Raw genomic sequence first — 576716 nt, 5'->3', positions numbered from 1 at the left:
ATAGACTTCACAAATAGTGGTGGGACAATTGAACATCTACATGAAAAAAAAATGATTCTAGACATAAATCTTACACTCTTCACAAAAATTAACTCAAAATAGTTCATACATTTAAATGTGAAACAAGAAACTTTAAGACTCTAGAAAACAGCATAAAAAAAAACCTAGGTGACCTAGGATATGATGATGACTTTTTGGATATAACACCAAGGGCACAATTCACAAAAGAAATAACTGATAAGCTGGACTTCATTAAAATTAAAAACTTGTCTGTGAAAGACAATGTCAATAGAATGAGAAAACAAGCTATAGCCTGGGAGAAAATATTTGCAAATGACACTTCTGAAAAAGTCTATTTCCAAACATACAAAAAAAAAAAGTCTTAAAACTCAACAATAAGAGAATAAGCAACCTGATTAAATATACGGATGGCAAATATGCATATGAAAAGATGTTTCCAACCTCATCATATGTCATCAGGGAAATGCAAATCAAAAGAGCAGGTAGATGCCACTACAAACCTACTAGAATGGCCAAAACCCAGAACACGGACACCACCAAATGCTGACAAGGATGTGAAGCAACAAGGACTGTCATTGATTGCTGGTGGAAATGCAAGGTGCTATAGCCACTTTGGAAAATAGTTTGGCAATTTCTTACAAAACAATATAATTTTACTATGTGATCTAGCAATTGTACTTTGTAGTATTTACCTAAAGAGTTGAAAACATATGTCCACACCAAAACCTGCACACAGATCTTCATTTATATTTGCCAAAATTTGGGAGCAACCAAGATGTCTTTTCATAGGTAAATGAGTGAATAAACTGTGATAGATCCAGACAATGGAATATATTGCTCAGCATTAAGAAGAAATGAGCTATTAAGCCATGAAAAAACATGGAGGAACCTTAAATGCGCATTACTAAGTGAAGGAAGCCAAACTGAAAAGGCTACATACTGTATGCTCCTACATATGTGGCATTCTGGAAAGGGCAAAACTATGGAGGCTGAATAAGTCAGTGGTTTTTAGGATTTGAGAGAGTGATAAATAGGCAGAGAATCGAGAATTTTTTTAGGGCAGTTAAAATATTCTATAAGATACCATAATAATGGATAGATGTCATTATGCATTTGTCAAAACCCATAGGATATGTGGTACCAAGTGAACCCTAATGTAAATTATTGACTTAGGAGTGATCATAATGTATTAATACTGGTACAACAATTGTAACAAATGTGCCTCTCTGGTGGGTACATGATGATAATAAGGAGGGCTGTGCATGTGTGAGGGCAAAGGGTCTATGGGAAATCTTTGTACTTTCGCCTTAATTTTGCTGTGAACCTAAAACTGCTCTAAAAGAATAGTGTTAAAAATATGGGGGAAAACTGTATGAAAAAAAGTATGGAAGAGAAAACAAGTATGGCCTAATCAGGGAAAACTTGAGGGAGAAAATAATACCTAATCTGATATTTGAAGGATAAGTAAGAATTATAAGTATTTATGAGCCGGGTTGATAAATGTGAGAAAAGTGTTCTGCACAGAGGTTCATCTACAGTGATTGAAGCATTTTTGGGAAATCATCATTTACTTAAAACATAAAAGTCAAAGTTGTGAATGGTAAGAAATTAGTCAATAAGGAGGATAGATTTTAGTACAGAGAATGAATTTCAGAGGAACAAGAGCAGATTTTATGATATAAGAGGCAGTAATAATAATCTGTTCAAGGATTATCAAGAACATGGTCTGAGAACAAAAATTATCAGGGGTCTTCAGAAGTTTCACATATATAATTTATAGTTTTGGTTTACTTTTATTTTTTTATTTTTTATTTTTAAAAATATTTCCTCTGTTTATTCATGAGAGACACAGAGAGAGAGAAAGAGAGGCAGAGACAGGCAGAGGGAGAAGCAGGCTCCATGCAGGAAGCCCAATGCGAGACTTTATCCCAGGACCCCGAGATCACGCCCTGAGCCAAAGGCAGATCCTCAACTGCTGAACCACCCAGGTGTCCCAGTAGTTTTAGTTTTGATTATATACTCGGCATCATTTTGATGACTACCTAATTCCCAGGGACTGACTTATAATTTCAGCAGTTACAACCAGGATTTTGATTAAAATAACAAAAATCTCCAAGAAGTACTACATTAATTACCACAGCTATAGAGAAAATAAGATGCACAAAACAAGCAAAATAATGTATTCATAGTAAGTGAATACCAGTAAAAATTTCAAATAAATTTCAATAAAATGAAGCCATTGGAATGAGAAATCACCCCTCCCAAATGGGAAAGTGGTGTGTGGGGAACCCTGGAGAAACTACTGCTGATCCTAGTAAAATATAAGCTTCACAATGGTGAATTAATTTAAGTTGGTTTCTGGTCTTTAGTTATTAATACCATTGGAACATGATGAAAGAAAGCTGCTCTGATATCTACAGTCTCTTCTAAAAAAATACTCTTAAGAATATAATTCAATAGGAGTACCCGGTGGCTCAGTTGGTTAAGCAGCCAACTACTGATTTTGGCTCAGGTCATGATCTCAGGGTCAGGCAGGGTGAGGGACAGCTGGAGAGGGCAAAAGAGAATCTCAAGCAAGACTCCTCATTGACCACAGAGCCCAACGTGGGGCTCAATCCCAGAACCCTGGATTTCTGAAATAAATCTTAAAAAAAAAAAAAAAGAAATATATATGTATCTATATATTAAAGATTTATTTATTTGGATCTCTCTGAAATAAATATATTTATTTTTTAAAAGATATATATATATATATATATGTATGTATATATAACGAAAACAAGTCTCTATTGTTAATATCACCTTTAACAAAAGCTACGTGGAAATCATCCTCAAAGATAAATTTGTCTTCCCAGGAAGTAGACTTGAAAATAGAATTAAAGGCTGAGAGAGCCTCAGTATCAGTAATTATCTCTGACAAAGTCATGACCAGATGTGTAAGCTTCTTCCCAGACCCAGTTTACAGCAACACATCATCCAACAAGAGACACCCCAAGTACCTGCTCTCCAAAGATACCTCTCTTGACTCAACAGGTGCTGTTAAACCTAGAAAGTCGGAGACTCCATACAATTAAAGATTGTTAAACATCTTAACACTTTGCAAATGTATGTACCCAGTATCAATAATGTAGCATTTGAACTTCTAATGACCACAGAATCTCCACACCCTCCCCTTCACAATCCCCATCTGATACTCCTTTCTCTGTTCAGTGTGGTTGAGCTCAAATAACAAAGAAATCCTCCATCCTTGAAGCTGTTTTATATTCAGGAAGCTTAATTGTTGGTAAAGCTTAAAGACTGAGCCTCTGTGCCAGTACGTCTGTTTCTCTGAGTTGTAGTTTTGGAATACAGGTGAGGTTTTGTGTAGTTCTGAGCAGTTCGCCAAGAAAGAAATTCTTGAGATGTCTTTGGGGCAAAAAGGTGATTTTAGTAAAGTAGGGTGAAGGGAGGGTGCCTCCTAAGGAGGCAGAGAAAGCTACACTGGATTTATGAGGAGCAATTGATTATATACTATGGGGTTGGGAGGTAAGGAAAAAGGGAGGCATCCAAAAGGACTTTCATATGCTAAAGAAAACCCTCAGGATACTGGAGGCCTTGCTATTATCAAGATAAGACTGTTTTTCCCTATAACAAAGCCTTGTCATTTAGTAGGAAGTTTCCTGGAGGTATGTCACAAATATCCCACCCAGGAGTTGGGGGAGGTGGCTGTGTTGCAGGGTGTCAGCTTGTGCTTTGTCCTCAGCTAGCCTTCTACTCCCTCCTCATCTGCTACCTCTTCCCAAATCTCAAATATTTGCTCTATGGCCTCATAAAAATATCTGCAGTTCCCTGGACTGTTATGATGAGCTCTGGATGGTGCCCAGTCCAACAGTCAAGAAAGAAATCCAAGTCTACTCAGATCAGATTAGACCATCATGGTCCATAGTCTATAAAATCTAGAATCAAAATGCCAGAAATGACCAGAAATTTCAGTTATCCATGAATTTTTTTTTTTTTTTTTTTTTTTTTTTTTTTTAGTATAATATCCTGAAATATCTGGGGGAGAGAGTGGAGCATAATAGATTCTGTAGCCTCAGTGCAAACCTTGACTAAGTAACTTTGTATTTTAATTCTAAACAAGAGATGAGAAAAATAACACCGGTTTTTTAAGATTTATGATGTGTGAGTCAAGCTGAATATATTAGAAATCTTGTTAAAATAGAAGACATTCTCTGATACGTAGTGTTAGGTCCTCTCTTATTGTCCCATGGTTTCAGTTGAAAGTGAGACTCACAAAATAAATCTGCTAAAAAAAAAAAAAAAAAAACTAACAAAAGCAAAAGGTCAGTCCTTCCCAATTTAGAAGCGCAAGCCCTATCCTTTTCATGCCAACTGTAAAAATCGACACTAATATAAATAATAATAATGTTACTAACTTTGAAAAATTAAAAGGGAAAACACCAAGCTCATGGGATCCCATAGGTTGCTGCTAGACATAAAACAAGGTTAACTTGTACTTTCTTCCCCCAACACTGGCAAGACCTACTGATTTCTAACTCATTCTCTGCCCCAAGATCACCTAAAATAACTTCCTGGGTGACAGGAATTCTTCCAACATTATTTTCTCAGTATAAGATTAAGCCCTGGGGCACCTGTGTGACTCAGTGTTTGAGCATCTGCTTTTGGCTCAAGTCTTGATCCTGGGGTCCTGGGATTGAGTCTCATATTGGGTTCCCAGTAGGGAGCCTGCTTCTCCCTCTGCCTATGTCTTTGCCTCTCTCTGTGTGTCTCTCATGGATAGATAAATAAAATCTTTAAAAAAAAAAAAAAAAAGATTAAGCCATGGAGGCATTATAATAAAAGTTCTCAAACTGGTAGGAGATATTGGGGGAGAGGGAGTGAGGGTGGGAGGGGTGGACCTTAAATTCAGCAAAACTCACCAAATAAAAGAAGCCCTATAATCCGAAGAAGGCCACCCTAGCTCGTTTTAAAAAATGGACAGTACAGGACACCTGGGTGGTACAGTCGGTTAAGTGTCCAACTCTTGGTTTCCACTCAGGGTGGTGGGATTGAGCTCCATGCTCAGTTGTGCAGTCTGCATAATATTCTCCCCTCTTCTTCCGCTCCTCCCCCCACATATGCGTGTGCGCTCTCTTAAATAAATAAATAAATAAAAATTTAAGAACTGGATAATCCTCCTCCTAAAGCTATTTACATTTAAATTAAATCCTTAAGATATTGATCATTGTATCTGAGAACTTGGAAACAGCAGAAATGGAGAAACTTTCCTTTAAAAAAAAGCCCAGATTATTAAAATGAAAGGTTAGGGAAACTTGGTATCTGAAATAATGTATACCAATCAAGAAGCATTGGCTAGAAACCAAACTAAAAGATGTATAACCGTAAGCAGCTATGTTTTAATATCTGAAGTGCTCGTTTATCTTACATTTTAGGAATTTATTGCCTCCAAAAAGAACTTAGAAGACTTGTGATTCATACAAATATAAGTTTATTATGTTAAAGAAAAAACATATTCAGAGAGCTCATGTTTCAAGAAGGAATCTTTAAAAAGACTCTGGGAGTAGTCAGACTTAACAGTGGTGGTGCTGCAATCAAACTAGCAAAATAAAGATATTTACAAAGTTATGATCAGTGAGCAGAGGGATGAACGGGGACCCTGAGCCAGCAGTGGGGGAGCACTGTTCAGCAGTTACCAGAACAAGAAGAAGAATGTCACAGAGAGAAGGTCTTGAGGGATGCTTCTAGCCTGAGGTGACTTTGATAGGATGGGGGAGATGAACGCCCTCATCTCCTGCTCCTTCCTTTCCCGACCATCTGCTGGAGTTTCCATTGGCCAATAGGAAGTGAGAGGATCCCTGTCGAAGGAGCTCACAGGAGTCAGAGTCCTGAGGCGAGACAAGGTGGAGAAGGACAGACTAGATATGGAATGCCAAACTGAAGATATCAGCACAGCTGCTTCCGCAAACAGTTTTTAACAAATGGAAAACAAGACATTCTGTTGGTAGAAATATGAAACTTGTGTTTATGTTCTTTGCTTAAATGTATGTGTTTCTAGCTAAAAAGACAGAATGGCTGTGAATCATTTTTATGAAGCTAAAAATGATAGGAATTAAAGTTAACTAAAAGTGCTCTCCCTTTATAAAAGCAGAGTTTTATATTCAGAAAGAAATTTAACTAATGGGGTGATAAGAGCAGGCTGCAATCCAAGAAAGTGATAAAAGGATTAACTAAGGCTAAAAGGTCTTCATTTTTTTCAAGAGCCAGTTTTACATCTTCTAATAGCAAAAAGCCCAGATTTTAGAAAGGGATCAAATCTCCAACTTCCATCTTTTGGTCAAAAAGTTATTTATGCATCTCTTGTTTTTCAATAGCACATTTTCTAATTTTGAAGGTAAATAACAAATTCTGCTTAAATTTGAAAATGTAATTTAAAGGTACATATTGTATGACAAAACCAAAAAGCTTAATGTTTTGTCTCACTTGTTTTAGAAGAACATTTTGTGTTTCTTTGTGGAAATGAGTACAGTCGCTAATAATACAAAACTGGGAATTTGGGACAAAACATACATTACTGTCTTTCAAGAATTTCTATTTCTTGACTAAAACAAAGTATATAAATTCTTACATTAATGTAATAGCGTTGTCCTTAAAATGTTTTAGAGTTTAACTGACTGAAAATTTTGAAACTGATAATAGTTTAAAAATGTCAATCTGTAAGCAGACTCTATATAGAAATCAGAAAATAATAATTAATTTTTATTGTATTTATGTACATACTTTGTTGAATTTTCCTAACATTATGAATACATTTGTGGATATAAGATTTTATCACAGAAATGGATATTGTATATTTGTCCAGTGTCCTCTGATATTTGGGATTTTACACTAGGGATTCTGGTAGTTAAAGTAAGAATGTTTTTTAAAGAAAGACGTATGGAAATAATGTTGGATTTTGTCAGGTTATAAAAAAGGAGATTTTTGACAAAACCACCACAGCATAGATTTATAGGTACTATTATTGCTAGTCATGGAAAATTTCTGAAGAGTCATCTTAATTTCTCTATAGGAAATTTAAAGACTTTGTTATTGGGTTTAAATAATATCACCTGAGAAAATCATTTGGGGTGATACATAGCAAATATTGGAATAATATATATAGTATAATAATAAATAGCATAATACAATAAATGTGATAGTAAAGGGATGTTTTACATTATAATATAAGGAAAAGCTGGTGGTTCCAATATAATTGATTGAAAATCTTTAATATAGGGGCACCTGGGTGGTTCAGTGGTTGAGCATCTGCCTTTGACTCAGGGTGTGATCCCAGGGTCCTGGGATCGAGTCCCACATCAGGCACCCCATGGAGAGTCTGCTTCTCCCTCTGTCTGTGTCTCTGTCTCTCTGTGTATATCTCTCATGAATAAATAAATAAAATCTTTTAAAAGAAATAAATAAAAGCTTTAATGTAGGCAGAATTTAGTGAAGAAAAAATTTAACTGAATATGCAAAAACTTGTAAAACCTAGTATTAGTAGGAATTACAGAATTTGAGGTCAAGTGTCTTTTTTGGTCAGAACTCTTATACATGAATATTTAAGACAACTGTATTTTTAAAAATTGTAGATGAATTCTAGCAACAAAATGAAAATCTGGCTTAGAACTTTTTTTTTCTTCCAGTTGTCTCAAAGATGACTCACAGAGAGACTCACCTCCCTCCTCTAATAGTTTAATAACTTACAAAATGCTAAAACAAAAGAAAAAATAATAAAAAAAACAAGTATATGAAGTGTTATAAGTGTTTAGAGCTGGACTCTTCCAGAAGGTCAACTAACTGAAACTGATAAAGAACAGACAAACTGAACAAAACTAGCCATCATTAGATATTGTTGACTGTCAGTAGAAAAAAGTAATTTAAATGCTAATTCCTAAGGACAAAAAGAACCTCAGAGAAAATTACAAACTCCATTAAATAGATTATTTTCTCAAATTATTATTTTGAAACTTTTCAGGAATATTTTTAATTAAAAAATGAAGCTCACTTACAGAATCAAAACATTTTAAAAGGAACATTATCATATTGAAACTGAATTGAAATTACTTATATGAACTCATGTCTTTAAAAGAATACAATTCTCAGGGCACCTGGGTAGCTCAATGGATTAGGCATTCAACTCTTGGTTTTGGCCAGGTCATGATCTCAGGGTCATGAGGTCAAGCCCCATGTCAGGCTTCAGACTGGGTGTGGAGTATGCTTGGGGTTCTCTTTCCCCCCTCTTCTTCTGCCCCTCCCTCACTTGCACTCACACATTCTCTCTCTCAAAGATAAATTAAATAAAAAATAAATAAAAGAATACAATTCTTATGACTCTTCCATCTACTGAAATGCCTAGGGACAATGTCATCTTAAGGCTCTACTATTGTTCACTAAAAAGAACAAGGTGAAACAGTAACATGTTCTGGTGCCAAAAAGCAAAATATATTTCCAACATTAATGGAATCACATCAAAATGATATATAAAGGGGCTCCCATTGAACAAAGTGTTGACAATTTCAGCATCCAAAGATGAATAAAGATGTCAATTACTTGTGAAAACATCAAATCTATGAGTTCATGATATACACAAGAAAGGTAATACAAAGTATTCTAAATTATAGGATGTATAACTATTGAGTCTTTGCTTAGTCATCTCATCTTACTGACCCATTTAATGTGTGTCTTAAGATACATTCATAATTTCTTAATTTTCTTAATGTATTTATATCGGAAATTGTTTTATATCTTTTTAGGTTCACTTTTGCTGGAATACTAGTATGTACATTTTGAAATATACCAAGGGCAGGTCTTTATTACCTTAATCTATATATTGCTATAATAACAAACACCAATTTGAATTTTATTTCTAAGGTGGTTTTGTATTGTTTTGTTTTAATCTACCTCAACTAAATATCTGTCTAAATCTTCTCCCTAACTTGAGTCTGCCTTTCAGACTAATCTTTGTTCTGTTTCATTTTTTCTGTATATCTAATTTACTTCTATTCTTTCTTTTCTGTTATAAATCAAATCCAGATCCTTCATCCCACCATGTGATGCCCCATGGTCCCTCATTCAACTTCCTGTTTAATTCTACACAACTCAAAATCTAATTTCCTTTTTTTTTTTTTTTTTAAGATTTTACTTATTTGAGAGAGAGAGAGAGAGAGACAGAAACACAGACAGAGATAGAGACAGAGTGAGCACAGAGGGAGAAGCAGAAGTCCCATGAATGGAGAGCCCAACTGGGGCTCAATCCCAGGACCCCGAGATCATGACCTGTGTCAAGGGCAGATGTTTAACCAACTGAGCCACCCACATGCCCCAAATCTAATTTCTAATTGACTTACACTGTTTCAAATGGCCTTGCATATACTTTCAATCTTTGGCTTATATGGTTCCTTCCCTCCATCCCTTTTTTCAAGTACGACTTATTTCAAATTCTTCAAGTATAAGGACTCTCCTACGGCCATTTTTTCCAAATATCCTTTAAATCCTTCTCTAATATTCTATAAAGTACTGGATTCTTTCTTTCTGAATATTTCTATTTTGGTCTGTACCACACACTACACAACCACTATTGTACTTTATATTATTTTGAATGTTTATCATCTCACCTTATGGAGAATAAGGTTGCCATAGCATCTAACACATTATTGATCACATAGTAGATACTTAATCAATACTTGCTAATTTCTTTCACTTATTCATTCATGGTTATTGTTTGCATACATGCCAATACAAGCTTTGTTTTTGTCATCTGGGCTATTATGCTTACTTTATTCTTTCCCTCTAATCCACTTAATGCATACCTGTAGATTCAATCCCATTCTACATTAAACATCAATTGCTTTCATTATTCTTATATTACAGGATACATAAACAGAACCCTAGATCAATAATTTTCTCATTTAATGACCATATTTTGCTTTAATATTCATAGACTCACTTTTTCCAGCAATCTACTGAGATTCAACATTTGGTTTATCCCCCCCCCCCCCCCCTTGCTCATCTGAAATACTGCTGATTTGATTCCCCAGGCTTTCCAGAGGTAAACAGCACTTCTCTTTCTGGTGCTCTGTGTTCTACACGATGAATTTTTTTCACCTGGCTAAGCAAACTTTATGAGAAAGTAGACCTTACTTCTCTTGACCAATTCTGGTCTTCCAGTCACCTAGCAAAATACTAGTAGGCAGGAAATAAATGTCCACTAAATGGAGTTAAAGCTTTAGGGTTTTTCTATTACTTTTTTGACTTGCATTAATTGCAGTCTCCATTATCTACCTGAACAGACCTGGATTTGGGGTTTGTTTTTTGTTTTTTGTTTGTTTGTTTGTTTTAAGATTTTATTTGAGAGAGCAAAAGTGAGAGAGAGAGCCCAAGTAGGGGGAAGGGGCAGAGGCAGGGAGAGAAGCAGACCCCCCACTGAGCAAGGAGCTCCATCCCAGGACCCTGGGATAATGACCAGAGCTGAAGGCAGATCTTAACCTACTGAGCTACATAGGCGTCCCCAGACCTTGATTTTGATTTGTTTAGGAATTTATTAAGAGCAATCGCCTTCAACCTGTTCTTTCCCCCTGTAAATACCTTACAATTGACTTTTTTTCAGTATCCAGAGTGTTGGTTTTCAAAGAACACTTAGTTCATCCCATTGCCAACTGAGTCCAATACAGATACCAGTATCAGTGAGCAAATAAATGCAGTTGTAGCATAAAGTCAAAATTAAACTAGAGTTATTTCTGCACATTTGCTATATAAAAATTATAATCCAAGCTCCATCTCAACTGGCTTAATCATTGAGGAAAATTTACTTGACATGTGAATTTTAATAATACCTTATTACAGCAAAAGGCCTTACATCATAGATCTCTTTATAGTAAAATTTGTTTGAAATTTGCAAATATATCTCAACCCCACCTTGAGCCTGGACTAGCTAAGAATTTCAGATTAATATGTTCTTAGATCAAGTTATCTCACATGTTTATAAGTGTTTTTATTTAATCCTAGCATGATTACATACCTACATATATAATTCTAGAAAAATGTTTCTCTTTTCCATTTTCTTCTTTTTAAGATGAAGGTGACATTTGTCCAAATACATTTGATTCTATAAAGATCTTCCTGTTTGAGGTTCTTTATGCACAATGGGAACAATCACATTTTCCAAAAATGAATTTAAAAGGTGAAGAATAAATTTAAGCAATGGTATTTTCTCATTTACCTTTGAATCCTTGAAGCCTAAAACATGCACAATAGTAGATTCAGAATTTTAAAATGCTATTACTGGGGGGGGAGGGGGGATGTTAAATCAATTTACATGCTTTTTATGCTTCATTTTATCTTTGGCTACAAAGATATTTCTAAAATGGTTTATGTTCTAAGAAATGAATTCCATGCCATTATGACAGGCTTTGCATTATAGATGATTTGGAGAGAAAGAAAGCAGAACAAGCCAAAACAAATAAAAACAAGGGATTTTAAATGCTAGGAGGAAGAAAAATATATGCAATCTGGGTGTTTCTTTCTAGAGGAAATGTAACTTGTTAGTACTAATTTTGAAGGAGAAACAGTTATCAAAAAAATGAGGACTTAGCATTATATTACACTTATTCTCTAGACTCTTTTTGCTTTCTTCTTGGTGCAAAAGGCAAGATTAAATAAATATTTAAGTCATTCATTTAACATTCAAGGATCTAAAACTACCATTCTGGGTTGTTAACACAATTTTCTTAAATGATGTTTCTGCATATATTGTGATAATATTAAAAACCTGTCATAACATAGGCATTAGTATGTTATTTATTTTTTAAATAGTAAGCCAAGGAGTTTCACAGAAAAATTCCCATTCTTAACATTTAATAACACAAATCTGTGGGCCAATTCAAGAGACAGATCTCTTTAAGGTAAAACTTTATGAATATCACTTACCAAATTTTTAGCCTACTGGTACATAAGCTTTTAAAACATGTCAAACATTTTAATTACTATGGAGTTAACTATGATACAAGAAGAAATACAACATTTAATTTTTTTATCCAGTTGGAAATCTTTTTTGAAATGATGAAAACATACCAAGTCTGTCATTCTCCCAGTCCCTGATGAAATTACTACTTTCAGAAGCTTCTGCCTTATTTAGACTTTGGCCAATGATGACACTTACAAAGAATAATTTCTAATTTCTCTCATTTATTTCCCCCCTCCCCCCAGAAGAAAGACCTAAAAAATGTTTTTTTGCACAGGTGAAAGTAATAATTGCAAATACATTCAGACCCAGTGATTAGTGCTTTATACTCATTTAGTCATTTTTAGTAATAGAATAAGAGAACTTATTTTGCAATTGGAAGAGCTGAAAAAAAAAAGGAAGAGCTTTAATTATTTGGAGGTCAATTATTTGAAAAGTCAACTTTGTGTGTGTAAAACTGGTTTTGTATGTTGGGCTTTAGCAAATTGAAAAGTGTGGGGAATCATTAAGGTTTTTATTTGTTTGGTTTGTCTTTTTACATAACTTTATTAAGATGTAATTTATATGCCATAAACTTCTCCCATTACAATACAAAGGGTCATTTAACCTCATGCCTACTGTTCAATACGAGCACTGTGTTCTGTGAAGGAACAGAGAAGGATAAAGACGATAACATAATTCAGAAAGTGACATTTGGACCTCATTCTACAAATGTGTGGCACTGTAGAGATAGACTTTTCACTGAGTATGATACCGACTTGGACAATGTTGGTCCATTGTTAAAAAAATATTCACCACTGCAAACACAATAAAATGCTAATTCTTTTTTTTTTTTTAAGAGTTTACTTATTTATTCATGATAGAGAGAGAGAGAGAGAGATAGGCAGAGACACAGGCAGAGGGAGAAGCAGGCTCCATGCACGGAGCCTGACATGGGACTTGATCCCGGGACCCCAGCGTCATGCCCTGGGCTGAAGGCAGGTGCTTAAACTGCTGAGCCACCCAGGCTGCTCTAAAATGCTAATTCTTTAAAAATTCCCAAACTGTGTCTGAAAACCTTCCATCCAGTTCTTCAACCTATCAATATATTTTATATTCTAGTCTTACTCAATTACAATTTATACTGAATGCACTATATTCTTTCCATTTTCTATAACTTGGCTTAAACTATTTCTTCATTCTTAAATTCTTGGCATACATTTTATCTATCTTCAATTATCCAAAGCTTACAGCACTCAAATAAAATTCTACCTTCTATAATTTCTACATTCCATATCAAAATTAATTTTTTTCTTAACTTCTCTAGGACATTGAGTACGTCTGCTTTTTCAAAATTTAATATAGTTTATATGATTATAATTGACTACCTTACTGTTCTTTAAATATCTTGAGGCCACCTCCAGACTTATTCCCCAGCCTAGCTCTGATGTCTTGAACATATGATATGCTTTCTTAATGTCAATATGTGAAAAAATGACTGAAGATATTCAATAATCAAATGTAATGTTATATTCACCTTTAATGCTTGAATAAGTTGAGACATTCTAGACGATGAAAGAGGAATATCATAAAGCAGCAAGAAATTAGACCACTGGGCACAAACTTCAGAAGATCCATCAAATAGTTCAATGGAGAGTGATAATTATTTGTACTTTTTCATATAGTATATATAAACATACTAAAGACCATCTGGAGTGTTTTAATATTTGATCATTATTGACTTATAATTTTAATTAAATATCAAGGCATTTCCTCTGAGCTTAAATACGAAATAAGTTTCAAATATGAATTTAGTAATTACTTTTCCTTCATTGTCATTTCACCTATTCTTTTCAAATAACTGTGGACTGCAACCAGGAATGAGAAAACAGAAAAGTTCAAGATTAGAATGATTTATCAAAGGATTTATTTTCAATGGGAAAAACATAAAAGAATAAAGATTTGCAAAATACACACATTCTATGGGAATGAAAAACAATAATACTTAAAATTAAAATACTGGCAAGAGGAAAAGATACTATGAGAATTCTGTGAGATTTTTAATATTGTTTTTCAGTCAGATTTAGGATGAGTAGAATAAGCATAACTGTCTCATTTCTATGGCTCAATATAATAATATCATCTCAACTGATTAAAAAGTTGTTATTCACCAGAAGACTGTGTTTGTATGCCCGTTGGAAAAAATATGTATAATTCATAAAATAGCCCCTTTTAGATTTTATTTGTCTCTAGCTATTTTATATGTATTTATTTTATCTCCTATTAGAATGTATTTCATATAAAATATGTGAAAAAGTTTTATATATCAACTTACATGATAGATATGTATATGATAGGGATCCCTGGGTGGCGCAGCGGTTTGGCGCCTGCCTTTGGCCCAGGGCGCGATCCCGAAGACCCGGGATCGAATCCCACGTCGGGCTCCCGGTGTATGGAGCCTGCTTCTCCCTCTGCCTGTGTCTCTGCCTCTCTCTCTCTCTGTGACTATCATAAATAAATAAAAAAAATAAAAAAAAGATATGTATATGATAGAATGTGCATACTGTCACTAATCATTTTCAAAGTGCATTATTTATAATTTTAAAATTTTACCTTTTATCCAGTCATAATCTAAACATGTTTAAACATTTCATTTCATTACCAAAAATAATTCCAAAATAATTCTTCTATGAAAATTGTAATCCAACATTTTATTCAGATACATTCTTCCCAATATCACTTCTTCTTTCCTCTCCTTTTCTTTCTCTTTCTCTGACTTCCTTCCTATATTAGAAAATAAGATTTGAACTAAATGAGAAGAGTAGATCTTAGAAGTTATTACACTTGGGCACCTAGGTTGTTCAGTGGTTGAGCCTTTGGCTCAGGTCCTGAATCTGAGGTCCTGGGATAGAGTCCTACATCAGGCTCCCCACAGGGAACATGCTTCTCCCTCTGCCTATGTCTCTGCCCCTGTGTCTCTCATGAATAAATTAAATCTTAAAAAAAATTGTCACACTCTTTTTTATTTATATATTTTATTGAACTCAATATATTTAAAATATTATGATTTCAACACATGGTCAATTTAAAAAATTGTTGAGATATTTTATGTTATATATCTATTTGGTTATTTACTTATTTCATTTATTTGGTTTTTAAGTTTTTACTTATTTATTTAATTTTAAATCCAGTATAGTTAAGATACAGTGCTGTATTAGTCTTGGATGTACAATACAAGATAAAACAATTCTATATATTACCCAGTGCTCATCAAGATAAGTGAATTCTTAATCCCTTTCATCTATTTCACCCATGCCCCCACCCACCTCCCCTGTGGTAACCAACGGTTTGTTCTCTAAAGGTAAGAGTCTGTTTTTTTGGTTTGTCAATTTTTTTCTTTGTTCACTTGTTTTGTTTCTTAAATTCTGCATATGAGTGAAATCATACAGTAATAGCCTGTGACTGACTTAATTTCACTTAGCCTTGTACTCTCTAGATCTATCCTTATTCTTGAAAAAGGCAATATTTCTACAGTTTTTATGGCTGAATAGCATTCCAATATATATTTGTATATGTGTGTGTGTGTGTGTGTGTGTGTGTGTGTGTGTGTGTATCTCGCATCTGCTTTATCCACTCATCTACCTGTGTGGCTTCCATATTTTGGCTATTGTACATAATGCTGCAATAAACATAGGGGTGCATATAATCCTTCAAGTTAGTGTTTTTGTATTCTTTGAATAAATACCCAGTAGTGGAATTACTGGATCATATGGTATCTCTATTTTTAATTTTTTGAGGAACCTTCATACTGTTTTCCACAGTGACTGAACCAGTGTACATTCCTACCAATGGCGCATAAGGATTCCATTATCTCCACATCTTTGTCAGTGCTTGTTGTTTCTTGTATTTTTTTAAAAGATTTTATTTATTTATTCATGAGAGAATAAATAAATTCTCCTATTCTCAATTCTCCTATTGAGAGAAAGAGAGAGAGAGAGATAGAGACACAGGCAGAGGGAGAAGCAGACTCCATGCAGGGAGCCTGATGTGGGACTTGATCCGGGGTCTCCAGGATCATGCCCTGGGAAGAAGGCAGGTGCTAAACCACTGAGCCACCCAAGGATCCCCTGCTTCTTATATTTTTATTTTAGCTATTCTGACAAGTGTGAGGTAATATCTCATTGTAGTTCTGGTGTGCATTTCTCTGATGATGAATAATGTTGAGCAGTTTTCAGGTACATGTTAGCCATCTGTTTGTCTTCTTTGGAGAAATATTTGTTATCACACTTTTGAAATCTATACATGTGATTCATGTTGTGCTAAAGGTTAAGAAACCATTAACCTCCAGAGTCATATTCAACTCTTAACATTTCCATATAATTATTTAAGAGACATATCAAATTCACATGTCCACATTATGTCTAAAGCAAAAGTTTTCCCTTACCACCTTTTTTTCCTGTTGCCTCCTTCCTCTTTTCTAAATGGCATCCATGCTATTATTCAAGCTGAACACATGGACATTGCTACTTAATGCTCCTCTGGATGACACTTTTCATTGGTGACCAACATTGACCAATCCCCCTTTCTTAGCTTACTCTTCCTTCTAGCATCTAGACAACTTGAAACCCATGATCTCATTTCTGCATGTGTGGGAAGAGACAACACTGTGAAATGATTCTTTGCTAAGACTTCTCAGGCCTAAATGAACACTTTATAGTAAGTACTGGAAGCCCAAAATGCAAAGGGACCACCTTTGGATGTAAACACAGCATATTCACGATATTCACGATATGATGTAAAACACAGCATATTCATGATAACAAAGGTACATGTACACCACTTTCCCAAGGTTAAAATTTTAGGATGTAGCATTACAGGGAAGACACTATTAATTGTGCTATTTTTAATTCCCAACATGTGAAGCTCTGTTGTAGAGTGGATTAAGAGTGGATCATGACTGCAAGGACACATCTTAGTTCCCATGCTTTCCAGGTGTCTACCTAAGCTATCCTTCCCCTGGCATGGTCCTGGCTGAGGCTGAGATCTAATTATTAATTTGTTTTTTTAATATGACTCACAAAAGTTTGATTTGTTTTATTTATTTTGTTATTAAAGTGTGAATATGTACCAATGGTTGCTGAGAGGGATAACCATGAATAAATTTATCTAGCACAGCTTTGAAGTTCAACTACAATATAACAAAACAAATGAACAAACAAAAAACCAGACTCAAATACAGTGAACAAAGTGGGGATTACCAGAGAAGAAGTGGATAGGGCAATGAGCAAAACAGATAAACAAGATTAAGAAGCATAAATTTCTAGCTATAAAATAAGTGAATCGCAAAGATGGAAAACACAGCATAGGGAATATAGTCAATAATACTGTAATAATATTGCATGGTGAGAGATGGTGACTGCACTTATAGGAAGCACTAAGTAATGTTTAGAATTGTCAAATCACTATTTTGCACACCTGAAACTAATGTCATTGCTATAGATTCTAAATTTAAAGTGGGAACACTTTTCGTAAGAGGTTTAAGTAGTGATGACATCAATTCCAGGCCTGATGAAAAGTTTGATTCCTCCCAGAACCTGCTCTTAATTCTAACTCCACAGCAGGCATTACTGAATAATGCACTGCACATCTACTTTGTCATTGACCTAAATGCTCTGGGTTCTTCTCAAGGTCCCGTGCTCCAGACCTCTCAGCTACAGAGGGCCAAAACAACTGGCATCTTCTAGTCTCTGACATATCTATGTATTGTACTCCATTTGAGACTCCTCTTCATCTGGAATAATGCACTGCAGACACCACATTGACATTTCCATTCCATACCGCTTCATCATGATAGAGATTTCTCTCTGAAACCCATCTACCATTGTTTATATATACCATGGGACACATAGAGCTATCCCTGTTCCTCTCAGATTCCTCAATACTTCAAGATTTATATTACTATGTCTCTTCAAGACTCAGCTCAGGGGGTTAGGTACAGGGTAAAACAACAGAAACATCTTTGCATCAAGATGAAATCCTTCTCCCTCTGTTTTGCAAGATTTACCCGAAAAATCGAGAAAATGGAAACCTGACATCTTTCTTAAAATTATGATTATACATTTAGTTGCTAGAAATGTGTCACAGTAATTGCTGATATGCGTGACAACTTCCCCAGAGCTAATGACAGCCCCTCCTTTGCAGATGTAACACTTATGTTAGCAGGGTCTGAGAAAGTGATGCATGTTTCTACTTCAACTATGCAAGTTTATTTTGTGTTGAAAGAGAAAGACATATTCATATTATCTTAGCTGCAATAAGATTATTTATTTATAATAAAGATATTTTTTAAAGTATGAAATCATAAGACACCATCTCATGACCTATAAAATTCACAAGCCAACCAAAATGAGCGGAGTTCAAAATGAGTGGAATAATCATGCACTGTCATTGGGAAGTTATCTTTTTTCTGAGCACTTAGGTGGAAAAATGCCTTTCATAATCAACTCATTGTTTATAAATCACCCCAGACTGGGTTATAAAATAGCTCATCAGTTACCAGGAGATAGTAATCATGGCTGCATTGGAGGCAGGCATCCATTGTGTGCCAAGCACCGAGCCTCTTTCTGTCCTTCCCAACCTCTCTTCCACCATAATTATGGACCTTCCCAGTGGTAGGTAGAGTTCCTGACTGTATGCTAACTCACCTTCCAGACAAACTGAACAATCAACATTCTCCTCGAGTTCATGTCCAGGATGTCTCTTCTGAGGTCATGCCTGTGAAATGACTGGTATACTAAAATATTCCTTTGTAAAGATGCCTATGAACAAGAGAAAAGTATTGTTATTTTATGTCAAGTCTTATAATCATAACAGACTTATTTTGAAGCTCCTGAATGTGTCTATTTGATGAACTCAGATTTTTAGAGCCACAGGTTTTTTACATGGGGTGTTTGAGGAATTCTCTAATTTAAGAAATGTGTTTTCAGTGACCTCAGGCACCAAATGTTTTTATACAGCTTCCATTTAATAAGGAGATATTTTGAAGCCATATGTCACTCTGTTGGGATAAATCAACTTTGCTGCAAGATATGTAATTTATCTGCCAGTTTAATATATAACTTCAGTTGAAAAATTACCTAGTAACCCATGGTCAACTGTTTAGATTCTAGTCGAATCCCACACCAAGCCAAATTCTCTTTTCCTAAGTGAGAATTATTTATACATATGTAAATATGGCTTTGCTCCAAATCCCTGAGGTTTTTCTTGCAGTTCTATTAATCTTGGCGCAGGTCTCAAGTTGCATTCCCTCTGTTTTAGACACTCAAAGCACTGTTGAACTTGTAAAGATCTCCTTTTACTGAAGTAAACTGCTTTTCTGGTCATATTATGAATGAGTTGGAGAAGGTCACCTATTTAGGGGTCATATGTATTTAAAATCTAAATTGTTACAGTGATCCTTCTACCACCTTCTTAGTGATGTAATGCTCAAGATGCATCTCCTTGCCCTTCACTTTCCCAAGGCATTCCCTCTGTGCCCTAAGTCACTAGATACACAGAAACTTTTAAAATGTAATGGATCTTCATAAGGTTTAACTCTCTTCCTATCCCATGCATAAAGGACTTGTCACTTCATACTTGATGTTATAAATTTAACAGACAAGGACGATGTCCTAGAAGAGAGTAAATCCATCAAGTTGTCGGTGGACAACTTTGGAGTACAGGACTAGGAATTTTACATGACCTTGAGGCAGAATTCTGAAAGTGTGTTGCTGTTATTTCGGATGAAAATAAAACACTTGGCCATTCAAGTAAAAAATAACAGAAAAGAAGTGGCTTAACTATATCCAATAGCCCTGTACCAATACCGGGGGGATAGGTTTCAATAACGAGATAACATTCAGAGTAGCTGTTAAGTACAGCGCTCTTGGTTAGCTTTTGGGTCATATGCATATATTTTTCAAAGATCAATCTGGGGAGCTTAATGAGGAATTCGGAGCAATCGCCATATTTGTATGTCATATGTCTTTGTGCTGTTTATTGAGGTGAATTTAAGAAAGAGATTGAAAGGATGCTTTCAGGAAGAATTAAGTGAGTGTCTAGCACTTTTCAGTCACTCTGATCTTTTTCCTTCCTTAGAATACATGGAGTCAGAGATCTATTAAAAGGTGAGCTTTCAAAGCTATTTAAGTAAAAAGAAGGTAATCACCACCACCACCACCACCACCATCCCACCAAATGGATCTATTAGAATGACTGCCACTATTCTGTTGAGATGGAATTTATGGTGATAGTTGGCAGTGTTACTCAGAGCTGATTAGAGAAGTAACTGTTCCTCCACAGAATCACCGGGATATTTCCTTTTCTCAAGTTAATATGGCATAGTAGGTGTAAAATGAAGCATAGATTAATTGAAAAGAGATAGAGTAGTCAAGAATGGAACAGATATAAATGCTTATCCTTCTGGAAAAGTATATTCAAGATAATCTAACTTCACCTAAAATAAATTCCAGGTGAATTAAAAATTAATCTAGTAAGTTAAACATGAAAACCTTGCCACTCATTTGGTATCTTTTAAATTGCTTCATGGCATTAAAATTTTTCTAAGAACGGCATGCAAATAGTCAACAGATACATGAAAAAATATTCAATATCACTAGTTATCAAGGAAATGCCCATCAAAATAACAATAAAATATCACTTCACACCTATCAGGGTGGATTTTTTTAAAGAGAAGAATTGGTAAAGATGTTGAGATATTAGAACTGTTATGCATTATTAGTGGGAATGTCAGTGGTACAACCACTATGAAAACAGTATTCAAAGTTCCTCCAAAAAAGTAAAAATAGAACTACCATATGATCCTGCAATCTCAATAGTGGATATATATATATATATATATATATATATATATATATATATAATATAATTGAAAATAATAGCCAAGATATGGAAGCAACCTAATGTCCATGAATGGATGAATGGATAAAGAAAATATGGTATGTACACATAAAAATCAGCATTTTTCAAAAGGACAATTAACTCACTATTTAATTTTCAAAGGGTTGAATTTCAGAATATTATATATAACCCCTGAATTAAGCAATTTCTGATCCTAATTCTCAAGAAGTTCCCAAAACATTGCTATTCATTAGCCTTATCACACTTGGCCAACCTTTCGCAATAAGACTTACATAAAAATAACACATACAAAAATCTAGAGCTATTCTTCCCCAGTAAAAACCTTCAGATCATTTTTGGGAGTAAAGAACACATTATCCAATTTTTCAATTTCTTGTCACTAGGTCAGAATTCTATTTTTCTACCTATTTCACGTCCATACCTATCCAGTGGCATTTCACCTTCGCAATTAAACTCTCTGATGTGGAACACAGTTGAATTCATTCTAGAAAAATCAAAATACAGCTCTATCACATGAACTTCCTTTATTGATCATGACAGTAATATCTCCAAAAGCTTCTATTAGGCTGGCTAAGCTTGACCCCTATTCAGCCTGGAGTTTCTGTGATTGGCTGTCATTAAAATGTCCTGTAAGTTGTTTTCTTATTCTCTTTTTTTCTATTTCATTATTGACTGACAGACACGATCTTTCTACAGCATGCCCAATGTCTTTTGCACTTTATAATTTTCTAACAATATAATAATTCTCAACTCTCAAGTCTTCCAAAGCAGTTTGGTAGAATCTGAGTAAGTCCTTGATTTTGTGTTTCTCACCTCCAGCACTTCATCAGGGCATGACTGTTTGCCTGCATTTCCCAACAATGATCTGCAATGGCAACATTTGATGATGTATGTAATTCAGTTTGGGTTGCTGTAACAAAAATACCGGGCAGCCCTGGTGGCTCAGCAGTTTAGCGCTGACTTCAGCCCAGCGTGTGATCCTGGAGACCCGGGATCAAGTCCCCTGTCGGGTTCCCTGCATGGAGCCTGCTTCTCCCTCTGCCTATGTCTCTGTCTCTCTCTCTCTCTCTCTGTGTCTCTCATGAATAAATAAATAAATTCTTTAAAAAAAAATACCAAGGCTCAGTGGCTTACACAAACCCAGTTTTATTTCTTATGGATCTGGAACTTTGAAGCCTTAAATCAGTGTGCCAACATGCTTGGGAACTTGGGATTAGGGTGCCAGCATACGTAGGTTCAGGGTGAGTGCCCTCTCCCTGATTTACAGATGACTGTTTTCTCTTTGCAACTTCACTTGATGGAGAGCAGAGAGAGGAAGCGAGCTGTCTTGTGTCTATTCTTCTCAGGGCACTAACACATCATAAAACCTCCACCTTCATGACCTAATTACCTCTTAGAGCCCTTACCTCCAAATACCAACTGGAATTTATGGTTCCAACATATTAATGGGGGCAAAAATGCAGTTCTTAACACAAAGCAACATCATCTGAAAATAAAAAACATTGTATAGGAACCAAGTATTTATGATATAAGAAAGATTTATAAGCCAAGATAAAATAATGATTCATTTATCTCTTAAGATTCTCTTAGTTATCTTTTAAACATTGGGGATCACTACTATCAGTCATCCTTTTTAAAAAAGATTTATTTGTTTATTTTAGAGAGAGAGACATAAGGCATGAGTGGGACAGGCAGAGAGAGATGGAGAGAGAATCCGATAGCAGAACCTCATAGGTGGTTTGATCCCATGATCGACCCTGAGATCACAACCTGAGCTGTAACCAAGAGTTGGGTGTTTAACCTACTGCACCCCCAGGTGCCCTATTCATCTTTACTTTAAACATACATTTTCAATCATGGTGCTTACTCAGTATCCATGTGGCAGGTTAGCCAGACAGCTAAACACATCCTTTTGGTCCTTTCCAACCCAGATCAATTTTGCTTTGGTGACCAACTTGAATTTTAAAAATATCTGTATCCTTTCATAATGACCACATAGGCTTTGTATGTGAGAGAGAAAGTGAGTCTGAGAAAGAAAGAGCATTTAATTAATATATATATATATATATATATATATATATATATATATATATATATAGAAAGCAAGCAGGATTTGGCAGGAACACAAAAAAGATATATAAACACTAACAAGTAAGCCTAATTTTATTCCAAATTGATAACATAAGCATACTGCTAGTGGTGGGCAAGAAAAGAACTGAGCTAAGTAATTTTTAAAACAGTCTCTCAACTGGATACCGTAAGACTAAAAACAACAGCTGTACCTAGATGCTGTGATCTAATTAGTAAATGTATTTTATGTGTATATGAAAATACTTTCTCTGTGGGAGAAAGAAGCTACAAGTAAGCAAAGAAAGAAGACCAAAGTACCTGTGGTATTGCATTGAAATTAGAGATATCTGTATGAGTTTATAGATAGATTGGTAGACAGATGTACATATGTAGACAGATGTGTACATGCATGTGGTAGCACACATGCATGTATTCCCCAGCTCTGTGTGACTATCAGACATGACAATTGGATAATGAATTGAATGAGCCCCAGCACTTCCTGTGCCAATGTGAATGTAGGAGAGGATGGGTAACCATCACACTCAGTGTAAGTGCAGAATGCTGCCCCCAACTGAAAATGGAATTCATCGCAGAATTTAGCACAACTTCAATTTCATCTATGAGTTTAAGTCATTTATATGTCTCATGTAAGAAGAACAAGAGAGAGGTTAACATAAAGAGCTAAGAGTCTTAGCAGTAAAGGAAACTGGACTCAGAAAAAGTGCTTATTATCTGCTTTTGTTTATTTACTTATTCATTCATCTGTTCATTCACTTATCCATTCATTTTAACCCTGAATTTTCTCTGTTAGGTTTAAAAAGAGTGCGGCTTACTTTTAAAATTACTGCATTTTGTCTCCCCCCTCCCTTGCCATGGTCCACAGTAACTCATCTTAGAAGGCTCGCTCTTTCCTGCTGTTGGACAATAAATATAATCGTTGCTCATGATTCATCTAGCTCTTTTCAGAAGATAAAAAGGCCTTTAGTTACTTCTAGTAACAAAGCCAGTCTCAGATGAATAATATTTCTGATTCCAGTTTTAAATAAGTCTTCAAACTGCATTCAGAGGGCACTCCACCCCACTCTGGCCTGCTGGCAGCACATTGGGAAAGGGCCAAGGTTGTTACCTTCTCCCTCCCTCCCTTGGTGTTTCCACTCTGCTTTGCAGACTCTGATTTCTGGAATCCTTAGATTTTAATTTGTGAGGAGAATAAGAGAGGCACCCTTGCATATTCTAGTCTTGTAGTTGGCAGTTCTTTACAGCTGCTACTTTCTCCACTGAGCCAATTTATTCAGGTTACTTGGTGATTAGCACACTTGCCTCTATCACCCCTCTACAGGGAGCATCTGAGCATATAGTACAATGTTTTTAGCTGCCGTTTCTTCTCCTTCTCTTCCTCCTCTTCTTATCCTTTCTCCATCTATCGTAGTTTCCACTGATCCTCAAGATGCCACCCTGGACAAGATCCAAGGCAACTCTAAGCTGATTTCCTTCCATTCATGACCCATGGGAAGCACTTGCATGACTTTTGACTTCCCAGTTAGAAAGGACACACCTCTAACATTCTTCCTTTTCCTGCCATCACAAGCTAGACAACCAACCTCTTATGTGTTTGGTTTTAAGATGTGAATTGAACACTAGTTCTCTAGGTATTTGAAACTGAAGCCCCTTCTTCTGGGCTTTGGGCTGGGGGAAAGAACACCCAATACAGAAACAACTTGCTCAATCTTTCCCAAATCTGCAACTCTCTTCTTAGCCTTTCTATCCTATCTGGTTGAAAGAAAGGGACTGTGTATTGATTAGTGGAATTCATAAAGGTAATACATCAGGCAAAAATTGGCTTTACCATCAATATCAGTAAAAACAATATGGTAGTGGGCAAGGGTGGGGTGGGCTGCCTGGCTGGCTCAGTAGGTGGAGCACGTGACTCTTGATCTCGGGATTGTGAGATCCAGCCCTGCATTGCATGTAGAGATTACTTAAAAATAAATCTTAAAAGCAAAAGGAAATATAGTAGCTGATAAAGCCAAATGTTACAAGATTTTCTATTTGTCTATATGTTCTAAACTGATGATGAAGTATTGACCATTATGACTCACACTAGCCAACTATAATTAGTGAAACATTTGGATATAAGTAGCTTTTAAACAGCTCTGTTTCCTCTCCTTTTTCAGTCTCAAGACTATAAATGACTAATTTGACTTTTGGAATCAGTTTTAGCATGTTTACTTTAAATAGCCTATAGATTATTTTTCACATTTTGGGAGACGTAATTAATACTAAATAGGCATAACTTCTAATTTAACAGTTAAATTTAGAAATGATCCAAAATATGAAGTTTCTATTAAGGTTTCTAGGCAATATAAAATTAACAAGCAAAATCTTAAGTAACATGAGGATTTTGTTTATTCTATAACATATTCCAGCACTTTTCCTAGGCAGTGAATTACTGCTGCCAAAGAGCAGTATAGAGATTAAAAATTTGAAAAATGACAAGACATTATAGAAGAGAATCAAGAGGTTAAGTGAACTGGCAAATCTAGAGTGAAATCGCTTCAATCTAAATGACAGACACAAATTTGAGAAAATGTGAACATTAATTCTGAACAAGTACTGTTCATCAAGTAGCTTTTATGACCCGCATCTAAAACTGCTTGCGTTTTTGAATTAATTTCATATATCTGCATTATTCTATCATAAAGTCTTTAGCAAATCCCCTCACCACCACCCCACACATATACTTCTTCCTTTCAAATATGTCAAAAGGTATCTTTCTCTAGAGTAAATTATGATAGAATATGACAGGTAACAGAAAACATTTTTTAGTGGTTAACCATCATCCTTAAAAGATCTCAACATGTTTTCAAAACATACTGATTAAACCACATGATAACACTGATATTAAAGTACTGCAATAGGGAATTTCATTCTAAAATTCATATTTGCGAAGGTATGATATGTTGGAACTTGCCTTCTTTTCTGACGGTCAAAGACATTTCAAGTCTTGAAACTGATGTGCTGAGTAATAGGAAGAGCAGAGCCAGTTTCAGAAGGGCGAAAAGTATACTGCTGCCTAGGTGATGAGATTTTAGAAAATTAGATGACTGGTTCCAAAATGTGCTTTTCTAGCTTGCTCAATGATGGCTGAAATTCCTTCTAACATGGCCAAATCCTTTTATCCCAGAGTTAATTGAAAATCTAAAATTGCAAGTAACCTGGTAGGCTTAAAGGAGTGACATTTTCTCTGGTCTGGATTTCAGCACTGGAGGAAATCAGTGAGAACAGAGAATTCTAGGCACCTTGATGGAAGTTGAAATTTTCCCAGTAGAGGAAAAGAATTCAGAAAGACACCCTGGGGTGCTCATAGAAGGTCCACATCTTGAACATTTTGCATATTGGCATCAGAAGAATTTTGCTTTCTGTTACCATAACCTTGATGGAAGGATACTAAATAAGAACTCAGCTAAAGCACAAGGTAGGAATGGACTATGGGACCACATGGCTTATCAGCACAGATTGTAGATGTGGCTAATTCAAGGACAAACCTATTTTCTTACTTATAGAGGTTGAATAAATCATGCAATTCTCTCATTATATCATTGTCACCATCTACCACTTACCTGTCTCTTAGCAAGTAGTAAGAATGATATTAGAGAAACAGAAAACAAGAAAGGAACCACATTTTTAGAATAATCTCAGAGATAGCAGTGAAGGAAGTGGCATTTTGAATAACAATGAAACTTCCATTCACGCTTAAAGTCATTGCACTTTCTTTGCCCCAATCCACCCTTACTATGTTTAATCAAAATGTTTTAAATATGCAGCTATTTTTGAACAATAAATAATAAATGATAACAATAATGCATACTGCAGAAGAGAGGCAGACGACTGAGGTGGAACTGGTCTGTATTTTCAAGTATTTACCAGACTAGTTGGGAAAAGCTATGACAGTTAACAGCCTTATAAACTAGATTAACTACAACATTTTATATCTGTACAGTGTTTTCAGCTTCCTATCCACTGCACTGTAATATTCAAATTCATAACCATAAAGAACACAATCTTTATCAATGAGAAAACTGAAAATCAGAGAAGCTAAGAATTTCTTCTATCTTAAAGCTCAGGGAATTTGTCTTTTGTGCTAAAAGCAGTCTTCACTTGATCAGTAATTATTTACCGACTGCTCGGTAGCCAAAATTATAATATTGCTAACTTAGAATTGCAAACAATAATACTTCCTGGCCTGATAGGATTCACGATCATTGGGGAAAATATGAATGAACAAATCAGGGCACTATAACATGAAGGAATTCTAGATTAAATGTATACATGGCTTAACATACATTTGGGGCATTGTATAGTTTTCCATGGCTGCCATAACATATTAGTACAAACTTTATTTATTTATTAGAGAAAGACAGAGAGAGCATGATCAGGGGAGAGGAAGAGGGGAGGAATAAGCAGACTCCCCACTGAGCACTGAGCAGGGAGCCAGGTGGGGCTCCATCCCAGGACCTTGACACTATGACCTAAGCCCTTAGTCAGATGCTTACCCATCTCAGGCACCGCCCTGAACAACACAAATTTATTATCTATCAGTTTTGTAGTTCAAAAGTTCAAAACGGGTCTCACTGGGGCTACAATAGATGTCAGCAGAGTGCATTCTTTTCCATAGGCTCAAGGTAGGAATCTATTTCCTATCTTTTTCTGACTTTTGGAGGTTATCCACATTCTTTGGCTCATGACTCCTTTCCTCATCTTCAAAGCAAGTGGCATTGAATCTCTCTGACGTTGCTTTTTTTTCTTTTTTTTTAAGTACCTTTATTTTTTGGAGAGAGACAGCACATACAATAGTGGGGGGGGGGGTTCAGAGGGAGAGAGAGAATCTTAAGGAGACTCTACACACACCAAGTGGGAGCCTACCCAGGGCTCAGTCTCACAACCCTGAGATCATGACTTCACCTGAAATCAAGAGTCAGACACTTAACCGACTGAGTCAACCAGGTGCTCTGGACCTTGCTTCTTTAGCCACATCTCACTCTGACTCTCCTCTTTTGCCTCCCTCTTCCACTTTCAAGGACCTTTGTGATTATTCTGGGCCTACTTAGATAATATAAGATTATATCCCTATCTTAAAGGTGGAGTTAGTAACTTAATTCCATGTGCAACCTTAATTGTCCATTTCTGGCTTGTGGGGATTAGGACATGAACATCTCTGGGGGACCATTTCTCTTCTTATCACAGGTGCAAAGAAGGAAGTGGAGAAGATAAAATTGCTTATGAAAAGGTCAACAATTGGGATGCCTGGGTGGCTCAGTGGTTGAGCGTCTGCCTTCAGCTCAGGACATGATCCCGGGATCCTGGGATCGAGTCCCACATGGAGCTCCCTGCATGGAGCCTGCTTCTCCCTCTGCCTGTGTCTCTGCCTCTCTCTCTGTGTCTCTCATGAATAAATAAATAAATAAAATCCCTTAAAAAAAAAAAAAAAAAAAGGTCAACAATGATTACTCCCAAAATATGATTAGGACCAAAGTGCTGTGGGGGTGCAGAAGTGGGAAAGACTTGTGTTATTGATATGATGGAACCATAAATATGTTGCAGCTGACAAGCCCTCCCCAAGGGTGAAAATATATATGTCCCTTCAACTCTCAAAGGCTGGGCAAAGCAGAAAATGTTCATGACCTGACAATGAAAAAGCTAGAAAATAATTTGAAGATAAACTATTTTGCCTTTAACAAACCTTTAAATTGAGCAAGAAGCCATCTAACACACAAATTTGAGAAATGGAAGAATGTTTCTTAGCAACTTGTCAGCAGATAAAATTAAAACCTTCCTTCATTTTGTAATTTATGCATTACACTTAGTGTTTTAATCTCCTCAATCGAGAGGTTCACGATTATCAATGGGAAAAGAAGGAAAACATGATGCTGTAAGTTTAGGTTGGATTACTAGCAATTATTTTTCTGTAGAAATCTTATTGGTCACACTAAGTCATGTGTTCAAATGAATTTTTAAAATTATAAAGATGTATTATATGTACATATTCATTATATATAATGTTTTAAAATATTATTTTAAATAGTTTTAGATTTACAGAAAAATTTAGTAGGTAGTACTTACACCCCACACTCAGGTTTCTTCGTTATTAACATCTTGCATTAGTGAGGGGGGTTTATTATAGTTGATGGACCAATATTGATACATTACTACTATCCAAGGTCCCTATGTTAATCAGATTTCCTTAATTTTTACTTAATGTTCTTTTTCTGCTCTAGGATTTTATCCAGGATTCTATATTATATTTAGTCATTGTGTATTCCTGGGCTCCTGTTGGCTTGTAGTATGTTAGATTTCTTTGGTTTTTGATGATCTTGACAGTCATTAAGAGTACAGGTCAAAAAAAAAAAAAAAAAAAAAAAAAAAAAAAAAAAAAGAGTACAGGTCAAGGATTTTGTTATATGTCCTTTTATTGGAATTTGTCTGATTTTTTCTCTTTTTCATCATTTGACCGGGGTTATATTTTGAAAGGGCAATCACAGAGGGAAAGCACTATTTTCAGCAAACTGTATCAAGGATGTGTACTATTAACATGACATAAGTATTGTTGTTGACCTTGATTATCTGGCTGTACAGCCCATATTTAAGAAACAGAGAGTTATGCTTACCTTCCTCAAGGTCAGGATATTTACATAAATTATTTGAAATTCTTCTGTGTGGGAAATTTGTACCTTCCTTCCCCCCATTTATTTATATAGTCAATCATTTATTGATATCAGAATGCACTTATGGATCTGTATTTTTAATACTTTGGGTTGTAATCCAATACTATTTTATTTAGTTTGTTGCTCCAATTGTTCCAATAAATTTTGACTAGAAGATAACTCTACTTGCAGTATTATAACTATCAAGAATACAAAAGCTACATCTGTTCCAATCAAATGTATAAAATAATTTTTAAGTAGGTAAATTGGATTAGATGTTCTGGGCGTACAAATTTTTCCAGGCCCATAATTATAGCATTTATGATTATAAATTTACTGTTTTAAAAGCACAGAGAAACGCATTTCCCCAATAATAGAATAGACAGCATATTTTATTCGGGGCCACCTATTTGAATAATAATAAGCCTATTTCTTTCCATGTCTTTTATTATTTGACAGGCGAATTGACTAAGTGGATTTAACTAGAGAAGTGTTCTTCATATTTGAACCTAAATACAAGATATTGAGAACAAATAATAACAGTATAATTACTTTCAGAACTCAAAATTCTCTGTAGGCATATTTTGCAGGATTCAAATGGTATGAAATAAAATTACTCTTACTAAGGTGACATCCAGGGTTCACTTCCCAGTTCAGGGGTATTTTGAATATATTATGTATATATGGATTATTATGAGCGCAAATGCATTTCTCTTTTTGCCTGATCCCATTGGTCAAATGTCTGATTTAACATTCAGTGCAGCTCTGTAAAAAGGGATTCAACTTTCAGTGTTTAGCACTTTTTTCCATCTGTTAAGTTGATTTCAAACCTTTTCTCCAACTTTCCTCTACATAGAAATTCCACAAGTTAGCCCATTTCATGATGGATATTTTGTGCTGACAATTCAACAGACTTAATGTTCACCCTCAAATTCATGGAACCAGCACACTGGCCTTATGTGACCTTCGAGCGTATGAAACAGGCTTGATTTCTGGACTCCTCAACCTTTTTCACAGATGCAAGCCTAGCATTTACAAAGTACAATGCTAAATTGCTTGTCCTGAGTTATACAGTTGTTCAAGGAAAATGGAATTTTTAAGAATGGTTTATGAAGCATACAAGCAAATTGAGTTTGACAAAACTCACTTTGTAAATACCTAGCACCAGTTTGATGAAATGGCACATCTGTACTTACTGCTTCTTCCTTTGCAAATGATCAGCCAAAGTAATGGCAATGAAGTTGAACAAAAAAGTGACTGACGATACAACAGTAAGCACCTGTCTGCCAAAATTTTGAATTTCTTAACAGCCTGAGTCAAGTCCAAGATCCAATATTTGAGAAGACTGCTTAAAAGGAATCATTTATTTCCATGAAATTCAAGATGGACTAGTATTATACAATTTTATATTAAATAAGGTGAAGAGAAAATTGAAAAGGACATTTAGTTCATTCCCTTACTTTCAACTAAGAATGCCCAGGACCTTATTTAATTTTGTCAAAAGACCAGAGAAAAAGAAAAGCTCCCCTTCAAAGACATTGCTCAGGATTTTTTAGTGACCTATTCCAGTGTTTAACAATTCTTAGGCAAGTAAGAATTTTATTGGTTTTGAACTAAGGTCATTGTATGACTTCCAAACTAAAGAGTAGACCCAGTATGATCTTTGAAAAAGATTATAAAGATAAAAACTGAAAAAAAAAAAAAAACAGAAAGAAAGAAAGAAGAATTTTTCTAGGCTAATGAGTATCTAGTGCATAAGATCTCACTGACTTAAAATTGCAGCCCTTGCACCCCACCCCCATCCATGTCTATCTTACCCAGCCACTGACACAAGCACTCAGTCACCATATACTCATGGGACTCCTTATGGTTGATCATAAACCCTTTCACTGTTGGGGGTGCTGTGAGTGAACCCAAGCTCACAATTATTTTCATACATTTCTACTGCTGGTCCAATATACATGTCATCTCTCATGACAGTCCCTCACAGGTGGCTGCCAGTGACCTGCCAGGAACAGGTGCCAGCACCTAACTGTCTCTACTACTTGGATCCTGCTTAGTGACACTACAGTATCATCTCTGGTGCCCTAATATGGCCCCCTAGTGACTCCAGCTTCTGTTATTTTACTGGGGATTCTGCAGCCCCATAGCTTTGTAATATACATATGGCAAGCAACATAAATATACACATGATTTTACTGCAAATTCCATAAAGGAAATGAGATCAACATGTTTCTACCCTTTAGAAAGACTTATTCAGAAACAAATAAGAGGCTAATATGTCTCTTTAGAAATTAGAACTGGAACAGTATTGGAAAAAAAAAAAAACCTAATGTATGAACTTCATTCTGTAGCCAGTGATGAGGGCATATGATTTTGTATATGAAATGTCCAGTTCCTTTATGCGTTTTTAAGTATTATTTTCAAGTGGATGAGAGTTTTGATTGAAGAAAGGGCAGTTATCTTGCTTCAATTTTACTTACCAGGGTCCTACCAGGCAGAGATTGTGTAGGTATATGCATTTGCCTACATGCATTATAAATGCAAGTGTGCATTAAAACAGTGTCTTTCTTTTCTCCACTTCCAACAGCATTTAATTAAGCCTTCCATTCTTCATTGACAAAAGTATTACATAGGTGTCTGTATGTTTCTCTGTGTCTAATCTCCTTGCATTTTGTGTCATGATGTTTCTACAAAACTTTCAGGCTACTTGCTTGCTATAATGAATAACCACTTGTCCATGATAACATTCAAACTTCTTAACACTGCATGAAGGCCTTTCTAGAAATAGCATACACCCTTATACTTTTCTAGACACGCTGAGCAATTTGCTCTTTCCAAAATGTAACAAGCTTTTCTACATCTTGGCCTTTATCCTTACCTGTTCTCTCAGTTTCCTCTGGACCTTGTCTGACCCCGGCATGTCATCCTAAATTTAAGTGGTCACCTTTTCTCTGCAAGTGTTTCCTGACCCTCTCCTAAAATCACATGTAATTTTCCTTGTCATAATATCCATTTAGTCATTACTACTCTTACAACATTTATCAAATTGTTATAGAATATCCATTTACCTGTTTTTCTATATTTACAGATCACATATTCTCTGATGGAAGGTTATTTCCCAAAAGTTAACATGTTACCTGGCATGTGAAATTGCTCCAGAATATGTTATGTGAATAATAAAACAATTTGAAACTTGTAATCTGTATTATTTTCTTCCCAACTCCATACGACAACTACATGATGAATGTGGGTCGACTATGTGGAAATATCTGAGGGCTGACAATTTCAAATACAACCTACTGCAAGAAAATTTCTACATGGATTCTATTATTTTGTTTCCTTTTGCTTTTATCATATTATGTCACAATTATTACAATATTCTCCCTAAATTCTCATCTTAGAACCTAAACTTATTTCTTTCTGCTTTCACTTCATAAGGAATAAAACTTTACCAGTGTTTTGGATACATATTCTCTTCTATTTTTCAAGCCTCCTTGCATCTTTTTTCTCTCATTTAATCAAATTAAACTTTGCTTTTCCTCCTTACTCATTGAGAATTGTTATTTTTCCCATTGAAAATAATAAAGTCCTTCAAAATCGTGAAGCATCTGTGACAATATTGATTTTATATTCTAAATAAATATAGCAGAATTATGTAACTGAGAAGTCTCTCAGTCAATAATTTGTCAATTTTCAATGGCAGAGTAATAATTTGTCAATTTTCAATGGCGGAGTAGACCATTTCCAATAAATAAAATTTTCATTTTTCCTCATTAAAATATTTTTGCCAATGTTTAAAACATTGAGTCCTTTATTCATATTGCTTTGGAAGGACAAATGGTAATTCCTTTGCTTATAGATATAAATTGTTAGATTTTGAGCTTTATAAGGAAGAAATGATTATAACGCGCACATGTCTGCACATAGCACAAAGTGTGACAAACATGCTCAATAAGTGCTTCTCCAATATGGCATAAAAGCATTAATCATTTATATATGATGAAATTCACATTAGCACCCAAGCATTTGACGTTTCCTGTCACTTAAAACATTTTTAAGGAATCCATTACAAAGATCATTCTTTGTTCAGAAACCAATAAAAATGAAAAAGAAAAAAACTGAAGATCTTATATAATACCCTGTTTCAAAATGTAGCAGCAGTATTAAAGGGAATGCAAATCATTTGGTCTCATGAAATCCTCATTATTTTGAAGAGATGTGAAATAAAATATTTGCCTTACTTCAAGGGGCTTTTATGTGCATGAGTTTTCATACTTATCAGAGATTACTTCAGAGTAATGAAATTCAGCTTCTAAAGCTCATCTAGAAAAAAATAATTTTAAGTTAATAAAACTCTTGTTTTGAGTCAGTTATGACAATTGAAGGGCCAAAGTATATTATGGTATTATTTACCAGGGTTCTCAAATGAGTGGGACAAAGGTACATCAGACATGGTGCATTGGAAATGTCACAACCATCACCAAGGTTCTCCTTTTGATTATTAAACACTTAACATATACTCCATACAGCTTATGCTCTAGCTGCAAGAGTCATTTACAATGTCTTTTTTTCTTTTATTATGGATATTTGACCCTGAAGATGTCACAGGATCTAAGGGAATGTTTATGGGCTACTATCACAGGGTCACATGTTTAAAACTGATTCCACTTAAGCTGTATTGACTCTTTCCCCCATCTCTTTCATTTACTGTATATTAACTTTTGTTTGGATGTATCATCTCACATAACAGTGAAAATATTTCTTAAACGTACATGTAGAATTTTTCCTTCAGATTTTTACCTTATCATAGCCGGACATCATAGATAATCATTTTGGTTTAAAAGTTCTATTGTGCAGTTAGGATGGATGTGCCAATGTCATGCTAGATTATGGAAATAAAGACAAACAATACACAACACTGGCTCTGAAGGATTTTATCATCTTGTTTTTTTTTTTTTCGTGAGGTTCAGATATGTCAAAGCTACTGTGAAATATAATGTGTCCAAATAAATAAAAGGAAACCATTAAGCATTTAACTCAGGAAGAACTTTAGGAAGAAGAAAGTACATGAGCTGAGTGAGATGTCCTAAATCAATCTTAAAGAAAGTATAAATTCAGCAGATATATGAGAGAAAAGAAAAGATGTCAACTGGGGTATAAATCACACAGAGGCATGCAGCATGTCATGATCTGATGGCATAAAGAAGGGAGCATCAGCTGGTTTTTGCAAAGATAATGAGTGTTTTGGGGGCTTGATATTTAGACTTTTTGAAACTCCGTTTTTATCATTTGTAAAATGGAGATGTGAATTGTTATCATCCATAATTGACCATTGAAATGATAACTGATAAAAATGTAGAGGAAGCCCAGTCTCTGGCACATAATAGGTTCTCAAAGCATTTATTGTACTTGTTACAGTATCAGTACATGTTTATGGTGTTGGCAGCTGTTTGGATGGTGGCATTAGAGGTTCAATATGTTCAGAGTATAGGATTCTTGTTAAGGATATTTAAATAGCATCTGAGGGGACTTGCTGTCTACCAGATTTGTGTTTCAGGATGATCCCTCTAAGTGATAGAGTGGAGATACCTACTCATAAATGCACATTTCAGCAATTACGTCGTGTCCTCATTTCCCTCATTAAATTATTAATTTGGCTTTAATCCTGAGGAGTGAATTGAATTTCTTCTCTGCCAGCTATCCCTAAAATGAAAAACCCTTGAAATATCCCTTAGGCTCGAGAAAAGAAGTCCTATACTCTGAAATAATGCTTTCACTTCCCTAAACACACTCTACAAGTTAATATAACAACTACAACAAATCTTTGTTATGCTTTTAGAACTGAGTTTTCAGCTACAGCTAAGGTGACGATATTTAAACATGTTATAACAAACATACACTTAAAACCATAGGATTTATTTCTTGGGAGAAAAGAGAATGAAAAGAAAATTTAATACCAGTTTTTATGATCAATTATGCTAAACTTTTCAAATTTGAAATGTAATAAATTGAAACCTATGAGCTGAAACATGGAGGAAATGAATAAATAAATATTTGTTCTATAATTTATTGAGAGAAAGTGTTAAAGCTGAGTTGAAGTCAAGATCAGTGGGAAACAAACATGAACAGTACTTTCACAACACACAAAGGCCATGAGTATTGTGATTATTTACTTTGACGCATAGAATCCAAAGAGAAAGAAAAACAGGATTTCACTGCACTTGGAATTATCTGGACCAAGAGCCAGCAGCACTATTGATAGTGAATGGGGCAGTGTGTGTGCGCGCGCGTGTTTTTCTTCTTAATTAGAAAAACTCTTGGGGTGCCTGGTGACTCAGTTGGTTAAGTTTCTGCCCTTGGCTCAAATCATGATTCTGGGATCCCTGGATCAAGCCCTGCATCAGGCTCCCTGCTCAGTGGGGAGTCTGCTTCTCCCTCTCCCTTGGCTTCTCCCTTGGTTTGTGCTCTGTTCTCTCTTGCTCTCTCAAATAAATAAGTAAAATATTTGAAAAAAAAGAAAAGAAGAAGGAAGGAAGGAAGGAAGGAAGGAAGGAAGGAAGGAAGGAAGGAAGGAAGGAAGGAAGGGAGGAAAAAAGAAAAGAAAGACTTTTCTTTCAATCAAAATCATGGAATCAAAAATATAACTCCATCCATCTACCATATTCCTGCAAATCACACACCACTGCTACTGCTATAATAAGGCAGGTAAGAACATTTTAGCAAGTTATTCCAGAAAAATTGCTACAGAAAACGTGTATGGATAGTATTCATACTGTACAAATAGTATTTGTAAGTTAAAGTTGTCAGAATTACAAAACAAATAAAGAAGCTACTTAGATCTTTGCAAGAAGAGATAAATCACTTTAGTTTCCGCTAAGCTTAGTTAAAATTTAAATCTCTGGGGTGCCTGGGTGGCTCAGTCTGTTGGGCAGCCAGCTCTTGATTTTGGTGATGATTTTAGGGTCCTGGGCCCAACCGCCTCAGGGTCTTTGCTCTCAGTGCAGAACCTGCTTGAGGATTTCCTCTCTCCCCGCCCTCCTCCCCCTGTTCATACTCTCTTTGTCTCTCTCTGAAATAAACAAATAAATAAATCTTCAAAAAATTGAAACTAAACTAAAAACCCTGCTCTGCAAAGACAATAACAAGAGTTAGAAGACAAGCCACATACTGGGGGAATGATTTTACCAAAGGCATATATTATAAAGGACTGTTATCCAAAATATACAAAGAACACTTAAAACTCAATGATATGAAAACGGACCACCTGATTTAAAAATTGACAAAAATCTGAACACACGCTGCACAAAGAAGATAGACAGATGGCAAACAAGCGTGTGAGAAGAGGCTCGATATCATATGTTGTTGGAGAAATTGCAGACTAAAACAATGAGATACCACTATACACCTATTAAATGTCCAAAATCCAAAACACTGACAACACCAAATGCTGACAAGGATACTAAACAATGGGTACACTTGTTTGTTGCTGGTAGGAATGGAAAATTCTACAACCACTTTAAGAAGCAGTTGGAGGTTTCTAACAAAACTGAATATACACCTACCATATGATTCTGCAATTACACTCTTTGGTATTTACTCAAATGAGGTACAAATTTACATTCACCAAAAAAAAGAAAATTAAAACCACCTGAAAATAAATGTTTATAGCAGCTTTATTCATAATTGCCAAAACTTGGAAACAACCAGGGTATTCTTTAATACATGAATAAATAAACTATAGTACATCTGTACAATAGTATATTATTCAGAGCTGAAAGGAAATTAACTATCATGCCATAAAAAGACATTGGGGAAACTTAAATGCATCTTACTAAGTGAAAGAACCCATTCTTAAAGAGATCCACACTTAGGATTCTAGTTTATGACATTTTTTGAAAAGACAACTCTATGGAGACAGTAAAAAACAAACAAACAAAACTAGTATTTGTTGTGATTTGGAGGGAAAGAGGGAAAAAATAGAGCTCAGAAGATTTTTAGGAAGTGAAACCATTCTGTATGACACCATAATTAGGTGGATACATAACATTATACATTTGTCAAAAAAATAGAATCCGACACCAAGAGTAAGCCATAATATAAACTATGGATTTGAGGGTAGAGTAACCTGACAATGTAGGTTCATCAGTTTTAAGAAATATACTATTCTGGAATGAGATGTTAATATTGGAGAAGCTTGTGTGCAGAATAGCGGGGAGTAGTGGCAGAGGTGATATGGGAACTCTGGACTTTCTGTTGAATTTTGCTGTGAACCAAAAACCACTCTAAAAAATAAAGCCTTATTAAAAATTTTTCTACTTCTAAAAAATGCAGTGGCATTTGGCCAGATGTATTAAAAATAATTTATACATTTCAATTATAGAGTTGGAAAGAAATTATATAAGGATCATTCAGACTCTTGAGCATATGTTACACAGCTTCCAGCTGAAACTGCATTGCTGTTTCACAATGTTTTTGGTTCTTTGAGTTAACCAATTTATCCTCATAAAACATTTTCACAAAAACTGAGCTTTCTGAAGGTGGTACTTTATAGAAGTTTTAATGTTGTAACCGCAAGATTGGGAAATGCAACAATAATGTAACACCATTGTGTATGAACAATGTCTATCACCATTTAAAAAATTATTTTAAAAACTGTGAAAGGTTTGTGGTAAAGAATCTTCTTTAACCCTTCTAACCACGCCTTTCCCAAATTTACTTAAACATGAAAACTGGGATCCCTGGGTGGCGCAGCGGTTTGGCGCCTGCCTTTTGGCCCAGGGCGCGATCCTGGAGACCCGGGATCGAGTCCCATGTTGGGCTCCCGGTCCATGGAGCCTGCTTCTCCCTCTGCCTGTGTCTCTGCCTCTCTCTCTCTCTCTCTCTTTGTGTGACTGTCATAAATAAATAAATAAATTAATTAATTAATTAATTAATTAAAAAAAAAGCATGAAAACTATTCTCCTGGAACACCTGCTTCTTGCAGCTTAGTGTTCCATGAGGCCACAGTTTAGATAGAGCTGTTCTAAAGAGCCTAAAAAAGACAAGCAAATATAGAAAATAGATTGTTTTGTGCTGGTTATAGTAGGGAAATTGAGGAGATTTCCTAGTTCTTCCAGGAGAAAAGCTATCTTTTTACAATAAAGAACAGTTTTAACCATAGATATTAGTGGCATCTACCTCCCAGGAGAAATGAGTGTAATTCACCACTCTAGAAACTGGTTGTAACTGGTACTGTCAGGGAAGCCATCTCAGGTACATTCAATACACTGGAATCTTACTCTGCTGTGTTATGTGGATGTCCACTATATTCTGGGATACTTTTGTGCCTTTAATACATGACAAATAATAGAACGAAATAGTCTATTTCCAGACAATAGAGAAATAGAAAAAAAAAATGCCTGACAACAACTGCCACAGTCAGGTGATCAAAGTGCGCATCAGTGGAGATAAATCATGGTGATGGCGAGCTCTCGATATAATGAGATGAGACTGGCACATTACCTCTTGTGACTTTCCGTCCTCAAACATATAACCCCTGTCTGATCATGAGAAAGACATTAGACAAAACCGAACAGAGGGACAGTCTACAAAATATCTGGGTGTGCTCCTCCAAATAGCCAGGGCCATCAAAAATAAAGAAAATCCAAGAAGCTTTCATAGACTGGAAAAAAAAAAAAAAAACTGAAGGAAACATGATAACGAACTCAAATGTGATATCCTGGAACAGAAAAGGGACTTTGGGGACAAACTGAGGAAATCTGAATTAAGTTAATAGTAATGCACCAAAGTTGGTTTCTTTGTCTTGAAAAAATGTGTCATAGTAATAGAATGCATTAATAGTAAGGATACTTGGTGAGGGGTACACAGGGACTTTCTATACTATCTTTACAACTTTTCTAAAGCTATTCTGAAATTAAAGGTTTAATTATTTTTAAAATCACTTAGCCCTTTAGATAGGAGCAGCAATATTTCCTTTAGAGATAAATATGTTATTAATAGATACTGTATTCCTTGACATTTATAGGGGGAATAGGCTCTGAAATATCTCCTTTACTAACATTTTTTTCCAACTTGTCTGAAATTGCTTGGACTTCATGATTTTTGAAGACTGGGCGAGAGTAATCTTAGTTATTACTTCTTCATTTTCCCACTCTTTTATCAATAGGTGTAGTCTCCGAATCACATCTGCTCTTGTCATGGAAAGTGCATTGCTCATTGGCTTCCTTCTTGACAAAGTGAGATGGCTTGAGTAATTGCCTCATGTCTTCCAACAAGTTGTGAGACCAACACTGAGTAAGGATATATATCAAAAACGGAAGATAGCAAATGCACTTTCGTAAGGTAACCTGAATACATGGAGAGAAGTCAGGAGAAGTAAACAGTAACCCCCTTATCTGTGACACTTTACCAAAGGTTATCTTGTAGTCTACCCAGCAACATCAGCAACTGATTCTAGCACCATAATTCTAGTTGTAAGAAATGCACTAGCAAATATAGCAGCACAAGAACACAGATGATTTCTTGGAAATGGACAGCCTTAATTTCTTTAATCACATGAAAAGTCTTGTTTACTTTTGTAAACAGTATCTTCCTTATCTGAATTTCACTAAATATAGAAGGTAAGTAAGAGTGATAGACATTTATGAATTTCACATGCACTAATTCAGAGTATAGTATTCAGTGGTACTTATAAAATTTAAAAAATATATACTTGAACAGCACCAAATGTGAGCAAAATAGTGTAATATAAAAAACCAGCAGTTTTAAGACCTGGGCTTCAGATCGGTTTCTTTCATTTGGTACATGTCAACAACTTCAATTTCTCACTCTTTGTCTTTTCACCTAAAACTGGATGGTAATACTCTGGCCTGACTATACCTTAATGCCTCTGTGAGGGTTGAATATTACATCACATCTTCAGAGGGAAAAGATGAAGCCTGGAATACCTACTTGGGAGTTGTCAGCACCACAGCTATATTTAAAGTGATGGCACCGGATGAAATAATTTAGAAAGTATGTGTAAATAGAAAAGAGAAAAGTTACAAGAATCAGTACTTGCTTCAGGCCATTTCTTCAAATCAGGAAGAAAAGGAGCACGGAAGACAGAAGGAGCATTTTTGTGAGGAAAGAGCAACAATAGAGTGAAAAAGATTTCAATTTATGAAATGCTCAAATAAGAATATTAAGAAAAGAAGCACTGGATGGCTCATTTGATTAAGCATTACCTTCAGCTCAGGTCATGATCTCAGGGTCTTGGGATGGAGCCTCACAGCAGGCTCCCTGCTCAGTGGGGAGTCTGTTTCTCCCTCTTCCTCTGCCTCTGTCTGCTTGTGCTCCCTCTCTCTTTTTCTCTCTCAAATAAATAAACTCTTAAAAAAAAAAAAAAACAGTACTAAGAAAGGTTATGGTTTTGACTACATTGAGGTTTTGATGACTTTTTTTCAGAGAAAAAATGGAAAAATGAGTTTTGTTATAAAGGAGAAGAAAGAAGAGTCAGTTGGTAGTGGAGGGGCATAGGATCTGCATAATTTTGATTTTGATTTTCTTTTTTTATAAAAAATATGGAATTATATTATAATCTGATATATAACTTGATATATATATACTTAAATCTTTAAGATTTAAGAGAACATATATTTATGTGTATTTTTATGTTTCTATACCTGGCCTAATACCTATCACTTCGATAGATGATAGATAGATAGATGATAGATAGATAGATAGATAGATAGATAGATAGATAGATAGATGATAGATAGATAGATAAATAGATAGACAGATAGAGTTGATAACATAGGAGAAAAGAGGGGAAATCTTAAGAGAAAATGCCCTGAGAACTAAGGGAACTGATGATGTAAACCCCAGTCCAAGAGCAGGAGATGTAACGAGATGTCCCAGCTAAAACAGTGAGAGAGGAAAAGGGGGCTGAATTCCTCTTTCCTTTACCTCTTGTCCTATTCACTCCTTCAACTGATTGCATGATGCCCACTCACATTAGGGAGAGCAAGCCACCTAAGAAGTCCACCTATTCAACATCCATCATTCTGGATGTTTCTCAGCTCAGACACATCTAGGTAGCCACAGTTCATTCAGATCAACACATAATATTTGTTGCTGTGGATCAGTTCCAGGATAAGTGATCAGGAAAGTAAAGAAAGAGCCAGAGAATGAAGGGACTGAAACAAGTGGTGGTGGTGGTGGTAAGTGGGTTAGTTACTATTCAAAGTAAAGGCTGAGGTAAGAGTTTCAGAGTGGTCATAAAGTTGAGGAGAGAGAATATGGTCAGAAGTCTGCAAGTAAAGAAACCAAGAAGCTAGGTCTACATTGTCATTTTGAATGTTTGTGTGTTTTTCCACACATAGATGTGTATGCACTTCCCCTACCTCCCTCCTTTCCTCTCTCTCTCTTTTTTTTTTTTTTCTCATTGTTTTTATAGTTTCTAGGGAGAAAAAATATTTAACACAAAATATGAAGTATTCACAAAACTAAGTTGTTAATATCTACCATACCTGAAAAATGATCTTTAACATTAGATTCCCAGAGATTTTCTCAGTTAACCTTCAGTGGAGGTATTTTGTGATAGGAACAGTTATAGAAATTATGAAAGAGGAAACTTCCAGTGAATATACTAATGCAAAAATCATAGTAGTCCAAAGAGTCACTATGTTGATGTGAACTTTAGTCTTATCTACTAATTTGTTAAAGACAGAAAAGATTTTGCTGTAATTAACTCATATATAAGGACTTTATTCCAAAATGAGGCACTAAATGAGTATAAAATTAACTTATTTATTTATTATTTATTTATTTATTTATTTATTTATTTATTTATTTATTTTAGTATAAAATTAACTAATTGTGCTACTCATGTCAACTGATGGTAGTTGCAGGGCACAAGTGAAGATATTTAACTTTGACCTAAGCTCAGCATCTGCCAAACTGCCTGAGGCCACACATGGAACTGGATAAAATAATAGGGCTCCTGAGCAGGAAAGGACAGCCTGGGGACAACGAGTCCCTACATAAGACATGACTCATTTCTCTACTCCCATATCCTTTAAATGCCTTAGTAATTAACGGTGAGACCATCATATATCATGATACAACAAGCATCTAGGGACTTGCACACCATTTTAAAGAGAGATGATCTCTTAACTCATACTGAGGCATTAAATTCTTTGTATTACTCTTTTTTCTTAAATAAAGACATTATTGATATCATATAGAATGATATTTTAAGGTTGTATTCTACTATGAGATTAAGCTTCAGCCCTCAGGGATAAATTCCATGATTCTCTAAAATTAATTTATTTTCAAAACCATAATTAACAGTTCACTAAAATCTCCAGCACCATTATAGCAATAGAACAGCTCCTAAAGTTCCAACTACATGCTCATAAAATTTTGATTACTTCTTGTAATCGTGCCATCTGGTAGCTTGGTTATAGCTACATCTTAAAACTTATTGGGGACTGGAAGATTTTTGAAGTTTTTTTTTCATTATTCTGATAATTCAATACCTTAGGAATATAAATACAGTTTTTTTCTTAAAAAATTAAACTATAAATCAGTTATTCATATATAAAAATGATAGTTTAGCAGATTTTCTTGATATCTAGTACTATAAGTACTGCACTTAACATTTATTAAATCACCATTGAATTTAAACTTGAACAAAAATCATGCATCTAAGGTGAAAATAAGGGCATTTGGAATATTACATTTGACGTTCTGTCAAATAATGTAATTCTACATAAACTTAACCCTAAATATCTTATTTTTAATTGTATATGCTCCTGAAAGCTTTATGCAATTTCATATATTTTAAAATAATAAAAGAGAAAGGACTGCCTTCAAGAGAATCTGGGATCCATCTACCATTGTCCAATCAGGATCTTGGTGGAGTCTGATCAGGATCTTGGTGGGGTCACTAGGCAAACAGGGTTAGGTGAATAAAACTCTGGCTATCTCTGTGGGGTGCCGGGGTGGTTCAGGCGGGTAAGATTCTGACTCTTGATTTCAGCTCAGGTCATGATCTCAGAGTCATGAGATGAAACCTCATATCAGGCTCCATGTTGAACATGGAGTCAGCTTGAATTTCTCTCTCTTCCTCTCCCTCTGCCCCTCCCCCTGCCTGTTCATGTGCATGCACTCTCTCAATCTCTCTCTCTCTTTAAAAAAAAATAGCAAAACAAGCTCTGGCTACTTTTGAAAGAACAACTGCCATGTTTAGCCTGGGTAAGCGTCTAGGAAGCAGCATTTGAGGGAAAGAAATGAAATGAGAAACTTGGTAATAATATTGGCTCGGAGAGATCTATAGCAAATGCCCTGACCACCACAATTCCTAAGAGGAATCTGGCATTGCTTGTTTTTTTCTGTCCTCTGTCTACTTCAGGGGAGTCAAAAAGTCCTGCCTCTCAAGTGTTCCTGATCAGCATAGAGATATCCTCATATTGTTCCAACCTGCCATCTGTGAAACTACCAGCACACAGGGGAAACCACAACCTAGCCCCAGTCATCGGCCTGATTCCTCATTATGGGTCCCGAAGGTAGAGCTCAGTCCCAAGGAGCAAACCAAGGGAAATAACCTATCTATGGGCCCATCACAAGAGAATACAAGATGAACTCTTATGTCAGGCTACTTGTTAAGACAGATAAAGGAGGAACAGGATAATTTGCTTTTGGAATTAAAAAAAAAAAATCATACAGTTTTATCCATCAGGTTTTTTGGAGTATAGGAGAGGAGGGTAAAAAAGGAAGCTTAGAATATTGAGTGAAAAAATGCCTCAAGTGATAGAAAAATGTGTAAAGGAAAAGTAGAAGAATAAAGAAAAAGAAATAAAAGACCTATTTGAAATAAATAGGCATTGGCTGATTACCATTATTATTAAATATTATCTAGGAAAAGGTAAAGTAATGAAGACAGTTTTGAATATGCCTTTTTTTTTTTTCTTCCTCCTCAGGTCTAACTCCAAAAATAAGTTAGTTTTTTAAGGGGAAACAGGGGAAACATTTTTAAGGGGACTAACATCAGTTAGTCCAGGATGTTAGGTTAATGTTCCATTATTATCTAATATATATTCTTTTTAAAGGAAGTTAGGCACTTTGAGATCCACATTAATGAATAGGCACCAATATCTCACAAGATGTGAAATACTTCCCAATAAATATAATTATAAAATAAGAAGAGATGTGGGTCTGAATGAATGCAACTCAATCTATCTAAATTTTTTCCTATTTTCCTACCAAGAGCATCCAGACAGAACACTGGATATCATTCATAGAAGCTAAAAATTCTCTTTAAAATGTTACATTATTACATAATTCACTATTAGAATAAATATAGAATGCTCATTCTGGTTTTAAAAGATATTTTAGACAAAATAGTAAGGACCACAACAATAATTTTAAAGTAAAAATTGCTTCCTATATGTATACAATAAAATTAATTATTATAAGCCCTTTCATTTCTTACTGAAATCTCAAGATAAGTAAGAATATTAAAAGGAAAACAGTGGAATGATTCAATGAATGATAACTCTATTCAAAGCAAGCCACTGTAGTTTTGGATGCCAAAATTGTGTACTTAATTTTAAAAAGATGCTTTTCTCATTGAAAATTATAAAAATGCACACTTTTTGTCTAAAAGTCATAAATTTTTAAAAGGTTGACTATGTTAGTGGAAAGATGTGATAAATCATGATGATAAAAGACTATCATTACAAAGCACCCTAATCCATCATTTTAAATAGATTCTACATTAATCATCTACTTAAATTTGAATGCTCAAGTAATCATAATTTATTATGATAATTCAGACCAAAAATAAACATCAACAATGTGGGCTGCATTTGCAGGACAGCACTAGTTAGATATAGGAACTACCCTTTGCCCCGAAATGGTAAACCTAGTTTATCAGACATAATCATATTCAGTGCAAAGCACACATATTCAAGGAGTCATATTGCTCCAACATTAGGGTTAGCTTTGTTAAAACAGACTGATTAACATCAGTCAAATATAAAGACTCATTCAAATCTTGATGATGGACAGAGCCTAGATCATATAACATGTATGTATGTGTTTCAATTTGCTATTGCATAATCAAATTTCATAACTTTTTTTATGTCTCTTTTTAAAATTTTATTTATTTATGATAGTCACACAGAGAGAGAGAGAGAGAGAGAGAGAGAGAGAGGCAGAGACACAGGCAGAGGGAGAAGCAGGCTCCATGCACCGGGAGCCCGACGTGGGATTTAATCCTGGGTCTCCAGGATCACGCCCTGGGCCAAAGGCAGGCGCTAAACCACTGCGCCACCCAGGGATCCCTCAAATTTCATAACTTAATATGGAATATTCTGCAGAAAGAATCTGTAAACAGTGCTTGCAACCAAGACTTTGCAACCTAAATACGTTGTTGACAAATTTACCCTCCTACAGTTTCCACCTGTGTGTTCTAGAGTTCCATTATCAGCTACCATACAGAATGTGCTGAAGCTAAAAACAGAAATCACTTCCCTTCTTTTTCCAGTAAAAGCAATACTATTGTTTAATTACTTTTATATACTGAGATTTCATGTATTTGGCAAAGTTTTGCTGTAAAGTAAAAGAAATGATGTAATTCGTAAAATAATCTCATCGTAAAATAGACAAACAAATAAATAAATAAATAAATTTACGAATGTGTGCATGTGTGTGAAAGTCCCTGCCTCCAGGCAGAATTTCAAGGCAACAGTAAAGTGGTATCATTTTATTTCTCATTCTCTGTGGTTACAATCCTAAAGAGCTTGTTACCTGATATCTGGAGGGTGGAGTGAGAAACTGTTTAATCCATTTTGTCCAGGATCTAGGTGCTTGTGTGGGATAGTTCATCACGTCCCTGATCCTAAGGCAGCCAGAAGTGGAAGTAAAATTAATTTTTGTTAAAAACTACATTGTAGGATATTGAAGGATAAGCTTGGCAAACTTTAAAAAACTATAATCAAATATTACCAAAATTGAATAAGCTATTTATAAGTTCATTTCTTATTTAAGAAAAATGTAGGGATCCCTGGGTGGCGCAGCGGTTTGGCGCCTGCCTTTGGCCCAGGGCGCGATCCTGGAGACCCGGGATCGAATCCCACGTCGGGCTCCCGGTGCATGGAGCCTGCTTCTCCCTCTGCCTGTGTCTCTGCCTCTCTCTCTCTCTTTCTCTCTGTGTGACTATCATAAATAAATAAAAATTAAAAAAAAAAAAAAAAGAAAAATGTAAAGAATAATAACTTATTTTTGCAAAGAAACATTGTATATCTGGCTCTGTGATTAATATTCAGTGAGACAAAAAATAATAATAATATTCAGTGAGACATTATGAAAGCCTTTGTGTTTTTATATCATTAAAATGTGAATAACATACATTCTCGTGGAAAATATTTGTACTGTGAAATTGTTAAGAATGGTATGAATATTCTTTTTTTGGCATAAAGATGTCATAAGAAAGAATGAGATAAATATTCCATACACATCAAAAGCTGATGGGGTTTTTTTATATAAAGATATTTCACAAAGCCCTAACTCATGGTTAAAAACTACTTGCTATATACTAGGTATATATATTTAATAACATATTTGTTAATATAATACCTAATGAAGCACTGCATTATTTTCCTCACTATTAAGAAACAGTCTCACTCTGGTTCCACTCAAGACTGAGCCCACACTCAAACTCCACTAGACATTATTTCATAGTCTTATTTCTCAGTATCGCATGATAAGACAGTGCAAAAAATTTTAAATTTCCTCATGTTTCTCAGGTAACTTGTGGTGTGAGAACGTGTATTTCCCAGAAGATCAAATACAGCTTTTCCATCACCGTAGCCTCCGAGATACCAGATGTTGCTCTCACACAGCCTTCAAATATATCCTGACATTACCACAGAAAGATGAAATGTGCAATAACCTGCTCTCTTGTGAGCCAGAGAATGAGATTCGAAGGTAAAGAATAGCTTAAAATTATTAAGCACATACCCCTTGAAGACTTTGATGAATCTTAATTTCTAATCTGTACAGTTCAGTGTAACTTTCCCCATGAAAAAAAAAAAAAAAAAAAAAACCTCTTGATTTACAGGTTGGCAAATGATGTTATTCATGGAGAAATTTGACTCCTAAATCCAATGTGCATGATTTACAATGAGGAAGAAATACCAGTTGGTTTTGAAACACGCTTTTTAAAATGGTGCAAATAACAAAGCAGGAATAGCTTAGAATGAGTATCCTGTGAAAGAATGGGGAAATTACTCTCATGTGTTTGTTTAACTTTATCTAATTTGCCATGCATCAATTTCAGGTTAAAATGACTTACTTTTGAAGATTATCACTTCTTAACATAACAGTCTAATTAAAAAGATGTTGGGGTAAATGATCCTGCACTTGATAAAATCTGATTCATTATGGGAAGGAAGAAGATGAACTTGAGGAGAAAGACTCATCCAGGCCCCCTGAAAATACAAGATTTGTATGTGGTGCTGTGGCCGTGGTGAGTGTGTGCCTTTGTGCTTATAAGAAATTTGCTCCTACCAGGGGTGAGCTGATCCATTTTATGCTTACTGCAGTTTTATTTGCCTGCTGTGTTAATGTTCAGATAAAGCACGTTATAATGGCTGAGTCTAGATATGATAAATATGTGGAACATCAGGGTTTATTTATCATTGTGACAGCACGAAGAGTCTTCTGGGTTGCTGGAACTGGACAAAAGTATTCCAGGTTACTAGAATGGACGTGAAATGTGTGTGCTCTGATTCCAGGATTCATATTCTCCTCTCTTCCCTCTCCTACTGTGATGTTCTGAAGGAACTGCTTGAGGCTATCCACCCAGAATTCAATTGTGTTCAAAAGCCAGGATGGCATGGCTGAGGGGAAATTTGGGGGATCTTCTTGGATGTCTTGCATTTGATTTATTCTCCTATCAGAGCAATACAGCAGCTCTATAGGTCTGCATTTCTTTTCTTTTATCAAATAAGTAATTAGGAGAAAACCCCAGTAGTTTAATTATGAACTGCCAACTTCTTTTCTAACGGAGTTTGAGCCAATTAAGATAAAAAATGTTAGAAAATGAATGATAATGTAAAGGCCATGTAGATGAATGCGATATCAGTCTATCCAAGTTGGCACTTTTTACAGTGTCGTCTATGATGGTTTTGATTCTGTCTTCTAAAGCACAGTTCTGATTATAGCACTTCCCAGCTCAAAAGTCAGCTGACCTATCCTTTTTTTTTTTTCATTTTATTTTTTTAAAGTAATCTCTACACCCAACATGGGATTTGAGCTCACAACCCTGAGATCAAGATTCACATGCAGTACTGATAGAGCCGGCCAGTGGCCCCTGATCTAGCGTTTTCTGAATCAAGTCCCTAGGATATATAGAAGATTACATTCTTCCACAATCTGATTCCTACCTAAGTTTTCAGTTATATTCTTTATTCCCTTTATTATGTGTTTTCCCTGGTGGCAGGGGTGGCAGGTTAAAGTTATCTATTGTCTCGTACCTATTCATACCTTGGTTTATTTTCTATTTTCCCCATTTCACATTGGTCTTGGATCAGGTTTCTGTCTTAGCATACTTCCTCCTTACCATCTTGAAAAAGTTCAAACATCTCTACAAAGCCTTTTTTATTTACTTACCATCAGACTTCATTTACTTTTTTTTTCTAATTTTACATACTACTTTATTAATACGACTCTCATAACACATATTACTTTATAATATACTTTATAATATACTTACAGCATAATATAATCAAAACCCTTAATGAGAACAGAATCCACATCTGTTTTCCTAAATATATTCTCCATCAGCCAGCACTGCAAACAGAATAAACTAAATAAAGAAATGTTGGGAAATCTGGCTGTGACCTCTCAGTTGTCAGTCTTCAAAGCAAGCACACAGGAAATTGTTATTTTTTATTTCATACCCTGTAGTTAAGTACAACATTCCCTATTGTAATATGATTTGGATTTTCCTAGGTTTGATTAAACCAAGTCATCTAAAGTATTTTTATTGAGAACAATCATTACCATGTTCCATTGCATATCTCGTATGAAGTTTACACCGAAAGCCTTTGAAGGGAACTTTCAATACTCATTAGTTGGTTCCCTATGGCCTCGGGAATCATTTAAAGGTAAATATTTCGGGATCCCTGGGTGGCACAGCAGTTTAGCGCCTGCCTTTGGCCCAGGGCGCGATACTGGAGACCCAGGATCGAATCCCACGTCGGGCTCCGGGTGCATGGAGCCTGCTTCTCCCTCTGCCTGTGTCTCTGCCTCTCTCTCTCTCTCTCTCTCTCTCTGTGTGTGTGTGTGTGTGTGTGTGTGACTATCATAAATAAATAAAAAAATAAAAAGAAATTAAAAGAAATAAAGATAAATATTTCTGGACACCAGAAATGTTTAATAAGAGGATGTACTGGGAAAAAATGCAAATTTCATATGAATAAGAAAAATTGACCCCCTCTACAAAAACATAAATGACAAAGCCATAATTCTTTTTTTTTTCAAAGCCATAATTCTTAAAGAATTTTTAGCTTAGAAATAAATCTTAATTATGAAAATGTGCCATCTGACTATGACTTCCAATTTATAATTGGGTATCTTCTAATTAAAGTATGTCTTTCTGGGACACCTGGATGGTTAAGGGTCAGACTCTTGATTTCAGCTCAGGTCATGATCTTGGGGTTGTAAGATCCAGTGCCCAGTGTGGAGCCTGCTTAGGATTTTCTCTCTCCCTCTCCCTAGCCCCTCCCACCCTACAATTGTTCTCTCATGATCTCTCAAATAAGTAAATAAATAAATAAATAAATAAATACAATGTATGCCTTTACCACTATATTATATGAATAAGAATTTCCTTCAAAATGTTATCTAAATTTTTCCTTCAGAAGATTCTGTGAAAGAAGAAATAACACACTTATTTTTTTCTTTTATGTTTTTCTGCTTTTTTCTTCTATACTAATGAAACATGCAAACTCAGTAATATTTAATTCTAAGTAAAATTAACAAAATGTACAGTAAAAAACAGGGAAAAATTTATTTCACAAGCAAGCTATCAGAAAAAAAATGTAAATCAAAGACAGTTTGATAACTTAGAGTAGGAGCCCCTGACTGAGAAAGACATATTTAACATGCATAGATGAACGAGTGATTTGATAAGCCATTATTACAAAAAGATTTATGAAGGAGGGATAGCACTTACCAAAATGACCGTGAAGGAAAAATGATAGCTGATTCTGCTTGGAGGGTCACAGAAAAGTTGTTTTTGCCATATAAAAATTATTTTGTGCACATAAACACCATCTTAGTCCACACGAAAAATTGTATATCTGGCTTGATGTATTTAAATTTTCCTCTAAATGATCATATTTGAGAAATAAAAGAAATTACATTCTTCTACACCGTGACAGAGTGATAAAATTTTTATTACAATTGTTAGATGATATTTAGTTAGAATCCACTAAAAATAAGAATGAAACAAATGGAAGGCAGTGCTGACACCACTTCCTGTGGGACATCTTCATCCTTTTTGTCAAAAACAGTTTCTTCATTACGTCAGTAAATTGGCTTTGGCTGAATTCCTCTAGCTGCATATCTAGAGTTTTTTAAAATAATATCAGTGTCAACATCCCCAAATCAGCTATTTTTGCCATGACTCATTGTATGTTTAATTTGAATTTCACTACCAACATTATATCACTTTTCATTTCTTTGCTGCACTTCCATCCTTGTTGCCCAATTTCCTCTTTTGATTATTATTTTACAATTTCAGATAGGTGTATCTGGGAAATACTGGGAACACAGATACATACTTTTTTTTCCACAGATACATACATTTTTTTTTCTGTGTTTGAACTGAATAACAAATGCACAGTATCAGTCACCAGCAGAATTTGAAATAAGTGACATGATTGAACACCAATCACGATGGGTGTCTGTTATTTACATAGTTATATGTGTACATAAGAGCTAGAAGCAATATTTGCACTTGATGAAATTACTCAGTTAGTATACTATGGTAACTGAAATTTCAAGTGTATTGCTGAGAGAAATGTTATCTAACTAAACTCCAGTAACCGAAATTCATGTATATAGGCAAAATTTTATTTATTTATTTATTATTTATTTATTTATTTATTTATTTATTTATTTATTTATTTAGAGAAGGAAAAACTAGTGAGATAGCATAGGCAGGGGAGAGGGGCACAGGGAGAAGGAGAAGCAGGCTCCCAGCTGAGCAGGAATTGTTAACTTAGAATTCTTTACCTGGAGGCAGTATCTCTCAAAGACATGGATGAAATAACTTTTTCAGATATACAAAGTCTTTGCAAATCTGAAAACACGGAGAAATAACGCTTTAAGTGATGCAAGGAAACACACACGTGAAGCAATCAACTCAGAATTCTACTCTCTGAAAATATATTTCAAAAGTGAATGGCAAAATGGCTCAGTTTCAGGAAAAAAAAAAACAATAGCTGAGAGAATTTATCACTAGCATATTTAAATTTTAAACTTGGAGCAATAATAAAGAAATTTATTTTGGCCAACAGAACACGATACTACATGCAAACTCGCATCTAGAATAGAAGAGCAAGGGAAAAAGACAACGTATCACTAAATACATATGATGGGGCTTTTTGATTTTTTAAATCACTTTAAAGACCATTGATTAATTGCTCAAAAATAGTATCAATGTATTATGGGGTTTATAACATATGAAGAAAATGCATTAAAAATAGATAAAGGAAAAGAAATGGTAAGTGGAAATACAACTGACATATTATTGGGAAGTTAACTGTGATAACCTAAAAAATACTATATAAAACAGCTTATCCTTAAAATTTAGAATCCCAGGGAGTCTTGCAAGTCAGTGTACTGTAAGTGATCAAAAAATGCCATCCTTTGGCCTTTGGCCATCTTGCTCTTTGCTGAATTCTGGAATTCTAAGGTCAGTAACAAGTATACCAAAATCATTTATATTTTTATAAACCACAAGCAAACAAGTGAAAAATCATTTAAAAACCCATGCTATTTACAACAATATCAAAGCACATACAACACTGATAAATAAACTTAACAAAAAATGTATGAAATTTAAAAATTTGTACATGAAACTACACTGCATTTAAAATTGTTACCAGGGGCACCTGGGTGGCTCAGTGGTTGAATGTCTGCCTTGGCTCAGGTCATGATCCCAGGGTCCTGGGTCAAGTCCTGCATTGGATGCTCCACAGGGAGCCTACTTCTCCCTCTGCCTATGTCTCTGCCATTCTCTCTTGTTTCTCATTAATAAATAAATAAAATCTTAAAAAAAAACAATAAAAATTAGTTACCAATGAGTGAAATTAAGGAAAATCCAAATAGGTGGAGATATATACCATATTAATAGATTGGAAGACATTATTTTTAAGATGTTAATTTTCTCCCAAATGTTTTATAAACTTATCTAAATTCTAATTGGTAAATGAACGGACTTTTTTTTTTTTTGTAGAACTTTATAAGTTGATTGTAGCAAAGACCTGAATAATTCATCTCTAAAAATTAGAACAAAGTTGAAGGACTCCACTGTGTGATTTTGAGACCTTACATAAAGCAACATTGAAAATTGTTTGTTGTGTTTGCATATAGCTATATTGTTCAATCTATCATAGTAAAAACTTGAAAAATAGACTCCCATATAAAGCCATTTGATTTATGATCAAGACATGATTTGTGAAAGCAAGACAATTTAATGAGAGAAAGAACCACCTCTCCATAAATGGGGCTGGAACAACTCTATAAACCCATGGGAAAAAAAAAATGATTCTGGACTCATTCCTCATAACATATAACAAAGTAATTAGAAAATATAAACCTAAATATTAAAGATAAATCTATAATGCTTCTAGAAGACAACACAGATAATTATCTTCATCAAACTGGGGAAGGCAAAAGGTTATTTCAGAGGATACATAACTGATGACTACAAAAAAATAATAAAAAAATAATTTAGACTTCTTTAGAATTTAACATTTCTGCTTATCAAAAGACAAAGAAATGAAAACACAACCAGAGACTGGGAGAAAATATCTAAAACACATATATATGATGATAGACATGTATCTAGAATACATAAGGTTTTTTAGTTTGCAAAAAATAAAAAAGATAAAGCAACAAAGAGGGGAATATGTGAATAGATAATTCAAAAACTAATATATGAATGGACAGCAGGCACATAAAATATTTCTGAAAGTCATTAGAACTTAGAGAAATGCAAAATAAAATCAAGATAAGATACAAGTTCAAAACCACTTGAATTATTAAAATTTAAAAGCCTGACACCACCAAGTATTGGCTGCAATGTTGAAGCAACGGGAATTTTTATTCTTTTATTAAGGGGTATAAAAAGATTATCCACTTATATCTCTGATGATCTTACTGGAAGCACCTGTATATGATACCCCAAATTTGTAAGTGACCAAAATGTCCATTAACATGGGAATTAATAAACACTGATATATTTCTAAAATGATATAAATCAAAACAGTGACTCTTGATATACAGGATATTGGTAAATCTCAAAACATTATGTTGAGTGAAGGAACAGAGATGTTGAAAACAATATTATATAATTCCTTTTTTCTTTTTCTTCCTTTTTTTTGTTTTAGAACAGCTTAAACAAATTTATTGCAATAAAAGTCAGAGCAGTGAAAAACTGGAAAGGTGAAAATTGATTTCTAGGGAATCCAAGGGAATTTTCTGAGAAGATGGAAATATTGCATAAATTGATGAGGTATTCATTATTCAGGTAAATATTTTGTAAAGTAATTGAATTTTACATTTATAATCTGTTCATTTTTAAAATATGTAAAATTTACCTTAAGAAGTAATATAATGTTTTAAAATTTCCTATCTTTTCTTTGAAGTCAATTGTAGACCTACTAACTGAGGATCAGGATTTTAAAAGATTTTTCATATTCTAATAAATTTAGTGGATTTTCCAGGCAAGGAAGAATAATAAAAAATGTTATTATGATTTTTTTAAGATTTTATTTATTTATTTGAAAGAGAGAGAGAGAGGGGCAGCCCTGGTGGCTCAGCAGTTTAGCGCCACCTTCAGCCCAGGGCATGATCCTAGAGACCTGGGATCAAGTCCCACATCAGGCTCCCTGCAATGGAGCCTGCTTCTTCTCTGCCTATGTCTCTGCCTTTCTCTCTCTCTGTCTCTCTCTCTCTCTCTCTCTGTCTCTCGCCCTCCCCCCTCCCCTCCCCGGTGTGTCTCTCAAGAATAAATAAATAAAAGCTTTAAAAAAAAGGAGAGAGAGTGAGAAAGAGACCATGAGTGTGAGGGAGGGGCAGAGGGAGCAGCGACCCAGAGATCATGACCTGAGCTAAAGGCAGCCACTTAACCAACAGAGCCTGTCTAAAATGTTGTTATATTTCTTTAAAATTTTAAGAAATTCAAAAGGCTTTACTAAAGACTTGGCTCAGTCGTCCATAATATATATTTATAATACACTCTATCCTTATGTAATATAGATTCAAAAGTCTTGAAATTGGATACAAAACTTTATAAATTGTAAAACATACAACAATGTAATGTGAAACTGTTGAATATGTATATCAATTCCAAATCACCTTGAAATTACTTTTTAAGGTTCAATTTACAGATTAAGCTAAAATCATTAAAGAAGTAATTAATAATTATTTCAATAAACGTAGAAGTACTCAGCCATCACATTTACTCCCATTTTGTTTGAACCCAAACGTGACAGTACGAATTTACATATCACTGATGAAATCATTTTAATTAGGAATTAAAAATTCATTAGCATTAGCATTGAAATTTAACCTATTTATAAGTTTTAACATTAGTGACTATTAATCTCAATCAAAATAAGTTTGTTGGCTAGTGCCAATTAAGCAGGTCAATGATAGAGCTCTTTTATTAACAGTATAGGATACCTTTCAGTTGTGATAAAATATCACATTAAGAGTTTTAGTAAGCTTCATGATTTTCAAACAACATGAATTATTTTTTAAGCTTTTAATAGGCTCAACAGACTATGGAAAAATACGGTGTATAATCATGAATATGCCCAAGATTTGGTGATAAATAATTCCAAATTAATGCTTCATTTCAATGCCTATTACTTAGTTTTTAACTCCAGCTTCTAAATTTAGTACCATTAGCAAGAGATAAGCTAGCAATTACACATTTATCAAAATAATTTAAAAATGTCTGATGCCTCAATAAATTACCAAGGTAGTAGTCTTTAGCCTGCAGAAAATTAAGTGTAAAAATTAGGTTATTAATTTTACATATGAAGTTGATTTCAACAGATTTTTAAAGGCGTTATCAATATACTATAAATAACTATAAATAACTTCTAATTAGTCCAGTTGGCAATTGTGGTTCAAGTAAACAATCAAGAGTGTGGATGAAATGACAAGTCCAACCATCCATCTTGAGATGGAATTCAAGACAGAACTGTATTATATTCTCCTTCCCCAGACCCAGTAATGGTGAAGGAGGTGGCAACAATAGTAGTGTATCACTGCTAATAATGCCTGTCATTCTAAGTCTCATGGCTGGGTAGCACTAGGTATGTAAGTTTTAGGCAGAGTGGACAAGAACCGTGCCATTTGGCTGCCATTTGCTGTCTTGGAAGATACCTTTTCCAGGTTTAAATCTTATAGGCACCAGGCCAGTAGTAAACTGATTAGCATGGTTATCTTACCAATTCTGTATGAATGGGAACTTTATTAAACAATCTTTGCTTCTTAATATATCTGAATCAAAATGCTCGACTGTGAAAATATTCTCCCTTCTCTGAGATCACTGAAACTAGGACTATTGCCAGTTATCTTAATAAAAAAAATCAGTAATAAGATATCCATGGAAAGTATATGAAAAAAAACTCCAAAGGAAGATTTTTAAAATAGACATAAGAAGGCAATTATTTGCATTATAAATGTATCAGATTTTGAACAATCAAGTTCATTGTTTATTACATAAAAACAAACAGAACCAATGTCACGTGGAGGAAATTTTGCAATATATTACAATATATTCTTTTATCATAAGATTTTTTCTGAAAGAATCAGGGTGAAAAAAAAAAGAAAAAACAATTAGGAAAGATATACAATTAGGGATATGTGATATGGTTAGATCTAGCAGATATTATAAAATATTATAAACACAGATAAATAGCCATTTTACACATTGATAATAGGTGCATAAAAGTAAAAATTAGCATTTGTTACATAGGATAGTTTGTATATTACATATAAATCATTTCAAATCAGAATGAGAGTTGCTTAATTATTGTTGTACTTAGGAGATAAATTCAGTTGACCTCGTCTTACAAAAAAATTAAAGAATGAAACATGTTAAGTGCACACATATTAAACAAATACCCACTCTTTGTTTTAGTTCATTTATGACTCTGTTGGTTATTCCTAGATCCCCCATTCTGCTTTTGCAGTTGGAACTTGTGATGACAGAATTTTAACATGGCACCCAAGACTTCGGCACCCTGGTATGCATGCTCTGTATCATCTCCTCCCTTTGAGTATGAGGGAATCAAGAAAATTGGGATTTTACTACTGGGATCTGTTGAACTTGAATTAATCAAAAGGGAAATTGTCTTGGATGAGTCTGAGCTAATCAGTCCCTTCCTGAAAGAAGAGATTCAAAGCCAGAGAAAAGCCTTCTTCGGGGCCTTAAAGAAGCAAATTGCAGACGTATGGAGAGAAACACATGGCAGGACACATCAAGCCAGTGCTAGTTGCTGAGGACCTCGGAACTGCAATTGCCAGGACCTGAGCTCTGCCAACTGAGTGAGCTTGGAAAAGGACCAAGATGAGGATCAGATGGGGTCATAGTCCCAGCAGAATCCTTTATTTCACACTCCTGAGACCAGAGTGCAGCACCCAGCTAATCTGGGCCTGGACTTCCTCTTACCTAGGGAAGCCTTGGGATGATGAAATCATGTCATTTTAAGCTGGTAAGGTTTAAGCTGGTAATTGGTTACACAGACCACGAAACGGTGCTTAGTCAAAGATCTGCTTTCAGGTCCGGTCATGATCCCAGGTTCCTGGGATCCACCCCTGCATTGGGCTCCCTGCTCAGCTCTCCCTCTCCCTCTGCTGCACCCTCTGCTTATGCTCTCTCTCTCTGCCAAATAAATACATTTAAAAAAAAAAGAAAGAAAATAAACATAAAATAAATATAGGACTGTAATTTCCTAATCTAAAGTCAACTTTCTTCTCTGCTTTCCAGAAATTTGTAAAAATTTCTAATCCATCCAGAATCCCTTCTTCTTTATGAATATATATATATATTTCCTCTGTTATTTTTTCTTTGATCCATTGATTTGGTTATTTAAGAGTGCCTGTTTTGTGATTTCCAAATATTTGTGATTTTCTCAAATTTATTTCCATTATTGATTTCATTCAGCTGTGGTCATAAAACATGCTTTGTATTTCAATTATTTTAAATTTATTAAGGCGTGTTTTATAACCTAATGTATGGTACATCCTGGACAACATTCCATTTGCCTTTGAGAAAGGCAGTATTTTGTTGGAATGTTTCATGGAATTCTATTAGTTTTAGTTGACTCATGTTCTTATTCAATACTTATATTTCCTGTTCCTCTTTTACCTGGTTGCTCTAACAGCCATTGAAAAATGGGTATTGAAATCTTTATTATTGTTGAATCATCTACTGATCTGTTCAATACTGTCAGTTTTCTTAATGTATTTTGATGCCATGTTGTCAGGTGCATACATGTTTATAAATTTCACATCTTTCAGATATACTGACACTTTAATCATTATAAAATATTCTTCTCCAGTAACAATTTTTTGTAGTACCAATTTCAGTCTTACAATCTATTTTGCTTATATTAGTATAGCTACTCTAGTTCTCATTTGGGTTCTGTTTGGATGAAGCATTGTTTCCCATTCTTTTATTCTCAATCTATTTGTGCCTCTGAATATAAATTGTGTCTCTTGTGGATAGCATGTAGCTGGATCACATTTTTTTTATCAGTTCTGTCAATTTCTGCCTTCTGTTGGATTATTTAGTTCATTTACACTTGAATTTTTAATGTTATTTTTTGGTCTATATTTTAATTAATCTGATACCATTTGACTCCACATGCAGCCTTTATAGACTATGTGTCTCTTAGTCACATCTCAAGAGAGAGTGACAGCTCAAGTTTCCATGTATCATGGGTTGTTTTTTTACATGCATTTTATTAAAAATGCCAATATTTTAAAACATTCTATGATTTTAGGTCTATTATAATGCTTATTTCTTACTTTCTTTTGTCCTGCATTTATTAGATTATACATTGTTATATTTACAGTTTTCCTTGATTGTCCCTCACAGACTATATTTAAAGCCACTGTAGCTTTTTCCTTAACACTAAATAAACATAAGACACCTCCTTCTTATTATCAAGATTTTGCAAATCATTCTTTAGATCTAGACTTTCAAATCTCATCTAAAGTAAAATCCATCTGTGCTGAACTAGTTTGAGATTTCCTTTGTTTGAATTGCAGCGTTTTCTAACATTGCTAGAAAAACAGATGTGCCCTATAAATCTTTATTTGTAATGCTGGCCTAGTACTTCCTTTAAGCATATCCCTATAATTTGTATACGGTTTTCATACAAGAAAGCCTATGCCTGATTTTCTGATCTATGCTGGCTGGCCATGAGTCTTCAGAGACTATAGCTGGGTAATAATGTATTCTACATTTATTCCTACTTATTGTTAATTTACTTGTTTAAGTCAGGATAGCATATGTAGAACACAAATATATTGCTTGTCCCAATTCCAACAAGACTGGCATTAGTTGGATTGCATTGTATGTTTACACCAAAATTGCTTTGTCCATTCATCTAACTGATGGACATTTGGGCTGTTCCCATGCACTTGTACTATATTGAGTACTTATTTTAGGTTTTTTTGAAAATGTATCTAAAAGTGAGATAAAGGGCCACAGGGCAATTCTACATTTATATTTTTCTAATATTTTATTTATTTATTTGACAGCTAGAGACAGAGCACAAGTAAGCAGAGAGAGAGGGAGAAGCAGGCTCCCCACCCAGCAGAGAGCTGGATGCGGGGCTCAACCCTAGGACCCTGGGATCATGACCTGAGCCGAAGGCAGATGCTTAACAGATTGAGCCACCCAGGTGCTTCTACATTATTTTCTTTTAGAAACTGCCAAACTGATTTCCACCGTAGCTGAACAATTTTCAGCCACAACCAGAAATGTAGGAGTGTTCTAATTTCTCCACATCATTTCCAACACTTGAAATTTTCTTGGTATTATTTTTAGTTGTACTAGTACCATAAGGAATGATATCTCTTTGAGGTTTTGATTTACACTTGCATTACCCTAATGACTACTCATGATGAGTATCTTTTATGTATGTGTTGGTCATTTGAATATCTTCTAGAAATATCTGTTGGAGGACTTTACTTATTATTTGAGTTGTTTGTCTTCCTTCCTTCCTTCCTTCCTTCCTTCCTTCCTTCCTTCCTTCCTTCCTTCCTTCCTTCCTTTCTTCCTTCCTTCCTTTGTTGAGTTGTAATAAGAGTTCTTTCCATATTCTGGATACTAGACTCATCAAATATGAGATTTGCAAATATTTTCCCCATTCTATAGATGACCTTTTCAAATTCTTAAAAATGTTCATTTGTGTACAAGTTTCTAATTTTGAGGAAATTCAATTTTACCTCTGTTTTCTTTTGTCATTTATGCTTTTGGTATTAAAGAGTCCTGCCTAAGAGTCTTTCAGTTTTACTTTGCTATTTTATTTGTCTTGCAGAACTCTAAATTTTCCTTAAAAATGTTTTTCCTTCACCACCCAATTACCAGAGGGTATATCTTTTTTTCCCTTTGCCCTGTTTCTTCCCTAGAAGTTATGCATTTGAAATACTCCTTATTTCATTATTCTTGCCCTTTAAAATCGTGTATTTTTAAAAGTTGTGCCTGGCCCTTTAAATGTCTGTACTTTTATTTTTTATTTTTTTATTTTTTTTATGTCTGTACTTTTAAATTGAGCACACTTAGAATTATTTCCCTCTGTTTTATGCCTAGATCTTCCTGAACACTTTCTCAGTTTTTGCTTTTTGGTAGTTTTTTCTTTTTTGATAGGTTCCATCTTTTCAGTGTTTTAGTTTCCAAATCACAATGAGATCCCCTCATTAGCCTCCTTCTGTCATCCTCAGTTCTTCTCAGTTTGTCTTAGTTCACCACAAAGCCTGGGGAATGGAAGAAGGTAGCTTTGCAATGTGAGAAAAAGCATGATGGGATGTGGTGATTTTTTGTTTGTTTGTTTTGCTCAAAGTTATTTTGTAGTTTCAGCATTCTTTGTCTTCATGCTATGCTGAGGGTGTAGTTTTGTATAGAATTTACTTTCCCCTTGGTTTTATTTATGGTTTGGGAAAGATATTTTTGGAAATGTGTAGCTATGCTGACACTATTGTCCTCGGCTACCCAGAAGCCTTTTTTCAAATGCATTTTTGTGATATTTTTGCAAATGAGATGAAGAAAATATTAGTCAGATGATATACAACAATATCACCTCAATTCCTAGCTTTGTAGTCCAGATGTATTATCTATTTTAATCCAGAAGTACAATATTAAAAATACTGAATTGAAATGTAAATTTGGTTTGTTCTACCAGAGATCTCCTGAACTAAGGCAAAGGATATGTGAAAGTGAAGAGGGGGAAAAATAAGTTAAATATCTACTGCCATCTCATCACAAGTTATAGAAATACAGAATATGATAGCATATTTTTTCTTCAATTGATACACATGTGACCATCACTATTTTTTCTCTTTTTTTCTTCCTGTTAGTTTCTTTTATAATGTTGTTGTTAACAGTTCAGATTTTAGGTAACTGATTTTTAAGCTGGGACTGTAACTGAGTTTTAAGAGTAATTAACATAACCTGGAAATACAATGCAACCCTGTCCCAAAGATGGGTGGAATGACTATTTGTACTTTGAAACTCCTCAGTTCAGGTAGAGAACATCTTGATTTGTACAAAATAGGATATCATATTGGGGCACATGGGGAGCTCAGTTTGTTAAGCGTCCAACTCTTGATTCAATTCAGGTCATGATCTCAAGGTCACGAGACAGAGCCCTGCAAGGGACTCCAGCACTCTACAAGGAGTCTCCTTGAGATTCTCTTTCTTTCCCTCTGCTCCTCCCTCTGCTTGTGCCTGTGCTCTTTATCAATCAATAAATAAAATATTTAAAAAGGTGGTATCATATTGTTGGATGCAGGCATAGAGATGTTTTTGTTGTTTCATGAAAGTTCAGATATGTATGGAGATGTGTGAGATGCTAAATAGCTATAAGAATGTACACTGCCCATTTAGTTAGCATTTTTAAGCTTCAAACCCAGTATTCTATGCCCACTCAGTGAAATGGGGGCTAACATGTGACTGGAGAAGGGTGAGGACAGGGAAAAGAATAGAAATAAGTCAGTGGGGTACTATGGGCCCAGATCCTATAGGATCTTTTAGATCACAATAAGGAATCTAAATTTCACTCAAGTGAAATTAGGAACAATAGGAGGCTTTTGAGCAGAAAAGTAACTGTGCTTTTTATGGTCCTAACTGTGTTAGTTAATCCTAATGGTGCTTTTTATGGTCCACCTACAACCAGAAATCTCTATCCTTAAACCTCCCAAACCCCACATATATTCCCAGGGCATTCCATTTTCAGGTTGCTCTTTTTGAATTGGCTTTTCCATCACTTTGGTAATGACTCATAGTTTCTCCATGAACTTGGTCAAATGACTTGCTTTTTACATAATTATTAGATACTTTTAAAATGTATTTATTTATTTATTTATTTATTTATTTATTTATTTATTTATGAGAGAGTGAGTGGAGGGAGGGGAAGAGGAAGAGGGAGAGGCAGGGGGAGAGGGAGAAGCAGACTTCTCACTAAGCAAGAAGCCTGATGCAAGGCTCCATCCCAGCACCCTGAGATCCTGACCTGAGGTAAAGGCAGATGTTTGACTGACTGAGCCACCCAGCAGCCTCACTAAATAATTAATACTCTAAGAAACTACATTTTATTCTATACCAACTATCTTCCTTGTTGCTATTGTTCTGTTATTTCACAGGTTATAAATGCCTGGGCAATGGTTCACTGTAAGATTGCCAATTTCCTACCCAGAATTTGCAGATGTACTGGGAGCATTCATATTTCTCAGAACAGACGTAGAACCAGTAGCCTAAAAAGGCTATGCTGGAATTGTGGCTTCCAGTTGCAATAAAAGGAAGGACTCTTATCACACTCCAACCTTTATATGATCATCATTGAAGTGTTCACTGCCTTTTCACAAGACCTATGTAACATAGCTTTTTGCTTCTCAAATTTTTATTTCATTTATATTTTATTATGTATAATTAAAACCAGAATGAATGTATTTTTTTAAAGATTATATTTATTTATTCATGAGGGACACAGAGAGAGAGAGGCAGAGACCCGGACAGAGGGAGAAGCAGGTTCCCTGCAGGGAGCCCAATGTGGGAGTTGTTCATGACCTGAGCCGAAGGAAGATGTTCAACCACTGAGCCACCCAGGTGCCCCAGAATGAATGTATTTGAATGTGTCATACAATTATACTCATCCTCATTTTAGACATATTTGGCATGCTTTTTGTGACAGATTAAGGTAAAAGTCGAGAACCTTAGCAACGAAAATGTTTTTTCCATTTTTCTTCTTCCACCAGCCCTGGTGTCTCCTTTTTAGCATGGGAATTAAGTAATTCATCATTTACATTTTCCAATTAGCTCTTCTAAACTAATGAAAGAAAGCCTGTCATAAGTCCTCCAGGTAAAAGAGTTCATAAATTTAATTGAAGCAAGCAGAAAATTTCTCTTATAGTCTTTTTCTCTAGTACCTTTCAAAATGCTTTTATTTTTTCTTTATGTGAATTATTATTAAAGGCTGGATTTCTTTGTTGACATCTTTCTAGTTTCTTCATGAGTATTGGACAAAGCAGCCTTTAAATAGGCAGGCATTTTAGAGTAAGAAAAACTATTTTTAAACTTTTTATGTTTAATGTTTTATGATTAAATAAATATTTGATCTGGAAATAATATTTAAGTCATAACATAGGTAAATCCTACTATAAATAAGATTTTTAAAATGACATTAAATCAGTTGATAAAATCCCTAATATATCATATTCATTGATTTGTAGAAACTTTATTCAGTATCTCCTGTTATTACTGCGACTGTTTGTATATGTTGTTTGTAAATTATAAAGTACTATACAAATGTTAATTATTATTTTGTTTTGAGGATACTAGAAAAGAGAACTTTGTAAATCTAAAAAAAAAATCTATATTTTTTTAAAGGTGAATATATTTTAAATGTTAATGAGAAAATCTTGTATTATATTTAAACACAATTTCTAGAATATCTTCACTGGAAAAAAGGATTTCTGTTGTAATGAATATTATAAAATATAGACTAGATCTTTATGAAGATAGAAAAATAAAGAATATAAATTCTCTTCAGAATCATAGTAGAAGAGTGGTCTTCAATAGTCTTATTGTGTTATAGTGAAATGATTACTCAGACCAAAAATAAAAAACTTATCATAAGAGCCAGAGAATCATTCTGTGCTGCTGTCTTTGAGAGCAAAGAATCTAATTACATCATTTACTAGCTAAACTAGTGCAAAAAAGCAAAATATTAGTGATTTTACTCAGCATCAAGCTTTTCTAATAATCCAAGAATACAATCAAGACACAGGGGTGAAGCAGGGAGGGATCTGAGAAGTAAAGGGTACTTACTCGTTAGCCCAGAATAAGAGATGAAATCTTTAAGAGAGACTCTATCTCTTAAACCAGGATACATTTAGATGATCAAACATGTTCATTTTATACCCAGAAACATACTTAGCTTATGTCGCATTTTCCAGGGTGCTATACCTCGTATATCCATATATTGTAGTTTTGTTTACCAGAAGCAATCTTAAACCAGGGACACCTTGATAGAATCCTTACAGAGGTAGGAGATTTTCTCCCAGTGGATATCCTTAGATTATTTTAAGGATGTCCTGTTATCAGTGGATTCACAAGGAAATTGGAAAGATTTACCTGCCTTCTCTCTTGCCCTGAGTAATCAATCCCTAGTAATCAGGTGAGATAAGGATCCCAAGCCAATGGTTTTAACTCTTTTATGCTCACTAGAGGCGTATGCCAACAGTACAATGACAATCATATTTCAATATAAGTGTATCAAATCAGCACCCTGAACCCCTTAAATTCACACATGTTATATCTTGATTATATCTCTAAAAATACAGGACAATATTTAGGTTAACAGTTGAAAAGGTATCAGCTAAGTACACAGAGGGCAAGAGAGTTGAGGTTTTCTAGAATACTGTGCTAATAATCATAAAGCGTGAACTCTAAGACTGGTAAGGAGCAAAGAGAAAGAGAAGGGATTTGAGAAACCTATGGATAGGAATAATCCTATTCAGTTCTTATCAAGGTGAATAGCCTCATAAAACGACCTAGGAAGATTTCTATTTTCTCCATGCTCTACATCTATTTAATGAAGTTACAACACTCTTGACAATGTGTCAGAATTCAACCTGTTAAAATGATTGATCTGATGTCCTTTTGGAGGACAGAACTTATCTTACCTTTCCAAATTTGTCTTTACTTTTTATTTCTTTTGTTCCAATAAGTTTTCTGCCTCTTCTGGAAACTCTTTGCCAAGCTTTACATGTCCTCGTTAGTCATCCCTTTCATCTGTAATTTCCAATTGAATTGGTATGAATCAGTTCAAAGTGATTGCTTAGAATTATTTTTATCTGTAGTTTGTCTTCTTTTTTATTTCTCATATTTGCTTATGTTTTGGTCTCTTAGTTCTCCCCATCAAACCTGATGAAATTGGTTCTTTTCCATTTTTTTAAATTATCAATTTATTTATTTATTTGTTTGTTTATTTATTTAAAATTGAAGCATGATTAACATACAGAGTTACATTAGTTTCAGGTGTACAATATAACGATTCAACAATTCAATTATACATTACTCAGTACTCACCACAATAAGCGTAGGCACCATCTGTCACCAAACAAAATTATTACAATCTTATTGACTACATTCCTTATGTTGTACTTTTCATCTCCATTACTTACTTCGTAACTGCAAGTGCGTACTTCTTAATCCTCTTTATCTATTTCCCTCATCCCCTATGCTCCTCCCCTATAACTGGTCCCTTCAAAGAACATTTTTGTAGTTGTATACTGAAGTATACTTATTTTTATTTTTAGTTTCTATTTTATATTAATTCCTTCCTATTAGGTATTATAAAATTATTTTATTATTCTTCTCCTAAATCTTCCATTTAAAGGTGTTTTTACTTATCATTCATCTTTTTGTTTTCTTAATTATCATCTTTTTAAATTAGCCTCTATAGCTTTAGGGTCTGTAGATATTTAATGCTTTCATTTACCTTTATTTATAATAGAACTGATCATTCAAAATATTTAGATCTTATTTTAACTCACAACTTTAAACTAGGAGGCAAGTTATTCTATTCAACTTTTTGATAAATTTTATCTCCTATTGAGAGAATGGATCTGTACAATTTCAGCTCTTTAGACTTTATTCTGTTTTCTTTTTTCCATGTCTAGTAAACGGTCAGTTTTCTTTTAAATGTTTATGGATGTTAGAAAAATGTGTATTCTTTGTTCAGCAGTAACTTCTTGAAAGATTGGATATTGACATATTGATGGATAAATGGATGTCCCATGTCATTTTAAACAGTACCGAGTTGTTATTTTTCTTGTTTTGCATTTTTAAACAAAGCTGGTAAGATCTTTTGTCCTCTTACCAAAAAAAAAAAAAAAAGCTTGCACATTTTGGATTCCTACTTTAATTGTGATGTAATTGTTTTTGTTCCTTGCTTAAGATTTCTATTTTTTATTTTCATTAATTTAAAAAAGCTACTTTTCTACAATAATTTAAATTTAATGATATGTTTTTCCAATCATATATATATGTATATATCCCAAAGCTTCCTCTTTCTTGGATTCATTTTGTGTGTTAATGATATAAGCCCTGTCACTTTTTTCCAGAAATACTACATGATGATAAATTTCTTGATCTTGTGTATATGAATAAGTGATCTTCTCTAATGCTTATTTAGAAACAAGATGTTAAAGTCTACATTATTTGCTTTCAGTACAACAATATTTTCCTCTTTTTTCTTCTAATATCCTGTTTTACCAAAAGAATAGGAAGTATATGTATTGAATATTGAGGAAATATTGATTTTGTGAATTTGAGCTAATGTGCAACCCTGCTACAGCCTGTCTCAAGCTGTACTTTCATTCTAATACATATACACATTCCCACCAACTCATATTTCATCCGAATTTCTGAAAGGACTTCAGTATACAGTGATTTTGAAAACCAAAACCCCAATAAGGATAATATACCATGTGCGTCTTAGTGGCTAACAGTGTGGGCAGTTGCCAGTGAGTCTGGATGCCCTCGCCCACACAGTATAATGCTGCATAAGACACCTGGGATCTAAATCACAGTGGTTTAAAAATAATATTCCTGTCACATTTGCAATAATTTTTATATATTTATTTGTTTTAATATTGGTGTTCCCTAAAACAGACTCTTTAACTTCATAAAACATTAATTATGATTATGAATATTTCCTATTATTTTGTGTCCCTGGAACATAGTGGGTGCTCAGAAAATATTTATGAGCTTTAATTGAATAAATTGAACTGAACATTTTGTGAATGACTTACATGAAGGAAACACAGTGACATTCAAAAAGTTGGATTTACTGCATCAGACAATAAAATAAAATAAAATAAAATAAAAGTCTTTCCAAAACAATGGCTGAATACAAGGTATATATTACAAACGTATTTTCATTGGAAAAATTACTGGGATTTTTTTTAGCATAACGAGTGTTATAAATAGGCTCTTACTGAAAAAAAATAAAGGTGACCAAGGTTTTTTGTTTTGTTTTGTTTTGTTTTTGTTTTTAAGATTTATTTATTTGAGAGAGAGAGACAGGGACAGCCTGGGCAAGCAGGGGGAGAGATGGGGGAAGCAGACTCCCGATGAGCAGAGAGCCGACAGGCACTCTGGAATATCCTAGGCTCTTATTCCATTATCTCTTCTAAATTTGTTTTTGGCAACAGTTTCAGACTAAACTTTTCACTAGGGCCATATAACATAGTTGTTAAAAGTGCAGTCTCGGGACGCCTGGGTGGCTCAGCAGTTGAGCATCTGTCTTTGGCTCAGGGCGTGATCCAGGTCTGAGGATCGAGTCCCACGTCAGGCTCCCTGTGAGGAGTCTGCTTCTCCCTCTGCCTATGTCTCTGCTTCTTTCTGTCTCTCATGAATAAATAAATAAAATCTTAAAAAAATAAAATAAAAGTGCAGTCTCTAGGATTAGGACTCCATGGCTTTGAGTCGTTCCTTATCTACTCATCTGTGTGATCTATACATCATAATTTCAACTACTCCGTGCTTCTGCTCCTTCTTTAAAATATGGATATTGTGCTTACTGTTTAGAGTCTCCCCAGGAAGATCATACAATAAAATCACCAGATTCTAAACAGTTTCAGAATAAATCACAACCGTGTATGTCAAAACATCAATTTATTGCTGAAGGTAAATTGAAGTGTACAGCTTGATAAAAGACAGGTGTCAACTAAACCTCAGAATTATGAACACTCACCACCCATTTGGCAGCAAAACAAACATGTCCTCATTGTGGACAGCTGATTCCCAAAAGGAAAAATGAGGACAGAGCTGAGCTATGCGCACCCAGTTATTTTTCCCAAGGTTACCAAATGGCTAAGTTTGTCTACCTGTCTATGGGAGGAGAGAACAAGGGTGCCGTGGCTTTAATTTGCCTACTGAACATCCCTTGTCATGGAAGAGGTGTCTTCCCTGTCACACTGAGGTTGGCATCTATCCGAGACAGTTTTTGTTCTGAGAATTCTTTGTGCCTTATCATTATTCCTGCCGTAAAGAGGCATCTGCATCTCCCTGAGGTTAGGGGTGAGCTGTTTATCAAGACAGCCCTGCCTTCACCATCAGAAGGCTGGTTCTTCTGATGCCAAATGCAGGTCCCTGGGTATTCAGTCCTTCTTAGGTCATTAACATGCTGAGAAAAATAATTCCTCAGTTGTCACATTTCTATTCTATTCCTTTTCTTATCCAAAATCATGTCCAGCCACAAAGTACTGTGAGATTAAACACCAACAGTAACGTGAAATGCATAAGAACGATATATAAACTCCAATTAAACACGTCAACTGAAATGGGCTCCTGATTATAATCCTATGGAATTAAAAATTTCCAGTAAGAAATTAAAGCTCAAACATGTAAACCTTCTCAAATTAAAATCCAAAGCAATTAGAATCAATTATTTTACTTGTATAAGTTAAAATCTAAAATCCAAAATTCTTAGGTTAAATTTAAGGGGAAAAACACCCGTCCTTCTAAATTACTTATTTTATTCATTCAGAGACATTCTTGATGACTCCCTAGAAATGTGTTCCTGACAGCAGCCTGGGACAGCTTATGCTATCTCTCTAATGGGTGTGGTGATTTTAGGGCCTGAGAAAATCTCTCAAGAGTTTCACTTTTATTGGTTTAAAAGCATTCACAAAACATCGAATATTAAAAAAAAAACACCAAATATTATCAATTTTCTATCTCCATTCCCATAAAAAAATGGAACAACCATTAGACCTTGTAACAGTGACCCTAGGTAAAATTATATTCCCAGAACTCAGTATATAGTCTTACTAAAATACATAGGAAAAAAAAAAAAAAAACAAACAAATCAAGGAGGGTGTGCATAGATAATCTTCATGGAGTTACCCTGACCAGAATGACAATCAGTCCATTTCTGTTATTCAGAATCCATGCCCTATATACTTGCAGTTTGCGGGGAAGCAATAACTTTGCAAAGTTTTTTTTTTTTTTTTTTTTTTTTTTTTTTGCTACTGGCTACTGAGCAATTGTTAAATCTGAGGGAAAGCTTCACTTATGCATCTATACTCTATCACATACACCGGCATTGAAATACTGCTAGCATCTTGGATGTCTAGAAAATTCCAGTGAAAAAAGGCAGTCCGTAGGTTATGTGAAGTGTCTTCCTTTTAAGACCAAAAATAATCACTGCTACTTACCTCGATGCCCTATCTTTCACCCAATTGTTGCACTGAGTGTCACATCTACCTGAGTCGGGATCTGTTAATTTTCTGAGCAAACTTTTGAATTCCTGGAGCATAGAGGCTAATTCTGTTGCTTCTTATAATGGAATAGTTTACACCATATCATTCCTCTACCTTGGTTGGTAAAAATCACCTTCAGATTCATGATCAAGAACGGCTAATTGATGCTTTCGAAACTTCTGCTGAAAGGAACCTAATAAGAACTGATATTTCTGCATGTTCTCTGTAATATGTGTTCCTTTTATCTACTTTTTGAATGTTCCAAGCACTGAAGCAATAATTACTTCACGCAGCTTTTTTCCTGCAGCTATGGAATGTGCCTCTCATGCTTAATTCCCTCTGCCATTGTCTTATCCCTTCCAAGGGTTTTCAGCTGGATTCCCAAGAATTCAACCTTATTTTTTTTTAATTTTTTTAAAAAATTTTTATTTATTTATGATAGTCACAGAGAGAGAGAGAGAGAGAGAGAGAGAGAGAGAGAGGCAGAGACACAGGCAGAGGGAGAAGCGGCTCCATGCACCGGGAGCCCGATGTGGGATTCTATCCCGGGTCCCCAGGATCGCGCCCTGGGCCAAAGGCAGGCGCCAAACCACTGCGCCACCCAGGGATCCCACAACCTTATTATTTTTTTTTTTTAATTTTTATTTATTTACTTATGATAGTCACAGAGAGAGAGAGAGAGAGAGAGGCAGAGACACAGGCAGAGGGAGAAGCAGGCTCCATGCATCGGGAGCCTGATATGGGATTCGATCCCGGGTCTCCAGGATCGCGCCCTGGGCCAAAGGCAGGCGCCAAACCGCTGCGCCACCCAGGGATCCCCCCACAACCTTATTTTTAACTTGTGTTTTAACCCCTTCCCTAATGCATTGAGGATATTTTTATATTTGTTTGTATTGCTAAAATTGAGTACTTTCAATCCCTTGGTGTTTTCTATATTTTATACCCCAGAAATTTGTTTTCTCAACCTATTTCTTCATATTTTGCCCTTACGGTGAAATGGCTGTGTGTCTTCCAAAAGTCTGTGGGTGGTGAACCTCTGTTCAAACAAATTCTGTCTTCTTTTGTTTCCCTGAGTGAGATGATCTCTTCACATGATCTTCTATTCATGCCTGGACTCGATCTGACTTTACCTGCCTTTTTCCCTTTAAGATGTCTCATCTGGTATGTATTTTAGAGGATTACTCCCATTAGTTTATTGGCCAGCTTTCTGAAGACAAGGCTATAGTTCCAACTTCAACAATCATATCGCCTTGAAATTACCCATCAATACTTTGACTTTTTAAAAAATAACTTTATTGGGGGACCCCTGGGTAGCTCAGCATGTGAGCATCTGTCTTCGGCTTAGGGTGTGATCCTGGAGTCCCAGGATCGAATCCTACATCGAACTTCCAGCATGGAGCCTGCTTCTCTCTCTGCCTGTGTCTCTGCCTCTCTGTATCTCTCATGAATAAGTGAATAAAATCTTTTTTAAAAAAAATTTAAAAATAACTATATTGAGGTGTAATTGATACACAAAGCAACAGCCCAATTTCCTAATTTTAGTGTTTTGATGCATTTGGACATACACAAAGGCTATGATATTATCACTACAATAAGGTAATAAGTATTTCCTCCCAAAAGTGACTCTTTTTTTATGGTAAAAACATTTCTTATGAGATCGACCCTCTGAACAAAAATTTAAATGCACGATGCTGTGTTAACTATTGGCACTCTGTTGTACACCCAATCTGTATAATTTATTCATCTTGCTGAAACTTTATAGCTGTGGAACCACAACTCCCAATATCCCCCTTCCTACAGCCCACACAAACCATCATTCTATTATCTGCTTCTGTAAGTTGGACTACCTTATATACCTCGTGTAAGTGGAGCTACACAGCATTTGCCCTTTTGAGAAAGTCCTGCAGGTCCATCCATGTCATCACAGATGTTGGCCTTTTTAAAGGCTGAATAATACTCAATTGTATGGATATATATTACATTTTCTTTATCCATCATCCATTCCAGAAGTAGAATTGCTAGGTCACATGGTAGTTCTGTTGTAATTTATTAAAGTTTTTATCCTAATTCTAGTTAATTAACAAACAGGTATATTAGTCCCAGGAGTACAATACAGAAATTCAATAGTTCTATAAATCACCCAGTGCTCATCACAATAAGTATACTCCTTAGTCCTCAACACCTATTTCACTCATCTTCCCACTCACCTCTGGTAATCACCAGTTCCCTATAGTTAAGAGAATCAGTTTGTCTCTCTCTCTCTCTTTTTCCCCTTTGTTCATTTGTTTTGTTTCTTAAATTCTACATAGGAGTGAAATCATATGATATTTGTCTTTCCCTGAATTACTTTGCTTAGCATAATACTGTCTAGCTCTTGCAAAAGGCAAGATTTCGTTTCTTTTTATGACTAAGTAATATCCCAGGGATATAGATGCCACATCTTCTTTACCCATTCATCAATCAACGGATACTTGGGATGTTTCTATAATTTGGCTATTGTAAATAGTGCTGCTTTGTTTTTTTAATTCATTTTATTTTTTTAATAGTGCTATTTAAATGTAGGAGTGTATGTATTCCTTTAGTCAGTTATTTTCATATTCTTGGATATTTCATAGTTTCATATTCTTTGGATAAAAACCCAGTACTGTGATTGCTGGATCCTAGAGTAGTTCTATTTTTATCTTTTTTAAGGAATCTGCAAACTTTTCCCCAGTAGTGACACCAGTTTGCATTCTCACCAACAGTGCACAAGGGTTCTTTTTTTTCTCCACATACTCACCATCAACTGTTGTTTCTTCTGTTGTTGATTTTATCTATTTTAAAGTTTTTGAGGAAGCTCCATCTGTTTTCCACAGTGACTGCACCAGTCTGCATCCCCACAAGGATTCTGTTTTCTCCACATCTTTGCCAGCACTTGTTGCCCTTTGTTTTTTGACAATAGCCATCCTAACAGCTGGGAGGTGATATCTTATTACAGTTTTGATTTGCATTCCCCTGCCAATTAGTGAAATTGAGTGCCTTTTCATATACTTTACTATTGTAAGTCTCCTTTGGAGAAATGTCTATTTGAGTCCTTTGCCCATTTTTCAGTAAGGTAAGGTTTTTGGTTTATTGGTTCTTATCTGCCATTGAGTTGTATGAACTTATATATTTCAGATGCTAACCGCTTAGGCAAATGATTTGCAAATATTTTCTGATTGTGTAGTTGCTTTTTTATTTGATTATTTCCTTCACTGTAAGAAAAATTTTAGTTTAACAAGTCCCACTTATTTATTTTTGTTTTTGTTGAGTATGCTTTTGGTGTCATATCCAAGAAATCATCACCAATACCAATGTTAGGTAGTGTTTCCTCCTAGGAGTTTTCTAGTTTCAAGTTTAGGTCTTTAATCCCTTTGAGTTGATTTTGTGTAAGGTGTAATACAGAGGTTCAATTTCATTCTTTTGCATATGGGTATCCAGTTTTCCCAACACTATTTAATAGAACGTCCGTTCCCCATTGTGTATTTCTGGAACCACTGTCAAAAATTAGTTAACCATACATATGTGTGGATTTATTTCTGGACTCTCTCTTCTGTTTCATTGATTTATTCGTTGGTCTTTATTCCAATACAATACCATTTGAATTACTGTAGCCTGGTAATGTATTTTGAAATCAGGAAGTGTGATGCCTCCAGCTTTTTTTTTTTACCTCATAATTGCTCTATTTGGGGTCTTTTGTGGTTTCATGTGGATTTTAGGATTTTTTTTTTCTGTTTCTGTAATAAGTGCCACTGCGATTTTGATGGGAATGCATTGAATCTGTACATAACTTTGGGTAGCATGAATATTTCAACAGTATTGATTATTCTAATTCATGAACATGGGATATATTTCCATTCATTTGTATCTTTTAAAATTTTCTTTTATCAATGTTTTACAGTTTTCAGTGTACAAGTCTTTTATGTCCTTGGTTAATGTCATTTGTTTTTTTTTTATGTTATTGTAAAAAGAATTAATTCTTAATTTTCCTTTCAGATAATCTGTATATAGAAATTCAATTGAGTTTCGAATGTTGAATTTGAATCTTGCAACATTACTGAATTCTTTCATTAGTTTTAATAGTTTCGTTTTATGTTTTATTTTGTTTTGTGGAATCTTTTAAGATTTCCAACCTATAAGATTATGTCAACTGCAACTAGAGATGGTTTCACCCCATTTTGCAATTGTCTTCTACATATTTTTTAAACCATAAGTCTTAAATGAAATTTAGAAGTCAAAAAAGCTAGCTCCAAAGGAATTTAGTACTTGCCAGAATTAGCTACCCAATCATTTTTTTATTATGTGCATAGAATTCAGTGCTAAAATGCTACTAATGCATTCAACATTTCTAATTAAAAGGAAATGTCATCCTTCATCTTGAAATTCTGAAAAACAGCCATGTGTAGAGTTTGTTTTTGTTTTTATTTTCTCTGAACTGCATTGAAACCTCGATTGTGGAATGCAGAGGGAGATTTGCAAGCATGGATGAGGCTGACTTTTGAAAATTCTAGAGAGAGTTGAATTTTTCCAGTCTAAAAATCAGCAGAAGCCTTAGAAAATTGTCAGAACAAATACAGTCAGAGGCCTCCGGTAGCCTCCAAACAAGTAGACAGAAAGCAGGCCATCTGAGCCACAACCCTGACAGGACTTTCTAGACCCTATGTTATACACTGTGTAATAAGACCCTCCATATACCCCTGTCCTTTATCTTTGGAATTCCTCCGGTAACTTTATAAACTCTCATTTTAATCTTAGTATATGTATCATTATACAAATTATCAAATTTGAAGCTGTACAGTCCTTAGCCAGAATCATTGGCTGAATGCCCAAATGGAACTTCATGACACATATTCAAATTTATGAAGAGAAGAGCAAGTTTCCTGGTAAGACATTTACAATCTGAGTTAACTTGACACTTGTGCATAATCTATCCCCCTTATATTTGATCTAAACTATAATCCTGGTTTCATTTATTTACCCATGAGTTATCACATAGAGAATTTTAAGCCATATTTTACTTTCTATTTTAAGATTTTACTTATTTATTCATGAGAGACACACAGAGAGAGGCAGAGACATAGGCAGAGGGAGAAGCAGGCTACCTGCGAGGAACCTGATGCAGAACTCAATCCCAGGACCCTGGGATCACACCCTGAGGTGAAGGCAGCACTGAGCCACCCAGGGGTCCCATTCCTTTTGAGTTTCTTAATAAGAAATACATCTTTAAGGTACTCTAACACGTGTCTCTCTTACTCAACTGACGTCCCTTTTCTGACTAAGGTTATTTTTTATGATTTTTATCCTCCTTTTCTCTTTTTCCTTTCCATGCCTTTTCATTTCTTTTGCTCTTTATTCCTTATCTCAAGACCTCGATTGCAACTAGCACTAATTATTCATAATGAATCTAGAGTGTGCTCAAGCTTGAATGAATTTCACCCTCCCCACAAGCTCACATTCAGCTTGGTTAGGAGGGAAACTCTTAGGAAACAGTGGAGGCAAACCATGATTCTAGTTGATATGAATCAGCCAGAAAGACAGTTTCTCATCTCCACTGTGACGATTCCGGTCTACCATACAGAATCAGATCTTTGCCCTCACAAGCTCATCTCAGATATCTGTAAAAATGCATTCTAACATCAATGCCAAATGCATTTTAATAGTTGGCAACAATGGTTTTCCTTAAAACAATGTTTCAGGGTTTTTCACAAACTGATAAACATTAAGATTGTTTTAAGGATTTATTTTGGTTTGAGTATTGATTTTTACTACAACAAAGCATTTTTGCATTAAAAATCCATGTACATGGCATTTATTACCAGATCCATCATTTCTACATTTTCATAAATGAAATGCTTGGTCAAAACGATTCTGTAATTTTAATTTTAACGTATGCAGCCAAATGGCTCTCTCCACATGTTAGTTAATCATATTTACACTAACAGTGTATGAGAGAAAATGGGGCAGTATGGTTGGAGTGAGAGGGACCAAATCATACAAGGGATTCTGTAGTCCTCAAGAAGGAATATGGGCTTATTCTAAGTTCACAGTAAAGTGTTCAAGGACTTTAAGCAGAGAAGTGACATGATTTTTAAAAATATGACCAAAAAATTCTGTGATTTGACTCATGAGGAATGGCTTTAGGAAGAAGGGTAGAAGCAGAGAGAAAAGTAAAATGAAAAATAATGGAAGATTTTTAAAAAGTTATTTGGATTATAAAAACATTTTGAAATGAGTTCATAACATTGAAATTTTTCTTTGAAGCAGTTACACTAAAAGTTCCATTTAATCTGCGTAGAACACAGCCCCTATACTTGTTTTTAATAATGGATTCCAAAATATATCGCCGTAAAATGTAAAAATGTTAAGTTAAAATAAATGAACAAAGAAATAATGCATTAAACAGCATTTTCTTGGAGAAGACTGCTCTGATAATCCAATTTGAAATAATTATTCCTCTCTGCTATGCTTTCAAGTCAAGCAGCCTGTTTTTATTTTTTTTATTAAACTACTTCACTAGATTTTGTAATTATACATTCATTTATGTTGTTTTCAGTGCAGAGTCCATCTTTCTTTGAGACCAGCCTCTATGTCTGTCTTCCCTGATGTATTCACAGGATGAAGCACAGTACTGGTATAGGACAAACAATACATGAAGACAAATGTCAAATTAACAAATCAGGGACACCTGGGTGGCTCAGCGGTTGAACGTCTGCCTTTGACTCAGGGCATGATTCCTGAGTCCCCGGATGGAGTCCCCACATTGGGCTCCCTGCATGGAGCCTGCTTCTCCCTCTGCCTGTGTCTCTGCCTGTCTCTCTTTCTCTCTGTGTCTCTAATGAATAAATAAATATTTTTTTAAAAAAAGGGAAGACATTACTAGACATTTGGAGGTGACTTGGGGACCCTACTCTTCAGCCATCTTGCCCCGCCCTCCCATTTGGAGGACCTAAATTAAAAAATTAGTTTAGGAATATATTTTATGCAATTTAATGTCATTCCTCTATTTCATACAGCTTGATACCAGCCCTGGGACATTAGGAATGCATATATATTTTATTTTATTTTATTTTATTTTATTTTATTTTATTTTATTTTATTTTATTTTATTTTATTTTATTTTATTATTTTATTATTTTATTTATTTTTTAATTTTAATTCTAGTTAATTAACATAGTGTTATATATTAGTTTCAGGTGTACAATATAGTGATTCAACAATTTCATACATCACGTGGTGCTCATCATGACAAGTGCACTTCTTAATCCCCATCTCCTATTTCACCCAAACCCCCATTTTAATCACCTCTGGTTAGGAACCATCAATTTGTTCTCTATAGTTAGGAGTCTGTTTCTTGGTTTGTCAATCTCTCCCTTTCTTTTTTTTTTCCCCTTTGCTTTTTTGTTTTGTTTCTTAAATTCCACATACCACTGAAATAATAATAATAATAAATAATAATAGTCTTTGACTATTTTGCTTCATTATATTTTCTAGTTCCATGCATGCTGTTGCAAATGGCAAGATTTCATCCTTTTTTATGGCTGAATAATATATAGTACCAATTCTTTATCCATTTATCAACTAATGGACACTTGGCCTGCTTCTGTATCTTGGCTATTGTAAATAATGCTGCTATTAAAATAGGGATCCATAAATCTTTTTGAATTAGTGTTTTTGTATTCTTTATGTAAATACCCAGTTGTGTGATTAGTGGATTGTAGGGTAGTTCCATTTTTAACCTTTTGAGGAACCTCCATATTGTCTCCCAGAGTGGCTGCCCCAGTTCACATTCACACCAACAGTGAGAGACTGTTCCCTTTTCCCCATATCCTTGCCAACACCTGTTGTTTCTTGTGTTGTTGATTTAGCCATTCTGACAGGTATGAGGTGGTATCTCATTGCGGTTTGATTTGCATTTGCTACTAACTCTATCAGATTGGTCATTTGCAAATATCTTCTCCCATTCCATAGATTGCCTTTTAGTTCTCTTGATTTTTTTCTTTCACTGTGCAGAAGCTTTTTATTTTGATGTAGACCCAATAGTTTATTTTTTTATTTTGTTTCCCTTGCCTCTGGAGACATACCTAGAGAGAAGTTGCTATGGCCAATGTCAAAGAGGCTACTGCCTATGTTCTCTTCTAAGATCTTTGTGGTTTCAGGTTCCACATTTAGGTCTTTCATCCATTTTGAACTTATTTTTGTATATAGTGTAAGAAAGTGGTCCAGTTTCTTTCTTTTGCACGTTGCTGTCCAGTTTTCCCAACACCATTTGTTGAAGAGACAGTCCTTTCCCATTAGATATTCTTTCCTGCTTGGTTAAAGACTAACGGACCATATATTTGTGGATGCATTTCTGTTTTTCTATTCTGTTCTACTGACGCATGTGTCTGTTTTTGTGCCAGTACCATACTATTGTGATTGTTACAGACTTGTAATATAATTTGAAGTCCAGAATTGTGATGCTTCCAGCTTTGCTTTTCTTTTTCAAGAATGCTTTAGCTATTTGGGCTCTTTAGTGGTTCTATACAAATTTTAGTATTGTTTGTTCTAGTTCTGTGAAAAATGCTGTTGGTATTTTGATAGAGTTTGCATTAAATGTGTAGATCGCTTTGGATAATACAGACATATAAAAATATCTGTTCCTCCAATCCATGAGCATGGAATGTCTTTCCATTTTTTGTATCATCTTTAATTTCTTTCATCAATATTTTACAGTTTTCAGAGTACAGGTCTTTCACTTCTTTGGTTAGGTTTATTCCTAGGTATCTAAATGGTTTTGGTGTAGTTGTAAATGGGATTGGTTCCTTAATTTCTCTTTCTGCTGTGTCATTATTGGTGTATAGAAATGCATTACATTTCTGTACTTGATTTTGTATCTTGCAACCTTACTGATTTGTTTATTGGTTCTAGCTGTCTTATGGTGGCTTTCAGGGTTTTCTCTATATATTTCTGTACATATTTCATCTGCAAATAGTGAAAATTTGATTTTTTTTCCATGCTGATTTGAATGCCTCTTATTGTTGTTGTTGTTGTTGTTGTTGTTGTTGTCTGATTGCTCTAGCTAGAACTTCCAGTAATATGTTAAATACAAGTAGTGAGAGTGGACATCCTTGTCTTATTCCTGACCTTAGAGAAAAAGCTGTCAGATTTTCCTCATTGAGTATGATGTTAGCTTTGAGTTTTTCCTATATGACCTTTAGCACATTGAAGTATGTTCCCTCTAAACCTACTTTGTTGAGGATTTTTATTATGAATGGATGTTGTACTGTGTCAGATGCTCTTTATGCATCTATTTACATGATCATATTGTTCTTATCCTTTCTCTTATTGATATGCTGTATCATTTTGATTGATTTGCAAATACTGAACCATCCTTTCAACCCAGGAATAAATTCTACTTGATCATGGTGAATGATTTTTTAAATGTATTGCTGCATTTGGTTTCCTAGTATTTTATTGAGGATTTATGCATCTATGTTCATCAAGGATATTAGCCTATAGTTGTCTTTTTTAGTGGTGTCTTTATCTGGTTTTGGTATCAAGATAATGTTGGCCTCATAGAAATAATTGGAAGTTTTCCTTCCTTTGCTATATTTTGGAATCATTTGAAAAGAATAGGTGTTAACTCTTTAAATGTTTGTTAGAATTTCCCTGTGAAGTCATCTGGTCCTGGACTTTTGTTTGCTCAGAGGTGTTTGTTTATTACTGATTCAATTTCTTTGTTCATTATCATCCTATTCAAATTTCCTCTTTCTTCCTATTTCAGCTTTGGTAGCTTATATGTTTCCAGGGATTTATTCATTTCTTCTAAGTAGTCCAATGTGTTGGCGTATGTTTTTTTTCATAATATTTTCTTTTTATTGGTTGTGTTTCTGTGATGTTGGTTGTTCTTTCTCCTCTCTCATTTATGATTTTATTTATTTGAGTCCTTTATCTTTTTTTCTTGAAAAGTATGGCTAGGGGTTTATCAATTTTACTGATTTTTCTCAAAGAATCGGCTCCTGGTTTCATTAATCTTTCCTATTAGATTTCTTGGGGTTTTATGTTTTGTGTTATTTGTTTAGTTTCTCTATCATTTATTTCTTCTCTAATCTTTATTGTTTCCCTCCTTCTGGTGGTTTTAGGTTTTCTTTGTTGTTTTTCAAGACCATTTAGGTGTAAGGTTAGGTTGTTTATTTGAGATTTTTCTTGCTTCTTGAGGTAGGTCTGTATTGGTACAAATTTCTTTCTTAGAAAGATTTTTGCTGCATCTCAAAATTTTTGGACCATTGTGTTTTAATTTTCACTTTTTTTCCATATACTTTTTAATTTCTTCTTTTATTTCCTGGTTGATCCATTCATTATTTAGCAGCTGTTATTTAATCTCCATGTATTTGTGGTCTTTCTAGACTTTTCTTGTAGTCGACCTTCCAGTTTCATAACACTGTGGTCAGAAAAGATGCATATTATAACTTTGATCTTCTTAAATCTGTTGAGGTTTGCTTTGGGCTACTATGTGATCTGGAGATAGTTCCATGTGTCCTTGAAAAAAATGTGTATTCTTTTGTTTTAGGATAGAATGTCATAGTATATCTGTTAAATCCATCTGGCCCAGTAAGTCATTCAAAGCTATTGTTTCCTTGTTGGTTTTCTGTTTCATGACTTATTGATTGATGTAAGTGGGTGTTAAAGTCCCCGACTATTATTTTATTACTTTCTATTAGTTCCTTTATGGTTGTTATTAACTGTTTTGTGTATTTGGGTTCTCTTATGTTAGGTTCGTATATATTTACACTTGTTATATCTTCTTACTGGAATATCCCCTTCACTATTATATCATGTCTTTCTTTGTCTCTTATTACAGTCTTTTTTTTTTAAAGTCTATTTTGTCAATCTAAGTATTGCTATTTGGGCTTTCTTTTTATGTACATTTGCATCATGGATATTTCTCCATCTCCTCACAATCAGTAGGTGTCTCTTGTAGGCAGCATATAGATGAGTTGTTTTCTTATAGATCCTGTCACCCTATGCCTTATGTTTGGAGTATTCAGTCCATTTACATTCAAAGTAATTACTGATCAGTTTGTATTTATTGCCATTTTATTACTTGTTTTGTGGTTGTTTCTGAAGATTTTCTCTGATCCCTTCTTATCTTTCTCTCTTTCATAATTTCCTGCCTTTACACTATCACTTTTGGTCTCTCCTTTTCACTCAGGGAGTCCCTTTTAATATTTATTGCAGGGATGGCTTGGTGGTCTTGAACTCCTTTAATTTTTGTTTGTCAGGCAGCCTGGGTGGCTCAGCGGTTTAGTGCTGCCTTCAGCCCAGGGCTTGATCCTGGAGACCCAGGATCGAGTCCCCACGTTGCGCTCCCTGCATGGAGTCTGCTTCTCCCTCTGCCTGTGTTTCTGCCTCTTTCTTTCTGTCTCTCGTGAATAGATAAATAAAATTAAAAAAATAATGATAATTTTTGTTTGTCTGGGAAACTCTTTGTCTCTTCTTCTATTTTGAATGAAAGCCTTGCTACATAGAATGTTCTTGGCCACCCTTTTTTCCCATTCAGCACTTTGAATGTATCATGCCATTGTCTTCTGGCTTACAGAGTTTCTGTTGAAAAAATCTCCTGTTAGCCTTACGAGTTTTCCTTTGTAGGTGAGAGACTTCTTTTGTCTTGCTGCCTTTAAAAATTTTTTTTTATTTAAATTCAATTTGCCAACATATAATATAACATCCAGTTGTCTTGGTGCTTTAAGATTTCTTCTTTATCACTATGTTTTGCCAATTTGATTACAAAACATCTTGGTGTGGATCTGCTTTTATTGGTTTTGATGGGGGTTCTCTGTGCATCCTGGATCCGGATATCTGTTTCCTTCCCAGATTAGCGAACTTTTCAGATATTATTTCTTTAAATAAAATTTCTGCCACATTTTCTCCCTCTTTTTCTTCTGGGACTCCTGTAATACAAATGTTGTTAAATTTGAAGGAGTCACTGAGTTCCCTAAGCCTATCCTCACTTTCCATAATTCTTTTTTCTCCTTTGTTCAGATTGCTTACTTTCCATCATTCTGTCTTTTAGGTCACTAATTCATTTCTCTGCTTCTTCTGTCTTGCAGTTTATACTATCAGGCATATTTCTCATTTTGTTTATTGAGCCCTTTATCTCTGCTATGTTATTTCTTAACCCTGTGTTAAGGGACTCACTCATGTCTTTTCACTCTTTTCTTAAGTCCAGTGAGAAATTTTATTATCATTGTTTTAAATTTTCTATCAGTCATGTTACTTATATCCGTTTCACTTAGACCAATGGCCATGGCCTTGTCCTGGTCTTTCATTTGGCATACATTTCTCTGTCTCCTCCTCTTTTTGTCTGCCTCTTTGTGTCTGTTTGTATGTTAAGAAAGTTAGGTATGTCTTCTGCTCTTGAAAGTAGTGACTTTATGAATAAGAGGTCTTGGAGTTCCCTACAATGCTGTGCCCCCTGGTCACCAGAACCTGGCACTTCAAGAGAGTATCCTATGTGTATTGCTTATGCCCTGCTGTTGCATCTGAGTCACTTTTCCTTTCAGTGCAGTCGTCTGCACTGACTCTTTGCCTTCTGTGGGCTATGCTTACTCTCTGTGGTGTTAGGGGGCCCAGGCAGGCCAGCTCTCAGGGGGCTTTTCTGACAGGGAAATTGGGAGTGGAGTGAGAGTGTTAGCAAAATTTGCACAGGGCACTAGTCTTATATGGGAACCCCTGAAATGCTGCAGGTGCTAGGGGGTGGGGTCCAGGTGGCTGGGGTTGTATGGCTAGGTGAAGTGCATCAAATGGATGCAGTGCACAGTGGCAGCTATGCCCCCAGTGACTGGGCACAGTGTACAGGAAGCTGTAGCAAAATTTGCCCTGAGCTCAGGGAAAAGGGGCTGGAATGGGCAAGTCCTCCAGGGAATTATTGGGCATAACACACTGGTAGTAGGTTAGGTAGCAAGTATCTGTGCAGTGCTACCTTCTATAGGTGTCCCTGTGCTTGTGCTGGGGGTAGGAGAGGAAAATGCCACCTGCCAGCCCCCTTGTTTTCGAAGTTCCCCAACATGCTCCATGTTCATCAGTATGAACAGACATGTCTCCTTTTTGCCTTGAGTTGTGTTAACTGCTTTTTTTTTTTTTTTTTAACTGCTTTTTTAATGTTGCCTCTCTATGCAGGGCTCCTATCTCTTCAAGGGCAGTGACCCAGCTGTATCACTCACTCTCCAGCTCACTCAGTGCTGAGTCAGATGACTTAAAATTCCAGTTCCCAAGTCCCACTGGTTTTAAAAACTCACAGAATTCAGCCCCTCTAGTTTTTAAAGCCAAATGTTATGGGGATTAGTCTTCCTGGTGTGAGTTCCCTGGTGCGAGGACCTGTTTCTCTGCTCTCTCTGTATGCACATCTTCCTCCCTCCCACGCACAGCTTCCCTCTGCCTTCCTGACCTTCCTAGCCTTTCAGATACAGATCCTTCTCTATATTTAGTTGTGTGGTTTGTCCTGCCAATCTTCAGATCACTCTCCAGTTTACTGACTTAATGTAGATGATATCTACTTGTAAACATAAGATGAGGAGAGCACAGAGTCCCTCTACTCCACCATCTTCCCAAGCTCTCATGAATACAGATGTCTCTTAAACTGACAACATATTTATCGTATAGAGTCATTCCTTGATTATTATTTGAATATAGTTTGTCTATCAAAAAATAATTTATTTTCTAAATGACTTCTGTCTTCTGTCACATTCTTCTAAACAGCTTGTCCAAATGGTAATAGGCAGATAGGAAATTATTATTGTGTTTGAGAATAATTAGAAATTAAAATATGTTGGATGTAGCACACAATAGAATATGAGGGTGAGCAATGAGTTCAAATAAATTTCTGATAAACAAAGTTCAACAGAGAATTTTGCAGTAGAAACTTTGCCTAATAAGTCTGTAGGTAACAGTTTGGAAGAGTTCACAATATTGATATGCCTTGGCTGCTTTTTGATGCTTTCAGATACTGAGAAAAATGAAAGGGAATGGAATTTTACTGAAAGAAGCTGTCTCTGCTATGGGCTGCCATTTACATTGACTTCAAGTCCAGCAACTTGCAGCTTTACAGGATTGGAAAAGCCAAATGTATGTGTAACCCACCAAACAACAGAGATGATTTTCTAAGAGCCAGCCCAATTGTGCCAGTCTAATTAAAGCTGTCTCCTTCTTCCCCAAGTCTATTATTGCACATGGCCTCAAGGCAATTGCCATTAAATTGAGGGGGAGAAAGATGTGCAAACACAAACAGTAACCAAAAGAAGAGATCATCTGGTTTGAGAATCATATGTATGATTAACTTCATGTAGAGCTTACTGAAAGCAAATAGACATGAAGCCTGCTAAAGCTTGAGGAAGTTGTATTGCCACAGAGACTGCATACCTCTACAAAGACTGTAATTGTTTAATTCTTAAAGTTACCTTCTGCTCCATGCCTGCACCAGCTCTATGAGTTGTCTCTCTGTCATGGGCTTCAGATTAGACCACTGAAAAATTACAGATAAGCAAGAATCTCCCAGAGTCTAAGAAAGACACTGCACAAGCAAGTTTTTCACACCAAAAGTACAGGAAGCCAGAAGGACTAACCAAGGAAGCAGTGTTTGATAACTACCATGACTATGGATTATTTCTCATTCTTCTGATTTCTAACACCTGACCCCTTCCTATACCCATTGGTTTCCATTTCTTAGTTCTAATATCTTGGTCTTTACAAAACTACAGATGTTTTCTGCTAGAATGATGTTAAAATAAGATTTCCTTCTCTTTTTATTAATTATTTGTCCAGTGAATTTAAATTATGGGATTGCTTTATTTGTTTGTATGTACTTTCCATTCAAAATAACTCCATATTTTCTTCACTCTCGTACATGAGTTTTTCCTTGATTCTTTAGAGAACACTAAAAATAGCTTGTCCTAAAAAATACATTATTTGCTTGATAATACATGTCTTTTCTGTTGCTTTCCCCACAAAATGCTTCTCACAGGCTCAAGGTGATATAAAACCCAAAGTGAGTTCAATTTCCTCTTAAATCTTGAACCCAGGACTTTTATTCAACACATATACCTCCTGTATAAAAATACTTTTTTATGAATATATACTATACAAAGATGAGTAAAATTAATGTTTATAAGAATAATGTTTGTAATCCAATATAAGCAGATGCATAATCTAAAGGTGATTATGAGAAGTTTTCTGTACCCAAATAATAACCCCATAATAAATATCTTTACTTTGGGGACACCTGGCTGGCTTAGTGGTTGAATGTCTGCCTTTGGCTCAGGTCGTGATCCCAGGTTCAAGCCCCACATCAGACTCTCCACAGGGAGCCTGCTTCTCCCTCTGCCTATATCTCTGCCTCTCTCTGTGTTTATTATGAATAAATAAATAAAATCTCTAAAAAAATTGTTATTACATTGCCTTTGAGGAAGAGGTGGAGCTTTTGTTCCCTGATATAAGAAGCCTTATATAGGAAGAACATGGATTCAGGGACAGTTGAAAATATAAATTGAAATGGCACATAATTTTAATATTGTGAATACAAGCACCTATTTCACAATTTACCCTAATCTGAAACAGTCTACCTTTGGTTCAGGGCCTCTACTGAGGTTAGTTCAATAATTCATCCCCTCACCCATATTCCAGCGTTCTTTATCTTAACATCATTCTTCCAATTATTGTAGGCAAGAGTTGCATGAGAAAGCATATTGTGGAAACAACTTTAGTTTTAAAAAGTGAGGTGGCATTTAGAATTTATTTTCCACATTGACTCTAACCAAAGGACAAATCCTGATCTTCATCATAAACCAAAAGATGAAATGTCGTACTCCTTTTTATCATATTCTCATTTGAAAGAACAACAAGGCTAAATGCATCCACAATTTACTGCTCTCTTAAAGAAAGCAGTAATAGGCCTTCAGAAACAACCTTCAGAGCGCACTTAAATATTTAGCAACATTAAAGCACTCTGTTTTTTCCACTATAATTTAATGCCTCTAGTGTAAGAATTATCCACTCACAAATGCATAAATGTTGAGTATCTCTATATTAGTCATTGAATAAAGGTTCAATTAAACAAATGTTTATGGAATCCCTAATAGGGGACAGAATATTCTAGGTGATAATTAAAATGCATAGAATTTACATTTGTAAATACCAACATTTTTAAAAGAATGAAAATTAGGAGGAGGAAGGTAAGTCAACTCTCCTTCAGCATCATTATCTCCAAATTCTCCACTTCTTGCCTTAGCTCATTACTACTCTCCATCAACATCTTGGATTCTCTAATCTTCATATCTGAGAATCCAGAAACACCATTTTCCAGGCTCTGCTCTGATCATACAACCTTGACCTGTGAGTTGGTCCCTGTGCCACAGTCAATGTCATATCCATTTCTGGGAAGTTTTCCCAAATGTGCAAATGTTAATGCATTTTCTTTCCTTTGTCTGGTTTCAAATATCCATGCTATACTTACATTGCCTTGATAATTAAAAATTAAACTTGTTTGAAACAATTAAGTGTTCTGGGAGGTCATATTCAATAAGAATTATGAAAAAGGCAATGAACTTCATGATTTCTCAGAAAATATAAAGGATATGATAGATTCTAATATGTTGGCTTAAAAAGGCACAGTGATATGAAGGAAATTGTATCAGTGTGCAGTAAGGTAGACAAGTTGAGACCTTAGCCAATTTAGGTTACCCAAATTCAGGTTTCCTATCAATTAGCTTGGAATAATACCACTTTTCTTATGAGATTTCATAAGAAGATATATGTGCAGTATCTGGAAAAAGTAGGCAGTCAGTGACCAAAGGTTTCTTTCTCTTTCTCACTTCCTTAGGGAAGTAATGTTAAATCCATTTCTTGCTCTATGGGAATGGACTGAGTTTACAGCAAAAACAATGAAAGGAAAAAGAGGAGTAAAATCCCTGAGACAAAAAGAACAGCTTGAGGCAACAGGAAAGGCTGTTGGTTAGATATCTGAGCCTCCAGTTAACTGTATGTGAACCAACATGTCAAAAAGCAGGTAGTGCACCCACCACGGAGCAACATACTATGGATTAGAAATGTGTGCCATCCGCCGAGCGTTAGCAGTGTTAGGGATACCCTGGGGCATGGAGTCAGTGATGTAGCAAGCTCACATTAATAAAGATGTAAAGTGAGTATCAGTACAGGGAAAACATAACTGAAGCACACAGACAAGGGCCTTAACCGCATCATATACAGCAGCAATAAATGTTATTTGTGGTGCAGTTTCTCGAAAAGACCAGATGTGATGGCATGGGGGTTCCCCAAACCTCTGGAATTGACAAGAGTTTTGTATCTTTAACCTGTCTGAGGAGACTAACAAAGAGATTTAAAGTCATCAGAAATCACTTAAAAACCATTTTTCTGTGGCACGTGACCTTTACTCAGGTGAGGTTTTAACTGGGAGAAATTATAAGGTACATTTTAGGTTTTTGTCAGTTTGTCCTACTTACAATTCACTCCCTTTTTATAAGAACATGCCAGTAATTCGGGAGGGTTTTTTAAAAACTCTCCCCTATTATATGCAAATCCTAGTGCTTCTCTTTATAAAAAATGAATGGTCAGATCTTCCTTAAAGTAGAGGAAGGGAAGGAGTCAGGCTGCGTGCTATCCCCATGTCAGACCAAATAATGGATCTTGAAATTGTGTTGTTAAAACCAAAGGAAAGGTACTAATGTGAGAAGAGTCCAAGGAGGCTGTTCTTACTAGAACAGTTCTATGCTTCATACTCCCCAGTCACCTTGGTTCCTAACCATTATCAGGATACCCAGAATTCCATGAGCCCTCAAGATCTTGCCAATAAATTATATCATGCCTGAGTTAGCAAGAAAGAGTTCACGCTGCTTGCCTTCAGCACACCTTATATGATGCATCATCCAGAACACACAGTGGGGAGAACCCTTACCAGAAGCAGATAAATTAGAGAAGGGAGCTTACATACATTACCAGAAACACCAGTGTCTGGAAAAGCACTGCCTTATAATGTCACTAATTCTATGACTGGATTTATCTAATTTTTAAAAATCTCTTCCCAGTATTACACGGAATCTTCTGCTTTGTCACATCTTAATCAGTGAAAGATTATATGACTGAAATTAACAGGTCATTTGTGACTTAATGTACATTTTATTGAACTTCTGAGACAGGAGTCAAATTGCAAAGAATTGGTGTGAGTGGTGTGTATTTGGAAGCAAGTGAAGGGGATCAGTGGAGGAGCAAAATGCTAGCCTGAAGCAATGACCAATCTCAGAGAAAGGTAGTGGGAGCCAAATTTTTTAGGTGAATTAGCAGGAGTTGATGGGATAAATTGAGGAAAAGCAAGTGGGAGGGATGATGAGGGTCACTGAGGAGTACAGATGGAGAAGAAGCTCTGATAAGCAGAAGGGACCTTTGTTCAGGAGGGAATAATGATGGAGATGATGGCTGAAGATACAAGATAATCAAAGAGATTTGAGAAATTCAGGTGAAATATCTTGGATTTTAGGCAAATGTTTCATAAATTCACAGATTGTGAGTGTTCTTAGAAGCATCTAAAACAACCTCCTGATAAATGCATGCATTTCTTCTTCAAAATTCACAAGAAAGAGTCAGACAATTTCTTCTTGAGACTTCTCATGGTTTGGAAAATACTATCTCATGAGATATTATAGGCTGTTTCTCAAGAGCTCAAACTGTAAATGACTGTAGTAAATTGAGAAGAAAAACCCTTTCTTATACCTTTCATCTATCTATGCCAGTTTTATCCTCTAAGACCACAAAAATTCCAATCTCTTTTCAAACACTCAATTCAAATACTTCCTTCAGGATAATTATAATTCTTACTTTAGTAGAGGAACTCATCCACACAGATCTTTAAAAATATATCCTTCCCTATCACAATCTGTTATCAGAGACACATCATCTGTTCATAACATTTATTCTTTTCCATTTTTCCGTCTGACTGGAATAGCTTTAGTCTTTCATCCTCCCTCCACCTCCTCCCTGCCTCCCTCCCTTCCTCTCCCGCTCTCTCCCTCTCCTCTCTGCTTTTTCTCTTCCCAGTCTTTCTCTTTTCCTCCCTCTCCCTTCTTTCTCTCCTTTTCTCTCTCCTCCTCTCTCTCTCCTTTTCTCTTTCAGATCTGTGATCTCTCTTTCTCCTGCTCTTTCCAAATCTTTATTTCTTTACGTCTCTTCATTCCTCTCTTCTCCATTCACATGTACTCTACTATGCTTATGTTCTCAAGTACATGAATGTGTGCCTTGTTAGTTGCCTTCCTAGACATGGGCAGTTGATAACGACACATTTTCCACCAGAAATGTTCCTTTTGAACAATGTACATTTTTAGATGCCTATATTTTAGGTTTCCAGACTTAGTGGTACCTTTGCAATTCTGTTTTTCTGCTTGGATTTGAATCTCAAGTTCATGTTGTCTCTGATCCATACGTTATGCCGTCCAAAGTCATGAACATGATTTCTGATACACTTTACAATAATTTCTCCCAGGAACTGCTGAGACTTCCTTCTATTGATTTTCTTTATCCCTTGATGGACAAGATTTCCTGCATTCTACCAATATTACATATATATCACACCCTTTTTTCTTCCTCTCCTTTTAAGCTTAAATTCCTTGTCATGAAATCAATGAAATTCAAGGAAAATATATCTTTTTTATAATCTTCGCAGGACTCATCTGGCCCAGGAGCAGAATCCATGTATTCTACACTAAACTGTGTGCTAGAAAGCCAACTTCTATCGTTCACTTTACTTTTAAAACTTTGTCAAATCTCAACTTCACATGAAAACAAGAAATTAAAGCCCAATGTTTATCCTCAGAACATTCTGGTTCTTATAAGGATTTCATAGTCATATTTGATATTTCTTTTTTATTGCTTAATCTCTTGACTATAAAACTTGTTACTACATCGATTTGTTCCATACATTTTTATTGAGTATTTATCATATTCAAGTTACTATGCTACATTTATATATGAAAAGGCAAATAAGGGATTGTCATTATTCTACTGGAGAGCTCAGTTTATTACATTGGACATGTAAGCCAATGATTACATTAGAAAATATTCAATCTGCATTTTTTAAGAATATCATTTGCTTTTATTCTAAAGGATAAAGAAATTACTGATTTTTGTCTGAAGGCATAGAGAAATTAGGAACAGCCTGAAGAAGATACATCATTTTAATTGAGATCCCAGGAAGAAGCAGTGGCTAGATTTTTTAATAATATTATAGATATGCCATCTGGAAAGAAAGCATATATTTGAATTGGTTAGGTCATGTTGATATACAACTACTTTTCATATCTTCAACAATGATTCTCCAACCATCACAATGTACAGTCTTTCATGATCCTAAGGACATGAGTACAATGTCTTCATAATTCCTAAGACCTGCTGCTCCTTCTTGCAGCAGAACCAGTTCCCTGAGAAAGGTCACATCTTTCCTGTATGAGGAGACACTGAGTTGTTATAGTGCAAATACATATACGTTAGGCTTTTTCTCAGATACTGAGTATTAAATCCTGCATCACCACTTACTCTCTAACAAGCAGGATGTCCTCCATTCGCTATTTAACCTCTGAGACTACTCTCTCATCTGCTACATAATAACAGTACCTACTTCACATCTCCAGCAAGAACCACCTTGCACGTGCTGTAAAGATATTGGAAGAAATATTTTGAATGCTTTGCTTCCTTCTGTTTAGAGTTAAATTTAGAGTTTTCACAGTTTAAAACACTACATATTTGAATGCGCTTGTTTTCTGTTTTCTCACTAAAATACCAAGTTCCATGGGAGTAGAAATTTTTATCCGTCTTGTTCACTACTGTTTCTCCAAGTATCAAGAATAGCCTGCCCCATTAAAAGTACTCCATAACTATTTGTTGAATGAATAAATGAGTGACCGAAGAAAATAATGAGCAAGTGATATGGGGTGGGCCAGCAAGACTGGAGTATACAAAAAAGTTAGCATGAACACTACAGGGAATGAGATATCAATTACATAGTCCGTTGTATCAATAAAAGGACCTCTCGTATATTATTTTGAATGAAGCTAAAATTAAAAGTGCAGTCGGGAAGTGCAACAGAGGTTGTCTGCGCTACAATCAGGAGTTCTGAGCTCAGACGGATTTAGGATTTTGGGACTCGCACTGTGATGCTTTAGTGACCTTCATACATTTAGGGATTATCCTTTAAGCAGACATTATTGTAAATATTTTCCAACTGTTTATAAAGGTTTAAGTAAATTAGCCTTCTGATAATTTTGTTTGTTTTCTGGATTTTCTACAATAAGTATGGATTGCATTTATCATAAAAAAATAGGCAAAAACTGCAAACAATTCACAAGAAAAAGACTTTGTTGTGTAAAAAAAAAAAAAAGAACCCTCCTTTATAAAGGATTTTTTTATTAAACATACAGACATTGAATTTTACCAAATAGATCTCATGATCTATTGAAATGTCTATGTACATATTCTATTTTGACTGATTAAAAAGAATATCTTAATAACCTATGCTTGAAATTCTTGGATGAAAAGAAGTATATTCAATATCTTATACTTGGAATTCAATTTTAATTTAATTGTTAACAGTTTATCTAGGAATTTTACATTTATATTTCATTAGTTGGTATTCTTATTTGCAAGTAACAGAATCCAACTCTAGAGAAGTTATGGGGAACCTGTCAGGAAAATATTGAGGACATATAGAATGCTCAGGAGGCTGAAATCAGACCATAAACAGAAACCAAAGGAATTCTAAGGGTGAGATAGCAAGTCATAGCTAATAGCACACAAAGCTGCAATCTTGTCTTTTAGTCAAAGAGCTCTGTTCTTCAGGATACTCCCTCAAGATTCAAAATCCCTGTAGAGAATATCTTACTAGCTCAGATTTAGCATATGCCTGTCTCTTTGATGATCAAATAGACTGGTAGGTGAGTCTAGGAACCTTGATTTTTCATTGAGAGGCATCCCTTGGGAATATCAAGTTTATTAAAACTAGCTACACTGAGGAATTTCCCTAAAGGGACATAGTTGGAGGCAGGGTATCCATTCTTGCTATGGGTTTCTGTTTAATTATCTTTCTCATTATTTTTTTTCCAGATTGGCATAAAAGTTATGTTAGCTATATAAAATTAATTTGAACACTTCCTATATTTATTTTATCTAGTACATTATATAATATGCAAATAATTTGTTATTTAGTATGAAAGAACTTATCAACACATTATCTGGTCTTAGAAATCTGTTGGTCTCATCAACAAATTACTAGGAAGTAATTCCAGTCAGGGTAACTTCTCAATTTCACCCATGTTGGTTGGTTTATTCCCTCAGATTGCATGTTAGAAAAATGAGAGCTGGAACCATGTCTGTCTTATTTATAGCTGTAGTCCTAATGCCTAGAGAGTAGCCAAGGTATAATTGCTGTGTTAATTAACAATTTGAGTGTATGAATAGCCTTGAGGCAGTTTTAATCACTTATCTTTAAGGAAATATTTCCATTCATTAGATTGTTCAGCACAACTGTCTATATAATACTATTTCCTTTTCAACAAAAAATTATGTATTTTGCCTTTTTTCATTTCCAATTTTATTTATGATTTATCTCCTTTCGATGATTACATCAGTGATTCAGAAGATGAACTCCTGAACTTAGCCAATTTGCCAGATAAAATATGACTCACTATGAGTTTTCCTTTAATTATAAATAAGTACATTTTATTTAGTGAAACAGTCCACAATTTCACCTTTAAAGCCATCATTTTTGGCATTAATACTCCATCTTTAAAAAAAGTTTCTTCTTTTAGTGATTCCTTATCATTTTTTCTATCTCCTATCTTTGCTATATAAAGTAATCTTTTTTTAAAGATTTTATTTATTTTGAGAGAGAGAGAGAGAATAAGCATACATGTGAGCAAGGGGTAGGGCAGAGGGAGAGGGAGAGAGAATCCCAAGCAGACTCCTTGCTGAGTGTGGAGTCTGATGCACAGGGCTGAATGTGCAGTTGGACAGGAGGCCCCTTGATTGAATCTATCTGGAGGCCCCTGAGATCATGACCTAAGTGAAACTAAGAGTCTGATACTCAACCTACTGAGGCACCCAGGACCTCCCTGCAGAGACTAGTTTTATCCTCTTATCACGTTCAGAGAATTGATCAGATGAAGACCTAAAATTAATCTTAAGGATATCTAATATTTAAATTGCAGTGAAGCGAATTCAAGAAAGCAGAAAATTTTGAGTTTGTTCGTTCCCTAACTATCTGCCATTGATCGGATATTATGGCCCAAATGGAGAGTATTTTTGAATGGTCAGATTATTCCTTAGACATTTCCCATTTACACTGTTGTCCTTTATGTTGCCTAAATTAAATATCACATAATGCACCTGATATTTACCTGTGTTCTGACAGAAACCTGCTTGAACTGATATTTAAAATTCAGGGAATAGGAGCAAGATAAGCTCTGACACCTTTTCTGACTCTCTTTTAGTTTTGAATTGCCGTGGTAATGAGAAGGGACTGAAGGAGGAAGACACTGATGAATCACTGGGGTTTGTGAAACTGTGGTGAGAAATTGCCTCTCTGAGTCATGACCGACCCAGAGGCTTGTCTGGTCCCCATGTGTGGTCTATAAAATCTGTGACTCATAAAGCCAACCAGATCACCTGTCATTCAGCCTTAGGTAACGTTGGGAGATCCTCAGAGGGGGAAAAAACCTCTTACCATTGTCTTCCTCCTATTCATTCTTCGAGGGCTCCATGGGTATAAATTTATCACTGATTTGAATTACTTTTTTGATGATACTGACTATTCTTTCAGAAGAAAGCTTATGCTCTTATCTTGTTCCTATATTTTTCCTTAATTTATCCAGTTCAATTTTAATACAATAGATCTCCTTTTTATTTAGAATCAATATTCTCTTTATTTTAAAACTCTATGCAGAAACAAGACCCTAAATGAGGGCATTGACTTCAAGTCCTATAGTCTTTACTCAGTTTCAAGTTGCTTCTCTGTTGAATACATTGTCATTTTAAGCATAATGTAGCTCTATAGTAAACTATGATATTTAAAGTCTTATTTGTTATACTACTGTTGGTAAACATTGTATATATGATCTTAAAACACCTGAGTATAGGATATCTATGAATCAGCTAAAACATCTTTTGACTGCAATTAGTAAGTTATATACTTTGCCTATTCAATTATATTTAGAGCAGTCATTAGATTGAAGGAAATAAGATGCTTAAGTTAAACAGCCTATTTCTTTGAGTTAAATAATTACTACAGCAGGAATACATGTAGATGGCACTGATTGTGATTCAAGATATAATGTTCCTATAAATGTGGAGAATGTAAACCCTTATGCCAAAATGATTCTTTAAAACAGAGGACAATTGATATTCATTCTATAAAAATAATGTGATGGGCACTATGTCAGAGATGTCCTGTCACCTAATATTAGTAGATATCTCTGAGCTCTCGACATTCACCTTTGTAGACTGGGAGACACTGAGGCTTATGGAAGTTACATTTGTCCTGCCTAGTGTTCATGCTATTTCTACAACAAATACGGTTTCAGAGATAAAATGTGAATGGCAGAGATTAATGATGATTTTGAGAAACGGAAAAGAAGCTGATCATCATATGTAAGATGTCAGCATCAGAGATTTTTAAAAGAAGCTACTAGAGACAGAACAAGAGTGCAAAAATGTTTATAGTGGACAAGCCAGATCTGTAAATACAAGGTCTACCAAGTCCTAATGGGAAGTCAGTTCTTAGGGGTTGTGGGACTCCAACATAAGAGCTTCCCATCCATGTTTTCTGTTCTATCCTACTTCCTGAGAAATAACTTTCCCTGATTTTGGTTCCAGTATATTTGCTACTCTTGAAAATATCATTCCATTACAGAAAAATCTTTGGATTAAAATTAAAGTTCCTTGAGAGTTGACAATAAACTACTGGCTTTGTGAAATCAAACACATCTCACTAAAATCTAGGGAGCAGTCTCTGCAATTTCAGCTGACTAAATAATTTTATCTTTCTTGAATTGCGTGTCTTATGTCAGTCATTACTGTATTTAATGAGGGTGTCAATTAATTGAGATTTTAAACTTCCAAATTAAATTTAATAATTAAATATCACCATTTAATACCTTGAACCTATTTACTTCTTTTAATGAGAACTAGAAATGAGATTTCCAAATATTTTCTTTTATCTTTTAAGAAGAATGAATTACTTTATTTAAGCTTAAATAATATATCAGATAATAAATTTGAACAAAATGACAAACATGTATTTGAAATAGAAAAAAAATGTGTTAGAAATAACCAATTCATCCCAAATGATATCAAGCCCTATTCAGGAGAGGGCAGAAATTAGTAAAAAGTTAGTCAAACTTTAATGTTAAGTAGGAGAAAATCATAAGGTAGTGTTTTAGTCTATCTCCTTTATTATTAAAATACATACCAACATGCTTTTGAAATATTTGAAATAATAATCTACTTCCGTATAGCTAGACTATAAGGAAGAGAACACTTTGCTTTCTGCTAGAACAAGAGTCTTACCATTTATCAATCACCAACATTGAGAGAGGAGTCACTCAAAAAAAGTGGAAGTGCCTGGAAGTCAGGGAGATTAGGCAAAGCAATGAGAACAAAACAAATGAAGCATGACTACTAGAGGAGACACATGGATGTGAATAAAATAAGACAATGAGCACTTGAGAATATCCAAATGACAACCATCTGAACTCAGAAAAAAGACTTTCAAGAGATATAAACCTGATTTCCCCATTTAATATTTAGAAGATGACTTAAAGAGAGCAAAATACTGATTATATATGAGTTTATAGTCTGAAAGATCAAGCTCAAGGAACATCTCAGAGGAGAGAGCCAAAAAATGAAGAAATAGAAAAAAATAAGGGGCGGGGTGGCGGAGGGGAGAACCAGAGCCTAGGTCCAGGATATAACAGAAATTCCAGAAGGAGAGACAATATAACATATAAGTAGCAAAAATTAAACAAATGATGGATATAATAATGGAAATATTAATAATAAAATAACAGTATTAACAAATTCCAGGTCATTTTTTTAAAGATCTTATTTACTTATTCATGAGAGACACAGAGAGAGAAAGAGAGAGGCCAAGACACAGGCAGAGGGAGGCTGCATGGGAGCCAGCCTCCCATGCAGGGAGCCTGACGTGAGATGCTATCCTGGGTCTCCAGGGTCAGGCCCTGGGCTGAAGGCAGCTCTAAACCGCTGAGTCACTCGGGCTGCCCTGGCCTCACATTTCTTAACTGCACGATGTAAATTGAGGACTAGAGAATGGCATATACAGACCACAGAGATATAGGAGTGAAACCCAAGAATCCATGGTATAATCAGCACAGATTGTATCATCCACATACCTACCTCAGAAAAATATTTAAGAACAGATTCTATCCAAAAATAGGAATAAGAGACCAGGAACAGAAAAAAATATCTAAGTACTAGGAGTGGTGGTGTTAATGAGAGCCCTCAAGTGCAGTGTTTTAGGTATAGTTTTTCAACTGTGAGTCTTGTTCTCAAACAGTAGACCTTTGAATCTAAAGAGACAAGTCATCTGCCCACCACAATTCCAACATGCAATGGAGAACCAAGCACAACCACTAGACACATTTTGGTTCAAAAATGGACTCAAAAAGACACACAAATTCAGGAGTCCTTAATTCTGAAATCCAAATGGGAAATTTTGAGAGTTCCTGGATTAGTTGTCAAGGTCAAAGAATGCTTCTTTATGATTCTTGGTTCTTCTTTCCAGGATCTTGGTTCCTCCCTGAGGAACAGAGTCACCTTTCCTTTTAAAAGTAGCACATTTTCTTGCAACTGGGCTGTTCTCTTAGCCTACTTCCTGTCAGTAGAAGACTGGAAGTCCAAGCGCATCTCCTCATTCTCAGTCTTTGCTTGATAATGTTTCTCATCTATGAATCTTCTGAGAATTTTGTGGGTTTCCTGTGAATCTTTTTATTAGATCAAATACAGAGCATTGCCATGAAAATGTGGTCTAAAGAGACAGCCAAAGATGTGACCATAAAATAACTGATTTCCTAAAATCCTACAAAAAAAAAACCCAAAACCCCAAAACATATAGTCACACCCTTGACTTTTATCTTTAGATCAAATTTTCATGGCCATGCCAGGATTCATCTTTGTTCAGAAGTCTTTTTGCATCCTGGCATTGTTACAGTTTGGAGGGACTGAGGACATTTAGCACATGTGCTACCAAAGTGAGCACAAGGCGAGGTTATTTAAAACCTTCGGTTCTTGGGTTCCCTGGGTGGCTCGGAAGATTAAATGTCTGACTCTTCATTTTGTTCGGCTCAGGTCATGATATCAGGGTCGGGAGATGGAGCCCTGTGTTGGGTTCTGCACTCAATGTGGGGTTGGCTTGAGATTCTCTCTCTCCCTCTCCCTCTGCCCCTCCCCCTGGGCATGTCCACTCCCAAATAAATAAATAAATAAATAAATAAATAAATAAATAGATAAATAAATACTTTTAAAAAACCCACCAAAACCATCAATTCTTGGTTCCTTCTTGTTTAATGATCCTGCCCTCAATTTATCCCTCTCTATTCTCATTTCACCAAGCAACAAGAAGAAGGCTGCATCACCAACACTTTGCTTGGAAATCTTATCTAGATGACACAGTTTAGTGAGTACATATTTCCACATAGCTGCAGGAACAGTTCATCTAAGTTTTCTGCTTCTACATAATCACAATGCTTCTTCGTTTAATTTCCAATATTTTCCTCCCACTTTATGGTAAGGTCTCATGCACAATATCCTCAACGTCCAAAGTTTTGCAATTTGTCTTCAAGGTTGCAAGCCGTGAAGCCCTCTCTTACGCCCTTCTCATGGCCACTGATGGATTCCAAAGCCATGCCCCAATTTTACAGGTTTTGTATGGCAACACCCTATTTCCACGTGCCAAAATGGATTTTGGCTACCCATTTGTGCATAAAAAAATACCTCAAAAGTTAGTATATGGAAAGATGAAAACAAACTTGTGTTATCTTACAGCTTCCATTCTTTAGGAGCAACCAATAGCAGTTTAGATGGCTTGGTTCCTGCTCAGGGTCTCTCAGTGTTGGATGGGCTGTGGTCACCTAAAGCCTTCATTGGGGAGGATCCCTTCCTGGGCTTCCTCACAGGTTTGTTGGAAAGCCTCGGATGATCTTTCTCTAGGTTCCCTCACATAGGTGTCTCTGCTGTATTGCTTCATATTGTGGCAGCTAGCTTCCCTCAGAGCAAGCAATCCAATAAAGATCACCCGAATTGAAGTTACAGTCTTTTTATAACCTAATTTAGAAAAGGCACTCCATCACCTCTGCCATTCTATTAACTAGAAGTTAGTCAAAAAGCTCAGCCCACACTCAGAAGGAGAAATTTTATGACATTATACCAAAAGCTAGGGATCCTTGGGGGCCCAGTTTAGAGGCTATCTGCTATAGTAATTAGAGAATGAATAGCACGCTATTTTTGTGTATGTAGAAAGAAAACAGAAAAAGGAATGCATATATATCTTCCCTTATATCATCAAAATGAAACAATGCAAGGATAGCCCCAACACTAATAAGAATAGTTTCCTAAGAAAGAGAGGCAGAAAACAGAGGAAGGGACAAAAGTCAGAACTATTTTGGTGACTTGTTTGGTAGGTTTGGTTGTTGGAAACATGTAACTATTTTACATAATGATAATGAAAATCTCAAAAGAAAAGAAACAATCCTTAAATATGGGATCTATTGATGGTAATTGAATTGGAGGTACCCATTAAAATGCAGAATTTTTCTCTTTTGAAATATCCTTCTAAAATAAAAGTATTTCATGTCCTTGTAACTGAAAAGCTTAGAATCAGTAACAAAAATAACATCCTAGTAACCAGATTATGGGAACTGAATTTCATTTCCCATTAAAACAAACAAAGGTTCCTAGGGGAAATAATGGATTCCAGGTCGAGAGCTGGAAATGTACAAGATGAATCGGATATCTTGTGATTGATCACAACAAAGCTATTAAGGTCCATGGGTACCTGATAACAACACAAAAATGTCAACTGAAGCAGCTCCTTGTGGTCAAAGATGGGGCAATTAAAATTCCAAAAAGAATAATGATTCTGATGAATTGAAATGCATCACAAATACAAAACTCCATTTTTTTTTTTTTTTTTAAATTTTTATTTATTTATGATAGTCACACAGAGAGAAAGAGAGAGAGGCAGAGACACAGGCAGAGGGAGAAGCAGGCTCCACGCACCAGGAGCCCGATGTGGGATTCGATCCCGGGTCTCCAGGATCGCGCCCTGGGCCAAAGGCAGGCGCCAAACCGCTGCGCCACCCAGGGATCCCCAAAACTCCATTTTTTAATGATATTTATAAGGGAGGAGTGTGTTCTTTTGTGTTTGTTAGGACACATTGAATACTTCTGAAAAATGGCTGATAAGGGTTAAGAATCAGGCATATTCCCTACCTTTCCTATAAAGAATCTATTTTAGGACAATCCTGTAGTTTTCTAAGATACTAGTTTGTAAGTTCAGGAATAAAATTAAATGAGAAAATGATAGATCTACAATCCCTAATGAAATAATGCATCAGTGCAATGATCATCCAAGGCTGAAAAACCATTAGGTAGGAGTTTGGTAGAGAATATTATAATGGATTATCATCAGGTTGACAACACTTGAACTCTCTAATCAATGGAGCAGTCAGACATTTTGTTCTTTTTGATGTGATTTAGTTGAATATATACAGCACTTCTTACAAATTACTCTGGGGAGAAAAAGAGAAGAATGTACTCAAATTTCTAAGTCATGTTACTAGTTAATAGGAAGTTTAAGGCTCAGGGGACTACAGTAAATGATGCCATGAGGATACAATCAACTGTATACACACACACACACACACACACACACACACACACACACGCTGCTCTATCAGAAATTTAAGAATCTAAAGTAATCGTAAGAGAATATTTAAATCATATTAGGGTGTCATAAAGACCTACCTAAGTATATAAGCAAAGGTATAATCATTACATAATTATTAAAAGCCGGATTTATGAAACCTCTCTGACCCTGAACTTACTATTGAGAAAATTAATCTCTGACTTCAAACACCTCACAATTGATTTATAGAAACAGATTCTTCTATAAATGATGGAGAAAGTATGTGGTCATGGAACTATTGTAGACCCAAAACCAATCTGGAAATGGTGTCTCTAAAACTGAATGTCTGTCTCAGAGCCTCTGTTTCCTAATCTATTAAATGGCAAGTATTTTTTGCTTAACACTTGCCATTGCAAGAGGACTGAATGAAATAATGTAAAGCGTCTGCAAATCTAAATCAGTCTTCACACAAAGAAATCATAACCATGTAGGACAGGTAATAGCAACAAGTGAATGGAACACACAACATACCTAGCTATTGGGTGGAGGGGGGGGGGCAGAATCATACTAAGGCAATAGGGAGTTTATGGAAATTTTCTGGGAAGGTCAGAGCTTGAGCTTTTTCCAGAGGAACCGCCTGAGGGATCTTACCCTGTGATTCTGAATATCTGCTCAACATCTGGTCCTGTGCATTGTGGACAGTCCAAACCTAGGTTTGTTACAAACACTGAAAGAAGAGGAATAATAGTATGCTAAAGTAGGAATTTCCACTGCGTTATATGGGCTCTAGATGAAGACTTTTGCTAATGATGGTACAAAAAATCACCTTTGAGGTGTCTATGGGTTGGGGTGAAGGGTCCTCCCGTCAATCAAGTAGTTTCCTTTCTCTCTTCAAATGATTATGTTCCCAATAGGGCTAAGAAATTTTAAATGAAAACATGGCAAGATAACTGCCTGGTCTGGTAAGCGAGAAATAAGCATAATCTTTTGAACTTTTATCAAATATGGAGTCTCTATAAGTGAATGAGTCACTTAGAAAATTTTCAATCTTTATCCATTTTTTTTTTTTTCCGCCTTAAAGAAAAAAATATCGTGAGTTTGCCAGGTACTAAATAGTCTTGCCTATAGCAAACCCCCCTGCACTGCCTCCGGCTAGAATTCCGTAGTCCCTATTTTTCCCTCCATGTTATAAAACTGATATCATTTTTGAATTAAAATTTCTTTGCACTTAGGGAAGAGCCTACTTTTGCATGTCAGGCGTTCCTACGTGAAGCGGGGGTGTGGGGGGGAGTTCTCCATTGTTTTGATTTTACAAGTTGAGCATCTGAATCAGTCCTTTGCATGGTTGCAAATAGTTATGGTCTCCATTTCCCCCTAGAAGCTGGAATGCCACGAGCCACTTTGAATCGTGGTTAAGTGACAGGCGTGCATCAATCGGCCCACTCGGGTCCTGGTCGCCGCGGCTGGGCGGGAGGACGCCGGCGAAGGGCCGCCTCGCCCGGGTGCTCCGGGCTCCCGAGCAGCAGAGGGATGAGACACATGCGCACGGTTGGTCTCTTTGTGTGCGCCGGGAAGGGCTCGGCGTCGGTTTACACTAGGATTCCTAAGGGGGCAGAGACCTGGACCGCGAGCGGTGCTCGGGGACAGAAATGCACGTACACGCGGCCACTGCAATAAACCATCGTGTCGCTCCCGGTGGCTCCTCCTGCCGGAGCGTCCCCGCCGCCCCTGCCCCGGGGCCCAGCTGCGGGGCGGGCGCTGACAGCCCCGGAACGAGGAGCCGCGTCCGCAGGAATCCCGCACCCGGGGGGGCGCTGCGGGCAGAGGGGAGCCCGAGGGCTGGGATGGGGGCGCGACCCCGGGGCGCGGGGGGCGGGGGGAGCTCGCGGCCGAGCCGCGGGGGCTGGAGCGCGTCTGGCGGGCAGCTCGGAGCGCAGCCCCCCCGCGGGCCGGGGGAGGGAGCCGGCGGGCGCCTCGGCCCGCCCCTCCCCTCCGTCCCCTCCCTCCCTCCCTCCCCTCCCCTCCCTCCCCTCCCCTCCCCCGCGCCGGGGAGCCGCGCGGTGCGCTCCGGCCAGCTGTGCGCCGCCGAGCGAGGCGCCAGCCCGTGGGTCTGCCGGGGGCGGCGGGCGGCGGGCGGCGGGGGGCGGAGGTGAGCCCGGAACGAGCGGGGCGGGCGCTGCTCGCGGCGCCGGGCCGCCTTCCCCGTCCGCGGCCGCCCTGCCACCCGCCCGCGTCCCCGCCGGCCGGAGCTCGGGGGACCGGGCGGCGGCTGGCTGGATGCGAGCCCTGCGCGGACCCGGCGGCGGACGGCGGCTCTCGACTCCGGGCAGCCGCTCGCGGGGGGGACGAGCCCCGGCGCGCCGGCCATGGCCTCCAACTTTAACGACATAGTCAAGCAGGGCTACGTGAAAATCCGCAGCAGGAAGCTGGGGGTGAGTGGCTCGCGGGGCTCCGGCTTCCCCTGCTCGCGTTCGGCGCGGCCGGCGGGGGGGGGGGACCGCGCGGGGCCGGGGCGAGGGGGACCCGGCCCCTCCGCCGACAGCCGCACCTGCCGCGGGGCTCCGCACGCCGGGGCGCGGGCGAGGGCTCGGGGAGCCCCGGGTCCCCATCCTCGTGTGCGCGGGGCTGGTTTGGGCCGGACTGAGAAGTCGCGCAGACCGAAGGGCTTGTCGGGTTGAAGATGAATGAGCCTGGGGCGGGGGGGGGTATGTCCACGGTGCAACCCCGAGTGGTGTGTTTCTCCAAAGTGTGCGCCCTCCGGGGAGAATTGCTCGGCGTGCGGGAGGCGCACCGACGTCCGGGGTGTGTGTGTTCAGAATCACCATCTCCGAGACCCCGCTTCCCAAGCCCGTTTAGAATTTCTCCCTCGCTGCGCCCCAGCCCCGCGCGACCCCGCCCGCGACTCTCCGCGCCCCGAGCAGCCGCCGGGGGGCAGCTCCCTGGCCGTGTGCGCGCCCGGACAGGTGTACCTGCGCCCGCGTGCAGGCAGGTGTGTGCTGGCGGCCGCTGGCTCGGCGGCGCCCGCGACAGCAAAGTTTATGGACACCTCGCCGTAGTTCTTTCGCGAGAGATGTTCCGCCCGACTCGGGGGGGGGGGGCAGTGTAGACCCCCGGGGGTTCGGAAGTTCTCTAGGGACCGGCCGAGGAGGTAAGAGGACGCGCCCACGGCCTCGGAGGCCCGGGTGGGAGCGGAGAGGCCGGGAGGGGAGAGGAGGCCGGGCAGCCGGGCGCAGGGCTCGGGGGCTCCGCCGACCCGGGGGGCGCAGGGGGGCGCGGGGGGGGAGCGCGCCGCGGGAGGTGGGCAGGTCCCGAGCCAGGAAGGGACGCGCGGGTGCGGGCCCGAGAGCCCCATCAGCCGGATTCCCTGGATGTCCCTCCACCGCCCGGCTCGCAAAGTTCCAGTTCTGCGAAGCTCGGGAATCCTGGGGCAGCGCGGCCTTGAACGAGAACATTCCCCGCCCTCCGTGCCGGCCCGATGAATCCTCCAACTCGGGGAAGGCAAGAAGAGGAGGGACAAGTTCGTTTATTTCCTCGCTCAGCAAAAGGAAGAAAGACAGGAAAATAACGCTGACCGTATCATTCGAGGATCGCACCAAGGTAGGGCAGGCCCCGACCGCCCCCCCAAGAGGAAGGAGCGCCGCGCACCCGGAGGGCTCGGTGGACGCAGGTGTGGGGCGCAGGAGGAAGGGGAAGGGCGGACTCGGGTTTTCGTGCCGCCCCTGCTGGGTGTCGCTTCGAAGATGCAGCCCGCACCCCGAGGAGACGGGGGACGCACTCCGGAACTTCAGCAGGTCTGTAGGAGCGGGGCGGACCCAACCGGTGACCGCAAAGCCGCGCACCTGCCGCCCGGCGCCTCCTCGGAGCGCGGCTGCGCCCCAGCAGGGCCCGAGGGCACGCGCCGGGGGCGGCCGCCCGGCCCGGTCTCCAGCGCGGCCCGTGGGCAGAAAACCGCGCCTCGTTCTTTCCCAGGCAGCTAAGGAGGCACCCACGTGGGAAACTGCGGTTGTCCAGGAGGCTGAGGGCTTCTCGGAGCCGGGGCGCAGTGCACAACCCTGCCCGCCGCACGGGCCCAGCAGGAGAGAGCTGGAGGGGAGGACCGTTTCAGGAACTTGACCTCTGGAGCCCTTTGCTCTCCCACAGGGTGCTTGCTCATCCTTCTCGCTCTTTCCGTCTTCTTGGGATCTCAATTGTGTCTGACACCTCAGACATTATAAGCTAATGGATGATTCAAGTCCCCCGGGGACAAGTGGATCTGCTTCCACCGAGTCACTGTGTACGTGAGAATGAGACTAAGGACTATAACTCCGAGAACCCTCGCTCCTTGTGCTCTTGGCCCCGGGGATGGGGTGAGGGGAGGGGGGCTGTAGGATTCTTCTCCCATCCCCCGCTTTCCAGGATTTCAGACGACAAAAACTGATTATGCCGCCTAATTAAAATATAAGCTCCAAGGAAAGAGCACTGACTGCTTCTTGGGTAACCATGGTGTTAACAGCCTTTGAAATGTCCTTTTAAAACACCATTCCTCCTAAAGATGTGTGCAAACGTATTTGCAATCCCAAAGCATCTCTTTCCATACAGACTGCTTGGAGATATGCCTTTGTAAAGGACACCCTTCAGGAAAAACAATAAAAGCATGTCTGTATGTAGATTAATCATAAATATAGATGAATTTTTGTCTTCTATTACTACTTGAGAAATGTGAACTTCAGAGTTTGGTGTCCAAACAGTTTTGTTTTAATATTAAATCGAAATATTAAGCTAAATTAACTGCTTATTTTGAAGAATATTATTTCTTTTTTTTTTTAATTTATTTTTTATTGGTGTTCAATTTACTAACATACAGAATAACCCCCAGTGATTTCTTAAAGAAAAACTTTAGAGACTTTCTTTTTAAAAAAAAAAAAAAGATTTTATTTATTTATTAATGAGTGACAGGCAGAGACACAGGCAGAGGAAGAAACAAGCTCTCTGTGGGGAGCCCAATGTGGGACTCAATCCCAGGACCCTGGGGTGATGCCTTGAACCAAAGGCAGAGGCTTAACCACTGAGCCACCCAGGGCCACAGGCAGACACTTAACCACTGAGCCACCCAGGCGTCCCATTAGAGACTTTCTATTCAGAATATTCTAGTGTTCAGAAGGGTGACTTCACATGACAAAACCTCCCGTACATGTTTCTGTGAAACTTAATAAGTTAAGTGGGTCTCAGAAGATAGTACACTCTAAGCAAGTACCGGGTGCCTTAAATATGAAAAATCATATCCTATGTCATAAAATAGGATTTATCTAAATATTAAAATTTCATTTTCATAGTTAATAATACATAATGCAAATTTTATGGACTCAGAACTATGGATTTTTCCAAATAAAATGATATTTTTAACTAAAGGATACATCATGATTCCTTTATGGTTTATGTTCAGAACTAAATATCAACATAAAAATTCTAATGAAATATGCACAGATATTTTATTTATGAAGTACATAACTCATGCTTTCAAAAAACAGATTTTATAATATTTAAGGGGAATAAAAAACCCTGGGCATGAGGCTAGTGGTATCAGATATTATTATGATATGAAAATATATTTTGAGATGAAATGTTCTACCAAAGTCTTTACTCCTTACATGTTAGTGTCTCCTGTTGTGCTGGAGGTGAGAAGAAAAGTGCTACTTGCCCTCTTAGGCTTGGGGACAACCCTGATAGAGGTGCTTCCAGGTTGAAGTGGGTGAAAGAACTCTTGCCATGGGTCTTCTTCCAGAATCTAGTGCTACCTGTTGAGGACACTTCTTTGGCCAGTTATTTGGGTGAAGTAGTAAGTGTTAAACTAATATTTGGAATGTTTGCTTTGAAATTTATCTTAACTCATTAATCAACCTATCTTCCACTCAGGAAAATTATTTTGAAAAAAAAATAGTATTATCTTGGATTTTTACCCTCGTCCTTTAAAAATATGTTTATTCAGTCATTACATTTTTAAAGGTATTAAATCATTAAGCATATAATGACATGACCTTTAATAGTCATTTTTTATAGTCTGTTAAATTTTCATTATAACCTATGACTGTTTCTATGAATATATTGTTTTCCTTTTGCATGATTTAAAAGCCCTTGCAATAGTGCAGTTCCTTTTGCCCCCTTACATGTTGCATGATTGGTATTATAATTCACAAGGTACCATGGTGGTCAGTCTTCTTTTTAAGGAAAGGTTATTTAAAAGCACTAATAAAACTAAAACAAAGCTAAAGTATGTTGGTCAAAATTGTTTATCTCTTAGCCTTTATTATTTGTTTCCTTCTGACCACTGATAGGTTAAATTTAGTGAGCAAGGCATAGATCATAACATATCCAACGTATTCTTGGTTTGCAGATTAGGTAATCAGTCACTGAAACCATTAATATAACTTTATACATGGCTTATTGATTCTATAATGTAGCAAAGGTAAATGCACCATTATGGAGGGACACCATCATGACCATCATTAACATCACTGTGCAAATTCCAGACTGCCATAGTTTGACTAATTCTAGACTCAGCCCTCACATCCATGTTTTCAAGGAATTCTGTGCAAATACATCAATGTGAATATTCACAGGCCTCTTGTACACAGACAAATAGTATTTTACACAAATTGTTTTCTATTTCTCAAAGTCAGACGAAGGATTTGTACTGGCTTGTGTGGGCATCAAAGGAATGTCTCAAGATAGAGTTGGCATTTGCACATTCAACAAATGATCAAATAATTATGGAGCATCTACTTTCATTAGGTGGCATGTATGTGTGCGTGTGTGTGTCTGTGTGCGCACGCGTGCGCGTGTGTTAGAGAGAGAGAGAGAGAGACTGTGAATGTTCCAAAGTCATGTTGTATTGATCAGGGTTATGAACAGCAAACACCTCCTACATCACTACTACTCATAGTACATGAGGCCAGTAATAGTCACTTTTCCCCAGTCTGGCTGTAAGGGAAGCAGGGAAATGTAAAGGAACATCTGGAGTGTGTGAGGAGCCCCAACTTTATTCAGGATTTTCTCTTTTGCATAGTCTCCATTTGTTTCTTTTTTTTTTTTAATTTTTTTTTTCAACAACTTACTGTGACTTCATCCACATCTTGCTGTCTCTTCCTCCTTGATTAAAACCTCGAGACACTTCCATTCCTGGCTTGATGGTTATTGATCTTCTTCTTATAAATTCTTGGGGTTTTCCCGTCCTTCCACAAACAGCTTTCTTCTGATGATAGAGGAGAGTAGTTTTTCATGGAAGATGTTTATGAAAATTTACACACCCTACAGAAGCTCATTCATTAATATAAATGGGAATTTTCATGTGTGCGTTTCCTTATTTTTTTTTCTGATTAGAGCAAGTAAAGATTTCTTTGGTTTTCCAAATATCTAGAAAATATTTGATGAAGAGCTATTTTTATCTTGTATGACATGCATTATCAATTTGCCAAGAATTAGATGCATTAAATATATTTAAGATAAAATGTACAGATAACTTAATGACTTTGACCATTCATTAAAGCTCAAAAGAACTCTCAGGATCATTACTTCAGATATGAATTCTCAATCTATTGATTTAAGACAAGGAAATTGCATTGGATGTACTTAATCTTTACTCATTCTAGAATATACCGTATCCTGGACATTGCTTTCTGAAAATGATCCATTATATCCATGGTTATTTATCATTTATCTCTTTCTCATTAAGTATGGAATTAATAAAGTATGAACATTCTAACTATTTTAGTTATTTTTATTTTAGATTTTTGTTCATGGTGACTATTATGCATGTGTTTAACACTATATGCATTCCACTTAATTTCTGTATCTATGTCTATATTTATCTATCTATATACCTCTACAAGAATTACTGGATCTTAGACTTTCAGACTTGAAAAAAGTCTTGTATACCTTCTGAAGAATCCCTATATATTAATCTGTTTGCAATTGTATGTGTGTATGACATTTCAGGTATTTTCAGAAACTAGTGAGACATTTGTCTTTTTAAAAAATCCTATGCTGCGCACGTGAGCGTGCCTAATATTTTTTGAACTTTCAAGACTTAAAGCCAGAAACAAGGAAATAAAAGTAAGCATAACTGTAAAAATGCTTTGCTGGATTTTGATATTAAATGATTATGTCTGTGCACTACCTGGGGCAAACCATTAAATCAGGAGTGAAATATAAAAGTTCACATCTCAGTTTTTATCTTAATATATTTACACATGACTGCTGGCAAAGTGAATCTTAAAAATTGGCATTATCTCAGATAACAAAGATTATAGTCAGTACTTAGGGAAATCTTTCAAATGACTGAACTAAATTGTGAGTAGGGTAATTATACGGAGGTCAAATATCTTGTAAGATTTACATTGCCAGTTTCCTTAAATGTCTTTCAAAAGTGCTCAATAATGGTTGATATTTAGGAGCAGTCTGAAATAACACACAAAAATAGTTTAATTTGAAGCTTATGTATTTGAAATAGATGTGATCCATTTTTGTTGAAGTATTTTTGTTGTAATATGTTGTTCTGTTTCGATCATAATAACCCATGTGAATACCATTGAATAGGACTATTAAATATTCATATCTTTGGTCTGTTTCTTTCTTTTTTTTTTTAAGATTTTATCTATTCAAGAGAGAGAGAGAGAGAGAGAGAGAGGCAGAGACACAGGCAGAGGGAGAAGCAGGCTCCATGCAGGGAGCCCGACAAGGGACTCGATCCCAGGTCCCCAGGATCAGGCCCCAGCCAAAGGCGGCGCTAAACCGGGCTGCCTGTTTGGTTTGTTTCTATTCACATTCACTTCATTTCAGAGACTATGCAAAGATAGAAAGCAAGCAATACAAACAAAATAAAAATTACCTGTTTTTCCACCGTGATCTTCTCTAAATTTCATAAATTTTGAAGTTTTAGCTTTAAGGAAAAAATAATTTCTATCAAATGGGACAAACTGTGTTGAAAGAGAATACTCTAACTTCTTTACTTCAGTTTCATTGCTTTTGTCTCACGTGACTCACAGGATCTTTTTTTTCTTCAAACTCTGGTAGCTTTGTCCAAAGAGCTCAAGAATGTAGGTAGAGAACATTTTCATTAACTTTCTGCATAAATCTCCATTAGTTTTAATTTAAGATACAGAACAGGATTATCCTTTGAGTACTTACTTCCTTTTTACATTGAAACGCTATTCCTGAATGAGAGTATTGCACCTGTCAGTCAAATTGAATGCAATAAGAAATGATATTTTGTTATTAGCAGAGAACAGAAACTCATTTAATAAAGAAATGCTCTCATGTTGTTTGAAATAAATGAGATTTGTAATATGTGAACATGTGAAAAGTGCGTCTCTTGTTATTATACTAAATTCATTGTAAAAAGCTTGGCTGATATTTTGGCTTAATAGTAAAATGACTGAGAGGACAAACACTTTGAAGTTTGATTTAAGGCTTCATTAAAGTAACATACTCGTTTTACGTTTTGGTGTACCGTGCATTTTACAGCTTATAAAGAATTTCCACGTGTATTTTCTTACATAATTTTCCCAGCATGCTTTTGAAAGCATATTTGATTTTACCGTCATTTAATTTTACCTTTTATACATAAACTCAAATCCCAAAGAAGTGAAGTGAATCAACCAGAGTTACAGAAACACAGATTGGGTTTGTGCATGAATGTGTATACTCAAATCTAGGTATCATGACTGCAGATGCACTGTTCTATCTAAAGGCAGCAGTTCCTGCTTTGCAACGTATGTAGACAGGTAGCAACACAGCTATGTGTACTATTCAAAGTAATGTGCTTTCTTCAGTTGGTTTCTTAGTGTAAAGCTAATATTATCATTCCCTTGACTCCGCTTTAAGTCACTTACATTGCAGATAAAAGTGCTCCTTGAGGGTGGGAGGTGGTGGAAATGGCTGAAGATGATCAAAGACAAGACTTCAATTGTAAGCGAAGTAAGTTCTGGAGATGTAATGTATAGCATGGTGACTATGGCTAGCCATACAATATTGTATTTTTTAAAGTTCCTAGGAGAGTGGATCATAAAAGTTCTCATCACAAGAGAAAAAGTTGTGCCTAGGTGAGGTGATGGATGTTAACCTAGTGTAGCGATCATTTCACAGAGTATACATATATCAAATAGTTATGATGTACACCTTAAACTTATACAATGTAATATATCAATGACAGTTCAATAAAACTGGGGAAAAAAGTGCTATTTTGTGAGAGAATTTATACTGCAATAAGGAGATACTATGCAGATATTTTTCCAGACCACTTTGAATGGATGTGATTTCGTTTTCATTGTACCATCTAAAATAGCTATTTTCTCCTTTTAAGAATGGAGAACAGGCTCCAAAATGCAGCTTATAGGGTCTATGTAGAATTTAAAATATTTTAAAAATGTTGAGATCTCTTTATTTTAGCATTACCTATATTTATGAAGAAGGATCTTTTAAGAAAATTATAGAAAGGATTATGTTTAACAATGAAAAATGAGTTCATTTAAAAAAACATAGTTTAAAAGTAGTACATATTTACTGGGATCTGGCAAATAGTGTGACAGTGTTACCCAAATCCCTACACATTGGGCAGTACTAAACCATACCATGACCTCTACCTGTGAGGCTTGGTTATTTATCTGTTGTGTTGCTTGCTACTTTTAAGGGGAAGGAATTGAAATAGATATACTTAAATGATGTTCCTTTTTTTTTTTAGTTCTTATTTTTAAAAATGTCTATATGCTTTTCTATTACTTATGTGTAGGTATTTTTATAACATTTGTATATATAAACATGTACAATTATTTTTCTCCTCATGATTTTTTCTTTGTAAATATGAAATTGATTTTCTCTGACCATTCAGTATCCTTTAAAATATGTTGTATGTACGTTTTATATGTGTTTACATGTGTGTATATATGTACATACATATATACATGCACACACATATATGTGTTATATATTAAATATAATGATTTATATTTTCAGATGTCATATGAGTCCTTACACGCTGAATTACATACAAATATAATAGGAAGGATAACAGGAGAAGAAAATGTACATAAAATGTCTTAATGGGGGATCCCTGGGTGGCACAGCGGTTTAGCGCCTGCCTTTGGCCCAGGGCGCGATCCTGGAGACCCGGGATTGAATCCCACGTCGGGCTCCCTGCATGGAGCCTGCTTTTCCCTCTGCCTGTGTCTCTGCCTCTCTCTCTCTCTCTCTCTCTCTCTCTCTGTGTGACTGTCATAAATAAATTTAAAAATTAAAAAAAAGTCTTAATAGCATACTAGCTGAGTTTTTATTAAAATAATTATTACATATTCACATTATTCTTTGGAAAAAAATACTGATATCAGTCTAAAATTGAAATTTAGCGTATCTTTTGAAAGCTATAGCTTTTAAAGGTTTGCAACCAGTAAGAGAAAATTTTTGATCTCTGTTTACATAACCCTTGTGAAATTTCTGATATATTATTCAAGAAAAAGAATGAAAGTCTACTTTTTACATATTTGAACTTGCTTTGAAAGTATGCCTTTTCATTTAACTTACTAGGAAACAGGCATGCATCTCCCTGGATGTTTTAAGGACCCTGAGGCTGTGCTATGGAAAGCAGCCCTGTCATCATTTTCCTGATGCTTTTATAGACTTCATTACGCTTTGGAATCTTTAAGTATTAGCTCTGTAAGTCTTCTAAACAAAAGTGCATCTAGTGCCAAATCGTGATGCTGAGTTTAACTGGAAGCTACCAAATTATGTATAAGTGTGAAATATGTTTTCTGTACATTGAAAATGACAGCTATGTAGAACTCTGATGGCTACTTAACACACATTTGGTCTCCCTGGGTCTTGCTCATGGATATGCTTTTGGGGATTTTTAATGTGGTACTATGATCGATAATCATTATCATACAGTGAGGATTTGGGGAAAAAGTAAAGAAAATGTGAGATTTGTTAGACCACTGCACGCTACCAAAACCGCTGTTATTAGTCCTGAGACCTTATGAATTGGCATCCCAAAAAATAAAGTCAGTTATGCAACAAATCAGTCACAAAATGCTAATATAAGACTTTATAATGTGAATACAAAAATGTTAAGTAGAAATTTCTTTGAGGGACAGAAATTCACTTCTGAAACAATGTAGTAGGCATAACTCAAAATTTTCTAGAGACTTATGGTCATTCTTTCTTGATTCACAGCTGACACTTCTGCCAGCAATATGGCTACTCACAAAAGACTTCCTTCTACTTTGTGTTCTAGTCTATGTAATTACAATACCATGGCTGTTTAAATCGTACTTAATTAAAAACTCAGTAAGTTCTGAATGATGCTGTGATGGTTTTCCTTATTGGAGATTCAATGCTTTAAACCTTATTAAAGAAAAAAACCCAATAGTTTAAAGTCAATTTTATACCTTCGTAGGTCTGGGTTTTTGGCTATGCAAGGCAGTCACTGCAGCATAGCACCTCATTCTTGGTATCTCAGAGGTTTTGTTGTTATTGTTGTTGTTGTTGTGTCTTTGTTGCCTACTTAAGGAGACCAAGCATGAATGGATGTGTGAGGAGAGAGAATTGGGGCAATACATGGCAAATACCTACTGAGTACACAGAGACAGTATGTGCTTTGTGGTTTGCAGAGAAAATAACACCAAGATGAGAAATTATGAGTAAAGAAGGCTTTGTTGTGAGTTCCATGAAGAAGGAACTGCATACCTAATTCATAATATGTGTCTGTATGGGTGAGGAGCATTGAGGTAAAGGCCCAGAATACACGGCTTATAATGTTCTAAGGACCTAAGTCACTGATGCATTTTATGAGAAGGGTTAATGCTAATTCTCAACCTAGCAACATCCCTGAATCGTGAGGGTATAGAATTCATTGTAGTAGAGTAGTAGTTGGGCAAGAAGACCAATGAAGGGTGAATTTTCCTCTTGTTTGTTTTACTTCTGTTTCACTTCTGGTGAATCACTGACATAGAAGTTTTTTTTTTTGTTTTTTTTTTTTCCCTAGCACTGAGAAGGAGGTCTTCTATAATTATTTGCATTGAGAAATTAGCTGTCTTATTTTCACCTTTTGAAATCATTAGATTTTTCCCCTCTACCTGCATTTAATGCTCACATTTTCTGGTTTTCAGGAATTTTGCTATGCTATGTGTAAAATGTAGTTTTAATTCTATTTATTATTCTTGGGTTTAAAGTGCTTCTGGATTTTTATAACTTAGTATGTTTCTTCAGTTCTGAAAAACTACTTGCTATTTCCCCTTCCATCATATCAATTCTGTCCATTCTTTTCTCTTCTTCCTTACTCATATGCTAGATCATTTGTACCATATTTTTCTGTGCTACTCTGCTTTTCTTCTTTTTCATTTTTTTTGTCACTCCAAGCTTCAGGATGGATATTTTCTTCAGACATACCTTCCATTTCACTAATTTTCTACTCAATTGTGAATAATCTACTATTAAATTTACTGCTCGTAATCAGTTTAAGTTATTTTTTGGGTCTACAATTTTCAGTTGGTCTTGCTTTTTAAAATATCCTGTAGAAATAAATTCTCATTTTTTCTGTGGTAGACTTGATACCTATCAGACTGATCCCAGTATTGTATTTGTCCAGCTTTTTTGATCGTCAGCATGTAGGCTGGTCTGAGTTACCTCGTGTTAGTACACCACTAACAGGGATGGAACATTCTCAGTGGTTCAATTTTGTGGTTATTTCCATGTGGGGAAACAGAGAGCCACGTGGTCCTCCAGAATGCCACTGAGAGCCAAGAGAGTTGACTGTAGCTCATCCTTAGTGGTGAGCCTCTCTTCTTGTGGTAATTTTTATCTTGGATATTTTCAGACAGATTCTCTCTCTGTGTAGGACAATTAGGGTTTGTGATAGTGAAATTGGAAACAAAAATGAAGGTATTTGAATGTTATGACTGTCACAGGTAGCGTGTGTGTGTATCCTGCCTCTGCATAAAAATGGGGGGAAATGAGAAAAGCAGTTTTTTAGCCTGCTCTAGCATTTGACTTAATGAACAAGGCCAAATATTTCTGTCCCTTTCCACAGTGGTTCTTAATGCTGGAGGCATATTACAATCATCGGAGATGATTTTTGAGTTTTGTTGGGTTTTTTGTTTTGTTTTAGTAAATACTAATGACAAGTTCTGCTTCTAGAGATTCGTATTTAGTTGATCTCTGGGCAATAGAATTGTTTGTTCATTTGTGATTGTTTCATTTGGTATTAATCTACCCAAGCAATTCTACAATAAATGACATGCATTTCCCCAGAAAAGGAATTCAAAACAAGTTATCACTATATATCACCACAGAACCCTACTGACCTAGAATAAATAGGTATAATATGCCTCTGTAAGTAGTTAGATTAATTAACAGTAGTCATCATTTTATTTTTCACCCAGGATTTCAGTCTTTTTCTACATATTTGGAAAGTGCCCTCCATCATCAATATTATGGGTGTTGAAGATAAGAAATAATACCTCACATTATAGAAGATGAAATGTCAAAAATAGTCTTTCCTCCTATCTTTTGCTGCTTGGGCGTGAGAAATGAGCTAGGTATTACCAATTACATGGCCAGACTTTGAGGTAGTGATAAAAGGCAACCAGGATAGGGATCTTCACAGAGAACAACAGAGTAATTGTTTCTACTGGATTGATTTATTGATGCAAAAGTATAAGCAGTGTAAACTGTTGTACCTACTGTCCAAAGGCAGTAGTGTCACCAAGAAACTTAATGATTTAAGAGATCACTTATGGTTCTTCAGGCTTGAACCTGGCTCTCCAGCCCTCTCTTCCTAATTTGAAGTAATGAAACATTTAATAAATTTCCTTCAATCTAAATCAGCCACTGTCAACTTCTCTTCCGATGAAGAGCAACTAATACCTCTGACAGATAAAATGGCATTACTGGAAGTGACCCAATTAAATTTTAGAATACACTAGAATAATTAATTTTTAAAGTAATGGGTATTAAATATCTTTCCGTACCAATATGTAGACACTAGAATTCATTTTCTATTGTAGTCACTGCGAGTTTGTACAGTAAGCACACCATTAGTGAATTACTCTGTTCACCCATGGAGATGAGTAGGATCTTTGAAGAGAGCATACTTTCAGTCCATATAATTAAGAGAATGTTTGTTTCAAAAGAGGGACCCACACAAATATACCCAATGAATTTTTTACAGAAGTGCAAAAGCAAACCAGTGAAGGAAATGTTCAGCAAATGTTGCTGGAGTAGTTGGACATCCCGAGGCAAAATAAATGAACCTCAACATAAACCTCAGACCTTGTAACTCAAAATAGATCATGGACTTACGTGTAAAAAGTAAAACTATAAAATCTTTGACAAAACATATAAGAAAATCTTTGGAAACTGGATCTGGGCAAAGAGTTCTTGGACTTGACATCAAAAGCATAAGCTGTAAAAGGAAAAATTGAGCAATTAACCTCATCAAAATTAAAAAAAATGTTTGCTCTGGGAAAGAGCCTGTTAAGAGGATGAAAAAAAAAATTGCTATAGAACCAGGGAAAATATTTACAATCTACATATCTCTAACAACGAGCTAGTATTAGTATTTTAAAAAAACTCTTAAAATTCTATGGTAAAACTTAAAAAACAACAATTAGAAAATGGGCAAAAGACATGAACTGACACTTCACAAAAGTTGCTCTACAGATGGCAAATAAGCACATGAACAGATGTTCAGTATTATTAGCCATTAGGGAGATGCAAATTAAAACCACCCTGAGCTCTCAATACACACCTACTGGAAAGGCTAAAATAAAAAACAGTGACAACCCCAAATGCTGGCAAGAAGGCAGAAAAACTGGATCACTTGTACATTGCCATGGGAATGTGAAACGATGGTTCAGATACTCTTCTTGAAAGCAATTTGGCAGTTTCTTAAATGAATTATATAACTGCCGTACAACCCATCCATTGCAGTCTTGGACATTTGTCCCAGAGACATGAGAACTTTCTGTCAACGGACAAAGCTATACACGAATGTTCATAGCAGCTTTATTGGAAACACCTTGAAACTGAAAAGAAACCAGATTTCCATCACTGGGTGAATGGTTAAGTATTAACTATAATGTATGCATATCATGTGACACCATTCAGTGATAAAAAGGACTAAACTATTAACGCACAACCATGAATCTTCAGAGGATTATATTGAGTGTGTGGGGAAAAAAAAAAGAACAATCCCAAAAGGTTATAAACTGTGTGATTTCCTTTATGTAATATTTTTGAGATACAAAATTCTGGAAATGAAGAACAGGTTAGTAGTAGCCAGAGGTTATGGACAGGGAAGCAGGCGTGGAGTTTGTGTGTGGCTGTGGCTGTGCTGATAAAAGCACAGCGTGAGGGATCCCTGTGCTGATGGGAACGTTCTGTATCTGGACTGTGTTCAATTCGGGATCCTGGCAGTAATATTGGATTATAGTTTTATCAGATGTTCCCATAGGGGAAAACTGAGTAAAGGCACAGGGTCACTCTGTATTACTTATCATACCTGCATGTGGAGCTACAATTATCTCAAAATAAAAAGGTGTCATTAAAAAAAATGTAAGAGGGGCATCAAAATGTAGCCCTATTTTACAAGCACGAGAAGTGATCCTTTGGGTCCCAGTTATTATGGGAGTAGTTTATAAAAATTGAAAGAGCACAGTCTTTGGCATTAATCAGTTTAGATTTAATTACCAGCTCTGCCTGTGGGAACTCTCACATACCATTGAGCCTTACTTACCTTTCTTATTTGTAAAATGGGTTGTAAACCTCATTGTATTTTGTCAACATTAAGTAGATGATGTTTTACAAGATCTAAAACCGTGCTTGGTCTAGGATGTACAAAATCCTTGAAAGAGCTTTTTATTTTATTTTTTAAAAGATATTTATTTATTTATTCATGAGAGAGAGAGAGAGAGAGAGGCAGAGACACAGGCAGAGGGAGAAGCAGGCTCCATGCAGGGAGCCTGGACTCCATCCCAGGTCCCCAGGATCACGACCTGAGCCAAAGGCAGACGCTCAACCGCTGAGCCACCCAGGTATTTCTTGAAAGAGCTTTTAAACGGATGCCCCAAGCTTCTTGGGACAGTTCTTTGGAAAGGAACACAGGTCCTTCCAGCTCTCCTGAACTGGGGCTCCCTGAGCAAAGAAAGCTTATTGTGAGAAATGTTGCAAGGAACATAGGAGCACAGGTATCTCTATGAGATCTTGATTTTAATTTCTTTGGATCTATATCCACAGAAAGGGATTTCTGGATCATACACTATTTCTATTTTTAATTTTTTGAGGAACCTCCATATTGTTTGCCATAGTGGCTGCACCAATTTGTTTTCTAGCCATCAGTGCCCAAAGGTTTCTTTTTCTCCACATCTGTGCCAGTGCTTGTTATCTTGGCTTTTTGATGAGAGCCATTTAACAGGTTTGAAATGTGCAGTGATATCTTATTATAGTTTTGATTTCTATTTCCCTGATGATTAGGGGGCCTCTTTATGTACCTTTTGCCATTTGTATGTTTTTGGAAAACTGGCTCTTTAAGTTCTCTGCCCATTTTTTAACTGTGTTGTTAGGTTTTTTGCTATTGAGCTGTATGAGTTCTTTATGTAGTTTGGATATTAACCCCTTATTAGATACACGTTTTGCAGTTACTTATTTTCTTCAGCTCCGCAGGTTGCCTTTTAATTTTGTTGGTGGTTTCTTTTGCTGTAAAGAAGCATTAGTTTGATGTGGTCCTCCTCTCTCTCTGAATCGTGAAGAATATAAATGTTGATCATTTTGCAGTTGCAATTTAGTGTTCTCTGTGAAATGAGGTTTATATAAGCTACATTTGCCCACAGGACACCTTAATTACTGGGAGCCAAGTGGCTTGAACACTCCATTGACTCCAGAAACAAACAGCAGTGCAAAAACTTCTCTGCCTTTGATTTTGATCTCTAAATGAGCCACCTTATCCAAAATTTTAAAAACATCATTACTTTGAAGAAGATAACATTCAGCAGTATTTCAGTGAAATTGCACTTTGTGTCTCCTGAAAAAGATCACTTGGCTCCATTCCCATCCAAAAAGTGTCATTAGCTATTTTGATGTTCAAGGTGATATCTAGTTGCAACTCCTTTTGAAATGATAATAAAACTGCGCAGGATGCAAAGTAAATAAAGTTCCAAATGAAGCACCTAAGAAGTTTCAGATACTATGCTCTCTGCTGATAGGTTAATTTCAATACCTGAATAGGATGTGAAGTGGGAGCAATACAATGGCCTTAAAAAAAAAAAAAAAAGGTAAGCATAACAACACCTGAAGTATTTGGACATCTGCGAGTCATCTAGGATTCAGAATCAGTGGTGAAAGACATAATTATTTTGCTATGCAGTTTGAATCTTTAACCAATTTGATACCTTTTTCCAATTAAGAACATAGAAGATGTGTTTATATATAATATGCATTAACTAAGGATATATTAATATGAAATTTATCAAGGATGAGGTGGTAAAAAGAACCAAAAGAAAAATTGGTATGTGCCATACACAGAGGATACAATGATAAATAAAGGCCTGTGCCAGACTAGTCCAGCCTGGCAAGAAAGAGGACAATCAATAAATCTTTGCTAAATCGTTAAATAAGCTCACATTCAGAACTCTTCTACCATGGTTTTGATTGGCATGTACAGGAGCATTGGCACTGCCTTCCTAGGCACTTCGTAATTTCCACCTTTGTAATTAGCCTTAGCAACCAATTGAATTGCGGTGCAAAGGCTGTCATTGGAAATAGATCACCCAAAAGATGTCTTGTATCCTACCTACTGTATGTTTGAAATTACATAACATACAGTGCTTCCTTTTTAAAAAATATATTTCTTCTCTTCACCTAAAAATATTTTCTGAAAATCCTTTAAGAGGGCAAGAAAGCACTAAAATTTAATTGCCTCTTAAGGAAGAATTTATATAACAGCAACAAACTCCATGGTACAGTAGATCTTTAGGGGAAATAAGTTCTGGTTTAAAGGTCACCTAAATTAAAAAAAAAAATCTCTGCAACATTATCTTTATTTTTTTAAAGATTTTATTTATTTATTCATGAGACACACACACACACAGAGAGAGAGAGAGAGAGAGAGAGAGAGAGACAGGCAGAAAGAGAAGCAGGCTCCATGCAGGGAGCCCAATGTGGGACTTAATCCTGGGACTCCAAGATCACGCCCTGGACTGAAGGCAAGTGCTCAACCCCTGAGCCACCCAGGCGTCCCTGCAACATTATCTTTAAATGTATGTCTCGTATTGTGATATTTTATTTCAGTTGCTATTTTGACGATTTTCTATGTATGCATTTATTTTTAATGTTGGTTGTGAAATTTCAAATTGTTCAGAGTTAGAACCTGTTTTCCAGTTTCCACGAACAATCAATCATACCAACAGCTTGTGTTTTTATGGTATTTTACAGTTTAAAACTTGCTTTTACAGGTAATTCTCCATAGAAAGAGCACACTCCTCAGTGTGAAGGTCAGATGTCATCTTCATTTTATATAGGAAGGCTGTGATTTAAAGGGATAACACGCTCTAAGTCTGAAGGCTCAATTCTTTTGTACAGATGTCGAGTGCCTTCTCAGAATTTCTGTTCTAACCACTGCACACATTTTGATGACAATGTATTCCTCTGCTATGGCACCCTTGACTAGGACATGCCATACTTTTTCTTAATAAGCTATAATAATTATGAAGCCCCGATTCCCCCAATGTAATATCCCTGTTCCAGTGCTTACTTTCTGCTGAGTGTTGCGATTCCTAATCTCAGAGGAAATGCATGAATGGTTCCTTAGATCTCTTTATCACTTTCCCTGTGATGTGTGCAATCTGCCAGCCTTGAAACCCTAAGATATATGCATGACTTTAAATGCTTTTGAGAATTAAGAAATGTTCTCACCTTCCTTTATTCTTTTAACATAAAAGACCATTATAGAAGTAGTCCTCTATGCAAAGTGTATACACTCTGTAATAGGTTTTCTTCCATTGATGTTGATTTTTATGACATGTGGGTTTACTTATTTATTTATTTTTTAAAAGTTTTATCTATTTATTCATGAGAGATAGAAAGAGAGAGACAGAGATACAGGCAGAGGGAGAGGGAGAGGGAGAAGCAGGCTCCAAGCAGGGAGCCTGAAGTGGGACTCGATCCCGGGACCCCAGGGCCACGCCCTAGGCCGAAAGCAGGCGCTAAACCGCTAAACCACCCAGGGATCCCTGACATGTGGTTTTATAATGTATAAGGGGTTGATGGATGCCCTACCTCTACTTGCGATTACATTGCTTTTGTCTTTGAAAGAACTCTCCGCAGACCTCTGCCTCAGGAAAACCCAGTATTTCAGATAATCAACATGATTTAAGACTCAACTCAAAGGTTCCAACCTCTGAGCATCAGCAGAGTATAGTGGAGAGAACCACCTTTGGTTGAGTCCATTGAGTTTTCAGCCCTGTGCCTCATCTGTAAATTGGTTATTCAGTGCCAAAAGGCTATCCTGTAGGATTATGGTAATAGGATGAAATAACGACACACGCCTGGCATATGCCCACACTCTTTTACCGATTGGCATTGTTATTTCTAAACAACAAGCACTGATTTGACTTGCCAAATTAAGGAGTATCATCAATTTTGAATATTTTATATTTAATATCACCTCTTTGGGACACTCCTCTGCCTTGGGCCAAACACTTCGCTGGGTTTTATATTTGATACAAAGTGAGGAGTCATGGAAGGACTTTAATCCAGTGCAAAGACTTGATTAAAGGTGTTTTAGACATATTCTCCTGCAAAATTACATGCATGGACTCATGTCAGTGAAGGCACAGGCACCAATGTGGAGGTTGCTAGGGTGATCATATTTTGGCTGCACCTGCACTGGGGCTGCCATGCTTCCTTACTTCCGGTGCTGGGCTGGGCCTTTTGATCTTTGCCTGACTAGCTCGTCTCTGTCATTCAAAAAAAAAATGTTTTTAAAAGGTTTATTTACTTATTTTTAAAAGGGGAAGAGGGGCAGAGGAAGAGGGAGAGAATCTCCAGCAGACTTCCTGATGAGTGCAAAGGCGGATGCCAATCCTGAGACCATGACCTGAGCCACCCAGGTGCCCCTACATGCCCAGATTTTTACAAAACGTTTCCTGCTTGATATCTGCAGGGCACCCCAAACCAATGAGTCTATATAGAATGTACTATTTTTTCTTCCCAAACCAGCCCCTTTGCCACGTGTAAATATGTATAAGTAGATCTTTCTATTGGCACCACTGCTTATTTGAAAATGATTCAGTATCAGATCTGAGAGACAATACTGGCTCCTCCCCGTCACTGATTGACTATAAACAACCAAATGCCAAGTCTTATTGGTGCTGCCTAGGACTGTCTGGGTCTTTTTCTACTTGAAATGCTGCTTCTATAACTTTATTTTAAAGTGTTGGTGAGACTCTCCAACGGTTCTTTTAACTGCAGGCTCAATTATCCTTGTACTCCTGCCAGATCGATTTTCTGAATTTCAGCTAGAAACGTATAATTTCCCTTCTTAAATTTTCCCAGGGTTTCTCATTACCTAGAGTAATAATTAAATTTAAACTTGTAATTCAAAGTTATCCACAATACCTACCATTGTTTCATTTAGGTGTTTTTTACTAAGTAATATTTCAAGCGTACTGGAAATTACATAGAATCGTATTACAAACCACCATCTATGAACTAGATCTATGAACTAAACATATTTAACCAATGTTATCACAGTACTTTTTCTTTCTGTTTTATTCTAGGATAGGAAAATGTTGAGAGTTTGAAGACCCATTTGAACCTCTTGACGTTAACACACTCAGCGGTCCTATTCAGTACTTAACTATGTACTACATAGATTTAGTTTGTTCCTTTCAATGCTTGTATTGTTTGCTTTTGCACAAATAAGGTCCTCTCCCTCTGTTACTGAACAATTATGAGGTTTTTCTGGTTTTGCTATTATAAACCATGCTTCAGCAAATACATGTATATGATCCTCCCTGATCACATGAATCCAAGTTTCTCTAGGGTTTGTGGCTAGACGTGGAGTTGCTGCTTTTTAACATGTACGTCTTCCCTTTACTAGTTGTTTTCAGGTTGCTCACTTTAATAAATTGTTTCAATGCATTAAGCCTGGACCAATGACATAGAGAACTTCTTTTATCACATCCTCAGCAGCAACTGATATTGCCACATTTCTTTGAATTATAAAATATTTCAAGCACACAGAGCAACATGCAACTTCTTCAAAAATAACATTTCCTCCAGTTTTAGAAAAGATATAAAATGGATGAAGTTGAAACTTTTGTGTAGCCTAACATTCCAACTTCAGAGGTAAACCTGTCTCTATAATTCTATGCATATTTTTCTGCATTTATTACATATTTATATTCCAATAATGTTTACTGTTGCTTTGCTGACTTTCAACTTTATATAATTAGAATCATATACTTTGTGACTTCCTGAAACACACTTGGTTTTGCTCATTTAAGCATTTCGAGATTTAAGCATTTTGGTAGAATTACCGTTTACTGATTTTACTTCTGTGTACCATTCCTTTGTAGGAATACTCCACAGTTTGTATTTCCCAGTGCAGATATGCAAGAGGCTTCTTGGTTGGTGTGTTTGTTTGTTTAGGTTACATGCTTAAAGGTATTTGCTGGGTGTAGGTTGGCACATACTTAGAAGTTGCCCCCATGTTTCCAGGATGGTGTATTCAAATGCGCCCTCCACTGAATTTGAGTACCCTTTGCTCTGCTTCCTGATATTTTCAGGTGAGACTTTTTTCTCCTTTGGGCAAATGGGCGTTTAAATTGTGTTTCTCAGCAGTTTGAACACGTTTTCATGTTTATTGACCAGCTGATTTTCCTGGTTTGTGAATTATCTTTTCAGTTCCACTGCTCATTTTTCTATGGGATGTATTTTTTTAATTATTTATAAGAATTCCATCTATATTTCGAATACTAATCCTTTGTAGTTATAAATTATACAACTATCTTCTCTCGTGTTATGGTTTGCTTCTAAATTTGCTTGTGGTCTCCTGTGTTTTACTGATATTTTAAATTTTAATGAAATTAAATTTATCTATTTTTTTATGGCTTGTACCTTTTGTATCTTATTTAAGAAGTCACTCCATACTGTAACATAAAACTGCATTTTCTACTTTATTCTGTTGTTTTCATGTATTTCTGTATATGCTTAGATCTTTAATCAACCTGTAACTAACCCTTTTTCTGGGATTGAAGTTTGGAATCTTTGTTTCCATATGGATAGCCAAATTTCATCTCCATTTATTAAATATTGTTATCCGTGAGCTAGTTAAAGTCAACTTTTCATGTTTCATGTATCTATTTCCAATATTTTGTTATGTTTACTCTTATGTACTTTAGCATTTTTGCTGTTGTTTTGAATGACATTTTGTTATTTCAATTAGATTTTCTAATTGGTTGCTATTTGTTTATAAGAAAGCTGTTATTTTTCTATATCTTGTATCTAACATTGATTTACTCATTGAATATTGAATATATGGAGGGCTTGTTCTGTGTAGGCACTATATAGGTGCCCAGGAAAGATCAAACAAAAAGCCTGAAACCTGCCTTCAAGGAACACATCTAATAAGAGGTCAAAAAGATAAACACACAGTTGCAATGCAGAGGTATGCATGCCTTTTGCAAGGGAAGATGATGAGAAAAAACAAGGGAATTGTGACACTGAGAACCAAGAAGTCTCCAGAAAGGTGGAGGTGTTTGACTCCGTTCTGATGGAGGAGCCAGAACTCAGGAGGTGGGTGTGCAGGGTGTGCAGGGTGTGCACCAACCAGGAGGGGTTGGGTGGATAAAAGGAGTGATCTGGGCAGGGCAGAGGGGTCATGGGATATCTGTGGCTGTGAACCAGAAGTATGTATGTCAGTACCGCTCTTGTGTTATGTCTGCCAGGGTAGGGTCAGAGTTTAGAAGACATTTAAAGTTACATGAAGTTACACCCTTCATGTGTCGAAGAGGAGTTTCAGACAGGGTAGTAATACAGTAACAGTGGTGTACGTGACATCTGGATTGGCACGGTGGGATTGGAGACAGGGATGCTGTGCAGAAGTTCATCCAGAAGTGCACCAAAGAGCATGGACAGCAGAATTGGAAAAGAGCTTTACTGTCATATTCCGAGTAGTGTCTTTTGTGTATTGTACCATTATATAAAAATGGATAATTTTCTCACTTCTGGTCCTTTGGATATATATACTTACTATTTTTTTTCTGCTCCCACTATCATGATTTGTTCCAGTGCTGCATTTCATTTAAGACCATTAAAAACCTCACTTTCAAAGCTTTTTCTAGTATTTCTAAAAAAAGATGTGGCTCTCTCCCTTTCAATGATTTATATTGCTTTGCTTGTACTCTTTATTTACCTTTATTCCTACATTTCATTTATTTGTTCATGAAATTAATTTTTAAAATTATCCCACAATCATATTTATTTTATAAGGTCTCACTAAAATATATTAACTTAAGGCGGACCTGGGTGGCTTAGTAGGTTAGGTGTCCAACTCTTTGGTTTCTGCTCAGGCGATGATCTCATGGGTCATAGGGTCAAGCCCCCTTTCAGGCACTGCATGAACAGGGAGTTTGCTTGAAGATTCTCTCCCTCTGCCTCTCCCCTCACTTGCTCGCTCTCTCTAAAAATACATAAATACATCTTTTTAAAAATTCTTCTTTAAAAATGAAAAATTTCATTAATGATGCAATGAATACTTGTTTTAATGTAAATTTAAATTTTAAGTTAATATATATTTAAAAGATTTATTTATTTATTTGAGACAAGAGAGCAAGAGCAGGAAAGGGACAGAGGGAGAGGGAGAGAGCATCCTCAAGTCGATTGTGGTGCTGAGTGTGGAGCCTGACAAAGTGGGGCTCAATCTCACGACCCTGAGATCATGACCTGAGCTGAAACCAGGAATTAGATACTTAACCAACTGAGTCACTCAGGCACTCAAAGAAGAGAATCTTTATTTTTATTTTTTTATTAAAATAATTTTTAAATGATATTTATTTATTTATTTATTTGAAAGAGAGAGCTAGAGGGAGCCAGCGAGAGAGAGCACGTCAGGGGAGAAGCAGACTCTCCACTGAGCAGGGACCCTGATTTGGGGCTGGATCCCAGGACCCTGGGATCATTACCTGAGCCCAAAGGCAGTCACTTAACCGACTGAGCCACCCAGGTGCCTAGAAAAATATTTTTAAAGGCAATATTTCAAGCAATCTCTAATCAGATATTTGCAGTTTTGAATCAAAATGATTCTGATTTAAAATGTTGAAAAAACATTTATGCCTTAAAATTAAAGAAATCATATAACTATTAACCATATACTTAATTTTAAGATTCTTTGTCCTCCTTGACTTTATTTCTCTCTCCATAGATTAAGGAACTGGGCAAGACTATCTATGATTATTTTAACTGTACCATATTATAGGTAGATATATGTATTTATGTTTTTTTTTAATTTCTGATGAAATTTTTCCTGACCTAATACCATGAATATATTCTCCTACCTTTTATTCTAATAGTTCAAATTTTAATTTTCTTACATAGGTTTTCAGTTTACCTGAAATAATTCTTTGTTAGTGTGAGATAATGATCAGATTAATTTTCTGATTATCTTTAGCTGATTTTCTCATAGTATTTGTTAAATACTCTGTCCTTTTCCACTCATATTCAAATCTACTTACTTCATATATCAAGTTCCTATATATGTATGGATTGTATTGAGGCTCTCTAATCTGTCCTGTTGTTCCTCTGCATATAATGAACCTTGTTATTTACCCCCCTCCCCAAGACTTTATCTTTCCTCTACAAAATTGTCTAGGACTTTTAACCCTTAAGTTTGTCATTGGCATTTTAGGATCTGTTCTTAGTTGCATCAAAAACTTCGCTGAAATTTTAATTCAAGTTTCATTGAGCTTTTAAATTAAAAATAATTATAAATGAGTTTTAGACATTAGATAGCTCAGTGTCTTGTTACAAATAGGGAAATGGAAACCCAAAGGAATAAATTCAGATCACCTATAGAAAGCATTTTGAGTCTAAATTTCTTGGAAAGATTAAATGACTAAAATTTGGACCGTGTTCCTAAACACCGAAGACAATGATAATACTATTAAAAAATAATAAAATGGAAAACACAGGAAAATCTATGAAAACAATGAATTGTTAAAAACATCAAAGATTATTATTTCAATAGACATTTTATACCAGTTGATTCACTTTGTAAATGATAATAGATTTCACATTTTGATGATTTAATTCTCTTTTCTGTATCCAATTATTCTTAATCCTTCTAGTCTAATGTATTTACCCTACTTTTAAACCTATTTTCACTTTGTTCATAACTCTTTGTGGCCCCAGCTTAGTCTACTTGGTATGGTACTAATATAACTAGGTTATATAAAATTTAGAAACCACCACTTATATATATAGAAAGGAATATAGATTATAAAATGTAGAACAGACTTTTGTTCCAATCCAGTAAATGGTAAGATTGATATTTACACTCCAAGATAATTTTTACTTTCATACAGTAAAATATAGGCACCCACCATTTTCAATGGTCATGATTTATGGCTATAATATAATTTGTTTAATGAATCTCCTACTGTTTGATTCCCCTTGCCCCTTAATGTCTTAGAAATGGGATTGGTGGGTTAAAGTTCTATAATTTGTAATTTTAAAATTTGAGATAACTTTACATAACTAATATAAAAGTTACAAAAATAATGCAGAGAATTCTGTTTAGCCTTCATCCACCTTTCTCTTATGTCAACACCTTACATAGCATAGAATAATTCTCTCTTAATCTTTTTTGTTTCACTACATATATTAAAAATGGCAGCCTATGTTAAACATTCTATTTCTTTAAAGCCCAAGCCATTTACATAAGAATCTATATAAATGATAACAAAGAAAAGGAAACAAAAAGAGAGAACTTGAAAGTATATTACAATTAATCACTGAGGTATTCCATAATATGTAATTAGTGAAAATTTTCTCTCAAAATTATTAAACTGGGCAGCCCCGGTGGCGCAGTGGTTTAGCACCACCTGCGGCCCAGGGTGTGATCCTGGAGATCTGGGATCGAGTCCCACGTCAGGCTCTCTGCATGGAGCCTGCTTCTCCCTCTGCCTGTCTCTCTCTCTCTCTCTCTCTCTCTCTCTCTCTCTGTGTCTCTCATGAATAAATAAATAAAATCTTAAGAAAAAAAATAAAAATTATTAAACTAACCAAGTTTATAATTATAATTCTTCTAAAATGGATTAAAAGATACCAAACCCATAGATAAACTGAATGAAAAGCAAAAACTAGTTTAAGCTGATTGTTCACACATAATACTATTTTTAAAAGAAGAGAAGGGACAGATATGCATATTTCTGATTTCAACAAGGTTTCAATGTGTAAAATTAATTGTATTCACAGCTTAGCTGATTTAATTAACTACTGACAACTGGCAACAGTCATGCATTTGTTGGTGTTAATGCCTACGTATTAGTGCTCAAAGTTTACAAGTTTGGACCCTCTCCTCCAAAAGAAAGAAAAAGGAAAAGAAAGACAAAGAAAAGTCACTAATGGAAGACCTTAAGATTCTATTTGAAACATAAATCAATACAATGTATATAAATAGTAAAATATTTCATTATGAAACACTTATTTGTGTTGTGCTTGCAGTGTAGAAAGTGAATTAATCAAGCTAAAGAGTAGTTCTTTAGGATTTCATAATTAAAGATAAAGTGAGTGGGCATTATGTTTCCTGGGCAAATAAGTGCTATTAAGTCAAGGTTTTAAGGCTGTGGACATGTCTGTCTGACCTCAAAACACAGTGCTTTACTTGTTTAATGGTTCTGATTATTGCAAAGTCATAGATGTGCCAGCTTGTGAAACTGTGGTGTTAAGTAAAAACATAGCTGCTGTCCTCTACCTCGCTGAGTTTTATTTATTTAAAAAGCTTGATGCTGTGTGCCCCAATGGGCTTGAATCTAGTTTGTCGATATGTTAGTAAAATTCGGATACCTTTTTAAATTGAAATAGAGTGCATCCAGGGCTTCTAGGATTTGCTAGCACTATATTTGATACTAATTGAATACTGCTTCTGCTTGACAAACAAGTAGTAAAACACTCTTTGAAAGCAGGTTTCAGTTTGCCTCCTTGATTTTTTTTTTGAGATTCAGTAAGGTATTTTTAAATATTTTATTGTGTCATTGAATGGCAAGAACATAATAGGTTTGACATCTGAGCTCTCACTCAGATATTTTGCCAGAACATCAGCTCACTGTAAATAGAAATGTCAGGGAAAGTTAAAGATGCCTTTCAAGTGAGCAACTTTTGTTTTTTTATGCATTAGATTTTGTAAGTTAATTAGAATGTAATAAAAATATATTTTAACCAAAATAGCAGCCAAAAAGCTACCCCAGATAGAGATCAATCTCATATACATGCAAGTCTCATGCTGTACTTGCAAATGTAATGCAGTGAGTCACGGTAACTGGGAAGAGTTCCCATGCTGGTTTCTTACTCTGCGAGTAGGACTGGGCAAAGCTCAGTGTGCTCACAGCTTTTGAGGATTTGCTCTGTCTGTATCCTCTGTATGCACGGGAGAGAAGAAAACCAGATATTATTTCCTTTTTAAAGACCTGGATATAACAAGTTTGGGAAGAAATGTGGAATGTTTCTTTTCAGGAACTAGTTAAATATATAGTTGCTTCTATGACATGAAAATAACTCGAAAGAACACATAGTGGGAAAGGACCACAGGAATTTCGCATTTGGGGATTTTGTCACATGGAGTCCTATGTACTTTCTCACCTCTGGTTTCCTATATACTGTGAGGTTTTGCCAGAGCATGACCAACGTCAGAAGAATACTATGGGCACTAGTTTCATAGCCTCCAGTATAGCCACATTTTCTGTTCGTATGTGGTTTTTCCATTGGGTATAGTCAGTCTCACTTTTCATTGTGCCTTGTAAGTGTTTTGTTCCAACTTTTGAACTTCTTTTTCTGAGCAGAAGCATGAGAGAGGCTGGATCCAGTTGATATGGAAACTTTGAAGGATCTGAGAGTCTTCTGGGAAAGAGTAAAAACACGTTCATAGCCTGTGTTTGATATAGGTTTTCCAGTTTTTCATTAATTCCGCAAATACTTCTGACTTCTGACCCTCTCAGCGTTCTTCTTCATGAATGTTTCTGCCAAGTACTCCCTGTGTGAGCTTGGGCAAACTATTAAACACTGCACTTTAAATTCCTCATGGGAAAAAAAAAAATGCTTCCTCTTGCGATGGTGGTGAGGCTCAGGTAAAATGAAGAGAAATCATATGCGCCTCACAAGTAGGATAGGCACTAAGGCTCATGTGTGGAGGGTTTACTGGGGATGCTCTTGGGAGATGCATGTGTAAAGCAGTGAAGAAGGTAGGAGTGGTAGAGGAGAAGCAGATCCCAGTGGACTCTGGCACTAGGATCGCTCCAGAGAGCAATCTGCTACTGCAAATTCATGCAGAGGAACCAGCCTTCCCATCCTGCATCAGTCTGTCACTGGCCTCAGGTTGTCTGTCTCCCAGTAGCCAGTGATTTTTAAGTCCATGTACTCAAGCATTTATCAAATATTTATTTATTTGCACTTTCTGGGAGATAGACAAACAAGATATGGACCCTTCCATTAAGAAGATTACATTTAACTGATAGAGATAGTCTAGTAAAACAATTTTTAGGGGATCTTGTAGAACTCATGATAATAATAATAATTTCTGTTCTTGGGGGTGTAGAAAAGAGTGTTTCTGATAGATTGTGGACAGGGAGTGTGAAAAGATTCCTTGAAGATGTGGCTCTTGCACTGTGGGGTTTATGTCTGGATTAGTGATGAATGGTCAGGAGTTCAAGTTGTAGAAGAGTATTAAATATTATCTTTGTACTTTTATGAATGTATTTAAAATATTTTATTTGCTCATTTTCCCCTACAATATTTCCAATCTATCTTTTTTTTTAAATTTTCAAAGAACACATGTCATTTGCACACAAAGAAAGCTAGATAGAGATATTTTTATTTTATTTTAATTTTTTAAAAGATGTTATTTATTTACTCATGACAGACACAGAGATAGAGAGAGGCAGAGACACAGGCAGAGGGAGAAGCAGTCTCCATTCAGGGAGCCCGATGCAGGACTCGATCCTGGCACTCCAGGATCATATCCTGGGCCAAAGGCAGATGCTCAATCACTGAGCCACCCAGGTGTCCCGGTAGATACATTTTTACATGAGTATTTTCCCCTGAGGTATATCTACTCTCTCCTTTTTTTTTATATGTGTTTTTCTTTACATAGGGATACTATTTAAGAGAATTTAAGATCATATATTTTTTTCTGCTATGAAAATTGATAAATTGCCTTCTTCCTAGCTTTTGCAATACTACTCTACTTGTTAGAGTATTTAACATTTACATCATGTCTTATACTTAAGGATCTTATATCTTTTGAAACCTTAGTTCTACATTTTTAAATATGTGTGATATTCACCACCATGGGTGCTCAGTTCTGAATGCTTTATTTGGATACATATCTGGATTAGCTAGCTTTCGTCATTAAATAGTTGTTTTCGGGAAGCTATTAAGAATAGAGATGACATGGGGTGCCTGAGTGGCTCACTGGTCTAAGCATCCAGCTCTTGGTTTCAGCTCAGTTCATGATCTCAGGGTAGTGCCCAGTAGCAGAGAGTCTGGTTGGGATTCTCTCCCGTGTCTCTCTGCTCCTCCCCCTGCTGGCTCTTTTCTCTCTCTCTCTCAAATAAATAAATAAATAAATAAATAAATAAATAAATAAATAAATAAATCTTTAAAAAAATAGTTGTGACATGTTTTCTGACTTACTGCATACCTACAAATGTATGCCTGGCACCCTTACTACTTGCAAGATAACTTGACCCCAAATATATTTCTTGGGTTACAGTCTTCACTGAGACCCTTGTTGATTGTGTCCCTCGTCCTCCAGCACTGATCATTTCGGTGGAGGATTTGGTCTTTTTTAAAAAACTATTTTATTTATTTATTTATGAGAGAGACAGAGAGACAGACAGAGAGAGGGAGAGACACAGGCAGAGGGAGGAAGCCCCATGCGGGACTTGATCCCGGATCTCCAGGATCACACCCTGGGCTGAAGGTGGCGCTAAACCGCTGAGCCACCCGAGCTGCCTGAATTTTGGTCTTTAGGTTATCTAACTTTTTCTTCACAAATGACTTTTTCATCTTGGATTTCCACTCTTCCTAAAAATATGTATTTTGGGGTACCTGAGTGTCTGTCTGTTAAGCATCAGACTCTTACTTTTGGCTCAGTTTATGATCTTAGGGTTATGAAATGGAGCCCTAGGTTGGGCTCTGTGCTCAGCAAGGTGTCTGCTTGGGATTCTCTCTCTCTCTCTCTCTCTCTCTCTCTCTCTCTGTGCCTACCCTTCTTCTGCTCTCACTCTCTTAAATAAATAAATCTTTAAAAAAGTAGATTTCTTTTGCCTTGACTCTTAAAAACATTGAACATGAAACAAAAAAGATGGACTTTATGTAAGACTGCAGTTCTTGAGGAGAAGAAAATTGTACATTGGCTAATTGAAACTTGAGTACGTGTACTGAGTGGGTAGAGAAATTCAGCAGTTTCTTAAAGTATTTCAAATCATACTTTTGAATTCTCAGTAAGCTAATTAAAAAATTACTTGACTACTTTAAGCTTTGATATTACAATAGAAGACAAAAAAATACTAAAATTAAACTTTTCAAATTAATTCTCTATACCCTTGTTCTGGGTATGTTTTGTGTGTTTTTAAATTCATATTAAATCAGTCCTAATCACCAACAAAAAAGCACCTTTATATCAATAATGGATGAAGTTACAGTAATATTTCACTGTAGTTATTATAATACTGTGTTACTGTCAAAAATAATGTAAAAGGATGACAAAGATTCTCTTATAAGGGTGTTTAACTTTTGAAATTCAATAATTATGTTGTTCCTTTTCTGTTCTTCTGTTTTATGGTAAGTACTTCCGTTTCAGGATCTCACTTTTTTTTCTGCTTTTTGAAACATTTTTAAAACTGAAGACATTGGAAGACAAGAAAAAAATAAATGTAATAGGACATCTTTGTACATAACTTCTGTGGCTGTATAACTTAATATGAATTGTTTTGAACTCTGTTCAAATTTTCAAAATCATATCAAACCTACCCCCAATGACTCATTCAAACATGACTAGCATAGATAACTTAAATTTACAAGTTATTTCTGAATCAGAGAATTCTATTCTTTGGCCCAGCAGAACATGCGTTGGACAAGGTAGCAATAAATGTAGATACAAATCTACTATTCTTTTTTTTAATAATAGAAATATCAGCAGCCAAGGGATGCACAGAATAATTGTTCATTCAACAGCTGTTGCATGTGAAAAGTACCGCAGGTGTTCTGTGATATAAAGAGATGGCCCAGGTAGATATAAAATACCAATATGCATAATGTAACACCGAGTGTTTCGAGTGCCTTTAGAAAGACACAATAAAATATTTTGGATATTGAGAGAAAAGAACAAATTGTCCTGGCTGGAAGGAGGGCAGAGTTCAGAAAAATACTTTAGAAAAAAAAGATAACATGTAAGCTGGGGATTAAAATATGGTTACCCTGGGATATGCTGAGATGGAGTGGGAGAACAAAATAAGAATCCTGAGGATTTGGATAATCCTAAATTGTGTACAAACCCTGCATAATTAATCAGCCTTTCTTCTGCTTTGGGTTGTATTTTTTTTAATTTCACCATTTATGTTACTTTTGACTTGATTTACTCTTTCTCCTTAAAATAGGGTAAACTTGCTCGTCTTACAAATGTTAACGAAATTATTTGGAATTATCTTTTGTGTGCTTTTTATTTTTAAGTATCTTTAAGAATTCTTAATGTGCTTCCAAAGTTATTTTTTTTTAGCAATAGAAGTCTAACTTTTGCTTGATACTTTTGTACATGCTGATTATTGTTTTGAAGCCACTTGTACTTTCCCCTCATAACAAGTATCACAATTTTATGTATTTATTTTTATTTTTTTTTAAGATTTTATTTATTTATTCATGAGAAACACACACACACACACAGAGAGAGAGAGAGAGAGAGAGAGAGAGAGAGGCAGAGACACAGGCAGAGGGAGAAGCAGGCTCCACTCAGGGAGCCCGACGTGGGACTCGATTCCGGGTCTCCAGGATCAGGCCCTGGGCTGAAGGCGGTGCCAAACCACCGAGCCACCCGGGCTGCCCAGTATCACAACTTTAAATTGTGTATCATGTTATTATTATATCAGTCTTTTTCTTTCCCACTAACTGGGAGTTGCATGAGGTCAGGGACCAGTTCCATTTTTTCTCACTATATTATCATAGCACAAGTCTGACCCGTAGCAAGTGCTCAATAAATAATCATTGAATTAATACACATAAATGAGGGGAGATGAATGTTGCTTCACACTCATTTTATCTAAAAATAATGAAGGTGACTTTAATTTGATATAAAGAGGATACATATAGGGTAGTCTATCTCACAATAAATGCATCAGTAGATTCAGACCCCAAATCAATTTATTATGAAGTAAAAAATGTATTCATATTGGACCTATAGTGTTCTGAACTTAATTTTAACATGTTGATTTTAGAAGATTTCTGTATTTATAGGAAGATTTTGGTGTCTAAACATGAAATCTGGCTACCTGCTGAATGTATACCTCTTTTCTCAGCAGACAACTAGCGACAGAAGCCCTAAGAGACCTTGGGAGAAAACCGCAGCTTGGTGGTTAATTGTATGGATTCTAGAGCAAGATTTGTCTCAGGTGGAAACCCAGAGCCAGCACAGCACTTACTCGCAGAGAAGCCTGAGGGCATGTATCTCATCTTTGTTCTCCACATTCTCCTCAGCAAAATGGTGTCGGGGATGATTAAATCAGTTAAATCATTTAGAAAAATGGTACAAGTCCTATAAAAGTGTACTTATTATATGATTATAGGTAACAGGGACCCCATTCTTTTGGTCATGGCAGGTTAGGACAGAGGTTAAGCTGGAGAAATCTGAATCCATACCTGCTTTTTTGCATCTGGCAAGAAAGTGACCATTGGAGGGCCCCTATTTGTTCCATTTGTTTCCAAATTCTATTATCTGACCTGACTCTGCTGGAGATAGTCTATACTCCTTAGTATAACTTCAGGATCATTCAGGACCTGTTCCTTGCTTTGCTCTCCAACATTTTACTATCTATCCCTTGTACTATTTCCTCTCAGCACACTGTTGACTCTTCAAGGAGTGCTGGTACTGCTCTCTAGACGTAGACACTCAGCATTCTTAGTACTGTATTTTGCCAGCTTAAAATTCACATATATCACCTCCTCTACCTGTGGTAATCCCAAGTCCAGGTACTCCCATAACTTCTTGCATACATCCGGTGTTTGTGCTTAGTGTATTCTACATATAATCTTTCTTTACGATGCTACATACAGATGGTTTAGTTCCACCCTCTTTCTCTCTCTCCCCACGTACCTGTATTCTTAATGAACACACACATACATATGCACACACATGCATACATATGCACATACACACAAATTTTATAATGTTTATATTTACATTAAAATATAAGTATATATAATCTCTACTTACAAAGCAATGAAGAAAGAATATCAAGCAGCATACTAAAAATATAAGTGTTGAGATGGTTTTAGATGACTTCAAGGAAATGGCTGAGCTAATGGAGAATCGGGTTCTGTAGACAATTTGGAATTGTGAAAGAACTTTGATGTTTTGGGGAGCATGTACTCATTACCGCAGCTCAAGAAATGATCATTGGAGATGTATCATGATGGCTGGATATTTGAAGAGAACCACAGAGCAGTTGTGACTATGTAATGCCAGGACCCCATTACCTTAGCAACTATGCAAAAAGGACATCACATGGAATTAATTCAATTTGAAGTTATTTTCTAAGAATGCATTTTTCAACTGCCCAACCCCACATAAATTATGCCTGTTTTATGATTGTGCCTATGAGGTTTGTTTGATTAAAAACCTCAGAGGGAAGCATTTGTCATCTTTATCACTATCTCCTCTTCAGTGCTGTGTGCCTATTGCTTCCTTTTTATTCCTGAAAGAATATTATTACCTATTGTATATGTATTATATATATATAATTATATATATATTATTACCTATATGTTTATGTATTATATACTATATATATTATATATATATTGTATATATATGTACATATATATAATATGTATTATATATATGTATAATACATATACATATATTGTATATGTATTATATATTGTATATAATATATATATTATATATTGTATATGTATTATATATTATATATATAGTCTATGTATTGTATATGTATTATATTGTATATGTATTAAATATATAAATTTATAATTTATATATTATATATATAATATATAAATTTATAATATATAAATTATATATATATATAATTTTATTTATTCATGAGATAGAGAGAAAGAGAGAGAGGGGCAGAGACACAGGCAGAGGGAGACGGAGAAGCAGGCTCCATGTAGGGAGCCCGATGTGGGACTCGATCCCAGGTCTCCAGGATAAGGCCCTGGGCAGAAGGCGGCACTAAAATGCTGAGCCACCCAGGCTGCCCTGTGTTACTGAGACAAAATACATGTAGTGTAAAATTAACCATTTACAGTGTCTGCTTCAGTGAAATTTAGTATATTCACAATGTTATGCAACCCATACTCAGTCACTACCCACTGTACACTTCCCTAGCCCTTGGCAATCACCAATTTGGTTTTTATCTCTATTGCTTAACTATTCTGGATTTATAAATGGAATCATATAATATGTGACCTTTGTGTCTGGCCCTTTCACTTAGCATAATATTCTTGATGTTTGCTCATGTTGAAGCATGTATCAGTATTTCATTTCTGGCTGAATAATATTTCATGTATAAATATGCCACACCTTGTTTTCCCGTTTATCAGCTGATGGGCATTTGATTTATTTTTACTTTTTGGTGGTAGTGAATCCTGCTTCTATGAATATTCTTATAAAAGTTTTAAGTGATACCTTTTTTAAAAAAAAATTTACTTATTTTAGAGGGAGAGAGAGCAAGCGAGTTCATGCATGACTAGGGGAAGGGGCAGAGGGGGAGGAAAACATCTCGAGCAGACTCCATGCCCAGTGCAGAGCCTGACATGGAGCTCAACCCAGGACCCTGAGATCATGACCTGAACCAAAACCAAGAGTCAGATACTCAACTGACTGAACCACTCAGGTGCCCCAATTATACCTTTTAAAATTCTTTTAAATACATATGAATGAGTGGAATCATTGTCTTAAATAGTTATTTTCTGTTTCACACCTGGAGGAAACTGCAAACTGTTTGCATCATGGTTGCTGCATTTTATATTCCACCACCAAGGTGAAAAGATTCCAGTTTATCCATACCCTCACAACACTTGATATTTTCTGTGTTATGATGATGATGATGATGGCCATCGTAATGGGCATAAAATGGCATCTCATTGTGGTTTTGATTTCATTTCTTTGAAGACTAATATGTTTAACATCATTTCACGGGCATATTAGCCATTCGTATATCTTTAGAGAAATGCCTACTTAAGTCCTTTACCCATTTAGGGAGAATTAGTTGTTTATTTTTGTTGTTGTTGACTTATGAAATCTCTTTATATGTTCTGAACACTAGACCCTTGTCATTTATATGACTTTCAGTATTTTCCTCTCTTCTGTATGTTGTCTGCACTTTCTTAATAATATGTTTTGATGCACAAATAATTTAATTCTACTGAAATCCAATTTTATCTGTCTTTTCTTTTGTTGCTTGTGCTTTCAGTGTCATATCCAAGAACCCATTGCCAAATCCAGTGTTATAGAGATTTATCTGTATCTTTTTCCTTTAATAGTTTTATAGCTTTCATTCTTACATTTAAGTCTTTAATTCATCTTAAGTTAATTTCCAGTTGATTTCCAGTTGTCACAGTACTATTTATTGAAGAAACTATTTTTTTTTTCGTTGAATCATCTTGGCACCCTTGTTGAACACGAGGTGGCCACAGATATATGGGTTTACTTCTAGGCTCTTTGTTCTGCTCTGTTGATCCACGTGACTATTCTTATGACAGCATTGCACTGTTAAGATTATTGTATCTTTCTAGTACGTTTTAAAATTGGGAAGCGAGTCCTTCAACTTTGTTTTTCTTTGGCTATTTGAGGATAATTGCAATTACGTATGAATTTTGAATCATATGAATGTTTGTAGGAGGCCAATACAATTTCAATAGGAATTGCATTAATTATGTTGATCACTTGCAGGGGTGGGATATTGCCATTTTCACACTATTATGTCTTCTGCTTGATGAACATGGGATGTTTTTTCATTTATTTATATTCTTTATTTTTGTGATTTATTATAGTTTCAGTGTACAAGTCTTGTACTTCCTTTTCTTCTTAAGTATTACATTTTTTATGCTATCATAAATGGAATGTTTTGCTTTTTAAGATTCATTTATTTTGGAATGCCTGGGTGCCTCAGCGGTTTGACGCCTGCCTTTGGCCCAGGGTGTGATTCTGGAGTCCCGAGATCGAGTCCCACATTGGGCTCCCTACATGGAGCCTGCTTCTCCCTCTGCCTGTGTCTCTGCTTCTCTCTCTCTCTCTTTCTGTGTGTGTCTCTCATGAATAAATAAATATATATTTTTTAAGATTTTTAAGAGAGAGAGAGAAAACAAAGGGCAAAGGGAGAGAGAGATTCTTAGCAGACTCCACACTGAGCATAGAGCCCAACATGGGGCTCCATCTCATGACCCTGACATCATGACCTGAGCCCAAACCAAGAGTGGGACATTAAACCAGCTGAGCCACTAAGGTGCCCCTAAATGGAATTGTTTTCTTAATTTCATTGTTAGATTGTTCATTGCTAGTGTACAGAAATGCATGTAAATATACACACACCCCATATTTATGGATTATTAAAATGTTTATACTACCTACTCCAAGCAATCTACAGATTCATTGCAATTCCTATCAAAATCCCAAAGACATTTTTTACATAAATAGAAAACAATACAATTCACATGGAACCAAAAAAGACCACAAATAGCCAAATCAATCCTTAGAAAGAACAAAGTTGAAGGCATAATATGTTCTGATTTCAAAATATTTTATGAAGCTGCAGTAATCAGAACAACATGGTACCAAGATGGAAACTGAAATATTGACCAAATGGAACAGAATAGAGGGTCCAGAAGTAAATCCACATGTATGTGGTCAATTCTTTTTCAACAGTGATGTAAGGAATACACAAAGGAGAAAAGACAGTCCCTAAAAATAATGTTGGGAAAACTAGTATTTATGCTTCTAACAATAATTGTAATGCTTCACAGGATTCCAGTAGATCCTTGAATTTCACTCTTGTTGAGTCAAAAGTAACTTGATCTACTTTCTCCCATAAGTTAGCAGAAAACCTTTGCTACATCAAGGGTCTGTAAAATAATCGTGTGTTTTAATATATAAAGTGAACATATCTTAAACTATTTTAATATACATATATACTCACACATATTACATATTATATACATGAATCTGTTATTTTTATAAATGAAAAAATACTGTAAAATATCTCAATGGGTTCTTTTCTAGGTGCTTTCTCTCTCTTTTAGTGTGAAATATGCATTAAATGCATATGTGGAACATACATTAAAACTGTGTGGAGTCAAAACTGTATGTTGGGAGGTACTTGATCAATGTGACAGTTTGTTTTTACATGGCAATGTGAAATAACATCCACTGAGACTTGAAATTTTAATTGATAGCAGATGAGAAGAATAGAACATTTTGGGGGTAAATGCCACAGCATAAAATGTAAAATATTGGCAATCCTTCTCTTCAGTAAAATTACCTGCAGCTGTATTGGCAAATGACTTGTCATTTATATTCAAAAAGCTAAATTATGGGCAATTTGAACTCATTTATCTTTTTAAAATCCATGAAAATAATGACAACATTAATCTTTCTTTTCCCCAAAAGAATGAACAACTAGTTTGAAATGCCAATTCTCTAAAGAGATTGCCACCCATTATAGTTATCCAGATTAAAAACCAGAATTTAAAGGAGGGATTAAGAACTTCGAATTTGTTTGAAATAGAAGAGACACAAGATTTCTACCATATAAAAATAAGCATTTGTCACTCAAGCATTATGCCATGAACCATATCAACCATATCAAACATGGTTTTTGCAAAATGAAACTGAAACATTGTTTTTATTCAGGAATACATTTCAAAAATAAATTCCTTTATTAAAGAACCATTTAATTTATAGTTTATTTATTAAAGTACCATTTATTTATTTATTAAATACAATACCACTAAATTGATTAAATTCCAAACTCATTAAATGTAATTTCAGTAACAACTAAAATTTGCTTTTCATACTTTCTAGGGCTCATCAGTTTTTCTGAATTGTTTGCACTTTTTCTTATTTTATATCTACTCTCCAAATTTCTTCTTGCCCTCTCAGCTGGTCCTCATGTTATCCAGTTTATAACACCAATAAAAATTAATGGGCAACTTTTATTGAATACTGAGCATGTACTATTGTTCTTGGCATTTTACTTTATAAATAATTTAATACTCACCTCTTCTTACATTTGAGGAGAGTGAGGCATCTGGTTAGCAACTAGAAAATTCTGAAACAAGATTAAAGCCCTGTCAGACTTGTCTCCAGAACCTATGCTCAGAACCATTCTATTTACTGTCTCTGATGAGCATTCTTTCAGAGGTGTTGTCTTCTGTATATTCTCCATGACTCCATTTCTGTATATTCTCCATGGCTAAGCTTCTGCCACTGGTGCTAGAACTCTCCTGTCATTGAGCACAATGAATGATATTTCATAATTCACATTCAGAGAAAAATATCTCGACAAGAAATATGAAAGCAATATATCCATTATGTCTGATACTTAGCTGAAATATATATAATTGATATGAATGTTTACTAAAGATTGTAACACTGTTTTGAGGTATCTATGGGTAAAAATCACTAAATAAAGAAGGTGGTTTCCTCTTCATATGTTATTTGTGGTTCCAATGAATTTTGCTTAATTCTTCAATATCACTTCTGGACTCTTTTAAAAAAATAATTTACAATGAATTCCTCTTATTATTTATTTTGGTGTTGAAATTTTTGCTAGTGTTGCTCTTGAGAGCCTCTTTCAACCACTTTCCATGTGTCCTTTTTTTAAAAAAAAAAATTATTTACTTATTCATGAGAATACACAGAGAGGAGAGAGAAGCAGAGACACAGGCAGAGGGAGACACAGGCTCCATGCAGGGAGCCTGATGTGGGACTCCATCCTGGGTCTCCAGGATCACACCCTGGGCTGAAGGCGGCACTAAACCGCTGAGCCACCAGGGCTGCCCTCCATGTGTCCTTTTAACAGTACCCCAATCAACTCTGAAGCACTTCCTTACCTTCTGGTACAAGATTTAAGGTTTGTTGGGGAGGAGAGAAGACTCATCTTTACTAAAAAATGACCAATAAAAAAATGTGAAATGAGTGATAGAAAAAAGTATTCTTTCTTTTTTTTCTTTCTTTTTTTTTTTTTGAAAAAAGTATTCTTTTACAGTCACTAAAGTAATAATCGAACAACTCAGGCATCATCAATCAACAGGAAAGCAGATAGTCACAACTTAGATGGTAAAAAAATCATGAACAATAAGTCAAATGATATTGTTATATCCTGATATGATGCAGTTACAAGGAGATATAAATGATGATACTAATATATCAATAATATATTAGTATAATAAACATATTGACATAATAGGTGTATATATTATATATAAGCAACATTAAAAAGATACCAAGATGTTCTTATGCATGTATCATTTGTGCTTGATATAAAGTAGTGGATGAGCAGAATCAGTGTATATGTACATAAATATAGTTTCCATATACATATTGCATATTTTGAAACAGTAATTAAATATGAAGTCATTTATACCTCTTCATGAGCAGCAAATAAATTGTAGCAAACTCATAAATATCTGGCAAACTCATTGGTATGAGAAATTTATATTAACCGACACTTTTGTGAATTTATTATTTTATTTCTTTTTGTTTTTCATAAAAATTTGTTTTAAAAGCCCACTTCTGTTTGTCTTGAAGTCTCATCTCCAGCCAGATCATGCTCACTCTCGAATTCCCAGAGTGCATTAAACTTCTGCTTCACACCTGGTTCTTTTAGCTTGTGTTGTGTGTGCGTGTGTGTGTGTGTGTATGCACGCACATGCACAAAAAGAAATAATAATATGTTTGAGGGAAGCAAGGGAAAGTCTTAAATTGACTTACACTTCCCAAAGTGCCTTCCTCAAAGCTTTGCTGTAATTATTACTACCATTACTAGTAATAGTGATGGTGTCGTATTGTAGGCGCAAGCACTTTCTTGGCTTTGATGAATAATAAACATTATCTCTCTCTCTCTCTCTCTCTCTCTCTCTCTCTCTTTCTCTCTCTCTCTCCATCTCTCTCTCACACTCTCTCACACACGCACTATCCATTTATAAATATTCTATTGGAAAGATTTTCAATCTCATCTCCCCAGAAATGCTTCCCAGAATTACTTTTATATTTTACTAGTTTGTTTTCAGTTTTATGCTTTTTGTCTTCTCACCTACTATGTTTCTCATCACCCAGAGCGAATAACCTCACTTCCCACTCCATCGTGAGAACATTTGGCAGGGGCTCCTCAGCATCCTGATAAATGCCTGACACTCTTACTGATGTCCAAATACCTCTTTACTCATTCCATTTGATTACAGTAGAACACATATCCCAGCTCTGGTCTAAATTCTTCCCAGCTTTTCTCTGAAAAACATCCACTTTGGGGGATCCTATTTAATCAATTGTTATGCTTTCCCACAATCATTTTCCTCTCCAGTCTTTAAATTATCTCTGGCCCCAAGGTTGCCTGAGTTGGCTCAGTGGATTAAGCACCTGACTCTTGATTTCAGCTCAGGTCATGATCTCAGGGTTTTGAGATCAAGCCCCATCCCAGGCTTCGTGCTCAGCAGGAAATCTGCTTAAGATTCTCTCTCACCTTCTCCCTTTGCTCCTTCCCCCTCTCAAAAAATACAATAAATTATCTCCATCCTCATTTGTATTCCCACAGCTATAAACCTCTTTTCAAAACTTCTTTTAAACAAAATTTAAAACACTTTTGAACACATTCTCTCCAGTTGTAGTACTATGAGCAGATTTTTCAAAGGATTTCACATTTGTCTGTGCATGTGTATCTATGTCCTAAGAATTTGAGGCAGAAATGACCAAGTAATTCATCATTATCTCCTGTAGTCCTCTGTCTTCCATCTGACAGACTAAGTCATTCTGTTAAACACAGGTGTGTCGTCCTCTTAAATCCTTTAGGAACAGTTCAAATATCTTAATCCTTACTGTGGCCTATAAGGTCTCTTCTGATTTGCCTCCCACATAGCTCAGTGTCCCAGTGGTTCATGGCTCCTCTCCATCATCTCTAGACACCTATACATGCTCCTCCTTCCATCTAGACAACTTCTCTCTGCACCTTGTCCTTCTCTTGTCTGGTTAGCTGCTAGTCATGTTTACCCTGCTAATCATTTTTTATGTAGGTAGGATACCTCTTCTTCTAGATTGTCTTCCTTGGGATTCCAAGATGTGTCATGTCTCCTGTTTGCTCCCATGTGGTTGATATTATAATCTGTGTTATAAGATTGATATTATAATCTGTGGTTGATGTTATAATCTGTATAATATTATGTGTTATAATATATGAAAGTGCATATTATATTAATTATTACATTACATATTTGTTGGTATTTTCTACTAACCATAAGGTCTGAAAGCAAGTATCATGTGTATTTTTCAACCATGTGTTCTCAAGCTCTAGCAAAAATCCTTGCAGATAGAAGTCGTTCACTATCTGTAAATGAAATGCTAGTTATTGGTCGTCTTTATAGGTTGTTGTGTGTATTTGTGCGTATGCATGTGTGTGTGCATGGTGTGTGTGTGTCCTCAAATCTTCCCTTGGGCTGTGATGATTAAAAATATTTACAAAATGTATCCTCAGAAATCAGCTTTCCATGAATATTTTTATTACCTTATTGCTTCTTTCCATTTCAGTATTAAAAATTCTAAATGTCATGGGTATTTAAAGGTATATTTATTCAACACATAGAAAGACCCTGTCCTATTTGTGCTTGATTTTTTGGTCTTTATTTTTATTAGAAGCTTCAGTGAATTGCTTTGGCTTTAAAAAATGTTTTTATAGAGCATTCATGTAGGGTATTAACTGATTAATCCTTCTCCTAGAAGATTACAAAACCCTCAAATCTGTGCACAATTCAACAAATCCAGATTAATAGCATTTAAGCATTGGAAAGGTGGTTTCTCCTGGGAACTTGAGCAATTATTTTAACTTTATGCCCAAGTAACCCAAGCCATTAAGAATTGTCCTGCCTTTTAAATTCTCTGAGCCAGAAGGGATGACTGGCAGCTCTGTCTGTTTTTCATTACCTTCATCAGTGATTTATTTTTAGCCTGATTCTTGGAAGTTAGTGTGTGGCTAAATACTGTGGAATCCTTGTGGCCATGGCCACTGTCGCTGGCTTTGCCTCTCACAGGATTACAGCAGTGCTTGGCATTCGGAGATGGACAGTGGGATCTGTGCCAGGGCTGCTTCCTGTTGGCCACTCCTGTTCCTTTTGCCCCTCAGGATCATGTTCTGTTACTGAACCCCTAAAGTTCTGTCATCAAAACAATGGAAACATTTGACTAACTTATTCTTGAATAAGACACTGGGGAAGGAAGTCCACAGAGCACTTTGCAGTTCTGTGTGATACAAGAAGTTGCCTTTCACCCCCTCATCATTGTGTGCACACACGTGCGCTGGTGTGTGTGTGTTTTAATCTTAGCTGTGCCCTCTCATTTAGATTTCATGCTTCTGTGTCGGTGTCAGCAGGCTAGTGCTTAGCAACCTATTGGCACTAAATAAAGCTTAAACAGTAATCATTGTAATTACATCTTCTTTTGTTTCAAAATAATATTTACTATAGACTTTTGTCAATGTTTTGTTATTTAGACTGTTTCCTCCTGTATTTCTAACCTTCTGAACTCTGGACCTAAAAAGCTCCACGATCTGGGCCATCTAAAGATTTGTCAGTTTTTAAAGTGTGCAGTGAGTCCTAGGCTTCACATGTAATTGTAAATTGTAGCACACTTAATGAGTATAATAACCTAACAGCGTGAGTGTTGTTTCCATAAACACGTTTGCATAATGATAGACTCACATCTGAAAAGAAATCATCTAATCAATGTGAATTCCAGTAATTTGTCGCAGATCCTGATGTGAGATTGACATTCCCTAAAAATCTGTTTAGTTGAAAGCTGTCTCAGGAGATTGTAAACAAGATGTGCATACAGTGGAGGGGTGTTTAGTTTTGCTGATGATGTTTTAGTTATTGTGGTCCACTTTCCTTTTCTTTAAGGCAAACCTGTTCCCAGAGTTACCTGCACCTTCAGCTTTATTTGTGCCGCTGTCCGTTGGGTGACAACAATTTGATATTTTGTTTTTAACTGGGGCTTTATATTAGATTGGGAGCTTGAAGCTAATAGAGGACGTTTTTATCTCATCCTGTCCAGTCTCAAAGATGTTTAGTGAAGAATTTTGCTACAACAAATTAATGATGGAAAATGACATGTGAGATAGCGTAGATACATAATCTACACAATCCTGTAGCTAGAACACACCAGATGTCTTATATTTGTCAAAATTTTTACAATCTGGGCTTCTCATGAGCCCTGAATCAATAAACAAGGTAAACTATGGAATGCCTTTAAAGGTGTATAATATTATTACACAAAATTAATCAGGGCCCGAGGGATCTGCTTTTAAGAACAATAGCAAAACAAAACAAAAAAAAAAAAAGCTCGATTTTTAAATCTCAGATCTCACTAGTTAAGTAAATCCTTTTCAGATGTACTTCAAACTAACTTTTATTTAAAATTACTTGTTTCTGGATCCCTGGGTGGCGCAGCGGTTTGGCGCCTGCCTTTGGCCCGGGGCATGATCCTGGGGACCCAGGATCGAATCCCACGTCAGGCTCCCTGCATGGAGCCTGTTTCTCCCTCTGCCTGTGTCTCTGCCTCTCTGTCTCTCTCTGTGTAACTATCATGAATAAATAAATAAAATCTTTAAAAAAAATAATAAATTAAAAAAAAATAAAAATAAAATAAAATTACTTGTTTCTTTGTAGCATCTTTATGTAACTTAATTGGGTCTTAAATAACTTTTGCTCACTAAAGAAGTTAAGCTTGACTACAGTCAGTGTGGTTCCATGTTACTGAAATCTAAAATTTGTTAAACTCAAATATGGGAAAAATAAATACACATTCATAAGAAAACCAATTCATGCTCTATTGCTTGGCATGTCTTATTTCTATTCTGGATCAGAGGACCTCAATTTTCTAATATTCAAATAGTGGAAAGCAGATATTGATGGATTTATATCTTCATTTAAGACAGAAGAAAATGAATTTACTTTTTATATTTTTGTGATGTAACTATAAAAGAATAAACAAAGTTGGGGCATCTGGGCAGCTGAGTTGGTTAAGTGCCTGCCTCTGACTCAGGTCATGATCTTAGGATCCTGGGGTCCAGCCCTACATCAGGCTGCTTGCTCCGCGGGGAATCTGCTTCTCCCTCTCCCACTGCCCCTCCCCTGCTTGTGCTCTCTCATTCTCTCAAATAAATAAATAAAATATTTTGAAAAAGAATAAATGAAATTCTTAATAAAATTATTCTAATGGCTCTTAAATTTAATACAAAATTATACACATTTTTCCTGTCTTGAAAAGTTTTTGAAAGCAAAGAAACAAAAAAGAAAGCAGGACGAAGAAGAAAAACTCCTCCAATGAATCAATGATTAGTTAAGAACATACGTAATGTGGGCACCTAGGTGGCTCAGTGGTTGAACGTTTGCCTTTGGCTCAGGTTGTGATCCCGGGGTCCCGGGATCAAGTCCCACATCGGATTCTCTGCATGGAGCCTGTTTCTCCCTCTGCCTCTGTCTCTGCCTCTCTGTCTGTGTTTCTCATGAATTAAAAAAAATAAAAATTAAAATATATTATGAAAGAGCATATGTAATGTAATCATATAATCTCAAAAGAACGAAGATCTGAAAGATCCAAGGTAGGGTGGAAGCACTAACAGATGGAAGGATGGGGGTTAGGGAGGAAGGGAGAGAGAAAAAAAGAAAAGGGGAAGAGGAGGAAGAAAGGCAGGCCCTTTCTCTTCTGTCCATAATAAAATATCCCTTTCTAATGAGTAAGGTATTGATCCAAGTTACTTTTATGTTGGTACCAGGGAAATATGGATTTTCTTCGCTTTTGTTCTTAAGTAGGAAGAAGGAAATACTGTGAAGGCATTCAGTGGCTAGAATAGCTGACAACATCAAAGAGCTTGTGACTAATTTTAACCTTCTGATTTTTGGAGGAGGGGGGCAAGGACCCATCCTGTTTGTATACTGTAACACAGACAAAATGTTAGCCAGCCTGGTATCTTATTTAATAATGTTATAAATAAAGAAGACGATGAGATTTATATGTGTTTTAAATGGTTAATTTTCACCATATTCTCTTATAGCCACTAAAAGAGAAGAGGTCATGTGGCAATCAGAGTAATTCCTACCGTTATTGATAATTCATACATAAATAAGATTGAAGGATCATATTCAAAAGATGAATTGAGTGTAATTAGAAAGGAAATATTTATTTTAAAATGAGTAAAAAATTGCTAATAAGCTAACAAAGAATTTATTTTGAATCAGGACTGTGAAGTGATCCTGGTCTATAAGAGGTAAAATACATTAAAAACATGAGTGTTTTTTTAAAACAGTATTTCATTGTTTTTCAAAGAAATGCAGAGTTTTCTTTCCTGAGCCTATATTCAACAAGTTTGTATTTGACTAATAATAGTGTATAGATGAATAATCTTGCATGTGTTTTCTATAAAGCTGGATATTATCAAATCAGCTGATTTCTTGCATCTCTTACGTAATGGCAAAATCGGTGCTTTTCACACACACACAAAAAATTCTTCTGCGTGTCATCAGGTAATCAAACATTACTATACCAGAAATACCCCCAAAGTTTTTGTAAGTAGGCAGTTTTCTGTATTATTTGTGTTGTTTTATGAGTTACACATTACCATCAGTCCTGGTATTTACAACTATTATTTTTGTTGTGGCATCTGTATCAGAAGTGATGGGCCACATAAATCCTTTAAAGGATTTAAAGACAGTGTGATAGTTCCCTAATTGCACTGTGAGTAACGTCTTGGAAAAACGGCTTGTGGTTCTGAGAAGCACTGTGCCATGCAATAGGCAATGACTTAATTTTGCAGTTATTTTATTACATTTTCAAATGAAATGAAAATTCCCCTTGTTTCTTACTGTGTGTCTCATTATTAATTCATAATTTATCCTCTTTAGGTGATTATCATGATTCATGTTTCATACCTTGGTTCGCATTATATACACAGTTGCCATTATATGAAGGTGGCAATTTGATATTTCTCATTACAGTGGAATTACTTTCCTTGTATACAGTAAAAGAGGTGTCTGTACTTCAGGAGGCAAATTATGAATACTTATTTAACAAATAGAAATGTGTCACTGAGCATATTCTCCTATTAAATTCTGCTCCAATTAGAATGTGAAACTCAGTTAAGCTCAACATGTTGATAACACATGCAATAAATTTCATTGCCTCATATGCACCAGGTGCTTTCCTTTGGAGGTGATAGGCACTGTCTATGCCCTTAAGGAATGTTTGGCTCAATAGATGGAGTTTCTACTGTATTTTCTGTGTGTGTGTGTGTGTGTGTGTGTGTGTGTGTGTAGTTGAATGCAATAGAAACTATATACTGCGTACACATTATATTATTTTGTAGGTATAATTATATATGTATATACTATATATAGTATATGATTATTTTGTATGAATTGTAGGTGCAAATATTATCTATATATATGTATTTTTTCTGTATTCTGTGCTGTTTTGATATATAAAAAACCTTTTTGTTTCGGAGATACTGTACCACCTGGCTAATCAGATTTCAGAGATAGCAAAGGACTAGCCTGGGGCATGTCTTACCTCCTCTATCTGACTGGGCCCCCCAGAAGGCAGTATTTCTATGCTTCATTTATCTCAGGGCCAGGTGCCAGGCAAATAGGGACTACCCTTAGAGCCCAGAGCACACCACAGTTATTCAAACCAGCCAATCTTAGATAGTTCACCCTGCCTGGCCTGGCCTTCCCTGCAAAACCTCGGTGAAGCCTCTGGCCCAAGGCATCCCCTCACTCCTGTCTTCTGACTCCTTACCACCCCAGTGCTCTCCCATGGAGCTGTATATGGGCCATGCCTGCTGCCTCCAGGACCTAGCAGTATAATGAATTTATTCTCCTGAGCCTCTCCTCTGTCTCCTCTGGTGCCACACCTGACCATCTCATAAAGAAGCACAGAATATCCACATATTTCCATCACTTTGCCCTCCATTTTCTGAGATCTGAGACACAGAGATGAAGCTGGAGAGAGAATTAATAGTGGAATGTCTCATGTTTAACCCAATGCATAATGAGATCTGGGGTCCTTACGTTTCAGGCTTAGATAATGGTATGCTATCACCATGGGTTGAATGATTTAATTGCTACTGCTTACGAGGTGGACTGAAGCACTTTATGGAGTGGTGCAGGAATGACAGATGAGGAAGAAGGTGGAGAATAGACACGAGGGTGAATGCAGTGAGACAAATGCAGTTCTGGATAAGAATGGGAGCTTGTTTTTTGAAACAAAAGCCAAGGAAGAACCAGTGGTATCCATCAGAGCAGGCTACATTGGCATTTTGTAACTATAGACATTTGGGACAAAGCAAGGTGAGTGAGCAGTTGTTTTTGAAGATGACATCTTTTATGTCTGATATGATCTGAGGATAATGAGAGGCTACTGAGGGAAACACGGGTTTGTGTAGAACTTAATGATTTGGGAACTGTTTATACTGACTTCAACTGAAAAAAGAAAAGCGGTGTAGAGTGGCACCCAGAAATCGTGGGAAAAGAGCCCAATGAGTCAGAGCTAAAAATACAGATGTATAAATACAGTATCTGCTGAGTACTGATTATTTCATAAAGCAAGTAGATTTTACTTTATTTGCTTTCTTATTAGTTTGCTACTGTTATTCTTAGTTTTATGTAAGTCCAAATTATAAAGCATTTTGTCATTGCCCTCAGTTTAAGTAATATGGTATTTTAAAATCAAATCATTTTAATTTGTGTTTGCTTTGAAGGATGGGGAAGGATAATTAAGAAATTAGTAGAAATGGTGATCTAATTTTGGGGGAGGGAATATTTTTTAAAAAAACTACATGTAATTTATGAGCTACTCCAGAAAGTTGCATAAGATGTTAGTGAAGGAGTAGAAAACAAAGTGTAAGATATTTTTCATTCATTTACCTGATAGTTGTTGATTTTGATGTAGGCAATAGGACTGGAATATTTGAGTTCTGTTCTCATGGAAGAGCTTTCATTTTTGAGGATGGAGACAGCTAATAAATATTTAATGGATGAAGAAAGAAACAGATGAAGATAAATGCTAAGGATTATCTCCTTTCTTTCTTTCTTTCTTTCTTTCTTTCTTTCTTTCTTTCTTTTTTTCTTTCTTTCTTTCTTGCTTGCTTGCTTGCTTGCTTGTAATGCAAGAAGAGCATTTGGAACTTAGGGAACAGAATTGGTATATTTGAGAAACATCACTATGGTGGATAATGGGAGTGATTGGCAGGAGAGTTACCTGGTAGGGCTTGTAGGCCATGGGACACTGTTGGGATTTTACCTGATGTTCTCTGAAAAGACAGTGGACAGTTTTAAGCAGGAATTTGTCCCTTCCTGGTTTATATATTTTAAAGATCACTCTGGCTGTTACGTTAAAGGTGGATGGTGGATCGAGGGAACAAGAGAGAAAGAAATTAAGAAAGACCATTGAAGATGTTTCTGCAATATTATCCTATGTGAAAGAGAATTCTAATTGATAAATACTGGATGAATTAATGGGCTTTTGCATCTGGTGACTCAAATAGAGAATAGTTCTTGGCAGAGCAGGAAATAGAAATTTTCAATTTACCTGTGCTCTTACTGATGAATTCAGTTTTACCCCATTTTTCATGGCAAGTTTCATGCCATCTGGCTTCTGACCCCCTAGTGCTTGCATTTCATCACAGACCTTATATTAAACAGTGTTGATTATGAGATAATAATAATAATAACAATAATAGTAATAGGGTTACTAATTTACATTTATTTACTGAGTAGGGACTGTGATTTGTGTTTCACTATGTATTATATCATTTTCTTATCAGTTAGGTAACATAAATTCCTGCATTTTACATATAAGGAAACTGAAATAGAACCTCATCTAAGAAGTGATTCCTGCAGTTTTTCTTTAGGAAAAGCCTGAAGTCAATAACAGAAAACCAATAGGAAGTGGTTCCTCCAGTTTTTCTTTAGGAAAAGTCCAAAGTCAATAACAAAAACCCCCTTCATTTGGGGCCAAGGAGACAGAGCACACGCAGTTGGAGCTTACGAAGTTATGGTGGTTATACCCCCAGCCCAGAGAAGCAACATGCCTACAAGATGCTCTTCCCTCATTCCACTTGTGTTGCACTAACCTGGTGTCCCATACTGAGAATATTCCCAGAGACCTCGAGTCATTAGAAGAAAAGGGGGTGGATAATATTCCTTCCTTTGGGGATAAGGTTTCTGCCCTTAAGCAACCCTAGATTACATTGGTTTGGAATTTACATTTGTTCATTGTTGGCACCTGGTCCTTCTGCTCATCCCCAGTACTCACACATGCCCAGGAGGAGAAAGATTTTTCCAATTATTTCTAGAACCTCTTTTTCTTCACCTTCTTTCCCAGTTCCTCATCCAGAAAAATATTTTGGGAAAAAACCACACATGTCTCATCCCATTATTTCTTCAAAGAAACTTTTTTTTTTTTTTCCCCATTTGTCCACAGTCACAAAGTCTGGCCTAGAGGCAGACAAATTATCCAATCTGAGAATGTCTTCTTCCTAAGAAGCAAAGAATTTTAAGCACAGGTTACTCATACCGTGTTGTTTTCAGCCTATTCTTATCTGTGTTGAAGAATCACATAGTATTTGAAACCTCTTCAAAGAGAAGTGCTGGCATTTACTTCTTTTGTTTCACAGCAATGTTAACATTTAAATCAGAGGGAAAAGCATATTTTATGTTTACCTCATGTAGAAGAAAAATTTAACAAGTACAGACTAGGGTGGGGAAAAATTTATATTCCTTATTTTATGTAACTAATATAATCATGCTTCCTAAATTTGAGAAAAAGTTCAAACTTAACCACTTAATTACAGTGAGGCTTGTCAGATCCAATACAGGGCACAGAGTCAAATTTGAATTTCAGATAAACAGTGAATTTTTTTATATGAGTAGTCCCATGTAATATTTCGTATTTTTTTATTTGCTGAAGCTGGCAACCCAAATTATAACCTCAATTATAAAACTATTTTTAGTTAAAAGTTAAAAGGCCAAATGACAAAAAGGTGCTAAAATGTTCCATATTAATTTACAGAATCACAAGAGTGGAATGATGCTTCCTGTTATAGTCCCAGTAGGTAGAATGATTCCTGTCCTGGCCATTTCCTGGTCCCCGTTTACACAGACCCACCTAAGTCCTGGCCACCACTGAGGACCCCTCCCTATCACCCTGTTTTGTATCTGGGCCTCTGGCCTCCACTCACGGCTGTAAGTCTCTGCTTAGAGACCTAAGTCTCTGTGACAGGACCCCCACCCTCATGTCCTTGCTGGGTAACATACAGGGATTTGGGTTTCCTTCCCTGGGTCCAGCTGGCTGAGGGAAACAGCCTTAACACTACCTTTCTATGCCCTTTCTTCACCTGCATATTTGCTGGAACTACTTTAATTCGCTTTGGCCACCTGGCTTGCTGTGCGGTCCCCTGGAGGGGTACTGCCTCCCACAGTTACAAATGGATGTAGGGTATGTGCCTGTCCATCTTGCTTTTAGCTCCTGCTCAACCTTTCTGGGTTTTTCTATACCCCCCGCCTTCAAGTAAACACCTAATGGAGGATGGGGGAAAACAAGACAGCAGACTTCTGGAGTCCTGCTCCTGTTTTTCTCTCCATGCATTGGCTCTCTTCCTGCCAGCACCCAGGGCAGCTTCCTGTCAGTAGTGATGTAGTCCTTCCACTTTAGCTTCCCTGTTCTCTGACACGGGCTGCGTGCTTTGCTCTTGAGTGTAAAATGGGCTTCTAAAAATGAGGAATATTTTTTCTTCTCCAACATACGCAGGCTTTTAAGACTCAGTAAAGATTCAAGAAAAGCCAGCTTTCAGACTCAATGACCCCTTTATTTCAGCTAGTATTATTCTTCCTGTTGAAAGGATGAAAACCATGGAAAAAGCTTCATTACAATAGGATTTTCAGGAATTGAAAGCATATCGCAGATTTATTTTTAAAACCCTCCATAATACAGCCTTTATGATGTGAGTGTGGGTTGGGCGGGGTGTCCTTTCATCTCCTTCTCCATCCCCCTCTCTCTCTCTTTTTCTTTCTCTCTCATGTGTGTACATGTGCCTTCTCTCTCATCTTTCTCTTTTTTGAAATTATATAATTGTGTGTGTATAATTATAAAAGCAACATGGCCCCCTGAATCTTGGAGAAGCAGATAGTCCTCTGAAAGAGTGAACAACCCTGATGCTGAATTTTGAGATCCAAGGTAAATTCAGGCTGTTTTATTCTGATATGGATAAGAAACGTTCATTTTATTTAGACTCCTCAGAAAATACGTGCTTAGATGTTTAAAATTTGTACCTATGAGGAATTTGAATTTGACTCTACTGTAGGATATAATATATTCCAAGATATTATTGGATATTATTCTATTCATTAGAAAATGTGTTGAAACTCTTTAATGATATTTTTCAACTTGGTACCAATGTATATGCAACTCCTGGGGAACTGTCTATGCCTTTTTGGCAAGAAAACCTCTAGTCATGGCATAACTAAAGTAGTTCCAAAGGTCTCCTATTGCAATATTATTTTACGGTCATTGTTTTTTGTAAGAATGGGTAATTTTTGTCCAAAACAAAAGCTAATAGTCTTGTAATTCTTGTTAATAACCAAACTAAAATAATCTTCACAGAAATACCACTGCTAATGATATTAGTTATCTATAAGTAAAAACTTGAATCAAATAAAAAACTTGAATCAAATCAAAGCAAATCAATGTTTTATCAAAACCGATGTATTCATTTCCAGTATTTTTTTTAAAAATGTTTCTCTTAGGTAAAATGTAAGTATCATAAAGTTCCCAAATAAAACCAGCACCAAGTAGATATTTCACCTTTGAGTTCCAGATGGGAACATTTCTATTGATTTTTACATGTTAGGAAAAGTTCAGTATATCACAACTGAATAAATAATGTGGTTAATAAATAGCAATAGTATACTGTATTATGGTAATCTACTTTAGTACAACAGGAAAATTATTTGTATAACATATCCCATCATTTTAGAAAAAAGAAAGAAACTGGTTAAATAGAAGATAATATTGGAATCTTAATTTCACTGGGGAAGGTAGAAAAACAAAAGTATTGATCTTACCAAGAGTGAGTGGTTTATAAGGCATAAAATAAAACTAAGCATTAAGATCATGCCCTGTGGAAATGCTCTTATATTGATCACAAATACCTACTCAGTATTTCGTGATTTGCCCATAATGAGATGATAAAAAATAAAGTACTTTGAAGTTAGAAGTATAAAACAAAGAAGGAAAGGGAGACATTTATCACAGAATTGGCAAATCGTTTTTATATTTTGAAAAGAGAAATTCAGCATTTTCTGCACTGTTGAACATTGCCTAGACACTTCTCTAAGAGAGCCCTCATCTCAATCGTCCCAGGTTTACCTGAAATTGTGTTCCTGAAAATAAGGATGCTTGATTCTTACTGGCTTTGTGCTGAGCTGTCTATCTGCTTGAAAATTCATTGTTTTCCTTTAAACTTATCAGGTCTTCTAGTAAATATGTAACAGCTATTCCTATCTTGCTTATTTTTCTCCATTCTCTTTTATAAATACCGATCTTCTCATCCTACTACATACACATTAAAAAAGAGCTACCCTATCATAGTTACCTAACATTGTAAAGGCAATTCTCCACAGGCAGTTATTTGAGGCTTTAGTATTATGGATTTGATCTATTTGTCAATTATAAAAAACTGTTCTCTTTTCAACTTTTTTCCTTTAACACATAAGAAGAGTTTTTCTTCTAGATATCCACACATGGGCGAGTTTTTCAAATATGAATTATATATATGAGGAAGAGGTTTTCTAGATACTCCTAAACTATCTCATAATGAACATAAGTACCTGAAACTCATGGTTTTTGTTTTTATTTTCTCAAGAGCGGGACAGCAATCAGTGGAATTCTTGGAAGGTACACATGAACTGCCCCTTTGTCAGTCAGGGTTTCGGGAGGAAACAGATGGCACTTTCAAAAGAATGTTTAGAGAAATCTGCCTGCAGACAAAGCAGTTTATGGATGGGTTTAGGGAAACCAACAAGAGACAGGAGAAAATGAGAGTCATACTCTCCCCAGCCCTAGGCCTGAAGGACTGGTGGAGTTGGCCTCGAAGAAAGGAGTAGCAGTGCCTGCAGAGGCCAGGGAGGGGGAGAGAGGGACCAAGCATTGCAATCCACTTCTCACCCCTCCCATAGTTTTCTTTGCTTCGTCAGAACCCAACTGGAACCAGCTGGAGGTCTTTACAGTCCAGCCTCTGGGGCAGAGGACAGTGAGTTCGTGAAGGAATCCGGAAGGGCTGGTGGAACATGTATCATAATTCTCATTTTTTATGAACATAATAATAGATTACTTGGATTTACCAGTTCAGATTGTGATTATGCAAATTCCATTAAAGACCCTATCACTGAATGTATTGGCATCGCAGGCTTCATAAATTGGCTACTTGTCGCATGAGAATAGTATCGCATTTAAAGTTGGGTTCAGTATAGTGACAACTTTGTATTATTGTATGTTTCATAGAGTTTGCGATAACCCTACAATGACATTGCTGTTTGAAATATAAATTGAAAGTTTGAAAATAAAGTTTAGAAGAACTTTCATCTTTTGGAAGTTCCTCTTGCTGTAGGCTTTACCAGCAAGCAAAGAACCTGGAGATAATTTCTCAAGATGTTATGGGTTTAGTGGTCCCTAAGTTTCATCCAGTTCTAAAATTTTATGTTTTAACTTCTTTCTTATCTGGACCACTTTGGTTCAGAAGGGTTCTGGTTAGAAGCTAAACATCTGAGAATAAAATTCAATAAGAGTTCTGGAAAAACCCAGAGAGGAAGGGATAAGTACATATCCAATTTAGCAATATAGTACATTAATAGAATGCGCTGGAGTAAGTATAGAATGTGACTCCCACACCTTACTCTCAATAAAGAAGGGGCGTTGAGCCAGTTGATAGATGGCAATAAATAGAGAAGCAAGTTTTGAAGGGTTATGGGATAATAGGAGTACATATTTTTTCCCACTTATATTTTGCTCCAGATGTTTTCTGTTATATGGCTACCATAATAAATTTTGGGAGATTTAATTGTGAGTTTTTTGAAATAAAAATGGTCCATTAATACAAGTTAATATATGTAAGTTAAAATATCTTTTGCCAGCTAATTTATTCATTAACTTTGGCATATTTTTACAGAAAAAAGAAATACCCTATGTCACATATGGTCTCAGTTAGAATGGAATTATAATTTATTCCCTTGAGGAGAAAAAAAGCATTTAACACTCTTAAGTAGAGATATAGAAATAATATAAAGAAATACTTATAATTCATAAAGCATTTTGAATGAAAGAGGATGCTAATGTGATTAAACATTTCTTTTGCATCTGTTCAGTCTCTTGTGGGTACCTGGTAGTAACCTGATTTTAATTTAATTGTCAAAACCACTAATAAATTTAGACATAAATCAAGAAGGAACAGGTCAATTTCAGGAGTTATTAATAAATTGGCACACTCCAAACTCATTTAATTCTTTAGCATCTAAACTAATGAGATGTTACAGTCTATTTGTTGATGTATTAATATAGCTATATGTTTTGCTATTAATCAAATATGTAACACCTGGAATGGAAAAATATATTTTAATAGTAGTGATAACTTACTCAAAATAATTTTAACTAATTTGAAAATAAATCGTATAGTTCAGTTTTGTTTTTTTTTTTTTAATTTTTATTTATTTATGATAGTCACACAGAGAGAGAGAGAGAGGGAGAGAGAGAGGCAGAGACACAGGCAGAGGGAGAAGCAGGCTTCATGCACCGGGAGCCCGATGTGGGATTCGATCCCGGGTCTCCAGGATCGCGCCCTGGGCCAAAGGCAGGCGCCAAACTGCTGCGCCACCCAGGGATCCCGTATAGTTCAGTTTTTAAATAATAGTTTAAGGACTATACTACCATTTAAAATATGCTTATTGATGTGAAATTTATAAGGTTAAACCTAATAAATATTACTCATGGGAAACTCCCTTTTTCCACCCGAAGTTTTATCTAACTTTTGAAATGGTAGAATGAGTGTCAAATATATGGATATTAATAGACTACAATAGTGACAAGAATCTAACACATTTTTCTTTGTTAATTACACATTCTAGACTAAATTATTTTATGGAAATGAGATAGCTCATCTAAAATATTTCCATAGCCTGTTCTGTAATTAATATAATTCTCTGGTTTATATCATCAAACTAAAGTTAGTAACATATCTAATATGTTTGAGTTAATTAAAATATATTCATCAGTTTTATTTACAAATGCATGATACTAGGTACACATATCAGGGTAAAGAGATATGATCTTTGACTTCAAAGGGTTTGCTTTAATATCTCGGGTGGAAAATATTGGTGCTTTACATAGGCAAAGGACATCAAAGTAAATGAAGAGCTCAATAAGCAATTTCATACATACATAAGTGCTCCTCTTTCTTTGGACATTTGCCCTCAAACATGTTGGTGTTGAACTAGACAACACTTTTGTATTGTTCTGTTTGAGAGCATCCTGTTGTAAGAAATGTGTTTCACACAAAACACGTGCAGGGGAGATGCAACTTTGATGTAATGAAGGTTATGGTGCAGGGTGAGGATTCTAAAATAGGCACAGGATTATAGACTGGAAGACAATAATAGCTTAGGTAGGTGATATAGGTTAGGGTAGGTTTGTAATTTTCAGGCGGTTGAGTTGGGAAAGACTGTGCATGGGGAAGCCTGCAGGACCCTGGAAAGGACACACTCATGGGCCCCAGGTAGTTGGATGGCCAGTCAATCTCAGCCAAAAAAGCACAACTTCTGTGCCTCCAAAGTGGAAAGTGGAGGGAAGCGACACTCATCCTTCGTCTCCATCCCCTCCTATGTTCAGGCACTGCAGAGTGAGGCTGTGGAAGATAACTGGGAGGGCCCCGCGCTCCCTGGAACACACCTTCACCCACCAGGCTTGAAAGAGAAGAAAGGAGGTGGCCCTCCTCCTTCACTTAACTCCAAGATCCTGCTTGAGAAAGAAGTGAGATGAAGATTTTAAATGGTACTGGAGTCAAGTTTTCACGACTGAAAACTTTCTGAAACTTTGTTGTCCACCCAAGTGTCCTAAGTGGAATGGGATATGAAAATTTTAATATACCACAGTTGGGGGAGGAGATTGAAGGAAAATTAAATTCATTTATGTTTGTATGCCATGGGATTGAGAGCATTCAATCCACTCTTCACATGCAGGCATACATACAAACATTCCATGTACATATGTACACATGTTACATGATAGAGAGGAGGATCCCTTTCTTGGGTTCAAAGACTGCGGAAGAGCGTTCCCTGCTGCTACTGGGGGACACACGGGAAACCTGAAAATGACAGAATATAGTATGAAAAGAATCCATTTGAAAAGTTTTGGCTTGCTTAGCATATGCATATCTCTGCTAGCTAGGATCCTTCTGTTTTAAAAATTATTCTAGAAGATGAGGAACATTATGAGAAAGGATGAAATCAAAGAATTGCATAAGAAATATGAATAATTTAAAAGAAACTCTTAACATCTGTCTACTAAGTGCTGTCCTTTACTGATAAAACACAGTCAAGGAGGCCTGAGGCCACCTGTATCTGAAGGACTCCTGTTTACAAGGGGAGGATCTTGGGGAGGAACCTCAGCAGCTCAGGTGAAAAGTAGCTCCATCTTTCCACAGAATTTTAGCAGACTATGGAGTAGTCACTTTCCTGCTGATTTCTTCTGATCTTTGTTTCTTTTGGCTGCTATTGTCTTGTGAACCTTGTACCATGAGAGTCCTGACAGGTCCTTTCTCCTCAGTGACTGCAGGTGACATTCAAATCTCAAGAAATTCTTCCCTCCAGATTGCAATCACAACTTGTGCAGGATAGACTTGCATAATGAAAATAATGCCTTAGCAGGATTGTAGGCTTTACTCATACTTCACTGAACAAAAAAATTTGGAAACGAAGACATTAGAAAGATACCAGCCTTCATATTATATTTGTACTCCTAGAACCTCCTTTCCAAAGTTGATTGCTTTCCTATACTGATGAAAATAGTTTTTCTGTCCATTAATTTCCATGCCAAATTGGGCTTATTTACTTAAGTATTTAACTATTTTTTATTTTTATTTTCCTTTTTTAAAAGATTTTATTTATTTATTCATGAGAGACACAGAAAGAGAGGCAGAGACATAGGCAGAGGGAGAAGCAGGTTCCCTGAGGGGAGCTCGATGTGGGATCAGAACCTAAGCCAAAGGCAGACGCTCAACAGCTGAGCCACCCAGGTGCCCCCTATTTTTTATTTTTCAAATAAACAAGCATATTTAATACTCAAGAATTAATCCTAATGTTTTCTTTATCTGCAATATGAGAAACCTCTTGGCTTCTGCTGTTTGCTGACATCCTGTGACCTTAATATATATGGAATTGCTGTTTGCTTAATTTATAAATCCTAAGACATGAACCTTACCTCTAAAGGTAAGTTAAATGTCCAGTGGGTCCCTAAAACCAGGACTGGCTAAAATATTGTTTTTGTAAACCACTCTGATGAACTGATTTCTATGTCATCTGTGTATGCTTTTTTTTAAAAAAATTCAATCTCTGCTGTAAGCAACTGAAATATTTATTTTATAGAAGGAATCCAAATAAATGTCTCAGCTTCATAAGTATGCATAGAGATACTCGGTTGGTTTATTTTTGGTGACGGGAACAAAGCCTAAATTTAGAAGCTATCTTTCTTTTACAGTACAGCCCTAAAATACTTCCAGACATTTTCGGGTTTTGTATTTTGTTTTTGTTCTATGAATCAAAGAATTAATATAGACAAATCTTGAAGGATTTTAAGCTTTGTCTGTTATCAGGTAATATATTTTAAAATATTTTTGTTTTTTCCTGACCCATTAAAAACTAAAAATACATAAGAAGCATATTTTTAAAATAAAATTTTAAAACAGTTTCTAAAATTACTTGAAAAGAAATTATCACACTCACATGAGGAAAAAGTAGTATGTGTAATTAATTCTCATTATTTGTGGGAATTATATTCTGTGATGTCATCAAGAATATTGTATTAGCTAATGTGGAACCACTGCTCCTAGCAATAGAGTTGGGTCCTGGCAGCCTCTGGTCACTGTTCTTTTTAACATATATCGTCAATTTATTAACATCAAACTTAAGACCTACATCCCTCTATCTCACGATTGAACTAAGCTTACCTAGCATGGCCATCACCTTCCTAATACCCATTGCAGCCTTTTTGTACTTAGGAGAGCTGGACACCAATTCAGCACTACACTTGCGGTCATTTTAACCAGTGAAACTACCAACAAAAAGCACAAAAATGTGGAAAATGAGACTAATAAATAGACCATAAGTAAGAGAGCTGAATCATGAAGGTGGAAGATTGCCTTGCAGGGCCTCAGCTGAAGTGTGTACATTGGGTGACTCCAAATGATCTTGGGGTTTAAATAAAGGTCTTAAAGAGTAGATGACTTCACAAATACAGAATCCATGAATAACGAGGATGGACTGTATGTCACACATATCATTTACACATCCTTTTGAGATTTGATTTGGGACCATTTGAATCGGCTGTTTAGCACATGATGTCCAGCGGGACTACCCAGATTCCCAGTCATGATGAGCTAGGGCCAAAAATAAGAATTCAGGCTTGAAGGCCTTGTGATGATTTGATGTGATTTTTGATCTGTTGAATTTAATGACTTTTAAAAAATGGGTTTCTATATTGTGTGTGTGTATTTTTAAGAGATCCATTTTTAATGTGCTTTATACTGGATAAGCAATAAAAAAGAAAGGAAAAAAATAACCCTTTCCCCAGACAGTTGGAGAGGTATGGCTTTGTGGTTAACGCTGTCCCGTGGGTTGGACTGTGGAGCAGATAGGGCAGTAGGCATCTTGTGGTCTAATTCCCTCATTGTCTGGCAGCCCGTGGTGGTCCCTCTGCCAAGTCTGGGCCTTTGGCATCATTTGCAGACTAAGAACCTTCAGAAGAGTGAAGAAAGGCCTACTTGGCTACTCGTTCATCTGCTTTATCCTTCTTAAGAAGGTAGAATTGGTAATGCTGTGGGAATGAGAATATTTTTCTGATCTGGTTAAGTGACCAGATTAGAAAAAAGTAATCAGCATAGTCTGATTCTACTGAAAATTTTCGATCAAAACATATCTTGCCCTAAACATAGGAAATATAATTGTTTTCATTCTCCACCTTTTCTAGCACAAAAGAAAAAATAATTCTAATAATATAACTTTGGGAAATATTCCCAGACTTGTACTTATTCTTGACATCTAGCATGAAATAATTACAAATGTTTTATATATATGTGTGTGTGTGTATGTGTGTATATATATGTGTGTAGGTTCATAAGCCCAAGACCATCTCACCAGCATTATTACATATTATTTACATTAATGACCACCTTCTATATTTCAGGAATTGTTCAATACATATTTGTTGAATGATTTTGTTAATCAATGATTCTCCAAAGATGCTTTTTAAATTTTAAAAGATCAATTTCCATTAAGGACTATAGTCAAAACATACATATCTATCAATATATAAATATCAAAAAATAGAGAATTTGTGCAGTACCTGGAAGAGGAGATAGAATGACTCCAACAATGACTAGATAATGCACATTCTTGAAAATTTCTACTAGATAAATGGCTGATTATCAATCTGCATGACATGTTGTCAAAAAGTTGTTAAGTAATAGGAGAATGTAATTAGGAGAGAAAATCATTCCGCTGCGTGAAGAATTGAAGTACATATGTAACGTAAACATCTGGTTGGTAATGAGTCCTGCTCCCTATGTCTGTTTGGGAGACAGCTGATGAAAGTGCCACCATGTTGTGAACATATCGTCCAAAGAAAATTGTCTCCTTGGTTGTCATCACAGAATACTAAGAAACTGCAGGGTCTTCCATGGGCTTTTCACTAACTGAGCTGAAGGTGACATAAGTTGCTCTTGCTGATTAGTCATGATGTGACCCCTCTTAAGTGCTAGGGGAAATATGGTAAGCAGAATGGAATGCTTGGTGAACTACCTCTCCCATGTCAAAGGAGAGGTGATGAGGATTGGACACTGTTTGTAACGTAAAAATGTTTCACAATTAGTACATAGGTCAGTGTGTGTCCCTGTGACTTGCTTGCAGGCAGTCGGCAAGTATGGTGCGTTTTGGGGGATGACTTTTTCCTTAAACCCATCATTTACTCCATGAAATACATTTATTTTTGTCAGTGATACTGATTCCATAGTTTTCAAATAGTGTGCTTGGATCCCTAAATGTCTACAGAAGTGCTTCAGATGTGATTTTTGGCAGGAAAGGGAGTGCTCAGGTGGGGAGGATTATGGTCAATCCACAGCCTCAATCCCCTAAAAAAGAGATATTTTCATCCATTTTATCCATTACAAGTGTGAGGAAGGTTTTGTTACAAAAAAGAAAAAAAAAATTTCTTTGGCAGAATCAGAAACCAATGATATTTTATAGAAAACCATTTCATATTTATCACTAAATTGATTTTAAGGTCTGTAGTATAAAAAGATGGAATTTGAGATGCTTGACAGCCTCTTAGAAATTTCAACAGCATTAAGAACATATAGATTTGAAAGGCTGTTCTTGGCAATTAAATCCACTTATTATAGATAGCTTTTTGTTTACTTGAGGTTTGAGTATTTTAATCATATAATTCTAGTCTTAAAGTAAGTTTGTTAATTTATAATGTCTTATACTTGTATGTATTTATGAGTTGGATTTTTCATGATATATCAATAGTGACAAGTCTTAATCACTGACAGAGCCTAAATTATGATAGATTAACAATTTCATAGTAATATATTACCATAATGAATATGGAAAATGTAAAATTTTATCATATAAAACATCATAGTTAATACAGGAATTATAAAACTGTGGAAATGCCTTTCAGTAGCACGGATCAAAGAGTTGAAATAATGAAATCTTCTTAAAGCATCTGTAATAGATCTTGGACAAGCTCTTAAAGAGAATTACCCTTTGGAAAATGCCACTTCATTCATTCCAAATGCATGATTTTTACTTTCATTAAACTGTGTTTATGTAAATTTTTGACAGTGAAAGCCAAATCATTGACACAAATTACTGCATGGTTTGAGCCTTTGACATTTATTTCCCTTGTGAAACATATTTGTTTCCATTCTTTAATATTTAAGATATGCTGCAGATTAAAAGTCTAAAGATGGATGAAAATCAATTGGTAAATAAAACTGCCTCTGGCCTTTGAGGAAAATTCTATTTTCAATATCTATTAGAATTCTTTTATTTTTCCCAAGGATGCATTGAATATGTTGAACCACAAAAATATTTACAAATAAACTCAAAATACATTATTATAAATGGAAATCATGTGTAAGAAGGTAAAATAAATATTCAGAATCTTAAATATTTTTCTTTTGCATAGTGGCTAATAAGAAATTGCCCACTGCCTTTATTTACCCTACCAGGATCTTTTGAGCCTCCGACAACAACTTTTTTTGACAAGGTGTATAGCTGCTAGGCCATGTGCCCCGGAAAATTAACCCACATGGAGCCATTTATAAGAATTTCATGCCCAGGGGCTCCTGGGTGGCTCAGTTGGTTAAGCAGTGAGGCGTCTGCCTTCTGTTCAGGGTCATGATCCCAGGGTCCTGGGATGGATCCCCACTTCTGGCTCCCTGCTCAGGGGCAGGGGGGAGTCTGCTTCGCCCTCTACCCCTCCCTCACTCCTGCTCTCTCTCGAATAAATAAATAAAATCTTCTAAAAAAATATAAGAATTTCATGCCCAGACAAATCAATCAAGGCTCTGAAAATTAAAATAGCCTCAAATAACATGAGATCATTAGAAATAAAGACAAAAATGTTAACATTTGCTTTGCTTATTTATCACAGTGACATAAATTATCCCACAGCTTACTGGCTATAAACAGCAATTTTATTTTATTCAGATTTTTCCCAAGAGTGTATAGGGTTTTCCTGGGTGGCCTGTCCCTGATCAGTGGGATGTGTGTGGGAATGGCTGAGGCTGAGGATCTATTTCTAAGATGTTTGGTCTCTTGGCTCACAATTCAGGGTCCTCCTGGCTCCTTGATCTCTTGTATTATCCTGGTGTGGCTTCAGTCTCTAGGACTTCTCCCTGTGACTTGGGCTCCTCAAAGCCTAGTTTCCTGGTATGGTCACAGCTTCATATGCCAGCTGGCTTTCAAGTTACAGGAGCAGGAGTGGTTCTCAGGCCAGCAATTGCTGTGCCTGGGACTGGGACCACTTCATTCTGTCCTACGCTGTTAATCACAGCAGTATGAGGGTCTGCCCAGATTCAGAGAAGTGAAGAAATAGATTTCACCCCTGAGTGAATTTTTCACCCTGAGAGAAGGTCACACTGCAGAAGAGCATATGGGATGGGGGAATGTTACTGCCACCAACACTGTAAAATAGAATCTGCCACAATTCTTAATTGGAGAAAACAAATATCTTAGAAATCGAAATTATCCAGCATGCCATGTCAAATCATATCGACTGAGAAGCAAAGAAGCAAACAACTATTAATATTTTTAATGAAACTTGACTAACTACCATATGCACTTTTCAATGTATTATTGAAGAAATGTGTGCTCATCATTAAAAATATAGGCATTCAAGAAATAGGCTTGAAATTAAGATTAGAAAATGGGCTTAAAACACTCAAATGCATCTCAGTTTGAGGAAAGATGATATTTAGGTCTAATAGACTCTAGAATGAAATGCACATTAGTAGGAAATTGTGAGAACAGGTTTTCTAGGAAGAATTTTTAGCATAGAGACTTCCTTTAGTATAGACAGTTCTCCCTAATAGAAATAGAAGTCATCAAACATTTGGATATAGTTATCTGTCTCTTGCAGACTTCAGACATTTTAAACTCACATAAACATACCAGTATCCCCTAAACCTATTTAAGCTTTCCTTATTAATATATATTCTCTTTAATTAAAAAATGCCACATCTGTAAATATTACTTACCCATCCTCTGTTGATTTTTAAATGTTACACGTTGGATGAAAAAGGAATGTGAGGCGGAGACAATAGGATATCTCATAAAGAAGATTTGAGTTGTGATACTAAGTAAAGAGTGATTTTGCAGAGTATGGGATAGTTCTTGTTCCTGACTTGTAGTGATTTTAGATAATTACCCCTTCTGCTGGGGAACATCAATAAATGTGTACAGGATTTATGCAAGAGAAATTCTAGATGGATGGAGTCAGGAAAAAAACCTTGAGGGGATAATAGGATTTCTATCTCATTGGCTGGAATATCCCTGGGCCTTCAAAACTTTATCAGCTGTGGAGTGAGAAGATCTCTGTCTCTCCCTACTTGAAAGGTCTCTGCCCTGACTGCCAACTTAGAGAGTTTCAGGAAGCATTTACATGTCCCAACCATTTCTTACTTCACTGGCAAAGGTGTTGCCTTAACTCACCTCAGGGGCCTACTGCCTGTGTATTTTCTTGGCTCTGCTCTATGAAGACGGGCCAGGTAGGACCCCCTGACCACTGCTTCCCACCTCCTAGGCTACTTCCCAGATTCTTTCACCAGAACTCCTTCCTTCTGTGTGAGGTACATTCTCTGCCTCTGTAGGTCCAGAAACAGCGTCATGTTCTACTCATATAGAGCCCCTATGTCTTAGTCTGCTTGGGCTGCCATATTGAACACCACAGACTGTGGGGGTTTCCACAACCTAAATTTATTTCTTACAGTTATGGTGACTGGGAAGTCCAACATCACCGTGCTGGCAAGACACTGTGGTGTCTTGTCTTAAAAGAGCACTAGCCTCACCCTCATGACCTCATCTAATTCCCTTAATTCCCTCCCAAAGGTCCCATCTCCAAATACCATCTCAGGAGTTGGGGCTTTAAACCTATCAATTGGTAAAGATGCACAAACACTCCGTGCAATCACCATATTTCTGCTTCCTCTCTTTAGACTTCACCACCAACGCTTCCAGTCATTTAGGTCTCAGTCTTCCTGGCTGTGATTCACTTGTGCTCTTCTGTATCACCTCCCTTAATGCCAATGTCCCTGCCACCTGTACCATCATAGCCAGACAGCTGCTGATTGATCTATAGCAAAAGTAGTAGAGAATTGGTCTTTGTAGGTCTTTGGTGAGCTGCTATCCATGAGGTCCAAGCAGTCCAAGGTGCTAAAACTTTTTAAGTTTGTTACACATACAACTTTTCTACCAAACAGAACACAGACTGCAAGGTGAGTGCATTGAAAGTGGTTCAATAAAGAACCACCACTGAACCTAGAAATACAAATTAATTAGGTCAGATTGTCTCTAAAATCATTACAATGCCTTCCATTATTTGTTTGTGCACCATCTACCCAGTGCAGCTTAAATATTTACATAGTTTTTCAAAATCTTATTTGGAAAGCTTCTCAGATTCTGTAGAAATTGGTCAGTATAGATCCTGAGGGTCCATCAGCTCATCCCCACCTTGCTCACATAAGGGATAGGTGATCCACTTCTAGTAACTTGATGCTCAATGGTCTTTGGACAGAAGAGGGAGGATCAGCTCCACCTATGTCCATGGTGCTATGAATTTTCAGTGATTCTGTTGCCCAGTGAATTGGGGAATCCCTGAGCCCATGGCCCTCAGTCTAGCCAGACCTGAAGGAGTCAACTAACGTCCTTGGTCTTGTCACAGGAAGGATGCAAGAGCAGACACACAGCACAGTGGATGAGTTACACAAACGGGAGAGTAATAATTATTAAAGAGAAAAGTATACTCTACATATGAGAGTGGGTGAGCTCAGGAGGGAGAGAGAACTGTGAGCCCTGGGGTCTGGGTTTCTTTTATTGACAATTGTTAACTAGCAGGCGGAATATTCATTGCTTGGAGTGGGAAGCAGGATTTCTCACTTTTTCTAACTAATTTGGTCAGGGGGTTCCTGTCATGGCACCTGCCATCTTGGGCTGTGTGGTTTGATCCGACTTCTGGAGGAGTGCTGCCAGGATGGACCTGTGACTTCCCCAGTAACCTGCCAGGACTTCCTCGTTACTGCCCCTTGGATTTCCTTTTGTAACCTAACTTACTGCCTCCTCTCACTGATCAACCTCCATTACCAAAATCAGCCATGGTGGTGGAGGTATTTACAACCATGGAAATTGACAAATGCTACAAATCTGGGTATATATATATATTTTTTTTTTCCCCAGAAAGCGGGAATACCAATACTTTTATCAAGACCAGTTTCGAGCTTTCAGTGTTTTAACTGACATAGGAATTTGACAACATTCCTAAGAATTTAACAAACAGCTAATCCACTGGTGCAGCATCCCACTTCTGTTCTCCTCAGAAGATGAACAGCAAAAGCCTGGTTGATAACACAGTTTTCTTGGGCATTATTGTTTAATAGGCAGATGTTTGGATGTGTCTGAAGCTCGGGAATTTGTGTCTAGGCTTGCAGGATAGAAACACAACCAACAAATTTAATGTGGCTGAAAATGTAGTCAGCACATTTCATACTATTCTTTAGTTTATAATTAACGGGCTGTTCTTAATTGTTGGTGATTAAGTATAAACTTATGCCACAGCCCATCTGTGACAAAATGGACTAAAATTTTCTTCTGTAAAATGCAAAATTTAATTTAACTCACTAATGACCACTAACAGAGGTGAAATAGGAGTGGAGTATGAGGACCATAGGGTTTGGAAATCATGAGATCAGTGGACTGGACATGATGGACAGCAGAATGATCAGGACAGTGGGATGAAGAATGGCTACTGATGGTTAGAAGTGAGTGGAAACAGCTGAGGTAGATTCCTTTTTCCTGAAACTTAACGACATTAAAAATGAGATAGGGGGGATCTCCTATCTGGCTCAGCGGTTTGGCGCCTGCCTTTGGCCCAGGGCGCGATCCTGGAGACCCAGGATCGAGTCCCACGTCGGGCTCCCGGTGCATGGAGCCTGCTTCTCCCTCTGCCTGTGTCTCTGCCTCTCTCTCTCTCTCTGTGACTATCATAAAAAAAATTTTAAAAATGAGATAGGATGGAAATTTGAAGGTCAAAGAGGATCAGTTTTGAGGAGGGATAAGAAAACTTGTTACATCCTATAGGCAGATTGGAAATAATCAAGAAAAAATGTGTTTAAAGATTCTAGAAAGTTATATGAAACAAGACCTGGAGTGAACATTCTTTGCCAGAAAACCAAATATTTCTCCTTGAAGCCTGAAGTGGAGTGAAGGAGGAGTGGATGGAGATTGGAGTAAAAGATGATTCAGAGAGTTTTGGAAATGCAAAGGGGTTTGCTATTCACTTATTGTCAGCATTTCTAATGTGCCTGAAAGGGATCACAACATTAGGGTTTTGAAAAAAGTTGGGAATGGTTTGTTAGATAAACTCAACTAGAAAGTGAAACAATTTATCAATTGATAAAACCTATGTCCATGGTGCTGTGAACTGTTATAATTGATTAACATAAATTATATTCACCAAGTCATGGCGTACATTAAGCTCTCTGTAAATGTTAGCTCATAATAGTAACTATAAACACAATGAAATAGAAATTATTTAGAGTAGCTAAAGAATGTTATTAGTGAAGAACATCTATGGAGCTTGTTAAGATCATTAGTAAATATTTTTCTTGACTGATTTCTAGAGAAAATGCATAATTTTTGTATTTTGCCCTCTTGATTGGTTCAAATGCCCTTCACAGCAGAGGGAATGCCAACTATGGAATAACTGTATTTCTCATTGTTTTCTAACCTAACAAATACATGTTTTGCATCCATTATACAATATTTTTTTATATATGTCATGTTATATTCTTGAGAAAATAGCTGTGGGCATAGAAAGCGTTTTCTAAAAATTCAATAAAACTAATAGGGATAGTAAACTACATAGTTTACATAGTAAACTACATAGTTCAGATTCTGAAACTCATGTCAATGACCACATTATTGTATGTCCTTTGTATTATATAACTATGAATTGGCCAAATGTCTCACTTGTTATCAGTTTTTCTAAAGAAAAACTAAGGATGTGTGCTTGAATGTTAATTTTAGCCATGACTGAGGATTTTCTAAGCTGTAGTCATCATTTAGCAGACTATTATTTTGCATGAGACTTTGGACTTTGAGGTTGTTTCTTGTGTCTCTTAAGTTTGAGTTTGTATAGAATAGGTTGCTCAAGCATGATTCAGAAATTTATCCAGGCTATATAAATATATAAATCATTCTTTTTTTGCCCACTGGCCAGGCATTACCACTCAGTAAATAGCAATCAAGGCACAGAGAACCAAGGGGATATTAAGTATGAGCATCTCCAAATTGAGAGCTCAGATAGATTGATATGGCTGTATATGTTAGAAACTGTTCACTCCCAGATCTGTCTTTTTTGCAGACATCACATATGCCACCAGCAGATAGAAAACTGAAGAGAGGAATGGTGTGCATCTGATTCTAATTTTCTTATTTGGAGAAAAATACAGCATGTATAAAGAATAATATTTCCTTTATTGCAAATACACAATAGGAACTATAAAAATCACAATATTGTTTACAGGAGAGTGTAGTGACATACAACAATTGTTTTTAAACTTATATCACACACAATGGAAAATATTGTTATTTTACTTCCTTAACGCTGAGAGCGGTAATGAGGCCAGAATAGCTGCATTAGCATCCCAAATGGGAACTTGTTAGAAATGCAAATTTCCAGCCCCACCCAGACCTATTGAATCAGAAACTCTGGGAATGAAGCACTAAAAAGTGTTTTTCAGTAAGCCCTTTAGGTGATTTTAACGCATGCTAAAATTTGAGAGCCACTGCTTTAGACAAAGCAGCCAAGGATAATTATTAAAATATGAGCATCAACCTGTTGATAATGATCAGTTTTGTTAAATGCATGATACAGATCACTTTTACTGGCTCTTAGCTTTCTCACCCTGAGAAAGCCATAATCACCATGTGATGACGATCTCCTCTAGAATATACTTTAGAAGAGAGCAAGAACTCTGTCTTCTCTGTTTACTGCTTGTTACCCCAACACTCAAGTCAGTGCCTGGTACATAGAAGGTAATTTAATACATATTTATTGGATGTATAAATTGCTGAGAGTTCGGTAATTTAACTAAACACTAAAATATGATATTGGATGATATTAACATCAATTAATTTTTAAGATATTGTTATAGAGATAGATGCATTCTCTTATATTAATAATATGTGAAATCTTATACCACTCTGGAATGTAAATTAATTTTAGCAAATGTATTTTGACAAGTAGAATAAAACATAATTTAATATCAAAAATCTGTGTAATGGGAAACCATCTTGTTAATAAATTCACCAATCACCCTCAACACATGTGATGTGATTATTTTAATGCATGCATTTAGGGATTAGTTTGTAAAATTTAAAATTTACGAAACTTTTGGTTTGCAGGGTATATGTTAAAATAATGCACGAGGGCAGCCCCGATGGCGCAGCGGTTTGGCCCCACCTGCAGCCTGGTGTGATCCTGGAGACCGGGATCAAGTCCCACATCGGGCTTCCTGCATGGAGCCTGCTTCTCCCTCTGCCTGTGTCTCTGCCTCTCTCTCTGTGTCAATAAATAAATAAAATCTTTAAAAAATAAAAAAATAATGCACGAGTGTTGCATTCCCTGTATTTTTATGATAAAGATCCTCAAGAGAGGAAAAATAGCTTCAAAAAATGAGATATTCCACCAAGATGAAAATAAAAAAGTTGACATAATTGTGGTCAATAGCACTAATACATAATATCCAAAATGTAATATTTACTAGGAACAAAATCAAACAATTCTTTCAACTTGTGTCACTCAATTTTATAGAACTAACTTCACAGTAGAATTTGAAAATCTTCAAATTTATCACTCTGCAGTGATTTTGAAAAACGAGTATTTCATGCTAATGTTACTCTACTGCTGTACCTGGTTAGTGATCTAATCTGTGAAAATTCTTCACTAGACACTTAAGTTTAGAAGAGAAACTTGCAGTTTTCAAAATGTACCTAAAGTGTATAATCTGTGTGAGTTGCCTAAACCAGCACCCACCTCAAGACCAAGTCAACATTGTTTCCTCTCATGAATGGTACCTACTGGGAGTCAGTACTCACCATATTATTAGATGGATGGTAGTTTAATGGCACCTTCTTGAATTTGCATAACTCATATGTAGCAATTTGCTGCAAAATACCTGATTACAGTTAGGACACATAGTACCTCTTTAGCTTTTCTAAAAAGTTTGTAAGCATGCACATCATCATTAGATGAAAAAGAAATTTATGTCAGTTGATGTTATAACTAATTTTAATTTTTTTTTAAATTTCCAATGGAAACACAGGATGCTTTATACTTATACTTTATACTTATATATTATATATACTTATACTTATAAATTTTTATAAACATTAGAATATTAGAACTGCAATCCAGATTCTAATAAATACAAGAATTATGAAATTCTGGATTCTTTGTTAATATAATCAGATCCCCATTGTATTTATTGTGAGGGGAACAAGAAAAATACAGACTTGAAACAATTAGCTAAAACAATGGGATAAGATTTTTTCCCTTGATACCTTCAAAAGATTCAAGAGGGCTATTATTTCAGAAGCAATTGCTTCTTGTTTAGTATTCTTGTTTAGTATTAAAATAATTTGTTTTACTAAAATTAAATAATGTCATTAGATTGACTTTTATAGTGGTAAGTTGTGCTTAAGATGGATTGGAGAAGTGCTAAGTAAAAAGCTGTGTTATTGGTTGACTTCTCTGAAGTCATAGCATTGTCATTTGTCTTAGCTGTTTTGGGGGAGAAGATTATTCCATTCTCAAAGATGTTGAATTTGAATGCCTTTGGGAAATTTAGTGGAATATATCCAGCAGATGAAGGCTCTGGACTCAACCCAAGAAAATTATGAGGGGGAGGAGATAATCCAAGGAAAGATTATTGAGAGAAAAACTGTGGGCCAAAGACAGAATGAATGAGTCACTAGCATTTAAAAGGTTGAGAATGGAAGAGTGATTCAGAAAGACAGAGATAAAATAGTAAAGAAATACAAAGATTCTCAGAAGAGCATATATGCAAGCATTCCATTGGCATAGGGTTTCAAGAAGTAAATGGTCAGCAGTGTCAAATGCAAAGGAGAGGCTGTTATCGTATATTTAATTTGCTACAAAAGCACCGACATGTGATGTGTTGCAGTGGTCACTTTAAACTACAATCCTAAGAGTGAAGCAGTGGTCCTATCACAACCTCAAATTCCACATTATTTAGTGTGGAAAGATGAACCCCACACTCTGAAGACAGCAGCTACATGTGGTTAACCTGACCATTTATCTGTCAAAATGTAGACTTTATAAAGTCCTATAAGTAATGTTATAAATTAGTTTCATTAGTGAATGTAGTGGCTTTCAAGAGATGTGAGTGAGACTGGTTGAAATATTTTAAAGATACTCCTTTATAGAGAAAAGAATATAGAAGATTTGGCAGTATGCAGTGTTGTGGGTTGAACCAATGACTTGATCTCTAAGATTGCCCTGTTTCTAGCTGTGAGTTTCAAGGATTTGGCTTGCTAGTTAGTCTAAACCCAGTCTTAACTAAAGGATATTGTCACCCTTTTCTTAAGTGAGCCATTCAAGAAAACTAAAGTTTCCGGATTACTGGAATTCCCTTGAATCTGCAAGATAATCTGTATGATTTTTCATGTGTCTGCTTGCTAAAAATATCTGCATGATACATAGCTATGTGTGGGAGAGATTTTGATCGAGATATTTTCTTTTGTTTAACCCAAAAGCATGGTTATAGGGACATTGAGCATAAGGGCAGAGGTATTATCTTCTGCAAAGAAACTAAGAGTTGTGCATAGCAAAAGGATTCCCAGTTCTCTGTAGAGACCCAGTGAGATGAGGACAGAATTGATCATTGGACTTTTCAGTGTGGAGGCTGTTGTTGATCTGTGCCAGGGAAGTTTCAGTGTTTTGTGGAAGCATCAATCTACTTGGAATTAACTGGGGAGAAAATGAGTAGTCAGAAAGGGTTGAAAACACTTAAAGTGAAAAAGTTTCCTTTTCCATGGCCTAGTGTATTTTTCTATTTTGATAAATTTAAGTATGTTTGCATTTTCCTTCATTTTAAGGTTGAAGAAGGCAACAATATTTAGAATCATAGACTTTAAAACAGAAAAATTGTTATACTGTGTCTTAAAATGGCACAACTATTTGTTTTTCAGTTCAATAGATACAGTACCTTTAAAAATGAGAATTCATTTTCTCTTGGTTTATGTTCTCTGTCCAAATAAAAATGTTATCGCTTTAACCAAAAATATAACATTTTAAAAATATGTATATAACATTTTAATTCCAGTTACAAAAAATAATGTTAAAATATCATTTGACAAGTGTCATTTTGTATTGAATAACATTTTTAAACCAATGTATTTTTTATTCAAGGGATGAAAAAAGAGAGAATAATAGAGTCATTATTCTTCCAGAACAATGGAAGAAATGCTGTATTCATATGTCTAAAACATTGTTTCAAGAGAAAGATCTTTTGAAAGCTAAAGAACTACTAAAGGTTCTCAGTGACTCAGATAATTTTTTATAATAGCATCTTTAGTCATATCCTCCACATGCATTCAAAATGGGAAATTATAATACAATAGGTTTCCATGTCAAATATTAAGCTAATTACCAATCTAGGTGATAGTCACTTGTCTACTCTGAGAGTTCATAGGGTAAGTGTAATACAGAGAACTGTCATTTCATCTAAGGAGATGGATGAGGAGGTACTCCCCGAAAAAAGTCTTTCAGAAATAAAGGAGGTCCAAAAGATTATTAAGTTCAACTCTCTAAGTCTTAATGGAAACTGTCCAAACTACCCTATTTTATTTGCCGCATCATGAACATGGTGATGACATCACAATTGCTTAAAACAAATACACCAACTCTTTCCTAACAAACACAAGTTTTCATGAAATTAATATAAAGTTTATCAGTAGTTTCATATTGAAATTTGTGCCAGATACTTATCTGATCATAGCTTCTGGTTAGTGCTTATTTTAGTGTTTGCTATTATATTTCTATACCTTGAGGAAAGTACTTACTAGACAGACTAGTAAACATTTTGCACTCAGTGAGTATTATAAATGGAAAGAGGATATAATAAATAATATTAAAATATAAAAAATGTTTATATAGATGGAAGTGAATATTCTTTAATGGTCTATTCAAGAAGAAATGTATTTTCCCTTTCTTAAAGTAACTTAATATGAGCTGGAACTCACAACCCCGAGATCAAGACCTGAATTGAGATCAAGAGTTAAATGCTTAACCGACTGAGCCACCCAGGTGCCCCCACAGTGACTTATCTTTTTAAACGTATATTTAATATTATGGTTTATCCACCACATGCTATCAGGACACAGAAGTAATTAAGATAAATTTTGTAAGTCTTGTCATCTAGGGATTTTGAGATTCCACCTGAGAAATAATTAAATCTTTTCCCCATTTTCCCACCAATATCTCAATTTTATTACAATAAAAAGTTGAAGACTTTGAATATAAAATTACATAATAAAGACTGAAACAAAATGTTTCCATATTTTCACATAGAAGTGTCTGATCAAAGCATATTTTAATTCTTGTCCCCAATAACACATTCCAAAACAAATCGTTCACTTAATATGTAAACTCATATTTAAATAAAATATGACTACTCATATTGAATAAAGCAGTCTCTACAGAATTCTATTCATGGGTGAACACATCCAAATTGCAATTATGCCATTGTTGAGATTCTCAGGGTGCTGTGTATTTATGCAACAGCAAATGGATGTGAAATGCTGGCATTATATCCAATCTTCAAAACAGAAATAGCAACACAGCAGTTTTTTTGCTCACAGTGTTCAATTTGATCGAACTGCTCTGTCTGGATGGTAGTTTTATTAAATCAATGTTGCGGCACACAATTCTAATGAAGAATGGTGGTTCCATATAAATTTTACCCTACGATTATTCTCCTAGGAGATTAAGACTTTAATTTGTGTTTCATGAGCTTATTATTATTTTAGAATCATTTTGGCTAAAATTTGAAAATCCGCTGAAACAAATGAATCCCAGACTTCTTATTAAGCACAGAAAGCAATAAAATGTAAGTTTATTATGCTGAATTGGAGCTGCTGGGTATTGTCTATTTCTTTATTACTTGTGTATTTCTTTTTGGTGTTGTTGGAATTGTACAATATTGCTTTTAGGTAATATCAACCATTAAATAATGAAAACATCTTCAATCACTTAACAGAATACCTTACCTCTCACTGATCATACCATCAATTTTGCTTTTGTGAATATGGGCTATTGTTTTTATATTAACTTCTTCACTAATTGCTTTTAAAACATTCACATCAAATATTTGTTTTAAGTGAATGACGTGAGCTGGAGTTTTGCAGTTTAGCCTATTACATTTCAATGCCAAACCTCAGTCAATTGTTCTTACATTTTTCTGTGGCTTTCTGAGTGGAAATTACCAAAGTGAATGTCACTATTTGTATTCTACCCAAAGTGATCAGTGTATCTGTACATTGGCCACAATACAAGACATTAGCATGTTTGGTGTTGTCTTTACTGTACCATATAAAAAGTGTTATGCTTCTAAGTTGGCAGAAAAGAAAAAGGAAATCAGATTAATTTAGTCCACATGGTCTATCATTTTGGAAAAATGTACTTAACAGCTAATTCTGACTCAAGGAGTTATATTATTTTAGTAATTTAAAAGATTATTTTGGGGCGCCTGGGTGGCTCAGTGGTTGAGGGTCTACCTTCCGCTCAGGTCGTGATCCCAAGGTCCTGGGATCGAGTCCTACATCAGGCTCCCCACAGGGAGCCTGCTTCTCCCTCTGCCTGTGTCTCTGCCTCTCTCTGTATCTCTCGGGAATAAATAAATAAAATCTTTAATAATAAATAAAAAACTGAAGGATTATTTTAGTTTTAGACTGTTTATTTTTGCTTTTTCTTCTCCAACATTTCTCTCCTTTTCCTTTGTCCTCATCTTCTCTCCTTCCCTCGCTACCCCTTTCTCTCTGGCTAAATTATTGTGTATTATTTTGGCAAAATTATAAATGTTACTAAAATATAGAAGTAGGTGAGTTGAGGAAGAATCCAAATGATTCTGGCAATATTATCTTATTTACAAAGAAAAAAGGTAAAAAGTAAAATTAAAACTAAACTTGTTATCAAAGAAATGTATTTTGAGAGATGATTTGAGCAAACAGATGGCTCTATCTTTGTTACTTTCTTTATATTAAAATTACTTCCCTCTTATCTTCCACATCCTATTATTATACTGTTATCTGTTTATAGTTATATAACTCTCTGTAACCTTGAACCACCTTTCTCCCATATCATTTGCTGTTTATATCTTGGCAAGTTGCTCTCACACATAATGATATTTCTTTTTTTTTTTTTTTCTTTTTGGAAGGCATTATATCAAATCAAGAACAAGGTACAGATTTGTAATATTGTGATCATATGTCTATTTCTTTTCTACTCTCTCTCAACCTTACTTTCATTTGAATTAGGGGGCAAACATTTGAAGGATTCAGGTAATCCCCAAGGTGGAAGCAATATGAGATCTTCAAAATCCACAAAAAAAACTCAATTTTACCGGCTTTGTGCAGATACTCGTTAAGCGAGATGGAGTCTTCTACACATAGTTACGTTGTCATTGTATGAATCCATTATTGTTCTTAATAACACAGCAAGTAGTAGTAATAGGTGGATAAGGTGCATGGTAATATTATTGGCATATTAAAGTTTTTCATTTACTGATCTCATTAATAGTTCCCACAGACCGATCTCATCAAATTTAACATTACAATTAGCAATATACTTTGCAAAATATTAAACTATTTTTTGTGTTAATTGTAACATACAAGTAAGTACCTTAATATCACCATTACCTTAATATCACCAATGAAACTATAGCTTTTTTATTCTAAAGCTCTAATGGAATCTGGTTCATTTAACTTTAATTCTAATTGACTTTAATCCAGTAGACTACAATACTGGACCTATAATAACACATACCAAAATGTTAGGTAAACCTGAGAAATATGCTGTGTTGGCACGGCATGGGTGTATAGTGGAAGAGAGTTTTGTTTGATAATAGCAGTTGGATTTTGTTTGGACGTGTATTTGGGTTGATCCTGATAATCAGGATAATGCCGCTTTTACTACATAGGAATTGTATCTGTCCCCACCCCCAGCCTGCAACACAGGACTCACAGTCTTCTGGTTTAAAAAGCTTTCCTTTTTATGGAAACGACATTCCATATTTTTAGATAAGTCTGCCTTGCTGATCAGGGTATTCCTTTGTTGGAATAGTATTTTACTCTCCTGTGAGCCTTTAGTCCTAGCCCACCTGTTAGTCTCCCCTTGGGCTTTGCTCCTTAAGCCATCAAGGAAGAGTTTGTCTTGATAGTCGGGGGAAACTAGAAAACTGTAATGAAATGAATATAAAACTGAGCCTTGTGTTATGTTAACAGTGGATATCATCTTTGAGAAGTCAACCAATTTCTGTGATGCAGCACTCATCTAGGAAATTGAGAATTTGATCTATGTCAGTGGTTTCAATGATTATTATCCTTAAAATGGCTGTTTGGGGGGCTCCCAGGTGGCTTAGTTGGTTAAGTATCCAACTCTTGATTTCAGCTCAGGTCATGATCTTGGGGTCCTGGGATTGAACCCCATGTGGGACTCTGCACTCAGTGGGGAATCTGCTTGGGATTCTCTCTCTCTCTCTCTCTCTCTCTCTCCCCCTCCTCTCTCTTTTCCTCCCCTCATTCTCTATGTCTAAAGTAAGCAAATAAATATTTTTTAAAAATGGCTATGTTTTTTTAAAAAGAGAACTGGTTTATGTATCCCAACTTCCTCAATTACTTTTTGCTGTGTCTCATATTTTAGGAGTCTTAATCTCTTATTATTTCTAGTGTGAATATGTGTCCCTGGAGGTAATGCTAGGTATATTTTTAACCTTATTTTCATTATACATCACAAATAACTGATTTTGTTAAATATGTGAGGTAAAATAGTATAATAATATTGAACTTAGTTTTGAGATCTATTTTTTTTCATTTTTTTTTCATTTTTATAACCATAATTAAAATACAACAATAAAAGTTCTTCACAAAATTTAATGTGTGTTTCAGCATAAATATTTTATATTCGAACAACAGATGTACTCATTTCTTTTGTCTATATTGAAAAACGATGGCAGAAAATATTTTTGGATTTGTCTAAAAGAAAGAACAGGAATAAATTCTTAAGATTTTATGATTGTTGCCTTGTTTTAGGCAGCAACTGTATTTCTATCCCTCTATCAAAAGTTTGAACTTATTATCAGCTCCTAGCCTGACTGCTAGTATGTAACTCTGTCAGATGTGTACATTTGTATACACGTGGACACACACACACCCCCCACACACATACACCAACACTCATGTACAATCTATCCCAGTACATTTTGCCATACTGTGCTTTATGGGAAGTTCCAGACGCCCCAGACAATGGGAATTTTCAGTAATAAGTAGTCTCTATAGAGAAAACCCTTTCTTTCCCAACCAACCTATCATTGGTGAAGAATAATTATTTCCTTTTGAGTTCCAAACTACATTTCACTCTTTGATAAAATACATAGAGACCTTTCTACAATTCAAAATCTTGCTGCAACAGGAGAGATTTTTGGCAATTTGTGTTTTATGGTAAAATTCTGAGGCAGCAAAGCAATGTGAAGTTAGCGTAGAGTTCATTATAATGAGATTTTAGTTGGGCTAAATTGTTTAGCAATGAATAAATGCAATGAATAAATGGTTCTTACTTGCCAAAAGATAGCATATTTCTTGATATCTTGAAACTCCAATATTACGGTTTTATAAAAAAAAACTAAATCAGTGAAAATACAGTGTATAATTAAAATGTTAATGTGTTATTTCCTAAAAACTAAGCTCTCTTTAATAAAATCTATTTCTCATTTCATATCAATATTTGACTGATTTAAATTTCATAAATGCTAAGTCCATTTTAAGATTTAAAATACATATTATCTCTGGTTAGATTTTATTTGAACTCTGTCAGTGCATATAACTTACTGAATATATATTTAAAGATATGTAAAAGTCATGTCAATATATGCAAAAAGGATGAAGTGTAAGATCCTTTTTAATTTAGATTTTTCCTGTTGAAATCTTTTTTGCAATTATCTGATTATTTCCCCCATGTAAATAGTTGAAGGAAGTATGTGTGTATTATTTTGGTACTGATTTATCTGTGTACTTTCTATGAATCACTTTGAGATCAAAATATTGATTCTGATACGTGGTAAGAATACAAAAGGGTAAATGGGGAACCTGGATGGCTCTGTTGGTTGAGCAGCTAACTCTTGGTTTTCCAGTCTGGCCATGAACTCAGAGTCATGAGACTGAGCCCCAAGTCAGGCTCCCCACTCAGGAGGGAATCTATTTGAAGATTTTCTCCCTCTACCCCTCTTTCCACTTGCACACATGTGTGCATTCTCTCTTTCTCCCTGAAAATAAATAAATCTTTTTTAAAGAAAGAATATAAAAGAGTAAAAAGAACAAGAAAACAGGAGAGAAGGAGGGAAGAAAGAAATAAAGGGAATATTTTATTTATTTTCCTTTAAAATTTTTAAAATTTAAATTCAATTTGCCAACATATAGTATAACACCCAGTGCTCATTCCATCAAGTGCCCTCCTTAGTGTCCATCACCCAGTCACCCCATCCCCCCACCAGCCTCCTCTTCTGCAGCCTTTTGTTTGTTTCCCGGAGCTGGAAGTCTCTTATGGTTTGTCTTCCTCTCTAATTTTTCCCGCTCAGTTCCCCTCCTTTCCCTTACAATCTCTTTCACTCTTTCTTATATTCTGTGTATGAGTGAAACCATATGATTATTGTCCTTCACTGATTGACTTATTTCTCTCAGCATAATACCCTCCAGTTCTATCCACATAAAGCAAATGGTGGGTATTCGTCTTTTCTGAAGGTTGAGCAATATTCCATTGTCTATATAGACCACATCTTAAAAAAGGGCTATTTTAAAGCAGCTTCTTCCTTTGCTATCATCTTGAAAAATTAATAATAATTGTCTTATGTGCTGCATCTATTTTCATATAGCTGCATGCTAAATTTCCAATGTGGGAGAAAATGGCCTTTCTGAAAAAATTTAGTAGGTTATTGTGTTGTAAAATTGTTTACTAGCCAAATTAGTTGACTGAATAAGCCATGCAACATATGCAGAAACTTTAAAATGAAAACACAGAATCCATATAACACAGAGATGCCTTTGCTGATAATAGAGTTCAGTTAATTAATTTATGTTGTAAACAAAATCATGATTGACATCATTTGACCAGCAAGTTGTATAAATTTATCACACGTCTTTCATCTAAAAAAAATTAAGATAGAGTTTTTTGGAGTTCATTTCTATTTCAAAATCAGGTCATAGCCCTTGCTGGCAGGAAAGGCACCCCAGCTCTGTGTGATTATGCAGTGGGTTTCCTGCCCCTCTGTGAACCATTCATGGCCAGAGTTCCCATTTTCTTGGAAGAAGCAGATCATCAATGCTTGCCTTTGGGCTTTGTAAGCAAGGCCATTCAACTCAACACACAGCTTTGTCTTCTGTCCATAATCTCCGACTAATTAGAAGTTCTGCTCAGTTAATAAGATGACGTGGTGGAAAATTGCTAAAATGACTTACAGTGAATCATTAATGCCCTCACATCAGCTATCCGTATGTGGGATGCTCTTGTTAGGTTAGGATGATGCCAGGCTTCTATTTTTTTCAAAGTGCTTACCCTATTTTCATTATAATATTTGAAACACATGAGATGAGACAGATATTTTTACATCAGAGTTATTTCACCCAGCATGCTTAATCGTGTACAATTTATTGTGTCTGTCATTTCTTCCTAGACTTCTTTTAGACCACAGAGGCAAGAATGGAGGCATTGTGTAAATATGTGTAACTAAAGAGAAATTTCCCATATGTTTGTCGTCAGATAACCTTTCAAATGCGTACAAAAGGAATGATAAACTTTTTTTTCTGATTCTGAAGTGAACTTGATAATAAATTCAGCAGCCTGTCAGCTCTCAATGCTTTCTGATAGCACTAGATAAACTCCGTTTTTGTTATTGCTTTGGTCAATCATTTGTCTTGTTTCCCTTTGTTTCTGAGCCATCTGACGGTGTCATTACTACAAAGCCAGTGACACTGAATAAATGAGGGATCCAGGCATGAGCTAAAAAACACAAAAGCTATTTTTAATATTCTTTGTTTCTGCTACAGCTCAGATGAAACAAAAATAGAATGGATTTGAAAAAATAAACACATATCTAAAAAGAGACACAGAAACCAGAGAAATCTTTGGAGAAATAACTGAAATGAGGCATATACAAATGTCATTCTTTCCATTCTCACCCTGATTGAGTAATTTTACCTTATGTTGGCATTTTAAGGGGAATAAAAGTCTTTGTATAAGACTAGTTTCATAGAATAAGAACAGATTCTCTCTCTCCTCTTTTCAATCTATGATCAAGTTCAGGAAGACGTCCGATGGAAGGGATGTTTCATTACTGTAAACCTTCTCAGGGTCTTCAAGCATACTAATACAAATTATAAAGTTTGCACACAGAACCTGCATTTCTAAACTCTTTAGTCCACTGATTAATTTTTACCAATACTCACTTTAGCATACTGTTTTGGTTTATTTATTTAGAAAATACTGATCAAGTCTTACTTTTCTGTAGTTTTGTAGTTCTTAAAATGATTTAAATTTCTATTCTAGAGATGTACACAGGGAATTTGGAAATGTAGTGAGAGCAGGGGCTATGTCTTCTATAATTTGGTGTGTCCATAATATTTTACAAAGTGCACTTCACTGGAGAAAGTTTTTATATCCTGGGCATCGTACAACATGCAGGGGATAAAGAAGTTACCTTTTCTGAATTTAAAATAAGACCTGTTTGAGGCACCTGCGTGCCTGAGCATCTGCCTTTGGCTCAGGTTGTGATCCCTGGGTCCTGGAATTGAGTTCCGTGTCAGGCTCCTCATAGGGAGCCTGCTTCTTCCTCTCTCCCTCTCTCATTATCTCTCTCATTCATGAATGAAGGAATAAATAAATAAATAAATAAATAAATAAATAAATAAATAAATAAAATCTTTAAAAAAAGACTTGGTCTAAGAATAAAATAGAAATATAAACACATAACTGTATCACTTAAAAAAATAGTGGTATATAAACAGGTACAAATAAAATCCTGAGTATTTGTTCAATAAAGTTCTGCATCTTCCACAGATGATACAGAGTAAACAATGGAAGCAGTGGGGAGAGAGGCAGCATCTTGATCTAAAAGGATTATTTTATGAAATATGGATAAGAAATTAGATAAAGTCACAATAATTGAAATATTTGATTGAAAATTTTATATTGATATATTTTAATGTTTATGTTCCGTGAGTGGTTCTCAGTTATTTTTTAGAAAACAAAACAATCAGCAAAACATAGACCTCATTTGAAAGTCATGTATTGCCTTATCATCTGAAGAAATAATTCTAAATTTAAACTCTTTAAAAATGGTGTAGTGTGATAATACGTGTCATAGAAATGATCTATTGGGTTTATCCAAACCTTTCTATTTTGATTTCAAAACAAATGCTTTGTTTGATGGCTAAAAATATTTTTACTTTACTGGTTTTTTCACACACTATAGATATTGATCTGCCACCAAAGAAAAACATGTTTTTTCTCTACATAAAGTTGTTTTCCCCCATCTCTTTGGTTTTATTTGTTTCATTTATGTGTTTTTGTAACTGAGCCAAGAAAATATTGCTTTGTCAGCACCAATAACATTTGTGCTGTTGATAACTCCATAAAATCTCTTTTTCTTGCAGTATTGGTTATAGTCATCTGACCTATAAGAAACATACAAACATAATCTGCAACTGCATTAAATGAACATGACCTAAAAGCAAAATATTGACAGGAAAATTGATCTCATGTTATTCCCACTGCTTATGCTTACTATCCCCAGTGTTTTCCCAACATCCATCTCGGTTTTTCAGCAATTGGGATAGTGAAGAGCTGATACCTACAAATGTATAAGAGCAGAAGCCTAGTCCTATTACGACAAATTTTATCCATGCCTGTGTGCCTTCAGAGGTGACTTGTGTGTTCTGGGATGTAGGAGATGCTTTGTGTTTCAGAAACATACTCGTTTTGTGACTTTGTTATATTTTGATCAAATTGGACAAGTCTGCATAAGAACTGAAGTGATGGAATAAATTAATTATTGAAAATTAAGAACTTGAAAATTCTGTGAGATTAAGCAAACTAAACATAACCAAAAAAAATGGAATAAACCATACTTTCCAACTATTGAAGTTGTCATGACCCCTTAACAGAAAGTTTTCTTAAACATTCTCCTTTCATGTGATCTTGTCCTTCACTTACAATAGTGTTTCCAAGGTTCATCAATCCTGTAGCATGTGTCTGTATCCCATTCCTCTGTGTTGCCAAATGATACTCCATTTATGGGTATCCCACATTTTAATTATCCATTCATCAGATGATGGGCATTTGGATTGTTCCATGTTTTTGGCAACTATAAGTAATGCCACTATCAACATCCATGTACAAGTTTTTGTGTGGATAAATGTTTTGATTTTTCTTGGGTACATCCTTAAGAGTGGAATTGCTGAGTCATATAAAAATATGCCAGATATCTTTTGGTAGTGATTTCTTATTTCATTCTACTGTAGTCTTAGAACATACTTTGTATGATTTTAGTTCTTTTAAACTTATGATGGTTTATTTTATGAGTCTGTATATGGTCTGTCCTGGGAATGTCTTATGTGCGATTGAGAGGAATGTGTATAATAAATTGCTAACAGAGCAAGGATATATAGATATGTATACTAACCCACATATATATGCCTATCTATAAATATTTCTATATGTAACTATTTATATCTGTCTTGAGCTAAAATTGAGTTCCTACCGATATCTCCATATATCATCCATCATGACATGGGTATTTAGCCTCCTATCTTTGCATATCTGTAACCTTCTCCTATGATAATTAAAAACCTGGCTCCTGCCATCCACCATCTATTATTTCATTGTTTGTTTTCAGTATCCATGTAGAGTGGTTTCAGAATTAACCTGTGCTCTTATGGGAAATACGCATAGTTATTTTTGTTGTTAGTTTTACACTCTCCACTCATTTCCAGAGTTACTTAATTCAACACCTGTTCCCTTACCCATTTCAGAGAGGTTGTTTCATGTATTTGTCATACAGTTACATTACTTAGTCATAATCCAAATTGCATCTTGGATAGATACACTTTTGACTGAAAGTCATTTGGCTACTGTTTGTATAAAAAATGGGTCTACTTTAAAAAGGCAAATGCTGGGGCACCTGGGTGGCTTAGTTGGTTAACCGTCTGCTTTCGGCTCAGGTCATACATGATCCCAGAATCCTGGGATCAAACCCTAAATTGGGCTTCTTACTCAGCAGGGATTCCCCCTTCTCCCCCCTGCTCCTGACCCCACTCATGCTCTCTCTCTCTCCCTCTCAAATAAATAAATAAATAAATAAATAAATTAAATAAATAAATAAATATTTAAAACCTTTTGAAAAATAATAAAAAAGTAAAAAGGCAAATGCTGAGCTTTTGTTGATTTGACTTCATATTCATTAAAACTAGTGATTCTGTTTTATATCCCTAAATAACAATCATCATTAGTGAACTTTATACTTGGTTATAAGCATAATCATAAAAGTCCCTTCAGGAGAAGTGCTTCATCTTATAAGTGCATAAACTGAGATACATAAATGAAGCTATTACTATCACAGACTAGCATTCAGACTACTCTAGGAAAGGTATTCTTTTTACCATTCTTCCAGATTCTCTCAGATACAATTATTATAAACATTAATATTCTCTAAACATACTCTTTTCAGAATTCAAAATTTCCTAAGATATTAAGTATTAATATAAGGAGGAAATAACTTTGAAGTAAACAGGCACTTAACTCCCCAGTAGGTTTAGATAACATCTTAGACTTCTGAACCAAGGTGAATTAGTGCAAGGAGAATTTTGATTTCTGCGTTTGGCATTTGTTCAGAAGATTCTCTGGAGGACAGTCTGACTCTCACTGTTGGTAACAATACTTCTCCTAAGGAAAGTTCTAATCTTGCCTGTGTTTGCAATGCTAAGGAACTCTAAATAGTTCTCCTTGCCAGCATTTATTTGTTTCAATTTCCATTTAAATGTAAAGTGTGACAAAACTGAATCTCTGTAATCTAAGTGCCCATCATTCATGCCGTAGCTCTACCTGGGTTTTCATTTAATTAATCTTCTGCACAACCATGACATATGTAACATTACTCAACATAGCTCTTTGTTGGAAGTTATTAAAATAGCATCACTTTAAAGCAACTGGCAGTGCCTGCATTATGCTATTCGCTATCACCTCTTTCCAGGAAAGGAGAAGACAGAAGTGAATTTTCATTGCCCTTATAGGTCCAAACAGCAGAATAGTATGAATCCAGTAGCATAAAGGGATCAAGAGCTGTGTCGATCACCTGACAGGAATCACCTGCATTTCTGTGGTTTTGACTCTTTCGTAGTCAGATCCTATTTGTCTCTCTTCTTTTCTTTGTGTGTGTGTGTGTGTGTGTGTGTGTACAGTGTGCACACTCTGCTTGCCATCTGCAATGAAAGAAAACTATATAGTCAATTAGAGTACTGTTTGCCTATACTGAATCGTAGTAACACACCAGGCATTATTGAAAGCCCCAAAAATCCCATGTTAGCCTTTATTTAATGATTGGAATTCCTCGTTGGTTTCTTTCTCCTTCACTCCTCTATCCAAATAAGTATTGATTGTTTTCATTGCTTTGTAATTTTGGGGGTCTGGCTACTTCTCGTCAATTCCCATAGTCAGCACTATTTTATACCTTCATCTCAGGCCTTGGTTTTCATGTCTCAATGAACTCCAAACTATGTCCTCCAGAAGAAGTTCCCTCTCTGTAGCCTCTGCAATCTTCATTTATTTATGCAACTGACCTTAGTTTAAGGCATTTGACATCGACTTGGAAAGGAGAGCAAGTATTTGCTGAGTCTTAGCTCCTGCTACATAAAGCAGTAATTGCAAGGGATCCTGATGAATGCTCCGTGACATAGTGAGTACCTTCCCTGCCCCAATTGTCCCTTATATTTTCTTCCATTAAATCTTTACTCAAGTTATTCTTACTAAGCAGGAGAGACCTCTTTTCCTATTTAGTTTATTAAGTCCAACATATCCACCCTTTCAGGTTTAGTCTTAATGTTTCTCTATCCTGTGGAATCTTCAGTGACAATCCAAACCAAAGCTCTTATTCTTAAACTTCAGTACTATTTAGTTTTGGTACTCCTATGTTTTACATATCATAATTCTCTAAAATTTTGTATAGTAACAAATATGCTAGACATTTCAGTTCTATTATCTCATTTTTAAAAATTATTTTTGCAGCTTCAGTATATCAGATTTGTAACTGGGGAGGCTTAAGTCTGTGTTTTGTCTCTGGTATTTTCTGGCTGAGTACCTTTGGGTAACTCTGTTAACCATTACTCATTTATCAAATTAGAAATATTATGGTGCCTCATAATGTTATTTTGGGATAATATAAGGTTATGCATGTGACCATATAAAAGGCACTCAACATTTTGATTGTTGTTATTAATATGATTACCACTTCACAGAACACTAAATTGATGCACAAACCGTGTGGTAAGCTGAACAAGATCACCCCATGAATAAACAGCAGAGTTCCGATCTCTGATTCCAAAGCACTCTGGTTCTAAGTATTGTGGTATGTTTTCCTGTGATTGAGGAGCTATTTTTTCTGTTGCAAGAGTTGGGCAGGCACTAGCTCTACTTTAGCAGGAATAACATTTTGTGGGACCAGTAGGCTTTGTTTTGAGTAGTACTACATGCCCCAGTGACATCTCAATCTATGTGAATCTGAGGCTGTGCTTAGGCTTTGAACAGGTCAAGTATGGTTGTCAGCAGAATAACCTGGGCAGCAGATGCTGCTCTAAGTGAGTCACCAAGGATTGGAGAACCGGGAAGGATGAAAAGCATTGAAGAAAAATTGCACTGGATAGAGTTAAACAGCAAAGAAAGAGATTATTGCAATAGGGGAAAGAGATTGCACTCTCCTCTGGTACAGAAATGGAAGGATTTTTAAGCACTGGGCTAGGAAAAAAAAACACTCAGGGTGTTAGAGAGGCAGGCCATTGGTCAGTGTGATTAGACCTGTGTTTGCTAATTAGTGCTTATGGAGTTCCACCCCTATCGTCCCATGGAGATTGGCGATAGGGACCCTACCTTTCTTAAAGATCATGTTTCAAATGGATGGCTCCCACATCCTTGAGAAAAGATTCCTGGTTGAGGAATTCCACTCTCAAGAGGCTGGGAGGAGATCTACAATTCAAAGAGATTGAGAGAGAAAGTGCAACTGAAAGTTTTCTAAAGCAAATACTCTAAGAAAGAGGAGATCAGGGGCCTATAGTCAGAAAACTGGGTGATGTTTAGTCAAGCAGAGGGGAATGTTAAGGCCATATTGGCTAGAAGTCAACCCAAGTCTAAAACACTTCCTTAAACCAGTGCATTCCATCTGATTCAGAATCAGCTGGAGGACTTGTTGAAACACATGCTTCAACAAATGGAGTAACCTACTGATTTTATAGTTTAATATTAATTTAAGCTGAGACCATTGAAATGTTTGCCAAATTTAGTTTCTTAGTTTGCCACTAATAAACTCAATACTTTTGTTATGATAATTTGGTAAAGAAACAAAGTTTTTTTTTTTGTTTGAGATATAAACACATGAAAATTTGTTAATTTTTTCCAAAATGTATTTATTTCAGAGATAGAACACAAGCTGGAGGGGAAGAGGGCAAAGGAGAGAGGATTTCAAGTAGACTCCACACTGAGCATGGAGCCCAGTGTGGGGCTTGACCCCACAACCAGGAGATCATGACCAGACCATCCAAGATTCGGATGCTTAACCGACTGTGCCACCCAGATGCCCCAGCAATTTGTTAATTTTCTTTGTGGTTTTTATTTAGCCCATACTATTTGTCCCAGACTTAAATAGGTTAAACTGCAGTGTCATCTACCAAGTACATTTAGTCAATAGAAATTACATGGAAACTTATCTTAGATGGTTTGAGATTAATCATGCAGTCATTTCCAATTCAGAGTTTTGGCGTATAATAAAATAGAAATGGAGAGTATTATAGAACTTAATTTTGCCTCTGCTTATGCTAGTCACTTCTCTCGTTGGTAGAAGAGGAGCTAATTTCTCATCAAGATAATGAGTCCAGCATGTGTCTCAGTCCATATTTTGCTTCTCGTATTACATATGCTTTCAATAGCAAATAGACCTCATGACATCCAGCACATTCAGATCATTTTGGTTCTCCATCTGCCCCTCTTTTCCCAATGTTATTCTCATTCCTTTTGTTCTCATGGGATCTCTCCACTATTTCACAATTTAAACCCCTGGATTTACCAGGGGGTAATTTACCACCCATCTGTATTTTTTCCCCTCTCTTCTTTGCTCATATCATAGTATTTTCATTCTCAATCAAATGCTGTCATTATGTTGAACACATTTAGATGTTTCTTTTAAACGTACATCTCCTAGATTTTTATTAAAATTTGTTAATACTTGAGAGCACACTTTTGTATGTCAGCCTTTCTTCCAGTTTTACAGTCAATGCTGTGGTGGAAGAAGAGCATTTATCAAGACGTATTGGCAGAGTACTTAATATCATTTCAGTCTACATAGCAATACTTTCATTATTCTGCATTCTATGATATCTGTTAACCAAAAAAGGGCATTTTTTCAAAAAGTAAAAATAAAAATTTTCCCCACCAATGCTGGTCAGAATGTATGTAACCATACAAAAATCTAACCTATTAAGTTTAGATAATGGTTTTCTTAGAAAATTAGGCAATATTTTGTAGATGAGTATTCACTGTTAATAGCTTTAAAGATATTTATGGAAATAAAATTGTTTTAAAAGTAGAATTTCAGTGGTGGTTAGATATTCATAAATATATGCATTGTTTTCTCAGCAAACCGCTTTATGAGAAACCATCAATTTTAATGTTCTTTGGGGATCAAATGAACAGTTATTTTGAAAGGTGACATTTGTGACACTGAAGGAAATTAGGAAAAATAACAGCATAAGTCTGTTCTTTAAAAATAAAAAGAGAGAGATATCATATGTTTAGTTATATTAACTCAAATTTATCCTCCTCCAGAGAAAAATAAGCAATTACTGAAACAAAACATTCCTCTACATTATGAGGAGGGTGTTTCAGATTTATTGTAAATTTTCAAATACCTATATTTAAATGAATTTATTTATGATATTCTTCATTACTAACATAGTTTCAGTATGAACTCAAAAGGTGTTCTGACAATTTTCCTTCATCTTAATTTGTGGCTTATCCTTTCTTCTACATACAGAGTAAGGCATGGCTAATATGGATTTTTCTCTTTGGTCAAATTGAATAAAACTAAGTTACTAAATATTATGTCACTTTTATACAAAAGAATAAAAATGGAATAGGTTCATTTCATACAAATATCATCATTAACCTGATAACCACAGGGAAAAAACTTCAGTAATTGTTTTATTTAAATGATGAATATGAGAAGTCCATATTAGAATACGTTGCATATGGACAAGATAACTATTTTGTTTTTAGTATCCATTGGACAAGTACTTAAATTTAAGTCATAGTGAATTCTAACCTCCTTCTAACCTTCTAAACTTATAGCTTAGATTCTTATGAAATAAACTGCTTTATTTCCATTCTTTATTTTTTCCTCAGTTTGAAAGTCAAGGAAATTATCTTCCTTTTATAATTCCTAAATCAATTATTTTTATGCTTTGATGGAAAAGTTTGATTACCAGCAGATGCTTGGAGACCAGAAGATGAGGGGACCCTGGGGAGTTTTGGAATAAAACTTGTTCTTTGTTTTTTTTTTTTTTTTTCCATATGAATAACCAATTTTCCCAATACCATTTATGAGTAGCTATTATTCCTTTGTTCTGAAATCCAGATCGGTCATATATCAGTATTCCACATGTGTGTGTTCCAGTTTATGAGCTCATAATAATTTCTACTTGTCCCTTTGCTTATTACTGCACCAATACCAGTGCTAATTATTACAAGTCTTCATATCAGAAAGGGAAAAACTCCTTTACCTTGTTCTTCTTTAGCATCTGCGACAATTTTAGAATAGCAGAGTTGCACAAAATATCTCGTGGTTAGGTTGAAATTACATTTATAGATTAGTGTGAGGTGAATCAATGTGAATCATTATATTGCTCATATATCTCATTTCCTTAGGACTTCAGTGTCTTTCCAAAAAGCTAGATATTTTCTCCATAATAGTCTTAATTTCTTTTCTTAGATTTATTCTGGTTTTATATTTTCAGTGCTACTATAAAACATATATTTTACTCTCACATTTTCTCCATCTTGTTGCTGGTGAATTGGAAAGCAGTTGATTGCCATGTATTCATTTTATGGTTGGGTGACCTGCTGAAATCTCTATATTATAATAATTTGCTATGATTCATTTGGCTTTTTAAATATAGGTAATTAAATTTCCATAAATAATGGCAGTTTTGATTTTTGTTACATCTTTCAAACCCTTATTTGGTCTTTCTTTTCTTCTCGATTAACGAACTTGCTAGGAATTTTATGTATATGTACATATATATATATATATATATTACATATATAATAAACTCATCATGTTCCTGATTTTAAGAATATTACTTCTATGTTCAGTTATTAAATATAATATTTCAACTCTTTTTCTGAAACAATATTTAAAAAATAAATATTTGGAGTGCTTCAGATTTCCAAACAGAAAAGAAAATTATTTAGAATGTGATCATTCAGATGAGTCTCAAATATTTTAATAAAACTTTGGGCTCCAGAAAAATATTTATTGATACCTACAGAGTTCTGAGTGATAGGAAATGCTACCCCAAAAATACCATGCTTGACCAAATCATTATCCAACTGTCAGGGCAACAGACACACCTTCTGAAACATGAAGGATCTTAGGAATTGTAACACCTAGAAAGAATTCTTGAAAAATAATAATGAAATACAAAATCCTGCCAAAAAATAAATGGAGATGACAGGGAAAGGATCAGTGCCAGACTCAATATCTGCATAATTAGCACAGTGTCCAGAAGGTCTCACAGAATCAAGCATTTACCAAGAAATTTATTTCAGCCAAATAGTCAATGAATATAAAGACATGTGGCTGTATCCAAGGATGTAAGAACTCAAGGAATACATTGCAAATGCTTCTTAAGTAACTTGGCAATAAAATCTGGTCCACTGAAACATGTGGAGGGTCTTATAACCTCAGGAATAGAGAATCTATGCTAAAAGGACTTGGTAAGTAAATATTGAATCTTTTGATCTTTTTCTTTTAAAGATTTTATTTATTTATTTATTTATTTATTTATTTATTTATTTATTTATTTATGAGAGACACAGAGAGAGAGACAGACAGACAGACAGAGACAGAGACACAGGCAGAGGGAGAAGCAGGCTCCATGCAGAGAGCCCAATGTGGGACTCGATCCAAGGTCTCCAGGATCAGGCCCTGGGCTGAAGGCGGCGCTAAAACCGCTGAGCCACCTGGGCTGCCCAAATCCATTGATCTTTAGATAATTTAGTCAGTTAGGAGCAGAATGCAAATTATATGCCATAGCAGTTGATATGTTCAAATATGACTAATCTGGTACAAACTGCTATTTCTATATTGTTAAAATGGAAGAGTGAAATGAATATTTTGTGCTTATTAAACATAGATTCACTGAATATGTCTCATTTTTATAAAATTAACTCTGACTACCTATCCTTCTATCCATGTACCTGAAGAAAGAATCTATATAGAATGTTGGTTATTTTAATAATTATAGTTATTTCCAGTTGGTGGAAGACTTTCTTCTTTGCACATTTACAGCATTTTAAGTTTTTATAGTTAAAATAGATTATAGGAAAAATATAGGAAAAATTCTTATAAAAATTATTATATCCTTATTCTTACTTATTCTTAAATTTGAACAATAAAAGGTAGAAATGCGGCCTGTGATTTCAGATGTATCCACAATACATCACAATGTTTTTTTGTCTTAAAAGGATGTATTAAAAAAATTTAAAAAGGACTCTTAATAGTGATTTAGTTAAATTCCATTTATATTTTACAGGAGAGTATAAGAAAGCCCGAGTGGCTCAGAAAGCTGTCCAGTATCACTCAGCTGGTTAGTGATTGAATAAACAAGGGATTAATTTCACAGGTCCTCAATCCATCAAAAATACGATGCAGACAAAAGAATATACACACTTAACATACAAGAATGAAGCATTTAAATCCTATTCCAGTAGTGACAGATAACATGACTGATAAGGAGTATTGCACTTTGAGTGTATGGAAGGCTGAGGAATATTGGACATTGCTCTGCTTTTTTGACTCTGATATTGCCTTGTTGACTCCATCTCTCTTCCTGTGTTCAGCCTTTCCTCCCCAGGCTATGTCAGATGTCCCTCTTTGTCACAGACCTCCCTGAGAATATCAACATCATAGTGCTTTCCACTGAGAAATCTATTTTTTTGCGTGCTGGTCTGCCCCACTAGGCTGCAAGTTCCTTTAAGTCAGGATTTACTCATCGTTGTATTTTCCAGTGTCTAGCACCTATTAAGTGCTCTGCTGATGGAACTGCAGTTAGGACTCTATGCAGTCCTAACTAATTATTGAGCACTTGCTATCGTAACACATATTGAGAAGAACTGGATTATTCCTTCATGTCCAAAAGAGTGTGAATTGTACACAACTATGGAAAGCTCTGGTTTTATGTTTTTGAACAAGGAATAATTTGTGACCTCTATCTGGTAAATACATTTCAAAGATATCATCAATATTACCTGGCTGAGATGCCGATAAAAATCTCTTTTGCAGGGAGGATTCTATCCCCTTTTATATGATTTTTACAGCAGTATGTCTTAAAAGTGTATTGACACTATAGTCCAATGTGTCCAAGATGAATCAGAGATATGGCTTCTAGTAAAAATAAGCTCCTTAGAAAGCTTTTTATATTATTATTTTTTTCCGAAGGCATGTTGAAGGATTTTAAAGAAGGACTTGTATCTAAGCAGAGATTTTAAAATAAAACTGTCATGTTCAATTTGATGGTTTATGATTGTGACATATGAAAAATACTGTAAAGTTACAAGGCTATCATTATTTCATTGAAATACTAGGTGAGTCGTCTCTTTTCCCATGTATCTTCTTAGTCAGAAAAAATGTATTTCCAGAATAGAAATGTTATTTTGATATATGAGAACCTACGTGACAGATAAATATGGAAAGAGTGAGGAGAAACAGAAGCCTTATAGCAAATCCTATGGCATCTAGATTGCAACAGAGACCACCAAGGACCTGGTGTCTCATTTTTAGGGATATTTTAATTCAGCCTGCTACACATTGTCTTTAATTTTTTCCCTCAGGAATAGTTAAAATCTAAATCCTACACGATTTGTTTGTCCCTTTCTAGGCCATTCCAATACTCTTAGTCACTGGGATGCTTCAGTCTCTACCTCATTCCCTTTCTGATTGTCTTCTTCAGAATCCAGTCTCTCCATTTCTTTTAAGTGTCAACCCTTCCCCCTCCTTCCTCCTGCTCCCACACCTGCCCCTTCCTCATGCAGATGCTGTCCATGGTTCTGCTAGGCTAGTAGACAGTTTCCCTGAGCCTCAGTTCCATCATCTATAAAATGGAAATAATAAGAAGAGCCACCACACGGTGTTGGTGCGAGGATTAAGTGAGAGAGTGCTTGTCATTCAAAGTTGTTTAATGTGTATCAACTGTTAATTAGAGGGAAGACAGCTAAGGGATCACCCTGCCTCAGTCTTTTCCTCATCAGATTACTCTACACTCCACTGCCAGAGTTAACCATTCTAAACAGATGTGACCACGAATCTTTAACTGCTGTCCATATAAATTTTCTTTATTTTAAAAAAAGGATTTTATTTATTTATTTGAGATGGGGGGGGCGCAGGGAAAGGGAGAGGGAGAAGGAAAGGGAGACGGAGAAGACTCCTTGCTGAGCGGTGAACCCGAAGCAGACCTTAACCAACTGAATCACCCAGGTGCCCCTAAATTTTCTTTTCTTTCTTTCTTTCTTTATTTTTTAAGGATTCTATTTATTTATTCATGAGAGACAGAGAGAGAGAGAGAGGGAGAGAGAGAGAGAGAGAGAGAGAGAGAGAGAGGCAGAGACACAGGCAGAGGGAGAAGCAAGCTCCATGGAGGGAGCCTGACTTGGGTCTCGATCCAGGGTCTCCAGGATCATGCCCTGGGCTGAAGGCGGCGCTAAACTGCCTAGCCACCCGGGCTGCCCTAAATTTTCTCTAAAAGCAAAAATATCTCTGTGAAATATAAACCACATGTTGGTCACATTTTAATATTCCTTGCCAGATAAGGAAGGAGTATTACTGGCACACAATTTATAAATCGAGAAGCTTGTCTTCTACCCTCATCTTGATAGACCCTAATCCTCAATCCTGTAGCAGAATCCAATTTTTAAAGTCCTTCCTTTTAGTTCTAGTATTTCTTACAGAGATCCAAGAAATATGACTATATATTTTTTATTTTTTCTTCTCACACAGAATGTATACCTACACATATTTTCATATCAGTACCTAGAAAACTTTCTTATTCCATTGTGTAGTTGTGTCATAGTTTAACAGTTTCCTCATCAACATGTATTGGTATTACTTCCAATATTTTGCTAGTAGCACGATTCTGCAATATATAATATTTGTACATAACATTATTATGAATGCAGATATACCTATGGTGCAAATTTTAGAATGTGGGAATGAGGGAATGATGGATCATATATGTATAATTAGAAGCCAAGGCTTTATGCTGAGCAGATAAGCTTGATCTACCCAAAATTTCTTTCCTTGAAAACTAAGTATGCCGTTGACAGGAGAAAGTTATCACGTTGTTCAGATGCCAGGACATCTGGAAAGAACAAAGAAAAAAAAATTTTTTTTCAAAGAAAAATTTTGAATGTACAGAATAGTGACTATAGTTAAGGATACTGTATTGTATACTTGAAATTTGCTAATACAGTAGATCTTAGGTGTTTCTACAACAACCACCACAAAATAGAAGAGGAAAATGAACACTCTGAGGTGATGGATAGATTCATTATCTGGATTACAGTGATCATTTCACAATTTACACATCTATATCAAAACATCAAGTTGTACACCATCAACATGCACAATTTTTGTTCGTGCCTCCTTAATAAAGCTGTTTTTTTTAATAATAATAAAAAAAAAGAATGTTGGCAAGTCGTTGTGAGTCCCTAGAGGGTTTGGTTTGAATATAAGGAAGTGGGGAGAGGTGGAGAAGCTGGGTAGGGACTGTGTGGAAGGCTTTGTATGCTAGCCTGATGCAGTTAGAATTTACCTGTATGCAAACAGAATCCGTCAAATGTGTCATGAAATTGTTAGTATGATTATTTTGATGGCAGTGTACACAGTAGTTTAGGGCAACAGCAGAGGTAGGAAGCCAATTTAGCAAACTATAGCCACAGTTTAGTATTGTGCCAAACTTTCCTAACTTACTTAATTTTTCTGTGAGTCACATTCTGTAAGGAGAGATGATTATATTGCCTACCTCATTGGGTTTTTGTGTGGTTTAAACTATGTTAACATTTATAAATGCCTCAGAACAGTGGACACCCTAATAAGAACTTAAGATGCTATTTATTCTTATTGAAAGTCAAGATTGCTGCTGCTACTTGATAGAAACAATGCCCAAAGTGTTGACCCAAGAGAAAAGGTCAGGTTAAACCATAAAATTCAAATAATACTACAACGAAGCACCCAAATTGAATTATGTAGCTCGACAGAGAAAGCCAGTACATTTTTTTAAACAGCAGCCAAAATTAAATTGGGGAAAATGATAGAAAAAAATGTAAAGTGAATAAGAAACACTGTGTACTTTTTCCAAAGAAATTAACTTTCTTTCTGAGTAAAAACCCTTGCCGAAGACAGTGCTTTTTATGGGAGCTTTAGACGGTAGAAAACAGTCATCCTAGAAGCTAGTTCTTCTCTGCCTTTGGAACTCTTGGAGCTCTCAAGTCTTTTTCATGCTAGGAGGTAAGATGCTTCTGCTTTGCTGCTGAGTGGGGATTAGGGCCTCAGGCTTGCAGGTGCCTATGCTCACAATACCGTTTAGTTTGGATCTTGACATTTTCTTTTACTCCTGATTTTTTTTAAATCACTTGTTACTGTATAAGATTTGTGTACTTAAAAGGAAAGGCTACAAAACTTGTTCGAAAGGGTACTTTGAGGCCCTGTTTTTGACCTGTTTGGGGGCAAGAATTTATTTGTAACCAAGCACATGGATGAGAGATCTCTTCATGGGTTTAATCACCAACAAAACCCAGCATTGGCCTTAGGTTCCTGAGGCTTTAGAAGGAGGGAAGGAAAGCTGCAAACCTTCTCATTTTGTGTTTTTCTTTTCTATTTTGCTCTCCTGTTTGCTGAGTTTTCAGACTTGCAGTGTTGCAACTGTGTTGAAGTTTTCACTGTATCAGAATAAACGGATGATTCTGGTTCACTGTCTGGCTTCCAGTTCTTGAGAACCAAGACTTTCTTGTAGATATTTAGGATATGTTTCTCTATGATTTAGATAAACAGAAAACAAATGGGAAAGGGTGTCTGAGTGAAGACTGAGAAAGAGGCATTTCCCACACATAGGTGACTTAAAAAAAAATAGCAGACAAACGTATAGAATCTCTCTTTTAGCTCTTTCTTTGTTTTTAGCCTCCTCCTACCCAGCCTGCCTCCCACCCCCACCCCACCAGGCCCAGGCTTTCATCCTTGGAGGAATTCAACCTGTCTTCCTATCTTGGTATAAGTTTTCCCATCTTTATACTATATGTTGACAAATTGGATTTAAATAATTTTTTTTTAATTTAAAAATCAGTACTTTAACACTTTGCTTGTTTAAGATTCAAAAGACATGATGCATGAGGAAATAATGTAGTCAGGTGCACATAACACCCAGTGCTCATTCCATCATGTGTCCCCCTTAATGCCGGACACCCAGTTACCCCATTTCCCCTCCAACAACCCTCAGTTTGCTTCCTAGAGTTAAGAGTCTTTTATGGTTTACCTCCCTCTCTATTTTCATCTAGCTACCTTTTGAATCCTATCTTGGTTTTGTAAATTTTTTTTATGTGAAAAATCTTTATTTCAAAATACAAGAATATAGCAGATTAAATGTGTTAGTACCCTCAGAGGTCAAGGTTAGCAGCCTTTCTGGCGTATGCTAATTCTTCATGAATTCCCAATAGCTGGACTGAATGACCTTTAAGTGCAGCTGTAAGGTCTCATGGTGTAATTCTGTTGATCCCAGTGACAAAATTAAATTAGGTTCCATTTAAAAATTAAAATATAACAGCTTTTCCAGAAGAACTAGCTCCCAAAACTGTATTCAGAACTTGCCTAACATCTTAAGTTAAATGCCTCATATATTTACACCATTATAATCAATATTATTGGACAACCACAATCAAGAAATTTAACCTTGGGTAATAGTTTTCCTCATTGTGAAATACTGTATTTTTGTTCTCTCATAAATAGAAAAGGCCCAAACATTACACTTTATTTATGTTTAATGATTTACAGAGAATATTTAATAATCAGAACTCACCATTTGCAATATTGTACATTAAATTATAATATAACCCCTGCTACAAAAGCTATCTATGTTGACCCAAGATAGATAGGGAGCACTATTATGGAAATAATATTTAAAGAATACTAGACCAACATCAGGGTTAACGATGACTATGACAGTACAAAAATGTCCTCAGGTCATTGGTACATTCATTCACACCAGAGAAAGAGTCTAGGACTCACCCAAGGTTGAAGACAGTGGTGACAAAGACAATGAGTCCCTTACGAAAACCTTTACAGAGGAAATTTACAGCTTCACAATCAGTGAAACATGAGCGTGCCAGGCATGGATTAAAACTACATCTAGGGATCCTTGGGTGGCGCAGCAGTTTGGCGCCTGCCTTTGGCCCAGGGCGCGATCCTGGAGACCCGGGATCGAATCCCACATCGGGCTTCCGGTGCATGGAGCCTGCTTCTCCCTCTGCCTGTGTCTCTGCCTCTCTCTCTTTCTCTCTCTGTGACTATCATAAATAAAAAAAAAAAAAAAAAAAAAAAAACTACATCTAAATTTTCATACCTTCATGACTAAATGAATGATGGCATTTACTCAATTGTCGGAAAACAAGAGAAATTACTATAGTTGTAGGTTTACGGAGTTTGATGGGACATTTAAACATTTGCGTTATGAAAATCGCTCTTGACAAAATTATAAACTGTAGCCTCCCTGTAAAATAGATGCTTTCCAGTCTATCTCTTATTAACTATATCCTCCTCATGAAAATATTATTTAACTTCAGTTTCTTGATGTAAATTTGCAGACTCCTCCAATGTTGATTCCTCTCCTGCTACTCAACATTTAATGTTTTCTCTTAGAAACTATAAAGTTTACTCTATTTAAAATACCAAACGAGCAAACATGTTTCCATTACTTCTATTTCAAACTGGTTTATCAAGTTGGCTTAAGTCTATGTACCTTCTGAATTTTCTTGAATGAAATCTATCAACCTAAAATAGAATTATTCAATGCCACTAGTAATCCACTGCTCTTTAAATGTAATGATAATATTCAGGTGTTGGTCTCCAATAGGGAACTTATACTATGGTTCTGACTGATGTGAGTTTTCTGGTAATAAACCTGATTATAACTGAAGTTACTGGTCTTATTTCAGTGGGCCATAAAAAGATGAGAGATTTGATAATGATTTTAAGGAATTACTAAAAATATCACTTATAAGTAAAGTTTTTCATAATATAAAAGAAATTATAGAGCTTATATGGTCTGCAGTCACTAAAATTAAATTCTTTTTTAATATATGTATTGCATACCATACCTTAAAGTTAATGTGCATCCATCAAGGACTAACATTTTGTAATATGTTTTAATGCCTGTATTAGCAATATCAGTTAATTTTCAATTTTAAATTTTGCATCAGTGGCATAAAACATCATATATAACACCTTACAAAACCTAATTTTCATTTCCAATTATATGATTGAGCTTTATCCATCTTAATATGCTGTATTTTTTTTCCTTTTTTGCTTGTTGATTTGTAGGAATTTAAAAATATATTTCAATTTTAAGTCCTTTATCAGCTAGATGTGTTGGAAACACATTTTGTAGCTTGACTTTTCATTTTTTAAGGTTTAATTTTTCATCCAAAAGTTTTTAATTTCAACATAGTCAAATTTGTCAATTATTTCTTTTACAGCAGTGTGTTTATGACTTTATTTATTAATAGAAATGCATAATCCACTTACATTTATGTAGTTATGGATACATTTGAATTTTCCACCATCTCATTATTTGTTTTCCATTTTAATATTTTACTCTTTTCCTAATTTGTGATGAATTAGTAAAATTTCTTAGAGTGCCTCCCCCTTTTTCCCTTATCAGCCTTGGAAACTCTTTCTATCCCCCACTATACAAATATCCATTTAGTTGACAAATACATTTAATCACTTATGCATGTATCTCTCCCTTACTTTTCATCTTCTCTATTAAAGACTAATGGGGTCTCACTTTAAGAAGTACTGTTCTAGTGGCCTCCGGTCTGATCCCTGCCCTCACATTGTTTTATTCCACTATAACTTATAGACTACTACACAGTAAATGTCTTAAAGCACAGCTCTGGCCATATATCCCTTTGGACCAAAAAATAAGCATACAACATCAAACCTTTCATGCTTCACCACTGCCCATTGCTTATAAAAGAAATCTTGAATTCTGAAGCTTGCCATCCAAGAACTTTCATAAACTAATCACAAAGTCTAATGAAACATTTATCAATTCTCCCATTAAATCCTCTCTTTAAACTGCATTGGTTTACTCTTGAATATATTTGCTTTCATTTCTTTGTTTGCTTCATATTCCTTATTTGAAATACCCTTATTTTTCAATTCACGTTTTAGAACCCTAGCTACCTTTTGAATCCTATTTTGTCTTACTTCTGTCATGGAGCTTTCCTAGGTCAGAGCACCTGATGAATCAATAAATTCTACCCCTGAAACTAGCAATACAGTATAAGTTAAGTAAATTGAATTTAAATAAAAACTTTTTAAAAAGTGAGAGAAAGCTACTGATTTTTAAGGACCACTACTATTTTTATTTTTAATTCTTTATGTCATTCCTAGATGTGTTTCTTTTTTTTTTCCCTCAATTCAAGTCATTCTTAAAGGGGCATCACTTCTCTGGGTTTTGGCCGTAGATTTGGGGATGGTTTAGATAAAGGAAGGGAAGTCAAGGCAAAACAAGATCTGAAACTTGTATGACTAAAAATATGCTTCACAAACGTAGGAAATAAGAAACCCAGGAGGAAAAGTAAAATCAAGAGGAAATATTTTCAGCTTTGATTTGGATATTTGACTCCTACTTACTGGTCACTGTTCAGTTTGAAACTGTGATTCCAAAACTCTCGGCAAGATTGAACCCTATATTAACTGGGCCCATAAAATAAAAACAAACTGGTTGTTCATGGAGTACCATTGGCACTGATTATTGAGTTCCACTTGTACAACAGACTGATGAAAGTACCATGAATTTCCAAAAGCACACATTGATAGAGAGCCAAAGAATATTCTGATTTTGGAGGAACTAAAACTCAGAAGACGTGGTTCTTTCCTGGTGAGCTTGAGCAAAGGGAAAGGATTTTTGTTCCCTGTCCTGTCCTTGTCTGAAAGTGGGATGCTGAAGGAGTACCATTGTGAGAATCCTTCCAGTGCTGTGATTGTTTCCAAAAACTGCCACCTGCTGGGGGTAGTGCTCAGCAGATCTGCTCTACAACCCGCTTTCATTCTCATGATAATGATGACAATTTCACACTCTCAACCTAAAACTTGAGATTGCAGTGAAGAATTTCCTGTCTGGCTGTGACTCTGAAGCCTGTGTTTATTCTCTCCTGGTATTTCATCAATGGCCCGGTAGACAAATGCAGTGGAGAGAACTATATGCATTCAGGGGAGAAACAAAAAACACTTGGCCTCCTCACAGATTGCCACTAGGGAGAACTGGGAATCATCGTTCACTCTTGTGAATTTCATGATTGTTTTTAGGGATAATTACAATAAAGTGGAAGCGATATAATAGAAATGGAAGAGACTAACGCATTCATTTTGGTCATCCCACCACATGAAATGAGAAAAATCAAGATTGCTCTTTAAGCATCGTCTCAATGTTAGCCTACAGCTGTGTTTATATATTGCATTAGACAACGCCAGGGATGGAGAGCCCTTCCCTGACAGAGTTGGTGAGAACTTTCTCGTAAAGGTGAGCTGACATGATGCTCGAATGAGAGAGGAAAAGTTTTTAATTTTTTAGTCCTTTGATTTATAAATAGCTGTGTTTACACAGTGATCGATGCATATATATTATGTGTTATTTATATGCACACATAAACTGAAATTTTAAAAATCAAATAGTAATGTGTACATGTGCATGTATGCATAAATATAAATGGCTAGGCGTGTACAAAATGACAGCGCGCCTCTGCACCCTCTCGTGCTTAATATCTCACTTTTGCCTCTGTTTTTTTTTAGTTACAGATTACCTAAGAAATAGACAGTAAAAATATTTTTAGAACCCTTAAAACCCTTGAATTAGTGACAGAGATTCTTATACTTTAAGAGGTATTCACAGTTTTCTGCTAAATTGAGTTACTAGATTTTTAAAAAATGTATTTAGACTTGTGGAATATGAAAGAAAATCCACATATATTTCACTTCCCCAGCAATGTCCTCCACCTTTCTGCCTTTTTACACTGTGGACTGCTTGGTGCCCCTTGTAGCACCTTTATCATTCCCTTTGGCTTGTTTCATGTTTTCCCCCTTACTTCTTATATACTCTTAAGTATTTCTAGTAAATTCCCACGAAGAGAAAAACATTTTGTTTGTTTTTTTTTAATTAATTTATTTATTTATTCATGATAGAGAGAGAGAGAGAGAGAGAGAGGCAGAGACACAGGAGGAGGGAGAAGCAGGCTCCACGCAGGAGCCCGACGCGGGACTCGATCCCAAGTCTCCAGGATCACGCCCCAGGCTGCAGGCGGCGCTAAACCGCTGCACCACCAGGGCTGCCCTGGGTTTTACATTAATCAGAGAGCCATTGCATTTATGTCAGAGAACAAAGCAGACTGAAGTATTGCAGGGTCGCAGGTGTGTACAGAGGAGAACCCACAATGGTTGTATGGACTTCCAGCAGCCTGCACCCCCAATTTGGGCAAACAGAGCCACAGAATATAACATTGCAAGTGACAGCTGCAAGTCTTACCATACAGAGAAGACATACTTTAGTAGAAGTCAACCTGAAATACCCAGTCACCCAACTGGTCTGGCATATTCTTGGTGCTATATAGTTTATTTAAATATTGATTTCATTTGTAACTTCTGCTTCATCTAAGAATCCTAAATTGCTTAGGTTTCAGTTTACTTTAGAATGTCTACTCTAACCCATTAAAGAGTTGATACTGCTTGGAGTTCTGAATATGATTGTAGTCTCAAAGCCAAGATGCTTACCTGGCCTGACTCTCCCCTTTCTTTCTGCTCTCATCTCCTGCTGTCCTCACTCTGGTTCACTGCCCTCCATACCGGCCAGAATTCTTGCAGTTCCTGGAGTCCTTCAGGCAAGTCCCACATCCAGGATCTCTGTCCTCAGATGTCCCTGTCACTCCTCTTCCTCCAACCCTCCATCCTTGCATCATGATTCCCTTCACAGCACTCAGCACTGTTGAAAAGACTACTTACAAATGCACTTAATTTATCTGCTATCACTTGTCTCTCCACTGGAATGGGCTGTTCCATGAAGCACGAACTTTGTCTCCATAAGGATAGAAACTTGGCGGTTGTTGTTATCATTACTTTATTTATTTATGTATTTCTTTATTTTTACTACTGTATCCAGAGAACATAAAGCTCTCCAATATTTTAAAAAATATTTTATCTGTTTATTCATGAGAGACATAGAGAGAGAGAGGCAGAGACACAGGCAGAGGGAGAAGCAGGCCCCATGCAGAGAGCGTGATATGGGACTGGATCCCAGGACTCGATCTCAGGACTCCAAGATCACACCCTGGGCCGAAGGCAGGCACTGAACTACTGAGCCACCCAGAGATCTCCTCTCCAATATTTTTTGAATGAATGGATGGGACTGATTCTGGTCTTGGTAGATATTTATCAGCAATTAAGTATAAGCCAGTAGTGAAAGTTATCGAAGTTCATATCTATATTGAAAGGATAACTAAAGCTGAATTCATCAGTGCATCATGGCATCAGGCTGTGTATTAACTACTTTTTACAGAAACAGACTGTGTGTTTCACTAGGACCATAGACATTTTATGGGAAAACGAAGACCCAGGACAGGGGACTCAGCGCTGTGCATTTGCAGTCGCTCCTAACATTGGCCTGCAGTAACCATTCCTGGGTGGGCTTTGCTTATTAGTTCATCTGATACAAGTTATAAACAAATAATTGAATTCTGTATTCCAAGTCATCATTGCTATGGTATTTGACTTTGAGAAGGGAATACAAATATAAGCTGCTCCCAGATATGCCACATACTGCTATATGCTTTAAATTCTCTAGAGATAAAGTTTCTGTGATTTCCTCTAGTGCAGTGGACCCTCAGCTTTGGCACTTCCTACAACCATAAATCCTGCCAAGTTTCTAGCCAAGTCCTATTTGAAGTGAAGAGTCCATTAGGTCAACATGATGGAAAAGGTCCATTCAGTCCGACTTTTGGTTAAGGTGAAGCTTGTGATTGAGTCCTAGCTACGTAACATAATCATGGCTATGAGCTAAAGCCAAGATATCCCCATTTCCTTCACTGTGAGTCCTAAGTGGAAAAAGGATGTCCTTTGTGTAAAATCACCTTGAAAAGAGAAAACACTCTGGAAAAGAGATTGCTATGAGGTAAAAGAGTTTCCATCAGATAGAAAGGAATTAAGAGGGTATTTAATTATGGCCAGCTGGCTGGCTGGCTAATGCAGTGGAAAACTGAGGCTGTGGAACATCTGGGGATTCTGGGGATTTCTGGAGTCCTAGTAACAGTGTGAAATTTTCTAGAAGGAAAAGCCTGAAGCATACCCATAGCCTGTTTGGTGAGACGACTGGTATGTTTGGGAGATAACTGTGAAAGAGGAGGCAAAATCAATCAATCCCTCAGGAGAGAGTGAAGCAGCTCCCTGAGCCATGATGGGGGCAGGCAAGAGTGTCATCAGCTAAGGGACAGGACAGAGGAGGAAAGTGCATCTTCTTGTGAGCAATAAGTTCTGTTGCTGACCAGCCAAATGGTCCCTGCATCTTTAGATGCCCTTGAATAGCCAAGAAGAAGAGATCGCACCATCCCCTCCCACATAGCACTAACGAAGAGCCCTTTGTTATTTTGTCTCATAGGACAAAAACAAAAATAAGGTACCTAATTCCACTTATGTGATTCTTTTTCATGTAGTTGAAGAAGAATTCATATTTTCTGTTTATAAGCAAAATAAAGCCTACTCAATTTTTCCCCCCTCAGAGGAGTGATTTCCTGGGCTCAAGCAGTCATTTTTGCTACTCTTCCCTGGAATTTCTCCAACATATTTATTATATAAGGCATCGCTTCTAAGGCCTACAGCAGAACATAGGACAGTATTAAAATCCTGTTTGATGAACAGTTACAAAGAAGTGATTTCCTTATGCTTCTACTTCTTTATGCTGCTAGTATGAAGGTTGTTTTTGGATTGCTGACTCATGCTGAATTTGACTTCACATTGACACAGAATGATACTTGCAAAGTCTCGGCACCAGGGCCCTTTTTATTATTTACTCTGATGATAAAGCAAAACCTTTTGAAAATCTGCATCAAACAAGAAAATAAAATGAAAAACCTCTGCATTTATTAAATTATTCTTTTACTATTTTAAGTTTAAAAATTCAACTAGATCTCTAATCAAAATAAATAGTCCAAATAGCTATGATGCACTTACATTATTTTTCCTAATAAACTATTTGTTTTCATCACTTTACTATGAGATTTTCATTAGACTTTTGAAATATCAAAAATAACTTATTGAGATAAATCGAGGAAATTTGTACCGTTGACCTTGAACACCCAGTTATTTTACCACCAAAATGGGTTTATTCAGGAATAACAGAGGAAATGCAGTTTGAGTCAAGCAAGCTGTAGTGAACCACAGGCAAGTCCAGAGAACAAAGGAGAGGAACACCTCATTCAGGAAATGAGGGCTGTTGGGAGGAGCTGTTAAAATTAACAAAAGTCCATTGGAGTAAATTGAGAGTTCAGAGTATGGTGGCTCTTCATTGGCTGAGTTGTGACATCTCTCACCGATTGGGTTGTTGCCAGGCAAAGAGAAAATCTTCCTTCCCTTTGCTGGGCCAGTAGAGTATAGGCATCTTCCCGTTGGGAATACAAGTGTTTCTTCTTGTTGAGTGGTAGGGTGTGAGAGATCCCTCTTTTGGCCTTTGGTTTCATTTTTTTATTATTATTTTTAAGATTTTATTTATTTATTTGAGAGAGAGAGAGAGAGCACGAGCAGTTGGGAGAGGCAGAGGGATAAGCAGACTCCCCACTGAGTAGGAAGCCCAAAGTGGGACTCCATCCCAGGACCCTGGGATCATGACCTGAGCTGAAGGCAGCCTCTTAACCATCTGAGACACCTAGTTGCCCCCTTTGACTTCATTTTAAAAGAAGTTTTATTCAGTTTCACAACAGGTAAAGATCTGCGGATATGCCCTTGCCCACTTTAGAAGTAAGACAGCCCATTATTTTACCAGCAAATGAGTTTATTTGGGAATAGCAGAAGATTTGAAAGTCAGGATAAGCCAGCTATAGTGAAAGCCATAGGCAAGTCTAAAAGCAAAGGAGAGGGACATTATAGAGAAAAAGGAGGAAATTGGAACGGATTGTTTTGAACAAAAGTCTACCAGAGGAAGGTGAGAGTCCAAGGTGATGACAGTTTTTCATAGACTTAGTTGCCAGGCAAGGAAGGAAATGTTCCGTCTTCCTGTTGGAGTGGCAAAGTCATGTTGGACTTGCCAGGTGAGAATCTCTTCCTGTGGAGGTCTGTAACTGACCAAGAGCGGTGGTGAGTGAGGGCTCTCTGTTCTGGCCTCTTAACTCCCATTTCAAGTGAGATTTTTGTGTATTAATTTTCACAATGAAAAATACCTGGTTAGCAGTCTTCAAAACTGTTGAGATCATGAATAGCAAAACAAAACAAAACAAAACAAAAGACTAAAACTATAAAAAAAATCAGAGGGGTCCAGGGAGACAAGACAACTAAATGCAATGTGGTGCCCTGGATTGGATCCCGAAACAGAATAAGATATTGGTGGAAACACTAGTGATTTTTTAATAGACTCTTTAGTTTAGGTAATAATATTTTACTAATGTTACTTTCTTAGCTTTGAAAAATGTACCATGGTTATTTAGAATATTAATATTAGCAGTAGCCAGGTAAAGCCTATTTAGAAACTCTCTGCACCATTTTGCAACTGTTTTATAAATCTAAAATTATTTCAAAATAAGAAACTAATAATTTGAGGGCCTCTGCTTGGTAAATAGGCTATTAAATCAAATCTTCAACAACAATTCTTTTCTTTATGTGGTTACCTCTCTTAATGTAATAGCAAATAGATAATATATTAATGAAAATACCCACTCTTTTTCTTATTATCCATTATCAGATTTATTTCATAGTAATACTGAGTGCCAAAGTGGAAACACTTATGCTTTCCAACTTATATTTAACTCATTTTGACATTTTAATAGAAAATAACTGTAGTCACACAGGATGGTCATTACAGTCAGTGAGTGTGTTTCTGTAGTTCCATGATTATTATAAGTTTTCATTTGACATGATTATGGTTCCTGAGCTATGAGCAATAAAGTGCAAAAACATAGGGGAAAGCATTCTTCTGTAGGAATGAACTTAAACCTTTTTATCAGGGATCTGGTCTCAATTCCATTCAAAGAGAGTCTTCCTACCTCAACTAGGATTCTAAATCCATTAATAAATAGGAGATAAGTATTGAAAATCTATACACATTCTACTTTGCAAATTATATTTTTATTTATATGTCCCAGTTCCTCACATTTCTACTCAGATTCATGTAACTTTTTTCACTCCTTTACAATACTATTACTACTATCACAACTATATCCACTATCAACCACCACTATTTCTGCTAATAATAACAAGATCAAAAGTATGTGTCTTGGTTAGCTTGGGCTACCATGACAAAATACCATCGACTAAGTGGCTTAAACAAAAGACATTTATTTTCTCACAGTTCTAGAGGTTAGAAGTCCAAAATCAAGGTGCCAGCATGGTCAGTTTTTTGGGAGAACCCTCTTCCTGACTTGCTGATGGCCACCAGCTCATCTGTATGCTCCCGTGACTTCTTTTGTATGTGTGTAGGAGCACAGGGAAAGATCAAGCAAGCTCTCTGGGGTTTCTTTTTACAAGGGCACTTATCCCATCCTGAGGCACCCACTCTTATGACCTCATCTAAACCTTCCATCTCTAACCCCATCTCCAAATATCATCACATTGGGGGTGAGGAATCCAACATGAGAGTTTAGGAGGAACACGACTTAATCCATTGCAGTGCTCAAAACCCAGGAGTTTTAGATGAGTGTGAGGACTATGCTTCAAACATATACATTAGATATTTTCTGTGTGCTGTCTTATTAAGTCCTCAAATAGCAACTTCATGAGATATAGAATTTATATCTGATCTGAATTTATAGAGAAGGAAGTTAGGTCTTGGAGAAGTTAAAATAACTTCTGCAAGACAAGGCATTTACAACATAGCAGAATGTGCACTGAAAATCAAGTTTTTCTGGCTAAAAAACTATATTCTATATTCTTAGGCATTAGAATACCCTCAATTGATACAAATGTGTGGGATTTATCCTAATGACTGAGTTGAAATGATTCACCCTGGGCAAAAATTGATTCACACTGTATGTAGAAAGAGTAATTTTAGGAAGAGAGTAAACTTATGCATTTTTTTTTTACTTTTCTTTTTCAGCTGTGTATTAATACATGTAAATAGCTGTATTGGTTAAGAATATCCAAACCATTGAGGAATTAACAGGAACTCACATTCAACAGAGTATTTAGAAAAGTTTGTCTGTTAATAGTATATATAATATAATTGTCATAATTATCAGAATTATTTGAAACCTTTAAAAATATATTGGTACAAGCAATGATTCTTTACAATGTATGTAAATTCCATAATGGCTATGGATGTGCTGAACAAAGTTTGCCGCTAAAAGTGTTTTATCTGTTTTGCGTTGTACTACCTTCTGTTAGTTCATGACTCCTCTGTAGCCTTACAGAGGCATGAGCCTTGTATATTTTGGTTCTATTCACTGTCATGGTAATGCTATGATATAGGCATTATTTTACTTTATGCAAGCTAAGAGAAGGAGGCATGCTCAGAGGGTTCAGTGACTTGCCCAGAGTCACATGGCTCTCACAAGGGGCTGAGCTGGAATTCCAAGTCCAGTCTTTCTGGTTCCACAGTCTGAGTTTCAGAGATCATCAATATATTTATTTTTATTTTTATTTATTTTTTAAAAAATTTATATTGTGGTTCTAATTGTTCTGGCTGTAGAATGTTGGATCTGAATTTTGGATCTGAATTTTGTTAGAATTATGGATCTGAATTTTGTTAGAATTATGTGTCATTAGTAAAATGTATCTTTACAAATGACTTTGTCATGCATGGCAAATTGCACCTACTATGTAAGTTAAAGGAGCCTGAAAGAGGAGCTGACCTTAGGAAGAACCTACTGTGCACAAGGATGTGGACCCATCTTGTTGACTCTTCCCTCTGTCCTAGGAGGTATCCTTTTTTATGAGACATCAAATAATCTGTCTAAGGTTGCACAGCTATAAAATGGCAAAGCCGTAATGTAAATCTACCTGTTAGGTTCCAAAATGTTGGGTAAGGTCATTTTGAGGACATTATCACCATTTGACCTGAGAGCTGGACCTCACTCTCTCTCATTCTTGGAAGGTACCTTCCACCCACCCTACTTGTAGATAGAGACGTTTCAAGCACATAATCTTAAGAGAGCAATGTGTTGTTGAGATCATCTGGACTAAATGTGTGACTGAACCCTATTAAGGCTTCTCAACTTTTAAGATTTGATGGGAGGGTGCTGAGATGTGCTTGTCTTGTGGCCACCCAAGACAAGTCCTGTATGTGAGTTCCCTTGCTCATTAAACTTACTACCTACCAATCTGGGGGGATGGAGGCCTGCCTCATTCTTGGGTATTTCCTTGCCCTCTATGTAAATAGGCCAGTTTCACATTTCACTCAGCGAACTCCTAAATTTGCAAACCAACACCAAGCTTTATTAATTTTTCATTGTACCGAGCTGCCTTTTCTTATATATTTGCATTTTCTAAATTTATTACCTTAAATTTACTTAAAATATAAATATCTTTATAAAGCTTAAAAAGGGGAATGTATAATGCTAAAAAAATCATGTAGAATTGAGTTAAAGTTAAACCGCATGCTGATGTTATATCATAATTAGTATTCACAATTTTTTTATCGTATTTTACTGTGGGGGTGGAGCTCAGTAAGGGACCAACTAGTAAATCACTAATTAGAACACAGTGTGCTAAACCCAAGTGTGAGGATGCCTGGGTTTTAAAAATCTTTAAAAAATAAATGAAATCTTAAAAAAATAAATAAACACAAGTGTGGAGGAAGAACGCCAGGACATCTGAGGGAATAATTTAACCCTTTACTTCCAAGTGTATGTGGGTAGGAATCATGGCAGAGGAGTCGGATCTCAAACCAGGTAGAGAAGAAGAGACACACAGATGTGAGCCAAAGCTCAGGGTCATCCTTCAGATGCTTTTCAAAGCTAATGGGGAGAAGCTAAGAAAGGTAGCAGGAGTAAAGTGAAAGTGTGTGCATTGTTACTCTGTTTACTGATTTTATGGGAAGTCTTTTTTTTTAATTTAATTTATTTGTGTATGAGAGACACAGAGAGAGAGGCAGAGACATAGGCAGAGGGAGAAACAGCCTCCCTGCAGGGAACCTGATGTGAAACTCAATCCCAGGGCCCCAGGATCACACCCTGAGCAGAAGGCAGACACTCAACCACTGAGCCACCCAGGTACCCCAAGGAGAAGTCTTCTATATAATTACTCTTAGAGTGCTTTTTAACATGGGAAACACTGTCTTCTAGTGAGTAATGAACAATGAATGCTCCAAAGAAGTTATATTATCTGGCCAGTATTAGTGAAAAAGAAAGAAAGAGAGAGAGAGAAAGAGAGAGAGAGAAAGGAAGGAAAGACGGAAAAAAGAAAAAGCCATAGTATAGCAACTTTGCAGTTTGAATAAAGAAATGGAAGAGAGAAATACAATGATCAAGGTCTGTGAGTTTTCCTTCGGTGCATTTGTTTATGGCTACAGAGCGTGTATACTCCAACAAAACTGTGCTAAATATTGAAATTTAAAATTGTGGCCAGTTTGCATTTCTAGACCTTTCCAATTACTGAAAGGAGATTCATTTTATTATTTTTGTCTTAAACATACCTGCGGTGGGTGGCTGACAGAGGGGACATCAACTCAAGGTCCTTTATTAATTAGGCCTTTGAAATAAGGGCAAAGTCCAGGAATAATGGTTTGTATGTGTAGAATTAATGGTTCTGCTTTTTATTTATTTATTTTTTTACTAAAGCTGGAATCAGACAGAGGTGTGTTCAAATCCTGACACTGTCACTGTCTTTATCTTAAAATGGAGATAAACTACCTCATGTAGTAGGTAGGGGGATTAAATGTGTATATAAAATTTTAGGTGTATTATGTGTAATAAGCATTTAACAAGTGCTAGTTACTAGAAAGTATAAAAGGGAAGGCAGATTTTTCCATTATAAAAACACATATCTTTCTGTTTTCTAAATTAATATATGAGCATTTGTTCTTTTGGAGTATATTAATCCTCTAAGATGAGTAAATTGTAAAACGTGGTGATTTGTGAAAGAGAAAATTGAGCATTATACAAGTGCTTGATCTTTTAAATAGTGACTGCATTATCATGGAAAACAGAATTTTTCCATCACTGCTATACTGAGATAAATATTTCATATGTATTGACCTCAGATGATTTAATTAGATTAAAGACCAGTGAAGCCAGCACATTGAGAACTTCGTACCATAAAATCTTTTCACAAAAGTCGTTTTTATATTAAATATGTGTTATTAAAAGTTTGCCATAATTTTAATGAATAACCTGGTTAGGACTCAAGAACGGTTCTCTGTCTAAGTACATAAAAGAATTTTTACTTTCAATGGATTAATTGAATAGATAAATTCCTGGCGTTACAAAACTCATGTAAAAAGATAGATGATCAGATTCCTTCATTTGCTTTCAGATTTTCAGACGATGCTGGTTGGTTTTCAAGAAGGCTTCCAGTAAAGGACCCAGAAGGCTAGAAAAATTTCCAGATGAAAAGGCAGCGTATTTCAGAAACTTTCATAAGGTAAGTCACAGTGTTCGGAATCGCTAGGGAATAAGTGGACCCTTGGCATCAACTCATAGAGACATTTCTTTTGATAGATGAAATCCGCAGAGGCAAAAATGCATGACCAGGATAAAATGCCCCTGTTCTGATAAAATGCAAAAGTTATTTTTCTGCTTTATTTTAATCATCTGCTGTAAATGCCAGTGGTACGTTTGCAAAATGAAAGACTCATTTTTATGGCTACTTTGCGAAATGAGATGACTCATAATTCAACTACATCATTTCCCAACATGCTGAGTAGACATTTTCTCTCTGTTCAGGTTAATTGTGCATTTGTTACTTTGATTTAAGCTGTGGGCAATATTTAGGAGATAAAGCTTTGGAGGCTGGTGTTAACCGCACTAATGACTCCGCTAATGTGCGTAGTAGTTGCTGTTTATAGCTTTGCTAAGAAAGGCTCATCAACTATGCTGATGTGTAGGATGTGGCCGTACATTCTATGAATGAAATATCAATTTACAAAGAATTAAAACTATGTAGGATATAACCCTAGAAAGACATTAAAATATGCCATCTAAAGTTGTCTTTGGTGATAACATCAAAATGCAGCGAAGTATTTGATAACTACCCGGAGAATTCATGGCCAGAACTCTGAATTGTGAAGTGGTATTTTTTGTTGATAAAATGCCTCAATAAGCCCAATAAACAATTTATTTTCTCATGGTCGGTAACACTGAGTAAGTCACCCTGAATAATGTAAGGATTTTGTGGACTTTATTTTATGTGATAAGTAGTCCAGTTCCTCCTTTTATTAAAATAGAGTGCTTGCCAGGGTTTGGGGGTGGGAGTGATAAATAGATATAGCAGAGAGGACTTTCAGGACTGTGAAACTATACTTTATGACACCCTAATGTGGATGTATGTCATTAGAAATTTGTCCAAACTCATAAAATGTACAACACTGAGAGTGAAACTTACTATAAAATATGGACTTTGGGTGATTATGTTGTATCAAAGGAAATTTGTCAGTTGAAAGCAAATGTCCCACTCTGGTGTGGGATGTGGAGGATGGGGGTGGCTGTGCATGTGTAGAGGCAGGGGTTGTAGGGAAATCTCTGTACCTTTTCCTCAGTATTGTGAACCTAAAACTGCTCTAAAAAATAAAATTTATTAAAAAAATAGATTTTTCTACAGTAATGTACTAACCAGTTCTATTACATCAATACTTGACAACCATTTTTTTGACAACCATTTATATCATATTTGAAACTATGTCAGAGGGCTTAACATTTGAATTTAACTCTCTATGAGATATTCTATATATTAATGTCGACTTACTGGCAGAGAATCTAAGTTCAAGTTCCTGTCCAGCCACTTACTAGCTCATGAGAGTTTGATTTTCTCATGAGTACGTATTATGTCTCTTTTGAAGACCATTTGAGATAGGATATCAAGGAGCAACCAGCACAGTGGTACCTATTCTAATTATATGAAAAATTATATGAAGTCCCAAGTTATACTGGTATTTTGTATTATGGTTATGATCATGGCAATATTTAAAAACTTTTTATTTTGTTGTATTATTTAATAAATATTTATTTATTTAAATAATTAAATAGTTAATAAATGTTTAACTATGTATTGAAAAACTGCAAAGTTGTGAGATATGAGTCTGTGAACTTTAGTTTTTGAGTAAAATTTTGAGAGACTGAGCATACTGGATACTCTGGATTCCTTGTCAGAGGAATTGCCCACTGGTCAATGGCAGTGAATGCTGGCTGGATGCTGTCCAGACAATATATCTATAGTCTATGCACTCATGACTGGGGTACAATCCTCAAGAAGGAGACAGATCATCCTGGAAAATAGATTGTTGAGAAAGATCAAGAATCTTAATCATTTGTGTATATGTGTGTGTGTGTGTGTGTATGTGATAAGAACATTTTAAGATTGATTCTCTTATCGACTTTCAAGTATATAATACAATATCATTAACTATAGTTACCATGCTGTATAGTAAGTGTCCAGAACTTACTCATCTTACCCTCTAACCATCATGATGGAGATGCTGACTAACCTTGTTTTAATAATCATTTCATAATTTACACATGTATCAAAAGATCACATAGTATGCCTTAAACTTACATAATGTTATATGCCAGTTGTATCTCAATAATAGAGCTGGAATAAAAACATTTTAACAACACTACACAGTGGGTAAGATTGTAGGTTCTGGAATCTAGCTTCCATATTTAAGAGCTGTGTGTACTTGCATACGCTATTTAACTTCCATGTACTTAACTTTTCTCCTCTGACAGATTAAGATTATGATACTTTAACAGATTATAATGCAAAAAGGGTTATGGTAGGGAATAAAATGGTGCTATAAGCATTTAATGAGATTAAATATAACAAGATTCTATTAATGAATTCCATTTTATAGCTAAGTATGTAACTACTCACTTGGCAGATAGTAAATTGTGGTAAACGTTAGCCATTATTAGTTTAGGCTAGATGGGATGGTGACTTGGGTGCAGATGTTAGTGCTGGAGCTGGGGTTGGTAGAAAGCATTTTGGATATGGTTGGTGAACATTGAACATTGAACATATTGAACATATGGTACGTCAGGAGTAGATGTGGAGTGTGAGTGAAAGGTAGGTAGGACTTATGGAGATTCCTGAGTTTGGGCTTGAGCAAGAGAGAAGAGGATGGTGTGATTCATGAACCCAGGAAAGACTAGAAGAGCAAGCTTTGAGTAAAATTCACGAGCCTTCACCGATTGGATGTGGGAGAAATGGAAGAGAGAGGAGGATGTGTTGCCGTCTCTTCCAGACTGGGTGACAGATGAGAGGTCATGCTGTTACAGAGACAGGGATCCTGTGTGGAGGAGGTGTTGTCAGTGGTGAAGAGAAGGCATCCTTGGCATGTTAGATTAGGTATCTTTATGGTACATTCAGATAGATGTTTTCATTAAACAGAGCAGCAGCCAGACTGTGGTGCAGATGCCCAGGTGATGTTAACGTGGGTGTATTATTAATGCCTCTCTGTGAAGGCTTAATCAATGCAAAGTAAAACTCTTTCCTCTAAAAGATGTGGGCTTTGGTACCAGCCTTATGGTCACATTCAGGGTGTTTTACAAGTATTTCAATTCTAAGTTTAACAAGAATTCCAAAACAAAAAAGTTGACACTTGACCAAAAAAAACAAACAAACAAAACAAACAACAACAACAAAAAAACAGCTAATCCAAAAAATGATAGAAAATTATGAAAAGTGGCACTTGAAAGGAAATGCCACGTATAATAAATGTTAAAACAGTAAAATTTATAGTAATTATCAAGAATGTTTAACTGGAACTTCCAATTGAAAGTTTTAACAATTCTAAAGAGAGAATTATTTATGTTACCAAAAAGAAAACTCTGAAGAATACTGACATTTGAAAATAGGAAAGAGAAAAGAAGACAATATCAGAGGCTGTGTGTCCCGCTTTTCCCTGAGGCTTCCCCTCTCTATGGGACACCACTCCAGAGGTCAGATGGCCTTAATTCGTCCAAGCCCTAAACAACCAGCCACTGAGGCAAAATAGCAATCACAAATGTTTGTGATTTTTATCCTGACATATATGTACTTTTGCTTCTGCAAAATCAAGAGTGAACTATCACTTCCTATGTCTTCTTCCATCTGTAGAATCTTGAATCCTTTTTTTTTTTTTTTTTTGGAAATCTATAAATATCTTAGCTCCCTCTGATGGTCAGGTAAATAAAGGGAGATCTCTTTATGAAAAAGGTTAACATATTTAAAAATCTTTCTTCTCCTTTGAGCAATTAATTTTCAGTTCAGATATTGGATCCCCAGAATTGGAAAAAAATTTTCATTTTTCAAGATAGCTTAAAAGAGACTTGTGTGAATTTCTCCAATTGTTCTATTTATTATTAAGTATATTAAAATTATGATGAGTCAGTTATTTTGATATGCACTAAAATCTGCTCTAGCGCTCAATAGCAATCAATCAAAATAATCAATCAAGTGAATGAAATATGTCCAGCTTTAGTGAGGGACTAAATCAATCAAATGAATGAAATATATCCCTTAGTGAGGGACTAAGGATGGAATTATTTCTTGGCCAACTTTAACTTTGTGCTGTGCTCTATCGGAACATACATATTGTAAAGCTTATGAGTATTAATGGTCCCATTTAGACATTTGATATGTTTACTGTGAGAGAGATCTTGCCGCATAAATCAATTTTTATATGAAACTGTTATAAAATGGTATATACTTTTTTTTTTTACTTCTTGGTAGAAAGGAATTTGAAATTCAAATCACTAGCTGCTGAAGGAAGTTATTAAAAATGCATTAGGGTTGAAAATGTAGCTGTATATAATTGTCATAACAGATATTCAAAACAAATTTATCCTCAATGAAAACTGAACTAAAGCAATTTACATAGAATCAGCTAATAAATTTTCCTTAATTTTCTAAGCAGATGAAAAAGAAACAGTTCATAGAAATTTTAATAAAATAAATATGAGTGCTGTCTGTAGGGAGGAAAGTATAAATAAAATCCCCGAGAAGGATGAATGAAGATAGAACTATGTGAATTTTCTGTGATGAGGACTACATGATGCCAGAAAAGCAATGCCTGTATTGGGACCAATCTTATTTCTAACTCCCTTACAACCTGACATTGAAAACATCATTTTGTTCTCTCTGCTTTACCTCTTTGTCAGTATTTATCTTTATGTAAAGCAAACATCTGAGAAACTTGGGGAAAAGATGAAGACATCCTTATGAAAAATAGCCGCCTGGAAATATAACATATCCTTAAAATTAGGAGCAAAACCATAGGTTAGTGTGTAAGCAGCACGGGCATATAGTGTGCTATGTTGAAAGCCTTCATTTGATTCCAGTGGCTGGCTATCTGCTTGGATCAGCACACACTTGGTGTGATGTGAAGGGTGTTCAAAGGTTTGGTTTCTCTTAAAGTATCTGCTGGAAGGTCCCAGAATAATAATCATTTACATTAGGGTATAATATTCATTCATTTGTTCATCCATCTTTTATCTCTTATCTTGAAGAGATCTCAGTTGTTGTTGTTTTAACATAAGCTCCTGTTAATATACACATTGGCTCCTGAGACAGTGACATGTTAACCCATGATCATTTATTTATAACTTTTAAAAGATTATATTTATTTATTTATTCATGAAACATGCAGAGAGAGACAGGCAGAGACATAGGCAGAGGGAGAAGCAGGCTCCATGCAGGGACCCGGATGTGGGACTCGATTCCAGGACTCCAGGATCATGCCCTGAGCCAAAGAAGGCAGATGCTCAACCATTGAGCCACCCAGGCGTCCCCCATGATCATTTATTTATTGCTTTATTCATATTATCTGATCACATGCTAATGATTCAGAGGAGATTCAAAAAATGGAATATGAAAAGTTGTTTTTTTATGTAGGATGAAAAGAAGAGGTAAAATGCCCATGGCAGGATGCATCACCTATGTGGTGTCTCTGAACAGAGATAGGTGGGTCATGAGAATGGGCAACTCTAAAGCCACGATGAGCAAGAGAGATCAGGTGTTCAGACTCTCCTCACATGGAGGGCATCAGAAGTTGTGATTTCATAATAATAGGGAACTCCCGGAGTTAAACTTGACCTTTGTAATATTTGAATCAGGTCCATTAAAATTTTACAACATCTAAGATATCTCCAATAAAAATCACTCTGTGCAGTTTAAGGATGCACGGAAAGTAGATCACTCAGCAATCAGAATTTTTGTTTATCGCCCGTTGCTCCATAACAAATATCTGTTCACTGAGAAAAAAGAAATCAGACTTTTAGAAAATATCCATTAGACTGACTTAGAGTATATAAAAGTATGATTTATGTTAGCAAAATTATTGTCTTTATTTGACTTTTAAAAACTATCCAATTGTGTGTGAGGCAATCATCCATAATGGTATTACATCAGAAAAAAAATGTAATATGACTTAATATCTTTCTCTCATTCTACTATCTGTAAAATGCAAATAATACCATAGCTCACAAAGTGAGATGATAATTTCTTGTAAGATAATAGGTAACATGTAAAACAACTATGGTTGTACAAGTCGCTTCTGCCTCAGATTTTGCATCTCTGAAACCAGGGAAATAATTCATACCAACTTCAGAAAAGTTTTGAGACCAATCTGCATGATAAAGTAACTTGTAACTTCAAACATGTCATTGTACGTGGTAAATCAGATAGTATTTTGAGAAAAAATATTCAATCGCACAACCCTATTATGACTATTTCCATCATTTCTGAAGCATTTTTACATGTATTTAATGGATTTAGATCCAGTGCTCTTTATTATTTCAGAATACATTTCTGGTTTTTTTTAAAAAATCTCTCTTTCACCCCGTCTGGCTCATCATTCAGTATCTGACAGATGCAACAGGAGACATGCTTATTGCATCATGTTCACTGAGGATAAATTGTTTTTCTGCCATTTGTGGAAAATCACATATTATTCCACAAGTAATGAATGCATATTCATTTACAACTTACGACTTGAAAAATATTTCAGTGAGAATTTACTCTTGAATTAATACTTTTACCTCACTATAGATATCTATCTAGAAACTTTTATAAATAGCAGTGCTGTTTTTCATATTTACTTAATTTATGTAATATTGAAAAAATCAAAGCCTTTATACTGCTAATACTTCTACAAAAAACAAAAATAAAATTTGAATATGCCATTGAAGTTCCAAGATTACAGATCAGTAGCAGCCACTAAACTGATTTTATTGGTTAGAGAACAGGTTCTTAATGTAGGGAACTGTGGGCTTTGAGATTCGGTGAAATCGCTTGTTTTGGTGATAGCTGGTGCATTGCTTCTACTCAGTGTCATTGTCACACATAATTTGACCTCCTGAAGAAATGATGGAATTCTTGCTATCTAGTGTTCAGGGAAATAAGATTTTTTGTTTGTTTTATTTTGTTTTGTTTTGTTTTGTATTGACAGAGAGACTTGAGAAAGAGAGCTTGTGTTTGCTTAAAAATGCAACTATTTTCTCCTACTTCTCCTCTTCTATAATCTATCTTTTAATCGAGTTAATCATATTACAAATCCAGTGTACTAGAAAATTAAATTTTAACCTGATTTGCAGTGGCCTGGAAGTTTCCATTAATCCCTTCTATCCTTTTGTGAAAGGATTGTCTTGGTGTAGTGGAGATGGTCCCCGGAAGCTTGGGGCTGCCATAATACCCTCCTGGTTTTCGAGCTGGTTCAGCCAACTCTGACAGCAGTCCAAAAAGTCAACTTTTCTGTGTTTAATTCCAGTTCCAAATTTTTGCAAATAAACCAATGTAGTTGGACCATCATTATTTCCAAGGGTTGCAGTTCCCCATCACTAACAGTAATTATAGTGCAGTTTTCATTTTCTACTGTTGTGTAACAAATCACCACAAATTCAGAGGTTCAAAAAACACCTGTTTATGAGCTCACCGCTCTGTAGGGCAAAAGGTGTAGTATGGCTGGTTTCTCTGCCTGGGGTTTCACAGCCCTGAATTTAGTTGGACTGAGTTATCTGGTGGCTCTAGAGAAAAATCTGCTTCAAAGCTTCTAATATAGTTGGTGACTTTAGTTCCTTAGAGCCCCACGACTCGACACCCCTGTTTCCTTACTAGCAAGGAGGGACTGCTCTCAGAGCTAGGGGCTACCTGACATCCTTGATATACGGGGTTCTTTCCCTCTCCAGCACAGAGATGGCACAACAGGTTTTTTTCAAGCTTTGGCTCTGCCTTGTCTTCCATGACCAGCTGGAGAAAAAAAAATTCTGCTTTGAGAAAGTTCCCATGACTAGGTCAGGTACACCTGGAGTAGCTGTGTTGTGATCTAACTTGAATGGTTTACCATTTAAATTTGGGGTTCTTTTTGTTTTGTTTTGTTTGTTTTTGTTTTTGTTTTTAATTTTCATATTATTTTTAATTTAGGAGGGAGCTTTTTAGGTTGGAAGAATGAGAGAACTACTTTTCCCTCACAATGTATGGGAGGTATGTACATGAAAGGCATTCTATTATGCGAAGCCTGATGAGACTGACATTTTAAGCTTGAGGCTTGATTTAATTTAATTTTCTGCTAATTCAGCATCCATTTGTAACTCACTTCTTCCTTTCCCATTGCCACCATAGAGATGGGGGAAAAAACCCAGATTACCCCTTGTTTACACTTCCCGCAGTTAGAAAGGTATGTTGCTGGCCAATGAAATAGAAATTTAAACCTGTTAGAAGGTATAGAAAGGATTTTGTGTGCTGATATGGCCAGCAATGTCCCGTATTCCTTGTTTCCTACATGAAAAGCATGATGGTTGGAAATGCAGCAGCCATTCTGTGCCCATGAGGAGATGGGCATAAGAGAAATGGGAAGAAGAACAAATATTTGAGCTTGAGATGCTTTCTCATCAAACCACTGGACCAACAGTAATAACTGCCTCCTTCAGAGTTCTTATATGAAAAAAATAGGTCCTGTTTGTTCAGATCAGTGTCTAGCAACCTTTCATCTGTAAAGGACCAGATAGTAAAAATTTTAGGCTCTACAAATCCTAAGGTCTCTTTTGTAATTCTTCAGCTCTGCACCAGAGACGTTGTGTAAACAAATGGCTGTGGCTGAGCTCTCATAAAACTACTTACAGACGCAGGTGGTAGACCAGATTTGGCCCGGAGGCCACAGTTTGCATTTCCAGATTTTAATCACTGGAAATTGGATTCTTCTATTACCTGTATATATTTTTGTTTTCTTTTAAACAAAAGATAATAATGCTGGGTATTATGGCTAGGTGCTGTAAGTGTGTAGATAAACCTCCAGCTCAACATGATTGGTAGTTAACTAATGGATCGTGCCTAGAATTGGTCTCATAAGTTTAGGGAAGTAACCATAATCTCCTTCAGCTTTTCTATATTCTTTGGAATGGATGTGTATTAATGATCATACCAATACTCTTTTCCCTCTGTGTCAGGTACTCAAGGAGCGTAATTGGACCTATTAGTTATGTTAAGTGGTATCATATACCAAACCATAGACAGCCAGGCTGAAAACTAATTCAGAGCATGGGTAAATTACAATAGGCATATGACTGTTAATAATGGTTGACTTGTTAGAATTTCACACTTCTTTCAGCTGACTTGTTTTGGGGAGGTGTCCTTCCCTCCTCGCTTCTCTCCTTCACCCCTCTCTCTTTCTGTTTCAGCTGCAGATTGAGTTAATTGTATTACTTGATGGCTGCTATCATCATCCCTTTCTGGAATATTTGATCAGTCTATTTCCTTCCCATCCTTAACCTCGTCTATCTCCCCTTCTCTATAGATAATCATTATAATAAGTTTGATGGGAAACTGTAGGATTCTTATAAATGTGTACTGTTGATTCCTTGAACATGTACTGCATTGTTAATTCACTTAAGTACTGTTGTATTATAACGTATTGTGTTTCTTATTTTTATTCATGTTGCATTATGGCTTTTAAGACCCATTTGCATTTCTGTATGTCCATTTTGCTAGTTGCTTCTAACTGCTACATGATACCCCATAGTTTGCATCCATTATATTTTACTTTTCCATTTTCCTAGTGACAGGAAACTAGATTGCTAGAACTTCTCATTATCCCAAACAATACTGTAATTACATTTTTTACTGTGTTTTTATGATTCAATGTGAAAATTTTTCTGGGGTCTATAAAAAGAATGAGATCACTGGGTTAAGGATATATGAATCCTTAAATATGTACTGCCAGGTGACTTTCCAGAATGCATCTCCATTGTTCACATCTATTGGATGTGTGAGGGTTCTGTTCTCACATTCTTATTGATACTTTCCATTGTTTATTGACCTCTCCAAATCTGACAAGTGTAATGTGGTATGCAGTTGTGTTTTAATGTACATTTTTCTATTCCCAAGTAATTGAAAATTTCTCCCTATCTCTGTTTGCTTTGGGGGTTTGTTCTTAGAGGAATTCCCCAATTATATCATTTGTCTACTTTCCTTCCAGAGTTCCTGCATTTTTCTTGCTATTTTGTAAGGTTTCTTTGTCTATTCTAAATATGAGATTACTTTACTAGTAGACATTGTAAATAATTTCTCACCCCTGTCATCTGTCACTTTATGGAGTCCTGCATTAAACACAGATTTGCAAATGTGGATGTTTTCAAATTTTTCATGACTTGGGCTTCATTCAGTCCCTTTCTTACAAAATACTTACTTACCCCATAGATCATGAAGATCCTATCTTCTATTTTATTCAGTTAGCATTATAATTTTGCCTTTAATATTTTTGCCTTTCATCTATCCGGTATCCAGATTTGTATATGGAATTAAGAATTCTATTTTTTTAAAAAATACGTAGGGGGTCAGTTTTCACTTGTCCATTCATTGAACTTTCTATCCTTTCAGTCATTATGGTGCATACATTACACACACACACACACACACACACACACACACACACACCTTTCTCTGGTTTCTCTATTCTGTGCCGTCTACTTGTTCTCTCACTAACATGCTTCCTGTTTTATTTATTTATTTATTTAAAGATTTTATTTATTTATTCATAGACACACAGCTAGAGAGAGAAGCAGAGACACAGGCAGAGGGAGAAGCAGGCTCCATGCACGGGGAGCCTGATGTGGGACTCGATCCCGGGTCTCCAGGATCAGGCCCTGGGCTGCAGGCAGTGCTAAACGGCTGCGCCACCGGGGCTGCCCGCTTCCTGTTTTAAATTACCATGGTGTCACACTATGCTGGGACATTTGGTGCGGCATTTGTTCCCCCACACACTTGGCTCTTGTTTTCTGAAGTTAGTTTAGCAACTTATCTCGGAACATGTAATGCCCTCTTTTTACTCAGCTTCTCTTTTAAATGTTAAATTTTTCTGCAACAAAATCCCTCGATACTTTACAGTTTTTCTTGTTCTTGGGAAGGTATGGTTTTATTTTCTAATTAATGATTATTAGTGTAGAGAAATCCTGTTTTTTTTGTGTGTGTTTACTATAATTGACAATATTGCGGAATGCTTTGGTTGTTTCTAATAGTTTATTTTTCTGTTGACTCTGGTTGTGTTTATATGCCAGTAATCATTGCCTGCAGATATTGATAGTTTCATTTATTTCTTTCATGGTCATTTCCTTTCTTTTTTTCCTTTCCTTATTCTCCTGACCTGTTTACATTAAGACTGTGATAGGAAAGCATAGCTCCCATGTTTCCACTAATAAATGAAATGTATCTAATACTTGTGCATGAAATAAAATATTTTTTTGGTATTTAACCTTTCAAATGAAGAAAATTCTTTTCCATTCTTGATAAAGTAAGAGTTATTTTCTCATAAAAAATACTGAACTTTATCAATGATGTAATTTTTTATTGGCTGGGGTAATCATGGGATTTCTCTCATATAGTCTGTCAATTTTGAGAGATACATTTGGACACTTTCTGATGTGACCCATACTGTTACTCCTGAAATAAACCTTACTTGCATGTTGGGATTTGTTATTCATTAATAAGTAAAATGTAGCCATATGACTTTTTTGTATTTTTCATATCTTATTTTGGAATCAACATTAGCCCAGACTCAGAAAGTGAAAGCAGGTTTTTGTCCTTTTCTTTTCTCCTAGAATATCTTGCAGAGGATATTAATTAAGCCTACCTTGCAAGTTCGGTAAAACTCAGTTCTAGACTCAAGTCTAGATATGGGCTGTTAGGAGATGAGTATATTGTTTTGTTCAAGTTTTCTAACTTTTTTCCTGCAACCATTTTGGCATTTTATGTTTTTCTAAATATATATCCTTTTATCTATGTTTTCAAATTAATTAGTATTCATTTGTTTGCAAGGTTTTTATTATATTTATTAATATTTAGATTTTGTGTGTTCATTTTTTCCCTTTCTATCTTGTACTTAATTCATCTCCACCTTTTCTCTTTTTTCTTTCATCTAACTTGCCACAAGTCTCTTTTATTAATCCTTTCATATGGACCTTTTCTTATGTGAAACTTCTCATTTTTTTCTTCATAATTTCTGCCATTGTCTTTATTATGTCTTTATTTATTGAAATGCTGTTGCTTTTTTTTAACTTCATCTATTGAATGCCTGAGTTCTTTGTTTTCAACCTTTTTTATTCATAAAAATATTTTTAAAACATGTTTTTTATGCACTTCTTTTTCAGTGTCTAAAGCACTGAAACACTTATATGAAACAATACATACTAAGATTTGTATGTCTCTCAAATCTTAGCATGTATTGTTTCATTAAAATGTATTGTGTAATTTAACTGGTAATTTCCTTTTTAACTCAGATAGTCCTAGAAATATGTTATTTACTTTTTATGTGTATGGAATATTTAATCATCTATTATAAATTTTAGTTATATTGTATTACAGGTGTATAATGTAATTTGTATAGTTTGGATCATTTGAGTTTACTAATACTATTTTATTATATGAACCTGTTGATTTTTTTTAAGATTTTATTTTATTTATTCATGAGAGACCCAGAGAGAGAGAGAGAGAGAGAGAGAAAGAGAGAGGAGAGACACAGGTAGAGGGAGACACAGACTCCATGCAGGGAGCCCAATGCAGGACTCGATTCCCGGACTCCAGGATCACACCCTGGGCTAAAGGCAGGCGCCAAACTACTGAGCCACCCAGGCATTCCAATACCTATTGATTTTTATAAATAACCCAAATGTGCTAGAAAAAAGCATGTATTTATTTTGTCATTGATAGTAGGTGTGAGTGTGTAGGTCTGTACACACAATGTGATTTGACTCTATTAATTTTATTTGGCAGAACTTCCATATCTTTGCTTATGAGTGATTTACTATTTAACTTCCTCATGAACTATCAGATGATTTTGTCACCTGTGATTATAACTTATTCTTTTTAAAATTGGTTTATATATCTACTGTACATATATAAAAAATATATATTATATATGTATGTGTATCAGTGTTCCAGAACCACTTAGGACTGGATACAAGAATGCAGTGCACTACTTTTAGCAACTGTTACCTTGCCTGAGACCCCAATTTGTTGAGATGCCCATGCAGCCATAATTTGAACTATTCACACAGGGTCTTAACATTCAGGTAGTTTTTCTTGACCTTTTCTATCTTGTTTCCAGTAGGAGCCCTGCTTATGACACTTCTGAAGGTTGATGTGTGCTGATAGGGTTTGTACCTACTTATAGATAGCTTTGTGTCCTTGAACAGCCACAATGGAATTTTTATAGCAAAGGTCCCTAGGGCTGTTGTCAGTTGTTTTTTCATGCCACCAGCATTTGACCTTCTTTTTTTTTTTTAATTTTTATTTATTTATGATAGTCACACACAGAGAGAGAGGCAAAGACATAGGCAGAGGGAGAAGCAGGCTCCATGCACCGGGAGCCCGACGTGGGATCCGATCCCGGATCTCCAGGATCGCGCCCCGGGCCAAAGGCAGGCGCTAAACCGCTGCGCCACCCAGGGATCCCTTGGCCTTCTATCTATACTACTTTCCATCTCATATCTAATGGCAAATCAGCAATCCTGGTCAACTCATGGTAATTCTTCCCAGCTGTCAGTTGTATACAGCTAACAGTGAACATCTTTGTTCCACAGGTAACTTTTCCTATGTTTTGATTTCGAAAACACCAACAAAAGGCAGATTTTCAAAAATCTCAATTAGTATAATTACTTGCTTAAATATTAGTGAATTTTCTGATCCCGGTGAAAATTACCAACAAGTCTAAGATTATAGAACCTAGAGGAAGTTTTGGCAGAGACCTGTTTGGTTTGTTCGAAGAGGTCGGACAGGAGATTCCTTCTAATTCTGCTTTAAGAAAGAGAGTGGGCATCACCTACCATCTTCTCCAGTGCCTTTCACCTGGACATTTCAGGCTGATGGCAGATTCTGCATGGTGTTTCCTGTTACTGTGTCCAAACCCATGAAATCAGGTTATTACTGGATACATAGAGACCATAAATAAGGACAGAATAAGGCCCAAATCTCTGGATCAGTCAGAGCCTTTCATTTGGACCTTTTAAGTGCCCTTTTGGCATGATTTTCTCCATGCCTCCTTACTAAGACCCTAACTTAAAGGGAATAAAAATCCCAAAGCAGAGGAGCTCACCAACTCATTATCAGGTCAGCCTCACTGGTAGCCCCCATCAAATATCAGCAAATGATTTTTCTAAAAAACAATGCTTTTTCATGTTCTGTTACCTTATCGCTGCATTTGCTCCAGGTTGCCAACACTGACAGAGCTCATTGGCAAAGTGTTCCTGCCTGAGTGGAAGTCTGTCTCCCATTTGCTTGGCCTCTAGGGGAGCCACATCATGGAGCTGTGTGACCTTTTGATTAATCACGAATTAAAAAAAGAAAAACATTTTTAATACCTTTAGGTGGGTCATGATAAACAGAGGGGTATCCTTGATTTTTAAGAAACTATTCTTATTAGAGAAATTGGGTCATATACAAACTTTTGTGATTTTGGGGTCATTTGTAACTTCAATTAAGACTACTAACTTTATAACAAATGGAGCCATTTATGTTCAAATAATTCCATTTAATTTTATTAGTTTCCTAGGACTGGCCTAACAAACTACCACAAAGTTGGTACTTAAAATGACAGGAAGTTATTTTCTCACAGTCCTGGATGCCAGAAGTCAGAAATCTAAGTGTCAGAAGGGCTGCACTCCTACCAAATTATGATGGGAGCAAGCCTCTTCTGGCCTCTGATGGCTCCAAGTGCTCCTTGGCTGTGGCAGTATCACTTCAGTCTCTGCCTCCACCTTCACATGTTCATGTCCACTGTGCCCTGGACTCAAAGCTCCCTCTTCTCTTCTCATGTGAGAACACTTGTCATTGGATTTAGGGCTGGCTCTGACTCCAGGACAATCTCCTCCAAATCCTAATTCAATTACATCTGCAAAAAATCTTGTCTCGGGATCCCTGGGTGGTGCAGCGGTTTGGCGCCTGCCTTTGGCCCAGGGCGCGATCCTGGAGACCCGGGATCGAATCCCACGTCGGGCTCCCGGTGCATGGAGCCTGCTTCTCCCTCTGCCTGTGTCTCTGCCTCTCTCTTGCTCTCTCTCTCTCTGTGACTATCATAAATAAATAAAAAAAAAAAAATTATAAAAAAATCTTGTCTCAAATAAGTAACATTCAAAGGTTCTGGGGGTTAGGACTTTGATATATCTTTTGGAGGCCACTATTCAACCCCATAGAATAAAGAAGAGATTTAATTTTGTTCATTTGCTAAGAAAAGTCATAGTAACTGCCTAGTTGCTATTATGTCTGTGTAGTAAAACTGTGGCTCTCAAAATACGAATGGTATTATAGCCAACTGAGCTGTTTCATGCCTTTCTGTTCTTCGAGTCAGTGAAACATATTGTTAGACATGCTAAATTTAGACTGGGGAGAGAGGGGAGAGGTTGAAAGGGGAAGAAGAGAGGGAGGAGAAGAGGAAGAGGGACAAAGGACAGAAACAAGTACATAGACTTCCTATTTTAGGGCATATTTTCTTATGTATTCACTTTTTGCACTTCTTAGATCTGAAAATAGATTATCTTTATGTTTAAAATAGACCACTTGAAAATAATTTAGAGGTCATAAGGTAGTGAGTTTCCTGTTATTCCTTGTCATCCTTACAGTTTGAGTCTCTTTTGTAGTTGAATTCACCTTCCTGTAGTAACTTCTTGATTAGCAATTATTTGCCATTAACAAACTGCATAACACTCAAAGCAATAACAATTGCACACATTGGTGAAAAGAGCACTAGTCAGGGAAACAGGAGGCATGGCCTGGATTCTGGTCATCACCTTAACTAACTGCGATGGCTGCCCAGAGAGGGATGGCCATTTCCACCATTAGATGAGGAAAGCTCAACAGTAGGTTTGCTTTATCAGTTAGAATGTTTTTGGCTGCAAGTAACAGAAAACCCACATCAAACAACTTACAGAAGAGTATTATTACGTATGACAGCAGGTCTAGGAAAAGACACTGGCTTTAGGACTGATTGATTCAGTAACTCTTGCTCAAGAATGAAAATTAAAGATCTGTTTTCCCTTTTATCTCTACTTTGCCACCTTAGGATCACCTTCATCTTTAACTAGTAGAATGACAGGTATAGCATTCCTGAATTATGACATCCAGGCAACATCCACTGGAGAGGAGGGATGCCTCTCTTTTTGCCTGAGGCTACATCCCTATCAGAAAACATTCAACAGAAACCACCAGAAAAGTTCTGTGCACACATCATTAGTCGTGTTTAGGTCATATCCTCTTTCCTAAACTGATCATGGGCAAGGAAACCATCAGCCCAAGAATAACAAGTTCTACCATGGTACTTTGGGTGAGAGATTCCCACCAGGGCACTTGAGCTGCATGTTGCAAAGGCAGATAGCTGGACAAAATCAGGTTCTAGTAAGAAGGAAAGAGCTGGAACTGGATGCTGTGTACACAGCCAATGGTGACTATTCTAGTTAATTCCAGTTCTACTATAATTTTATCTATAACCACTCTTTTCTAGATGATGCATTTCATAATGTGGTTTGATATTTCATAATGTGGTTTAATATGAGAGACTTTAAATTTTTCAAAGACATAAAAAACAAAGCTTATAATTATTGTTAACACACATGCTGTGATAGTCAAATTGTAAACGTTGGAGGAGTATATCACAGCACATAATATCAGATCACAGAGACATGAGAGCTCAAAGAATGAATTATATTGATTTTTTTAGTGTTACACATTCATATTTTTCAGTGATAGACAAATATAAAGAAGCAGCTCTTGGAAAATTGAAGTAAATTCTACTAGAGAGAGACAATTATAAAATTCCTTTGCAAATATTGTCACCCAAGTATTGGTGTGTACAATGTATAGGGTAATACCAATATTTAAATTCTTATTATGAAAGCTTAGGACTTAAGCATGGAGAGATTGAGATTTATTAATTGTAATAATTTTAAAATTTAATAAAATACCCATCTTCTTTTCTTACTAGAAAAATAAAAGTTCCCTATTCTAATAAAGTGACAGTGAATAAAGTTAAATAAATAATAAGTAATAAAGTTAATAAAATAAGCATTTTTAAGCCAATATCTATAATGTACAATTTTAGTCTCAAAACAAAAACTTTGACTTAATTAAATAGCCATGGATTAGTAAAATACCTGGATTAATAATAATTATTAGTAACTTAATAAAGGAGAATGCAATTTATTTTTAATTCATTTGAATCTACTTTTAAAAAGTCTGAATGTTAACTTTCTTTCACTTTTCAAAATATAGTTAGATTTATAGAAAGAAATTGAGCATTTAAAAAGACAAGTATCTAATCTTAATTGTCATGACAGTAAATTGATAAAAGGTACTTTAAAACTCAAAATAATTTCAGTGTATATGCCTTTTTCACCTTGATTCTTTTTTTAATAATATAATTTTATTTATTTTATTTTATTTATTTATTTATTTTTATTTATGATAGTCACAGAGAGAGAGAGAGAGAGAGGCAGAGACATAGGCAGAGGGAGAAGCAGGCTCCATGCACCGGGAGCCCGACGTGGGATTCGATCCCGGGTCTCCAGGATGGCGCCCTGGGCCAAAGGCAGGCACTAAACCGCTGTGCCACCCAGGGATCCCATTGATCCTTGATTCTTTACTCACATTTTAATTGGATTATTTGGGGGTTTTGTTTGTTTGTTTTGTTTGTTTGTTTTTTGCTATTGAGTTACATGAATTCCTTGTACATTTTGCATATTAATCTCTTAATTGGTTTGCAGATATTTTCTCCCAATCTATAAATTGCTTTTTCATTTTGTTGATTATTTCTTTTTCTGTGCAGAAGCTTTTTTATGAGTATCATATAATTTCACTTACATGTGGAATCTAAAAAACAAAACAAATGAATAAACAATCAAAAAGTAAAATCAGACTTATAAATACAGAGAAAAAATTGATGGTTGTTATAGGGGACAGGGATTGGGGAGGGCAAAATGGGTGAAAGAGAGTGGGAGATACAGACTTCCTGTTATAGAATGAATAAGTCACAGGAATAAAGGTATAGCACAGGAAATATAGTCCATGGTACTGTAATAGTGTTGCATGACAAATGGTAGCTATACTTCTGGTGAGCATAGTATATGTATAGAGTTATTGAGTCACCATTGTTGGATACCTAAAACTAATGTAACATTGTATGTCAACTATACTCAAATTAAAAAATAAATAAAAATAAAAAATAAAAATGAAGTTTAAAAAAATGCTTCCAAACTCACTTTTTAAGTTCAACATCACCATGATACTAAAAACAGATGAAGACACCACAAGGAAAGAAACCTACAGGCTAATATCTCTGATGAACATAGATGCAAAAATCCTCCATAAAATACTAGCAAACCAAATTCAACAACATGCCCGAAAGACTACATACCATGTCCAGGTAGGATTTATTCCTGGGATGCAGATTAGGTTTAATATATGAAAGTCAATCAGTGTGATACATCGCATTAACAGGATGAAAGATAAAAAAATATAGTTGTCTCAGTAGATGCAGAAAAAGCATCTGACAAAGTTTAACATCTAATCATGATTTTTTTAATCATGATTTTTAAAAAAAACCTCTCAACTAAATATGTATAGAAGAAAATTTCTTTAACAAAATAAAGATGTTTATGTAAAGCTCACAGCTAACATCATAATCAGAGGGGGGAAACTGAAAGCTTTTACTAAGATTTAGTACAAGGCTGAGATGCCCACTCTCACCACTTCTATTCAACATACTACTAAGTACTAAAAAGAGCAATTAAATAAGAAAAAAAAATGAAAGGCATCAAAGTCAGAAAGAAAAAGAAAGAAAAGAAAAGAAAAGAAAGAAGAAAGAAAGAAAAAGAAAGAAAAGATAGAAAGAAAGAAAGAACAAAGAAAGAAAGAAAGAAAGAAAGAAAGAAAGAAAGAAAGAAAGAAAGAAAATTATTTCTGATTGCAGATGACATGATCTTAAATGTAGAAAATCCTGAAGACTGTATTAAAAAAAAACTCTTAGAACTAATAAATGAATTGAGTAAAGTTGCAGAGTACAAGATTAATATACAAAAATCAGTTGCATTTCTTTATACCACAGCGATATCTCCAAAAACTGAAATCAAGAAAACAATCCCATTTATAATTGCATCAAAAAGAATAAAAACCCTTAGAAATAAGTTTAACCCAGGAGGTGAAAGATCTGTCACTGAAAACTGTAAATCACTGATGAAAGAAATCGAAGAAGATATGAATGGAAAGGTCCTGTGTTCATGGATTGGAGGAATTCATATTGTAGTATTGCCCATACTACCCAAAGTGATATATAGATTCGATGCAATCCCTATCAAAATTTCAGTGATGTTTTCCACAGAAACAGGAAAGAAACAATTTTAAAATTTATATAGAATCACAAAAATCCTGCATAGCCAAAGCAGTCTTGAGAAAGAACAAAGCTTTAGACACCATACTTACTCATTTCCAATTATTTTTGTAAAATATAGTAATTAAAAGCTATAGTAATTAAAACAGTATGGCAATGACATAGAACAATAGAACAGAATAGAGAGCCCAGAAGTACAGTAAATACTTTTATATACGTGAAATATATATATATCTATATATATATCTATATATATGTATTTATATGAAACAAAGTATATATGGTCAACTAATTTTCAACAAGAATTCCAAGAACACCAGCAGGGAAAAGGACAGTGTCTTTAATAAATGTTGGGGTACACCTGGATGGCTCAGTGGTGTCTGCCTTTGACTCAGGGTGTGATCCCATGATTCCGGGATTGAGTCCCACATCAGGCTACTACAATGAGCCTGCTTCTCCATCTGCCTATGTCTCTGCCTCTCTCTGTGTCTTTCATGAATAAATGAATAAAATATTTATAATAATAATAATAATAATAATAATAAATGTTGGGAAAGCTGTATATGTATATCAAAGGGATAAAACTGAATCCGTCTCTTACACAATATGCAAAAATCAACTCAAAATGAATTAAAAACTTAAAGGTAAGAGCTGAAACCATAAAATTCCTAGAAGAAAACATAGAGGAAAAGCTACCTGACATTGTTCTGGGAAATGACTTTTTCTTGTTTTGTTGTTTTTTGTTTTGTTTTGTTTTAAAATGACACCAAAACGTCAGGCAATGAAAACAAAAATTAAAAAGTGGGACTAGAATCGTTGTATTTTTTACCACCCTGGACTAGCCCATATAAGTAAATAAACAATTACATATGCTAATTTTGTGTCTGTTTTACTTAAGAGTGACCTTGATGAAAGTAAAAATTACTTTTATGAAATCTAGATCCTTAAGTACATCTTTTCAATATTCTGTTGGAAAAAACATGGTGAGAACTCCTAAAAAACATATGCTACGTAGTGATGTACAGTGGTTATCCCCAGTAGGAGCACAGGTGTGATTGTTGAAGTTATAAGCAAAATAGTTCATTTCTTTTCAAAGAACACCTGATATAATGATGGTCATTGACAAACTATGGTCATTCAGATTTAAGTGTCAGACATTTTCTCAAAAATGAGCAAATGAACCTGTCTTTTAGGAAAATGACTGACAGTTTTTATTAATCATGCTAAAATCTAAGTTTTCAAGTGAGAATTGGGGAATTGCATTTTTGAGCTTGACAACTTCTCAGAATTTATGGATTTTTCAATGGAAATCAAGGTTGATATTAATGAATATTTTTAAATTAATAATGAAATATGGCAATGTAGGATCTTCATAAATCAGCAAACCAATATTTTGTCAACGATGAAAGTTGAAAATAGTTCTATGGATTTTAATACAACAGAATGTAAAAGTGTATGACATGACCCCATCTGACAATAACCTTTAAGAAAGCATTTTATCAAGTTTGGAGATAGAATCAAAGAAGAATATCCATAATTGTTAAACTGCTCTTAAATTATTCTTCCCTTTTATGACCTCCTGTCTGTGTGAGGCCTTGTTTTCTGTATATGCTTAATCAAAACAATGTATTGCAACAGACTGAATTCAGAAACAGATATGAGTTTCAAACTGTCTTCTGTTGAGTCAGACACTAAGAGTTTTGCAAAAATGTGAAAACATGACACTCTTTACCTATTTGGGAAATTCTTTACTTTAAAATGTTATTCATGTTATCATGTAATGAATGTAATAGGATTTTTAAACATGTAAAAAACATTTAACAGTTTATGTTTTAATTTCTCTCATGGCGTTTGTTAATAGACATAACCCACATGAGAAGCACCTGGGTGGCTCAGTGGTTGAGCCAACCTTTGGCTGGGGTCGTGATCTGGAGGTCCTGGGATTGAGTCCTATATCAGGCTCCCCGCAGGAAGCCTGTTTCTCCCTCTGCCTATGTTTCTGCCTCTCTCTGTCTCTCTCTGTCTCTCATGAATAAATAGATAAAATCTTAAAAAGAAAAAAAGATATAACCCTTATGAGTAAAGTAGAACAGAAGAGTGAGGTTGGGAGGTGTCTATATAGAGAGAGACAACTTTGAAATCCAGGTGCCATGTCCAAAACTGGTTGGAAAAGTAGATATTGTTCCCCTATGATTCTTTAGCTCTGTTTTTAATTCTATCATAGGATTCATCACTGTTATTTGTAATCTTATCACTTCAACTACATTATGAAGTCCTACAGGAAAAGGTTATGTGTTTCATCTTTGAACTCTGACTTTATCACTATGAATTCCTTAGGGATTACTCCTTGAAATGAAAATTAAACAGCACCAGTTAGCAAAGTCATCACTTAGGTGTGCTTAGATTTGGGTTTTCATTGTATCACTTAATAAAACCTTTAAATTTATTAACTTAGACCTAAACAGCCTGAATCCTTTGGAAGTAATTTCCCTTCAGTTAAAATCTGCTCATTTCATATGTGTCTAAAGTAATTGGCTCTTTTATTAAACTTTAATTGTATTTTGTGCATTTATAACCATGTGAATAATCAGGGTTTAGAAATATACATTGTTAAGTGATTCAGTAATTGATTGATACATATTTGTAAAATGCTCTCAGATTTCATCACTTTAAAAATGTTAATTATTTTACATCACATTGACAGATTTTAGACTAATAAAAACATTTTTATTTTGAGAATTAAAAATACTTTAAAAGGTCTTCTCATCTAAGAAAATACAAAGTTCCTTACTGGGTGGTAAATCCCCACACACTACTGAGAAGGAAAAGTGAGGGTAGGAGATTCAGATATATTAGATCTTGACAGAAATTGTTATAATTCAGAATACTTGTAAAAATATATCTATATTTTTAAAGATCTTACTTATTTATTCCTGAAAGACCCAGAGAGAGAGACAGAGACAGAGACATAGGCAGAGAGAAGCAGGCTCCCTGCAGGGAGCCTGATGTGGGACTCAATCCCAGGACCTCAGGATCATAATCTGGAGCCAAAGGCAGAGACTCAACCACTGAGCCACCCAGGCATCCCTAAAATATATTTTGAATTAAAAAAGAGTAGTTCTGGAGATATACAAACTTCTTTAAAAAACTTCTGGTAGGATTTTATAACATTTTATAATTTAGTTTTAATTTTTTTTTATTTATTTATGATAGTCACACAGAGAGATAGAGAGAGACAGAGAGAGAAGCAGGCTCCATGCACTGGGAGCCCGAGGTGGGATCCGATCCCGGGTCTCCAGGATCGTGCCCCGGGCCAAAGGCAGGCACTAAACCGCTGCGCCACCCAGGGATCCCCATTTTATAATTTAGTATAACACTTGATCACCCTAACCAAGACAGGCTGAGAAGCAGAATTCTCCCTCCCTCATTAGTATTTTGCTTTCTTGGCATCTCTTGAATGTCTTAGAGCACAGACTGAAGTGCATGACATCACACTATTGATCAGCAACAACAGCCTTGCACTATTCTGGAAACCAGTGTAAGAACATCTGTCTGAAGAACCTGTCCACATTTCCAAATGTAAATTTTACAGAAGAGCAAACACGGTATTCACACTATATCATCTGACATGTTGCCTATGGCACAGCAGTTAGAAAACGCCAGTGCTTGCTGCATCTTGCTAAGCTGTCCATTAATTTGTTTTGTTGATTTTTGCTATGAGAGGACAAGAAAGATGGGACCCACAGTATCTGCTCTAATGTTCTTTTATATTTGTAAATAAAATGTTTGGGAATGGCCCTTGAACAGAATAATAAATGCTTTTATGATACTGTTTTGTACAACTAGGTGTCACACATGATATAGCTTAGATAGCAGCTTACCACTTTTATGCTCACCTGCCATAAATTGCATGAATTCTTGGACAACACATGATCTTTATTGCTTTTAGACTCTACTGAATTCTGGTAAGATCCTTTGTTTAGCTAAAATTAATAACACTTGAGAATAATATCTCTTTTTCAAATATAACTTCAATGTGCTATGTTAGAATAAAATTCAGCTTAAATATTATGTGAGTCACTTATCAAGTCATTTAAAAATTCAAGAGTTTAACTTTATTTGAGAATACGCTTTAGGTACTTTAAATATAATATGTGAATCATTGTTCCAAAAAAAGCGTTCTCATCTTTCTCTCCAAGGTATTAATCCTCAGAAACTGTAAGATATTGGTGTCTAATTTTTCTTTCCTGGAAGAGGAGATGAGTATTTTCAGATACATAGATATATACATAGATACAAAAAAGCACATACAGTATATGTATGTGCATATGTATTTGTATATATGCATAAATATGAAGCAAACCTTTTGTAGGTTATTTTGCTTAAAATGTTTGTCTTACTGATTTTAATTTTTCATGTTAATCTTAATGAGATAATTACATGTAAGAGAAAAACAAATATCCATAAAGGACATATTAGAATTAGCTTCTCAGCATTGTGACAGAACTCTAAATTCCTTATGACAGAGAGTAAAAGAGCTCCTCTGGACAGCTTATACAGTAATCCCGAGTAATGGGTTTGTTATTTTATGAGGCTGAATGTCTAGGTCACCACAGATTTTAGAAGGGACTGTGACAGATAACACCAGGCTCTTTTAAAAGTAGCCACATTGTTCTACTTTACAGACCTTATTTTACATGACATGGGTACAGTTTTTGGTCATGAATTGATACTTTTAACTATTTTGATGCTGTCGTGTCCTCGTCAACACCAATGTTATCTTCAAAAATGGAGGACTAAAATGTTTAAAATACATGAAATACTTCTGTACGTTTTTCTCCACCTAGAATACTGGTCAGTGACTGATAGTGCTTCTAGGATGGCATTGCAAGTCATGAATGAATTAAGACTTCCCTTCAGCAAAATCCTTCATTTGCAGTTAAAGCATGTGCCATAACATAGCAAGCACTGAACATAGATCAAGCAAATCAAAATTGTACCCTGGTCAAAAGCAAGGGAAATATCCAGTTCCTGCCCACTCTGGCCATCCTCTCCCACCTAAGGTGGAGAGGACTGACAAGCACATGTGAAGTCCACCTGTTAAGTCCAAAACTGAGACCCTACCAGAGGACTAGACAACACTTCTCCCCCACCCCTCATCACCGTGCCACTAAGGGCCTTGTTATAGCAGTTCCTTTTAGCCAACACATCATGTCTGGCTAAACAAAAAATCACAAGAAAGGAGAAGAAAATAGAACCATATAAAATGCACAATTAAAATAATAAAATGCAGAAAAAGAGAAGACAAAATAGAAACAAAGAACAAACAAAACTGTTAGAAATATGGTAAATATTAATATAACTATATCAGTGATCACTTTGAACATCAATGGTCTAAAAAGACAGAGATTGTCAGAGTGGATCCAAAAACAAGATCCAACTACATATTTTCAGAAAGAAACCCACCTCAAATATAAATACAAAGATTAACAGTATATGGATATAGAAAAATATACCATGCTAACATGAATCAAAAAATATAATTTAAAAACTCATTAAAAATATACCACACTAACATTAATTTTAAAAGGGGGGTAGCTATTTTTATTTCAGACAAAGAAGACTTCAAAGCAAGGAAGGTTGTCAGGTTTATCAGGTTGATATCAGGTTTATCAGGTTGCCAGGTTTATCAGGTTGATAAAGAATGTCATTACATATTGATAACTTGGTCAATCCTACAAGAAGGCATAACAATCTATAGTGTGTGTACACTGAACAACAGAACATCAAAAGATGTGAAACAAGAATTGATAGAACTACAAAGAGAAATAGATGTATCCACTATCATCGCTGGAGTTTTCAATAGCCCTCCTTCACAAATGGACAGATCCAGCGGGCTGAAAATCAGTAAGGACATTGTTGAACTCAATAGCACCATCAGTTGACTGGATATAATGGACATCTGTAGATAATGTCAACAAACAATAGAACACATTCTTCCAACTCACGGGGAACGTTCTCCAAGATACACCACATTCTAGGCCACGAAATATACCTACACAAATTCAGAAGAATAGAAATAGTACAACATCTGCAGTCAGACCACAATGGAATTAAACTGGAACTTAATGATGGCAACATAGCTGGAAAATCCCCAAATGTGTGCAAATTAGACAACACACTTTTAATCAGCTCATGGATCAGAGAAGCCTCAATAGAGATTTTTATTTATTTTTTTAAATATTTTATTTATTCATGAGAGACACAGAGAGAGGCAGAGACACAGGCAGAGGGAGAAGCAGGCTCCACAAAGGGAGCCTGATGTGGGACTCGATCCCGGGACTGCAGGATCATGCCCTGAGCCAAAGGCAGACACTCAACCACTGAACCACCCAGGCATTCCTCAAGAGAGATTTTTAAATAGTTGTAGTAAGTTAAAATGAGAACGAACCTGTCAGATCTTTTATGTTAGAAGAAATCACATTCAGCATGTTGAGAAGTAGATTTTTAAAAATTTACTCTTGAATGTTGCTATTGCAGTGTGTTTACAGAGTAGTTGAGAGAATAGGCATTTGCCCGTTTCTCCGGACTGTGGAAAAAATGAAAAGGTGATAAATGGTAGCAGAACAACTTGCGCCCATAGACAATTTAGGGCTAGAATAAGTAAGTTTATTAAATATTTATTAATTGCCAAATGAATAAAGAGTTGCTGACCTGGGCACATGAATCAGGGATGGGCCTTGGTGAGGGAGCGGGGTGAGGTCGGCACGGGTACATGGGTTTATGAACACTATGTGAGAAGCAGGTCCATTGCTTATATTTATGACCTCAAATTTTTGAGTCACTTTTTCTGCCAGTGTCAGTTGTGTTGTGACTATGGTCCCCGCCATGACCTTGCTCAATGGGTGGGAGTTAGGAGGGAAGAGAGAGATGAAATCCAATGAGTATTTAACAATGATTTATTGAGAATCTTCTGTGTGCCACACCTGCTACCATTGGCAGAAAATACAATTTTCATAAAAACACAGAGGCCTTGCTTCCCTGGAGTTATTCTACATAATTTTTAGACTATTTCAAAATCCAGCAAACAAGGACCAAAAACTGAGGGCAGAAGAGAAGATGTGTTTATTTCGGTCTGTATTGTTTCTGGCTACAGTTAATTGGAAAATCATACAAATATTCAGTGGGAAGTGGTTTAGGAGAGTAATAACTGATCATTTTGCTTCAGCACTCTACAGTATCCAGCATATACTGTACACTAAGTGAAAAATGTTTTTCTTTCAAGGTAACTGAACTGCACAACATCAAAAATATAACCAGACTGCCTCGAGAGACAAAGAAGCATGCAGTGGCAATTATCTTTCATGATGAAACGTCAAAGACATTTGCCTGTGAGTCAGGTAAGCAATTATAGCCTCGTCTACAGCTTCTGGAAATTGAACTGCTTCAGAGACAATGGCCCAGATGGATTAAGTTATACCACTGAATAGGAAGGCTTATTGTGATAAGACTGTGATGTAGAAGACTTTAGGGAGAAGCTCAACCTATTGATTCCTACAGATGTTTTGGGTGCTTGTTTATTATCTGTCTGTGTCTGGATTTTGCTCCCAGGTGGTCTGAGGACTCTTGAGGTTTCTATTCAAGCTTGAAGAATTAAGTAAACAGTGCCTGGGAGATGTTGTTAGGGCAAGCTTGTGACTTGTCTTCTGATTCTTGCCTGGTGCAGCTGTAGGCATTTGGTGGGAAAATAATAACACTGCCATGCGACAGTGTGGCAGAGCACAGCTGAAGTCCCCAGACATTCCAGAACGGAACTTTGAGCAATTGGCTGCTTTCATGGATTCTCAGTACTACAAGTAAATACATTTCAGATTGAATTTTAGCATCCCAGCTCATAAAGCACGCTGACATCGTTGAGATGCACAGCAGTTTATAGTTTGAACCTGCAGTATTTTTCATTTTGAAATCCCTCTGCTATGTAATGTATTAGTTGGCTTATTATAGCTTTTTAAAGATTTTTCTCAATGAAATGGTGCATTCGTCTTATAATGGATGGAAGCAAAAAGCACTAAGGGATCGAAAGATGGGAATTTAAAATAATAGTGAAGTCTTTAGTAGAAGCCTTGCTGAGTATTTTTTTTTTTTTAAAAAAAGAGGAAATAAAGCTTCTGGATTTAGAGTTAAAGTTTACAGGTGTAATTAATATCAGGTTCTATTATTCTAAAATTGATCATGTCAACTTGCCCAAACAAAATTGTTCACATCTCCTCACCTATGCTTTTCTTAGTTTTGCTAAACTGAATGGGAATTTATCAATGTGTTATTCCTCGGATCCCCATAATCCCTTTCGCCATACTTCTCTTCCATCATCATCTGGCCTCATTTCATTGTTTAAAATTGACTTTTGGCATTGCATAGTAGTCTGTTAACTTGTGATATCAATTCCATTTTGCAATAGAGCCTGTCCCAACCTTGCTGGCATCCTATAACATCCAAAAGTATTTGTGTCATCTTGTTCACTGTCTTAAAGCTGTCTCACCACTTCACTCTTCTCTGAGCTCTTAGATAATGTCTCCTATTAAAATTAACAACCATAAAATTGGTTTTCCAAAAAAGATAAAAGATAATTTTCACTATTGTTTGTGTGCTTCAATTTTCACTACTGCCTTACAGTTTCGAAATTACACTGAGCCATGTTGTAGGTACATAGGCAATACTGGAGTCTGTTATTTCAGATAAGAATGATACTGAATTATGTTTCTGAAATTCAGATGCAGAGTTGTCACCCACAAGTCTAATGTTGGAAGCTCTTTAAGATTATTTTTATTTCCTTTGTGATGGTGGTTGTTTCATGGGTTGTGCATTTTTGAGAGACAAAGACTCTTGCTTAAAACAAAATGGGCTTAATTTCCAAGAGAAGAATTTCCAGACAGTGAGGCTGAAACTAGAACCAAATGTAAAAATAAAAGAACATTTTTATTTGAATTGCTGGCAAAGAGTTTTCAACTCATTTAAATTTATGGCTTATTTAAATTATTTGTTTTTTAAATCACTTTTGTGTGTAGATATAGCAGTCTACTTGAAACTAGTATAAACGTGTTTAAGAAACTATGGCATGGTTTTATTAAATTTTCTTAACTTCATGACACATGACAATGGAAAAAAGAAAGGAAGAAAAAAATCACATAAACAGGGAATTTGAGTACTTTTTCTAGCAAATTATATTTTTTTTGGATCGTTGTTAAGATCAATAGTCCATGTCTCCTGATAAAATGGCAAAATCATTTGGAAAAAAGACTCCAGCTGTAAAGCAGTCACAGATGTGAAAATCAAAACAGCAATACGGTTAAAGCCAAAATTAAAAGGAGCTCTCACATTTTATTTCTAATATGAATGCAGGTAAACAGAGATTCTTATGAGGGCTAGTGAGAAGGTGAATTGCTTCAATTTTTGTTTCAAGAAAACAGGCAACTGGTATGAAATAAGTATACATACCCTTGACTCAGTGAGCATCTTTGGGAACATATCCTGTAGAAACATACATACCAGCACATGAGGTCATGGGTTTAAGCAAATTATGTGTAATGACAGCACAATTGGCAACAAATAAATGGCTGTCAAGAAAATATTTGAACAAATTATTGTATATCCTTATCATGAAATGTCACATAATCACTAGAAAGAACTCTAAGCCAATTAACTGGAAGACATTTCTATGAATTTTAGTACTTCAAGCAAAACCAACCAGCAGAGAAGTATATACTGAAGAGTCACCTTTATAAAAGTAACGAGATAGTGTGTGTTTTACCAAGAGTTACCTGGGGTGAGAGGGAGTAATAATGAAGTGGATGGAAAAGAAAGCTGGGAAAAAGGTGCAATCGCGAAAAAGGAATAGAAAATAAAATGAACAGAAGAAAATACCCAGCATATAAACTACCCCACTTATATGAAATTATGTATATGTGACCATGTGAATGAATGTATACAATTTTTTAAAGTTAGTCATCAGAGAAGTGCAGATTAAAACCATAGTAAGATATCATGGTGCACCTATCAGAATGGCTAAAAATGTTTAAAACATAACACCGCCAAATGTTTGTGAGGTTGCAGAGAAACTAGATTATTCATACTTTGCTGGCAGGAACGTAAAATGGTACAGACACTTTGGAAAGTGGTTAGCAGCTTCTTATAAAATTAAACGTCATTATTACATGATCCAGCAATTGCATTCTTGGACATTTATCTCAGGAAAAAAATGGAAATTTATGTCCATACACACATATACATGTGTATTCACAATAGCTTTGCTCGAAATAGCCGAAAACTGAAAAGAACCCAGATGTCTTTTGACAAACCGTGGTCATCCCCTCACACCATGAAATACTCCTCAGCAATAAAAAGGAACAAACTCTGATATAAAAGCAGCAACCTGGATGAATCTTGACTGAATTACGCCAAGGGAGAACAAGTCGATCCCAAAAGGTTATGTATTTTGTGATTCCATTTATGTAAGATCTGTGAAATGACAAATTTTAGAAATGGAGGACAGGTTAGTTGTCAGAGGTTAGGAATGAGATTGGGGGTATGGAGCCCCAGAGGGATGTATGTCATAAAAGTTACATGAACTTGCATAGGCACTGAGCGGTTATCTTGATTTTAACAGGGCATAAACAGGCCTACACGGGCAGCAAACTGTATAGAACTTACAGGTACAAGTAAGTACAAGCAAAACCAGGGAAATCTGAATAAAATCAATACACTACCAATGTCAATATCTTGGTTGTGATATTATACAATAATTTTGCAAAATATCACTATTGGAGGAAAGTGGGCAAAGTTTACACAATCTCTCTGTAATATTTTTTATTACTACGTGTGAATCTACAATAATCTCAAAAAACTTCACAATGACAAATGTATCTATACTATCTCTAAGGTCACTGGTGATGTATTTTTTTTTTTTTTAAAGAGAGTACGGAGGGACTTGCAAGGTAAAAAAAGCATTTAGTATAGTCTAATATGGTAAAAAGAAACAGAGAACAGTAAGGACAGATGACAAAAATAATCCTAGATGTGTGCCTCGGTAGCTGGTATATGTTTTATGAGCACAAAGAAACATAGGCAAGGGTACATATGTGTGTGCTGTTCCTTCTAACATGTACTCCTTGCATGAGGGCCTCCCCACCGCCCCGCTCTGCCCCCTGCACACACTCATCTCCCAGCCACCTCCACACTGGCTTCCACTTTGGCACCAGTATGTCATGCTTCTTGCCCCCTCGTCTTACTTAATACCTCTGCTCTCCACATCCACAGCGCCCTGATTTCGGACTTCACATACTCCCTTCACAATCTCTCTGTGAAGACATGACCATATTTTCTTTCTCATCTCAGTATATCCAGCAACACAGTGCTGATAAAATTTGTTGAATTAATGGAGTAATAAATGAGTAAAAATTTGTATTTGAGTTTTGTTATAATGACATATTTATCATTTCAGCTTTTTCTAAGAGATAATTTTTTAAAAACAAGTTTTAGAGGCTAATTTGGCAGTTCCATGGGGAAAACTGTTTCAATTGCCAAATAACAGATTGTTGTGTGTGATGGTGTGCAGGGGAGTAAATGATCATTGTGCTGTGTGTGTGTATGTGTATGTGTGTGTGTAAATTGCCATGGCCCACCAGGTCAGCTGCAATAACCCTATGAGTAGGATATGATGGAATGCAAATAAGAATTTCTGGAGTTTGCCTATTACTTGAAAAGAGATCTGTTGATCCTTCTTTTTGAATATGTTCTAATCTCAAGTTGAGGCCTAGAAAATGAAGGAGCAGATGGTTTAGATGTTGGAAACCTAGAATCTAGTTAATAGATTCTGTTTACCTTCATTAAGGAAAAGAGAAAAAAGGAAAAAGTTCAACTATGTCTGTCTAAGAATACCTTAGAAATATTGCAGGTCTGGTTCCAGACCACCACAATAAAGTGAGTATTATAATAAAGTGAGTCAAATAAATTTTTCAGGTTCCCAGTGTAAATAAAAGTTATGTTTATACCACACTGTAGTCTATTAATTGTGCGATAGCATTATGGCTAAAAAAAATGTATATGGCTTCATTTAAAAATACTGTATTGCCAAAAAATGCTGACCACCATCTGAACTTTCAGCGAGTCATAATCTTTTTGCTGTTGGAGCATCTAGCCTCAGCATCAGCTGATCAGGGTGACGGTGGTGGCTGATGAAGTTTGGAGTGCCTGTGGCAAGTTTCTTGAAATAAGACAATGAAATTTGCCACATCGATGGACTCCTGCTTTCATGAACAATTTCTCTGCAGCATGCAGTGCTGTTTGATAGCATTTTACCCACAGTAGAACTTCTTTCAAATTTGGAGTCAGTTCTTCTCAAAACGTGCCTCTGCTTTATCACTAAGTTTATGGAAGATATTCTAAATCTTTTGTTGTCATTTCATTTATCTTCATAGCATCTTCAGCGGGAGTAGATTCCATATCAATAAACCACTTTCCTTGTTCATCCATAGACATCACTCATCACCCATTAAACTTTTACTAGGAGATTGTAGCAATCCAGTCACATCTTCAAGCTCCACTTCTTGTTCTAGTTCTCTTAATGTTTCCACCACATCTGTGGGCCACTCATAAGGGTTGGAATCAATTCTTCCAAACTCCTGTGGTTATACTTTGACCCCTTCCCATGAATTATGAATGCTCTTATGGGCACCTAAAACAGTAGATTCTTTCCAGAAGGTTTTCAATTGACCTTGCCCAGATCCATCAGAGGAATCACTATCTATGTCAACTATAGCCAGAATTACTCCTTGATTCATGAGCTGCAGAATGGATGTTGTGTGAGCTGGCATGGAAACAACATTGATCTCATTGTACATCTCCAATCACAGCTCTTGAGTGACCAGATGTATTGCCAATCCAATAGCAGTAATATTTTGAAAGAAATCTTATTTTCTTAGCAGTAGACCTCAACAGTGGGCTTAAAATATTCAGTAAGCTGTGTTGTAAACAGATGTGCCATCATTGAGACTTTGTTGTTCCATTTACAGAGCACAGAGTAGATCCAGCACAATTCTTAAGGGCCCTAGGACTTTCAGAATGGCAAATGAACTCTGGCTTCAACTTAAGTCACACTGCATGACATCCTAAGAAGTCAGCCTGTCCCTTGAAGTTTTATAGCCAAGCATTGACTTCTCCTCTCTAGCTGAGAAAGTCCTAGATGACATCTTCCAATTTAAGGTTATTTCTATCTGTACTAAAAATCTGTTATTTAGTGTAGCCACCTTCTTGAAATATCTTAGCCAGATCTTCTAAATAACTTGTTGCAGCTTCAACATCAGCTCTTTCTACTTCACCTTGCACTTTTATGTTATAGAGATGGCTTCTTTCCTTTAAACCTTATGTATCATCTCTACTAGCTTCAGACTTTTCTTCTGCAGCTTCTTCACCTCGAAGCCTTCATGCACTGAAGAAAGTTTGGACCTTGCTCTGGATTAGGCTTCGGGTTGAAGGAATGTCACAACTGGTTTGATCTGTTCTCCAGGTCACTATGACTTCCTCTGTATCAGCAAGAAAGCTGTTTAGCTTTCCTGTTATTCATGTCATCACAGGAGTTCTTTCAAGAATTTCTCCTTTGCAGTCACAGCATGGTTGACTGGCACAAGAGGCAGAGGCCTAGCTTCTACCTATCCCAGCTTTTGACATGCCTTCCTCACTAAGTTTAATCATTTCTAGCTTTTGATTTAAGATGAGACATATGTGACTCTTGCTTTCACTTGAACACCAAGAGGGCATTGTCATCAAATATGGCTTATTTTATTATTAATAGGCCTAATTTTAATATTGTTGTGTCTCAAGGAATAGGGAGGCCTGAGGAGGAGACAGGGAGATAGCCAGCCAGTGGAGATTCAGAACATGCACATCATTTATCAGTTAAAGTTCACCATCATGTATAGACACAGTTTGTGCCATCCCAGAACAATTACAATAGTATCATCAAAGATCACCATAACAAAAAAATTTGAAAAACTGCCAGAATTACCAAAATGTGACCCAGAGATACAAAGTGAGCAAATGCTGTTGGGAAAACGATGTCGATAGACTGATGCAGCGTTGCCAATGAACCTTCAGTTTGTAAAGAACTTGACATTGGCTCAACACAATAAAGTGAAGTATACTAAAACATGGTATGCCTGTATATGAAATCTGAAAATTTATCTCCAAATAATTGAAGGTCAGTTGTATTTAAAGTCTGAACAGCCTGATTAATTTCTGAAATAATTATTTGAAGCATTGAATGTATTCCATAATATAATGAAGTTATTTATATAGTTTCTTCCATCCAAAATATGTAATGGAATATTCATGAATTGGATAAATTCCCCCATATTAAAAATGAAAAGTATTTGAGTAAATCCCAAGTCCTAATATATATCCACATTTTTATAATTAAATTTTTAAAATTTTTGTATAAGTATTACTTTGTACCCAAAATACCTGGATATCATTTGCTCACATTATGTTCCCAGATTCTATATCATTATTTCTAAGAGAACATTATTTTCTAAAAATAACATCTTTTCCCCATAACCCTTTCTTAGTCAATAAGATATATTTGTATCTTACATTATTATTGCTGATTGTTTTAATAAAACATTTTTTTCCTGGAGGATTTTCTGTGGTTTTCTGCTTCTCATGCTTCACATGATCTTTCCTACCACAAATAAATTCAAAAGAGATACAGTAAAAAATCATTCATTTCATTCAAAATGAAAGGTAATAGGAATGCATTGAAGTCTTTATTTTGATTAATACTTTATAATATAGGCAATTACAAAACCTGTGTTGGCTCTCACTTCTGACACAGAACCTATAAACAGAAATGAACCTATGCCTCTGTGGTAAAGATTTAGACACTAGACAAAAAGCCTGTTCTTGGACTTAGGTGAATGGAACCCACTATGAAGCCTAATCACCATGAATATTACAATGAAGAAAATGCGCATGTATAATTTCACCAAAAATGTTTTTTTAAAGCATTTCTATTTCCCAATTATGAAATCCTTTGACTCACGTAGATTATTTGATTTTGGAAGTGTTCAACTTATGAATGAAAGGAAAGTTCTTCATATAAGGGCTCTATCTTTTTAAAAGATTGATTGATTGATTGATTGATTGATTACTTGATTGATTGATTTGAGAGAGTGCATGCTTGTGTGCACACAAGGGAGGGAGGGGCAGAGGGAGAGGGAGGATCAGACACCCCGCAGAGCTCTATCCCAGAACCCTGGGATCACCACCTGAGCCAAAGGCCAACACTTAACTGACTGAGCCACCCAGGCACCTAAAGGTTCTATTATTGGAGGTACTCACCCCTGACTGTAGAACTTTTCATATTTGTGGTAATAAAGCTAATTTAATAGAAGTGAGCCAGTTAAACAACTAGCAGATTCTGATAATTATTCAGTTATATAGTCAAGTATGACTTTAAATTGTTAAAGTATAGTTTCTAGAATCCAAGATAACAGCTGGCACATATCCACTACAAAGGACAAAATCAATTTTATTGCATTTAAGGAGTCAAATTTGGGTATGTGATATCAAAAGATATTCACTGCTGCTGCTCAGATTACATGGTCTGTGGATAAACATAATACTTTGGTTTCAAGTGATGTCAGCCCAGCACTTTTTATGAGCAGTCCATTTACTTTGGGGATAATGGGCGACATTTCTGTTTACTGATTGTTCAATACAAAAGACAACTTGAATGAAGTTGAAACAACTTCTATTTCTAGCTGACTCAGTCACTGTGGAATAGAATGGCTGGTTTATAACCATCTGGTTCTTAGCTATCCTGCTAAGAGATTTGGAAGAAATCATTTAAAAAAAACCAGCATCTAGTGACCTTGTGTAATCTGAAATGTGTTGGGATTTTGAAGTTTTTCTTTAGAGAAAGCAAAATGCATGTAGCGCTGACACTGTAATGAAACTAAATTTTTAACGTTCTCTGTAGACTCACATTGAATAAAACTACCAAACCTTACGTTGCACCTTGTCACAAAAGGACTAGGTTAATTCGGTAAAATTTGGTCCTGGTTTTATAAAGTTGGCATGATAAACAAATCAGGGACAGAAGCAATTTGAGCAATGTTTTATGACTTCATTCCCTTGTACTGTGAGGCGCTAATGTATAATGCAGGTGAGTGAAATGGTCTGTAGATTTAGTTGAGAGCAGTCCCTACCAGGGCATCAAAATAATGGCTGAGGTGAGTTGACACCACTTAGGATGAATGTGGCCCATGCACCAAACCTGAAAGAGGTTCTCTGATTTGGGGCATTGGAAACAAAGAACAATTGATTCACTGTGAAAGAAAAATGAATAAGCTAATGAACAGTTAATTTAGTTGTTCATCATTCAATGAAGTATCCTGATTTAATCACTCACTAAAAACTGATAAACTCTGGAGATTATTGTCTGGAGAATAAAATCTAGTACTCATTCCAGGAGTATTGCTTTAAGCCCCAATTCCAATGGTTTGCTTTTTCAGTTTCACCTGGTCCTCCTTTAGATCCCTACCTTTGAACTTTGTGAACAGTGGTAGAATGGTTTATCAGCCATCTGCTGTGTCAGCGCCCTGTCTAGGGTCACATCGTCCTCTCGTCCAGCACGCTGCACTTCCTGCCTATGGCTTCTGTGTGACTTGCTGCCCCTCATTTCAAACAGTGGAGCACTAGCTAACTCATGTGCCCTTTTTATGAGCTAATCAAAGTTTTCCCCCCAAAGTCAGTCAAGCTCCAGAAGGTACCTTTAGAACTAGCTACTATCTATGCAAGAATTTAAAATACTTTTCAAGTCTTATGAACAATTAACATAGATTGTCAGCTGGAAAATAGATAGGGAGGTGTCATTGTCATTCCTTATTCCCATACGTTAAGAAAATGCACTCTTGCTTTATTTTCAGGATTTACATAAAGAATATTACCTTTGATGTGTCACTCTGAAATTGTACCATATGCCAGTCTGTTATACAGAACTGTTCTTTTCTAAGAAATCAAACCATCTATAATTGGATGCCAGACTTTTTGAAATCTTTAAAGCAGAAAAGCAGTTTGAATATTTTTATGTGGGAAAAAAAATACCCCTTAATTTGAAATGTTGAATAAGGATTTAAAAATTGAGTATGTGTCTTAAAATGGCAACTCACTCAGTAAACTAACAAAAATATGTAGGATTTTCTTATTTAAGCTTTCCAGAAAATGTTTTAAATGATTAATATTCGATAGTGAGATAGGCCTCAAGGCTGAATTTATTTTTACCAGGCTTGTCACTTATAAACTCATATATTTGTAAAAGATTCGCTACAAACAGATTAGGAAGAGGTATTAATACAAAATGCCCTGGTAGCATAAAACCAGGGTGATATAATAAAAAGAGCTCATGACAGTTGAATTGAGTCCCCTAGAAAAATATGTTCAACACCCTTTACTTGGAAATAGGGTGTTTGCAGACATGATCATGTCAAAATGAGGTCATAGTTGATTAGACTTGACTCTACATCCAAAGGACTCGTGTTTTTATTAGAGAAAAGAGGGTGAAATTTGGCTACAATCAGAGGAAACAGAGAGAAGCAGGCCATGTGAAGATGAAGGCAGAGATCAGAAAGACACAGCGGCCACCAAGGAATGCCGGGGGTTGCCAACAGGACAAGAAACCAAGAGATAGGAATGACCCAGGTTCTCCCTCAGAGCCTCTGGATGAAACCAGGTTGGCTGGCACCATGATGTCCAGCCTATCCAACTGTTGAGAATAAATTGCTGTTGTCTTAAACCAGCCATTCTGTGATCATTTATGATGCCAGTCTTAGTACTAGCACATAGCTCTTTCAAATCAGGCTTTATTTTTTTTTAATTTATTTTTTATTGGTGTTCAATTTACTAACATACAGAATAACCCCCTGTGCCCGTCACCCATTCACTTCCACCCCCCGCCCTTCTCCCCTTCCACCACCCCTAGTTCGTTTCCCAGAGTTAGCAGTCTTTACGTTCAGTCTCCCTTTCTGATATTTCCCACACATTTCTTCTCCCTTCCCTTATATTCCCTTTCACTATTATTTATATTCCCCAAATGAATGAGAACATATAATGTTTGTCCTTCACCGACTGACTTACTTCACTCAGCATAATACCCTCCAGTTCCATCCACGTTGAAGCAAATGGTGGGTATTTGTCATTTCTAATAGCTGAGTAATATTCCATTGTATACATAGACCACATCTTCTTTATCCATTCATCTTTCGTTGGACACCGAGGCTCCTTCCACAGTTTGGCTATCGTGGCCATAGCTGCTATAAACATCGGGGTGCAGGTGTCCCGGCGTTTCATTGCATCTGTATCTTTGGGGTAAATCCCCAGCAGTGCAATTGCTGGGTCGTAGGGCAGGTCTATTTTTAACTCTTTGAGGAACCTCCACACAGTTTTCCAGAGTGGCTGCACCAGTTCACATTCCCACCAACAGTGTAAGAGGGTTCCCTTTTCTCCGCATCCTCTCCAACATTTGTTGTTTCCTGCCTTGTTAATTTTCCCCATTCTCACTGGTGTGAGGTGGTATCTCATTGTGGTTTTGATTTGTATTTCCCTGATGGCAAGTGATGCAGAGCATTTTCTCATATGCATGTTGGCCATGTCTATGTCTTCCTCTGTGAGATTTCTCTTCATGTCTTTTGCCCATTTCATGATTGGATTGTTTGTTTCTTTGGTGTTGAGTTTAAGAAGTTCTTTATAGACCTTGGAAACTAGCCCTTTATCTGATATGTTATTTGCAAATATCTTCTCCCATTCTGTAGGTTGTCTTTGAGTTTTGTTGACCGTATCCTTTGCTGTGCAAAAGCTTCTTATCTTGATGAAGTCCCAATAGTTCATTTTTGCTTTTGTTTCTTTTGCCTTCGTGGATGTATCTTGCAAGAAGTTACTATGGCCGAGTTCAAAAAGGGTGTTGCCTGTGTTCTTCTCTAGGATTTTGTTGGAATCTTGTCTCACATTTAGATCTTTCATCCATTTTGAGTTTATCTTTGTGTATGGTGCAAGAGAGTGGTCTAGTTTCATTCTTCTGCATGTGGATGTCCAATTTTCCCAGCACCATTTATTGAAGAGACTGTCTTTCTTCCAATGGATAGTCTTTCCTCCTTTATCGAATATTAGTTGACCATAAAGTTCAGGGTCCACTTCTGGATTCTCTATTCTGTTCCACTGATCTATGCGTCTGTTTTTGTGCCAGTACCACACTGTCTTGATGATCACAGCTTTGTAGTACAACCTGAAATCTGGCATTGTGATGCCCCCAGATATGGTTTTCTTTTTTAAAATTCCCCTGGCTATTCAGGGTCTTTTCTGATTCCATACAAATCTTAAAATAATTTGTTCTAACTCTCTGAAGAAAGTCCATGGTATTTTGATAGGGATTGCATTAAATGTGTATATTGCCCTGGGTAACATTGACATTTTCACAATATTAATTCTGCCAATCCATGAGCATGGAATATTTTTCCATCTCTTTGTGTCTTCCTCAATTTCTTTCAGAAGTGTTCTATAGTTTTGAGGGTATAGATCCTTTACATCTTTGGTTAGGTTTATTCCTAGGTATCTTATGCTTTTGCGTGCAGTTGTAAATGGGATTGACTCCTTAACCAGACAAAGACCCCACCAAAAAGGAGAATTACAGACCAATATCCCTGATGAACATGGATGCAAAAATTCTCAACAAGATACTGGCCAATAGGATCCAACAGTACATTAAGAAAATTATTCACCATGACCAAGTAGGATTTATCCCTGGGACACAAGGCTGGTTCAACACCCATAAAACAATCAATGTGATTCATCATATCAGCAAGAGAAAAACCAAGAACCATATGATCCTCTCATTAGATGCAGAGAAAGCATTTGACAAAATACAGCATCCATTCCTGATCAAAACTCTTCAGAGTGTAGGGATAGAGGGAACATTCCTCGACATCTTAAAAGCCATCTACGAAAAGCCCACAGCAAATATCATTCTCAATGGGGAAGCACTGGGAGCCTTTCCCCTAAGATCAGGAACGAGACAGGGATGTCCACTCTCACCACTGCTGTTCAACATAGTACTGGAAGTCCTAGCCTCAGCAATCAGACAACAAAAAGACATTAAAGGCATTCAAATTGGCAAAGAAGAAGTCAAACTCTCCCTCTTCGCCGATGACATGATACTCTACATAGAAAACCCAAAAGTCTCCACCCCAAGATTGCTAGAACTCATACAGCAATTCGGTAGCGTGGCAGGATACAAAATCAATGCCCAGAAATCAATGGCATTTCTATACACTAACAATGAGACTGAAGAAAGAGAAATTAAGGAGTCAATCCCATTTACAAATCAGGCTTTAAAAAAATACGTCATTTGTGGAGGGCTTTGTATGGGTTTCAACAGGTAGGTGGAGAAAAAAAAAAGAATTCTGTATATAAATGCAAACAAGAAATGATGAAATTCGTCCATGTTTTTAAAGTGGCTTTGGGAGCAGATGAGTGGAAATAGCTGAGAAGGGTTTATGAGTTTGGACTTTTTTTTAGAACATAAATGGGGCAAATTAAAGTTCTTTCTTTTTAAACTACAAATTTAAACTACAAATCGTTTTTCTTTCCCATTATCGAAGTGATACAAGTTCTCTATCTGAAAAATAAGGCTGACTTTATGTATTGAAAATGCTTAGAAATAAGGACTAAGTAAAATATAACACATTTAAATGCATAGCTCAGCTTATAAGAAAGAAAAGAGGTGCCACAAAAAGCTAAAATGAAGAGAAAGCTTTCAAGAGGAGTAAATTGGACCGGGAGCCTTTGTTCATCTTGGAATGAACATGGAACATGCAAGCATCTTCACAGCTGTGACTGCAGGGCAAGAGACGGCGCCTTGACTTCTACGAGTTGGGGAAGCACAGTTGAAAGCTTTCCATAAGAAGTGAGTAAGAAAACAAAATTCCAGTGCCAGCAAAGAAAAATGACTTCTAAGTGTGGCCCTTGTGAACATGTCAATCCACAGCTGACCTTGCTGGCCATTTTGTACCATTATACATTATACTACCTTCGTGATCCTGGACACCACCAGCCCAGGAATTTACCAAAATGACCTAGAATTTGGAATATTCCTTCAGCAACACATGCCTCTCTGGATTCCCATGTGCAGTTTCTAAGGTAGGAATGCACTGACAAAGAAGATCAAATCATAAGCAAACAAGCACTGTGGGTAAAGTTGGAAAACAAACTTAATGTACAAAAATGATCACTGTGGTGTTTTTTATACAATAGAAAAAAATCACAAACTAATTTTTCATCAAGTTGTCGTTGATTTACAAAAACAAAATAACTTGCAGCAATTAAAACTGATGGTGTACATTTCTGTTCATTCATTTGAATAGATGCAGATTATTAAGTGAAAAGTGCAGTTCACAAAATATACCATAGAGTGAGCCCAATATTTTGAACATGTGTAAACACACACACACACACACACACACACACAAACACATGCATGCACACATACATACAAATTTATCTGTATGGAAAAGCAACCAGTACTGAAAATTCACATCAGTGACTTTGCCTTAATGAGGGAATATCAAAGATGTTCTTTTTATATTTGTACTCTGAAAGTTGTCTAATTAGTAGACATTGATTTTGTTATTTTATGTATTATTAAAATATCATACTAGATATGATATAATATATATCATATATAATATACAATAATATAAATAATAGTATTACAAACATCTGTGAACTTGTCAACCAACTTAGAAATAAATGAATCAGGGGTGCCCGGGTGGCTCATTTGGTTCAACATTTGCCTTTAGCTCAGGTCACGATCCCAGGGTCCTGAGATCCAGCCCCGCATCAAGCATTGCCTGCTCAGTGGGAAGCCTGCTTTTCTTTCTCCCCACTACTCGTGCTCTCTCTCTCTCCCTCTCTCTCCCAAATAAATAAATAAAATCTTTAAAAAAGAAATAAATGAATAAAACTCAGTATAACTATGTGACGTGTGCCTTTGTTACAATTATATAATCCCTAAAATTTTATTATAACTATTTACATGTTTTATTTACTAGACATTTGTGATTTATACTTTTGTCATATTTAAATTTATTTCTAGAAATCATAATTTGTTATTTCACATATTTTTTAAATTTATATAAATTCTATATTCTTTGGCAAATTGCCATTTTTTGTCTGTTATATTTGTGAACTTTTACTTTGATACATATGGCCCTAGTTTGTTCATTTTATTTCATTACAGTCTGTTTTTCTGATAGCTGAGTTATACACTTAAAATATGTCCATTCATTCAAAATTGGCATCCATCAATGTAATTACATGACTCTTTTCCCTTAAACAATTAACAACTAAGCCCTGGGTGGCTTAGTTGGTTAAGTGTCCAACTTCCAAATCTTGATTTTGGTTCAGGGCATGATCTTGGGGTTCTGAGATCTAGCCCCGTGTTGGGCTCTGTGCTCACGGGAATTCTGCTTGAGATTCTCTCCTTCCCCCCACTCCACTCCTAACCACCTGCTTGCTCTCTCTCTCTCTCAAATAAATATTTAAAAAAAACAATTAATAGGACAAAATATATCAGTGTGTTTCCTGCTAAGTCATGGTCAAGAGCCTACTCTGGGGCCATACTGAGTTCAGGTGCTCCCAGGGTTCTGATTCCTCCTTGATAAATGGGGCCAATGGCAATTTTACATCATGGATTTGTAATAAAGATTTAATATCAAAAGAACATTACCTGAAACATACTAAACATTTGGCAAATTATAGTTAATAATCATCATCTTTATGTTTTAAAGGTCAATCCCAATTGGACATATTGAAGCATCATCTTCATAGACTTTTAAATTCAGTTTTCTGTAACACACAGGATTTTCACAACTTGAAATGGGTCTGTGAATTCCTTGTTCTTTCCTAGACAGAGTTTGGCATCAGGATGTTGTCAGTGTTCATAAAAAGAATGTCTTGTTTTTAAGTGTTTCTGCTTTTAAGGTTTAGAGCAATTTAAATAACAAATGAAATATTATGTTCATGTTGCTTTTTAAAGCTTCTGAGGTTAGTACATTTTTGAGTACTTTGTTTAAAACTTCATGGCCACCCAGGCTTTCTATATCTATCTGAATGCATTCTGGTAATTACGTTTTCCTGGAGTCCTGTCCCTTTTCTCCTGATTCTTAGATTCCTTTGTATCTGACCAGGCGAGACCACAGCCTCTGGCATCTAGTGCCTGGGTTCAAATGTCGGCTCCCCACTTTCCAGTGGGGAGAAAGTGCCTTTCTTCCCATGAACCTTGGCCATGGCATCTTTAAAAGCATAATTATAGAAAGTACTGAAATTGTTAATCACCTAGCAGGGTGACTGGAACTTGGTAAATGCTGTCAGTATTAACTATTATTACTGTATAACTTAGTGTTTTGGTTTCATTTGTCTACACTTCCCATTTGTAAAATTGTAGACTTGTGTGTTCTTCTCTTTTCTCTTTTTCTTTTTATCTAGAGTGTCAGGCATGTATGTATTTTCTTGTCTTGTTTTGGCAGATGAATGTGAGGAGAGGGAGCGAGTCAAGGAGGCACACTTTATGGGGCTAGGAGTTGTAGTGGTTGAGCTGGATGTGGAGAGGATCGAGGGCCTCAGGGTGGTGATTGGGTTTGAAATCATGGAGGAGCGACAGTGGACTGGCGGTCCTGATGGAGTTCAAAGAGTGTTCGAACTGAGATAGTCACTGGAGTAAATTAGAAACATAAGTGATGCCAGTCCAAGGTTGAAATGTGTGAAGCTAGTTTCAGTGAAGGATGGGAACTGTGATTATTTGGAAATTTTCCTTATGGGAAATAGTTAATTACTCAACAATAAAAGATGATGCTTTGCACAGGGTATGTAAGGTAAGGTGCTGCCAATCATGTATTATGAAGAGGAGAGCATGGCCTTAAAGTATATCTAAAATAGTGTAATTAAAAGTGCATGCTGTTATACTTCCTGGGCTGGCTTCTTAGGAGGATTTCACTTTTGCAAAGAAATATATTCATCTAATTTTATGACTTACAAATACTCAAAATACAGCAACAGACTTTGTGTTAATCTCCCTTTTGAATCTTTCAGCTTCAACAGATTTAGATGCCAGATACATGTAACACTCGCACCTGCATCTGAGAAGGATCACATAGGAAATCTCATTTAATTTTTTAAATAAGTCCCTTCCATTTATTGTGTTTTCCATGCACGCACCTTCTTATTAGCTTATAAACCCACACCTTATTTTTATGACTTTCTCCGGGTCTATAAGGAGAGAAAATAGAGACTAGAGAATTATATTTAAGTCTACAGCTTGATAACCTTCGTCTCTTGTGAATTCGAGCTTTGTGTTATGAAAGCACATCACATTGACATCTGCAGGATTTGTTTTGATAACTATAATTTCTTGGACACAATATATCACCAAGCTGCCTCTTAATGTCTGCAGCCAAAAGCACTTTTCTTTAGTGTGTCACTAAAAGTGTTATGAAATAAGCAATAGGATTTTGTGTTTAAGTACCCTGTTGCCATTTGCTTCAAGCTGTCTTTAAATGTACTACCTCTAACAACATAGCTGTGGTTCACTCAATTGTAGTGAATTTGTTTATAAACAGCAAGGCAGATGTCAGCAACAAATTAGATTTAATGCAGGTCACCAAGGCCTCCTTAGATAAGGAGCTTGCAGGCATTGAGTGGAAATTGCGGAATGACACAAAGAAAATTGAGATTCAGAGATTCGAACAACTGGTAGGTGCAACAGTTATATTGTTTAAGGGATATAAACATAAGACATTTTTTAAAAAATTTAACCTTGAGACCAGTTCCCACTTAGGAATTTCAGGAAGATAGGACACCTGGGTGGCTCAGTGGTTGAGCATCTGCCTTTGGCTCAGGGTGTGATCCCGGGGTCCTGGGATCAAGTCCCACATCAGGTTCTCCACAGGGAGCCTGCTTCTCCCTCTGCCTATGTCTCTCTGTGTCTCTCCTGAATAAATAAATAAAATCTTTTTTAAAAAAGGAAATTTCAGGAAGGTAAGAACTTAAAGGAGTGTTTCTGACTGGAAAGAAAAAACAGTCATTGCTTGTGTCCACCCCAAGCACTCCTGGATCATATGAGCTAGAACTGCCCTTTCCCTGTTCCCACAATGCTTTGTTCATACACTCAGATGATTATTGCAGATTCTCCATGTGTTATATTCAGGGAGGGGTTTCAGTGTGTGGAGAAGGTGATAAAATCTACCGAAAACATAACTGTGAAAGTAAAATTCACCTTTGGTCTAAATAATTTATTGAACACCTGTGTTGCCTAGATGACATTGACTCAAATGTGCATAATCATATTCCCAAGAAAAGGTCTTTGTCTTCTAAGAAAGTAAAGAAACGCAGGCCAGTGGAATTAAATAGATCCAAAATTCAGCCCATTATTAGCTCTGCCACTAGACAAGATACTCAATCCCTCTAAGTGATGGCTACTGATATTTAGCAAATACTGTTGTGCTTCTGAAATGAGCTCACTTAAATTTCACTGTAAAGCTCACTGTGCTTTACAGAATGAGCTCACTTAAATTTCACAGTTCACATAAAGCTCTTAGAAGGATCATATTCCCATCGTAGGAAGGGATGAAATGAAGGTGCAAAGAGGTGATACCCATCGTTGATAAGTGCAAGAGCCAGGATGTAAATCCAGAACCTCCACTCCCAGCTACTCTACCCCCATGTATTTTAGTCTGACCATTTTCATCTGCAAAAAGGAATAATTTACAGTGCCATTGACTGAGATTGTGGTGAATACTATGGCACAGAGTAAACCCTTTGTGAATGCTAACTGCCATTATTTTGGCCTTAGGTAGCTACCTCTTTTATAAATTCTTTTTTTTTTAAGATTTTATTTATTTGAGAGAGAGAGCATGCTGCATGCACACACGCAAGAAAGAGTGGGGGTTGATGGGGAGCAGAGGGAGAAGCAGATGGGGAGAAGAGTGGGATTGAACCCACTGAGCAGGGGTTCAATCCCAGGACCCTGAGATCACAACCTGAGCCTGAGGAAGGTACCTAACCAAATGACCCACCTAGGCACCCCTCTTTTATCAATTCTTGATATAGGGTAGAGAGGGAATGATCACATTTCATTGTTTGGGAAGTTTTTATGTTGAATTCGCCGGAAACAGTTCAGAAATGAGTTTGTTTTATTTATTGGAAAAGTCTATCCCCCTTTCCTGAACCTAGGCTTACTTAAAGAGATGAGCTTAAAGATATTCATCACCGCCATCAAAACTATCAATCATAGAAATCCTGTCATGGTACCCAGAGATATATTAAATCATCATTATGTTTTTAAAAGATTTTACATATTTATTCATGAGGGAGAGAGAGAGGCAGAGACATAGGCAGAGGGAGAAGCAGGCTCCTCATGGGGAACCTGATTGGAACTCGATCCCAGGACCCCGGGACTATGCCCTGAGCTGAAGGCAATGCTCAACCACTGAGCCACCCAGGCATCCCATAAATCATCATAATTTTAACTTTGATTTTCTATTACTTGAGAAAGGCAACTGCTTCATACATTTTTTTAAGATTTTATTTATTTTATTAATGAGAGACACAGAGAGAGAGAGAGAGGCAGAGACACAGGCAGAGGGAGAAGCAGGCTCCATGCAGGGAGCCCAACATGGGACTCGATCCCAGGTTTCCAGGATCACGCCCTGGGCCGAAGGCGGCGCCAAACCGCTGAGCCAAACCGGGCTGCCCTTCATACATTTTTTAAACATAACAATCTTTTGCAACCATTTTTATATCAAATACTAGCATAATAAAAACTTTCAAGTTTTGGGCCTTTGTAATCTAAAATCAGATTTAAAAAATCAGGTGCTTTTCTGCAATCAGAGAAAATGTCAAAGTAATCATAATCCTTTTTGCAAAAAGTTGTTTGGTCTCAATTTTCATGAATACGAGATCTGTCCCTTTAATCATTGGACCATCCTGTTAGATTTCTAAACCACATGCAATTAACCAAATGAAAGCTTAGCCAGGGATGACTTTCATGAAAGAATTACTCTCGGATTCTTTTTAGGGACTATATTCTCAATTTAATTAACTGATTCCTAACTGTGTCTTTTTCTCCTTTAACAATGTCATTTTATTAGTCTTTCAGCTTATAAGAAACCTGGCTTCTAAATCACTTTATCATACATACTAGAGGCTAGTTCCTTCCCAACTTTGGTATATAAAATAGTGTTTTGTGCTTTCTTTTACTTTATGCTGCACAGATTATACCTAATCTTATTAAATATGGTTTTCCCCCATCTGCTTTGCTGAACATTTTTGAAGATCAATATTATTTAAATCTCCTATATATCCTACTCTACTTTGTATCACTTATAAAGTTTTATTTAACTGCCTCTTTTAGTCATTATTAAAATATACTGAAGGCTGAGATAAATTTTACAACTTGACTAGGCAAGTCTAGAGAATATCTGAAAACCAGTGTTCTTTAATTTTTTCTAGCATTTTTCTGTGTCCTTATCATACTGGTAAATGCCCAAAATGCCATTGAAAAGGCTATAAAGCTGTAAAGTAGGTGACCTAAGAATGCAATAAACTCTTTAATAGTGTAAAGACCAAACTTGAATTCACTTTAAGGTCACAAGTTGGAGTTATTTTATTACATTTTTCATGAGTCAAAATCCTAAGAGGAACATGTTTTACAGCCAGAGAGTAAGTTTGTTTTATAATTTGTCAGGAAAACAAAATCTATGGCTTGATCAAGTTCTCATGTAATACATCTTGGAAGGGTGACTCACTTGAAATGGCTTTGGTTGATATTTCTGCTTTTCAGAGTAAATTCCACAGTAGCACATGCAGATAATGAGGGCCCATCTATACCCCACCAACCCTGCAGCCAGATTCATTGTACCCATTATTAATAATAAATATTTATCCATAGGTGTAAGGTCAAATGGGCATGTGTAGTTCAAATCCTGCATATAGAAAAAGGTGTGCAAGACTTCTCAAGTATTTTTTTAAAAGATTTTATTTATTTATTCAAGAGAGACACACAGAGAGGGGCAGAGACATAGGCAGAGGGAGAAGCAGGATCCCTGCAGGGAACCTGATTCAGGATTCGATCCCAGGACCCTGGGATCACACCTGAACTGAAGGCAGACGCTCAAACACTGAGCCACTCCGTTGCCTCTCAAGTATTTTTTTTTAAGCAGATATCTTACTTGCTTCAGAAGAGATGCACATCTGTTAACTATGTTAGCATCATTGTTACACTCTGTTCTGTGCTTTCTTTGGACCAGGTCTAGAACTCGGTATTCACATACAATATTGAAACACTATGAGAAAAAGTTCCTAGACTCAGCCTGTTATTTTGAAACCTGTTTTTGTTTCAAGACTTTATTTTATAACTAACTATTATCTCTCTGAAATGAAGTCACCAAAAGAGCAGCGATAAAGCAGTGTTTTCGTGGGCAGAACTAAGTGAATTCTGAGATACGGAGTAGGGAAATGTTCTGGAGTAGGCAAATCCCTACATTCTTGGACAAAGTGAAAATCAACCCAATGTTAAGATTCACATCAAGGATGCATTTAGAACACTTGACTTGCAATAATACCTGATCCCACTGCTCACTACTGAGTAGAAAGACACATTGGTATTACCTGTATCCTTTTCCCTGTCCTCTTAAAACTCCCACTCAACGCATCCAACACATTTACTTTTGTTGATGATAATTACCTGAGAAAAGAATATACTCACTTTTTTGCATTTCTTCCTTTCTTTATTCATTAATTTTTTTAAAATGTTCAATGTTAACCATGTAACAGCTTGGTGTAAAACAAGGATACAGCTGTGAATAAGCAGAGAAAAATCCACAAAGAACTTACAATCTAGTGGGAGAAGAGTAAAAATAAGCACAACAAATAAGTAAAATGCTCAACAACCTGGTGAAAAGTGCTACCAAGAAAATGAACAGGAGGCAGGAAAAGTTGGCCTTAACCAAAGGAAAAGCTAACTTGCTCATCATTTCTTCATGGCAAGAGATAATTGTACGACTTGGAGCAAGGCATCCATGGACGTTAGGCTTTGTCCTCCCACAGACTGGGACATTGAGGCTTTATCTTCCTTGATGGCTGCATTTCAAAGGGATGGCTCCCAAGTTATTACGGGGTAAAAACTGGCAGTAGAGCTCTTTTTTTAAAACATTTTATTTATTTATTCATGAGAGAGAGAGAGAGAGAGAGGCAGAGACACAGGCAGAGGGAGAAGCAGGCTCCGTGCAGGGAGCCCGACGCAGGACTCGATCCAGGGTCTCCAGGATCACACCCTGGGCTGAAGGTGGCGCTAAACCACTGAGCCACCTGGACGACCCTAGAGCTCTTAAAAAGGCTTATGGCCTGCAGAGGCAAGGTAAATGCTCCAAGAAGAGTCAGGGAAGGCACTTCTGTGGTTCGGGCCTTCTAGTTTCTGTAGCAACGCCAGGGGTGAGTAGGAGGTCAGAGGCCTAGAGTCAAGCTGACAAAAAAGCATGAGGCTTGGTCGCCTTGCAGCCCTGCAGACCATGGGCAGTGAGATGGGCAGGCACTAGAGGGTGTCCAGCCCCACAGCGTCATGATCTGATTCACATTCCAGCAGCAGAGAAAGGGCATAAGGAAAAAAATGATGGGAGATGGAGAAGGAAAGATTGCTATGGGCAGACATGGGAGGCAGCCTCAGTGAACAGCAAGCCAGACTGCAAATGGGCCCAGCCCTGATAGCCCAGAGAGGTGGATAGAGTTGCAGAAAAATGCTGCAGACACAGCTCAACCAGAACCTGGAACACAGTATGCATGGTGCTCAGAGGGAGTGCTCCACTGCCCAGCCAGATACTTATGAGATGTTTCATAAATAATTAAGCTTTCTAAATTCTTCCATGGTCTTCAAGCACAAATATTGAGGGTGTCCAATCAATCATGTATGGATACACAGGATAAAGAGACTTAGCTGCAAAAGCAGCGATCTTGGTAACTTCATGGAATTTACTCTTGGGACAGCACTCTCCAGTGTAATTATCCACAACTTTTCATGTGTTTGCAAAATATAGAGCTGTCACTCCTTAAACTGTGTAAAATAGAAAAATTTAAGATGATCATTTTTGCCCCTTAAAAGAACTTTATACATAATGTACAAAAAAAAAAAAAAAAGAAGCTGTTTCCTGAAATGATTCCTTCAGGTTCCATTTTTTAACTCTCATCCCTTTGTAAATAATACTTGAAGAAATTAATTTTAATTAGCATTTCCCCAAAGTATCTTCTGTAGACCATTAATTTTTTTTGCAAGGTTAATATTAACCTCTGCAAGGTTAATAATTAAATGATGAGAGGATGGTTGAGTGATCAAATGTCTGAGGAATGCTGGATTAAACAGAGTTGAACAGTTTTATTTACTGTAGAGCTCCTCAGCACATTTAACATGTTAAGTTGTGGCTTCCGAAGAGAGGGTTATGAAATGAAACTTTCCTAAACATGTCTTTGACTATGGTTCCCTTTTATTCTTAAACCTCTGACCATATCTCTGAATTGGAGTTCTGTAGAGACATAGGAACAATGACTACATCTGTTGGTTTGAGAGTGTCTTAGATGTTGGTCTGAGAGTAATTCGCACCTTCATGCAGACAATGTCTTCGGTGGACTGGAGTAGGATCTGTGTGCCATGAGTTAATCGAAGGTTGACATGGAGTAATAGTCAAGCCACAGACATCAAGGTTAAGTGCTTACCCCAGCTACAAGAGGGCACCGAGCCCTTGGCTGGAGGGATGAGCCTCTGGTAGTAAAACTGCTCCGATTTATTCATGAAGGCTAAAATGTTTGAAGGTCTCCTCGCCAATCAGAGGGAATGTTGGGGCTCTGCCAGTTTTGAGGATCCTGGTTCCTGCCAAATTAATCCAGCAGCTGTTCTGAAAGTATTCAGGGAGCTCCAAATCCATGCAGTAGCTTCACTTTTATGGTTTTTATAGCTTGGCTCCCCTGGAGCAATACAGAAGACTGTTGTGGTCTTCAGAGACACAGCAAGTGGCAATATTTCTGTAATTTGCTCAGTGTACAAGAGCTCAGATGGTTTGCTGAGGTTTAGAATAAGATATCAAAAATGATTGTTGCTATTTTTCTATCATACTAGACGGTCATATATTAAACTTGTTTTTGACATATTTCACATCCCATATACTCTATCCAATTAAAAGAATGGCAGTCTGACAGGTGCTTTTCCTGCCTCATTCTTGCTTCTTGCATCTGTCATACTTTTTGAAAAAAAGAATTTGTAATAGAAATTTAATTTAATATTGATTTATTTAGAAGTGGAATAAAAAAAAACACATTATCGGGACTTGGCATTGAGGCACAGTTAGCATTTCTCCTTCATGTCACCAAGTGTAACAGACCCATCGTCCTACGCGAGTTTCCGTTTGGGACGGCCCCATAGTGACAGCAGTCTTCCTGTCACTTGGGGGACTGGAATTGAGACCTGCTATGAAACTAGAGATATGTCCACATGGCAGTAAGAAGAGAAAGTGATGCATTTAAAAAGTGATCGTTGGTATCCTATCCTTGTAGAACTAGGCGTTGGTGTCCATCATTTCCATCTTCAAGGACTGATCCCAGGTGGTATGCCAGTCTCAGGACTCTGCATCCCAGTTCATACCCTCCATTGGCACTGGATCTTCAATATACCTCCAGCTCTTAAGTACATTTCCAGGAGAAACCATAATATACATTTCACTCTGCATTTTGTGGTAATTTTTAACAATGTCTTAATTCCTAACGAAAACCTACTAGGCAATGCACATTTACCCTGCACACTATCTGCCTGGCATAGACCCACAGGCAACCAGTGAAGACTCAGGAGAGGCTGGAAAAATTCAATCAAACCCTGACCATTTTAAGAGGAGATGTTTTTAAAACAACTGGAAAATGGATCCTGGGTTTCTTGACCCCATTGCTCCTTCTATTGCATCATGCTTCTTTGGAATGAAGGAACAACAATGAAAGGAATGGCTTCTCCTTTTCAAATTTTAACTCCTTTGGACTTTTTATTTAAATATTTAGTAGCATTTATGTTAAAACGTATTTCACTTTAAAACTTTTTGCATGAGTAAAGAAAGCTATATATTTCTTCACATTTAGTCATTTATTATTCATGAAATCAGAACACAAATAGACTGTCAGAATATAGCCAAAGGGCTGAATTTAGACTAAGGAAGGGGCTTGCTGTTACCATATAAAGTGCTATAAGAAATTGAAATTATAGTAATGGGGGGGTAGATATATAGTTCGTCCAAGAAAATGTCCCTCAAGTTTCACAAAGCATTAATCATCATATTCATTTCTGTTTTCAAAGCTCTAGGCATTATTTTGGATTTCTTTGTTCTCTGTTGAGTGGTCAGCTTATACTCTGACTGCCTGTATTGCACTGTATATTACAAATCTTTATTGAATTTCCATGAACTGCTTCTGTAAAATGCTTTGGGTATTGGTATTGCTGAACACTTTTGTGTTATTTGGAAAAATATAAATTTATAGGCCTTTCCTTAAGATACTTTCTTAAGACCATAAAAAGTAGATATAAAAAAAAAGGTAGATATTCCCAAGTAACTTTCAACATTTAGAAATGTAAGTAACTGTGGAGTAGCTTGGTAGCCTGGAGTAATCAACTCAAACAGTTAAGTATTTGATATTTAAGATAATATATCTATTGTCCAATTAGGATGAATTTCTTTGCCAGGAAATTATTCCTGTTCTAATAAGGTGGTGCTTTAAGCACATTTCACAGTGTCCCTCCTAAATTAAGCACCCACTAAGAAAATATACAGAAAACAAAGACTATCTGAGAAAAAATACTTGCTGATTGTCTCTTTGGATGAGGAAGTTGGATCAGTGGGGGTTTGGAAAAGATACAATTGTTAATAAGTTAACCCAGCTGCTTATGAGGCTGCTGGATTCCCTAAAGAAATGTCAGCCAACAAAATCCTGGGGATAATTTGTAAGTAGAATTTGATACGTTGATGGACTGTGTCCCACTGGTTAAGCCCAGGAAACTTTCAGGTGGATAACACAGTAACTTTCTGCACCTAACTGGAAACGCCAGCTTCCATCATTTTGTGTCACTTCTCAGTCTCAGAGCTAATTCTTGTTATCACAACCCACTAATGTCTACTCAACTTGAAAATCATTATGTTGGTTGCATGACTAAATCGTTATGTTGGTTGGTTGATTTGTTTGAATATTACATGTTTTCTTGACTACATGATTACTGAGTAAATGCTATTGTCCACTACATAAATATTTATTTTAATATATGTATATATGTTTATATATTTACTATGTATTTATATATTAAATTATTTAATATAGTTAATGAATATAGTTGATATATTTAATATATGTTTATATATTAAATTATTTTTATTATTATGAGTTATATATAAATGACATACTGTTTTTTACAATTATAAATTATATATAAATTATGTATAGTTTTATATGTAATGGTGTGAATATGTCATTTATATATAATATATAAAATATATCATACATAACTATAACTATAAATAAATAATAATATAAATAAATAATATATATTTGCATAAATATATTATGCTCTATGCTATATGTTGTATGTAACTCTATATTAAATACAAATATATTATATATACTTATATACATTAAAATTATTTTAAAAAGAAAAAATAATAAAAATATTGTATATCTTTCATATGTACCTTGAAGTTAAATACATCTTTACCTTTATTTGGTAATTTAATAAATGAGGAATGCCTGCGTAGCTCAGTCAGTTAAGTATCTGTCTGCCTTCAGCTCAGGTCATGATCCCAGGGTCCTGGGATCAAGTCCCACATAGGGGCTCCCTGCTCCATGAGGAGCCTACATCTCCCTCTCTCCCTGTGCCTGCCTCTTTCTTTCTTTCTCCCTGTCAAATACATAAATAAGATCTTTTAAAAAAATAAATGAATGCTTATTTCCCTTGATGATCTTGCAATAAAGTATAAAAACTTGTACACATTATCACTACAAACCAGATTCAGTTCATTTGTCTTAAGAGAACATATTGTCTCAGCTAATGATGGTGAGCCTATGACAGTGGGGAACTGTCTGTGATGTGTAATGTAATCAACATATTAGGTGTTTTGGTGTATGGGGTTGGGGAATACATTCATATATTTTCTAGTCTTTTAAGAAAAGTCATTTTGTGTTCTGAATTTCCTGTTTAAGATCTAGAAAAGTGATTATTTAAAAATTTCCAAAAGCCTTATGTTCAGTGTTTTATTACCTTTAAAATATTAACAAAATCATCTTCTAAATTCTAGGATTAGGGTATTCTGTGGTCTTGTTGAAAATCCTTTGTGCCATAATACTCTATATGGGATGGAACCTGGGGCCACATTCTCTCATAGGTGTGTCATTAGGTGGCTTCTGACAATTAAAATGATTCTACCTGTAGAAGGCATCATCCTCTTACGTGGTAGCACGATACTTGAAAGTAAAATCTCCCTAAACATTTTCTCAGTATTTACAAATGTATAATTTCAGTAAGCATCTTTTATTATCTTATTTAAAAATAATATTTGTCAGTAAATGTATAAGTACATGCATTCTACAAATTTCCATACAACACATATAAAAAGAAGCATCATTTGGAGCAAAAAAAATATATAAATATTAGAATCCAGCTAATTTGAGAAACAATAGTAATCTAATATTTTCTTTCTTCTAGTACTACTTATAAGACATCAATTACTATAGAAGTTGTGTCAGATACCATCCTCTCTAGCTACTGCCAAGTCCCCAGTTTGGAAGTCCTGGGAGCATCACCATTTACATTGATTTCAGCTGTGTCTGTCTTTCATCCAACAGCAGTTACTAAGCCTACGGATTGAAGGCAGAGATTCTCCATTTCTGGTGCATGTATGAAATTTAAAGAATCCATGAATCCCTGACCTTTCTTTCTAGTTCTTATTTCTGTGGCTTTCATTGATTTGTTCAGAACTAATGTTTTAATCAATGGTTTTCTTCTCAGTGTAGGTGTAACACTCTCACAAGAAAAGAATAATAATAGCTAACAACTATTGAGTATGTGCTATTTGTCATTATGCCTATAAGGCTTTGGCTTGAATTAACCTGGTTTCTCTCACAACAAAAATATGCATGAACACTCCCATTTTATCGATGAGAAAATGATAGTAAGAAAGTGTAAGAAATTGCCCAAGCTCATACATCTAGTGTCAGAGCTACAACTGATTAAGTTTTTACTTATTTATTTATTTTTAGAGCTGGGGTTAAAACCCAGACTCCCATGCAAAGCCTGTGCTGTTAACCATGAAGCTAAACTTCCTGAAAATACACCTTTTTCTATCTTGCAGAATATATTTTTCCCTGTAGGTTTCTTTGTCTCCCCCAAATTATAAACCATACAACTAAGTTGTAGCTTGTGAATTAATTCTGGCTACAATTCAGAATTACATACCAATTTTTTATTGAATGTGGATTTTAAACAGTAAAAGTAATCAAAAAAATCATTTTTTTTCCCTTTCAAACCTATTTTACATAAGCAGAACCTACTTACTGTGTTCTAACTAATAAAACACAGTCACCTACCTACTGGATTAGAGAAAGCCATCCAGCTAGTCGCTCAATGACATCCAGGGTGCCATTCCCACTCTGGAATTCTGGCAAAACATGCTAAGTGGAAACATGTCACAATGAGTAGTTGTTGGTGGAGAGACGATTGTGAGATGCTCTCACAAGTATTTTAACTCAAAATAAAAATGTCCTGTACTGCATGTTGATGCATGTTGCATCATAAGGGGATGAGAATTTTAAAACGGCTGTCATTGGCTCGCCAGTGGCTATAGGCTTTAGAAGAAAAAATAAAAGAATAAACATGAGATGATAATATTGACAGCCTTTCATGAGAAGACAGAAAAATAGGCTATTAATTTAGCAGTGACTTCGATCTAATCATGACAAGAGGAGCAGAAGAAAGTTCTCTCCCTGCCGAAAGAAAAAGTATAATATGGTTCCACATCCTCTCCTCCTGAAAAACAAGCCCAAATATAAAATCTCTGAAAATGCACTTACATAACTTGAATTCAGATGTTCAGCACAAAATAATAGTATGGCTTTCCATAAGCTGGTTAGACATTTAAGCTTGTCTCTAAATGGATAATAAGTCTCTTCTGAGACACCCGGGTGGCTCAGTGGTTGAGCGTCTGCCTTTGGCTCGGTCGTGATCCTGGGGTCCTGAGATCTAGTCCCACATCAGGCTCCCTGCATGGAGCCTGCTTCTCCCTCTGCCTGTGTCTCTGCCTCTCTCTGGGTGTCTCTCATGAATAAATAAATAAAATATTTTAAAAAGCCTCTTTCACCTATATATCATGGTGGTCAGGAGGACCCACTGAAATTTTCTCTTGACAACTCTCAGACACTCTAAGATTTTAAGGCAATTTTGTATACTGTTACAAAATTACCCTGTCGCCTTCTCCAAGAAAACAGAAAGTCAAAGAACTGATGATGCTCCTTGCCACGTGCAAGCAGATTTGGCAGAGTGGTTGTCAAGATACTTGGATTGTAGTCTGAGTTCTTTACGACCCGAGCTGAACTTAGCATGTCAGTTAGATTTTCCGGTTCTCAATTTCCTCTTCTATCACATAAGTGAATCACATAAGGTGACCTCTGATATATAGTCCTTTTCTATGAATTAGATATTATGTAATGAGGAGAGAATGTTATTCACCAGAACTGATGTATTTGCTGGTATTTAGTCATTTAATAAATATGCATCGACTGCCTACTCTTTTGTTTAAGGTTGGAAAAATGACAAGACAGACAAGACCCAGACCCCTAGAGGACATTCTAGATGGGGTGCCAGACAATAAACAAGGAAGCAAATGAACATGTAATTTCAGATAGTAATAAATGCAATGAAAAAAAATAAGGCAGGATAAGGATTGGAAAGACAGTAGGGTTACAGACATTTTCCAGTGAGGTGTTCAAGGAAGACTTCCCTACAGCGGCAATTGGGAAAATAACTGAATTAAGCTGAATTAAACTGAATAACTGAATAACTGAATTAAATTATGGAGATTCAGGCAGAGAGAGCTGCAGATCTAACTGACTGGTGTGGCTCACGGGGGGTGAGGCAACAGTAGTTGGAGGTATGGATGGGTGGCTTTCATTTGTAGGGAGAGGATCCATTTCAAGTAGCCTTTTGTGTATGAAGTGAGGAGGAAATCGAGGTTCACTTCTTCCATAAAGATAAGCAGTTGTTCTAACACCACATTTTAATAGTCTGTCCTACTCTGAAATAAATCAGTGCTTAAAAAAAATCAGTCATCCATGTGTAGCTCCCTATATAGACTCTATTCTGCATCCTTGATCTCTGGGTCTCTATATGCCAAAACCACTCTGTCCTAGTGACTTAGAGCTTTATTTACAGTTAAGTCTTGAAATTGGGTGGGGTAAGCCCCCCAACATCCTTCTTTTCAAAATCGCTTTGGCTCCCCTTAATCTTCCCTAACCACCAGGGTGAAAGGTGCGTGCTCTGCGAGCTGTGTGCTCCCTGGGGCCTTCCTTGCACGGTACACGCTGTGGCAGCAGGCAAAGCTAACTGCCGCGGCTGCCACCGTCCGACTTCTCTTCCGAGGGCCCGATGCCACAGAGCGAAGGAGCAGTGCTAAAGAGCCTCTAACTTTAACCAGATCCTCCTTGCTGTATTGCATTCTTTTGATTCCTGTCCTATTGATTTCCTGGCATCGTTCTCCCCACGTCCGGTTATCCAGAGCTGAAATGCGTTTAATGCTTACACTAACCATTCTTCCCAATTCTTTGGTATTTTTTTTAAGATTTTATTTATTTATTCATGGGAGACCCAGAGAGAGAGAGAGAGAGAGGCAGAGACACAGGCAGAGGGAGAAGCAGGCTCCATGCAGGGAGCCCGACGTGGGACTCGATCCTGGGACTCTGGGATCATAACCTGAGCCGAAGACAGACGCTCAACCACTGAGCCACCTAGGCATCCCCCCTTTTTTTTCTTTTTAAAGATTTTATTTATTCTTACCCAATTCTTAATAGATTACTCTGCCCCGTGCATACCTAATGCCATTATGTATCCTTTGTTAATCTTTTATTTCCTTAAAATTTCTTCCCCTCTAAGTCACCTCCCTCCACCTAGTGCTTCGTTGTGTTCCTCCGTTATCCTATCTGTTTTCCCCATGTTCACTGGCTTTCTCCTGTGTCTAACAGCTCGGGGTTAGCCCCTCTTGTTCTAGTTATGGGTGCAGCTGCCAGTACTGGGGGTGTCCCCAGGCGGCATCCCCCTGGTGCAAACCTACAGTGCACACATGTGTGCCTCTCACTCCCCGTGGCTTTCCTGTTGACATCAAGGCTTTAAATACTGTGGGGGTCCTGAATGGCTCTGGAAATGGTAGCAGGTGCTAAAAGCCCATGGGGTAAACCATTTTCCCCCAGTGAGAGGTGGGAACCAGGGATGTGTTGCTCTTTTTGTCTCCGTATGGATTGGCTCAAGATAGGCTTTAGACACTTCAGAAGACATCTACCAGATGGAGAACTTCCTTGCACATAGCTGTGGTCAGCTCAGTAGTCCTATTGGCTTTCTTCTTGCCCTTGCCCTTTACTGCTACCTCATGATGGTAATTGCTAATAGAGGAGGACCACAGCTGCCTTTGCTTTAGGCCTTGCTTTTTCAGGCTGCAGAAGAAGCAAGAAAGGCTTTAGCCAGCACACCCTCAGATGAATTTTGAGAGTTGGGTTACTCCCCTGGCTGAGCGTGAGGGGGATCGGATTCCTGGTTGTACCCATGGGGGGATGACCCTTGGCAGACAGTAGCATCATGGTTACCTGGGCTTTGGCTTTCCCTTGTGGTCAGCTAGGGTGAGGTGTAGATGAAGTAGAGGCTTGCGGGCCACAGAGAGTCCCAGGCAGAGGACATGATGTTACCCTTAGCATTCCTGCCACTAAGAAAGACATTCAGTGTTTGGAACTTTCTTTGGATTTTGGAAATAATGTTTATCATATTTCAGAATATTTTTCCAAGCCATTTCTTTTTTTTTTTATTTTATTTATTTATTCATGAGAGACGGGGGGCGGGGGGCAGAGACAAAAGCAGAGGGAGAAGCAGGCTCCATGCAGGGAGCCCAATGTGGGACTTGATCCTGGAACTCCAGGATCATACCCTGGGCCAAAGACAGGTGCCAAACCACTGAGCTACCCAGTCATCCCTTCCAAGCCATTTCTTGATTTGCTTAGAAGGCTGCCAGTTTTCAGTGGAGGGCAGAGCAGAAAGGACCCCTGTGTTCTAGGCATTCCTGGCCACAGAGCTGTGTGACCCCGTAGACCTGGCCATAACACAGGCAGACCTGTCAGTCAGTGGGAACACTGACTGGGGCCTGGCAAGGCCCAGGAGGAATTTTGCAGTGCTGAGACCTAGTATGTAGAATCTGTTGATGGCCTTTATGGAGAACTGGTCTTCATTTTAAAATTGCCATAGGGGCTCCTGAGTGGCTCAGTTGGTTAAGTGGCTGACTCTTGACTTTAGCTCAGGTCATGCTCTCAGGGTCCTGAGGTCAAGCCCCCTGTCAGGCTCTGCGCCCAGTGGGGAGTCTGCTTGAGGATTCTCTCCCTCTCCCTCTGCTCCTTGTCCCACTCACTCTCTCTCTCTCTCTCAAATAAATAAGTAAATCTTAAAAAAAAAATGTTCCTTGCATGAATGATCCTGGTCTTGGTAGGGAATAATTATTGGACCATAGGGCACCCAGCACCTTTGTGACAGAAGCCACCTCCTGTGAGCTGGATATTAGTAAATCGACCAGATCTTAAGGTGAGGTGGACACAGCAGCGATGCATTTTTCCAATGGAAATATTCAGGAACAAGCCCTAATAGGTACTGACAACACCAGATACAAAAGAACAGGTAACGCAGACCCACATGTCATGTATCTTTCTTGCCCTGGCACCTGTGTCTTTTATCCCATACCTGTGGCTTTATGGAACATTCCCTAAGACCAGCTAAAGGAGAAGGAAACAATCCAGGCCTCATTCACAAATTCGCTAGCAAGATATATCCATGCTGGTTAGAGTGTCCTTCTGCCCAGGACAGCCTCAGCCTCACCCATGGTGCCCCTGAGGGATGAGATCAAGAGGAGCCTTCTCAGTGACCCATAATTGTTTGGCTCAGGCTTTGCTTTCTGGGGTAATGCAGATTAAGACACTTCTTTTCCACCTTCCAGGAGTTTCCTACCTTTGCCATCCCTCCTGGTGACTGCTACACACTCAAGGTTCCCAACCACTCTGCAGGTGTCGGTACCTTCCTAAACTCAGGATCAGGGCTGCTGGATCCTATACTTCCAAGTCACATTTTGTGCTCCAGATATTACAAAATGGACATGATGCAAGTGAAGTCTGGCTAAATGAAGTTCAAAGTCATCTTAAAGGCAAAATAGGGTTGGAAAGGCAAAAACACAAGCCTAGGAAGTAAAGGTGTAAGTAGATGAACGACTTGGCTTTGGTGTAGTAACTAGAACTGTTCTAGGATGTGTGTGTGTGTGTGTGTGTGTGTGTGTGTGTGTGTGAGTTCGCATGAGTGTGTCTTAAAAACTTGTTTTTTTTCAGTCTTAAATGGCAAAGTTCCCTCCTCACCTGCAGTCCCTGTGCCCAGCATCTGGTAGCCAGATCCTGGCCTGGAGCCTTCAGGAGAGAGTACCCCCAAACGTGCCTCCCATGCACCCTTCTGATCTGTCTTATGACCGAGTTACTCTTGCCGTTCACTGGGATGCTGTCGTAAATCTACCTTGCAGATCGTCATTATTCAAAGCAGTGTTTTCTATGGAAAAGGGGGCACAAGAGATATTCAGGAAAATGAATTTTCATGGTCATATGAGTTTGGGAAATACAATGTAATATGTCTCCCCTTTTGAAAATTCATCAGGAGCATTTACATATTAAAGGCTTTAAAAAGAGAGTTAAAAAGCAATGAAAAGACACTTAATCCTTATTCAGTTCAGCAATTACCAACTTATGAGTCTACGTGACTCCATTTTATATGTGTATGAACCACTCATCCCCCTTTCCCTGCCCCGGGGTGTTTTCTCATTGTCTCATCATTCAGGGAAAAGGAGGGAGAGACATGATCACAGCATCTCAGAAGTATCCATGTGGTACATCTGTGTTCACAAGGATTCTGGAATTGAAGGAGACCATAGAGACTATCTAGTGGTTCGTATTTTACCACAATTTTTTTTTTTTTTTTTTTTTTTTTTACTTTTTAACTTCTCCCCACATCCACAAGTTTTGAAAGAAGAGCTCCCTCAATCATTTGGTCAATGATACTGGTTTCTCCTTTTTTATTTAGCAAAAGAAAATGTATCCACCTTGCAAAAGGCTTTGATCGTGTAAGTTGCATACTTATTTTGGTGGGTTAATAAAACATTCAGCAAAATATCAAAGGATCTTGATATTTCATTTGGCAAATGTTTTTAAAAGATTTTATTTATTTGAGATAGAGAGCTAGAGAGAGTAAGAGGGAGAAGCAGGCCCCCCACTGAGCAAGGAGCCCAATTCGGGGCTGGATCCCAGGACTCCAGGATCATGACCTGAGCCAAAGGCAAACACTTAACCTACTGAACCACCCAGGCACCCTATTCAGGAAATTTTTAAGTTTTTTTTTTTTAATGACTTTTTATTCCATGATCTTCTAAGGATAGGAGACCTGGATTTTGCTCATGCTGAGTTACTTACTGACAACATGCTTTGGTTTCCTCAAAAGCCTGAGTGTTTTACCTGAGGCCCACTACTGTTTGGTAGAACAGGAACTCAGAGTTTCCAATTCCCTGATCAATAATCATCCTATTGCTTTTGATGTTTCTCTAGACCAGAGGTTAGAAAACTTTTTCTGTAAAAGCCAGATAGTAAATATTTCAGAGTTTGCGGGTCATAGTCTCTGTCGAAACTATTCAGCTTTGCTGTTATAGAGTGAAAGAAGGAAGAAAGAGAGGAAGAAAGGAGAGGGGGAAGAGAGAGAGAGAAGGAGAAAAGGTGATGCCTACAAGGCACAAGAGACAAATCTGCATTCTTAACTGGCCAAAAAGGATCTGAGTATTTCTCCCCATGATATTCCTATTTCTTTCCTGTCCTTCCACTAACAGAGAGTAGAATTCCTTCTCCCCATGTCTCTTGTCCTCTTCTGATTCTTGTGACTGGCTCAAGGCCCTATTAGCTGATGATGAGGGTCTGTTTCCCAGGTAACCATGAGCACCTTCTAATCCTCCTGACTCCAGCCTCTCTCCTCAGTTTGTTGCATAGACAAACACTGGATTAGCCCACGTCACAGTTCTAACAAATAAATTTTAAAAAATTTCAATGTCTCTGTGTTGCCTAATAAAATCCAGATACTTTTCTTTTCTTTTTAAGGATTTTGTATTTATTTCAGAGAGAGAGAGAGAGAGCTTGAGCAAGGCAGAGGGCAGGCTCCCCGCCGAGCAGGGAGCTGATACGGGAGTGGATCCCAGGACCCTGGGATCATGACCTGAGCCAAAGGCAGCTGAGCCACCCATGTGGCCCTGAAAACTTTTCTAGACACACTTTCTAGCCTTACTCAGGGCTGTTCTCTCGTTGCCAACTGACTGAGAAATTGCTTTTCACACACATGCCTGAAATATTCCCTCAATGTGGCATGCCCACTCTTTTCCTTGTCAGGCCTCTTATCTCTTTTCAGAATGGGTTCTCAGATGCTCTCTCAAGGAGAATCCCACTGCCTTTAAGCTTTCTTACCAGTTTGTATTTCCCCGTGAAACAATTTTGATCTCATCCTTAGCTCATGAGAGGCACAGTTGTGTAAGAAGAGCACTTTGGAGTCAGACACCTGTGAACTCTTTGCTACATTCAGCTCAATGACATTGGACAGGCTGCCTAGCCTTCCCTCTCTCTTTCCAAATCTGCAAAGCATCTTAGTTCACTTTTGCATGGCCAAGAGCAGTGTCTTAGTTCACTTTTGCATGGCCAGCAGCAACTGAAAAACTGCCCTGCTTGGAGCAGAAGCTTAACCACTGCCTAAGTGGTGACAGAAGCAATGACATCAGATTGGGAGCAGAGATGCAGGGGCTGAGGAGTGTGATGGAGGGGACAACTGGGGCATAGGGGGGCTTCTGCTCCTGGAGAATCAGGACATTTAAACTTCATTAAAAGACATGACAGCGTATCTTTATTTGATGTTACAGCTAACAAGACACGACCAATTGTTTCCATATTCCAAGAACGTACAAAGAAATAGAACCATTTAACAATCAGACATCCCTTTCAGGATGCTTTTCATTATTCTTTTTCTCTTAACAATGGACTCTTCGCCTGTTTTTATCAATGCAAGCATCCCAGGAGCAAATTTATAATTGTATGCTAGCCACTTGCTTTCGAATGGGTTTTCTGCTTATCTTCACAAAAACTGAGCTCTACCTTAATGACAAAACACATAGGAAGTTATGCTAATGCTGTTCCACAATTTCCACGTAATCGTTGACTGATTATGAAAATATTTAAATGGAAAAACTTAATTGGACTTATTTTTACATTTCAACAATAGCAATGACACCTTATGGCAGTTGTCCACAGACCTCAGTTGATTAATGTTACTGTGAGAATTAGATAAAAATTTAGTCTGGAGCCACCCACAGAGTTTCTAATTCATTAAGTCTGGAACAAGGCCTAGGGATTCACATTTTCAAAGAGGCAGATGCTTAAACCATGACAATCATTCAGGCTTTTTTTGATTATTTTTTTTCACACCTAACATAATCATTATTTGACTTGTGAGCTGGATTTCCGCTGCCCCTGCTATTTACAGTGCTTGTGAATCTCTGCCATGAGAATGCTGCCTTCAAATGACTATTCCATTAAGACGTGAGCTCTGGACTTGAATTTTCAACTAGCTCCTTAAAGATAAGAGTGTTGAATGACATAGGATCATAAATTCCCAAACAACCAACTGCCACCACTGCCATCTTGCTGTGTGCAAGCAACAGATGGAAAACATGAGCCATCTGCAGAAAAGTTATCTGAGGTGGGAAACTGTGTTCTCTTTCTCCTCCCTTCCCACCACCCTCAGGTTGTTGAAAGCAAAGATGCCAGCCTATTTTTAATCACTTGGGGGCGGGATGCTTGGGTGGCTCAAAGGTTGAGCATCTGCCTTCAGCTCAGGGGTTCAGGACATGATCACAGCTCAAGGGCTCAGGTAGTGATCCTGGGGTCCTGGGATCAAGTTCTGCATCAAGCTTCCCATGGGGAGCCTGCTTCTCCCTCTGCCTGTGTCTCTGCCTCTCTCTGTGGGTCTCTCATGAGTAGATAAATGAAATCTTAAAAGCTTTTAAAAAATTACTTCGGGGCATATAATAACCCCTATTTTTTTTTTATTTTGAAAATTACAAGCCTCAGAAAAGTTGAAGGAGTAGAAATAGAAGGACCCATTTGTAATTGAACTCAGCGGCTAATATTTTGTGATATTTACCTTATTTTTCTTTTGCTCTTTGTCTCTATTTACCTCTCTGTACTTTCAACTAAATTTTTGAAAGTAACTTTGCAGACATCATAATACCTATATGTTGTGATATTTATCTCCTCATTAAAGAGTCTTCTTTTCTGTAAATACAGTGCATGATAACATCCAAGACTCAATACTGATGAAATGATACAATCCACGTTTCATGTTCCCTTCTCCCCAGATGGATATAGAGCGATTTTTACTTTTGGCTCTGGATTTCACTCAAGAATTACTGCATTTGGTTGTCATCTTTAGTCCCCTTTAATTCAGATTACTTCACCTACCTTTTGTCATTCTCTCTCTTTTTCTTTTTGCTTTTTTGTTTTGTTTTGTTTTGTTTTTTTTGTCTTCCAAGATAACAACATTTTGGAAAAGTACAGGAACTTGTCTTTTACAATATCCCCCAACCTGGATTTGCCATATTGTTTCCTCAGGCTAAACTTTTTTCCAGCTAAACAGCTGCATAAGTGATGTTATGTGCTTCTCACAGCCTAACATTATGAGGAACACAATGTGGGTTTGTCCCCTTGTGGGTGTTGATAACTTCAGTCACTTGGATAGGTGATAGATTTTGCCAGATGTCCCTGTTGTAAAAGTTTTCATTCATAATTAATATTCTTTTCCTCACATACATTAACCCAGTAAATTAAGAATCCATGGATGATCATTGCCTGAATCACATATCACACTGATATCTAAAATACAGAGATTGTATCTTTCTTGCATTTTTTCGGTGGCATTAGTATTTAAACAAGAGTTTTCCTCATTGTTTATGTATATTTCCTTTGATTATCTTCTGATTCTGGTGTCACTATAGACTCGTGCATTCTTTTTACAGTCAATGTGTTATAAACTATTAATGTTATTTTTATTTTTTTAAGATTTTATTTTTATTTATTCATGAGAGACACACAGAAAGAGGCAGAGACATAGGCAGAGGGAGAAGCAGGCTCCTTCCAGGGAACCTGATGTGGGACTCGATCCCAGGACCCCAGGATCATGAACTGAGCCAAAGACAGATGCTCAACCACTGAGCCACCCAGGTACCCCAATGTTATCCTTTTTTAATTGAAAATTTTTTATTGAAGTACATCATCTGAAGTTGTAAGAAATAACAAAGAGATCTCAATAGTAACAGTTTGCAAAATGATAATATAATATGGCCACCAGCATATTCGCACTATTACAATTCACCAGTCTTCAGAATTTCACCAGTTTCCTAATCTTGTTTCCACTCCTGTGTGCACACATGCATGTGATTGTGCATGTGTTTAAACCACCACAGTCAAGATACTGAACAGCTCCAATACCACAAGGACTTCTCCTGCTTCTTTTATATATCTGCACCCAACTCTGTCCCACAACTCCCCACTCCTATTCCTAAATTTTAGCATCTGTCCTCCATTTCTCAATTTTTTCCCTTTCAAATTGTTACATAAATGGAACCATCCAGTCTGTAGTCTTTAGGAATTGTCTTTCTTCATTCAGTATGATTCCCTTGAATATATCTTGATACATTCATGAAAGGGGTGGAATAATACATCCATGTTTGTTCATCGATATTGATACATCAATAGTTTGTTCCTTTTTATTACTGAGTATTCTTTGGTGTTTTCATCATCATAATATGTTTAGCCATTCATCCACTGAAGGACTTATGGGTTGTGTCCAGTTTGGGGCCTTCACAAACAAAGTTGCTATAGATATTCATGTACAGTTTTTTGTGTGAACATAAATTTTTATGTATTGTAGGTAAATGCTCAAGAGGCCAATTGCTGGTTCATGTGGTAGATTTGTGTTTAGTTTTATAAGAAGTGCCAAAGCTTTTCCAGAGTTTTATATCATTTTACATTCCCACCAGAACTTATAAGTAGTGAAGTTTTTTTCACATCTTTGTCATCATCTACTATTGTCATGACATTTATTTGATTATAGCTGTTCTGATAGGTGTGTCTCATCATGGTCTTAATTTGCGTTTTCATAATGGCAAGTAGATATTGAACATACCTCCTTGGGCTTCTTTGTCATCTATGTATTCTCTTTATTCAAATGTCTTTTGCCCACCTTCTGATAGGAATTTTTCAAGATCTTTTTTTCAGTTGAGTTCTGAGAGTTAGATATTAGTCCTTTGTTGATACAAGATATAAGGTTTGCAAGGTTACAAGATATCCTCCCAGACGATGGCTTGTATTTTCATCTTCTTTACATGGACTTTTACAGAACAAAAATTTTTAATTTTGATGAGGTTCAATTTATAAATTTTTCCTTTTATGAATCATTCTTTTGGTGTCAGATCTAAGAACTCTATTTAGTCTTCATTCCTGATGACTTTTCTCATACTTTTTACTAAGTTTTATAGTTCATATTTTCTATACTTAAGTCCATGAACCATTTTGGACTAACTTTTGTATGAGGTGTGGGGCTTAAGATGAGGTTTTATTGCCTATGGATGTTCAATTGCCCCAGTACCATTTAATGAAAAGGTTATCCTTCCTCCATTGAATTCCTTGGGCGTGTCTGTCAAAAATCACTGTGGCATATTTATATGCATTTATTTCAATATTCCCTGTTCTGTTCCTTCCATCTATGTATCTATCCCCTGTGAAGACCACACCATTGATCACTGCAGCTGTATCATAAGCTTTAATATTGGGCAGTGTGATTCCTCTTATGGTGTTATTCTTTGTCAAGATTTTCTAGCTAGTCAAAACCTGCTAAACTTCATGTTGATTGCTGTGTCTTGAGTAAAAATCTTTTTTTCTCTGACCCAGGAGTCTCTTGTCATCTGCCAGGATCCATGTAAGAATAGCATGTAGAATCGTGAGCTTCACAGTAAAGCAAAACCTTAGTTCCTTCACAATTCTTGACACATATTTCCTCTTCTCATAAAACATGAAGTGGATGCTTTGGGAGGACTAATGTTAAAATAGTCTTTTAAGCTTTTTATTTATAAATAATGACAGATTTATAGGAAGTTATAAACATCATACAGACAGCTTCTGTGTAGTGGTCACCCAATTTCCTCCAATGGTTACATTTTACATGAGTACAGTACAACATCAAACCCAGAATTCAATAGATGGATATAATGTGTGACTATAAATCTTTGTCATTTTATCACATATGTAGATTTTTTTAGTCAGCCTTGCAGTCTAGATAAAGAACTACCCCTCACCACAAGACCTCTCTATGCTACTCCTGGATAGTCACACTCACCACTATCCTCTGTCCATTTCCAACTACTGCCACTCATCTGTTTTCCAGCTTACAATTATGTCATTTCAAGAATATTATATGAATGGAATCACATCACCTTTTGAGTGTAGCATAGTTCTGTAAATGATCACATTTAGCACAATGCTGAAGAGATTCATATCCAAATTATCCACATGTATCAAAATTTAATTCTCTGGATATTTATTCAAGCTGTTGGGTGTATCGTTAATTTATTCGTTTTCATTGCTGAGTAGTATTCCATAGCATGGGTATACCAGGATTTGTTTGGTTTTGGTTTTTTATCATATATTTATTAAGGACAACCTGATTATTTTTAATTCTGGGGTATTAGAACTAAAGCTGCTATAAGCAATGATGTGCAGGTTTTATGAGGATATAGATTTTCAGTTCTCTGAGATAAAGGCTCAGAATTCCATGTCTGAGTCATGTGGTAAGTATGAGTTTGGTTTTTCAGGAATAAGAAACTTTCAGAGTGTTTCCAGAGATTCTGTAAAGTTTTACATTCCCATCAGCATGTATTTTGCTTTGTAAATCAATCTGAAAATATTTTTCTTTTAATATATGAAATAAATTCTTTAAAATCATTGCTATGTCTGATACAATTAGTCTCTACTTTATCATATTATCTTATATTTTGTTCACTGTGTGTATTATATTGACTGTGTTTCTTTCTCCACGTGATACTAGTCCTTTTCTTTTCTGAGGGGGACTCTGGGGGTGTCTTTTGGGGAGTAATTAGAAAGGTTTGAATTTGTATTAGAGTTATAACATGCAACTAAAGTATTCTAAATTCTCAATATTTTTTTGCTGATATTTATTTTTATCAAATAAAGCTTCTCCTCTAGGAAATTCCTGAAGACAGTATTTCATGAGGATTTTTTTTTAATGTTAAAATGTATTTCCATAGCCTTGAGAGTTTAAAGACCCTTTCGCATTTTCTTTTCTTGATTCTTCTGGGAATGTTCTATTATTGTCTTATTTTCTATTTTGTGGCTGAGAAATCTGATCCCAAGCTGTCTTTCTTTCCTACTTAAGTGATTCAGTCTTACCTGAGAGCTGAAGGAAATTTCTAGTTATCCTTAAAATCCATAGTTTTACTGGAGTACATCTAGAGAGTGATTATTTCTTCAAATTCCCCAAGTACACAATAGGTTCTTTCAATATATAGGTTCTGATTTCCTTAATGGTGAACAAGATTTTGTTGATAAATATTAGTCCCGTTCCACTGTTTTGTTTTGTTTTTTTTTTATTTCTCAGGGATTCCAGTTATGCATATTTTACTTTTTGTACATGTGTATGTCTATTTTTTCCATATTTATTCCAAGCTTTGACATTCAGATACTAGCTGGTTGTTTTTCGTATGTCTTCAATCACCTGCTTGGGGGTACTTCATGCAGATATGGGTACTATGTTCATTTTCCTATGTTTTCAGTGTTTTTAAGAAAATTATTTTTACCAGCTAGTACATTTCATATTTTTTCCTATCTTCTTCTTTTAGTAGCTCTGTATGGATGTTGCTTTGCTTTGCATTTATTTTTAAATACTTCATTTTCCAAAAAATTACAGGTGAAAGGAAGGATAAGGGAATGGACTGGCTTTTGGTTTGGTTCTTCAGGGACTCTGCTGTAGTCATGAACTTGGTGGGGGTGGGTGAGGCTGGTATTCTGCTAATTTTAACTCCCTTTGCTTCTTTAGGAACATTGTTCTTCACCACTTTCTTGCTTTTGTTTCTTTACTCAAAACTCAGAGAGCTGGTTCTCTCTCCCTGCAACAGGATTTTCCTGGGGCTGGCCCCTACAGTCCTACAGCCTCTCAGCCCCTTTCCTGATATTTCCCCAATTTTCATGTTGTTCTTTTTTTTATGTACTTGTAAAGTGAAGTTTATAGTTTTTTCTGTCTCCTGGCTATGTTATAAACATGTGGTTTTATTTGCTGTCCTGGTTGAGGGGTGTGATGTTGCAGATATGTGGAGAAATAAGGCAGCCATCATTATCCTGCAGGAAACTGGAAGTCCCAAAAAACATCATTCCTGTAGATGACTACATAATAACCTGATAATGCAAGCAGAGAAAGCCATGAGATCTGAAAGTAGGTGGATGCCACCAGGCTGAGTAAGACTCCTTAGACTTGTAAGAGAGATCATTGTGTGTGCAGCAGGCATACTGTGCCTTTGTTTCTTCAACATGGTTCCCCCTCAAGAACCTCCTACTTCCATAAACTTTTGAGCAGTGGATGCATGGAAAGAAGAAGTGAAAAGCATTAGAGAATCCTTAGTGATATGGTTTCAACTATGTTTAAACAGTGATCTGAAAATTGAAGTCCTGTAGAGCAATCCATGTCATCAGGGTGAGAAGAGATGACAGTAGATGGATGAGGGAGAAATTGGATGAGAAACTTCTTTATCTGACCACAGGAAGGGACAGGTCAAAAGGACTCTGCTGGTGAAGGCTGCACTTTGAATCAGGGGAAATTTATCTTTATTCATTTGTTTATCTACTCTCTTGTTTGGGACGGATATATAGTGACTAAGGCGATCAAATACTTCCTTAGATTTAAAGTCATCATGAAGCTTGGTACTTCCTTTTTTCCCCTTTTTCTTGTTGAAAAGTACTTTTCAAAATTTACCTTTTACTTTTTACTCAGCACACCTAGAAAGGTCAACCATGGTCACATTCACGTCTTTGTAAGCATTTTAGTTCTTACAGGTACTTACTGGAATAGCCAAAGTGACTATGAAAAAGAAATAAATTTGCAATGTTACTGTGCTGAATATCAGAATATTTGTAAGTGAGGTGCAAACCTGGGTTACAGTGTATTTGCTCTTTACAAAACAAGGGTACAATTCCTTTCCCTTTTCAAGTGAAGGAATGAAAGGATGTATTCATCATCCATTATTGAGAGTTTACATAAATGGCCGTCAACGAGATAAATGGCTTGTTTGTATCTCTAGAATAAGGATTAGAATTGAAAGAGATGAGAGTATGAAAATACTCTGAGTATCCCTTGCCCACTAGTAAGTAGAATATCAGTGCCTGGGATTCAATAGTCCTGAGTACTCAAGTTGCCTTTGGCTAAGTACCAATACATGTTCTGTGTGTGCCTAGACATAGTTTGTCAAAAATAATCAGAACAACTTCTGTTCCCATGTGCAGTAAAATAGCTATTCATGCAGTTGGGAACAGTAGTAAACTTTTTTTTTTAATTTCTTGGTTCCTAAACAGAGATCAAATCCCTGGCCAATTTGAGATGTACATTATTGTAAAAATCTATAAATTAAGGGAGAGAACATGAGCTGAGTTTTGCCAGAGAGAGAGAGAGAGAGAGAGAGAGAGTCATAGTTTGTACTATTAAGCACATAATGCCACCGGATATGATACTGTTAGAGCAGACCATCCAGATGGCATATTCTTGAGACTTCATCATTTCCTGAATTTCTTCCTATCTACACAACTTACGACTTGAGAAGTCGATCACTATATCCCTATCTAAAAATCTGTGCAAACCCTAGACACAAGAAGGACACCAATATTTCTTTCAATACCTCTCACTCGTGAAACTTAAAAGGCTCATCTAATTATAGAGAAGAAAAATAGTAAATCTCTATTCATTTAAAAAATTGTTACAAGTCTTTTCTCAAAGCCTTTTCTTCTACAATAAAAATGTCCTATCAAAGAAGAGTAATTCATGAGTATATAAACCAAGTCTCCTTGTCAGAGGTCTAGAAAATGACACCTTTCATTATATGGACTCAATTCCTACAAATTCATGGAAATAATGAAGAGTCTGTTAGGTAGGGATGCATACTCTCAACCATATTCTGTGGTTACATACTCTCCCACTGCCAGAGTTTAGCCCACTTCTCTTAGGACAAAGAAACTTAAGTTATCAGCCTCCCTAGATATTCTCAGAGCTTGCCAATTAATTTGTATTGCCGTGAGGAAATTTTTCTGCCTAACCGTTTTGTTAAATAGTTGAGTCATAACTCTATGATTGTATAATTAGAAAGTGCAAAAATAAATCAATTGAAAATGAATTTGAATTAATGAGTTCAGTAAAATGGCTTGATAAAAGATCAATACACAGAAGTTAAGGACTTATAAAGAAGCACTACGTGTCTCAAAAAGGAAATGAAAACAAATTACTTTATTTCCAGTGACAAAAATTCCCATAAAATTGCTAAGAGTGGACAATCTGAGAAATGTGCAGGACCTAAATAACAAACATATGAAGCTTTATAAAATATGGAAGATGTCATATCTTCCCATGTTCATCTATTTGTGCAGTGCAGTTCCAATAATTAGAATTTAAAAAATACTCAAACTTCATGACTAATCTTAAAAGAATTCTTTCATGGGACACATCTTTAGAGAGACCCTTACATGAAGTTTAGATGTCCAGAAATTATAATGTAATGGATTTCCTTTCTGAGAATAAGAATAGAGGATTAGCATCTCTGTGCCTATTATCTGTTGTTCTTAGGCCAGGTAGGCCAATGTGACAAGTAGCATGTTAGACAAGGATTTCTGAAAATGTCTTTTAAAATTTCCTTCTTGTTAAAAAAATATATAGAGTTGGTTGATTTCTTTGTGTACAGAAATTGACATATATGTCAAGAAAATATAAGGAATATTACTTCTGGATAGGTCAGAGACCTTAATATACTTGTAAATGAGAGTTCTAATTTCTGAGCTAGAAGAAGTGATAAAAGAGATCAGGATGCCTCTTGCCTTGAGCCCAGGTTCTGTTTATACAAAATCTGTCATGGAGAGTTGGCAACACTCCAGTCATCTCTCCTATAATAGGGTGAGTCCTGCCATACCTGGGGTCCTAAATAGGAAGGAATGATGCAGGAAATGCCTGGATATTCCTTGATGGGCCCTTGAATAGAAGAAAGTACAGGGGAGTGAGCCTGACATTTGACTCTGCCTTGCTTCACAAGGTACCTACTGATGGGGAAGTAACCACTAGTGGCCAAGAAGCCAGGCTGAAAATGGTGGCTAGGAGTTTTCGATAGCCTCATGATGCTGGGAGTCAAATTTGGATGTCAAGGTCCACCAAGGAAGATGAGCCCTTGTAAGCATTCTGATAGGATCCTGAAGTGCTTTACCCCACGGATAAGGGCAAAGTGAATATAAACCAGTCCTGACAAGAGACAGAAACCTAGATCTGAATCAGCTGAGTCCCGGACTGAATGAATTTGCTATGTCTCTAACCCTGTCTGGACAAAGATAACATCATCTCTATCATATTTCCAATATACTTTTCAGCATTCAATCAGATATTATCAATCATACCAAACAAAGAAGCCAAGGGGCAAAAAAGTAATCAATAGAAGCAGGACTATAAGTTATCCAACATTGGAGTTACCCAACATACCAATATGGGTGTTAAAATAATGGCAGTTGATATGCTCAAAATATGAATGACAAGGTGGAAAACTTCAGCAGAGAACTGAAACCTAAAAAAGGAATCGAATGGAAATTCTGGAACACGTTACAAATGAATATAAGCATTTGATAAATGGATTTAATATCTGTTAAAAATAGCTGAAGAGTATATTAGTAAACTGAAAAGTAGGTCACTGGAAATATCCAGACTAAATACAGAGCAAAACAATAAGAAAACAGAAATAAGATTAAAATATGGATAACAACAGAGAAAAAAATCTTAATAAGATGCATGTCATTAGAATCTCGGAAGTTGAAGAGACAAGAAAAATGTGCAGAAGAAATATTTGAAGTGAAAAATGGCTGAGAATTGTTCAAATCTGACAAAAGATTCAAGAGTTACACACTTAAACGAAGGAGACACACACACACACATACACACGAGTTGTAAATAGGAAATAAGACATTGACGTTGCATCAACATGAAGTAGGTGCTAGGGATTTGAATTCCTTTAATTAAATCTGGCTTCCCCACTGCTCTCCCTTTCTTGAGGAAGGAATAGCGCACCTTGACTCTGTGCCCTAAGAAAGCAGTGAATGAGAAGTGCTGACATCTCTCACAAAGTTAGAGTGGAAAAGGGTCATCCAAACAAAGGCTCACCCAACACAAACATAATGCAGAGTTATTTACAGATTTTTTAGTCAACATTTATTGAATGAGTGTAAACTACTTGCATTAAGGAAAGAATTCCAAGTTGATATTAAACTCAGAATTCATCCAGAATTGCTCACTGCTCTAGGGCTTTGCAGGAGGCAAAGTTGAAGTAGTTTTGCTGAGAAGATTTAAGAATTTCAGGCTTATGAGATTTCAGAGGGGAGAAAAAGCTTTCTGAGGATGAGCTTATAATAAAGCTGTACAAAACACATAAATGAATCACTCTGAGAGGAAAATCAGCTGATTTTTAAAAAGGCGCATTAGCACCCCAGAACTGCAAACAGGAAAAAGTTTTAAAATATATAAAATAATTATATTTAAAATAAATAAATACAAGAAATTTAGATATATTAGCAAGGCATCAAAATAAAAAAACAATATATGCAAAACAAACCACTAGTACTTCTAGTGGGTTTTTTTTAAACTATTGAAATGGAAGGAACTGAATAAAATTAGGCTATCTGAGGAGATTCCTAGTTAACTAGAAGATGAATCTGAAGAAATCAAGCATGCAGCACAAAATATGAAGAGAGAAAACTATTAAGATATGATACTAAGATATGAAAGGTAGAATGAGAATATCCAAAATATGCCCGACATATATCCAAAAGGATGTCCAAGTGAATAGGACAAGTGAACAAGAGAGATGTAAACTCAAAATAATAATATCTGAAAAAAATCCCAGAAATGAAGAAAGACGTGTCTTTTAGAGTTCCATCAAGCCACCCGATAGACACATCATGACAAATATGCAAAATTAAATATAAAGTAAAAAAAAATCTTCATAGCAAGCCCAAAGAGAAGCACCTGGGTGGCTCAGTCAGTTAAGTGTCCATCTTCTCTTGATCTCAGCTCAGGTCTTGATCTCAGGGTCATGAGTTCAAGTCCCACCTGGGGCTCCACACAAAAATAGGAAGCCCAAAGAAAATCAGGCTCCTTTTAGAAAGAAATGACAGATGAATAGATGACTCAGTATTAGCAACAATAGTCAAAAGACACTAGAAAAATATTTTTTAAATTCTGGAGAGGGATGCCTGGGTGGCTCAGGAATTGGGCATCTGCCTTTAACTCAGGGCGTGATTCTATAGTCCCAGGATCGAGTCCCACATTGGGCTCCCCGCAGGGAGCCTGCTTCTCCTTCTGTCTCCTGCTTCTCCTATGTCTCTGCCTCTCTCGGTATGTCTCTCATGAATAAATAAATACAGTCTTAAAAAAACAAAATTCTGAAGAAAAATAACTGTCAAGATAAATTATTATTCAAGAGTGAAGACAGAAAGATATTTTCAGGAATAAAAAACTAAGGAAATTTACTAGCCTCAGTCTTCACAGAAAGTATAAAAATATATTCTTTAGGAAGAAGGAAACTGAAAACAGAAAGAGGGAATGCAAATCGCCATGATGAGGCAATATGGTAGAGTGGTTGAAGATGTTGACGCTGGAGTCAGCCATGCTGCGTAACCAAGAGTAAATTACTACACCTCTTTGTGCCTGTTTCCATGTGTAAAATGAAAATTAAAAAAAATAACAATAGCAATTACACCATAGGCTTTTTATGGGAGGTAAACAAGTCAACACTTCCAAAGCCTTGGCACATAATGCAAATTCAATAAATGTTGACCAAAAAATAAATAAGTTGATAAATTTGAGGTAGCATTGATATACAATGCTAAGAGTAGTAACTATTTTTAAGACCTGAAAAATAAACCTAAAATAAGTTGCAAATAGAATGTTGAAAAACAACGTACAAAGATGAGAATAAATTTTTTTAAGTATTTCAAGATCATTATGTTTCTTTATACACTTGGGAAAAGGGGAAAATAAAGAGAATAATGAATATCATAGAACAGTGTGGTCTCTGGACCAGCAGCACCCGGGTATCTGGGAACCTATAAGAAATGCAAATTCTCAGGTCCCACCACAGACCTGCTAAATCAGAAACTCAGGATGGAACTTCAGGAATCCACTTTAACAAGCTCTCCAGGTGATTCTAAAGCACAGTAAAGTCTGAGAACCTCTACAAGAGAAGAGAACAAAGAAAGAGGTGAGAAAATGTCATGACAAATAGAAAACAAAATGGTCAATAAAACTCCAAAATAAATATAAGTACCTCCCTGTTTTTTGTTTTTTGTTTTTTTTTTAAGAGATCTCATACTGGATTTTAAAATTTAGCTATGTACTTCTTACAAGATAAATGCCCCAAGAGTAAGGACCCAGAGTGACAGCAAGTAAAGGGTTGGGAAAACTGAATAGCATGCCATAGATTGTGTTACTGTTTCCAATTACTGCCTGCCTTTCTCTGTTAGAATATTAAACCTTTCCCATTAACTTTCTCCCGTCGGTGGAACGTGGGAGCAGTGACATAGGCCACATTTGAATTTTAACAGCATTGCGTGATTCTGTCTTCAATTTTATCCTCTCTACCTTGAGACTGGGATAAAGGCTGCCCCTTCTTCCTGGTCCCAGAAGGAGAAGACCTGGAGCAGAGCTGAAGCTGACCTGCATACAGGGGCAGGACCAAGAAGTAAATGTTTCTGTTCCAGAAATCTTCTGAGATGGCAGGCTGTTTCTTACCACAGCATGATGTAAGCGAAAGTTGAGTGCTGCAGAAAAATATAACAGAAAAATGCAAACCAAAGAAAGCTGGTGTCATGTAATGAGGTTTTTGAACTTAAAATATTTATTAGAAGTAGAATCTGAGAGTCCTTAGCCTTTAGGCACCTAACAAAATAGTCTCAGAATAGGAGCTGTGTGTTGATTACATTACAAGGGTGAAACTGACCCAATCCAGGAGGGAAATGATAAATCCAGCATGATGAGAGATTTTTGCCTACATCTCATCATTCTGGAATGAGCTGTGGACTTGTGTTAGACCTCAAATAAAAATCAACTGAACTGTCCTATGGATAAGAGCATTATCTGGGACTGAGATGTACGTGAAAAGGTCTCATCATGCTGGGTGTGTCTCCAGGACTTCCTGGGCTAGATGTATGACCGGGAGACCCTTTGGCCTCAGTCATATCATCTCTACATTTGGGAAACTAGTAGTGACTAACCCACAGCATTAGAGGGATGCTTACATGAGTTTTTAATACACGTGTTCCTAGGATAGTATCTGTCATGCAGTAAATATTTTTTTTTAGTAAATATTTTACAAATGACTATTATTTTCATGGTTGGAAGGCTGACAACTGCTACTAGTGATTATTGCTATTAGGATGATAGCCTACACTCCTTCCACTGCAGAAAAGACACCGCAGCCAAGAGTTGCCCTTTATTTACTAATTTTCCTGATCAGAATAAAGGAATCCCTCTGCTTCCTTGGCTTTGCTCCTTAGATGTCCCAGGAGCAGCTCTCTGTGAATACAAATGGAAACAAAATATTTTTCTGGTGTCTTTTCTTCAATATTCCAGAATACAACACAAGCTTCTTTAGAGAGATTCAAAACGCTTCACTTTTGCACACATAACTTTCTTTTTCCAATAAGAAAAAAAAAATATTGGCAACTGGGTTCCCAATAATTCATTCTTCTCAATATTCCTGATCTGGTGCTCATGGCAGCTACAAAAATAAGCCTGCGTGCGATCATTAAACACTACCTCTCAACTCACGATGCATGGCAAAGACAAGTTCCCAAAGAGTTACAACATGGTCCTAACTCTTTTTCTTAAGGAAGATATTTTTTCTACAGTGAACATTTGAAAACACATTACAGCTAAATATGCACAGTTTGAAAACTTTCTTCACTCTGCAAGAGAATAATGGAACCATATAAACATTCAATCACTGAGCCTGCTTCTGCTGCCCCTGATCCCAGAGGTGAAAGGCAGCCGATCAGCCTGAGCTCCTGTTGCTGCACCTCCACTGCCTTGGCCCACACATACTCTCTGCTCTCTGATCTGTTCCTTCAGAGAAAAAACCAGCTGGATCCCTGTCTTTCCTGTTCTATAAGGTGATTTACAAAAAAAAAAGTCATCATTCTCCACATCTACATGCATGTGATCTTCTAAAGAGGCACAAAGCATTAACTGAAAAGTGTCCATAAGAAAGAGATAAAGTGATCAAGAACACATTAAAAAGGCTTCATGCTCTCATTTTACAAAAGAAGAAAATCACCTAATAATATATTAATGTGAGATGTATTTTTTGTAATTTTTAAAAATTATTTATTTATTTGAGAGAGAGAGAGAGTGTGTGTGTGTGTGAGAGAGAGAGAGAGAGAGAGAGCAGGGGAAGAGCGAGGGAGAATCTCAAGCAGACACCCTGCTCAGCGGAGAACCAATGTGGGGCTTGCTCTCACGACACTGAGATCATGATCTGAGCCAAAACCAAGAGTCATATGCTCAGCCAACTGAGCCACCTGGGCGCCTCTCTTTGTGTTTTATTTACAAAGTAATTCCTTGAGAAATTGGGGATTACTCACATTTAGCAATGGAATTTTGTCACAATTGGACGGTCTGGGGTAAAGTCAAGGGCACTCTGCATGTGGGCTGGCAGGTCCTTAGATACCACAACTGGCGGAGGATCCTGACAGTGACCTTGTGCATTGCTAGTGTTTTACAGCCAGGATGCATTTTGGAGTGTCTCAGAATGGCTAAAAAAGGACCTTAATCCTAGTGGATCTTTAATCTAAGGGAACATTTGATAAATGCTAGATTTTAAATATTGTTAGATGAGCGTTCAGAAACCTGGTGTATCCTTGTAAAACGATGATAGAACATTGGTACTAGTATGTGGGTCAGTCGTGACTCTGCAGGAAGGGGCACCTCCATCTGGAGGCCACTTTGAACCCTCGCACATGGTTTCTGTGTTTCTGAAGCAAACCCGTGTCTAAATTGTTCATATTTGGGGACATAGACTTTGATCGATTGCTATCTTTTATATGAAGGGGAGTCCAATTGAAGTTCTCTTTGTATATTTATTTACATAGAAATTAACAAATGTAAAATTTCTGCTAACTTGTAAACTTTGACTCACATATAAATCTCAAAGGGGCTGACCATTTTCTCTCATTGTTTGTATTATGATGGTGTGTACTTTTGGGGGATATTGACCTTTTTTTGAGATTGATCTTAATGATTTCATGTTTTTCTCTCAAATGACACATTCATCAGGACTAAACTTTTATGAAGGATCCCCAGCCACCATAATCTAAATTGAGCAAATTTTGGAGTTATCACAGTGATCCCAAGAAGCAATACATTATTTTTCCTACTTATCATGGAGACATTAATCGATACCTGATATTTCTTATGTTTGAGTTATAAATTCAACTGAGGACAAAGTTGATGCAGAAAGTCCTAAGAGTTAGAATGGCACTTGAAAATTGATTCAGTAATATGGATAAGCACTTAATTAAGAGCAACAAAGAAGAAGCTTGTTGGCATCTCCTAAATAAGAAATGAAAGTTCAGAAATCCCAGTAATTGCTCAGAAGCACATGCGGAAAATAGTGATGTCTCTTCCCATTACCCTCTGTAATAACAATTTAAGGTTACTTATGTGCTGTTGTTGGGATGATAGCTCTAAAATTTAGCTCACTCTTAGCAGAGAATATCAGAATGTCTGTGATTAATGATCATCTAGTTAATTTTTCCTTTCTAAAAAATGCTTATGAAAATTTAAGTTTAATTTACTGAATTAATTTTTTAAGTGAATGCAAGCAGAGATACAATATAAAGGAAAAATTGAAAGCTTACATGAGATATGTGACATGGGCTGTTACCAATCACTCCTCATTATAAATACACATTACAGACATTTTTTTTTTTTTTTACTTCTCTGCCCAAATCAGAAATCTGAATTATACTCACTCTGAGAAGGTGCACTTTTGAACTTGGAACAGAAATAGTAATCAAAAGAGAAACAGCAAACCTATTCTCCACCTTAGCTCTTGTAAATAAACACAGAATTTAATCTCATCATCAGTATTTTAGCTCAGAATTCTAGGAGCTTATTGTCCTCTCTCTCTCTTTCCTCTCTTATTTCTCCCATGGTTCTGTCTTGAGATTCTCACATTTTAATGAGAATATACATTTATCTTAGATATTAGAAAGCTTGCTCCTATTTGTAATATACTGCTTTATCTGCCACCATTTCTTATCAAGAGGGCTCTTTGCTTGAAAATATTTTCTCCTACCTAAACTATAATATTCTCCAAATTCTAGGCTCTTTCCTTCTTTATTTGGGGCTCTTAATGTCTTTGTTGTGAGATGGATTTTGCCTTTGAATGAATAGAAAATAGTTGAACAGAGTTTCACATTGATCCATGTTAGTCAAACTAAATTTTGCATGAGTGTGCAGCAGTAGAGTTCCAATGAAACTTTCTATAATCAGTTTGAAAACCTGTACTTTAGAGAAAAAATTATTGTGATCCATGAGTAAGCAAAATGGTAATTATTTGAGGATTAATCTCTTGTGCCGGGCCTATGCAACACTGTCCTATGCCGACTCTACACTGATCTAACAGTCATACTAAACTTATTGGTACAAAACTGATCTTCAAGTTAAAAACAGTTGCTTTCATGGAAATGCTTACTAAAGATAAATGGATTTAAGTAGTGGGATGGAGCCATCCTTCAAGGTGATATCTTCATCTTAGCACCAAAGCCAATGAAGAAAACCGAAGGATGCTTTTTTCTTTAAGAAATAAAGCCATTCAGAAGTGATTTCATGCTATCTCCTTGAAACAGTGTTTTGATTCTAAAGGTCCTTAGATGATATTGCAGTCATTAACAACAACAGGGAAACAGAGGAACAGAGGTGAAAGCCATCTTCTTCTTTTTTTTTTTTTTTTTTTTTATGATAGTCACACACAGAGAGAGTGAGAGAGGCAGAGACATAGGCAGAGGGAGAAGCAGGCTCCATGCACCGGGAGCCCAACCTGGGATTCAATCCCGGGTCTCCAGGATCGCGCCCTGGGCCAAAGGCAGGCGCTAAACCGCTGCGCCACCCAGGGATCCCTGAAAGCCATCTTCTACTGGAAGATTCAACAAGACAACACCTTATCCTTAGGGACATAGTTAAGAACCTGGATGGATTGGCCGATTCCTTTGGTCCCAGGGAAATGCCTACTAAATCTTGCTGTGCTCTGAAGTTATTTCATATTCATCCCATCCTGCAAGTTCTGCAAGAAAGTCTATGACTTCTACAGGTTATTTTAAGATCCCACAAAAGAAGTTAAAAATCACAGGTCAGTTAAGCACAGGAAGTCTTTAAGGACAAAAAATCCAGCCTAAAATCCACCTGGAATAGGAAAATGGGTCCCAGTGATAGATAATAATCAAACGGTCCACATATCATCCTCAGGTTGTTTAAGATGGCAAAAATACATTGTGGATCAATGCTAATAGGAAAATACTTGAACTTGAGAAATTTTGGAGATGTATAATTCTAAAAAGAATTGGGGGATTTTGCTGCCCTTTTCCCCAGGAACAGTAATATGTTTTGTATTGACCACAGTGGAGCTTTTAATAAAATCATACCTTAATATTAGACAATATTTCCCTAACAATTTTGCCTGATAAATGTCATTTTTTTGTCATATAATCTCTTAAAACTTCTTAGTAATTTAAGACCTCATCTTTGTATGCTATATTTTATTTTATTTTTATTTTTTTATAATTTTTTTAATTTTATTTATGATAGTCATACAGAGAGAGAGAGAGAGAGAGAGAGGCAGAGACACAGGCAGAGGGAGAAGCAGGCTCCATGCACCGGGAGCCCGACATGGGATTCGATCCCAGGTCTCCAGGATCGCGCCCTGGGCCAAAGGCAGGCGCCAAACTGCTGCACCACCCAGGGATCCCTGTATGCTATATTTTAAATCCTTTTAAGTAAGATTTTTTTTTTCTGATAAAAATGTGGTAAAACAAAACAAAAGTATGGAGCCAGAAATAGTACAGAGTCTTATTCTGGGGTTTCGTATTTTCTCTATCAGTGTCACCCTCAGTAATAACTGGTCATACTGCCCTTTTCTGCTCCTTAACCAAATCATGGTTCCTTACTCACTTTCTGGTCTTAAAATCCAAACCTATCAGACTTAGGCACAGATCCAGTTATTTTTTTTCCTTCTCCCTCTCTGAAGCCTCAGGAGAAATGGGAACATAACTGTTTTACAGTCTTCTCACCCTGCCAAATTCTGGCTTCACCATTGTGTTGAGTCCTGAGAAAGAGGGTAGAAAAAAACGTGCCAACACCTCTTTCGTCAGCTGGCGTGGCTGCCGTTTTGTCTTGAATGCCCATAGTGTCTGTGTGGCAGGTTCTCTTCACTTGGGAATTGTGAGGTTTGGGGAAGTCCTGAGATAGGCTCCTCAGTGTACAGACCCTGGTGTGAGTGCAGATGGGCTTCAGCAACCCAGCCTACCCTCTTACTTTACTGATTCCTGCCTGGCATGTGCCACCTTAATCTATTCCGAACTTTCTTTTGCTGGCGTCTCTTCTCCAGCCCTCAGCCAGCAGACAACCCTCTTGGGCATCTTCAGGGACCAATTGGGAAACACTAAATTATTTCATGTCTGCCATCCAGTGCAGGAGAATGCAGGCCTCCCACCAGTGCTAACTGGGGATCTCTTTCCAGCTTCCCTTTACCCCTCATCAAATTGGTAATAATGCAAAAAAGCAAATGTACTGCATAAGCAGATTTCCAATCTGTGATTTCTTATGCATCAAGATGCTCCCAGTCCCTAGGGAGAAGTTCTCTTACACCCCTCCCCCCATATACATACATACACTAGAGGTGCACAAAACACCCTCTCCTTGACTTGAGAGATGGAGAGGTAGAAATTGCCATAGTTCTCTCCTGGGCAGCCAAATCTGTGCTCAAATCATTTTTTGCTTATTATTTTTCACTCAGCACATACATGGGAAGAGATTGCAGCAAGGGAAGGAAAGTGGCCTGTTCTCATAATTTTAGGCACTGTGTGAATGCGTATGGCAGCTCTCTTTAGAATGTTTTTAGAATGTGGAATATTTAGTTGTTTTCAGGTAGTAGCTTTAGCTGGATCCAAACATAAGAGGACCTATCCTATTCAACTATATTAAAGTTTAATAATATTTTTTCCTGTAATAAATGAAAATTATTTCCAACTTCGATCATTTCAGAAACCATTAATTTAAAGGGTAATTCATCAACAAATATGTTTTTCAATAAATTATTATGTAATGTTTGGATCAGGTCACAAAGGTGATAAAAATAAAGATTGAAATTTTAAATCTGTGCATCACAAAGTTTATTAATTAATTTCAGGATATACTATTTAAAATTCTTGTAGTTTTTTTAAAGCTTTTATTTATTTATTTGAGAGAGAGAGCACATACCAGTAAGAGGAAGGAGCAGAGGGAAAGGAATAAGCAGACTCCCTGCTGAGAAAGGAGCCTGACCACCCCCCCAACCTCCCACCCCACCCCTCAGCCTTGGGCTGGATCCCAGTACCCTGAGATCATGACCTGAGCTGAACACAGACACTTAACTAACTGAGCCACCCAGGCACCCCTGTTATAGTGCTTTTTTTGATTACAGCTATTAGTTGGGTTCTTTCATGATTTCTGTATTTTGTTTTTAAATATTTACTACTAAAGAATTTTTCACACCTATGTAAGTACTTTCCTGTGACTAATACATTATCTTTATTCCCAATGAATGTAAAATTAATTTCAATATAATATTTATTATATGTTATCTTTTTTGATACAGGCTTTTGAAAAGCTATCTTTACATGCTGTACAATACTTATGATCATATGAATAGTACATATAAATCTTAATGATCGTCTTGCTGCAAATTATCAGAATAATTACCACTTTTATGTTCCTCATTAATTATCTGAATTTCAACATGAGTGGTCCTCTTGCTTTCTTCTTTTATGAATGTAAGATTAGAATGAAATAAGAATTCCAGTTTATGTAATGGTGAAAACTACTAACATGTTCTTTTTAGAGATAAGCAAAGGTACTCACCACATTCATCTCATCCCTAATGGCAGACAATGCTTGTCCTGAGTGCTCTCGGTGGCTCAAATTGTGTGTATTTAGAAGAAACATTATGGAAAATATTTTATTCTTTTCTAAAAAGATATTTTATTTATTTATTTTACAAAAAGAGAGTGTATAGGGAGGGGCAGAGAGAGAGGAAGAGAGAGTGGAAGAGAAGCAGACTCCCAGTTGAGTGCAGGCCCCCACATGGGGCTTGATCTCAGACCCGAGATCATGACCTGAGTGGAAATCAAGAGTCAGACACTTAACTGACTGATCCACCTAGATGCCCCCAGAAATATTTTATTCTAATTTACTTAACAACTAACTCCAAAGGGAGAACATGTCATTTTACCATATACCTAAAAGAAGCTTACCAAATAGCACAAAGGAATCCCACCAACCGTGCTTCTGGTTACCAAATATCCATTGAGTTTTCTTCCTGAACACAAACTGCATTCACTCCTCCTCAAAGGAGAATTCTGGTGCTTCCATTCCTTCCCAACATCCAGTTGGATGCACAGTTGTCCCTACAGAAGGACCAGACATGGCTCTTTATGGAAGAAACCTATGGCCCCATACCAGTGCATACTATGGCATGAGACAGGATGAACTCTGGTGTAGAGGCCCCCTGCTATGTGGATGGGGTCTTTTACTTGATTAGTACCAGTGTTTCTCCCTGAGGGGAGTCACCAGTATGTTGTAACCTGGAAACCCATGATCTCACTTCCTGGGAGTGATTTCTAACTGATTTCGAACTCTTTTTAAAAGCATAGCAGATTTTTCATTTTTTTTATTTTACTTAGTTCCATGTGCCAATATGTCTGCATTTCTTTTCTAGAAATGCTTCCCTTGAATTCTAGGCCTTGTGCTGTTTCCTGTTCAGACCTTGAGCAGTCGGGTTTGGTTGGAGAACCAGCCTCTTGGTATCTTCTCCCAAAACCATTTATCCAAATGAACAGATGCACTGGGCATCAAACTCTTGGCTGGACCTTTACTCCAAGGAATTTTCAGCTTTTCACAGGTTTCAAGAAAGAATATGTAACTCAGTCATATCATTTTAATTTTTATTGGAGTTGACTTGGAGTTGAGAAGCAATTGCCTTTTCAATCTGGAAAGGCTCCAACTTTTTGGATATGGTCTGTTTCTTTTTAGTCATTTTATGTGCAAACTGACCAATTCATTTCCTTAATACCTTGCCAAATGCAGCTACAGCCACTAACACTTACTGTCAATATTCTATTTCCAACCCCTCTCCATGCTTCACTGAATTTTCTAATGCCACCACCAAGTTATTGCAGATGGTATTTTAGCCATATAGTTTTCTACTACATGATGGATCAGCATCTTTCCCATGTTCCTTGATAGTTTCCTTATCCCTTGCTGACTGACCACCAGGACAACGAGACAATTTAATTTTCTTTTGTGATAAGCATGACCTCACTTTTATTTCATCTTCCATTTTTTTAAATTAAGAAACACTAGGTATGTAGCCATAACAATTCCCAAATCTCAGTGTCATCACCCATCAAACTTTTTTTCACTTATCCCATGGGTCTGTAGAATGGCTGTGTTAATCATGGACATCAGGAATCTAGACTTACACAAGCGCTGTTTTGTTACTTGCTTTTATATCACTGCATCAGTGGGAAGAGAATAGAAAGAATTGTGCACCTAGCTCTTACAACTTCCATGCAGAAGTATCACAAGAAATTTCTACTTTCCTTATACCACTAAATTCTTGATCTCATGTCTCCTTCCAGCTACTGTGCCATCTATCTCCTTTTTTTAAAAGAATTTATTTATTTATTCATGAGAGACACAGAGACGGGGAGGTGGGGGCAGAGATATAGGCAGAGGAAGAAGCAGGCTCCATGCAGGGAGCCCGATGTGGGTCTCGATCCCAGGACTTCAGGAACATGCCCTGGGCTGAAGGCAGAAGCTTACCTGCTGAGCCACCCAGGCGTCCCTATCACTCTTCTTCCATTTACAAAACATATACCAAAACCTTGCAAATAGAGTTCTACATTCACCCATGTTCTGACTGCAATTCATGTCTCCTCTCTCCTATTTTTCCTTGCACATAGTCCAAGTGTTGGACTTTTGTTTCAATCAGTCTAACAAAAACTCTCCTTACTAAGGTAATTAATGCTCTCCATATCGATAAATCTTGTAGGCAGTTTTTAAACCTCATTTGACTTGAGGAATTACAAAAAAAAAAAAGAAGGTAAGCTCTTCTAGAAACGGAGCAGAATGGTGGTTGCTAGGAGTTGGGGAGTGTGAGAAATGAGAAGTCGGTAAAAAGGTACAAACTTTTCAGCTGCAAGATGAAGGAGTTCTGGAGATCTACCGTACAGCATGGTGACTATAGTCGATGATACCACATTGTATATTTGAAATCCACTAAGGAGTAGAACTTCAGTATTCTCATACACACAAGATGAAGCATATTAAGTAAAGATTATGGCTACATTAATTACTTTGATTGAGGGGATCCTCTCACAACGTATACACATATCAAAAGATCGCATTGCACACTTTGTATATATTACAATTTTATTCGTCAGTTGTACTTCAGTGAAACTGACAAAAAACAAGACAATAAACAGCCCTTGGCTTCTTGAAACACTTTTGGTTCTTGCTTCCAGTATGTAATATACTCTTTCTTGTTTCCTCATCCTCAAGTGTCTGGTACTCTACGCCTCCTTTCGTCCTCTTATCCTAGATTTCTAATTGTGGGACAACCAAGGTCTTAGTCCCTAAATGTCTTCTTTTTTCTGTCTGTACAAACTAGTTGATGGCCTCACATGGACACATGGCTTTAAGTAAAACCTACATTCTGTTCTCCCCACATTGATACATCCAATCTGAAGCTCCATCCCGAATGCCAGGGTCATCTATCCAACTGCCCACTCATCTATCTACTTCTATATCTAACAGGCATCTAAAATTTATTTCTAAAATTGAGCTCTTATTTTCTTCCAACTGTGCCTCTCCCACAACCTTCACTGTGTTATTAGAATACAGCTCCATTCTCCCCAATGCACAGGAAAACAAATACTGTGTTCATCTTTAACTTCTGGCTTTTTCTCACACTCCAACTGTTGCAAACTTCCAAACATCATAGGTTCTCTTGAGTAAATTCTAAATCTACACGGTTATCCCCTCCATGCCCACTTTCCTACAGTGGTCCAAGCCGCCATTATTCCTTTGCTTGTTATCCATGGCCACTGCCTCTCTCTCACTCTTTTTACCTTTCTTTTTTTTAAAGATTAATTAGTTAATTAATTGATTGATTGATTGATTAATTATTCTTTAATGAGAGACACACACAAAGAGAGCCAGAGACATAGGCAGAGGGAGAAGCAGGCTCCATGCAGGGAGGCCGATGCAGAACTCAATCCCATACCTCTTTCTTTATGATAGTCATATTTTCTTTCTTCGATCAACACCTCTTAAATTCTTCTTTGAGCCTATTCTGCCTTCAGCACTTTGCAATTTGTTTTTCACTTCTGAGTTATTTTTGTCCTTTCTTCTACTTCTTTTCTAGGTTCATTCTACTCTTTGTTTTTCCTATTTTTTATTCACTTCCATTCTTAGTTTTTGAGTTTCTAATTCAAGCTGATTTTTTACATCCACAGATGTTTGTTTGAATATGTTCAATCCTTTTTGGAGTGTACACTTAGAGTGTTCTTCTGCTTCATGTTACTATTTGCGAGGAACGGGTGAGGTGAGAGGTGGTTTTCCTACAGTGATCTGAACTTGTATGAATTCTCCTGTCTTGGGTGTCTGCAGTAGTTCTCCATGGACTTATTCCCTTTGCTGGTTCTCATGATTGGGTGTTTTTAACAGTCCTAGTTTAATTCAACCCTTTTCTGTTAATGTAACAATGTCCAGGAGTGTTTCAAGGATTTTGTTTGCTCTGGTGATGGAGGAGGAAGTGTGAGTTCTCTGATATTGTGGCAATTTTTTGTCTGATAAGACCCTACATTTTCTATTTCTTTTTCTGTTTACTACTCAGTTGCTGCAGGGTTCTTCTTCTCTCCTTTTGCCTTGATTCACCCTCAGACATATGAAGGCTGTCTTTGAAAATGATTCTGGCCCCTCTCAACCCACTGTGTGCCTTTAAATCACATATCTCTTCCGAATGGCATTTGGTCCCTTACCTCACATACCCCTTCCATCCCTGCCCTGTAGGTTATGTTCCCATCTAGCCTGTCCTCTCTTAGTGTCTGTAGACCCACAGTGGATCTCATCTTTCTGGCAGTGGTTCCAACTCTCTCTCAGACCCTCCTCTATTTGCCCTGCTGTTTTTCTCACTTAGCTTTTGTAGAATCTGTGTTCCCTGTCTTGAGACTTCTTTACTCCAATTGTGATAATTAGGAAGTCCTTAGTTTCTTCAACTTCAAGAAGATTTCATCAAATTGTGTTCTGCTTATTTGTGTGTATTTCTAATTTTTTATGGATCAAATCCCATTAAATTAATATGCTTGCTTGGAGGTTTTCCTAGAGAGAAGAACAGACTGGCTTTTGTCTTGGTTTTGGTCTTCAGTGGCTAACACAACAAATCACACATGGCAGATTTCAACAATACAAATGTACTCACATTTTTGAAGAACAGACGTGCAACACCACTCTACAAAAAGTAAGGTGTTAGCAAGGCTGTGTTTCTTTCTAGAAATTCTGGGGATGCAGACACTTTTAGGCTCATTGGGATTATTGGCCAAGTTCAATTCCATATTCAGTATGAGTTAGTGCCAAATGCTTTTATAATAGATTTGGCTGTGTAGATAGAAAGTTTTTAGATCCTTATATGATTTTAGACTATAGTCTTAAAAAAACCACAGCACTGGCAACATTTTCATATTCCAGCACACAGCTTTTCTCTTTCTTGTCTTCCCCACCACTCCCAAGCCCCACGTGATTGTTACATGGAAAGAAATTGCTTTTAGGCCTTCTGAGAACATCACTAAGATGAAATCTCTTGACAGCATCTCTTCTTCAAAAAGTTCCCTGCTTGGTAATTGTTCTTGTGAGAAGCTTAAAATGTGTACGTCAAATATTCTGTTGGTATCTATTAAGAATTGCACAGATCGGAAAGTATTTCATCCTGATGCTGGCTTTCCATCACAGAAATGCACTTATTCTCAAGCTGGGCTTCAGTGTTGTCGCAAAGGATTGTTTTTAATCTTGCTCCCTTGTACTGTGTAGTTTCCTGTTTCCAGCATTGCAACACACACACACACACACACACACACACACACAAAGTATACCATCATTTTTGGACTATTTGTAAGTGTTGATTTGTGTCCTTCCTTATTTTCTCTGAATTGTTTTAAGCCCTTCTGTCATTTGCTAACCTCCACATTAAAGCATTTTGCAACAAATTCCTGCCAGGCTAAAGAGCAGCACATTCGATGATTCTGTCATTTGCTGCTATTTGTCATTTGTTACTTTGAAGGATAGACAGGACAATTTTCTCTTTGGCCACATCTGAAAGCCTAATCTTACTCCTCCAAATCACAAAAGGAGAAGAATAGCAGAATAAGGTGTGCTATTCCGGATTCAAAAATTTGATGTATCAAACTGCTATGAAGGAAAGGAAAAGGAGTTATGATTGTGTGCATGAAAGATGGAATAAACTGAGCTAATAATTCAATTCCCTGGTACTAAGCTGACCTTTTACTAAGACTCCATTCCCTTATCTAAAAATTTGATCAAGTGTTTATCACATATAGAATCAGAGGGATTTACATAAGACTGTCATCCTGCCATAAATACGACTAATAAGGTGAGTGAAACATACAGCTTAATAAAATCAGAAACATTTTGAGTGGGAGATACTTCAGAATTACTGAAGTTCAGTAGAGAACCATATTTGCTATTTCTCCCTTCCCTGCCTAATCAAAGATGTGTTTTGTCTAGATAAGCCAGCTGTGAATAACAAACTTAAAATATTCACTTAAATGGTCATGAATAGAGACTTCAAAACAACCACCAAGTGACTACTGCCCAAATTATCTGCATTTGGTTCTAGAACTTGTCTTAAATTTCTGGCAATTAACTGCAAATCCCATCTGTTTACTTATTCCACATTTATTGATTAGTTTCCGTATTGAGGTGCCGTGCTGGGATCTAGAGCGACGGAATCAGTGTATGTCACACTCCAATATCTTAAATATGTTGATAGGAAGGCAGAACGATAACTCATGAAACGTAGAGGGTATGTGAGAAGTATATGCGGAGCACTGTGGAAATATAAAGGAAAGGTGTGCAATCTAAACATGGGTCTGAGGAGCTCAACCAAAGGATTATTGGGTGTGAACAAATGTGGAAGGGGCAAAACAGGGCACTTCAAAGGAATAAATGCGCTTGCTACTCAGAAAAGAAAACTAAAAGTTCTTCAGTGTTGCAACTGATCAGTTCTACTGATCTGACTTCAATGAATCAAGCTCCTTCCTGTGACCTCAAAACAGAAACCTATTTGCTGAAACACGTCCTTAGGTTTTAACTGATTTCTTGTCTTCTAATACAGAAAAAAATAAGAGAAAAAAAAAGTTCATAAAATATCAACAAGGCCAGTTAAGTAACAAATAGGTACTAATTTTCAAGAATGAAAGTCATCATCAAAACATCATATATTTTAACAGCTCTATAAATTTCCCATAATGATACAAGAGATTTTTGTGTTCTTACAGCAGGATTCTGCAGAAGGAGACATTTTTCTTCATTTCCCAGAGAAGCGTGTGTTTAAAAAGACTTTAACAAATATGAAAACAATATTATCACCAAATCATAGCAAATCTGCACAGGAGATAAGAATTGGATATAATACTTAAAGATTACTGGTTTTGGTGAAGACATGAGGATTATTTTACCTACATTATCCCAAGATTATTAACAAAAGCTAGACCTCGTGAAGACTAAGTGCAATAATCATTATTTCCACACAAAACTAGCCCTGCATCTTTCAATAAATTGACATGAAAGTGATTTGGTGTTATTTTAAAGTTTTATTTTAGCTAGTGCTTTATGATTTGGGTGGATAGCCTATTTTCTGTACATGTGATGAAATTTTTTTCACTTTTTTCAAATATAGTCTATTTTGGATCATTTAACTTTCATGTCATTATCCTGAGGCCTAAATTTAGTGAAAGTAATAAAGCTCGAATTTAATCATTTATTCAGCAGGCATTAATTAAAGATCTGCTACGTAAAGACCTCCTCTGATTCAAAGGGATACAGCTCTTCTCTCCCCAGAATTCTGCAAAGGAGGGAGGGAAAGACACTCTGGGAGAAGCCATTCACCTTCACTGAATTTCTATTTTGCACTTTCCCTGATCTTTTTCTCTACAATCAATAAACCCATTCGTCTCATAGTTCACTCATTTAGCTCAATCTCCTTTCTCCATTTGACTGGTTATCGCCAAACATCTTCCAATTTTTTCTTTTGGGAGTTACTAAATTTCTTCAATCAACAAATTTTATACATAATGGAAACATTATTTGGGTGTCAGTTCTAGGGAAAAAGCTATTTACCTGAATTAAAAATTTGAGCATAGCTGCAAGCTACCCGAAAAAGACATCTTAATGAAAAAGCACATCCATCACAAAGAGAAAATGTAGGAAGCATCATAGAACATTTTTATGCCTGTATTCCTCCTTAAAGAAATTTATTATTTTTTATTTTACTTGAAAGAGAGAGAAAGAGAGAGTGAGCATGCAGATGGGGGAGAGAGAGAGACAAGCAGACTCCCCACTGAGTGCAGAAACCTACAGGGAGCTAGATCCCAGGATCCCAAGATCAGGCCCTGAACCAAAATCAAGAGTCCGATGTTACACCCACTGAGCCATGCAGGCGCCCCTCAAGAAATTTAATTATTTACGCATATATGTAGGTAGAAGTTTGAAAGATAAAATGAAAGACGAAAGGCACCAAGTCTGTGGGAAAATAAACATTTTAAAATGCAGTGGGCTAGATGATTGCATTTGCCTTTAATCTCCTCTCCTCTGCAAAAATAAAATAAAGTAAAAAATGGAAGGTAATTCAGCGAAAACACTAAATAATGCTGGGACAAAATAAATTAACACGCCATAAAAAATTAAAGGACCTCAATACATAGAATTTTCCAAAGAAAGAACAAATAAAAAGCATGGGTCTAATTATTTGAAAGGTGACTATCAAAAACAGGTTTAAAAAAAACAAAACAAAGCATTGTATAATACTTAAGTAAATTCAGCTTATCTACAGCAAAACTGTTAGATTAAGTATGCAGACTACAGAGCTTAATACTCTTGAGATAAAGGCTTGGGGCTGATCTTATTGAACTAAATGGTACAACCGCCCCCCTTTTCCACGTGGCGGGGGACATTCCAAGACACCAGTGGATGCCTGAAACCAGGGGTAGAACCCAGCCTTATTAGACTGTTTTTTCTCCTACACACACACACTCCTGATAAAGTTTTACTCACAGATTAGGCACAATAAGAGGTCAACAGCAATAACCAATAATAAACTAGAACAATGATAATGTTCCGTAATGAAAGTTCTGTGGATGTGGTCTGTGTCGAGCTTGTGCTGTACCCGCCGCCCCTTGTGAGGATGTGAGGATGTGAGGAGATGAAATGCCCGTGGTGAGAGGAAGGGAGGTGAGTGATGTGCACATTGTGACGTGGTGGTAGGCTCCTGTGGCAGACAGAGGACGATCATCTGCTCCCAGCCATGCATGGGGTAACTGAGCCCGTGGACCTGGGGGCACCCCTGAACTGCAGAACCGATGCTGTCTGCATGAACTCAGGGCTGTCCCTAGCTGCTCACAAGATCCCCAGAGACGCCTTTCCATCTTGGCCCCTGGCCACCATCCCCACACAGACACATTCACACACACCCACACAGACCCTCACACACACACACACACACACACACACACACACTGACACACACCCTCATGCATTCTCACGGGCAGGCACATACCCTCACTCATACACTGACACACATTCACACTCACACAGACTGTCACAAATGCACGCACACACTGAAACGCACACACTCGTGCACACTGTCGCAGACTCACGGGCACACACACATTCAGATACACACTCACAAATACCCTCACGCTAGCTAACACACATTCACACATATACTGCTGCACTCATACACACACACACACACACACAGACACACACACTGGCCCATACACTCACATGCACATATGCCCTCCCTTCTTTCCGGGCCCTGATCACATTTCTTCCACGTTGCTCAGCCTTTGCCACACTTCCCAGTTCCGACGGGTCAAGCCAGCAGCCCTGCAGGGTACCACATCCTAAACTAACCCCCTACCCGCCCCACTAAACTAACCTACAGACAACAGAAACTGGTTTTCATATAACCTTCTAGCACACAACAGTACCTCAGTGAGTCTGCAGTACATTTTTATTAGAAAGAAATGAACTTTTGCTGATTCCTGAATTATAAGAACATCTCCCTCCCTCTGTTCCTCCCTTCTTCTGTCTCTCCCTCCCTCCCCCTATTTTTCTGTTTCTGAAATTGTTTACAGTTGTCTTTAATGTGACTATATGTATCCTATGTTTATTACTTCCTCTGTTTCTAGTCCTCTGTACTACTGCACTATTAAAATGCTGAAATACTGTGATTCTTGGGATTTGACCCAAAAGACATCTTTAGCTGCCTGTGCAAGCTCAGGAACCCCTGTCATCTCTGTGCTGGGAGACCTCCCTGGTTCTTACAGAAATGCCCCCATTGAGTTCTGCCCCAGAGGATGAGCTCCAGCTTCATAGAAGCCCTTTTACCATAGGGTTGTTTTCTTTGTCTTACTGAATCCCAGGACAAAAGAATTAATAGAAATGAGCGACATATTGCTTTAACCACTGGGCACGCACTGATTTAACATTTAGAGAGAATGCTGGCACAAAAGCGTTTGTCATATTTAACATTTTTTATTTTTATCCCAAAGAGCATCCTAGGTATTCTCAGCTCCGTCTATGGAGTACCAGAAATACTATCAGGTAGAGACATGCAGATGAGACGTTCATTGCATGTGATTTTACTGATGATTTAGAATTGTGGAGTCCTGAGAAATAGTCAAGATATGAAAATATAAAGAGGAAAAATATAATCATATTGTCTGCCTTAACAGAAATGTTGAGGATTTCTAAAGATGTGGCATGGAAATTGGCTTAAGATTTTGATTTGGGGACGTCTGGGTGGCTCAGTTGTTGAGTGTCTGCCTTTGACCGAAGTTGTGACCCCGGGATCCGGGATCAAGTCCCACATCGGGCTCCCTGCATTGAACCTGCTTCTCCCTCTGCCTGTGTCTCTGCCTGTCTCTCTGTGTCTCTCGTGAATAAATAAATAAAATCTTTTTAAAAAGATTTTGATTTGTTGTTAGAAAAGCTTTCAAAACTTTTATAAATCTTATAAATCAAAACTCCTCTATCTGATGAAAAGGATTTTCAATACATGCTGCTGCTGCTCCTGTAAAATTCTTTTCAGGAAGGCTGGCCTTTCCTCACTAGAAAGGATTCCTCATGGAAAGCTGTGAGCCTCAGCCCATGCCTCTTTTGTATATGATTGGCCTTGTGATTGAAAAGGATTATTGTCTAGATTTCCGAGAAAGGCCTCAGCAGCCAGACCCAGGCTCTGATTCCACCTGAGCAAAAGGCCAGGCTCACATGAGAATCTACTTCCTCCCTAACCTAGGTCGATGATGCATCTAGAACTACTGAGAGGATGGCCCCTGATACGTGCAAACTGTACCTTATGTAAAGAAACACCTTTCATGCCTAGAGCATGGGAACTATTATTTTCATTAGAATAGTCCCCTGTGGAGGACCACACGCTCTTTTTCTTTATTTTCTAACAGTATTTTATGGTCTTGACAAAACTAAAAATAAATGACAAATTTGGCTTGACATCTCATTGATCAAACCTATTTTTGAGGCAAAGGCAATGTGACTAAGCACAGGAAGAACCATTACCCACGTTTGATGGTGTTGACCGTTGAGCAGAGCAGTTGGTATTCAAATCCCTAGAGTCAAGAAAACCTGTCACAGATAACTTTTTTATGGGGAGCTTAAAATGCCAAGGCAAAGGTTGGAATGTCATCCACAGAGCGCAACAAGAGATTTGAAGGAAATCTATATTAAACTGTTCTAGTAGAGATTTATGCCACATGGAAAAGTCAGAAATTTCTCTGGGCAGGTGTCAGTGGAAAGTTCTCATCCAATTTCTGTGCAGCAGTTTTAGGGCCTGGCCCAAACCTTTTTTCAGATCCTTCATATTTGTAATATCTACAAGAGCTGGGCTGCAGTTCTTTCCTGGTGCTGACCAGTGATAGGGGACCCAAGGGTGACACTGCTTATCCACCTCACCCACATGGGCTAACATAAGAATCAAATTCACTTACATTTCAGAAAGTGTTAGATACTACAAGATTCTGTGTAGGTGTAAGATGTTCTGAAGTTTCAAGCAAAGAATAAACTTGTGAATATAAAGAAGTTGGAAGATAACCAAAATCTTAGATAATTAGAGTTTTCTAAAAGAGAAAGTTACTTTGAATATCCTCTCTGAATTTTTTTTCAAAGTAAGGATGAACCATTTTTTATGTTTACGGAAGAAAAGCTATCACGTTCTTGTGCCAATCTTTGATACGTTGCGGTTCAGAATGAAGGATCAGATTTTCAACCCACACAAATCTAAGTCACATTAGGAAAGGTTTCACTCATTTATTTTAGTCTGACATTTTTCAAGTATTTGTTTATATATTTTTATTTTCTATTTAATTAATTTTTCTAAAAATAAGAAATTTTCTAAAGACAATATCTAAAATTTAAAAACCTATATTTTAGTATGATATGATATAATTAATATTTAATATTTTAATATCTAAATATTATAATATAACTAATATCTAAAATAATAATTTTTCTAAGTACTTGCCCTCTAAAAATTAAATCAATCCAAAATATACTGGATGGGAAACAACATTCACAGACTATTATTTGTAAATAAGATAAAGTACATTGGTGTAACTTGAAATCACTTTAAAATATAATTTTATAATGTCAGCCCATGGGAAATAATTGTGGGGATTTTTTTCATTTCTTGAATATAGGTTTGTTTTTTGTTGTTGTTCTCTTAAGGTTAAGATTTTTTTTAACTCTTACCACCTACCTTGAAAGAAGGTTCAGGAAGTGATCTTCCTCTGGCATATCTGCACAGCACTGCCTAACTTGGATGGTGTGTGTTCGTTTCCAGAGCTGGAGGCCGAGGAGTGGTGCAAGCACCTCTGCATGGAGTGTCTGGGGACCCGGCTGAACGACATCAGCCTTGGTGAGCCCGATCTTCTGGCCGCAGGAGTACAGCGAGAACAAAATGGTGAGTGGAAGTTGCCTTCTGTTACATAAAGTGCACTAAGAGTTGTAGAACTTTGAGACCAGAAAGGGCCATAGGAATGTTTCAGACCAATCATTTTGGAAAGAAAGTAAACTGATCAGTAACTGTGAAGAGGCTTTCCCCAGGTTGCATAGCAACTGGGAGAAAATACAAAGGTACAATGCAGGTGTCCTGACCTTGCTCTGTGACATTGCAGTATATCTAAATAAATTACTGAATAAGGTAACTCAATAGATACTAAGTTTTGAATGTAGATTTCTACATTTTCTTCTTTGAGAGTTGCTGTAGAATTAGAATCTTAATCCACAAATTGGTCTGTCCTGTTACTTGTAAATAGATTTTTAGGGACTTTGGCTAATATTAGGTCTTAGCTCGGGCTGCTGGAACAAAGTACCCTAGACTGCATGTCTTCAACAACAGGAATTAATTTCTTACAATTCTGGAGGCTAGAAACCCAAGATTAAGGGTCGGTTTCCAGTGAGGATCCTCCTTTTGACTTGCAGACAGCCATCTTCTCACTGTGTCCCCACATGGCTGAGAGAGAGAGAGAGAGAGAGGGAGAGAGAGAAAGCTCTCTTATGTCTCTTCTTGTAAGGGCACTAATTCCATTATTGGGGGGTCCACCCTCATAACCTCATCTAAACTTAATTACTCCCAGAGATTCCATCTCTTAAATACTGTCACCTTAGAGGTTAGAGCTTCAAATGAATTTTACGAAGGCACAGTTCAGTCCATAGCATACTATAACTATGCAACGATGAAATATCAGGGTATAATAAAATTGAGGCTTATGTGATATACATTGTTGACTTACTATATACTGTTCTCTAGCATAAGAGGCATTTCTGAAAATCTGCATGGTCTTGACTAGCATCTCTAAATCATGAAATCAGAGCAATGTGATGAGCTCCTTTTTCTTCATTTTTAAAAATAATTATAATCATCACTAGATGACCTAATCGTGTGAAAATAGAAACTTTTCAATGTTGCAAATTTTTGATGGCCAGTGTTTTTGAAAAGGTTGAGAGGCATCAGTGAAGCCTGACACTAATTATTAAGAAGAAATTCTGGAATTATCTGTGGCTTATAAATCAGACAACACAGTTTGTAAAAGTGTACCAGGATAGCACTTGGAGATCATGATCTTGTTATGACTAATAATGTGCTAATAACTTATCATGGTCTTTGTGGCCCATTAAAAAAAAGCATTATTTTTTTGCTTGTTGCTACCTGAAAAAAAAAAAACAACAACAACAACAACAAGTTTTCCCTGTTAATTGGCTATAAACACATGTGAGCACGACACTTTCGTTATGCTGGCAGTTTTCAGAAAGTCACAGAGGCATTTCTCTAGCTCGTCTTCCAGCTTCCATTTCATATTCCATTCTTGCCCATACTCTCTGGAATTTATTTCATCTCTCTGATCTGTTTCCTAAGAGCTGTGCCACATGCAGGACATCCACAATCGTGCTGCTCAAAGCATGCTGCTCATCCACCGTTTAAGAAGGAAAGAAACTCTTACCAATAAACATTCGTCAAGTACCACATCAAGGAAATAGGAAGAAAGGGAATAAATCAGGCCTGTGGGTGGGAACATCATTGTGTGACTCATTTAGTGTGAACTATATGCTTTTAAAGATTTGGGGTTGTATATGGTTTCCAACAGGACCAATGGATAGTGTACTCCTCTGGTTTATTATGGGTGTATTTTTAATTTCATAATAATGTCAGAATAATTTGCTGAGATATATAGCAGGAGCAGACATGGCCTGCCAAGGCAACTTTTCTGGCTGGTCTGAATGTGTGCTACCCCTTACTTAGCTCAGAAAAGTGACTAACTCTCTTCTGATTTTAGTTTTCTGCTGAGTGAAAATTAACTCATGATGGTTTAGTGAGGTGATGCAAAATAAAGACTAACCCTCATGCTTAATTCAGTTAAAAAAAAAAAGGCATAAGTATTTTTAAGTACAAGTGAAAATGAACAAATTCAAAATAATTCCTGTGTATACAAGAGATCTGAAATTATAATAACATTCAATGCCATAAATGGCTTTCTTAGATTTATTTTGTTTAATATTCCTAACTTCATACAAAGGGATATATGTGCTTTTTAAAAATAAATTTTAGAAAGTTATGAGCAGTGATTTAGTTGGAGAAGGTAGTGTTTGATTCTCTTAAGCAACCCCCTAAAAGTACATGGTACCCTATAAGGAGATGAGCAAACTTACTTAAGCACACAGACACACTAATGATCGCTGAGACTTTTAGTCACTGAACATGTTTAGTGTTCAGCATTAAAAGGAAACTTTGTAGATGAAGGATCTCCTTTCCCTAGAAATCACCTTTCACATGGGAGTATTTCTCTTCGGGTCCCAATGCCATCGGCATGGCCATCACTCCAGGCTCTGCAGGTCTGTGTACACTTCCTTTAAAATGCCTCGAGTCAAATAAATAAATAAATAAATAAATAAATAAATAAATAAATAAATAAATAAAATAAAATGCCTCGAGTCCAGGTAATAACACCTTTTCTTTCTTCTTGGCCCACTGGGCTTGCTGAAACTTTTAAAAATAGTCACTCATAGTATAGGAGAACATGAAAAGCATAAATCTTGTCAGAATATTAAGATTATAGGTTTTACTATTGTTAGCTCAAAAATTTCAGTATTTATGTATATATCTACATCCTTGCTGCCTGAGAGAGAAACACACACAGATAGACACAATTTGTTACTTGCATACCTTGATTTTCTCACTTGCTAATCAACGAACTTCCCCTATAAATATGATAATTCCATTTTAGGATCCCTCTTGAAATAAATATCAGTATTTCTCATGGTGAAGACTAAGAATGCTCTTCAAACAACTTCAGTCTGAGCCCTGGGGGCCCTATGATTGCTTTAAGGACTCACCTATTCCTAAAGACAGTACTCCTGTTCATTTTACTATGGGGAGGGAAAGTATTTATTGTTGTGGCTAGCTAATTAAAGTCTTTCAAAATAATATTATCCTTTAAAGGTGTCTTTTCTTGTCTTTCAATCACTATTCCAGATTCTTCAGGCATAACACTTCCTAAACATAAACCTTCACTTCCAAATACATGTTTGAAGTCATTAATATGTACAGATTTGAAAGATTCGTCATTACAGATTCAGTTTTTTTCCTTAAGGCATTTTAATATTAAATTATATAATATATTCTTCATCAGAAACATTATGTTACTATTTTATCAATGATGTGCTTGGATTTAATCTGAAATTTCTCTTAAGAGATAAGATAGGTTTGCCAGCAGAACTGATGTCAGAAATTACATCATTGTGGCTTGAGGTAATCTTGTGGTATCCTATCATCAAGGAAGGACTCACTACTCACACTTGACCACAGCATTTTTTTTTTTTTTTTTTGACATTCAGAATTGCTTCTTCTCCTCTAATATTTTTCTGGCTCTTCACGCCACTTGGTCTTATTTACTCTGAGACTAGCTAAGAATAAACATTTGTGCAAATAATTTTTAAAGGTGTAATGTGTGTTGCTGAGATAAAAGTGGTTATCGATTAAATTCTTCGCTATAATCATCTTTATCTAGAGCTGTCAGCTGCTTTCGTATTGACCCAGAACCCACATGGTTTAGGGGAAAGTAAACACACACAAGTGCACACACACACACACAAACTTATTCTTAGACTTTAAATAACACTGCCACAAGAAAGTGCATATTAGGTCAAATTGAACTTTAAATTCTTTTTTTAAAAGATTTTATTTATCTATTTGAGAGAGAGATAGAGAGAGAGCTTGAGCATGAGGGGAGGGACAGAGAAAGAAGCAGACTCCCCACTGAGCAGGGAGCCTGACACGAGGCTTGATCCCAGGATCCTGAGAACATGACCTGAGCCAAAGACAGGTACTTAACTGACTGAGCCACCCAGATGCCTCTTAACTTTAAATTCTTACAACTTCTAGAATCTTCACATCTTTCTGTAATATTTAAGATAGCCTGCACTGACGTTAGAATGTACAGTGTTACAATAATGGTCCTTTATAAAGGATTCACTCTACATAATAGCAATTTTAGAAAACAAATATTACATGTCAATCAGTAATAGCAGAAGCATCATAACCAAGAAGGAACTCACCTGTAGGAAATACCTGCAGTTGTTGTTAGAAGTGGACTCCGAGGGTTTGTCCAGTTTGCTGTTGATGCAAGAGATCGCCATTTGGAACAAAATGGAAAAGTAACCTCAGACTTTGCCATCCGGTTAATGCAGAGTCAGATCTGAAGGCTTGATTTTATCTAGGAACTGGTGTCCCTGTTTATGAAAGGACTAGAACTGGTACAGATTTTTACTGTTAGCCTAAGAATGTGTATACCTTCCTCCAGAACCAATGCTCCACAGTATTCCAGTGTTTTTTCTAAATTATTTACCTGGGTTGCCATAGTAACCATGCTTCTTACATTCCACTCAGACACTCTCGTATGTCATTCACTGATTCAGTATTCACCCATCAAACATTTTGAGGTTATGATATGCAAGAACTAAGCTGAAGAAATGTAGAATTCTATAAAACATGGTCATTACTTTTAAGAAGCTCATGGAGTAGTGAGGGAGATAAACCTTGTAAACAAGGTGCATAGAACATTGTGTTTTAAAATAATGCTGTGCTGCGTTACTTGACACACAAAATCTCAATAGCACAGACCTGGAAGTGTATCTTTATTATTCATGCACAGATGGGTTGGCCAGGATTCTGCTGACTCAGGCTGGGGACTGCTGAGATTCAGCCCCAAGCTGCATGTGGTTGGTATCCATGTCTTTTCCTTGATGTCTTTTATCCTCCTTACACTAATGGCTACCCAAGGCATGTTCTCAAAACAAAAAACAGTAGTCCAAGCAAGCAAGCCCAAACTTGCAACACAAAATAAGCCTCTGCATGTGTCATGCTCACTGATACTCCATTGGCCAAAACAAACCCTATGGCCAAACCCAAAGTCAGGAGGCCAGCAGGACTCTCCACCAGCGAGGCCGTGACATGAATTAGAACTTATTTTCTACTATGAAGAGGAAATGAAGAATTGAGGAAAAAATTATGTAATCTACCATCTGAGGTATAATAAGCGCATGCTAAAATAAAAACAAAAGGGAAATGCTGTGGTATAGGTAGATCAATTCTAAACAGAACAGACTACTTTCTTCTTTTTTAAAATTATTTTTTATTCCTCCAAACAAGCCTTTTCAATCAGGCAAGTCTGGAATCCTTAATGCCCATCAATCGTTAAAGCCAGTATTTGCAGGACCTTACTCACGTGGAAAATGACCAACTAATGACAAAACAAGGACAACAGTAACAATAAATGTCTCCCTACTTTAAGGTTCTTTTCCCCAATTTTTCAAAAATGACCTCAGGTAAATCATACTCATATACACATATTCTAATACACATTCTTTATAACCAGTAATGAAAAGTTTTCCAAGTTTATTTCTTTGTCCATAGAATAAGCCTGAGCAAAACCAAGTTTTGCATGGGGAAAAGAACCTACTTATGCCTGTGTTTGAATTTCTAAAATGCCATACACATACTCTAGTATTTCCCAAAGTGAGTTCCAGGAAATTCTACTACTACCACCACTCCTACTACTACATGCTCTTGGAAATGAGTTTATCGTGGAGTGAATTACTACTATATACCAGTGTTGTGGGCTCAATTGTCCCTTCCCCAAAATAAGATATTTTGAAGTCCTAAGCCCTCAATGCTTCAGAATATGACCTTATTGGGAACAGGGTCTTTACAAAGATAACTGAGTTTAAATGAAGTCATTAGAATGGACCCTAATCCAATATGACCTACAGTATATCCTTATGAAAAGGGGAAATTTGGACACACAGACAGATGTGCACAGTGGGAAGAGGATGTAAAGACACATGATAAGAAGATGGTCATGTGACTGCAGTAACACATCCAGAAGCCAAGGAAGGTCAAAGATTGCCAGAAAACACCTGGAACTAGAAGAAGCTAGATGGATTCTCCTCCTAGAGCATTCAGAGAGGTCATGGCCCAGCCAACACCTTAATTTCAGATTTTTAACCTCTAGAACTATGTGATCTTAAATTTATGGGGCTTTTTCAAAAGATTTATTTATTTATGAGAATGAGAGCCTGAGCACAAGCAGGGGGTGGGCCAGAAGGAGAGGGAGAAGCAGACTCTCCACTGAGCAGGGAGCCCAGCATGAGGCTCAATCCCAGGGCCATGGGATCATGACCTGAGCTGAAGGCAGATGTTTAACCAACCAACTGAGCCACTCTGACACCCCAAGTTTATGTTGTTTTAAGCCACCTAGTTTCTGGTACTTTGTTACAGCAGATCTAGGAAACTAATACCAATTCTGTATGATGGTCACAACATGCCTTAACAGAGTAAAGTTATTGAGATGCTCTATAGTAAAGATCTGGTTTAATTTTGTATAAAGTAACATTTTCCAAACTCAGTTTTCTATGTGTCTCTTTCTGCACATAACACTTATTCACACCCCATGTAACTTACCTTCCATGAAACACAATTGAAAATGCCACTATGGCCAATGAAGGTGATTATCTATAGGGAATACTGAAAGGTGAAGGTGATGGGAACAGCTACCCCATCAGGAATAAGATGATATTCATGAATGCAACACAAAATCTTGAATGGGACACACTATTTGCCTAGTCTTGTGTTGCATTGCTTTAATTTTCACTATCAGATGGAGATTGACATTGTATATGATTAACAAAACTTGGTTAAAATTACCACTTTCTTCATTTGGTGGTCTTCAACATGCACTATGATGGAATAAAGATCAATACCATATAGATTTCTGACTCTTTTTGCAATAAATGGGTCAGGGAAACCAAAGATGCTTTATAGTGCTTATCTTAGCACATGGCCAAATTGAATTGATCCATTTGTCAGACTGTAACCATGGCATTGCAAAGTGAGATGCATACTGGAAGAACTATCTTGAAATACCAAACAAAGGACCTTATCCTGTTTCCTTTGCCCTGGAAAGATTCCCTGTACAAACACAATGAGAGCAAAGATGTAAATTTCAAAAGCATTCCTACTTATGGGAAAGAAAAAGCTTTTGAGGGGAAAATGTTGAATCCAGAATTACTGGTATCTCCCAGCCTCAGGCAAGAAGAAAAAAGAGACTGAAAATAAGTTTTATGGAGAGTAAGAAGTAAATACCTTGCCTTTCCCTTTTCCAAAATGGGAATTCAAGCGGACAGACACACATTTATATCTCCTCATATAAACTGGAGATTTCTTCAAGATCAAGTACTAGAATTCTTTATCTCCAAATTGGATTTGATGACAAACATGGGAAGAATAGTGGGGAGACATCAGGAATGCCCAGAGACAGCTGTAAGAAGTCAGAGAACCTCAACTGTCTCAAAATCCAATGGGACCTAGAAGGGGGTGCCCAGTTTCTGGGGGCCCACACTGGATTCAGACACTATCTGGAGGTGGAAGTTGCCCTATCACGGAGAACAGAGTGATGTAGCTTCACAGGGATGTGGAGACATACAAGCCAGATAAGAGGACTCCCATTTCCTCTGTTGACTCCTGTGACCATATCAATTCAGCCTATATGAAAAGGAGAGGAAGCTCCAAAAATTGAACTTGACCACAGATTAGGTTAAATGAGTCTTCCTTTGACAGAAACTAATACAAACTTACACACAAAAAAGAAAAGAAATCTTAAATGAATTCAATATATAATAATGGGATTCTACCCTTTGAAATAGCCAAGTTTTGATTAACTATTTTTTTAAACCACAGTAAAGCAAAGTAACATAGAGCATAAAATTCCAGCATGGGACCTGATCAACAGAAGTTGCCAAATTCAGTGTATCATCAAGTTCTATTCCACTTCTAAGCTCTAGAGTCATGATCAAGTGACAGAAATTCTCTAAATCTCAGTTTCCTACTCTTGAAAATGATCATGATAGTATCTTATAGGATTGTTGCTAAGCAAGAAAATTCTGGGCCCTCACCCATACCCACAAAGGATTCAGGACCAGATGTCTATATTTTAACAACCTCAGTGACCCTAATGTGCATTAAAATGTGAAAGCTTCAGGTAATAAACTCAATTATAATTTGCTTCAAAAAATCTAGCAGTGATTTTAGGATTTAGTCATTTCTTGCATAGTTTCAGAATTACTGACATAAATTGAATCACAGCATCCTTGTGTTATCTTCTTAATACCTGTTTACATTATAATGATAGCCCCTTTTTACTTCATAGGGGTTATGTGTGGCCTTTTTTTCTTAATCAGCATTGTCAGAGATTTACCTATTTGGTAGACTTTTTTTTCATTATGTTTTAAATTGTATTAATTTCTGCTCTTATTCCATTTGAATTGCTTCACAGTTTGGGGTTTAATTGCAGGTTCTTTTTCAAATCTCTTGAAATGGATGTTTGATCATTAATTTTCAGCTTTTCATTTTTCTAATATATTTTGAAAAGCTCTATATTTTTCTTTGAGCACAATTTAAAATTCCAGTAGTAACGGTATCCTTTCCCAGTGTTCAGGTTATAATAGATGTTAAACTTGGAGGGGAAAGTGTGGGATATGTTTTTAATTTCCATCTGCCATAAGGAAATTTTTTTTAATATTATCTCTGATTATAGGATTCAGAAATAAAATCTGATACATAATTAAAATCTTTGAACTTCACTGGATAAAGATATTTTTAAAAATATAAAGGAAATGGTTAGGAACCATACAAAATAAAACAATATTAAAAGTAAAGCATTAATAATTTGACAATAAATTGATAATAAATTTTTAACAAGTTGTTTTTTTATTAAAATATAGCCTTTCTGGGATCCCTGGTGGCACAGTGGTTTGGCGCCTGCCTTTGGCCCAGGGCGCGATCCTGGAGACCCGGGATCGAATCCCACGTCGGGCTCCCGGTGCATGGATCCTGCTTCTCCCTCTGCCTGTGTCTCTGCCTTATTCTCTCTCTCTCTCTGTGACTATCACAAATAAATAAAAAAATTTAAAAAAAAATATAGCCTTTCTCATGTTGGGTTAAAAATAATCTAATTTAAAAAAATAATTTAATTGTATACCACTTAATAGAGATTTAAATTACCCAAACTGACTCAAGGAAAAATAGAAAATCTAAAGAGCCCATGCCCATTAAAGAAATTAAAATTATTGGAGTGCCTGGGTGGCTCAGCTAAAGAGCCCGTGTCCATTAAAGAAATTAAAATTATTGGAGTGCCTGGGTGGCTCAGTGTCCAACCCTTGATTTTGTCTCAGGTCATGATCTCAGGGTTGTGAGATCATAAGATCAAGCACTGTATCAGGCTCCATGCTGGGTGTGGAGCCCACTTAAGATTCTTTCTCTCCCTCTCCCTCTGCCCCTTCCCATTTCCTCTCTAAAAGAAAGAGAAAGAAAGAAAAGAAAAAAAAGAAAAGAAAAGAAAAGAAAAGAAAAGAAAAGAAAAAAAGAAAGAAAAGAAATTAAAATTATTATTATACAACTTCCCATACACAAACCCTAGTCTCACATAATTGCAATGCTGAACTCTATCAAGCAGTTAAAGAAACAATACCAATCGTATGCAAACTTTTTCAGAGGAGGAATTACTCTACAACTCATTTTATGAGGCCACTATAACCCAGATACTAAAACCAGGCAAAGCCAATATAAGAAAAGAAAATTATAGACAAATATCTTTTATGCATATAAGTACAAAATCATTTTAAAAATTAGAAGTATTACATGAAAAGATAATACACTGTGATCAATATTGGTATGTACCAGAAATGCAAACATTTCCTGAAATCAATCAATATCTTTTGCTATGTTAATAGAAAGAGGGAGAAATCATATGATTATTGTGGTTGACCCATAAAAAGCATTTGATAAAACACAATATTCATTTATGAAAACTACTCTTAAAAATTTAGGAATAAAAGAGGACTATCTCAAACTGATGAAGGACATCAATGAAAATCATTCAGAAAATACAATTTTTGAAGGTTAAGATATTGAATGTTTTCCTCATTAGATTGAGAATAAGACAAAGATCTTTTCTCACAAATTTTATTCAGGATTCTAATTATTCTACTTTAGGTTCTGATTTGTGTAACATGACAAGAAAACAAAGTAAAATCATAAAAATTGGTAAAGAATAAGAAGCTAAGATTATGTACCTAGAAAATCCTAAGGAATCTGTGAGAAATAGAAGTGAACTCAGTGATATTTCAGTATAAAAATTTAATATGCAAAAAATTCTGTATATAGATATGTGTGTATAAACAGTTTAGAGAGTATATATATATACACACATATATTTTACACACATATCCATATAAGGAATGAGCAACTATAAAATGAAATACAAAAGTATCCCTTACTGTACCATCAAAAACCATCCCATACTCAGGGATAAAACTGGCAAAGTATATAACCAGACCTCTACACTGAAAATTAAATGTTGCTGAGAGAAATTAAAAGATATCAAAGTAAATGGAATGATAAACTATGTTTATGATTGTGATAGTCAATACTGTTAAGATGTCAGGTCTTCTTACATTAACCTATGGATTTGACACATCCCAATAAAAATCCTAGAAGTCACATTTTTTCTAGAACTTGATGAGGCAATTTCAAAATGCATTTGGAACAAAAAGGCCTAAGACTAGCCAAACTATCTTGAAAATACAGAACCAAGTTGGAATGGATACCTTTTCTAATTTGGGGATTTATTAAAGCTGACAGCAATCAAGACAGACAATAGATAAAGTCTATGGAACAGAATAGAAAGAAAATGATCCATACATATATGGATTAGTAATTTTTGATAAGGACACCCAAGTCCTCTTTCACAAGCTCATTGGTAATTTCAATAAGAAAAAGAAAATTCCTTTAATGAATAGTTTTAAAGTGATGAGATATATATATGGGAAACAATGAACCTCAACTCCTACCTCACACTATACTCCATTATCAACTTAAGATGGATGGGACTTTGAGATAGGCCAAGATTTCTTTTTTAAAGCACTGTAAGCAAACTATAACAAGAAATAACTTAGACTTCATCCAAATTTAAACCTTTGCTAATCCAAAAAGCACCATCAAAAAATTATAAAACAGGGAATCCCTGGGTGGCACAGGGGTTTGGTGCCTGCCTTTGGCCCAGGGCTCGATCCTGGAGTCCCGCGTCGGGTTCCCGGCATGGAGCCTGCTTCTCCCTCTGCCTGTGTCTCTGCCTCTCTCTATGTCTATCATAAATAAATAAAAATAAATCTAAAAAAAAATTATAAAGCAAATAAAAAATACAATAGAAAGCAACAAACTGCGAATAAATTAGTGATATCCTGAAGCCGGATATTCCTAGCTCACAAGAACCTACTAGAACAGGCAAAAATAACATACAGCATTAGAAATCATATCAGTGGTTGCTTCTGAGGCATGGGCAGCTGGAGAATGGCATAAAAGAACTTTCTGGGGAGCAGAAAAGTTGTGTATCCTAATGTGTCTTTGTCAGAACTGAAAGAACATTACAAGCAATATATGAACATTTAATTATGTTTCAGTATAGTTCTGTATACCAGTTAATGTAAAAAATAAAATGCTAAAACTGCTATGAAAAGTGTAGGAGAATATAAATTTCTTTCTTCTTTTTTTTTAAGATTTTATTTATTTATTTATTTATTTATTTATTTATTTATTTGAGAGAAAGAGCACAAACTGGGGAGAGAGGCAGAGGAAGAAGCAGACTCCCCCTGAGCAGGGAGCCTGACGTGAGGCTGGATCCCAGGACCTGGAGATCATGACCTAAGCCAAAGGCAGCCACTTAACCAATTGAGCCATCCCAGCTCCCCTTAACTTTCTTTCAATAAATAGTACTTAGTAGAAAAAAATTAAAGAAGACTATCTTCCACTTTCTAGACTTGCATACACATTTTTAAACTAAATTAATAAAAATCTAAGATGAAGTCTTTGTCATAAACATGGTAGGAAAATTTTCTAGTATATAGAATTCTCACAGCCTATATACAGTAAACTCAATTTTAAAAAATTCTGGCAAAGGACATATAAATGAACACATAAAATAGATATTTTAATTGGAATATGTATTGGTAAGGAATTTCTGGAACTCAATTTGGCACTGATTCTTAAAAGAGCTTATGGCATTTAATCCAATGATCCCAATGATTCAGATTTTAGTGCCCAGCCTAAGTTAATAATTAAGGATATTACAGGGACCCAAAATTTATATATAAAAATAAATTCTATGACTCAATATGAAATGATTGAATATTCAACAATTCAGCTAAAAGTTGATTATTTTACTGAAGCCTAATTTATTTTAGACTAAAGTTGGCTTAACTTTATAGTCATCAAGTAGATAATTATTAAATAAAATATGGTATAGCTATAGAGTAGAATATTACGTATTCATTAAAATATATATCCCCCAAAATAAATAAATAAATAAATAAATAAATAATTAAATAAATAATATACCCCCAAAGAATATTTAAGAAGATCTGCAAATTCTTATACTGCAGTAAGTAAATATAGATGGTTCAATACTTTATATTTAATATAATCACAACCGTGTATGAATATATTTGCATCTTAAGATATACTGTTACTTTAACAGAGATTATCTCTCTAAGGTATAATAGCAGTTGAATTTATTTTATTTCTTAAAATGATTTCCTGTATTTACTAGAGTGAACATGACTTATGCAGAAATGCAGATAAAATTTAGTCATCATTTTTTGTTAAAAAGAAAGAAAAAGAGAAAAGAGATTAATTAATTAATTGCTCGGGGTGTTAAAAATATGACTTTGTAATTTTTTTTAAGTCCTGCTGGTTGGTTGAAGAAATGCAGGGGTTCCAGTTCATAATAGCTGTTGAACAGATGGCATCTGGCAACTGAATTTATTGCTGTTGCCACATTATAAAAAATACATTTTGACAAATTTCAGTACCGTGATACAAATGAAGTCACAATTCCACAAAACACACAATTCCAACAAGAGTTCCACACATTCTGATGAGTATAAATCATGCTTTGTTTCATTGCCGGCATAACTGCATTATCCAGATATCAGGATGTGTCTAAATGTGCAAATATCTGCTTCCTCACTGTGGCTCTGTCTCTAAAGCTGCTGAAATTGAAGGCTGACCACGGCAATATCCTAACACTGTGGAAATTTAGAGATAAGAATATGAAGTTCAGAATGATCTTGAAACATCTCATTATTTTCTGAGTAATACCTGGTTCTGTTCAATTCCTTAGCACTTCATATAACTTAAAATCAAGGCAGGTTGTATCAAACAGTGAGGTGAACTTAGAATCCAAACTGAGATGAATAATCAGGAATAAATTCCATACTCCAAAGTATGAGTCAGTTTCTCAAATACCAGATCCTTGTGGATATACTCATTAATGCTTAATATTAGACCAATGGCTCTGGTCCTGGGACTAAATAATTAGTAAACTGTTTATTAATTTAGTGTTAATATTAAAATTTCATGTTTCAAATTGATATGTAATAATTGTTAAGTATAGAGCAGAGAATGGGACTTTCTTGCTGTCTCAGAAATGTACTGTGGCCCCAGAGCGGTGGATGATGGGTGGACCATTTCATGGACGGACCATGAAATTCTAAAGGTCAGGCTGGAAGACTGATTGAAGAGAAGGCTTTGAAGGTCTTTCATAGGAGAAGAGCAGAAAGAAGGGACACATCCCCTTCCAAGCATGATGAAAGAGGAGAGGCTAGAGAACTAGTCACAGGATTTGGATAGTTTGCCAGATGGGGAGAATGACCCCTCAACCTGTCCACGCTGATGGAGCTGTGTAGAACACGTCATCATGCCCAGGCTGGTACCAGAACAGTGTGCAAGAGAGTTGAGGGGACAGCTTGAGTTTGGAGATTCAATGGTTTCTGTTTCCACCATGGTAAATCTGAGGGCAGGATGCAAGAAACAGGCTACAGCTGTTCATGATAGCCAAATAAGAAAATAAAGGTCACCAACTCGACAGCATTTCCACATTTGATGAGACAACAAAATCTGGGTCTTTTAATGAACCAGCTGCAGTGATAAATTTAATTTAAACAAATTTTTTTCTATAAATAGTGAGTTTCCTGATCACGTGACATTTTGGAAAAAAGAAAAAACAATTGAATTCCCTTGCCATAAGAAAATCTCAGTTAAATATTTAAAGTTATTTTGTAAAATAATAATAATAAATAAAGTTATTTTGAACAGTAGGTTGCATATAGAGTTTTACTTATGGAGTCACTGGTTGATAGAAACAACTAGATGAAATGTAAAATTATAGATAAATTAACCAATTATTGATCACTATTACTAATCATTATGAAACCAATGTGTGTATATATATATGTAATTATTTTACATGTATACTATATGTAATTATTAATTTTCTGTTATTTAATTTAAAATATCTACACATTTTCATTAATGCACTTCAAATATTTAAGCCTGTACCCTCTGGAAAACCCTGGAATTGAAATTCAGATCACTGGGGATGTAACCAACAAGCTAAAAGAATACCTTTTTCTCCTTTTGAGCTACACTTGGATTTTAAAAGAAGAGGAAAAGGTATAGAAGCTCACACCCGCTTACCTGAAGTTACTAAAAATTAAAGCCTACTACAAAATTTGTAACCTCTTTCTGTGGTATACCTGATGAGCTGTAATATTTATGGATCTCTTGCTTTCTAAATATTTAGGCATAATACTTAGTTCCATGTTCCATCCTTTTTTTTTTACTCAACCTTCAAGTCCATAACTTCTGAAGTAGTAAGAGAAATGGAATGAGTAGAGGAGATATGAGTGAACGATTAAATCTTACCAGAATCCGTCTGTAAAAAAAATTTTAAAAAAAAGGAATGGGGGCACCCACATGGCTCAGTGGTTGAGGGTCCACCTTTGGCTCAGGTCATGATGCTGGGGTCCTGGGATCAAGTGCCACATCAGGGTCCCCGTAGGGAGCCTGCCTCTCCTTCTGACTATCTCTCTGCCTCTCTCTCTGTGTCTCTCATGAATAAATAAGTAAAATCTTTTAAAAATTTAAAATTAAATTTAAGAAAAAGAATGAATTGGCATTTAATAGACATTCCCCAAATTTATTCTAAGTAACTAATATACAAAAGATGCATTCTATGTTAATGCAGTCACAATGCACTGAATGATCAGTATGTGCTAGATGCACAAAATTATTTAATACATAAATTCCAAAAGCCTGTATTTTAAAAAATACTCAAATTCTTTAATTAATTATAAGGGAGTAAAAATATATTTGTTTTTAGTATGGCTCTTGTTTTAAACCCAGTTTTCCAACTGCACTGTTACAAAATGGAAATTATCATGAAACTGGTCAAAAAGCTTATCATCCTTTTGTGTTCTGTTTATTTATTTCTACTCACGAGATGATGTTTTGCTTCATGTTAGAAACCACATCTCCGATCCTCTGCTTCCCGAAACCCCTCCATGCTCCACTTGTCTCCACTTGTCAGGCTCAAACTCATAGCTATATTTGGATTGTTCCTGCCCTAAACCAGATCTATTTTAAACCTCATTGGCTGAGAAAAGAAAGTTTTGGTCCTTTCCTTCTCAGAGCTGATGACCATTCAGTACCCACACATCACTTGGAATCACACCGTGCCTTTTCCAAGACATTTCTTCTGAGTGTAGCTCCCCTTTCTTGCCACACCTTGTCCAATTCAATTTGACTAAATCTTGTTTTATAGTCCCCTAGAGACTGTTCTTGTGGTTGTCACCTTAACTCTGGTCTCAGGCCTTTTGGGGCATGATCTAGTCCTTTGGACCTCCTAATCCAACCCTAGAGTAGAAATGCCCCTGTAAACACAACTGCAGATTCAATAATAGCACTCATCTTGGGGCACGTGGGTGGCTCAGTCGGTTAAGTGTCTGCCTTCAGCTCAGGTCATAATCCTGGAGACCCAGCCCCGCATCAGGTTTCCTCCTCAGTGGGAAGTTTGCTTCTCCCTCTGCCTTTCACCCTGTTCATGTTCGCACTTTCTTGCTCTTTCTCTCAAATAAATAAAATCTTTTAAAAAATCGTAAATATCTTTGTTGGATATAAGTTTGTTTTGTAAATACTTCATCTTGCTATTGTTTTTAGCCATTTAAAATAAAATTATGCTTTCTCATATATCAGCCATTATGCAGCTTTGGCAACATACATACTAAACAGCTAGTTTCTTTTCTAATTCTTTTGGGTACTTAGAAGTGTGTTTAGTGCTCCTTAACAGTGTTCTTATCGTTATTGTTGATTACCTTAAAGGAAAATTATTCGAATATTTGATGAATTGAAAATTCTTTTTCATAGACCTTTCTTTCTAAGCCTCTTACTTCTTTTGTTCCAATTCGCATAAGAACTCTTTCCTGCCAAATCAGTCATGAGTCAGTTGAGATGGGATTACTTTATTTGAACAAAGATTAAAGGACAGTTTTGAATTAAATGTGCTGGTTTGTTCTACTAGAACACTGCATCACTTTCAAAAGCATCCCTCACAGTTCCTCTCATGCCACTACTTCCTTGGCAATACTCTAAAATGACCTTTGCAAATCAACAGTCTCAAAGAGCAGAGCATCAACGTCTTCTGGGAACAAGTAGAAATATAAAGTGTCCGGCCCCAGCCCAGACCTATTGGATCAGAAACAATAATTAAAGGACTACTCAGCAGTCTGTGTTTAAACAAGCCCTCCAGATAACTTTGATGCACACTAATGCTCTCAGCAGTAAAAACCAAAGGTAGGCTTTTAAATAAGAAAGTGACAGGGGTGCCAGGGTGGCTCAATCATTAGGTGTCTGCCCTCTGCTCAGATCATGATCCTGGGGTTCTGGGATTGAGCCTCATGTCGAGCTCCCTGCTCAGCAAAGAGCCTGCTTCTCCCTCTCCCCCCTGCTTGTGTGCTCTATTGTTCATGCTTTCCTTATCAAATAAATAAAATCCTTTAAAAAAAATTTAACCTAAAAAAAAAGTGACATGATTAGAGACCTGCTTCAAACAATTATTTCACAAAGTTAAACATTTTTTTAAAAGATTTTATTTATTTATTCATGAGAGACCAGAGAGAGAGAGGCAAAGACACAGGCAGAGGGAGAAGCAGGCACCTCAGGGAGCCTGATGTGAGACTTGATCACACCCTGAGCCAAAGGCAGACGCTCAACCGCTGAGCCACCCAGGAGTCTCAAAGTTAAACATTTTAAAAAGTCATTTCAGGGGAGCCAATTTTAGCTATTTCATATTGAAATGGTCTTTCTAATGGAAAATAACAAGTTTTAGTGAAGCAGCAACATATTTTATATTATTAAGGCCATAAGATAATTTACTCACAGCAGATGCAGAAACATTTTTTTCCTTGACAATGGAATCAAAGAAGAATAATTTACTAGATAAGTTGAGCTGCCTTCCTCCTCTCCTGGATTAAATTAGTCTACATTTTAATTGAATCTCAAATCTTTGGAAATTAGTCATTAGGATAAGATGGCCTTTGAATACTTAAAAATCGAAAATAAAATTTCTTAGAATAATTCCTTTTGTAGGATGAAAGAAATAGTATCAAAAGGAGGGTTAGAGCATTCCAAACTGTAACAGTTAATGTGAATTGCTGGTTAAGACTAGGAAAGTAGAAGTTAGGCAAGAAGGATGTGGAAGACACATTTCATCTGTTTTACGTAGCCTACGGCTGGCCCTTGGAAGGACTCCTTTGGGGCAGGTTATCCAATCTCTTTGTATTTGTTTGTAATGTACCTTACTGATTTTGACATTGAGAGTCCTCCATCATGTGAATCTTACTAAATTCATTATTTTTGTGTTTTCCAGTTCCACATTTCTCCAATGTCCATTGCAATTATTGTACTCTTTGTTTATTTTTTCTAAGTTTTACCTACCAGCATTAGAGCACACAGATATTTCAGTGAAAATGTAATAGTTCTTTTGGGTCCTCTGTAATACTCCATAGGCTATAGGTGATTTTCCATGTATATCACCCATGTGGAGGACACTCGATGTCAGGTGTTTTTTTCTCATGTTCTCTTTTTTCAACATCAAACTATGAGTGTGAATATCAAGGGCCAGTGCAGCCTTATGCAACACCAAAATTGGTTAATGATGTTTATTTCAATATTTTAGAAGAAGTGTTATTTCTTGACATTTTGGCATTGATTCTTTGGTAGCTATCTTCAGACCCTGTAATTGATGGAGAGGAAGGAATGTAGAGGAATGTTTTACATTCCACTTTATAACAACAGTGTTTTACCTCTGCACAACAGATGCCACTGACATATGATGACTTCTAAATACAAAAGCTGAACTTCATCAAAAGGGTCTTGACCAAAGAAAAGAGGATTTCTATACGGGCATTATCTATATGCAGGAGTCATTCTGTTGGGGCCAACTTTCATTTATATTCTTACATGAGGTCAAGCCCGTTTGATTTACTGCTTGTAATCCCCTTGAAGTGGGAATTGTGGTAGCAATGTGAGTGCTGTATTAAGTGCAAAATATTGAGATTTTACTTGATTGCACATAAGAATTTTAAGATTTATAGAAGATATATATACTTTTTATTGCAGATAATTAATGGGGCAGTGATCTTTCTGCATTTCTTCAGCTATTAACTTATCTTTTTTCCTTTCTATAGGAAATGAATGTAGAATCCATACACATATCAGTTATATGGGTCAATAATCTAAAAAATTGAATCACTATATTATTTTGATAAAAATATCTAGACCCTTGAATATAAGTATTGTCCATATGGTGACTAAATTTCAAGCTATCATGTTTAACACATTTAGAATCTGATTGTTGTTGTTGTTGTTGTTATTGTTGTTGTTGTTATTGGCATCAGCAAAGCAATACTCTGCAAGGTACCTGCCACAGAAAAAATTCTATTATACAGACAATTCCAGCTTAGTACCAGAAAACATTCAGTGTTTAAGATCATGACATTATGATGGATGATGGCACATTCCAAAACATATCAATCCTCTTTCAACTGCAGCTGCACCCTTATGCCTCTCAAAATCATTAATTCAACAGCACTGCCTTTAGAGCATGATTCACAATTAAATTCAAACTCACAAAGATGTATCTGCCAGTAATTCTTAAACTCTTTGTTATCATGACATTTTCTTAATAATTCCTCAATTCTTGTGGTGCATATTCATCATGGGATATATGTATTTCGTTCATAGAGTTAACCAGTATTTATTGATTACTTACTACTATAAAGCAAGAATATGGTGCTATGAATTAGTCCTATTTTCTAGGACACTTTATAGGTTGTACCAAGTTTTTTCCTTCCTGGAAATTATGAACTAACCTTATTTTTTATAAAGTGCATCTAATGTGTTTAAATGGGGATCAAAGCCTGCAGAATTTTGCAGTAGTTTTTGAGATACACAAAAAATTATAAAGCAAGGTTTGGAATCATTGCCTAATAATCAGATTTTCAACTATAGAATATCCAACAAATGGGAGTGGCTGTGTATTTTTATTTCGCTTACTAAAACACTATCAAATCCTGGAGAAGACAGTAATGAATATCTGTGATTATCATATGCTGAATTTGACTGTGAATACAGAATATTTTGTGAGTCAGTCTAAGTGTGCATTAAATACTTCATAACACAAAAGAAAAATTGGTTAAATTCTTGCTTAAATTAAATAAGACATTCCTTACCAGAGTTATGTATATGATATGCATTTAAGATTGTGTGAAGGAGACAGTAAATGTCATTTTGACAGAGACCTCGCTTAGCTTTTACCCTTATGTTTCCATTGTACAATTAACCATTTCACCCTCACCATAGAGAATACATGCAACACAAAGTATAGAATGAGTAAGTGAGAGAATGAACTAGTATTTTAATTAACCCATTTTCCCATACATCAAATGGGAAAGGGTAGTGTTTTACACGGTGTGTGATGTTCCCAAGGGACATGGTAAAGCTTTTTGAAGGCTGTAGGTAGGTATATAAATTAATACTTTGCTACCATAAAGAGGCGTATCTCTTTTCACTTAACTTGTTCCATTCTTTGTTTCTTTGCAGAGAGATTCAATGTGTATCTTATGCCTACACCAAATCTGGATATCTATGGTGAATGCACAATGCAGATCACTCATGAGAATATCTATCTCTGGGATATCCACAATGCCAAGGTCAAACTGGTGATGTGGCCTCTCAGCTCGCTGAGGAGATATGGACGGGACTCCACGTGGTTCACCTTTGAATCAGGAAGGTAAGCTCTAAGTGCCATAACCAACTGCAAGAGGTGGGTAACAAATAGACTCCTGAAAGACAAGTTCTGTTCACTAGTGCCTGGGATGATCACTGTTTTCAGAAAGGGTAGAAATCATCAAATATATAATTTCTTCTGATTTTTTTTGATAATCTGAAGAAAATGTGTTAATTCCCCAACAGGTTAATTACCCCATTCAAAACATGTCAGTCTTTTACACTTGTCTCAAACTAATTTCATAATTATTTTAACCATGCCATATCTCATAATATAATACAATGCTATATTTTTGGTGTATCCTATAATATTTTTGGTGCAATAGGATTCTCATGAAATTTAACATGTCCTGACTGGCATTATTTTTTTTGAGTTTTTTATAAGCAAAAAATTTTGAAAGGAGTTTTATATTAAATTACTTATATATTACTTTTTAGGTTTAAGATATGTTAATTCAGTATTCATTTATCCAGATTTCTATGTTAATAACATTAGTTAAGTGTAAATGTTAATTCGGGGTGACTGAAGAAATGTTGGCAAATCTGTAACACATGAAATGTATAACCCAGATTTTAAATAGAGTATGTCAAAGCAAATACACTGGTTTCTTGGTCATAGCATCTGGTTGGAATCCATAAATGTCTTAAACGAATGCCTGTCTCATAATCATTATTTATAGACACGAGTTTAGACATGAGCTTCAACCAGCTAAATGAATGTTTCTATGCAATGACCCGTTCGTGATGTTGTCACGCATCCAAAACAAGGCCTACTTAGATTTGGGGATTCTATAGAAGAGATGTTTAATGTATCAGTCTTCACACTGGGGACATGATTTATACATTCTGGAAATGAATCTGTGATATTAGAAGACAGTGATAGTGCAGTTTTGTTGTACTTGATATAGCAATTTTAATTTCATAACTTTGTTCTTACAAAACTAATAAATACTTACTCAAGGTCATGTTCTAATAATATCCATCTAGGTTAGGCCAAGGCCATATGTCTTTTAAAATTTTAAGGAAAGGAAAAAAACCCTGAGCTGAGCTGAAGCTAATTTTACCAGTCTGGATCCTTTTGCACTAGGTCATATTAAACCCTTTCTAACATTGATTACTCAAAGACCCTCCAATCTTTTTTTTTAAGATTTTATTTATTTATTCACGAGACACAGAGAGAGAGAGGCAGAGACATAGGCAGATGAGGGACTTGATCCCAGGACTCTGGGATCACAACCTGAGCCAAAGGCAGATGCTCAACCACTGAGCCACCCAGGTGCCCCCGAGTCTCCAATCTTATATTTACTCAGTGGCTCTGAGTTCACTCAGCTGTCTATTTTCAGTCTGCATAGATACTGACACCAATAATAGCAATCACATTCTAGATAACTATTAGGAAATAAAGATTCTCTTAAGAAAATGAATATTTTTAGACATATACACTATTTAAAAATTATGTGGTTATGAAAAAGGGATTATAACTTATTCCCTAACATAAGGCTTATGATACTTTTTTTTTTTTTTCTGGATGTAAAAGTTAGTGTGTGTATAGAAAAAGTTATATTTTATTTTCATTGTGTAATAATATTACCTCCAACATTCTCTCCTCTGGATTTTTCTCCTAGGTATTCCTATTTTTCTATTTTCTCAACATAATGATTTGACACTTCTATGCATGACTCAATGCTCACCATGATAAATGCGTCACCCTCTGTCATCATACAATGTTATTATGATATTATTGACTATATTCTCTGTGCTGTACTTTTCAGCCCCATGATTCATTTATTTTATTTTATTTTATAACTAGAAGTTTGTACCTGTTGATCCCCTTCACCTGTTTCTCACATCCTGTTACCCTCTCCTTTCTGGCAGCCACCACTTTGTTCTCTGTATTTATGCATGTTTGGGTTTTTTGTTTGTTTATTTGTTTTGTTTTTTATATTCCACATATAAAGAAAATGATATGGTATTTATTTTTCTCTGTCTGACTTATTTCACTTAGCATAATACCCTCTAAGCCCATCCATGTTGTGCAAATGGCAAGATTTCTTTTTTTTTTTAGGGCTGAATTCCAATGCAGGGTGTGTGTGTGTGTGTGTGTGTACCACATCTTCTGTTTCCACTCATCTATGAATGGACCTTTGGGTTGCTTCTATATCTTAGTTATTATAAGTAATGGTATATTAAATATAAGGATGCGTGCATCTTTTTGAATTAGTGTTTTCATGTTCTTTGGATAAATATCCAGTGGTGGCATTACTGGATCATATGGTATTTCCACTTTTAATTTTTGAGGAATCTCCATACTGTTACCTGTCTATTCCCTCATATCAGAAGGCATCTACTCAGGATTTTAAATAACAAAGTTTTTTCATCTTCCTTTATAGTGGTTATGTACAATTTTCACTCCCATTTGTACCTGTCCATCAGTTTTTGCCAATTTCTTGTTCCTCCAAAGTCTTTATCAGGAACATACTAGCTCTACACAGGTGTTTAAAATGACATTCTTGACCAAAACATCAAACTACCTGACATGCACCTTGGCTTATCTGACTGTCAATATTAATTGGTCTTCTATGATTTTGGTAATTTTTAATAATTTTAAGGTACATTAAAAAATAAAATATCTCAGAGTAGGTAAGGCCCATAATCCTCAAGGTTTTTCTGTTTTATTTTTGTTTTGGTATTTGTTTAGTTTTCTGGGTTTAGGAGATAATTTTTTCTACACTTTTTTTGTTTGTCAGAATAACTTCTTAAAAAATGGTTAATAATATCTAAAAATCATCTTGACACACATACTCCTACATACCCTAGGAATCAGAGAGAACTAGATTTAGATCATAGCTTTGTCACTTGTTAATAACTTAGCATGGGCCATTCAACCCCTCTGTCTTCTAGTTTTCTTTTTTTGTGTTAGAAGAATTTTAATCTCCACTTCCTACATAAATTTGGAGAGATTGAGCAAAGTTTGTGAATATAAAGCAGCATACAGCACAGTATTGTCACATAATGGGCATTTAAGAAATCATGATTATGTACTCTTCCTCAGAAATTATATAATTTGTTTATTTCCACTTTCTGAGTGAAGTTTCTACTTACCTCTAAAGAGCTCTATTAGAGAATTCTGTGAAGGTATATCCTTAGCCAAATACTGAGAGATAAGTCAAGCAAAAAGCTTGGGAGAAGCCAGTGTTCAAATGCTGGAGCAATTATTAGAAACTTGATGTCAAAGACTAAAAATCAGTGTTACCTGTCAAGAGTCATGAATTTGAGGCAAAAATGGGACCTGGTGCAGCAAGACTTTGGGGGGAAATAAGGGGAAAATACTGAATGACTGTCTTTATGCTAACTGGTGTTTGGATGTAATTTTATGGGTTACTAGGTGCCTATTTCATTGAAGAATCAGCAAACATACAAGAACTCTCTAATTTACCATGTGTAATTCATTGGAATAAGTTACACTTCAATAGTTTTGCCTGTGGGAAAATCAGAGTGTAGGGCAATGAAAATCAAACTTCCTTATCCTTAAGTATATTAGGGAAAAATCTAAAAGAATCTCAGTAAAAAGCTACAAGAACTAAGAAGTGAATTTAGAGAGGTCACAGCATATAAAGTCAATAGACAAAAATCAGTTTTATTTTATATACAAGCAATGCATAATTGAAAAGGAAAATATTTTTAATATTTCTTATAGTGTAAAAATATGAAATATATATTGTTTTAACAAAATATATGTGAGAGCTGTACACTGAAAACCACACAATATGGCTGAGAGAAATTAAAGAACACCAAAATAAATGGAGCTATATATACCATGTTTGGGAAATGAAACACGCTATATTCATAACAGTCCTCTTGGAATCAATGTATAGATTCATTGTAATCTCAATAACAATCCCAAATGACTTACCTAAATTAAAGGACTAGTTGATTTTAAAATGTATTTGGAATTGCAAAAGACCTAGAGTATCTAAAACAATTTGGAAAAAACATTTTTGATGGACTTCCACTACCTGATTTTAATACTTGCTATAAAGCTATAATAATCAAGACAGTGTGGTATTGACATAAGGATAGACCTAACAATCATTGGAAAACAATGAAAAGTTCAAAATAGACACCTACTTATATGACCAATTTATTTATTTATTAATATACTATGATAATTCAATGTGGAAAAGAAAAAAAAAATGGTGCTGGAATGACTGGATACCCATTAAAGAGAAAAACAAACAGCTCTTACCTCAGGGCCCTGGACTCAATTGTGCCCAGTTCCTCTCCAGCAGTATTCATATGTTGAAGTCTTAATCCCAAGTGTGAAGGTATTTGGAGGTGGGGCCTTGGGGCCTTTGGAAGACAATTCAGTTTAAAGGAGATCATGAGGGTGGGGCCATCATGGGAGGATTAAAGTCTTAATAAGAATAAACAGCAGAAAGCTGATCTCTCTCTTGCCATGTGAGGAAAAGGTGGCCATCTACACGACACAGAGTCCTCACCAGACATTGATCATGCTGGAATCTTGATCTTAGACAGCCTCCAGAACTATGAGAAAATAAATTTCAGCTCCTTAAACCCCTTGTCCATGGTATTTTTTATGGCAGCTCAAGCTAATATACTTCACCATACCCTCCCGCAAAAAAAAAAAAAAAAAAAAAAAAAAAAATCTCCAAATGGATATAAACTTAAATGTAAAAGCTAAAATTATAAAATTTATAGAAGAAAACATTAAAAAAAACTCTAACCTTGAAATAGGCAGATGTTTCTTAAATACTAGACTAAAAGCACAATCCAAAGAAAAAAATATTGATAATTTGGGTTTCATCAACATTAATAACATCTGCTCTTCAAAAGACATTCTACAGAAAATGAAGGGGGAAACAAAGAAAAGAAAAAGTCAAGCCATAGACCAGGAAAAAAATTCACAAATCCGTATCTGATGAAGAATTTATATTAATAATTCTTAAAGAACTCTTACAGCCCAAAATAAGACAAATGATCCTTTAATAAAATAATAAAAAAAAATGTGGACAGGTTATAAAGGAAGATACGCTCATAGACAATACAAACAAGAAAAGATGCTTATTATCATCATTAGTCTTGAGGAAATATAGATTGGAAAGGGTGTGCCTGGGTGGCTCAGTTGGTTAAGTGGTTAAGCATCTGCCTTAGTCTCAGGTCATGATCCCAGGGTCCTGGGATGGAGCCCCAAATCAGGCTCCCTATTCAGTGGGGAGTCTGCTTCTCCCTCTCTGTCCTCCCCGCCCCATCCACCCACCACCCCCCCCCCACCCCGCTGCTTGTGTGCACTATCTCAAATAAATAAATAAAATCTTAAACACACACACAACACACACACACACACACACACACAGAGATATCAGTTTATTCTCTCCCCTCTATCAAAAGACAAACAAAACACTGACCCTGTCAGGTGAGAAGGAATCACTCTTACTCTGTCTCATTGCTAATGTGACTGGAAAAAAGAACACCACTTACAGTAATAGTTTGGCATTTTTGTGTGTGTGCCACATGACAGAGCAATTTTACTCCTAGATATTTACCTACCAACTGTCCCCCAAACAATATACAAATACTTGCGTTGGGAGGGTCAGAGCAGCTTTATTCATAACAAACACTGGAAAAATCAGGGGCACTTGGGTGGCTCCATTGGTTAAGCATCTGCCTTTGGCTGAGTCATGATCCCAGGGTTCTGGGAGTTGGGCTCCCTGCTCAGTGGGGAGTCTGCTTCTCCCTCTACCCCTCACCCCTCTCATGCTCTCTCTCTCTCTCTAATAAATAATAAAATCTTTTTTTAAAAAAAGGGGGAAAAATTGGAAAATGGCCATCAATCCGTAAATGGAAAGACAAATTATAATGTAGTTATACAATGAATACTACCTACTGGTGACTCACAACATAGGTAAACCTCAAAAAAATTATTCTAAGCGGTATGTATGATTTCATTTGCAGAAAATCCTATGATGAACAAAACATAATTTTTAGTGACAGCAAGCCAATCAGTGGTTGCCTGGGGTTGAGGTTGGGATTGGAAAGAATGGACTGTAAAGGGACAGTAAGGAAGTTTGGAGAATGAAGAAAAATGTTGGGTATTCTGATGTTCATCAAAAAAACATGGAACTGCTTACCAAATGTTAGTAATATTATATGCAAATTATACTCCAGTGTTTTCAATGTGAAAAAAAATTGTGGGGAAAAAATAGAACATTAATAGGTCTTCTGTTTTATATGCTTTCATACCATTTGGATGTTTGGCAATGACCATTGTTACTTTTATAATAAAAATACTTCTTCTGGAAGGAATGGAGCCAAGGAAGGAGAGAGAGCCTCAAGCATTGTCTGGACAGGGACTCTTGAAACTGTGAGATATAACTAGGCTTTTTTTTTTTTTTGCTTTTTTTTTTTTTTTAAGATTTTCTTTGTTTATTCATGAAAGACACAGAGAGAGAGGCAGAGACACAGGCAGAGGGAGAAGCAGGCTCCCTGTGGGGAGCCCAATGCAGAACTCAATCCCTGGACCCAGGATCACACCCTGGGCCAAAGGCAGACAGACGCTCAACCACTGAGCCACCGGGGCACCCCTACAACTAGACTTTTGTTGTAGAGATACTACAAGGTCAAAAATCTGTTTTGGTAACCTGGCCAGGTGTTATACTTTCTATATTCTCTATGTAAATCTCTATTTTTAACCCTTAGTATTGAGAATTTGTTTGGATACCTATCTTGTCTGATTAAAAAGTCAATACAAGCTTTTGAAAGAGATGTTGGAAAGAAAAGCTTAAAATCACTCATAATTTCTTCATTTTAAGATTACTGCTTTTAATATTCTGATGGACTTCTTTCCAGTGCATTTTAAAATCAATGCAAATAAAGATATTTATCCTTTGTTTTCACTTATTATACTGAGAAGTAATCTCTGAGTCCTTTAAAATCAAGATTCTAATGGCTGTATGGCATCTGAACATATGGCTTTGCCATCATTAATTTAACATTAAGAAGTTTCCAAAATAAACTATTATAAATAAAACCACGCTGACCATCTGTGAAAAGTTGTGCAAATCTCTGATTATTTCCTTAGCAAAGCCTTTGTAAAGGCTTAATGGGTCAAAGGATGCGAATGTTTTCAAGATTCTTCACGATATAGCAAATTGCTTCAAGGGAAGTAATATCAATTCATACATCTTCTAATGGTACAGAAAGAGCTCTTCTTAACCCTATAACCACAAGCTTTAAGATGATGATTTAAGATGTTTCTATTTTGATCAAGGACTTTGATATCTCTTTTTTTTTCTTTTCTCTTTTTGTTTGTGTCTTTATCTTTAAAATTGGAGGTCTGTCCTTGTATATACTGTTCATTTTTATTTTTTTCCTTTTCTCAATTTGGGTGTCCTTTGCCCTTTAATAATTGGACTACTGACCATTATTCTATGCATCTATTTGGTAAATTCCAGACAATCCTGCTCTTGTTAAAGAGAGTCAAAGGCAGAAGTTTTGCCTATGCTTGATCCAAGATTAAAAAAAAAAAAAACACATTTTATTCCCTGGGTCAGGACTGGGAGTCAGGGAGAGAGGGGAGGGCACAGATGATGAAGACAACTTAAAGGACAGATTGGCAGGTGAGACCCAGCCAGTCATTCTAGTCAACCTTGAAGATCTGCATTTTCTGGGTTTTATTACATTAGCTTTTTGCAGAAAGCATATTATTTGGTAAGCAATTTTTAGCCATTTGTTTATACTACTGCATGTACTGAAAAGTAATAAATTGGATATGTCAAATACTCCTTTTGTCACTGACAGGCTTTTTTCAAATGCATTGTTAAATTCCACTATACCGACAAAACATAAAAATAAACAGTAGGAGAGGACCTAGATCATTCTTTCTGGAGGAAAATATCTCACACATCCTCATAATTATAATCATACACCATAAACTTCAGGGAGCACATGGCAGGTATGAGAAGAGAAAGAAAATAAGGACCAGGAAGCTTTCAATGGGAATTGTCCCTGGAGAAGCATGGTGTCTGGGAGATGAATTCATAGTCTCATGCCAGCTTAGAGCAATCGCTCTTTTACCATAATGATTGTAAGTTTGCATTTTTAGAGTAAAAGACAACCAATCTGCTATGCAGCTAATTTTTTTCTCAAAAAATCAGAAAAGATATCCAGACCTGCTGAGGAAGTCATAGGATTCATGATTACGTGCAATTTTATCCTGTGGAAGACAGAATTATGTTTTTAACTGCTGATGTGGTATCTTCAGTTCATACAACCTCATAAATATTGTAAGCAAACATCAGAATGGGTTCAAATGGCTGCATAACAAAATTCAAGTGAGCCCTAAATCCTTTTTTATAAAGTTATTGTTCAAAACTTAACCTCCCTATTCAGCACAATGCTTAATATAACAAAATAGGTGCTCAAAATTTGTCTTACTAACTTTGATAAAAACATCTTTATTTAGAAGCTTAGGAAGAAATCTGATTACAGATTTTAACAATTGGAAATGTAAAACAATGCTTACTACAATACCATTTCTTTGGGAAGATGGTCAATGGAAGCAGTTCCTTGTGCTATAATCAAGGATTCTGTGATGTCACAGGTAGACATAATTTATTCCTAAACCTTTTTGTTCACAAATGCAGAGAGAAATCACTCTTTGTCTAATGCATCACCAATTAGTGAAAGGGAAAAGTAGGACAGAGAGCTCTTAAAAAAACATCAAACCATGATCTAAAAAATATAGATATAAATTAAACTGTATCGAAATTTAAAACTTAGCTCCAGAAAAGACACTTTTAAGAGATAAGACAGTTCTGGAGAAAAGATTTGGAAGTCACATATTTGACACAGAACTTGTATCCAGAATTTGTAAAAAAAACTTCAAAATTTAATAAGAAACAAACCACAACTTACAATTTAAAGAACAGGCAAAAGATTTGAGCAGACATTTCATCAAAGAAGATATATGGTTGACCAATAATCACACTAAAAGATGGCAAACCTAATTAGCATTAGGGAAATACAAATTAAAACCATTATGAAATATAACTCTTGACTTATTATTATGGCTAAAATAAAAGGAAAAATCTGACAATACCAAGTACTGACAAGAATGCACAGCAGGTAGAACTCTCATATTTCTGTTAGTGGAAATGCAAAATGATATAGCCATTTAGGAAAACAAGTTGGCATATTTTTATGTAAAATTAAACATATACATCTCATATGACAAACAATCCTGCTCCGAAGTTATTTCCTCAAGAAAAATAAAAATATATGTTCATTAAAAAAAAAAAACTGCATATGAATAGCCATTTTATTCATTATTGCCCAAAAGTCAAAAACCAAATGCCCTTTACTGAATGGGTAGGCTGTGGTAAACCGATAAATAGAGTGATAAATCCACAGATACACAAAACAAGATAGGTGTATCACAAATGTATTATTCTAAGGGAAAGAAACCAGATCCAAAAGACAGCATACTCTGTTATTGTATTTATATAATATTCTAGAAAAAGCAAAACTATAGTGGTAGAAAATAGACCAGTGATTGCCAGCAGGTGGAGTGCAGAGAGGGGTTGACTTCAAAGCAACAACATAAGGGAAATTTGGGGGATGATGAAACTGTTCTTCATCTTGATTCTAGTGGTGGATCTGTACTCTATACATTTGTCAAAACCCATAGAACTCTGTAGTATAAAGAATAAATGTCACTGTATGTAAATTTTAAATTTAATTTTAAAAAAGAAGGAGTTTCTCATGTATGGTCAAATGATATTTTACAAGGGTGCCAAGACTTTTCAATAGGGAAAGGATAGTCTGTCTTCTCATAAATTGTGCTAGAAAAACTAGATATCCAAATGTGAAAAAAATAAAGTTGACCCATTACCTATCACCATATACAAAAAAATTAACTCACAATGAATCAAAGACATAAGTGTAAACCTAAAAACTTAAAACTTTTAGAAAAAAAACAGAAAAATCACAGCTTTGGATTTGGCATTGATTTCTTGGATATAACACCAAAGGCATAGGCAACAACAACAACAAAAAAGACCAATTGGACTTAATGAAAATTTAAAGCATCTGTGTATCAAAAGATAATATAAACAATAAATAGAATAAAAAGTCAACTCACAGAATGAGAGAACATAATTACAAATAATACCTCCAATAACAAATTAATATCCAAGATCTATGGGGAACTTATAAAACTCAACAACAACAAAACAAAACAATATTTTAAATGAGCAAAGGACTCCATAGTTCCCCAAAGAATATATACAGATGACCAACAACTACATGAAAAAATACTCACAATCACTAATCTTTTGGGAATTGCAAATTAAAACTGCAGTAAGATTCACAACCATCAGAAGTGTTGTAATTAAAAAAAAAAATTGGAACCCTGCGTTCTTGATGGGAATGTAAAATGGTAGAGCCACTGTGGAGAACAGTATAGAGGTTCTTCAAAATATTATAAATATGATTGCCATATGATCCAGCAATTATACTTCTGAGTATACTCAAAAGAATTGATAGTAGGGTCTTAAAGAGATATGTGTACACTCATATTCATAGTGGCATTATTCACAACAGCTAAAATGTGGAAGCAAGCACTGTCCATTGATGGATAAATGGGTTTTAAAGACATGAATAATAATTCAGCTTTTAAAAAAAGAAAATGCTGATATCTATTCCAAAATGGACGAATCTTGAGTAAATTATGCTAAGTGGAATAAGCCAATCATTAAAAGATGAATGCTAACTGATTCCATTTATATGAGATATTTAGAGTAGCCAAAATCTTAGAGAAAGAAAACAAAATGGTGGTTTCCAGGAGCTAGGTGAGAAGCAATGAGGAGTTACTGTTTCAGTAATACAGGGTTTGAAATTACAAAATGAAAAGAGTGATGAGGATGGATGGTGGTGATGGTTATACAATATTATGAATGTTTAACACCAGTAACTATATACATAAAAATGATTACAATAGCCAACACATATTGAAGAAAAAGAACAAAGTTGAAAGACTGACAGTACCCAGCTTCAAGACTTACTATAAAACTAAAATAATTAAGACAGTGTGGTCTTAATGAAAGAATACATAAATAAATCAATGGATTAGAATAGATAGCCCAGAAATAGAACCATATAAGTACAATCAACTAATCTATGACAAAGGAGCAAAGGCAAGACAATGGACAAGGAATTTACACACTCCACAAACATTAACTCAAAAATGGGTCATAGACTTAAATGTAAACTGCAAAACTGTAAAACTCCTAGGAGATAACATCAGAGAATACCTCAGTGACCTTGGGTATGGCGACGACATTTTAGTCACACCAAACACAGGATCTATGAAAGAAATAATGATAAACTGCACCTCTTTAAAATTAAAAACTTAATATTCTTCAAGAGACAATGTCAAGAGAATGAGAAGACAAGCCACCAACTGGGAGAATGCTTTTTCAAAAGATACATCTGATAAAGGATTATTATACAAAGAACTCTTAAAGGTCAACAATAAGAAAACAAAACCCAATTGAAAAATAGACCAAAAGACCTTAACAGACACTTCATTAAAGAAGATATGCAGATAAGCATATGAAAAGGTGCTCCACATTATATGTCATCTAGAACATGCAGATTAAAACAACAATTAGATATCACTATACACCTATTAAAATGGCCAAAATTCTGAACACTGACAATACCAAATGCTGACAGGATGTGGAGCAACAGGACACCTCTTTCATTGCTGGTGGGAATGCAAAATGGTACAACCACTTAGAGAACAATTTGGCAATATCTTATAAAATTAAACATACTCTTACCATCCAATCCAGTAAGCACATTCCTTGGTATCTACCCAAAAGAGATGAAAATGCTATGTCTATACACAACCTTGCACATGATATTGGTAGCAGCTTTTTTCACATAACTTCCAAAAGTTGGAAGCAACCAGGATGTCCTTCAGTAGGTGAGTGGATTAAAAAATATGTGGTATATTCAGACAGCAGACTGTTTTTCAGCACTGAAGAGAAATGAACTATCAAGCAATAAAAAGACATGGAGAGACCTTAAATGGCATAGTAGTAAGTGAAATTTCACACTGCTGACTATATGATCCCAACTGTATGGCACTGTGGAAAAGTAAAAACAAAATGACACAGTAGAAAACAGCAGTGGTTGCTAGTGGTTAGGATGATGGACAAGCTAAGCACAAAGCATTTTTAGGGTGTTAAAAATGCTCTTGGTGATACCATATTGTTGGAATCATGTTATTGTATATTTGCCCAAACCCACAGAATGTACAACACCCAGAGTGAACCCCAATGTAAAATATAGGCTTTGGGTGATTTTGATGTGTCAGTGTAGGTTCATCAATTATAACAAGTGTCCCACTCTAGTGGGAGATGTTGCTAATGGGAGAGACTGTGTGGATGCAGGAAGGATGATGGGGAATCTCTGTAGCTTCCCCTCATTTTTGCTGTGAGTCTACAATTGCTCTAAAAAATTGTCTTAATAAGAAAAATTACATTGTACACATTAAATATATACAATTTTTACTTGTCTGTTATACCTCACTAAAGCTGGGAGGAAAAAAGAAATCTAGTATCTGGAAGTGTTGAAATATATTTTTGTTCTGTATTCTATAGTAATCTAATACCTCATTGGTACCAACATCTATTGGTAATTGCTGCTGGAAACAAAATACATTCACTGCCCAAGTATTTCTTTTGACTTGCATCATGAAACCTGAGATGTATTAGTAAAGTTATATTATAATGGAAGAACATGTGTTTTGCAGCACTATTAGATTTGGGTAAAATATTGATCCTTCTATGTATTAGGCAAACTGATTTTCATCCTTGGTTTTTATACCCCTCATTTGTGACAATAAGGAAAGGCATACCTATTCTGTAGCGCTTTTTTGTATATGTAAGTGGAGCTACAATTTTAATTCTCTTTCCAGATTTTTGTTGTGGGAGGCTTAACATTTGTCTAAAAACTAGATGACTTGAGTGCACATGTATCAATCTGCTGTTTGTTTTTTTTTTTTAAAGAACAAACTATTGCAATTTCAAAAATGTGAAAAATTTAACATTCAAGTCAGTGGTAAGTTCATTCTTTTGACTAATGAAGGACTAAAATATCTTCATTTGTATAGGGTTTTGACAGGACTGTAGCTGTTTAATTGAAAAATAACCAAAAAAAATAGTAATTAAAAAAATTTTTAAAGGAGAAAAAAGAAAAACCATTTTAGCCCTTCCTTCTTCCAGTCCACCAGCCTCCCAGTGTTGTGGGGCTATGAGTGTGGTTATCACCATCATGAAAATAAATGAACACCAAATTGCAAGATTGATCTTGAGTGATGCCTTAATTCACTTTGAAAATTCCTCTTGAAGGTTTCAGAAATCGGTCAAAGTACCATGGATAAAACAGTGATATGTGCGTGCATCACTTCCAGAGGAGACCACTTTTCCAGATAGAATCGCTTTGTATGTTTATATTCAGCACATTTGTTAAAATACAATCTCTGTTTTGTAATTACACTCTGCAGCTGAAACTGCAAAATCACAGTCTGTTGTCTTAGCTTTCTTCATGGAAGAATGTTGATTTCTTCAAAGGAAGAGACCTTTTCTGATTCTCCCTATATTGCCTTGGACGGTGCTGTGAATGTAAAAATAGGTGTCTGCTGAATTTAATCATCCTTATATACGTGTTTCATCTGATAGCTTTCAAAGCCCTTATTTCAAAGTATATTATTTCATTTTATGCCCATATCAGCATAGAAGGTGGGCATAACAGAAAACATTTTTATCAAGTTTTCATGGATGAGGAAATCAAGTCTCAGAAAAGTTAATAAAGTGTAACTGAGGTCACTTGGAAAGTAAGTGGCTGGCAGATGCAGAAGTCTAGCCTGAGTTGTCTGATTCATGCTCCCATGTTTTATCACACCATGATTGCTCAGGGAACAATGATCTAGTGCTATGATCTGAATGTCTGTGTGCCCCCAAAATTCATGTGTTGAAACCTAACCTCCAAGGTGATATTAGGACGAGGGGCCATTGAGAGATGATCAGGTCAAAAGCCTAAAGGAACCCTTCATGAATGGGATTTACTGCCCTTATAAAAGAGACCCAAGACAGCTCCCATCCACCATATGAGGACACAGTGAGAAGACAGCCGTCTATGAAGCATTAAGTCTTACCAGACATCACATCTACCTGTGCCATAATCATAGACTTACAGTCACCAGTACTGTGAGGGAAAAAAAAAATTCTTTTGCTTATAAGTCACCCAGTAGATGCTGTGCTGCTACAGCAACCCAAATGGATTAAGACCCCTAGCTACTCTATTTATTTGAAGTTATTAGGCAAGTTAAAGGATTCATTTTAAGATATTTTTGGCATGGCCTAAAAATCACTCCTGGTTTTGACCTTTATCTGCCTTCCCAGCAGTCTCTGCCTACTTCCTGCTTCTTACTCTGAACTCCAGCCCCAAAAACTGGTTAATAAAGAACCTCTATGCTTTGCTCATGCCATCCATCCTCCCTGAATGCCAGCCACCTGCCAATGTTTCTTCACTGAACCTGTCCTAAGTTCCTAAAATTAGATCCCCTACCCTTTTGCTTGGATGGTACTGCCCTCCACATATTTCCTGCTCCCCTACATTTTCCAACATTCAATGCTGTCTGGGGAACCTTATGACCAGTTCCAACAAGGGGCTATGGACAGATAATATAGGCTTTACTTTTTGATGAGGGTGCTGTCTTAGTTACCCCAGAGAGTTGTTCAGAACCAAAGTGGATTAGCAGGAGTGAGAAGTTCCTGTTGCATTAAAACCACTGAGATTTTGTTTGTTATTTAAGGATAAATCTATTTGATCCTAACAGAAATGGATAGCAGGAGAAGTGCTGCAGTAATAAAAAGCCTTAAAATATGTAGCACTAAAACAGTGGTTGAACAGGGGTGGAAGGGAAATGTTATGGCCACTGGGAGAAGGATACCATGCAGGGCTAGACATTTGGTGGAATTCTTGCCTCTTGGTATAATTTGTGATAACTTGCTAGGCTGATTGCCTGTCTAATGAGCTACTAGATAAGGACAGATTTGTAAGGACAAATTCAAATAAAAAAATAAGAGACTTCATTCTCTCTGTTGAAAGTGAGGAGAAGCTTTACCTGCCTGCCTTTTTCCTAGAGTATTGACTTTAGAAAACTCATCATTGTAGGTACTTCTTTCTCTCTTTGAAATATCTATATAAATTCTGTTGAAAACTAAATAGGTCTTTTGTCAGCTTTGAAGACCCTGGAGTACCTTTCCTAAGAACTCAGAAACCGAGTCTTTGAAATATAAATACCAAAGGAGAGAGTGCCCCTAGCTCCCAGGTTGTATGAGAGGGGGTAGGGCCCTAATGTCGATGGGCACCTCATTGCAGAACTACTTTCTGTCATAAAGCTGGGAGAAGCTTGTTTTTCCTCTGGATGAAGCCAAGTAGCTGACATACCTGGTCACTCTACCAAGTGAATCTAGGATGAGCTGTGTATGACAAATGGTGCTATCGGGTCCTCTCCTTTAAAATGAGTTATTATCTTGAGAACATGTAGGTAGTGGGTTTTATCTGCTTGAATTATAAAAGCGATCAGATGTTTTTCCATCTTTAAAGGTTCTCAGCCAACTGCCTGTGATGTGCATCACATTCTGGTTTAATATGTATATAAATAAGAAGTGTTTTTCTTTCTCTACTATGCTTGTGGAGAGGATTTCTGGATTGGGAGAAGATTTTGTTTTTCATTCTCTTTCTCAACACCTAGGGGGAGAAACTGGAAAACAAAATGTTAATAGTGTTTGTTGGCTGGCGAGGTACTGTAAAGAAAGGATCTCAGGAAAAAAAAAGTTGAGAACTTGCAAGCAAAATTGAAAAAGATTTGAAAAATTCAAAACCTTGCAGAATTGGAAAAGATAATTATGGTGAGTCACCAGGGAAGAGGAGATAAAAATTAAGAAAGTCTGTTTGCGTGACAACAGCAAGTTGAGACAGCCTCAAGGAAAAGCAGATTAAGTGTGTGGTCTCCACCCCATTTGCTAAAACCTCTCAATTGACTACGGTGTGTCAGGGTAAAAAAAAACCAGCTTAAGGGGACATTGCCTAGTATAATCTTTTAATTAGAAAAAAAGAATGACCAGGGGCTCCTGGATGGCTTAGTGGTTGAGTGTCTGCCTTTGTCTCAGGTCCTGATCCCAGAGTGTTGGGATCCAGTCCTGCATCAGGTTCCCTGCATGGAGCCTGCTTCTCCCTCTGCCTGTGTCTCTGCCTGTCTCTGTCTCTCATCAGTAAATAAATAAAATCTTAAAAAAAAAAAAAAAAGAAAAGAAAAAAGAAGAGAATGGCCCAGGGCAAAGAATTAAGTATGTGTTACTCTTAACTTGATATGGTCAAGGTAGCACCTTTGTGGTTTTTTTTTTTTTTAAGATTTTATTTATTTATTCATGAGAGATATATATATAGAGAGAGAGAGGCAGAGACACAGGCAAAGGGAGAATCAGGCTCCATGCAGGGAGCCCAACGTGAGACTCAAACTCAGGACTCTGGGATCACATTCTGAGCTGAAGGCAGACATTCAACCACTAAGCCACCCAGGCGCCCCAAGGTACCACCTTTACATAGAAAGACTTTTGGGAAAGCAGAAACAAAATATTAGAGCCAATCTGAGAAGTGTGTCTCAGACAACACTCCAAGAATAGTGGATTTTGCCTTTGGTAAATGTGATCAACTAGAATTAAATATATAAGAAACCTAGGCATATTTTTGAGAGTTTTACAGGACAGAAAAAAAAAAAAAAAAAAAACCCTGAACTAAAGATATTTATGACTTTTTTTTAAAAGATTTGACAATAATCAGCTGTCTCCCATAAGCTTTGCAAGGCAGAAAGGACACTGACAAACATGCAAAGCCTCGAGGGGAACATTTCCCCAGTGTTTAATTCAGATAGGGCCAAGGAGGGTAATGGAAAAGGAGAGTTGTCCCAGGCAGAGGACAGCGCCAAGGAGAAGGAAGCATAAGCCAGTGATTCTCAAAGAGCAGAATGAGGGTCGAGGATCCCTATGAGCCCTTAGAATAAGGATCCTCCGGATCCCTGGTAAGTGGCATTTCAGAAATCCCCACCAGGTCTGCCTTGCCTCTGTCTCATCTTCTTTCTGTTTGTGGGGAGTGTTTGCAGTGGGAAGCTTCCTGGTCCTCTAGAACCACTGTTCATTGGGTCAGAGTGGGTAGAAGGAGAAAAATTCTCTTTAGGTCATTCTTTTGGAACTAAAAGTCCTACTGATGCAGCTACTGTGGCACATCGTCACCTGCGGATTCTGGATTTTGAACTAGAATCAATGGCTGAGTGGGGTGCTTTTTGGTTTGTTGGGTTTTTTTTGGTTTTGTTTCTCTTAGGGAAGGATTGAATGTGTAGGAAGAAGGGAGAAAGGGGATCTGTGCTGACCAGAAGAGATGATTGTGGCAGACAGTCGTGCTTACCAAATATCTACCTACCCTCCTCAATTTACCTGTCCCTTTGCAGTTAGGGGAGGCCATAAGAGACAGTATTCTCCACCATGGGCTGCTAATGGAAGTAGCATGAATTGCCTCTATGCCAAAGTATTTAGATGTCTTGTATTAGTCAATTAGGGCTGCAGTACCAAAATGCCATAGACTGGGTGGCTGAAACAATAGAAATTTCCTTCTCACAGTTCTAGAGGCAGAGAAACCCAAGATCAAAGTGACAGCTGATTTGGTGCTTTGTGAGGGCTCTATTCCTGGCTTGCAAGTGGCTGCCTTCTCACTGTGTCCTCACCTTGTGCAGAGGTAGGAAGAAGAAACAAGTTCTCTGGTGTTCTTATATAGGGACACAGTAATCCTATTGGATCAGAGCCCCACTCTTTTGACTTCATTTAACCTAAGTACCTCCAGAAAGGTCCTAGCTCAAATACATCCACATTAGGGGTTGAGGTTTCCACATATGAATTTATGGTGGACACATTTCAGTCCAGAGCATGACTGCTAGAGAATTTTCCTACCTTTTTAAGTACTGTGGCAACTGCAGTGGTCTACTGTTGAGATGTCTGAGCTACAGGACATAGCTTGAGTGAGAAATCTATCTGTCTTTGCTGTGTTAAGCCAATGAGACTTGAAGTTAGCATTATTATTTTTTAAAGTAAACAGCATGAATCAATCTATTTTCCTAATACAAAACCCTTCTGTGAATTCAGGACCCACTCACTAAATCTTTTATTAGAATTTCTACATTATGTTATAATCATTGGTTGATCTGTCTCTCCAAGTATCCTATGAGCTCATTAAGGCCAGAGATTATGTTTTAGCCATCGGTTTCTATATTTCTTATCAGGTATTTGAAGAATGATTGAAGGAATCCCAGGGAATAAATGAGGCATTTTTAATGTCATGAAAATATTTAAATCATAATGTTCAATTGAGTTTCAGTTACAAGGTATAGGAAATAGGGAAGGCCTCCTCCTTACAAATTTGCATCAGGGATATATGTGATACTTAAAAATCATGTATCTATCTAAATTCTTCCTATAATTCCAAAGAAGTAAAGCTAAGACAAAGCCTTTTAGGAACTTACTGCCTTTTTTTTTTTCCTGTGTCTAATTTAGTAAATCTCTTGCTACTATAACACCGGGACTCATTTTTTCCCCTAGGAGAAAGCATTAATTAAATGACTTAGGAAACTGTTCTTATCAAGAAATGGAGGCTCTGATCTTAATTTTTGCTCCATTAACTTTAAAGTTCAATACATTTTTATTGAACCCACACATACTTAGTGTGAATTGCTTTTCATTAATTGGTCTATCGGGATCCCAATGACAGTTTTGGCCTTCCTTTTAGGTTTTTTTATTCTCCTTCAGAAAGTTCCTAAACTTTAGTAATAGTCATTAAATCAAGGAATTATTGCTGGAATCAAAGGGATAAAAATCAGTGGAGAGAGATGTGAAGCTTTGGTTTGATCTCCTCAATTGGTGGCAGGTTGCCACCAGTGAGACTTGCATTTCACAGGAGACTACTTCCACCTGGATTTATTAGAAAGATTGGACAATTCACTTATTAATTATTGATCCATTCATTTCAAAAAATGCACACATTTTCACTTCTGAAGTTGAGGTATATTTTGTTACTGTTATGACATGTTACAGTGAATGAATGAGTAAGTGAATAAATGAGTGAGTGAATGAATGAATGAATTCACTTATTCCCACCAAATGATGGTAGTGATGTCATTGCCATTGCCTGCATGTGCATAGCCCTGGTGTTGGATGCCCATATTTTCTTCACTTCTACTGAAGTTATATGCATTGTTGGTGGTTCATTCCTTGAGTTTAATTGCAAATCTTCAAGGTATCAGTCAAGAAACCTTTTAGGACCATTTGAAAAAAGAACATGGGTCCTTGTGCTGTCTAAAAGCTTACTATGAACACCTTCTGGTAGATAAAGTATGTATCAACCAGCATAAAACTTGTAGAATAAAAAAAAAAAAAAAAAACTTGTAGAATAGGTGTCAGTGGTTTAGAAGAAAATCTTCAAGTCAAAAACAGTATACCCTTCATTGAAGAAATGTTTAATCACTACCACTCTTGGTGGCAAATTAAATTATCTTTTATGAAAAAAGAAAAACAAAGACCATTGATAATTGTAGGTTGATTCATAACTGTTCAACTCAGTATGTATAAAAGTTTTAGCAATCCCTTAGCTAACATTTTACTTATATTTTCTTTTTATGCATGTGTTAAGAGTAATGTATGATAATCCATCACAAGTGAGCCCAGGTCTTTCAACACATACAAAAAAACTTAAGTGACAGAAAATCCTTTATATGAGATTATAATTGGCATATTTTCCCCATAGTGATAAATAAAATGAGGAAGGGTCTTATAATCTTTAGTGTTCTATGTTTGACAGAATATGGTTATTACTGAGCCCACATTATATGCCAGGCATTGTTCAAGGTGCTTGGGATAACTCAGGAAGCAAAGGTCCCTGCCTTCATGATGTTTATAGGTTATTTAGGCAGGACAGTAACATTATAAACAAATTAGTATAAACTTATTGAGAAGTTTTATGCAGGAAAAAAACATGGTAAAGGGAGAGGCATGTTGTGAATGGGTGCTGTTTGATAAAGTGGTCAAACAAGGTCTCTCATATAAGGTGATATTCCAGGAAATAGCCAAAAGAAGTGAGTAAGAAGCTTTGTAGGTAGTTATTTGAGAAATAAGATTCTTGGCTAAGGGTCTTAAAGTTTGGCTAGGGACAATATTATACTTGCATGTTTAAGGGGCAGTAAGTGTCACCAGAGCAGAGTGAGGGAGTTTAGGAGATGATATCAAACAAATACTATGGGCCAGGCTACATATCACTATCTCTTACTACCTTTTGGATTATATTAAGGACTTTGGGTTTTACTTTGAATGGAATGGGAAGCACTGAGGTACTTAGGTCAAGCATGATACAGTCTCACCTATATTATGAAAGAGATTGCTCCCAAAGTTGATTGGAGACTAGACCAGGGAGGTAAGGGTGGAAGCAAGGAGAACTATTAGGGTTCTATAACACAAATCCAGGCAAAAGATGATAGCCCAGAGGTTTAGCAAGGGAGAAGAGGGGAAGCTGCCATATTTAAAGTTAGAGTCTCAATAGATGTGAAAAATGAGAAAAATATATTTATATTAATCATATATGACTTGAAGAATTAGTCTAAGCAATGAAAAAAATAACAAATTGCTACTTATCATAACACAGAAAAAAATATTGGGGGGTGAAAGATTGGGTTGAAAATCAGGAGTTTGTTTTCTGGCATGGAAAGTTTGAGATACCATATGACATCCAAGTGGAATTTCAGAAGGTGGCTGCATATATATTTCTGGATGTGGGGATAGAGTCCTAGATCAAAGATAAAAATTTGGGAGTCACCAGCATCATGTACCCAGGTGCCACACTTAGGGAGCACATACAGATAAAGAAGAGAACATACAAATATCCATTACTTACTCCTGGAGCAAAAGTTCTTCAAGAAGTAGATGATATTAACCATGTGTTTTTTTTTTTTAATTTTTATTTATTTATGATAGTCACAGAGAGAGAGAGAGAGAGAGAGGCAGAGACATAGGCAGAGGGAGAAGCAGGCTCCATGCACCGGGAGCCTGGTGTGGGATTCGATCCTGGGTCTCCAGGATCGCGCCCTGGGCCAAAGGCAGGCACCAAACCGCTGTGCCGCCCAGGGATCCCCGATATTAACTATGTTAAATGCTGCAAGAGAATGAGTAAAATGAAGCTTGAGAAGTAACATGTTGTTTTTGCAAATCAGAAGTCACTGATGGCCTTCGAAATAGCTGTTTCCATGGAGGAGTGAGGACAAAAGATTGGAATAGGTTCAAGAGAGACCAGGAGGAGAGAAATTGGAGTCAGCAAGGACAGGTGACTCAAGATGTTTTGCTCTGAAGATAAGAGAGTACTAGTAGGTAGAGAGAATGTGTGGTTAATCTTTTTCAAAGATGCAATATATTAAAAGCATTTGCATGCTGGTGAGAATCATACTATATGGAGAAAAGAACAATAAGGCAAAAGGATGAGAGAAATGTCTCTAAATTAGTATCTTTTGAGTTCATGAGAAGAAATGGTATCTATCGAACAAGTCAGGAGGCCACAGGGGAAAGGAAAAAGAAAGTGTAATAGAGGTATAATTGGAGGCATAAAAGGAGGCAGGCAATGGGGGGGTCATGATAGAGGCATGTGGAAGCTGTCTCCTGATAGTTTCCTTTTTCTTGGTGACATAGGAAGTAGGGTAACTGACCATGAGGCTAGAGAAGAGAGATATTCAAGATTTGATACAAGAGAAGGCATGATGTGGTTGGTTAAGAGATTGAGTAGATCCACCAAGGAAATGGAGTAAGAAGGCCAGTTAGCACCAAAACAGAGTTCTTGGAGCCACCAGGAGACTGTGGGGTCTTACTTGTTTTCCTCTGGTCTTGGGTTCAAACTGGCCTTTGCTTCTGCCCTCTGGGTCTGCTGTTATGAATATAGGCCGGGTTCAGGAACCCCTGCTTCAGGCATCCAGGCAGTGCTCAGGCTCATATCTAGGCACACTTCCATCAGTCTTCCCATTGCACACCCAGTGCTGTTTGTGTGGATTGTATGGGGTCTCCCGGCAGACTGCAGCCCCCCTCCTGTGTGCTCCCATTAATAGCATTCTCAGGGGCCCCCAAATATCTGAACATCTCTAAAGTGCCTCCTGCCCAAACACATCGTTGTCCCAGTCATTGTATGCTTGCTTGGTCCTCTCACCTTCACATCTGTCCAGGCCCCCTCATCTCCCTGGAATCCTCTCCCCTTACCCCAGTACTAGGACCACACACCTGCAGTGGTCCTTGAAGGTGTTCCCTGGAAAGGCTCTGTGCCAGAGCCCCACACATGCTGATCACCAAGCCCTGTCACCTATACTCCACACCATTTGCCAGTCCTCAGGAAGAGACATTTTTGCAGCAAAGCCCTGGTGTCTGCTCTCACCAGCTGGGAACTGGGTGAAAGGACATGTGAGGGTAGGAGGGCCAAGATGGGGGAACCCTGACTGTGGCAGGTGGAACTTGGGTTGTGAAATCCCCTTTGTGCCCAGACAAGGCAGAAAATAAAGAGTCTCTTAATCACACTATTTCTGCTCTAATGAGACAGTGTAGATAATACCAACAATTATGCCACTTTATGAAGCAGAGAAGTGAGAACAAAAACATCAGATATTATTTTCAACTGTCACATACTTCCTTCCCTTAGTAGGAACAAAGGGCCTCAGTTCAGGATCATCTTACAACAAAATCTGAAAATGAAGCAGCATAATAAGTCACAGGAAACATTAAAAAGATGAAGAAATGGTATTATTTTCATTTCTTTTTTTTTTTGTCTATAGACTTAAAAAACACATGTATTAGTCTATGAATACAATCAAAACATAATTCTGTTTCCTTAAGTGAGGGTGAACTTGGCAGAAATGAAACATGTTCCTAGTGTCATCCTTTCATAATTACATTCCACACTGTGTGAGATTGTGCCTACGCAGAACAGAATGTTACCAGAAGCTCCCTTCCCCGCCCTCCCTGCCCCTGCCCCTTCCTCCCCACCCCTTCCCCATTCTTCTGCTCTACTCCCCTCACTTCCCTCCTCCCCACACCCCCACTCCTTTCCTCCCCCCTCCTCTTCCCCATTCCTCTACTTTCCTCTCTTCATTTCCTCCTCCCCACTCTCTCCCTCCCCTCTACTTCCACTCCTCTTTTTTCCTTCTTTTTAATAGATGATATCTACTTGGGGATCTGTCTTGCCTTTCTTGTTTCCTTCCACCAGGCAAAGCTTCATCCAGTCCCTCTAAAACGTCAAACTTTCTGAAAGCTTTCTTTCTAAAACTTCTTAAAATTTCATGTAAAGTGATGTCCCTAAATATCCAGTCTCTTAGAACCCTGAGGCAGAAAAATTTATAACATCTATTTAAGTATGAAGCCACAGGGCCCTACATTTACATTTAAGAAAAAAGAATCTCAGGGAAAAGAAGTCACTTTTCTTTTTTTTCCCAATTATTTTATATTGTGGTACAGAACACATTACATAAAATTTACTATCTTAACCATTTTTTTAAAAGATATTAATTTGGGGAGAAATTTTAGGTTCTTAGAAAACCAGAGATTTCCCATGTATGCTCTTCCTCCACAGGTGTACAGCCTCCTCTATTAGTGCAGCCAGCACCAGAGCGGTGGGACATTTGTCACAACTGATGCATCTACAGTGACACCACATAATCACCCAAAGTCCATAGTTCACGCCAATGTTCATGCTTACTATTGTACATTCTGTGGGTTCAAATAGATAATGACATGTACCCATCATTATAGGGTATGTTTATCACCAGATACCAGAGTATGTTTATCACCCCAGAAATGCTCTGTGCTCAGCTTATGCATCTTTTTCAATACCCAGCCCCTAGCAACCATTGATCTCTGTACTGTCTCCACAATTGTACCTTTTCCAGAATATCATATAATTGGAAATATACAGTATGGAGCCTTTTCAGATTGGCTTCTTTCACTTGGTAATATACAATTAAGGTTCCTTCATGTATTTTCATGGCTTGATAGTTCATTTCTTTTTAGTGCTGAATAATGATGCATTGTCTGGATGTACCAGTTTACCTCTTCACTTACTGAGAACATCTTGATTGATTCCCAGTTTGAGCAATTATGAATAAATCAGCCATAAATATCCTTCTGCAGATTTTTTCATGAACGTAAGTTTTCACCTCCTTTGGTTAAATACCAAGGAGCATAATCACTAGGTCATACTGTAAAAGCATATTGAATTTTGTAGGACACTGCAAAACTGTCTTCCCAAATGGCTGTGCCATTCTTCATTTAGTTTTGCTGCTTAATTTAAAAATGTATTGAGGGGATCCCTCGGCGGTTTAGCACCTGCCTTTGGTTCAGGGTGTGATCCTGGAGTCCTGGGATCGAGTCCCGTGTCAGGCTCCCTGCATGGACCCTGCTTCTCCCTCTGCCTGTGTCTCTGCCCACCCCCCATGTCTTTCATGAATAAATAAAGTTTAAAAAAACAAATAAAAAATAAAAATGTATTGAGCTCAATTTTATAGTTTACTAACATAACACTACCAGTATGTGATAGTATAATATGAATAGTATTAACATTGAACTAAAGGTTATATATTTTATTAAATATTTGTATTCTACCAAAGTCTTTGGGCATGCCAATTATTTCTCCACAAACCAGGACACGTGAAGTGTGAAGTATAGCACCATATTTTTGTGATTCAATTACACACATTGAAGAGACACTAAGAAATACTGCTTTCAAAAGACACCTGATTCACCTTGAAATTGAAACTATAATTTAGAAATATAGAAACACTTTGCCTGCCAGGTTACATACAGTGAAATGTGTCAGTCAGTCTTTCACAAGCAATTACTGACTCTATTTGACAGATATCTGGTATACCCAGCTCACACAATCTAGCATGATTCATCTGGTTTTGGGAGAAGCGTGACAAAGAAATAAAAAACCATTCACTATGACTATAATATAAGAAGATTAAAATTCATAAATAGTTTTGCCGAGTCAAGAAAGAAAAGCATGCAAGCAACTAAGAAGCCAGAAGTTGTTTCTTTCTTTCATCATTATAACACATTAAAAACATTAGAAAACTAATGAAGGTAGCATAAAACTACAGAAGATAGTGTTCAGGGAATTGGAATAAAAGGGGTGTGAACTGAAACTTTGTTCCTATCACATACTAGGTTTGTAACTCAAGGGCATGTTACTGTTTTATTCTTGAATTCCTATAAGTGTGAGACAGAAGGTATAATATTTAATTTTGTGTCATTGTGATAATTAAAAACTCCAGATGTATGATAAGGTATTTTCATAATTAGTAGCCAGTAATAGACCTTGTACGAATGTTTTTTTTTATTCTCTACATTTTTTGCCATATTTTTATTTCTGTTTTACTTCTAACTAAAAAAGTTTGGAGGCACAATTTCTTCTGTTTATTTTATGTATTTTCTAAAACTTCACAACTAATGAAGACCATTCTTTTGGCACAAGTATATTCACCTCCAGGCGGGTTTTATGAGACAGAATGAGCTATGGCTTCAGGACCTCTCAGAAGAGAGTATACACAGCATATGTTCATATATGTAATTAACATTTTTGTCACTTTGCGCATGTAAAATTTTTTCTGTTCTTATTAAAGGGCTCTCCAAAATTATATAAACTTTGGACCCCATGAAAACCTGGATTTGTACATATTTAACATATCTGTTGAATTACTCCCCCAATAGTGGTGCTGGATTTGTATAAATAGATTTACCTTTTTCAGACCCCGACCCTTCCAAGTAGAATCAATAAAAGTCACCCCCAAGATGGTGGCCTGCATTAGTGTCATGGTCCCTACCTGCCATGAAATGTTGCTGTGTGGATCACATAGGAATTACATCGCTGATCTTGGCCCTAAACTTTATCAGTACTCCAAGCAAAGCAACAAAAATAATTTGTAGACTCAACAATGTATCCCAAATGGAAAAAGGAGTTAAAGTAGCTGGTCTATGATCCATGTCTTTCTTGAGTAACACAAGGGGAACAGAAGGAAGTGATCTAGTCTAATCTTGCAAATATGTTGAATGACCTCTTTGTAACAGACTAATTATATTGCTGGTAAGAGATTCCATCTAATCAATTATGTGATCCTACTTTAAGATTGCCATTGATAAACAAACCTACAACCTATGGATTTAGTAAACAGAGCTCCCTAGAGAATTCCACTTTAGAAACTAAGTATTTGAGATATAAAGATCTTTCTGAACTCAATACTCTCTGCTTGGTGTGTTTGCCGCATTCTTCACTCAGAGACCTGGGGCAAATGGTGCACCAGAGGAAGATTCTGAGGAGCTGCCCGGATGTCTCAGACTTCTTCCTGCTTTGTGTGTGTTTCATGATTGTGATATAATCCGATACCTAGCAAAATCTCTTGACAACCTCACCCTTTGGGTTGCCTCACCCCCAATAGGCTCAAAATGTTTCATAGTAACTAAGTAAAAGAAATTTAGAACAGAGGTTATGGTTTATTAATGTTTCTCATAAATGCATAATTCCTAAATATAAAATTTTTTAGCCATACATATGGGTCAGATGAAAAATAATAAATAAAATAGATGTTTCAAAAAATGTTTATTAACAGCAATATACCACTTAGTTGGATAAAAAGAGCTGAGAAGGAGATTTTGCAGCACCATTCATCCTGGTCATTAAATATTTAGGAATATTTTTATGTGATAAATATTTTATGTATGCAGTGACATTCCCCAAAATGTGATAAGTGTATTTGTCAATATAAAAAGAACTTAGGTAAGTTGAATTACGCTTTCGTTGGCTTACAGAATAACTCCAAGAGTACATGAATCAAGAAGGATTTAATATGAATAATATATGTGTGCATTAATCAGATCATGCCACACAAATTCATCTTGTATATTTATTTTTATTTGTTATTTTTGTTGTAATAAATGTAATTTGAGAGAAACGAGTTATTTCCTAGGGAAAGGCACTAGAATAAAAAAGCTTTTTTATCTGACCAAATTTGGCATTATGACTTATATATTTCTCATATTAGGGTCATGTAATGAAGTGGTTTGGACTAGAATATGAAATCACAGGCAATCAATTCTGTGTTAAAATTCTGTTGAGCAAGATAATTATAATTACCTCTTTTGAGTACTCATTTCCTTATTGGAAAACTGGAAATTAATGTTGCCCAGTCCATTGGGTTGTTTTTGGAATTAAATGAGATGATGCATATATGAAGGCATTATCACAGTACCTGAAATGAAGGGAGCACATGCTGGATAGGAGCCATGGTTATTCATTGGACTCAATTAGGTTGGTTTTTTAGTGTGGGTTTTTTTTTTGTTTTTGTTTTAATTTAAGACAGTATCTGAACTTGAATTTTCTATTTTAAAAGAGAAATGAGAAATCAGATCCCAGGGTGCTGCTATACAAGGCAGCACAGGGTCTGACACCTTTTCAAACTGCAGGCATCAGATCCCTCTCTCTCACGCTCTGTTTCCTGTGGGAGAATTGTCCATCGGGTGCCTGGTCAACCTCAGGCCTGATAGGGCTGGGAAACACAACTTTGATATTTGGCTTTGCAGATCAATGAATTCTTCCAGACTTACAGTCTTTGAAATACAGGACTTTCTCTACAGTTACATTTGAAAGACGCATGCTCCAATGCTCTATAAAGGGATTGTATTTGAAACAAGTCAAATCAATGTTTGAATCGGTCATGTAGGCATTGAAATCCCCCATTGACTTTCCTCTATTTGCTTTTCCGTTCCCACTCTGAACCCATTCTACTTGTGCACAGTGATTTTTGAGGCTACTAGATTTGCATTCATTGTATTACTTTTGGGACAATTGGCAGCAACTAGTTCATTCAGCGGAGAGCCAGAAAACAAAAACATCAGTAATTCTGCTGGAATTAACTAATTTATTTGTAAATATAAAGTCTAATCAAGAGAAAGAGGAATGCTTCAGCAACATCATGTTAGCTGCCGAATCCCATTTCTATTCAACCATTTCTATTCAAATGATCCATTTCTGTTCCCTCCAACCTTGCTGAGCCAGCTGAAAACTGGATTTCTCTCTTCTAGGGAGGTCAGAGTTTAACCCAGAACCCTCCTACCCCCACCCGGGCAAAACTGTGCCTCCTGGAGGAAGGACTTTCCTACCTAGCCGATCATTGAGGGAATTTGTTGTTTGAAGTCCATTTTTAAGCCATATCACTTGTAAAGCTCCACCTTGAGGAGTTAACTAGAAAATTTTAGCTGAGAATGGCACCATATGATAAGCACTATGGAGCCAATAATTTGAAAATAACATTAATTATAACTATAAATGACAAATGTAAGTGTTTCGCCATTGAAGTTTTCACTCGGTGTCTCTACATCCTCTTCACTATGCAAATAGAACCTTAACCCCAAGGAGCTGGGGTTTATTTTGTTTAGTGTCTTTATTTGTTCTGCTGACTCTACTGTGTCCATGCTGTTCTTTCCTTGTACTCGTTCACCTTAGAATGTCCCTACGTTGTCTCATGACCCTTAAAGAAAATTTTCAGATTGTGCCTTCAGTGGCTCAAAGTTGCTCTCTATCACAGACCCTGAAAAATTGACAAAAATGGGTCTCCCTGGTTACTTATAATTCCTGCCCTAGAGTGGTGTTTGGAATTTTGCTCCTTTTCCAAGAATAATCTGTGAATTATTTCTAGTTTCCAAATGTATACCAAGTGAGCAAAACCATCAACCTCACCGCCAGCCCCTGAAAAACACTATTCTTATTTCTATCCCTATAGTTTTTACTTTTCTCCAAAATGTCATTTAAATGCATGTCTGGCTACTTTTACTTAGCATAGTGTCTTTTAGATTCTTCTGTGGTGTTTCATATTCAGGAGTTCATTCCTTTTTATTGCAGTGTGAATATACTAGAACTCCTTCATCCATTCCCCAGTTGAGAATTTTAAACATACTTTAGTTTCTTGCTTCACATAAACTTGTGAGTTCTGGTTTTCAGGAAGAATTCTCTCTTATTCTTTCTGCACCACAGGCATTTTCTTCCAAGAATTTCTGAAATCCAGTGTGGATATATTTCTGAATTTTAATCCCTACACAATGTAATATTGCATGACAAAAAAGCTTTTGCCATACAAAAATGAACATGTAGAAGTATTCATCAAGCCCCATTTAAAATATATTTCTCTGTGAATAAAACATAAGCTTTGAGAAATAAAAAATGTATGTTATCAGAGCAATAGAAAAAGTGGGAAGTATATTTCCTGTTGTACCTAATCAATGCTTATAAACAAGAAAGTGTACATAGTAATTGTTTTGATAGGTTTTATTATTATTAGGCATGGTAAATCTCACAGATCAGGGGATGATTGCCATTGAAAAGAAAGTTTGTCACTCACAGTTCCCAGGAGGAGAAGGCATGTCATGGCACGGAGGCCACATAGCCAAGCCCAGGGTTGATCAGTAGGCAGAGGGAGGCAGGGACCTGCAGCCAAGCACCTTTGTGGAATGAATAATACTGAGTAAGCAGGACAAGGAGTGGCTAGTTTGAATAATTTTAGTAGGCTGTGAGACATAGGGTCTACCCTCAGTGTCTAGAACCAGGCCCTGGAATGATTAGTATAGTAGTCCAAAGTATGAGAGCCCAGTAAAGGACGTGGTTGGAGATGTGAGCTCTGATTGGCTGGTTTGCATTTGAAAAGCATGCTTGCAGGTGAGTTACTTATTATCTCTAGGAAGTGGCTAACTGGGTTCAGCAAGGCACTAGCTGTCAAAGAGACAGACACAGAAAATTAAAGACACAGTCTATACTGTCATATGTTTCCTAAGTATATATTTTTAAGAAATATAATTTTCAGTGCTCTTTAAAATCAGTAGGAAGTTGCCTTGTCTAACCTAATGTAGCAGAATTCCATGGGACGACAGCTGATAGGAATAAGGGCAGAGGAATCTGTGGTGTCCACACTGATTCTTAAAGACGCTGAAGAGTAGTGTGCTTCTGTGCATTTGAAGTAGTTTGGGGGTGGGTGGAAGGAAAGAGTTGGAGTAAGAGTACACGGCGGCTGATTGAAAGCTGAGAGAAACAGGCAATTTCCATACAGCAAGAAGCACTGAGTAGTTTAATCCTCTATTCAGAAAGCAGAAACTCTTATGTGAGTTGCAAGTAACAATGGAGCACATTTTATCAAAAAAATAACCCTGAGACAGGGTTTGGAAATAACAAGGTAGTAAAATTGTTAGAAAAATTGTTTCTCTACAATTGTGACGAGGCCCCTATTTAGTTTTAAAAAGGAGGCATATTTTATGCCAGGCCATCAAGAGTGAGTAATCAATTTCTATTGTGTTAATAGCTTTACCTCCCATAAATAGAGGAGAACTTGCCTGGTGTTTTTGTGCTGGTCATGAATTCTACCGCTCAAATAAGCCCAGTAGTACTCACTGTGAACGCTTACGTCATCTCCAATATTCTGGTCCTCTATTTGCCCCTCCTTGTTTAGTGTGACCTGAGACAGCTTTGATCTGAGTGAATATGGAAGAGAACCAAGATGACCACCCAAACTGATACATGAATATCAATTTTTAGCCTCTGACAAAAAAAAAAAAAAAGAAGAAAAAGAACACTGGAGACTGCTCAAAATCTAAATAGCTAAGACATTGGAAGTACACAGTAATGGTTTAATATATTCTAGGTCTTAATAATTCTATAATCTTAGAAGAGGAAAGACTATAATTAAGTTGTTGAAAGCAAAATGTAATCAACACCTAAAGGCCTAGGCCCAATGCCCTTAATGCGTGGTTAGGTTAGCATTAATTCTCCCCAACAACAAGCATGGAACCATGATTTAGGAGGCACAAGACTTATACTGATGGTCTTTGTATATTTTTAAACCTGATTTACATGATTAAGCATAATAATAGCTATTGGCTCCCCAAGATGATAGAGTGTTATGATTATACTTTTGAGCGATCTCTCTCTCTGTCTCTGTCTCTCTCCCTCTCTGTCTCTGTCTCTCTGTCTCTTTGTCTCTCTCTTTGTCTCTCTCTCTCTCTCTCTCTCTCTCTCTCTATATATATATATATATAGTATTTGTTTTTGTTTGTAAAGCTGTGGCAGGGACCACACCTTATACAGGTAATTCCTTTGATAGCAAACCTAATTTTGTGGCCCTAGCTTTGCTTGGCAATTTCTAGCACTGTCCTAGTGCAACATACTACTTCTATTATAGCACTTAATAATATTTCAGATTATTTTTATAGTTTCTTATTTGCTGCCTCTCATACTGATGAAGCTCTAGAATGCTGATACTACAATTTGTCTCTGTGTCTTCAGTGCATTATATATATAAATTGATTTTAGAATTAATGGACTTTTAAAGTACAATGATTTTTTAATTGCAAAGAACTAAGCCTTAATGTATATTACATTTAATTCTCAAAAGATTTAAGTAACTATTTTTATTTTAGGCTCAAGTTCTAATGCTATAATTCATTAAGATGTCCTTCATCTACTGAGTCATTCTGTCAACAATTCTAATTCAAAGCACAGAATTTACGAAGGTAGGATCTTGGAGAAGACAAACATAAATCATCTCAGGAAGAAGATAACATGCATTTTAGGCTCAAATTATTTGAATAAAATGTCTATAGCACAATAAAAAATAAAAAGAACAAGACTGAGAGGAGATAATAACTAGAGATGAAGAAAAACTCGAAGAGACAATGGGCAATAATAACTAACTCAAAGAGACCTCAAATCCTGGAGTCTCTTACCCTAGACAAACTTCAATATGCAGACACTAACAGTGCTTAAAAAAATAAATGACAAGGTTGAGAATTTAATCAGAAAAGTGGAAGTTGTTTTAAAAGTGAACAAATAAGAATTTCAAATCTAATAAACACCAAGTTCCAGTTACTCTCCTTCTATCTGAAACAGCAGGGTAAAACAACAAAAATCACTGTTATTATCATCATTAGTATTAATAATATTATTGTCATCATCACTACATCTCACAATTCTGTGTTGACTGGGTTCAGCTAAGTAGTTCTTGCTCGTTCAACTCTCTCAAATCTTTGCAATCTGATGGACGTCAGGGGTGGAGCCATCTCAGAGGCTTCTTTAGAAGTTGATGTCATTTGGATCTTGATCTTCCCTGGAAAATAAGCTGGTATACTGACAAGTAGCCTTCTCGGTGTGACCTGTGCTTCCTCAAAGCATGATGCCTAAACTCCAAGAGCAAGCATCTCAAAAAAGAGGGAATCAGTTAAAAGCTGGCTTGTATGACCTACAATGAGAGGCCATAGCGTGTTACTTTTGGTAGAAGCAGTGTCAAAAAAATTGCAGGTCCATATAACATACAACAAACATTATGGACTAATTAATTGTATGTAACTGCAGATTAGACATTTTTTATATTAGTAATTAATAGGGGGAAGATCAAAAGAAGATATTCAGAAAATTTTTAAAAAGCACAAACAGACAAAAGGCTGGAAGAGAATATAAGAAACATAAAGGATTCTTATGTTTTATTGGAATCCTAGAAGAAGAGAAAAGAGAAAAGTGGACAAAGGCAAAACTTCAAGATATTCCCTGAGGATTTTCAAAAATAACAAAAAACATCATGACATACAGTCAGGAACTTCTACTAAACCTAAGGATGATAAGTAAATAGAAAGATGCTCTGGAAAGAAACAGGCTATTTTCAGAAGATACAGTGTAACTTATAGCTAATATTTCAGTAGAAATTATGATAGAAAAAATGGAATACCTATGAAGTGCTAAAGGGAAATAACTGTATACTTAAAATTCCAAACTTGGTGAATATATTCTTTAATATTAAGTGTGATATAGGAATGTTGTATAGAAACCTCTGATACAATTCTTCCCCAGAGGACCTTCATTAAAGGAAATATAGACATGCTAAAAGATCTCTGTCATGAAAAAAGACTGTTCTCAGATAGATTAGAAATGCAATACTCAGTAAAGATAAATGCAAAGAGTAAAGATGTGAAACTTAGAAATCTAATTACAAAAGTTATATGGAAATTAACATAGAAAGACTCATATGAATTAACCAATTCTTTGTTGAAGAGCAGGCTGAGAAGACATGCCCTTCCAGATATTTAGATATATTATAAAGCTAAGCTATTTAAGACAGTGTAACATTGGCACAAGAATGATATCTGGCCATTAGAAGAAACACAGACTTTTTTTTTTTAAACACAGACTTTTTATATTAGATATTTGTTTTATGTCAAAGGTGGTGGTGAAGAGCATTTGGGAAATAATGGGTCTTTTTATTTTTTTTTCTAGAAGATTTTATTTGTTTACTTTAGAGAAAGAGAGATCATATGCATGTGAGGGGGGGAGGGGCCAAGGGAAAGGAAGAGGGGGAAAATCTCAAGCACACTCCCCACTGAGCGTGGAGTTTAGTCAGTCATTTTAATAAATGGTGCTAAGTCAGCTGGATAACCACAGGGAGTAAAAAGTAACTGTCTCACAATAATATTGTAGTAAGGTGATATGGTGACAGATGGTGACCGCATTTACCATGTTGACATTGAGTAATGTACAGAACTGTCAGAGCAATGTGATATACCTGAAACTACTATAATTCTGTATGTGAATTATACTTCAGTAGTAAAAAATAGTAACTGATTCAACCTTCACTAGTAATATTAATTATGGATAGATTATAGATTCAAAGTACAAGATTAAAATAATATAATTTTTGGATTCAAACAGAGGAGAATATCTCCATGATTTCAAAGGAGAATTTCCTTTTAGATAGAACTCCTAAAACACTAATTAAAAAGTAAATATATTGGGCTACATTAACATTAAGAATATTAAGAAATTCTGGGATGCTTGAGTGGCTCAGTGGGTTATGTGTCCAATGCTTGGTTTTAGCTAAGTCATAATCTCAGGGTCCTGAGATTGAGCCCTACCTCAAGCTCCCTGCTCAGTGGAGAATCTACTTGAAGATTCTTTTCCTCTACCCCTTCCCCACACTCATGTGTGCTCTCTCTCATTCTCTCTCTCTCTCTTTCTAAAGTAAACAAATAAACCTGAAAGAAAAGAAATACTGAGGAATTCTGTTCATCAAAAGACCATAGAGCGTATGAAAATTAGGCATAGTATGAAAAAATATTTGCAACATATACAATTGATAAAGGGCTCATATCCAGACTGTGTAATGAACTCCTAAAAAGAAGCAATAAGGAAAAGATAACCCAATACAAAAATGAATAAGTAACTTGGACGGACATTGGACAAAAGAGGATATCCAAATAATCAATACAAATAGTAAAATCATTCAATCTTGCTTTTACTCAGGAAATTTACAAATTCAAGTTTCAACGAAATAAGGTAGTCCACATTCAATTATAGCTAAAATTTAAAAGACTGACAATGCCAAGTATTAGTAAAGATGTGAATCAATTGAAACTCTCCAGCCATTATAGTAGGAGTGGGAATTTGTAAAATCACTAGCCTGTCATTACCTAGTAAATTGGGACATTTGTATACTCCATAACTAAGCAATTCCAGCTTTAGATATATGCTTTATGGAAAAGCTGCACACATTTCCCTGCAAGAGACAGGGACTCAAGTATTTATATATTTGGTAAGAGCCCCAAATGGAAATAATCTGAATGTGATTTAGCAGTAAAATGGAAAAACAATTTAACATAATCAAATAATAGAATACTTCAATAGCAATGAATGGCCTACACTATACACAGCTATATGTATAAATAAATATCATTTTGAGGGAGGAAAGAAGCCAAACACAAAAGAATAAAATTAGAAAATCAACAAGACTAAATTATAGTATTTATGAATGCATATTTAGATGAAAAACTAAAAAAAAAAAAAAAAACCTCCAGGAAGTTATTGCCATAAACATCTGGCTAAATGGGTGCAGAATGGGAGTTGGTAGAAAATGGGGAACACAGAATCCTAGGATGCTACCTATGTTCTAAGTTTTGATTAAGTGGTAGTTATACTTGTGTTTACTTTCTAATACATCATTGAGCTCCATGTTTATATTTTATCTCATTTTTTTCTATACATGTTTCTTACAACTAAAAGTTGTGAAATAAAAATATGAAAATATTAAAACCATTTTTTCTAACAAATGTATTATTTTCAGGCATCAAACTATTCTGAATCCCGTTTCAGAAGATTGAAAGCTAGAACACATGATAATTATAAGAGTGCAGATCTGTTAAAATATTTTGTTATTATGATATCAGATCAACTTTGAACTTATTATCTTTACCTCTCAATTTTTTAACTGAAAGAACAATTTGCTAGGTAATAAGATTATGACAAGTGGCTAAATCAGGAACAGTTTGAGTTTACATTTCCCTTTTGATCCTACATGTTAATTCTAAATTTAAATGTGTCTGAAAAATAGAAAATCTTACTACAAAATGCATATCATTTAAATCTAGGTTACTACTGGCCCAGAATATCAAAGCTGATTGATTTCCCAAAGGATAGGCAGAGTGAGTTTTATAGTTGAAAGTCTTCCATCTTTTACCATAATTTACATGGACATAATGCTCATCAATTCATTTATTTCTTCACAGAGTCAGAAGATTTCACAGTTGTTGAGTTCTGTTTTTTGAAATAAATGAGCATGGTGATTTTATTATTATGGTCCCTTAAAACACGATTTCTTGAAATCAAAATCAAAGCTTCAAAAGATTTCCTGTAAAGTGGTTCATCAAGAGTAACAATTTTGATCAAATGCACCACTTTAAAATCTGAAGAGGTGGAATAAGTGAATTCTTACATAAAGGACTAGAACAACCAGAAAAGAGGGGTTTTTCTTTTGTTCTAAGAAATGCCCTGTATTCAACCTGCCCCAAAAGTGTATTCGTAGATTCAACCCTGAGTTCCTTATAATTTTTGTCCTTGATATGCTTTTGTTCACTAGCACAAAGATTGGACATAAATCCCAAAACTTTCCTTTATCACACCATACATAAAAAGAGCCTCATGTACTCAGGGTATTATACGATGTTTAGGTTAAAATGTTCCCTCCTGTGTTATTGTCAAATCACTTTAATAAGTGTTGTGTAATATATACCTGGGGTGCCTGGGTGGCTCAGTCAGTTAAGCATCTGACTCTTGATTTCAACTCAGGTCATGATCTCAGGGTTCTGGGATTGAGCCCTACATTGGGAGGCTGCTCTTCTCCATGTCCCTCTGCCTCTCCCCCGATCATGTACTCTCTCTCTAAAAGAAATAAATAAATCTTCTTTAAAAAATACATATATACCTAAAGTCCTTGTCTGGAAGTTCCTTTCTCCAACAAGCATATATATAATTCTGGCACATAGTAGGCACACACAAAAAAAACTTGCTTAATTGTTTGAAGATGTTTGTAGCTTAAATCAAATATTTACTTGAAGAATGACAATTTTTTAAATTTTGGCTTACCTTCTCTGCAAATGGCAGGAGGCTTGAGGAAGTATTTACCAAAGATTCCAGGGTAGCTAGCTAGATCTGGCCAAAACTTAAGATAGAAGTAAACATAAGGTTTTCAATAAAAAATATGTGTATGACAATATAAATTATAAAACTAGAAAATATCATGCTTTGGTTATTGAAAACAAAACAGCTAGTGTAAGTCACTTTCTCCAATCACACTACACCGTTGTATGCAGGGCACGTGCCATGTGTATTCTCAAACTGCAATAAGCATTTTCATCTCTCTGTCTTGACACTAGTCATCCATCAAAAAATGCTAATTATATTAGCTCTTTCCTAAGCTGGCTCCCTTGGAAAGGATTTTTAAAATGCAGTGGAAGCATTATTATGAATTTAGTTAAAGTATGAATTTCATACATTTATTGATGAGAACAAAAAAACAGAAAAAATACCCACCAAAGAATTTATTTTTCTTGTGTTTGAAAAGACAACCTAATATATGTATTAAAAATAATGTAAACAGCCCTGTCTTTTTATATAGAAGGAAGTGAAAGGATCAATAAAAGTTTATACTCAGTAGTAAGAGCTATGTGTACCGTGTATAAAACCTGTTTGATTTGTCTTTAAACAGAAAAGCTTAATTTATGAGAGAATTTTTAGACTGCAAAGGGTCAGGTCAAGGGTGTGTATGATTTTGGAATATTCTGGTAAACATGGGGGAAATGGAAAGCTTCCTCAAGCAAGATTAGGTGTTATTTCAAACCTCTTTTAAAAGAAGATTTTAATTTAATTCCACCTCATAAAATGAGATAATGTTTGGGTCAGTGTATCACTTTGGGTCACTGTTGAAGAGCATTGAGATTATTAATATGTTCTTCAGGGAAAAAAATGATGCTTTACCCTATTCACACTTACGCCTTTGAACTTTGGGTCTATATTTAGAAAAGAAGGTATCTTCCAAGTAAGTTATTATCCTTATCTTAACGTGAGTGCCTTCGAAGAGCCTAGCAATACCTCATTGACATAGAGCACAGCAGCATTGAGGATAAGCCTGATGTCTCGTCTTAAACTTATTTTCCTTTTGATCTAAAGTGAGGAGGACATTAGTGACCAACTATGATGTCTTCTCCCCAAAATGCCCATCTCCTAGTACTTCTCTCAGAGACTTGACATGGACTGGACCAGCCCGATGTTTTGAAAGTACCCAACATCTAATTGAAAAGGCATGGCTCTTGAATTCCTCTGGCTAGTCAGTATCGCAATTTTCTGGAGAATCCTTCAGGACTGCACATTCCTTCAGGAGAAGCTCATTCTCCTGTGGTATTCATGGCTCAGGGTAGAAAATATTTGGGTAGTCTTTGTTGTCATATTCGGTTTGATTTAGCTAAGAGCTAGCCCTCCTGCCCCAAACTCAAGATCATATGGCGCTAGCTTTCATCTAGATAAACTCCATGATCTAACTTGAGAAGTCTTCTAAGCCAAAGTCCTGGTGTGTTTAAGTTTTGTGTTATCTTTCTCTTAAGATTATAGTCCACAAAACATTTTTCTTCTGCTATCTAGTTCCTTCTCTTTGGGTTCGTACTGTACAATATTGTTTAATTTCTAATTTTAACTAATATGCGATACCCAAGATCATCTGTTGACACACCTGGCCAACACAGCTTTGGAGACTCATATGTTAAAAAATATCCCCCTGCTTAATGTCCAATGCTCAGGTGTTGGTGGGAGGACCTGCAAAGGCACGCAGCAAGAGTGTGAATATAGGATGGCAAGTAGTTTGTGACCACCTTTGCATTCTACAAGTATTGATACTATGGATAGAAGCTGAGCTTTGGATTAGGTACATCATGTATGCCCAGTACTGTGCTTATTATTATTATCATTATTATTATTATCAGTGTCACCGTCTTTATTATTGTTCATCGCAGCAACCTAGCTGCACCGCTATTATTTTCCTTATTTTATAAAGGAGAAAACAGAGAGTCTGAAAGATTAAATTACATGTTATAAATTAAGTTTAGGCCCAGCAATACAGAAATTACCTACTCAACGAATTTGGGGAGAATTCAGTGCAGGAACTCTTTTAAAGAGGTGTGGGTATGATTATGGAACAAACATAGGGTGTTGGGCACCCCCAGACTAGCAGCTGAGAGAAGCTTTTATCTACTCTGTGCCTGAGGGAACAAGGAAACCAGAACCCAGAGAGAGCTTGGATCCTTGGAGGATGGAAGCTTGACAAAACCACAGTGCTGAGGTGGGAAGGAATGGGTGGGAAATAATACCTCCTGCTCACTCCCACACTCTTCTGGGAGAACCCCCCTTTTGGCCAAACCAGAAGGCAAGCAAGGCCGGGGTGTAGGAGTCAGCTTTCCAGGGCACCATGCCAGGCAAATACATCAGAAAAGGACAGAGAATAGATACTGGTCCAGATAGAGAGCAATGAATACATTGAAGGTCACGCAAGTCACTGTGAGCACATCCAGAAAAGGAATGTCTCCCTGAATCCAGAACTCTTCAACCAGAAGATTTAAGTAGTAAAATATTAGATTATTTTCTTTGGCATGGGTTTGCATTAACGGCAAAATACTTCATGTCTCTGAAGTTAAATTCAATCGTATTTATGTGAATTTAAAATGTTAAAAACAAATATTCAGCAAAAACAGCTAAAACGACAGCATAGGATTCTGACAAACTATATATCATTGCTCTCTTTACTAGTAAAACTGATTCAAGTGAACCCTGCAATAACATAGAAACTCTAAAGGACTAAGAAATTTTCACTAAAATAAATTGTTTTCTTACTCTTTGCACCAAGGTAAATTGCCATGTTTTAAATAGAACCCCAGAGAAAAATACCTAAGGTCACCCAAATCAAAAATCAGAAACTAAGCCTGGCCATTTATTCCAATCTTGATCAACTATAAATATTTTTTGCATTTCCTACTAAATATGCAGAAAGCTGACAATAGGTATAGTAATGGGCTATTTTGCCTGCCATTCTAACTACATCATCTACATGCTCTGCTGCACTAAATATAATGAAACTCGTATAGCGGGAAGATAGCACAGCCCCTGAGAACAAAAGTGAATTTCCAAAAAGGCAACATTACCAGTGCTATACAAGCACAACCTTCCACTGCAGGAGAAACACGGTGAAAAATGACCTTTACATGAGCTGGTGAAATAGCAGAGTGGTTTTTGTTCCCTTCTCGAATACCCTCTGTGTTGGTGGAAGCAGAAGGCAGATTTCCCCTGTGGAAAGCTGCCACTTTACCAGGGGAAGCAGTTTTTCATGGGCAAATTCTCTTACAGGGACAGTTGCTGGTTTGACAGAGCACATGCCAGGGTGTGATTGGCCTGTCAGAGGCCTTGTGGGTCACAGTTTGAGGCCAGGAAGCACCATCTCCAAACACAGCAAATGCAGCATCATCTGGGGATGGAGCAGGGGCCAAGGATATTCAGAAGCACAGCAAGAGGACATTTTCTAAGGAGGATGTTTTAGTGTTAGTTTCCAGATACTGTAGGGCTCTTGTGAAATCATCTTTCATAATCACACGCTAATAATATCTTTCATTTCAAAGTGGTTGACAGTTGCCAAAATGCTTTCACATTTTGGTCCTCGTAGCAATCCTATAAAGTGCATAAGGCGAACCGTCTTATAGATGAGCAGCTGAGACTTATGGGTCAGGTGACTTTTCCAGAGTGTGGGAGCTGAGCCCAAACCCTGGGACTCCTCCTCCGTGTGTTTCCCAGGGTAGTAGGTCCCTTCCAGGGCATCGTCTTAGCCTGGCACATTCTCCTTCCCGCTGTTAGATGCCATCCTGGTGCCACTTCATCTCTTAACCCCGGTCTCAAAACCTTTACCACTGCCTTTGACATAAATTGAGAAGAAAAAAGAGATTTGGTTTTCAATTCTCTTGTTCTCTACCTTGCCTATTCCTTCTCTCCCTCAATCGGTAGGAAAACCTAATTAAAGTAGCAAGAGCAGTAACTGTTGGGAACTGAAATGAGTAATCAATCCCTAGATGGAAAAAAAAATAGTACGAATTATATAAACATAAGATAACTTTATAGCACAAGCATTTAGAATTGTAGATAACGGAGCAATACAAAACGTTACATAATTGAGATTCTATAAACATCCTGATATGCAATAAGAAAAAAATGAAATCATACAGATATAACTTAGCAACAAATGATCTTTTTGTTCATCGAGAAGATAGCATTTAAAATGAGCACTTCATGGAGCTTTAACAACTAGCGAAGCTGAAAGGAAGATTTTTCACTAGGATTGCTTTGATCCATGATAGGTATTTACAGTATGCAGCCAAGGGCTTTGACCATTAAGAAAAATAAAATAAAATGCATACTGCTTGAATCTCCATTAGGTCTCAAGGGTAAAAGAGTAAATTTCTCTCAACTACTTTCCTTATGGCATTCTTATTCCATTCTTTACAACAGTCAGTGCCAGGCTGAGAGTGGTAGGAAAGATTCCCAGAAAGCCGCACCTCCTTGGGGCTTCCACAGTATGTCATCCTGAGCTGAGGAGGCGGCGGGAAAGGATGCAGAGCAGCTGGCTCATCTGTCTTCTCCCCATCTCTGTCCGGCCACTCATGCAGAGAAGCTGAGGGGCCTCTGTGGGCTTGGGGGCAAGTTCTTAAATTAGCTGCATCAGGTGCCTTGACCAGCTCTTGCCACAGTTGTAAGGGATGTTAGCTTGGCAGGTCTGTAAGTTGGGGTTTTCTTACCTCTCCCTCTCCTCCTGATGACCCCCAGGAAAGTAGGATCTCCAGGCAGCCCTCTGGTTAGTGGCATGAACGTGGTCATGGCTTTCACTCCTATAGACTAGAAGTTGGCCCCTCTGGAAAATCAGAGCTCTGTTTCTGTAAATACCTCTCAGTTGCATCAGTAATGAATGTCGTTCCTACCACTAACCCGCCTCGACTGTCCTGAAGGTGTTTGATTAACCATTGGAGAGATTTCTGGGAATATGAAAGGAATGGGTTTGGGCCCAGGCATGGAGGTGTGGTGAGTCAGAGGCCCCTCTGACTGTGGGGAGAGTCAGAACCCCTCGCAGGAAGCACCAGAATCTCCTCGCTCCTGGAGCTCTTCGTGTCACCACCTGTCCCTGTGCTGCCTGCCCTACGCTGGGCCCATTGGTTGCACACAGGAAACAATGATGGGAGAATGGGGAATGAGTGAAAGAGCTAATGAGAATTTCATCCTGAGAGAGGGGTCCTTGTGGCTTTTAGTTCTCTCCTACATCAGGTGAGCAGGAAACCATCCCTGGCTTGCTCCGAAAACTCTAGTTTCAAACATAGGCGAGCAGAAGTGACAGCCTCAAATGTTTGTCCAAAATATAGAAGGGGTCCCCATTGTCTGAGGCCTGATGGCCTCCATCACATGAAATAAATTTTATCTAACATTAGACAGAATGGAACAGAGAGCTGAAAATTCAGGAAGGGGCCACACACCCTCGCCGGGACCTGTTCACCTTCTCCTGAGTCCCTCCCTCGATGCCAAGCACCCAACACTGAGGCCTGGAGCACATGTCCTAGCTTAAGTCACTGCCTGGGAGAATTTGAGAATCTTGCCCGCCTGTTAAGTTGTCAGGAACATGCAGTCAGTCCACTCAGCTAGGGCTGTGGGCAGAACGAGCAAGGAGAGTTCCATCTAGAATATTCTCTGAGGATGGGACTCTGCAAATAATTTTTAGATTGCAGAGTTGACTTTTCCCTGCTTGTTCTGATCCTCACTCTCTCCTCCCTGGCTCCTGAGGCCTTTTCTGTCCTTCAGCTGCAGCCAGCTCATTCACTGAAAGCTACTCTTGTTTGAATAATCATTTTCTTCACTCGATCTTTGTTGATTTTTATCACCATCTGACTCGCTGACCTTTTCCAGGCGTCTTTTTGTTGTTGATTTGCAGCTTCTCTCTCACACACCATACTCTTTCTCCACTTGCTGAGCAGCATCAGAAAGTGGTCTCTGGCTCACTAACTCACATTCTCCAATTCCAGGTGTGAACAGTCATAACAGAAAGGATTCCGGTGCTCATACGTGCCTTCCCTGGTGACACCTTCTTCAGTTGGCCTCTTCTGACATCCAGACCATTAGAGCCTGTTCTGGCACAAATCATCCTCGAGGATCAACATCTAAGCACACATTTTTTTTCCTTTTTGATTTTGGCTCTTTCTGTGGTTTTTCTGTCAATGGCAAGAGTCTCTCCGGTAATCACACCAGTCATCTTACTCCATACCCACAAATGACTGTGGAAGCTGGGAGTGATATGGGAGAGGAATTGGAAAGAGCGTGGGCAGAAACTTGGAAAGATGTTCCCCCACAAATGTCTGGAAAGCCTGTAGCTCTGACCTGAGGACTATGTAAATGTGAGATGACAGGAAGTGAAAACCTTTGCCAATTAGTTTCACAGGCAAGGAAGTGAGGATGTTGCTATTTAAAACTGCATCTCTTTCCCAACTATAGCTGGCTCTAGAATTTAATACAACTCAGTTGGGCAGAGATAGTGGAGATTCTTTATTTTCCATCTAATATTTTTCATAAGCCCCCTCCTGAAGAGAAGGAGGTCATTTTAACTTGCCATTTTAAATTGTCATTTTGGGGTGTGTCATCTTGGTTATATACTGGTTTCCTCCTCTTTCTTCTGTTTTATGTAGTATGTTCTTTGAACACACAGCACTTACATGGCCTTAGGTAGTAGAGGAACCTCGGATCAAGCACCATCTGGTCTGCCCCACACTGGCATCTGCTGAAGTATAGCCCAATCCGTTTGGCCTTTAGGGGGAATATGCTGGCACTTTTCACTGGATCCACTGATCAAAGCATTTTCTTTAATCTTAGAATGTGTATATCCTCTTCTTCAACCCCAGTCTTCTGCACAGAACTTTCTAGATGCTCTACCTCTGAACTGAGGCCCATGGAGAGTCACAAGGGTAGGGACACTGGCTCAATCTAGATACTCACTTGTTAATTCCTGTCTTCTCCAGAATTTCCACTCAGATAAGAGGCAGCAGGATATGTAAGCCTCACCCAGTGCTTTCTCTACCTCCTTTTTTTTTTTTTATTTCTGTCCCATCATCACCCAGGCCTGGAAGGAAGAGAGTCCTCTCTTAAGTCATGTCTCAGCTTCTCTCTAGCCAGGATATATAATAAAACTCTGACTTAGGCCCCTAGACCTAACTTTTTTGAAAATTTACAAAAACCTGCTAGAGAGATGCAAATCTTACTCTAGATTTCAGAAGCAGAACATTGACCTCATATTTCTTTTGCTGTAATAATAGTACTCAAAGCAAATAAAAACCCTTAGCAGATTAAGGAGAAGGTGCCCTGGTTATGCAAGTCGTGCTGAGTCAAGGGCTGTGTTTGGAGAATAGAAAGTGCCACCTTGGCTCTAGTGGGCAGGAGTTTTCTTCCTTTTCCACTACACACTGACTCAGAAAGCAAAAGTCGGCGCGCATCTCAGCAGGAAGAACTGCAAGAGCCACATCCACAGTGAGGCAAAAATGAAAACAGAGATACATTCCTCTTGTAAAGTCTAGTCTTCTCCATTCTTTGCTCTCTGCACCACCCACATACTTTTTGTCACATCAGGAACATGGATCCCACTCACCATTCACAAATGCCTAACAGGAAGTCAGATATCCACTGGCCCAGGGGAGTACTGGCAGGGTTAGAAGACTAAGATGTGGCTGCGGTGTTAGTCAAACTGGGAAGTCTTGCCATCCGCAGTGAGCAAGCCAGAGACCCAGGAGGGCTGCTGGTGTAAATTCTCGTCCAAGTGCAGGAGAAGACTAATGCCCCAGCTCAAAAATAGGCAGAAAGAGTGAATTGTCCCTTGACCCCTTTTCTTCTGTTCTGGCTTCAGCGGATTGGATGAGACCCACCCACAATGGGGAGGACAATCTGCTTCACTTAGTATTCTGATTCAAATGTTAGTCACATCTATAAACACACACACACACGCACACACACACACACACAGGACATTGTTTAATTTAATGTCTAGGCACCCTGTGGTCTAGTCAAGTTGCCACATAAAGTGACCCAACATACCTGCTATGAAGAGTGGGCTCTTGGTTCTATAAAGGTGATTTCAGGATGTGAGGCAGACAGTTTGAGTGAGAATTTCCAATAGTAGTCATGTGACTATTGAAGCTCAATAAATGATAAACTGCGCTGATCTGAGATGGACATAAATGAACCATGATATGACCTGCAGGTTCATGCTGGAGCCCATGCCCTTTCTTCCTTGAACACCTGGGCAGCAGTAAGATGACTTCATATGCCTCCACCTTCTTAACCTTTACATGGAAGTTACTAAAGAAAAAGTACCCAAGTCAAGACTGAAGAAGCACAACATAGTAAATCATGTTTTAATAGTCTGGACCACCTCTTGAAACACAGTATTACTAGATGGAGTTTAAAGAAAACTACCCCCTTTAAATGGAACTAAATCGTAGCTTAGTTAGATAATTCTGTATTTGAAAGACCTTATTAATCAGGTAGCCAAACCTTCTAACTTTAAGAACAGCAATACTGAAAGCCAAAATTTGGTAAGAGTAGGATGAGTAATATTTTTTTTCACTTTTGCAGTGTCCATTTCTGTACCTCTTTTCTACATGACTTGGTATATGTAGGAATCTGGAAACTATTTCATGTAGGTTGGAGGTGAAGGTGGATGGGTGGGGGGTTAGGGATGGAAAACTTGCTCAAAGGGTAAAAGGAATTATATTCTCAGAAGTCAGCTCCCCTAAGAACTCCTGAATCGTTGCTGCTTTGTCTCTAGATTTTTTAGATTTTTGAGCCCGTGTGATTTTCATTCCTTTCATGTCTTGTATTAAAAGTCTAGTTGGGAAAAAGGCATGTAAAATTGAAAGTGTGAGATATTACAGGTGCCATAATATAAATTTATACCTAATTCATGAGGGGAAAGAGAGATGGTTGCTCAGTTCTTAACTAGGACACATCAGGATAAACCTTGATGAGCCCCAAACTCTAACACCTAAGAAAGTCTAAGATAACCAAGGGATAGCATAAGAGGGTTGACACTTTTATTTATGATGGGAAAATATTTGCTCCATTTCTTAGCTTCTACTTTGAAGGTGATTCAGATGATCTATTCACCATATCTTCAATTCAGTTTTTTTTATTTTAGTATAATTGACACACTATGTTACATTAGTTTCTAGTGTACAGCTTCGTGATTCAACATCTCTATATGTTATGCTGTGCTCACCACAACTGGAGCCTGTCACCGTGCAATATCATTACAATAGCATTGACTATACTCCCAATTTTGATTTTTGAAGGAATATAATTTAAAATTTAAATGGAGTTTAAAATTTAAGGTTTAAAATCTATTAACCTGGGAAACCTGAGTGGCTCAGTGGTTAAGTGTCTGCCTTCGTCTCTGGTTGTGATCCCAGAGTCCTGGGATTAAGTCCTGCTTCTCCCTCTGCCTATATCTCTGCTTTCTTCTCTCATAAATAAATAAATTAAATGTTTAAAAATTAAAATAAAAAATAACATCTATTAAGTTGGAATGATGACATTTGGCATTATTTTAAAAAATCTAGTTGCATTTGAAATTCTTCAATTTTTAAAATTTAAGTAAATTCATGTTTTCACCATGGCATTAAATTTTCATTTCTGTTACAAAACTAATGAAAAGGCTGTAACTTAAACATACGTTCACATCTTTTGAAATACCCATCAGTATTTGCCCTCAGTATATCAGAATGATTGTGTCATTTTACTGGGTGGCTGGTTTTGATAATGACAGAGAGACTAAAAGTTATACTCTATCAGTGATCTGTCAACCAAAAACCTCTAGAGAAAATTTTAACACAATAAAGATAACCAATTCACTAGCTCTTAATCTCCAAAATGTGTTATTAAAAAAAAAAGTGTTATTATATTATGTATTTCATATAATCACCTACTCATTTGCTGAGTTTTTTAAAGGAAAAGATAAATATATGTAATGAGAGTAAAGGCAACATACGTTAATGTTTATTATTTGCTTATCTCTTTTTTAATATGATTTTTAAAAATATTTTCCAGAAGCTAATACAGTGCCTGACATGTGATTGGTTGATGTCCAAAAGAAAATGTCAATGAATGCATAAAAATACCCTAAAAAGAAAAGGCAAGATTGTAATATGAAAATGTAAATTAATGTAAAATCAAGTATAGTCTTGCATTTCTTTTCTATGTGGATACAGTTTAAACATTTTCCTCTCTAGTCACTTGAGATACTGAAGTTATCTTTAATTTAAAAATTACCTTCATTAGTTATATTCGGAGCAAAAAGAGAATAAAAACATAATTTGGAAGCCCTGATTATAGGCTCTTTTGCTCTGAGGGAATAGAATGATCTCATTTTTAGGTTCCTCTCAAAACTGAAGAGAAACATAACTCTTTTAATTCAGTGAGTAAATACTAGTAACTCGCCTGTTAAACTGTAAAAATTCCCCAACCATATCTTGACAGTCAAATTCACTTTAAAAGGGAAGTATAATTTCTAAATGACAGAATTTAAGTTTTCACTTGACTTGATTTTGTTATTAGCTCTTTCCCAGCCAAATAGGTTTGAGTAGATGTTGGTAGCTGTTTCATATGATATATGCCCAGCCTCCCCCAAACAGTTTTAAAATGGAACAAGTGTACGTCAGCCAGGAGCATAAGATGGATCAGTTCTCTGTTCTCTTTCTGGCAGTTTGGCCAACTCCATTCGGAAGAATACACTTAGGCTGTAGGATCATTCTTCAAAAATTTTTTTTTCTCTTTTACATTTTATTTTGCTTTATTTTTCACTATGAGGGACTACAAAATCAATACCTGTCAGGTAGCCATCATACTGATAATTTTCAAGTCATTTCAATCAATAAGTGTATGGAGTGCATGAGGTGCTTTTTGTGATTGACACTGAGCGTTAAGGTTGTTAAACTCCTACTCCAGGAGAATTTATTTTTCCAATAAAGCCACCAGGAGATGTATACAGGATGAATATACAATTAGCTGTAAACCTTTAAAAAAATTCTTGCCCTAAACCTTCAAAAACCTATAATATACCAATTTAATAATGACAATGGTAGTTATTTGTGACCATTTATTGACATAATTAAATAGCAAGTAAAGTGCTATGACTTTAGATCTTTACATGGTGGATTTTTCAGTTCTAAATTTTTGAGGCAGAAAGGAAGTTTAAGTAGAAGAGCATCTTTTATGTATCTCTTTTTAAAAATTTACTAAAGCCAAAATTTTAGGGACACTCAATTGATTTTTTTTTGCATTGAGTCGAAAAACCAAAGGAATTAATTCAAAAGTAAGAAAAAGTAAATAAAATGGAATAAAATTGAAACATTGAAAATATTTTGAAAAGATGGAAATATTTTAATTAATTTGATTGTGATTTGGCCATCACAAGTGGAAGACTTAGAGAATCTTCAAACACATTTGTACACTAGAGATCATTTAGATCAACGCTTTGATTAAAAAAGTTTTATAAAGGATCAAAAAGGTATTTCAAAAAAAAAAGTATTTCACAAAATTGATTTTCAGCAGATGCTGGACTAAAATCAAGATCTCCTTGCAGGATCAGGTTTCTTAACTTGTTTGAGGGAAAGCGTTGTATCCCTAAGGTACCAACGGTAAAATCAACCAACAGCCACCATATGCATTAAATATTTGGAGTCATACAATAATAAAGTCAAGAGGCAGAGAGGATGACAAATGTTCCTCCTTACAAAGGTCTTGAGATGAATTTGGGAGTGCAGGGAGGGTTTGATTGCAATTCACCTGTTTTATTGATTAATTGCCTGATTTACCTTAACATGCATTTTACGGGCATGCCATTGAGAAATATTCTTGGAAACTTGATTTGACAGAAAAGGAACAGCAGCAAAGAAGGAGTGACCACCTTCAAAACATTTTATCTCAAGCCCTGTTCTCAGCTCTTTCTCTCCTCTACAGAAATTTTCATAATTAAAGAATTATGCATGTGTTTCTGCTTCTCATCTTGAATGAACAAAATCTAGCTCTGTGATAATAAGGTGTGCTTGAAAATCACAGGTCTGGGTTCAGACCACAGCTCAGCCACTTAAATTTCAATGACCTTGGGCAGATTTCTTTGCCTCCTTAGGATGGTGTTTTCTGTAATGGGAAGCAGTGAGGACCTTGTAGATGTTTGAGGCTCAGTGAGGTAATGCACATACTGTGTCAACACCAAGGTTGGCCTATCGGTACCCCATGGGTGTTAGCTATTATTTTCACTGTTGCTACAATTGTTGCTGTTACTTCAATTCATTACACACCAGAACTCTGCAAACCTGGTTGTCTTGAAAATTAGATCAGATGTTTGTGCTACACTGGCCAGAGATTATGTGTGTGTGTTTTCATATGGAAGGGAGGATCCACATGATCAGTATAATATTTTATAAGTTTAACAGTAAAAGTGTATTTGCTAAGTCATAAGAGACTGAGCTAGACACATTATAAACACCACATCTTCACAAAAACCCTGTGAGAGTACTCTGACCCTTGCTTTAAAATTTAACATTAAAAATAAATAAATAAATAAATAAAAAATAAAATTTAACATTAATTTAATTTTAATTAATTAAATCCAATTAATACATTAGTAGCACTTCTTTTTTTTTAGTTTGACCATTTACATAAAGAAGTATCAGTGAAAAATATAAATATTCCTCCTAAACTTACAACCTCTTTTATCACGTCCACTTCACCCCCAATAAATAGCACAGTTACTTTTTTGTGCATTTGTCCAGAGTTTCATGTACATGCAAAGACATACTTTTTTTACAAACATGTTAGTATACTACACATATTACTGTCACCCCTTTTTTCATCTAGCACTATGCTTTAGATATTTTGACAGTAGTAGTGATAAAAATACTACTATTTAATGAATAATAATTATACAGATAGTATTTTAAGATTTACATATATTAATTCATTTAATGTTCGAACAGCCCTCTGAAGAAAGTACTGACATAATAAACCTACTTTATAGATGAGAACGCATCATGTGTTGTGAGTTCCAAATATTTTTCCTAGTTTTTAGTTTTGTTTTTGTTTTGTTTTTGTTTTTTTTAGAGGTTGTTTTCAAGCAGATTCATTTTTTTCCTTTGGTCACCTTTTGGCTTGGATCATAGCTTGAAACTCCTTCTTCCTTCTGAGTTTATATAGGAATTCTTCTGTTTTCTTCTACTACTTTTTTTTTTTTCACTTGCTTTAGAGAAACTCATGTCCAACATGCTTTATTGGAGAATCCAACTTCCCTCACAGACTGGGGATGACACTCCCATCACGTTTTTAGCTCTCCTGCCAATTGAGTCTATTTCCAGTCTTGCTGTGCTATTGGTTTTGTCTATTTGTCCATTTTGCTGGCAGTTTCTTACCACAGATCCAAGTCTTGACTCATCAGAGCTGATAGAAACTTCAGCCTTTTCATAGCTGCTAACAGAAAAGTAGAATGCCTGCATTGTTAAATGACAATAAAGATTAAACTGTTAATGGAATAAAAGTGTTAATTGAGTTTTACTCGCTCTGCAGAAAGGCTGCACTTTGAAGAATTTCATTACTTTCTATAATTAAACATTAAATTTTAAATACTGAATAGATACACCACAGGGTTTTCAGGAAAGTGCTCCTGCTCTTCTCCATTGCTGAGAGTTTAAAACTTTTGTGCGCACAGAGGACAAATATTTGGTCATGAAACATATCTATAATATTGCAAAACTTACATAGAGAACAAAGCCATACAACCATGAACGTGGACAACATTGCCAGAGGTGCACAGATTCGTCTGTGGTCAAATTGTATTGAAAGACCCACAAAGGGACACCTGGATGGCTCAGTGGTTGAGCATCTGTCTTCGGCTCAGGTTGTGATCCTGGGGTCCTGGGATTGAGTCCTGAATCGGCCTTCCTGCAGGGAGCCTGCTTCTCCCTCTGCCTATGTCTCTGCCTCTCTCTGTGTGTCTCTCATGCATAAATAAATAAAATCTTAAAAAAAAAAAAAAAAGAAGAAAGAAAGAAAGAAAGGAAAGAAAGAAGAAAGAAAGAAAGAAAGAAAGAAAGAAAGAAAGAAAGAAAGACCCACAGATAAGTATTTTGAAGTTCATTTTTTAAAAATAAAGTGTTTGCAGAACTTTTGGTGAATTTCTTTTGTTTGCCATTTGGAAGAAGACTGGAATTTTGAAATCACCCCTTTGTAAAGAGTTAAGTTTGAGACTTCAAGGCAAGAGAAGGAGGGCGACCACTAATAGCTTGCAGGATGCAGGCACAGCCTCAAGTGAAGTCGCCTCCAGGTCACCCTGTTTCAGAAGCTGTTTCTCCTCTTTGAGAAGTGGGAGAAGCCTGCATAGCAGAACCCCTCATTGGGAGTTCTGTTTCCTGTGACCACGGACATTCACAGAAATCCTGGTTGGTCCTTACTTATTAGAACACAGTGGAGATGAGACTGGGAGTCATTACTTCAAATGACTGTGGAAGTGAGTGGCAAGGGGGGAGAGACAAGGAAAGAATAAGTGGAATTTGAAAAAGAGCCATTGAGGGAAAATACTAGAATTTTCTTAGACTCCTACTGAATCAGACCCTACTAGCCACCAAACACATGCTGGCTGCCTTGAGTGGAGGAGTCCCCTACACCACCTTCAGATTGGGTGCCCTTCTAAAAAGACATGGGACTCAGAAAAGGCAATACTACTCATGGGTCTGGTTACTATAGTGCAAGTGCAGAGTAAGGCCAGCAAAGGGAAGAAGGCCAGGAGGGTCGAGGCTCAGGCTTCCAGGACTCACCCCCACCCCTGCTCCCAGGTCAGTCACATAGGATGTACTTGTTCCCCCCACGATGATGTGTGAAAGAGCAGAAGCCTCGTTAACCAGGGAAGCTATAGCAAGCCTCAGCATCAAAATTTTTACTAAGGATCAGTCATATCAGCAGGCAGAGGCCACGGGATCAATGTGAGTCACTCAGACCCCAGTCTCCACTGGAGCAAAACAGGCATTATATAAGGATAAACTCGGGGTGCTTGGGTGGCTTAATCAGGTGAGTTTTTGCCTTAACTGCTCAGGTGACTCAGGTCATGAACTTGGGGTCCTCTCTGCTAAGCAGGGAGTCTGCTTCTCCCTCTCCCTCTGGGCCTCCCCACCTCTCATGACTCTCTCGCTTTAAGAAAAAAAAAGATAAATTCATCTGGCCACATGGGTACAGCATGGCTCAAGGCCTCAGGCACACAAAAATTCACTCTTAACAGGCTGAGCATTCCAAAGGATTGGAGGTTACAGTCCAGTAACCAGCCAAGGTACCTCCCCCATCCACCACCACCAAATACAGGCCTTTCCCTGGAAGGTGCAGGGGTCAGGCAACCCCGGTCTGCTGAATTCATCCCTTCCTGACCACTGTCACTTGATTTAATTAAAAGGCAAATGAAAACAATCCTGTGGACAAGCTTTGTTGCTCTCATTCTATCGATCAGGGACTGAACTGGGAAGATAATGTGTTCAGGTCACTCCCCCATTACCTCCTGTTGGCCCCAACCCCCCTCCCTGCCAGCACTTCTGCAGTCACATGTATCATTCTCAGCACAAGGCTTATCCCCCCTGTACTCAGAGAAAAGGAGTCGTGTGTATGTTTCCATCCTTTCCATCCTCAGGCTCGGCTCGGGGCAATGCCTGGTTGACAGGATCTCCTTGATAAATCTGTGATAAACGAACATGACAGATGGTGACTTGATGGCTAAAATCTCTGCCCTTTGTCTTTTGGATCCCATACTGTTATAATGACCCCTTGATCACAGTGTCAAAAACAAAAAACAAAAAACAAAACCATCCTGGAAATTAGTGTATCAGTTCTACTTGGAATTTTATCAGTTCTACCCTCATTTGTTCCTTACAGCTAACGGTACCTTAGAGATGATATTCTTTAACATCCAAATTTGATAAGAAAAAGTATTAATTTTGTGAAAATACCTTAAGTATAAAGAGAGCTAACAGTAGTAAATAAATTTCAATCGAATTCAGTTTAGAGTCATGACAGACCCCATATTTTCGACTTTTCTTCAAATAAATGCAACTGAGGAATGTGCATGTTAGCAGCAAGGGGGTTAGGGTACTCACATGTAGGTAGCACATGTATCTTAGCTCTTCCCAAGTTAAGGAAAGGATTCTTTTAGGGTTTGTTTGTTGGCTTTTTTGGTTTTGTTTGTTTGTTTGTTTGTTTGTTTTTTGCCCTTTTGGTCATGGTACATCCTCTCTGCCCTTTGGTCTCATATGTCACTGTCTGAAGCTGCACAGACACAGCTTCTGATTGGTCCTCATTTGGGTCCCAGGTGTCATCTCTGGCTCCCTTTCATGAAATGGTGACATGTAGAAAGAGTTCTGTAGGCCAGTGCTTCTCCAACTCTAATGTGCACAGGAGTCACCTGGAATATTGTTAACTGCGGGTTCCAATCCAGTAGTCTGGACAGGCTCCCAGTGATGCCAGTGCTGCTGGTCTGTGGACCACACATTGAGTAGCTGGGCAATGACCATCAAAATGACTTCCTCTCTTCCCCCATCTTCTCTAATACTGGCTTACTCCCACAAAAACTATTCAGACATATAAGAAAAAAGAAATTTCTGTATCTGTTTCTTATGAGTCCCAGCAGACCATGTTTTAAACAAAAAGCAGGGAGACCCAAATGACTGATTCCAATACAGCAGACAAAAGTCGTTAAGTATGAACTAATCTCACCGAAGAAGTTTGACATTCCTTTAGGATTTAGATGCATTGAAGTTTTAGATACATTGAAGAAAGAACACCCTTAGCCTAAAATGTCTTCACTTTTTAAAGCTAGCATGTTTGCATTCCTAGTTTGCTGATCAAAGGCTGAAGTTTACAGGAGGCTGCCTTTCAGAGGCTGGAGAAAGCCTTCTGTAAGCTTTCAGACCCTCTCAGGGCAGTTCATCCCCAGAAGGTGGGCAAGTGTTAGACCTTTGCATCTCAGTGACTAAGGAGTGACAGCTGGTGTCTTCATTATCTCATTTCCGAGGGCTAATAAGCAGTGCTTTTCAGATGACAGTGAACAATACTCACCCTGGAACAAGCCCCACTCACTACTTGTCAATCCCTGCCCTGCTCTGGCTGTTGGACTTCTTTACTCTTCTGAATCAACAAAGAAAGCTCATTTGTTTCACTTTGTGAAAACGCTTCATTTTCCCCCCAGACTTTCCATTTCACGCTGTGTGAATTTTATTAAGATCTTTTTCACAGAAGCTAAGTGCTGGCTCTATGGGGCCCTACGGGATGGCATTCGCAGCCTCTGTGATGTCTGAAGCCTCTTGAGACATTTCTTTTCTCCTGAAAACTCCTTAGAGAATCCTAGAGAAGAATCCAAAATCCTTTTGGTGCCAGAAGACATAGTTTGGCCTCATGAGCATCTTGTGCAATTTTTTGATGTTATAATCTGAAAACCGAAGACACAGCCATCCAGCTAATATCCAGTATCTGAGTGGTTAACATCATAACGATATTGAGTGGGTCTCTCTGACGGCCTCCAATTATTTTTAAAAGCTGGCTTCAGGTATTAATTAGAGATATTTTTCATCTTAGAATTAGTCTTTGTTAATAAAATCTACCTATAATCCTCTTGCCTTAACAAGGTGTCAGTGGTTTTATTCCAATAAAGATATGTTTTAAAAAGGTAATTATAACTAAATAATTGAAAAAGAATTTCTATTCTGATTTTTCCTCTTGAATGTACATAATAAGAACTTTTAATGTTATTATATGCTCTCAGAAATGACATAGTAATCACTGTGGAATAGCCCATAAGATAAAAATACTAAAATCAAGTCACTCATTTCTCTGCAGTGGATATTTAGATTAGTCTTTCAACTATCATAAGGATCTTATGAGATGAGTGTTATTATTGTTCCTACATTAGAGATGTGAAAAGGAGTCGTAGGCAAGTTATTTAACTTGTCCAAGTTCACACTGCTGGTAAGTGGCAAAGCCAAAATTCAAAGCAAGTATCCTCACACCCAGATAGGGTCTTTATGGTGCAGCATTTCCTACGATGCACAAGATCTGCTTAAGGATCTCTCGGTTTAAATAACAGCATCAGCTGTAGCTTGTGTCTGCAAATCCATAAACTAAAAAGTGTGCGGTCTCCTTAGTTCTTACCACAGTGAGTATAAAATTCTCAGATTCTGCAGATTCTTCTTAAATTCTTTAAATTTCAAGAGCTATCAAATCATAGGAAGTAGAGTTACAATAACAAATGTGAAAATCCTTAAGGAAAACAAATGTTTGTTTTATTAGTAAGAAACATGTAAAAGATGCATGACAGTGACTAAACCCGCTTGTGTCTGCTTCTGTACACTGTTGTGCACACTTCTCAAACTCTAAATAGACATGGGTTTCTACCCTTTGTTCCATCTCATGTACCATTTAGACATGTGCTTGTTGATTGGTTGGCTTGCTCAAGGGTGAATCTGCTTCACTAACTCCCATGAAAGTCAAGGAGGAGGGTGACAACAGGGCGAGGGCATCTTTTGCGTGGAGAACTGTTACGCACTTGAACACATGAAGACCCATATCTTTCCCTATCTCTATTCTCACAGAATGTGTGACACAGGAGAAGGACTATTCACTTTTCAAACAAGGGAAGGAGAAATGATCTATCAGAAGGTCCATTCTGCGACACTGGCCATAGCTGAGCAACATGAAAGATTAATGCTAGAAATGGAGCAGAAGGCCCGGGTAAGGCTCCTCCCTCGGTAACCTAACAGCTTGGAAATGAATGTCGCTGAGGTCTGATGCACACCATGTATATGTGGGCCCATTCACATCAGCACCCTCATGTCCACCTGACCCACCCCGCCCTCCAGCCCCGAGAACTCGCCCCAGTTACTGAATCCCATGCCTCTCATGTCCTCTTCTGCAAATGCCAAAAGTTCTTTGTGGCCGCTGGTAGGGTACCATGTACTCCATGTATCTCCTCATGACCTGTTGGCACAGTTTCCCAATGAGGGGTGGGGTGCATAGAGAATGAAATACAAAGCAGTGCTCTCTGCAATCACCACATACGGTTGGACCATCAGAGATTCAACTGTGGACCCGAAATAACCAGGAAAATTAAGCTACTACTGAAAAGGTTTCCGCTTTCTTTTTGTCTTTCTATTTGTCCTAGATTCTCTGAGAATTCTAGCTCTTTCTGTGTTTCAGAGCCAATAATAAAATATTTGCAGAAGAAGCATATACTGTTTACCAACAGAATGATTTGTTTGTTATCCTGTTCTGGAACTCTACTACAGTTTTGAGGTCAAGCTAAGAAATAATTCAGTAAAGAATCTGAAATAGTCAATTTTTACAAGTAGCTGAGAAAAAATTATAAGCTCTACTACTAACTTCTTTGAAAAGCAAATAATGGAATGATTATTGGCCATAATCTTAAGAGGTGACCATCCTTCAAGATTTATAGAGATGTGTTAGATTTCATATTATGAAGGGACAGGTGGAGTTTTGGGAAATAAGTGGGCAACTCACTGGATGACACAATTCTGTTCTAGTTTAAAGACTACAGAGTTCTATACGTAGTATTATATTTGTTATCATTTTTAAAATTCTCCAATACACAATATTTTGACACAAAATTATCTTTTAAGAAAACAAAAAGTAATTTAACAAATGATCATATGTTATTCTTAACAGATTTCTAGTTTAGTGAATACTACATACACATTTTCATCTACTTGGGAAGTGCTTTAAAGAGCTTTCCTAATGCCTAAGTGTGACAAGTGAAAGCCAGACTTTATATGGGATGTTTGGCCTTTCATAGGGATGAATGAGTGGCTTTAGGATTATTAATATGATTGTGTGGTTAATTGAAGAAGCATTAATAAGACGTTGGCATAACAGTCTTTTAGAAAGATTTTGGTTAAATATCACACATTGTAACAATTATCTAATTAATATGAAATGCTTCCAGGGGCTTAAATCAGTGAGAAAATATAACTACCAAATTTCAAATGATTTCAGTATCTACTGATGTCTGCAACCAAAATTAACAGTCGTGATGTCACTTGCTATTAGTTAACTACACTTAACAGTTGTAGCTTTACTTGTAGTTGTTCTGAACAGACAAAATGCTCAGCAATACAGTCATTGAATTGTATTGTCTTAAAGGCAATTCCAAGAGCTCTTTGACAAAACCATATTGTCTACTATAAAGGAGAGCACTTAGGGTGTGTCCTGGCTTCACATCCCAATTCCACCACTTACTGGCTGTATCATCTTGGGCATCTTGGGTTATTACCTTCTAAATGTCTCATTTTCCTTTATCTGTAAAATGAGGATATAATAGTCCTACTTATTTGGTTGTTATGAGGTATTTGTGCATTAAAATCTGTAAAGTACTGTGAACAGACCTGGCACATGGCAAGTACCATGAAAAGGTTCATTATTATGATAGCGATCCATCTGTAGGAGTGATTTTGAATAATTATAGGACCTACAATGTTTGTGAAGACTCTAAATTGTTATTCCCAACTGTAGTGAAATAATATCTTTCAATCCCTTTCAAGTATGTCTAACAGTCTTGTGCCAAAAAATTTGCAAAACAAAATTTAATTCACATTTGCTATTGATGCTGCCTTGTGTGGTAAACATGATAATGTACTGTGAGGCTGAGAAGCTTGTCCCCAGAGCAGAGCCAAACAATTGCTGTTAGGGGTTAGAGACCAGCAGTCCATTGACTAAGATCTCAGGCAGTCTACAGCTGGGGGGAGATAGTGGGTGCCCCATGGATCTGAGTGCTCAGAGACGGAAAAGTGGGGCAGGTGTTTAAATAGCAGGTTCACCAAACAAACCAAATGTTTCTAAAAATTACAAAATCAGAGGCTCCATCAGTTTGGTGAATACATGCAAATGGAGCATTTGGTTTATTTTCAAACACAATTACACAACTATGCTTTTCTCTGAAGGTTAATACTAATAAGATTATTTCATATCTAGTAGATTCTTCAGACTAAGCCAAGCTGATGTTTTTCAGAGGGCATGCTACCACAACTTGACAACTGCCCAGATTCCTCAAATTCTGGAACCTTCAGTAAAGATCCCCAGGTCTCTCAGACATAATTTTTACTTTTTCTTTTAAGAAACTGCCTCTGCATGCACAAATTTCTTTGAAAGAACAAGTTCCAACAACTATGAAAACAGTACTTAGGCACTATCTAACTCTTTATTTGCTTATTTAAATAAAATGGAGGCCTGTGCTATAAACTAGGCAAAAGTATAACTTGGGAGTCAGAAAGCTACCCCCAGACCTCAGATATAAAAATGATGCATTTTATTTATTATGTATATCCTACAAAATAAGAAGATGACACTGCTCCCTGGCTTTCCAGTTTTAAAAAATGGGCCGTGTGAGATTATTATTGAGCACATAGAAAATATGTACATGTTTTTTATTATATTTACATTTATAACATTACAAGATCAAATCAGTAACAAACTATATAAGCAATACATGCCCCAAACATTGTTGTTCAGGCTCCTGAAGCATTTACTTTCATCTTTTTAAAGAGAAATGATTTAACAGTATCACTGTCTTGCAGATAAACAAATCTGAATGAGAAATAATATCTCAACAACCATTTCTGAACTGTAACAGAGAATTCAGTATAATCTTTTAACATCACATGTGTGATTAAAACCTTGATTTGCCCTTTTAATTACCTTCCTTCTTAAGGGGAGGAGGGCACAAGAATAAGCATATTTTGATATATCTCCATCATCTAAGGTAGGCAATATTTCTCTTCTTGTTTGAAGAATTTGATGTCTAGAAAAAGTTCACCGCATTGTGGATAAAATAGTACATTTGCACTGTAAAGTACTGGATAACAAGAATCATTAAATCGGTAAGACTATTAAAAAATATTTTATTTCCCTCACTGAGAAAGATAACAAAAGAGTTAATTACTATTAACCCACTCAAGAAGTTTTGAAATAGAGCTTAGCCATTGATTAACCATTCACAGGCTTGTAAACTGCTTACTCTACTGAGTGTGATCCCCTTTGTGGGATCTAGTAATTCATCTTTGCTTTTACTCCTTGAAATATCAAACATTCTCCATGCCTTAATCAGATTGGTAAGATGATGCCATCACAAAATTTGGGTGAGCATTACTGAAAACACCACTTGGGCTCGTTCTATGGTTATGACAATGGACCCTGACTGATTCCTTAAATCACCAGCTTATTGGAAGTTCCTTAAACCTCCATAAAGAATGATCTTATTTCAGAAGACAGTTTTGGCTTTGGGGGAGTGTGGGAGACTTCAGCCACCGTGTTAAATTTTGAACTAGAACTATTTCTAAGAGATTCACTAAGATTCCAGTCATTGAAGAGATGATTAAAGCTGGATATGTAAGCAAGTGGCCCCTCTAGAATTTGTTTCCAGAGCATTCTTGTTCTTAGAACCATTGGAGTTCTTTTAATGCTATTACTAAAAGCATTTATAGGTCCTCTGGCACACATCTGCAACATTATCAAGGAAATTTTTCTTGTCCTTGTGATCGAAGCCATTCATCAGAAACCACATCACAAATGTCCCTTGTGCTTCTGCCTGGTGAGGCTGGAATTATCGGAGATAACAAGGCCTCACGTGCCCTGAAATAATTTGATTTTCATGGATCTGTTACACACACACAAATGTGAAAAGGAGTCCTTTTCTAAATTTGGTTTTTAGGTTTGTAACCTTTACATATGTAATAAAATGTCCTTAGGTAAGAAGTAACTGAGAAGACATGAATTAATTTTTTAATGAATTTTCCTGATATCTTATCAAAAATAAGCAAGTGAAAGAAAAGGGGCATGGTCATTAGTAACTTTGAACCTTATTATAACATTGCAAGTAATTTAAAAGCTCGTATGCATATGGACAGCCTCCCATAATAAGAATTACAGTGTATCTTTTTAAAAACAGGATTTGGAATACTCCTATTTCCAATAATTTTGGCCACCTGGTAACCAGAAGAACTCTGTGTAGTTTAAGGACAAATAGCAACAGTGTTATTAAAATACCAGCAAGATGGCTCTAACGCCCTGAACACCACCAGCAGGGCTGCCCACATGCACTGCTGTCCAAGGCTATCAATTCTATGATTAGGTCTGGTGGATGGAAAAAAAAAAGAATAACAGAGTTTCATGTAAAACTTCTTGCTTAGAAAATAAGAGTGTTTTCATTCTCTATTACCTGTCATTTTACATGCTCTTGTTACTAGCAGTATATGGAATAAAAGCAAGTTAACCTCAGACACTTAACTAAAAAACCACACTGTTCCAAGAATAATAAACCTTTTGAACAATAGAAGTTTAAAAAACAAATTCTCTTATTTCCTTTTATAATGTCAGATGAAAAGAAATTTCTGAAGAAGCAGCATTGTCTTACACTACCCATACGAACAAGCCCAAAGGGGTGGTTTTAGCGTCTTTGATGGAAACTGTGATGGCATCATCTTACAATGATGAAAACGTCTCAAGGAAAGGCAAAGTGAGAAGAGTACAGAAGACAGAAAGAATGAAGCTGGCTTTGTGGAAAACGAATTCAAATAGCGATGAGAAATTAAGGGAATTTACCCTCCTGGAGTTATGGTTTATTGCAGAACTTACCCAAGTAAACCCTTGAAACGATTTTTGTGTGTGGGTGTGTCTAAATAGTTTCATGAATAGGGAAATATTATTACATCCCATCGATCCTTTTTTTCACATTTTAACATCTCTCAAGTCGAATATGAGTTACAGTTTAATCGATAGCTGTATTCTTTTGTAGTGCTACATAAAACAGTGTTTTGTCTTTCAACTGATGGCATCTTAAAAAATACCATAATACTTCTTTTAGGAAGTATTGTAAAGACACTCAACTGTTAGTCCCAAGTATAGCCAAATAATATCATTCAATTCATGTCATGTACATTTATCTTTTGAGACCATGAGTACCATGGACTTATTTAAAATTTGGTGAAGAAATGAGAAAGCCTTCCAGAATGGGCTCTCTCCTAGGCAGTTTGGCTCCCTTTCTAGTGCAGTCACTCTTCATACCCACATTTTACAGGAATCTCTATCTGCTACAAAAAAAAATTATAACTAGTTTTCCTACACTGAAAATCTGAAAAATATGGACTCATAATACCATGATGAATAGTACACAGAAAAATTTTAACACTTTTTGCAATTTCTTTTCTAGGTTTATACATATAGAACCTTAAGAAATTCTAAGAAAGGTTTATATGTGTGATTTGTGATTGCAAGTGGTGTGTAATATCTAATATATAGGAATATCTGCTAATAAATTCATTCTTCAAAGTTCTATTCATGATTCTGTTGCTCAATATTATCAATTATTAATCATAAGACAAGAACCTTCATTACTACTGACAATGGCCGGTTGGTTCCCTGCTGGGAAATGCCATTTGCATATTTGTGAAATTTTATTTTACTGATTGGTAGACACTGATTGTAATGAGCCAACACAAGCCCAATTAGAACAAATTATTATAGTTGATAACTAAAGTGGACCTGTGATCCTAATTAATCCATTTACTTACTGGTCCAGAACAATAAAGAAATGTAGTCTCTAAACAAACACACAGACATGAAGAAAAAATACTGATTTCTGCATAAATGCACAAATGATATGGAAATGGGGAGAGTTCAATGTGCAATTTTTGTAGCAAGTGGTACTGTAACACAATATAATAGTGCAAATTTTATTTATATCATATTCTTTTTTCTCAAAATTTGCTGTATATCCTCTGGATGTCACTTAAGAAAATGCATTTTAGGGGTGCCTAAGTTAAGCAGGGAGTCTGGTTCTCTCCCTTTGCCAGCTTGTACTCTTTCTCTCTCTCTCACTCACTCACTCTCCCAAATAGATAAAATCTTTTTTAAAAAAAAATGCATTTAATATATTTTTTATATTTAATCAACTTGATTAGAGTTGATAATGTATAAGAAAAATGACTGCCTGACATAAAAGAGTACAATTTTCTGTGAAAAAAATACAGTTTTGTTCTTTTATTTGTATTACTAGAATCAAAGAATAATGAGGAAACTCTACAAATGATTTTCTCTCTTTTTTTAATATGATGGTCTTATTTATTCATGGGCATACAATCTGCTCATGGCAATTATGAGAATGATTTCCTTAAAGAAAAACAATAAGTTTCAAAGGTCAATCAAGATAATTCAGCATACAAACATATAATTATGGCATTTACACATACAACCCAAAGAATCAGGCCATCTTCTCTTTGGGACAATGCTGTAAAATAGAAGAAAAAATGTAGGCCAGTAGTGGGCAAACCCACTATAAAATTGTGAGAATCACATAGGGAGTTAATTAAGCTTACTTTCAAAAAACATGAGCAAAATAAGAATTATCAATTTCTGGAATGTATTCAGTGAATGCATATGTATTAGTTGAAGCACTGCACCATAGTGGCTAAACCAGGTAGACTCTAGAAAAAGAAAGAACCGTGTGACCTTGTGCAAGGCACTTACCTTTGCTATGCCTTAGTTACCTTTTATTAAAGGGGGAAAAGAAAGAGCAATAGTAATATCTGCTCAGTGTCAGAGTACCAGCCGGTCTTTGGTAAAAGCCCAGTTATTAGCTAAGTCATAAAATGAATGGCGAAAGAATAAAATTTAGCTTTGTTTTTAAGTGGATTAAATTTTATAGCCACTGTTAAAAGTTCATCCCAGCTCTCACGATGTGCAGATATTGGAAATTAATTATATAAACTTTAATACAGCCTCTAGATATTTACACATTTCAAAATCAAAAGACAATGAACATTTTATTTACAATATCTATGAAATTGAATGTTTCAGTATGTATTCATCATGTTTCCTATATTCAGAGAGTAGCTCTGTGAATGCATCTGCTTACAAACAATAGATAGATGATTGATAGAGGAGGAAAGAATATACATATTCTTAAAGGCATTACTGATTACAGGTAAGAATGGCGTTCAAAGTATTTATGCGTATGTTTGTAATAATTTCTGGTGTTATTCTACAGCTCAGCTTTTTTACCCTCCATGAAACTATTGTGGCCAATACATGCTTGAAAACATATAAGAATAACCTCCATTTTGGTTCAAGTATAAAGAGAATAATACTCTGCAAAGTCCAATTCTAAATGACATCCAACAACTTCCATTAAATGATTCTATAAATGATGCTGTGTTTGTACCAACTCACCAAGGTGTCTTCTAATTCCTTTTCATTTATCTTGAATAAAATGGAAGATTAAGTGTGAGTTGTCCCCTATTGAAAATTAAGTCAAGTCTGTGAAAACCCAATTGCCTGTAAACCTTCAACTTCAGAGGACTGTTTGAATAAATCCAAACAGTGCCGAGCTTGGCTGCCTGAAGGTCTCTGGAGTTTCTATTTCTATATAGTTTTCAAGTTTCATGAGCTTTTTTTTCAAGAACAAATAAACTCAATGTTCTCAATGGGGACTGCATTTGTGTTCACCATTTCCTTATTAAGCAACATGACTTTTTTTTTTTTTTACCTCTAACGTACATGTCACATGTTACCTTAGCATGTACCCTGACCACTTGTGTTTTTCAGCGCTTCTCTATGGCATATTCCCCATCTCCCCCGTTCCTCTTATTTCAGACACAATAGCAAACATGTTGACATATCCACTCACATCTCTTAACTCTTTGTTGTACCAAAAAAGCTGAGACTGTCCTTTCCTGGCTTATGTTATTTGTGTGTCTAAACACACACACACATACATACACACACACACACACATACATACACACACACACACACACACACACACACCCTGCTACGAGCATTGCTCACTAGTCTCCCACCTGTGTCCTACCTGTCCCACCTGCCCATACTGACCATCTATCCCTCATATTCATATTTATTGGATTTTATATACTTCTATTTTTTTAAGATTTTATTTATTCATGAGAGACACACAGAGAGGCAGACACACAGGCAGAGGGAGGCTCCCTGCAGGAAACCTGATGTGGGACTTGATCCCAGTACCCTGGGATCATGCCCTGAGCTGAAGGCAGATGCTCAACCACTGAGCCATCCAGGCGCCCCTGGGTTTTGTACTTCTATTAAGCTCTTAGACTTAGATCTAAGAATGTGACCACCTTCATTGCCATTTCTTCCATAGCTCGGTTTGGACACATTTCCAGGTCTTGACCACATGTATGCATAGATACCTCTGGTGTGAGCCGCCTGTCCCATGTGGCAACAGCAAGCCAGCAGTTTCTACTGAGCATTTCAGATGGGACATAGTGCTCTTCACTGTAAAAGCATCATCTTATGAAATATTTATAACAACACTTAAGGTGGATTATATTAATTCCAATTTAGAGATAAGGAAAAAAAGATTCTTTAAAAAAAAAAAAAAGTAAGGACATTGCCTGAGGTCAAATGACAAAGCAATGATAGAGTTGGTGTTTGCTAACAGTTGTGCTGATGCTTAGCCGTGCATGTGTGATGACTCTAGGGCTGGGCCACCCCTACTGTGTGTTCTCCTCTCAACAGAGGGGAGAATCATGTGCATTCCTGCCTTGGCCCAAAGGAACTGACCCAGTTGGTGCAATTCTCCTCTTATCTGCTCCCTGAAGAAGAGAGGTCCAGTAGTTTATTTTACAGTTAGCTGTGATGAAGAGGAAATGACAAGGTAGGGACCAAGAGCAGGCTGCCCCAAAATGTGCCACTTTGGCATATTGGTTATTTTGAATTAAAGCAATTTAAAAAACACCATGTGCAAGAAGGACAGTCAGTTCCCTCTCTGTCCCTCTGAAAGCAGGAAATAAATCTCCCCCATGAAAGCCACTCTCCCTGTTCCAGGAGAAAGTGAGACATTCTTACCACCAGAGACAAGGAATTCAGAGCTGAGAAGGCTGTGTTGGCACTTCTTGTTACTTTTTACTAATTTACTACCATAGCCCAAATTCTATTTTGAGATCCTTATTAACTGAAACTCCCAAAGTTCAGTTTTCTTTGTCATGGCAGTTCCCCATAGATTTATTGTCTATTTGTCTAAAAGTACAAAAACATCCTGCCTTCATCATTTCCCTGGGCCTCAATTTCATTACTGGGCCTCCATACACACATAATAAAACTTTGGGGATTTTTCCCTGTGAGTCTGTCTTGGGTAAATGTAATTCTTAGTCCTGCTAGAAGACCTTGAAAGGTAGGGATAGAATTTTTCCTTGTCTTAAACATCATAGTCTTTAGTGCCTCCGAGACATCACTCACAATGTCACTGTGAACAAATTATATTATCCCTCTGGGTCTCATTTTCCTTGTCTGTAAAGTTCATATGGCATAATTATTGATAATTTATATGGATATCGAATGGAACAACATATGAAACCAGTTTGCACATTGCCAGGCACGTAAGAATGACTCATAAAATGCTAATATATCAATGCTAACTTCTTCCTCTCCCAATAACTCTCCCAGTTATTGAGATTTGTGTCTTTAGTGCTAATAGGACTTTAAATTGTCTAATCAATGATTGGGGAGATACAGAGGAAAAGTAAAATTAATTGGTTAGCAGGGATTTCTTTTAATATACAGATGAATTTATACAGAGGAACACAAATTAGCATTAGTGTTTATCACAGGTGGAAGCAGAGTCTCAAAACAGCAAAGGAAAATTGCAAAAGGTAATAAGGTAACCTGGATAATTATTTTGGTAAAAACAGGAAAAGGCTCTGGTGGCCAGTAACTTGACAAAAATTACACCAGTTTTCAGGATCTACCGCTTTTTCTTGGCAGTGTGAGTGCTTTCAAAGTACAGAGCTATATTCTCACATATTGTAACGAGTTGGAGAGGAAGCTCATTTTTCCCTAGAGAGATCGACCTCAAAGTCCAAAGAGCAGTGAATTCAGAAATCAAGAGAACTGATTTCTATTAGTGGTTCTACAGTTGGGATTTTATCTTGAGCAAATCCCTGAATTTGGGGGGTTGTGATTTTCCATCCATACAATGAGAAGTACTGGGCTCTCTAAGAAGAGTTCAAACCTCAAATTACATGACCCATGCACACAGTAAGCTTGGGCTTCCTCCAGCCATGGCGGTCCCAGTAATTCAGGACAGTGGAGGGAAGGAGAATCACCCTTAGAGGTCATCAGAGACATGGCCAAAACAGACATAATGTCATCTCTACATTGCATGATTCCTCAAAGCAGTCATCAGTCAGCACAGATTTAGGGGGGAACCCAGACACCCTGTGTCTGAATGCAGCTATCTTCAGTGCTCCACAAAAGTAATGCATATTTGGTACTCCCAGTGACACAAAGGCACAAAGCAGAATGGCTTGATGGTCCGTGAGCATACTCAATACCTGGTTTTGAACAATGACTGAGGAATGGATTCTGTGATGTGTAGAGGAAGATTTAAACATCTGAGGTGTGGGCGGACAAGATTTGTACCATGGACAGAGGTGGGGAGATTATAGACATGTTTTCAAATACAGACACTTCATTTTTCCGAATTAAGTATTGAAGTAGAATAAAAGGGAACTAAAGACACAAGGGAAGACAGAAGGTTAATGGGCCCCTGTAATCTGAAATCCTTGAAGACCAAGACATAGGGACACGAGGCCGAGAAACAATAGAAGGCAATTCAGGTGAATTTTTTTAGGGCGGAAATTTCCAACTTATTTATTTCCAGAAAAAAAAAAGGTCTACGTGTTTCCATGATGCTTAAGACTGACCATTTGGGAAGAAATGTGTTTCCCAGAATTAAAAAAAAAAAAAAAATAGAAGGAAAAGTAATTTGGGGAAGAAGAATTAACCACCAAAGACTCACTGTATGCTAATAAATAGCAATGTATTAGGAAAAAAACAAGGGTAGACAGAAGTATGGTTCATACGAGATTTGATTTATGGTTAATTAATATTTATTAATAGGCATTGCTCATGCTAAATAAAGACGTTGTATGTTGAACTCAGCTTATGCCTCACCTGAGAAATTGGCTTTCAAGGTGAAAGCCCTCTTGTCCCAGTGATAATTTTGTAAAATGAACCTTACCCCTGTCCCTCACAGTCGTGGATAAACAGTGTGTACCAGACACTTTTAGCAGACAGAGCCCCACCCACAGAGATTCTCCCAACGGTTAGGTCTGGGCTAAAACCAGAAGTGTGTATGGTTAACAAACACCCCAAGGATTCTGGAAAGCACTGCCCTATTATAACCCCAGGCCTCCTACCTACCAACCATGGGATGTAGGTATGGTTAATACATCTATTTTCACAAGAAGGAAAACTTTGAAATATATCAAATTTTGAAAAAATATAAAAATTAGTTTACAATGTTTGCTACTTGGTGGAATCTTCTGAAAAAATACCTTCAACAGGACCGGACTTTTAAATTCACTGAGTAGAAAAAATAAATTAATTAATTAATTAATTAATTAAAATAAAATAAAATAAAAATAAATTCACTGAGTAGGGCACTTTTGTGGCAAGACATAGCAGATCTGGAAATGTCTCCCTGCTAATAATGTGAAAGCAAATAAATATGTTCCCACCCTTTGGCTTCATCGTTCCATTAAAATGTAAAAACCTCTTAGTTTCCTATGGCTCCAGCGGGCCTGTTCCAACATATCAGGTGCTTACCTGACAGCATCTTCCATGAAGGGTGTTAACACGACGCAGAGTATGGCAAGCGTGGGAGGCGGGACAATGCAGGGGGAAAGGGCACATCACAGGGAGCAGACGGGTCTCTAAGGTTAGACTTGACAGACATGATACTCATGGCTCCCACTTCTGCCAAGAGTCAGGGATTAAAAGAGGAGGAAATGTGAGCTTTCATTGATTAGAGGATTGCCCATGGCCTGTCAGAAAGTGAACATTTGCTCAGATTGCATCAGAGAAATGTGTGCTTAGACCAAGTAAAACTCCTTCCGGATGTTTTTAAAAACCTGGTGTGAATCAATAAAAATACATTTCTCTCTCGAAAATGCAGTGTGAAGTATTGTTCTCCTTGAACTAATCATATGCTTGAGCACCTGAGCGACATTGTGTTGATCTCTGCAGCTAACCTTAAAATTTATGTTTCAAGTAAGAACATCTGGCACACTTTCATCACAGAGCTTCTCAGGGAAAACACGTGTTTACTAGCTAAAAGATCCTTTTGCAGGAGCCAGGAGAAGGTCCACTCAAGAAAAGATCCATTGGGTGAGGGTGGGAGGAGATGTCCAGAAAAAGTGTAAGACACTGAAATGGGTGAAAGGGATTAATGGGATCCAGTGCTGGGGGCCATTTGGGAATATTTGTTTCTGAAAGGGCTTGCATCTCCAATCTGAGTTATTTTATAATTCAATAAATTGCAGAAAGCTGATAGTAATGCAAATAATTCTTGTGCATAGAAATGCAAATAAGCTTGTCTGATGGGGTACAACCGGTTATTGTTCTGGCTACTTGCCAGCGTTCCTGATTGGCCGTATGCCCTTTGAATTCTCCTTGGCATCAGTTGTACCACCTTTTTGTTCTTTCTAAATTAACGAATGAGATTAAATTGTCTACAAGTGTTCATTCCATATGTTTGGAGTCATGATTTTCCTTTTTTAAAAAAAAAGTTAACCTTAGCAGATGAGGCGGGCATCTGTAACAGATTCTATCATAGGTTCCCCCACATTCAACCCTCAACTTCTGAAAGAACAAATATCAGTGTAATGTTTTGCATAAAGCCTGACACGTTTCCTTTTTTTTTTCTTTTAGCTTCAGACAAGCTTGACTGAGCCAATGACGTTATCCAAATCGATATCTCTTCCTCGCAGCGCGTACTGGCATCACATCACTCGTCAGAACAGTGTTGGAGAAATCTACAGTTTGCAAGGCAAGTAACTTGAAAATAATCAAGCAGCACCTCCATTAGCCTCCTACAGGTGGGCCAGGAGTCATGCAAATTGCTTTGCTTGCTTTTCCTCCATTTTCATTTATCAGCTGTCACTGGCCACAGTGGGAGCTCTGAGATTTACAGTGGCTTTTCTAAAGCTATCATTTCATAGACTCATGGTAGAAATTATTCCGAAAGTCACTGAGGGCTAAGGGCCCTATTTGGCACAGGAACTTGACTAGAACATTATACAAGACATATCATCAGGAGACAAAAGCAGCAGATATTGGGGTAACATGTTTCATGCCATTTTACAAAGGAGTCTTTCTTAGCATCCTTCTTTTCTTAATAGGATTGACTATCAGTTCAGGAGGCTGATTTCAGGCTGTGTAATAAAATGCTACATAAATGTACTCACAGAAGTCTTAAGGTTTAGCCAAAGCTTTGACACAGAAATAATTCTGGAGGGTGCCAGGCAGAGGACAAGTGTGAATACTTTGCTTCTGTGTTTTTCCTGATGATGAGTGTTTAATTAACTAAAATGGGAATGGTTTACCCGATGAATCAGATTCGTAGATAGCAAGTATTTGATCAAGAACAGCACAAAAACTTAGCTTTAGCATTTTTTTCCTCCTATTCTCTCCCTATTGTCTTAGAATGAATAATCTTATCCTTCAGATAAAATACTCAGCTGCAAGTGAATATTTGACTAACAGTCGCCCAAGACTGAGGGAAATGGGAATTTAGAAAAATAAAGCTAACAAAGCACAGCTGAAAAAATTCATCCAACACAGATTTTTTTTTTAAGCATAGAAGGTTTGAATGTAATAGGCACCCAGTCAGTATCTGTTGAAGGAATGACCAATATGACCTTTGGCACAGTTAGAATGTTTTCCATTCCATTAGAATGCAGAATGTTTTTCCATTCACACTTTAACTGTTGCTCATATTAACGGCACTAAGTGTTTCAACAACAACAAAATGTTTTGGTGATAAGGAAACTGAAATGATGTATTTTTAAGGCAGTATTTGCTCGCCAGGATTTCAAACCCAGACTGATGGAATTTGGTCAGTGGGAATTAGTGATTAAAGATACATTCTGACAGGAAAAGGAGTCGGAACAATTTTAGTCGTTTGGTGATGACACTTGCATTTTATATCTTAAATGAAACCTCTTATGGTAGTTGTTATCTTTTTTGCATTATTTCTTTACATGAGAAAATCTTTAATAGGAAAAGGAGTAGAGGATTGAAGGAACCCTTGACAATTTTGTGGACCAGAAAGAAGAAACTCATATTTCCCTCTTTCCCTTCCCACCATGAATGTCAGCAACCACACACTGAAACTGCCTGAGTCATGATCTTAGGAAATTAATCTTGCTTGTTCCTGTGATTAGATTTCATTAGGAAATATGCTTTTAATGTAAGGCTATTTTTATTTCAACATAAACCTATATATGAAATTATTGTTAAAAACCAAAATTAAACTGAGCAAATTGTACATACCATGTTGGCTTTATTCAATGATTCATGAATGGACAGCATGCCAGCCTGCAGAGAGAAAGGAAGTCAGAGGAGCTATATATAATGAAAGACTTTTATAGGCAAAGGGAACAGGGATAAGGAAGTTATACTGGCCAAGAATGGATTGGGTGTCGCAAGGTCACTTTCCTTGAGGGGATGTCAGATGTCAGATTACCTCACTAGTACTGATCAGTTAGTTCCCCCACTGGCTTTTAAGATACTATTTCTAGAAGAGCTGAAACTGTCCTAAGTCTCAGGTAGGCGTTATGAGGCTTAGTCTAAGTGACTCCTTGTTTTTAATGATATTGATGTTTAATAAAGTAAAAATAAAACCATGGAACATTTTCATGAGAAAACACAAATGAGCAAATTTCTAAGCAAAAAGAAAGTGGAAAAAATTAGAGAGGGTGACAAAACATGAGAGACTCCTGACTGGGAAATGAACAAAGAGTAGTGAAAAGGGAGGCGGGCGGGGGGATGGGGTGACTGGGTGACAGGCACTGAGGAGGGCAGGGCACTTGACGGGATGAGCACTGGGTGTTATACCATATGTTGGCAAACAGAACTTGAATAAAAAATAAATTATATATATATATATATATATATATATATATATATATATATATATAAAGAAAGTGAGATGATAATACAAATAAGTTGGAAAAGATTGGAACAAATGTAGTAGTAACTTTGGGTTTTGACAGGAGCTTGGTTATAATTCCAGCAAATGAAGGATTGTTGTTATCATGGTAGTGTGTGGGGAACTTTTCTCTGAAGGGACAGTGGACAATTAGGCTGGTATATAGCATCAGAAATAATTTTGTACACATCCAACAGAAGAATGCCAGGGCACATTTAAATTCCTCAAAATATTAATGAAGACTTGCAGGAGGGCAGAGTTGACTTACAATTCAATAGAATCAACTGATTAGAACACTCTAGAATCTATCGCACTGATAATAATTTCCAGTAAAGGTGAGGATTCAAATGCTTTATCAATTATGATGAACAGTTTGCCTGTCTAGTCTCAAAAACACATTCTTCCTTGGTTGTTTGTTGTTTCTGTGTAACAAAGAAATATGCGTCAACTAAAGTAAGTACTGCAAGTCCAATAAATATGGAAGGTTTTTTTATCTAAATTACATTTTACTACACTGTGGCTTTATTTTTGTATCATATGCTTCCTAGAGCAATATGTTTTACCATTTTACATACCCCTCATTTTATGGTTACATCATATAGAGAGAGATATAACCATCCAGATGGATAGCTAGATTACAGGTAAGTAGATAATATATAATAGATAAGAGACAGATGTAAACTTGTTAGTGATGCTTCGACAAAGCTGATATATTTTCCTCTCCTTTTGCTGTGTTGAGGCAGTCAAGGTAGTGGAGGATAAGAGTCTTTTGACTATAGTTTGTTTTTTTGTTTTTTGTTTTGTTTTGTTTTTATTGGTGTGTAGTCTACACAGGAATCTGGGCAGGATAAAACTACCAAAACAGGAAATAAAAATAGAAAGAAAAAAACGAAAGAAAGAAAGAGAGAAAGAAGGAAGGAAGGAAGGAAGGAAGGAAGGAAGGAAGGAAGGAAGAAAGAAAGAAAGAAAGAAAGAAAGAAAGAAAGAAAGAAAGAAAGAAAGAGAAAATAGGAACCTTAGCACCCCTTCTTCATACACACCTACATTTTTTTTCAATGAACCACATTTTAAAGTGTAGCTGTTTTGCATCCCACTTCCTTAGATGCCTTGAAGAGGCATCACTTCTTCACAAAGAGGAGAATATAGTGTGATTTTTCCCAAGTCAAAGGAAACATTGGGTGATGGTGGGTGTTACATCGTCAAGTAAACTGCAGGTAACATTGAAGAATAGAAATGTATCCTTAGAATTTTTCATCATATTTTCTACATTCTAACTCTGAAGCTGAGATCAATATGAATTACATTCAGCAAGCTTTCATTCATAAGGTAAAGGGGGAAAAACTCTGTAGATCTAAAGCTTGATAGATTGGGATTCATTAATAAACAGCACATGTACTAGAACTGAAAAAATATTCATGGTGTGAAAACAAATCTATTCTACATTAAGACGTACCTATAACTTCGATTGCCTGTCACCCACAAAACTGTACTTGTTCAGTTTTATTGGATTCATTTCTGTCATCCATTCTATAACTCTAGAAGCAAGATATCCTCTCTAAAAGACGAACGTATCGATACTGACATCCTGCGTTCATTTTAATGGTTGGAAAAGAAGTGCAATATCTCTCCATGCTACTCCCAGAATGGTGCTCTGAAAGTATAAGTTTTTATGGTTTCTCTGTGGTACCCCAGCTCTCTGGAGTCAAAAGATTGACAAAAAAAATAATTGGCTTTAGCAGGTCAGGTACAAGTTAGCTAAGGATTTAGGCAGTTTCTCTGTAAAATCCCTACTCCTGATGGCTTCTTAGTGGCTGCATCACATCACTTCTTGCAGGTGTAAGTAAAGACTTTTCCTCTTTCCAATTTTTGCCAGATAATAAGGATGATTAATTTTGTGACTTATGTATTTATGAAAAATGTTTGGTCCACAATATGTTGTAGAGATGCTTTCTGTAGACTTAGGGAAACCATACACTTCAAGGGAAGGAGATATGATTTTGAACTCTTGACTCAAAAGGAAATGCCACTTGTTTAATATTGCTAGAAGTGCAATTTGGGCTCTAAGGCCTTCAGCAGATGTGGTGAGAGCACAAGGAACACTCAAAAAGATTAAAAAGGTGAGACGGAGTGGGGGAGAAAAAGAAAAAGAAAATAGAAAGAAATGAAACCCCATAAGGAGGACAGAGGTCTTCTCCCTTTGAAAGGTCATCCCCTTGACTTGTTGTCACCGTTCTTGTATTTATGTGACAGATTGTGTAGCAGGGTCTTTAAATCGGATTTGTGAAGATAGCAAAGCATTTATTGAAAATGATGGATCAATCTAGTAAAAACCACTGAGGGTCCCAGGCTCATTGCAGGTGCTCCCTGAGTCTCTGTTGAATGCAAAAATGAATTTATGAATGCGTTAGAGAAGATATACAGAGGGGACACCGTGCGGCCACATCTCCTCCCTGAGGAAATTCCTCACTCCTGCTGCAGAAGGAGTCATCACATGGGGTCCCGCATGCAGCCCATCCTGGGCACCCCCTTCCCCTTCACCCTTTGGCTCGTCTGCCTCTCACTCTGGATCGCTTGGAGTCGCAGAAACTTGCTACTGCTGCTAGCACAGGAGGCCTATGAGATGCTGTGGCTCCACCCCCATAACCTGGTGGCCTCATTTTTCTCTCTCCACCTGCTGCTTTCCCTCTGGACAAATTCTTCCACGAGCTACACTGATGTCAAGGTGGAGGGGACAAGTAGGTGGGCTGTAAATGGTCCCCGAGCGAGGGGGCCTTCGGACCATGTGCCGTCTTTAAATTCTCCCTGACACACTTCATCACTTATATTTACACGAAGTTATATGGGATATACTTTGACTCATTTGTAAGCAGCTTGAACAACCTCACCGTTTGGATCAAGGAGATGGGGCGGGATGCCACTTGTAAAAGTGGTAACTTTTGGAGTTGTGCTTTCATTAACACGGATTAATATTCGCCTGCCAGCTCTGAATCGTCTGCGTCCCTCTGCCCTCTCTGCGTCTGCAATTAAGCTGCAGACCCCGAGTCGTCGCGGCGCTGCACCTGATTACACGGAAGGCCTTTCGTGCTCACCGAAAAGGCATCGGTGGCTCCAATTTCTCAGAAGGACAGGATGCAAACAGGCAATTAGAATTAGAGATAACCTTCAGAAAACAGTAAATAGAATTCTGACACCGAGCAGGGAAGTAAATCAGAGGATTCACTGGCTCTTCGCTCAACTCTGACCCTCTGTCCTTCCCTGCCCACTCAGTGGCAAGTTCACACTGCTTGTAAATCATTTCCATCAAGACCTTCTGCTTACATTTTCCTCGTGTGATGTTTTCTGAATTGCAAAGTTAATAAAAGCCTTGTATAGCACATGAGGGAAACAAACAAACAAACAAAAAAAGGAAAGAGAAAAGAAAATTGCACCATTGGTAAAAAGGAAGCTGCAAAGTTTCCATGTCTGATGTCTACACTGGCAGGTGAGTCGGTCACAGCAAGGGGTAAGAGCCAAATGCCCTGCACATCCTCTGTGAGGTCCCAGCCCGCTGGCGGCAGTGTGGCAGCAACCCCCAAAACATGAGCCATTCGCCAGGAGCAATGCTTTCTAGTAAACCTTCTTTATGAACAGTTACTACATGTCCTCACCTTGGAAGGGTAAGCCAAAGGCAACAAATGCCTCCCTGGATTTTGGTTTTTAGAGATAAGTGAATTGATTGCTCCTCAAAATACACATCATAAAAATGCTCCGAATGTTCTCACTGTGACATGTTCTTCACATGCCAGGCATCAATAATCACTCCTTCCAGACGTTTTTGCATAACTTTAACGTATCAGTGTGTTTGCTTATAAACCCTCTTCTTCCATTTGTTTGTGAGGGAGCAACTTCAAAAGATATTTATCCTCAGGGCTTAGCCAAATTCGGGGTTCCGTCATTGTGAAGAAGCACCGTCGGTAGGTTAAAATATTGGGTTTGGGAGTTAAATAAACCTGAGTTTGAATATCAACTTGCCCACTGCTGAGTTGCCCACTTTGGGCAATTTCCTTCATCTGTCTAAGCCTCATTTTCCTCATGTCTACAATGAGGATAATAGTACTGATCATGGCACTTCAATGAGATCATCCACATTAGGTTAGACATTCACCAATTATTAACCATTGTCAACATATTGAAGTAAATTAAATTTCCAAGAAGTTTCTTTCTCTGACAAAGGGAAGTGTGCATCCTATTCCAGCTTATTCTAGTATTTATTTTAAAATATTACAGTTTCTACTGTACATGAGGAATTTTGTCTTGTTCTTAAGACTTTCTAGAAGTCTAGCTTTAAGCTTCTAGTTTTCACAGTTCCAGAAAAACTAAATCAAACTCTAAACCTAGCCTTAAGATTTTAATGCAAGATTTAAAAAAAAAAATGTCAGGCTTAAGTCTTCAGTTATTTGTTTTCCTCCCATCAGTGAGTTTAAACAAGACATTTGCGCCTCAGATAGATGCACCCCTTCTCTTAGGCCTGATGAGGCCCAGTCCCGGAAGGCCAAGGGAAATTAGAGCCTGTTTTTCAGGCCAAAGAATTGTAAAATCCTGGAAGGACTTTATTGAGCTCGGAGCAGAGGAGGTGCCCTCACTCCACCCCACTCACCCAAGATCTATTCTTGTTGATCTGCCCACCCTGACTGGGGAGGAGCCCTTCTGAGAAATCTCTTCCTTCCTCCACTAAGGGAGCCTAGTTTTGCTTGAGCCAGTTACTCCTCAATTTACTCTCTCTTGGGATGCATTCTACTGCTGGACTAAAGGTGAAAGGCAAGATTTAGATTGTTAATTAGGTTCTCCTGACATAGCACAACACAGAGTCTAAAGGCAGCGCACAGTGTGAAATTTAAGTTGGCCATTTAATCACTGTTTACCAGATACGTAAAAGTAGTCGATAAACACAGACTAAAGTAAAGGATTCAAGACTTGCCAGATGTTATATAGGATTAGCATCATCTGCCAACGGTCCTATTAAAATAAATTGCTTCACTCTCCTTAATTCAAACATGAAATTGAAATTTGAAGTAAACCTGAAACCTGGTCTCTGTACTTGATTTTTTTTTCCCTCAAGCCTCCCCCCCAGCCAGTTTTTTTTAAATATAGTAGGTAAACATATTAAGTTCAATATTAATCAAACTATTCTGTGAAAAATACATATTCCATTTTATTCCCTAGGAAATAAACCTAGTACATAATATTAATTCAGAGAAAGGTTAATACACCCATGACTGAAGCTTGGCTCTCTTTGTCATGTATGTATGTCCATGTGCACATGTGTACACATATACCCAGATATACATATGCACACACATATACACACACAGAATCATAAGGCTCATCATTGTCTCACTATATATTGTACATATTAGGGTACACATCACAAAATGTAAAATACATAAAAGAATCTACAGGGGGAAAATGTTCAATTAAATTTTCCCCGACCTCTGTTTCTTGTTTTTATTTTAACCTCAGCTCTATCTCTGCCCCTACAACTAAATGGACCCTATCCCTGGTCATTGGCTTAATAATTGGATTTTCTCTGTTTTGTTTTTTATTCCTTTTATTGTCCTTCGTCTGCCAAACAGAGAATGCAGCATCTTGAGACTTAATAATGATTGGAGGATAAGAAAAGATAAGTAACCTCAGGGATCAGCATAATTGACGTGGTACTTGCCAGAGGATAGATTGCAGAGTTAATGTAGATTTAATCCTGCACGTGACCTTCAATGAAGTTCTAAGACTTATCCTACTGCCCTACAAATAATAGATGTGGATTGAAGGTTTGCTGCTACAAACTTTAAACATCCAATATTTAAAACCTAAGAGCATGGTTATGTGTTTCTATAAGAGAAATTCATATTAAAAATTGAAACCATGTGCATATGTGTTAATGCCTATATTTAACACAGGAAGAATAGTATAGTTTGGGACTATTCTTAACAATTTTTGGTTACCATTGCTATACTATAGTGGTCTGGTAAGAATTTTAGAACCTTCATTTTAGTTTTGTTCAAATTCATAATACAAGAAGGAGTTCATTGCCGACATGTCCTTAACAGATATGCTCAAAGATAAAAGGTATATATATGACTTTACAACAAAACCAAATTTCTTACTGACAGCACAACTCTGTGACAGAAATTGTTCTTAATGTTTCATTCATCAGAAAATGCCATTCCTCCAGATGAGTTGGGGAAGTTGTTTCTCTGGTATACAGTTGAGGGATAGCCATTGTCTGGGGCCCTATCACACCCGCTATAGAATTCCATCTGTGTTCAAAAAAGATGTTGGCTCAGAACACCCTGTGCTTGTATCTGTAACTCTAATCAGCATCATCCTGATTAGTAGAAACTTTGCTTTGAGAATAGTTTATCCTTCCTGAGTTAATTTGTAAATATTTTGAGGTTGTCTAGGTTCTTGATAGTAAAAGTATTGTTCTTAAATGTGCACACACACACATACACACGCACACAAACCATACATTTTTTCCAAACAGACAGATGAAGGAAATCCCAGAGTATGATCTGTTTTATTCTCCAGCATGCCTCTACATTTATGTTACAACTTCTTTAGGGACACGTCAAATCAACTGAAATGTGTACAAATGAAAATCACAATATTCCATTCATGCCTAATCTACTAGTGATTTCCCAGTCTCGGCATTGACTCTATCCTTCTAAAGTCAGTGAGACACTCTGAGTCCAAAATCAGAGATCTCATCCGAGCTGAGTAATTCACAGGCACCTACCTGTGTTTAATCACACGCTATCCCCCATCCGACAAAGGGGCAGGGGTAGACCACTTCACTGGGGTTAGCAGAGAAGTGCATGGTCTGAAGCACAAGTGGAGAAGTGTAACATGTTTGAAAATTCTTTATAGGACAGAGAGGGATATTTAATATCGTGGCAGTCTGCCACCAACAACATATTATGCTGCATAATTTAACAAATATAACCTTGTATAAACCACACACTCTTGAGAAGGTAGATTGTTATGGATGTAGTTTTTATAGCTGGAGGAAAGGCAGTATCATTGTCAACTTATTTATTGAGCGCTTCATACCATGTCATGATAGATGACCTTCCCAACAACTGTCTGAAGTAGGTACTAATATTGTCCCATCTTACAATGAATGAATCTGAAATGCAAAAAATAACTTGCCTAAGGGCCACAAGTAGTAATTTCAACCCACACCGTCTTATTTTTCTAGCTAGACTGCCACCGGGATAGGAACATTCTATAACTGCCCTAGGGTAACAGGATTGAAGGCAAGATGGAATATAACATTTGAAAACTCTACCCCTCTGCCCAGTTACATTCTCTCTGAACCATAATCAAGGTTTACAAGATTTATTCCTCTGAAAAGGAGGCAACATCTATTCTCAAATGTGCTTTAAATGAGACGACCCAGATGGAAGCCATCGAAGCCATTTGTGGAAAATCCACTGTATTCAAAGTCAGGTTCTATACGGCTGGGGCACTGCTTTTAAAATTTTCATATAACAGCTTTGCTTCTTTTGTGGAACAATTTAAAGCACATTGTATATGTAAATTAGTTGGTTTAACTCCTGAGAGTTGCCATTACTTTTCATTATTACTTTTCAAGCTTTTTAACTAAGTTTTACAGCAAGTTCAAATGTGCCTCCCTCGATTCCAATTTCTTTAGAAATGTCTTATTTTGGAGATTTTAAAATCACTTTCCAAGTAATAGATCCCTTTTATTTCATGTACTCTCCTCTCTCCTGAATATTTCCTTCTCTTTTCTCCAGGCATTAATGCTGATGCGCAGAAAGGCCATGTTATGTTGTTAGTTCATGTGGTTTCCATCACAAAAGTGTAAAGGTCTTCTTAATCAAGCTTCATTCCCCTTAAATAAGCAAATTTTGTGTCTTCCATTGAAATGTGACTTTCTTTTAATTACTTCTGAAAATCTGCCCAAGTTCCAAGGAATGAGTACTTGAAATTTAACTGAAATTAATATTCAAAATTTTTTATTGCAAAATGAACACATCCTCATCAGAAAAAACTCAAGACATGAAGAAATACATGGATGAAAAGTTAAAAATCATCACTCTACATGTATTGTTCACCTTTTAGAATATAAGTATAGGAATATAGATAAAACTAGAAATTAAAATTAAATTAATATATATTTATAAAATTAAGATCATACTTTATGTGAAGTCATTTGTTATATTTTTAAGTCATATATTATCTTGAGAACAAAGTCTAATTATGTGACATTTAAGGACCATATAATATTCTACTGCAAAATCCTAATTTATTTAACCATTGCTCTCTTGTTTGGTATGTACATTGTATGCTTTCTACTAAAAATGCCACAGTAAACACATTTGCATATAATTTTTGATTACAAGAATATTTCCAGAAGTGGAATTTATATATTTATTTTTTCAATCAACATTTGCCATACTGTGCCTAGGCTTAGGGGATATATCTCATTTACAGAGAACAATACAGATGTGGTTTCCATCCCTCATCCAGATCCAGTCTCATAAGAAATACAAGCGCTCAGCTCATCTAGCAGACATATTAATTTGTTCATTGATTCAACGATTATGCATCAAATTGCATTTCTATGCTATTTCCCTGTGGTTGGGGACACAAAGATGAAGAGGAGAAATAAGACACATTCACATGAAAGCATACACCAATAATAACCAAGTAAGGAAAATAATGCAGGTTAAATTCAGACATTCATGAGCCTTATGAGGAAATGAGGAAGGTCTATCAGAATCATGACAAAGAAAAGGAATTAGCCACTAAATGTCCTTTAAGAAGTGATATTTGAATTCAGGCTCAAATGTCAAACGCCGATAGCCTGCAAAATTTTGAAAGAGAAATTGTAGGCGTAGACAACAACATCAGGCAGAAGCAAGTCTGGTAAACCAGAAGGAAGACAGGCACATCCAGAGTGAGTAGAGCCCAGGGAGAAAGGCACCCACTGGCCAAGGTGAGTAAGCAGGACTAGATGATGAAGGATCCCATGGTGATCTACAATGACAGTTATTAGCTCAACCTGATCATTCTAGTTTTATATGTGTATAATCTCAAAATTTCCCAAAGGAATGTTTCATCAAGGGTTTGGGGTGTGACACCTTCCTGCTGGATCATTCTCTTTTATAATTATACAACACAATGCAGCTCCTTTTCCAGACTCTGTTTTGCCTTGCCCCCACTTACTTTCAGCATTTCTGTGCCCTTGGAGATGTGTTATGATCACAACTGGACTTTTAAAACTCAAATTAAAGTATGCTTGTGTTCTTTTATAACAGGAAAATTCAGTCGTCTTTCTTTCGATTCTACATATTATGCTTTTCTGTTCTCTTATTTTATTATTTTGGTTTGTAATACTATCTGTTTACTTCTTTCCCCTTCCTTATTTTAGTTTCTTTTAAACACATTTATTTTTACTTTCCTTCTTATCAACTTGTTTGGAATTATGTATATTATGTATATTCTCTATATTTTTTATTTGTTTGTGTAAATAAGCTCCATGCCCAGCATGGAGCCCACAGTGGGGCTTGAACTCATGGCCCTGAGAACAAGACCTGAGCTGAGATCAAGAGTCAGACCTTAACCAGCCAAGCCACCCAGGAGCCCCATACCACTATTTTTTTTAATTTCTTTTCTATTGTAAGCACTCCAAATATAATCTTGAATACTATTATTATTGAAATTAGATATTAGATCTACCCATTTGTTTCACTGTTTCTTTGCTCCCATACTTCAGTCCTTATTTCTGAGTTCAAATTCTTTTATTTTATTTTATTTTTTTAATTCTTTTTTTTAAATCAATACATTATTTGTTTTCTTCCATGAGCGTTTTATGTTTAGCAAACTCCATGTTTTGCAAAGACAAATTAATTTCATCTTTATTCTTGCATGATATTTCAGCTGGTTATGGAGTCCTTAGCCATTTGAGGATAGTTTTACTATTTTCTTGCTTCATTTACTGCATCTGGCTTCATTTCCTGAATGACATTTTAGCCAGTTGTGGAATTCTCAGCCACCTGGAGAGTCTTCCATCCCATCACTTTCTATGCTGTTTTATTACTGCCGAGAAGTCTGTCAGTCTAGCTGTTCTTTCATAGGTTAACTGTCTTTTCTCTCCACTTTTAGAAATTTCTTCTTGCGTTTGGAATCAGACAATCTTACCCTCATGCCTCAAACTCTGAATTTCTTTTAATTTTCTTGTTGGAAAGTAATATATTTCTTCAACTGGACAAGTCCTGCCATTCTGCCGTTCATTTGTTCTGGATAATTATCACTATTTATTTAAATATTGTCTCATCCTCATTTGCTCTATCATCTCCTTTAGGAATGATTATTAAATTTATTTTTGATATTCATGTTCTGTTCTGTGTAATTAACAATATTCTACACTTTGCATCCCTATGATATCTTTGTGCTGCATCTGAGTGATTTCCTCCATCATACAGTTCACTCTGGATTCACTCTAGATTCACTCTGCAGCTGCGTCTACATTAGCACCTCCACCATTCATTGATACTTTTAATAATCTAGATGCTGTAATTCTGTGAATTGCATCTGCTATTCTTTTGCAATGGCTTGTTCTTTCTTGTTGATTTAAATTTCTCTTATTTTTTTTTTACATTTTGTACCCCAAAAGTCTCTTCAGTCTCTAGTAGATTCATACTTTAATCCCTTTGGAATTGCTCTAGTACCCATGTTCATCCTGTTATCATGACTGCTGACTCAGAGTCTTTTTGAAAAAAAATATTTTTTAAATTAATTTATTCATGACAGACACAGAGAGAGGCAGAGACATAGGCAGAGGGAGAAGCAGGCTCTCTATGGGGCTATGGAGTGCCCGATGTGGGACTCAACTCCAGGACCCTGGGATCACAACCTGAGCCAAAGGCAGATGCTCAACCACTGAGCCAGCCAGGTGCCCCTGACTTGAAGAAACATTCCACTGGGCACGTTTTAATATCTGATTATAAACTCATCCTCAGTAAGAATTGCATTTCTGTAAGAATCTAGTTGCTCAGGAGTGAAAATACTCCCCCAGAGTAGTTTCATGTTGTTGATGAGGTTGAACCAGTTGGAACTGCCACTATTAGAGGCTATCCTTGTAAATAATAGTAATTTCATGTGGCTCAATCTAAAAAACAAAATAAACTGAAAATTTGACAGTCATAATGAGATTCTGGAGAAAACACATTTGATAAAAATTGTTAGATAATGTGAAAAAAGTTTCTGAAGAAATAGAAAAATGAACAATTTAAAACAAGCTTGAGCAAAAACAAAAATCAGAGAAAGCATATCACTCTTAAACATCCATGGAACAGTAATGAAAAATGTGTGAGATCACAAACACATCAAAATGTGTCTAAAATAATCATAAGCCCAAATAAATAGCATATGCTTATATTTCCCCATCTTAATGCACTTAAAATAGAACTCAATAATTAAAAGCCAAAAAGGCCTATACTTTTGGGCTTCAAAATGCATCTATATGTTCTTGATTCAAAAAAGACACAATAAGGGATCCCTGGGTGGCGCAGCGGTTTGGCGCCTGCCTTTGGCCCAGGGCGCGATCCTGGAGACCCGGGATCGAATCCCACATCGGGCTCCCGGTGCATGGAGCCTGCTTCTCCCTCTGCCTGTGTCTCTGCCTCTCTCTCTCTCTGACTATCATAAATAAATTTAGAAAAAAAAAAAAAGACACATAAGTGAACATAGAAAATATTAGAACTTCAAGACATTATAAACACCACATCAAAACTTAGGAGAGCTAAACTGGTAGAAGAAATGTTATAGCCTATGTTATAGCCTTAAATATCCTAAATGGTCTTAAATATTTAGAAGAGACTAGGGATAGAAAATTAACAAGCTAAGCACTCAACAGGATAGGTTTGATGAAGACAATACCAAAAAGAAAAAAATTCAATCTCACGTATAAACATGGATACAAAACGCATTAGCATGGTCTAATTAAATTTATCCTAGAAGTGTAAATGGGATTTGACAAGAAAATATTAATAAATGATCTCATATTAAGAAATTGAAGCTAAAATCTATGTGATATCCTCAATGGGTATATAAAAATGTTTGGTAAAATTCAGTACCTTTTCATTAAAAAAAAAAAAAAGAAAAGATTATCTAGGGCTACAGGTAATCTTTTTTCACCTGAAAAATGGTCTTAAATCTTTTTTTTAAAAATTTTTATTTATTTATGATAGTCACACAGAGAGAGAGAGAGAGAGGCAGAGACACAGGCAGAGGGAGAAGCAGGCTCCATGCACCGAGAGCCCGATGTGGGATTCGATCCCGGGTCTCCAGGATCGCGCCCTGGGCCAAAGGCAGGCGCTAAACCGCTGCGCCACCCAGGGATCCTGAAAAATGGTCTTTACCAAATATCTACTATAAATACTATTTCCTGAAATTTAAGAACAAGTCAGAAAGGCACTCTATCTGATCAGAACAGAAATATAGATTTTAAAAACATGAATATTGGATAGGAAGAAATAAGTTATTTGAAGATAATATCTTTTGTCAAAGAAAATCCAAGATGAACCACAAATCATGGCATCTCCACCAAAAGAACACTGTACACTATTTTTACTGAAGGAACGAAAGAGAGAGATAAACACAAATATATAAACACAACACAGATAAACACAACACAGGAATTTCAAACGCATTATTCTAAGGGAAATTCTAGAAAAGACAATACTACAGTTACAGTATTTGTAGGTGCCAGTATTAGGGGGATGGGATGATCCAGAAAGGTATGTGAACAAACCATTCAGAAGAAATGTGCTCACATAAAATCTATGTAAGACATGATGTCAATTTCCTTCACTCCTACTATAATTATCATGGTTCTTTAAAAAGAAGGGAGAGATTTTAGCAGTAATCTAAACACAGAGAGAGAGACACAGAGAGAGACACAGAGAGAGAGAGAGAGAGGCAGAAACACAAGCAGAAGGAGAAGCAGGCTCCATGTAGGGAACCTGATGTGGGACTCGATCCCGGGACCCCAGGATCACGCCCTGGGCCAAAGGCAGGCACTAAACCACTGAGCCATCCAGGGATCCCCAGTAATCTTATATATTAATCAGTATTCCTAAATGACTTTTCCTTAACACATTTATTTTTATAAATATTAAGGAAAATGTCTTCCAGAGGATAATTCTGAAATTAGCGACGTTTAATAAATTATGCATTCTTAAATTCTCAGATTTATTTCATAGATGTAAAATTTTTATTCATTATATTAACTAGAAATATAATATTCTCCCTAGGTCCTATTACTTATGCTGAAGTTACCCTTTGATTTCTATGTACATAAAGTACTTAGCAAAGCACTTTTTCAGCTATGATTCCTTAGTAAAGTTTCTGACATCACCACCCTCTCTTTTATCCAAGCTTGCAAACCATCGGTCATGTTCAGTTCTTTCTTACCAACAACCAGTGGATCCAGTACTCTTCAATGAGCATTAAGTGCCAACGGAATGCCAGACCTGGGTAGGCTGTGGAGGTACAAAGACAAGTCAGATGCTTTTCCTGCCCTAGAAGAATAGCTCACAACCATGTGCATTTGCCTGGTACACTATTGATCTCTACATTTCTTTTGATTCTAACTTCTGCTGGCCATTTGCAATCATCTGAATTCAGCACAGCCAATCCCAGCCCCCTCCTGTCATCTCTTGATCTCTCTCCCATCTGCTCTATTCCAGTATCCTCCCCTGCTCCATAGCCTTCACTCCAGAGTCACAGTGACCTTTGTAAAGGCCAGTTCTGACCCTGTCATTCTCCTGCTAAAAAACTTCAGTCGGAGATTCCCAGCAAAGAAAAGGGGAGAAGGTGCTAAAACCTTGACCATTTCCCCAGCCCCAAACCTACTAAAATGAAGAACCAACATTAAAACAAGAAAATTTTCTCTTCCATAAGAATGGGAAACAGAACCTTAATTCTCAGACTATTAAAAATGTCAGCTAAAAGCAGTAACACTTATACCAAATATTAGTGAAGGATACTAAAAACCTGGAACAGACCTTTCCAGCCTTTCAGCATGGCCTGGGTTCCCTGAAATGCACCTAAAGATGCTCAGCAGTGCGATTTTCTTTTAAGGAAATGGGAGAGCTCACACAGGAGAAGGAAATCCTGAACAACCAGACTTTGGGAAAGAGAAGACTGAGGAAGCTGTGAGATTCAGGCAGCAAAAACCATGCAATCACTAGCAGGACACGGTGGCCCCGAGCACCACTGGCCTGTGTTCCTCTCTCTTCAGGAAGTTGGGGGGGCGCACCTGGGTGGCTCAGTGGTTGAGCATCTACCTTTGGCTCAGGTTGGGATCCTGGGGTCATGGGATCAAGTCCCGCATTGGGCTCCCCACAAGGAGCCTGCTTCTCCCTTTGCCTATGTCCTGCCTCCCTCTCTCATGAATAAATAAAAATATTTTAAGAAGTGAGAGGGAGAAATTGGTGAAGAGGTTAAGAGTATAGTTATCACAATGAGCACTGAGTAATTCCTGGAAGTGTGGAATCACTACATTGCACACCTGAGACTTTTGTAACGCTGTATGTTAACTCTACTGGAATTTTTTGGTTTTTTTTGAAGGACGTGCTCAGTAACAAGTATGACCCTGTATGTACATATCCTGAGAGGAAGTGCATCCTCAAATGATTCCCTCTGGGCCAAAAGAAAAAAGAAAAAGTGAGAGATTTCCCCCCACCCCCTCATGGGGTGCAGTCTGATAAACCAGGTGGTGCATCCAGTAGGGCTACTGGGTAAATGCATTTACACACCATCCTGATTTTCTTGGAGTCTCAGATTACTAGCCAGCAGAAGCCACTGGGGTGAGTAAAAAGAGAAACAAAGATAGAGGGTTTTGCAGTGTTCCACCAGAGATAAGTGAATGGCAGCCATCGCTAAAACCCAAAGGTCTGGGAGGCCTTACAGACCACCCCAACCTCCAGACTTGGCCAGCTTTCCACTCAAAAGCAAGACCTAGACCTAGCACCGAGGGCCACCCAATTTGGTCAGAGAGAGTCTGAGATGATAAATCCAAACAAAAGAACCTCCTGCCCTTCATCTGTCGTCTCTCCCCACACTTCAGAAGAAGGATAAGCTCTAGAGACAGCTGTCTCATTTACCAACAAGCCAAAGCAGAAAAGCTTCAACATAGCATCTGTGAGTAGACAATGCAGACAGTTTAAAGGAAAAAGAAAATTTACAAAGGGAAAAATGAAGAAAAAATATTAAAAATGCTTCATTCAAGAAAGTAATGAAAATATGCAATCTTTGGAGAACAGTTGAAAAGAGTTGCAAGAAATAACAGAATAGATAAGACAATAGAAAGGATATAAAGTGGGTTAGAGCCCTCCACAAAGTAAATTAAAAATAACGAAAAGTCCTTCTCACAGATGAACCTCTTAAAAGCACTTAGGAGTCCAGTATTTGTAGTTGGAAAAGCTTATAACAACTTCAGGGCATAATAGACATGGATAAAGTAACAAAGAAATGGATGCAATTAGAAAGGGAAAATAATCAAATATGTGTATGACATATATATTTGACATATTTACCAATACATAAATAATAGTATGCACAGTATATATGCCACGTACAGAATTGAACAGACAGATCGTCCTAAAATGGCAAATAAAGACAGGATGTATGTAAAAAAATTTTTTTGCTGAAATGAAGAAAGACGTAGGTCTTAGCTCAGGTTTGCTGCCAGGATGGGTTGACATATATGAGAGTTAACTACACGGTGATTCCCAGATGTCAGAGAAAAGCATGAAACAACAACAGAGACCACAGCAAATATATTACAAGAAAAGGATCGTGGAAGAAAGAGAGACAGTGTAGAGAACATACTAAAAACTGGGCAGACAAGCAAACTCACAAACAGGGGAATAAACGCTAAGTCAGAAATCTGAAAACAGACCTGCAGTTAGTTATTGTAAATCACGTGGCTAACCTGGGGAGTAATTGGATCAGTGACTCTGGTGCATACAGCAAATGCTGCTCCCAAAATGCAAGTGACCGCTCTGAGAGGAGGGTGGCAGGGACGGGTGTGAGGAACAGGAGTGGTTAGGGGGCTCTTCATTGGTTTTCTTCTTGGTAGATGATACTAAGTCCTGCAGGAATCTTTATATCTGGACTTAATTTTTCTGTCTTGTGAATTTACATTTGACATATTTTTTCAGAACATCAAACAATTGATATCTTATGCTACACATGAGAACTTATTTACTATGCAATAGAATCCATGTTAGGGGCAGATTATATAGAGCTGAGATTTTAAGTGAAAACCACATGATCATGTTTTAGATTTCCAAAAGTGTGCGGGATGGGGAAAGTTCTGTGTTTCCAGTCTACTTATTTTTCAGTGGACACAAAGATGTGGATATTTTGGGGCTGTCTACTATAGATCCACATGTGGTAGCTATAGGATTTCTTAGCCTAGCGAGGTCTCCACTGACTTCTCTGTTCACTGAATGACAGGTGGCCATTTGTTAGAAAGATTATGGTGTCCACTATAATGTCTTTGCAATACCTGCAAACACTTTTCAGCTACCAAGAGAAAATACTTTGAAAATAGTTTCCAAATTCCAACTGATCATCTGCTTTTCCTCCTGAGACTGTTCAAAGAAGTCAGAAGGTTCACAAGTCCTTGACAAATAATTTGCACTCTTATATGAGAGACTTTTTTCTTTAATGCTATAAAAATACGTTTGTTTGTTTTTTTTCACAAAGTGAGCACATAGAACTTTTAGTTGATAAACTTGACTATTTGATGTTTTCTCCTGTGACATTTCCTTAGATTTCTTGAAAAAAAGAATATATATATATATATATATATATATATATATATATATATATATATACACACCCTGGGTTATGTATTTAATGATTCAGTACTACCTGTTTTCAAACTTTTTGGCATAAGGCAGCCATATGAGAAGTGAAGGAATATGTGTCCCTGAAGAGTCTGAGAGAAAAATCAAATCAGCCCTCCAAAAAAGCAAAATATCTTTAAAATCTTATCTTAAAAAGTTATAATTAATCCCTATTCTCCTCCATGCTCTATGCATGTACATTTTAGACTAAATACATTCAACCTCAATGCTAAACTTGCTTCTTAGGGTATCCATTACCCTTATTCTAGTTTATTTTTTGAGTTAATGTGCATAGCATCCACAAGAGTATTTTTGAAGAAATTGCTGAGACACCTCTTAGATATTTTTAAATCCTCCAGTGACACAGCCCTCCTGGAACCACTAGGGAACGTGGGTTAAGCTTGGAACCCTCAAATTTAAAAAAAAAAAAATCTATATTTGTGTCTCCTTTCCTATTTTTTCCACTCCAAAATGCTAACAGTCTTTTAGAATCAGTTAAGGTAATCTGGATCTCTCCTGGGTTGAAGTGAGTGCCCTGAAACTCTCTTCACAAAACAGGTGAAGCCCCCAGGAAGGCAGCAGAACTGCACACTACCAGTGCTTATGCGAGTGTCAGCAGAAATCCAGAAATCTCCTAAACTCTCCCTTCACTCACCCAAACAATACTATAGCTCAGACACACAGTAATAACTGATTATCTACCAAGTGAGGTCACAACTTATAAGCACAAACAGGACCCTTGGAATGAGAAGAAAGTGGAGGATTCTGTTTCATTTACACTATGTAGAGGAATAGAGGGATAAAATGGAAGTTTCCACTATCATGTAACAAATAAAAATTAAGGAGAGGTGGAGATTCCAACATTAAAGTAATGTTAAGCATATGATCCATTTAAACTTGGCACTTAAACAGTGACTAAAGCTATCCAAGGGGTCCTAATGATCATTTGGAACATTGGCAAAAGTGGTTGGCATAAAACAATATGCAGTAGTGAAATCAGAATGTGTAAACTGTGATCATAATGCCTCTTAAACATACCCATGTCAGTAACTGAATCACTACCAGGTAATGAAAGCAGACTACTTGATCAGAAGTAGCTATCTCATTTTCTTCGGTAATATGTCCCAATTTGTAAATTAGCATAAAAAAATGGTTCTGCTTCCCTGTGTTTTCACGTTTACCAAGGCTATCTCATGAAATAATGGAAATGTTTTCCTATGAATAACTAAAGTTCAGAAATAATGTGACTCATTATAATACAATACAGTGCATTACTTCAACTCATTTCAACAAGGATAAGATGCTTTTAACAAGCATTTCCAATAAACATTTTCTTAAAACGTTGAGAGTAGTGACATATACTGTAATTCTTTAAAGATAAATAATGTGTTTCTATTTTTTGTAATTTCTGTCAAATAAAAACCAAGGCCATATATTTGGTTTACAACCATGATCATTAAAGTTCAAATATAGGGACATCTAGGTGGTTCAGTCAGTTAAGCATCTGCCTTCAGCTCAGATCATAATCTCAGGTTCCTGGAATTGAGCCCCATATTGAGCTCCCTGCTCAGTGGAAGGCTGCTTCTCCCCCTCCTTCTACCCTTGCTCATGCCCTCTCTCTCACTCATGTGCTCTCACTCTCTCTCAAATAAATAAATAAAAGCTTTAGAAATTAAAGTCCAAGTATGTATGACAATTGTGAACAATGAAGGTGGTATAATTTTTATTTTATATTTTGAATATTTTCTTTCACTAGAGTGATTCATACTTATCTATAGGCTTTATGTAACTTTGTAAATATTTGTCCAAAAATACATAGCATACATATATGAAATCTGGTTTTACAAAAAAACTGTGTATCTTATAGGACCTTTCTTTTAATTTTCTTTCGTTCCTTTTTAATCTTTCCATCCTAGAAATATATACACATTACATTGGTACAGCTTCATAAATTTTTACAGATCACATTCTAAACACTGGTTAGATGACCATTATATTTGCTCAGGTGTGTGTGTGTGTGTGTCTGTGTGTGTAGTATGATGAATCAAAACAAAGAAAAATTAAGTTTTTGGCAGGAGGGAACAGCGACAGAGTCTTCGGAGCTGCCTTTGGAGCCAGAGTCGTCATGTCCCCTCCTCCCTTTCACTTCCCATTACGAACAATAAAGGCCGTTCATACTATAAAATCAATGAATAAAAAAAAAAAAAAAAAAAAAAAAAAACAAAGAAAAACTAAATTATTATCTCTATATCTTATAATAACCAAATGTAAGATAAGTTTTAGCTTGTTGCCAGTTTTAATTGTACACCAGTTTTCATTTCATTTTATTTCATTTTCCATTTGTTTTGTGATGACATAAATAAATAGAAAGACATACCATGTTCATGGATTGGGAAGAATTAATGTTATAAAAATACCGAAAGCAATCTATAGAGTCAATGTAATCCCTATTAAAATACCAATGGCATTTTTTATAGGACTAGGAGCCTATAATCCTAAAATTTGTGTGGAGCCACAGATGATCAAAAAGAGCCATAGCAGTCTTGACAAAGGATAAAGCTGAAGGTAGCACACTCCTAGACTTCAAACTCTACTATACAGCAGTGTGATATAGCACCAAAAAAAATAGACAAATAACTGGCATCAAAACTGCCACAAATTCTAGACAATAGAACAAAATAGTGCCTGGAAATAAACTCATGCTTATACAGTTAATTAATCCACAACAAAGGAGGCAAAAATATACAATGGGGAAGACAGTTTCTACAATAAATCATGTTGGGAAAATTGGACAGTTACATGTAAAGGAATGAAACTAGACCACTTTATTTATACCATATACAAAAATAAACTCAAAATGGATTAAAAAGTTAAAATATAAGACCGAAAACCATAAAACTCAAAGAAGAAAACATAAGTGGTAACTTCTTGGGTGTTAGTCTTACCCATATTTTTTTTGGAGCTGTCTCCTCAGGCAAGAACAAAAAAAGCAAAAATAAACAAATGGGACTACAACAAACTAAAAAGCTTTTGTAAGTGAAGGAAATCAACAAAAAGAAAAAGTAACCCACTGAATGGGAAAAAAACATTTGCAAATGATAATGTCTAATAAGGGTTAACATCCAAAAATATATAAAGAACACATACAACTCAATGTCCAAAAAACCCCAAACAGTTCAATTTAAAATGAGTAGAGGACCTGAATAGACATTTTTCCAAAGAAGATATACAGATGGCCAAAACCACATGAAAAGTGTGCTGTATCACTAACCATCAGAGAAATGCAAATCAAAACCACAATGATACATCAGCTCACACCTGTCAGAACGGCTATTACCAAAAAGACAAGAAATAACAAGTATTGGTGAGGATGTAGAGGAAAGGGAACTTTTGGGAGAGGGGCAGAGAAAGAGGGACAGATAGAATTTTAAGCAGGCTCCATACCCAGCACAGAGCCTGACACAGGGCTAAATCTCACAACCGTGAGTTCATGACCTGAGCCGAAATCAAAAGTCGGACACTTAACCAACTGAGCCATCCAAGCACCCTGAAAAGGGAACTTTTAAGAACTGTTGATGGAAATGGTAAATTGGTGCAGCCACGATGGAGAACAGTACGGTCATTCCTCAATTAACTAAAAATAGAAATACAATATGATCCAGCAATTCCACTTCTAAGTATTCACCTGGAGAAAACAAAATACTAGTTTGGAAAAACATACATACCCCTATGTTCATTACAGCATTATTTTCAACAACCACGATATGGAACAACCTAAATATCCATCGGTAGATGAATGGATAAAGAAGATGTGAGATCTATATAGATGTAATGAAATATTATTCATCCAGGAAGGATAGCATTTTGAAATCTGTGACAAACTGGATGGACCAAGAGGGTATTATACTAAATGAAATAAGTCAGAGAAAGACAAATACTCTATGACTTCACTTATATGGGGAATCTAAAAAGCAAAATAAATAAACAAAATGGAAATAGATTCATAAATACTGAAGATTACCAAACTGATGATTACTAGGGGCGGGGGGATGGATGAAATAGATGAAAGGGCTTAAAAGGTACCATCCTCCAGTTATAAAATAAATAATATGTGAGGCTATAACATATAGCATAGGGAATATATAGGGAATATAGTCAATAGTATTATAACAGTTATAATTTTGTGTTGTGACAGATAGTGAGTAGATTTACTGTGGTAACGATTTCATAATGTACATAAATATCAAATCATTGTGTTGTACACCTGAAACTACTACAATATAACATGTTAATTATTCTTCAATAAAAAAAGAAAAAGAAATTACCATATATTTTGTAATGACCCAACAAAAAGTAAGAAACCACAAGTTTAACTGTACACCTGTTTTCATTTTATTTTTTTTTTTTAAATTTGTATTGAGATATAACATTGTGTATATAATAAACAATGTCCGTGTGTACACATGTGCATTGAGAAATGACTACCACCATAGCATTAGCTAACACTTTCACCAGCTCACTCAAGTCCCCTTTTCTGTGGTGAGAACATTTAATTAAGACTATTCTCTTAGTAGCTTTCAAGTATATAATACAGTATTCTAGTAGCTACAGTCACCATGCTGTATATTAGATCTGCCAAACTTATCCTTTTATAATAACATTTAACTGTACATCTGTTCAGTATGGTAGTACTGGTAGCGATAAACAATGGAACACAGCTTGACAGGGTTTCCAAAGTAACATTTCAAGAAAACTTCATTCGAACCTACTTTGCAATATGTCTTTTAACAAAATTTATGTCAATTTACTAGTCCCGTTTAACCAGACTAAATACATTACAACTGTTTTTTTCAAAATCTGTCTGTGGCTAATCCCAAACATTTCAACTGAGTCTATCTGTCTCAAGTGCAGAATAAATGTTAAAATATTTTTTTCTTCTTAACTCGAATCCAGTAGGCCTTCTGGCACTAAGGTCCCTACACAATTGAGAGCACATCAGGAGAGGCTGCAATGGGAGTCCGAGTCAGTGCTCACCGTCTTTAAGATGCAGAGACACGCCTCATCTCCTGTGACTTCATATGCACATTATTGTAAGAGCCCCATGACTTTCTTTTGTTACTACAGCGGAGTAACCAGATGGGTATCCTCAGAGTTGAACAGAGTGCAGGTTATACCCAGAGTGCTCTGCTGTCCGTGACTAGGGGTGGTCTCAAAGGAGATGATGTATCCTAATCCACTTGAGGAAATACCAGGCACTTCTGCAATTTAAAAATTTACTGTGTTTGTTGAGAACTACATTAAAAAATTTATAAAGTTCTTCTAATTGATTGTGCCACCTCACTGAAGTGCGCTGTGTTTAAGAATGTTTTAAATTCCTTTAAAAAAGATATGGAGGAGGGATGCCTGGGTGGCTCAGTCAGTTAAGCATCCAGTCATGATCTCAGGGTCCTGGGATCAAGCCCCACCTCGGGCTCCCTGCTCAGCAGGGAGCCTGCTTCTCCCTTTGCCCCCCACCCCTTCCCCTACCCCTGCTCTCTCTCACTTTAAAATAAATAAATAAATAAAATCTTTAAGAAAAAAATTGATATGGAAGACATTTGGATCTTAGTTGTCTGTATTTGGCAATATGTGCAGCAATGCAGTCTTGCATTGCTTTTGTGAACCAGATCCTGGTATGCAAGAGACTCTCACCCATCCAGAACAAGAACACCCAGTCCTTTGAGCCTTATAATTACAGCGCGTCACATGTTCATCTAGGTTTGGTCGTCCTCGATCATGTTGGTAAATAGCCCTTCAGGAAATAATTCAAAAATGATACAAATTATAGAAAAATAAGACCTAATAGTCTCCACTGAAATTCAGTATGATCTATTTTTAAAAAATAAGACACTCTAGGTTTGGGATCCTACCCACTTTTCATTTTAACTGGGTCTCGTTTTCAAGTGGCCACCAAATGTGGCCAGTGCTCTTCCATGGTAAATAGTTCTGTCAAATATCCGAGGACATTTTAGCTTGGTTTCTGCGAAAGTATCCATTTTTCTGTGGCGTTCTGGCTAAGCACTATCACCGTAGCGTAGGCACGCACAAATGTCATCAAGCCAAGAAGAAAGTCATTCTGTGGGAAACGAGTGTCCTCAAATCCAGCACAAGATGGCTTTTTTCATCGTTGTGATTTTTCGGTTCTAAAATCCAGCGTTACTATGTCTTCAGATGAAGTGCTGCTCTGGCTTAGGATTATGAACAGAAGTAGTGACATCATACCTTACAAATGGTAACTTACATTCTGAATTTCAGAACAGATACGCTAAATTACTGGAGTAACATTTTACTCTTCCTCACTGCATTCATCATATTGGTAGATGAGGTGTCAAAGCAGGTTATTCCAGGTGTCGAGCAACCTGGGTTTTCATTCCAGTTCTGTCATTAACTGCTTTTGTAACCTTGGACAGGTTGCTTCCCACCCCCTCCTTTGGATTGTAGATTTTTCTTGTAAAATACATACCAGATGATAGCCAAGGTCAGCTAAGCTTAAAAAGGCCTAGCCCTTCAATTCAGCTCCTGAGGAAGACATTTTACAGTGATCAGAGAGATCCTTCAGTCTCCCAAAACATGTGCGGAAGGATATCAGGATATTTCTATAGAGATAAATATTTATTTTCAACTATGAAGCAGTGTGGACTCACATCTTGCAAAATTTAATGGTGATACACTGAAAGATAGCATGACCCGATTGCCAGAGGAAGTGGAAATAAAGGACAAAAAACCTGGAAACAGCATTGCTCAATGCAAGAACAAGGGTCCAATTCTCTAACGCTCGTATTCATTTAGCAGATGTTTGCAGAGCACCGACTGTGTGCTAGGCAAAGGGCCAGGTCTTCTGCACAACGCAGTCCGTTCATTATACAGACGGAGTCACTTCATGACAGCACGTTTGGGAATTTTACCCATTTGGCAGGCAGGATAAATAGAACGTCTTGTTGCACTCAAAGCAAAGGTCTTTAATGAGAAGCTTTATCTGCTTTTAACCACCTCCTAACAAGTGGGAAAGAAGAGAGAAACAACTGGAGGTACCTGCTCCGGCTTATTTTTCCTCTGAGCCATCAAACTGGAAGGCCGGCCTCGACCGTGGAGGCGGGAAGAGCTAGCCGCCCAACTGTGAACCGCAATCATCCTGTAACTGAGGGCCTGGGGTGCTTTCTAGAAGAATGAGCTTGCTGCCTGAGTATTTCTTTCAGAGAGAAGAGAAATGAAATGTCACAGCAATTATGTGGGCAGTGGACGGTGTAGGGAGAGCTGGCCGTGGCCAGAGTCCCAATTACCAGATTACGCAGAGATGGATGCCAACCGCTCAACTCACTTCGAGGGGAGCCTCGGAACAGGGTGATGGGGGGCTGGAAAGGGTCCAGAGAAAGGTCCTGGAAACACACGGGGGAGCTTGGCTTACTCGCTAGGAGTGTTGGGATCCACATGCCTGGTTTCTGTCATCCAAATTCTGCCACCGGATGTGAGGAAAATCTTGCTGTGAACTGGCCTGTGAGGCCATTCCCCGAATGCCCTCCTTGCCCTTCCCCCTTAATTCTAATTAATTGCTTTTAATATTTGTAAGTCCAACACGTGGATGTGGTGAAAATGACAGTAACTCCTGTCAGGACCCTCACCTCTAAACCAGCCTTCTGAGAACATAAGGCTGCACCACCTCTGCTGGAACGTTGTCATTCTGAGAGGCTCTGGAAAGTGTCCTTAAAAGTAGAGAGTACTCTGTACGGTAGGTGACACGGATCGATTTCAAAAGAGGCCCATCTTGCCCCCAAAATAAAGTTTCTAGAAAGACTAAAGTCACTGGCAACCTGTTGAAAGTCCCCATCATGAATGAATTTAGCAAGTGTGCATGTCAGAATAAGGACTAGACACTCTTCCAGAGGAGGAAGGTACAGTCAGAACCCCAGACCATGAGGCCAGCGAGAAGACTCTGGGTCATGATGGCTTGTACCCTCACTACCTTGTTCCACGGCAGCCTAGAATATTGAAGCTGTTTGATGCCGCATGAGTGCTCCTGAGGGTGATGTCCCGAGAAGAGAGTACAGTCAGATGAAGAGCATCTGTGGATGTCTTTTTTTTTAGTAAAATTCTTGGAAACAGCTCTTACCTGACGACCTGACTCTGCTGGGCTATGGTAATTACCCTTCCTGGAAATTGCACCTGTTGATTCAGTAATTTCATAGAGATTAATCTAGTATTTCCAGTTCTTAATTTACCTCCTAATGGACATAATTGCCTGTGTTTATCAGAAAAGAATTAGGAGCCAATGATTTACAACTGCACGAAACCTACCCTAAGTGACAGGTCTTCTCACCTGTTGAAAGGAAGAAGACACACGATTTAAACAATAGTTACCTGTCGGCATTGTCCTGTTCTAATTCTTCTAAGATCTTTTGAGAAAAGAATTGTAACCTTTTTATGAGAATGAACCCCACGCCCCATCACTGCAGTGGGTAACGTTACCCACTGAACCCATACTGACTAAGAGAAAAATAAAACCCACAACCAGGAAAGTGTGTACCATCACTTGTTTTATGTTTTTGTTCTATATACCTGACAACTACTTTTGTAATATGTCATGACTTGCCTCTTAAACAAAGCTTTTTAATTTTTACTCTGCTTCTTAAATGAAGCTTTTTAATTTTCATTTCATTCATTCAACTACAAAGCTGTCAGAATGCATCTTCAGGATGTTAACATCTCAAAATGATATTACCCTTTAAAAATACCTTATACAGGGCAGCCTGGGTGGCTCAGCAGTTTAGCACTGTCTTCAGCCCAAGGTGTGATCCTGGGGTCCTGAGATCGAGTCCCACATCGGGCTCCCTGCATGGAGCCTGCTTCTCCCTCTGCCTGTGTGTGTGTGTGTGTGTGTGTGTGTGTGTGTGTGTCTCACGAATAAATAAACAAAATCTTTAAAAAAATACCTTATACATTAAGGCAGAATGTAAACAAACAACAAAAAGCGGCAGGAATCTTCTAGTTTGTTAGTGCAAGGGAAAAAATGGCTCAAATTTTTAAAATATACTAATTTTTATTTTTTTTAAATATACTAATTTTTAAAAGATTATAATGAGCAAACTTATTTATTTATTTATTTATTGAGATAATGATTGATATATAACATTATGACAACAAAATGATTTGATATTGGGATGTATTGTGTAATGATCACCACAGTAAGTCTAGTTAACAACCATCATCACACATAGTTCCTAATTTGTGTTCTTTGTGATGAGAACTTTTATTATAAACTCTCCCAACAACTTTCAAATATACAATATAGTCTTAGTAACTATAGTCACCATGCTGTGCATTATCTCCCATGACTTACTTGTTTTATAACTGGAATTTGGTGTGTTTTGACCCCCTTCAATCATTTTGCCCAATTTCCAACCACCAATCACTTCTCTGAATCTGTGAGGCCAGCTTTTAAGATTAGATTCCACATAGAAGCAGGACCATGTGGTATTTGTCTTTTTCTTATTTTACTCAGTGGGACTCCTCACAGTCCATCCGTGTTGCTGCAAATGGCAAGATTTCCTTTGTTTGATGGCTGGATAATATTTCACTGTGTATATACAGACTCCATTTTCTTTATTCATTTATCAATGGACACTTGATTGCTTCCATATCTTGGCTGTTATAAATATGGCCATGATCAACGTGGGGATGCAGATATCTTTTTGAGCTAGTGTTTTTGTTTCCTTTAGATCAAGACTCAGAAGGGGAATTGCTGGATCATATGATAGTTTTATTTTTAAATATTTTGAGTAATTCCCATACTGTTTTCTTTAGTGGCTGCACCAATTCACATTCCTCACAGTACACCAGGGTTCACTGTTAGTGCAAATCTCTGTAAATGGGTTATCTACCCCTACTAAGACTATCTGTATCACCAGTCCCCAGCTCCATGTCATTTCTTCCTTTTTGAACTACCATAACATTTCTTTCCTTTCTTTTTTTTTCTTTTAAGGTTTTATTTATGTATTTGAGAGAGAGAGAATGAGTGGTGGAGAGGGCATAAGGAGAAGGAGACTCCTTGCTGAGCAGGCTGCTCAAGTTAGGACTCGATCCCAAGACCCTGAGATCATAACCAGAGCCAAAGGCAGTTGCTCAATCAACAAAGCCACCCAGGCACCCCCCCTTTCTTTTCTTATATGACATTGTTTTCTAGTTTTATTACAAATAATATGGGGTGACTGAATGGCTCAGTTGGTTAAGCCTTTAGCTCAGGTCATGATCCCAGGGTCCTGGGATACAGCCTCGCATCATTGGGCTTTCTGCTTTGCAGGGAGTCTGCTTCTCTCTCTCTCTCTCTCTCTCTCTCCCTCTGTCCCTCCCCACCGCTCCTTCTCTCTCTTTCTTAAATAAATAAATTAAATCTTAAAAAAAAATAAATAGGGATGCCTGGGTGGCTCAGTGGTGGAGCATCTGCCTTTGGCTCAGGTCGTTGATCCTGGGGTCCTGGAATCGGGCTCCCCACAAGGAGCCTGCTTCTCCCTCTGCCTATGTCTCTGTCTCTCGTGTCTCATGAATAAGTAAATAAGATAAATAAAATATTTTTAAAAAACTAAAACATCTTAAAAATAAATAATATTACTTTAAGTCTATTCTCTAGTAGCTAAGGTGAAGTATCTTTTCACTTTCTCACCCGACCTATCACTGTCTCATATTCATTTCTTCTTTTTGTTCATTTCTTCATTGACTATTTATTAAAACAGGCAGTAGTGAACTAGAATAAGACAATTGTTGCCCCCATGAAATTTTCCTTTTCAAATATGATGATTCTTGACTTAGATTTTCATCACAGTTTATACTTTGAAGCTTTATATAGATTCATGTAATCAACCAACTTGATTGGCTTAATTATTTTTATTTTCCCAAACAATTTATTTTTTATTGAGTTATAATTTAGGTACAATAAAATGCGTAGATAGTAAGTTCAGATCTTTGAGGTTTAAAATTACACTCATATAACCACCACCTAAAACAAGATATAGAACATTGCCATCACCTCATAAAGCTCAGTTGTGTATCTTTCCATTCAAATTCCCCCACCCTCCAGCAATCACTTCCAGATCTCTGTTATCACAAAATCTAAATGTTTGACTTGTTCTTGGAATTCTGCAAATGCAGTCAGACACTTTATGTTATTTTGTAACTGGCCAGACTCCAAAAACTGAAACAAATATTTTGAAACAGCAATAATAATTTTCTTTTATTTGTTTGAAATTAAATTTGAAATAATAAAAAGAAACCAATCCATAATGCCACATTCTTTTAAAATTACTAAACTTTATTTTTTTTAATTACTAAACTTCAAAGAAGAAAAGAATCCTTTAGACACCTAGGCAGATAAAAAGCATATGACTTGCATATAAAAAGTTGTTAAGTGTAAAAATAGATTAACTTTTAGATAGCAATATGTTATTCTAGAAAAAAATAAATTAGCACTGCTGAGATACTCCAAATAATAAATTATAAGCCAAATATTTCATACCCAGAAAAATTGACATTTGTTTATAAGTGGCACAGGAAACATGTTAAAAACTTAGGGAATGTGGTTTTTGTAAGCCCTTACTTACTAAGGAACCTACTAAACAAGAGTCAGACGATCAAAATGGCCAGAAAGACCGTAACATAATGGCTGGTCATGAGTAGCAAATGTATAATTGCTTGTAGAAAAACAACTAAATGAGAGTTAAAATAAAGTATATAGTGGAGTATGATTTGACAATGTAAATATACAGTACAAACTTTTAGTGGGTGGAAATAAAGATGTGCAAAAAATTTGTATACTTATTTTCATTAAGCAAAACTGGTGGTGTTACCATCAGTATCATTATACTTAGACCATTGTGTGTGTAGTATAGAATAGTGAATAATTATGGGATATTCTTAGTCTAGCATACCCTGTGCCCTTGAGAACGAAAATTCATGTTATGGAGAAAGGAAGATATAGATTAAATAGAGAGGAGTTTATTCCCAAATTTGGATTGGAAATATCTATATAATGTTCTGAGGAATTTTTCTTTAAGATTGATAGATCAGTTTGTACTCACATTTTATTTCATTTTTCATTAGAAGAAATCAGAGATTTTTTAGTGAAAACCAGACGTTATATTCTCCTGATGAAAGAACCCAAAGCAATGGTAAATGCTTGCTATCTACAGTATTAGCCTAGAACCTCTTGACACAGCAACTGGCAAGGAAATCACCAAAATTCTTAAGATCATGTTAAAGGATCGATTGAAGAAGCACCCACTGGCTAAAGTTTGGCAGTTTGAAATACAATCAGGATAAGATTATAATAGATTGAAAGTCATCAAAGACACTTAAATCAAAGAGTTCATAATATATTTTTTTAAATTGGTGACTTTCCAAAGAGAAGAGGGGAACAATTTATTATCTTAAAAACAGAGTAAATCAATTCTCCTGATTTTCCTATGTTAACTTTGTTACTGGGACACCAAGTAGTATATGAGGGGAAGCAAGTTCTTAAAAATGTATTTGAGGTGAAAGAAAGAAAGAAAGAAAGAAAGAAAGAAAGAAAGAAAGAAAGAAAGAAAGAAAGTCAATGAATGTAACTTCATATCAACAAGCTAAAAAGAGAAAAGCCACATGATATTAATAGATACAGAAATAGCATTTAACAAAATCCAAGCCCATTTATGACAAAAATTTTCAGTAAACTAGAACAAAAGGGGAACTTGTTCAACTTGATTTTTTTAAAAAAATCTACATAAAAAAAAATCTACATAAATACCTACAGCTCACATCTCACTGAATAGTGAGAAACTGAAGGCTTTTCCACTAAGCGCTGGTATAATACAAAGACGTGTCACTGTCACCACTCCTTTTCAGCATTATACTGGATGTGCTGCCTAATGCAATAAAACAAGAAAAGGAAATAAAAGGTATTCAGATTTGGAAGGAAGAAATAAAATTCTCTTTGTGTTCAGATGAGGTGATTATCTATGTAAAAAAAATTGACCAAAAAAACCCTTTTGGAATTAATAAGCAATTATGGCAAGGTTGCAGGATACAGGTTGTATTGAAAAGTTGATCACAGTTTTCTACACCGGCAATGAACAGTGGAATTTTAAATTAAAGACAATACCATTGTGAAAAAAAAAAAAAAAAGACAATACCATTGACATTAGCACCCAAAAATATTAAGTACTTAGGTATAAATCTCACAAAATATGTACAAAATCTGTGTGAGGAAAATTACAAAATTCTGATAAATGAAATCAAAGAACTAAATAAGTGAAAAAATATTCCATGTTCATGGTAGGAAGACTCAGTATTGTCAAGATGCCAGTTCTTCCCAACTTAATGTATAGACCCGATGCAATCCCAATCAAAATGCTAGAAAGTTATTTTGTGGATATTGACAAACTGATCCTAAAGTTTATATAAAGAGGCCAACATACAGAATAGATAACATAATATTGAGGGAAAATAACAAGATTGAGTGATGACACTCTCCAACTTCAAGACTTATTATAAAGCTACAGTAATCAAGACAGTTTGGTATTAGCAAAAGAACAGAAAAATAGATCAATATAATATAATAGAGATGTCAGAAATAGACCTATATAAATACTATCTACTGATCTTTGACAAAGAAGCAAAGATAGTCTTTTCAACAAATGCTTCTAGAACAACTGACTATGCACAGGCAAAAAAAAAAAAAGGAATCTAGACACAGATCTAACATCTTTCACAAAAATTAACTCAAAATGAATGTGTAAGACACAACACTATAAAACACCTACACAATTACATAGGAGAAAATCTAGATGACCTTGGATGTGGCAATGACTTCTTAGACCCAACACCAAAGCCATGATCCATTAAGAAAATAACTGATATGCTGGACTCATTAAAATTAAAAATTTTATGAACAAAACTGATGAACATAGGGGAAGGAAAGGAAAAATAAAATAGGATTAAAAACAGAGAAGGAAGGGCACCTGGGTAGCTCAGCTGGTAAAGCATCTGCCTTCTGCTCAGATCATGACTTCCAGGGGTGCCTGCTTCTCCTGCCCTTCCCCCTCCTCATGCTCTCTCTCTCTCTCTCTCTCCTCTCTCTCTATTTCAAACAAATAAATAAAATCTTTAAAAAAAAACAGGAGACAAATCATAAGAGACTGTTAACAAAAGAGAACAAACTGAGTGTTGCTAGCGGGGAGATAGGTGGAGGATGAGGTAATTGTGTGATGGGCATTAAGAAGGTCACTTGATATAATGAGCATTGGGTGTTATGTGCAACTAATGAATCACTGAATTCTACCCTGAATTTAATAATACATTACATGTTAACTAACTTGTATTTAAATAAAATGAAAAAAAAGAAAAAAATTAATCAAGTTAAATTAAAATTTTCTGTTTTGTGAAAGACAGTCAAGAGAAAATATATTAAAAAGACACATCAGATAAAGGACTGTTATCTAAATTAAAAAAAAAAAGAACTCTTATAACTCAACAATAAGAAAAAAAAACTAGATTAAGAAATGGTCCAAACATCTTAGCAGACCCTTCACTAAAGAAGACGTACATATGGCAAATAAGCATGGGAAAAGATGCCCCATCTGGTGTCATGAGAGAAATGCAAATTTTAAAAAAACAGTGAGATACTACTACTCACCTGTTAGGATGCCAAAATCCAAAATTATGACAACGGTAAATTCTGGTGCGAACATGAGGCAACAAGAACTTTCATTCATTGCTGGTGGGAATACAAAATGGTATGGCCATTTGGAAGACAGTTTGGCAATTTCTTTCAAAACTAAACACACTCATACCACATGATCCGGCAACTATGCTTCTTGATATTTACCTAAAAGAATTGAAAACTTATGTCCACATGAAAATCTGCACACAGACGCTTATAGCAAGTTTATTTATAATTGGCAAAACTTGAAGCAACCAACGTGCTTCAGTGAGTCAATGGATGGATAAGTAAATGATGGTATGTCCAGAAAATGGAGTAGTATTCAACGTTAATTAGAAATGAGCTCTGAAACCATGAAATAGATGAACCTCAAAATGCATATTACTAGATGAAAGAAGCCAATCTGAAAAGACTACATGCTTACTAGTCCAACTATGTGACATCATGGGAAAGGCAGTGAGTAAAAAGCTCAATGGTTTCCAGGCATTGGGAGGATGAGAAATGAATAGGAAGAGCAAGGAGGATTCTTAGGGCATTGATAATATTCTGTACAATACTATAGTAGTGGGTATTTATCTTAATACATACGTTCAGACCCATGGAATGTACACATCGAGTCAACCATAATGTAAACTAGGGACTCAGGGTGATAAAGACGCATCACTGTAGGTTAATCTGTTGTAACAAATGTAACAAAAGTGAGTGATGCTGATTGTGGGGGAGGCTGTGGTTGTGTAGGAGCAGAGAATATATGCGGAATCTTCCCCTCAATTTTGCTAGGAAATTAAAAGTCCTCTAAAAAAACTAGGTCTTTATGAAAAATTAGCTGTACTAATTATATAGCATTGCACAAATCTCTGAAAATTTGGGTTGTCTGAAATGCCAGAGGTTTATCTTACAGATTTTACAAGAAAGGATTTTTTTTTTGTTTTCTGTTGTATATACTTTTGGAATCTTTAAATAAATTAAAACAAGAGTATCATACATTACTTCATTGATATTGTTATTATTAAGATTATAACATTTAGAAAGACACATTCTGCTTATTTCCATTTCTAAATTTTTATGTTAGAGAGACAAGCATTTTCACTTGATGTCATTTAGCTTCTATTCATTCCTGCTGCTATTCTTCACAGCAGAGGGGATGAGAGCATGAGTTTTCAGGCCAGACCACCTTGGAGTGCTACCTACACAGTCGTGGGCAGAGAACTTAATACCAATTGTCCCTGTTTTCTAATGTACAATATAGAACTAAAAACAGTTTTATCAAGTCATTGGCTTGGCTTTTGGGGGTTTCTTTTAAGATTTTATTTATTCATTCATAAGAGACACTGAGGAAGGGAGGCAGAGACATAGGCAGAGGGAGAAGCAGGCTCCCTGCAGGGAGTACTATGTGGGACTTGATCCCAGGACCCTAGGATCACTATCTGAGCCGAACGCAGATGCTGAACCACTGAGCCACCCCTGCGCCCCTCAAGTCATTGTCTTGTACACAGAATTGAATATGATTATAACCGTGAACTCTAGGGACACCTGGGTGGCTCAGCTGGTTGAACATCTGGCTCTTGGTTTCAGCTCAGGTCATGATCTCAGGGTCCTGAGATCGAGCCCTGTGTCAGGCTCCATGCTTAGTATGGAGTCTGCTTGAGATTCTCTGTCTCCTCTGTTCTGCCCCCCAACCCCTGCCACATGCTCAATCTTTCTCTCTAAAATAAACAAATAATATCTTTAAAAAAAATCATGAACCCTAGTCCATAGTTACAATAATTATTACTCTTGTTATTATTACTAATATGCTGACCTATACACAAGAGACTGAGTGGAGTTATAAGCTAAAAGGAGACACTTCTTCACTTGACATTTTACACATTTATCTTGTTTTTCTGGAATCCATGCAGTTGTCACAAAATTAGAAATTCTAATTTTTTTGAGAGTTTTTTTTTTTTTTTTTTTTTTTGTCAGCAGCAATATGCTGAACACAAACTGAGAAAGAAGATCACGTATCTTAAATCAGAAAACACCTAACCTTGTTTGGTAAATAAATGAAGTCATTAACACTGACTTGGCCCGTGACCCAATAGGCCATGAGTGGGCTTTGAGAAGCACCTCTCTTTCTGAAAAACGCTCAAATTGTCCATTTCAGAAAAAGAGCAAAAAAGGGTGTGAAGTGTTTCTCCAGGGACCTCCAGATAAAAAGAAAGACACATACTTTTTTGGCACTGCTTGACTGTGTCAGATGTTCTCCTTACTGGCATCCAAGATCAGGAATTGCCCCCAACAAGTCAGTTGGCTCCATCAGTGCAACGGTTTTAGCAACAAGCTTTGGCCGTGAGATTTAACTGGAACGGTTTCATCATGCAGAATCAGTGTCTTGAATAATCAGGCTGCTTCAGTCATTTGTGGAAGATGCAGGATAATAGATCTGAGGCCTGGTTCTATCCTGAGAGTCAGTCATTTCCATAGCACCCTTGACGACCAAGCCCTCCCGTCCCAGTTCCCGCACCCATCACCGCTTCCAGGCTCAGCCACCATCAGCTGGAAAACCCTCGAAACTTAACCGCACAACCTGATTCTCCAAGCCATTTGACTATGATATAAAAGCAAATAAAAGTAATTATAATAGCTGTCTTTCAAGGGGCGAGAGTCCATTCCCAGTACGTACAATTTTAAGGCAACAAATTGAAATCAGCAGGAAGGAAACATTGACACTTCAGCTTATCTTCGTGGAGTTTTTACTATTTTTAGTTTTTCTTTGTTCCTGTATGTGCTGTAAAAACACAAAGATTGGAGCCATTCAATGCGGCTTTCTCTCTCTATGGCACTGAAACAGTAAATGAAATCTAAAGCCACTAATCTATGAATTTCCTTAATTTCAAAGCACTTTAACCTTTTTCTTTAGGTACTTAGCAAGTGGCTTCTCATTAAATGAGATTTTAAAATTTATTCTATATTACATTTAGTTTCTGCTCTTCCCCCATTATATTTTCAAATTGCTTATAACAAAGAAACTAAATCATTTCTACATTTATTTCTCTTCTTTTCAGAAATCACTTCTGCTTCAGAAATTACCCATTGTTTCTGGGAAAGAAATTAAGAGCTATTATTAAACATGCCTCAGCCAATGTACTTTATCTGTACACATGTCTAATAGGCTTGCTGTAACACAAAAAGCTTTGTTTCTTTATTTTGTCAGAACTGATGATTTGGGGGGGAAAAGGTTCATGTGAGTATTTTTTTCTCCTCCAGACTATTTCTATTTGAGGCCCATCGCAGCTTCAGAATACTAAGTTTTTAAAATGTATCTATGCAAACAGCCTCTGAAAGCCATGGTGCTTCTTTTTTACAGTAGCTCATTATCATGACTCTGTCACTTGACCTGGCCTCTTGGACGTAACATCTGAACAGTTCATTCATTCTGGACAGTTTAGAAAGGTCCTTCTTCCTATCTTGAAGTTCATTGTTCAACTTTGTGACTTTCCTACACTACACTCTTTCCAAAGAACATGATCAGTGACTTCTGAAATGTTTGCTTTGATGATTTTGTTGATGCAACAGACATACATGCCTTTGGAATTGTTCTCATTGGGCAAAACGTTTACGTACTTGAGTTGGAAAGAACCCCACACTTTAGAATTTGAAATGCAGAGAGCCTCCCGTTCAATTCTATCCTCCCAGCCGCCCATGAAACTGCAGTCCCAAAAAGTTGATGTGGATGTCGCATCGATGAAAAGTAGGGGCCTCTGCTTGGGATCAAATACTGCTTCTGCTAGTTACAAGCACTATGATCTTCCATAAGCTTTTTAACTCCTCTGTACTCTGTTATCATCATCTGTCAGATGAGAATAATATTTATGCTGTTGGTCATGTAAGGATACAAATATTAAGTGAGTAAATATATTTTCACCTAAATACTCACTTTTATTCCTTGCTTTCAATGTCTTAGAATAGTGCCTGAAACACAAACTGGATAGTACCAGTACTGTGTTCACTTAATTGTTTAAGGCAACTGTGAGAGGCTGACTAGAGGCTCCCCAAAGATGTCTGTATCACATGCAAATCCCCAGAACCTATGAATGAGTTACCTTCCATGGCAAAAGGGACCCTGTGGGTGTGATTAAAGTTAAGGACCTTGGCATGGTGAGACCATCCCGGTTTCTCCAGGCGAGCCCTAAATGTTATCACAGTGTACTTATAATAAGGAGGTAGAAGAGGATTTGGCTACAGAAAAGGAAGAAAGCCTCCTCTATTCTACTGTTCTTGGCATGTTTCCTTTCTACCTTCATGTTTATACCTCACGCTCACAATATGACTGCTACAGCTCCAGGCATCCCATTCCCTTTCAAGACATGTACCCAGAGGACCAGACAAAAATTTTTTTTTCATTGTGAGGCTTATTAATTTTTTAATCAGTGAAGGAAAACTTTCCAGAACTTCCATATAGACTTCTTCTATTTTATGGGTCAGAACTTTGGCATATGGGCATCCCTCTCTGCAAGAGAGGCTAGAAAAATGAGTAAGTGGCAAAGAGAAAGGAAACTGCTATGATTTGCTATTATCATCATTTATCTCCCGGGTTATGGGGAAATCCTAACTTCCTTGTGATCAAAAGATTCCCGTTATGAATTCTTATCACAAGGACTAAAGAGCAAATGGGAAGTTGCTTAAAGCAATAAACTGAATCTGGAACATTTTCAGACTGAAGAATTGGAATATTATAAATTCTCCAAGAATATCTACTCAAGCAACTTACATTTTAAATTTGCATATACCTCTGATTAAAATAATGTATGGATTGGAGGAAATTTAGAAAAAGAAAAGAGGACTAAGAATAAAATGAGAAATGAGTAATAAAATAGAATTTTTCATCTCTCAGAGACAATTGTGTTGGTATTTAGATAGCAAGCCTTTTTGTTTAGTTTTGTTTAACTTGATTTTTTTTTCTTGTCTCTGTAAATCATACCTTTAATACTATCTTTTTTTAAAAGATTTTACTTATTGGGATCCCTGGGTGGCGCAGCGGTTTGGCGCCTGCCTTTGGCCCAGGGCGCGATCCTGGAGACCCGGGATCAAGTCCCACATCGGGCTCCCAGTGCATGGAGCCTGCTTCTCCCTCTGCCTGTGTCTCTGCCTCTGTCTCTCTCTCCCTGTGTGGCTATCATAAATAAATAAAAATTTAAAAAAATATATTTTGCTTATTAAAAAATAAAATAAAAGATTTTACTTATTTATTCATAAAAGACACAGAGAGAGAGGTAGAGACACAGGCAGAGAGAGAAGCAGGCTCCTCACAGGGAGCCCGACTCGATCCCAGGAGCCCGGGATCACGCCCTGAGCCAAAGAGAGATGCTCAACCACTGAGCCACTCAGTCGTCCCTAATACTACCTTTTTAAACAACCTTTCCTTAGCAATATGTCATGGGTACTCTCCCACAACACTAATATCCTTGTACAATCATTTATAATGTCTATATAATGTTCTAGGCACTGTCCGCAGCATAATTGATATAATCATCTTCCATTGTCACACATTTGGATTATTTCCTGTTTGTGTTTGTTTGTTTTGTTTGTCTTGCTATTAAGCACATTTTTTGGTGGGTAAGATCTACTGCTTTAGCAACTTCCCAGCATACGGTACAGTATTATTCACTATGGGCATCCTGCTGTAACGTACATCCTTAGGACTTACTTATAACCAGAAGCCAAGCTGCTTCTTAAAAAAAAAAAAAAAAAAAAAAAAAAAAAGGATTGTATTTATTTACTCCAGGGAGACACAGAGAAAGAGGCAGAGACGTAGGCAAAGGGAGAAGCAGGCTCCCTATGGAGAGCCTGATATGGGACTCAATTCCAGGACCTCAGGGTCATGACCTGAGCCAAAGGCAGACACTCAGCCACTGAGCCACCCAGGCATCCCAGCCAAGCTGCTTCTGAAGCTTCCTCCGGAAACCTTGAGCCAAGATTTTTCATATTCACATATATGTTTGCTCTACCGTCTCAAATAGTAACACGGACCGCCAGTAGGTATTGGTGTTATGTGTGAATCATGAATTTTCTGTAAGCTTGACTTTAGTGAAGGGTATCTACCAGAGGGAGTATCTGCAGGGTTGGATAAAAATAAAGAATGGGGAAGTTTAACAACAGAGGAAAGGTCACAATAAATTTCTGCCCCAAAATTAAGGTTGAAACAAGAGCATCATTCCAGAGCAGACCCTACTTAGTGGCCTTTTGTTGTCCAAATGGCGGCTCCGGGAGGAGTGGTTTGAATCCCACTCATTTCATGGTTATTATGATGAAGTGCTGTCAATAAATAAATCAGAACTTCTAGAGCACGTAAGGAGACACAGTTCCTGCCCTTGCAGTTATGATCTAACGGAGGGTTACATACTGGTAAGAGATCAAACTCATCACTGAAGACAGTATTTTCCTCTCAGAGGGCAAGAGTTCATGAGCACCTACACGGGTGGTTTTATATCACCTGCTTGTCCTATTCTGGAAGATGGAGCTAAGAAGACCAGGGGAGAAGGTGCCTTCAAAGTTATTGAGGGGTTTCCATGAAAGAAGCAAAGGATCAGAAGTAATGATCTAAGAGATAATATTGACGGAATGATGCATGCAATATAAAATAGATGTAGCCCTTTTAAAAATACAGATAGCCACGTGCAAAGTAGGTGGTGCCATAATTTTGATTGAATTTGTTTCTACAGCTCAGTAGGCTTTGCTCAATACTACATAAAACCATTAACACTGTTAAGAGACTTCTCATACACATGTAGGGAAGCCAAAGAAAAATGCCAAGCAGGCCATAGGATTTCCTTGTAGGTTTTCTCCCAAATAAATCATGATTTAACATAAGCACGTAAATGATAATGTTTGCAAATTGTCAGTTTACAAGCAATACACATTTTCTTGAAACTTTGACTAAGGGTTTGCAGGCTTACTTGAAACGTCTTAGGGTACAAACATATGAGAAACTATTAAGAAATGTAATCTCAATTGTATCTGTCCTTTCAAACAGGCCTTTTCATTGTATTATTAAGGGAAAAGATTCCATAATAATTTCCCTGATGTGTTAATTATTTGGTTTTTGAAACCAAGTTGTGTATGCCTGTATATACTAAAAAGGAAAAATAGGTTGTGTGCTTTACTGTTTATTTTTCCTTCAAGATTTATTGGGTGTATTTCAAAGTTTTAAGCTAAAATCTGTCATCTCATTTAAACATGTTTCTTATCTGGGCTGTTTTAGTCCTCTAACACCGTAGAGCCCCAGGCAAAGAGAATTACTTGTTCTATTACAATTACAATTGTATTGTATCCAATTAGTATAATAAAAGATGTATGGTGTTCATACAATTTTAAAAATTGGTTTTATTTGTATTTTCTTAGATGATTTTGCTGCCGGTAAATTCTTATTGGAAGACAGCTGAATAAAATATAAAAACTTTCAGAAGCATGCTAATTCTATTTTTGGATTTGTGCTACATGTTAAATTTTAGCCCATTTTAAGTTTTAATAATGTAAAAGGTCAAATACTCAATGCAGTGCACTTTTTCGTGTCTGCACTAAATGCCACATTAATCTTAGTGTAATTAATGGGCTTACCCTGTATTTATTAAGCAAGAAAATAGGATTATTTCCCTCAGAACCCATGAACCTAGCAGAATAATAGATAAGAAACATAAATTTTGCGGCTGCTGCCCTGACTGAAAACAAGCTACACAAGCCCAAATAAATTCCTTTTTGGTTTAATTTTCTGGGATCCAAAATTAGAGTATAAATCCCTGTATCAATCACTGTAGTCCCATTATCGTCAACCTTAAGGATCAATATTTTACAAGGCAGGGTAGGTAATTGGAGATTCACACCACTAGGCAGGTTATTACATACGATTATTATGTTAAATGACAAGCTCATTCAGGAACCGGATTGCATGCAAATTGGCTTTTATGTCTCTACAAATTTCTAAAATGTAAACACTAGCCATTCATCATATACTTAAATGGAAATTAGAACCAATGCTGGAGTCACACCAAGCTCGAGGTCAGGAGGTGCTGGTGGATAGATCCTGAGCTCCTTGGTCAGTCCTTGGCAGGAATGCCAAACTACAGTTTTATGGGCAGTTGACAGTGATCACTATTGTTAATCTCAATCACAAATGGTCAAAACCTAAGGAAATTTAGAAATTATGTAGACCTATAGTGGTCCCCGAATGAGACACATCAGCATCACCAGGGAGCTTGTTAGAAAGACAAATTCTTGGGCATTCCCCACCCTCCCAAGACCTACTGAATCAGAAAATCTAGTGGTGGGACCCAGGAGTGAGTGTTCAGCAAGCCCTTTGGGTCATTCTGAGGAATGGTTGAATTCCAGGCAATTTGGCCTCATTGTGTCCGGTTTTGTGAGTGACAAGAAGACACAATTATTGGACGGTGAAGTCAGAGACAGAGTGGCCAGATCTGGGGGTAGGGGGGGAAGAGAAACATGGGGATGGGAGGCGGGTGTAATTTCTCTCCTCTACTGAAGCTGCTGCAAACATGGCAATCAAGTCTGACATGCAAGACTGAAAGGGGGGAAAGGAGCTGGACCAGCTTTGCTCTGCAGCAAACCACAGGTGTCTTGGCACCCCGAAAGCAAGGCAACCAGAAGATAAAAGGAAGGGAGGAACACCACTGGTCATGGTCACGGTCACACAGAATTACAAGTGGGGACAAGGAGAGAGGACAAGCCTTGCCTCTATTCACCCTCATGCATTCCATCTAGGATCTGAAACTCATCAAAGAAAAAGATTTAAATTAAAAATAATAATAATGCTTGATAGAGATAAGTGCTAAAATTAGTGCTGAAGCAATTAACTGGGGCTAGGAATAAAGTCTGACACATCTGCAATGTTAATGTGATTAGTGCTTCAACTGTTGGTTTTGTGTTTTGTTTTGTTTTGTTAAGATTATTTATTTTGGAGGGAGAGAGAGGGATGGATGGGGAAGAGCAGAAGGAGAGGGAGAGAGAATCTCTGGCAGACTCCTGGTTGAGTGCAGAGCCTGATGGAGGGGCTCAATCCCATGACCCTGAGATCATGACCTGAGTGAAACCAAAAGCCAGACACTCAAGCTACTAAGCCATCCAGGTGCCCCCTGCAACTCTGTTTTTATACTAAGGTCATTCTTGGACTCAAGAATTAAGTTGCAGGAATTAATTGTTTAAATAAAAGCAAATATAAAAAATAAAATAAAATAAAATAAAATAAAATATAAAATAAAAGCAAATGAAGTAACAGGCGACTGAAAACCTTACAATAATCACATTTTTCTTTATTCTATATAGATATAATTTAGGAGCAACTCTGAGATTTCTGATATTTTACAGTTAGTGACCTAAAAACTGAAATTTCATAGGGTTCAGTCTTTTTACCTAGACAGACAGATAAGCACATCCATGTAGAAAAAGATATAATTTGAGACTTTTCGTTATTTGGTTAAAGTTTGTTTTGTTCTCATTATCTGTTTCATTGATTAAATATAATCTTCACAGCTGAAAATTTATCCAATTGTATTTTCTAGGCTACATTTTATATCCTCTAGGATCCATCAGAAATACTCATTTCTGTGAATATGATTGTTATCCGAAAATAAGACACTGTAACTTAGAAAGAGACAAAGAGGGGGGCCTGGGTAGTGTAATCGGTTAAGCATCGAACTCGGTTTCCACTCAGGTCATGATCTCAGGGTCCTGGGATTGAGCCCCTGACCCCCTGACCCTGGCTCCACGCTCTTTGGGGACTTTGCTTGAGATTCCTTCTACCTCTCCCCCTCATGCTCTCTCTCTCTCTATCTGTCTCTGTCTCACAAATAAATAGATCTTTTAAAAAAATAGAAGAGAAAAAGAATAAATCCGAATATATTAATTTTAATACCAGTTTTAGAAACAGATCAGACATCTTAAATCCTCCATTCAGTGATTTAAAAAAATAAAATAAAATAAAATAAAACATGAAACAAGCTCCTGAATCCATTAGGAGACATTCCCCAACCCCATTGCTCCTTGTTTGTGCTGCTGAAGAATCAAATTCCAGACGTTAAAGGCACATGGCATTGCCAGGGCCCTTTCCAAATCTGATGTATGGACATCAGAATGACAGCAGCTGCTCCTATATCTCTCTCTGCCAGTAGAATTTACCCTTTATATCTCATGTGCAATGTGTTCCTCTTCCAAAAAATAGGAACTGTGCATAATGAAAGTCGTGACCACACATATCATTATAAATAAACCCATTCCCCATGAGCAAACTAGTGGATTTACTACTCAGCCTTAAGCAGATTTGCAGGGGATGGATTCTGGTTTGTGACCAGACAGGTTGGAGATTTGTTATGTTGGGGCATCTTCCTCCATGATAATAAACATAAGCAACTCATGTGTATGGGAAATCTACAGGAGTAAGTGTCATGCCAAGAACTCCCCATGCATTGCCCTTTGGAAAATACTTACCACTTAGCGTCAGCCCTAAGGCAAATGTCATTCTCCCTGTTTGAAAAATGCAAAACCTGGTGGCCTTCGAATGACCGCCAGTTAAACCCAGATCTGTCTGTGTGCAGACTTTATGCTTGAGCTTAGAATTTGCTAACTCTAGAGGAGGTCACCTTTGGAGCTGTTGCTGTGGGACCTGTCCCTGAGCACTGAATGCCAGACAAGACAAAGAAGATGAGAAGGCCAGAGCTACATGGTCCAGCAGCGAGACAGCAGCAGGGTGGTATCTCATCAAAAGTTACAGCAATGTTGGGACACCTGGGTGGCTCAGTGGTTGAGTGTCTGCCTTTGACTCAGGGCGTGATCCCAGGGTCCTGGGATTGAGTCCCACATCAGGATGCCCACACAGAGCTTGCTTCTCCCTCTGCCTGTGTCTCTGCCTCTCTATGTGTATCTCTCATGAATAGATAAATAAATAATAAAGTAAAAAAAATAAAGTTACAGCAGTGTCTACCAGTAGGAACATGAAGAAAACCCCAAAGGGAAAATCTTCGGCCTTCAGGGCTTTCTTCACAGAGAACAGATTCTCACACGTTCCTTTCTGCCCAGGAAGTAGTAAGTAGACTTGCAACTTCAATACACACCAGAGGGTGTTCAAATTAAATTTAATGGTGTGATGTTTTAACTATTCTTGCATAATTTAAGTTGGTTTTTATTTCTGTGATTATAGAGTCTAGTCCATTTATTCCTCCTTCTCTCATGAAAGACGTTATACAGCTGGGGTAGCCATTCAGTGAACGTCTGGGTCTTCAACTGTTTCAAATGTCTATTCATTTTGAGTGTGATCCATCTTACTTTGTAAAAAAACTCATCGTTTACTTAAATAGGAAAAAGTAATAATAATTTTTAAAATGATCCTTTAGGCTCTTTGGCCCTAAAACCAATGGCTCCAGAACTTACCACAGTCAGTGCCATCTCAGTTAACTCAGGTTGCCATAACAAAAATACCATAGACTCAGTGGCTGAAACAGGAGAAATCCATTTCCCCACAGTTCTGGAGGCTGGAGTCAGCATGGTCAGATTTGGGTGTTTTCCTGCCTTGCAAATGGCCCCCTTCTTGCTGTGTGCATCATGGCCTCTCCTCAAGTCTGTGGGGAGACAGAGGGAGAGAGAGAGACATCTCTTCCCCTTCTAAAGCCACCAATCCCATCTGATTAAGACCTAACCCTTATGATTTTATTCAATCTCAATTACATCCTAAGAGCCTTTCTTCCAAATCAACCACACTGAGGGTTTGGGTTTCAGCAAGTGAATTTGGGGGCTGCATATCAGGCCACAGCTGCATTCAGCCCAGGACCCGAGACATCACATGCTGAATGCAAGAGAAGCTTCCATCACAGGATGCCAATGTCAGCATCCGGGGGAAACGCACTAGGTGCCCTGAAGTCAGTCATGAGTTCTAAATCTAGACTAAAACAAAGGCGTATGTAAGCTAAGAAAGCTTGCCAAAATGAGAATTCTGAAGTCTGGAGCATTTTTTCCAGAACTGAGAACTCAGAGTCCTCAGAGGAGACCCCAAACCAAACAAGCACCATACACACCCGTCCCCCACAAGTACCTACTGAGGACCCCCACTTCAAGCTGAGGACTTGTGAACTGTGAAGACCTCAGAACCTCCTGAATCATGAGATTCCACCAGAATGCATGCATTCTGAGCCCGCGAACTGGCCGTTTTGCAGCTGTAGCTTTCCCAGAATCCCCGCAGTTGGCGGGACTACTTCCAATGCCGTTGTAGGGTGTCCTGAGACCCTTAAGTGGGAGGAAGGTGGGGGGATATGCCTGAGATGAGTGATCTTGTTAGTAGTGGATAGACTTGGATAGCCTTCTGTATCAGATAGGACTCAGGCAGAGAGGCAGAGCCAGGAGGAGAGATATATTAAGAGACATTGCAAAGAACTGGTTTATGTGATTGGGGCGGGGGGGGCGGGGCTCGACAAGTCCAAAATTCAAGGCCAGGCCGTGGATAAGACCAGCTGGAGATCTAGGATGGAACTGGAAACCACAGTCCATGAGCAGAACTCCCTCACCAGGAAATTCGCAATACTGCTGTTAAGGGCTTTCAACTGATTTAACCAGACCCACCCAGGTTATCTAGAATAATCTTCCTATCTATGGACTGTAAACATACCTACAAAATACCACAGAGCAACACTTGATTAGAGTTTTTTATTGAATAACAGGGCTGTAGCTTTGCCAGATTTCCACCTGGAAGAACAATCCCAGCCTACAAGCATTCTCTGTGCTTTGAGAGGGCTACCAGGTGCCACTGCAAAAACAAGCTACGTGAGGCCAAACTATTAAAAGCTCCATAGTCACCTCCTAAGGAAACACTGAAAAAGTCATAACCCTGGCATCTGGAGTAATCACTAGGAGTTACACAAGCCTCCAGTGTCACCAATGAAATCCAAGTGCTAATTCCTATCTGGCTTCCCTGCAGAAGACTAATGGAAGAGCTCAATGAAAGTGTGTATAAAAATACACTAAAAACAAAAGTTTTACACACCTATAAGGGAGTTTCTGGTTTTACATTGTTGGTGTTGGTATCAGAGAATGTATGTTATTTTGGAAGCAAGTAATGTTAGAAATAGGGCATTAGGCAACAGCATTTCACCAGGAGTAAACCCTCCAGTCTCTGCTCCTTTTGTTGGTTTCCACACATTTCTTAATTTTAACCTGTGTCACTCAATCTAGCCAACAGTTATCTTAGTTTTAGGATTATGACCATCTGTTTCAGCAAGTGTATTTCTCAATGGGTGAAGAGTATTCATGAAATGAAAAAGGCCTGGACAAAAGTATTTCATAGATATGGATATCCAAAGCATTTAAATGTTACTGCTTCTCATCAAACAAGCAAGCAGACCCTTATATTCTGTGATCCTGACTGTGAAAAAGTATGAATTGCTTCTTCCTCAGGACTCACTGCAACTTGCCCAAGATCCATATTTATTCCAGCACATATAACTGCAGAGACCGGATGGGATTTCTGGGAATGATATTCACCACCAGCTAGGAGCCTACACTAATCTCCACACTGACACCTCAAATCTCAAGTATCTAAATGAACACAAGTTATTATACTTTGTAGTTTCTGCTCATAGGAAAATACATATAATTTAAAACATTTAAATATAATATATATTTTGGATATATGCAGACCTAATGAGTATTTCTAAGGTAGAGATTGTTGATAGAAAGCAGAAGGTAGGATAGAATGCATAATTATGCAAGACATTGACGAATTTTTCCCAAAAATGCACACCTCAATGCACACCAAGCAAGAATCGAGCTGCCTCTGCATGGATTAGCTGCATAGATTAACACAAAGAATGAAGATTAGGAGGGATGTTTAAACTTGAGTTTAGTGTTTTTATATCATATTTCTCTCCATGCAGATATTTAAAATTGTGCTAAGTTGTATATTTAAACATACAGATGCAATATGTAAACATCAGTGGAAACTATTATTATACTAAAAGGGCAAATCATTCAAAAGTTTATAAAGATCAGAATAACATAATCACTGGCATTGTCTTTGTTACATTTTCACATTTTAATCAATAGAAGCCTGTCAACCGTCCTGTGAAAATTACACCTACTAGTTAAAATGTTCTAGAATCATGAAGCAAGGCCATAATTGAATGTTATCAATAGGACAGAGCATGTAAAATTCTCACCTTGCTTCTCAACACCCCTGTGCCATACTGCCCGTGTGGGCCACATTTCTGTGCTTTCCGTCACACATTCCAGCAGTCAGCAGTGGGATGTTCTAAAATACACTGTGACTGCATCTTCTTGGTTCAGTTCAACTGGCTGTCACAGAGGAGAGGAAAAAAAAAAAAAACTATCTTAACAAAAGAACTTTGATAAAAGATATAGTCACCAATGAATCATCTCCCAAATGTTAACCATCACAGCTTGTAAGCTATTTACCCTGTAATCTCTTTATTTTCTGTCTTTAAAGTATCCTATTGTGGTATGGTAGTAGTCTTTTAGAGCAATTTTAAGGGGCAGCAAATCTTTGAGAACAATTTTCCATATTCAGAATTAAAGCATGCTTCACTGTTTTTAACAAAGGCTCTAACAGGATAAAAGCTTCATTTGAAAACCACAGGAATCATTCATTTTCTCTGCTTTGTGTTTGTCCTAAAATAAATGTTTCTTTCTTCCTTGTGAAAACCAAATGAGCTCTCTGATTTTTTTTCACATTCCATCTTTATATTTGACAGCATGCTATTGCTTTAAAAAAAAAAAATCATCAGAAGCAAAGACCCTCCCCATCAAAACAATAGCAGCAACAAAAATGTGTGTACCTTATTAAGAAATAACTCAGACAGTTCTCAGATGACTGGATTGTCTTTATTGGAAATTAATTTTCATTAACAATTATTTCAATCCTAAGAATTTGAGTGATAAGAGGGCCACTAATCTAATTTTCTATTCTCTAGCGAAAACAACATTGTCATATTCACTCTTTCTTTCTCATGTGTGATGGAATTTTTTCAGCTCACTCTAAGAAACTGTCCTTTTTGGTCACTATCATATAAATTATGTCATTCAGGCATGATGTGTCCTTCAGATAAGGGAAGATTTCACGGAAACTTAGCAGAGTCTTACTAAATAATGAGTCAGTATAAAATCCAACAAAAATTCAAAGGCACTACCTTAGCATGGGAATCATTACATATCACTATTTATTAGCATTGCCAAGAGCATGGAGTGTCAGAGATTTTACCTACCTGCAAGCTAGCAAGTCAGCCTGCCGCAGCATCACAGATCATGGCAGAAGATGGAAGACTCCTGAATCAGAGACTAAGGGTGTTTTATGACTCACAGAAACAGTATTAGCCAGAGTACCAGCATTTATGTTGGTTTCCTGAGTCCCAAATCTCACAGGGAGATGTAAAGAGGGTCAGGAGACACCTACACATGAAAGAGGTTGTGTTACTGGAGACGAACCACAGAAGTTTAGGGAACCCCAGTGTTTTATAATGGGCAATAAATAATACAGCCTGAACTTTGTCTCAGAGAGAGACATCTTTTTGGCACTGTAGATAAATAAACCTCTTCTTTCTTTCAGAAACAGACAGTATCTCCATTTGTATAGCTGTTTGCTGTACAAATATCCTTGAAAAGATAATCCAGAATAAAGGCCGTCAATGTCTCTGCTGCAAAACACTCAAAGATGCAAGAGCTCATGGAGAATTGTCTACCAACAAACTTTCACTGCATGGGTCTTCTTTCTTCATCAATTAGTCCACTTGTTAGGGTCAATGCATTACAATGAGCCAGAAATAATGATTTTCTTATTCTCATAGTTATACATTTTGGGGGCACGTGGGTGGCTCAGTCAGTTAAACGTCTGACTCTGGGTTTCAGGTCAGGGCATGATTGCCCTGTTGTGGGATCGAGCTCTGCGTCGGGCTCTGTGCTCAGTGCAGAGTCTGCTTCAGGTTCTCTTTCCCTCTCCCTCTCCCCCATGCTCTTGCTGTCTCTCTCTCAAAGAGATAAGGAAAATCTTTAAAAATTTTTTTTAAAAAATAAAGAATACATTTGAGAATCACATTTCACTTTATTATTATTTACATTTTCATCTCAAAAAAGATTGTAATTTCCTCCATTAGACAGGACGAGGCTATATAATTATATTATTGTGATTCAACAGATAATTATTGACTATCTAGGATGTGCAAGGCAGTATGTGGGACATCTATACTTCTGTGTTCTACTCTGCACAAGGAGTGAGCTGCTGCATGCATTTTTCATAGTTTTACTCATTAATATTCACTGAGTACCTGCTGTGAGCTGGCATTTTACATGACTCCAAAGACACAAAGGTAAATAAGCTTCCTTTCCTCAAGTTTAGTATAAGCTCGTAGAGGAGACACAAAAATAGAGTAAGAGATGAGACAGACATATACAGGTGGTGCTAAGGAAGCACAGTAGAGTGGCTTCTGACTCAGGCAGCTGACATGTTGAGCAGGAATGGGTAAGCCTTCCTCGGTGGATTCTTAACCTAAAAATAGGAATTAACCCAATAAGAGATGAGTACAAATGACCAGAAGGGTGGGCATTCTAGTAGAGGAAGAAGCCTGTGGTTTAGAAAGCCTGCTCTCTTTGTGAATTTTCTATTAGAATGTTAGAGCCGAGGGTGTGAGGGAGAGACTAGGGAAATGGTGCTGGAGAGGGAAGGGCAGCTCACATCACAAACAGTCCCTGGGGGGTATTCCGATACATTTACACACATAGAGAAAAAGAGTGTAAGGGTAACAATTTGGTTAAAAGGAAGCCCTGGAGGATTTGTCTTGAAGCCATGTTGGTATGCAGAAACCATGTTTTTACATAGATTTTTATAGGAGAGGAGTGGAACTGATGAATTTTATACATGGCAGTTAATTAAAGAAGAGCCCCCAAAATCATACCCTTGTCATCCCCATTGGGAATCTTAAGTACTAGGCTAGGAAGTTTGCATTTATCCCCCACCACCATCAAAAAAAAGTATGTAGGGGAGAGATCACCACACCTTCATAATCATTTTGGCAACTATTAGGTGACAGCATTGTCAGGAAGCCCAGTTGGGTGGCTAGAGCCATAAACCTGATGACAAATTCAAGGTAGAGGTAGTGAGCATGAAGGAGTTAAGTGGAGCTAAGAGGATTGAAGGAGGTAGAAGCAACAGGACTTGCTGACTGATGGAGGGGAGATGATGGAAAAGTAAGGAGACCACAGTGGCCCCCAGTGCTTCGACATGGGCTGTTAGGTTGATGGTGCCATTCACTGAGTACAGAAGGGAAGGGAAACAGGGTGGAGAAGAAGGATTGGCTCAGCTTTGAAATATTGCTTCTCGGGCAGCCCGGGTGGCTCAGCAGTTTAGCGCTGCCTTCGGCCCAGGGTGTGATCCTGGAGACCCGGGATCGAGCCCCACATTGGGCTCCCGGCATGGAGCCTGCTTCTCTCTGTGTGTGTGTCTCTCATGAATAAATACATAGATAAATAAAATAAATAAGTAAAAAGAAATATTGCTTCTCAGTAATAGACAAGTTTTTGCTTCTCAATCATGCTCTCCTATTCAATGGGTGACATGCCGAGCTGGAGAGGCACAAAGGTTTTCTTCGTTCTAAAAGCCTCTGGTTCTCTGTCTCTGGGTGATAAGATGCTGCTCTCAGGTTTCAGGCTTTTGGGCTCACTCCACCAAGAATCCCAGAGAAACTCACCTCCCCCCCCCACCCCGCTCCATTTTTTGGCGGGGGGAAATCTTTTCCATTTATCAGAACTTAATTGTTTAGCAAATTAAACAATATCCAGAAATGCATCTAAATAAAAGGCAAACAAACTGAAAGTGAACATAGTGTATTGGGATTGAGTCTATCCATTGGTGTAGTTACATTATCTTCACAACCCTGGGGTGGTCACTAGGATTATTCTCATTTTACAGATAAAGAGGAACTAAAGTTGAGTTACAGGGTCAGAACTCAAAGTCAGGTCTATCAGGCCCCACATCGTGTTCTTCAACATTGTCCTGGGTTCCCCATACCATCTCGCTACCAAATTTCTAAAAGGGATGGTCCCATTTGCCATCTCAGTCCCATTCCTACAGCTGCCAGAACTGCTTACATTTTCTTTGTTGGAAGTCTGTTCAAGTCTTTTTTTTTTTTTTTAAGATTTTATTTATTTATTTATTAGAGACACACAGAGAGAGAGAGAGAGAGAGAGAGAGAGGTAAAGATACAGGCAGAGGAAGAAGCAAGCTCCATGCAGGGATCCCAATATGGGACTCGATCCCGGGTCTCCAGGATCATGTGAAGTCTGTAGGTCTGGCAGTATCAGCAGTACTGTGTCCCATCCCTGGACCGCCAGATGTTTCTTTCACAACTGGGAGGAAAATATTTCCTATGCATCCAAATTTATCTCTTCAATTTTCTTTCAAAGAATTACTAACTTCTAATTCTCTCCTGATTCAAGGAAGTAAAAGGGCCTAGTACTAATAACTTCATAGGGCCAAATTTATGTAATGCTAACACCCTGTTTATGGGGTACCTGCTAAATGTGATATCCCATGCTGGTCACCTTAGATACACCATCTCATTAAATGCTGTCAGGTGTCACGAGCTCATTTTATAGGTGATGATACTAAAGTTTGGAGTGGCTAAGGACCTGCCATGGTGCCCACAGCTGAGAGCTGACTGAGCCTGTGTTCAAACTAAACTTACCTGACTCCATAGCCACTCATGAGGGCTACTCATAATGACTTACAATTCAGCATAATTTTCTCAAAAATTACACAAATACTTAAAGGGAAATATTCTTACACTGTTGGTGGGAATGCAAACTGGGGCAGCCACTCTGGAAGACAGTATGAAGGTTCCTCAAAAAATTAAAAATAGAACTACCCTATGTCCCAGCAATTGCACTATTAGGTATTTATCCAAAGGACACAAACATAGTGATTCAAAGGGGCACGTGCATCCCAATGTTTATAGCAGCAATGTCCATAATAGCTAAAATATGGAAAGAGCCTAGACAGATGAATGGATAAAGAATCTGTGATATATATAGATATATATATATAGATATAGATATATATATATAGATATATATATATAGATATATATTACTCAACCATCAAAAAGAATGAAATCTTGCCATTTGCAATGACCTGGATGGAGCTAGAGGGTATTATGCTAAGTGAAATAAGTCCGTCAGAGAAAGACAATTATCATATGACCCCACTCGTGTGGAATTTAATAAACAAAACAGATGAACACAGAGAAAGAGAAGGAAAAATAAGATGAAAACAAGAGACAAACCATAAGAGACTCAACTTGAGGAAACAAACTGATGGTCGCTGGAGGGGAGGTGGGTGGAGGGATGGGGTAATTGGGTGATGGGCACGTGATGTGATGAGCACTGAGTGTTATATGCAACTGATCAATCACTAAATTCTACCCCTGACACTAATAATACACTATGTGTTAATTAAATTGAATTTAAATTTTAAAAAATCAAAAAAACTACACATATACTTGAAAATATAATAAAGAAACAGGAGTATTGAAAACTTAAAAATGTAATAATGGCAAAACAAACCCTTTTCATCTTTGGTGCCAGCAGCTGGTTCTCTTCAATCTGTGTGAAAAATGCTATAAAAGAAAGTAAAAGGAGAAAAGGGAAAGGAAGGAATTCATTGGAAACAAGAGGATTCTACTTTCTCTAATGTCAGCATGCTCCGGGTACCTGCCCTGCATAACTCCATAGAACTCCTGCATGACACTGGCTGCTTGTCTCCACTGCCACGCTCTCCTCCCCTAAGAGATTCTTTCATCATCATTTCATTGGACTTATGTTTGGAATAAGCTGTCTGAAAAAGGAAAAAGATGTCTTTAAGTCAGATCATATATGCCTGAAGATCCAAAGTTGCAATCTTTGGACAACAGTGCTACCGACCTGAGCTACTCACATCTGCATCCAACCGAAGCAAAGCAAATAGGAAATGTTCTCCCTTTGGCCAGACTTGTCTTAAGTAACAATAAAATTGTCTTTTAAAATTTTTAGCAGGAACAATTTCTGACCCCTTCAGGCCGTGCCCCCACTGTGAATCCAGGCCGATGTGTTAGCTAACACATAATTGATAGCTAATGAAAGAGACTAGTGCCACCTTTCTTTTATTTTTTTTTTTGGCAGAGTCACATTAAGATTAAAGCTCCTGGGGATCCCTGGGTGGCTTGGCGGTTTAACACCTGCCTTCAGCCCAGGGCATGATCCTGGAGTCCCTGGATCGAGTTCCACATTGGGCTCCCTGCGTGGAGCCTGCTTCTCCCTCTGCCTGTGTCTCTGCCTCTCTCTCTCTCTCTCTCTCTCATGAATAAATTTAAAAAATCTTAAAAAAAATAAAATTAAATTAAAGCTCCACAAGGACTGAATGATGTCATGTTTTGAAAGAGTTAAACTCAGGATTTAATTCTTTTCATCTTGGTGTCAAGAAATGACAAATGACCCTTTAACTTCAACTGCTTTTGTACTTAGAAAAATCTCCCAACTCAAACTATTTTCTAAATATCTTTCTAGAAAGTGTTTTTTTATTTTTTTTTTAATATTTTATTTATTTATTTAGGATAGTCACAGAGAGAGAGGGAGAGGCAGAGACACAGGCAGAGGGAGAAGCAGGCTCCATGCACCGGGAGCCTGACGTGGGATTCGATCCCGGGTCTCCAGGATCGCGCCCTGGGCCAAAGGCAGGCGCCAAACCGCTGCGCCACCCAGGGATCCCCATAGAAAGTGTTTTTTTATACTTATTTTTTTACTGACTCTTCAAAGTCTTTATTCTCATGTGTAGTGTAGATAAGAACATAAACTAATACATTTCTTCAAAGAACTAGCCCAATTTCCCAGTACCAGATTTTTTTTTTAACTTGATAGAATTGTAGAGACTTGCAGGTAGAGAGGCATAAAGAGGCAAACATAAACCTTTTCTGTCTTTGACTTAGCTAAGATTTAGAAAAATTTAATTTTTATACGATTTACCAATTTACATTGTTAGTGTTATTATTTATGTAAACATAAATGGTTTGCCTCAAAATATCCTTACACTATGGCAGCAGTGAACATAAAGGGAATTTATGTTCCCACTAACCAACTAACTAACACTAACCAACTCATTGTCATGATGTAATCCAAGAACAATCCAGATGGTTTATTGATCATAACTTTCAAAGAGTTACCATCCTGTCCAATTAAGTGATTGTTAAATATAAAAGCAAACAAATGATAAAAACTAATGTTTCTGATTTTCACAATTATGAAATGTAAGTCAAACATATAAAGAGATACAGACCCTTAGAAAAAAATAGTGAGTATCCAATTCTTACAGTTAAGTATTATGAAGCACAAAGCAGATTATCCTGTGCTCTTCTGAAAACCAAGATAACTGTGGAATTAAAGGGAAAAAAATTATGAGCCTTGCTTGGACCCTTGCCTCTAAGATTTGTTTTTGTTGTTTGCAAAACCATGCCCTTTTCTTTGACCATTTTGATACCCATAGGTAGAATTAACCTTCTGGGGTCAGTGAAGAGTTTTGAGCCAGGCAGCTTGAGTTCCAGGGTCCCTGTCTGTGTCCCTGAGAGCACTGATCCTACAGGGCTACCAGGTGGATTAAATAAATCAGCATTAAGTGAAGTGTCTCACGCTTCCTGGCACATTGTTAGTGCTCAATAAATTTTAATGATCAGAATCACCCAGAGCCTGGCACTCTGCTACTTGGTGTGTGATTATGCCCAACCCAAAGTCATTTGGTGAGTGTGAGGACCGGCCTTAAAAACTGTACTCTCCATCACTGCCCTGCTTTGCCTGTTTTGAGTGAAATTAGTGCAGGCAACACGACATTATAAAACGGTGAGTGTTCTAAATAGAAATTATTTGGTCTTTGACATTAGAACTTAATATGAAAAACAATTGATAAAAATATATTTTAATCTCCCATACAATGAGAGTAAAATAAAAATAATTCATTAACTGAAACTACAAGAGGTTAAGATGATGACTTTTGTTGCTGCTCATTGGGTACAATGATAACACTATGCCTAATAAGGATTGCTCAATCTGCCTAGAAAAGTAACTTGGAGTTTTTGCAGCAGTTTCTCATAAAACGTAAGAGATGTCAACAGAATTATTCCTTTGTCCTATACTCCTTGACTCCATTTTCATAAACCTTGGATCTCTTATTCTCTATTTATCTGGATATTTACACTACTAATACTGTGTTCTAATACAGACATGTTGCAATAACTACTCTCCAGGAAGTGCTACTAACAAGACAGTTGTCTAGGTTGCAGATTTCTAGGTTCTGAAATTGCTGTGCATACTTTATTCATTGTGTAATTCAGAATTTAGAATATTGAATTTAATTAAATGCTAGCAAGTATTTCTGTAGAACTTTCTCAATGAGAATGAACCTCTCAACTCCCCAGCAAACCGGCTAGTCTGGTCTCAGTCTTATATATACATCAGTAGCAGCAGTTTTCAACTTTCCTATTGGACCTGGAGGAATACTGATTAGTTGGAGAAAATGGAGAAGAATTATAACAAAATCCTAGGTAGTGTGCATAAAACCAGAGGCATCTTTTTATCTTTGTAGTAGACTTCCATGAGAATTTTTTTTTTCTATCAGGGCTACATTTTATCCACCGAATGTGTTAGGATGCAAAAAGGGTTGAGAATAGCTACTCCACCATCCCGTTCAATGAGATTTTGAAACACACTTCTCATCCAATCACTTATTAAAATCGTTCAAAAGCTTCCTGTCACCTGTAGAAAAAATATCCAGTCTGTTGATCAGGATATAACTGTCCATGACGTGTCCCCTCTCCACCTCTCAGTCTCATCTGCTACCACTCGCCATTTGGATTTTTTATATTCACTATTGGCACAATGAGGGTCATAATTCGTAATGGTAAGATGTAAGGAGTTTGAAAGCCATGATGATTTGGCATTGTGTTCTTATACTCACAAAGGAGATATTTACAAATATAAGAAGACAAAAATTCCATTTGTGATTATTGGAATGTTGCCCAGATCTCTGAAAAATCAGCCCAATCAGTCATTAGAAGGAAAAGCTTTAGGCAAACTTCTACAGAGAATGAGATTAAAAATCAGATCTTTATACATACAGATGGCCAACAGACACATGAAAAGATGTTCAACATCACTCATCATCAGAGAAATGTAAGTCAAAACCACGATGAGATATCACCTCACACCTGTCAGAATGGCTAAAATCAACAACACAAGGAACAACAGGTGTTGGTGAAAATATGGAGAAAAAGGAACCCTCTTGCACTATTGATGGGAAGGCAAATCAGTACACCTACTATGTAAAACACTATGGAGGTTCCTCAGCAAGTTAAAAATAGAGTTATTCTATAATCCAGCAATTGCACTCCTGGGAATTTACCCGAAGTGTACAAAAATACTCATTCAAAGGGAGTGCACTCTGTTTATAGCAGCATTATCCACAATAGCCAAATTATGGAAACAGCCCAAATGTCCGTCAACTTATAAATAAAGAAGATGATGTAATGGTACATTACTCAGCCACAAAAAAGGATGAAATGTCACCATTTGCAATGACATGGATGGAGCTAGAGAGTATGATGCAAAACAAAAAAAAGTCAAAAACAAATACTATAGGATTTCACACATATGTGGAATTTAAGAAACAAATAAATGAACAAAGGAGGAAAAAAGAGAGAGACCAAACAAGAAACAGAATCTTAGCCGTAGAGAACAAACCTACAGTTACCAGAAGGGAGGTGGGTGGGGGACACAGGTTAAATAGGGGATGGGGATTAAAGAGGGCACTTGTGATGTTGTAGGGGAGGGTGGAATCACTGTATTGTACACCTGAAACTGATATTATATTGTGTGCTATTTAGAATTTAAGTAAAAACTTTAAAAATATAAATAAAAACCGAGTATTTGTCAGGCACTAAGCAAATTTAATTTTTAAGATTTTATTTGTTTATTCATGAGAGACACAGAGAGAGGCAGAGAGAAGTAGGAAGCCCAACGTAGGACTCGATCCCAGGACTCCAGGATCAGGACCTGGGCCCAAGGGAGGCACTCAATCACAGAGCCACCCAGGCATCCGACAAAATTTTTGACACGTATGCCCCAACTCATTTCAGAAGTCCTCAGAGCAAATGCAAGCTTAACCTTGTATCTATGGCAGAATAAAGCTGTGCTACACTATATGAAAACCTGATAGGAAATTTGAAACAGCTTCATTAACGTTCCTCATATTTAGTCTAAGCATGTTGCAAACTTCCTCCTAGGTAAACTGATGTGACATTCAGTAAATTTCTCTGTAACGTATCTGTTGTAACTCAAATCTCTAAGTATATATTGTATAGGGAAGTCTCATTGCTATGACAAAGTGGGTTTTTTTTGCATTAGTTTAAATTTTTTAGGGAAGAATTATAGCAAATAAAATTTTCCACTGTCTCCCTAAGACATCATCTGAGGGACAGTCAGCCGATACATATTCTTGTTATTGATCTGTAGATTAATGTGACTTTTCAGTAAATTTGTTAAAATACCTCAGACTGTAGTTCTGGAGATCTCTACCTGAACTGGAGTATTCTACTTCATGATCTTAAATAGTCCCTTGATTGTTTAAACTGTCTGCAAATCATATGTTCAAAATGAAAACAAAGATATATCTATATATCGTTTTTATTAACATCATATTTAAAATGTTATAACTGGATCTTTAAAAATAACAATGAAATATTTACAATTCAATAACTAAATAATTGAATTTTTCATTACATAATATTTCCCCATTCCTCATTGATCAACATTAATGAATTTTCATTCTAGGGATTCTCTACACCTCATACTATATTTCAACTTAGATTATTACATTTTGATATTTACTGTTTTATTGGTTGCCATAGAGTACTTCTAAACCCCACCATTATTCAGATGAATTCTGCTAACAGTGAAGAGTTCAGCTAAGTTTTGCAAAGAGATCACAATTGTAGAAAATTAACATTCCAGTAGATAAGTAGAACACAAGAGAAATGAAATGCAAGGGAATAAATGGATCCTACATCAACCAGAATAATAGATCTAAGACTATTTTAATTCTAGAAATAGGTAATAAAAATGTAATTCTGTATGAATCAGGTCAGACCATCTTTAAGGCAAATTAAAGTATTATAAACTATATTATGTCTGATTTTTTTACTGTTAGAATGTTGCTGCTAACCCAACAGGCTGGGTACTATATAACATTAAATAATATGCATTTCCCCACTCAAAAACTTCTGATTTTTAAAGATATGCATAAAAAATATTTAGACGTCCACTTATGAAGTAAGCAAAAAAGACCCATATTTTGGGGACTGACAGTGCCATTATTAATAACAATAAATGTACAAATGTATATTTTAAAAAGGAAGGAAAGTAAAAGGAGTAGAAAAACTTTTGCAAATTAGAGTAGTAGAATTTTTTATTACTTAGTAAACCTGGAAGATAAGATGTAGCCAATCTCAAATCTCCACAAGGTGAAGCAACAAAAAAGAGTGGAAATAGAACAGATTGGAGAATTATAAGATCTTTCCAGCACTGGAACACATAAAGAAAGATGATTTGGGAAAGAGCACAGGTGGTAGGAGAGAAAGTGCACTCTTGGGCAGCTCCGATGGCTCAGCAGTTTGGCGCCTGCCTTTCGCCCAGGGTGTGACCCTGGAGTCCTGGGAACTAGCCTCGCATTGGGCTTCCTGCATGAAGCCTGCTTCTCCCTCTGCCTGTGTCTCTGTCTCTCTCTGTGTCTCTCATGAATAAATAAATAAAATCTTAAAAAAGAAAAGAAAAGAAAGAAAAGAAAAGAAAAAAGAAAAGAAAAGAAAAGAAGAAAAGAAAAGAAAGAAAAAGAAAAGAAAAGAAAGTGCACTCTTAGGGTAGTATAGTTTTTTTCTTTTTTGCAATTTTATTTTTTTTATTAGATTCAGTTTGCCAACACACAGTATAACACCCAGTGCTCATCTCATCATGTGCCCTCCTTCATGCCTGTCACCCAGTCACTCCATCCTCCCACCTCCTTCCCTTCCAGTGACCCTTTATTTCCCAGAGTTGAAGTCTTTCATGGTTTATCTTCCTCTCTAATTATTCCCCACTCAGTTTCTCCCACTTCCCTTATGATCCCTTTCACTATTTCTTATATTCCACATGTGAGTGAAACCATATGATGATTGTCTTTCTGCAACTGACTTATTTCATTCAGCGTAATATTAGGGTCGGATACTAACACCAATGCCGTACACTCTTATACTAAGTTATTACTATTAATTAATCTAAAACATGATTCTATTCATAGAAACTATTTTGATTGCCATTATACACTTGAGGAATCAATGGGACAGAGCAGTAATATCTTTGCAGTTGTCACCTTGCTAATGAGGAATGGAGCTGGGACCCGAACCAGAGCAAAGCTAACACTACAAACTATCACATAATACAAGCCTCTTTAATTTAGGGTGTGAACAAAGAGAGATTCCCAATAAATCAAAGAGCTGAAGACAACATAAAAAATTTATGAAAATATATATAAAACAACTTATAAGAAAATATTTTAATAATTCTGTGACAAGGGAAGACATATTACCAAGACACAAAACTCAGAAAGCACAAAGCCAGATTTGGCTTCAAAAAAATGAAACATTCAAAAAAAAAAAAAAATCCTTCATGTTGCAAAAGGAAATTAACTAAACAACAAGGTGCAATTTTTCAACTTGGAAACATCCTTCAACTTGAAAAAAAAAAGTAAAAGTCTAATAATATCCAGATCTATCTCATGTTAAGAAAATACTTTTCTACCCTCTGTGTGGAAATGTAAATGAGTGCAATGCAAATTGACAGTTTATTTCAGAAATTTAATGGCATAAACCAACTATTAAATATTTAAATTCTTTTTTTGGCAATGTGAAGGGTGAGAAATTACATGTGATACTGAATCATTTTATGTAATCTTAAACCAAATTACATAACTTTACTAACAAGTACAAATACCTCCTAGAGAAGAAGTAAAGATATAATATTCCCAGGAAAGGAGAAAGTGTCACATCCCTCATCTTAACATTTCCTGATCCATTTTACTTCGGATACTTTGCTCTGCACTGAACAGTGTTCCCCCAAAATTTACAGATTGGAGCCATGCCCCCAGATGTGAGTGTATTTGGAAATAGGGCTTCTCAGGTGGTCATTAAGGTTCAATGAGGTCATAAGCATGGGACCCTGATCCAACTGGATTGGTTTCCTCAGGAGAAGAGGAAGACACCCCCTGGTAAGAGAAGAGCCCATGTCGGGACACGGGGAGAGAGCAGCCACCTGCAGGCCAAGGGGAGAGTCCTCCCCAGAAATCAACCCCGCTGGCACCCTGATCTAGGACTTCCGGCCTCCAGAACTGTGAACACTTAAATTTCTGTTGTGTAAGCCCCCCAGGCGGGGGTCCTGTGTTACATCAGCCTGAGGTGGTGAAGATAGGGCTTTAGTTGTTTTGTTCTTTGACGGCAGCCTTTTGAGGTACTTCAATCACGTGAACACTGATATTTCTTCTCTGAAGCTTTGCTGTATCCTCAACTAAACAGAGGTTTCAGTGAAACGCCAGGACACCTGCACCCCGATGTTTCTAGCAGCAATGTCCACAATAGCCAAACTGGAAGGAGCCTCGGTGTCCAGTGAAAGATGAATGGATAAGGAAGATGTGGTTTATGTAGACAATGGAATATTACTCAGCCATTAGAAATGACAAATACCCACCATTTGCTTCGACGTGGATGGACCTGGAGGGTATTATGCTGAGTGAAATAAGTCAATCAGAGAAGGACAAACATTATATGGTCTCATTCATTTGGGGAATATAAAAAATAGTGAAAGGGAATAAAGAGGAAAGGAGAAAAAAAAATGAGTGGGAAATATCAGAGAGGGAGACAGAACATGAGAGACTCCTAACTCTGGGAAACAAACAAGGGGGGGGGTAGAAAGGGAGGTGGGGGGGAAGGGGTGACTGGGTGATGGGCACTGATGGGGACACTTGATGGGATGAGTACTGGGTGTTATGCTATATGTTGGCAAATTGAACTCCAATAAAAAATATAAATAAATAAATAAATAAATAAATAAATAAATAAATAAATAATTCTGTGAGGAAGCACAGAGGCCAGCGGTGGCGTCCAGGGCTTGGGGGCTAGGGGTGATGGACAGATGTGAGTCACGCATACACACTTCTACTTAGAAGAAGAATACGTCCTGAGGGTCCAATGGACAGCTTGGTGACTACAGTTGATAATATGGTTTGTATACCTGAAAGGGGCTGAGAGTAGATCTTGAGCATTCTCACCGCACGCACAACCAAGGAGCAAACTCTAGAAGGTGAGGGATGTGTTACATAGCCTAATGGTCACTCCACAATGTACGTGTACAGCAAATCATCACCTCATCCCCTTGGAATATGTACAATTACATTTCTCAAATATACCTCAATTTTTAAAAAGAAAAGGTAAAAAAATTAATAAAAGCAGAAAAATCCATGTGTCCAAATAAAAAAATTAGAGACAACAAAATAAGAGAGAGAGATCGAGAGAGTTCTGTGAGGAAATGTAGCAAGATGTTGGCAAGGCTTTGGCTTCAGTTTCCAGATTTAGATCTGACTCTGCTCCTCCACCTGTCAGCTTCCAAGTTGTTAAACACCTCTAGGCTTCAATTTTGTTTTTCCCACAGAGAGAATGAGGATATGCAATTTCACCTTATAGAACTGATAGGACTTTTTGAAATTATATTTCTACTCTATTTAGCATAGGGTCCACATGAAATATGCGCTCAGTGATCAGTGGTTATTATACTCATGGCTTTTGCAAATCACTTTCTTTATGGGTTGGAACCCATGATCTTTATTCCCCCTTGATTCAAATGTCCTGAGCCTGAGCCTCAGTATCCCCAGCAGATCTATTCAAGGGTCATGAAGAGGCGCCTCGGTGGCTCAGTCAGTTAAGCGTCTGCCTCCTGCTCAGGTCTTGATCCCAGGCTCCATGGGGAGCCTGCCTCTCCCTCTCCCTTTGCTGCTCCCCCCTACTTGTGCACTCTCTCTCAAATAAATGAATAAAACCTAAAAAAAAAAAAAAAAAAAAGTCATGAAGCTACTGGAACTCTGGAGTCTCCATAGGAGTTTCAGAAGCACCTGCTAGGAGAGCATACAGATTAAACGAAAACATAGTCCGGTTTGCACTGTAATTAGAATAAATTGAGTAAAATTCAAATGCAGATTACAGAAGAGATGTTGCCAATGAGTCCCTGGCCTTTCTAAGCATAACTAGCATGTGGTAAGTCCTTACTGAGACACTGTGGACAGCTCCGGGCCACTCGCACCTCTAGGCTGTCTCCACTTCTGCTGCAGGCCACATAAGCGTGCAAGTATTAGACGCCCCCGGGGCCCCCTTCCACCATGAGTTGAAACCCTTGTACAGGACGACAGCATCTCCTCTGTGTCCACTCGGGCCTGATGCTCATTGATGCCTTTGCTCCAGGCTGCCTTACCTGGGGTTTTTTCTTGCCTTAAAAAAAAAAAAAACAAAACAAATATATATATATATATATATATATATGATTTAAACAGACAACACTCTTCCCTCCTCCAGATCCCAACAAACTAATAAAACATACATTCACATCAAGTGCCCATTATTTCTTACGAATTACTAAGCAGGTGTGTTATTCTTTGAGGCCCTCTGAGTTCCTAGAGAAACAATTTTCTTTATATTTTATGTAAAGAATGCACGTGTGTTTGTGAACACAGAAACCCTCAGGTGGCAGAAAGGGAACAAGCAGTGCAAAGTGTCCAGACCCTGGTGAGCTTCTTAATTCCTCAGGAGGGGGAGGGCATGGATGAGGCGCCGTCCTGTTGTTCCGCCAGCTGTGACGGGACTCTGGTCGGGCCTCTGGATCTGGTTGTCACTCTCCACTGCACCTGTCTTCCCTCCAGCTCTTGACCCATCTGACTTTCAGGATGCGGCAGGCAAGATTTCCTTTGGTGACCAGGGTGACATCACCTGCCTTGTCCTGGGGCACCCACATTTCTGGAATGGGGAAGAGTCGTATGATTTTGTTGGAATAAGCAAATCTCCATGTCTCGAGATCCAGTATATTCCTTTCCGTATGGAATGGAAATGTGTCCTTCAGTCTGGGGGGTTGCCCACATACCATGGGAAGAGGGCATAGAGAGATGTCATGAAGTGTCACCCCAGATTATTCTTCAAACTGCCAGGGAAATATGGATTTTTTTCCCAGCTAGTCAATATTCTCTGAAAATATGGGTAGAAAATATTATTCTCTATTCAAACAGACAGGAATATACAGTAGAATAGAAAGAAAAATGTGAAAAGTCTTTTCATGAGCAAATTTGTTGCTTTTAAAATATAGAATTCTCCACACCCCCAGGGTATGCATTCACCTCATTTGTCTTCAGGGGTTGATTTGGAGGGAAAGTGTACGAAGCGTTTAAATAGAGTCTCTGTGTCATGGTGTGAACAGTCTATTCTAGCAAGTGTTTAATTGAAGCCACAAAGTTGATTTCTGTTTTGTTTTCACCAAAGGGCATAATTCAAATAAACGTTGAGAAAATGCTTAATTATTTCTCTCTTTTGTTCTCATGCTCATTGTTGCCATAATCACAGAGCACTTAGTAAGCCCTCCTCTGTACAGTTCTGATTGAGGTGTGTTATTTTTGTGATAAGCGGTAAATGGCATCGTTTGTGAATTGTCTATAAAGAAATGGGTGACGTAAAAATGTCATAATTTAATTTCCAGTTAGACTAGAAATTGTTCATAGAGGTGAAGAAGAAAACAGTGTTGACCATGATGGAGAATAATATTCAAAACCCAGCCCAGCGAGGAGCAGCTCGCTGACCTGGAAGAGAAAGCTAGACATTGAGCGAGAACACCAGAAAGAATATGGACCCATGGGGCACGGACAGGAGGGGCAAAGCCAGCATCTGCTGGGGCCCTCGAGTCCCAGGCGTGTTCCCGTGTGGCGTGTCCCCCAGTCCTCCAGGCACAGGGAGCAGAAGGAAGTTGTGGTTCTTGGAATGATGTGCGCAGCTCTGCAACACGGCTCTTCTGAGCTCTGTTGGGATCCTGCACTGATTCTGGAAAGCTCTGACTGCATGCACACTCTTTTTTTTTTTTCTCAAAGATTTTGTTTATTCATGAGAGAGACTCACAGAGAGTCAGAGCCATAGGCAAAGGGAGAAGCAGGCTCCCTGCAGGGAGCCTGATGTGGGACTCGATCCCAGGACCCCGGGATCACGTCCTGAGCTGAAGGCAGACGCTCAACCGCTGAGCCACCCAGAGGCCCCTGCATGCACCCTTCTTTCCTGCTCTTCGTTGTCTATCCTTGTCCGACCCTCATTCCCAAAGCAGCCTGTGGATGGCTTGTGAAGTCAGGGACTGTACTTTCCATTCATGTGTCTCCCCTGTGGTCTTTTGAACTGTTTCAGCAGGTGTTTGACGAATAGTAGTTGCATGATTGAATTTCCACACTCAAGATTCTAGGGTAAAAATCTGTGTGTGCCAGACTGTCCCAAATCCACAACTTCAGCCTTCACTTTTAGCCCACAAGTAATGCGAACTAAAGGTGTTTCCCAGCGCTGCTCTCTTTCAGATATTTCTACTTTGTTCTTTAAATAAGATAAAGCCAAGACCAGGAACAACTCTCTTAATATTAGAATTTCCAGCTGGTTTATGCTGATAAATGCCAGTATCTCCACTTGTGAGAACTTTGAATGATCATCTAGTGAGTCAATGGCACAATAAGGAGGCGAGGTTGTTAAATGTTTTAAGTGATTTTTTTCCGTATCAGATTACTCTCCCATAATCTTGTCACATAAATAACATGTCAAAATGCCACTTTCTGCAGGAGGCCCCTCTGACCATCCCATATAGGTGACCCTGCTGGAGTACGTGGTGACAGGTTATCTTTTCACTGGGGTGACAGCACTTATCATGCTTGAATTCAATGACGACACATTGATTTCATAATCAGATGAGTCATACAACACCATTAATGTCAACATTCCAGAATTTGCAGATAAGGAAACTGAGAACCCAAGAGAAAAGTGAGTCTCACAAGGTTGGTGACCCATATAAGTAGTAGAAGGAGCGTGCATAGCCGGTCTTCTCACTCTGAACTCACCCCAGGTCCCCCTAACTTCTCCCTTTTTCTGCCCCTTCCCAGAAAGAGAAGACACGACCACATGGGATTTTGAGACAATCTAAAGGACTATTGACAGTGCTAGGAGGGAAGTTATAGAACCAACAAGGAATTGTGAAGGATGGGCAAACAGCATGCAGCATTACCCACCTCCGTGTAAAGGGGCAAAGAGAGGAAATGTGGATGGGGGCCCTGGGAGAGGCAGGGAAGGGGGCAGGAAGGTTCCGAGGCTCAGAAAGGGGCTGTGCTGGCACAACCACAACAGCGGCTGCTGGAGAGCCAGGTAGAGAGCACGTGCCCACATCCCCCAACTCCCCTGATTTGCTCCTGGGGAGATTTAATCTACAAGAGAATTAGGCCAACAGTGAATCTAAAGTGATTTTTATATAGAAAGCAAGATTTCACTCTCACGATTTTTAAACATTGAGAGCCTCTACCAGTTTAATCAGCCTTTTATTACCCAAGTCATTTGCATTTCTCCCTGGACCCCAAGCTTCAGAAATTGCAAGGATGTTTTACACACCTGCTGATGAGTGGCTTTAGGTGCGTGACCTCAGGAAGGACAGCGCCACCTGAGAAACAGGACGACATGTTCCATGTTTCTGTGATAGCCGACTGTCTCGACTGGGTTCCTCCTGGTAGAGAATAGAAACATTACAAATCAAACTGGATGCATCTTTTCTTTTGGATGAAACATAAACTCTGGAGAGGCCAAGCACATTGGGTCTAGCTTTCTTTGCTCACTAAGCTCATCCCTTCCATAAATAACATTCTCCAGATTGAAGAATAATTAATTTTCAGTTAAGAAAAAGAATGGGAAGGCCCCTGGAAAGTCCATCTGAAGCCATACGATGACAGTCTCACCCTCTGTTGTCAGCATTCTGACAAGCTTTCCCGTGGTCACGTCTGTGTGGGTTTACATTAGACAAATTTTGCGTTTCGGGGATGCATCTGAACCATCAAAAGCATAGATGGAATTTTTCCTTAAATATATTTTCTAGAAGATTCAACTTTTCAGCCACTTGAGTAACCATAAAAGTTTATTGTTTAGGCTCATCATATCATGGGGTGGGTTCAGTTACTCACAAACCTGACAGGATAAGTCAGGGCCTTGAAGGCTATACTGGTGAAAGCTTTTCCTGCTAATTGATGGTTACTGGTTGGGATACAGTATAATTTGCCTGCTCCAGAAAGGTTTTAAGAAAATGTCTAATTTGCTCTTGTATGCTGAAAGCAAGTATAAAAGAAAAGAATGCAGCTTACGGGCCCTCCATCAAAACCAGCTTTTTTTTTTTTTTTTTTTTTTTTTTTTTTTTTTTTCAGAAAAACTTTTCTGCTTTTGTTCCAATAGCTGAAGGACATACTAGAAGTTTGAGATCTCTCAAAAGTTTACCTTGCACTCTGGCATCTGAATTTTTGACCAGACACGCTTGAGGAAAATATTGATCCCTGAATACATTTTTAACCCAGAAAGGAATAAAGCACCAAATTTCTCCATTTTTCACACCTCTGTGCTTACCTGGAGCTCTCTTTTGAGGATTTGCAGCCTTCTGCTTTGTTTGCATGGTTGTTTGCTTGTTTATATATATCCCCTTGCTTTTCTGAGTCTATTTCTTAGCACACCTCTTCCTCCTTCCCTCCTCTCAGGTCACGGGTTTGGTTCCTCGAAGATGTCACGTGCACAGACATTTCCCAGCTACGCCTCGGAGCAGAGTGAGGAGGCCCAGCAGGCTCTGTCCCGGTCGAGCAGTTACGGATTCAGCTACAGCTCCAGCCTCATTCAATGACACTCAGAGAGCCGCTGCTGACCAGAGAGACAGTCTGTCCGGACCTGCTTGTAGGGTCACTGCACCCTCTGCCTCCTGGAAGACCAATTGCAGTAAAAATTGAAATGGGTCGGGTGTAGCCCCAGTCCCAGTGGAAGGTTAAAACCTGGAGTTCTGCTTCCTTGACTCTGTGGCTAAGTCCTTTATTTATTGAATTTCTTGGGGGGAGGGGAATCTATGTTTTACAAAAATAGAATCCAAATCGTATGAACAGTCATTTAAATAAAATTCTTTGGTACGGACAGTAGCAGAAGTCTGGGCACCATGAGAAGTTGCCCACACTGGGTTGGACCTGAGCGGGGGACATTAACTCTGTCCTCATGGCTCGGCCCTCCCGCCTGGTGACAGGGTCTGTCCTTGGACATAAGGTCACCCACCACAAGCTCTGTGGCTTGGAAGGTTTTAACGGGGACAAATCCAGTAAGGTCTACAAATGGCATTATAAGTCTCCATAGAAATAAGCCCAGTGACAATTAAGGGAACACAAGAATTAGAACACACTGTTGAGCAGGCCCTGTAGCTCCACTGTGTGTGTGTGCGTGTGTGTGCACCTGTAGACAAATACAGATTTGGATATTGCTATATCCATCTATATCTAACACGTATATATCAACTGTGTGCTGAGGGTGACAGGATATGCTCACTTACATTGTTGAAAACTGTAATTTGGTGCATTAAAATTAAGATTGTTATGTTGAATAGCTACTTTTAAAATAGTGCTGTAAAAAAAAAGGCTTTTTATTAGCAAAAGTATTTACGTAGTCAAGTCTGCTCCTCTGACAAGTATAAACGAATATTTGAGAAGGAGGTTCACTTGAAAATGAAAACAAAAGACCTGGTCTAGCTGTCCCATGTGTCCTGTCGCCACCCTGTCTTTTGGGTTAGTACTTCCTTGTTGGCAATGTCTGTCTCTTTGGCCATCCCTCTGAGCTCCATGAGGAAAATCGGGTGTGATCACCCACCAGCTTCCATTTAACCTCAAGAAACAGAAAACTTTAAATGAGAAACTGTTTTTCAGGAAAGAAATTTAAAAAAAAAAAATATATATATATATGTACCTAAAAAGAACTCAGCTATTTTGCAGTCAGAAGAACAATGCACACAGGATTGTAGATATTAATTATTTAAAGTTTTATAGATGCTGCTCTCAACGAGCCATTGGGCACTTGTGATTTCCTGTGTAACCAGAATTTGCTAGGCTTTACTTCCTCTTTAATGAACATTGGCTGGGATTATAAGTGAAAACGGATCAGATATAATTTTTTCATCTCTGACAGTAGTTGACAAACCTACCAAGTTTAAAAGGAAGTGGTGGCTTCCGTGTGAACTAAAAAATTTGGCCAATTTATTTAGTGTCAACAAAGATATTTTTGTCCTTCATTTTGAAGTTTACTCAAGTAAAAATAAAAATCATTCTGCCTGGATTATCTGATGCCACACACCTAAAATGGTCAGCTTGTAAATACTCCACGGGGAATCCAAAGAATAGTGAGCCCAGATCATGTAAGATAAAAGCCTGATTTTTTTTTTCTTAATAGCAAAATTATTTAAACTATTAATGTTAGTCTGTGGAAGGAGTACTTGTTTTGTTGATCTCTAATAAGACTCTTCTTTTTTTTATCTCTATCCATAGCTTGAATGCAGATTGCAAACTTATTTCAGAGAATAACTACAGCATAGAAGCAGTTCTGGGTCCCTCCTAGATGAATTTACACTTTAGAGCAACTACCTAGACTCTCTGAATCTCTCAGATTAAGAATGAAAACCCCATCAAGATGCTAATCATAAGAGTCAATGTGGCTGTGAAAAATAATTATCTTAAGCTTTCAGGGATAAAAAGAAAATTACTCAAACTCTCTGCACTGTGAATTTTGCTGACATAGCAGAAAAGCAGACGACTGGTTCCTGACGAGGACACAGCCTCCCCTAAAATCCCAGCTTTCGGGGTTACACACCTCTGAATCACTCAGCACATGGCATTTGTTTCTGAAATGCCTTTTGTAAAACCCACCAGAGCAACTCCCCGCTGAGACCATTTGAGCACAGCTCCTAGTGGTGCCACGTTCTGAGCCAGGCTCTCGCCCGCTCACTCAGTCGAGCTGTTGCTTAGAGACCACAGTTTCTACATGGGACTTGTGGGGAAAAGCCCTCAGGGGTCCTGGTTCATGTCTCAGCTGCACTAATGTGCGAGAAACACAGACAGCAAGTCCAGGGGCGATTCTGCTAATTAGATGAGTCTGCTCTTGTGTCTATTTGGTGGAAGACACAATACCTGCATGCAGTTGCTTCCAGAACACCATTTGCTTGTGATCATTACCAGTGAGCGTTTACTGAGGAGATACCAAAGATCAGGCTAGCCTTGGGCCGGTTCACTCCGAAAATAATGTCATTAAGAGTGTGTGAGAGAAATGTCCCTCCCAAGTCTTTTAACCCAATCTCATTACAATGAGAATAATGCTTTAACGTCTCTCGTGGTACATTTTTGGAGATCTATTCTAGCATACTTTTCCATCTATACTTAAAATTGTAGCTGAGTTAAAAATTGCTAACCGAACATATAGGAGAATATATATTAGCCTAATATACTTGACATAAGGCAGTGTGCATTGTAATAAAAATGACAAGCAAATAAATCTTCTACAGAAACCAAAGATGAAAGAAAAGTTTCCATACCATTCTCCTGGAACTTCATAAAACCAACTTCACTGGAGCAATTAGAATGGTCGTAGGCATGTATTTAACTCCCTTGAGCTCACAGGTTTTTGACTGAAGATGCGTCTACACTTTGCAAGTCATTTTTCTCCCTCAGACGCTTTATTACAGCTTTCCTGCAGTTAGGGTTGCTGTGAACCAAAGACCACCTTTGGCTCCTTCTGAAAGTGACTCAGTTGGGATCCCAACCAGATTTAGGCAAGTGAGTGAAGATGGTCACAGTTTCCATATTGGGGTATCCGGTTGGAAGACACAGTGGTGAAGAACTTGACATAAGTAATGGAGGCACTTCTGAGAGCAGAGGAAAACTGGAGGGTGTACACAGTTCCCACAAAGATGACACGGGCGGGGGTGTTATGTCTTATGTCCTCAAGTTTTCTTCTGGAAATATTAATCGTTGCACTCATGACCAATCCCTGACACATTTAAAGTATGGAAAAGTATAAAATAACCTCAACCCAATCGTTTACCATACTGGTGGGAGAAAAAGAAAACACATCTTTCACTTACTCGTTGACTGAATAATAGGCACTTGGAACTAATTTATTTACACAAGTTGCAGATACATATGAATCAATGGGTTCTGGCCGCTGCCACAATATGAACTTCATGAAATAAGAAATGTATATTTACTTATAGATTAGGGAAGATGCTGTTGGATGGAGCATGTGAAATAAAGTGAAACCTATTTATTAAAAGTAAACCTCACTTTTTTTCACCAAGTAGTAACTCGAGTACTAGTCCTAGTATCTTGTACAATTTTTCTCTGTCTTCACTGGGCAATTATGTTTGAAAATCATTTATCACCTATAAAATGGTCAGCCACTAATACTTTCTGTCCAGTATAGAAACAATGGACTGATAAATAACATTACACTGTTAATAGTTTTTACGGATCCAATTTATTTATTGCATGTGGTGTCTTTAGAGTAGATATTTAAAAACACATCATAAAAATTGATGTCTGCCCCTCATTCTTTTGTCAGTATCTCAGAAAACTTGTTAAAAAAAAAAGCATGATTACCCTACTCCCTAGATTATTTGAGCCACTTACTCAAATCAACCATTAATGCTACAGTGAAAACAAGCTTAAGCAAATTATAAGTCTTATAAAAAAATCATAGTCCAGTTCTGATGATTATAACAGCACAATAAATAGGCAATGTACATTCAGTGGGGCTGAGCTTTAGGCCTTTAACACGTTGTGTCTTAAATATTATACTAAAAACTGCTTAGAGTGAAAATGATACACTTTTCTCCAATTCTACCAACATATCATGTTGATTAGTATCTTGCAATTTCAAATTACTTTCTCAATCATTAACTATACTTCACAATTCCCCAATCTTGGCCTTCTCCAAATAAGAAATGGCCACTATATTTCTATTAATAACCATAACACTAGGTGATGTGCCACACAGATGAATTTCTAGCCTATGAAATGTATGGAGGACAATTTTCCATATGGAAGGGGCAGAGAAGAAGAATGGGACCTAACTCAGGAGGGCAGCAACTTAGATAAAGTTATAAAGATTCCAATGAAATGTCCAAAGTTGCACTAAGACTCTACTTTGTTAACATTCCAATCCCAGTTCCCTATCACAGACTTGACCTTCTTGACCAGCTTCACTGAGTACCAAGCATGCAATTGAAAGAAGACAGCAGTTGCATCATGTTTTGAAGTGACCACAGAAAGACAGCACATAGCCAATAAGTATGCCTCCTTGGGTTTAGTGAAAAGTATTGAACATGAAAGAATGTGTAATAAAATCCCCCTGGTAAAATGTCTCTTCTTATCGTTTTTGTACATGTCAACTTCATTTGAGTTTCAAAATGAAGGTATATCATCCATGACCCTTGGCTGGGGGCTAGAAGTATGTCAGAAGAGACCAATAGCCTCATGCGTACATTCTCTATGAACGTATTTGCAAAATTTTTCCGCCTTTTTCCTCCCTGAAACTACCCCAAATCCTTACTTTTTTACTCAAGAATGTGAATCTTTGTTGTATCATTTCTACAATTATTACAACTCGTTGGGGCGGTAGCTAGTTTACAGACTCTAGAGGAAGTATCATGAGATGTTGGGCATATTTTCTGGATGGGCAGGATGCTAGCTAGCTCTGGAAGCAATCGTGTAGAATAAAGATACCACTTTACATCCTACTCAGGAGGAAACCCAAACCCATGGTGTTGTCATTTGTTGAAAAGGCAAAGAAACAGAGATAGTTTTGTCTATCTTTTCCCCCATTTAGATGCAGTGGGAGTTGAGAAATGCCACAGAGATTCTAAATAAATAGGCCCTGGAATAACATTTAAGTGTCTCCTCAGATTTTTTGGATGGTCCTAACCCTTCCTGGACTCATCACTAACTGTGTCTAGAGAGGCTTTATGAGGCAATTCATTAGACTTGTAGGTCATGAATGATTGGGATAAATTTTATTACTCTTACACGGACACCCAGTTTTCATTGAAATTCAAACTTCTTTATTCTAAAGTGATAGTCAAACTAAAAAAAATTAAATGTATTCCTACTTATTCATCATACTGTAATTGTGGTTATTATTTTGGGGACTTTTATCACTATGTAACACTTTGGCATAATTATTTACGGCATTTGTCACAATGTAATTAGATAATAACATCGGGGTTACATTTTGTTTCATGTGAACTTCAAAAATCTGTTTTCAGTTGAAATTGGAAAATGACTTTTTTTATAATAAAATAGCTTCCATATCAAGTGTTTTTAATACACTTTAGTAGGCAATTATTTAAATTAACTCAAGTCTGGATAGATAGGAAATAAGTTAAAATTACCAAGTAATACGAAAACTATATTTTACTCATGATTTTCATACACTTTTCCCTAGTTTAAGATTTTTATATCTTGTAAACATTTCAAGGAGAGAAAGAATACATTTGTAATAGAAATATTACAATTTCCTTCTAATAATTCTGTTTAATAGGTTTTTATTTTACCTCATCTTCTCCTACCCTATATTCCATATTCCAATTTTAAGAAGAATGAACAAATTTAAATTTTTTAATAGTTATTTGGAGCCATTTTTAATTGTTGATACAATTAACTTTCTCCATCTGTTCTCTACTTTTAAGTTGATGTTAGACTTAGAGCAGAAAATCAGCCCTTTTTGTAGATAAGGAATCGTGCGTTGAGTAGAGCAAGGATCGACCCTGACCCTGCAGTGGTGTTCATACTGGAATCTGGTTATTACCTTAATTCACCCAAGTGATCCACAGCCTCATAAGCTTATTTTTGGAAATCTGAAATTTAAAAACCTAAATTCAGGAAAGGAAGGAAAGGAAAGGAAGTTTGAGATGAAGACTGAATTTTTTTCAAAATTCACTACAGATTTTCTCTCGAAGAAAAACAAAGTGAGAGGGTTTCTATGGTGTTCCAGTATTGTTAACTATATGAGACAGATGGGCTGAAAGCCGGGAAAATGAAGAATAAAATGACAATAGCATCTTGATGTTATATATAAATAAAAAATTAGCATGGTATAGGTCAATATGAAATCATTTGACTAATCAAATTCAGATTTACATATCTATTGCAAATTCAAAGAACAATGCTTTTTCTTATCTATCTACATATATAGTGGGTTCATTGGGAGAAAGGAAGCTCTAAATTTTTGTGAAAACCTAAATAGAGAATAGAGATTCCTTCCAGTTATAAGGCACTCTATATTATTTTGGTAATAGCAGGCAGTATATAAATCACAACAAATCCGTCTACTCCCTGACAATAAATGAGCATAAAAGTAAAATCATCTTTACGCAGATGACTGAACTCCCAGGATCTGCAAAGGCCCCCTATTACCTTCTCTGCACAAACCCTAAAACACACACACACACACACACACACACACATACACACACACTTTTTTACTTTTAACCTACTCTGTACTTGCTACATTTGTTATCTTTTTCCTAGGTCCACCCAGAATTATCCCATCTTTCCGAATCCTTATCCCTATGAATCTTCAAAATATGTTAAATTATGTGTTATATGTTTGCTTTCTATAAATTCTTTAAAATTAATTTATATATACTTTGTGAAGTCTACTGTAAAGGGATGTCCGTTGTCATTGATTAAATGTAATGTTTATGATTATTTTGGTAAAAATAACTTCGGATGCTAGGCTCTTGTTAAGAAATAAAATTTCCATGACAAATTTGCTTCTATTGGAAATTATATGATTTGACATACTTTATTTTTAATCACAATCTATTCCAGATAAATAATAGTTTGGGGACATCTGTACTTAAACCCTAGTTGAGCCACGTTTGGAATGGAATGCAAAGGAATAGCTGTCCCTGGAACCTAAATGTGAATTTCTGGCAGAACAGAAAATATTATAATAATGAGGCAATAATAAAATTAGGAAATTAAATTATTTTAAATCTGTCTGTGTGATTTTTCCCCTCGGTAAAAACACACGAAATACACAGTGTAAGAATTACCTTCTTCTGAATTCATAGTTTCTATATCTCAATCCTTAGTAAATACACCTAATCAATTGTTATAATATCTTACTCATAATTCTAAAAAATTTACAATTGATATGGCTACAAGGAGGTTAATTTATAGTAATTTAAGTAATTTTCCATTACTTAAAAAAGGCAGTTCAAAAATACTACTTCACACAATTTTGCATGATTGAGATTTTGAACATCTAAATTGCTGGTTTTTACCCCTGAGTTATTTAATATTGTTAGCACTATGATATTATATGATTTCCTTATATTTTTATCATCATGTAATGAACTGTAACTATGTAATTAAACAATTCTGACAATCATAATCTGCTAACCTTTAAAATGTCATTTATTCATTCATTGGCTGCTATTTTCAAAATCAAGTAAAAGAAGGCTCTTTGTTAAATGTAAAATAACTGAGAATTTATTATGTATTCCCAGTATTTTCCTAATCCAATGTTAAATCATTTTTATTAGGGTGACTGTGGCTTGGTGGAATCATAAAATATTAATGTTGACAATGGCATTGGTGATCAATACTTTTATTTTGTAGTGAAGTGACATCCAGACTTTCTAAGTGGCTTTCACAGTATCACAAAACTGGAAAACGGTTTTCCCTCCAGCACTGTGCTCACCCTTTCACAACTAAAGAAAATTACTCAGAATGAACATTAGGTAGACAAAGATTTCATATCAAAGATGAAATGTGTACAGTCATGACCACACTATATTTTGATGACTTTACTATTTTCCATTCTGTGATATTGACCCTTTGGTCACTTGGATTTAGACCTGCTTGCAAATGAACTTACGGAATCTGTTTCTCAAACTTAATCTTTAAATATTAGTTGGGCATTTGTTATTAATTCACTAATTTGTTAGGAGTATTCCTTTTGTAGAGTTGTGTCTTTAAAGAGAGTACGAAGTCTCCATCTCTCTTTGATGGTCAGAGACATCAAGAGTGGGTGAGGAAGCCTGGATTGAGCAGTCATAGTGCTAAAATGTCCAGTTAGGGTAGGACTGGCCAAAGTCATGAATTTTTGAAGAAAGCAATGAAAACTATATGAGAGCTTTCAGTTCTACACACCCAGTGGAAGTTTGGAACATGTTACGGAGGGACAGTAGAGGGGCCCTTCTTTGCAAATGCTGAACGAAACACAGCTTCTCCTGGTATATGATATGAATTTTTGGTGCCACTTTCATAACATGTTGTGATGTGAACCTGATGGATTTTTCTTCCCTTTTTTCTCATTATTAAAACCATGAGAATTATATTTGCTGGGGAAAGTCTTTATCAAAAGTGCGAAGGTTTGTATAAGTTTGCAGCTGACATCAAGAAGATATTTAATAAATGTATGTCACAGGGCACAGCCCCAGAGCAATTACTCTGCTATTTTTGTAACATACAAAGAAAAAGAAAATCCAATAACCTCCCAAATGGCAAAAACGCATCCTTATTTCTAAGTTAGTCAAGAAAAACATTAGACAAATTTACCTAATTTTTATATCCATATGGTGAATTTTAAAAATAAATGTTTGAGCAAGATCTAGATAGAATATCTAAACATTCATGGAAATATGAATTATCAGAATATCTAGGTGTCTCAGGTTGCTGCTTTATATATGCTCCAAGGCCAGTCAATCAGTAAATATTTCCTTAGAGCTTGCTCCTTATAAAACATGAGAAAAGGGCACAGAACATCTCCTGGCTCCTGGTTTTTGCCTACTTTTAATTACTTTGGATGCACATCAGTGTCAGGCAGGAGTTGTGACAGCAAATGGGTCCTTGGCTTTGTGCGGAAGACATGAGATGGCTTGAAACAAAGGAGTTACAGAAGGCAAGAGAGGCCAGCTTCCCCAGCTTCCTAAATCCCTTTCTCAAAGTGGTCTCTGGATTTCTCCCTCAGCCTCCTCTGCCTCTTGCTCCTCCTATTCCTCTTCCTTCACCACCTCCTTCTCCTTTCTCTTTCTCTTTGTCTCTCTCAATAGTTAAGACCCTGCATTTTTTAATCACAGAAACAAAATTAGCTCCCATTATTCAAACTGTATAAATATTTTAAAGCACGTTCTCTAAAATTCCCAACTCCTCTCTTGACACAAAGTTGAGCATAAGACAAACATGCAGTCGCCTACTTTCTCTGCATGCGTGAATTACAGAGATCTACATACCTTATACTCTTCTGGATATTTGCAAACTTTGGATACAAGGTAGCCAAAAGAGAAAATGCTTTTTTGGAATTTAATTTAAAAAACATCCACTGAATCTTCAAAGAGCTAGGATTCAAAATGAGCAAGAGTTGAGCCCTCCTCTGAGGAACTCACCATTTAGGGAAGAAGTATGCACTTCAAGTCATGAAGCTAGTATGATCAGTCTAGTGGGATTTTAGCCAATATCGTTCGATGTAGTAAACCCTTTCTTGTTCCAGTATCCATTAAAAACATTTGTTTTAGTTAGCCTGATGTTTTTAAGGTTTATGGTTTTTCAGTAATTATATTTCAGAGAACTAAATATAGAGATAAATGTTCAAAACAATAAATACTAAAGCCACTGACCAGAAATAACCCTCACTCTCAGCAATATAATCTAAAGAAAAAATGCTACCAAGGTATATGATAGATATTCTACTTAGCTCCTCTCCCTCCTTCTGCACCACATCCGATCCTCTTTCTCAATACTGAGAGGCGATGGCATTTGAACCATCGAGATTGCAGGAACCATTGAGAGTTCTGACTGGGAAACAACTGAAATGAGTCATTATGAGTTTAGAATTTTTAAATGGGAGGGCTAGGCATTCAGTAAGAAAGAATGCCCAGTGCTACTCTTAATATCATGCACACTAGACTGATGCGGATACTATTTGATATCCGAAAGTCAACATAGTATGTAGAAATATAATTCCACCCTTCGTGTGACATCTGTCCTTCTTAGTTCTCCAATGGAGATGTAAAACGTACAGAGATCTAAGAGGCATTACTCCCCCAGAGATGTTATATTATGGTGCTTGACATTTTAAACAATAACATTGATATGTTTTACTTAACCGAGTGTTTAAGTTAAATTTACGAGTGGGATTTGGAGCATTATGCTCTCTTAAATATTTCAGGTCATTGCTGATGATTCTTGAGTAAAGAGATCACTTTTGTCCTTTTTGGTTCCTATCTAGATACTGTCTTCTCCCTGAACCTTAAATAACATATGATTCGAACAATGGTAACCAATGGTTATTACGAATGTTTTACCCTAACCTGAAGTAGATGGCAACAGGTTTGGGGTTGTTTGCTTGATATTAGTTGAACAATACAAATGTTCAACGCTACTCCCATTAACATGTGAAGAGAAACAGGGTTGAGTTTGGGAAGAAATTGCTGAATGATCTCTTTGAAAAGTTTTGCAGTATTTAATTTATGGTCATATGTAGCAAAGAAAGTGGTGGGGCAGCTCTGCCTTGGTTCTGTCTCTTGTGGTAAAGTGAGTCACACATTGACGAGAGTGCTCCAATAGCGACAATTGAGTAACATTCCCACAGGACATGTGGACATTCCTTCTTGAGTCGCCTTTCTGTTTTTGTTTTTTAAGATTTTATTTATTCATGAGAGACACAGAGAGAGAATGAGAGAGAGAGAGAGGCAGAGACACAGGCAGAGGGAGAAGTAGGCTCTGTGCAGGGAGCCCAATGCAGGAATCAATCCCGGGACTCCAGGATCATGCCCTGGGCCAAAGGCAGGCGCCAAACCACTGAGCAACCCAGGGATCCCTGCCTTTCTGTTTTTATTTTTCTTTTTATCATGTGTTTTCTTCTGCAGAAACCAAACAGTAAGTAATTAAATCCATAAATGTAACACCTAAAATGTAAATATGTGTACATATTTTTTGATCATACTGTTAATGCCTCCCTTGGCTTCTCTTATCCACCAATTTTTCTAATACTCATTTACCTTTTATGTGACTAATCCTTAAAATAATTTAACATTGAATACATGTGACCAGGGAAACACTTCTTTGTGACTTGCATTTCAATCCATTTTAGCAGAATCCCAAAAAAGCTCATTCAGTCTGGTGCTACAGACTACATCCTGTGATGGATGGGTGTTACTGACAGCTCCTCTAATTTAATTTTTGCCGATGGAGTAGATTTAACCCATTACTGTCTTAGGGTTTGAGATGGAGTTTCTCTTTACTATCTTTTGCTTCTTTTTGGACTAAAAATTTTGTGAGGACTGGTGTTGATCTGGACATAGAGAAACTGAGCATAATCTCATACTAGTTTTCAGATTATATTCACATTCGTGCCAAGTTTTTATTGCCATATTTTGTCAGATGGATCTATGGTTTATGAAAATGGACCAAAGAGCAACACAGAGCAAAGTCAGATGGATACGAGTCTAGTGTCAGACCAGCTTCATAATGTCAGAACAAAGAAACAGGTCAGAAACCAAGGCACCAGAAAACACATGTATTAAAAGCACATGGGGGAAGGACTTCCAGGTTCAATGCTAACATATAAAGGGCTTGGAAGATGTCACTGCCTTGATTACAACAAGAAAAAACTGATCAGATTAAAAATTGGTGACTTCTCTTGTATCTATCAGAGAACTGAGATTTCAAGGCAAACCCCCAAATCTGCAGAAACGGACACATCTAGAGAGATACAGCAACCAATATCTCCTTACCCAGATCTGAAGCACTGGAGCCACAAACTATGAGGAACACTTAAATGGTGAGCTGGATGAATTGTTGGCATATAATTGTGGGTAATACGACTGTGAGAAACTCATGGCGGCTGTGGCCTGGGAAGGACCCCACACTTCCTTGAGCTTTCCCTCCAGGAAACCCACCAGATTCTCACCATGAGGACCTGATAAAGGTCCCCTCATGGCTCTGGCAAGGGAAGGGCAAGATCACCATCGTGAAATATGCCAAGAGCCTCCTCATTAATAAAGACCTACCTACCCTCCAGAGGAAAGGACTTTGCCAGAGCTCACGTCTCAGACTTAGTCTGGCCTCCTATGATCTTCCTGTCTCACCTAAGAAATTAAAAAGTAGTAATAATAACATAATCAACAGGGGCCAGGCCTTCATGGAAATGGATTTGAAGGCTTAACAACCAGGGATAGGAGTAGGGGGCAGAAGAGGGAAGGAATTCCACTGGAGAAACATTTGTGAATGTCACAGACCAAAGACACACCAAAGGCTGTAATAACAAATTTTAATAACATTGAGAGTAAATTGGAGCACTCAAAATCTTACCCAATCATCTGATTAAAGAAAAATGGTGTTATTCTCTAGAAATACTTTTGAATACCTGGGATAAAGGTTCCAATGAATAGGTGACTGAATAAGAAGATTGTCTTAAGAATAAATTTCTAGAAAAATTAAAAATCAGTTAAATTTTAAAGAGTGCAGAAAGCTATCAGAGCTTCTTAAATTTTTGTCTTACAAATATAATTTGGCATCCCTCTCCCAGGATTTGGAGAATTTTGCTTGACATCTTAGACTCGGGTATATTTTAAACTCATAATCCAGAAAGGACCTCCACTTCTTTGGCCACATTATAAGATTGACACTGTTTACGGATTGTTTTCTTTCTTCAGTGTTTGTTTCTGCAGGTCAAGTGGTACTTAGTATAATTTTATGGTATTTAAATATTTTAATTAACAGTTTTCCATTAAAAAATAAACAAAGGCCAACTTCTTACTTGGGATTTTGGAGGTTATATGTTACAAAGAAATTGATATTTTGTGTAAAGACAAACCTGTCTAGTTTTAAAAATCAGTAGACTCCACTAAAATTAAAGTCAAGAAAAATATGTGATAGCTCTGTTCTTGGGGAGGTGAGTGAACCCTAACACCCATATCCAATCTCAGTAACATTATTAAAAATGAACTGTTGGCCGCGATTCCGGTACTACTAGCTGGGAGTGTTGATATGGATTGTAACTTGTATTTGTTTGTTCACCAACTCATTCATAAGTAATCTTGGATATATTTGGACATACCTGTAATATATTCAGGTAATCTATAAGGTCCTGAATTTATATTATAGTCTATCTAAAACGTGCCATTAAGAAACTACCACCTAGTAAGTAGAGACATCTGTCAGTGGTAAAAGTTCTTTAGCAGCCAACCCTGGGAAGAATATGATATTTTTATATCATTTGAAAAGAAGTTATATCCTGCCTGTGCCACTCTGAAAGCTAAAGGATACCTCCTCACTGATATATATACAAGGGGCACTGTTTCTGGAACAAGTGAGGCAAATATAAAAGTGGTATTCAGAGGGACTCCTGGATGGCTCGGTTGGCTAAGCATCTGCCTTTGGCTCAGGTGATGATCCCGGGGTCCTGGGATTGAGTCCTACATCGGGCTCCCCGCTGAGTGGGGAGCCTGCTTCTCCCCCCTGCTTGTTCTCTCTCAAATAAATAAATAAATAAATAAATAAATAAATAAATCTTTTTAAAAAAGTGGTGTTCAGAACTTGTCCACATATGCAGTACGTGTGTTTGCAGTGTTCTCGCCAAAGTATTGAGCTCCAAGTGTCTTCCTGCTGGTGGACTCCTGGAGTTGCTACATTTTCTACCTGTTTTCCAAGGATTGTGCCCTAGAGCTGTTATAAGTCACCCATATCACATCACTCAAATAAATTAACTGGTTTTCTTTAACAGTCAACATCAGCTTCCAAAGATAAGAACCAAGAGCTCCAACTCTTTCAGACACAAGTCTAAATATTACATAGGCTTCTTATTGTTCCTTGCTCAGGGCATTGGGTAAACATTCGCCATCTGGAACCTCATATCCTTTGGTACTAGGACATTTTCTAGAATTGATTCCAGGTTTTATGCTCCTTTTTCTTTATTTTTCCTGAAGGGAGACAGAGGATGACAGCTATGCAGGAAGAACCAGGGCTTAATGACCCAAGTCAAGGTTCTAGGGTAACTTTTTCAGGATATGAAGATGGCTGGAAACTTCTGCTTCATCACTGAGAATCTAGAGAGATTACCTAGGTCACTGGGGAAAAGTTTAAGATAAATTTATGGTAAATACAAAACTATTAATGTAAAAAGAGACAATTATTAGCTCTAGGTGAAAACCCAAGTTCTGTAGGAGAGAAAGCAAGATCATTTTTACCATTTGTTTCAATAACAATATTCGTTCCTCGGATAAACTTCATTGGCTATGATACTGCCACTGCACAAAGCTCAGTTTTACAATTTGATTTAACTGAGAAGAGTGTTGGCAAAGTCATAAAGACATAAACACCAAACATTGAAATAATCAAATTTTAATACAAATACTTTGGAAGGATGGGCACATGAGAACTGTATGCATATGTGGTGAATTTGTGGAGAGGAAAGCTTCTGCATCAATGTCTATTTTTTTTAACCCAGTAGTAATATAAGCATGCTATTCAGAAAAGTAGAGAAGTAAAACAATTGGAGGAAGTGATATTTGTCATCTCAATGGAGGGAAAATGAAAAGGGCAGGAAAAAACTTTCTTCTTCTTCTTCCTTTTTTTTTTTTTTTAACAAAAACCCTTGTATAGCACTTTGACTTTGAGCTACATGCACCTAGAAAACACACTGAATGTTGCATTGAGATAGAAGTAACAAAGCATCAGTGGTTTGAATTTTCCTGCATTTAACTCTTTATGTTAATATGATTCTAGAGGGCTTTTTCCTCTAATATTCTTTGCTGGCAAGTAAAACTAATGATAGTGAAACATTGCACTTTATTCATTCAAACAGCAGAATACAGTATGTCGAGTACGTTGCATGCCCTACAAAGCCAGAGTGTCTGAAATTACACATAAAATTGGAAAAAAATGTTCTAAACAAGGTGACTATATAACTCATCATTCCTATAACTCAACAGGGACAGTAGGCAATAAATGGGAATTATTGCAGACATTTATCACACATATCCTCAGATTACGTCTTTTATTATACCTTACAACACAGTTGGTGCTTTGAATCTGAAATAATATCTAAACCAACCTTGAAGATTTGTAAAATTCCCTTAGAAATCGTTGCAGTGAATTCCAGAAGCCACAGTTCTACATATGCATCACCAGCAATAGAAACGTCTCTTAAAATACTTGTTTATATGTTTCGGATAAATATGTTAGAGCCTAGAGACTTGACTTAGAATAATTCCAGTGAAAAGGCCAGTTGAAAAATATATTAATTTATGCAAAAGCCTGAATGTGAATGTCGACACTTTATAGACACTATGTTCTAATTGTAGTGAAACTAATGGTGATACTTAATTGTGTGATAGGGTTGCATCACTTTTTACTTTTCATAGATTTTTTTTCACTATTGTGGAAAGAAGTTAAACATTGCACTCACAATTTGGTGCCTCCACCTAAACTTTATAAGCATACAATACCTCCAATCTTGCTGAAATCTCATACAAGCAGTACAGAATATAGTACATTATTATAAATCAAGGAGAAGCATTTTGATTACAGCAATTTCTAATTACAAAGTGGACTCTACCAATTTGGACAGTACTGTAATGTAGGTGTAATTTAAGATAGTTCTATATAAGCCAACATAACTTGAATATTTACAATGAAAGTAAACTTACTAAAGTTACTTTTATCTTCCTTTGTCTTGTAAATTGATAACCAATGTATTTTAAATTTATATGTATAATACTTTAGTAATAAACTGACTTACTTAAAAATCCTATAAATTTAGTATTTACTAACTAAAGAATATAGCCTCATTTACTGTCTGGCACCTATAAGCATAATCACAAGCTAGTGAAATTTCAATTCTATTTTTTCAGTGTACATAAAGGCCTTTAAGTAATATCTCAAGGTTTCTCTGATGATAATGTAATCAATATCTAATCATCATAGGTTAATGGCATATATCCTTTCCCTGACAAAACTGTACACTCTATAATGACATTTAACAAACTTACCTAACTTGACATCACTTACCAATTCCCTTTAATTAGTTACCTTACTGTAAATATTCAAATTTACAGTTATGGCATTCAAAGGAAACACAGATTTTTAATGTAATATATATCATCATAAATTATGTACATAAAAAACAATCTTAGGAAGCATCTTGTCCCCCAAGTAGCACCTTTCAAACAAGATTTAAAACATAATTTAATTCAATTCTGACTTTTTATTCTGTGGAACTGTTTTCTTAGTAACAACCAGAATAGTGGGTACAACAGATTAGGGGGAAATATATATATATGTACATATTTATGTGTGAGTGTAACACATATACATACAATATACTATATATACCACGTAGTATCTATATAGTAGATATATATGTGTGTATAGAGTTACAAAACTCTAGCAAATTAAGAATAATATTAAACAGACAACAATGAAAGTGCTTTGCTAATAGGTAAAGATGTCCAAAGAAAATTAGTGAGCAGAACTTCATCAGCATGAACACCTGAGAGTGAAATAAGACCAGTAGCTAGGGGTGGGGGTGGGGGGTTTCAAAGAAATTCCAGCAGGATTTAAAAGTCCCAAATGCCTGAATAATCCTAAACTTTGCAGAGGAACAATACAGAAAGAAGACAGAGTATATAATTCTCGTAAATATTGTGAGAGACAGATTAAAGAAAAATTAAAACATCCATGGAAAAAGAGGCAGGGTTCCAATGTTCTGGAGGCTCTGCTGCCAAAGTCTTCCATGAGTGAAACCACCAGGACAGTTGCATCGGGTTGTACTGTGCACTCCCCCATCCCCCAACATCTTCTCTGTTCAAGTGGGATTTACATTTCCCCATATTGCGTTGGGAGACATGTTTTCCTTCTCACCCAGATTAGTCACTGAGAATCTGGAAATACCTCATGAGAAGTAGACATTTTTACTTTTTCCTTTCTGTTGAAGAAAGCAGGAGCACTCATAATTTCTGTAACTCACAGAATAACTGCTATTGGGCAGGCATGCAGTTAAAGCTATAGTCATAAAGCATCCACTGACTCACTTAAAACTGTAAATTACAGCTTAGAATCTTCCTAGATAACATGAGAATTTGGTTTTGGTTCACTTAAAATTATCAAAAAAATCTACAAGTTGGATACTTACATGCAATTTCTGTGGTGAGTGTTTTAGTGATGAGTAACAAATATTTGAGACATGAATGATCGCTGTCTTTAGTAATGACCATTCGAGTTTCAAAGTGATCATGACCATTATTTAGCTTCAGAAATACTTTTCATTGTTTGACTCCATCTAGAATTTGGACAATGGCAGGATGGCCACTAATTGCTCTGTAGTGATATCACTAGGGTTGTCTTTGGCTAAACTGTGGAGCAAGACAAGTTTCTCTCTGTATCTTCCCATTCTTTGTTCCCTGTTCCCCTTCCCTTTAGCTTCCCAATGTTCCTCCCCATCATGTTTCTACCACAACCGAAACCACACTTCCAACTAATATTCTTTTTCCTATATTCAGATTTTCCACAATTATTTTTTTCCACAATTATTTAAGAAAAAAACAACTAATAATGCTTAGATGCCTCTTTTGAGAGGATTTACATAACAAAAATAATTCTCAAAAGTGGAAAATTTAAATATCAAAAACCTTATTATTGGACCATCATCTATCATACTTGCTCATGAAGCTAGGCCAGGGAGAGTGCAAGAATTCTATGTAAAATCAGAAATTACTTCATGTGATAATAAAAAGGGATGAGACTTCCCTATCACATTTATCTTCCTCTTGACCATTCATTTATTTGCTGCCAGCTACTCTTCTGGACTCTGCTGATATAGCAGATTTTAAAGTGAGGAGGGAGAGAGCTAACCCAGATCCATCTACATATTCTCTTTTTAATTGGTTAACAAGAGATGTTCTGGAATGTCATTGCAGTCCACGTTTGTTGGTCATCAGCCCAGCTTCCAGGCCCCATCTCCCTCCTCTAAGGATACTCTGAATCTCCCAGTAATGTGCTTTGGCCTAACTCCTGGTTCTAGAGGTAGACCCTTCATTGACTTAAACCATTTCATTCTTTCCAGCCATGATGCCTGTTTAATGATGGACAAATAACCAAATGTACTTATTCTATCAGAGAATTAACAAGGCAAAAACAAGAATTATGAATGGCCAGTTGTTGTTCAAAACACAACGGAAACATGTGTATAAGAGTTAGGCTAACACCAATAAAGTGTAACCAACACCATGAAAGGGGATCCAGAAACAGGTTTATACCCATACTTAATTCTAGAGATGACATTTAAACCTTGGTAAATAACATTTGCCTGAAGTTTGATCTCCCCTGGATTGTTCCGTTATGTGATTCCGTAAGTTTCCCTTTATTGTAAGCTAATTAGAGTCATATTTTCTGAAACATTTCTGCTAAGAAAGTTCTCTAGGTTATAAAGTATTCTTCCTTTCAAATTAAATACATTTAGTCAACTGGTATCCAGGGTAGGCACTGAATAGTGGGAAAAGATTATATAAAGATTCACATACATAACAGTCATCATAAATTTGCTTAGATCAAGAAAAAAGCTTAGATTCTGGTCTTTGGCCTATGAGAGAAGGCTGGGTAGTTGACATAAACATCCTCTGTGGCACCATCCGATGATTGATTGGTAGGGTTGGGATTTCTATAGTTGTTGCCTGCCTAGAAAGACAGACAGAATGTCAATGATTCACTGCATTTCAGCAGCCAGTAAATATACTCAAAACAAATCTCTCCTTAAATTAACCACAATGTAAGTCAGATTTCTATTATAATTAATGTCATAAAAGATTCTCTTCATCGTATTGAACTTCTATGAGAAATCACATTTTTGACTTGCAGGGCTCAGAGTGCAATGCAACAAAAGACTACTCTAGATTGTCACTTGCTATATTAGATTATGAAACACTTAGTCTTAAAACTCTCCCCCAATGCCCCAGGCTGTTTTGATAAGAACCATTATTTTCATTTTTATATGGAAGTCTAGTATAGCACTTCCCATAGTAGGTACTCAATAATTTCTGTTGAATGAATGCTTTAATAAACAATACTTTTATTTATTTTATTTTTTTTAGAGTTGCCTTTGTTTTTTTTTATTTTTTATTTTTATTTTTTATTTATGATAGTCACAGAGACAGAGAAAGAGGCAGAGACATAGGCAGAGGGAGAAGCAGGCTCCATGCACCAGGAGCCCAATGTGGGATTCGATCCCAGGTCGCCAGGATCGCGCCCTGGGCCAAAGGCAGGCGCTAAACAGCTGCGCCACCCAGGGATTCCCTAAACAATACTTTTAAAGTACACAATCTTGTCTTGACAGTAAACAACTAAACACAATAAGAGAAATTAAAATAAACTGGCATTACTTTCAAGATGATGTTATATAATCATTAACATTCTCTACACTAGTCAAGTCATTTTGACCACTTATATATGCATGTGGCAGAAAATCTGTAGGCAGTTAAGAGAGAGAGAGAGAAATTGAGAGGAAAAGAAGAGAGAGGGGTCTTTTGGCGAGTAGTTTGGAAATTGAGAGTGGTTTTGCAGGGATAAAGCACAAGCAAAGTTGCAATGTCACTGGTACTTCCATAGCCTGTCTAAAACCCCAAAACAATCAAGCAGGTCTAGCTTCTTTCTCTTTCACATCCAACTTATTATCTAACTTTGTAATCATCATTCAAAATATCATTATTCTACAAAAGTCTGTAAAACTTGAATACTTAATGTGGGAAGTTGCAAAGCTCCTTTCTTCCTCTGACATTCACAGCAGTAAATGTGGCTTTAGATTGGTGTGAGTGGACAACAGCTAAGGACAAAGAAGGGAGCCCAAAATTGTGTATGACAGAGGACCGTTTTATTGCTTGCTGGACCAGCAGATGAAAAAAGGCAAGACTTCTTTAGTCTTTCCAGTTACTATCAAAAAGCCAGCCATGAATTCTTTAGAAAAAAAAAAATTGTTGTGTAAAAAGTATCAGAAGAAAAAAGTTAAACCAATAGATAAATAGGTAACAGAGAAATCTGAAGCACACATATTAGATTGTTAGAAGCTTTTTATTATTTGATGTTTTGACCATGCAGAATTCAATTGCAAATAATTAAATTCAAGAGAAATGGATGTAATTTTAGATAACACTTGGGGAAATGTTTTGTGTAAAATTTTGTAAACAGGGGCAGTGGCTCGGTCAGGTGGCTCAGTCAGTTATGCATCTAACTCTTGGTTTCAGCTCAGGCTGTGATCTCCCAGTTGTGGGATCAAGTCTCGTGTAGGGCTCCATGCTCAGTGGGAAGTCGCTTGAAGGCTCTCTCCCTCTACCCCTTCCCCCACTCCCTCTCTCCGTCTCTGTCTGTCTAAAATAAAATAAATAGGGCACCTGGGTGGCTTAGTCAGTTAAGCATCTGCCTTCGGTTGAGGTCATGGTCTTAGGGTCCTGGGATCGAGTCCTGAATTGGGATCCCTCTGGAGTCTGCTTCTCCCTCTACACTTCCCCCTGCTCATGATCTCACTCACTCTCCTTCTCTCTCAAAAAAATAAATAAAATCTTTAAAAAATAAAATATCTTTTCAAAACATTGCAAACAGAATAATATATGTTAAAGAGATAATCTGACTAATAGTGGAGACAATGAGCATGAAAATAAGCAACCCTCTTATCTGCAAGTCCAGAAGAGATTTTCTATTCTTTCAATTAAACGAGGAGCAGGGGAAGGTGGAGTGAGGAAGAAAATGTTACAATTCATGAGACTCCTGTAGCCCAACAGAAATTCGAGCATTCTTTAATTAATAAGCCAATAGAAACATAATAATGATAATGAATATCATAGCATTGTGTTTCTCTAATATGCTTGCTATGCCTTATGACCTAAAACATTACTATGCCCTCTACTAGGTCAGGTGGTGTCCTCCCAAAATTTATGTCCTTCCTAGACCTTCAGAATATGACCTTATTTGGAAGTAGGGTTGTTGCAGATATAATTAGTTAAGATGAGGTCATATTGGAGTAAGCGGGCCCTTAGTCTAACAGCACAGCTGCCCTCCTAAAAAGAGAAGAGATACAGATATACATGTGTCTACACACACTGAGGAATGTCACGAGAAGACAGAGGCAGAGATTGGAGTGATGAGTCCAGAAGCCAAGGAATGCCAAGGACTGCCAACCACCACCAGAAGATAGGAGGGAAGCATAGGACAGATTCTCATCCCAAGAGGGAACATATCTTGCTGAGACTTTGATTTTGGATTCCAACCCTCCAGAACTGCAAGAGAATAGATTCTTGCTGTCTAAGTAGCCTACTTGGTAGTAGGTTTGTTGTGGCAGCCCTAAGAAACTTATACACATAGTGGTAATCCACAGGGCTATTATGATGTCCCGGCAGTTGGAGCTTTATTTGTATTCATATAAAACAAATTGTTTCAAAGGGCATCAATAATAAGAGAAAAGGTCAGAAAACAGGTGTTTCCTCAAATAGCTGATACACTACATGGCCAGGTAATTGAAAGGAGAACAGTAAGGTTGTTGACTGCAAAATGGACCAACATTACAGGATATTATAATGCAGAAAAGGGGACAAATGACAGCTCTGAGAAAACTTACCTTATTCTGTGCACCCCAGGACTCTTTAAATAATTCTTTCTGTCTCCTTCTCCTGAGAATACATATTCAATAGAGGCATTAAGGTCTTACACTCCAGCACTAGTACTATTGCACTGAGTAATATACCATACCTGTAGCCCAGCCCAAATGCCCTCATTAACTATGTTGAAGTAGCATCCACAGTTGCCTCATACATACCTACTCAAAATTCCCTGGACCTAAATATTCATTTTCCACAGATGGTGAAGGCATCGAAATGGATATCCAGCTAGTGTACATTAGTAATTAATTTCGGCAAGCTTACTAAAGAATGGTTCATGGTGGGTTATTGCATAGATGACTTACTACCTTCTCCAAATAACCTCGAGCTTCAAGATTTCCCACAATCAAAAACTTCCTTTTAAATGCCAACTGTGTAAGTTCTCAGATGACAGTGGAAATATAGTTAAGCTTTAAAGAAACTTCTGGGTGTTTGACTAAACCTCCTAAATAGATTATTTTATTTAGCTTTCATCAAAAACTCTATATTTAACTCAGATTGGGAACCTGAGACAAGGCCCTACATCGCATGGTTGGTTAGTGATAGTATTGAGATTTGAATCCACAGCCTTCCCTTGTGACTACTAGGCTCACTGCTTCAGGGGCCACGTGGCCGCAGCTCAGTGGGCCCTCTGGAGCCATGCTATTTTGTAAACCCTCCACCATTTGAATGAAAACTACAAAAAGCTAACATCAGGAGGAATCTTTGAAAAGAAAATTCAAGAGACAAAGAAAAGAGGCTACTATAATTGAATGCCATGGATGAAATGACTCTACCCAAATGCATGAAAATAGTTATTATGGGAGATGATGACTGTTTTTTTTTCCATCTCCCTAAGGAAAAGATTTTTATCAGACCACAGAAGAGACAGGTTAGATGCAAAAATATAGGGTTATTTTCCTTTATGTAAAAGAATGAAGTTGTAATTCCTTCACGGAAAGTTTAAAAACCAGCCAAGCTAGTCTCTCTCCATGGAAAGGTTGTTCAAATGATGGATGTTGTTCACTATGGAATCCTCCTACTGTGTCGACATGATCACAAACTGGTCTTATTCTATGTGTGTGTGTTTACTTATGAAGAAGCTTTTATGTGGTTAATTTATTTGATTTTTTGACGTGTAAGTTTATTATGCGAAAGTTATGCTTCCAGGTCATTCATATAAATTATTTACTCTTTCAAAGAAATCTGTGACCTAGATGTTATTACCATCCTCTTTTCACAAATGAAGAAACAAACCTATGACCTTGGATTGTTTGTTAAATCATGGTTCACAAGGCTGGCTATATCATAATACAGATTAACTTTCCCAAAGAGGTCCAAATATATACACTGTTTACATCAGCCTAAAATACTCAATATTATGAAGAAAAGAGAACAAGAAACAGAGTCAGATGATCTGTGTTTAACTCATGCTTGGCAATTTACCAGTTATTTGCATCTATACAGTTCAGTCCTCTAGTCTATTAAATAAAGAGAGTAAACACTGTGGTTTGTTCTAGGTTGACTGACCATTCTGGTTTGCTGGATTCTAAGGAGTTTCCCCCAGAGTTGAGGGATTTTCAGTGCTGAACCTGGGAGTCCCAGGCAGAGAAAAACAGCCTATTTGTCATGAGCATCAAAGTTGACAACAAAAGGCAAAAATAAGCATCTAACATTTTGCACACTAAACATTTCATTTTTCCCTACAGACCCAGGCATCAGCGTATAGACTATCTTTTGGCTCCTGCCATGCCTCACCAGGGCTAGCCACATCCACCAGCCACGTTCTCTTAACAGTGCCACCATCTTGATCTTTCACTGGAAGCACCACAACCTGAGAGCAGAGAAGGTGCAGGAAATGCCCCTGTGCACACAGACAACGAAGTACTAGGTGTGAAGCAAGGTCTCAGTCTCATTCAGGCCCACTGTCATCTCCTCTGGCTTCTCCCCAAGTTCACACATCTGAAGCGGCAATATTATTTTAAGTGGTCACAAAAAGACAGAGTTCTGAAGGCCATTGTTTAAGCCCTTGGGTCACTTTTCAAAATGTTTCCACTCTAAGTAACAACCACAAACTGATACGGGCAACCAGGTAGACAGAGCAAGGCTTCTTTCTTTGTGATGTTTGCCCATGATTATGCATTCAAGTCCACAAATCTTTTTATCACATCTAACCAAGTGGGACAATCTATCCTACAGTTCAATTTAGCTATTCATGTAAAAGTGATGCATTTTCATGAAGCTGAATCCATCATGTCCAAGCTCTGTGACCCCCCAGAGATACGTACTGTCACTCATGCCCTCCTATCATGTAGCCTGCAGCCCCAGGTACTCCTGCTGTCACAGCTGCCCTCGTTGTATTGCTCATCAACCAGGGCAAAGCAGTCAAAAAATCCTCAGTGTCACTAACATCCTGGGTTCCTTACCTCATTTTGCTAATTTGCTCAATTTCCGCCAGGGAAAGGCTTCTAGGGCAGCCCGTGATGGGAAGAAAGGGAAAGCGAGAGTTTTGTGTTTCAATTTAATTAGACAAATACTTATTGACCATCCATTATTTGGAAAGATTAGCGCTAAATGCTATCAAGCACTAAGAAATGAGTAGAACACAATCCCTGTCATTTTGAACAGAAGGGAGGACAAGCAGAGAAATGATTAAGCGACAAAGCAAACTGCAAGGTGCAGCGGAGCAGAAGTACAATGTGGTTCCAGATGGTGACATCATGTCTCTTTGCAGGGAGGGAGAACTGGGAGGACACTTCCCAGGGGAGACATGTGTCCCACGCTTTGAGCCTCAGGAGGAAAGTCAAACATGGGGGAAACCACTCTTTGTTGGCTACCCAAGTAGGAAGAGAGTTGGGTATGTTCACAGAATAAGGCTTGCAATTCTAACAAAAGTTGTCGACATGGGGGCGGCAAAGTAGAAAATATAAATGAATATTAGATTGGGGTCCCACTAATTAGATGGAAGTCAGAACAATGGGTGCCTCTGATACAAGGTTAATGAATTTTAACATTATTCTGGTGGCAATAGGAAGACAATAAAAGGTTTTACAGGGGAAGGACATGGTCAGTCTAGCTTTTAGAAGAGCAACCAGGAAAAGTCAGATGTGTTAGGAAAAGAGGAGACACCTAGAGCCGGGGGTGGGTTGGAAGCATTCACTAGTATCAAGTGAGTGGTAATACAAGCCTCTAAAGAGGAGAGGTCAGGATATGGAGATGAGACAGAGAAACCTACCTGATAGCCTACTAAGATGCATGTACTTGCCAGTGTGTGTGTGTGCATGTGTGTTTGGTACTATTGCTGAGGCAGAAGAGAAGAGGAGATGGATGTACTCCTTCCCTTTCCTGAGAAGAGAACATGTTAGTTGGAACACAAGAATAAAGAGTAATTAAAGTGAGTTGATGAATATGGGACAGTAAGAAAGGGCAGAGTAAACCAAGAATATCCCAGAAAGTTCCCAAGTCGGCCACAAGACAGTAGAAGGTAGGAAACTTTAGCAGAGGTCAATGGCCACCTACTCTCTCTAAGGTGGCCCCTTCCGACACCTTTCTTCCTCAATCATTTTTTAGGAAGAGCACCAAAACTGCTTGTTTCAGAGACAATAACCATTTAACAGTATTTGTTTACTAGAATGGGCGCTCATATCCTGTCTTATTCACTACTGTCACCAGAGATATTTGATGAAGGAATGCATGAAGGCATTATTACTGCTTACTGCTTTTCTTCCCCTTTTCAGAAGCCCTCCCTCTCTCCCTCTTGCCTCTCATCACATACACACACACACACACACTGCCCCTTGCCCAACCGCCTCTTTTCCATGCAGGAGGAGGAAGATAGATGGCACTGCAGACAGAGCAGAGGCACCAGGCGGTTGACTGCCCAGAATATGAAAGCTGTGCTAACTTGAGAGCAGCTCCTATTAATTCTTAAACAAATGACTCTAGCTTTCTCCTTCGATATTACCACAACTACTTCTCTTCTTTTGTGTAAGAAAAACACTCCAAATGCTGTATGTGAGTGCTAATACAGCTTGGCCAACTATTGGGTTATTAATAGAGAGCCCCTCATATCAGAATGCAAGAGTCAGGATGAATTGCAATACTCACCTTTTATAAGAAATGACAATGATGGTGGTAATTAGGATAACAAGCAGCAACAATAAAACTGCCCCTCCAGCCACAAAGAGAATGTATTGGTTATCAGTTTTACCTAGGAGGAAAAAATATATAGTAGGAATTAGGAATTCAGCTAAAGCCAGAAAAAAAGTGGGAAAATGAGGAAAGGGAACATTAATCAAATACAGTAACAATTCAAAACAACCCAATGAAAAAAACTGGATGAAATTAAGGGAAAAAGATAATTTTTACTTTAGAGTCTTCTAAATATTTGTGACTCCTCATAGATTTTTATTAATTCTTGATTTAGCTAGGTTTAACACCTTATGAAGAACAAGAGTAAATAGGTGAAGGGAAGGGTGCCTGGGTGGCTCAATCAGTTAAGCATCCAACTCTTGATTTGGGCTCAGGTTCTGATCTCAGGGTCATGAGATCGAGCCTCATGTCACATGTCACACTTGGCTCTGAGCATGGAGCCTGCTTAAGATTCTCCTTCTCCCTTGGTCCCTCCCCCTTCCTCTAAAAAAAATAAATAGGTGAAGGGGATTAAGAGGTACAAGCTTCCAATTATAAAATAAATAAGCCACAATGATGAAAAGTACAGCATATGGAATATAGTCAACGATATTATAATAACTTTCTGTGGTGACAGATGGTAACTAGACTTACTGTGTGACCTTTCATAATGGATATAATTGTTGAATCACTATACTGTATACCTGAAACTCATTTAATATTATATGTCAACTATACTTCAGTTAAAAATTTAAAAAAAGAACAAGAATAGAAAGAGTTACTTGTTTGAGACAGATATCCCTTCACGTTAAGGAGCTCCCAATCACATACATAAAATCTTTTGTAGAAAAAAAGCAACTATCAAAAGAGTACATAAATAAAGATTACTTCTTAAGACTGGTATATTAAGTATATTCATACAACAGCATAATTTAAGAAATATTTTCTACTCAACCTGAGTTAATGATAAGAAGTGATCAGAAAAAAATCTGTTACTCCGACTCAGCGCTCAGGCAGGAAGAGCAATGATCCAGGAATATGCAGTTCTCTTCCTGGCTCTGTCACCCCTTAGCTGTGTGACCTCCAGCCAGTTCCTTACCCTCCTCTCCATGCCTTTCTTCATCTGTCAAGTGATGACAATGTCGACAGCTCTAATTACATCACAGAACATTGGTGAGATTCCAATGAGGTAATATTCAAATAAGCAATAAACTACTAGAGCAACATCACCTCTGAAGCGAGATCTCAAGGAGTTCTGAAAGCATTTTATCTTTAAAATGTCCTCCTGTCCATGAGATGCATCACCCACTGCCTCCCACAGATCTCCTTCCCAGGGGAAAAAAAAAATCCCATCAGTATTCCCAGGGGCACCCCAGTGGCTCAGTCGGTTAAGCAGCTGACTCTCAACCTTGGCTCAGGTCATGATCTCAAGGTCGTGAGATGGAGCCCTGACTTGAGTTCCCAGGCTCAGCAGGGAGTTTGCTGGAGGTTCTCTCCCTCCCTCTTCTCCTTTTCCTCCCCATCCCTCCAGGCCACTCTCTTTCTCTCCAAAATAAATAAATATATCTTTAAATATATATGTGCTGTTGCCAGGAATGGGAGTAAATTAGAACCTGGGAGCTGTCCTCATCACCCCCTCTCTCTGGGGCAGCAAGGTTGCTGGTCTTCTCTCCTGCAGGGAGGGGCCAGGAGAAGGCAGATGAACAGCATGATTTCCCTCTAATGCTGAAATTAAAGCCCAATGCTTGTTTGGTGATTCCCATGATGCTGCCTGCAATCCTACAGCAACCTAAAAATCATACTTTTCATTGGGTTCTTCATGATCTTTCCCTTGGATTATTTCTTCCTTCCTGACCTACTATTAACCTGCAATTTTTTTCCGTGATAACTCAAAGTCTACATCCACTCATTCTTTTGTATACAGTGAAATTAAGTCAAGTAATAAACATTATTTTCATTTTTCAAACTTGTTGAACCTATAAGGTGAATTAAAGTAGAACAGTGTGTGAACTTTAGAGGCTTTAAGAAAGGCTTTTGTCCAAATATGATGGAGAAAGGAAAAGCTAAATTTATTCAGAACAAAAATATATTGAACCACTCCTACAAAAGGAACAATGAAATTTTCTCCCCATCAAATAGGAAATTAAGCTTTTTAAGCTCTTGTTACATTATAAAAAAAAAATGAACAAAATCCCTGAAATTATTTTGCATTGTAACAGGACTAAAAAGGACCACACCTGCTATACTGAAATAATTTGAATACCACAGATGCTACGGTTAAATCAAACAGGCAATCATGGTGAGAAAATGAAAGTTACAATTAAAATATTCATTGACAGTATTCTGGGAAAATTGTTTAACCACTTTTGAAAATGCTATTTAGACCTCTGTTATAGTAAAAATGAATAAATAAATAAATAAATAAATAAATAAATAGTAAATATATAGGCTTGACCAGGTCAAATGAAAAATATCTGTAGTTAAAATTATCACAAAGAATATGTAAAGACCAAAAAATGGTATCCTTAACACAGCCTTGCTATCAGATAAAGCTATAGGGGTGACCGGGGCTGGGGCTCCATGGGTGGCACCACCGACCCTTGATTTCAGCTCAGATCATGATCTCAGGGTCGTGAGATCCAGCTTCACCCTCCCTCCAGCACGGAGCCTACTTAGGATTCTCTTTCTCTCTCTCCCTCTGCACCCTGTCCCCGACTCGCAGGTACTCTTTCTCTCAAAAAAAAAAAAAAAAAAAAAAAAGAAAAAAAGAAAAGAAAAAGCTCTAGAGGACAACATGAAAGATATAAATAACGTATTATGAAAAAGCACGTAAAGAACAAGCCCATGTAAAAGGGCCACAGTGGTGAGACGGAGCCTCTCAAGCTTTATTTGAAGGAGTAGGAACTGCTACAGTCTGCATCTGGGAAGGATTCGGTCTGTGTGTGTCACACCCGTTCACTAACTGCTTGCACATTTGATTAATGACTCTATTCTAAAGAAATACTCAGAAATGTGAACAAAGGATTCTGTAAAACACAACTGCAAAAAAAAAAAAAAAAAAAGTCTGTATTTCCCAAGAGTAGACTCAGAGCAGGATTCCAGGGCTGTGGTTCTCAAACTTACTTTGCATCAGCTTCACCTGGGGGCTTATTAAACCACAGGTTGCAGGCACCCTCCACCGACCTCCAAACCTTTGATCCAGGAGTGTCTGGGTGGGTCTGCATTTGCAGGTCCCATGCAATGTCTATGTTGCTGACCTAAGGCCCATTCTTTGAAAACCTGGGCTAGAGACATTTGGATGATGTGTGTAAGGAATTCCAATAACATGGAAGACTACAGACTGCAGACTGTATACTTAAGGAAAGCTTCAAAACCAGCATTGACAATTGTGCATGCTGTAATATCTCCACGAAGAAAAGCCTTCAAGGGGGCAAAGGCCAAAATTTTAAAATGATGATCTCCAGAGAGTGGCATTAAAAGCAATTATTTCCTTAGGTTTTTTGGTATTTTCCAAACTTTCTAAAGGATGTACTGTTCTTTTATTAATCAGGAAAAAAAAAAAACCAGAATAAAACTGTAAAGGTCTGCATGCTTAGAATAATCTGACACATTTTAGTCATGATATTTAAAGTACAAGATGTAGAGAACTTTTTTTTTGTAGAAGTATATTCAGAATCCTTAAGAATTAAGATGGCATTCCTTATTAAACTCTCAATTAGGTAGAATTAAGTAGAAACCATTGACATGTACTAGTCATCTGGTTCACACTGTTCAATTCTAAGTCCAAACTTTAAATGCAGCCTTCAATACGAAATTGGTTACCTCCTTTTCACCACTTCTAGTGATGTTTGACCTGTTAGAGTCAGATCTGCTTATTGATTCACCTTTTAACACAGCCATACTACGGCATTACAGATGAAATGATGTGCAAAAATGATTTGGGTTCCTAAAGGAAAAACATCGACTAGAAGAAAGCTGCTTCTGTACTCACAATACTACTGACACTAACTTCCCCCAAGCTGGCAGACTCCACAGATAAGGGCTCAGTCCACACTGTCCCCTGCCTCCCCCTTCAGACTCCAATCACAAATCCAGGCCTCCCTACTCCAGACGGACCAACCAGCTATAAATTCAAGGTTCCCATGACCTCCTCCTCAGGTTCAATACTTTGCTACAACAGCTCACAGAACTCAGACAGGTGCTTTACTTGCTATTACTGGTTTATTAGAAAAGATAAATCTCGGGAAGAGACAAATGGAAGAGATGGATAAAGCAAGTTCATGAGGACAGGGAGTACAGGTGCAGCTTCCATGCTGTCTAGGGATGGGCCACCCTCCCAGCATCTCCATGTGGTCACCAAGCCAGAAGCTCTCTGACATTTAGGGGTTTTATGGAGGTTCCATTACATAGGCATGATTAATTCAATCATTGAATACGGGTAATTAATTCAACCCCACTCCCTCTTCCCTTTTTCAGGGGGTTGGGGTTTAAACAATCCTCCAGTCATGGGGCTGATTCCTCTAGGAATCCTGAAGCTCTCTAGGTACTTCCAGCCACCAGCTGCCTCATTAACTTGCAAAAAGACCCTCCTTGCTCTGGAGATTCCAAGGATTCTAAAAGCTCTGGTGTCAGGGACTCGGGACTGAGACCAAATATAATAGCAAAAGAAGCTCCTAGCACCATGATCACTTAGGAAATGACAAGGGTTTAAGACTTCTGTGAAAGGAACCAGGGGCAGAGATGACATTTTTTGTTATACCACACAGTACTTGATTTATGGAGTTTATAATGTTTTAGAAGGCCCTGGACATTTAAAAACCCCACGAAGAATGAGCATTTTCCCATAAGAACTAAGAGTAAAAGGCATGGGAGTCAGGGGAGATTCAGTCACACTCCAGAGACGTTGCAACCTAGAGCCTCCCGCCTACAGCCAAGGCTGCCCTGTATTCCTTCCCTGTCCCACCGCTGCGTTCACATGAACCGTCAGTACTTGGAACCAGGCTGGTGCAGCCACACAACTTGCTAGGCCATGCACGGCCAAAAACAACAAGGAAAAGCAAAGGGGGTGTGTGCATGCTTCAGGGAGTCAGTCAATAGTTCATAACACTCACTTTTGCCTAAATTCTGCTAATAGATGTTAGGTTGAGTAATGTTAGCCCTCAGGCCCCTCTCTTAAAGAAAGAATTATTGTGTATTCTCAGCAGCCACTTTTTTTGCTGATTTTTTTTTTCATTTTCATCCCAATGCTGTCTTGATTCATAGGAGGACAAAAGTGTCGTGAACCATAAAGCCATTATTTTCCCTCCCATCAAAAGAGATAAATACAGTTAAAACAATTTAAAGCATGTCAGTGAGATATATAAATGAATAATTTACTGCAGGACTGCAACCCTCCAGGCTACGTTCCTGCCAATGACAAGTATTTATGGCTGAGTTATAAACCTTTAGAAAGGCTCATGATAGAAATGATGCCAGGTCCTTCCCTTGGAACCAGGTGGGCAAGAGCAGGTATTAACATCTATTGTTTATCCTTTATTACAGTTGGAGGTGGCCTAAGTGACTCAGAACCTAAATATCTGGACCAAACAACACCCTAGGAAAAACTCACAGATCCTGAGCCTCTAGCCAGCCCTGGATAGGTCATGGTAGATACCAGTTAAAATTATTCTCACTTCCTTACCTCATTAAAAAGACAAGCAGAAATATTAGACTCCATTCTATGTAGACAGAATACATATAATGTGTGAGTTCCCGCAGGGTAGATATATGTGAGTTGAAACACTATTACCAGGTCGATTCTAATTTGTGATCACTATATAACATAAATATCCAACCATCGTCCCACATCAGACATTGATTTGCTAAAAAAAAAAAACAGAGATCGAGGGGGGAAACTTGGGGCCTCATCCTACCTTCTAATTCTTTTCCCTGGAAGACCTCGTATGAGACACTTGATCTTGCAGACACTTTTTTGGCAACTGCAAAATGATGATAAAATCAGCCCCAAGGGGGGCTAAGGGGCTTAGATAAAATATACAGAGGTGCCTAGAATTTTAAGCACTGTGTAATGTGTAAATTATTAATAGTATAATTATATTTTGTACACACACATTCAAATTAGAGTTAAAAAAGTAATAGCCTTTGTGTTCTTTTCATGATGTTGAACTAGTCATGTATAGCAGAATGCTTGCTTCCACAGCTAGATACAGACGTCTGGGGAAAGGCAGAGGTACCATTGAAAAGCATGTGTAAGATAATTGTAGCTTTATAGGACCACTGGATATAACGGTAGCACAAAGTCTATTGAACTTTCCTATACGCCTGAAATATACATCAAGTGGATATTGATATTAGTCCAAGTTTTCAAAGGTCAACTTTCTTTGTGCAAATCAATTTTATACTCTCTGTATTTCAGAAACTTTCCCCTGTTTTATAGCAAGAAGATCTTAGCGAATAAATTATTTTCAGAGACTTAAAGACCATGACATCAGCCTCTAATCCTTCTTCTGAGTGAAGAATAACTACTCTTCCTCAAAATAAAAGTATTATCAGATTTTAACTGAAAAACCTAGAGCACCTAAGAGTATCTAAAACCTAAACGTAAGAAACAGAAACATAAGACAACACAGAAAGGTAAGAGAATCTAAATCATTTTCCTGGAGCAAACCAATAAGAGAAGCAAGTTTCCAACCCAATGTATAACTTTTGCTATACTGATTTTGCCTCTATTTGATGGGAGGTATTTCCCAACTGACTTAAGCACTTAAAAATTTTGTATCAGTTGAGATACACATAGTCTAAGGCCAGAAAGTTTACCTACTCAATATAGGATGACTGCGTTAGCTGCACTTTCTGGTGTCTTTATGTGCATCATGTCATACTGTGGGCCATGGTGGTCTACAATGATTGGTGTATGGCCAGGGTATCTAAGTCAGCATATTAGGCATACAGATGGTGAACATCTGTGGAGAAAACTTTCATGGCTGACTCTGTCGTGGTAGATGTCTCATCTTTTCACCCAAATACTTCTTAGTCTTATGCTACATTTCTTGTATTTTTATGAACTTCAATTTTCATGAACACCTATCATTTAAAGGAGACTCTTTTACACATCATAAGTCAAAATGTCAAGAACTGCACAAATCTTGCTTACTTTCTTAGTGAATTAAGCACGCAGAAAAGAGTTGATGGAGCGAGCCAGAGACAACTACCCTTAGAAAGGCCTGAATGGAAGGTTGTCCATTGGCTAGTGTGTGGGGACTTGGATTTTTGGAGCGTTTCCACCGTTCTCTAACTGCTAGGGTGGTTTACTGTGTCTAAATTGTTTATACAAACAATGTGGCTTATGCTAAACACCTGTTTTCTTCCTGGGAAATCAGTCAGGCCTGATGACTTTGTCCCACAATGTCTTTTACATTTGCTGATCTTGCTCTGCATTCTTCTGCTGGAATAAGTCAAAGCTATCCCTTTGGAATGCAATCGTGGAGCAAGAGACCTAATTTTGTGGGAGGGTAGGAGCCTAAGCTCCACAGGCACCTTGCTCCAAGGTGCAAAAGTACCTCCTGGCGTAATGGTGTAAAAAGTTCATTTTTCCTTTAGATAAAGCCAATTAGCTAAAGCAGATGGTCATCCCAATTACCAGGTGAATGTAGGTTGAACTCTGTGTGACAAATGGTGCTGTCAAGTCCTCTTATTTGAGGACTAGTTGTTGTTTACCTTGAGAACATGTTTATAATGGGTCGTATCTCCTGGGACCCATAAAAGGTGAGATTTCTGTCTTTGCACTCTCTTGGCAGATTGCCTGTGATGCGTATCACAATTCTGGTTTAATGCTTATTTAATAATAGAATTGTTTTCTTTCTCTCTTTTACCTTTGCAGAGCAGTTTTCTGGGGAGGGAGGCGATTTTGTTTCTAATTATAATTCCCCAATACATTGTTGTTATTACTGTTGTTTAACCAAGTGTAACTCTACACTACAGTGTCACTATTATGTGTATCCACAAGGACAGAACAGGAAATTTTTCAAATGGGTCTACAAAAAGCGAGATAAACATTTCTGCCATGCACTAAAACACGTTTTTATTGTGAAATACAACACATACCATACCATTTAACAATTTTATGTATCTGGCTGTTCAGTATTAAAGTCCATAAATATGAGAGAAAAGAACTATTCAGAATATTTAATATAAAAAATAACCTTCCTTCTTCTTAGGAGGTTCTGGAGGTTAAGCCCTCTCTGTCCTTGAGGGGTAAGAACTAGAATTCTCATGGCTTATAACTCGATTTCTGGGTTCACTGGTCTTTACAAGAACAAAAGGAAGAGAAGCTACATCTACAAGAACTAGAGTGAGAGCAGGATTTGAGAAAGGAGAAGGAAGGAGGAATATAGGATGGAAGAAAGTTGTGCTTGAAATCTTAGAGCAAATTCCCAGGGAGTTGCTCAAGGGAGTGGTCTTCCCCACAAGGGGAGAGTCTAGTGGGCAGATCTGATACAGAACTTGTGAGCAGGTGGTTTGCAAAGCCAAGAAGCCATGGGAGAGTGGAGAACAAATAAGAACCTTGACTCCAGCGAGAAACTTGACTCCCCTTTGTCCAGAGCCTACTCTAGAAGTTCCCGTCATCTGTTCCTGGTGTGGACTTGACTTCATCAGCCACCAGCACTTTCCTCCAGACCCAAATACCTGCTACCTGACTTTGCTTGTCCCTAATATGGCTATATAGAAACTCTCACACCATTTCAGAATACCCACAAGCCCCAGAAAAGCAGAAAAGTCAATGGAGGACACCCCTCCTCCCCCCACAGCACCTGTGATGATCTGAACAAGCCTAAGAGTGCAAAGCTGACCAAGTGGGAGATCCCCCAATCCCCCAATCCCTTGCCTACTACTTGTTCTATGCGTTGGATCAGTTTGAAGTTAATTGGACCTAAAACCTAAAAGCGGGGGGGGGGGGGGGGGAAGGGGGGGGCAAGGCTATGGAGCTCTCCATGGCCAGCTTCTCCTGTGACGCATCTGTTGATAATAGTAAGGACTTGTATCTTTCACTTGGAGCAGCAATATGGTGCCACAGTTCAGAACAAGAACTCTGAAGCCCTCCTGCCCTACTTTGGGTGTTAGCCCCTCTCATTCTTAGCCATGAAGCTTGAATAATTTACTCAACCTTGCCATGCCCCACTTTGCTCATTCAAAAAGATGTAGATAATAATGTTGTGACAACTCAATGAATAATAATTATCAGTAAATTCTTAGAGTGACGGGTACACATATAAGCATCATAATGAGTTTGTCATATAGTGGCTGAGATGACGGCTTGTGACACTTAATTCTTATAACATCTACTTATAACTTTTCCCCTGGGTCCTCAGAAATCTTCAAAACTCTAACCACATGGCATTTATAAAGGCCTATATATAAATGTGTTATAAATGTCATATAGATCTTTTCAGAATATAAAATAGCAAGCTTTGGACTAACTATTTAACTCCAAATATTCTATTTAATTTTAATTCACTTTATTTAAAATAAAAATGCTTACTAAGTTCTCTACAAACACTCTCAAAACACTCTACAAGTCAGTTAATGCCTAGGTGTCAGAAACAAAAGCTTCAGTAATAATTTCAAAATCTGCAGCTTTGTGCCTTAGTTTAATTACCTATCTGATTTCTCCTTTTTTAAAAATAGCCAATGATTAAAGTAGGAATTGAAAGAAAGCCTGAAGTTCACAACTGACACCTTTATTGAATCAGGAAGAAAAGAAAGTAGCTGACATAAAAGCAAAACAACCTGTGTGGACTAAAGTATTTGGGACTTGGCATATGTGTATGTGTTTCATGAGTTTAAAGTTGCCCATACATCACATGTGCTTACTGAGTGTTTAAATATGGTAGATTGCTCATTGCTCCTCCTACCAAATGTGCATATAGGTACCTTCATTTGCAAACATACACACACAAATTAAAAAGTGCAGAATTTATCCAGTGCCCTGTATAAGGCATGAAAAACTGAAGGAACATTAATATCATTGTTATTGTTGATAATAATCAATAATTATACTTTGCAAACCTATATTTTTCTATATTTGTGAACTTGGCTCCCATGTGGTACCCACTTGGCATGGGGTCATCTGCACATACATCAATTGTGTCCTTGAGCTTCTTTGGTTGGAAGCCACAGAAATCATCCTATCTTTTGTTAATATGGTCTCCTCATCTCAGTATCTACTCTGTATTTTCCATGTTCATCGTAGTGATAATAACGATCTTCAGTTCACTTGCTACTCACCTTAGTTAGCCATTCTCAAGTCCCCATCAATCCAATTGAGAGCATTAACATTTCAATCTTCTATCTGTGGAAGAACGAATCTCTTCTTGTGGGTTAATCAAGTAAAATGCAACTCTTACATTTAAAAGATTATGAATATCACAGTTACTTGTGAGTTCTACTGAAAGTGAAATACTTTGAATTAATTCCAGAAATAAATTTGAGAGTGGCCAATGAGTACTGCAATATATTTATTTTTAGAAAGATATCCAAAAATATCTCTGTTGAATACATGCCTTTTGAAAATCCCCAAATCAGTAAAAGATAAACACCCTATGATTTCACTTACATGTGGAAGCTAGAAAACAAAACAAATGACAATAACAGACTCCTAAGTACAGAGAACAAATCAGTGGTTGCCAGAGGGGAAGGTAGGAGTATGTGCATATGCAGAGGGATGGGAGGGTGAAATAGGTGAAGGGGATTAAGAGGCACAAACTTCCAATTATAAAATAAATAAGTCATGCGATAAAAGTACAGCATAGTGAGTATAGCCAATAATATTACAATAACTTTGTGCAGTGACTGAGGATACCTACGTTTACTGTGGTAAGCATTTCATAATGTATATAATTGTTGGATCACTATGTTGTGTGCCTGAAACTAATATAATATTGTATGTCAACTATATTTCAATTTAAAAAAATCTCTGAATCATTTCAGCATAAAGAACTTTAAAATACCAATTGAAGTTCAAAGATGTGTCTCTACAAATGATGGATCTATGTTTATTCTTCATTCCCTGTCTTTTTAAATAGCATAGTCCTCTGTAAACCTACTTTGTCACCTGTATTTGTCAATATTTGTCAGAGTCAGATCCGCAATGCTTGAAATATTGAAGTTGAAGTTGATAGTAGCTGTCTGATTAATTGAATCATAACACTTCAAACTAGAATTGCTATTAAGAATGAAAGGCCATTAATCGTACATGAAGACTTTTTTTTTTTAAATTTTAAGTAATTTTCTACTTGCTTTTAGGGAAAACTTCACGCAATCATCTATGCTCAGTACCTAGTAAGGCTCTGGAGATAACCTCAAGCTGTTCACAATTCTCAGATGTTTTACATAAAAAAAAAAAAAATCCCATGCATGACAAAAGAGTATAAATGGCTGTTTTACAGTTGGAGTCATTAGGCAGGTCTTTGGATTTTAAGTGGGAAGAAATTCAGTACACTTATCTGAACTTGAACTTGAATCCCTAGCTGTACTCTAAGATCCTCGGGTGAGGAAGACTTCATGAAAATTGTTTGAAATTCAGGTGAGGATAAAGATCTGCTTAAAGAAAAGCAGTTTCTAGGCTTAGGAGGTTACTAATTTACATTGTGTACAATGGTGGAAAACAAGTACAACTTGTACTCCCTTTGCATGTGTAAGGTAGTAACACACACCAACAATGCTCCTTTGAAACAGCATCATCAAATCAACTTAGCACGAGGTCTTTCAGCATTTCCTTCTCTCATTATTATTATTCCATTCACTACCTTGTTTATCTACACAAATATGGTATGTATACAAAAATGACTGCAGGCAAACATTCCAGGATTTTGTGCATTAGGAAAGATGAATAAATCAATACGTGGGGCTTACAAAACAAACTAGTTAGCTGCCTTTTTTTTTTTTAATTTTTTTTTAAATGCAATGTCTCCTGGAAGAACTGATTTGGGCAGAGGCAACTGTAAAGACACAGAGACATAATGGGCCATGATTGAGTAATCAACTCACTTGTGATGTTGGAAACGGTATGTTTCATCTGGATATCCAGTTATCACCCAGAATTTTAAAAACTTAACTGAGCTGAAAATTGCAGTTGATCCACTTCAGTAGAGGCTATTTTAACTTGTGAGCAGTGACACCAGTGCTCTTGGATTCTGGTGCTCTGGTTCTAATTATGTAAAGAAACTGTCAGGAACATTACTTTTCTCTGTAGATGAAGATATTAAAAAGTAGAAGTTCATCGTGCTACACCGTGGAAATAGACATATCTGACATTGCAGCAGATACCAGCTCAGACAACCCCTATGCCTTCAATATTCACATCTATCATAAATTCATAAGGCTGGGACAGAAGGTTCTAGATAAGTGGATCCCTAAAAGAAAAAAATTATCTTGTCTATATCCAAAACTGTTTGGGAATTCAAATCACCTGGGAGCAAACTAGTTGCATTTTAGTGGAAACTGAACACCAAAGAAATAAACAAAGTTCATTTCTCTACTTCCATGGTCTTCTAGTTTAACTCAGGAACAGAGTCCCAAAGTCAACCTCTAACAAGCCATGTAAAGACAAGATTTGCAACCTATAGCACACTATTCCTTTATGCTCCTACTTGTTTGTTAACCCTATACCTCACAGAAGAAACATCTGGGCTGACTCCCTTCACTGGAGCCCTATGATCTCCTAGTGAATACTTCTGTAATTCTCACTTACAAACCCCATCCGCCAGGTCCAGTGACTTGCAATTATCACCATTTATACAAAACATGCAAAACAAGAAAAATAAAGTTAAGAAAAGAAATAGGCCTTCTTGAAAGCTATACATGTAAACAAAATTCATGAAAGTTTTCTCCCAAAACGTTCCAACTGATCTCCTCGGAGTTTAGGTTTCTTTGATCAGCAATCCTTAAACCTCAAATGTTAAATGTTGATGAAGAAAATCTAGAAATAATCTAGCTAGAAAACATGAAAATAAAATGGACACATTCTAGAATATAAGTAAAACATAGAAATATACCAGAGCATATAAAAATATAAAAATACAAAGAATCAGTCAAGAAACACATATTGAGAACATTCTGGAAAGATATTTTGACAACCCTAAGCAAAGATGCCATAATCACCAATCACAAGAAACTTCTTAAAAATTTTATTTATTTATTTATTTATTTATTTATTTATTTATTTATTTATGTATGTATGTATGTATGTATGTATGTATGTATGTATTTGAGAGAGAGAGCAAGCACAAGCAGGGTGAGGAGCAGAGGGAGAAGCAAGCTCCCCTGCTGAGCAGGAAACCCTATGTGAGGCTCTATCCCAGAACCCTGAGATCATGACCTGAGCTGAAGGCAGACACTTAACCAACTGAGCCACCCAGTCACCCCAAGAAATTTCTAACATAAGTGTCTGGACCATTGCAAACAGATGCAATTATTCAGTGATGCAAGGGTATGTATTTCAAGTTACAAAAGTTTGAGAAATTAAAAATGTTTGGTAGTTTCATGGCAGGCAAGCAGTTTGGGCTAAGGAAAAATCATGAAGATGGAGGAGATCTGATGGAAACTCTAAAGGAAAGAAGGTAAATGGCATGAAAATTATTAGGTTGGTTGGGAAGAGGAGAAAGTAAGAAAGTGTGAGTGACTGACGAGGCCAATGCAAGCACAAGCTGACGTTCCAATCACATTAACCTCTCTCCGCCCTTGGCCAGGCCACCTTGGTGCCAGCCAAAGTGGGTGAGGAGCCTGGGCACCACCCCCCACCAAGCCTGCACACAAGCTTTGGAGTCTGCAGCATCCCAGAGGAAGGGGCATCTTTTTCTGTTTTGCCTGCCTGGTGGAGGCACTATTTGAAATCTGTCTGTCTGGAGTGGGCTCTGTTTTGTGCCCAAAAATCTAGTATGTGATAGCGACAGCCTAGTAGGAGCGCTCAAGCATTCATGCACTATTACAAATGACTCGTGGCTAGTTTCCTGTGTCTCAAATTTCTCTTTTTGCTTCTGCACCCAACAATTTCCCTGACACTTCCTCAAATACCATTTTGCCATTTTGGTCAAGAATCAATAGTGGCTTTCATGCTCTTGCGTGAGATCCAGAATTGCTACCAAGTCATTGCCTAACCGAACCTCCCTTCCTTTATATTAAGCCATAACTCAAAAATCTCTGTACCAACCTAGTCATTTGATTGCAGTCACCCACACACAACTTCCTTCTCTCTCCTCCCCCGACCCCGTGCATTTTTTGTATTACTTCTCATGCTCTGCTCTTTCCTCTGCTCCAAACATCAGTCAGAATTCGGCGGTTCAGCTGAGTGGCCTCATCAGTGGCAGAAGGTGAGATAGGACATGAGGACCAATACTGTTCACGGTGGCAGACAGAAGTTTGCTCACAACTAGTCTCCCCTGGAAACTTTCTGAGAGAGCTAATTTTATTTCTTTGATCCTCATCCTTTTCATAATCAATAAGCTCAGTTGAAACAATAGTAGTCTCAACATAATTTAGTTAATACTAAAAGGCTTCACAAAGTCTTTTGGTGGAAACTAAAATGCTTTCCTCACGACTGATGACAATCTAGAGGATGTGAAGGGCCAAAGAATAATCTTGGTCACTGTCAATATACACACATTTCCCCCCTCGCTGTTTCTTGCCTCTGTGGTCTAGACAAATTTCAAATTCAGAGAAGTCAGTCTGGAGCTATTTCAAACTATTTCCCAGGTCCTGAGTGCATAGGATAAGAGACAAATGTCTTTCCCTCAGCCAAGATAGTTCATAGGAAATTCGGTTTCAACCCACGCTTTTGCCACCTTTCTCACTCTGTTCAAAATATGTCAGGAACTGGATATACGGCATGCTGGTTGGCATTGTGTCATCTTTTGGGTAACCACTGAGGACCTGGTACTTGTCTGGAAATGAACACAAGCACAGGGAAGAGCCCTGTGTGTGTGTAGAATATGACAGTCATGAAAATCTCTCCTTTGGATCCTATACAAGAAGTTGATGAGAGCCAACAAAAGGACGTACAGCAGTTTATAAAATTTGTGTCACAATCACCTTTCCCTTGACAGTTGAAATAAATTAAATCTGCTCCACATCTTATACCTGTCTCTCTGCTTTAATCCCTACATTGATTTTTGACCAAACAGCTTCAAGACTTGAAATAATCAAATCACATCAGAGCAAACGCAAGTAATCTATTTCTGCTTTCCATCTGACTTTTTTATTTTCAATCTTTACTTACATTTATTTTTAAGAGGAATTGAACCAGAACAGAACACAGAACCAACAGCTGGGCATTTTCCATCAATTATAACTTTTTACTAATAAGCTCTGTTGATATTCTCTTAACCTGCCAATTGAATGTCAAAAAGCCATTTTGCAAGTGTTCAAACAAGTGGACACTAATAATATTGACTATTACATTCAATCACCTTCACATTGTTTGCAGCTTATGCTATAGTTTTTTGCAGGAAATTTAGTCATGTCTAAAGTGAAAGACATTTTTATTAATTAGTAAGAGTCAAATAACTATCTCTTAAAAACCTATTACCTCCTTTTTATGATTTAAGACATTTATAATTAATTTTTCAACATATAATAGAAAAGAACATATTTCATATGTGTTTGAAAAGGTTCTTTATGATATTTTTCTGAAGAGAAATTTTCTTTGCCTTTGTCTCTGAGAGAAGATTAATGACTTTTTTTTCCTGGCCAGTTTTAAAAAAACATTTCTGTAATGCAAAGGTTTTGTTTTTAAGGTACAAAATATTTTGTATAAACATCTGAAGGAATGGAGTCAACACTTAAAATGAAGAAACTTTATGAATTTTTCTCCCCCACATATTCCATTACCCCTCCTTCACATCAAGTTCTCAGAACAATTTTGGTCTCCCCCACAGCCCGCACTGCCATACAAGAAGCAAAGAAAGCTCGATGTGGTCCAAGGAGATGATGTATAAGAAAGTGCTGCCCTTTGCCAAATGTCCTCCTTAGCACACACAGCTGCCCCAGACACAAACCCTGTTCTTCTTCCTTTCCAATGCAGGAATAGACATCAGCCTCCAATACAGGCAGAGTCTATAGAGGGACAACCAAATGCCAAGAAACCTTAGTTCTAGAAGTCTACACACAGGCCAAGGCCCATTGCTGGCTGGAGGCAGGTGAAAGAAAGGGTGAGAGAGAGAAGTGGATGGAAGGAAGGAAGGAAGGAAGGAAGGAAGGAAGAAAGGAAGGAAGGAAGGAAGGAAGGAAAAAATTAATATAATTTCTGTCACCAGCAAAAATTATTCTTCTGACATGTTATTCTGCTATGAGAAAACTTGCCCAGAGGCAGAAGTGGGAGAGCCTTAGATGGCCTTCCTCTCACTTGGTCCTACTGGAGACCCCTGCACACACTATCTAGGCTTCTTCACACTTGCATTTCAGGAGGTGAAAAGTCGCTTTTTCTTATCCTCACACACGTTCTGTGGGTCCTGCAGCTCACGCAATCAGGGCTTCATTATGACACAGGAAACAAATTACTAATACAAAATTAGTACTGGGCTTTGGGGGGAGCCTGCTCAGGTTGAGAGGTCGGGAAGGCCAATCTGTTTCTGCTCCCAGGGCCAAAAACAATTGAAGGGATCAAAGCTCTGAGGTGACAAAGGAGCAACATTATCAAATATTTCTAAACTTCCACTCTGCTCAACACTAACTCAGCAAATACCAATCCAGTACCATTTTGTTATTGCTGAGGATACCTGAGGATCATAAAACAGAGTCACTACCCTCAAGAAGCTGCAAAGTAGTGGAGAACAAATAGAAGTTATGCAACTGAAACTTACAGGCTATTGATACTATGTATTTTTAGACTTACGGATTTTTTTTTTTTATTTCAGGAATGTGGCAGATCAAGAAACTGGAAAGTTCTATAACTGTTAAATCTCTGACTGATGGATTAACAAGATAAAGAAAAACCAAATAGTAACAGTCAATAACCAACAACTTACCTAAACTCCATTGTTAAAAACTATTTTGAATACCAGAGTCATGAAAAAGACAACAGAAACCAACCCATGTGGTTGGCCTTATCCATTTTGAACACTTGAAGACATCCATAACATACTCACCATTGTACTCACCATCGGTAACAGTCAACCTCATCACGAATGTTTCGCTGTCTCCTGTGCTGGCCTTGAAACAACAGCGGTAAAGTCCCGAGTCAGAGGCCGTAACATGGGGCATGATGATGAAGGTGCTCCTCATGTCCTGACTACAGCTGCTCCATATCTCTCTTTGGTACTTTGAAGCATAACTCTTCCCTTGAGACAAGTTACAGATAGTCAAGATGTCGATCTGATGGGGCTGGATCTTTTCCCATGTAACTTGTTGTACTGGCCACTTCCCGGCAGGCTGACAGGTGAGCGTGACATTTTTTCCAGGTTCGGAGACTATGTGCCTATTTGATGGTGCAGCTATCTCAAAACTATCTGAAAACAAGAAGCAAATGATTACATGTAGGGCCTCAAATTTTGGGGTGCAAAGGTGGAAGCTACCCATAAAGTATTGGTGATCCTATTTAACATAGTTGCATCAACTGTAAATGCCACCTTTATGACACATTTTTGTAAGGAAAGGACCTTTGGAAAAGGCTAATGAATAAATAGAAAAGACGATATACTTGTTCACACATATTTCCTTGAGGTTTTTTGACATGGTTAACCATATAACAAGAAATGTAATCAAAACTCCTGGTACTTTTCTTGGTAATGATCTTATCAAGAGGCTGAATTTCACAAGACTATTCTTTTTTTTTTTTTTCACAAGACTATTCTGTAGTAATGTTGGGCTGATGACTCAAAGATTGTATCCAGATTGTGATCATGCTAAAATTTTAATGATTATTGAAGAGATATCAAATCATTTTCATTTGAATAAATGCATACATAAACTTATTTTCCAGATATACAGGTTGTCTGATGCATACATAGAGTAGGGGTTCACATGAGATTTAAATCCCGAGGTACCAAGAAAGTCGTTCAATATCTTCCCACCTTCCTACCACCATAGCTGAAATACCCAGCACAGAGCACACTGTAAATAAGCACCACATCGTTCTGGGCCATTTTCCTAACTTCAAATTAAAAAAGAAAAAACAAGAGTAGAGGGGACAGGAGAAGAGAGGAGAAGCCACACTTGAAAGAAGAACAAACACAGGTTTGCTGTCTATATTAATCTGGAAAACTAAGTCTATAATAGTTTCATCTCCACCAAAAACCAGCTTCTTTTCTTTGACAAGTGATTTCATGTGTCAAAATGTTGTTGAAAAGAGAAAAAAACCGCAGCACTCTGGTTTTTCAATTTGTAATCATACTACTATTATCGAAGTTAACACTTTACCCACTTAACAAGCACACAGGAAGCATTTTACCTCTTAAAAAAAAAAGCCAACGGTGCGCCTGGGTGGCTCAGTGAATTAAGCAGCTGCCATCAGCTCAGGTCATGATCTTGGGGTCCTGGGATGGAGCCCCGCATCAGGCTCCCTGCTCAGCAGGGAGTATGCTTCTCCCTCTGTCCCTCCCCCTACTCCTGTGCTCTGTGCTCACTCTCTCAAATAAATAAAATCTTAAAAAAAAAAAAAAAAAGAAGCCAAAAGAAGAACGGGGAGAGGGAGGGGAAAAGAAAAAGGGGAAAATTCTTAAGAAATGGAAAAAATAAGACAATAAAAGTTTACAAAAAACAAATAAGAAATTAAAATTAAGACAGGGAAGGGAAGATACAAGAGAAAGAAATGAGAGACAATATAAATGAAAGGCTAAATCAGATACAAGTACACCATGCTGGGAAAATAGAAGGAAATAAAAGAAAGGAAAAAGACAAAAACAAAAACAAAACAAATGTTTGTGTAAGATGTGCTGGACCATCAGAAATCACAGGGAGGCTGGCTGGCCCTGAACGGTTCCGATGTTTGTCTTCAGCCTGACACACCTGCTGTTTTGTTGTCTTCCTCTGTGATGCAACCCTCCACCCACCTCAGGAGCTTTATCTGCCCATGTCACCAACACCTGTTCTCAGGAAGTGACCCCGTGTAATGTTGACTTGACTGCACAGGAAGGGCCTCTCTTAGGAACGTCTGCATTAGCCCACAAAGCAATGAAGGCAGTATCCAGTGCTGACCAGCCAGGTCTCTGGGCCTCAGGGGGAGGCCCCCGAGCCAGCTGGGGAGTTTGCACAGCCAGCCTCTAGGTAAGGACCCAGACCCACCCGTCAGTAGACATGGGACTGGACTGAACGAAGCAGCGCCCCCCCCTCAGAGGCAGGTGGTTCTGAGGCCCAGAGCAGTCCCCAGTTAACCTTCCCAGGTGAACAGAAGAGCTGCTTGGCGTCAGATAAAAACCGAGACCCAGAGGAGTTCTACAGAGCCTGCCTGGCTTCGTGCGTTGCTTGCTGCTTGTTCATGTCACCTGGCACATGTAAGGCGACAGGAAATGACCCTGCAAACATCCACCTGAAAACCCCACACATGACAGGACCCTTGGAGTCCTTAGAGTTGGAAAGTGCATCTTCATAAATAGGGATCAAAGTGCTGTGGTCGATAGGGAAGAAAAAGTTCGATGAGAACCCTAAAAATAGAAATGAAAATAATAAGCACCAGTTAAGTTTGTGTTTCTATTTAGTGATATATTAATTCTCAGCATAAACATAGAGTAGACTGTGTTGCGTTTTGTTTAAAAGACTATTTTTTAGAGCAATCTTGGTTGACAACAAAATTGAGAGGAAGGTACAGAGATTTCCCACATATTTCCTCCTTCCTCCTACACAGACCCTCCTCGCTATCAACATCCTCCATCACACAATATATTTTTTTTTACCAAGTAGGACCTATATTGTCATGTTGCAATCACCCAAAGCCCATAGTTTACATTAGAGTCCACTTTCCATGTACATTCTAAGAGTGTGGACAAATATGTAAGGACACATATCCACCGTTGTGTCACATGCTGCCCTAAAAATCCTCCGTGGTCCTCCTATTCATCCCTCCCTCCCCTCAACCCTTGGCAACCACTGATCTTCTCACTGCCTCCATACTTGCGCCTTTCCCAGAATGTCATACCATTGGAATCATATGGTATGCAGCCTTTTCAGAATGGCTTCTTTCACACGGTAACGAGCACTTAAGTTTCCCCCATGTGTTTTCCCCATCTGGTAGCTCATACCTTTTTAGTGTCGAATAATATTCCATTGTCTGAACAGACCACAGTTTATTTACCCATTCACCTACTGAAGGATGTGCTAGTTGCTTCCAAGTGTTGGCAATTATGAACAAGCCACGTGCAAGGTTTTGTGTGGACAAGAGTTCTTAGTTCCTTTGGGCATAGATCAAGAAGTATGATTGCTGCATTGTGGGGCAAGAGTATATTTAATTGTGTAAGAAACTGGCAAGCCACAGCATTTTACATGCCCACCAGCAATGAAAGAGACTTCCTGTTACTTCACATCCTCACCAACACTGGGTGCTATCTGCATGCAGGATTTTGTTCTGATAAATTTGCTCGTTTTTACATGATTTTATTATAGGATAATACAATGAAATTCTCTATACTTTGTATAGGAGTTTTCTGACACAATAAGAGATGTTTTTTAAAAATTATCTCAGTGCTTCCAAGCACCACTTAATGCCTAGGTACCCCACATTGTGCATCATGCCATATGCCCCAGGCCACCATCACATCTCCAGCTGCTAGTCCATCCTCCTTCACCATCCTCACCAGACAGTGGCTCTGCATGCAGTATGAGCAGCTCTGCAATATCGCTCAGCAACTTCCAAAACCCTGAGTCCATTTACTAGAAGCTTCATAGGCCCAGACCTTTGTATAGACTTTTATACATCATTCTATATAGTGCTTGGCATATACCAGAGATGTCAAGAAATAATTCTTGAATAAAAAAATTGATTTGTAGTTTCACGTTGCAGTCAATATGTGGTGTGTACCCACTGAGTTGGGGGAGGGGGATATGCACCTCCATAAAACCTCTCATATTGAGAAATGTGTTTGAAATATTATGCGTAATGCCCAGATGAGTTCATCATTCCAGGCAATGATCATCAATGTCTGCAAATTCACAAAAAAAAAAAACATTCATGTCTCTACGATGCCACTTTGAAAATAGTAGCCTTCCCCAAATAACCCAACCCAGTCTGACCCTGCTCAAGCCTCTAAATCTAACTACCAATTTACAGAACTACAAAGAGCAGAGAAACATGTCAAGGGACACTCTGGGAGCAGTCCCTGAGAGTATGGAAGACACAAAACTCCTCGGCTCCACGTGGAATCTCTCTCGCCCCTGAAAACCAGTTTTGGACTCTGTGGTGCTGTCTGTTCCCTTTCTCTTCTTCTGTATTCATTCAGAATTCTGGAAGGAATCCCACTGCTCCCGACGCTGCCTCATTTCTCATGTGTGCTTCAATGCACTGAGGAACCAGTCCTCCCATTCTCCAGCACTGCAAGTCATGCACGTTCTTGACCTTGAGTCCTGGATGCTCTGCCCTCCTGGGAACTTCCTGGCCTTGCATGCCTCTGCTCATCCTCCCTCCTTTCTGACCTTCCTCCCCAGTCTTCCTCAGTGGCCCTTTTCCCTCTGCTGGTCTTTTAAAATGTTGTTGTCTCCGCCAGGGTTCCGATGCCCGTCCCCCTCCACTTGCCATCCCTGGGTCATCCCCCCTCCTTGCAATTTTCAACCATCTCTTATGTGATGTCCAAATGCACAGGCCCTGTGTAGTTGGGCCTCTCCCCAGGGTTTCCAAAGCACAAGACAATAACTTGCTCTTATGTTTAAAATAGGCTAAAAATTAAACAGCCAGCACTGCCCTAAGCTATCTGCAGGAGCACTACTATTACTCCAGCTAATTAGAAGCGATAATAGTAGTAGCTTTGCATATTCCCAACTGTGCCTAGACTATGTATGTGCTCGATAGAGAGCTTTTCTAAAAATTCTCAAATATAAAGCATCCCATTTAAATGCAAAATAAAATGTTGACTGTGTAATGACTAAGGAAATATTCAAAGTCACCTGAGATAAAGATTTCAAAAATAAGCACTTGCTAAGAGATTACACACCCTCAAAGTGCTCACCAAATAAAATATAAAATTTCATGACGATGTATGGAGACAGTTGTTAACTAGACTTATAGAGGGTCATCATTTCCCAATATACATATCAAGTCATTATGTGGTACACCTGAAACTAATGTCAGGGTATATTTCACCTGAATAGTGAATACTTTCATTTTTAAAAATAAAGAAAAAGTAGTGGGGAGCCTGCTTCTCCTTCTTTTTCTCCTTCTCCCTCTGCCTCTCCCCCTGCTGGTGTGCTTGCTCTCTCTCTCAAATAAATTTTAAAATTAAAAAAAAAAAAGAAAAAAAGAACAGAAACTGGAGCAAACAGTAGCCATTAGCCTGAGAACAGGGCAGTGGTCCTGCAAGCTGTATACCACACACCCCTGGCCACCCTGTAAAACCCTGTGCTGCCATCATTTCAAATGCAGAAGGCAATTTAAGAGGTGGGGTTGGCATTTCTCCCAACAGCTGGAATGTTCCCAGATGATGCTTGGGGCAGGGGGTGGTCATGGGTTGAATTGTATCCCCCCCACCCCCGCCAGAATTCCTAATGCCTAGTGCCTCAGCATGTGACCTTATGTGGACGGAGGGTCATGGCAGAGGTCATTAGTGAGGATGAGGTCACAGTGTGGGTGGGGCCATCCTGAATCCAACATGACCATGATGAGGGGACACAGTCATACACCCGGGGAGAATGTCCTGTGAAGGTGAAGGCGGAGGCCACAGTAAAGTGTCCACAAACCAAGGAATGCCAAAGGTTGCCAGAAACTACCAGAAGTGAGGAGAGAGGCCTGGTGCTGACCCTAGTGGACACCCAGTCTGAGATGTCCAGCTCCAGAGGAGAGACGACAAGGAGACAATACCTCCCCTCCAAGGCTATGGTATCTTGTCGAGACAGCCCTCACACACCACACCACCACAGGGATGGGAGGAGGTGGGGTGAAGACTTCATCGGGCTTTCATTTCTCGTACAGTCTGGATCTTACCAGAACCTACCAGAAGCAGCAGGGCCAGCCACCCAGTTAGGGAAATCAGCGGTCTTCACCAGCTCCCTCCCCATGACTGTCATTTCCTGTCCTTCATGTAAAGTGAAGATAAAGGTAAAGAAGCCAAACAAGATAAAAAAAAAAAAATAAGCTCAAAGATTGCTTGACTGAAAAGCACAGATAAAGTGGGAAGAATGAGAGCTGCGTTCAGAGATAAAAACACAACCTGCCAAACCTGTCGTGGCTGCAGGCCAAGCAAGGCCACTTGTCTCAACCAAAGGAGTAACTAGAATCAGGCGAACACATCCTGGATGGCAAATCAGAGACTCAGTCCCGAAGATCCACGTAAGGGGAAGGTTTGTGGCACGACGCAGCTGCAATGCCCCATCTGAGCACCAGAGAACATGAAAAACACAGCTCAGGCCCCAACACACTGGTGGTTCAGATCCCCACCTTGTGATTCAAGGAACCACTGTGGCCAGAGTCCCCCAGACCCCAAAGCTTGGGAAAGGCTGTCTGAAGGACCACCCTGGATCCTCATATACAAATTTTGCTCACAGGTTTTAATTGGTAAAAAGCACATTTCAATCTCTCTGTCACCATACAATGAGGACAATGAGACTTGTGCTTTGTTTTGTTTTGTTTTTAAAGTTGCTACCATGGGCTTCATTGAAAGTATGTGAAAAAGTCTGACTTTTGAGCATCTCTACAGTTCCTCCCAACCAGAAACATAAATGACTCACGGGACATATGAATTTTAAATAGTATAGTTCTGAGGTCTTGTAAAACTGAAAGATGAGACAACATAGCCCAGGAGCATTGGCGTGTTTTCTGCTAAAAGGTTAGCCAGTGGCCTCACTGACGTGGAAATTTAACGCAGACTTTCTGCCTGGAGTTTTAAGGAAAAGGAATCAAACGCTTAACATGAACCCTAATCGCCTCCTGCTAGAGGATAGATGGTGTCAGTGGCTTGTCACTGCAGACTACAGTAAGCATTTCGTTTCAGTTACTTTCAACATTTTCCACATATTTTAAAGGCAAAGTAATAATACACGTCAAATGGGCCTCTACCGCGTGCCAGCACTAAAGGCATCACATGTGCTCTGTCGTTTAGTCCCCACTGCCAACAACCCCGAGACGAATCACACGGCTGGAGGGTGGCCGAGGAGGGAGTCCCCGTGAGGGGGGAAGCTCAGGGAGCTGCCCCAGGCCCAGGTTCCATCCCAGCCCCAGCCTGTCAGGCACTGCACAGCATAGTTTTCCTTCCCATCTGCAACTGGCAGGTCCCAGGAACCCCCTGTTCCTAAATGTTTTACTTTATGATGCCTTAAATCCTATAATGAGAAATCAATGTCTTCACTCGACCTCATTAAAATGCACATAACCACCTCAGCCCCCAGCAGACGCCAACACTGTAGTGTGAAATCGTCCATTAGATTGCTTTCCAAGTGAAAGGGAAGAAAGTAGTTTCCCATAGGCCAGGGGCCAGGGACACACAGGCCTGGGGAAAAGGAAGCTGAGACCACGGCCTGGTGCGGCCCAGGCCACCCCGCATCCTGGGGAGCATCTGCAAGGGCAGGGTGGGCAGTGGGGAGACTTGACAGGAAGACAGAACACAAACAGGACATGACATAACGTTAGCTCTTTCACTATTCATTCATCCATCCATTCGTTCATTCGCTCACTCATGCGTTCACTCCTTCAATAAAAACTGTATTGATGTGAAGACAAAAGATAGCACAGGTGTGAGCTCGTGGAGAGACATAGCTGGGTCATTGTACCTACAGAAACCCTGGGATGGAAAGGGGGTGACCCTGGCTTGCTGTTGGCTGACTGGCTCTGCAAGGTCAGTCAAAGGTCTCCACCAAATACAGCTATTTGCCCAAAGAAAATCTGCTGAGGGCACCAAACACAAGACACTCGATTGGCTAAATGAGCTTCACGCCCTCACAGCACCTCTTCCTCGTTCAAGCTCCTTCCTTCTACATTTCCTGCCCGTGTCCCTGTTTTCATTTACGGTTCCAGTGAGTTTCGTGGAGAACAAGTAAGTAGAATTTCCGATGCGTGACATATGAAAAATGACTAAGAAGCAACTCGATGCAATGCTAAAAATGCTAGAAATGGGGGAAATCCCCAGCACGCATCACACACACGTTCCAGAAGCACACACAGGAGGGACACACCTACTTCAACGTCCATAGAAAGAGAAGATGTCATAAAATGAACCGCACTGCAAAAGCAAGCCCTTAAACCCACTGCACGGGAGGTTGGGGCTCGCAGTTTTTGCCGCTGTGATTCCTTCCCAATTAAATTTACTCTGCACAACTGAAAAGCAATGTCTGTCTATGCCACAGGCAAAGACGTGAGCTCAGAAACGGAAGGCATTCTCGAAGAGGGAAGGGGAAGGTGCAGCCCTCGCATCTCAGCACCGCAGAAATCTCTCCTCGGTGAGGACGACAGCATTCAAAGACAGCGAGCTCAAAATTCCCTCCTACAGTTCTCTTTTGGAAATCCGAATAGGAGCCCTATTTTGATACAATATCTCACACTGTACTGACCATGGTTAAGAAAGGATATCTTGAGGGCTGAGACTTTCAGGCAACATTTGTGTTCCCTGCAAGGGATGAAGGCAAGAGATGAGTGGGGAGACCTGAAGACCAGATCCTCTGCTTGGGTTCCCCCTGAGCACCAAGTTGCAAACAGCCCCCTCATGCAGGGAACTCCGTGAAGGTGAAGTGCCAAGGATGGCACTTGGCATGGGTGCAGAGCAAAGGCTTTCGGGACTCCATGTGCGCCCCCTGGGGTCCCTCTGCTTCGGGGGCACACCCACCCTGTGCTTTCTCCCGAACCGCCAGCACTTGCTGCTATGCTCGGGGAGCCTGGAACCTGCTTTTCCTGGGATCCACACACTCAGAGGGACCCTTGCCTGGTGACTGACAGGGGCGGGGGTCCTCAGGTGCCTCAGCCCAGGTGAGCTCCAGGTAACCTCCCTGGACGTTGCCCTGCCTCCTTCCTGTTCAGTCGTGGCCACCCTCATGGATTTCCCAGGGAACACTTCCTAACACGGCCCTTTCACCTTTATCCTCCTCTCTGGGACCCCTGAGACACACCAACCAAAGGCAGACCCAGTTCTGGAACCTGACCAATGTTACTTGGAACCCAGAATTTGAACTTACACCAGAGCGCCCGCAGGAGGCCTCCAGAAATAATTCTTTGCTAACAGGGGCTTTCTCTTATTAGCTCGTTCTTTCAAGGCCCAGCCTGCCTGCCTCGTCCCACAGTATCTGTCCATAGTAGCCCAAGGCCACGGAGTCCTTACTCTTTTCATATGTCTAATTGTGCATAACAAATCGCTACACTCGCAAGATATGAACCGCTGTGCTTTCTACCTTGCTTCTCTCGATGATGCCAAGCTCCTTGGAGGCAGAAATAATTTTTAAAATATTCATTTGTTGCTTGTTACTCTACCATGTTCCAAGAGTTCTCAAGGTAATTGTAGCACGTTGTGAATTGTCTTTGTTTTGATCTCTAGGAATACCTTGTATTATATCTTGCACATATTTGATGATCAATAAATATTTGCTAAATTCATTTGTTTCATCTGTAGGGGGTTAAGCATGGTGGCAGAGAAAGCCGCACAGCAAAATAACTTTGAAACCAGATAGGATGCAGATATAAGAGTCTATTCCTTTCAATTTCCCCGTGTTTCTTCAACAGGACCATTGAAATACATAAGTGAACTCCCTAATTCTAGCTCTTTTTCCCACCAATTCACCCTGCACCCAAAACTACGTGGCCACAATTCAAATCTGATCCTATCACATCTCTGCTTTAAAAGGTTCAAAGGTTTCTCATTGCTGCTATGAAATCCTTCATGGTTTTACCCCTGTCTCTGTCTCCAGTCTCATCTCCTACTAGAATCTACCATAAACTCTGCTGTCCCCAAGAACAGCACTCACACGTATGATCATGCATCGGTCATGCCTTCTTCTGGATGGCCTCATATACTCCATCCATCCCGGTCCAGGAAAATCACTACGTATCCCATAAAACTCAACTGTGACACCACCTCCTTGGGGGAAGTATTTTCTTACTCACCCTAAGATGGGCTAATCACTCCCTCTTCTATACTTTCTATTGTGTGGTCTCTTATTTGTTGTCATTTCTCCCCACCCTGGGAAACTCTCGATGCCTTCAAGGTGGCATGTCTTCAATATATCGGATCTCAGCGCAATGCCAGGTGCCTTAAGTTGCTCCATAAATATTGTAGAGTAAATGGATGAGAAGCCATCTCTGAAGATGACACCGTGTTATAAATTCAGTGGATGATCCCAAGAGCCTAAAGTAATATTTTCCAGTCCAGGTCCAGTGAGTTTGGGTCTTCATTCCCAAGTTTGCCAACTTCACACACCCACAGGAGCTGTACCTCTTGGCAGATCCCCTAAGCACCAGCCAGCACTGCAGTATTTATGGCTTTAATACCTTCTCTCTGAAAAGCTCTAGGTGCTTTTCAAACCATAGCAGGATCAACAATATTTCTCACAACCCTCTAAGGTAGGAGAGGTTGAAATTATCTAGTTCAAACTATAATGACGTTAGGGTGAAAAATAGAACAGTATTGAAAAGCCAGCGCGAGCATGTGGCTGTTGACAGGCTTGGCTATAACCGTGGGGTCGGCAGGAACAGCGAGTAGTCCAGAAAATAGACACAAAGAACCGGTAGAATGAGGGAAACAAGTATTCTCGTGTCCATTCATTGGGATTTAAAAGGATATTTTGGATGTATCAGTAAATGAAATAGGTATGGCAGTGGAAGGAGACAACAGTGTATTTATTCAGCATTCAATGCGTGCTGCATCTAAGAGAATATGTCTACAGACCATTCCTAGAAAACTGTAATTTTTAAACAGTTAAATTCACTGGTTTCTTATATCTAGAATAAAATATCCGAGACCTGGGGGCACCTGAGTGGCTCAGTGGTTGAGTGTCTATCTTTGGCTCAGGTCATGATCCTGGGATCAAGTCCTGCATCTGGCTCCCCACAGGAAGCCTGCTTCTCCCTCTGCCTAAGTCTCTGCCCCTCTCTGTCTCTCATGAATCCATAAATAAAATCTTAAAAAAAAAAAAAAGACTTCCTAGACCTAAGTGACACTGCCCTCTGACGGGCAGAGAACCCTGGCACTAGTAACTAGGTGGTAGCACATGTTGCCACTGGAGATGTGCCATCCTGACTGGTCCAGCGTCATCGGCAACATTTTACTTGGGTCTGTTTGCCCTAAGTCTTCCCTGCCTCTACCCCATGACCTTTCCAAAGCAACTTTTGTATGCATGTGTGTGCGTGAGTGTGTGTGTGTGTAGGTGTGGAGTGTGAGGTTTACCAGGAAAACGGCAGGGTGCAGTTGTGCCCACAGGGTGCGCTGGGTGGCTTCCAGTGTGTGGGGAGTATGGGTGCAGCCTGATGGAGGGGCAGGGAGAGTATGAGCTGGGATCCAATGAGTACCTTAGGTCCACTCAGAGAACGACAGCTGATTCAGGCCCCAGGCACTACTGCTGCTGCTGCTACTACCCTGATCTTGGGAATTCTATGCGGCATGGAGAGCTCTGGGATGAGAAACAACTGGCTGTCTGAGTCCTGGAAGTCCCTCGTCCCACACTCATCAGCAAGCAGTCTGCTTCAGGCCACAAGCTACCTATTAAACAAATCCACTCATGACGCCTCAAACACCCCACCACTCAGGGTCCCTGTATGGTGGCACCTCAGGGCCCTGGGGCAGTGATATGCACTTCTGGTAAGGAAACTGAGGCCCCAGTGGATGTCAGCAACCTGAACACACAGCTCCACTGCACATCCTTAGTTGTTCCTCCCAGCAGCTGCAAATTGTCTAGACCTCACCCAGGAGACTTTCCCTGGAAACCAGCCCCCAGGGCATTGTTCTCTGTTCTGGACCAAGCCCCACTGCTGGCACCCTATGATGGGGGAACTGGCCCCTCCACCCAAATCCTCCATGGGGGAGGGAGGAGAGATCTGGAGAATATCAAGGATATTGTAGAAATAAAAAGGAACTTGTAATGTTTTTAGAGAATAGATCGTCAGAGCTTTAAAACAACAGTCCTTGATTGAGGAGATAAACATCCTTAAGGGATTTATTATCATCATAGGTCTCAGATTATTTGGCTATTTAAATTTCTCACTTCTCAAAATAGGAAAAGGGGGGATCCCTGGGTGGCTCAGCGGTTTAGCGCCTGCCTTTGGCCCAGGACACGATCCTGGAGTCCGGAGATCGAGTCCCACGTCAGGCTCCCGGCATGGAGCCTGCTTCTCCCTCCTCCTGTGTCTCTGCCTCTCTCTTTCTATCATAAATAAATAAATAAATAAATCTATCTTTAAAAAAAAATAGGAAAAGGACTGGCTTGGCCACAACTAGAAAACAAACCTTTTCTCTTCTAAAATGGAAAACTGCCTGAAGCAATTAACAGAAAATTTCATTAATTTATGTTTATGCATTACAGTGTAAACATTAAAAAAAAAAAGAAGAAGAAGAACACGTTAGAGCAAAACTGGTAAACCAGTATCTAGCTCTTTATTGACAACTTCTGTCATTGACCATGAGCTTCCAAGCATGGGATAAGTGCCAACAGCAGCTCAGAAGGACACGATTCTGGCGCCTTTGCCAGCACAGATCTCATGGGCCGGAGGAGCTGCTGTGAGGGCTCAGGTGTCCTAGTCATATGCTCAGCCTATAAGTCACCAAACTAGGGACTGGCTCAAGGAAAAGAGGAGAAAATCTCAGACAGGGTCAGAGCACTGGAGGTTTATACATAGGAATAGAAGAGGAAGAAAGAAGATGCCTCTTACCAAAGTGTGGGAAGAAGAAATTGCACCCCATGCCTTCTCTAGGAATCCCTATTGTTCTTAAGGAAGTTTTTTGGAAACGCAGTGAGTTGGGGGAAATATATCACTGTTATTACAGACACTTTCAAAATTGGAAAAGCAGTATAGTTATGATTATATTTTCTTGGCATTATTTTAGAAAAACAATCAAAAGTGTCCCGTATTTATAATGCTGTCCAAGAGTTTGGTTTGTAAATAGATCAAGAGGTGAGAGTCCTCTGGCTCTGAAGGTCTACCTTTCTTTAACAATATTCCACCCAACATATGCAAAACAGCTCTATGGCTCTTGCTGTGCCAGGTGAAACCTGCTAAAAAGCCTTGAGAGCAACTGCATTCCTTGGCCAACCTGAGGAATGTGATGAGCTCTTCTTCGATTCTACTCAACTACCTCATATTAATGCCATTGGCAATAAAAGGACCAGAGGAGCTTATTTCAAGTTCATTATCCCTGCACGAAATGAAACTCATAATGTACACCCTATATCAATATATTTGGGTTCAGGGACCCAGGGCAAAATATTTCTTCTCTAATTTTGATTTGAACCTGTGGTTGGCAATTCCTTGTACATGGCTCTTTTAGTCTCCAATTTTCTCACTGAACAACTCCAGATTTCAGTATCTGTGCCAGGTCCAAGTATATTGCTCTTTTAGAAAAGCATTTCTACTGAAAGAAATTGGAACGGGAAAGAAGGGCGAGACAGACCCAACTTTGGGCCCTTCTTCTAATTGAGAATGACAACCCAGACCATTTCAGATGTATTCAGCTGTCATTCTGTTACTCTCAATAAAACAGAAATGTTCATGCTCTGAAGAAACTAACACACAAATAGCCATCCATTGAGAACCAACTGTATTTAAGACAATGTTCTGAGTCCTGGGCCAAAACCTAATTACCTTCAAAGAAATTACAATTAACAATTCAAGAAGTTTCTGACTCACCCGAAAGTAAACTGGTATAAGAAAACGTACGCAAAATATTTCTGAACTGTTTTAGCTTACCTTGACTTTTTTTTTTTTTTAAAGAATTCTATTTCTGTTCCTTTTAAGTGGGGGAAAATTTTCACTTTGAGGTATTAGAACTTTCTCAGGACTTGTTCATTCTGAATACAGCATCATTGTGGACAGTGCCACTCTGAGTGACTGAGTTTTCAGGGGACATGCACTTATGCTTCATGGTGACTCTAAATGGAGGTGGACACTTCATTTTATCCTGTCACAGAACAGTGTGTGAACACGTATGAATGAAAAACGCAGAGTACCTTATTGTAAACTGCTTACTTGCTATCTTTAAGTAAAACAGCATTAGATTTATTTTTTGAAATTGTCTGTGTAGGTGGTTTTCTGTATCTATGCATATGATTTCAAAATAGTCCAAGATTTACAAAGTACTTGCAATGAAAGAGAACACAGGATCTGATGGGGCTCGGAATCATTGCTACTTGCTTTCATTTCTTAGTAGTAGAATAAGTGTAAATATACAGAAATGAGCAGACATCTTAGTAAATGGCCACAGAGCCTAAGTTATGTATTTTAATCTAATAGATGAATCCAATGGTAATGTCGCTAACCAAGGACCCCCTGGGTGCTTTCTATTGTGCTGTAGATCTCCATTTGCTAGAATTCATCTAAGAACAGCATTGAGCATGTAAACACCGAAACCAAAGATGAAATAGAAAAAAGAAAATTCTTTTTCAGATTATACTTAGTTCTCAAATACACTGAAGCAAGGTCAGAAAGAGCTTAGATAAATATGCCACTTATGAATTTGTATGTCCTCTTGTTACGTGCCGTGTTTTAAATGCAGAAACTAATTGAAATGGTTACTTTTAAAATATTTAAACTCCACATTTGCCATTCTCTCTGGCTTTTTATCTGGCTGTAAATTCTTTCTCTAAATTAGGGATGACTTCCATTTCCCCTGCACGGTACACACTTCTCTCCAAAGTCTGCAATTTAATTTCCACCCCCATAATTTTAAATATTTTAAAGTCATCATTTTACACTCACCATTTTCTTCTAAAATTGCCCTCAGTAATGGCTTCCTAACTCCATTATCTTGGAATTACATTTATCACATTTATGGGTTTGCCTTTTAAAAGCAAAACAAAACAAAAAGCCATAAAATTTGGGCATCAGAGTCTAATCACAGGATGTGTCAGAGCCAGTAGTGGTGATTACTAATATACCCTAATGTGCTTCAATCCAGGTGAGGTTTATCACACTTAAACTATTTCATTTCAGAAGTATATTGTGTAGAGTAACAGGAAAATATAGCTTTTTTTTTCTTTTGCCTGCCAATAGATTCAATTGTCTTCAACAGCAAAAATAATTTACTCACAGGCTTAAATTAGGCATCTGAGTGATGCATGTAAATAGACCACTGGTGGCTTAAGCAACCACAGATACCATCAAAACGGTGATTTATGAGTTTTTTACTATGCACCACAAATTAAACCAAAAACCTCACTGTGTATTTCAGGAAAGGATTAACTTAGTACATAGTTACTTAGCAAATCATATAAGATAGGAGTGCCTGGGTGGCTCAGTTGGTTGAGTATCAGATTCTCGGTTTTGGCTCAGGTCATGATCTTTGACTTGGGTTAAGGGTCGTGAGATTGAGCCCCACGTTGGGCCCCATGTTCAGCAGAGAGTCTGTTTGGGATTCTCTCTCTGTCTTCTTAATAAGTAAGTATTTAAAGAAAAATAAAATCATATAAGATTATAAAACAAAACCAATTTTAAGTAGATTTTAAGCATCCTCTAGCCCTAGGGAAAAGTATATGACATTGACCACCCAGTCATACCACAATGGCATTTTCTTTTTCTTACTAAGGTGGCTTACTAAGGTGGTATCCATCTCTTTCCCAAACTACATTGTTTTCATTAGCAATAATGCTTAAACAACTTTCCAAGATAGTTTTAAACACTGAGGTGAGTGAATCAAGCAAATCAACCCTCAAGAATCTATTGTAAAAAGATATGAAGCAATATTTATGGGATATAAATGTGAGCAAGACCTATCCTGGTCCTGAAGGAACTTACAAAAGAAGTCACTTGCTCTGATCACTAATTCAGCATAAAAATAGTTAACCAGAACCTAATCCATGAGAAGGACCGAAAAAGATGTTAGGGACACAGTGGAAAATAAGTCAGACATGACCCTCTCCTCCCAGAGCTTATGAACTCGCAAGGGCATCACGTGAGGGAGCAGATCATTACAACACACACTTGTGCTATGAGCTCCAAGAGACAGGATGCTGCATGAGGGGCCTCATCGAGGCGAGAAGCAAGGTCTCAACTGACTTGGAGCAAAGCCACAGAGGTAGACAACCAGCTAGTACATGGGATGGGAGCAGGGAAGTCACTGAAAGTACAGATGGAAAGTGGAAGGCCTGGACGGTGGACCCATACGCTTATACTCCATTTTGTAGATTGAGCGTTGGGGGCAGGAGGGTGAGGCGCCCTGGGTGCTGGCTCTGCAGGGCCATGGAAGCCATCAGGGGAGGGAAGAGGGCATGGGGCGTCTGCCCCAAGCCTGGATATGGGAAAATGAAGGAGCATTTGAGAAATCACGTAGCTGCTGGAGGATCCAAAACCAGAGAGAAAGAGCGAAAGGGGGGATCCCTGGGTGGCACAGCGGTTTAGCACCTGCCTTTGGCCCAGGGCGCGATCCTGGAGACTCGGGATCAAATCCCACATCGGGCTCCCGGTGCATGGAGCCTGCTTCTCCCTCTGCCTGTGTCTCTGCCTCTCTCTCTGTGACTATCATAAATAAATTAATTAATTAATTAAAGAAAAATAAATTTTCTATTAAAAAAAAAAGAGCAAAAGGGAGAGAAGTGTCAAACGTAGAAAAAGGTTACAACTTTAAAAGGTGAATGTTGTTCTGGCTGTAGAGGCTTCAGCCACTGCCTCAGATGAGTACTGGATGTTATCTCAGCTGATTTGCGGCTTCGTTTCTCAAGGCCAAACCAAAAACTAGCTGTGGCCTCTGCTTCTATTATGCTCAAGGTGAGGAAGAGTATCAGAGAAACCTGAGAAGTTCGAACATTCCAGAAAAGCTGTCGGGGAGTATTTTTCAAACATAGGAGAAAAAAATAGACTCTTTTATGTGGCTACAAAGAATATCTAAAATATTGGGAAAGAAGCCTTGAGCCAGGGAATTTTATCATGTAAGACAAAACACTTCATTTTTACCACAATATTTAAAGGATCATCTGAAAGGTTGGTAAAACCCTTCAAACAATGTCTGATAGCAAAGGAAACCTAATGACTACTGTTTGAAAGAAGGGAAAGCAAGAAGATTATCTAAGGTTTAAGAATAAACACTGAAGAGACAAAACTTATTATCTCTGTGTGAAATTAATGGCACTCAGCAAAGCATATTTTCATCTTATTTTACTGAACAATTCGGGGCAGGATTATTAAGTCTAACAAAAAGAATTGTTTACCATGACTGATACAGAAGTACTGGTGATAGGAGAGGTAGTCTGCGGAATAGTACTAGACACTGCCTGAGGATTTAAAAAATTAAGTTCTTTCAAAAAAGAGTCCGTTTGTTTCCTTCAGGAACACGAACCACTCCCTCGCCTTCATCTACTTTTGTTCTCGGTCCTTCCACATAGACTCAAGCCAGTAACGGGAACTGGACAGGACAGAGGGGATCCTAACGGTTTTACTTCCCTTTGGAAAGCCACTACAAGTGAACCCATTGGTCTCCCTCCCCTGGTTCTGATAAAAAGTGGCCTACCTAGTGGTCTCCTTGTTCTTCACATTTATGAACTTCCACTTCATGTGTTTTGAAACTCAGAGCTCTTTCATAGAAAATAGACCTCTGGTTACCTCTTGGTTGTCCATTCGGATGCAAGATAAAAGAAAGCCGTGGGCAGTTTACAACAGAATCGTTTCTCATCCCACCAATGTTTCCTTTTTTCATTTTCATATCTGAGAAATCTTCACTGTTCTCCTTTTTTACTTTCTTGAAAGATATATCCTCTGTATTTCTTTGTGTATATGTCTCTGTGTGTGTGTGTGTGTGTGTGTATATATATACACACATATATGTATAGTACCACTCATCATTTTTTTTTAAGATTTTATTTATATATTCATGAGAGACACAGAGAGAGAGAGAGGCAGAGACACAGGTCAAAGGAGAAGGAGGCTCCATGCAGGGAGCCCGACGTGGGACTCCATCCCGGGTCTCCAGGATCACACCCTGGGCTGAAGGCAAGTGCTAAACCGCTGAGCCACCCGGGCTGCTCAACCACTCATCATTCTTCAAAAGAAAACAACTTTAGTACATTTTTCTTTATATGGTTATTTTGGCCAATCAATAATGATAATGTTTAATACATATGAGTTGCTTAGGGTTTGACATGAGGTGTGACAAACACATTCCAGAGAACATGTCACTGAATCTCAAAACTACCCTATACTGTCAGTGTTCTCATTTTAAAGCTATGGTAACAAAGGTCATAGCTAGTGGAAGTAGAGTCAGTATTTGAACCCAGAAATTTGATTCAGTTTTTGAACCAAAGAACCAAAGGCCCACTATGCACCAGAGAGCACCTCACTGCTGCTATGTCAACAACTCCAAGCTACTAATTCTGGAACCCTTTAAATAAAAATGTAATCCAGCTTGCACAGTGTGAATCAGCCGTGTGCACTTGTGCTTCCTCCATCTACATACACTCAGTCAACACCGTCTTCAAATGCATTTGTTTTTCAGGCTGAGACTATGGGAATTTACGTCCATCTCTCCTCGGGGAGAGCAATCTTTCCCAGTTGTAAATCCGGTCATGACCCTCTGTGCTCACAGATCTACAGTTTCAACCCCTCCAGCTCCAGAGCTGGCACTCCAGAGTGCCCTGTGCCAACACCACTGCTGCAACTTCTCCCTCTGCCCTCATCACCCCATCATCATGTCTGTCCATGACCTGTAGTCCCCCTCCTCACCAAGCCACCTGAGGTCCATGCGTTCCCCACTAAAGGCCACTCCTCCATGTCTTCACGCAGGCTGTTCTGTCTGCTGGAATCCCTAGACTCATATGCACCCTGAAGGCCTCCATGAAGGTGATGGTAGCCTGTGAAGCCAGGCTGTCTGTGAAGCCTTCTCCAACTTGGCCGCAAAGCTAGTTTTCGCCTTGTCATTCTCCTCGCTGGACATCTCTGTGAGGAGTCAACACATCTTGTTGTGCCATTAGATTGTGAGCATTTCCAGGACAGGAGTGGCTTCTCATTATATCATATAAGAGAACACCAATCCTTTTACTTTCTCAAGCCCATGTCATCAATAAGCCAGCAGCCCCTCCTCCAGGCTGAGCCACCATGTGCTCATCAGATATAACATGTGCCTGGTGGGGAGACTTGTGAAGCCTTCCTCACTTTCCCTCATCTTTTGACTATGACCTTACATGACTTGGCTGCTCAGCAATAAACTTAAGTAACTGTCAATCAAAGTTAAAGACACAAATGTCATATGGCTTACACACTCCAAACCTTATCCAGTGCTATTTGGCATAATTTGCTTCCATGATATTCTCAATTATTCTCTCATTACCCAGGAGACTTCTTTTCTCCAGGTTTTTTTGTTTTAATATGGTTTGGGTGGCGTGTGTGTCAGTGTGTACGTGTGCATGTGAGATTAAAAACAAGATCCTGTTTCTATCTTTGCATAACTATACCTAAGGGAGTACTGAGAATCCTCAGTTTTTATTACCCATTACTACCAATTATATCAAACATAAGAAATTCCCCCATAATAAATGACCGGTTATTACTTACCAACTGGAGCATTAAGGTATATACAAAGCTGGAAAAATAAATGTTCAGAGTTTTTTTTTCCAGAGGTTTTTATAAGAGCACTGGAAATACAGCAAAGCTATTATTGTAAAATGGTTAGTCTGTTCTCAGTAAGGAGGATACATTTTATTTTTCAACACAGAGTACAGATGTAACAAGGGCTGAGAAATAATCTCAGTGCCAAGAAGGGCCTTACTAAACCCAGACTAGGGTAAAAGGAACAATTCATGTTAAAGTGCCCAAGATCTGATTTATAAATGCTGGACTTCAACAGAATCCGACGCTCATCTCTCCAACTAATCTCAGAAAGCCAGGAAACAGACCCAGGAGGGGTCTGCAGTGCTTGAGGACATGCAGTGCTGAAGACAAACTCCTGGGAACAGAGTCCCTCACAGCCCACCCAATCCATCCCCACACAGGTTTTTTTTTTTAAAGATTTTATTTTTTATTCATGAGATACACAGAGAGAGAGGCAGAGACACAAGCAGAGGGAGAAGCAGGGGCCCTGCGGGGAGCCTGATGTAGGACTTGACCCAGGACCCCGGGATCACAACCTGAGCCAAAGGCAGATGCTCAACCACTGAGCCACCCAGAACCCTCCCTGCACCCCCTAGATTTAAAGTGATGAGAGCAAGCGTTAGACATAGAGGCCCTGAAGAGGAAATGGTAATGAGAGAGCAAGATGCTGCATAGTGGAGAGGGGGGTCTGGCTGCAGAAGATGAGGCTGGAGGAAACAGGACAGGTAAGCCCAGGAGGACTGCAGTTCTGACTGATTAGAACCCCGCCCGACACGAGGGCTCAAGCCTTTCTGCAGCAGCTGCTCAAAGTGCCTCTCTGTTTTGTCCACCTTGCCCTATCAGCTATGGCCCTTTTCAAAATGTGCTGTTAGTGAAGTCTCCATCACACTCCTTATCTGGGAACTGACCAATACAAATCTGTAAGTGTTACCTCCACAAACCCCGGAGGCCGAAGAAATTAAATAGACTGATGGAAAACTTGCAGGAAGGTGACAAGCTTGATATAAGTGACACATCTGAGTCGGGGTGGAAAGAGACTGATCAATAAAAATCAATGGAGTATTGTGCCTTCAGACCAAAAAAACAATGTTGCTAGAGGATAGATATGTTATCATTTAGGAAGGATGGCATACACAGAAATCATGTCTAAATACACAACTGATATAGACACTTCAAATCTTTACAAGGTGGACACAAGCTTTTTGGGTTATTCTGCAGACCTTCTAGCAAATGCTATAAAGCTAAGAGGGAAACATCACGCAAAATAGAGCAGAATGAAAAATCACACCAGTGGACTCCTTAGATATGTCTGTACTCAATCTCGCCTCACTCTCTGAGAAAGCTGTGGACCTACTACATTTGGATTGCACATGCAACTGTTTCTTTGAATCCACAAGAAATAAAAATACATTGAAATTATCGCATCATGGAATGGCACAGATATGTATGTTATGTACTCTGAGGCACCTTTCATGATCAAAATGACTAAAGGCGATTCTAACTAGAAAGGCAAAGTCAAAAAAAATCATTGGAAATCTTGCATAATTACAAATGGAAAACGATAATGAAATGCAAATATTCTGGTTAAAAAAAATAAAAGATAGAGTTGAAAAGGTAAAAGTCCCAAAAGAAGCCCCATCTGAAAAACACCTTTTTGAAAAGTCCAGGGAAAATATATGCTGCAGATCTAAGGAGCTAGGTGCTTGAAATAAAAGCCCTCATGGCTACAGTGGCAAAGTCAAAGGGCCAGAGTAGGATGAAGGTATTGCCAAAAAACAAAGGACCATTCAGCTGGGGAGAATGAGAAAGCCCAGAGGTACAAATAAGTAACTAGGCCAAAAGAGTATTTGAAAAACACCTTGCAAGAGACTCCAAAATAAATAACTGAAAAGTTTTTAACACCATCAGAGAGAGAAAGTGAGAGAGAAACTTATGGCATTTGACAACCGCACACACAACAAAAGCGTTAGAATAAAAATGGAATGACAAGGACACTTAACGAATTATTTGGCTCTATCTTTATGAAACTGTGAGGGAATTTCCAAATATTTCTATTAGAACAGATAGGTAAAATGTGACTGTAAAGAAACGATGAGTACGTAACCCAGGGTTGGTGGACAGAGTGACGTCATCAAGTACAGGGAACCTGTACACAAGCTGCTCTGCAACAACATGTGCCTCTGGTGTTTGCAAAAGGCTGCGACACTGTGCAACCCCTAGTTGTGGTCAAGCAATTAAAGCCACTGAGACTCACTCCTGGATAGAAAACTGGGAGCTTGTGCTGACATAGCACCTGCTGCAGAGCCAAGCGTAACGGAGGATGGGCACTTACCACCTCATCTCTGCAAAGAAAAGCAACACTTCACTCACCCCCTAGAGTTTCCTGAGTGGATGCATCTTGTGGCGAACGAGAACAAATGCACACAACTTATTTAGATGTTCAATACTCCTTTCTTCACTTCCTAGTCAGATACCCAAAGACATGCTCCCTTCTCCAAAGTGGCTCCTCGTTCTCCCCACTCTTCAGAAACCAGTGTCATTCTTGATTTTTCCTCCCTTACCCACTCACCCAATCAGTTGCCAGATCTTGTCAGTCCTCCCTTCTCGAACCCGTGCTCCCTCTCCCCACTGCCCCCTCCTAGTCCAGTGACAGTTCACCTCTGTTAATTAGCAAAATAGCCTCCAAGCCAGCCCCCTCCCTCCAGCCTCTCCTTGAGCAATCAATCTCATCTTTCCCTCTTACCAAACTTGCCAATATCGTCTCAGTCCCTGAAGAAAAACTAGTTCAAGTTTGGCCCCTGCTTGCCTTTTTTTCCCCACTTTTATCTGTTGTATCCTACATGTCAGGAAAATGGGCTCCCATTCTGGATATCCCCATGCACTCTTTACTCTGGACCTTTGCACATGCTGTTCCTGCTGCAGAGGACACACCTACCCTATTCCTGGGACCAACTCCCGGTCCTCCTCCAACCCCCCACCTCCCCAAGGCAAACAATGAGGAATGACAATGGTCATCCTATGGGCTCCAATAGCCCCCCATTGGGCAGTTATGCCCATCAGAGCATTTTTCATACAGTGATATACCATCTACAGAGATGTGGGCAGGAGCTACATCACCTCACCCATCAGTTGCTAATTGGGGGCCAGGCAAGTGGTAACTGCTTAATATGTGTTTATGGAAATACTCCTAAAGGTGTACACTGAATGAAAATATCCAATCCCTTAGGGAAGGTGAAAAGGGGACTCAGTGGAACCACTATGTCCTGAGTACCTGCCATGTGCTAGGAACCCATGTAGGCCCTTGTATGCATTACCTCATTTAGTCTCAAGCCATCCCATAAGTTGCTTACTATTATTCCCACTCCATATATGAGTAAACTGAAACTCAAAAAGATGAAGAGACTTTCCACACAGCACAAGACTGCTTAGAAGGACAGAACCAGGACTCAAACTTCTCTGTCAACAAATCCATCCCTATACTTACTGCCATGGAGATATATTGATAGGAATTTCTCTAAATAGAAAACTGTTTACAGTGAAATCTCTCTTGAATTAATCCTGTTACTAAACTCACTGTTATATATATATATATATATATATATATATATATATATATATAATTTATATATATAAGTTATATATATATTTATATAAATGTAAAATCTTTAATTTGGCAAAACATACATAATGTTATATTTACCGTCTTCACCATATTCAAGTGTGCACTTTGGTAATATTAAGCCCGTGTGTATAATTGTGCAACCAGTCTCCAAATTCTTATCATCTTGCAAAACCAAAACTCCATCCCCTTCAAGTAATTCTCCATTCCTCCCCCCACCCCAACAACTATCATTCTACTTTCTCTTTTTTTTTTAAGATTTTATTTATTCATTCATGAGAGATACACACACACAGAGAGAGAGAGAGAGAGAGAGAGGCAGAGACACAGGCAGAGGGAGAAGCAGGCTCCATGCAGGGAGCTCGATGCAGGAATTGATCCCGAGACTCCAGGATCACGCCCTGGGCTGAAGGCGGGCACCAAACTGCTGAGCCACCCGAGGATCCCTACTTTTTTTTTTGAAAAATGACCTTGATGACTCTCAGTACCTCATATAAAAGGAACTGTGCAGTGTTTGTACTTCTCTGACTGGCTTATTTCACTTTAGAATAATATCCTCAAGGTTCACCCATGTTGTAAAGTGTAAGAGTTTCCTTACTTTTGCAGGCTGGATACTGTTCCAGTGTGTGCATATACATCTTGTTTATCCATTTATTCCTCAAGCCTGAGTTGTATCCACCTTTGGGCTATTGTGAATAATGCTTCCATGAACACGGATTCAGTAAATTCAATATATTCACAAGCAATGGGCTAATAGATATTCACAACAAAATCGTGCAAATGACTAGACACCATTCTGGGTGACAGAATAACAAACTAGCAGGATCAATTCCCAAGGTATCTCAGTAAGCTACAAAATAAGAGGAAAAGTGATAGGTATAGTTCAATGAATACCCCATGGGAAGAGTATAGTTAGGAGGAGAAAAAAAAAATCCCAATACATTTATTTTTTAGAATAAAGTTAAGTACAAATAATTAAGCTATCTAGAGAAATAAATCTACACTGAATAATGCTTCAAGCAATGTTTTACATATTATGGGCTATAAATCTGTTACCACTCAGGAAAGTACTTTACACGTCCTAGAAGGTACTCCATAAGACGTTGTTCTGTTCCACTTAATTGTATCTGGAATTAGCAGCTTTCTAAGCACTGATTAGTTAATGCTGGTGATTTTCTATGAAAATATCACTTTCCTCTCTTCACCACTCTTCTTTGGTTGTTTTATTGAGCCAAGTCTCCTAAATACAGAGTATTGTTGAGATCATGGAGAGGGTAATGGGATATGACCTGCCTTCAAGTGAAGGCTCTGGAGGCGGGGCGGGAGGGATTGTCAGGAAGAAACTGAAATGGTAACCACCAGGTGAAATGTAAGAAAAACAACATATGTTTAATTAAAAGTAGCCACTAACAACATGTGGGCGACAGGAAAAAAGACATTGTTTTTCATTTTAGAAACCCAGCAAGGTTTCTTCAGCTCCCCTTGAACGAAGGTTAAGTAGTATGTGGAGTGAAAAGAGTATTTAAGGGAGGAAAAGGCACAAGAAAAGACACTGAATTCAGGATTATGGCAGATGCTCAAGGAATTAAGACTTAACCCAGTTTGGCTGGAAGAAGAATACATAAAGGGACTGTGGAGGCTGAGAAAATTAAGCCCATTCCACTTTAAGTTCAGAGTTAGCACAAGTACAGCCATCCCAGGCCCCTGTGAATAAGAGCTGAACTTTACCTTACTTCAGTTACAGGAAGAAAACAGCTTACACTCAAGGTCCTAGAAAGCCCCATATTAGAATGAGAACAGAGTCCAAGCCTGGGGTAGAAAGTCCCATATCAGAGTGAGAACAGAGCTCAATGCCTTTGAAAGCCCCATATCAGAATGAGAACAGAACTTGAGAAACCCCTCCCCCTTCTGGAGGTCCCCTAGACGACCCCTTAAAACTAAGCTGAAACCCACCTCGGGGTCCAAGTCCCTGCTCCGCTGTGTCAGGTAAACTTGGACCCAAGCTCGAGCTTGTTAATAAACCCTCGTGTGTTTGCATTGGCGTCCGCTCCTTGGTGGTTTCTGGGATTCGCAATCTCGGCACAACATTTGGGGGCTCGCCCGGGATCCGAGAGACCCCCAGGACCCCATCCGGAGGGTCCCACGCGTGGTGAGTGCACTCAACTTTTTCCACCTCTTGCGCGCATATTTTCTGAGAGCTCTAAACTGTACTTTTACCTGTAAGAATGCCAATCTGTATTGGGTCGGCGTTGGCTTAGGTGGACGTGCTGGCGGGCCATCGACCAGGGGTCTTGAGGAGACGTCCCTTGCCCCCACCTGGAGGACAGGGTCCTCATCTGTAAGGAGGATGGGGGTCCTCGTCTGTAAGGAGGGCCGGCTGCCAGCCCTTCGGGTTACTTTCTGTTTTGTCTCTGCGGCCGCATTGGAACGTTTGTCTGTGTTACTATGTCCTTGTTAACTGTTTGTGCATTTGTCTGTGTTACTGTGTCTTTGTTAACTGTCATAACTGTTTACATAAGGAGAGGGAGATTTCAAATTTATTGCATATCAGAATGGCCACCCTTTGATGTGGGATGACCCCAAGAAGGAACTTTCCACCTACCTACTATCTTACAGGTAAAGGCCCTGATCTTCAGGGATGAGCCGGACGGCCACCCTGACCAGGTGCCCAACCTCCTGGCCTGGCAGGACATGATCGAGAATTCCCCTCCTTGGCTAAAACCCTTTTTACCCCCAAAGCGCACAACTCGGCTGAAGGTAAGAAGTGACTCCGGGTCCACCGTCAGACTCTAATGGCAGGTCTCCAGGCGGCCACGCAAGCCTCCCAAATCTGGCCAAGGTGTATGATGTAAGACAGGGTAAGGATGAGAGTCCAGCAGCCTTCTTAGAGTCATAGAGGCTTTTAGGCAGTACACCCCTATGAACCCAGAAGCCCCGGAAACAAAGGCCACAATTATCATGGCTTTTGTTAACGAGGCCGCTCTGGACATTAAAAAGAAATCGCAAAGAGTAGAGAGACTAGGAGAGAAGAGCTTGCAGGACTTACTAATAGTAGCACAAAGAGTCTATAATAATAAAAAAAAAAAAAGTCCAGAAGAACAACAAACCAAACTAAGTGACCAGCAGACCTGAAACATGGCCAAGATCCTGCTGGCCACAACCATGGACAACCCACAGGAAAGACGGAGGCACCTCAAGAAGCTGGCCTCAGGGACAGGTGCATGGAATCAGAGATCTCCAGGACCAGCCACTGCAGAACGCAGACGCCACCTGGTATACGGACAGCAGCAGTTTCGTCTGAGAAGGAATCAGATACGTGGGGGCAGCCATAACCATGGAAACAGAGACCCGATCGGGGGCACCGACCCTGCCGGACACCCCCAACTATACTGATGCTGATTTGCACTGGATCAAACACTTGCCTATGACCCAGTGCTTGTGTGGCTGGTGGAGGGCCGCAGACTCCAGCATCATCCTGCCAGAGGAACTAGGATGGCGAGTCCTATCCAAAATGCATCAGAGTATTCATATGGGAACAAGGAAGATGGAAGACCTCATATGACATGCAAAGATAGCTATTAAAGACTCTCAAGCAAAAATCGAGCAGATTGTGGCAAGCTGCCATGCATGCCAGTTAACTAATGCCACCGCCCATGGATCTAACCTGCGTGCCCGGCTCTGAGGGGACTGCCCAGGAGCCTACTGGGACGTGGACTTCATCAAGGTAAAACCTGGAAAATATGGATACAGGTATTTACGAGTGTTTGTAGTACTTTTTCAGGATGGACAGAGGCATTTCCCACAAAACATGAAACAGCATAGACCGTGACCAAGAAACTGCTGGAAGACATCTTACCGAGGTATGATTTTCCTGTTAAGATTGGTTTATGTATACAATGGAATATTACTCAGCTATTAGAAATGACAAATACCCACCATTTGCTTCAACGTGGATGGAACTGGAGGGTATTATGCTGAGTGAAGTAAGTCAGTCGGAGAAGGACAAACATTATATGTTCCCATTCATTTGGGGAATATAAATAATAGTGAAAGGGAATATAAGGGAAGGGAGAAGAAATGTGTGGGAAATATCAGAAAGGGAGACAGAACGTAAAGACTGCTAACTCTGGGAAACGAACTAGGGGTGGTAGAAGGGGAGGAGGGCAGGGGGTGGGAGTGAATGGGTGACGGGCACTGGGGGTTATTCTGTATGTTAGTAAATTGAACACCAATAAAAAATAAATTAAAAAAAACAACAACAACAACAAAAAAAAAAAAAAAAAAAAAAAAAGATTGGATCAGACAAAGGCCCAGGATTCGTCTCTAAGGTAACACAGGGAGTGGCACTAGTACTTGGGGCAGATTGGAAATTACATTGTGCATAGAGGCCCCAAAGCTCAGGACAGGTAGAGAGGATGAACAGAACATTAAAGGAGACCTTAACTAAATTAGCCCTGAAGACTGGCGGGGCCTGGGTGACTCTCCTCCCTGTCGCCCTATATAGAGTGAGGAACTCTGCATATAAGATGGGACTGACCCCCTACGAGATCATGTTCAGTCTTCCTCCACCTGTTATCCCCAATTTAAAACCTGAGGTGCTTGCTGAATTTGATGATAACCAACTTCTTTTCTCCCTTCAAATGTTACAACGAATCCATGAACAGGTGTGGCCTAAGCTGAGGGCCCTCTATGAGACTGGGCCACCCCCGGACCCCCATCAATATCGGCCAGGTGACTGGGTGTACGTGTGGAAATACCAACACCAGACACTTCAACCTCATTGGAAGGGACCCTACATTGTGATCCTGACCACTCCCACCGCTCTCAAGGTCGACGGGATTACTCCCTGGGTCCACTACACCCACGTCTGGCCAGCTGACCCATACGCCGTTCTCAAGGACTTTGTTCCAGAATGGAAAAGCCAACCAGACAAGGACAATCCCCTAAAGCTAAGACTGCGCTGTTCTCACTTATTTCCCACCTCCAAGACTCCCTAGTCTGAGGTTGTCCTTCAAAATAGAAGGGAATTAGACTTAGTCTTCTTACAACAAAGGGGGGGGAGGGTTATGTGCTGCCTTAAACATAGGATGTTGCTTCTACGCTGGAATGTAAATGGGAGCGAGAACAGCAACAAGGTTGGTTTGAATCCTGGTTTAATCATTCCCCCCGGCTCACTCTGAGAGCAACCTGGACCCATGATGGGGTCCTTCCTTAGGCTCCTCTGAGAGGGGGAAATGTGGGGGCCAAGAAAATTAAGGCCATCCCACCTTAAGTTCAGCACAAGTACAGCCATCTCAGGCCCCTGTAAATAAGAGCTGAAATTTATATTACTTCAGTTACAGGAAGAAAACCGCTTACAGCTTAAGGTCCTAGAAAGCCCCATTAGAAGGAGAACAGAGCCCAAGCCAGGGGCAGAAAGTCCCATATTAGAATAAGAACAGAGCTCAATGCCCGTGGCAGAAAGTCTCATATCAGAATGAGAACAGAACTTGAGAAATCCCTCCCCTCCCCCCTTCTGGAGGTCCCCTAGAGCAGCCCTTAAAACTAAGCTGGAACCCACTTCGGGGTCCAAGTCCCTGCTCTGCTGTGTCGGGTATACTTGGACCCAAGCTCAAGCCTGTAAATAAACCCTTGTGTGTTTGCATGGGTGTCGGCTCCTCAGTGGTTTCTCGGATTCGCAATCTTGACAAGTTCAGAATGTATGCAAGGACCAATCTTAGAAGGCTCTGAATCAAATTTTAACAGAACTAGGGAGTAATTGAGTAGATGAGGGTTGCAAATTTGCAGGGCCCAGCAAGGTAACAGAAATTTCTGAACCCAGTAGGTATAATAATAGGGAATAGCAAGGACTACAAGAAACTCAGGAATGCATTCATCCCAAAAGGCAACTGCTACCCAGCCTAGAAAATGCTGCTGAGCAGAGAATTCAGGTCAAATTGACAGTCCCTCCAGACATTAATGAGCATTTTCAATTTCCAGAAAAACTGGTCAAATGGGATGGGTCTCGAGTGTGGATGGTGAAGCATCTCTGCGTCTAAGATCATCCCTTTCATCTGTCTATGTACATGTCACATTGTTTTAGCAGGTCACCCTTATGTGCTAAGAGCTTTGTCTTCTTACACTCACCAGAGTTTGTCCTTCACTTTCTGTTTTAACTTATTTTTATAATTCTATCTTAATATCACTACGTACTTGTTAGGGGTATTGTGAGGATTAAATGGAATAATTCATGTAAAGCCTTTCGAACTCTGCCCCGAGCTGCCAAGGAACAAACATTCAGTAATCACTAGTCATTTATGTAAAAGATCATTAGCCAGAGGTCACTGTATAGGCTCATGCATGCCCATGCCTTCACCATATTTACATCTCCAACCCAATCGCTCTCTTGGGTTCTGACTCAAAAACCCTCCTGCCTACTACCTTCTTGATGTCTGGAACCAAACCTCTCCACCCTACTCCAGACCATTTTCTCACCTCATACTACCCCATTCAGTGAATGATGCCACTCTCTACCCAGGATCCCAAGTAAAAACCTGGTACCATTCTTGAATCTTCCTTCTACTTGATACCCAACACTAAGACTATCATGAAATCCTATCATTTCTCAACTCTTCTGCTCTATAATCTATTGTCTGAGCTAATTCCCAGAAACCTGTGGAGTCTGAGAAGAACTGCATGTCTCTTCTGGAGGTAATCAAGAATGAAGGAGGTCAGGCATCTCTTATCCATACTTAGAGCACCAAACAACTGAAAACATAGTCCTACCAGGTCCAGAAGAGAGTCCAAAAACTAGGGTATCAGATGCCGTATTTCTGGGAACATGATGGGCTATGTTACTCAGATCAGACTTTCAGGTAAAAGCATCTAGATGATGAATCATTTTTCAAAAAAAAAAAGTACACAGAGGTGAGAGATAGTAGTTTATAGTACAGGCTGATATACATAGATGAGACATTTATTTTGAGAGTCTAGCCACTTAGATGTGAAGATGAGAGAAAATAAGCTATAAAGGATGACTCTTAACGTTTTGGAGAAGTGAGAGTATTGACTCAAATGGGAGACTGAGAGTAGAACAGATTTGGTGATGGGAGGGATTGCATTTATACTTTAGAAATGTGGACACTAACATTTCTAGTAAAATATCAGGTTCTGTTATTAGCACTAAAATTCCTCTTCAAAACAACTAAATATGTAGGATAAACTATTTTAAGAATATTAAAAGCATCGGGATGCCTGGGTGGCTCAGTGATTGAGCATCTGCCTTCAGCTCCAGGCGTGATCCTGGGGTCTGGAGATCAAGTCCTGCATCAGGTTCCCTGTGAGGAGTCTGCTTCTCCCTCTGCCTATGTCTCTGACCCCCTCTCTCTCTGTCTCATGAATAAATAAATAAATAAACCTTAAAAAAAATTAAAAGCATCAATTACCTGACAATATAGAAATCAAGAGGGAAAATCTAAGTGAGAAATAAGAACATGGAAGCAAGCCACTTTGCCCTAGGCATACTGTACCAACCTAAGCAAACCTGAACTCTTGTTTGAGCCTCACATGACACAATTAAATGGATGTTGACGTGTAGGGTCTACCTGAGGTCGGGAACTAAAGAGAAGAGCCTCCTCCTGTTGAGATGTGCGAGGGGTATAACTTCATGGTACAAAAGGACTGAAAGTAAACCTGACCTTGCCGGAATCTCTAGGAGACGAGAGAGAAAGAGAGAGAGAGAGAGAGAGAGAGAAGGAAAAATCCTAGAGTAGAGCTGTACACGCAAGTCAGTTCTCATGTGGATCTACAGTCCTAATTCCTATAGCATGAGTGCTCCAAAAACCTATATTTAAAGTAGCCCAGTGTTGTCAGGTGACCTGGGGAGAGCCTGGGCCCTGGAGCCTCAACCCAGCCAGACTCAAAGGAATCGCCAGAAGTTCTTGGTCCTGTCATGAAAGAGAATTCAACGATAGACACACAGCTAGCAGATGAGGATCACAAGCAGGAAAGTTCACTAAAGCAAAAAGTATATTCTCAAGATATGAGAGTAGGTGAGCGTAGGAGAGAGAGGGAGCTGTGTGCCCTGGGGGCTGGGTTTCTATCTTTTATTGAGTTGCTAACTAGAGGGCAGTATATTCATTACTGAAGCAGGGTATTTCACTTTTTCTTTCTAATTTGGTCAGAGGGCTCATATCATGACATCTGCCCCATTTGGGCCTGTCTGGTGTGATCCCCATTTGGGCGTGTCTAGTTTGCTGCCAGGACAGGCCTCTGACCCTCCCGATAGCTGGCCACGACTTCCTCATTGCTGACCTGCACATACCCTGTTAGAACCTAACCAACTGCTACTCTGACACCAGGACTTTACTCTTCTATGAATGAAGGCTCTTCATTCTAGTCTCAGAGAACTCCTAGAAATGCTTTATAAAGAGCTAATGAGCAGGCACACCTGCAAAACTAACCAAGAGCATAAGGATGTAAAGAAATGAGATGGATAATAGGCAGCAGGAGAAAAAACAGATCGTAGACATAGAGCCACTTAGACATCAGAGTATCAGACACATGATAAAACAACTATGTGTACCAATTCTGGGGATGAGAAGGGTGTGCCGAAAAGAACGAATTAATGTAGAATGACAGTAAGAACCAGGAATGGCTAATGAACAAAATCCTAATAAACCAAGTAAGCAAGGGGAACAATGCTCCAGCAATTTCTGAGCCCAAGTCCTGGCAACCATAGTAGTTTTTTAATATAAATTCTGAATCTCTGGTAGGGAAGGAACAAGAATAATGACAACATAGGAAGAATACCCTCCCTCTGCTTCATCCCCAATTACCCTGCATTAGTTTAACTCTACTTCCTGTTTTCTCTGGCCTATTACTACAGCCTCTGCATCAGTTTGATCAGGCTGCCATAACCACAGACCACAGACTGGGGGGCTTCAGCAGCATACATCTGGAAGCCCAACACCAAGACGGCAGCAGGCTTGATTCAGTGCAGCCCCTCTCCTCGGCCTGCATTGGCTGTCTTCTTCCTGTGTCTTCATGTGTTCTTGCCCCTGTTTGTGTCTGTATCCTAATTTCTTCTTCTTCCAAGGATATTGGTCATGTTGGATTAGGGCCCACTCAAATGACTTCATTTTAACTCATTTTAACCTCTTTGAAGACCTTATTTCCAAACATAGCCACATTCTGAGGCTCTGGAGTCCAGACTTCAACATAAGAATCCGGGGGGACACAACTCAGCCCTTAACAGCCTCCTTACTAGTCCCTCTTCTACCTTCTTCCAGGCTCCTTTGTGGACTCCATCTGAGTACTCTTGCTAAATTGCAAACCATTCACCTATTCAAAATTCCTAAGGGTTCCCCATTACCTAAAGAATAAAGTCAAAACACCTGAAAATGGTGTCAGCAGTGCCACAAAGATGCAACTAGGGGACTTGAGCTCCCACCCCATCCCACTGCAAAGAAAATGCAACCTAAGTAACAATGTGGTCTTGTTAGGCAAATGTAATTCCAAATCAAGTGTTCTGAAAACTGCCCCCACCCCTTCAGAGCAACAATCTGGAGCTCCTGCTGATAGCACATCAAATTCTGTCTCTGCGATCTACCCCTCCTAATGCATCACCTGGCTCCACTACCCATTTCAACTAATTTACACTCCCACTTTACTAAGCATCCTGCCGTTCCCTAGCACGCCAGCCTCACTTTTGCATGGAGACATTAGCACGATTTCCCCTAAGCAGGGATGCTATCCTGCCAACGGCACAACCATTCTTCAACCGAGAAGTTTCTAATCTTCCCTCATGAGTAAGCCCGGCATCTTTTGCTCTCTGAAGCTCCCTGAATGACCCCCCTCTCCTCTCAGCTACCATTTTTCCAACACACATTCCACCACCACCAGCATCCATCACCACCAACACCTGCCCTATACACCTGCATTATAGGAAGCACTGAATGGCATTCTAAATGAGACTCGAGCTTGAGATCAGAACTAGAACATTTTCCCTCTGTACCCTCAGTTGCACACAGCCCCTAGCATACAGTAGACATTCAATAAATATTTATTGAATGAAAAAGAAAGGCAGTGGGAAGAAACTTGAGGTGGGGCGGGATTTATTTGTAACTTAGGAACAGAGATTTGGGGAAGATTTCATTGGTTGATTGCACACCACTTGCGGCGTCCCTGCTGGATGTCAGAATGGCAGGGTCCTTTCACTTGTCTATTTCTTAGTCTTCCATTTAAAAAAAAATTATTTATTTATTCATGAGAGGCACGGAGAGAAGAAAGGCAGAGACACAGATAGAGGGAGAAGCAAGCTCCGTGCTGGGAGCCCGACGGGGCATTTGATCCTGGGTGTCCAGGATCACGCCCTGGGCTGAAGGCAGCGCTAAACCACTGAGCTACCTGGGCTGCCCAGTCTTCCATTTTTTTAAAACCTCACAGTGTCATTTGAGCAACACATTTTAATAATATGCCCTTTGGTTCAATTCTGTTATTTTCACTGAAAACATAATAATCAGACTGGTGTTAAGAATAAAAATTCAAAAACCGTATTAGCTCAAACAAACACAATGCCAGTAACTACAAATTTTTCCATCTTATTTGATGTTTATTCTTTTAGGAACCATTTCTAGGATTTGAGAAAAATAGAAGGAAGAAGGGACATAATTTAACCGTTAAATAAATGTTCTTTATTTATAATTAGTCACTTACTTAAATGAGTAACTGTGTTTCTTATAGATCAAAAAGAGATATTTTGAGACATGACATCATAAGCCAATGGGACAGACATAATTGTCTTATGTGGGGACATACTCTAATGTTACCAAGCTCTGTCTCAGAGACAGTAGCTGAATTCCTTGATTATTTCTCAGATGAAAAGTGGTATACTTCCAATTGTAGCATCCAGTTTATAAAGAGAAATAACTGTACTCTATCCATTAGTGGAATTAATTAGGTGGATGACCTAAAACTTTCTGAAGGTTTGGGTTCTTTCTATGTCAGGAAGGAAGCTATCCTATATGCAGAGAATACGCACACACACACACACACACACGCTCCTTCGCTAAACTATTCTGGAAATGTCAATTTTGGTAGCATATAGCATTTCATGTCGCCTGCCAAGAAAGGGGACAAATATGTTCTTAAGAGCTGGTCTGTGAAATGAGAATGTTACGTTTCTTAAGTATTCTGCTAGTTAAATGGCGCACATAAATGCTCACAGAATTCATGCCCAGACTTCATTCCTATTGGCCACAATCATCACCCCACTACAATCGGCAGGTATGACGCCTGTAAGCTATTTACAGTGCTATTAAATGTGAATATTGCATATCGGAGCTCTGTTCTCAGAAAGCTTTTTGTATGAATCTTCAGTGGAACTGGGGCCTTTCCTTCTGGGCAGACTGTGGCGAAGACTTTTTTAAATGTGAGTTGTGGTTAAATAGCTGAAGTCAGGGAAAATTTTCTCACATTGAGATTTATTGGATTGTGAATAATCTCTCAAGGGAAGTGCCAGAAGCCCCATCAGCGGAGTTATTTAATTAAAACTATGGTGGAATACGTAGAAGAGATGTTGCCTGGGGGAATAATTTCCCATTGATCCCTGAAGGATTGACTTGATAGTCTTCAAATTCTTAATGGTTTCAAAATCTTAAATGTCTTCACAAATTTTCTTAGAGGAGAGGGAAAGCCATCCTGCTTGCAACCTCTAGTTCCTATAAAACCAAACAAAACCAAAACCAGCAACAAAAAGCATAGCTTAGAAACCAAGTCTTCTTTTATCAACGCTAAATAAACGGGCACAGGACGGCATTAGTTCAAAGGGAAAGACAGGAGCCCAAGTCTGCAACCAGCTCAGAGCTTTACTTTTCTTCCTCTCTTCCTGTACTGATTTTCGTTTGTGTTTGTTTTTAAACATCTAAAAACCCAATGTTTTTATCTTAGAAGATGTAAAAATATCATTGTACTCTCAGTCAGTAAATACCCTGATTCATCAATGGTCAAATTCCCCTAAAGTCTCTGAAGGCTCACTGACACCTACCTGCTAATCCTAGAGAAGTTTCGGAGGGCAAGTGCTAGAGAATGAGGTTTGATTTCTTTCATAGGCTTTCAACCTTCGACAAGAGGAATTAAAAAAAAAAAATACAGATGCTGAGATGGTCCAGGGAAGGAATCTCGACTGCCCTGCATGGGCTGAGCATGTTCCAGTCACTTGGACAGCTCTAACTCACACATGAAGCCACAGTCCCCACCCTGCACTAGCACCCACACACCGCCAGCACCCACCCCAAAGGGGAAACATGTTCCAGATGCTGCGGTCAGCACTGCCTTGCATGCTGGGGACACAGTAGTGGCAGTGGAGAGTGATGAAAGAGTTGTGAGTTGTCCTGACCACTGAAAGTTAAAGAAAGGAAAACCTGAGCACAGGATGCCTCTGCCTACACTAATAAAATCCTCCATGGGACACTTTTGGTGGCTCAGGTGTTAAGTGTCAGACTCTTGATTTCCGCTTCAGTCATGATCTCAGGGTCATGAAATCAAGCCTCATATGGGGGGGGGGAGGGCTCACCTGCTTGACATTTTATCTCTCTTTTAATCTCTCTCCCTCTCCCTCTTCCCTTCCCCTCCCTCACCCCTACTTGCATGCTCTTTCTCCTCTCTCTCTCTTTCTCAAAATAATAAGAACAATAATCTTCAAGAGCCACAGGGCAAAGTTGTTCATAAACTTCAGCTTGTAGCTCATTCCTTCCCTTCAGGAAATTCAGCCAAATACCCACCCCTAACCCTAGGGTCATCTTAGAAATGAAAACATCTACTCAAGATTGGGTAGAGTTTGTGTAAGTTGCCAGGATCACAACCAGCTTCATCCGCTGCTCTGGATTGCCTGAGCACATTTTTGATTAAGTCTAGAGTTAAAGTCTTCTTCTGGATGTTGCTCCGGTGGACACATGTTCAAGACTGGGCACACGGGTAGCTAACGTGCAGCCCTCTGTGCACTGAGACGTACAAACAGGACACTGCTCTCACAAAACCCAAACATGTACCTGGGCCTGAGTGTTAAATGTTAGCAGCTATTACCCTGTGGAATTTAATTATGTATATCAATCCAGTGTTGTCTTGTTTTTGAGGTTGGGTTTCCCCCACCTGGCCTGTTTTTTGTCTCTTTTTAAATTTTTGATTACAGAGCTCTTCCTCCAAAGCCTGAGAGTTGAATCTCATGGTGATTTGTGCCCTCAAGCATGCTGTTCCCCGGCTTAGCAAATGGAGAGCAAGTCAATAAAAACAACCTTGGTGTGGGTTCTGGTAACTATGCCACTTCGAGATTCCCATTAATTTCACCCTTGAGAAATTCAGTGACCATAACCTTGCTTTCGAGAGTCTTAAAAACGTTCTTTATCATCTGCTTCTCTATATTCTGTTTTATTTTATTAAGGAGGGGGATCTCTAAGCCTCTAAAATATTTGTTTCATCAGTTGACTATTTCCTATAGGGACTATTTAATCTATTTTTTTTTCTTTCTTAAATGAAAAACTGCTGAAATGTAACATTTTTACAGAAACATTTTTTATTCTTATATATGGTGTGTGTATGTGTGTGTGTGTGTGTGTGTGTGTGTACATGTATACAAGAAAAACTTGGTGACTTCTTTCTGAGATGGTAAGATTGGACCTTGAGAGAGAGTTTATGTCTTAACTCTTTAAAGAGTAGATTTGAGACTTTTTTGTTTGTTTGTTTCTCCACCCCACTTAAAAAACAAACAACTTCAAAGTGATAGAGATGCGTATCATGGACAAAGCGGAAAGAACCCACAGTCCACACTAGGACAAAACATGCTGGGATGCATTGGTGACCCTTGTCACAAGAAAGCAATAAAGCCTCTCCTCCCGTGGCCTTCTCAGCCCTGTCTGGAATCTCCTGACAGGCAAAAGCATCCTTCAGACCAAGCCTTCCCTCCATCACTTTGCACCTGTCACTAATAGACAAGCGAGTGAGTGCCATTTTCATACGTTTTCTTCCTGCCTTCTGAATTTGGGAGGTAGAAATGCTGAAATCAAAATGTGCAAATATCTTAGGATAGACTATAAAATATAATCACATAATCTATCTAGAGCCCTATGCCTTTTGAAGCATGAAGTCAACATGTGGAGATAAACTAAGCCATGGACTGAACCAGAATAAACCACATTAATTCTTGATCAGAGCCAATTGTTTTGGCTCAGTTTGAAAGGTCTGCCTGTTATTGCTATTGTTACTGGTGTTGTTGTTGGAGTCATTTTAAGAAAATTTTCTGGATAATATTTAAAGCAATTCTGGGGCACCTGGGGGGCTCAGTTGGTTGAGCCTCCAACTCTTTCTTTGGGTTCAGGTCATGATCTCAGGGTCATTAGATCAAGCCCTGCGTTAGGCTCCATGCTCAGTGGGAAGTCTGCTGGAGGATCTTTCTCTCCCTCTCCCTCTGTCTCTCCTCCCACTTTCTCTCTTTTTTTCTTTGAAATAAATAAATCTTTTTTTTTTTTTTAAAAGCAAACAAATAAACAAATAGAGCGATTTTTCTGACATCCACTCCACCCATCTCCATGTCTAAATATTCTGACTTACCTTCTTCAAAGTTAACTTCAAGTTCCCCCTTTTCAGGGAGGGAATCTTCCCTGAATCTCCTGGTTAAAAGTAAATACTGTCTTTTTCTGAACTACAATAGCAATCACTTTTTTTTAAGATTTTATTTATTTATTCAAGAGAGACACACAGAGAGAAGCAGAGACACAGGAAGAGGGAGAAGCAGTCTCCATGCAGGGAGTCCAATGCGGGACTCCATCCTAGGACCCTGGGATCACACCCTGAGCTGAAGGCAGGTGCTCAACTGCTGAGCCACCCAGGAGTCCCAGCATTTACTCTTCAAATATAATTTGTAGGACACAGCTTTTCTCTCCTCTAATACTCTGCATACCACTTAGAGCTGAGATCTACGTCTTTCTAGTTTCCAACCACAGACATTATCTTGAATATAGTATGTTCTCAATAAAGACTTGATGAGTGAGTAAGGACAAGTGGGTTCAGCTCCCACACATCAGCACACACCTTTACACAAGCCAGATCTGGGACACTTCCCCTTTTCCAGCTTTAGGTAAAATCCTGACAACACCCCAACATTAGAAAACAAACAAGTAGCCAGAGGAAAGCCCATATTGATGACGATTCTAGGTTGGCCAAGGGCCCCAAGCAGGACATAGGCCAGCATGGTCTGTAGCATCTCTCCCATTATGGGATTTCTTGGCACTGCCATGAATTCTGGGGTCCCCAATATTAAAGGAACCTCTTTTGCTCTCTAGTGTCATTCACTGAAACATTGATGTGAAAGTGCAAGGTGATCGCAGCTGAGCTGTCAGCTGCCAGGCCCTGAGCATGGAATGCCCGGCCTTGTAGGGAATAATAAAAGCAGAGTCTTTGAAGACAGCTTGGAGGTGACACCCAAGGAGCCTCCATAACCCAGGGGAGAATGAGATCCTTAAACGGAAACAGTAAGGAACATCTCTGTTCCCAGGTCGAGAGAAGGGGGTTGGAGGGTGGAAGATCACGAGTGAGAAAACTGCAACACGGCCAACACAGAGCACCCCAGTGTGTGCAGGCAGGAGACTGCCCTGTACTACGCACGTGAACTGAGGCAGTAACACACATCTCGTGCTCGCACCATGCATCCTGCAACTCCCCCCACCCATTTTCTCCCTCCAGCTGCTCTGTTCTCAGCATTCATGCTCCTCTCTACTTCCATGCCACCAGTCCTTTAAGCCACGGCCTTAGCTTTCTGCTCCTGTTCCACTTTAGTACTTGCTTCGTTCACATTTTTCTCCACGTGACTCCAGAATTGGTATTTTCAATGCTGAACTTTCTTCTCATCGGTCATTCCATAATTTCAACTGTAGGTGGGTCAAAGCTACTTTACAACTCAGTGCATCTGAAATTGGACTTTTCCCCACCTCCCCCAAGCCAACCCAGTCTCCTCATATCCCATCTTTTAAAATTAAGCTATTATTTTTCAGTCCCTGGATCACAAAAATGGGAAGACATTATTTTCCCCTTTTCTTGACCTCCACGCCAAATCAGAATGAGGATCTCATCTCTAACTTAGATAATCATCTTTGAACTCTCCAAAAATTACAATAGTGCCCCTTTCCATTGTTTTTTATAAGAAATTCAATAGATTTGAAAGAAATTTCATAAGTTTTGAGAGAAGTGGCAAGTAAAACACCTGTAAAAGAATAACCCTGTAACTGTGAATTTTGAAGACCCTTCCTAATTTCTGTCCATGTTTTAGAACTCTGCTTTTCCTTATAGTTTTACCATACACGTTTATATCTATAAGTCACATTTTATTCATTTTGCAAGTTTCTGAATTTTAAAGTAAGGAAATAATATCTTACGTGTTTTTCTATAACGTGCTTTTTTTCTTTCAATAAGATATTCCCAAGATTCGTCCCTGTTGGTGAGAATAGTGATCGTTCATTCATCATTCTTGGCTCTTACAACCACTGCTGCAATAAACATTCCAGGGCATTTCTACTACATGTGGGCAAACCCTAGGATATTTAACAGAGTGAAATTATTAGGTCATAAGATATGAGATTACTTAACTGGCTAATGCTATATCATTTTCTGAAATAGACATAATAGTAAATTTCATGTGTTAATTTGTAGGGTGGTTTTGGGTGACGTTAACATTTAAATTGGTAAATTGTGAGTAAGCAGATTGCCTTCTACAGTGAGGGGGTGGGCCTCATCTAATGAGTTGAAAGTACAAACTCATTATTTTGAATAGAGCAAAAAGACTCGCTTCCCCATACAAGAGGGAAATCAGCAGACCGCCTTCTGACTTCATTGCCTTTCCTGGGACTCCAGCCTGTTGGCCCACACTTGCCAGTCTCCATAATCACATGAGCCAATTCCTGTAATAAATCTCTTTCTATATACATATATATCCTATTGGTTCTGCTTCTTGTTCTGTTCTTTCCTGAATATTACCAATACCAATAACACAATGGATATACTAATGAGCATTCCTACCAGCAGTGAACAAGTGTTCCAATCCATAAAATTTTATTTGTTTGCCCCGACCTTAAACTCTTCCCCTCCCATAAGCTACAACTACTTTAATCTTGTAGGTGGTGAAAAAAAATTGGTTTATTAATGTGTCTCCCTCTGAAGAATGTTCAGGAGCTTCCCATGGTCTTCCCAGAGTGAAGTCCAGACTCCATGAGGCACATCAAGATTTGAGCCAACTTGTCAGGCTCTTCCTGACATTCGGCTGCACCAGGGGGCTTCAATTTCTCTTTTTCAATATGGAATCTGCTGTATAACACCTTACTTGCAACCCCAGCACATCACATGCTGAGCTCCTTTGCTGGTGCGGGAACCCCTGTTTCTTCCTCTCAGGCTCCATCTCATGGCAGTGAGGGGCCACAGGGCCTAGGGCAAGAATCACATGGTGCTGGAGCTCTGGCCCAAGGCAAACAGCTCCATGCTCTATTTCTGTGTGGACATTAAACTTTCCTTGAGCCCTCTCCATGCTGCTGGTGCCCCTAAGATGCCTCCCTGCCCACTCTCTCTCCTTCCCTCACTTGCCTATCTTAGAAAAAAATCCTTCCAAGTGTCAAGGTCTAGTGCAACTTGATCCTTGAGCCTCCTTGTTCACTCTGCTGAAATCAAGCTCCTCTTCATCTCATTTCTGGCACTTCATGAGCATCGACTAGTTTCACCCCAGTGCAGAGACTGGGCAGCTCAGAACCTCAAGGTGGTTGATGACCGTGAACACTTTCTTCAGCTGCATGATGAGAAAATATTACCTGTGCCATGGTGTTTCATAAGCATTAGAGGAGAAGATGACATTTGTATCACACACAGGAGGTGCTCAGGAAAATGGGTAGTAGAGTAGTGTGGGTGGGCCACCCATCCGGGGGAACCTCTCTATCAGTGTAACTACATCCTCTTTAACTGGCCAGGAAGGACAGAGGCACACAGGTTGCATAGTATTTGGCAGGATCTCACTTCCACCATGAACTCTGCTGTGAGAGGACTGCCTTTGAAAGGTTACCTCCCAAGCCACCTCAGTGGCTTTTCAACCCTGAAGCAGTAAAATAAATGCAGTCCCTCTTATTTTTAAAATTCTCCAAATCAGTTACCAATTGACAAATGCTTGTGTGGAGTCAACACACATTTTAACATAAATTTGCATTAACAGCACCATTTATCCAGAATAAGATGTCCAATTTGCTCTTCAGCTCTCAGCTAAAAGCCCCAGGTGGGCGGTGGCATGTCAAGGATGTACAAAGGTTGATGTCTCCTCATTTGAGGGCCCCTGCAGCTCCGTGTCCCCCAAGATGTCATTTTGCTACAGCAGCTTTATCCAATGGGACACATACAAAGGCTGAGAACTTGGACAGATAATTAGACCTCACCACACTTCTGGTCCTTGCCTGTAAAATCAAGATTATGTCCATATCCAAGTGGGCAGTGGGCTAAATGAGAAGATAACTGACCAGGTTCCTCATGTATAGTAAGCTATCAGCAAAGAGGAGACATAAGTATATTTAGAGAGCATGTGGTTCAACTTCTTCATCCTTTTGAGGTTCTTACAACCTAATATACAAATTAGGATTTCTGGATTCCAACTCCAGTCATGTGTTGTTAAACAGATCACCGACTCTCCCTTTATATTACATGTGAGTGCAATACTTCTAGGTCCTGATATGATGCTAATAAAGCACACACAGAAAACTTTAAGTAATTTAAGGTTAACTTTGAAATACAGCTATTATATTTTTTAAATTCACTATCATTTTTCATTTAAAAAACAAAAAGGGAATCCTCCGCATCTGGAAAATGAGTGGAATACTCGCACTGGCCCATTACCGCAATCGGTTCTTTAAAAATATAAATGATCAAAAACAACAACAACAACAACAAAAAACAACAGTGACAAGGTACACTTGAGAATACTACCATGAAGAATTCATCTATGTGGAGAGGCGGGTGCTCCTGTATTTGAACTGTGACTGACTGAAACGCCTACTGTTGTGTTTGAAAAAGCCCAACTCCAAGAATTTAACAGGAGCAATAAATCTGGATGATAAAAGTAGGAAATATTGCCAAAATCATTCATATACGATTCTAAAAATCCTACCTTAGTATGACAATCACACTTTAGTTCCCAACAGTTTAGCTCTATCCTCTACAGAGGTCAAATTTTCAGAAGAGTTCAAACTGCTTGTTGGCTTTTTTCTTTTTTTCCCAACTAAAATTGTATGTAGTTAAGGCATGCATACAATAGAATAATTTGGTAAATATATATGTACATAGTGAAATGATTACTATTATCAAGCTAATTTACTTATCTTCTCATATACTTTTTTTTTTTTTTTTTTTTTTTTGTGGTGAGACCACCTGAAATCTACTTTCTTAGGAAAGGTCCAGTATTCAATACAGTATTAAGTGTGGTCCTCAAGCAGTACATTAGATCTCTAGGGGGAGTCATCCTACCTAACTGCAAATTTGGACCATTTGACAACAGCTCCCCATTTCCCCACCTCCTTGTGCCTGGTGACCATTGTTCTACCTATTTTCAATAGGTTGTTCTTTGACAGAAATCAGAATTCCCGATCTGGGATCCAAACTGCAAGAGCTTGCCACACGAAGGGTGGTGGGGCCAGGGATCCCATCTTGCTCTGGCCTTCGTGGCTCAGGCCAGGTGTCGAATAGCTCACTCTGCTTCAAGGCCCTTGCCAATTCTCTCCTTCACCTGCGTGGCTAATGAAAAGTCATCCAGACATGAAAAACTTGAAACAGCACTCAATAGGTGACTATACACAACAGCGAATGAGGAGGTCAGGGGCAAAACGGACTCTACAATAAATATTTCACTAAAAAGATTTTGGTAATAGACCCTTTGTAAGCCTCAGTCATATACACAAAACCATCTTGGAGCTTAGCTGCATCTACAGAGAAAAAGAAAACTAACACACGGGAAATTTTCTTACCTCCTGACCATTTGCTTTCCTTATGTACTACAGTAAATTGTTCTTTTATGTATGATATGCATCCTTTGAAAAGAAGGCACTCTAGCACATGTCACATAAGGTGTTCTGCTGAATGTCCATTTGGAATATAATTTTAGAGACTCCAGACAAGAAACATACAGTTCCAAACTATTTCCTTCCCTAGACTATTGCTGACATCTGAAAATTTCATCATTAGTCATTTTGCATCAAAACATAGGGAATAATGATAGTGACAATAATACTATCTATCACTCCCTGACTACAGGTCTTTAACCATACGACCCCTAAGCCATCTAACACAGAGAATGGTATTATTAACTCAGTTTACTATTCAGAAACCTGAGATGCAGAGGAACTGAACAGCTAACATAAGGTTTTACAAAAAGCAAAGCCTATAAAAGTCGCGTTTTTCCAGTATGCCGTATACCCAATCCATGTGGCTATTACTCAAAGGACTAACTCACTAAGTACCATACCATAGGCCCTAGTAGGCATCACAGAAAATATCCAGGAGGTCATTCGATCCTGCCTGAAATGACACCTTGCAGTTTCTGCAGGGTCCTCTCTTAAGGAACTTGGATGAAGCAAAAAAATGGAGCCAGTGCTCGAACTCTGTCCAGATTCCCTAATAAGCCTAGATTTGGTGTTACTGAAAGGACTGAACACACAGAGGTTGAAGCCAGCATGACTGCCTGGTGGGAGGAAGCAGCACTCCATCGCTGGGAGGACGCTCAGAAGGGGGGCATCTGGTCCTGAACCCAAATGCTGCCAACATGAATTTAGTCGAGGCTGTAGTCATTATTTAGATGATACAAGACCTGGGCTTTTCTCCTACTACATTCAAATTTCTGAGATGCATATTCTACTCAGAAGCGACAACACGTCAAGAAAAATGAAACTGATTCATAGAATTATTTCTTTAAAACAATAATATCATAAGATCTAGAAGTGAAGTTGGAAAATACCACAAAAACATGATAAAGCATTTTGTAGGTTCTACTGGGGCTTGAAGAATCAAATGCCATAGGTGGGAATAAGGTACATAAAATGTTCACTCACCTGATGCAACCACCTGGATTACTTTTTCCCAATGTCCATGTGGGAAAGTATGAAGAAAGCAGGAATAGAAGCCAATATCAGCCTCAGAGGCATTATGAAAGTACAGGGTCATATCATTAGGAGCCGCAGTAGAATTTAAAAGGTAAACCCTGTAAGTATAGGGTTGTTTTACAACCCCACCATAAATAGGGCTGAAAATGGCTATAAGCTCTCTGCTTGTTGTATTGATCTTGAACCACTCCATCTGGGTTAAGGTGTCCAGTGATGAGTATATACACTGTAGACTCATATTTTCAGCAAGTTTAACAGTTGTGTCCCAAAACATCTCTTCGCATAGAGCTGAAATACACAACAACACATTTATTCACTTAGGTTTGATGATTGAGACACCACATGGAAACCTTAAGCTTATTCTAAGCTTTCTAAGACCCAGCAAGATAGTAAATGGAGATCACACTAAAGGCTAACAGTTTCTCCCTTAGTCTAAAAAGGTTTCTGCTGCTGATAAGAGCATTTGCAACTTGTTGATGTCCTGAACAAATGAGAAATTATCGGACTCAACTAAAGAGCATTATAAATTCTAAACATGTCACACTATAAGACCAAGATAGAAGTAAATTTTTTTTAATGAAGACATTATCTTTACCTCTGTATACGTGAAGAATAGCCAAGAAGAAAGTAAGATAATCCATCTCTGGAAACCGTTTGGAAGGCTGATCTATTAAAAAAAAAAGACAATTTTTATAATGTTACATGCAGAGGCCCAGCACAATGCACTACTTCCTTCCTCTCAGATATTATCAGCAATGTCTTAAAGTATGAACAGGAAAAACGTCTGAGCTTCAAAGTCAGGTTTGCTCTTGCATAAGGATGAACAGATTTGAATCACTTCTCTCTCGGGGAACTAGCTTATTTTCAAGATTTTATTTTCTACAAAGAGCCATTCATTGAACAAGTCAGTGAAGAGCTGAGTGCATTCTCTATACCAGACTCTACTCTAGGCCATTAGGATACAACAGTAAATTAAAAAAAGAAAAAAAGAAAAAGAAAAAAATCTTTGCTATCATGGAATTTACATTCTAGTGGGAGGAGACAGACATTGAAATTAAAAAGTAAAACAATATAGTAAATTATTTATGGTAAGTGCATGAGGAAAGCACAAAGCAGGAAAGTGGAGATAGGGCAGGGCGGGTGATAGCGTTCCCCTTTTAGACAGGAATGTGCAGGAAGTCTTCACTGAGAACTTGACATTGGAGCAGACATGGAAGGGCAGCAGGAGGGGCCTGGGGTGCCAGGGTTTAGAGGCTCCACCAGTGTGGACCGTGGTTGGGCATGGCCTTCCTTTTACTTTTCTTTTCTTTTTTTTTTTTAATTTTTTTAAAATTTTTATTTATTTATGATAGTCACACAGAGAAAGAGAGAGAGAGAGAGAGAGAGAGGCAGAGACACAGGCAGAGGGAGAAGCAGGCTCCATGCACCGGGAGCCCGACGTGGGATTCGATCCCGGGTCTCCAGGATCGCGCCCCGGGGCCAAAGGCAGGCGCCAAACAGCTGCGCCACCCAGGGATCCCCCTTTTACTTTTCTACCTTTTCATTGACCTCAGGCATTTGCTTTGGAGGTGATGAAGGGACCACACATGGAAGGACCTCCCAACACAAAATTATTGTGGCCCAGGATGTATACTAAGCTATCCTCATGGATGTTTTTTTTTTAATCTTTTATTTTTAAATAGTTACAGAGTCACAGTCATTTGCAAAGATAGTAGGAGAGCACCCGTGTACTCTTCAACCCAAGTTCCCCTAAAGGTTACATCTTATGTAATTATAGTACAATATCAAAATCAAAATAACTGATTTTGTAGGTTTGTCACTGTTCCCTTCCTTCATGTAAAATAATAGTTCAAGGGCACCTGGTGGCTCAGTTTGTTAAGCATCTGCCTTTGGCTCAGGTCATGATCCCGAGGTCCTGGGATCAAATCCCATGTCTTGCTCCCTGCAAAGGAGCAGAGAGGGACTCTGTGCCTCTTCTGCTCATGCACACGCTCTCTCTCAAATAAATAAAATCTTTAAATAAAATAAAATCATTCCATTTCTTAAGAACTTGTTAGGAACATATTACCATGTCAGTATAAAAATACATTATTGCCTCTATAATGAGAGGAATTGTATGAATACCTTTATCCCCTGAGGGTTGAAATAAAAGGTAGGTAAGAAATGGGAAGGGTAGGGGAGCATGAGCCACCAAAGACAATGTTGCCTATGGCCAACTCTGAAGGTCCTCTGGATTCAATCCCAAAGTTTATTGGTAGGTGTCTGCTGTTCAATGCAGTATCTAACCTGGGAACTTTTTCAGGAAGCAAGAAATCAGTAGTATGAAATTATAATGTATACATATGGTGCTGTATAGTGCCACCCGATGCTTACACAGCATTCTATTTTCCAAATGCTTTCACAGGAGTGGTATTATTTGTACTTGTAATAGCCACATGATATAATCAGATGAGGTATCTCTGTTTTGCAAGTAATTAAAAAAAACAATCTGTCCAAAATTTTAGTGAGCTGTACCAGGCACCCTGCTTAGGCCCTGGAAATGGAAGCATGAGAAAGACGTGGTCTCTGTCCTCATGCCATGTGATAATATATTGGGTTAGACAGATTACAGAGCCATTTTATTATAATAAAACATGAAAATATAGAAGTCAAATTTGAGTAAATACTGGGACATCCCAGAAAGGGGAAAATTCATTCTAATTGGGAAAGGTTTCATAGAAAAAAATGCACCAGATTTTGCACTTTACAATCTAACTAAGACTTTCCCAGTAGAGAAAGAGAAGGAGATAAAGGCATGAAAACAGAGGACATTTTTGGGAAATGATGTGACTATGCTCCAGGGAATGGGAGAGACAACTATGATGTTGGGTCCGGATGGAAAGTATCTTAAATGACAACCATAGAGAAGTTCAAACCTGGCCATCAGAAACCACAGCATCCTGCTTACATCTGTAACTATCAAACACAGTCCCTGGGACATGTGTCTGTGGCATCAATAAACACAACTCTGACAGCAATACAGAGCCACTAAATATCTTATGGATGCAAGTGATGTGGAAGTTTGTCATTTTTTAAAAAGATTTTATTTATTTATTCATGAGAGACAGAGACAGAGAGAGAGAGAGAGAGAGAGAGAGAGAGGCAGAGACAGGCAGAGGGAGAAGCAGGCTCCATGCAGGGACCCCGATGTGGGACTCGATCCAGGGACTCCAGGATCACATCCTGGGCTGAAGGCGGCGCTAAACTGCTGATCCACCTGGGGATCCCCAGTTTTGCATTTTTGAAAGATAACCTGTATGCCTGTGGAGAATGGACTGAGGTGGCAAGGGCATTGAGGATTTATATCTGAATCAGAAAAATTAATTCCATCCATCAAATCTTAACTACAGGACTTCCTCTTGATAGGTACTGACAGACAGAAACAACAACAACAACAAAAAACTACAGAACCAGAGTTAGACCCAGTCCCAAGAATTCCTGAAGCCCTCAGGAAAGTATTCTCCTAAGTAGCCCCCTTTGCACTGATCTCTGCCTCAGACCTGTGTCACCCCCCCTCCCCAACACACACTGTATCTGGGGCAATCTTGTGACAGATACCATATGACCTACACAGTTCAAAATACTTAATATTTTTCACTATCAATAAAATTAAAAGACAACCTAAAGAATGGGAGAAAAATCTGCAAATCATACATCTTAAAAGGATCTAGAATCCAGAACGTAAAAAAAAAAAACTCTTACAACTCAACAACAAAAAGATGAACAACCCAATTTAAAAATGGGCAAAAAACTTGAATAGACGTTTCTCCAAAAAAAAGATATACAAATGGCCAACAAACACATGAGAAGTTGCTCAGCATCATTAGTCACTAGAAAAATGCAAATCAAAACCACAAAGAGATACTACTTCATGTCCACTATGATAGTTATAATAAAAAATGAGGAAATAGCAGTGTTGACAAGGATGTAGTGAAGTTGAAACCCTTGTACACAGCTGCTGGGTGTGTACTGGGTGCAGCTACAATGGTTTGGTTTACTAACAGTTTGGTTGTTCCTCAAACATTAAACAGAATAACTATATATGACCTAGCGATTCAACTCATGGGTTTACGTTCCTCAAAATTGAAAACAGATAATCAAACACTTAACATACTAATGTTCATAGCAACTCTATTTAGAAGAGTCAGAAGTTGGAAACAACCCAAATGTCCATCGACAGAAGAACAGATAAACTGTGATGTGTCCACACCACATATTACATAGTCATAAAAAGGAATGAAATACTAATTCATGCTACTACATGAATGAACCTTGAAAACATTATGTTAAGTGAAAGAAGGCAGACACAGAGGGCCATGTATTTTTAAGATTCCATTTACATGAAATACCCAGAATAGGTAAACCTGTAGAGACGGAAACCAGATTGTTTGCTGTCAGGGGCTTAACAGAGAGGAAACCAGGAGTGACTGCCTAAAGTATGAGGTTGTGTTTTAGGATGAAGAAAATGTTTTAGATCTTGATAAAGATGATACTTGCAAACACCATGAATGTACAAAATGCTACTCAACTGTATACTTCAATTTTATGTTGTATGAATTTCACCTCAACAACAAAAATTACTGCTAGTGAATAGCAGGAGTCCGAATTCACCTCAGGTCTTTCCAACTGCAGAAGCCACCGCAGTTTGTTATTGGCCTTGCATTTATTGATATCACGTGGTCTGCAATGGCCATTGAGCCTCATGGTACCCACAGAGAATGGAGTCCCGTCACACATCTGTGCCACTTTATGTCAGCTGGAAATAGATAATGCAGAAGAACATAGTCCAGGTTATCAGATAAATGACTCATGATGTAAAGAATCACTGAGTGCTTATTAAACACATGTGGACACATTATACGTATTTATATTAATGTTTATATATATGGTGTGTGTGTGTGGTCAGGGCTGGGTAAGGTTGGTAGAGGTGCAGGGAGAGAGGTAAGAGGGACAAAGGGGCTCAGCAGACGTCTGTAACAGCATCCTGGCGGCGGATCCTACAAGAATTGGATGCAACATAGCATCATCCACTCTCTGGGGCTCCTGCAGCCCTCAGTGAGCTTCCACCCCTGGCAGCAGAGAATCAGGGCTGGGGGAGGATTATGAGAAAAAGGGAATGAACTGGTCATAGTGTGCAGTGCCCCCTTCATCCCCAAGACGTCCAAAGCGAAGTGAGTGGAGAGATAAAGAGAGTAGACTCTCTACATGGGCTGAAATCAGGGGCCCTGGAGGCTACATATCCAAACAAAAGGTGCAGAAAGACATGCAGCTGAAGATAAAGTTCAGCTGTTACAACTTTGCTGAGGACGAGCCCTATTTATCAGCATCTAACCAAAGACAAATAGAGACTGTACTTGAGCTATTTCTGTTGTGTAGAGAGCCATTTTTTGCATGATTTATGAAGGAATTTTGGCTTGAGGTTTTTTCTAATAGAGCTGTCTGTATAAAAGAGCTTCATCCTCAAGGAAGTCATTAATCAAAATATTACTGGACTTCTTCCCTATCAAACACAGCTCAGCTAACCCCGTAAGTATGAAATTCGTCTCACGGGTTTGCCTCACACCACATGCTCCTGGGTGATCTGGGCTGTGTGACAGCCTTCAGATCTGCGGTTTCCTTCTCATAGGCACCCCCCTGCCCAGGCCCTACTCTCTGTCCTCAGCTTTGTTGCTTCTGCTATCTATAAGGTGTTCTGCTTTCCCAGATGTCTGCTTCTTCTGAACATTGGGAGGATTCGAGTCTCTACTCAGTTACCCAAGTAGGTCACCTTCCCTGTGTCATGTGGGCACACCAGACGTGTGGGCACACCAGGGTGGAGAAGGCGCTCCTACTCTGCTTCCATTCTGCCCTTGCCCAGACAACTACTGACATGCTGAGGGCAGCAAAACACAAAGCGTGTGCTATACGCTCTTAGCACAAGGGACTGAGGCTGGGAAGAATTGGGGTGTTCTCCCTTTTTTCCCAGATGTGAGAGTTTGAGGCTCATACTTTCAGAAGACTTCAATGAGTGTTTGACTCTGGGGTTCAGCTCCCTGCGTCCAAGTGTCTCCTCAAGAGAATGTTTCCAATGAGGGACGTGGGGTTTCCCTCAGACCACCAGGCCCTTATAACTTTAGCAGGTCACAGAGCTGCCCTGGGAGCTAGATACTGGTGGGGGGCCATCCGTAACAGGCTCACTTCCATTCAAAGCAGAGAGTTCAGTTTGGCTTCAGTAGAGATCTCAGTTTGGTTTCAGTAGAGATCCTCCAGGACAGGGTTCTGCAAACTATGGCTCAGGGGCCAAATCCGGCCTACTGTCTGACCCTTTATAAATGGTCTGTTTGGACTCGGCCACGCTGCTTACTTGCTGACACACTGTCCACGCCTGTTTTGTGCTCTGATGAATAGCTGCAAAGAGACCACGTGGCCTACAAAGCCGAAAATAGTAACTATGTGATCCTTGACAGAAAAAGGTCACCAGCCCCTGCGTAGGGTAATAAATACTTAGATACCCAGCATTTATTATTTAAGTGCATCTGCTTGCTTGGTCTTGCTCAGAGGAAGGAAGGCTAAGACTCAAAGGGCAGACACTGGTAAAATTAGCTCAATTTTCTTCACAAGAACCATGCCACCAGACCTACCACAAGTATGTTTCCTCTAGAAACAGATGAGAGAAATGACCTAAATGATGCCCTGCCGCTGTAACTGGGCCCGTCCTTGAACTTACAGGTTCATCAGCCATGCAGACAATTACAGCTCTTCTTTGCTGAATCTGCGCAACACCATTTCATCGACAGCCTCCACTCAGCGGCCCCTGGTTTACCTTAAAAGTGTGAACCAGTCACATCCACTCTTTTCTAGACGGTTACTAACCTTGACGTTAGTTCTGCTCGCTCTCTCTCCTTTCCAGATGTGTGTCTGGGTGTGGGCTTCCTGTTTGGCGTGGCCTCCTTAGCTCGGCCCGTCCCGTCCCTGGCAATCTCGCTGCTGTCCTCCCTCGGTTGGCGGCACTTCAGGAACGGCTGGGCCTTTGGCCCCAGGGCCCCAGGCTGTTGGGATCTTCTCTCTAGAGTCCCTCTGGACAAGGGCTGCAGTAAAGCACTAATATTTCACTAAGCAGTGCCTTTTATTTATTTATTTTTTTGAAGAATTAAAACCAGTCAGGGAGTGTACCTGCTTCTGGAAGCCTCTTAACCACTGCAGCCACCCAGACCCATCCCACACTCAGATCTAGTTCTGCCCCTCTCTTCCCCACCCCTGTAAAATGCTACTGTTGGAAAGGATGTACTTCTCATTCTCTGTTCTAACTTGAAATTTTCAGTTGGTTATTTTGCCTTTTCTTCCCCATTCGTTTCCCTGCCAGTCAAAGCAGTTGGTATTTGGCAGCCTCTGAGGTGCAGGCTTCTTATCTCTGCCCATATCTGAGCATGTTTCCATCCCACCTTCTAGAGACTCTCTTTCGTTTTGTGTTTTAATCACCTGCTCTGACACACGAAAGCACACGAAAAGTTGACATTTGCTAAGAACTGTCCCTGCAAACTTAGCAGCTTCTGTGTCTTCAAAACACAATTGTTTCTACCTTGTTCCAGAGGACAACAGGGCTCGTTTTACTTGTTCTTTTTATCTACTGGAGAGTGAAGATTTTCCCATTGGTCAAACCACCATGAAGGATTGTGGCTGGGGGGTGGAGTTTGTGCAATTCGCAGGGCCTGCAGAGGAGAAGGCAGTTCTGGAGGCCAGCCAGTCCCACACATTTCCCTAAGCATCATGTGTGCAGGGCTGGCCTCTTCTGTGACCACATCATGGCTGAAAGCACAAAAGAGGAAAATACAGGGGTGCCCAGGTGGCTCAGTTGGTTTAGTGTCTGACTCTTGATTTGGGCTCAGGTCATGATCTCAGGGTCACGAGATAGGTCATGAGCCCATGCTGGGGGTGGAGCCTGCTTAAGATTCTCTTTATCCCTTTGCCCCTCTCCCCTACTCTCACTCTCAAAAAAGAAGGAAGGAAGGAAGGAAGGAAGGAAGGGAGGGAGGGAGGGAGGGAAGAAAGAAAGAAAGAAAGAAACAAACAAACAAACACAGCTTTTATTGCACAAAGGATTTTTGAGCACTTACTGTGCGGCAGAGGAAGCCCTCTAAGACACCTGACTCGTGTCACTCTCTTTGATACTTCACCATCCTCAAAAGAATATCCAAATCTCTTACTTACAAGACTGGACAATATTGATATCTCTCATTCTTCCAGCCTCATGTCTTACACTGTGCTCACCCCCACCTTCCCCTCCAGACCCACCTAGTATCTTACAATTTGGAGAACACCTTCTGATGGGGCACAGGCTTTGTACGTAGAGGTCCTTTGCTTCGACTTCTCTTATCCCCTCCCATAGGAAAGCCCTGGCACAGACTTCCCTTATCAGGTACCCTCCTTGAGCCCCCCACACCTGGGGTAGGTGTTCCTCCTGTGAGTTCCTTAAGAATCCCAGATAGGGATCTCTGGGTGGCGCAGCAGTTTAGCACCTGCCTTTGGCCCAGGGCGTGATCCTGGAGACCCGGGATCGAATCCCACGTCGGGCTCCCGGTGCATGGAGCCTGCTTCTCCCTCTGCCTGTGTCTCTGCCTCTCTCTCTCTCTCTCTGTGACTATCATAATCATAAAAAAAAAAAAAAAAGAATCCCAGATAATCCTTACTGAAACCCCCACCGCAGCCTTTGTAACCGATCCTTTATTTGCTGTATTTCCTATGATAGCCTAATTAACCCTTTCAAGTTCAGGATAAGGTCTTGTTGACTGCTGTATCCACAGAGCCTTGCTTGGTGCCTGGCATGTGCTGAGTGTCTGTTAGATCAATACTTGTTGAAAGCAGGTGAAGGGATGGCTTCTACCTGTAAGGTTTGCCGTACATGGCCATTTGCTCATCACAACCCAGAGGCCATTCTGTTTCCAACGTTTTTTTTTTTTTTTTTTTTCTTTTGCCTCTTCTTTCTATTTCTCCAATGAGTAAGACAAAGAGAAGCCTTGATCCAAAAAGCACATAAATTTTTGCGGGTCAAACTCGAAGATAAACGTTTCTGATTGGGGCCAACTCTTACTCAAAATGATTCAGTGGGTACTGAACTGAACCTCAAACACTGGCTGAAACAGTCACTGTCTACCCAAATGATTCACATCCCAATGAACATCAGAGCATATTTCAACAGTAGATGCTACTAACATCTATGAGGTCTAGACTTAAAAACTGGTTTTGCTTACTCCCTGACTTATAAATCCAGATTTATATAGGCTAAGTACTTTCCCTAAATTCTCTTTTATCATCATTTCCTAATTCATCATCCACATGCAAACACATACATGTCATCATCATCAACATCATTATCACAATCATCATCCTTGCTGTCACCCATATCCCATTATAAAGTTATTGCTATTATGAAGAGCAGAAGAATGGAGATAGCTTTTTTGTTTCTCTGTAGGGTCCATCACTTCTTTCTTTTTTTTTTTAAATATTTATTTATTTATTATTTATGATAGAGAGAGAGAGAGTGGCAGAGACACAGGAGGAGGGAGAAGCAGGCTCCATGCTGAGAGCCTGATATGGGACTCGATCCCGGGACTCCAGGATCACACCCTGGGCCAAAGGCAGGCGCTAAACCACTGAGCCACCCAGGGATACCCCCATCACTTCTTTCTTTTCTCTTCTTGGAGCTCTTGAAATCTTGCAATATAAAGAACCTAAGAATTAGCTTTGTATCTGTTACTGAGGAATACAGGCAACCCAGTATCTTGGCACCAGGAATGCAACATCGTTCTCCCCAACATAAAGCTACACAATCTTACTAGCAATTAGGGGAGATGTTAAAAGATCACATGATCAATAATGAATCCCCAAACAAACAATAAAAACATCCTGAGACACATGAAACTGCCTTACACATCCAGAGAACGGTCGTCCTGTGTTCCAACCAGAACAAATGGAGGTGAAGACAAGGAAAATTAGTGGGGCAAATTGAAGATTATCTACCACTCACAGAGATGAACAGATTTCCTCACTCCACTGCTCTTAAGTGACCCTTATTAAGGGCCTTTTCAACAGTTTAAAAGTAAAAAAATAGTCTTTAACATTACCATTTGTTGACAGAAATAGGAAACGCAGCTAAAGTCATCACATTACTGGATGGAGTGTTACATTAGCTACCTCCCGCCTCTCTGGGGTCACCAGGGTGCCAACTTGTTATTTTAACACATAGTAAGTAAAGGGAAAAACAAGCATTTATCCTGCCTTCCCTGTACAAATTGCATTTCAGGGTGACTTAAGTTTCTTTTTATAGAAAAACTCAGCTACTAAGTGGAAAAACAATAATTGATATTATTTTTAATTGCTATTTTGTAACTCCTATTAAAATAATAGATGGAGACCCTTGTTACTAGATGCTCAAGCCATTCAGTGGAAGGTTAACAGGAGCTTTATAATGAAATATAGTGCTGATTGACAATACGTGAGCCCCCCCAATCAACCCTAATCTCACACTAAAATGGCACAACCAGATGGCAGGGGATTTGGTGATACAGCAGGAAGAAAACAGCACCGCTCAGGAAGATCTCCTACCAAAGTAACTGAACCTGAACGCAGACCAGCCTCTGGAAGGAGCTAGTATCTGGGAGATCCAGGGAAAAGAAAGAAGTTACAAGCCCCATGAGGAAGCAGAGATACTACAGAACACATGTCTTGGGTTCTCAATAAGTAAATGACAATTATGATTCACATAAGAAAATATAACCAGCCCAGTAAATGCCAAAAGGCACTAGACAACTTTAAATATCCTTTCCTGATAAAAACTCAGAATAATTTTTGGAATTTAACTAGCATAATAAAGAAAACTCGTTGGAAACCAACGGCACACTTGATGGTAAAACCCCATAACAATCTTGGTTAAATTTGAAAAATTTGAAAGTAAGATAAGAATGACCACTATCACTGCCAATATTTAGCCTTGCCCTGGAAGTTTTAATGGATAGTATAGGCAAATAAATAAATAAATAAATAAGAATTTAAATATTGAAGAATTATTTTGACTTTATTATTATTTGTAGATGATCAACCTAGAGAACAAAGAATCAAATAAAAAAGATCCGATAAAATAACAGTGTCTAGCCAAATAGTTTTTTTTTAATTTTAATTTTTTATTTTTTTTAATTTATGATAGTCACACAGAGAGAGAGAGAGAGGCAGAGACACAGGCAGAGAGAGAAGCAGACTCCATGCACTGGGAGCCTGACGTGGGATTTGATCCCGAGTCTCCAGGATCGCGCCCTGGGCCAAAGGCAGGCGCCAAACCGCTGCGCCACCCAGGGATCCCTAGCCAAGTAGTTTTATAAGACTAAACAGCTTTATTTTGCCAAATCCAAATGAGTAGTGGAAAGAACACATATATGTATACACACACACACACACGTATGAATATGCAAGAATGTACCTCAAGAATTTATAGCAATTACACAGAATCTATACATTGTATCAACATAAGTCTTGAATAAGAGGTGACATTTTTTTTTCCCCTGTGACAAGATCCAATTTGGGGAAAACACATCCAAATAATTTTTTAATTTATCTGAAATTTTATAATCTATTACATCTTCGAATAGGTCAGGCTGTGAAAGACTTCATGAGGTTCTCATTGACCACAGTCTACAAGAGATGGTGAAGGCCGTGGGAGGCAGAAGGGTACTTTTCCTCAGCACTTAGCATGGTTTGTGTGTATGAATGTTCACAGAATAAAGATGTTCTTGATGAACAGAAGCTTCATTTAAATGCATAACAGCAAACTGCTCAGCATGGAGCCCAAGGCAAGACCTGAACTCAAGACTCTGAGATCAATACCGAAACCGAGATCAAGAGTTCATATGCTTAACAGACTGAGCCACCCAAGCATTACCGCAAACTACATTTTTAATAATAAGGAATATGAAGTAAGGCACCTTGCAGTACCAGATATTAAATGGGATGAAGCTTACAATATTAAGGTGTTTTATTCTGTAAGAATTGAGAGTTCAAAAGCAAACTGAAAGAATTACAGATGTTCAGGGGTAGTGATTCAAATGCAGCTAGATGAAAGAAGAGCATTCACGCCATGAAACGGTGGTTGAATGAATGGTCCTGGACAAAGGCTGGGCAACCAGAAAGGTCTGACAGAACTCCCTCAGGGCCTTGTCAGGCCAACACCCTCCTCCACGTTGCATCAAACGCCCCTGTATTTCTCCAGTGGATCTCATGTGGGCTGAGAGTTCCATCACTGTGGTCTGTACATTCAAAAAATATACCCATTTCATTTCTCCAGTAAGAAGACATTCAGATTTACAGTATACTGACTGTAAGCAGCCAGAGCAAACCGTAAGAAAACGGAAAATAAGAAAAATGTGTTCACCAACAGGGATCTTAGGGAGTTAGTTATGCAGATAGCAACCACAGAAACCCAGAAACACAACACGTTTTGAGGCAGCCCACTGGGCTCCTTTAGCCAAAGGCCCTACCACTGAAAAATGTTATTTATTCAATTAGAATAATGGTGTGCTTATATTTATACAAAGCTTAGGCATTAGAGGTGCTGCTTACCTAAAAAATAAAGATGGTTTAGTGACCTTATATGGCCAGTTGGCCATTCTGAATGGAAACCAGGATCCCTTCAATGATTTCTTTTTTTTTTTTTTTCCTTCAATGATTTCAAAACAGAGTTACCTCCACTAGGACAGGAGGGAATCTGTCATGTTCCTTTGTTTGGCCACATAACAGTAAGAATATCTGCGCAGGCAGCATGTTGCCATTCTGATATAATCAGGCTTGAAATAATGAACACCAAACCATGCATATATACCAAATACAGAACTTTTGCAAGGAGTTCCTTCCTGCTGAAGAACGAGTTAGTGAAAGAAGTAATTAGATCCATGGCAAAAGCTCATCTTGTCCAAGAAGCCAGAGTAAGCCTCATTCAGAAAGAATATCAAGAACATTGCCACGCCAAGGAAGGGGCTTGTACATACTCACAGGAAAAAGAAGCCTAGCTCTTCTGGATGCCTCAAATAGTTACGGAATAAAATAGTCTCTTCATTAAAATGGCTTTGTCTCACGGTGAGTGTTTTATCTTTTCAACATTAACATCCAATTTTCTGTGTCACCCAGTGTTTTGGTTGATAAGGACTGTAAAGATGTTTCACATATGTATAAAATGTTTTCTCGTCATTAAAGTTGCATTAAATGCAGTGGTCACATGGAAAAAATTAGGTCACATGGAAAAAGATTTCTCAGTAATGAATAGAGAGTGAGTGGTTGCTCTGCAAGTCAGGTTGTCAGCCTATTTTTTTATAGACCCAGAATTAATTTGGGGTTAAAAACAGAATTACAGATTTTCAGCATATGATAATGGCAACAGTTCAGCAGAGAGAAGATGGCTTGTCTACCACATGGTTATCACGAAACCTGACTTACCAGTGAGAAAAGCTGAAGTCAGTTCCATGTGGACATTGGCCATTCCCCGGGCAGTACAACCTCTACACACCCACTGCAGGATTCTTGCCACTTGCATCTGGGGGTAAGACCTAGGCCCTGCCGAGTATATTTATACTCTAAGAATTTAAATCTGAGGCTTGGGAGTGCGGCAGGGAAGCAGCAGGCTACCAGGCCCATTCCGGCTCGAGATGTGCAGGTTTGCAGTGCACAAGCTGTGCCAGCAGCAGTGGAGAGGGCGTCCTGGCATGTGTAATAGTAGATGACAGTGCCTGTCTGTGCCCAAGCAACGGCTGCAGGGACATGTCTGCCAGGCCCAGTGGGTAACCCTGGGGGACCTGTGGTAAGGCCCAGGTGCACTGAACAAGCTTCTCCCTATGTCCCTATGCTCCTCTTTCTCTAAAATAAATAAATAAATCATCAAAACAAAACAAAACAAAACTCAAACTCTGGCATAGCAAACATTACACACTAACAAAGTAAAAAGGTAGGACAATCAGGAGAGGGATATGTGAAATGTATGAGACACAGTGTAATATTTTCTAAGTGTAAAGTGCTTAAATATCGGTGACCAAAAAAAAAAAAAAAAAATTCCCACCAATATCCCAACAGAAAAATAGGCAATGGACATTAAACAATTCACATAAGTACAAACAGAAAAATATGAAAAGGGTTCTTACTCTCTCCAGTTATGATAAATGAAAAAACAATGGCATACTAACTTTTGCACATCGAATATGTAAATAATATATAAATGAAGAGAATGATAGTGAGTGTTGTTAACAAGAGTAGGAGGAAATGTGGACAGCTGAGTGCTACTGTGGAAGAGTCAACAGGTTAGCATATGTTAAGTGATGGTGTATGAAAAATGTGACTTGCTATATTGTCTGACCCAGCCAGGCTACCTCAAGATATTTATCTTAAGATGAATAAATTTAGCCAAGTCAGCAGAAATCTGGGTTTTTTTTGTTTGTTTGCCTGTGTTAAGCAGGCTCCATGCCCAGCACAGAGCCTGATACAGGGCTTGAACTCACGACCCTGAGATCAAGACCTGAGCTGAGATCAAGAGTTGGATGCTCAACCAACTGAGCCATCCAGATGCCCCACAAAGATCTGGTTTTTAAATGTGTAAATGTTTATCACAGCATTATTTTCATTAATAAAATTTGGAATTATCTGTACTCCCGTATCTGGTGGACAGGTTTGGTTCATTTGCTGTGGTAAACTCGCAGGACGGGATACTCTGCTGCTCTTCAGCAGTTATGGTTATGCACATCTATATTTAGACATGTGAAATACCTATAATACACTGAGTGAAGAACTTTTCTCAACACCCACATGCCCATAAAAATAAGACCATGAAAGAGCATTCTAAAAAGCAGTAGCTAGAGTAAGAGCCCACACCATGCTTTTTTTTAAAACATTTTTAAAATTCATATTCAATTTGCCAACATATAGTATAACACGTAGTGCTCATCCCATCAAATGCCCTCCTCAGTGTCAGTCACACCGTCCTTCTCACCTGGCTTTAGCATCGGCGGGGGCTCAGCAGGCTGTACTCACGACTCCTGTCCTCTATCTTCCTGCTCTGTTTATATCCTCTCTTCTCCTGATGGTCTGAAGGTTTCAAGGAAATAAACACTTTAACATTTTCAGGACTCCTGAATCCCAAGCATCAGACCCTGGGAAAAACTAAGTTCCTCTCTGGGAATCTAAGTGACCCCAGGAAGCTGCAGACAACCACACTCTGTAGATGGACTGGGACTTGTACACATTTGCTATCTCTTCCCCCACAGCCATCCGGACAGAACTCAGTCCTTTCTCCTCTATATCCGCTATTACTTTGTGCTGCTAGTTGATAACATTCCCTCTACATTAGGGTTAGTGAGACAGCATGAAGAGCTACTCCCATAAACAAAAGAGTATGGGTTTTACAGAGTACTTGCTTCAAATTCCAGTCTATCTTGGAAGAGCTGTGTGGCCTCCGGTCACATCCACTTTGGTGGCAGCACAGATGGCCAAACTCCGGTGGAAGACCCAGGTAGGCAAACTCCAACCTTGGGTCACAGGGCCGAGTGCGCCCCATCCTTGGGAGGACCCAGCCAGGCCGCTTGAAGACATAAAGTGCTGAGAAGTTGATTTGGACTCTTGTACTGTCAATACCATTGCATCACCAGTAATTTAAAGGGATTTTTTACTTTCTGAAATAGCACAGAACATATATATGCTTCCTTTAAAATGGATACCTGCTAGAAATTTTTATTACAAATTTCTAAACTTTCCTTGTTGCCATAATGGTTGTTCTCCTCCTTTGCTGATGCCCTGAGGACAGTTCTGTCCGTAGTTGGGTAATTAGCTCATATTTGAGCTGTTTAGTTAACATTTACACCACAATCACTATAGCAGGGTCCTGGATAAAAGAAGGTCTCCTGCCTCAGGGGCACAATGCACCAGAAATAAATGTAGTTTAATGTGAATAGGGTTATATCTCCTCAGGCTCCCTGGGATGGCCCCAACACACACCTGGTTGAACTGGTATATTTATCAAAAGCCTCCCATCTCACTCTGGAGTGTCATGGTTTGGATGGACTCCACGTTCACCCTAAAGGCCACCTTAGTGAGTTGTGGGTTTAAAGTCCCGTGTCTCAGGACACCCTTCAGTTCTGGAAAAATGAGGACAAGTTGGTCACCGGTGATACAGCAGTGACCAAGACCACCTGGGTGCAAGAGCCCCCTAGGTCCTTATGCTAGGTCTAGCCACCTTTGCTCCCAGCAGCTCTCTTGGGAGGGTGTGCTGTCTTTCCCACCCAGCCCTCAACCAGGATTACCCTTATCCATCAGAAGGCTACCAACAGTGCCGAGTCTCAAAGAGGCAGGGCTAGAGTCTGCTCTCCTTTTGCCAGCACATGTGGCCTCTGTGAAAGTTACAGACCCTGTGAAGGGCAGGCTAGGTAAGCCAGGACAACATTCTTTCTATTCTCTGACCTCAGGGCAATGGGAACCCACCCACTTGATGTGTACCCACTGTGAGGAGGTAAGCAGTGATCCTTCTGGATACAAAATTATGTCCTGGGGAGGCCCTCTCTTTTGTCCACTAGGTAAAGAAGGAGCCATTTCCTTTTTCAAAATGAATGAATGAACCAATATATAAATAAATACTTTATTGTATTTAAACTGATGCCATACTATATGTAAAATTGTGCCTTATATTTTTTTCTATTTTGTGTCTGTCTCTGGAGCTCCCACTTTAAATGTGAGTTCCTGGAGTGCAGAGTGCCTTGTTCACTGTTGTGTCAAAGCCCTCCTGGTTTGCCCAGAGGCAAGCAGTTTCCCAGGACACAAAACTAGAATGGTCCCAGGCGAACCTGGACATTTGTCACCTCAGCTGTATCCCCAGTCTAACAGCAGCACTGAGCCTGCAGCAGGCGTTCAATAAACAACAGTCGTGTAACTATAATCAGATCAACACTTACTTTGCAAGTTTGTTTTCAGAATTAAAAGAGGGAGAAAATGTGCGAAAAGGTGCCAAAATGTGCAGCAGGACCTTGATAACATATGGGTGTCAGCTCACAGGGTGAGTTGAAGCCTCTCTCCTGCTGGGCTCTCGGTCTGTCCTGGGAGGAGGCAGGATGCTGTGGTTGACCACATGTGCCAGCTCATCTCCTGGCCAAGCAGTACTACTTTCTTCTCCATGGTACCCTCCTTCCACCCTGTTTTCCTGGGGCTGGAACTCTAGGCACTGCATCCACCAGACTCCTGCCAGCAGGATTCTAAGTTAAATTTTGCCAATGAAAGGTACTTGCATGAGATCTAGAAATCAAAAGAGAAACAGGGGGGACGTGTGAAGCACCCCCTCGGCCAGGATCTGTCTGGAAGTCCCCTGCATCTGTGCTGGAGGCAGCCATGAACGACCTTGCTCTGTCCTCAGAGTCACATCCCTGACCCTTCTTGCCTACCCTCACCTCCCCTGACTCATCTCTCCAACCCCCCTCTTCCATTTTTAAGGAGCCTGTGATTGTACTGAGCCTCCCTGGATAATTCAGGATAATTTCCATAACTCAAGTCTTCGACTTGAATCATATCTTCCAGGTTTGTTTTGCCATGAAAGGTAACATGCTCACAGGTTCCAGGGGTTGGGATGGGGACATCTTTGAGGGGCCGTTATTCTGTTAACCATGGCAGCCAAATACAGATTGACCTTTTTTTTCTTCCCAAAAGCATTGACTATGGTTTATTCAAAGCCTTCATACTCGGTACAGAAATAAATAGGATTATCTGGGAAAATTCTCTCATGGTGTTCAGCACCATAATAACCTGAGGGCTACTGGAAAAGATGATTCTTAGGAAAAGATAATTTAAAAAAAGCAGATATATAGAAAGAGGAAAAATTTTAAACTAAAGTTAAGCAATGCACAAATGCATACACACACATTTTAATTTATTAACTAAAATGCTATTCATTAAAATACTTCCCGTTCAAATGTTTTTAGACTTGCTACCTTCTGGTAATGGTATTTTGGGCTTTAGTGGGTTCCCAAAGATTAGGATCCAAACACACTATGCCAAAAAAATGAGAAATAAGATGAAAACAAAATTGGGCTATATATATACATATATATATATATATATGATTTTGTTTATTCATGAGAGACAGAGACAGAGAGACAGAGACAGAGAGGGGCAGAGACACAGGCAGAGGGAGAAGCAGGCTCCATGCAGGGAGCCCCCCAGGGAGCCCCGCCCCGTGGGACTCGATCCCAGGTCTGCAGGAACATGCCCTGGGCTGAAGGCAGCGCTAAACTGCTGAGCCACCAAGGCTGCCCTGGGCTATATTCTAAGTCAAAAGGAAGTCCAAAATTATGCACATTATGTTAAATCTTGGGGTCCTGGGTGTTGAGTTGGTTAAGGGTCCGATTCAGGTTTTGGCTCAGGTCATGACCTCAGGGTTGTGGGATCGAGCCCCTCATCTGGCCCTGTGCTCAGTGCGGAGCCCGCTGGAGGTTCTTTCTCCCTCACCTTCTGACCCTCCCCCACCCTCATGAGCTGGCTCTCTAAGTCAATCAATCAATCAATCAATCAAATCTCTTTAAAAAATCATATACATTTGGCTTACTGTGTCATTTTGCCAAGCTGCCCTCTTGCTTAAATTTTCTCTGCTATTCCAACCACATATTCCCTTCTCCCATTCCTTAAGTTATGCTCATTGATTTCTCAAAGGACCTTCCTTCTTGTATGGTTTCCTTCGTTCTGCGCACCAGCATGCCTTTCTCTTAATTTCCTCTGAGGAGCCATTCTACTACTTCAGTGCCCCCCCAAAAAAGCTGAGATGTTCTCCAAGTTCAAAGTTGCATCATGGGCATAATTCCTTTTGTAGTGTAACTATGTAATCAGATTGCTTCTTTAACAATACTGATCAGATTTCAGTTTTTTGCATAAACAGATTGCAACGCTGTATTTTCCTATACTTGTTAAAGGCAGAAATTAAAATATCTATTATTTTTTAACTAGAATGCCAAAATCATCTGGCTTACCCATTAATATCTAGGACATACTTTATTCCTGGCAGCTACAAAATCCATTTCCCTAATGCCAAGGCTCAACCTTGATGTCACCTTTGAGTTCTTTTTAACCCCTCATATTCAATCACCGAATACTGAAGAGTTCAAGAAAATATTTTTATTTTTATTTTTATTTTTTTTTAATTTTTATTTATTTATGATAGTCACAGAGAGAGAAAGAGAGAGAGAGGCAGAGACATAGGCAGAGGGAGAAGCAGGCTCCATGCACCGGAAGCCCGATGTGGGATTCGATCCCGGGTCTCCAGGATCGCGCCCTGGGCCAAAGGCAGGCGCCAAACCGCTGCGCCACCCAGGGATCCCAAGAAAATATTTTTAAAAGCAACCTCTCCACTGTCAACTCTCACTAGGTTGGTCCTCAAAGCATCCAATGTGGGACCACAGATTCACCTGCTCCTAACTCATCCTACAAATGCCTGTGAGTCCATGTTCCTAACAATGACTTTCTGCATAATGGTGCTTTACTATCTCACTTCATCCTTCCAACTACAAACACCATGAGTTAAGGGCTATTGGATGGTTTCTATATGTCTGATATGTCTCTAAAACTTTACATGTTTCATTCATTAAACCTTTCTAAAATCCTAGAGAATGAGAATTGTTACTATCCTCACATTACAGTTGAGAAAACTGAGGCACACAGTGATTAAGCAACTTCTCCAATGTTCCCCACACCTTCTAGGTGAACAAAACCATTTGAACCAAGATATTTGACTACAAAACCTACACTCTTCATCTTCATAGCTCACTGCCACACATGGGAGTCAGATTTATTCTCCACTCAATAGACAATGAAATGATCGTTTAGCTGTTAGGAAACCTGCCTAAAGTTTCATGTGTAAGAGCCATCATAGCATACTATCTTTCTTCTATAATACTCCTCAGACTAGAAATTTTCATTGGAAAAATTATTTCCTATGCAATGTTCCCCAAAGTGCATCTTTCCCTTACTACAGACATTATGGAAAATGTAGATATTGTAGATAAACTGGATTGGGAAACGTTATACACTTTATTCCCCTTTTGGAAATATAAATCATTCAATGCATCATATTAAAAGCTCAGACAAGTCCAACAGTAAAAAAGCCTATAAAACCTAGTTTGACCCAGTTTCTCAAACTAGGAGGGACGATGAAATTACATTTTTATGTCTCCTCTATTACCATATGTCATAGAACGTACTTTGGAAAGTGCTATGCACTAGACTCAAATCTAAACACCTTGGCTTTCATTTGTAAGTCACAGTCTACTTCCTTCTTCACCTGTCCAAGGTCACATCTCATTTGAAACCAAATCAATACAGTTCAATATATCAACAAGTTAAAGAAGAAATATCATGGGATTGTACTGACTTACATGGAAAAAGCATCTGACAAAATTCAACATCCACCCACAATAAAAACCTTTAGCAAGTTAGGGGATAAAAGGGAATCACCTCAACATAATAATAAACATCTGTTAAAAATCTGTAGCCAAAGGACTGAATGCTTTCCCCTAAAATTTAGGAAAATAAAAGAAAGTCTGCTTTCCACACTGCTATGCAACATAATATTAGATGTTCTAGCCATTGTAATATATGGCAAGATAAAGAAGAAAAGATATACAGATTAGAAAAGAAGAAATAAAACCTTACTAACTGCAGATGACAGGATTGTCTATATAGCAAACCCAAGAAATCTACAAAATTTTCTAGAATAAGTGAGTTCAACAAGTTTGCAGCAAACAAAATCAACACTTAAAAACTAACAGCACTGGGATCCCTGGGTGGCGCAGCGGTTTGGCGCCTGCCTTTGGCCCAGGGCACGATCCTGGAGACCCGGGATCGAATCCCACGTCGGGCTCCCGGTGCATGGAGCCTGCTTCTCCCTCTGCCTGTGTCTCTGCCTCTCTCTTTGTGTGTCTCTCATGAATGAATAAATAAAATCTTTAAAAAAAAAAAAAAAACAATAAAAGAGGAAAACCAAAATTTAAAACATAATACCATTTAAAATCAGTCTAAATAAAATAAAGGACCTGGGTATCTGGTGTATCCATACCACGGAACATTACTCAGCAACAAAAAGGATCAAATTATTGATACACAAAAATAACTGGATGGATCTCCAGGGAATCATGCTGAGTTTAAAAAATAAATAAATAAATAAATAAATAAATAAATAAATAAATAAATAAATAAATAAATAAATTCCAATCCCAAAAGTTACATAATGAATGTATTTATTTACATAATATTCTTGAAATGACAAAATTTAAGAAATTCAGAAACTTTAGAACAGGTTAGAGTTTGCCAGGGGTTAAAAAATAGAAAGCAATGTGGGAGAGAAATGTCTCTGTAGGTTTTAACGGGCAATAGGAAGGATCCTCCTCATGTTCGAACTGCATAGTATCTTGACTGTCATGGTACATATGAAAACCTACATAGATGATAAAAGTGTATAGAACTTAATGCAATATTTTTGTATTATTCTATGCATCCTATGCAGCTTAATACAATATAATAATACATATGTGCACCCTCATACCAGTGAGTACACGTAAAACTAGGAAAAGCTGGGCAGCCCGGCGGCTCAGCAGTTTAGCACCACCTTCAGCCCAGGGCCTCATCCCGGAGATCCAGGATCAAGTCCCACGTCAGGCTCCCTGCATGGAGCCTGCTTCTCCCTCCTAGGTCTTTGCCTCTCTCTCTCTCTCTCTCTCTGTGCCTCTCATGAATAAATAAATAAAATCTTAAAAAAAAAAAAAAAAACTAGGAAAAGCTGAATAATGTAGTAGGTTATATCAATGTTGATATCCTGGTTGTGATATTGTCCTATACTGTGTAAGATGTTACCTTTAGAAAAAACTGAGTAAAGGAAACATGAAATCTCTGTGTTATTTCTTATGATTGCATGTGAATCTAACTATCTCAATAAAAATATCAATTAAAAAGAAGAGAGAAGGGTGCTGGGTGGCTCGGTTGGTTAAGCATCCAACTCTTGATTTCAGCTCAGGCCATGATCTCAAGGTCATGGAATTGAGCCCCATGTCAGGCCATGGGTCTGAGATACTCTCTCTCCCTCTCTCTTTGCCCCTTTTACTGCAAGCTGGCGCTCTTTCTCACAAATAAATCTTAAAAAGAGAGAGAGAAGGCAACAATGTATCATAACTTTCTCAGTGCTTAGGTGCTGCTTTGCCAGGAATCTCCTGCCTGCCAGGTGTCAGAATGGGGGACTCGCTCACCTTCTGGGCACCGTCAAGAAGGGTGTGCCACTGGGCTTTGGGGTTACAATTCCTGCAGTGCCCATTATTCTGCCATGGAAAAGACACTGTGGTATAAGTAGCAGAGCATTTATGAAACATTGCCATTCCCTCTTCTCCCCAACTTTAAGGAAAGCTGGGGAATTGCCCAGGCTGCATCCAGGAGGTTAGGGTGTGAGGTTTGACTTAAGTCTTGCTCAATCTCATGCCACAGATATACTAATCTTCACAAAGTGACACCTGCTACATACTGGAGGTGTCCTGCTTCTTGAACCAAATTTAAAACACACGTAACTAACAATCATTGCAAAATTCTGCTTTTTCAGGTAGAGGACAACACACTCAAATGTATATGTTTGCTTTTTCCTTCTTGTGAACAATTTTTGGAGACATGCAAATATAAAACTACTCTGATTCATTGTTGGCCCCATTAATCAGAAAGGATCCCAGAAATAATTTCCTGCATGAATTTCTTCCGATACGTGTAGTCTAAGAATTCTTTCCTCTCCTGCTGTGTTAGCATTGCTGCTGATTCTGTTCAGGGAGTCCTCCTACTCCAGTCTGACACCTCTCACACCACCATTCTTTACGCTGGGGGTGTTCTGTTAACAACGTGTACTGTGCACAACCAATGCGACGAGGTATTACTTTGTAATACTTTATCTGTCCAGAATTTAAAGTTGTAGATTTTGAGACTGTGACTTATCAATTCATTCTACAAATACTTGATGAAATATTATGCAGTTACTAAAACAATATTAACAGTGGATTACAACATAAAAGTGTAAATATATACATAGAAAGACCAGGAAGAAATATATGGCATTGTCTTCAGGTGGAAGAACATGAGTGGTATTTTTTCTCTATAACAAGTATGCTTTCATTTGATAAAAGAGAAATTAAAAAAAATGCGTCTGACATTTTTCCTGCTACTAGAGAATTACTTTCTCAGAGGGATTAAATAAATGAAAATGATACCAAGATGGTACTCTATGGGGTTGGCCCTTAATTGCCTTATAAAGGCAATCTTTATATTTCTATCCATGAATCTCTTTATTTTACAAATTCCATGTAAAAATAAGTATTATTTTTATGATCAGACGAGAAAGTTTTAAATTAAAAAGGAAATGAATAATTATTTATTATATGGGTTCGTAAATGTTGTGGTCAAATCTTGTAGAGCCCACTGTGCAGCACAATCCATGAAAATACAAACTCTGCCCTAAGTAATGATTGACCTGATCAGTTTCTGAAGGAAGGTAGGTGAGCATTAAAAGTATGTGAATGTGCTTGACTCTCAGCAAGATAGTCATTGCTAAAGTCAATTTCAGAGAGATTACAATGTGTGTGATTCAAAGCAGTTCATTTAGACCATGTGACTCTGAACACAGGTCCCACACCAAGCAGACATTCTAACTTGAGTTTGTGTTTTGCAAATGGCATAGAGGACCTTCACAATTTGTTCACAGTGGATCCTTCTGAGTCCCCAAAGTATATACTCCAGAAATATGCATAGCAGAGAATTTCAAGTTGTTCTCAAACCATTCTCTTTTAACCTCTGTGATTTCACATTAAAGTCCCTCTGGTCCTGGGGAACTCCTGCTTATAACCCTGAGAGAAGAGAGACAGAGGGGCTGGAGACGGGCAGCTGTCAGCCACCATGCAGGAACTGTCATACAGCTGCAGGAGAATTCAGGGAGGCTGGGAGAAGGTAGGTAGGCCATAGCCTACCAGCCTCTCCTACAACATCTATGAGGAGACAGGCTTCCCCTATACTCTCAGGGTGGGTGGGATAGAGGGAAGGGTGAGGCAATGCCCCAAGAAAGGAATTTGGAAGGAGCTAACTACATAAGCATTTAGTCTTTGACCCACTAACTATACTTCTAGAAACCGGCTCTGAATATATACCTCTGCAAGTACAAATCAACACAGGAACAGGTTTTGAATAATTGTGGCATTATTTGTAACAGCAAAACACTGAATAAGGTCAGGAGAAACTGACTGAATGAATTATGGTACATCCATATAACAGATTATGATGGAGCCTGACACAAGGCTCCATCCCGGGACCTCGAGATCATGACCTGAGCTGAAGTCAGATGCTTACCTGACTGAGCCACCCAGGCACACCCAGGATATATTTTAAATGAAAAAAAGTACAAAAGAGTATGTACAACATGCTGTCCTTTCTGTTAAGAAAGAAGGGGTAATTTAAATATATGTAGGTTTATAAACATAAACCTGTACATACATAAACGTGTACATACATTTCCTTTTTTTTGCAGAGAGAAACACAGAAAAAATAAATCGTAAACCAATGACAGTATTTATATGTAGGGTTGGTAAGCAGCAGATGGGGGTGTATGGATAGGAAGGAGACTTCTCTGAATTTACCTACTTATATCATCTTGACTTTTGAATTATGTGTATTTTTACATATTCAAAAGAAATCATTACATGAAAAGGTAAAATAATAAAACTAAAACTACTAGATATGAAAAAACTGACCTGAGTTACAGTAAATATATAACCTGACTGTAAACTTTGGTACTAGGGCTATTATTATAAACCCCACAATAATTGCAAAAAAAAAATCAAACTTAGTTGTAAAGCAGATCCAACTTGCTGTTGGAGGTAGCAC

The 576716-nt window shown here is 37.6% G+C and overlaps 2 protein-coding genes and 3 long non-coding RNA genes across 11 annotated transcripts; 1 reads left to right on the top strand and 4 right to left on the bottom strand.

The window, feature by feature from the left end:
- The first annotated feature begins 102151 nt into the window (after positions 1–102151).
- On the top strand, positions 102152–472001 carry DOK6 (docking protein 6). 3 transcript variants are annotated; one of them, XM_077885253.1, is made up of 8 exons: positions 102188–102387; positions 211540–211647; positions 238344–238458; positions 307339–307458; positions 327604–327793; positions 383076–383214; positions 396238–396355; positions 445761–446151. In XM_077885253.1, exons 1-8 carry the CDS (start codon positions 102322–102324, stop codon positions 445934–445936), a joined length of 1032 nt encoding a protein of 343 aa, XP_077741379.1. In that variant the 5' UTR covers positions 102188–102321; the 3' UTR covers positions 445937–446151. The 3 variants fall into 3 exon arrangements, with proteins under 3 accessions (XP_077741319.1, XP_077741379.1, XP_077741241.1); XM_077885115.1 differs by lacking the exon at positions 445761–446151 and adding an exon at positions 464088–472001 and having other exon boundaries at positions 102194–102387; XM_077885193.1 differs by lacking the exon at positions 211540–211647 and having other exon boundaries at positions 102152–102387; positions 445761–446152.
- On the bottom strand, positions 194430–311871 carry LOC144306055 (uncharacterized). Its single transcript, XR_013373109.1, has 7 exons — positions 311610–311871; positions 309819–309913; positions 307912–308010; positions 307255–307427; positions 259920–260010; positions 196456–196637; positions 194430–194965 (listed from the first exon to the last, which is right to left on the bottom strand). It is a non-coding gene; the product is annotated as an uncharacterized LOC144306055 (long non-coding RNA).
- On the bottom strand, positions 236707–240672 carry LOC144306134 (uncharacterized). The gene is made up of 3 exons (XR_013373177.1): positions 240554–240672; positions 237510–237647; positions 236707–237113 (listed from the first exon to the last, which is right to left on the bottom strand). It is a non-coding gene; the product is annotated as an uncharacterized LOC144306134 (long non-coding RNA).
- On the bottom strand, positions 461435–473930 carry LOC144306102 (uncharacterized). Its single transcript, XR_013373138.1, has 4 exons — positions 473645–473930; positions 463960–464302; positions 462964–463075; positions 461435–461778 (listed from the first exon to the last, which is right to left on the bottom strand). It is a non-coding gene; the product is annotated as an uncharacterized LOC144306102 (long non-coding RNA).
- Positions 473931–479395: 5465 nt separating this feature from the next.
- Positions 479396–567488, bottom strand: CD226 (CD226 molecule). Of its 5 annotated transcripts, XM_077884948.1 has the most exons (8): positions 566785–567487; positions 558642–558856; positions 552346–552417; positions 551700–552038; positions 507301–507660; positions 490139–490241; positions 486013–486064; positions 479396–483086 (listed from the first exon to the last, which is right to left on the bottom strand). In XM_077884948.1, exons 3-8 carry the CDS (start codon positions 552389–552391, stop codon positions 482973–482975), a joined length of 1014 nt encoding a protein of 337 aa, XP_077741074.1. In that variant the 5' UTR covers positions 552392–552417; positions 558642–558856; positions 566785–567487; the 3' UTR covers positions 479396–482972. The 5 variants fall into 5 exon arrangements, with proteins under 5 accessions (XP_077741074.1, XP_077740902.1, XP_077740948.1 ...); XM_077884776.1 differs by lacking the exon at positions 558642–558856 and having other exon boundaries at positions 566785–567488; XM_077884822.1 differs by lacking the exon at positions 558642–558856 and having other exon boundaries at positions 507313–507660.
- Positions 567489–576716: the final 9228 nt, after the last annotated feature.

This window comes from Canis aureus, chromosome 1 (genome assembly GCF_053574225.1).
Source record: "Canis aureus isolate CA01 chromosome 1, VMU_Caureus_v.1.0, whole genome shotgun sequence".
Classification (NCBI taxonomy): Eukaryota; Metazoa; Chordata; class Mammalia; order Carnivora; family Canidae; genus Canis; species Canis aureus.
This window is presented reverse-complemented; position numbering and strand designations above follow the sequence as displayed.

Coding starts and splice junctions, on each gene's coding strand:
- DOK6 (XM_077885253.1), top strand. CDS start 102,322: ATGGCCTCCAACTTTAACGACATAGTCAAGCAGGGCTACGTGAAAATC. Junction 102,388..211,539: donor TCCGCAGCAGGAAGCTGGGG/GTGAGTGGCTCG, acceptor ATTTGCTTTCAG/ATTTTCAGACGATGCTGGTT. Junction 211,648..238,343: donor ATTTCAGAAACTTTCATAAG/GTAAGTCACAGT, acceptor TTTTCTTTCAAG/GTAACTGAACTGCACAACAT.
- CD226 (XM_077884776.1), bottom strand. Junction 490,242..507,300: donor TACCGATGGTGAGTACAATG/GTGAGTATGTTA, acceptor TTTTCCTCCTAG/GTAAAACTGATAACCAATAC. Junction 486,065..490,138: donor ATTGTCATTTCTTATAAAAG/GTGAGTATTGCA, acceptor ATGTATTCTCAG/GAGAAGGAGACAGAAAGAAT.